The sequence below is a fragment of the Pleurodeles waltl genome, chromosome 8 (genome assembly GCF_031143425.1).
Source record: "Pleurodeles waltl isolate 20211129_DDA chromosome 8, aPleWal1.hap1.20221129, whole genome shotgun sequence".
NCBI classification, from domain to species: domain Eukaryota; kingdom Metazoa; phylum Chordata; class Amphibia; order Caudata; family Salamandridae; genus Pleurodeles; species Pleurodeles waltl.
In genome coordinates, this window is record NC_090447.1 from 515,164,735 (window position 1) to 515,741,450 (window position 576,716).

General features: G+C 44.7%; 1 protein-coding gene across 1 annotated transcript; it reads right to left on the reverse strand.

The window, feature by feature from the left end:
* Positions 1 to 36,603: 36,603 nt before the first annotated feature.
* On the reverse strand, positions 36,604 to 474,246 carry SEPTIN10 (septin 10). The gene is made up of 11 exons (XM_069204503.1): positions 473,972 to 474,246; positions 444,885 to 444,953; positions 412,748 to 412,865; positions 377,222 to 377,417; positions 334,116 to 334,302; positions 290,022 to 290,183; positions 235,991 to 236,087; positions 216,472 to 216,640; positions 165,434 to 165,566; positions 114,810 to 114,994; positions 36,604 to 37,471 (listed from the first exon to the last, which is right to left on the reverse strand). Exons 1-11 carry the CDS (start codon positions 474,173 to 474,175, stop codon positions 37,456 to 37,458), a joined length of 1,536 nt encoding a protein of 511 aa, XP_069060604.1. The 5' UTR covers positions 474,176 to 474,246; the 3' UTR covers positions 36,604 to 37,455.
* Positions 474,247 to 576,716: the final 102,470 nt, after the last annotated feature.

The following is a 576,716-nucleotide window of genomic DNA, read 5'->3' on the forward strand; positions in this document are numbered from 1 at the left end:
TCTCAGAGAAATGGGGTATAAATCACCTGTAATATCCCACCATTCCAAGAAAAGCCCTGATGTCTTTTTGCTGACTCCGAAGAGGAAGGTGTGTTATGGCTTGTACTTTCTCAACCTGGGGTCGTACTTTCCCTTCTCCTATAATGTAACAGAGATACTTAATGGAACTATGGCCCAACTTACATTTCTCAGGGTTGGCTGTGAGTTTGGCTGTGCAAAGAGCCTGCAATACTCATTTTAAATGGTCAATATGTTCCTCCCAGGTAGAACTATAGATGACTATATCATCCAAATAAGCAGCCGCAAATGCCTGAAAAGGACTTAAGACCATATCTATGAGGCGTTGAAAAGTAGGACAGTGAACTGATAAAGATCTGAGGCGGTGGAAAAGGCTGTTTTTTCTCTATCTTCTTCCTTCAGGGGTATTTGCCAGTAACCCTTCGTTAAATCCAGGGTGGTCATATACTTAGCTTGCCCTAAACATTCCAATAATTCATCAATCCGGGTCATTGGATAAGAATCAAAGTGGGACAGAGCATTTGCTTGTCTAAAATCAATGCAAAATCTGGTGGTCCCATCTGGCATTGGCACTAAAACTATGGGGGAACACCAAGGGCTGGAAGAGGGTTCAATAATACCAGCGCCTAGCATATCCCTGACTTCCTGTTCCACCAACTGTTGTTTCGCTTCTGGTATTCTATATGGTCTTTGTCTGGCTACTCTATCCCCAATTGTACGTATATGGTGCTGAATCATGTGTGTTCTGCCTGGTGTTTTAGAAAAGACGTCCAAGCTAGTGTGGACTACTTCTTTTAGTTCGGTCCTTTCTTCTACCTAGAATCTCTCCCTCAATTGAGGCATCTGTATCTCCATGGGTGTGGTTACTTCCGTGGGATATACAGGTATGTCGCCCTCACTTCCAGTAGTTATATACATATCCGTATTGGACTCATTATTTCCATACCATGCTATAAGCACATTAATGTGATAAATTTGTTCCCTACCCGACCCGTTGGGTATTTCAGTCTTATATGTTGTAGCGGTGACCTGGTCTAGGACCGTGTATGGTCCCTGCCACCGGGCCAGTAGTTTATTTTCGGTAGAAGGTAAGAGTACTAAGACTTTGTGTCCTACGGTCAAGCCACGTGGGCCACTGTGTGCCTCATAATGAGCTTTTTGCTTCTCTTGAGCCTCTCGCAAATCTTTATGTGCTACTTCCCATATGGTAGTAAGTTTTCTTTGAGTTCTTTTGTATAGGTGAGTGATCAGTGAAGGGTTAATTAGCTTGAGCAGTGTAGATGAGCTGAAACCCGAACAACGTGGAAAAGTTCACAATGTTATTTTCAAGCTTGTTTGTGTAGGAGACCTTGTGTTTTCAACCTTGAGAACGAGAGTACAGGGAGAAGATGGAATGAAAACAATGGCTGGGGAAGGGCAGAGCAGCCAAGAGACAAGTGCTGATAACATAGCTAGAAAATGCCAGAAAGGGATAGAATCCAAGCTTCAAGTTATTTAAGCACTGAAGTGCGGGTGAGGGATGTGAAGCTCGCAGATGGGGTTGTGAAAGCTGCCATCTCCAGGCCCAGTGATGCCTCCCTGTTTGCTGTTCCGAGACTGTGACGCTTTAGGGGGAGAGAGGTCCAAGCGGGCGGTAGAGGGCTTCCCAGCATTTTGTGGACTAAGTTAAGTTCCACACAGGGATGAAAGGCCTTTGTTTCTCTGCTCTATTATTATGATTGATTATTATGATTGCACTGTGTTTATAATCTGAAGTATTCAGCTTGTTTATATTTTGCTTTCTGAACGTCGTAGTGTGAGCTTGCTGCAGTAATTGAAGCATGCATTTTGGTATGCAGTTAGTCAAAGCTTATATGAAGTATTCAGCTCGTTTATATTTTGCTTCCTGAACATTGTAGTGTGACGCATTTTGGTATACAGTTAATCAAAGCTTATATCTGTCAATTAACTCTTTACTCATATATACTGTATACATAGATGCTCTTTGTAGTGTACTCATAAATAAATAGATGCTCTTCATTGCTATTTTTATTCTACCATTGTTGATGTGCTAAATGCATACATTTACCTGAAATTCTAGTAAAGCTAAATTGTATTCATAATTGGCGTGTGGTCCTTCATTGAGCGTCCTTAATGACTTATACCGAACAGGTGTCAACCAGTCACCTGGATAAGACATTTTGGGCCATATTTATACTCTGTTTGCGCCGGATTTGCGTCGTTTTTTTTTACGCAAAACGAACTCCATATTTATACTCTGGCGTTAGACGCGTCTAGCGTCAAAGTTCATGGAGTTTGCGTCATTTTTTAGCGTGGACACCTTCCTTGCGTTAATGATATGCAAGGTAGGCGTTCCCTACTAAAAAATGACTCCGAGGCATGTGCGTCGTATTTATACTCCCGGGCAAAAATGACGCCCGGGAGTGGGCGGGTCAAAAAAAAATGACGTCCAGCCGCGTTTGCGTCATTTTTTAACGCCTGCTCAGAGCAGGCGTTAAGGGACCTGTGGGCTCGGAAGGAGCCCAGAGGAGCCCTCCCATGCCCCAGGGACACCCCCTGCCACCCTTGCCCACCCCAGGAGGATGCCCAAGGATGGAGGGACCCATCCCAGGGAACTTAAGGTAAGTTCAGGTAAGTATTTTTTTTATTTTTTTTATGTGGCATAGGGGGGCCTGATTTGTGCCCCCCTACATGCCACTATGCCCAATGACCATGCCCAGGGGACATAAGTCCCCTGGGCATGGCCATTGGGCAAGGGGGAATGACTCCTGTCTTTGCTAAGACAGGAGTCATTTCAATGGGGGTTGGGAGTAAAAAGAAACGGCGCAAATCGGGTTGAGTCGAAAATTTTGCCTCAGCCTGACTTGCCCCATTTTTTGACGCCCAACCTCCATATTCCCCTACGCCGGCACTGCCTGGTGTAAGTCATTTTTTTTGACGCACACCACTCCGCAGCGCCTGCTAACGCCGGCTAACGTCATTGAATAAATACGGCGCCCGCATGGCGCTTCAGAATGGCGTTAGCCGGCGTTAAATTTTTTGACGCACAACTGCGTTGGCGCAGTTGTGCGTCGAAAAGTATAAATATGCCCTTTTGATACCAGAAGTGGGGCATAAGTCAATAATGCCTCTTTGGGGACGTAAGAAAAATAGGGCAGAGAGCGGAAGGCAGCATGGGGCAGAAGCCAGATCCATTCCCGGGTGGTTAGCAACTGACCCGTTCTCTGGTGTGGCAGGTCTCCTGAACCGGTGGGCAGTGCCGGCTTTATGGGAAGCACTAGATGAGAAAGTGACTCCTCTCTTAGTGGAAGATGCGGTCAGGAGTGTGAAGCTAGGAGGGGCAAAGCTGGAGCTGAAAGCGGCAGGGCAAGTGGGATAGCTTTTCCTGTCTGCGCTCCGTATGGTATACAGGAAGACAAAACTGAGGGATGAGGTTGCAGCCTTGCAGGAAAGGCAGTTACTTATGAAAGAAACGATAGAAAGTGCAGTGACTCGGGTGATCAAATGGAGGCAAGGTGCACCGCATTAGCAGTACGAGTAGCAAAACAGAAGAGTATGCAGAAGCCTAAAATGCCCTCAGCTGTGCAAGTGAGGGCACTGGTACGCAAACAGAAGAGTAGGAAGAAGCCTAAAATACCCTCAACTGTGCAAGTGAGGGCATTGGTACGCAAAGAAAATTGGGATCCATATACTTGGGATGGAACAGTCTCAAATAATGATGACGGATGGAATTGGGAGGATGAGGTGGATATACGTGTAGCAGAACTAGGTGGAGTTGAAAGTGGAGAAGGAATTGTAGGTGAAGTTGAAGGTGGAAGAGGAAGTGTAATGGAGGTTCGCCCACTCGTGCAAAACAAATCAAAGGGAGTGAATGGTGGGAAAATACAGAATTCTTGTTTGGTGAGAGATTATACGCAGAGTGAGTTGTTGGAGATAACCCGTATGTTTAGGCAGATGCCTGCAGAGCCTTTGTTTAAATGGTTGGTGAGATTGTGAGACACTGGAGCAAAAGATGCATTACAGAATTATTTTGCGTTAGGTCCCATCACAGAAGGAGATCCGTTTGAGCTGGAAATTATAGTACAGGATGATGTAGTGATGTGTAGCTTATGGGAGAGGCAGGGAAAAAAGAGGGTGCCACAAGGATTCTGGTCAAAGAGATTAACACCATCCATGAGTAATTACGCCCCGTTAGAAAAAGAACTAGCAGGGGCATATTGGGTATTAGTGGAAACAGAACGCATAAATGGTGACCGGCCGGTTACCTTAAGAACACGGGTGCCCTTACTAGGCTGGATAAGAGAAGGAGGGGTTGGCACTAAAGTAGGCAGGGCGCAGGAGTTTACCATCGTGAAGTGGAAATGGTATCTGCAGCAGAGGGCAAAACCGGGACCAGCAGTGCTGAAGTTACAAGAAGATACGCTAGGGGCAGTGGACTTGCAGGCAATGGCCCCAGAGCCCTCTGAAATGGAATCCTCACAATTTAAGACAGCCCCACCTTTGAACGACTCACTGAAGAAGAACAGCAAAATGCATGGTTCACAGATGGTACCGCCCAGTACTATCAAGGAAAAAGACAATGGCAAACAGTCGCATTCCAGCCAGCTACAGCAACGATGTTGCTTCGAGGAGGGAATACTGGCTCAAGCCAGCTTGCAGAACTGCAGGGAGTAGCAGCAGTGATTGAACAAGCCCCCATTGGAGAGAAAACATTTGTGTACACTGACAGCTGGGCCACTTACCAAGGACTAGTAAGCTGGGCCCCGACTTGGCGCAAGGATGGATGGAAAATGAAAGGCACCCCCATTTCGGGAGGGGAGCAGCTATGGGAAGAGATATGGGAGAAAGGGCAAAAATGTCAAATCTATGTGGGACATGTGGATGCCCATTGCCCATTGGACACCTCACTTGCATCTCTATTCAACAACACCGCAGATCAGATGGCCAAAACACGAACAGTGGTCATCAATGAGGAAGCTGAAGCTGCTTTAGCAAACTGGGCCCATGCAACATCCTGACATCTATGAGAGAATGGCACTTATGCATGGGCACAGCAACGACAAATTACAGTTACTAAAGAACAAGTGCAATAAGCAGTAAAGGAGTGCCCCACATGCAACCAGATTAGACAAATGCCCCTGCAAAAGGAGCCTAGCGGCCATATCAGAAGAGGAACTGCAGCTGCTACGGTGTGGCAATTGGACTATATCGGGCCTCTACCAAAAGAAGGAGTAAAAAGCTACGTATTGACCATGGTGGACACCTACTCTGGCCTTATGTTGGGTATGCCCTGTAAGTCTGCAGACCAAAAGTCCACTTTGTGAGGGCTAAACTACCTGATAAAACATTATGGGGCACCTGATGAGATCCAAACAGATAGGGGCACACACTTTTCAGGGAAAACAGTGCAGGGCTGGGCGCAGGAGCAGGGAATTTGGTGGATTTTGCACCTTAGTTATTATCCACAAGCTGCAGGCATGATTGAGAGATATAACGGATTGTTGAAAGAACAGCTAAAAAAGTTATCAGCACATGACAGACTTGCACAATTCCTTTGTGAGCAAGCGTACACCCCTCACATTGAAGAAAGATCTGCCCCCCCGATAACACCCAGAGAGGTGAGGGAGGATTTGGAAGCACAGGAAGAAAAGTGTGGGTGAACCATTCAGGGAAAAAGTCAGGGGCAGGAGAGATATTAAGTCAAGGGGTGGGGAGTACGTATATTGTACTTTTAAAGAACTCTAATGTACCTGTGTTTGTACCTGCAGTGAGACTTACCCGACGGTCGTAAACGATGACATCTGCGTCGATGACGTGGTTCCTGTTTGCGGTCATAATTTCAACTGGAAGAGGTGTTTGGGTTCGACCGAATGTAACAGAGAATGTCGTTACGGACCTTCATGTCACTTGTGCATCTCAAGCCGCTAATGTAACTGATGACCAGGGAAATGTTTCACTTTGCAACGTGAAGGTACCTGAAGGCAAGTGGATGGCTGCCAAAGCTGTGACCAGGAAGGTAACTGGACAGAAAATCTGACATGCCAATGGACTGAACGAGTTGCAGGGGGCGCCAGCAACAGTACAGGTTTTGAATTATACCCTAAACATATGTAAATATTGTGATGCCATTGTACCTTTTACACCAGCACAGGCATACCCATGTAAACCTTATGATTGCTCTGACAAACAGATTATTTTAATAGGACATATGGTAGTTGTTACAATGAACAATGGAACCAAAGGAGTTCGATACTCCAAACCACCAGCCTTCATGTTTTATGTAACCGAAAGACGCATGGTCAGTAACTTAGGCAACGTTTCCATAGTTCGATATAGAACAGGATGTAAGCAAGCTCTGCATGCAATCATAATTAACCGTATTGTGTTACAGATAAATATTGCCAAGGGGAATGTCTCAAAGTATGATCCATTATGTGCACCTTAGGCCCTTGCCAAAGTTACGCATTAGAAGAGATCTAGGGACCTTGATAGCTGTGGCCACCGGAATCGAGGTAGGGGCCCTGAATTCTTTTAATATTGAAGCCATTAGGAATAAGCTATCTTCTACAGGATATAGTACAGGAGAGACTATAAAAGTAATTTCTCAATGGGGGCCCACACACTCACAAGAAGTGTGGAAAGTCCTGCGTGGGTTGTATCGCGATTGGCAATGGCATAATTTCACTTATGAACAATTCGGAAAAAGCTTTCAAAACACACAAACAGTGACTAAAGGCATCCAGTGCATACTATGGCAAAGCTTTGTTAATCAAAAGTATGCAGACTTTAAAGCAGAATGGGGACAGCTTCAGGGTGAATATTGGAGACAACAATTGCATTTGCCTGAAGAAATATGGGTAAAGCCCATAGAGTTTCACTGTGAGGAAGAAATGTGTTATGCTCTTTTTGATATAGCAAGAAGTGATCTTCCTCCTGACATATGGTGCCCCTTTATATTGCTCCCCATAGTGATAGGTAAAGAATGGTGGATACCTCACACTGACAAAAAGTGGATTGATCAAACAAATCACACTGTAGATCCCACTAGATGTGCAGATTGGTCTAAGGGGTGGGTATGTACCCACACTGGACGGGTGCTAGATCCATGTCTTCACGCAATACCAGGAGAATGTGAATGGTTACCTTATCCTATTAATGGCACAGACATATCAGATAGGGAGAGAGAGCATATGTTATGTCACTAATCATCCCTTACTTATTAACGGATTTATACAAACCACAGGAGAGCAAGTAATGTGTATGTGCAATATTACCAGCATTATTGACATAAGCACTCACATCTTGTACCGACCGACTAAGTTCACCATAACCACATTGCAGACACAAATGCGGGCGCAGTTAGAGTGGAACATCTCGCTTGTTGTTAAGCTACCCAGATTAGAGGCAATCAGGCACTACGCACAAGTTACCTTTGCTACATTTGATATGGCAGCTAAATACACCAAGGATACAGCCATACAGATAACAATAGACGCTAAATATAGTGTTACATCCGCTAATTTGGCTATTGATTGTTTGTGTTACGCTAATGACTATATTATATAGACTATATGTACGCACAAAACAGCTTTATACTAAGATGCAGGCGCTTAGAATAACGCTGACAAGTATTCGTTGCAACCTAGCTAGCGGAATGCCAAATTAAATGATATCTGTTTTGCATGCATCACGCTCATCTAAGGGGTGGAGTGATCAGTATAGGGGAAGGTGCAGAAGACATTGTGACGCGAAGGGTTAATTAGCTTGAGCAGTGTAGATGAGCGTGATGCCTACTGAAACCCGAACAACGTGGAAAAGTTCACAATGTTATTTTCAAGCTTGTTTGTTTAGGAAACTCCGTCTCAATCTTGAGAACGAGAGTACAGGGAGAAGATGGAATGAAAACAATGGCTGGGGAAGGGCAGAGGAGCCAAGAGACAAGTACTGATAACATAGCTAGAAAATGCCAGAAAGGGATAGAATCCAAGCTTTGAGTTATTTAAGCACTGAAGTGCGGGTGAGGGATTTGAAGCTCGCAGATGGGGTTGTGAAATCTGCCATCTCCAGGCCCAGCGCTGCCTCCCTGTTTGCTGTTCAGAGACCATGACGCTTGAGGGGGAGAGAGGTCCAAGCGGGCGGTAGAGGGCTTCCCAGCATTTCGTGGACTAATCAGCTCGTTTATATTTTGCTTTCTGAACATCGTAGTGTGAGCTTGCTGCAGTAATTGAAACATGCATTTTGGTATGCAGTTAGTCAAAGCTTATCCGAAGTATTCAGCTAGTTCATATTTTACTTCCTGGACATTGTAGTGTGACGCATTTTGGTATACAGTTAATCAAAGCTTATATCTGTCAATTAACTCTTTGCTCATATATATACATAGATGCTCTTTGTTGTGTACTCATATATAAATAGATGCTCTTCATTGCTATTTTTATTCTACCATTGTTGATGTGCTAAATGCATACATTTACCCGAAATTCTAGTAATGCTAAATTGTATTCATAATTGGCGTGTGGTCCTTCATTGAGCGTCCTTATTGACTTATACCGAACAGGTGTCAACCAGTCACCTGGATAAGACAGTGAGAATGTCCTTTAGATCATCCTCTGACTCCTTCCATTGCTCAGCCAGCATTTCTAATAAAATATGTGGCTGCTTGCCAAACAAAAGCTCAAAGGGACTGTGTCTGGTAGAGGACTGTATATGGGTTCTTAACACGTATAGGACTAGGGGTAATTTCTTTTCCCAATCTCTTCCAGAGTCACTTATGAGTTTCCTCAACAGGGTCTTAGTCTTATTATAGTGTTCTACCAGACCGTCTGTTCGTGGGTAGTAGACCGAAGTCCGAATTTGTTTTACCCCTAGTGTTTGACATACTTCAGACATTAGTTTTGACATGTAGGGAGTACCTTCATCTGTAAGGATCTCTTTGGGAAACCCTACATGTGCAAAAAACTCAATCATGTCCTAACCTATGGTTGTAGTGTTCATGCTGGCTAGTGGAATGGCCTCAGGATACCTTGTAGCATAGTCTACTATCACTAACAAATATTGGTGTCCTTTTACAGACGGTGTTAGGGGTCCCACTAAATCCATTCCTATTCTGGTAAAGGGAATATCTATTATAGGTAGGGGCTCTAGGGGTACAGTTCAATCGTGGGACGGGTTTATTAGTTGGCATTTTGGGCAATATCTGACAATGTTTTCTAATGTCCCCATAGACCCCCGGCCAATAGAACCGTTTTAATATAGCTTCCTCTGTTTTCTCCCTTCCTAAGCAACCTTCCCCATTATCCCATTGCAATAGGTGGAGGACTTGGTCTCAATAGGTTTGGGGTACCACCAGCTGGGGTTTTTTACCAGGGACGTTTGGACATCTCCTATACAATAACTCATTGGTGAGAGTAAAAGTAGGACCTACTGATGAAGTATCAGGGGCTAATGCCATTTGCCAAGCATTCTTCAGGGTAGGATCTTCTCTTTGTGCCTGACGGAATCTTCCTGCCTTTGGGAAGGTAGAGACGGAGGTTGTGGTAGAAACATTCTCCTTCTGATACAAATGCTTTTGTTGGCGTTTTTGTTTTTTTCTGAGTTTCCTTCTGGGACTATTTCCCTCTATCTTAGAGGATACGAAAGGGGCTTCCTTCTGCCATGAGTCGGTTATATGGTTTTGATTGGCTGTGTTCAGTAGCCAGGAAAAAGCATCATAGTCAGTTCCTGTAATCATATCTTCTCCTAATTCTGGGATTACGCCTACGGACAGGTACTCCTCTTGCCCTCTCCAATTAATCGTAATAGTGGCCACAGGGTAAGTTTTTCTGTCTCCATGTAAGCATGTGATTAGTACTTGGGTATTTGGGACCCACTGATTAGGTTGTACATAGATCTGTTTTATCACACTTTGGCTGCATCCAGAGTCAATAAGGACATTCCTCTTTTCATTATTGATCCACATTGAGGTGGTATATTTTGCCATGTTGTGTCCTAGCCACAAGACACGACCCTTCGTCATGCCTATTTCCATTGGCTCTTCCGGTTCTTTTTTTAAAGGGCAGTGCCTGGCTATATGGCCCCACTCTGCACAATGAAAGCATTGAGGACCTGTCATGACTTCTCTAGAAGGGGTTGGATGAGAAACACCGGTTCTGTCACTACTAGGACTTGCTATCGCTTTGCTATACAGGGGCTTGGGTGCAGGGACTCGCGGGTGTGTGGGAGGGCATTTAGGATGGGCACCTCTAAATTCAGGAGCTCGATGAAAGGCACAGGCAAGATCTATTGCCGTACGATAACTAAGGTCAGGATGCTGTCTGATCCAATTTCTAGTGGTGGGTGGGAGAGCATCAATGTATTGCTCCAAAATAATTGCATCAAACATCGCATCTTTAGAAGTCTCAGCAGGAGTTAGCCATTTCCCTCCCGCATGGTATACCCTATAGTACAGAGTATGAGGATTCTCCTGTGGTATCCATTTGGTTTGGCGGAACCGCACACAATAGCTTTCCTGATCTAACCCAATCCTTTTAAGAATCGCCTTCTTGATTTCGCTATGGGGGTTACTCCTCCCAGACTGATGGCCTGATAGGCTGCCTGTAGATGGCCTGTTAATAATGGGGCAATATATTGGCCCCATTTATCAGTCGGCCAATTTGCCGAACTTGCTACCCTCTCAAAGTTAGTAAAAAACAAATCTGGGTCTTCATTGTCCTGATATTTTTGAAGGACACTGCTCAGAACATTGGGGTGTGCCCTAGTATTGGCAATGGTCTCTGTCAGTTTTCCCAGAGCAGTTTCATGCACCAGTTGTTATTTGCAATATTTATGGCCTGGCTCTTTAATGCGGTCTGTAGCGCTTCTCTTTCTTCCTTCGCTTCCTTCAGTTGCTCCTCCCAGACTAATTGGAGGTGCCTCTGACCTTCTGCCAACTGTGCTATCATATTGGCGAGGGATGGTTTGTCTTCCATTACGGTCCATTGTCTGTTGGGTCTACGTAAGAAGAAATCCCACTTCTGACACCACTGTGACAGAGGATACCGTAATGATGACTTGCAGCCAGCGGTATATTGTGCAAATAATTGTCTTTATTGAGTGGGATTAAGTTTATGGTGTCTTTGATTGTCGTGGGCAGTTTGGAAAAAAAATTTTTTAGGCTTACAAGTAGGGCAGAACTTTTATCTGTATGGATGCGACAATGCTGGGTGGTAGGAACTTTGTGGATTCCTGCAGATTCCAGAAGGTTCCATCACAAAAATGTGGGAAAAATGTGTGATTTCCAGCAAAGTTGGAGGTTTGCAGGGCATTCTGGGTAAGAAAATGGTGTGGGTGCATGTGAAGCACACCACCCTGGACTCACCCAGATGTTTAGTTTTCAGATGTGTCCAGGTCTTGTGGATTTTTCTACATGGCAGCATCCCAAAGTAAAAAAAGTGCAGCCCTCACCATTCCAGGTGGGACGATTATGAGAGTTAGGCTGCCCCCCAAACAAAACACACACATACACACACACCAATCCCTGGTGCCTAACTGGTTTCTGCCCCCCCCCGGGCAGATCGGCCTAATAAAAATAGGTCAATCTGACCCCAAGGGGGGCAGAAATGCCCGAAAATAAATTGCATGAAATTGACACAAAAAATAAAAATCCCTGCTGTCTAGCGGTCTCTGCCTAATACAAATAGGCCGATCTGCCCCCAAGGAGGGCAGAAATGTTCTATAAAGATTACCCCCCTTCCTCCCCAGGGGAGAGACCCTTGCCTACAGGGTCGCTCCCCACGTCTAAAAAAACATTTTAAAAAAAAGATCCCTGGTGCTAAATTACAATAGGCCGTTCTGCCACGAAGGGGGGCAGAAATGGCCTAAAACAAATTTGCCCCTCCAGGGGAGCGTCCCTTGCCTAAGGGGTCGCTCCACTTGCGTGAAATTGACAAAAAAAAATCCCTGGTGTCTAGTGGTTTCTGCCCCCCCCCCCACTTGGGGGCAGATTGACCTAATAAAAATAGGCTGATGTGCCTAAAGACATTTTCCCCCTCAGGGGAGCAACCCTTGCCTAAGGGGTCGCTCCCCATATGTAAAAAAACAGTAAATAAAAAAAAATGATCCCTGGCGTCTAGAGGTTTCTGCCCCGGGGGCAGATAAGCCTAATAACAATAGGCCAATCTGCCCCCGGGGGGACAGAAAAGGCCTTCAGAAAAAACACTCCCCAGGGGAGCGACCTTTGCCCAAATGGTCGCTCCCTTTTATTGTAAATATATACAAAAAAAACCATCCCTGGTGTCTAGTGAAGCGATCGGGCACCAGAATGCTGAGACATCAAAGGAAAGGAAAGGCCTTTTCTTTCCTTTGATGCCTCTCTCGCCTCTGAACTGAAGGCCGATCTGAACTGGAAGCTAAGCTCCCAGTGCGGTGGGGGTAACCTCTGCTGAAGTCAGCATGCGATTGTGCGCTGACGTCATTAGATGTCACTGGGGGGGGGGGGGTCGGAGGAGGTGGGGTGGAAGGGCAAGCGATTCCCCTTCCATCCCTGCCCAGAGGAGGGGTGTGCTTGGCCACTGGGGGGAGCGCTCCCACAGGGCCCATAGCAGGACGTAATGGTTAGGTCCTGGGCACCCAAGCGGTGCTGCCCAGGACGGAACCGTTTCCTCCTGGCCACCCGAGGGGTCAAAGGATCTGACTTTAGACAAACATGTGTTGTCTGACTTGGGCTAGATGTACGATTAGTATTGTATTACATTTTTAGTAATTATATTAGTAGCTATTGCTTTATTATTAGTAATATACTTCACATTAGAGATAGAGAAATCTACATTTGTATATTACTACGAGACCTGTACATGTATTAGATAGTGATGCATTTTTCTTTGTAGATTACATGAAACAAGATTATTCAACAAATGTTTAATCTAGATTAGCGTAAAGGTACACATAAGCTTGGATTGTTATGTGTATGTGCACTTACCTTCATCAGCCGCAGAGGAGGTGACATACCATCACATTCCTTTTACATATGCAATTACATGTAGTATTTTGACTTGGCTAAGTATATAGGCAGGACCATTTTGAATATTAATATCCAAATTGCGACATGATTCTTTCAAAAGCCCCTTTACAGAAGAACATGAATTTACACCCAGTTTAAAATTCAGGAGACATGGACGCAGCCTGGTATCATTTTAGGCCGAACATGCCATCAGAAACTGTTAAGGCATAGAAAAACTGTTTGATGAGACCTTTAGAGAAAGTGTTTATTATGATGTTAGAACATCTCAAGATAAATATCTCACACAGCAAGAATATAGGTGAAGACATTTTGAAAAACATTTGGAAAAAGGAAGAATCTGAATTTAGAAATAAAGGCCCTCATTATGACATTGGCGGTAAATCCCGCTTACCACCACGCTGACGGCTGCCAACATACCACTGCAGTGGCGGATATCCATTAACCATATTAAGACACACACACACCAATCCAACAGAATACTGCCACATACACAAATCAACCAGACCAAAGGTCAGTGATAAAGTGCCGGTACCAACACCCATACCGTTACACCAACAGAACAACACCCATCACAATATGACCCACGAATCACCACAGCGGACATTCAACGGCGGTAAACCATTGGCGGTACCTACCGCCGCCCTCATAATGGACACCCACATACAAAACAACACCACATTGGCCAATACGAAAAACACACACCTGACACTCATACACACACCACACTCACAGCACTATAAAACACACACTCACATTACCCACAACCCCTTGCGTACACCAATTGCTACCAGGAGACCGAGAAGAAGAGCACAGAGGCAACTAGACACACACACCACTCACACCCCTCACGCAGTCCACAACACACACCCCACCACATTACCCAACACACCCTCACACAACACCCATGGCACCACAAAGGCACCCCCCTTTCATAGAGGAAGAGTTAAAGGTCATGATGGAGGAAATTGTCAGGGTAGAGCCACAACTCTATGGAGCACAGATACAGCAGATTTCCACTGCAAGGAAGATGGACCCATGGAGGAGAATCGTGGACAGGGTCAACGCCGTGGGACAGCACCCAAGAACAAGGGACGACATCAGGATGAGGTGGAACGACCTACGGGGGAAGGCACGTTCCACAGCAGCAAGCCACCAGCTCGTCATACAGAGAACTGACGGTGGACTCCCACCTTCTTCCCCACAGCTCACAGCATGGGAGGAGCAAGAACTGGCATTACTGCATCCTAAGGGACTCACTGGAGTAGCCGGAGGACTGGACACTGGTGAGTCAATATTTATTACCCAGCTGGGGATGGCCTCCTAACGAGGAAGGAGTGCCCGTTGGACCCTGACCCCCCTGATGGTCCGCATACTGGTGGTGGCCTAGCCTGAGCTGGATGGGTGCTTGAGGGCATCACAGCAGCCAAAAGGGGTTGAGTACAGAGGGTATCATTACATATTTGGGCTGGTGGGTTGGTATCCGGGTGGTGGTTGTGTGTTAGTGGGTGCCCCTAAGGCCAGGCCAGACATAGCAGCGTGGGTCATCTCTAGGAAAATAGTTGCTTGTCAAATACAGGTAACCTTGCTTGTTAGTAGTAACTTTCAGGCAGAGCATTGTGGGTCCCAGGTGTGCTGCAGTTGGCAGTGTGTGCTCCTCCTTCATACCTTGGTGACTAGCCATATCACTGGTAGTGTAATGCATATTGCTTAGGCCTGTTCCCTGTGGGAGAGGGTGCTGTGTACGCCAACGATGGTGTTGGTGCAGTAATTTACCCACTGTTTTCTTTGTCTCTCTCCCCTCTTTTTTGTTCTGTCATCCTGTCCTTGTGTGCATTAGCATCATCTGGCAGAGGAGCAGGGGCACTGGTGACAGAGGGAGCTGCATCCCACAGGACCCTGGAGGCAGAGTCCACAGAAGCAGAGGGAACCAGTGGGACGGAGGGTGAGGAGACCACTACAGCGGAGACAGGAGGAGACGACACAGACACATACTCCGATGGGAGCTCCCTGGTGATGGCGGACACCTCTGTGACAACCCCAGCGGCAGGTACAGCCATCACCCCCGAACCAGCACCGCCCTCCCAGTGGCCCCTCAGCAAGATGCCTGTGCCCACTCACCCAGGAGGGTGGGCATCATCTTCGCCCCAGGCACCTCAGGCCCTGCCTCAGTGAGCCCTGCTGCCCTGAGTGAGGAGGCTATTGACCTCCTGAAATCCAGCTCTGTAGGGCAGTCAACCATTGTGAATGCCATCCAGGGGCTGGCCTCCCAGAAGCAGCAATGCAGTGCATTCCTGGAGGGCATTCACGGTGGATTGGCGGCCCAACAGAGATCGTTTCAGGCTCTGGCCTCCTCTCTGATGGCAGCCATTGTCCCTGTTTCTACCGTCCCCCCTCCAACTACCACTTCCCATTCCCACTCCCCTCAACCCCAACCCATCCCAGGCACACATACAGACGAGCATGCACACAAGGCAACACACAAGAGTGGCACAGGCAAACACAAACACCACACTTCATCCCACAGGCACTCACACAAACAGCATACAGTTGCAGACATAAAATCCACTGCCTCCACTGTCTCCCCTGCCTCCCCCTCCACCACCTCCCTCCCAGTCACATCCACACTCACACCTGCATACACTACATCAGCATCCACTACCAGCATCACCATACCAAGCAGAACACACACCACACTAGCAGACACCTCCGCAACATCCATGCACGTGTCCCCTGTGTCCTCTCCCACTGTGTCTGTCTCCCCCTCCTAAAGGACACAAACACAAGCATTCACACACCCAACAGCCACCCACCTCACATCAGCATACTGCCCATGCACCTGCACCCAAGTCCAGCAGACATTCACCTCCAACACCCACTCCCTCATCCTCCACTCCCATTACTTTCTCCCTCCTCCCGCCCCACCGTCCCAAAAAAGCTTTTCCTTTCCCAAATTGACCTCTTCTCTACCCCTCCCCCAGTCCTGTATGTATGGGCAGGGTACCAAGGACACAGCCCAGCACCTCAGCCAAACAGTCCACGGAGACAGTGGTAGCACCACCTACTCGTGGTGGTAGGGATACCAGACCTCCATCACAGAAGGGGAAGCAGCCAGCACCACCAGGTAGAGAGGGGAAGAGCCCATCCACCCCTGCCAGGAAGGGAAAGGGATCCACACCCCATGTACAGGAGGAGAAGAGGCACTCTACACCAGCAGAAGCTGTCAGTCTGACACCGCCACCACCACCAGCTGTCACGGGGCCCCCACCACCAGCTGTCGAAGAGCAGCCCTCAGTGAGTGCAGAGGCTGCCCAGGAAGCACCTCCCACCACCACCACAGTGCAGCCATCGGACAGTGCAGAGGCTGTCCAGGATGCTCCTCCAACCACCACCACAGTGCAGCCATCGGACAGTGCAGAGGCTGCCCAGGAGGCTCCTCCAACCACCACCACAGTGCAGCCGTCACCGCCAGCGGACGCCATTTAGGCCACCCCCCAGGGGCTGCTGTGCAGGCTGACCCCTCCAGAACCAGTCACCCACTTCAGAGACAGTGGCCTTGCACTCCCTAGGACAAAGCAATGGGCATGTTGCCCCCTCCAGAACCAGTGGGCAAGTTACCCACTTCAGAGACCGTGGCCTTGCACCCCCCAGGACAAAGCAATGGGCATGTTGCCCCCTCCAGAACCAGTGGGCAAGTCACCCACTCCAGAGACTGTGGCCTTGCACTCCCCAGGACAAAGCAATGGGCATGGAGCCCCCTCCAGAACCAGTGGGCAAGTCACCCACTTCAGAGACTGTGGCCTTGCACTCCCCAGCAGATAGAAATGGGCATGGAGGCCCTCCCCCCCTACGGAACCAGTGGGCAAGTTCCTGTATTTGGCTGAGGTGCCTCCCCCAACCCCCCTGAGGTGCCTTCCCACTTGCACAATGATGCCCTTGCAGTGTTCTCTCCGGATGTGTCAGGATATAGGTTGGGCCTTTGACTGTGCCCTGCGGCCTTGTGTGCCCTCATGACTTTGGACTGGGCATTGGCCCTTTATGGACATTTGTATATATTTGGTTTGTGTGGTGGGTTTGGTATGCTAATACATTGTTGTGACTCCTGCATTGTGGTCTGTGTTTTATTATGCTGTGTGCCATTGGTTTACTTGTGCAGCTGGTTGTGTGTGTGTGTGTGTGTGTCGCCTATGTGTTGTGCGTGTGTGTGTCACTCTTGTTTTCCTCTGTCCCTCCCTTGTGTGATAGGTGGCTGTACTCACCGTCGTCATCTTCATCAGCATTGGTGTTCCAAGTGGAGCATGACGTAGAAGATAATCGAGAAGACTTGCAGTTCGCTTTCCATGGCGGCGTGCTTCTTCCCCCACTGGTGAGTCCTTTCACTTCTGAGCTCTCTTTCCGCCAGGCTTTTGTTCGCGTTGGTACCATCCCGGAAAAGGTGGCAGTTTCGTGTGTCATAATATGGTGGGCGGTACTTTGTTTCCCGCCTTGCTGTTGTTGACTACCACTGTGGTGACTGTTGTTTCCACCGAGGCGGTTGGTGTGGTACATTGGCTGTATCTGGGAGTTATCTCTGCCATGGTCACAATTTGGCAGTACTTTCCGCCAGGCTGTTGGCGGTAATACCGCCAATTTATCACTCACCGCCAGGGTCATAATGAGGGCCAAAATGTTTTACCCCATATTAGAATTAGACAGGAGACAAAAGGGGAAAGTATGTGTCTTCAGAAGAAGAAACCAAATGAGAAACAGGCAAGTAGGAATTAGCAGTTGTGAACACACATTTGAATGATGAGGAGGTAGAATGCAAATTTTACAAGTTATTCCAGGAGTTTAATTTTTCTGTGGACAAGATGCTTATTTTCAATTACCATTACCAGCGTATTGGAAGGGTATTTGCTATTGAGGAGTGATATTTTCCTAAATGTTTCATGTATATAGTTTAGATGATTTAACAATGACACAAGCACACAGACACAAACTAGTTGGAGACATATTATGAGCAACTATCCCTCTTGTGAGAATTGTTTTGAGTAATGAAAATATCAGAAGGTTGTCAACAGTAGTAGACAAATTGGCAATAAACAATCTGGAGCTGTATTAGTTGCTACCAGAGTTTATTGCAATCAGAAACCATGGTTTTGCAAAACCGCTTAGCGTTAGGCATTTTATTTGTAAAAAAAAGGTGGAGTCTGCATGATGCTGAATGCTCAACATTGCTGCACTTGTATCCCAGATGAGAATATGAAAAGTTTAAAATACACAAACAATATTTCTGCTTTGAAATTTGAATTAGAATCCTTTGAAATAACTAACGGTTTAGGAAGCTTAGGTAGAGATCTTTCTGCTATAGGCAATTGGTTTAGAACAGCAGGAAGAGAAATCCTCAAAGCACTATTAATATTTGGCGTTGGCTCCCTGATCTTCATACAGTTCTTCAAATGCTATCTTGAAAAGAGAAAGCACAGAGAGATGAATAAACAAATTGAGATAAACTAATTAGAATTACATGGTCACATCAATCGAGAATAAAAAATAATGAAAGAATACGCGAGTTTAACCCCTTGGGTGCCTTGGACTTAACGGTTACGTCCTTTGCCACGGCGCTCGTGTGACATAGGACGTATCTGTTACATCCTGCACCTGGCCCATGGGGGGAGCTCTCCTCGCCTGGGCCTCTCACCCCCCTCCCCTGGGCAGGGATGGAAGGGTAAGCGCTTACCCTACCACCCCGAACTCCCCACCTCAGTGACGCCTGATGATGTCAGCGCAAGGTAGCCCCCAAGCTTCCAGCGCGATCCGAGGAGAAACTGATTTGTTTCTGCTCAGGACGGAGGCAGATGAGGTTGGAGAGGCATGAAAAGGAAAGGCTTTTCCTTTCCTTTTCATGTCTCTCTGAGTATTCCTGCAGCACAATGGCAATGCAGGAATGACCTCCAGACACCAGGGATTTCATTTACATTATGTTAAGGGGGGACATTTATTTTAAGGCCATTTCTGCCCCCTTTGAGGGCAGATAGGCCTATTTCAATTAGGCTGATCTGTCCCCCTTGGGGGCAGAAAAACTAGACTCCAGGGATATTTTTTTTGTTTTTGAGGAGGAGAGTGGCCCCTTACCCAATGGATGCTCCCCTGGGGGCCAAATTTACTTTAGGCCATGTCTGCCCCCCCTGGGGGCAGATCAGCCTATTTTTATTAGGCCAATCTGCCATGGGGGCAGAAACCAGTAGACACCAGGGATTTATTTTATTTATCCATTCATAAGGGGAACGACCCCTTAGGCAAGGGTCACTCCCAAGAGGGGGCATATTATATTAGGCCAAGGGGGGCATATTATATTAGGCCATTTCTGCCCCCATGGGGGCAGACTGGCCTATTTCTATTAGGCCATCTGCCCCCAAGGGAGGCAGAAACCACTTATGCACCAGAGATTGTTCTGTGTGTGTGTGTTTTGTTTGGGGGGTGGCCCCTTGGGCAAGGGTCGTTCCCATGGGGGCATATTACTATTGGCCATTTCTGTCCCCAGATCGGCCTATTTTTATCATGTTCTTCTGCCCCAGAGGGGGCAGAAAGCCCACTAGTCACCAGAGAAGATTTTTTTTTAAACAAAGAGGGTGGGGGTATGGCCATATCCCCACCCCAGATATTTGGAGACAGAGTTGTTCTGCCCACTAGTGGGCAGATGGGGCAATTACACCTGATCCACTCCTCAGGGGGGGCAGAAAGCATACTAGATGCCAGGGAATTAAAAACAAAAATATAGAGGGGTGGGAGCTGCCAACCAGTATGGGCATGGTTATGTCCCCACCCCAAATGAAGGGGATAAGTCTTTCAGCCCCCCCGTACAAACTGAAGGATCTTATCCCAACAGCAAGCAAGAAGACATTTGATTATTTGGGGTTTTGATTTTACATTTGGGCCAAGAGAGCTTGGCTAACTCTCAATATTGTCCCACTTGGAATGGTGAGCAGCTTTACTTTTTGGACTTTGGGGTGCTTCTACCTAGAAAAATCTACCAGACCTAGACACATTTGAAAACTAAACTTCTGGATGAGTCCAGGGTGGTGTGCTTCACATGCACCCCACATCATTTTCTTACCCACAATGCCCTGCAAACCTCGAACGTAGCTTAAACTTAAAATCATGCATTTTCCCTACATTTCTGTGACAGAACCTTTCGGAATCTGCAGGAATCCACAAAATTCCAAACACATCTATACCGATAAGATTTCTGCCCACTTGTCGGCCTAAAAACGTTTTTTTTCAAACTGCCCTTTTGAACATGCTTTGGTTCCCTCTCAATTTTGACATGTTTTTGGCCCTTCCCTGTCACAGGCACTTGGCCCACCTACAGAAGTGAGTTATCATTTTTATCGGGAGAATGAGGGGAATGTTGGGTAATAGGAAATTTGTGCCAGTACGGTGATCCGACACAGAAATGTGAGGAAAATGTGATTTATTTAGCTACATTCAAGGTTTGCTGGGGATTCTGGGTAAGACAACACTGGGGGATCCATGCAAGCCACACCTCCCTGGACTCCCTCAGATGTTTGTTTTTCAGAAATGTCTGGGTTTGATAGGTTTCCCTAGGACCAGGACCAGGACCAAAAACGCAGGTGCCCCCTGCAAAAACAGGTAGTTTTGTATTTGATCATTTTGATGTGTCCATGTTGTGTTTTGGGGCATTTCCTATCGCAGGCACTAGGCCTACCCATAGAAGTGAGGTACCATTCTTATCGAGAGACTTTGGGGAACGCTGGGTGGAAGGAACTTTGTGGCTCCTCTCAGATTCCAGAACTTTCTGTCACCAAACCGTGAGGAAAAAGTGTTTTGTTTGCCAAATTTTGAGGTTTGCAAAGATTTCTGGGTAACAGATCCTGGTGAGAGCCCTACAAGTCACCCCATCTTGGATTCCCCTGGGTGTCTAGTTTAAAAAAATGTGCAGGTTTGGTAGGTTTCCCTAGGTGCCGCCTGAGCTAGAGGCCAAAATCCACAGCTAGGCACTTTGCAAAAAACAGCTCTGTTTTCTTTGGGAAAATGTGATGTGTCCATGTTGTGTTTTTGGGCATTTCCTGTCACGGGCACCAGGCCTACCCACACAAGTGAGGTACCATTTTTATCACGAGACTCAGGGGAATGTTGGGTGGAAGGAAGTTTGTGGCTTCTCTCAGATTCCAGAACTTTCTATCACTGAAATTTGAGGAAAGTGTTTTGTTTGCCAAATTTGAGGTATGCAAAGGATTCTGGGTAACAGAACCTGGTGAGAGCACCACAAGTTACCCCATCCTGGGTTCCCCTAGGTGTCTAGTTTTAAAAAATGCACAGGTTTGGTAGGCTTTCCTAGGTGCCAGCTGAGCTAAATCCACAGCCAGGCACTTTCCAAAAAACACGTCAGTTTTTTAGTTAAGAAATTTGATGTGTCCATGTTGCGTTTCCTGTCGCTGGCACTAGGCCTACCCACAAGTGAAGCACCATTTTTATCAGGAGACTTGGGGGAACACAGAATAGAAGAACAAGTGTTATTGCCCCCTTTCTTTTCTAAATTTTTTCCTTCCAAATGTAAGACAGTGTGCAAAAGAGAAGTCTATTTGAGAATACTCTTTAATTCACATGCTAGTATTGCCCCCCGGCATTCGGGGTCATGCAAATAACCACTGCTTCTCAACACCTTGTCTTGTGTTCATTCTCGAAATACAAAGGTTTCCTTGATACCTATTTTTCACTCTTTATATTTCACCAAATTAATTGCTGTATACCCGGCATAAAATGAAAGCCAATTGCAAGATGCAGCTCATTTTTTGGCTCTGGGTGCCTAGGATTCTAGATGAACCTACAAGCTCTTTATATCCCTTCAACCAGAAGAGTCCAGAAGACGTAAAGGTATATTGCATTCAAAAATCTGCCATAGCTGGAAAAAGTTATAGAAGAAAACCTGGGCACAAATGGCTCTTTTTTCACCTCAATTTCAATATTTGTTTATTTTAGCTGTTACTTTCTGTAGGAAAACCTTGAAGGATCTATAGAAATGACCCCTTGCTGAATTCGGAATTTTGTCTACCTTTCAGAAATGTTTAGCTGTCTGGGATCCAGCATTGGTTTCACACCCATTTTGTCGCTAACTGTAAGGAGGCTGAAAGCACAAAAAATAGTAAAAATGGGGTATGTCCCGGTAAAATGCCAAAATTGTGTTGAAAAAGTGGTTTTCTGATTCAAGTCTGCCTGTTCCTGAACGTTGGTGAATGATTGTTATTTTAGCACTGCAAACCCTTTGTTGATAACATCTGCAGGGAAAAAACACATGCTTTCTTCTGCAGCACCTTTTTCCAATTTTTCTGAAAAAAATGAAATTTTAGCTGTATTTTGGCTAATTTCTTGGTCTCCTCCAGGGGAACCCACAAACTCTGGGTACGTCTAGAATCCCTAGGATGTTGGAAAAAAGGCCGCAAATTTGGCGTGGGTAGCTTATGTGGACAAAAAGTTATGAGGGTCTAAGGGCGAACTTCCCCAAATAGCCAAAAAAAGGCTCGGCACCCAAGGGGGAAAAGGTCGGACAGCGAAGGGGTTTAAGAGAAAGAGAAAAGACTCAACTGAAGATAAAAGTGCCATATGACAAATTAATTGTGAAGGAAAACTGTGATTCATTATGATTTAATGATTAATTATTTTTTAAACTAATGATTGATATTGAATATCTGTATTTATTCTAATGAAGACAAAATACTGAAAAGATTTAATTTATAAAACCTTTTAAACTTCACTAAATTCCCATTATTGATTGAAAGTAGATTAGAAATATTTTGATGATGATTTATTGTTGCTATGCTGCTCCTGGTTAATCTCAGTTACGTCAAATATCCATTGCCCAGTAAGAAGAGATTTCCTCCTGATGGGTTGGTAAGCTTTAACGAGTAAATCAATATTTAACTGGAGTCCCGCTTCATCAAGGGTATACCCTGTCAGCTTTGACAGTATTTGTGTGCATTGCCAGGGAATACCATGCCTTATAAAGCAATCAGTAAGTGTCTGTCAGATTCTTTCAAGCGCAGTGTTTGCCAATCTTCCACTTCAAATCTGGGGTGTAGTGTTTTTGATCTAGATTGTAATGGAATCATGCTACCCTGTGTTCTTTTTCCCCCTCTCTACTTGCAGCTGGACAGGTCTGGCCATACCTTTTTCTTCTATTGTTCTTGAGTGAAGCTTACCTGTATTCTTGTCAGTCCTCAAAAAATCCACTCGCCCCTTGCTACAGTGAGGCAGATTTTATCAGGGCAAACTATTTTTAGGGCCTACTGCCCATTCTGTTGAGAGAGCTTGAGTGGACAAAGAACAGTTATTCTGTTTTCCAGAACCAAATGTTGGGGTAGGACACAAAAGCACAAAGACTGCCCCCAGGTAGAAATATCGCACCTCCAGAGCCACTCATCAGAACTCTACTGGGCCTATGGAAGTTAGAGAAGGACTGCCTGGCTGCCAGAAGACTGGCATGCTGTTTGAAGGACTGCCTTGCCTTCTGAGAAGGAAGGTTGGGCCTGCCTACCTTCATCCCAGACTATCCAGAGTGACTTCAAGGGAAAGTTGGCAGACCAGTGTGAGCTGCAGGGACATAACAAGCTTCCAAGGCCTCCTTGCAACTGCACAGTTGACCTGCTACAACTGGACCTACCAGGGACCTGATGCTGGCCTCTGCTGGTATGCGTCCTGATCCCCAAGAGGTGCCCCCCACCAGTTCCTGGACCCTTGACTGCCATCAGAGAGAACCCATCCTTGCCTTAATGTAAGTCCCATCAAATTCAGTGCAAACTGATGTGACGTCCCACAAAACCTCGACAACACAGCTCAGATTAATCTGAATTCATGCCAAACAATTCAAGGCCTCGTTGCACAGCTGAAAACTTCATTGTAACTTATGCTAGGTGATGTGAAACCCCACAAAGCCTTGCCACAGATGAGCTTCTTTTGAACTGATGCCAAGTGATGCAGAGCCCCACCACCCAGATAAAAGCTTAGTTAGAACTGACACCGAGCTACAAAAAGCCTCGCCACACAGCTGATAGCTTCATCAAACTGTTGCCAGAATAACCCCTCTGCCAAACTCTAAAGCAGGCCCTAATTCGAAGGTAAGCTTGACTGACTGCTTTGTGCCAAGCCAACAGAGGGTTAACCACATGCTAGTTTAGTGACTTTTGGACTGTAGATGTTGCTCGACTGGGGCTTCCATCCCTCTCAACCAATAACCCAATTTCTGACAGAGATCAAATGTCAGCTTATGTCTTCTTACAAATTGCTGCTTATTTTATCCTATAGATTTGTGTTTACTTTTTTTCTCTAACTGCAAAGTTAGAAGAATTTGTAAATTGAACTGTGACAATTGTGCAGGGGTAGAGGGAGTGTGAAATGAAAGGCCTTAGGATGTCATTTTTCTTTTACACAACAACATTTAAATAGTGTGAAAATAAGCTGAATACAAATATTTCAAAATATATCAGCACTTTGGAAACACACATTTTTTGTAATCCTGAAGTTGATGAAGACAACATTTTTAATAGGATCAAAACAAATGAAAACACTTTAAATGGTGATGTGCAAATGATAAATATATGGTGGAACCCAATTTCGACACATTATTGTTTGTTTGTTATATAGTTTTATCTGTAAAATGAAATGGTTCCTTATCTGTAGGAGTAGGTTTGCAACTTGACACATTTTCTGATTCAAACGCTGTGCTTGATAAATGTTCTCCTTGTCACTATGCTCTTTCTTTGCATGGTCATATTGCAACTCTTTTCTTGGGTAGATGGGTGGTTTGTGTGTGAATCCCAAAAATTCTTGAAGCTTCAAAACTACTTCTACACGTAAGTCACCATTTTGTTTTGCAGCATGAATCTTTTCTGGGTTCACATGCTTGCACTGGCAGACACGATTTTTAGTAATGTGTCCCACCTGCGACACTTCATTTATTTGAACATTGACACGGTAATGTTTGGTGAACAAATGCACTGATAAACATGTGGCTGTCAAACATATGTAACTTAGCTGTACATTTGCTAGGGAGGTGACAGGTGCTCCCTTCTTTCTTGTGGAATGTGCTTGAGGTCTTGTCTCTAGATGTGTGGCCACTATTTATTCCAACAACAGGCATATACAGTTTTAGTCTAGGGACGCCTGGCTGCCAAGATAATATTGCAGACTTCGGGTGGAAGGGCAAATGCCGTCAACTGTTGCTGCTCAATCTTCACGCATGAAGGCGGAGGTTGGACAGGTTCGGGTGGAGGACCATCCCGTGCTGCTGCAACAGAAGATCCGCCCAAAGAGGCAGTCTGAGAGGAGGATCGATGGACATGCTCAGTAGCTCGGGATACCACACTCTTCGAGCCCAGTCCGGAGCCACCAAGAGAACTTGGGCCCGGTTGCTCTTGATCTTCTTGAGAACTCTGGGCAGAAGAGGGATAGGCGGGAAGGCGTAAAGGAGGCCAGAGTTCCACTCGAGACGAAAAGCGTAGTGCCTCCTGACATAGGGTCCAGAACCCTACCCAACCTTGTTTGTTGGAGTACCACATGGCGGTAGTGTTGTCCGTGAACACCTGCACCACTTTCCCTTTTAGAGAGGGAAGGAATGCTTTCAACGCAAGTCTGATCGCTCAGAGCTCCAGCATGTTTATGTGGAGTCCCGACTCTGCCGGAGACCAGAGGCCTCTGATCTCCGCCTCTCCCATGTGGCCGCCCCAACCCAGAAGCAATGCATCTGTCACTATTGAGAGATCTGGTTAGGGAAGGGAGAGGGATCTGTCATTGGCCCAATTGGGATTCGAAAGCCACCACTGCAGGTCGATCGCAGTCCCTTCTGAGATCTGGACCATGTCAGAGAGATTCCCCTGATGCTGCGCCCACTGGAACTTCAAGTCCCACTGCAGAGTCCGCATATGCCACCTGGCATGTGTTACTAGCAGGATGCAGTAGGCCAAGAGGCCCAGCAGCCTCAGAGTCTGTCTCACCAAAACCCAAGACCAAGGCTGAAAGATCGAAATCATAGCCTGAATGTCTTGGACTCGCCTTTGGGGAGGATAAGCCCGAAACCGCACTGTGTCCAGAACTGCCCCGATGAAAGGGAGCGTCTGAGAGGGAGTCAGGTGTGACTTCGGCACGTTGATAGTGAACCCCAGCTGGTGCAGGAGGTTCGCTGTAGTCTGGAGGTGTGAGATCACTGTCTGGGGCGAAGGCGCCTTCAACAGCCAGTCGTCTAGGTAGGGGAAGACGGAGACCCCTAACCTGCACGGATGAGCTGCAACCACTGCCATCACTTTTGTGAAGACCCGAGGGGCACTGGTAAGGCTGAAAGGGAGCACAGTAAACTGAAAGTGCTCGTGACTTACCACGAATCGTAGGTAACGTCTGTGGGCAGGCAGCATGGGGATGTGGAAGTAAGCGTCCTGCAAGTCCAACGCTACCATCCAGTCTTCTGGGTCTAAGGCAGACAGAACCTGAGTCAGGGTGAGGATTCTGAACTTCTCCTTCTTGAGGAAGTAGTTCAGGTCCCGAAGATCTAGGATAGGGTGCATGCCTTTGTCCTTCTTTGGTATCAGAAAGTAGTGGGAATAACAACCACGACCTACTGCTGGCACAGGGACCCTTTCTATAGCTCCCTTGGCCAAGAGAGCCGCGATTCCTGGCGGAGAAGCACCAAATGATCCTCCGAAAGGGGATGAAAGGATGGTGGCATGTGTTATGGTGCGGATTCGAAAGGGAGGGAGTAGCCCTTCTGAATTATTTGCAAAACCCACCCGTCCGTGGTGATATGTTCCCAGTGGGGCAGGTGATGGCGGATTCTGCCTCCTACTGGGCGGGAGTGAGGGGACGGACTAGGAAGGTTTGGAGGCTGCTGCGGGGGCAGGGGTGGACTGGACAGACCTCTGGTTCCCTGTCCCACGACCACGTGGGATTCCGCGCCCCCGGCCACGCATAGGCTGTCCAGCGTGCATGGCCCGGAGGCTGGGTTGAGGACGCGACAGGGCGCCCCTTCCGTGGCCACAAAAGGGACAAAAAGCGGACTGTGGGGGGAGTGTGGCAGCAGAAAGGCCAAGGGACCGAGCCATAGCCCTGGACTCCTTGAACCTCTCCAAGGCCGAGTCCGCTTTGTTTCCAAAGAGACGGGTGCCATCAAAGGGCATGTCCGTGAGTGACTGTTGGACATCCCCTGAAAAACCAGAAGTACGTAACCAGGCATGGCGCCTCAAGGCCACTGTCGTAGCAACCAATCTGCCCAGAGAGTCGGTCGTATCCAGCCCACAACGGATGGTGAACTTTGCTGCAGCTCTCCCTTCTTTGACTGCTCGGGAGACGATAGCACAGGCCTCCTCCGCTATCTGCGGCAGGACTTGCACAACCGTATCCCACAGGGAGTGGGAATAACGGCCCAAAAGGCATGCGGTGTTCACGGACTGCAGCGCGAGGCTGGAGGAAGAAAACAACTTCTTCCAAACTGTTCCAGCCTTTTGGATTCCCTATCCGGGGGTACGGAAGGGAACGCGCCAGAAGAAGAGGACGCATGGATAACAAGACTCTCAGGCGTAGGATGTTGGGACAGGAACTTCGGGTCGTTCGGCGCAGGCCGATGGCGGCGAGCGATCGTCCTGCTCACAGGAGCCCCCTGTGTTGGGTTTGGACCACGTACCCAAATGGACGTCAGTGAGGGCTTCATTAAATGCAAGAAGGGGTTCAGAAGTAGAAGCCCCAGGCTGAAGCTCCTCTGTCAGGAGGTTAGACCCGACTTCGACAGTAGGTAGCTCAAGGCCAAGGACCTCAGCCACCCTACTAACCACCATACTATAGGTAGCTCCCTCCACTGAAGCCACGGTAGGAGGAGACAGCATGCCAGAGTCAGGAGAAGTATCAAGACCACTGGCTTCGCCCAAGTCCTGTGCCCAGTCCATAGTAGGGTCTTCCTGGTATTCATAAGGGTCCAGGGACCCCTCCAATTCCTCCCCATATTCGTACCCATAAGAAAATGGGTCAGAGTCCGATCTCAGGCGAATAGGGCCCACCGAAGCCGATGGCAGCGTCGGCTGACGCCGCTCTGACTCTGAGTCGTCGGGGATGAGAATGGGGTTGACGTCGATAGTGGGCACTACTGACATCGAGAGCGTCGCTAAACGACCCGGCGCCGGGGAAGGTCTGGACTGTGCGACCGGCGTTGGGGCGGATCCGCGCACGGATCCGGAGGTGACCTTGGTGGCTGGGGCTGAAGCCGCCGGTGCGGAACCTGAAGGCCCCTCGGCCAAGCCCCTTGGGCCCGAAGGCGTCGTATCGGGGTTGGATATTACTTTTGGAAGAAAGTGTGGGTTTAATCTCATAACTATTCTTCTCTTGAGTATTTGTAGGTAGGGTTCCTGGATTGTTAATGCCTTCAACTGGCTTACCCTGCACAGTGAGGTAATTGCGATTAGGAATTCTATTTTTAGGGTTAAGAACTTGAGTTCAGCCTTGTATAGCAGTTTTAAAGTTTCCTTCATTAACTGCGTTAGGACCAGATTGAGGATCCATATCGGCCTGTGTGCCACTCTTGGAGGGCCTAATGTTTTTGCTCCTTTCAGAAACCTTTTAATTACTGGTGCTATGAATAAACATCTCCCTATATAATCCTTTTTATAGGTCACTATCACTGTCTGTCCAGTCGATGTATTAGGAATCCAACTACTGTGGTATGTGACTGTTCATTTTTGCACTACCAGACATATCTTGTCCATGTAACATTTTTTTGTGCTTGTTCATCAAGCCTCTTTCAGAACATCCGTTGATCTCTTTGGTAGATTTATGTGTCCAGACTATGGCAGGAGCCATGCCACTAAACGTAGGCTACTTGGTTCTGGATGGAGTACCATCCCCATTTGCATTCAGGGGAGATTGTGGCGTCTTGGTAGTGCCCATTGGCTTTGGATCCATTCCTGGAGTGGTCTTGTGTGATTTACCTTGTGGGATTAGTGGGATGCAGAAGGCAATCATGCCCATCATCCTTCCCACTGTCCTCAGTGTCAGAGGTTGCCCCTTGTGGTGAAGGTGAGCTTGCTAAGTTATTATCTGTATCCTCTTAAGGGTGGGAAAGTATCTTGCCCCTACCATGTTGATCCTAGGAACACATTTTCTCTCTCTGGGATCAGCAACTTTTTTTTCAAAATTTAATGTGAATACGAGCTTCTACAGCATGTCAATGACCCTCCTTTTGCTCCTCTTCCACTTGGAGAATGAGCTTGCCTTTATTAGCAATTAATCTAGGGGGGACTACAAGTCTATTTCTTTTCTTCTGAGATATATTGTTGCTGGCACTAAACATTTGGTAAAGACAGTTGATGCCAAAAGAAAATACTTTGAATTGGTAGTGTACTCTGTAGGAATCACTTGTGCCCTTAATACATGGGGATGCATAAGTAGGCATTCTACAAGTTTACTGTTGCCTTAAAGTCCTTTGCCCGTAATATTGGGATTATTTCCTGGACTGAGGTCATCTTGAAGTTTTTTTGTGTCTTTATGAATTTATTTAGGAATCTGAGGTCAAGAATTGGTCTGAGTGATTTGTCTGGTTTTGGAACCTGGAATTACGGGTGGAATAATTTTCCTGGATGATCTCTGTGTGGGGAACCTTTTCTATTGTTTTATTTATGTAGAAATTCTTCTACTTCGCATTGAAGACTTGCTTTTTCCTCCTCCATGTGTGTTCTGTTTTTTGGTTGTGTAGCTGGTAGTGCTCGTAGTAGCTCAATGCAGTAGCCATTTTGTATGATGTTTAAAACCCACTTGCCTGTTGTGACTTTTTTTCCATTCCTGGAGAAAAACTGCTAGTCTTCCCCTCATTTGCTGAGGTGAGCTGCTGAGCGAAGTCACTTTCTGGAGGAGCTCTCTCCCTTGGAAGGTTGGCCCCTTCTTCTATCCCTAGAGGGCTGGAACCGCCACTGTTACTGTGAGCTTTGGTGGGAAGATGGCTGTTGGTAAGGTGACTGACTAACTTTTTTGACCTGCTGCAGTGTGATGTTTACATTAGCTTGGGAACAGTCTCTCTCCTGTAACTGGTGTATTGATGATGTTTGTCTGAAACCATCTTTTTAAATGCAGATACACATAACCAGGCGTGCCTCCTCATGGATGTTTCCATTACTAGCTGCCTGCTAGCCATGTCTGCTGTGTCCAATGCTGATTTTAAGCACGTGTTGGCAATGATTATCCACTCACCAACCAGTGCATTTCCTCTCTTCTGGTATTGCTCTGGGATATGTTTCAAACTTTCCTACCTCTTCCCAGTGGTTGTGGGCATAACGGTTGAGTAGGTACTAATTTGCGATCCTCCATTGTGTCGTAGCTTCCCTCTCTACATTATGGCCTATCATTTCCACTCTTTTGCTGTCTTTCTCTGGAGGATGTCCCATGCATGTTGGGACGTTGACTCTATTTCTCGCTGTGGCCACTATGAATGAATCAGCCACCGCGTTGCCCTTGATGTATACAGGGTACACAGGAGTATGCTTGTACTTTTTTCAATTCTCTGTGTTGCTGCTTTGCAGCATGCTATTTCCCTGAACGCTTCCCCTCGCTGATCCAAGATGCTTGGGAGTATGGGGAGGTACTGGTTTCTGCTCTGGGATTGCAAACAAGGGTCATGGGTACCCTATATGTATGCTAGGTTCTTATTATACATAAAGCAAAAGTATAGACTACTACATCAAAATAAGATTTTTTTGTACTGCATATATACCGAACTCACATATTTGAATGTGCTCTTGTGTGATAATGAAGCAAAAAGCATTTTGGTGGAATAAAATATTTTCCTAGGATCACACAATTTAAGACCAGTTTATGGGTCGAGAGCATTAGTTAGACTGAGTAGGTTATTCAAGTCACTGGACATACAGGCCTGATAACATTTTAATGGTTTTTCGAGGCCTGCTTGTGTCTGTACTTTCTGGCTCAGAGATACTCACTTGTGAGCGTATGTGCCAGTGTTTACTGTCCACCTGTCAATTGGTTTCCTTGTATCCCGCTTTTTAAAATATAGCCATTTCTATGCTCTTCTGTCCCCACCAGTCATCTGCGAGATTCTCTATCCCCAAGACTCTTTCAATAGTTGGATGTATGTAAACAGACAGGCAACAAAGGCTGGTTTATTAGGTAGATAACTAGATAATCAGACCAATAATCATCTCTCTAGGGAAGCCCAAGATGACTGTGGAGTTAATGAGGTTGCCTGAGACAAGTGAGAGACAGTTTTGCTCTTGGCATTGAGTAAAAAGCAGTCAGATAAGTAACAGATTGATCTGCCAAATGTGCAGGATAGCTCTGTTGTCACTGCAAGTGAAGGATAGCTCAGTTGTATTTGGCAGATAAAAGATAGCTCTGCTGCCTGCAACGAGCAACATATCATCCATATAATGATTTATCCAGAGAGCCAAAGATGGCTACACGTAAGATCGAAAGAACAAATATACCAATTTAAATGTCTTCCCTTTGGTTTATCTTCAGACCCTTTGTGTTTTCCGAAGGTAGTTGGTTATTTAAGACAGAGGGGTATAAGACTGATAACTTAACTATAGGATATTCTGATATTGAATCAGTCTGTGAAAAACTTGAAGAGGGAATCTAGTTTCAGTAAGGGAACTTCTGGAATTGTTAGGATTCATAGTGCATATGGAAAATTCAGTCTATACTCCAAAACAAACAATGGAGTTTTTGGGTTTTGTGGTCGATACAGTCAGGTGCCAGTTACACCTTCCAGTGAGGAAAAAAAAAAGAAGATAAGAGAGGAAAAGAGGAAAATTTAAAGAGTAGTATATATTTTTAGAGATTGGGCTCATGTGATTGGTTTACTTTCATCTTCAATTCAAGTGGTTTTTCCAGGCCCATTACATTACAGAGCACTGCTAAGATTGAAGAGGACTGCTCTAACAAGAGGCTTATGGTATGGAAACTACATACAGCACAGTGTGGAGGCAAGGGCGGAGTTGCATTGGTGGCTGGATAATTTGGAAGCATGGAATGGCCATGCAAATTTTGGAACACAACCAGATGTTGTCGCTGGACACAGAAGCAAGTTTGTTAGGTGGGGGAGCAGAATTTTCAAATCGAGAAACAGTTGGAGTATGGAGTGTGCTAGAGAGAATTGAACACATCAATTGCTTGGAAATAAAGGTTGGGATATTTGATCTTCACAGTTTCAAGCAATTACAGTGAATATTTGTGTTATTGAAATTGGCAACATAATAGCAGTAACTTACCAATAGAAATGTGGAATTTTTGCTTGGAGCACAGGATTGCTTTGAAAGCTGAGTACTTTCCAGGAAGTTGCAATCTTGGACAGATTGGAATTTGAGAAATCAGATGGATTACAGTGATGGAAGCTAGAGAGGAATTGTTTCAGAAAAATAGTGCAATTTTTAGGTCTGTTGGAAGTGGATCTTTTTGCATCCAGGTTGACATTTCATTTGAAAGACTATTACATTTGGAGGTTGGATGAGGTTATGAAAGCAGCACATTGGTCTACTGCTGGTGAAATGTTGTCATGTCTGCTCTTTCCAGTGGTAGAGATGTGTTCTTACCAAGCTCACCTTCTGATCCAAATTCCTGGTGAGCATGAATGATTTAAGATTGCGGGCCGTGAAGTATTATATTTGTGAATTAGATCAGTTTTTTGCACTTCAAGTAATGCACAATATGCAACCTTTGTAAAAGAGAATTCAAATATAATTTACTTGAAGGAGAAAGGTCTCATTGCACACCCCGCATATGCCAGCGGGCATGTGACACAAGCAGGATGCTCAAGGCCTTGAAGCCCACCAGCTTCAGAGTCAGTTTCACCAAAATCCAGGATTGAGACTGGAACATGCCTAGCGTTGCCTTAATATTCTTTGACTTACCATGAGGGAGGATAGGCCCGAAACTGCACCATGTCCAGAACAGCTCAGATGAAAGGAAGCATCTGAGAGGGACTCAGATGTGGCTTTGGTCTGTTGATAGTGAAGCCCAGTGAGTATGCGACAGTCTGGAGATAGGAGCCAGTCATTAAGCTAGGAGAAGACCGCACCTATGATCTCCACACAAACTGCCACCACCGCCGTCAGTTTGATGAACACCCAAGGGGCAATAGTGAGGTCAAAAGGGAGCACAGCAAGCTGAAAGTGCTTGTGGCCCACCGTGAACCACAGGTAATCTCTGTGAGCAGGCCGGACGGGAATGTGGAAGCATGTATCCTGCAAGCCCAATGCCACCATCCAGTCTCCCGGGTCCAGGGCAGACAGGATTTGAGCATTTCGAATGTCTCCTTGAGGAAGAACTTGAGAGGGCACAGGCCTAGGATAGAACGAAGGCCTTCGTCCTTCTTGGGCACCAGAACGTAGCAGGAAGAGCAATGAAGACCTACTTCTGGTGTCAGTACACTCTCTATGGCTCCCTTGGCCAAGAGAACCGTCACTCCCTGGCGGATTAAAGTGATATGGTCCTCTATCAGTCTTTCACAAGTGGATAGCATGGGTTGAGTGGTAGACAAGGGATGGAGTAGCCCCTTTGGATAATCTGAAGGACCCATTGGTCCGATGTTATAGACCTTTAGTGGGACAGGTGATGGCGTACCCTATCTCCCACTTGGTGCGCACGATGGTTAGAGGACAAATGAAAGGGGCTTGGAGGCTGCAGCTGCTGAGTGTGGGGGTGGGGGTTGGGGGCGTGGGGAGTGGGCTGGCCCAACCTCTGGTTACTGACCCACACAGTATGTGGGTATAGCGTCCTCAGCCCTTCAGAGGCTGGGAAGCTTGTGCGCTGTGGTGGCTGGGAAGGTAAAAACGCAGCTGGAAGCCCCTTCCATGGCTACGAAAGAAGCAAAAGGCAGACTGGGGTTGGTGAGAGGCCATGGAAGGGCTCAAGGACCTGGTCGTAGCCTTGCTGCTCTGAGTCTGCCTTGTCTCTGAAGAGAGAGGCACAATCAGAGGGCATGTTTATAAGCAAGACCTGGACATCTCCTAAAAAGAAAGTTTTCTCAGCCAGGCATGGCACCATAAGGCCATTGTTGATGAAACCGCTCTGCCCATTGAGTCGTGTTATTTAGTCCTCATCTGATTATGAACCTTTCTGCATCTCACCCATCAGCAACAGCTTGGGAAAGTATGGCCCGGGCCTCCTCCAGGACCATTGGCAGCACCTGCACAACCAATTCACACAGGGAATGGAAGTAACAGCCCAAAAGGCACACAGTGTTCATGGAACATAGCGCCAGGCTGGTAAAGAAAACATTTTCTGACCTAAGGTGTACAGTCTCTTAGATTCCCTATCAGGTGGAGTGGTAGGATATGTGTCAGTATTTACACATGAGGTGGAATTTTGGATGACCAAGCTCTCTGGGGTAGGGTATTAAGTGTGGAACTTGAGGCCCTGTGGAATCGGGCGATGGCAGCGAGCAACAGTCCTGTTTACAGGAGCCCCTGTGTTGGGCTTGGACCAGGCCCCAAGCAGGACGCCTGTGAGGGCTTCACTAAAAGGGAGAAGAGGTTTGGAAGGGGTTACTCCCAGTTGAAGCACATCTGTCTATAAGATGGTCTTGACTACCACCAAGGGCAAATGACGGTCCAGGACCTCAGACGCCCTTCTCACAACCGTAGCAAATGAAGCTCCCTCCTCCATAGTCACAGTAGGGAAAGAAAGCATGCGAGTATCTGGTGTGGCATCTAGTTCACTGGCCTCCTCCAAGTTCTCACCCCAGTCCATGTTGGGGGTTCTAGGGTTTCTTATTCTCCTGGATCCAGCAATCCCTCCCGATCCTCCCAGTCGTAGGCCTTAGGAATAGAGCTCAGGTTCTGATCTTGGAAGCACGTCTCCAGGCGCATCAGGCACAACCCCTCTGGTTCATTGTCAGAGTCAGGGTTAAGAATGGGGATGGCACTGCCAGGAGCATCAGTATTGGGACCAGCATAGGGGAAGGATAAGGTGGTAAGCCCGATGCCGGTCTGGATCCATTTATGAATCCAAGGGGCCCAAATGGTGCCAAGGGCAGAACCACCAGCAGAGAACCAGTAGAAGCCTATTTCAAAACTGCAGGGCCTGAAGGCACACCAGCTGGCCACCCAAATATGAGGTCCATGGCCTCATAGAACTCACTGAGTTGGGAGGGGAAACTCCGGCTCCCGGAAACTTGGGGAGGTGCAGAGCCAGCACAGACCCAACCACAGAGCCAGGCCTGGAGTGACAATGCTCCCTCATCTGGAAGACCATGATGGACGGGGTGAAGCAGAAGATATCTTTGAATTCTTATTCTACTTTTTCTTGTGGGACTTTCCCGAACACCTGGATAACTGAGTGTGACAAAGATCTTGGGCTCTGCGACTCATCCTGGAATCTTCCCCTCAACCGAGATCAAGTCTGTTGCAGTGTTGCAGGTCAAGAGGCAAGCAGCTTGAGAGCTCCCTCAATGCCTTGGGGTGCTTGGTGTGACAGTCAGAGCAGGTCTTCGTGTTGTGGTGGTGCTACAGGCTTCAGAGGCGAACAAGATGCTGGTCTGTCACTTACATCAGTCTATGACAGGTACACAGGACTTGACATCGGCCTTGACATTGGCCTTCCTAGTCGACATTCTACCACACCAGGAGAAGAACCTCAAAAAAGGCTTTGACAAAAAGTTGAAAAAGGTCAGTCAAAAATTGGCTGGGGTAGTTCTCTCTGGATCTGTGCTGACTGACATGGAAAGAAAAGAACTGCCATCAGCGCACTGGGGTGGAGCTTTTAAAGGCACCACACATGTCATTTTGGCTGCAGATGATGTCCTGTGGAACCGAACAATGCCACCTACCAGTGCACAGTAGTACTGCTCTTGAAAAGTTCCTGGATCCATTCTGACACCGGGGTATAATTTTAAGGTAAGGAATCTGTGAAAGAAGTCTCTATCAGATATTGCCTGTAACAAATCTGTATCATGAAATATATTCGTGACAAAAATTGCCGTAACAGAAGACTCATAATCAGAAACCACTAAAATGATTATTTTAATTAACGTGTAGTATTTTGACAACAATCACCCTAAAAGACTGACCTCACAACAAAATATTTTTCTCTTCAAAACTTAGACTTTACCTTAACCCTCACAGAGCCCATTAACCTAAACCTAACTCTTTAAAACTGTCCACATTACCATAATCCGTTCTTTGAATCTAAATCTAACCCTTACCACAATCTAAATCATACATTTTTAGTCACTTTTTCCTCAATTAAATTAAGCATTAATTGTGCGAGATTCTTCATGAAGGTACTCCCTGTCATAACATTTTCTGTCATGATATTTTCCCAACTACAATAGTTAAGAAGGAGGCTTTAAAAGTTGCTATGTTCTAAGACGGATAGGTATGGCTGACTTTTACCCTTGAGCATGCTTTACCCTCCAACTCTTGATGAACACTTACCAGCTTTCTGAAAGTATCAACAACTGCAAAAGACTCACGTGGGTAGAAAGTAATATAGAACCATCTTGTCAGGTACTAAACTCAAGGTCATGATATAGAATTAATTGCATATTGCAGACTAATCTAAAAATAGTACATCCAAAGATTGAAAAGTAAACATTTCAAGACACATTTGAATAACTATAATTGATCTTTAATAGTTGTCAAAAGTTATAGATTAATTATAAAATATAAATGTAGGACTGTACACAATTTTCGTTAAGGCTCAGTGTTTACAAGCTGTTCTTTGCAGAATCGATTTGGCAAAAGGTTATCCAAAGCTTCCAAAACGGGTTGCAATCTGAAAGTGATACAGCAAGCACTGGAGGCGCAGCTGCCCGCCACTTGTTTTTAGTATTTTATGAAGAAAAACATACATATGAAGAAAAACATACATATGATAACAAACATTCTTTTTATTTCACAAGTAGTTGTATTTGCCAAAAGAATGTTTAACATGCAACTTAAAATCTAGCGCACGGACAGCTTTTTTCCGGTGTGTTAATTCACAGCTGTTTTATGCTTTGGGTGACATCAGAAACTACCACAGAACTCTGCAAAGTTATCATAGTGGTGTAGAGACCGGTCTCTTCAAAATACAGATTTGTTAAATTGTCACTAAATGGTTAACAATTGCAAGAAAAAAATACACATTGTTATGCTTTAGTCTATACACTGGTTACAGAAACAGTTTTAGATATTATAGAAACTGGTTGCATAAAAATGGTACTATATGGAAAAATATTAATTGAACTTTCTCTACACTTTTCATACCTTTTCCCGGCTAAACTAATACTCTGTGGACAAAGTAGTCAGCGGCCTTTGGTACAAAAAAGGATTGGTACTAGGCAAATAATAACACCAAAGTGCTATGTGAAATAGGAGCGAAACTAAAATGTTTCTTAAGACATAAAATACTGATAGCATTGATGTCTGTTTGTCAGTTCCTTTTTTAAGATTTTTTGCAGTATCCTTAGTCTTTATTCCGTATTACATGAAACCGGAGCTGGAAGAAACAAAAGAATAATTTAATTAACCTAAGCGTTTAAGTACTGAAAAATTAAAAACGCTTTGAAAATGAATCATAAGCTAACAATGTAAAAAACCCTGATATAGAAAGACGCAAAAAAAATATTAGTGTACTGTAAACACATTTTCTACATTATGATGCTAAGATAAACTCTTCAAATAACCTCCACGTACATGTTGATTTTGCTGGGATGGCAAATGTATCGCCATGCATGTATCTCCATAACGTATTGAGCTTTCTAAATTATGCCAAAATAAATACACAAATGTAGTCAAAGTACATAGTGCAATCCCAAAGCACAAGATCCAAAACTCTGTCGTAGATGCTAGGGCTCCCCACCCAGGCGTTAAGTATAATATTATTGGCTTACTATCCTTGCTTCTTTGCCTACATAGTTTGTTCAATAGTCTATTCCATTTTCTGTGAACTAGGCACCAACAGGCATTATCTTCCACTCCCTCCCTGCAGTACATTTTAGAGAATCAAAATGAGTTAAAGGACCGGAATTATGTCTATATTTTATATTTAATTTGAGGCATTAGTAATATTTCCTGACGTCATAATTTAAAAAGCACAAATGTTATCACATATTATCACAAAAGCAGCCAAACATTTTACCAACCTTTTAAAATAGTTCATGGTAAGAGAACCCTCGATTTCGATGGCAAAATATGCTTTTACCTATCATTACAACGCGGCTAAGGCTTAATATCAAAGTAAACAATGGGTTTAATGTACAGAGTACACAGAAATATTTTAGCTTCTACATAAACTGTTACCCTTCTGGTTATAGATCCTGGTGAGCTGCTCATGTTGAGTTATATGTTAAAGATTTTTGTGCATTTTTGGTTTTTGTGCAATATTAATAACGTGCACTATGCAGTTTTACACTTGAATACACCTATATACACAATGACACAGTATTATTCTCTTGTAAACGAGTTCCCTATGATGTAAAGAAGTGTGTTTTCCTGACCTTTGTTAACTAGACCTCAATTTAGGCCTAGCAGCCCTATTTTGCAAAATGACTCCTCTGTCCTTCCCCCCTGCATATTACTGCTCGGTATATCTTAAGCACACTGTCAAGCAGATTTTTTCTAGTTTATTTCCATTTTTATTGCTCGTACTATTGTCAATGAATCTTCCCCAGCTCTGTCACAAAACTGTATCGGATTTCAAGGTCTCTCTGCTAGTTCACTGCACCCTAGTTATTTGTAATAGCTTTCTGGTGTTCGTGTGTCTAGTTTGTTCCACAATTTCCAGACGCCCTTAGAATTGAGTGGTCAGAAAAATTATTCATGTAGAGGGATAGTGCTTAAGTGCTAAAGCAATGAGGTTGATCAGAACTGTGCTCTGATTTGATTAAGAATTGGTACCTTTGTTTACACCACAGTGATTCTGCAATTCTGTTAAACTATTATGCAAAAATCATGTATAAAAACACTCGATTGTGAGGGTGAGTCAGAAGACTTTCCTGGAGGCTTAGGTGCTGCTAGGGATGTTGTCTATTTCTCTCTAGAGTTTCCCAATTGGGACATAATATTTTTTAAAATTTTTGCACTTCTCTGTATTGCCTTTATTTACTGAAAGACTTCATGGTTTTCACTCTGTACTGACGTACTTTTACAATCAATCAAGTACTTTATTTTGGTTATAAACCATTAAAGTATACAAAAAATACATTTCAATAGATATTTAAAATACAGTAGATGCTAAACAATTCTATTACTAAAATCAATACAGGAATATGGACAATAATTATTATTTAATTAAACCAACTTTAAAAAAATTAACAATAAAATCGTATCAGTTACAGTTTGAAACCCATCTTCCTGCGTGTGAAACCCACTGCAAGTAAATATTTGCTCATGCCATATATACTATATAAGGGATTGCTTCATACTTCATAATCCTTAGAGCCTTTAAGGGCCTGATTACGACCTTGGCGGAGGGATTACTCCGTCCCAAATGTGACAGATATCCGTCTGCCGTGTTACAAGTTTCGGAGGATATAATGCAACTTGTAAAATGGTGGGCGGGATATCCATCACATTTGGGACGAAGTAATCCCCTCCAACAAGGTCGTAATCAGGGCCTAAGTGTTTCCTGATCCCTAAAGTCCTACAGATGGATCTAATCTATTTCCTTCTATGCTTGCCATAAACTTTGCAAAAGAATAACACGTGTAATGCTTTCCTGTGCAACCTAAAGTGCATAGTCTGCAAAGTGCAGCTCCTTTGACGTTATCATGGGGTTTCTATTTTACAGTCAGTGCTCTTACTTGGAGGATGTCATATCAGAATTTAAAATATAAAGTCTTAGCTAGCTGAGGTGGAATCATATCAAGGAACTCTTCAAAACCCGGGTTAGGCTTTACCCTAAGAAATTGTGTTGACAGGCTACCTAGGCTAGAGGTCTAGCAGGATCTTTGATCTCATTGTCAGTTTGTGAGGTTTGTTCCAGAAAGAAAGTAAACCAAACTTATGAAACCAAGCCTGTATATGATGAAGCCAATGAAAAGTTAAAAAGCTATCAACTTCCATTAATTCCTCAAGGCCTTCCCTATAATGGGTCAGTTCTCAAGTTGTCCAGTATGAGCAACGGTCTAAAAAGGGGCTAAGTGCTCTATTTGTCTAATGTTCAAATCCTCATGCATGGGTACCAATGGTGTTGACATTGGCAACCCCAATAAACCTCTCAGACTTGTTAACGTTAGCCGTTTTAGATCACCTATACCCCATAAGTCAGCCCCATATAGTGCAGCGGCTTGAGTCCTGTGCTTATATAACTCTAGGGCTGGGGTAACCGTTTTAATTTTAGAACCTTGATGTTTCCTAGTAATAGCCTTGCATTATGAACTAGCACTGTTTTTGCTTTGGCTAAATGGAGGTGCCATAAGGGCTTTGAATCTAGGGTTATACCCAGATAGCTAAAGTCGGGCACAGCCTCTGGCTTTTGCGTGTGGACTTTTAGATTTATCTTCGAAATCCTATGAGGATTACTAGCCATGCACTTTGATTTACTAGGATTAATTTCTAGTCCCCTTCCATCACAGTATACATTGAATTCATCAAGTAAACACTGGAGGCCTCTGGGTGGCTGTGAGACCAAAATTGTATCATCCGCAAAGAGTAAAGCTGGGACGTGTACCCCCATTGAGCCTTGGGGAGTCAATTTTTTTAGGAGGACAACTATGTTGTTAATGAAGAGTGAGAACAGGGTTGGTGCAAACACACAACCCTGCCTCATGCCTCTATTCATGGAGATTGGCTCTGTGAGTTCACTGTGCACACCCCACCGCACTTGGGCATAGTTGTCTTGGTGCAATCATATTATTCGAATTAAAAGAGTCATCAGGCACTCCCTGTCTCTTAAGCATGGTTCATAGAGGGCTTCTCGGAACTAGATCAAAAGCTGCCCTAAGATCTATAAATGCAATATTAATTTGCCCTCTCTTGACTTTTGAATTTTGTAATAAACCCCTTTAACAATTCAGCTGAACTGGAACTCAGTTATTGAGTAGGACTTTTGACAACTTAATCTTGGGTGGTGCCTTACCTTGGGGACACAATGCCTCATAAAACTGAGGCTTAACACTGTCTCTGATTCATCGAATTGATAGTGGTCGGATTGAGGTCAATTTTGGGGTGTCAATGGGGTTCCCTGCGCCCACAACTGTACTGAGACAGTATTCCTCTGTCACAACCTCACAACTCTTTTTTATTGATTTTACATGAAACAGCCATGTATTTGTCTTTTGGAACATATCTGAGAAAGCCTTCTTGCTAGAGTTAATTTCTGTATCATGAAACGTAAGCAACAAACATGACAATTTAGTAGAATTTTGCGCTAACACTGGGTAAGGTAAGTTCTTGCTCAGAAGTATGGATCAGGATTGCCTCAGGAAAAAAGGATTGGGGTAAAGAAGAATTTTCAATGGGTCTAAAAACTCTGAACTGTATAGAGTCCCAAAGTGTGTCTGCTGAGTAGCTCGGGCTTACAACCTAGAATTGCACATAACAAGAGCAGGGATGAGCAGGTTTCTGTCATATGCCATACACATGGTGATGGTTCGCAATTTCACCTTCCTCCTTTAACACCTGAATCTGGGTGTTGAAAATACAAGTTAATATGTACTTGGTTCAGTTATAAATAATTAAAAAGTTGTGACTGTGACAACCTTGATTCTCCTACCATAGACCTAGTTCTCCTTAGGCGATGGAGTCAGTGTGCACTTTCAGGCAGAGAAGAGGAACTCCTTTTTAAGGAGAATTGTCAAGAAACTCGCAGCTATGGCTGACAAAGAATTGGGTCCTGAGTCCGAGCTCAACAAAACTTCAGGAAAGTTTTGGTCCTAGTGTTTTTGCCAAGGCTGGTTGAAGCAGAAATGTTATCAGAGCTCTTACCACCCAACCTCCTGTGCTACATGTGGTGGGTATATGGCTGGCTTCAACAACAGAGGAGAGTATGCTCCTTTCTTCACACAGAGGAAATTGCTCCAATGTTGGCAAGTCAATCTTCCTTAAAACTTTTTTACTCTAAGAAAGATGGGTGGTAGACTAGACTAACCCCCTTTCTTCACACCTGGAGTTTGAATACTCCCTGTCCCATGTATTTCCTCCCAGGATTGACATACTCAGCAGTAGATAGGGTTTCAGATTCCTTTCAGACAGCAGAGATTGGTCATTAGGTCTGAGCATATTTCACACAATGGGACTGGGATTCAGAATCCTTCAAGATGACAGTGATTGGTCATTAGATCTGAGCATTTCACAAGATCTTCAAACATTAGGCTCCACTTCACATAGACCTCTTTTGCTTCAGATTTATTTACAAGCTTTACTGATTCTTCAGTTGGAGACTAGATGTAGAAAATGCATTTCTCCAACAGTGGGGATCCCACCACGGTTTAACCTTTCCTTTTGCCATGATCCTCAGGTTGTTAGCTCATGTCTGTAGGGATTGGGCAACCTTAGTGCTGTTCACACCGTTTTGTCCAGCTCAACTCTGGTCCTCACAAATATAAGAACTCTTGAGTGATTTTCCCAGAATACTTTCTTTATTTTCTCTCCTACTCCGGGACCCTCAGGGCTATGCTCACAAACTTATACTACAGTGTCACTTTTAGCTTATGGCATGGAAGATTTCATGTCACCTGGTTTTGTCCAGGGATTTTCAAATGATGCACTGTTCATTATTATAGATTTGTGCTATCCTTCTAATCGAACTACATACTAACGTGTGAGCAAGATGTGTTTGCTGGTGTGTGGAACAGGAGAATAATTCTGTATCTGCTTCTCCAGAAGAGGTTGTACATTTTTTGTTTTCTCTGTTTACATCAGGTAAAACTTGACTGCTTTGCCGTGCTTGCCCTCTGACCTCAACATGACACAGACTTTTGGGCTTTCGGTTCAGGCTCCTAGTCATGTTGTCGCAGGTCCGCCTGTCTGTTCTTGGCTCCCATTTGGATTTGCATCTAAACTCGTACTAGGAGTCTGTTGGAAATGGCCCTCTCTACAATGTCACCCCAAACATTTTGCTTTATTCCCTCCACTTTTTTACTGAAGTTGTGTTTGTTGGCCTCAGGACTCTGTGCACTTTACCACTGCTAACCAGTGCTTACGTTTTTGTGCTCTCTCTCTTGAACATTGTTAAAATGGTTTATACCCAATTGGCATATTTAATTTACTTGTACGTCCCTTTTAGAGTGGTATACCACATAACCAGGGCCTGTAGCACTTATTGTGTCACCTACTTAGGTAGCAATTTAAAACATGTACCAGGACTGCCATTGAAGCCTGAAAGCAATATGTTACACTGCCATGTCGACTTATCAGTTAAAACCCCTTGCCAAACCTTAAACTCCCCTTTCATTACATACTAAGTCACCCCTAAGGTAGGTCCTATGTAGCCCATAGGGCAGGGTGTTGTGTAAGTAAAAGATAGGACATATACTACTACTGGTAGTGAAAAACTCCCAAATGTGTTTTTCACTACTGTGAGGCTTACTCCTCTCATAGGTTAACATTGGGGATTCCTTATTACATTTAATAAGCTGTAATTCCTAAATGAGAAGTAATGGATCAGTTATATTTTGTACCTATGGAAATGTAATGATAAACCCTCTTTATTGGCAAAGTTGAATTTATCACTACAATTTAAAAAATGCCACTTTTAGAAAGTTGACATTTTTCTGCTGCTAACCTGTCTGCCTGATGCGTGTCTCTGACTGCATGTCTGGGTTGGGTGACAGCTGGTCTTTGGATATTCCCTCTAGACAGCCACACACAATGGGAGCTTAGGTGTGACTTAATGGGCCTCAATGGGCCATTAACTGCCTTGATTTGTGGAGTAGAGCTGAGCACTTCCTCACTTACACTTGAATGGGCTGTGTCCTGTTCCCACACAAAGGACAGCCTAACCCTCTATAGTGAGTCTGTATCCAGGGCAGGAAGGGCATATAAAGTCCTTCTTTAAAGTCTCCCTCATTTCAGGGGCCCCCTGGGTATAAGAACTGGACTTCTGACACTACAGAGTCAGTACACTTCTGGACCTGTGGATACTCTGCTAGGAAGAAGAACTGCTGTGCTTCTAAAGGACTGCCACTCTGCTGGACTGCTGCTCTTGAAAAACAGGTTTCTTGCTGTGCTGACCTGCTGTCCTCTTTGCCATGTGAGAAGGAGTGAACCCACATCACTTGAAACCAGTATACTGGGTGATTTCGAGGGCCAGTTGACTGGTCTCCTGTTTTCTGAAGTCTCAGGGACACAAAAGACTTCCACCACCCTGCTGCTACACTTGGACGATTGAAAGTGGGCCTAAGATGCTTGCTCCAGCAGAACCAATGCATCCTCTGATCCAAGAGTGGAATCAACGCATCACAGCTGTTGCGGGAGCAGATCAGCGCACCGGCTTTGAAACCACTGCATCGCCATCTGAAGCACTGTTTAAGAACCAACCCATAGGCACCATTACATGGAGAAGTTTGACGCATCACGTCTACTGCACCGAGAAATCTGATGCATTGCCTTTGGAACAGCCTCATCTCAGAACTGGAACCGCATGGCTGCTGTTGCGTGGAGAAAATCAACTCATCACCTCGACTGCAGGATCGACACCGACGCACCTCTCGGCTGCACCCAGCATCTTCGTTATCTTAAGCAGGATTAAAGTACTTTTGTTCAGTGGGCCTCAACGGGTCCCTGTATCCGGCCTGTGCTACATCGTGGTTGCCCTGAACTTTTAACTCTGTCCAGGTCGAGCACCACCATACATTCCAAATAAGTGCTTATGGCTTCTAAGGGCTGTGTTAGTTTATTCTTTATAAATTCATATTTTAAGTTTGTTGTTTTGTTCTTGTTTTATTTATTAAAAAAAGAGCTATTTTTCTAACTTGTAGTGGCATCTTTTTGTGTGGTGCTTTCACTGTTTTACTGTTTGAAGTGTTGCACAAATACTTTACACATTTCCTCTTAAGATAAGCCAGACTGCTCTGTGGCAAGTTACTAGAGAGTGACCACAGGTTATTTTAGGGTGTTTGTGACTTACCCTCCTTAGTCAGAGTTTATACCTCTGTTAAACAGAAACATAATTTCTAAAAGAGCTGCACTGTAGGTTTCAGAAGAGCAGGGGACTGAGTGAAGGCCTTTCTCCTCCTTGTCTACTTTTTGTACCCACCCATGCAAAAAACCTCTGAGCTCTGCTCGCCTCAAAGAGGGCCCCGGTTTGTGGGTTCTCGAATGACTTTGACCTCAGAGACCTAAGACAGTGCAGCCTTGTACAATCTGGGGGAGGGGGTGGTGGGGATCAGAAGCATTGTGGCAGCACAGCACACTGGGTCCCCTGGAAGAAGGTGGGACAAGGTGGTGACGGCATGTGTCCTTGGCGCTAAATCTGTAAGGAGCAGCACCTCAGCCTGCAACACAACATGACAATAAAGATACCCTAGCAGGAGCAGCTGGCCTCCAGCCAGAAGGTGGTGGCGGCGGCACAAGGGAGGAATGGGGAAGCTATTTAATCTAATCCAATTTAAATGTAACCCTAAATTGAAGAGGCTTAAGTAATTGGCTTTTTTAAGTTTAGTTAAGTTATTCAAGCTGTCCAACCTTCATCCCTGCACAGCGTTGCAAGCAATACTGCAGCACTTGTCATCACGTAGTCTCTCCTGGCCAGTATTTGCCGTACGACTTTGCAAGACTCTGCAAGTCTTGGCAAGACTCCTGCGAGATTGTAGTAGTATCTCCGTCTGGGTGAGATCAGCTGTACGATTAGTTGTTCGTCAGTGTCTGAATCTATCACCACCATATATATTCTTCAATTCCCTTCAGTCCTTATATAATTGCATAGCATTGATTAGTGGCGAGGTCTGTAGCTCAAGAGTGACAAATAGTGCTTATTGAGAGAACTCCTTGGTAGATGTCAGGTAGAAGGTGGAGCACAGCATTGTGAACATTAATTCTGCTGAGCAGGGGCTGCAACTCGAATTGCAGTGCAAAGTTCCCCCTCCCTTTCTACACTATGGATTTTTACAGACTCCTAAAGGCTTTAGCAGACAACCGCCCAGCCAGCCAGCCCATCCCTGTTGTTGCTCCCTCGACCCCGGTCAATTCCATCCCAGTCCATCCCATCTCATTTGACCATCATTGTGAGCTACAAACAGAAGCCAGGAGTGGTAATGAGGACATGTAACTTGCTCCTATTAGAGGCTGCAACAAGGAAACAAAAGATCTTGAAGAAAAACTAAGAAAAGTGTGCGCTGACCCTCGAGCTATGTTACTGAACAAAGCAGGTTGCTTTTCCGTTGGCATTTTGCCCACCGCCCCTCAGGTGCTCACCATCAGTGATGTAGGACCAGTGCAGTTGGACTGCTTTTCCCTAGGTAATTATATTAGGTCCTACTTTAAGAGTTCTCCCAGGGGCCCCAGCTTGAGATAAATATTCTTGAGAACAAAGAGGAGTATGAAACAAATCCCGCCCAACAGACAACCAAGGAGGACCCTATCACCTTGGCTGGATATGAGGCATTTGGATCTGCCTTGTTAAAGTCATCAGCAACATCTAGTGAGAAAGACCAGGATGCAATGAACAGTGAAGCCCAGTATATCCATGTTCGCCCACAATAGGAGACAATACGAAGATCAATGGTGTACGTACAACATAAATAGAAGACTGGAGAGACAGGACGGGTAGGGAAGCAAGGGATTGTGTAACTGACACCAGCAAAGGAGTCAAGCGCTACAAATCCAGTGCAAGTGGCAAAATAAACATCTCTGCAAAACACGGTAAAAGCGTTGTGCGATGATGCTTTAAACAAATGCAGAACAGACCAAGAGCTTTCCTTTGTCTTGGACTTATTTGATCTTCAACATAGCCCTCTGTTTGAAAAATCATGTCAAAATTCTAAGGAATTGCCATAATCTCCTTCAAACTTACCTTCTTCTGCAAATCAAGATGGCCTCCACCAGTATACTGAACACCACAAAGAGCAGTGGGCCCAAGTGGAGAGAACACTGGTGAATAGAGGCAAGTATCAATAATGCATGCTGATCAACTTGACGTCCAAATTTCGGTACTGCAAGTGTTGACTATTTACATAAGGTCGAGAGTGAAAGATTAAACATTCTAATCATCAAAGCCCAATCAACAACTCAGGCATCTGAACTGTTGTGCTACTGTAGGCACTTAATAGACACACTAGCCAGCCTCCCAGAAATTATATCAAGTTTAATCCAAAATATGAAGAGCAATTCGGCACGGCAAAAAGTGGTAAATCCTGTAAGTATGAGCCTGGAATCAGAGACTTTGGTGGTAAGAAATGATTTGCATCTGAATCAGAACATTAGGAAAGAAGTTGTAATACAGGCAGTTTTAATTTTATCAAAAATCAATCTTCAGCAGAAGACAAGCCAACAGAGGACTCTAAATACCTTCCTTTCAATGCTTTCTAGAGAAAATAAAAAAGATTGAAAAAATGTAATAAAAAAGGGGAACCCCACTTCCCCCACAAATTAGTAAGCAGTTTCTTTCCGGTTTAAACAGCCAGACCCTCAGAGGGCTCCATCTGATGTATTGGATCAGGAAGAGGGTGTCAACACAGTCAATATAGGGACAACAACGGATGAAACTACACCCAAGTGTCCTACAGACAAACTACACAAGCCCGACGTAGTGAAAATTCTGACAGTGCCTGTGTGTCCCATCGAAATAATTATGTCTCATACGGAGAAAAATCTGATACAGACAGAGTGCTCAAAGAAAAGCATGAAGAAATGATAAGACATGCAACACAGTAATTAATTCAGTAATAACTCAGACTGAAAATTTGACATCAATTAAAGGAAATACATGTAATAATATTGAACAGAATGCTGCTCACCTGTGCGTAAATAACTTCCGTCCATTGAAGACTACAACATGTGTAACACTTATAGTGACTGGAGCGTAACTGCTCAGTGGAAGTCCGATTAATAAGGAGGCAACGGATTGGAACAAGGGAGAAGATCTTAAGAAAGATGGGAAGCGCTGCCAAACGAAACTGGGACCTAATAGAACCACCATAAAGCACAGTGATAATCCAAGGAAGGCCAGGCTTGTCACACTCACTTGAACACTATCAAACGGCCTGTCAACCTCTGAAAACAGACCCCTATTAGTCTTTACCCCAAGTATCCAAAATAAGGAAAACATGACATACTAAATAGAGGGAATTTGCTACAACTATTCTCTGCATTACCAGGCCTGGAGAAAATCTCCTCCTCTGGTATCCTCTCGGTGGCATTTAGGAGGGGATAAACTGGAGATATCAACAAATGTATGAGTCTGGCACTGTTTAATAGTGAGATTAAAGCTAAAATATTATCCCACAAAGCAGTCCTTGAAGCATGAGGTATCCAGATAGAGACACCTCAGGTTATCCGATATCCAGGAGTGTTCTCTCGACTGGCCCAGAAAGGGCTGTCATCCAGGCAAATGGGTCACAGGAATGTGCTAGATCATAAGACTCCGATGAGATTCTTCCTTCGGAATGCTAAAAGGCCTGAATTAATTGCCAATCCCTTTCAAGGGATATTGATCTTGAGATGTGTAGAGTACCCAGAATATATCAGAAATACTAGTCTTATGTAATGTAATAATGATCAATGTCCCTAACAAAGAAAGTCTCACTTCCACTGGTGACTAAAATCAAAACCTAGACTCTATTTTAACTATTGTATCCTGGAATGTCAGAGGCTTGAACAACTTGCTTAAAAGGCCTGACCTATTACAGGAACTGCAACAAAAACAAAATAGTGTGTCTTCAAGAGACCTGGAAGCGATAATCATACCAGTGGCAAAATCATAACCAATACTACACCCCAGCTGAACCATCAGAAAAGTCACCCTTCGGGTGGAGTGGCACATAAAACATGAGAGTAGAAGTCACAGTATTACACAGAGGTGAGGGTGATCTTGTTATCATCAAATTTCACTCCTTTGTCACTGGTCCTCTGCTGCCTGCCACAACAATCATCAGAAACGTTTATATAAATCTGCACCCTGCAAAGAAAAAAGCATGTAAAAAATCTCTAGCTGAGGTTTTACAAAACATTTTATTGTCCTATCCTGATGTGCTAGTGCTCCTTACAGGGGATTTCAAATCTAACTTCTTGGTGCCAACATTTACATCTAAGTGGCAACAAGTCCATGACTCTGAGATAGGGTCCCGAGATAGGGATCCCCCCCCTCTATAGTCAAGAACAATACTAGGGAAGTTCGGAATGACTTCCTGTTGGCCAGCAAGTCTAAACAACTTGGGTTTCGGAGCTACGAACGGCAGATTTACAAATGATCATCCCGCTTCATAGTCTTGCATCTTGAGAACCAAAGAATCAACATTGGACTACATTTGAATTACAGCAGCTTACTTCCAGAGAATAAAAATGTTCATGTTAACTCTACCGGCAACAGTGATCATTCGATGCATTGGTGCCAATTATTAGTTAACCCATGTCTGAGGAACCCCATTCCACTGCTGGGCAATCAAAGTGATCTCACGACCATTAAGAAAATCAGATGGCAACTAAAACCTCGGGAAAGATGAATTACCAAACTGACAAATTCCTTAACCAGCCTGAGCAAGGAAAATGGAGTCTCAACAGCAACGTGGCCTATTATCATCAATAGTATACGAGAAAGGTTTGAAAGCTCAGGTACACCAAGTGATACAGCCATGCCATAAACTGAACTCTTCCGCAATAACATCAGGGAAATCATTCAATTAAAAAGAAGAGTGAATTGTTGTGCCAGGTTTTTGGGAGAGAAATAGATAAAAAGAGTTGGCAAGGATTGCACTAAGGTCTGCACGGAGGGAATATAGAAAGAAGAGGTGAGAATCTGACCAATTACAAGAAAAACATTGGCTAAAGCTACGTCAAGCAGAAACATCTACCAATCCTCGTGCTTTCGAGATGCAGGTACATGGGATAATGAATCCCAATAAGCAACAAAAGTATGGTAACATCACAGCATCATCCTGGTCAACCTACATTGCAAATCTGTATGGAACCAATCAACAAGTGGAATCACCAAGCCTTTGTGATACAGTGGAGCATACCTGTGCTCCTGACTTCCAACGGCCAGCTCTTGAAGAAGTACACATGAGCATAAGGTCCATGTGGCTGGCAGGTGCACCAGGACCAAATAGCCTTCCAGCTAGAATTTTCAAAGTAGCAAGTATGGAATGGGTAGGGATGATGGACTCGTTATGTGTTCAATGTCGGATGCATAACACCGACTCCACCAAGAATCTCCAGCCGCCGTGATGGAGGCATTGGGAATAGGGGATGATGGCGGGACTCCAGCCACCTTTTCCGTCGAGCAGATTTGGAAGTGCCTTACAACCAAGCCAACTGTGGCAGTCCATCCTCCACAGGTGAGTTCGCTAATTGGAGGGGGAAGGAGCAAAAGGCACAAAACCTACCTTTTTCCACGTTTCCACTTTTGTTTCAGACTGGACATCATTTGCCGTCGCTGCTGCCACTGGACGAAGGAGAGAACATGACCTCCCCCATCACTGGACTTAGAGGTAGGGAACCAGCATTGGCGGTGTACATTGTGTGGTCACCACATTTCAGCTCAGGACTACTGCAGTCATATACATTTCAGAATTATTATTTCAATTACGGTGACATGCATATGTTGGGAACACATTTGGGTGTTACATGGATAGGACACACTGATACATGACATATTGCACACATACACAACTGTCATTTTAATTTTAGTATTAATTGTCAAATGAATGCTGTCACACCAGTGTCGTCACATTCACACCCATCGACTACGGCCAGCTGACCTCAATGTGCTCCGAAATTGAAAACATTTTTAAAATGGCACCCGACTCTTTATTGGACAGAGGGTCCTTTGAAAAAAATCATATGTTTACTTTTAAGGAAAGCAGTGCACACTTAGTGGTCTGCCATCCCTATCAGATGACCGTCCCTGCATTTGCAACCATTTTCAGCAGGTTGTAAAGTGCGACCTGCTTAATTAATATTAGTTCAGTTGGTCGCTTTGTGACACTCTGCAAATTAGCAGTTTGTGATACTACCTATCAGTCATTAGCTGAATCTAAAATGGCATCCTTGTTCCAACACCCTAGTCTGCAAACAAAGATAATACATCAGGCCTAAAATGGGTTAAGAGAATGTAACTGAAAGTAGTGGGAGAGGTGTTTGAGGGTCTCTTTTCCCATCACAATACAAAAAACAAGTGAGATACACAGTAATCTACAGCCTACAGAAAGCAGAAGAGAGAAAATATGTGGAGCAGAAGAGCAAAACAGACAGGTTTTTCCTCTACAGAAATAAGGTTAAAAGAGGGCTTTGGGATTCTCTTCAGTTTACCCCTGCTAACCAGTAGTAAAGTGCCTATGGTTCCCCTTTTAACGACTGAATTTACATATTCCTAATTGGTATATTTAACTTGACTATATGTCCTTAGTACATGGTACAAAATATACCCAGGGCCTGGAAATTAAATATTACTAGTGGACTAGTGACATATATTTGTGCCATCCACTACCGTGGCAGAGTAAACATGGTTTCAGGCCTACAAGGGAAGTCTACCTGTAACAGTGCAAAGCATGTCCAAATAAACCCACTGACAGGTTAAAACCTCCCTTTTAAATATTAATAAGTCACCCTTATGTGGGCCTTGTAGCCCACTTGGCAAGGTGTATTGTATCTAAAAGTGGAACATGTAGCAATTTAATGTTAACTTGTCCTTACAGTAACTAGCACCCAAAAGTTATTTTCACTGTGGCAGGTTTATCTTTCCTACGTAGAAAACAAGAGTACACTTTAAAATACTAACACTGTAACTCAGGAATGGGACCAAAGGGAAAAATAATTTACCAACTAGTTTAATAGTTAGTGAAAAAAAAGGTCAATGGGAACACTGGGTTTTAATACATAATTTTAAAAAAGTAACTTTATGAAACTTTCTCTTTTTTCCTGGCTGAAGTTCCTGGAGGCTAATTTGCACTGGCTCTGTTGTTTCTCCCAGCCTTGATAGGTGTGAAATGCCTCCTAGAAACAATAAATAGGCTGACCTGAATAGGCATTTATGACTATTCTGAACTCCATGGAATATGCAGGGAGAGAGCTGTGGGAATCCTTTTTGATACCCCATAACACATGTAACACTTGAGACACACTTGAAAGGGGAGAAAACAGGATGCCAAGAAGATTCTTGTAGATTCACTTTCTGCTTATTGTAAGACTTTGATTTTGTCCTACCAGACGTCCGCATCTGGGTCTACGTATAGCCCTTGAGGTACACTTGAAACAGAAGGGAACAGGATGCCAAGAAAATTCTTGTGGCTCCACTGACTGGTTGCTGAAGGACTCTGCTTTTTTCCTACCAGCCGTTTGTCTCTGGGTCTGTTATGGGTTTAGTGGCTGCCTCAGTCTAGATTGTAGTGTTAGATGTGGAAAGACACAAGGATTACAATAGTACACACCCCCTCACTACAAAAAAAAAACACCCAGACGTCAGAGCTCCTGTTTAGTGTAGCAGAAGACTTCTACCATCTTGAAAATGGCCAAAGTGGGTAAGGTTGGCTATGTGAATGTTTCGGGTGTGCCCGGGATTCATTACCACCCACTAGCTAGTGCCAGGAATAAATGTGGAACCTCCAGGGACCCAGTTCAGAACTATTTCTGGTCCTGTAGAAGATCAGCAGAGGACAGCACCTACTGTCTGTGACCTGAGAGGAGCACGGATGGACTGGACATGCTCCTTCCGGTATCCAGGCCACAGTAGAAGAGACATAAGGCTGACCCCTTGTATGTGGCTACAGGGAGACAACAAGCTGCAAAAGGCCTTTTCCTGGAGGTATCCAGCTGACATATGGCAACTTTACCTGGACTGGAACCTGTGTTGGCCTCTGTCTGACTCTTTGTGATTTTCTATGTGCCTCAGCTAGGGTCCTGAGGGGCTTTAGAAGAAGAAGAATGCTCCTGTGGTTGACTGGGATTTAAATGAGCGAACTTGGTTGGTGTATTCAACCAGCGCTTCATTGTGGTGAGCCTCAAATTACACGTAGGTCTTGGTCTATGGCGACCACTGACTATTATTAGCATGTTGTGGGTTTTTTGCACCGTTCTACTTGAACTTTAGAAAGTTACCCTTGTTGGATTTTTTGTCATTTTGGTGTTCTGTTTCTAAAGGCTTGCTTTATTTTGCTAATTCGTTTTGGGATTTAAAAAAAATATATTTTGCATATTCACTTTAATACTGTTTTGGCACTGCATAAATACATTAGTCATTGCCTGAAGTTAAACATATCTGTTCTGTGCCATAGCTACCAGGGGGTTGAGCTAAGGCTAATTTAGTGACTTTGAAGGTTCATCTTGACAAGGACTGTGATTATTCCTTGAGGTGGGTAGTCACCCACTACAAATAATAATACAATTTCTTAGTGATCCTGAAGAACGAGTTACTTACCTTCAGTAACGACTTTTCTGGTGGATACATTAGCTACCTGTGGATTCCTCACCTGATGAATACTCCCATGGCGCCAGCATTCGACGGAAATCTTCTTACTAGTCTCTGCACGTCGACGAGGACGTCACTCCAGCCCACGCGACGCCGTCTGACGTCATACAGGCAATAATAGGTCCTCGCCGACGTGCCGATGACAGTACCAACATTTTTTTACGTGCATGAGAATAATAATAACCCAATGTAATGAAAGAGCAAAGCAACATCTCTTAATATTGTAAATCACACAACATTGCAATAAAATAGCTGTAGATTTAATATAACCTTCTTTTTTTTTTTTTAAACAAATAAATATATTTATACATACGAATCATGTATATACACAATATATATAGATTTATATATAAATATATACATATATACAAATATCATATATGCAAAATGTATTGCCACTTTGAAGACCAAAAGGAGCACACTCAAGGATTGCTTGGAGAGACCAAAAAGGCAACGGGGAGGCGGGTGGGACCGTGAGGAATCCACAGGTAGCTAATGTATCCACCAGAAAAGTCGTTACCGAAGGTAAGTAACTCGTTCTTCTGATGGATACAACTACCTGTGGATTCCTCACCTGATGAATAGAGTCCCAAAGCAGTACCACGCCCGGCGGTGGGTGCCTAAATGGTCAAACCAAGAAATCCTGCAGCACTGACCGTGCAAAATGACCGTCCCTTCTGACCTCAGAGTCCAAACAGTAATGTTTCACAAAAGTGTGAAGGGACGACCAAGTTGCGGCCTTGCAGATGTCGACCACAGGAACACCCCTGGCCAAGGCCGAAGAGGCCGACTTAGCTCTGGTGGAGTGAGCTCTAATGCCCTCAGGTGGATCCTTCTTTGCCAAAGAATAACAGATTTTAATGCAAAGAACAATCCACCTGGAGAGTGTTCTCTTGTGGACTGCCTTTCCTCTCCTCTTGCCCACGTATCCGACAAACAGCTGATCCTCCAGCCTGATATCCTTCACTCTGTCGATATAGAAGCTCAACGCCCTTTTTGGGTCCAGGCGATGTAGTCTTTCTTCCTCCTTTGAAGGATGAGGCGGAGGATAAAACGTGGACAAAGTGATTGTCTGAGCCAAATGGAAGGGTGAAACAACCTTCGGAAGGAAAGCAGCCTTGGTCCTCAACACCACCTTATCCCCATAAAACGTTATATAAGGGGGTTTAACCGATAAGGCCTGCAACTCACTCACTCTCCTTGCAGATGTTATAGCTACCAGGAATACTGTTTTAATAACCAAATACCTTAAGGGGCAAGAATGCATAGGCTCAAAAGGGGACCCCATAAGGAAAGTCAGGACCAAGGACAAATCCCATTGAGGCATAACGAATGGTTTTGGAGGATATTGATTCAGAAGACCTTTCAAGAATCTGAGAACAATAGGGGATTTAAATAACGATGGTTGGTCTGGAAGACAAATGAAGGCTGACAAGGCCGACAAATAACCCTTAATGGTAGCCACTGCACAACCTTTCTGCGCTAGAGACAGTGCAAAAGACAAAACATGTGACAGATGAGCATGTAAGGGATCAATCTGTCTCTCTCCACACCACATAACAAATTTAGACCACCTATTAGCGTAGATAGATTTAGTGGAGTGTTGCCTGGCCGCTAAGATAACATCCACTACATCAGGCGGGAGAGAGAAGGAACTCAGGTTGCCCCGTTCAATCTCCAAGCATGTAGGTGCAGACTCTGGAGGTTGGGGTGTAAAACCTGCCCCTGCAACTGCGAGAGGAGGTCTGCCCTGAGAGGGAGACGGAGCGGAGGGCACAGTGAGAGTTGGAGAAGGTCGGAATACCATACCCTCCTTGGCCAATCCGGAGCTATTAAGATGACTTGGGCCCGGTCTTGGCGAATTTTCCTCAACACTCGAGGAATCAAGGGTATGGGGGGAAACGCGTAAAGCAACTGGTCGCACCAGGTTATCTGAAACGCGTCCCCCAACGCTCCCTGCATCGGATACTGGAGGCTGCAGAATAACGGGCAATGCGCGTTCTCCCGAGTGGCAAACAGATCTATCCGAGGAAACCCCCACATCTGGAAGATTAAACAGACTTGATCTGGATGGAGACGCCACTCGTGGTCTGCCGAGAATTGGCGACTGAGACTGTCCGCACGTACATTCAAGACCCCGGCCAGATGATTTGCCACCAAGCAAATCTGATGGTCCTTTGCCCAGGACCATAGCCGAAGAGCTTCTCTGCAGAGAAGGTACGACCCTACTCCTCCCTGTTTGTTTATGTACCACATCGTGGTAGTATTGTCCGTCAGGACCTGTACCGACTGACCACGAAGGGATGGGAGGAAGGCCTTGAGAGCCAGACGTACAGCCCGTAACTCCAACAGATTGATATGAAACACCTGTTCCTCTGGAGACCAAAGCCCTTTGATCTCCAGATCCCCCAGATGAGCTCCCCATCCTAGGGTGGAAGCATCCGTTATGACCGTGGCCACTGGTGGCGACTGCGCGAACGGCTTTCCCTGTGAAAGATTGTTGCCCGCAATCCACCACTTCAATTCCACAGCAGCATCTCTGGAGATCTTGACAGTACCTTCTAAATCTCCTTTGTGTTGAGACCACTGCCTTCGGAGGCACCACTGAAGAGCCCTCATGTGCCAGCGAGCATGCGTGACCAACAGAATGCAGGAGGCGAACAGACCGAGCAGAAAAGGACCTTGAGGACTGGAACTACCGCTCCATTTCGAAACATTGGAACCAATTCCTGAATATCTTGAATCCGCTGAGGCGGAGGAAAGGCTCGACTCAATGTTGTATCCAGTACTGCCCCTATGAACAGGAGGCGCTGAGAGGGCTCCAGGTGAGATTTGGGCACGTTCACCGAAAAGCCCAGGTCGAACAACAACTGGGTTGTTGACTGCAGATGATGCGACACAAGCTCCGGGGACTTGGCTTTGATCAACCAGTCGTCCAAGTAAGGGAATACTGCTATCCCCTTTCTTCTGAGCTCCGCCGCAACCACTGACATCACCTTTGTGAAGACTCGAGGTGCTGAAGTAAGACCAAACGGGAGGACCGCAAACTGATAGTGCTGCGACCCTACCACAAACCGGAGATACTTCCTGTGCGACTTGAGTATCGGGATATGAAAGTAAGCATCCTGCAAGTCGACCGACACCATCCAATCTTCCTTGTTCAACGCCAAAAGCACCTGTGCTAGGGTCAGCATCTTGAACTTTTCCTGTTTGAGGAACCAATTCAAGATCCTCAGATCCAGGATTGGTCTCAACTGACCATCCTTTTTGGGAATCAGGAAGTATCTTGAGTAACAACCTCGACCCTTTTCCTGCTCTGGGACCAACTCTACCGCGCCCTTTGAAAGGAGGACTTGAACCGCCTGTTCTAGCAACAGGAGGTGTTTTTCTGAACAATAAGATGGGCGGGGCGGGATGAGGGGCGGGAACTCCTGAAAGGGAAGGGCGTAGCCTTTCCCCACAATGCCGAGAACCCAAGTGTCCGTGGTGATAGACTTCCACTTGTGGAGAAAATGCTGTAATCTTCCCCCTACAGGAGAGGAGTGAGTGGGAAACGGTGGAAGCCTAAGGCTGCTTCCCCTGCTGCACCCCTCCAGAGGACGAGGAAGAGGCAGAGTGCTGTTGAGAGGCTCCTCTGGTACGGGCCCCACCCCTCCCCCTCCCTCTAAATGACCTATAGGGGAGGGAAGAGGCGGGTTGCTGGAACCTCCCCCGAAAGGAAGAGGAAGAAGAACCACGCCCAAATCCCCGAAACCTCCTGAAAAATCTAGAAGAGGCAGAGGAAGAAGGAGCTTGCAGTCCTAACGATTTGGCTGTGGCTCTGCTCTCCTTAAATCGTTCCAAGGCCGAATCTGCCTTGGCTCCAAACAGTCTGTCCCCATCAAACGGGAGGTCCAGCAGGGTCGACTGCACGTCCGCCGAAAACCCTGAGTTTCGGAGCCAGGCCTGTCTTCTTGCCACCACAGCCGTGCCCATCGCCCTGGCCACCGAGTCGGTCGTGTCCAGCCCAGACTGGATAATCTGGGTCGCGGCAGCCTGGGCGTCCGAGACCACATCCAAGAGACCCTGGGGGAGCTCCGTAAATGAAGACGAAATATCATCCATCAGAGCATGGATGTACCTCCCCAGAATGCACGTTGCGTTGGTGGCCTTCAACGCCAAACTGCATGACGAAAATATTTTCTTGGACTGCGCATCCAGTTTCTTGGAGTCTCTGTCTCCAGGCACCGTCGGGAAGGAACCAGGCGCTGACTTTGAGGAACAGGAGGCTTGCACCACCAAGCTCTCCGGCGTAGGGTGTCTAGAGAGAAAGCCAGGGTCAGATGGTGCAGCTCGATACCTCCTGGCCACAGCCCTATGAACGGCCGAGGAAGACACCGGCTTCTTCCACACCTCCAACACCGGATCCAGCAAAGCCTCATTAAATGGCAAGAGAGGCTCAGCTGCAGCAGAGGCCGGATGCAATACCTCTGTCAGCAAATTCTGCTTCGCCTCTGCCACCGGCAAAGGCAGGTCCAAAAAGCTCGCTGCCTTCCTCACCACAGCATGAAAGGAAGCAGCCTCCTCCGTATATTCCCCTGGAGATGAAAGGTCCCACTCAGGGGAAGTGTCCAGCCCACTGGCTGTATCCAGACCATGCAGTCCTTCTCCAGAGTCCTCAATCTCTCCCTCCTCTAGGACTCACTGGTACTCCTGCTCTTCTAAAAGACGGAGAGCACGCCTCCTCGAATGAAGTCTCTCCTCGATACGCGGAGTCGACATGGCCTCCGCCGACGTCGAAGAACGGCGCCGATCGCCAGAAGCATCTGACGCCGCGTCCGGCGCCACAGGCAGCTTCGGCGCCGAGGCAGGAGCCGGAGGACGAGGACTTGGAGCTGATGGACCAACCGGAGTCACAGGGCAAAATCCTGACTTCGACGGAAGGGCAACCTCCGGGGCCGAAACATCCGAAGCCACCGGAGCGGCCACCGACACCGGCACCGGTGCCGAGCCCACATTCCCAAAAGGGAGAAAGGGCATAAAGGGTGCCGGCCGAAGAGGCGCAGGATCACCCAACGAAAAGGCCAAGGGCCCCGAAGGACCAGCCGGAGCAGCTCCTGGAGCCATCTGCTGAAAGATGGTATACATCGCATTAAGAAACGCGGTACTATCGGCTCCAGGAGTGGGAAAAGCCGGATACTGGGGTGCCTGGATCGAGGGCGACCCCGACGCCGGCCTCGACGTCTGCGACGCCGGAGAAAACACAAGAGGCTGCACCACCTCAATCACTGACGCCTGACCAGGCGAAGTCGGTGACGCCGGAGAGGGCAACGGCGTCGATGGATGCGGCATGACCGTGGGGCTGACCTCCCAAGTCCTCCGACGCCGAGCCAAAGGTGACCTCGAACGAGACTCCTTGCTGGAATGACGTCGTGAGTCTCTACGGCGCCGGGAGTCTCGATGACGCCGGTGAGACCTTGGCGAAGAAGACTTCTTATGATGTTTCTCCTTCTTCTTTGACTTTGCCATAAATAACTTGGCTTCACGCTCTTTGAGGGCCTTCGGATTCATGTGTTGACATGAATCGCAAGTCGAGACGTCGTGGTCGGAGCTCAAACACCATAGACAGTCGGAGTGAGGATCTGTAACTGACATCTTGCCCCCACACTCTCGACAGGGCTTGAAACCCGACTTCCTCTGAGACATTATTACCGCAGAGAAGACTACGCAGCAGACAATACACTGTAACCACGAAGGTAACAGTAGCTCCCTCGAAGATAACCGTTTCGAATGCACGGAAAAAAGGGAACTGTCATCGGCACGTCGGCGAGGACCTATTATTGCCTGTATGACGTCAGACGGCGTCGCGTGGGCTGGAGTGACGTCCTCGTCGACGTGCAGAGACTAGTAAGAAGATTTCCGTCGAATGCTGGCGCCATGGGAGTATTCATCAGGTGAGGAATCCACAGGTAGTTGTATCCATCAGAAGAAACACCTTCAATATATTTGTCAGGCTGAATTTATTAATCTGCAGGACAGCATTAATTTTGAAAATTCTGGCAACTTCATTAGGAAATATTTTTTGTTACTAGTTGCATTAGGTCTGCTTTTCGTCTCAATACCATAGAACAGCCTAGCGCTTTAGGCTTTCAACAGGCCATGTATTTAATCGTACATAATAATTAGAAGCTCCAACTGAACTAGATGAATAATCTTTTCATTTACTTTTCTGAAGTCTCTGATGCCAGGATGATGCTTCATTGGGACTGACCACATCCATACAACAGAAAGCCAGTGCCCAGAGAGACGAAAACAACTTCCAGAATGCTCATTGTTAAAACATCCACTATTTCTTTACGGAGAAAGCAACTAATAAAAACCCAGCAGCAGCCCAGGAAGTGTAGTACTCAAAATGTTTTCTTGGGAAGGGCACAAGCATCTTAATTCTCCTTTCTGTAGTGCTGTTCCAAAAAAGCCTGTATATACAATTGTAACTCTAAGCATCTTCAGCATCTGACCTTTCTTAAAAGGCATCCCACATTCATATTGCCTTCAGCAGCTTCCTTCTGCTGGGCACAAGTAGATTCTTTACCATAAGCATCTCTTCCAACAGTAGAAACTATCAACAGAAAGAAAACATATTGCAAGGAAAATGTGAAACTGTTAGTATTTAACAACAATGGCGATGCATGGACTGTTCCGTAACTTTAATAGATCTTGTGCTTAGTTTAATAGGTAACTTCCTTGCCTCCTGCGCCCAATCATATTTTTAGGACAACCATCTCTCTGGTAAATGTGCCATAGCTCTCTAGCATGGCATTTTTACTACTGGCATATTCAGTTCTGAAGGGCATGGAAGAAAGTAGTACTTACTTGTAACTACAGGTATCTTTCTTTGATTAACAAGCCTTAATTAATCCTAGCAGAGGCTGAATGCACTCTTACCACTTGCAGGATGTTGGGAGGGACGTGGCTAGCCTCTGATGAAAATGCCGCTCGCTAATGCGATCCCGTCACCTAATCCCTAAATCCCCTGCCATCTGTATGAATATCCATCACAAAAAACTGAATGATAGTCGTCCCCTGGCTATCGGAAGGTGTGCGGTGCAACAGGAGTGACATGGACCTGGAGATTGACAGATCCTGACAGTGCGGCCTGTGAGGCGTGCAGCCGCGAGTAAACTGGTGCTCAACGACTAAGGAGGGCGTTCACCTGAGGCAAGAGGCAATGCAGAGACACAAGCAGGCCTCCCCGGACCGGCCTGTCACAATGTGAACTCTTTCACTGGGGTGTGAGGCAACAAGCAGACATCGGCACCTGCTTGCTGCAAGCTGTGGGGCTGCTCAGCGATGGGTGGGGAGGTGACCTGTGCGACTGGAGCTCCTGAGGCCCGGTGCGACCCAGGCGAGTTGCAGCAACCTAAGGGCCATTGGTGGAGATGGGGGTGCTCCTGATGAGGGGTGGGGTCCCTCCACCGGACCATCCGATTTTTTAAATGATCCCTGAATGTCATGCGGGATTGAAGTCCACCCCCCCAAGCCATCCCTACCCCAAAGTATGGCCTGATGACCTAAAGGGCCTGGGGCCTAAATACTGGAGTGTGCCTGAGAAGGCTCCCCCCTCCAAACTTAAGGACAGACATCCACTCTGCTGATTTTTGCTGCCTGGAGATGCGATGGGAGGCGACCCCTCCCCAGAACTGTAGAAAAGATCCAGAGCCCTGTTGACATCTCCTGGAGAGGCAGGCTCCTGGAGGCATGAATTGATTTAGTGGAGCCTGCAACCAGTGGGGGTCCTGGGCCCGCGTGGATGCCACTTCGTGCTTGTGCCCGGCCAGTGGGAGAGGAGTGATGGTGAAGTGGCCCCTAGGGTCTTCTCCTCCCAAGGTCTATAATTTGTTTAAGAGACCCATGGAGCCTTTCAGTGCGGCAGCACTGACCTAGCAGACACAAATGGCTCCCTGAACGAAAGACTCTGCCGGTCTGTACCTGAAGGAGTGGTACCGACCTAGTCACAAGTGAGTGTCGCTTACGTATTGCTACTTCTCGGGTGCAGGAGGATACTGGCCCTCTGCCATAGTCCATTCCTCAATTATCAAGTGTAGCTCTCAGCACCCCAGTTCTAGTCGCATTCACAGGGCTCTGCAAAACAAAGTAATGAGGGGGCCACACCCCAGTGTTTAGTAGAGGCCATAGGTGGAGTGCAGGTGAAGGAGAGAGGCAGGAAAGCCGACAGGCCGCAGGTGTGTCCTTCCTCGTCACCAGGCAGGCAGTGGAAGTACCTCACCTCCCCCATGTGTAAGCAGCCCCCACTCACCCCGTCAAGATCAATTGGGGTGTGCAGAAGTGCCTGGCGCTGCACTGAAGATGCCCGGTGGAAGGAGTCCCCACACAGCCCATGAAATGAAGCTGGATTAATTCACACCCCCTTAAGACACAATAGCCACATCGCAGGTGGAAGAACACTGTGCACCCCAAAACCAAGCCACCACAGCTGGGGATGCCCCCACTCTTGCTCACGTAATGGCAGCGATACAGGCCATACGCATTGCACTTGAAACCAAAATAGACTAGGTCTCAATAGATGTGGGACTGGTATGGGCTGACCTCTGCGACATGGAAGACCAAGTAAAGAAGGGGATTACTCTATCACTTCCCTAGAATGGGAGCGGTAGTAAAGACCTTTTTCCTTAGCAATTTGGTGACTGGTGCCACCTTTTGGGAGAAGTGATGGATGAAGTGTCGATAAAAATTCACAAAACTCAAAAAACATTGAATATCACGTACTGATTTTGGTGTGGGCCATTCGGATACAGCTTGAATTTTTCTTTCAGTTATTTGCATGCCGTCAGGTGTTAAAATAACTCCTAGAAATTCAACTTCTTTGGTATGGAATTTGCATTTACTTTTTTGTAGAGTTTTTAATACCTTTTTAACATGTTCTTCATGTATATCTTCAGAATTTGAATGAATTAATATATCATCAATATAAACGATGACAAAGATGTCTAGATATTCTCTCAGAACATCGTTTAGGAAATATTGAAAGGCTGCTGGGGCATTACATAGACCGAACGGCATCACTAGATACTCAAAGAGGCCATAACGAGTCTTAAAAGCTGTTTTCCAATCATCTCCCTCTCGAATTCAAACCAGGTGATAAGCACCTCGTAAGTCAAGTTTGGTATAGATAATGGCAGATTTTACCTGGTCTAACAAGACTGGTATGAGAGGTAGTGGATATTTATTTTTAACTGTGATCTTATTTATCGCTCTAAAGTCAATACAAGGCCTCAAATCGCCATTAGCTTTAGGTACGAAAAACTGTGGAGAAGCCGCTGGAGATCGTGATGGCCGAATTAGCTTGTTGGCTAAACATTGATCAAGGTATTCTCGTAGGACTTGATTTTCTTTCTCATAGATTCTACAATTTGGTATATTGGTGTCAGGTACAAGGTCGATCTGATAATCATATGGCCTGTGAGGTGGTAATAAGCTTGCTTTCTTTTCACTGAAAACATCAGTATATTCTGAATACTGTGATGGCAGATCAATTTCCTTCTTAGCTTTAGTAGCAATAGAGTGTTGAAGATTTCCTTCTTTGTTTCGTCTTGATTAAAAACATTTCTTTGTACAAGAAGAAAAATGCAAAATCTGGTTGCGCCAGTCTATGCACGGATTATGTAACATTAACCATGGCATTCCTAGGATAAAACCATATTGAGGTGCTTGGATTATATCAAAGCGAATTATCTCATAGTGGTTCTGATTCTCATCATCATTGCAAATCATTTGAATTCGTGACGTTTGTGGTGTCTGGATCTTTCCATTCGCCAATTGGGGTTTTCCCATTTTTTCCTTACTCCTTTTCTGTCATAAAGTCTGTGATCCATCCGTAGGGTTAGATTGATTAAATCAGTGCAAGTTTCTGGTTGTAGTTCAACTTGGGCCAATGCATCTTTTAGTTCGTCTTTTAGCCCTTGATAAAATACTGCTGCCCTTTTTCACTCAGTCCAAGCGGTTTCCACTACTAACCGGTTGAAATTTGACAAATACGTTATCAAGTCTTTGTTTCCTTGATGTAATTCTAGTAGCTCTTTGTCTGCAGACATAGTTATTGCGCATCTGTCAAAAAACTTTACAAATTCCACTACAAAATGACACCGGTTATATAAAAGAGGACTGTCTAATCGGACTAATGGCACTGCCCAAGTAGCTGCATCACCATTCAAATATGATATAAGGAATGCAATTCTAGATTGTGTGTCCGGAAAGGCAGTAGGCCGGCACGTAAAATGTAGTTCCACCTCTGTGAGAAAAATTTGAACCTTATTGGGGTCCCCAGAAAATCTCTCTGGTGCAGCTAAAGGAATCTGTGTCGGCACATTCACAGCTATGTTAGTAGGTGCTGAAGTCGTAGGACGAGACTCAGATTCAGAACCATCCACCTTACTCTGTAACTGAGTTACTTTATTAACTAAATCAGCTACAACATTTTTTGAGTCTGTCAAATCCCTTTGCATCTGAGTGACTACTTGCATAAGGGCACCTAGGGTAGCCATTTTGTGCAGCTCATGTACAGACCAAGAGGAAAGTATAAAACCCGTGGGCTCACTATTCTGTCACCGTGTCCTTTCCTCGGGATCTGCATGTTGCTGAACAAAAGGCCCCCCTTCCGGCGTCACCAACTCAGAAATCTATTACAGCACAGAGTTATGATGAAGCCAGTCGGGGGGGAAAGGAATTAGGTAGGGAACAGCAGGGAGATCTGAAAAGAAAAGGTTAGAACAAATATGCATTTACTCATTCTTAGAAATATAACTCATCAATAGACTCTTGACTCAAATGCGTCTCCGATATCTGATGGAGACCCCTTTTGAAATGAGGGCAAAGCCCCTTCTTTGAATCATGGAACAAGAATAAACTACGACCTCAAAACCAAGAGATGGCAAGAGCTTTAGACTATGATCATCATGGAACAAGAATAAACTACGACCTCAGAATCAAGAGATGGCAAGAGCTTTGGACTATGATTATACTCAGAATATCAATCCTGTAAAATCTATGCATTTATAACATAAACCTTTGATCATGACCTAAAAAATCTCAAAGAATTAAATATGCTTATCACATATTATGCTTTCTGAAAAACAATGAAAAAACTATGATTTGTTAATCTCCAGAAATACTTTCACATTCACAACTATAAAGACCAAACAGTTTTTACTCATTGAACTTGAAGCGCTTTACTTAGAATACCAAGAAGCGCTTTTACTTATCTTGCCTGAGACGCTACGCTTGTTATGCTAAGGGGACACTTTACTCATGCGGCCTGAATCACTTTGATTGTTGTGCCAAGAACCTTTTACTCCTGTGGACTGAAACGCTTTGATTGCAGTGCCAAGAGCGCTTTACATCTGTGAACTGAAGGGCTTGAAATGCTGTGCCAAGAGCGCTTTACATCTGTGAACTGAAGCACTTTGAATTGCCGTGCCAAGATCGCTTTACATCTGTGAACTGAAGCGCTTTGAATTGCTGTGCCAAGATCGCTTTACATCTGTGAACTGCGGCGCTTTGAATTGCCGTGCCAAGATCGCTTTACATCTGTGAACTGAAGCGCTTTGAATTGCCGTGCCAAGATCGCTTTACATCTGTGAACTGAAGCGCTTTGAATTGCCGTGCCAAAAGCTCTTTCCATCAGTGGACTGAAACGCTTTGAATTGTCGTGCCTAGAGTGATTTACACCTGTGAACTAAAATGCTTGAAGTGCTGTGCAAAGAGCACTTTACACCTGTGCTCTGAAAAGCCTTTGATCGTCGCGCCAAGGCCACTGTACTCTGGAAACTGAAAACACTTTGCTTCTGGAAGTAACAACTTCCTCCAAAATTTGATTAATCAAGGCCTTACTGCTACGAGTACGACCTACTAGAGGGGATGACAAGTGGTGCGCAGAAAGCGCTGCAGAGCCGCGCAGCGGAGTTTTGGGCGGGACCTGGACCGTGCATGGTCTTATTCCTGACACTCTGCAGCTTCAAGTCAAGGAGTCAAATGCAACCTCACAGATCCTGGAAGCCAAGTTGAAGATTTTGAGGGGCGATCCCGGTGGAACAATGTAAGAATCATAGGGGTGCTGGAATGCTCAGAGGGACCGGCAGTGGACCTCTTTGTGGAGGACTAGGTCTTTAAACATCTACAACCTGAGGCCTCTACAAATATTTCATGTGGAATAGGCGGACAGAGTACTGGGTGCCCCCTGAAGCCCTATCCTCACTCACATTTTCACACATTTGTGATCAGGACATTATCCTTCAGGCTGCCTGAGCTGCACCCCCGGTCAAGTGTGACAATACTACAATCACCTTCTTCCCAAACCTTACAGTTCGAGTGCAACAGATGCACCGGTCCTTTCTGGAAGTTAAAAAGGAACTGAAACAGTAAGACATCAAGTATCCATGATCTTTCCGGCAAAATTAAAGGTGGAGGTGGAGGTGGATGGTAAGACCTGGTTCCTTACCAACCCACAGGAGGTTTGGGAGTGAATTGAAGGTTGGAGAATGGTGGGGCGGAAGCAACAGGGTCAGCGACCACAGCCGCAGCAAGACGTTAGATAAACTGCGCACGGGCTGGGAACCGAAGCTGACTAGTGACACTTCGCTAATTAATGGGGGCACCGTCTCTTCATGGGAGTTCCCACCCCACCAAAACTCTGATTGTGGGTGGTGTGGATTGGGGGTCTGGGTTCACTCTGCCGATGACACTAAGCAACAACGAACAGCCATAGAACACCAGACATCGTCTCCAGAGTAATATTGATTGGAAAACCCTGTGGTTGGGAGAATAAGTACTACTTTCATGTTCAAGACAGTTGTGGTAACATAACCATTTCTTGCAGCAATATCCACAACCTCCTTTGGTTTGTATCATGTTTTGGGGCGACAGGCGCTCTGCACAGTTGGGGAGGTAGGCAGTTTTAGGTCTGTCATGCAGGGAGGCAGGGTAGGGAAGATGATGTTTGGGGTTATGTTAATTGTGCACTATGTTTTTCTCTTATATTTGTTTTTAGTTTAATGGTGATAGCTCTTCACAACCAGCAGACCGCACAATGGGGCCGGTCTCCTTTCCCTTTCTGCTCCACCCAAGGTGGGAACCTCAGTATCGATCACAACTCCCAATTTCCAGTGTCTCAAGGCCAACTGTTGTGGTCCCGGCTGCGGTGTCCTTGCCCGTCTGGCGCCCCTCGGGGGTCCCCATTGCAGGTGCTCCCAACCTTTCCCTCTAATGGTTCTCCATGGTAGCCGACACAGATGCTTCCAGTTTCAAGGTGTTATCATGGAATGCCAGAGGTCTAGGCGACAAAATTAAATATGGAATGGTTTTACAATATCTTTAACGCCTTTCATCTGAAGTGGTTCTGTTGCAAGAAACACACCTACAGGGCAATTCCTGTTGCACCATAGACAGATGGGGATACAAAAACGTAGCCTATTCAGACTTTATAAGGGACACCTGAGGAGTTGGCATTCTTCTGAGTAAATCAATTCCCCTTATTGTGCAGCAGACCTGGACAGATTCACAAGTGAAATACGTTGCATTGCCAGGACAATGGGAGGACAGGACTCATTATCATTTCCCTCTATATCCCTCCCACAATTCATGATGCTTTCCAGGATTTGGGCACCCTTCTCTCGCTTTCTGATGGTAGCCTATTACTACGGGGGGACTTTAACAACACTGTTTGTGAGATGGTAGATCAATGGCCCGGTCAACCCCAGAGAGCAACACGCCGCCCGCTGGCTGACCTTCTGTCAGTATTTGGACTGGGAGATACAACGCATGCTTTCCAACCCGCAGCACAGCAATACACACATCTCTCAGGAGTGCACTGGAGCTTATCATGAATTGACTACAGCAAGCCCGGTTGGAACAACCAGAGAAAGATGTCAGTGAGTTAGAATCCCAGCAGGTCATAGATAACCAGGGCCACTCGCAGCATGTGCTGTCCCTCAGACAGAAAGAATATAAGGATGTTGCGGCAGATGCTACCAGAAACTACTATCAAGCTTCCCATCATCACCTGTATGAGGTTGAGGACAGGGCTGGTGAATTACTAGCATGGCTGGACAAGAGAGAGGCAGCGTCCCGATGGGTCCTGGAGATCCGTGATATTTGTGATAACCCGATTAGGGATTGAAAAGGGAATAGCAGACATATTTACAGAATATTGCACTTGACTCTCCTCCCCAACACAAGCGACCATGATTGAGGAGTCCCATGACCTTCTCATGGATGACAGACTGGCCCTGGAAGAGGACTTGACAGAGGGAGAGGTAGCACAAGCGATCCATAATTTAGCATCAGACAAGGCATTGGGCCCTAATGGTTTTCCAATAGAACTTTACAAGTTGACAGCTGACGGTGTTGCCCCACCCCTCCTGCGCATGTTTCCCAAAAGCGAGAAGTCATCCAACTCCCTCAGGACCAGAGGCTAGTGAACATAGTGGTTATCCCCAAAGGAACAAACCACCCAATGACTGTGCCTCTTTTAGGCCTATATCACTGCTGAATGCGGAAGTTAAAATTCTCGCAAAGCTTCTGGCCATATGATTGGTAGGGATGATCAGATGTCTGATTCACCCCGATCAGACCAAATTTATGCCAGGTAGAAGCACGGTGCTCAATCTGAGGCGGCTGCATGGGGTACTGGAACGAGCATCCGAGATCTGAGAAGACACACGAATGGCGTTCAATACAGTGGAATGGCCCTTTATGTACGCAGTCCTAGAAAAGATGGACTACGGCCCCCACTTTGTCTCTTGGATCCAATTGTTATACTCAGGTCCTCTAGCACATGTGACAATGTTTCCCCTCCGGAGAGGAACCAGACAGAGTTGTCCGCGCTCTCCCCTGATCTGTGCCTTGATATTGGAACAACTGGCGGCCTGGGTTCAATGCGACGCCTTGGTCAGGGGACGGAGATGGACCGCAGGTTAGGAGGACCGAATCTCCCTCTATGCAGATGGCATCCTGCTCTATCTGGCCGCTCCCCCTCCACACTTGACAGAGTCATGCACATATTCACAATCTACAGTCTACACTATCAATTGGAACAAATCTCTGATCTATGTTCTTCATGGGGAGCCTCCGGTACTCCCTGATGAATGTGAGGCTCGGGTGGCTGCGGAGTGATTTCGCTACTTGGGCATCTTTATCACAAGAGATTCGGATCCGTTCTATACATATAACCTCAAACCCCTGTTGCGCTTGGGGAGAGATGTGAACACTGGAAAACCCTGCCTCTCTCCTTGTTAGGAAAGAAGGCTCTCTTCAAAAAGATGGACCGCCCATAATTCCTGTACACAATTCAAAACACGCCCTACCCAATACCACAGTCTTACTTGCATGACGTAGATAGTGAGGCCTGCACACTTCTTTGGGATGGGGTCCCTCTTGGCCTTCCCCGATATATGGAAATACTACTGGGCATCCCATCTAATTGTTGTCAACCACTGTATAAACCTTTCAGGAGATGAGCCGACCTACAGGATGGACATGAGCAACATGCAACCAGGGGGCTCCCTGCGAGCCATCTATGGGGGGCGAACCACGCATCCCTTTTTGACCCAACAGCAGCCACTATCTCCCTGTAGCATGTGGCGTTGGCTGCCACGGGCTGGGGGGAAGATCACGTAAGCTACACCCATGTGGAACACAGTACGTCTAGGCACTCCTGAATGGGAGATTTGTGGAAGAATAGCAAGTTGCTCCCATTCTCGGGTCTGCAAAATGACCGTAAGCTGGAGCCCGCAGTGGCTTACAGATACTTGCAGGTCTACCACACCTTATACAAAGCCACCCCCAAGGGAGAGGACCTTCCTGAGTCCTCCCCTCTTGAGGACAGATTACTTGACAACTACTTACCCAAAAGGGCAATTTCCCTCACATATCAAAAATTGTTAAGTAACTCCTGACACTTTGACCTGATTGAGGGAGGTCTGAGAGAGGGTCCCTGATGGTATAAAGGAGGACAAGTGGCCCGAAGCCTTGGCTTCCCCATGTGAGGCAGCCGTGCGAAAGTGCTTCCATCTCATACAAATCAAGATCCTTCATTGAAGTTATTATGCAGCTACAACACTACTGAAAATGGGTAAAGTGGACGAAGCACTCTGCCCTAAAAGTTGTGGACAACTAGGTATATTCTACCATATGATATGGGACAGTCCAGTGCTACAGAGAAGTTGGGCAGCAGAGGTCGGCCTTGCAAATGTGTGTGGTGGTTGAATGGAACCGGAGGCAAAATGGTGCCTCTTGAAGATCTGGGGTGACACGGACCCCACTCGTATTGACACCCTTTGGGTCACTCTGGGACTCATTGTGGCCAAATTAAACATAGCCAAACTTTCGGGAACTGAAACTGCACCACAGTTAGGAGAGTGGAAGAGAGATATGGACTGGTATGCAGGCAGAGAAGGCAGTCTTTGAAAGTAGAGGGTGTCCACACAAATGGATTAAGGTGTGGAGGACATGGAATGAATATCGGGGGCAATTATGTACTCCTGTACTGGACACCACTCAAAATGCTTGGGACCAAGGGGGCTAGACACACTTGAAAAAGTAAGAGTCGCTGGGGATGGGTGAGTAATGGGGGATTATTTACTGAACATATATAACAAAATGCCATCATACTGTTTATCATCATGCCGATACCTTATGTCACCTGATTTCTTTTTGATTGATATGCCAAAAAAAAATTTTTTTTTTAAACATTGTGGAATGTACAGCCTATTAATTTCATTGTATGACCCAACAGAGGGACAGTGATGTAGAGGCTTTGATCTCCACTTTCCACAGAAGCCTCAATGGTTCAAAGTTCCAAAGCATTTATAATGGCATGCAATAGGAAGAACCTAATAAAAAGGGAAATGGGGGTCACATTGCTATTTATGAAAGCTTCCATTGCGTCAGAACTTGTTTTAGAGATAAGTATCTTGTTATTCTCCAGCACTGAATCTTTAACAGATTCACAGGTTTTATTAGTCATTACCAACCAGTACCAGACACAAAGAAAAAAGCCAGTGCTAAGACTGACCCTGGCTAAAAACATGTGTTGCACCACCTTCTCCACTGTTATCTCAGATGTGGCTTCAATATCCAAGGAAGAGTGCTGTATGAAGGTTTGACAGGATTTCCATGTTGCAACCTTACCAATATCTGGAAATGTAATTCCCACAAAAGCAGTTGCTGATATTGCCATTCCCCTAACACAGTGCACTGCAACTGCATCATGAAGACATCTGCCATTATACATAGAGGAATACCCCAGCTGATGTCCTGGGTAAGTTTTTCCGGGTTGTGGACGCGATGAGTAGACTATTGATGCGGTCCACCTAGGATTACCCTCTCTGCCTTGACACAGAAGCCTGTTGATGCAGGCGGGGAGTGGCCTTCCCAAACCTGAGTTTATAATATCGGGCAGCCCAGTTGTTGTTAATAGATGACTGGGTATTTGTGACGCAACAGGAACCTCCAGCGTATGTAGATAGGTGGGTCATGGATCCGGGTGAATACTGTACGGACGGGCAGGGTAACCCAACTGCCGGGCCCAAGTGCTGAGGTGATCAAGATTTGGTGTAGGGCGACTAAGGCATTTGGGTGGAAAGATCAGGTGATGCTTGAACCACTACTTTGGAAATCTGCTCTGTTGTCATGCCTACGATAGGGTGAAGACCATAAAAAGTGGGACCTGTTAGGCATTTCGAAACTGGGTGATGTTTGGTAGGATGGCAAGATGATACTGTTTCCCGAACCCCAGGCACAATTTGAACTGACAGGGAGTCCGTTTCTTCTTTACTTACATATAAAACACATCCTACAAGGTTATGAGGACCTCCAAAGCAACATGATGAGGGAGACACCTTTGAAGTTCCATGTACTGAGGGCTGCTCCACAAACATGTGGCCTCACAGATCTATTCAATACTGCTTATGAATGGTGTACCAACCCTTGCAGATATCCTTGTAGTTCCCACTGGTCCAGGTGAAGATCCATCACAGGGATACTAAACGAGAACCAGATTGTAAAAGATGGGGAGGACATACGATGCCTTCGGGTGGTGAGGACAACAGGGATCTCTAGTTCATACTCTGTGGGAGTGCCTAGGCATTAGATGATACTTGGCATCTGTGCGGGCAAGATTTCCCTAGCCCTGGACTGCTCCCTAGTGATCACACCCTACTAGTGACAATAGCCATTTGGGGGCAAAAGGCAATGGATAGGCATGCACTCTTCTTTTGCCATGTGGCATTGATGGCGACAAGGAGAGACAGCGTGTGATACTGGGGGAGAGGGTAACAATCCTGATGTTGTTTGAACGGGTCTCTAACCTACGCTGGTACATGACAGCGGAAAATGTGGTCTTTTGGGCCAGAAGCTGTCCCCACAAATTTGATTAGATCTGGGGGCCTATGGAAGAATGAGGTGGATAATATGGTTTGAAGGGGCCTGGTCATTGTCAACAGTAAGGAGATGGAAATTGTTTTCGCTAAGTGTTTTTGTGTGGGGACGGGCAGATATGGAATTTGAAATGTAAATATAACTGTGATGAAGATAAGCATGCGGGATCCAGGATGCTAATGAAAATGCTTGCCTTACTACAATAGTGTTATCCTTGTATGTTGTTTAAAGCTGAGTACACAAACTTAAAGGAAAGGTGTCTGCCAGTTTTGATGTTAGAGAGGGTGAGGCAGGTTGCATTCCAGTATGCAATACCTTGTTTTGACAAGTGTTGATTTTTGTTGGAACAATAAAACTCTAAAGTTGGTGTGCCTTGTCAATTTCTGTTGTGTTCATACAGAACTTGAGACATCTTTTACTGCCCACAGTACACAGGGATATCTCTCCAGGGGTTAAGAAAGTTGTAAATAAAGTGGAAAGCACAAGTAGAAACCTGTTGACATCTTAAGTACAATCCATGGATTGTTTACAGAACAACTTTGCCATTATTGCACTTTATATAGATGAAGTTACTGTCAACAATGTGGCACTTCTTAGCTTCACTTTGAGAATTGTTTAAATTAGGGATACCATGAGTTTTACCACAACCAAGATGCACTTTCATGTGGGGACATTTTAAGACACTGGGGAAAACATTCTGGACTATCTTCTCATTAAATCTATGAACACTGTATGTAAAGATGAACTGCATATTGAGCCACCTTCTGTCATGAGAGATCGTTGATGGGTGGTTGAAGGTATGCAAATGTTTTGTGTGTGCTCCAACATTAGAAATTCTAAAGTTATACTTAAATATAACATTTCTATTTTATGCACCACCTTTCATTTATTATAACTTGCAAACCTCCATTCACAGTATAGAGGCCTCTGTAGCTACACTACATTAACTATAACTCACCAATCTACCATGCACTGTGCTATGATTTTAGATGGTAAGAATGATGTAATATGAAGGGTATAAGTAGTGCATGGAGAAGGTGTGAGTTATAGGTAATGTAGTGTGGCTACCGATATCACTACACTTGCTTAGGGAGGTGTACGAGTTTTAATAATCTGAAGGTGGTGTGTAAAATAGAAATCTAAGGGTTAACTATACCTGTAGAATTTCTAATGATTGAGTTTTTTAAAATTGGTTTATATAGTAAGAATAAATAAAGTTAAAACATTTTAAAGATGGTATGTAAATTATAAATACAAATGGAGTAGCATACAGTGGAGGGGGGTAGAGTGGAATGGAATGGCATACAGTGGAATAGCACAGAGTGGAGTAGCGTACAATTGAATATTGTAGAATGGGGTGGCATAGAGTGGATTATCGTAGAGTGGATTGGCATAGAGTGGAGTGGCATAGAGTGGAATAGCGTACACTGAAGTGTCGTGGAGTGGCGTAGAATGGAGTTGTGTAGAGAGTAACAGCGTAGAGTGGAGTGGCTTAGAGTGGAGCAACCTACAGTGGTATAGCAGACAGTGGAGTTGCATAGAGTGGTGTGGCGTAGAGTGTGTGGCGCAGAGTGGGGTGACGCAGAGTGGGGTGACACAGAGTGGGGTGACGCAGAGTGGAATAGCATATACAGATATTACGTTGAGTTGAGTGCCATAGAGTGGAACAGCCTAGAGTGGAGTGCCCTAAAGTGGAGTGGCACAGAGTTGAGTGGCGTACAGTGGAGTGTGGTTATAGTGGAACAGCATACAATGGAGTGGTGTACACTGGAGTGGTGTAGAGGGGATTTGCATGCAGTGGAATAGCATCCCTTGTAGTGTCATACAGTGGAGTGGCAGAGAGTGGAGTGGCACAGAGTGGAATAGCGTACAGTGGAGTGCCGTAGAGTGCAGTTGCTTAGAGGTAAATAGTGTAGAGTGGAGTGGCTTAGAGTTAAGAGGCATACAGTGGAGTGCAGCTACAGCGGAACAGTGTGCAATAGAGTGGCATAGAGTGGAATAGCATAGTCTGGAGTGGTGTAGAGTGGAGCCATGTGCAGTGGAATAGCTTATAGTGTACTGTCATACACTGTAGTGGCAGATGAGTGGTAGAGTGAAACAGTGTAGAGTGGAGTGGCGCAGAACGGAGTAGCGCAGAGTGGAGTTTTGTACAGTGGAAAAGACTACTGATGAGTGGCAAAGAGTTGAGTGGCGTACAGTGGAGTGTCGTTACAGTGGAATAGCGTATAATGGTGGTGCGTACAATGGAATGACGTAAAGTGGAGTGGCATTGAGTGGAATAGCGTAGTCTAGTGGGTGTAGAGAGGAGTTGCGTGTGGAATAGTGTCCAGTGGAGTGGCATACAGTGGTGTGGCAGAGAGTGGAGTGGCTTCAAATGAAGTTGTGTACAGTGGAGTATCGTACAATGGAATGCTGTAGAGTGGAATGGTGTAGAGGGGAATAGGGTACAGTGGAGTGGCATAGATAGGAGTGGCAAAGAGTGGTATACAGTAGAAAAGTGTAGAGTGGAGTGGTATAGACTACAGTTGCATACAGTGGAATATCCAAGAGTGGAGTGGTGTGGTGTAGAGTGGAGTTGCATAAAGTGGAATAGCGTAGAGTCGAGTGGCTTAGAGTGAAGTGGCGTACAGTGGAATAGCATACAGTTGAGTGGTGTACAGTGGAGTGGCGGAGACAGGAATGGCATACAGTGGAGCAGCATATATTAGAGTGGTGTATAGTGGAGTTACATACAGTGGAATAGCGGACAGTCGAGTAGTATACAGTGGAGTGGGGTAGAGTCGAGTGGCATTCAGTGGAATAGCATAGAGTGAAGTGGCATACAATGGAATATCATAGAGTGGAGTGGCATGGAGTGGATTAGCTTTAGAGTGGAGTGGTGTAGAACAAGTTACTTACCTTCGGTAATGCCTTATCTGGTAGACAATATAATAAGCTGCAGATTCTTTATCTTTGAATTTCCCAGGCGTCAGACTGGATCTGGAAGATTCTCGTGAGCAGTACCCCTGTGCACTGGTAGGTGGCGTCAATTGGCTCCACGTGCATCATCCGTGCCATAAGTGGCATTGTGATTCTCATATAGGCGCCACCCAGGCATGCCGACATCAGTTACATTTCACGACTTTCCACACCAGAAGCACTGAGCCATGAAGATCTCTGGTGTACAAACCTAGGGCCCTGAAAGAGAATAAGCCCTAGCCATAGAAATCCATTTGCAGAGCGAGGAGGATGGGTGAGACGGTAAGGAATCTGCGGCTATAGTCTCTACAAGATAAGGCGTTACTGAAGGTAGGTAACTTGTTCATCTGCAAGAGACTTTTAGCCACACATTTCTTACATTTGAATAGATCCCTAAGCAATAGCTCCCTGGAGGTGGGTCTGCAAAACAAATTTCAGACCAAAAAGTCCCGTAGGACGAACGGGCAAAGTGCCCATCACTACGGGCCTGACTGTCCAGGAACTAGTGCTTGGGAAAACATGTGAAGAGATGCCCACGTTGCTGCCTGGCAGATATCCAGGACCAGAATTCTGCATGCTAACGCAGTGGTTGCAGCTTTTGCTATGGCGGAATGAGCTTGCAAGCCCTCAGGAGGTTGCTTTTTGGAAATTGTATAGCAGATTTTATTGCAGAGCACCACCCAGCTAGAGCTGGACCACTTCTGGACCGCTCAACCTTTCTTCACACCAACATACCCCACGAAGAGTTGTCCACCCTCCCGAATGACAATGGTCTTTTTTGGGGTCCAGGTGGTGAAGCCCCTCTTCTTTAGAGGGATGTGGAGGAGTTAAAAATATAGGCTGTGCGACTGACTGGCCTACGTGAAATGGGGTGACAACATTTGGCTGAAAGTAGGCCCTTGAACAAAGCACCAATTTTTTAGGGTAGACAGAGAGGTAAAGAGGGTTAGATAAGGCCTGCAGCTCACTTACTCTGTGGGCAGATGCAATTTACACAGGGAAGGCTGTTCTCAAATTCAGATGCCTGAGATTAGGAGGGTTTTGGAGAGGAGGTGGGGTACCGGAGTGACCAGCCAGCTGGCGACCTGACCCATGAGGGTTGTGAGTACCGTGCACTTGGTCACGCAGATGCTGGGAAGCATGCAGAGCTCAGTGGCTGGGAGGGAATTGGCACAGCTGGAAGCCCCTTCTATAGCCACAAAAGGAGCGAAAGGCAGATTGGGGGTGACAGGGCTGTGGAGAGGCCTAAGGACTTGGTCGTAGCCCTAGAGCCCTCAAGCACTCTAGCGCCGAGTCTGCCTTGCCTCTGAAGAGATGGGTGCCTTCAAACGGAATGTCCATAAGGGAAGTTTGGACATCAATGAAGAGCCAGATGCCCTCAACCAGGCATGGTGCCTAAGGGTCACCGTCCATGAAACATCTCTGCCCAGTGAGTCAGTTGTGTTGAATCCACATCGTATTGTGAACTTTGCTGCATCTCGCCCATCAGCAACAACCTGAGAGAATACAGCCCAGGCCTCCTCCGGGACCTGTGGCAGCACTTGTGCAGAATGTGGGAGTAAAAGCCCAAGAGGCATGTGGTGTTCAAAGACCACAATGCAAGGCTAGCAGAAGATGGGCCTTCTCCATGGGGCTGGTATTGTGCAGGGTCCAGCGACTCCTCCCATTTCTCCCCGAGGCCTAGCTGAAGGGAATAGGGCTCAGGTTCCGATCTAGGAAGCAAGGTTTTTGCCGGCGTTGGATGCAGTGTTGTGCAACGCCCCTCCGGCTCCATGTCAGAGATCAAAATGGGGATGGCACTGCCACTGGGTGTCAGGAGCATCAACATCGTGGCAGGCACCGGGAAAAGTTGAATTGGTACGACTGGTGCCAGGCCAGATCCAGGAATGGATCCCTGGGGCCCACTGGAGCTGAAGCCGCTGACGCAGAACCAGATAGGGCCCCCTCTGACCCCGCGGGGCTCAAAGGTGTGTAGGATGGGTTGGGCTGCCCAAAAAATATTTCCATGGCCTCACAGAACTCCTTCAGTTGGGCAGGGGTCGCTCCAGCTCCTGGAAAGTAGGGGAGGCATGGAGTCGACCCTGGCTCAGAGGAACTCAGAGGAACCATGCCTTGAATGCAGAAGGACGTGGCAAAGTCAGAGACCTCTTGGACTACTTGCTGTTCTTCTTGTGCCTCGATTTACCTGCAGTCCAGATTACTTGGAATGGGACAATGATGACTTCAGGCTCTGCGACTGGTCCCGGGACCTTCCTTTCAATCAGGACCTCCATTGGCATGAGGTTCAGGGACCGCTACCTCAAAGCCTTTGGGTGCATGGCACAGCAATCATAGCACAACTTTGAATCATGGTCAGGGACCGCTACCTCAAAGCCTCTGGGTGCATGGCACAGCAATCAGAGCACAACTTTGAATCATGGTCACGCTCCAGGCACCACAGGCAGACAAGGTGTGGGTCTGTCACAGACATCAGCGATGACAGGCTCTGCAGGGCTTGAATCCTGTCTTTCTGGATGACATGATCTAGACACAAGGACGAAATACTCAAAAGATATTCAACAAAATGTTGAATAAAGCCAGTCAAAAAATTACTGAGGGAAGGTCTTCTCCGAATCAGTGCTGGCTGGTGGCTATATGGGAACCTCAACATCACTTCTGGTGCGGATGACGCACGCGGAGCCGATCGATGTTACCTACTGGGGTACTGTTCACAAGACTCTCCTGGATCCAGTCTGACACCTGGGAAATTCAAAGCTAAGGAATCTGAGGCTAGGAGTCTCTATCAGATGGGAAGAATACTCTACAGTCGAGTGCGTAGAGTGGAGTGACATACAGAGGAGTGGCATATTGTAGAGTGGATTGGATTACAGTGGGGTGGCATGGACTGGAGTGTGTTGTTCAGTAGAGTGAAGTGCAGCAAACTGAAAAATAGTATAGTAGAGTGGTGAGAGTGAAATACCGTACAGTGGAGTGTGTAGAGTAGAGTGGCATACAGAGGAGTGGCATGTCAAAGTGGAGTGGCAGACGGTGGTGTAGCATAGACTGTAGGGCCGTAGAGTTGAGTAGCATGTAGTACAGTATAGTTGAGTGCTGTAAACTGGAATACTGTAGAGTGGAGTTGTGTAGGGTGGAGAAACCTATAATGCAATACTGCACAGTGAAGTACAAAGAGTGGAGTGGAATGTCGTAGAGTAGAGTTGGGTACAGTGGAATGGTGTTGACTAGAATGCCCTAGAGTTAAGTAGTGTGTTGTATAGTAGAGTGGAGTACAGTAGAGTGGAATACTGTAGAATGCAGTTGAGTAGTATGGAGTGGCGTACAGTGGAATACCTTACAATGGAATGGCGTTGAGTGGAGAGGTGTTGACTGGAGTGGGGAACAGCGGAATAATGGAGTGGCGGAGAGTGGAATGGCATAGAGTGTAGCCAAGTACAATGGAAGAGCATAGATTGGAGTAGTGTACATTTCAGTGGGGTAGCGTGGAGTGGCATAAAGTGTAGTGGCATACTATGGCTTAGCAAGCATTGGAGTGGAATACAGTGGAATAGCGTAGAGTGGAGTAGATTAGAGCGGAGTTGTGTACAGTGGAATAGCATAGAGTGGAGTGGCGTGGATTGGAGTGGTGTAGAGTGAATACTGTACAGTGGAGTGGCATAGAGTAGTACTGTGAGGGGGCGCTGAGTGGAGTGGTGAACAGAGGAATACCACTGAATGGCATACAATGGATCTGCGTACAGTTGAAGAGCGTACAGTGTAGTGACGCAGAATGGAGTGGAATACAGTGGAATAGCATATAGTGGAATAGCATACAGTGGAGTGGTGGAGAGTGGAGTGGTATACAGTGGAATAACGCATAGTGGAGTGGCGAGCAGAGTATAGTAGAATGGCATGCAGTGAAATGGTGGAAAGTGAAGTGCCTAGAGTGAAGTGTCGTAGAGTGGCCTACAGTGGAATACCGTAGAGAGAAGTGGAGTAGAGTGGAGTGTCAGATAATGGAGTGGCATACAGTGAAATAGCATGCTGTACAAAGGAGTGGAGAGGTGTAGAGTGGTGTGGTGTGTTTGCCTTAACAAAACTAAATGGCAGCCATGTTGTTTTTAACCAAACTTTGTCTGTGTTAGAGCCTTAGATATAGGTAACTAGTAGATTTTATTGTTGATCACTACCCAGTACCACTTTAATAAAGTGCTAACAGTTAGGGAAATGTATTTATATTTGTAAATACTTTTAAAAAAGTTTACAGATTACCGCACTTGTACGGATTGAATTTGTTACAGAAAAAAAAAGAGAAAAATATCTAAACTTTTAAAAAAGAAGACAAAAATATCTACATTTTTTTAAAATACACCATAGTACACTATATTAGTCAAATATAGTGCAGTACAGTGTATTTTAAATGTTGTAGCTTTTTTTTTTTGTAGTGCAGCAATTTGTAGGTATAAATATGGTAATCTGAGGACTTTGGACAGAATCAAATATGTTGAAAATGTATAATACACTGTAGTACACTATGTTTGTGAAATATAGTGTAGTACAGTGTATTTCGATTTTTTTCCATATTTTTATATTTTTTTTAAGTACCTCAGTACTTCCTAGGAAATACAGTGGTACTCCGTAACAGTTTAAAAAATATATATAAAATTGTAATTACTTTTCCCTACCAATTACCACTTTAATAAACTGGTAATAGGTAGGAAGAAAATATAAAACCTACTACTTACCTAGATCTCGGTCCCTAACCCAGGACACAGCCAATGTGCTTAAAACAACAGAGATGCATTTAACGTTTGGAAAGTCAGTCATTAGTCAATCACACAATGCCCTGTCATCGCCATGTACTGTTGTAGTTTTGTTAAATTTTACGAAACTATCGCAGGCTGAAATATCACTAAGATTTAGTGTCTAGTGTCTAAAACGGCTAGACTTATTTTCATGAAATACCAAAAAGGATCCTTCCCACAACATAATCTATATTCCTGCAAAATTTCATTAACATTTGATAGTTTTTTTTTAGGTGCTATTTTCCCTTTAGGGTCTGGATTTGCGGATTCGGTGCAGATTTACATGAGGGGGTCAGGCTGAGCCCTGTGCTGATCCGTGAAACGGCCAAAAAAATAAAAATAAAAAATGAGCAGTTTTTTGCCTACAGGGAGTGCAGAATTATTAGGCAAATGAGTATTTTGACCACATCATCCTCTTTATGCATGTTGTCTTACTCCAAGCTGTATAGGCTCGAAAGCCTACTACCAATTAAGCATATTAGGTGATGTGCATCTCTGTAATGAGAAGGGGTGTGGTCTAATGACATCAACACCCTATATCAGGTGTGCATAATTATTAGGCAACTTCCTTTCCTTTGGCAAAATGGGTCAAAAGAAGGACTTGACAGGCTCAGAAAAGTCAAAAATAGTGAGATATCTTGCAGAGGGATGCAGCACTCTTAAAATTGCAAAGCTTCTGAAGCGTGATCATCGAACAATCAAGCGTTTCATTCAAAATAGTCAACAGGGTCGCAAGAAGCGTGTGGAAAAACCAAGGCGCAAAATAACTGCCCATGAACTGAGAAAAGTCAAGCGTGCAGCTGCCACGATGCCACTTGCCACCAGTTTGGCCATATTTCAGAGCTGCAACATCACTGGAGTGCCCAAAAGCACAAGGTGAGCAATACTCAGAGACATGGCCAAGGTAAGAAAGGCTGAAAGACGACCACCACTGAACAAGACACACAAGCTGAAACGTCAAGACTGGGCCAAGAAATATCTCAAGACTGATTTTTCTAAGGTTTTATGGACTGATGAAATGAGAGTGAGTCTTGATGGGCCAGATGGATGGGCCCGTGGCTGGATTGGTAAAGGGCAGAGAGCTCCAGTCCGACTCAGACGCCAGCAAGGTGGAGGTGGAGTACTGGTTTGGGCTGGTATCATCAAAGATGAGCTTGTGGGGCCTTTTCGGGTTGAGGATGGAGTCAAGCTCAACTCCCAGTCCTACTGCCAGTTCCTGGAAGACACCTTCTTCAAGCAGTGGTACAGGAAGAAGTCTGCATCCTTCAAGAAAAACATGATTTTCATGCAGGACAATGCTCCATCACACGCGTCCAAGTACTCCACAGCGTGGCTGGCAAAAAAGGGTATAAAAGAAGGAAATCTAATGACATGGCCTCCTTGTTCACCTGATCTGAACCCCATTGAGAACCTGTGGTCCATCATCAAATGTGAGATTTACAAGGAGGGAAAACAGTACACCTCTCTGAACAGTGTCTGGGAGGCTGTGGTTGCTGCTGCACGTAATGTTGATGGTGAACAGATCAAAACACTGACAGAATCCATGGATGGCAGGCTTTTGAGTGTCCTTGCAAAGAAAGGTGGCTATATTGGTCACTGATTTGTTTTTGTTTTGTTTTTGAATGTCAGAAATGTATATTTGTGAATGTTGAGATGTTATATTGGTTTCACTGGTAATAATAAATAATTGAAATGGGTATATATATTTTTTTGTTAAGTTGCCTAATAATTATGCACAGTAATAGTCACCTGCACACACAGATATCCCCCTAACATAGCTAAAACTAAAAACAAACTAAAAACTACTTCCAAAAATATTCAGCTTTGATATTAATGAGTTTTTTGGGTTCATTGAGAACATGGTTGTTGTTCAATAATAAAATTAATCCTCAAAAATACAACTTGCCTAATAATTCTGCACTCCCTGTACTCAGAGGTTACTTAGGGACCCCTCAATCTGTCCCATGGGGTCAGGATACCTCTACCCTGACCCCTTATCTCATTTTTCACTGTTATTTTTCCACCACCGCACTGAGATGATGAACAAAATGGCGGCTGCAAATTTTCTCTCAGATTACGGCCAGCCAATCAGAGCCTTTCTTTGGCATGCAGCGGTGGCTCTGCAGAGGATCCACGCCTCTAGATATAAAAATTTGTTTTACCTTTAATATTTCCAAAACTACTGAACAGATTTACAGCAAATACTAAAAGAGCTCTTTCTGGACCAAGAGCTACTTTTCTACCAAATGTGGTGTAATTCCATCCAGTGGGTCGGGCTGTAGTAGTGTTCAAATCTCTCTGGGAAACTGCATTGGGAAAAAAGTTTTGGGACCTACGCTTTTATGAATCACCCCAAAACTTTCAACACAGAAATTGAACTGACTTTGGTACTTGTTTTGAAAAGTTTGTGAAGATTTACCAAAGGGTGGCACACTTATTGGCAAAACAAAAAACGCTTTTCCTATGGACACTAGGTCCTAACTATAACTACCTACTGGCGACTGCCAGTAGGTTATGTATATGGAAAATGTCACTTACCCAGTGTACATCTGTTTGTGGCATGTAGTGCTGCAGATTCACATGCTGTGTATAGATCGCCATCTCGTGTTGGGCTCGGAGTGTTACAAGTTGTTTTTCTTCGAAGAAGCTTTTTTCGAGTCACAGGATCGAGTGACTCCTCCTCTCGGTGATAGTGTACATGGGAATCGACTGCTTTGTTAGATTGTTTTCCCGCAGGAGGGTGAAGTAAGAAGTGAAGAATTGTGTATGTACAAATATATAGAGAAAGTGAAGAAGATGTTCATGCAATACATATACATGATAAAGTACTACAACGGCTACACGCATGTGAATCTGCAGCACTACATGCCACGAACAGATGTACACTGGGTAAAAGACATTTTCCATTCAATAGCATGTGTAGCTGCAGATACACATGCTGTGCATTGACTGAAAAGCAGTTCTTCTCCCAAGTAATCAGTAGTTAGCCTGTAGGAGCTGAAGTAGTTTGAAATTGTGTTCTAAACACTGCTTGACCAACATTTGCTTGTTGTCGAGATGACACATCTACACAATAGTGTTTAGTAAATGTTTGTGCTGCGGACCATGTGGCTGCTTTACATATGTCTGTCATTGGTATATTTCCTATGGATGCCATTGAAGCACCTTTCTTTCTAGTGGAATGTGCTTTAGGAGTTACTAATAGTTGCCCTTTAGCTTTAAGACAGCAAGTTTGAATACACTTTACTATCCATCTAGCTAATCCTTGCTTGGAAAATGGATTACCTTTATGAGGTTGCTGAAAAGCTACAAAAAGTTGTTTAGATTTTCTAAAGTCTTTTGTTCTGTCTACATAATACATTACAGCTCTTTTGAGATCAAGAGTGTGGAGAACTCTTTCAGCAACTGAATCTGGCTGTGGAAAGAAGACTAGCAATTCCGCTGATTCCAGCAAATTCTGGATTTTTCCTAAGTACAATTTGTGTTTGTGTACTTAGAAGAAGGGTTCTTCTAAAGTGAATGCTTTTCATTTACTCTGCAATACATATACATGATAAAGTACTTACTCTTCTTAAGGAAGTAATTGCTACCAGGAAAGCAACCTTCCATGAGAGAAATTAAAGAGTGCAAGAATGCATGGGTTCAAATGGTGGTCCCGAACGTCTTGTGAGGACAACGGTAAGGTTCCAAGCAGGAGCTGATGGAACTGTAGGTGGAATAACTCTTCTAAGCCCTTTCATAAAAGCTTTTATGACAAGAATTCTAAACAGAGAGGTATGTTGTCTGTTTTGGCGGTAGGCTGACATTGCTAAATGAATTTTAATAGATGAATATGCAAGATTTGTTTTCTGTAAATGAAGCAAATAACATACAATATCCTGTATTGATGCCTTAAGTGGATCAATGTTTTTAGGTTGGCAGAAATATACAAAATGTTTCCATTTATTTGCGTAGCACTGCCTGGTTATAGGTTTACGTGCTTATTTTAGAATGTCCATACATTCTGATGGAAGCTGTAGGTATCCAAATTCTATGACCTCAGGAGCCAAATTGCCAGGTTCAGCATACTGGGATTGGGATGCCTGATCTGACCTTTGTTTTGAGTCAATAGGTCTGGTCTGTTTAGCAGCTTGTGATGTGGTACCACTGACAGATCCAATAGTGTTGTGTACCAGTGTTGACGTGCCCACATGGGAGCTAGGAGTATCATAGTGAGGAAATTGTGATGCATCTTGTTGACCACAAACAGAATTAACGGGAAACGGGGAAAAGCGTAAACAAATATCACTGACCAATTGATCCATACAGCATTGCTCTTGGATTGAGGGTGTGGGCATCTCGATGCGAAGTTTTGGCATTTTGGGGGTTATTACAACTTTGGAGGAGGTGTTAATCCGTCCCAAAAGTGACGGTAAAGTGATGGATATACCACCAGCCGTATTACGAGTCCATTATATCCTATGGAACTCATAATACGGCTGGTGGTATATCCGTCACTTTACCGTCACTTTTGGGACAGAGTAAGACCTCCTCCAAAGTTGTAATAACCCCCTTTGTGTTTTCGCTTGTAGCAAAAAGGTCTATGTCTGGTGTTCCCCACATCTGAAAGTAATATTGAATTACTTGTGGGTGAATCTCCCATTTGTGTATTTGTTCATGCGTCCTGTTTAAGAGGTCAGCTAGCTGGTTGTGTATTCCTGGGATGTATTCTGCTGGCAGGTGAATGTGATTATGAATTGCCCATTTCTAAATTGTTTGTGCTAGAAGGGACAATTGGGATGAGTGTGCCACCCCTCCCGTTTTTGTAGATAATACATTGTTGTCATGTTGTCTGTCCTTATTAAGACTGTTTTGTGTATGATGGCTAAAAATACTGCTAGCAATTCAAAGTGGTTTACGTGTTAAGTTTGCTGGATTTAGTCCCATTCCCCCTGTATTGTAAGATTGTTGAGATGGGCTCCCCAACCTGTCATGGATGCATCTGTTGTGATTATGGTCTGTGGCACAGGGTTCTGAAATGGCTGCCCTTTTGATAAGTTGGTGCGATTCCACCATTGCAGAGATTTGTAAGTTTGGCGGTCCAACAACACTAGATCCTGTAGTTGACCCTGTGCCTGAGACCATTGTTGCGAAAGACACTGTTGCAGTGGTCTCATGTTTAGACGTGCATTTGGCACTATTGCTATTCGTGATGCCATCATTCCCAACACCTCATGACAAACCTTACTGTGTAAGTTTGATTGACCTGCAATTGGGAAATGAGAGTGTGAAACGCTTGTATTCGTTGTGAATTTAGGTGGGCTAATGCTGACTGAGTGTTCAGAATTGCTCCTAGATGAGTTTGAATTTGTGCTGACTGAAGGTGAGATTTTTGATTGTGAACCCTAAATTGTGTAGGGTTTGTATTGTGTATTGTGTGTGCTGTTGACAGTTTAGAATGGTGCTGGCTTTTATTTTATGTATGTGCTGTCTTCTGAGGTATGCTGCGACTACAGCTAGACATTTTGTGAATACTCTTGGTGCTGTTGTTACCCCAAAGGGTAGTACTTGGAAATGATAATGCTTACCTGCTATTACAAACCTTAAGTACTTGCGGTGAGCTGGGTGTATAGGAATGTGGAAGTAAGCTTCCTTTAGGTCTAATGCTATCACTTAATCTTGTTTTTGTAACAAGAGAATTACATTGTATAGAGTAACCGTGTGAAAACGCTCTGATACGATATATTGATTTAGAGGCCTGAGATTGAGAATAGGTCTGAGAGTATCATCCTTTTTTAGTATGAGGAAGTATAGAGACTATGCTCCTGTCCCTTGTTGACTGATTATTTCTATTGCCTCTTTTAGAAGTATAGATTGTACCTCTTGTTTCAGCAGAGCAGTGTGTTTGAGAGAGAGCCTGTGAAAACAGGGTGGAATGTTTGGTGGAGTAGAGATAAGTTCTAGGCAATAGCCATTGCGGATAATTGACAATACCCATTGATCTGGGGATCTGAGAATGGAAATGTTGCAGCCCCTCCTCCCACAGGAGATGTATGTTGTTGTGGGTTAGATGGGGAGTCATTGCTTTGAGGAGGTAGAAGCACCCTTTGAGGCAGGGAATTTACCTCTGGACCTGAAATGTTGTCCTTTGTAAGAACCCCTGAAAGACCCCCTAGTGTAATAATGCTGTCCCTGTTTTGAGTGGGCCTTGGAAGCCTCTGTAGCTTGTGATTTAAATCCTCCTCTAAATTGAGGTTTATGAAAGGAGCCCCGAAATGGTGTAGTATAAAGGGCTCCCATGGCCTTTGCTGTTTCCGAGTCCTTTTTGACTTTATCAATGGTTGTGTCCACCTCTGGTCCAAAAAGCTGCTGTTTACTGAAAAGCATATTAAGGACCACCTGCTGTATCCCAAGTTTAAAACCTGAGGACCTTAACCAAGCATGTCGTCTGATGGTAATGCTAGTGTTTATTCCTCTAGCTGCAGTATCAGCTGCATCTAAAGCAGACATAATCTGATTGTTTGAGATAGCTTGCCCTTCCTCCACTACTTGATGTGCTCTTTTTTATGTTCTTTGGGGAGATATTGCAAGAACTCTTGCATCTCATCCCAATGTGCCCTGTTGTACTTAGCTAAAAGGGCTTGGGAATTAGCAATACACTATTGATTGGTTGCTTGTGTTGCTACCCTTTTATCTGCCGCCATCAAATTTGCGGCTCTCTTTTTCGGGGAGTGGGAGTATCCCCAGAGGACTGGCTGTTTGCACGTTTCCTGGATGTACTGACTACAATGGAGTCTGGTGGTAACTGCTGGGAAATATAAATTGGGTCTGTTGGTGCAGGCTTATATTTTTTTTTACCAATTCTGGGTGTTAAAACTCTAGCTTTAACAGGCTCTTTAAAAATATCATCTGCGTGTTTAAGCATACCATGGTGCATTAGTAAACACTGGTACTGCTTGTGAGTTGAGGATAGTGGTGAAAAGGAAATCCTCCTCTAATGGTTCAGCTGCATTTGCACTGCATGATATGCGGCCGCCCTTGAGAAAAACTGATTGTAGGCTGTAGTATCCTTGGGTGGAGATGATCTCGCGGGACACACATCAGGATCGTTAGGTGGGATTGGATCGGAGCCATACATGCCCCACGGATCTATGGAAAAACTTGTACACCTCTATCTTCGTCTTGTAAGAGTGGGATGGTGAAGGTGGTGGTGGAGTACGAGGTTGTGGAGAAAAAGAAAGCTGAGGTGAATGTGGTGGAGAAAGCTCAAAAGTTTTTTACTTTTACTTTTGTTGGTAAATTTTTAATGGTGACGGGGCAGTATCCAGAGTTTCCTGGAATGCTAACTTCCTTTTGGTAAGAGAAGCAAAGAAGCAATAATTTTTGCAGTCTCTTTCTGGATCTGAATTCTCCTTTGTTTATTGTCCATAACCTCCAGAATGGTTTGAATGTCTGATTCATCCCCTTGATGTTCTAGATCATGTTTTGTACCTTTAAAAGAATGCTCTGTAACTTTCCTGGAAGCATTCCTCACTTGAGTCGAAAGTCCAGTTTCCTCTGTATAGGAAGATGTTTTCAGCTCCGAAGGTGGGCTCCAATTTTTCGTCTCTGAAGTGAAGCGAGGTTGTTTCAGCTCCGTAGTAGGGCGCTGACTCGGCTCGGGGTTGGAACCCTGTATTTTTTGGCTCGATGTGGACACTGAAACAGGTGTGGTAGGACTGCCTTGGCCTTTTTCGGTACGGAACCCGAGGGTCGGTCGGCAATTGTTTGTTTTCGGGTGGAACCATGGCTAAGAAGCAGTGGTGCACCAAAGGCCTTGCGAGGTTTTTCACTGGCTGGGGTTGGGGCTGGTGTACTCATGTACTGAGCCGCAGATATTGCCTGGCTGTCCTCGTCCAAATCTGGAATGGAGACTAACGTTTGTGCCTGTTCTTCGCCAAGGATGTCAGTGGTGGGCTCTGTGAATTTCAACACCATCTCCAATCTTCTTGCTCTTCGATCACATAAAAAAATTTCAATCGAAAAGACCGTCACGCCACACAGCTTTCTTCCCGATGGTCTGGAGAAAGGCAGAGATTACACACCAAGTGCTGGAAACTTGCCGTGGCACCGAGGACAGAATTGGAATGGAGCCCAATTCATTAGCCTATGATGCAGTAGGCCCGAAGAGGTCCGAGAAGGGAGCTGGTGCCCAAATGGATTTTAACCGATTCAGATGGTACGATCGGATCGAGTGCAGTGGGAAACCGCTTTCGAAATTAAACTGACGGTATGAGAAAGGATGTAAAATTCAGAAAAGTACCGAACCGAAAATCCCGGCGTGAGAGGGAACACGTCCAAACCTGACGGCGGCAAGAAAATCTAACAAAGGAGTCGATAGCCATGCGCAGCACTATGACCGAGAGGAGTCACTCGATCCCGTGACTCAAAAAAAGCTTCTGCGAAGAAAAACAACTTGTAACACTCCGAGCCCAACACTAGATGGCGATATATGCACAGCATGTGTATCTGCAGCTACACATGCCATCAAACATATAAATGTGTGTATATATGTTACCTAGTGGCAGTCGCTACTAGGTAGTTATAGTAAGCTCTGCTTTTCCATAGAATGGGTGTTTTTTTTCAATATATATATATATATATATATATATAAGCAGAATCCTGCAGCCGCTGGCTACAACCACCTACGGGGCCGGTGCCGTCTCCGGATGCAGGCTCCGTCATAAATCAAAAACGACTCCGGCACTCTGTACTGCTGTACCCTCGTGATTTATTTGCAAACAACAAACACGATACTGAGGTTATCAAAAACGGGCAACGCGTTTCAACCTATACGGTCTTCTTCATAGCCCACCTTCATATATGTATATATATAGACTTCTTTAAGACCGGCTACAGCAAAAACTGCTCAATACAATAACACCAAATTCATCAGGAAGCCAGATCGTGGGCTGCAGATTGTGCTTTTTGGTGTAAATCTGTTCAGTAGATTTAGAGGAATTATGGGTAAAAACTAAATGTATATTTTGGCAGTTGGACTATTGGAGACTCTTGCCAAAAAAGAAAAAAAAAATGCTGCTATCTTGCAACACTCTTGAGAGATCAAAAAAAAAAAAAACAATAGTGGCCGGGATGCATTTATTTATTATAAACTCGAAGGAGCACACCTCCCGAGCCAAAAACTATTTTTAATGGGAGTGGGTACGAGCGCACCTCTCTAGCTAAGCCATTAGAGGCCCCAGGGATCCCACCACCGGGGCCAATCTTATTATTTAAGGGTAAAAGGGCTGCTTGCCCATCCTCCACATGCCTCAAGAGGCCCCAGGGAGCCCACCCCTGGGCTGACATTAACTTTTAAGGGGGCACACAGCAGCCCCTCCCTGAGTCTCTAAAGGCCCCGCTGAGCACACCTATGTGCCCAAAACTTCAGAAAATTAGGAGGGGGGCCACGCAGCCTCCCTCCCAAGCCTGAAAAGGCCCCGGGAGTCCAGTCCCAGGGCTGATTCCTTTAAGGGAGGGAGTGATGTCATTTAAAATCACATCTGTGAAATCATAAATTATGTCATAGATCATGTTATGAGTGATATTATATGTGACCTCATAAGCGTGCATGGCGAGGGCAAGTTATAGTTAGAGCTGCTAACTATAACGGGTGGATTTCTCTGTTTTTTCTTAATTCAAAACATTAATAGTTACACTGAGAAGTTCAACTAACTTTAATGTTGTTTTAACATTTGTTTTTTTCAGTGAATTTCTCAGGTTGTTTTTTTAAAAAGATCCTTTTATCACACTTAACTATAACGCTACTCTAGCCTTTGTTTCCTTAGTATATATATATATATATATATATATATATATATATATATATAAACAATAAAGAAGCTTCCAAGGAAGAACACACACTCGGGAAATCCCAGAACTCAAATAGAGTAATTTATTTCACACACTACGCGTTTCGGCTGTCTAGCAGCCTTGATCACGTGTAACATACCACCAGTGTACATTTAGTTAAATACCCCTTGAATATAAACATAGAAATAGGACTACACATTACAAAAGTTATACAAACAGTGGAAATAAAAAGGGGAGTAAATAATTCATACATTAAGACCATTGCAGGAATAAATATATTAATAAAGCAGTACTTTTTCATATATTAAAATAATTGCAATATTTCATAAGTAATAAGTAAAGGAATGATAATAATAAGAAAACATTCGGTTTTCAACCAAGTGCATTAACATTGCCTAACTGGCTCCCAATTAGTACTCAATAAATAACATAAATAAATACATATATATAAATCTAAGTTATTATATGTATCCGTTTTAACAAATTAACCGCATAGATATTATTTAATACATCTTACAATATTTTATTTTAATGAATTTAATATTCTTAATAGTTGTAGATGTCTAGAATTATACACGATCAATTGTATCGGCATACTCAATTGCATATAAATGTCTTCACAGTTACATATAAATATATAAATATAAGTATAAATATAAGTAAGAATATAAGTATAGATAAGAGCCAGTCAATTTTTATGTTGTAAATTTCAAGTTACATCTATTCCGCACTTCCAAATGTACTTCTTCAATGCACTAGCATCTAAAGTTATTCATTTAACATTCCTTAAATTACTCCCTAAGATGATTCTAACCATATTTTCTCCCAATCTACATAACCACATGTTCTACACAAGTTTTCAAATATCCGATATCCCTGACACCTCGTGACTGAATACATGCACTTAGTATTCCAAAATCGGGAATCCGTCCGGACTCCTCCATTCTGAAAGAATAAAATAGAGTTGAAAAATAAAAAATTGGTTAAATATTAAAAGTATTAAAAATACATACTTTCAATGAAAAGCTACCACTCAAATACGAGCATTAATCCAAATAACTAAAAGCTCCCATCCCATGTAATAATCCTAAAAATAATCATCAAAAAAGATGAGTGGTAAGCTCTTCACTCATATTCAATCCATGAGGTGTCTTAGTTTCTAAATCAAGAATATATTTGGATTCTTTTATACGTAAGGTCAACTCTCTATTACCTCCTCTATGATACGCGGGTATATGTTCAATACCAAAGTAGGTCAACACAGTAGCATCAGAATTATGATACTCCTCAAAATGTCTTGCTACCGGATAATGGGGATTTTTTGATGTAATAGCCCGCATATGTTCAAGAATACGCTTCTTCACTACATGTTTTGTACTTCCCACATACCACAAATGACACGGGCATTCCAATACATAAATCGTAAAAGGAGTACTGCAAGTGAGAAACTGCTTAATGGGTCTATTTGTCCCTGGTCTTTTTATGGGGTACTCTTTTCTTGCCACACTATTACGACAGGCTTTACAATGACCACAGGGAAAAAATCCCTGTAAATTATGCTCCTTAACATGAGATAACGGAGAAATATCATTAGATCTCAACATATCATGAAGATTACGGCCTCTTCTGTATGTAATCGAAGGCCATCTCTGAATCTCCTTACCAATAACAGGATCACTTTTCAAAATGTTCCATTGTTTGGAGATAATCTTTTTAATCTTTGTGGTGTCCTCATTAAAAGTTAAAATTAATCGAGTATCGTCCTTCTCCTGTTTTTCAGTTACTGCCGTATTATCAAAGAGAGTCTGAATTCTCTCAACTTTCTTGATTTTTTCTGTGGCCTTTTTAATTATCCACCCCGGGTAACCTCTTTGTTTGAATCTTCTAATCATCTCTACCTGTTCTCGTTCAAATGCCTCATCTGTGTTACTTATTCTTTTAGCCCTCAGTAGTTCTCCATACGGAATACTCCATTTAAGTTTATCTGGATGTCCACTAGCAGCATGCAATAAACTGTTTCCTGCTGTAGCCTTACGAAAGAGTTCATTATATATCATCCCATTCTTAATCTCAATCTTTGTATCTAGAAATTCAATATACACCTTACTAATATTGTAAGTTAAACTAATATTGAGATTATTATCATTAAGTTTAGTGATAAACTTAATAGCCTCTTTCTCAGAACCTTTCCAGATAATAAATAAATCATCAATATATCTGAGCCACTGTATAGCCTGATGTATTTCAGGATACTTCTCTTCATCCTTGAAAACATGTTCTTCCCAAAGGCCCAAAAATAAACAGGCAAAACTGGGGGCAAAACAAGTTCCCATAGCAGTCCCCAAAATTTGTTTGTATAGTTGACCATTGAATAAAAAAATATTATTAGTCAGACAGTACGTAATCATTTCAATGATCATATCCGTATGTGCCAGGTATCTTAACGATCTAGTATGTAAAAAATGTCTGCATGCCTGTATGCCTTTCTCATGATCAATAATGGTATAAAGGGAATTTACATCAAGAGATATAAGTAAAAAATCTTCTTCCCAAATAATACCCTCCAATTTGCCTAAAAAGTCCTTTGTATCCTGGACATAAGAGGGTAAATTCATGACAAAATCTCTTAGAAAAAAATCCACATATTTGGATATATTTTCCAGAGCATTACCACAAGATGATACTATAGGTCTTCCCGGAGGGTTGAGTCTATCCTTATGAATTTTCGGGAGAATATACAATACAGGTAACTTGGGAAAATCCTTTTTCAGGAAACAGTACTCCTCCCACACTAATAGACCCTTATCCTTCCACTCTGTTAGGAGACGCCATATATTAGTGATACTATTAGAATATACTTCTTTAGTTACAACTTTATAAAAGTGTGTATTACTCAATTGACGCATAACTTCGTCAATATATTTCTGCCTTTTCCAGAGTACTATATTGCCTCCTTTATCTGCTGGGCAAATAATAGTATCACTGTCTTCCACTAATAATCTAATGGTCTCACTCTGATTAAATGTCATATTGTTATTATTTCTTGGTCTGAACCATGTTCGATGCCGGAAATGTGTCAGACCACGCACTGTCATGTCATAAAAAGTATCTATATTATCATGCATCATATTTGGCAAAAATGTCGATTTGGGTTTGAAACCGGAAGGAACTACTCGATCATAAACAACACCCAGCTCTTCCAAATTTTGATATAGATTCTTTTCATTAATTGGTGTTATACAGTCCTGTTCTAACTCATGCAGAATTAACAATGTATCCACATCGCTAATAGATAGAACATGTTTGTCACTATCCTTATTCACATCAGGTTCCAAACTATTGCAAATGTTCCCTTTCAGTTTAAACCATTTTTTTAGTTTTAATTTTCTAACAAATTTAAACAGGTCAATTCGGGTTTCAGCATAATTAAAACGTGTAGTTGGACAAAAAGAGAGACCCAAACTCAATGTTCTTTTATCATCTTCAGTTAAAAAGTGATCTGATAGATTAACAATAGTTTTATTCACCGTTTCCATATCCATTAGATCACCATGTTGAAGCCACTTGTTATTTTTGTCAATTACTCTTAATTTGGGTCTCTTCTTAGTCCGGTCTCTAATTCTCTGTCTCCTCTTTTGACTCCTGCTCGTCTTCCTCCTCGTCCTGTTGATCTGCCCCTGTAATTTTGTCCCTCTCCCTTCTGTTTGTATGGTACTTGCCTGCCACGACGCAGCAGGCGATACTCGTCTAAAAAAGTAGCCGGTTTGTTGGTAACTTCGACACTAGACGGTTCACTTTCCGTTGAACTTAAAGAGTCAATCTCTTGTACACTTTCCAGTTCACTTTCAGAGGTTGAGGGCTGGGCCATAGATATTGGGGAATTGCTACCTGATTTGTACAGATGATCGTATTTTCTACTAAAAGTTAGAATTCTACCGCTTTCATAATCTCCAATGTCTCTATGGAGTTTTTGTTGTTTCTTAATTTTTATATCGTCTTCATATTTCTTCAATTTAACCTTCATAAGTTCAAAAAAGCGAGAGATACTTTCTTTGTCTGTTTCAGATCTGCTGGTCAAATCATCTTTTATTTTTTTAATGTCCAATAACAGGATCTCACGATCACGCCAAGCATATTTGACCAAAATTTCCAACATATGTTTAGAACTAATTGCAGAATTATCCGCCCATTCTTTTAACATTTCAGGATTTGGAGACTCATAGACTGGTGTAATAAAGATTCTTAGTCCTCTTGGGACCATATCCTGATCAATATAATTTTGTAAAGAAGTGGCTTCCCACCATTTCGAAATTTCCTGTTTACACAATTTTTCCAGCTTATGTAGGGATGTATTCAGATCATTATTACCACCCTGATCAATCACAGACAATTTATTTCTTATGGCAGTTTTAGAGAATAATACCTACTTTGGTATTGAACATATACCCGCGTATCATAGAGGAGGTAATAGAGAGTTGACCTTACGTATAAAAGAATCCAAATATATTCTTGATTTAGAAACTAAGACACCTCATGGATTGAATATGAGTGAAGAGCTTACCACTCATCTTTTTTGATGATTATTTTTAGGATTATTACATGGGATGGGAGCTTTTAGTTATTTGGATTAATGCTCGTATTTGAGTGGTAGCTTTTCATTGAAAGTATGTATTTTTAATACTTTTAATATTTAACCAATTTTTTATTTTTCAACTCTATTTTATTCTTTCAGAATGGAGGAGTCCGGACGGATTCCCGATTTTGGAATACTAAGTGCATGTATTCAGTCACGAGGTGTCAGGGATATCGGATATTTGAAAACTTGTGTAGAACATGTGGTTATGTAGATTGGGAGAAAATATGGTTAGAATCATCTTAGGGAGTAATTTAAGGAATGTTAAATGAATAACTTTAGATGCTAGTGCATTGAAGAAGTACATTTGGAAGTGCGGAATAGATGTAACTTGAAATTTACAACGTAAAAATTGACTGGCTCTTATCTATACTTATATTCTTACTTATATTTATACTTATATTTATATATTTATATGTAACTGTGAAGACATTTATATGCAATTGAGTATGCCGATACAATTGATCGTGTATAATTCTAGACATCTACAACTATTAAGAATATTAAATTCATTAAAATAAAATATTGTAAGATGTATTAAATAATATCTATGCGGTTAATTTGTTAAAACGGATACATATAATAACTTAGATTTATATATATGTACTTATTTATGTTATTTATTGAGTACTAATTGGGAGCCAGTTAGGCAATGTTAATGCACTTGGTTGAAAACCGAATGTTTTCTTATTATTATCATTCCTTTACTTATTACTTATGAAATATTGCAATTATTTTAATATATGAAAAAGTACTGCTTTATTAATATATTTATTCCTGCAATGGTCTTAATGTATGAATTATTTACTCCCCTTTTTATTTCCACTGTTTGTATAACTTTTGTAATGTGTAGTCCTATTTCTATGTTTATATTCAAGGGGTATTTAACTAAATGTACACTGGTGGTATGTTACACGTGATCAAGGCTGCTAGACAGCCGAAACGCGTAGTGTGTGAAATAAATTACTCTATTTGAGTTCTGGGATTTCCCGAGTGTGCGTTCTTCCTTGGAAGCTTCTTCATTGTTTCTATTTTTAACCGGAGTGCTCTGCCGGTTCTCTACGCACCACCTCTCTTGGTCCTCCAGGAGCCCAGCTGTGAGCACTGCTATAGTGAATATATATATATATATATATATATATATATATATATATATATATATATATATATATATATATATATATATATATATATTTAAAGTGGCAGTGGATATTTTGAAAAAAAAAAAGACCAGCAATAAACATGTCAGCTCCATATTAAAAAATCAAGGTAGCATTTACTGAAAACTTTCTCAGTCTGAGACATGCCAGGAGCTACTCCCTGTAAAACTAAAGTTCTCTGTTAAAATAGAAAAAATTTAAGTAAAGGGTGGCTGCCACATTAATATTGCGAAAGGTAAATCAGGCATACTGTTTTTTTAAGATGTCAGTACTCAGCGTTCACGGTAATGGGAGTTTGCCTCACAGCCTCAGTTCTTTTGAACAAATCCGATCTAAGCAGAAAACAATTTTATAATATAGAACATTACTGCAATTTAGGGAGAAGGGGGGTTGTTTATGACTTCAGTGAGGATTCCTACAATAATAATAATAATAATAATAGGTACTATGTTAGGCAAATGGATTTTTTTAAACTTCCTGCCCAAATATACTGTCAATTTTAGTATCAGCATCCAAACAATAATGTTTGATAAACATACAGATTTAGTTCCACGTGGCTGCTTTACAAATATCTTGCAATGGAACATTTCTTCAACCAAGCAGCAGTGGCTACATTCCTTCTTGTGGAATGAGGTCTTGGTTTACCTGGAGGTGGTTCATAGTCTTGTTGATAACAATAAATAATACAGTAAACTATCTACCTAGCAACTGTTTATTTTTTTGTTCCCAGTAGGGAGGGGTCCATTATTAAACAGAAGATTCGTTTTTCTTATGTCCTTTCTACTATCTAAATAGAATTTCAGAACTCGTCTAACATTCAATGAGTGGAGTGACCTCTGCATGAGCGGAAGAATTGGGGAAGAAAACCGATAACGAAATGGCCTGGTTAACATAAAAATCCAAAATTCCTTAGAAAGAAATGTTGACTTTTTTCATAAAACAACTCTATTACTGATGCAGGATTGTAATAATGCTCAATTGAGGACGATTGTAATAATGCTCAATTGAAGATAAAGCTTAAACATCACAGCTATCGGTTGTAACCTCTATAAAAAAATCTACTTTACAAGTAAGATGCTACAAGATGGCCATATGGATAGGCACACAAGCAAGATCCATTGGTTTAGAAAGTGCTAGATTCAGTTCCCATGGAGGAGAAGGCTAGTGTTGTGGAGGAAAAGTTTTCTTTAAACCTACCAAACTGTACTTAATCACTGCGATTGATAAAAGGGGTTTAGATTAACGTCCTTTCTGTAAGCAGTAATTGAATCCAGGTGAACTTTAATGAAGGAATACTGTAGTTTTGAAGTTGCCAAATTCAGTTAGTTACTTCTTCTTGACAAAAAATTGGATAGTTTTTATTTCTCAACCACCATATGATAATTCCTTTCCATTCAAAATTATATGACATGCTTGTGGAAGGATGTGTGGCTTCTTTACGTATATTCACACTATGCTGAGGAAAGTTTAGGTGACCATACTGTACGGCCTCAGCCAAATTCAATGATTGGATGATGGGGTGATGTGTTCTTCCTTTCACCTGCAAAGACAATGCAGTCTACATTTCAGTTTCTTGTGTGGTACTAACGACAGGTAGAGAGTGTTAGGAACAACTGTTGCCTTATCCATTCTAGAACTATGAGATTCTTAGATTCATATAGAAATGTATTCAAATAATTCAGCAAAAGGGCATCTCCCCATAGTCTTGACGCAAAATTAGTGGATAACCCAATTCCTGGAAAATATCTTGAATGATGTAGTCGAATAGCTTCAACTTGTGACTTTGTTTATAATATCTGTTTAGCAGATCCACTCTGAAATTCTGGAGACCGGGTAGGTGTACTGCATGAATGGACAACTGTCTTTCGAAATTCCAGTGCCATTTTTGCCTGAGCTTTAATACATAGAGATCTGGATCTAGTCCCACCCTCTTTGTTTAAATAATACATTGTAATTGTGTTATCTGTTTGAATCAACAATCTGTTTGCAGTGATGGAAAGTTGAAAAGCTTTCAATACCACGTGTACAGCTTTGTGTTCTAGCACATTTATATGAAATGCTATACTTTAGCATCTCTCTAACCACAATTCCTGTGTCAGTAAGTCTTGTAAAAGTCTTGTAAATGGGCTCCCCAAGCTGTCAAACATGAAAGAATAAATGAATAAACCACTTATAAAGTGCACATCTGTTGGAGAAACGTCCCGGTGCTACTGAATTATACATGGGTGGGAGTGTTGGAGCACAGCTGTCAAAAATGACAAAAACAAACAGGTTTACAGTTGTTTTTTTTTAAATACCAATTCATTAGGAGAGGCACGAATATTGACTGGAAGAGCCTTCCATAGTTTAGAGACCAGAAAAAAAAGACAAGCCCCTCAAGCGAAAGTGGCATACAGTAGGTACCACCAGTAACAACTGACTAGATGATCTAAGAGACCTTGAAGGGTGATAGGCCTGAATTATGTTTCTCAGATAGATGGGACCTTTGGTATGGAATGTCCTGAAGGTAGTAGGAAGACATTTGAAAATAATCAGCTGATTTACAAAGAGCCAATGTAAATACTTCAGATGTCCCCAAATAGAATTCTGTCTGGGGATGTTCAACAGCAGCTACATTCTAAATCATCTGTAAGTGTTGGAGAAGACAATCTGGGAGGCCAAGATAGAAACTATTAGCCTAACTGTAGGAAAGTATCCTCTTTCTTGGCATGGTTACCCCCATTTTTCCACCTGTTGTCAGTGTGTTTTACTGTGTTCAGTGGGATCCGGCTAACCAGGACCCAAGTGATTATGCTCTCTCTCTCTTCTAACTTGGTAACTTGTACCATTTTCACCCCACATTTTGCATACTGGTGCCCCCATGCAAGTCCCTATTATATGATACCCATGGCATTGGGGTACCAGGAGATCCCCATGGGCTGCAGCATGTATTATGTCACCCATGGGGAGCCCATGCAAAGTGTTCTGCAGGCCTGCCATTGCAGTCTGTGTGAAAGGGCGCAAGCACCCTTTTCACTACAGGTCACTGCACCAAGTCACTGTAAGTCACCCCTAAAGCAGGCCCACCTAGCCTAGAGGGCAGGGTGGAAGTACCTGTGTGTGAGGGCACCCCTGCACTAGCAGAGGTGCCCCCATGAACTCCAGTTCCATTTTCCTGGACTTCGTGAGTGTGGGGACTCCATTTTATGCGCGTACTGGACATAGGTCACTGCCTATGTCCAGCTACATAATGATAACTCTGAACCTAGGTATGTTTGGTATCAAATATGTCGGAATCATGACCCAATACTGTTGCTAGTATTGGAAGTATGATTCCATGCACTCTGGGGGCACCTTATAGGACCCCCAGCATTGCTCCTAGCAGCCTTCTGGGGTTTTCCGGGCAGCCCAAGCTGCTGCCACCCCTCAGACAGGTGTCTGCCCTCCTGCTGCTTGAACAGCTCAAGCCCAGGAAGGCAGAACAAAGGATTTCCTTTGGGAGTGGGAGTAAAACCCTCTCCCTTTTGTAATAGGTGTTACATGGCTTGGGAGGGGTAGCCTCCCTAAGCCACTGGTATGCTTTGAAGGGCACATTTGGTACTCTCCATGCATAAACCAGTCTACACTGGTCCACGGACCTCCAATCCCTGCTCTGGCAAGAAACTGGACAATGGAAAGGGAAGTGACCACTCCCCTGTCTATCACCACCCCAGTGGTGGTGCCTAGAGCTCTTCCAGAAGGTCCCTGGGTTCTGCCATCTTGAATCCAAGGTTGGCAGGGACCTATGGGAGCATCTGAGTGGCCAGGTCAGACAGGTGACATCAGAGCCCCTTCCTGATTGGTGATCACCTGGCTAAGTAAGCAATCCCCCTTTCAGGGCTAATTAGGGTCTCTCTCTTGGGTAGGTCCTCAGATTCGACTTGCAAGATTCCAGCAGGACTCCTCTGCAACCATACTTCAACTTCTAGCCACTGGAACCGTGACTGGACCCCCCAGTAACCGACACTCTGCATACACGACGAAGACTCTGCTTGCAACTTTGTTTCCACAGCTCCTTCCAGCTTCTGCAACATTTCCCTGGCTGTGGATCCTCTGAGGGTGGCAAGACTTCAGTCTGCACGAGAAGGAAGAAGGAATCTCCCTTGGAGTGAAGGAGTCGCTCCCCTGCATCTGCAGGCACCTACTGCAACATCGACCTGCTGCGTGTATCTCCTCTCATCCTGAGCTGCGTGGATCTTGCATCACAGGTAGTCGTCCGGAGTAGTCCTCCTGGTCCTCTCTGCCTGCTGTCCAATTTTGGTAGAAGTAAGCCCTTGCCTTCCCATGCAGGACAGTACCCCCGTGCAACAAGTCTCTTGCAGCTACCAAGGCTTGTTTGCATCTCCTCCAAGGACTCTTCAGGCTCCATGCAGCCCCAGCCCCCAGCACTCCTTTTTGCGACTCACAGCACTCTGTGTGCTTCTCCTGCGGCGTGGGACCCTTCTCCAGTTGTGCTGCGTGAGCTCCACTATGACGCCGGGTTCCTCGTCCAGTGGGTCTCCTGTGGGGCCTACTTCTTCTTCTTTGGACTCTCTGTCTTCTTGCTGAGGATCCCCTAGGACTCCCCCGTGGGTTGAGTCCTCCTGAACCTCGCTGGTCCCCAGCAGCTCCACTTTTGCTTCACTGCAACTTCTGGCTTTGCCAAGGCTTGTTGGTGGCTTTTATATGCCACTGACTAACTGCAATCATCCATCTGGCGTGGGACATCAACTGCATCGTCCAGGAACCCTTCACCTGCTCCAGGGCTGCATTCCTGACCGTCTTCGTCCTACCGTCGACCAACTCCTGCATCCATAGCTGGGTGGGTAGTAGCTCCTACTGGACTCTTCTGTGACTTCTGGACTTGGTCCCCTTCTTCCACAGGTCTTCCTCTCCAGGAATCCACCGCTGGTTTCTTGCAATCTTGTCTAGGTGTTGCATTTTCTTCTTTTCCTTCCTTTTGAGTGGTTTGGGGGAAAATCCAGTAATTTACCCCTTTCCTACTGGTCGCTAGGGGGCACTGTGGTACTTATCTTTGGAGTTCCCTACTAACCCCAGCTTCCCTCTACACATTCCACTTACCTAAGTGGGGGTCCTGTGTTCGCATTCCATTTTTTTAGTATATGGTTTGGGCTAGGCCCTAGGGTCACTATTGTCTAATTGCCTTTGCACTGTTTTCTGTCACTTTCTATGCCTTTTGCTGATAACTAGTGTATATATTTGGTGTGTTACTTACCTCCTAATGGAGGGTTGCCTCTCTAGTTCGTTTTGGTTTTGTGTCGCTAAAATAAAGTACCTTTAATTTTGTAACACTGAGTGTTTTCTTTCATGTGTGCAAGTGCTGTGTGACTACAGTGGTACTGCATGAACTTTTCATGTCCCCTAGATAAGGCTTGGCTGCTCATTAACAGCTAACTCTAGAGATCCTGGCTTCTAGACACTGCCTACACTACACTAATAGGTGCTACCTGGTATAAGGTGTAAGTACCTTAGGTACCCATAACACACCAGCCAGCTTCCTACACTAACCAAACGAGAGGTGGTCAGAGAATGTACAATAGTTTTCCTGGTGGACTCCGGAACTAGTTTCAGAAATGCTTTAAGTCTTTTTAGAAGGGCAAAGCAAGTGCCAATGACTGCTTTCATCTGTAGGGTAAAAGATAGTTCTTTATTGAATCTAACTCCAAGGTTTCTAGCCAGGTGAAGGGGTGGGAGTGATCTCTGATGGCCACCAGGAACTGGATCAAATACAAGGGCAGCAACAGCAGAACAGAATTTCAGCGGCATTTCATACACTGGCCACTCTTACAAGGCACTACCGGAAAGAGTGTTGTAATTCGCTGTTATCCTCCGAGAAAGACAATAATAACTATGTGTAATCAGCATACAACACCACCTTAAATCCCAGAGGCTGAATAATGTTTATATGACCCCGCCTACAGAGATTAAACAGAGTAGGGCTCAGGGCCGAAACTTGTGCAACTCCGTGTTTCAGTGGCTTCAGAGAGGACGAAAAAGGAGGGGCAGAAGGACCTTGCCTAAAGTAGGGCAAGCCCGCCACCATTTGCTAAACGCTGTATCAGTATGCGATGAGAAACAGTGTTAAAGGCAGCAGAGAGATCTAATAAGGCCACTACTGCTGTGCGACCCTGGTGAAGACTCAATTTTATAAACTTCGTGACTTTAAGCAGGGCAGATTCCGAGCTGACAGGGCCCCAACCCGGACTGTGAATCGCTCAAAAGATTATTTGATTCAAGGAAGCATTTAAGTTGGCCATTAAATATTTTCTCAAGCACCTTGAACAGTGCTGGAAGAAGGGAAATATGCCTGGAATCAGATAAAAGCGCCGGGTCTGCTGACGGCTTTTAGAGGAACTAATAAAGCATATTTCCAAAAATTTGGAACCACAGATTGGTGAAGGGAGTGATTCAGAGGATAATTAATTACTGGATTAATGGTTTGCAAGGCTTTGGCTTTGGATTGCAGGAGGGTACGCTTCTAAGGGTGATCCCAAATAACAGTTTGAAATGACGAAAGCGCAGTGACAGGTAATTTACTAATTAAAAGGCGATCATCTAAGATCAATGCATCTAAATCATCTTCCTCAAAGACGGCATAGATCTTTTCACTGTTCTCCAGAAAAAATGAGGGAGAGGTTTTCACAAAATCTCCAGAAGGAGGAAAGGCCGTGACCAGGCTTTTGGAAGAAAAAACGACAGCACAATTTTAAATATCTCTTTTGGAGCATGAGAGGCCACTGCAATCTGGTCAGCAAAGTAATCGCCTTCAGCCTTATGAATGGCTACAAGATAGTCCCCCAGAGCCTGGTTATACACAGCTGAGTCTGTTGAATTTTTTTTTTTTCTCCAGTGACGCTCAACTTTTTACATGTGTTTCCTTGCTAAAGCTGGCATGAACCAAGGATCAGAAGGGTGAGACCTGTCGATCTGCCTCTGACAGGTGCAACATTAAATAAAAATGGTATCCTGCTCAAGATCCTAGCTAAATTTCAGGGGATACATAGATAGGTTTAAGACTAGGTTAGTCTCATTCATTTTATGCCATGTTTGAAAATAGTACAAATATAGGGCAGAAGAAAGTGGCGTAAAAGGAGCAAAGAAGGATAGAGAGATAAGATGATGGCCAGTCCAACTAGAGGCAATCTGATTCCACAGTGTAAGTCATGAATATTGGTAACAAAAATAAAAAAATAAAAAATACAGAATATGACCGGCCATATGTGTGCACCCACAGACTTTCTGGTGCAAATTCAAAGAAGCAAGAACTTCAATAACCTGAGAACAAACAACACTAGTCTCAAAATCAACATGAATATTGAAATCTCCTAAAATTAGCGGAGTGAAGACTGCTCACACCTACTTCTAGGAGGACATTTACAAAGTTAGCAGCATAGCTAGGAGGACAACAGATTAATACCCCAGATAAGGCAAAATTTGCTCAGCATTTTAAGAGAAAAGATACAAAGATCAAACAGGGTAGCAATTAACACCATAAACGTAGTACACACACACACTCTGAGTGACAGATCATAGCTAACCCAGCCCCCATATTACTCTGCTGGTCAATGTGTTGAATTAAAACGTTTGTGGGAACGCAGTTGCAATATCAGGCAGAGAAGTGTCTCAATCCAAGTTTATATGAGGAAGACTTCATACCAATTGCCTGATGAGGCAATATCATGGATATTCAACGCACGTTTAGAAAGGGAATGCACGCCAAACAAACATGCCTTAAAATAATGTGCAGACAAGACGCCTGATGAGACTATAGTTTTTAAGCCTAGGCCGGATGGCTTACTAGTTACAAAACTAGAAGCGAGTGTAGGTATGTCGTTAATTCTAATCCAGGACTGATGTCAGGAAACGGAAGTGATATATCTGATTATAAGTGAAATACATCCGTGCTTACAATCACAGATAGGACAATAAAGGGTGGAATCACAAATGGTTGCTGCCTTCACATGTGTTTCGCAGCATTCAATTCCTCAAATTACTGCTGTACACATCCAGGAAACAAGAAAGGTTTCAGTATATTTTAACTTCTACACATGCGTGGCAGACATGTTGTATGTACCTTTGGATCTTTGGTCTAGTGGTTCATTCTGCACTCATGTTAATTATGGTGACTATTTTAACAAAGCTGGAACACAGATTTGTGCTTCCCAACTGTTGCTGCTGTACCAGATGCTGAAGGAGGATGGAGTAATCCGGACTCTTGACTGCTCATCTAGAAGAAAACTAATTGTTTTTCTGCTACTTATGTAAGGATTGCTCTATATCCTTAGAGTTTATTTTGTGTTAGTTAAAGATACTGGAACTCAGGAAGTGCTGCTAATTACTTAAAGGATTCATGCAGTTTGCAAGGCTTTGTTTTCGACACAAGTTGATTATTTTTGTGTTCAGGAAAGGTCAACATTGCCATCTAGTGACCAAAGGTAGGACTGTCCTAAGAATGAATTTAATGAACGCTCATCAGCATTTGGTCCTATTTTGTTTGGAGGAAGAAATCTATAGCAGTGTGTGAAGCAACAGTGAAATTATTGTGGAGATACAAGAAATGTCATGGACAAAGAAAATTATATTCTAATCACCAGGTAACCATATTCAAAAATTCTTGCACCCATGGTTTGGATGGATATATTAATGTCAGTCTCCCATTCTAGGTTTACGATTCCTAATACATTTTGTTCTCTAGATATAAGCCTCCATATACCCATCTCTAGTGAGAGGCCAATTAATAGTGTGTTAACAAATAGGTGGGTTTCATACATAATACAGAAGTAGTATTGAGTGTTTATCTGCTTGTTTAGGTATTGACCAATGGATCCATTACTGGCTGCTGTCTCTCCTATCCCGTGCTTTTCACCCGGAGGTCTCAGAACTCTACATAGTTATTGGAGGCTGAGATTTAGTGGGACAAGGTGTGAATATTCTTCAGCAGTCCATGATATCCCAGGATTGGAACTTAGGTACAATAGCCTCTGCAGATGTGACAAATGAGAGCAGGAGATTGGACCTACTAAATGGATAACATTGAATTTATGAGGAGAAGATGAAACTATATTTCAAGCTTTTCATTAACAGGAGCTGTCTAATAACTTACCCTGTGAAGATATAGGAAAACTGAGAGCATGGATAGAAGAGGGCCATGCCAGTGTGCAAATTAAATAGGCGAGGGGGAGAAAACGCCCAGCCCAGAAATGACTAGAGTACACCAAAAAGACAGCTCCAAAAGTGCTAACCCAGAACTTTAAAATACAGCGATGTTAAAAATTACAATATCATCCTTTCAAACTTGGTAAAAACTCAACAAAGTTTAAAAACACGTACAGCAAGAGCAGCAAAACACAACCCTCTTTAAGCTGCGTGTTTGCACCAGTGTGAAATTTAAATAGGCAAATGGGGAGAAAATGCCCCGCCCAGAAAAAAAGACTAGAGCACACCAAAACTAAAATGGCACCTCCAACGGTGCTAACTCAGAACTTTAAAATACAGTAATGTTATAAATGACAATGGCATCTGTTCAAACTTGGTAAAAACCCCAACAAAGTTTAAGAATCCGGTACAGCAGGAGCAGCAAATCACAACCCTCCTTAGGCTGTACGTCTGCGTCAGTCTGCAATTTAAAAAGGCAAAAGGGAGATAAAACGCTCTCCCAGAAAAAAAAGACTAGAACGTTCCAAAACTAAAACTGCGGCTCCAATGGTGTCAGTCCAGAACTTTAAAGTGGAGTGATGTTAAAAATGACAATTCTATCTCAGGACCGGAGGCCTCGGATTATGCTTCTCTTTCTGTGCTTTATTATTCACAGCAGCCAATCAAAAGAGTATCACAAAAACAAAACATATCCCAACATTCAATGTATCACGTCATTATCATAGAGACTGTACACCTATATAACCATATGAGGATAATGGACTTCCTCTTTCTTTGCTGCTGCCTCAGCCAGTTAAGTGTTTTCCCTCTTTACTCTATTTACTGGCTTTGTGGTTAAGCGCGCGCTCGACGTTTCAATTTGGCACCTCATAGTGGAGCGGGAGCATTCTACGAGGCTTCGCCCGTAGATATTTTCGGTCTTTCGGGACCCGGAGTACCGGCTATTTTTTCACACACACGCGCGCTCGACCGTTCCTGCTTGTTTCCGCCCATTACCTTTCATTTCAAAGGTTTTGCTGGTCTTTATGAGCAGAAGGATCGCGCGCTAGAGGCAACCTGCCTCTTCCTAGTTTTTCTCTGCAGCGTTTTGATCCCTGAGCGGAGTACTCCTCCAAATCAGATACCTTCAAGGTATTAGAGCTCCCTGACGCCCTGGGACCTTCTGATCGGCCCAGGGATGGAAAATTTTGCATAGGCTCTGCCTAGAGTGCTGCAGGCTGCTCCCTCCACGTTTTACAGTCATATTGGTGCCCTCTAGCCTGCTGGGGTTTCTGCACTCCCCCTAACTGTAGTCTTGGACTACCCTTGATTTCAGTTACTCAGACTGACTACTGTAATATGGCTTACTCATTTTCATATGAGCAGGAGGAATATTTTGGGGAAGACGCCCCATCTTTTGAAGAAAATCTGGTGGGTGCCCTAGACAATAGCGTTCAGCTATCTGTGAATAAGGCTCTGGCAAAAGCCTTGGGACCCCTTACACAACACTTTGAGATCTTCGCTCGCCATAAGGGATGGTTTCCTCCCATTACATCTGCCGAAGATGCCCAAAAAGACCAACCCTCTACCTCCAAGGGCAAATCTAAAGCCAAAAAAGGGTCTCATTCAGAACTTTTCGATAAGTTAACTGCCTCCATCGTGAACAAACATGGCTATCGCTCTTCCAAGTTACAGGAGGCTCAGGATTCAGACCAGTCATCTGATCAATCCTCCTCGAAGATCTCTTCAGACTCTGAGTCTGACTCTGCTCGGAGCGAGCACCCTGGCCCTAGTAAACGCAACAGGTCAGACAAGGCTAAGAACCCTGCTCCTAAGGCTCCCCGAGTACTTACCTTTAATCCAGAAGACATTGTCCACCCTCGATCCTCCAGCTGGACCTCTCCCCCTGAAGTAGCTCTTTACATGCAGGAACACATTAGAGCTAGCTTCGAGCGGAAAGCCCTAGACCGGATCTGGATGGTAAGGTGCACCTTTCATTAAATATTTATCAAAATTTGCAGCTACCTTCAGTTCCATGGAAAAGGCACAATTATCTCTAAAAAAGGTTTTCAGAGAGACTGTTTTTCGGAGGGCCAGACGTATGCGGGGTCGCTCGTCAGGCCGTTCCTACTATCAAGGCCCCAGGACGTGAATCCTTTGCCCGTGGTCGGGGGTACTACAGAGACCAACAAGCGGATTCCACCTTCTACCCCTCACGCCCTCGTGGAGGGAGAGCCCGCTTCCGCAAGAACTTCTACAAAGGACAACAAGGGTCCTCCCAAGATGCCTCCACTTCAGAGGAGACTCATTCCTTTCTCAGAAGTAATTCTTGGGGGCAGGTTCCAGACATGTCTTTTAGAATGGAAGAGATTAACCAGGGACTCTTGGGTATTGGAGACCATCCAGGGTTTCAAGCTGGAGTTTTATCAATCCCCTGTCCAACGTTTTCGCCCTCCTCGTCCCCATTTTTCCCGTCTTGACCAAGAGGTAATAAGTTCAGAGATTCGTTCTCTCCTCCAAAAAGAAGCTATTTGCCTTTCCGATTCCCACCCAAGTGAGTTCATCAGCCCCATCTTCCTTGTAGACAAGAAAGGCGGCGGTTCAAGATTGGTTCTCAACCTCAAAGACTTCAATGCCTGGATAGTCTAGAGGCATTTCAAAATGGAGGGAATTCATCTCCTAAGAGAAATTCTGCAAGAAGGAGATTGGATGGTTCGCCTAGATTTAAAGGACGCATACCTAAGCATTCCTATTTTTCCTCCCCATCAGCGGTTTCTCTCCTGGATTCTTGTTCTTCGTTAGCCTCTTGGTCCTTTGGATTTGCCATTTTGGATCCATTCCTTTATAGACTTTTTCTTGTTGACCAAATTGGTTCAGCATTCGCAAAGAAAGATGAAGTTCATTATACTCGTATGGTTATATAGGTGTACAGTCTCTATGATAATGACGTGATACATTGAATGTTGGGATATGTTTTGTTTTTGTGATACTCTCTTTTGATTGGCTGCTGTGAATAATAACGCATAGAAAGAGAAGCATAATCCTCGCCTCCGTGCCCTTAATAGAATTGAAAATTCTTGACACGTCAGCCAAAATTTTTTTTATTGTATCCTTTTAAACTAGGTAAAAACCCCAGCAAAGTTTAAAAAACATGTACAGCAATACACAATCATTGTTCAGCTGCGCGTCTGCACCAGTGTGTAATTTAAATAGGTGAGATGTAGCAAAGAGGTCCCGCCCTGAAAAATGACAAGCCTGCGCCAAACCAAAAGAGCGGCTCCAAAAGTGCTAGCCCACAACTTTAAAATACAGCAATGTTAAAAATTACAATAGTATTAGTTCAAACTTGGTAAACACATACAGCAAGAGCAGCAAAACGCAATCCTTGTTTAGCTGATGTTTAAAGATGTATTCATCCTTACTGAGAAAGGAGATTCTAGTGCAAAGGAGTCCCTTTCAACAGATTCTTTTTCTGGGACCACCACCTGAGAGTCTCTTTGGCTTGAATCATGAGAATCAGCTTGTTTTTGGCTCGTCTTAGGTCTAGAATCAGAGAAAATTCTCTTCGGAGGCCTTTTTTGGGGGGCCAAACATATCTTCAAAAGATATTGTTTCCTCTTTAGAAACATGTTATACTGCTTGTTTTTGTATTAGGGATAACATTTTTCTTAATGCGTGCACAGCTTACGTTTCAGTGTACGTTTTTGGTGGAATTGCAGGAGGAGGGGAATTGAATTGCATAGCATTTGCATGATCTATGATTTGTAGAACCCTTTCCTCTGATGTCTCTGTTAGGCATTCTTATATTGTCACTCCTACCAGAGTGGTAAACAGAGGAGAGGAAGTGAGGGTTTCATTTATAGATCAAAATCATAACTTGCCGGATGATGAGGAATATTGCTGCTGTTGGTTTTCTGGCCTCTTCCTTTAGAGGGTCTTCATTTATAGGGTGTCTGAAACTGTTGTTGCCCCAATTGCTTTGCTTATAACCCCACTGTGGGGGTTGAACCCATGGATGTTCCTGGTATCTGTAGTCCCTCGGGCTTTCGTGTTATCTGTGTTTATGATGGCGGTACGGAGATCTGTAATGTTACTCTATTTCCAAGCCAACTGCCTTCAGAGTTTCAGCTTCTTTTTAAATTTGGTCTCTTTCTTCATCAGTACGAGGCCGAAAAGAATAGACCCAGAAAATGGGTAATTTATGCTCTTTAGTTGGTTTAGGAGACGTAGACCTCTACCATGATGATTATTGTACTGAGATACCATGGAAATATTGAGTGGCAGCTAAATCCACAGAATGAATAGCCATGCCGGTGACCTGGTTTGACACTAGCTGTCTTTTGTGAATGATTTTTAAAAAGTTTTGTTTATGCTTTTGCAGTAAGTCTTCATACGAAAGAGGATAATGTTTCCCAAAGCTATCTATCATACCTTCCAAGCAAGGTATTGCTAGCTGTTTTAAGGAAGAATGAAAGTAGAACCATACACCTTGAGACCAGCAGCGCTGATTCTTTTATTTTTGAGGGGTGGGGATACAGAGGCTTCTGGTGCAGAAGCAGATCTCTTTCTTGCATTTGACACGATGATGGAGTAAGGCTTAAACTCTTGTCATACGAACCTAGCTTCATCCAGTGGCTTTTTTTTTTTTTTTAAAGTCTCAGGGTTGCCATCTTGAAGGTCATTGGTGAAAAAAAAATCTTCTACCATTTCTGTGAGCCCTGGCACCAAAGGTAGTGCTTGTCTGGGAGTATCTCTTGGTTGTAAAGTTTTCGTAATAACAGAAATGATGGTATGTGGAGCTCTATCTGAATGTTAAGTTTATTAGCACCTCAGAACAATACATCCTGAAATGTGGTGACATCATCAACCAGCAAACTCTGTATTGGAGAGGTTTGTGAAGACGTTGGAGTACAGTTTTAATCTTTGCTGGTAAAGGAGAGGTTGTGGGTGCAAAAACAGTTGTCCTCAAGGAGATTCTGCCACAGGAGTGATAGAGTCAAATCTGCTGAAGGATTATATATAGACATCAATTTGGACTGTCTTGATAGCTTCTGTGATCTAGAGCACTTCAATAACAGTGCCCTTACTAACGGTGACTAAAAGGCTACCGGAGACGAAGGTCTCAGCATCCATGGACTTGATGTCAAACTTATTATCAATGCAGTTTCACCACCAATGTCTCTGTTATGGGCAAGTGTCTTTGCTGTTGAAGATCTTGGCGAGCACAATGGTGCCAAGGCTTGTCTCTGGTCGACTGGTGGCCCCATGATTGTCAACAGTGTTTGAAGTGGTGGCAGAGATGTTTGTGGTTCCTCTTCTCCCTGGATCTCCCTTCTCTATAGATCTTTTTGACAGAATGGAAAAGAACAGTACAAAGAGCCTGCTCTCTGCTTTGCTATTGTCTCTGCTTTCCCTGTTGAGCTTTAAGGTCTTCCAACTTCCCTCCCAAGTGAATTTCCTCTCTGTCCTTTAGTGCTCTTCTGAACATTTTCTGACAAATTGTGCAGTTAGACTGTAAGGAAATGGCTCTTTTTGTATGGCCAGACCCAAAGTTTTGGAATTATGCTGCTGATCTTTTAACTATGAGAGTACACTGAGGCCTGCTAACCGGCCTGCTGCCTGTGCCTTTACCCTTAAACATGTATGTTTGATTGTCCTACACCCAACTGCCGTAGGCTAACATACTTCTAAGTCTCTAGTATATGGTACCAGAAGTACCCAGGGCCTGGAAGTTAGAGTGCCCATCAGGGACTGCAGCGCTAGCTGAGCCACACTGAGTGGGACAAGGTAAAATACGACTCCCAGTCTGCCACTGCAGACTGGAAGGGCAGTTTTAAATTGCTAACTTGACTTTGCCTTTTTAAGCAGTGACTCAGCCATAACTCCCTTTCAAATGTGTGAAAAGCACCACTACAACAGGCCTATCTGCGCCTAAGTCACAGTGCAGCATATTAGTAAAGCAGAACATATGTTTAACACGTTCTAGTAGTAAAAATGCACAATAATCATGTTTAATGTGAGAGAGGTCCGAAGCCCTTTAGGCAAGTACAGGGTCACAAGCTGACAACTCAAGTGTACTAACTTCTGAATGGGTCTACCAAAGTTGATACTTCAAAGTATTAAACAACTCATTATATTAAGCCCGTCTTGATGCTGAAGTCGAAGTTGATGTTGCTACAGACAAGTTTTAGAAATCTGCTTCTCTGTTACCCTAGTTTTCCAGTGGCCATTTGCTGAGGCTGGCCACAAGACAGTCTTTTGCCCATCTCAAGAGATGTGTAAACGTTTCTCAGGACAGGTAACAATAGAAGCCTGCTGTTGTTACCTTGTCCTGGAAAGAAGCCACACAGAGTGTTAGTCCAAATGGTGAGCTTGAAAGGGGGAGTCTCCTTTGAAGGGCAAATGGTAACCACATGGGAGAGAGACAGCTCTTTTGTTTGGGCAGACAGGTTGGCATCAGGGACAGAGAGGGGAACACACTAGCCAAACCGGTTCTCCTGTGGGCATGTAGCCCACAAGCAGCCACACCTCTTGGGTGGGCTATCAAGCTCTTAAGGACAAGAGTGGATTTCTGCCACCGTAAAAGTGGGCAGAATGGAGCCTTCTAAGGTAGCTAGATGCCACACTTCGCAGGAAGCTGTCATCCAGTGGGAGGGAACACCTAGTAGCCCATTGGCTAGTTACCGCAAACCCCACTGAGGGTACTTTCTGGGTATAAACGAGGCATCCCTAGCACTCCGCTCTCACTTGATTGGAAGAAGAGAAGTGAAGAAGGACTGCCCTGATGATCTTGGAACTGCTGAAAAAGAAGCTGCACCGAAGTTAGATTGCACCTGCTGCTCCTTGGGCTAGCGAAGGAAAGGACGGTGTCTTCTGTGTCCTGCTCATTGAGAAGTCATCCCCCTAGTTCAACGTGAAGCATAGACTCTAAGAGTGATTTGGCTGACTTCCTGTTCGGTGCAAAGGGCCACAAAACTTAAAGAAGCCTGCTGGGGCAACTTGGTTGCCTAGATCCCCGAACTGCTGCTCCTCAATGCTGTGTATCCCAAGAGACCAGGACCTGACACTCAAAGGTTGCTTCAGAGTCTGCTGGACCCAGGAGAGTAGTTGAAGGCTTAGGGTGCCAAGATGGACAGAGCTATTGCCAAAAGAAGTAAACTGCTGCAACCTCTGTCCTGGGGCAACTGGTAGACCAGTGGGACTTTGTAGGAAGCCGACCCCTGTGACCACAATTACCTCATTAGGACTGTGGACTGAGGAAAAGCCCTAGGAAGACCCCCATCAATTGCACAGCATCTTCAGCATCCTTGAGCACATCCATCATCCTGAATTCCTTGCATCAGGACCACTCCATAGGAGTCAATGGCAAGGAGCCAATGACACTGGAACTGGACTGAGGACTGCTTTCCTTGAGCACATCCACCACCCTGAATTCCTTGCATGAGGACCACTCCATAGACGTCAATGGCAAGGAGCCAATGATACTGAAACTGGACTGAAGACTGCTCTCCTTGAGGGGATAACTGTTTTTCTGTCCCTCTCTGGTCCCCTTGACTGGCTACCGGCCTAAGTTGGTTACCCTAACTAACTCTAAGTAACCCCATACCAAACCGTAAAAGTTTTCTTTGAAAACATTTCTGAGTATCAAGTTCGTTGAATTTGCCAATGCTTGTTGGCAGATGAGTAAAAAGTTCTGATTTACCGTTTCTTGTAAATGCTAGATCTCTGGAACTCTCCGGTGGATATTTTCATTTTAGTGCCCATACATTCATAAAAATATACCCAATTATTATAAATTGGTGTCAGATTACTTGAGTGTTGGGTTTCTTTCTTCAATTGTGTTGAAGCTGTTTGCATGTCTTATCTGTGTTCCTTTATATAAGCCTTACTGTCTAGAGCCACAGCTACTCAGAGTTGAGCTTAAGATTTGACAAACCAAATCTGATTGTTCCTAAAGGGGTTGGTAGTGTATTACATGGTGAGATCACACAACCACACCATATAATACACCCCACTTCGTCACATGGACAGGTGGTAAACAGACCACACATGCAAAGAATGGTAGTTCACAAACAGTGAAGGCATTGGTAAAAAATATACTCTTCCAAAAAAACTAGATGTAAAAAAATTGTAAACGGACGTTAAAAATGTCGAATGAAGTGAAAAATTAGAAATTGTGAGGAATTATACCTCAAGAAATAAGACGAAAAACTCCTCAAAGTGTTCCAGGATCCAGCCAGTTTCTTAAAGGGGCAGTATGCCACTTTTAGGCACCCTTTACCTTCATTTTTCCACTGTAACGGGGATGTTTAAGGCTCTATTCTTTTCAAGGGCTACACTTTCAGCTAGATGCTTCAATGTAGGTCTCTGCAGCCTTCCTGGAATTATTCTAGGTTTGTGACCGTCCTATAATGCAGACACAGTTGCTTCTCTGTCTCTTGCACATTGAGGAAACACTGAGCAGTGAGAAATCAGTCAACAAAAAGCCCACCCACATGCAGCCCTACAGCAGATGACTTACAGTTACTTCCCTTAGAGACACCCCACAAGACATCTGCTCTTTCCTGTGAAGGAGCGGTTTTGGTAAGGATCTGTAGGGGAGGTGACAGTCAGGGTGAGGTGTCTGGGCATAAAAGTAGGAGAACAGGGATTACCATTTATTTATGGTAGTGCACGCAATGCAAGATGTGAAGAAACCCTGGGCAGTGTTGATTTTGTGAAGTCCTTTAGGACACTTTAACACCATTGACCAATCTCTCTCATTAAGTGTGTACAGGAGATTGCTAGACTTGGTGTGCTGAAGGTATGGTTGGGCTCATTTGAAGAAAATAGGAACCAGACATTTTGGACTGGTCCTTTTTTCAACTCTTTAAACTGTCCACTTTGGTGACCGCAAGACTCTGCCCTCTACTATTCCCTATTTATTATGCAGCAACGGGCTTCATTTTCGAGGAAGAGTTATCTGAATTTTCAGGTGTACATAGGAGGTAAGGAACTGATGGTGGAAATGGGAAATAAGCAGGCATATATATTTACTGACTGAATGATGAGCAGCAAAATGTAGATGGGCTAAAGTATGCTTGCATTTAATGGGGGCCATACTAAAGTCATGATGGTGGGCATAGATGGGGCTTCATGTTTCCTCTGGCACTCCTCTAACCCTCTGCCTTGCGAACATATTTAGTGATGCAAACAAGCTGATTCTGTAGGTAGCGAAGGCCTGCACTTCTAAAAGGTAATTAACTAGGCAGGGTGGGCCATGAGATCAGAATCTCTCTAACCATTATTCCCGCCAGATAGCAGACGGTCTGCAGAGATGGCCAATCACTGAAAAACCAAGTAGCCAAACTGAGGAATGGATCTCTGAAAAATCAAAATGCAAAATCTGAGAGCACCTTCAACTGACAAGATGACCTTCATGCCCCTTCCACAGTCTTCCCTGTCAGCACCCAATGCAGTCTTAGACATGTTCAGCACTGTTGACAGGCAAGGATTCTGGTGGGTTCCACGTTGTTCCCTGAGTGACATTTAGATATAAAGGTTAGTGGTCTCTTGTGTCTGACATATATTGCTTGCCACACTTTACCCATCTTGTACAATCTCCTCTGCCCTCTTATGATGTTAGTGAGGAAGGTATTGGACAATTCAACTTATCACCCAATTGTGCTCTGTCATAATGTATCAGCATTAGTGCTGCCTTAGTCTTGGTCGTGTATATGCTGATGCTGTAGCTATCATAAGGTTTTACTGTCTCTAGTGTCTTCCTATATTTGTCTGATAGTGTCCCTGTCTTTGCCCCTATGTTAAAGATGTTCTTCATAACTGTAGTGACAATCACCAGCTTACCTTCCAATATTCTTCATGTCCACATGTGCCATGACAATGTCTTTCAGGGTATGCACACTTCTATTGTTGATTGGCTTACCAGTGTCATTAATGTTGGAGTAACATCTAACAATTTTCAGTACCAGGCCAGTGCAAAAGATACTCAACATTTGCTTTGTTTTACAAACACAATGTTATGTTTACAAATGACAATACTACTGCTGCATGGCAAGAGCTTGAATGGAATACATTTTTCCAACTCAATTTACATTTTACTTTATTGTTTCTAAGGTATCTTAGCCATGCTTGTGGTGCAACAAAGAAGCTAATGAATGAGTGAAAGGTAAGGACTAGGTACAAGTAAAGGGAAGAGGGGAAGCAGAGAGAGCAGAAAGATACAAAGGCCAGATTCTGAATAGAGTCAAATATTTGACCAAGATTAGATGGCTTGTGGGCATTAAAAGCTAACTATGAATACCGCTCTATTATAGACTCACTATACTTACTTTTTACGATCCTTTTTCAAGCTTGTATTGAAGGACCCCCCAGAACCTTGGGGCTGGAGTAATTCATTTGCAATCTTCTTTTTATTGAATAGAATCATTTCATCTTCCAACTGCTTCCTTTTTTCTTCCAGCTTGAGTCTTTCATCTTGATGAAGCCTCTTGAGGTGTTCAAATTTGCACTGTAACTGTTAAAACAATGGAAAGGTGCAGTTTGGATGAGATCACTGCAGTAGCTTTCACTTTGCAAAATAGAGAAAATTAAAGAAATGCATTTGCCAGAATTAAACTATATACTATTCTTTAAGGAAAGTGCTGTCACATTAATGATCCCTTTTCTTGCTTTTCTGAAGGAAATTCAAGACCCTCAAGGATTTATGCTTTTTCAACATCTTTACTACTAACAGCAGTCTTATAAAGAGACTATAGGACAGATATACTAAGCATTTTAATGGCTGTGAACACTCCGATTTGGTGATTGTGAAAGATAAAAATATTTTTTTAAATGTACCAATCCTATACCAATTTGGGATCTGGAAAGGACATGATGTAGGGTTCACATCCAAATGCCAAATCAGTAAAACATGTATCAATGCTTTGTGACTATAATCTGGCTGCTCTGACTCCAAAGTTTGGACAGTAATGCATTTAAATTATTTTTTTTACAACAACAGGCACCCACGTGGTACCTCTTTCCCTTTGTGATCCTTTAAAAGAAGTCGGTTTGGGATTTGTCAGCGGTCTAGTGGAGGGTGGCTGACCCTAGCAGGCCAAAATCTCTGTACTGCCTCCAACTGTAGTGTACCACAATTTGTGACCAACTAGATTGCTATGTATAAGGGAGGCCAGAGTGTGACACACTCTGAATCTGAATTTTAAGAAATTACCTATTAGTACATTGTTTGGTTTGTAAAATTCCTTACTGCTTGCAAAAAACATTGGTTGGAGATCACAATCCAAGTTTTGATATTAGTTCTTAGTACATCTAGCCCTACATTCCCACAACCCCAGGGATGTCTTGTAATGTAATGTAAGGTGGATATGTAGAGCACCACTTAGTAGCTGAGAGTGGGTGTATGGTGAGGCTGGGCATGAGTACAGGTAGTCATGATGGTCCCACAAGAAGACTAATTGAAAAGTCAGGCCTTCAGCTTCTTGTGAAATTCAAGAGGTGAGGAGGAGGCCCTGATGTGTTGGTGGAGGTTGTTCAGGAATTGGCAGCTTGGTGGGAGAATGACCAACCTCCTTTTCTGCTTTTGTGAATGCGGTGGGTGTGTGTGTGTGTGTGTGTGAGTGAAAGTGATGCTGAGCAAAGTTGCCTGGTAGTTAAGTGGTGGAAGAGAAGCCGGTAACTGAGGTATGTATGCAGGTCCCATGTTGTGTAGTGACTTGAATGCGTGGAGCTTTCTGAGGACTGGTAGAGTGTGAAATCAGGTCGAGGACAAGTCTGGCTCAGTGTTTTTGATGGTTTGAAGTCTGTAAAGATAGATTAGGATGCTAGCTCAGTGTGCATTGCTGTAATCCAATCTGTTTGCGATTATGGCCTGTATGATGGTACATCTGGTGTACAGTGGAAGCCACTTGAAGATTTTACATAACATGCAGAGGATGTGGAATTATGCAGAGGTGATGCGGTTGACCTGGGACTTCATGGTGAGGTTGGTGTCCGGAAAAAGACCTAGGTTTTCTAACGTAGTTGGTTGGGATGTGTGTGGGTCGGAGTCTGGCAAGCCACCAGGTGTAGTATCAAGGTGAGCTCTTACTCCTGAAGATCAGTGCTTCCGTTTTGCTGGTGTTGAACTTGAGGCAGCTCCCTTTCATTCAGTTAGCCATGTTGGCCATGCATTGTTTGAAGTTTGTCTTGGTGGGACGGTGTTGTCTGAGAGGGAAGAAAAGAGCTGGGTGTTGATGATGATGTCGTGGATCTGATGATGGTAGCCAGAGGAGTCATGTATATGTTGAAAATTGTGGGGCTGAGTGATGACCTCTGTGGGACTCCGTAGATGAGGTCCTTGGGATCTGATGTGAAGGGCATGAGCCTGACTCGATTTGGCCGCAACTGCTACAGCCTGTCGCCCTCTCTGATCACGGTCACAGCCGCTGCCTTCCTACAGCTCGTGGAGTCGCTATCAGCTGGCAAGTGAGAGCTCCCCACACTCTACACTGTGACAGCCCCAAGCTGGAACATTGCGGAGTCAGGCAGCTGCGGCATCCCTATGCAGCTGACACCACCACGCTCCCCTGAGCCATGTGGTGGCTGGCACGGTGTGACCTGTGCTTGAAGCGCTGCCGAGTTCTGATTCTCCCCCGGCAATATAACACTGGCACACTGAACAAGCAGCACAGGGCCCGCATCTTTAAAAACTGCCACAGTGTCCTTTAACAGCTGCAGCTGTGTACATAATCATCTATGACACTGGCCCTCAGTGAAGCCCTCAACTGCCCAAACTCCCAGTCCCCCTTCCACCTTCCCCATCAATACCTGGCGACTCTGTATGCATGACAAACTGGCAATACCAACTTGAGATGCTTACTTTGCATGCTGTAGGCCCCACATTCAAGCCCACGCATAGGGACTGGGAGCAACTGCCATCCATTGATACCCATTCTTCTCCCCGTTGACAAAGAATATAAGAAGGTGGAACTGCCTGCTGGGATTGGCATAACTGCACTATCTGCCCGCGCTCTTTGTGGTGGCACTGCCACTCTCCTTGCCTGCTCCCCTAGCTTTCTAGTCACCCCCCAACAACTGACCTTCATGATGGGCTGTGGCGTCGCAAAACAACGCAAGCTAATTTTTGAACAATCTAAGACACTGTGGCACCAAGGTTCCCACTCTGACACAGATAAGCCGCTGGAGAGGAGGGTAGGATCCATGACCCAAAGTGGCACAACAGCCTTACCTGCAGAACTCAGAGCCGGGTTCCGCTCCAGAGACGCTCGCTTCAGCGCTCTCGCTGGCCACATTGATGGCATGGGTGAGCACCTGGGACGCCAAAATACCAGAATAGATAGCATGGAGGAGCATATCTCTGGGTTGGAGGATGGGGTGGCGTCCAAGGTGAAGCAACTGGACATAATAGAAAGCATCCTGAAGACGGTGGCAACCAAAAACGGGGACTTAGAGGCAAGGTCTCTAAGGAACAATATTTGCATTTTAGGAATCACAGAAACCACCAAAATGGGGAATCCAGGTGCATTTGATGAGCAATTGCTCTCGGACCTCTTCGACCACAGCAGTTTTTTATCTCTTTGCTGCGGACCGTGCCACAGCCGATCATAGCACACCTTCTCAATTATAGAGAAAGACACTGCACGCTGACTGGCCCATGAAAATGGTCCTTTACAATACCAAGGCTCATCTGTCTCACTCTTCTGCGACTTCACTATCACCATACAGGAGGCATGCCAAAAATATTCTGATGGTAAAAACACTTTACAAAAAGTTAGGCCATAAATATGCCATGCTCTAACCCGGATGGCTGCATGTCGAAGTCAATGGGAAACCTTGCCTTTTCGATACACCTCTGAAGATAACAGACTTGTGAAAGCAGTATGCGACGGCTGTGACCTCCTCCAAGCGGAACATACCAGAATACACCCAATCTCCCACCTCTGCAGCGCTGGCTCCATCTGTCTGACATTGGTCCCCTCCGTATCTACCCTCCTTAGTACTCAGTCCGATGTGGACACAGAGCCCAAAGGGCAATATAATGGGGACTCTCTGGTGGCACTGTGACATGGTGCATATTGCCTCCCACTGGTTACATTCTGCCTGTTAGCCTATCCTTCATTTTCCAATACTGTTCGTCATTCAGACTACACCAAACGAGGCATTGCCTCCCCCACTGGCCTATACCAACCAGTTCTATAACTGGTTCTTTAGCTTTCTATTTATTGTTCTAGGGATTTACTGGGCAACTTATTATCTGGTGTGAGTGGGAGGTGGAATTTCTGAACCAAGTTGTCTTAGTTTTGTTTGTTTTTCAACATGTACTGGGTACTTGATGCACTGTTTACTGTTATGGCACACTATCCTTCACACTTCTGTCTAAATGGCACCATGTGATACCTGTGACAGGGTGTCGGAGGCCACCCTCCTTATTTGGAACATTCGTGGCATTAATAACCTGCAAAAGAGCAAACAGGTCCTTTCCTACCAGTTCTGTCAGAGTTAAAATAGTTTTTCTCAAGGAAACCCATCTTTCTCATAGAGACTCACAGACATACACATACACTTGCGGGACACACCGTTATTTCTCCTGTTTTAGGTCCTATTCCAAGGTAGTCAGGACTCCAGCGCCAGTGCTCTCTCCCCTAAATTTGGTTGCTAGTAACTTTTTCACCCCCACAATTGGCATACTGGTGCACCCATGTAAGCCCTAGTAAATGGTACCCAGGGCATTGGTACACCAGGGGTGGACACTGGTCAACATGAGTGATCAAACTACATAATGGCTTCTCCAAACCTCGGCATGTTTGGTATGAAACATGTTGGAATCATGCAACAACACCAGTTCAGGTGTCAATTGTATGATACCATGTACTATGGGAGGTCCCTAGAGGATCGCCCAGTTCTGCCTGTGCAGCCTTACGGGGTCTAGCTGCCAGCCCACGCTGCTGCTGACCCCAGACACTGCTCTACCCTCCTGCTGGTGAGCCTGGCTCAGACCGGTGAGGCAGAACAAAGGATTTCCTGCAACAGAGAGGTGTGACCATCTCTCCCTGTGTATTAGGTGTCTAAGGGCTGGGGTGGGGTGGCCTCTGAACACTACCAGACTGCTTTGAAGGGCACATTTAGTGTCCTCTTTGCATAATCCAGTTTGCACCAGTTCAGGATTCCACAGTTTCCGCTCTGCTGTAAAACTACACAAAGGACAGGGGAGTAACCACCCCCCTGTCCAGCTCCTCCCGTAGGGAGGTGCAAGGAGCTCTGCCAGGTGGCCACTTGATTATGCCATCATGAAAACAAGATGGGTAGAGGCCCCTGGGGGCATCTGACTGGTTAGGCCCTCTGATAGGTGGGTCACTTCAGAGAGTGACCAACCCCTTTTTAGGATTACTTAAGGGCTCCCCCGTGTGTGGGACCTAAGATTCCTCGAGCAAAACTCTCCAAGGAACTCTCTGCAAGACATCTTCCGCTCCTGGCCTCTGGAACCGCTGCTGGTATGCTTTGGAACTGAAAGACATCTGCTTCTGGTGGGAAGGTTCCCACTGCAACATTGTTTCTCAGATCCTGCAAGAATTCTGTAACATCCAAGGCTATGCATACTCCAGGGTCACAAGGACTCTGTTTGCAACTGGAAGCACAAAGGAATCTGCCTTGGAGTGAAGGAGTCACTCCCCTGCATCCGCAGGCACCTCAAGACAACATCAACCGGCTGGTGGGATCTGCTGTCCCATGGACATCTGAAGACCCTGCTTCACAGGTGGTGAGGCTGTGGCCTCCTCTGGGCCCTGCTAGTCTTCTAACAAACTTGGGAGACTATGGCCCCAGTGCACCGTGACTATTGCACTTGCAAAGGCTTGATGACTCTTCCTCCAGGAGATCTTCCGGCACAAGAAGCCCTGGCCCCCAGCTCTCTGCAATCCGACGATCAGCACCTGTCCTGCAGCTCCTGTGATGTGGGACTTCTCTTTTATCATGCTGGTGAGGCCTCCTTGTGACTCCCTGTGTCCAACGTCTGTGGGTCACTCGTGGGGGCTCTATCAACTTCTGCTGGCCTTCCTGCGTACTGAGGGCCAGCCCTAACTCCCCTTCAAGGGTAGAGTCTCCTGGACCTTGCTGGTCCCCAAAACTTTGGAAACACTTCTTTCACTCTTGCTTGCATTTACCAGTGCTTGTTTGTGACCTAGGCGACTCCTGGGATCTTCTGCAGCTCCCGGACCCCGCAGCTGGACTTCTTCCACCGGCTTGCAGGAACTTCACCTTCAGGAGAGTGGGCATTGCCACCTGCACCACGTGGGCTCCTCCAAGAGTGCTGGGCTCTGTCCCCTTCCTTTGCAGGACCTCCACGTCTGTAATCCGTCCCGGAGTGTAAGGGCCTGGTCCACAGGTCGTTACAGCAGCTGGACAATCTGTGGCTTCCACTGACTTGAGAGGGATTCCCTTCTCTCCTCTGCATCCGGTTCCCTGGTGTAGGTAATGCTGTCTTATGGGTATCCAGGGGTAGGGACACTCACAACCCATTATTTTTTCTGCTGTTTTTTTTCGGGGTCCACTGGGAAGGGTCCTTAATCCCACGAACTCCAACTACTACTCTCTATGTTAGCCTATGAAACAACTGGGCGGGTAACTACCTTGCACCTGGTTGCTGGGGACACTTACTGTACTTTCCTTTGGTGTTTCAATCTGCCCCAAAACACTTATCTTGGTTGGGGTCACTAGTTCACATTCCACTTTTTTTAGTATATGGTTTGGCCCTCCCATAGGGCCCTGTGTATTTTTATTCTATTTCTGATAGTTATTTTGTGTCTAGTTATCGCCAAAGGGAGATAGATCAATGCTAGTCTAGTAGTAGTGCCGTAATAAGGTATACTTTATTTTTGCAACACTTGTATGGTTCTTTCTTGTGAGTGAGTTACTGTCTGGCTACTGTGGTATTGCAAGTGCTTTACATGCCTCCTGGATAAGCTTCAGCTGCTCGCCTCAGCTACCCCTAGAAAGCTTTTGCTATTTGGACACCTATTCACTGTCACTAAGAGTTGCCTGGACCACACCATAGGTGTACACAATAAACTAAGCCAGCTTCCTACATCTATGCCTCAAATAGAGACATGCCAGAAATTTTTCACAACATATATACACATATGGGCTGGACAGGGGTGGATGATGTCATAATGGGTGGGGACTGAATCCCCCGGTGGACTCCACCACCATGCGTCTGATTGGTAATAAAAATGTTGTGCACAGTCCGCCATCTGGTGTTGGGTCGGAGTGTTACAAGTTGTTTTTCTTCGAAGAAGTCTTTCGAGTCACGAGACCGAGGGACTCCTCCTCTTTGCTTCCATTGCGCATGGGCGTCGGCTCCATCTTAGATTGTTTTCCCCGCAGAGGGTGAGGTAGGAGTTGTGTGTGTTAGTAATAGTGCCCATGCAATGGAATGAATAAGTATGTACAAATTAAGGTTAAGTAATATATATATATACAAATGTACAAATGTTGAAGATAACTTCCAACGGCTACAGGCTCCCGGGGAGGCGGGTGGGCACATGTGAATCTGCAGCGACCAATGCCACGAACAGATGTACACTGGGTAAGTGACATTTTCAGTTCGATGGCATCTGTTGCTGCAGATACACATGTTGTGCATAGACTAGTAAGCAGTTATCTCCCCAAAAGCGGTGGCTCAGCCTGTAGGAGTGGAAGTAGTCTGAAACAAAGTTCTCAGTACGGCTTGACCTACTGTAGCTTGTTGTGCGGATAGCACGTCTACACAGTAGTGTTTAGTAAATGTGTGAGGCGTGGACCATGTGGCTGCCTTACATATTTCGTGCATTGGAATATTTCCTAGGAATGCCATGGTAGCGCCTTTTTTTCTGGTTGAGTGTGCCCTTGGTGTAATGGGCAGTTGTCTCTTTGCTTTAAGATAGCAGGTTTGGATGCACTTAACTATCCATCTGGCTATACCTTGTTTTCATATTGGGTTTCCTGTATGAGGTTTTTGAAATGCAATAAACAGTTGTTTTGTTTTCCTAACCTCCTTTGTTCTGTCGATGTAGTACATTAGTGCTCTTTTGACATCTAATGTATGTAGTGCCCTTTCAGCTACTGAGTCTGGCTGTGGGAAGAACACTGGTAACTCTACCGTTTGATTTAAGTGGAACGGTGAAATAACCTTTGGTAGGAATTTAGGATTGGTTCTTAGTACAACCTTATTTTTGTGTATTTGGATAAAAGGTTCTTGTATTGTAAACGCCTGAATTTCACTTACTCTTCTTAGAGATGTGATGGCAATGAGAAATGCAACTTTCCAGGTTAAGAATTGTATTTCGCAAGAATGCATGGGTTCAAAAGGTGGTCCCATGAGTCTTGTCAAGACGATGTTAAGGTTCCATGAAGGAACAGGTGGTGTTCTTGGTGGTATTATTCTTCTTAGGCCCTCCATAAATGCTTTAATGACGGGTATCCTAAACAGTGAAGTTGAATGGGTAATCTGCAGGTATGCAGATATTGCTGCAAGGTGTATTTTAATGGAAGAGAAGGCTAGATTTGACTTTTGTAAGTGTAGTAAGTATCCCACTACATCTTTTGGGGATGCGTGTAATGGATGAACTTGATTATTATGGCAGTAGCAAACAAACCTTTTCCATTTGCTTGCATAGCAGTGTCTAGTGGATGGTCTTCTAGCTTGTTTTATGACTTCCATACATTCTTGAGTGAGGTTTAAATGTCCGAATTCTAGGATTTCAGGAGCCAGATTGCTAGATTGAGCGATGCTGGGTTTGGATGCCTGATCTGCTGTTTGTGTTGTGTTAACAGATCTGGCCTGTTGGGTAACTTGACGTGTGGTACTACTGACAGGTCTAGTAGTGTTGTGTACCAAGGTTGTCTTGCCCATGTTGGTGCTATTAATATGAGTTTGAGTTTGTTTTGACTCAATTTGTTTACTAGATATGGAAGGAGTGGGAGAGGGGGAAAAGCGTATGCAAATTTCCCTGACCAGTTCATCCATAGGGCATTGCCTTGAGACTGTCTGTGTGGGTACCTGGATGCGAAGTTTTGGCATTTTGCGTTCTCTTTTGTTGCAAATAGGTCTATTTGCGGTGTACCCCAAAGTTTGAAGTAAGTGTTTAGGATTTGGGGGTGAATCTCCCATTCGTGGACCTGTTGGTGATCTCGAGAGAGATTGTCTGCTAGTTGATTTTGGATCCCTGGAATAAACTGTGCTATTAGGCGAATGTGGTTGTGAATTGCCCATTGCCATATCTTTTGTGCTAGGAGACATAGCTGTGTCGAGTGTGTTCCCCCTTTCTTGTTTAGGTAATACATTGTTGTCATGTTGTCTGTTTTGACAAGAACGTATTTGTGGGTTATGATGGGTTGAAATGCTTTTAGCGCCAGGAATACTGCTAGTAATTCGAGGTGATTTATATGCAGTTTTGTTTGATGTACGTCCCATTGTCCTTGGATGCTGTGGTGATCGAGGTGTGCTCCCCACCCTGTCATGGAAGCATCTGTTATTACGTATTGTGGCACTGGGTCTTGGAACGGCCGCCCTTTGTTTAAATTTGTACTGTTCCACCATAGAAGCGAGATGTATGTTTGGCGGTCTATCAACACCAGATGTAGAAGGTGGCCCTGTGCATGTGACCATTGTGATGCTAGGCACTGTTGTAAGGGCCTCATGTGCAGTCTTGCGTTTGGGACAATGTCTATGCATGAGGACATCATGCCTAGGAGTTTTAAAACCACTTTTGCCTGCATTTTTAGTGTTGGATACATGGCCTGTATGACCTTGTGAAAATGTTGAACCCTTTGTGGACTCGGAGTGGCTAATCCTTTTGTTGTGTTGATTACCGCTCCTAAGTAGTGCTGTATTTTGCACGGCACAATGTGTGATTTTTTGTAGTTGAGGGAGAACCCGAGTTTGTAGAGGGTTTGTATGACATACTCTGTGTGTTGTGAACACTTTGTTAGCGAGTTGGTCTTGATTAGCCAATCGTCTAGATACGGGAATATGTGTATTTGCTGCCTTCTGATGTGTGCGGCTACTACTGCTAGGCATTTGGTAAATACTCTTGGTGCGGTCGTTATACCGAACGGTAAGACTTTGAATTGATAGTGTATTCCCTTGAATACAAACCTTAGGTATTTCCTGTGCGAAGGGTGTATCGGTATGTGGAAATATGCGTTTTTTAGATCTAAGGTTGTCATGTAATCTTGTTGCTTTAGCAGTGGTAGCACCTCCTGTAGCGTGACCATGTGAAAGTGGTCTGATTTGATGTAGGTGTTTAGTATTCTGAGATCTAAGATTGGCCTCAGTATTTTGTCCTTTTTGGGTATTAGAAAGTACAGTGAATAGACTCCTGTGTTTATTTCTGTACATGGTACCAGTTCTATTGCTTCTTTTTGCAGTAGTGCTTGAACTTCTATTTCTAGAAGGTCTAAATGCTGTTTTGAATTTTTTTGTGTTTTTGGTGGGATATTTGGAGGGATCTGTAGAAATTCTATGCAATAACCATGTTGGATAATTGCTAAGACCCAAGTGTCTGTTGTTATATCCACCCACGATTGATAAAACTGACTTAGGGCCTGATTCTAACTTTGGAGGACGGTGTTAAACCGTCCCAAAAGTGGCGGATATACCACCTACCGTATTACGAGTCCATTATATCCTATGGAACTCGTAATACGGTAGGTGGTATATCCGCCACTTTTGGGACGGTTTAACACCGTCCTCCAAAGTTAGAATCAGGCCCTTAGTCTTCCCCCCACTGGTGTTATGTGGAGGGGTTGAGTGACTTGTAAGTCACTGTTTGGTTGTTGGGGTTTTGGGGCTTTGAAATTTTCCCCGGTTTCTCGGGAATTGTCCCCCTCTGTACTGGCCCCGAAAACCTCCCCTTTGGTACTGTCCCTGGTAGGTAGACGGTGTTGATTGTGAGGTGCTGGCTTGTGTGGCCTGACCCCGAAACCCCCCTCTGAAGGTTGTTTTACGGAAGGTGCCGAAAGTGCCTCTGCTTTGCGGGGAGTAGAGCGCGCCCATGGCCTTGGCTGTGTCAGTGTCCTTTTTCAGCTTCTCAATCGCCGTGTCAACCTCTGGTCCGAACAATTGTTGTTCGTTGAACGGCATATTGAGTACTGCTTGCTTTATTTCTGGTTTAAAGCCAGACGTGCGTAACCATGCGTGCCTTCTGATGGTTACTGCAGTGTTTATTGTCCTTGCAGCTGTGTCCGCTGCATCCATAGAGGAGCGTATTTGGTTATTGGAGAGGTTTTGTCCCTCCTCAACCACCTGTTTTGCCCGCTTTTGAAATTCTTTGGGTAGATGCTCGATGAGATGCTGCATCTCGTCCCAATGGGCTCTGTCATAACGCGCTAGGAGCGCCTGAGAGTTTGCGATGCGCCACTGGCTTGCAGCTTGTACAGCGACTCTTTTCCCAGCTGCGTCGAATTTTCGGCTTTCCTTATCCGGGGGTGGTGCATCGCCCGATGTGTGTGAATTGGCTCTTTTGCGAGCTGCTCCTACCACGACTGAGTCTGGTGGCAGTTGAGAGGTGATAAAAGCAGGGTCTGTGGGAGGTGCTTTATATTTTTTCTCTACCCTCGGAGTGATCGCTCTACTCTTGACAGGGTCTTTGAAGATTTGCTTCACGTGCCTTAGCATTCCTGGAAGCATAGGCAGGCTTTGGTAGTTGCTATGGGTGGAGGAGAGGGTGTTAAAAAGGAAGTCATCCTTGACAGGTTCTGTGTGTAACGACACGTTGTGGAATTCTGCTGCCCTAGCTACCACCTGCGCATACGCTGTGCTGTCCTCAGGTGGTGAGGGCTTTGTAGGGTATGACTCTGGACTATTGTCTGACACTGGGGCGTCGTATAGGTCCCAAGCATCTTGGTCATCTTGGCTCCTGGTGGTGTGAGCCGGTGAATGTGACGGAGTTTGTGCCGGTCATATCTGAGTTACAGGTGGAGGAGAGGGTGGCGGAGTTGCTTTCTTTGCCACCTTTGCTTGTGGTGTTAGTTGTTCAGTTTGGAACTCTAGTCTCCTTTTTCTCCTGATTGGTGGAAGAGTGCTAATCTTCCCTGTTCCACTCTGGATGAAGATCCTCTTTTGTGTATGGTCTACATCAGTAGTCTGTAACTCCTCTTCAAACCTGTGTTTACGCATTTGAGAGGACAATGATTGTTCCTCTGAATATGAGCCGGTAGTGGGTTCGGTTGCTGGTTGTTTTGGCACCGAAACTGTGTCTTTTTTTGTTTTCGGCTCCGAGGTGAATCTCTTCTTTTTCGGAGTCGAGCCTTCTCGGCGTCGATCATGCTCGGTGCCGCTGTCTCTGCGTCGAGCAGCGTCGGCTCCACTTTCTCGGCGTCGATCTTTTTCGGCAACACTTTCTCGGTCCCGAGAATGTTGCGTGCCTGTGTCTCGACCCGAGTCGGACGTTCTGGGCACCAGTTCGGCCTTTTTCGGTGCCGATGGACGGTCACCTTTATGGGTTGAGCCATGGCCAGTTGGCAGTGGCGTCCCCTGGAGCTTGTCTGTTTTCTTGTGCTGTGTGCTTTTCGACGTCTTACTCACAGTTTCATCGACGTCGAATTCATCCGAGTCCGATTCATGGATGGAGAAGGCTTCCTCCACTTCTCCTTGTTCCTCGAACTCTCGGTGTTCTGTCGGCGTGGACGCCATCTGTAATCTTCTGGCTCAACGGTCACGGAGCGTTTTTCGGGACCGGAACGCACGACAGGCCTCACAAGTTTCTTCTTTGTGCTCGGGTGACAGGCACAAGTTACAGACCAAATGTTGGTCCGTATATGGATATTTATTGTGGCATTTAGGACAGAATCGGAACGGGGTCCGTTCCATCGGTGTCGATGTTACACGCGGTCGGGCCGACCAGGCCGCGACGGGGGATCGAAATTAGCCCAAAGGGCTACCGGAGCTCTTCACGATTCGGTGTCGATTCTAACTATCCCGATCCCGAGCGAAACAATACCGACGTAGTTTTTCGAAGTTTTGATTATCTTTCCGTCCCGAAACCCGGAGCGAAAAGGAACACGTCCGATCCCGAGGGTGGAAAAAAAAAACAATCTAAGATGGAGCCGACGCCCATGCGCAATGGAAGCAAAGAGGAGGAGTCCCTCGGTCTCGTGACTCGAAAGACTTCTTCGAAGAAAAACAACTTGTAACACTCCGACCCAACACCAGATGGCGGACTGTGCACAACATGTGTATCTGCAGCAACAGATGCCATCGAACATCACATATCCTTGATGCCCTCCGTCATATCACTGAAGCATATGCCCTCACTCACATCTGGCGTACTCATCACCCCTCATCCCCTGACTATATATTTTATTCTGCCCCACGGTGTGTGGACACAGCTCGACTATTGGCTCCTATTCGCCAATGCCTCACTCTGGACAACTGATGTGAAACATTTGCTGCGCACCTTCCCTGGGGAAGCGCTACATAACCAGGTCTTCTGCACTGAACTACACAACTTTCGTTAAATACTTTACAATAAATATATGCATGGTATCAAAGTAGGCCACTCTATTGGATGCCTTAAAACCTACATTTGAGGTATCAGCTTCTCAAAACATGTAGGTATCTTACGCGACATATGCTCCCAACTAACTCAAGTCAATTCCGAACTGCGAGACATCGATCATGCAGACTCACAGCTAAATATCACCCTCCAGTTACACAAATGCTCGGCCTTATTTACTGGATTTCATGACCTGGCTGATTGGGAGATAACATAAATGGGAAAACATGTCACTGCCAGACACTATGGGGAAGGAGAATGCCCCAACTACCTCAGCAGCTATGTCACCGAACTACACTCCTTTACCTGGAATACTTTTTCTAACAGTGAGAATATAAAACTGAATTTCTGCACTCTTATTCGTCTCCCACTCATCAAATGATGACTCGGAGATCACGGCCTATCTTGTTGGGATTGCAATGGTATGGATAACTGATGGCCAAGGATGTTTCCTGAGCGAACTTATAACGTGTGAGGACATCATGCTGGCAACAGACAGCCTAGATGGCTCCAAAGCCCCAGGTCTCGATGGCCTCACTGGAGCATTTTACAAAGATTATAAAAATCGGATAGCCCCACATCTTCTAGCCATGTGTACAGAAGTCTTCAGACGCATTACCGCCTGCGTTACGTGAGGCAATGCTTACACTCCTTTTGAAACCTGGCAAGGACCCCACTTATGCACCTCCTATCATCCCTCTTCTCCATCTAGACACGATTTTAGCTAAGGTTCTTGCCACTAAGCTGTTCCTACTCATGGAACAGATCATTTCTCCTTTCCAGTCCGGTTCTATTCCCAACAGATCCACCCTTCTTAACTTGAGAACAACATTTGCGGTACTGAACAGGATTTCCCCGATAACTCCTGGTGTGGTGGCCCTGCTTGATGGCGAGAAGGCCTTTGACTCCTTGGAGTGGTCCTTTTGAGGGCAATGCTCTCAAAATGAGGTCTTCCCCGCAGCTTAATTTCCCTGATTATGCTCCCAAACTCCAACCCAGTGGCACTGGTTCACTTACAGACAATGTCCCTGTCACTAGGGGTACCAGGCAGGATTGCTCCCTCTCCCCTCTATTTTTCATCATTGCAATGGACCACCGGTCCATCATTTCAAGGAACAGCAAATGCATCAAGGCCTTCAACTTACATGCTGCCCCTTTTTACTTTTCATGTATGCAGATGACAAATGTTGTTCATTTGCTACCCCTCTGACAATCTATCCCCTATAATTTGTGAAATTTTAAGTTTTGGAGAAACTTCAGAGGGTGCAGTATTGCCACTGAAGCTGCACACATCCTCAAGAACATTAGGAAGTTTTAATCAGTCTTGAATGCATTAGAGGAACTGCACTGGCTTCCAAAGAACTGTGCATTGTGCATAAAGCTCTCAACCATACAGGCCCAGAATACCTAAAGAGAAAATTTTCATGGTATTCTCCAAGAAAAGGTATTCGATGAGCAGCTTCTAAAACACTGAGAGTACCCAAAATCTGCAATGTATCCTTGGGTGACAGAAGCTTTGTTTATTCCACCTCTCAGCTCTGAAATCTGTTGGTTTTTAGAAAAACCTCAAAACTTGGCTTATTTTGCTCCCTCTATCGTTTCTTGTTCTTGGCTTTTTGCAGTACAGTTTTATTGCAGACACTAGCGCCAAGGTACCCTCTGGCATATGTCATGCTTTACAAATATAAAAAATTAGAGAGGTCAAGGAGGATGATGGCAGTGGTCTGTCCATGATTGGGGATGGTGCCTATGTTGTCTGTGGTGCATTGAGGGCTGTTTTAGTGCTGTGGTTCTTTCAGAATCCTGATTGTGAATCATCCAAGACACCGTGGCATTCTAGGTGGCCAGAGAGTTGTCGGTTGATGTCCTTCTTGATGACTTTTGCTGGAAAGTGGAGCAGCGAGATGGGTAGGTTGTTGCGGAGTTCTTTGGGGTTGGCTGAGGGTTTGAGGAGGGCTGTGACTCTGGCATATTTCCAGCTATCTATTTCACGTTCCTTTAACCATGTGTCCTCCTGCCACAATCATTATTTCAAAGCTCATTACAAGTCTCAATGTTGCTTCACAGCAGCTTTCATTCTTTGAGCCCACATTCAATAGCTTCTTTCATAGCAACTTAAATCACACATTTTTTTTTCAAGTCTCATTATTATTTTTCTGTTCAGCTTCTCTGTTTTGCAGTAATACCTGCTATGATCTTTGTGGACAAGTTACTACATTGGATGAGGGCTTCTTCCATACCATAGATGGTTTCTGTGTTTCAAACAGTCCAGTCGATCCCTCTGCCAGTGTTATTTTTCTTCCTCCACACTTTATAAAGAAGGAAGAGAGATTGCATCACTCAGACCCTCATCAGGCTATTGGCTTTTTACCCTTCAAAGAACTTGGACTCACAATGTTAATGATCAGACGTTTCTTGATTTTGCAGTTGCCAGAAAGAGTAAGGTGGTTCAGAGGAAGACTGGATTGTCCTATGCATGATGTTGTGCTATGGCATTGCTAAACAAATGTCACCTGCAGGTATCGGGGCACATTCCACCATGGCACAGTGTGCTTCCCGTTCTGAACATCTGTCAGGCTATGATGTGGGCTTTAGTGCACACCTTTACTTGGCAGTATCACCTCTACTCTGAAGACTGTATCATTATCATTTTGTCAGGTTCAAACTGCAAGACATTTTGGTATGATCAACCCCTCAGACCTTCCATAAAGCTACTGCTTTGACACCTATTATGAAGTGACAAAAGTGCAGGTAGAAGTATTCATCAGGAGAGGGTACTTACCAACCGTATATTGCAATTTCTGATGGATACTGTCAAATCCTCCATTTTGAATAACTGTCTTGATGATTTTACTAATAAGGTACTATGGAAGTTCTGTTGTGGTTTACTGCGTCTATTGTGTCAGTCTCATCTCTGCCTTGTATGTGATAAAAAGGAACTGACATTAGTGAGCTGGGTAGTGTCTTATATTGCCCCGTGAGACCTTTACCAGAAGAGTGCCTGGAGCCACACAACGCCACCGATCTGCACAGAGGGCCCGGTGCAAAAGTCCCATATCCAGTCTGATATCCAGGAGGATTTTCAAGAAGTGGAAACTGCATGCAAAAGTTTGCATTATAAAGTAAAGCCAAATCTGTGACTTTGGTATTGTACACCAGCCCAAGTCTGCTCCTCACCAAAAGTGTGTATATTTCAGATTGGCGCATTACCTATATGATACGTCTAGTCAAAGTGGACGATGGCACCAGAAAAAAAGATTTTCTTAGTGAAAATCAACAACTGTGAATCCACACAAGAGTAAAGATCCTTGTACGCTTTCTTCTGTGACTTTACACTCTGCAGTACACTGGCTTCTTTCAACTAAAAAAATGCATCAATCACTGGCAGACCAGAATCTGTTCTCCAACTGGGAGCCATTCATCAAATGTGACCTTTGAGATCGCCAATCTCATTGTAATGGTAGTTCTGTTGGATTTTTCTTCATCTGACAGTAGCAAAGAAAATTTAGGACATAAGCCAGATCCACTGCAAATGGCCTGCAAATGAATAATAAAACACTGTTTCACACACCAACTATCCCACTGAGGTCTCTAACTTCTAAACAGTAACTGGTGCCAAGGAATCCTGAAAGACGATGACCGTTAGGCTTGACTGTCCTAGACAATGGACCATCACCCCCTGAAATCCTCCCTACAAACAGATGACACAGAGCCTAACATGCATATATTTCTTGACACAGAGGATTTATCAGCATGTATACTTCTTGGAGAAGAACAACTGGAAAATTCCAGGAAAGTTTTAAAAATAATTTGAACCCACCAATAGCTTATCATCACCAGATGATCTTTGCCTTCTTGCTGGCATGATTCCGAACTACTGATATAGCTGAGAACTGAGGGGAGGTATCATTGACCCATTCTCTCCAACCTAGAAGGAATGGCTATAATGCCTCTGCCTCAAAGATCAGTCTTCAAATGCAAAATGTTGGAAACTGAGGACTGACCCCTCCTAAGGGCACCACATAAGTTTTGCAATCTACGTACTATTCTCTAGTTAATCTTCCAGTAACTGGCATCTATCTCATGACCATACAAAAGTATACATAATGCGGGGGGGATCTGCAGTTTGAGGGGGGGAAGGGGTGGTATGAGGGGTTTACTCTGAAGGATATCTGTGGCCCGGCAATAATTTCAACATTCATTTGCAAGATCCTCCAGCATCAAAAGGTCTGGTGCTAGAAGCCAGAATACTGTATTAAGAATATCGTCTGACATCAACATTGTGCATTGTTTACAAAAATAATGCCACAGTAGAGTTATTAATAGAAATCCACTGGGATGATATTTTTGCAAACAATATTTAGCACACAATATTTATTCCAGACAATATTTCTGACTATGATATTCTGACATCCAACTCTTCAATCAAGCGCCTCGAGATGGTGTGGGCACTGGACCACTGAAATGCAGTCCATTCTCAATAGAGTGAAGCACTGGAACTTGGTCTACACAGAAAAGGAGACTGCTATATGCTCTAGGCTACTTAAAGGCTATTTTACTGTAGCTACTATGAAGACCACTTCCCTTTCTAGATGTTATCACACTTCTTAACTAGCCCAAGTCTCTCATTTCAAGCCTTGTGCATGTAGTAGTTTCCACTGGAGCTGTCCTTGAAGTTCCTCTCAGTTCTGTTTTCCAGAGACAAACATTTCTATATCAGAAACAAGTTTGAGGTTGCTTGTGTCCTTGTTCAGAGGATATGTGGCTTAGCAGTTCGAATTAGTCGTCCATATTGGGGGAGAGTGAGGGTAATTAATAGTGGCTGAGATTAATGTACTTTTTCCTTCAATTATGTTTTGTGCTTCTCAATTATAAAACTGGGGTATACTGTTGGAACTGAGGATTGTGACAAGCTTACCATCCTGCCAAATTCCTTAGCAAGAATTGATCAGCCTCCTCTTTTTATTCAATGCCTTCTGCAGTGGAAGAACACATATCACCGAATAATTCAGTCTGTCTTCTGGGATTAAGACCTTACTTCCTTCTGTTCAAGATGAATCCCAAATCTTCCAAGAGTGTAATCATTATCCATACCTGCTCATCGACCTATCCTGAGACATGAATATCAAAATGGAAAGGTTACACACCTGTGGTCATAGTTCTGCATCCTGGGAGTAACAACTGGTTGTAGAGTCTGTCCCTCAAGTTACCTGGCCCAGAATCTGCAGAGTAAGTGCTGAACTTGATCCTAGCTGAGAACTGCTGCCCTATCAGACCAGGGAGTATCTCTGGAGCTGGTCCTCGAGGCCCTGTAATTTTGGGTCCTGTTCTGCTCCCCTGGGTCACACCTAGGTCATTTACAAAGGCATCATGTCCAGCACCTCTGCTTATCTTGCAGACAAGCTTGTCATTTCTGGTGTCTCTCGACATACCTCAGCCAGGACACCACCAGATTGCAGACTAAGAAGTGTAAGAAGAGTAGACACGGCAGCAGTCAGTTTCCATCCATGCACCCAGCATCTGGCACACGATTCCCATAGCCATCAGGACTGTCCCAGCACAACTCCAATTTAGTTGAAGACTCACCTCTTTAGAGAGCACAATGGGCCTTATTATGACCTTGACGGAGGAGTTTCTTCCATCACAAATGTGATGGATTTTGCGTCCGCCGTATTACAATCTCCATTGAAAATAATGGGATCATAATACGGCGGACAGGATATCCACCACATCTGAGATGGAGGAACCCCTCTGTCAAGGTTGTAATAAGGCCTTCTATTACGAAGTAGTGCACAAGCCAGCTACCTATCCGATCACTCATTGACATTATGCTTGTCTCTGACCCAGAAAAACTCTGTGTGGCTAGGTCTGCACTACAAAAATACCCTATACATACATACACCCATATAGACATATGGCTGCAGCTGCTCACCCAACCTGTCAGTGTCCCATCAGACACCTAAGCCTTTCCCCTATACTACACAGCCATTTACCATCCCCAGGGTCTGTCGCAGGAGCAGCCTCTCACCAAGATGCCACAACATGGGTGCAGCCTCTCACCAGGGCACCACACCATGCCCATGCCCTCTGACAGACAGGCCAGGCTACTGAAGAGTATTTGTAAGAAGCTGAGCAGTGGGTGAAGCCTGTATGAAAGAACTGCCTTTGTGAGTACAGGCTGAGTTGTGTTTGTGTGTGTTCGGAATGTCTATGTGTGCACCTGGGGTTCCTGTGTGTGTGTGTGTGTGTGTGTTCAAATGGGTGGGTTTGGGCGACACGTGAGTGCAGTTGATGATTGTGTGTCTACAGTGGATGGCTGTGTGAGTGTAGAGGGTGCAGTAGAGTAGGGGGTGACAGGAGAGTGGGGTTCCACTATTGCCTGTAGTGTATGCATGCACTGGATGCCTGTAGGATGGAGTAGAGGGTAGGTCAGGGTCTATGTGCTGGGTATTCCTGTGTTTATAGGGTGGGTGTGCAGGGGTGTCTGTGTGAATTCTCAGGATGAGTGCGAAAGAGGTTATATGGCGGGGTCAGAACAGTTCGTATGTGTGTATTCGTGTGCGCGCAGGGAGAGCAATGTGCCTATGTGTATGTGCAGAGTCTGCCTGTTTGTGCGATCTGTGTGAGTGCAGATAGTGAATAAAAGCATGCATTAAGGGGTGCATGCATGAGTTGTGTGAAACAGGTGTGTGTGTGTGTGTGTGTGTGTGTGGTTAAGGGTTGCCTGTAGGGTGTCAGTGCAGGGAGTGCCTGTGCGCCAGGGTTGCTTGTGTGTGAAGGCAGAGTTGTGCATGTGTGCGTAATGGGTGTCTGTAGTTTGTGCGTGCTTCCAGGTGCCTGTTGGGGTGACTGCATGGAGGTGCCATAGGTGGTCAGTGTGGAGATGTCTATAGGGATGAGTGCAAGGTGCTTGTATGGAGTGAGTGCAGGGCATAACAGTGTGTGTGTATATATGTATGCATGAGCACGTGTGCGAGGAGGATATGCATGTTTTCATAGCGGGTGTTTGAAAGGGTATTTGTACGAGTCCCGGGAATTAGTGCAGGAGAAGTTTACATGCAGGAGAAGAGATGTACATGTGCCTGTTCAGGGGGAACGATGTGCCTGTGAGAACACAGAATTGCCGGTTTGTGAGCATAAGGTGGTGCCTGTGAGGGTGCAAGACAGTACTTGTGTGAGTGAAAAGTGGTGGAGGCAAGGGTGTCTGTAGGGGGTGTATGAACGAAGTGTCTGACGGGGTTGTGTGCAAGGGATGCTTACAGTGTATCAGCCCACGGGTAGGTGGCTCCATGTTTGTGCTTGCAGGGTGTGTCTTTGTGTGTGTCACTGCAGGAGATACGTTTGTGACGTCCGAGTATGAGTGCAACGGTAGCAACAGCGGGGTGAGAGCAGGGTTGCCTGTTTGTCTGAGTGCAGTGGAGACCCTGTTTGTGTGGAAGAATGCAGCAAGGGGTGCGCACATGAGGTGCCTCGTGTGTGTGTGAATAGGGGCCTGTATGTTCATGTGGGATGCTTGTGTGTGTTTGTGTGTAATGGGTACCTGTGTTTGAGCAGGGGATGAGTTTAGGGGGTGCCTGTAGTTGGGGTGCATGCTAGGAGATGCTTGTCCAGGTGCGTGCATGGAGGTGCCTGCAGGGTGCTTGTACAGGGTGAGTGCAGGGCATGACATTGTGTGTGAAGAATATGTCTTTGTTTACAGGGGCTGTTTGCAGGGTTATCTGTGTGAGTACAGGAAAGGTTTACCAGTAAGATGAGAGATGTGCATGTGTGTGTTCAGGAGGAAATAAGGGCCCGTGATTGTGCATCGGTTCCCTGTTTGTAAAGGATGTGAGTGCAAAGGGGTGCCTGCGAGAGTGCAAGGCAGTGCTGGTGTGAATTCAAGGATGTATCTAGGTGTGCTTGCAAAGGGTCAGAGTGCAGGAGGTTCCTATTTGTATAGGTGCCGATGTATGTATGACTGCAGTCATTGGCTACTGGACCCCAAACGTGGTGGATGAATTAATATGCCACTGATGTTCTGGAGTCCCCTCTGCTATGGCTCTGAAAATTGAGCTAAGTATACACTTTTCGCATTTGACCCACATGGTAGTGAGCAGTCACAGGCTTCTCACGGAGGTAATGTACAGGCAAAAGCACAGAACTCAACAATCAATCACCAGACTAAATAAACCACCGTTCAGTCCAGTGCTTGTTTTTTTTTTTTAAGAAAAGAAGTAATTTTGATATCACACCTGTTGGAAATACTAGAGAAATAAATAATATTAGTTTTAAAAGATTTCATGCTTTGGATATCCAACACAGTCACCATCTTCCCAGCTCTACTGTGCTAGCCTCCTGTGTTTAAACTCCAACAGCATACATGACATCTTTATAAACGCACACACGTGCCAGATACAAAAGCGTAAAATAAAACCAACCAGTGTCCAGAGTCAGGAACACAGGAGCAGCTGCCTCCTGATAGTGCGGAAAATATTTCTGTTGTTAGATTTCTCCGGTAAAAAAAAATACAAAAAAACACACATATTCCACCGAGGAGATTGCACCCAATTCCCACCTCCTTTTTGGTACCATGCTAATGCGCTCTGGTGGAGTGTGCAGGATGAGGCATAGGTATTCTTTGTCACCGGTGTAATAAAGTTATGTCAACTGTTCTATATAGTGCAAAATTACTGTAAATGGGGTGTCCTGATGCTAAGGGAGTATGCGAGTGGACATATGAGGACATTATTTAAGGATAGATGCAAAACACATTTTCTAGCACCTTACAAAACTTCAGCTAGTCAAACGGAAGATGTAGATGAGGGGAAAGGAAATTCCAGTGTCTGGCAGCTTAAAGTGCATGAGCGACATCTCCAACGAGTAGCTCATGAGTAGCTCTCCTGTGTGCAGCCCAGCCTACAAAAACTGAAAAGTTTATATTTAAAACAAACATGTAAACTTGTCCGATGTGGTCAGTATTAACATTCTATAATATTTGTAACTTTTAAGAGAAGGACCAACAGATTTTGTTTTAGTAAAGGGACAACAATGGCATGTTTACATCTGGTCTGCATTAAGAATTATGGAAGGATGTGACAACAGAAGCAGTAGTACTGAGTGCCAAGTGTGTAGTCGAAGAAGGGAGATCATGGGGAGAACTCTCATAATAGAGGAGATTGTATAGTTTAGTTTTTGTACCAAATAGGAAAGAAAGTATGATGCAAAAGTTGCCTTCTGTTTTCTGTGAAAAAGGTATTCAGATGTTTTCAGGTAACGCCAAAATAATCTCTTAGAGAGTTGCATGGAAATAATTAGAGAATCACAGAAGCTCAAAGAAGTAGCAAAAGTATGGCTATTACTAGAAGGTTCCTTCATTGATTTTACAATTCTTAGATTAATTACCAGATGTGGAATATTTGCCCTAACAAATACTCGGCCCTGCCATGCCTAACTAGTTTTTTTATAATCCCTCACAACATGTTGATATTTAGAAATATTGGTAGGGGAGTGATTTAAGCGCCGGGACCACCCTACTGTTTTTCAGTTCCCTTTAGCTGATCTTAAAAAATTCTGAGTACCAGCGTGAGGTGTGAATGGCATGGCAGTTCTAACACATTTTAAGAGGGGCAATACAATAAAAAGGACTCAAGGCTATAAGATGAAGTAAATCACTTAAAAAAACAACATGATAGAAACTAAAAAAGGATTTACTTCAATGCCACACAAGGTGCTGCATGCTTTCTCCCAGCTCTGGCCTCCACTGACAGCAGCAGAGGAACGCTTACTCACATAATATCCATAAGCGTCACAGCTCACTCCCAGACAAGAAGTAGGCAAACTATCCAAAATATCGTAGTCACTATTTCTGAACTTACTAATTTTGGAAGATCAGTCATAAATCCTGTAAGGCAAGTTAAGAAGAAGAAAAGGAAAACAAATGGCCACAGCCACTGGGGTTGCATTCTTTTTCTATAATTGAGAGCAAGTGCCAAAAATGATCCATTTGCTGAATGGGACAATGTCCAAAAAAAGGTAATGTTTACCTGTAATTGTAGCTCCATATTATAGGCATGTCTGTAATATTAATCACCACTAGGACATTCTTGAAGTTCAGCAGGATCACTGATAACACTGATAACTCAAATACATTAACAATTTAAGTATGTGTTTAAAAATCAACAACATAATAAATAAATATTTTCCTCTTTTCTTCTTGAAGAAATCACTCATGCAAAATTGCACAGAGAATTAAGCAATGCCAGTTTAAGGCCAACAGCTATCCAGAACCCAGAATACTCTACAAAACCCAGTCCTTCTGATTTAGCAGAAGCACCATAAAAAGACACCATAGATTTCGCCAATGTAGAGGATAGGCAGGTCTGTTCTGATAATGATAAAATACTCATAACGGCAAAGAACAAATTATGTGTAATCCAAGTGTTGTATCATATCTTGGCATATGGGCAGGATCCCATATGGCATTTTCATAGATAAATATTTAATCTCTGAAACCCCTTTCTTAAAACAGTATGCCAATTTCGGAAACCCATTAGATTTAACACTTGCACTGTAGCCACAGGTTTACTTCCCATTCCAATAAAAACAAAATCTGGAAAACATGGATGAAGAATTTCAAAACTATTTCTTGAAGAAGCTTCTGTCACAGCTTTGTAAGCTAAACTATACACTTGGACGGTTAGATTCTACTAAGGATCTAATCAGTCCATTTCCAAGTAATTAACCAGAATTAATGGTAAGGTGGGTAAATTATTTATAAATGCTAAGAAAATACCAGTGACAGAGAGCTAGTATTACAAGTAAATTGGCTTCTTCAGCAATGAATCTCGTATTATAGTCCTAAAAACTCCACCCTTAAGTCTGGAGGAGGGTAAAGAAAAACAGTGAGAATCCAATAGAGCAAAAAGTTCATGTTTTAGGCTCAGAGTCAATTCTGGAATGTTTGGCAAGACCACGGACAGATCTACAAGAAACAACTCGGAAAATCTTAGTAACAGGGTCACTTCCCATGAGGGCAGCACAGTAGCTGCTTTAATACTTGTGGAATTAATGTATCGATTCACCTGTGGTTCCGCTTTTGAGAATCTAAACTGCAGTGGTTAGGTCGATCATTTAAAATTACTGCCTTGATTTACATACACCATTGGAACCATCAAAATAATACCGGAGGAATCCTTTTTGCATCTGTTTTGAAGCAAGCTTTCTGCTAGGAAAGTTTGATTCAGGTGCAACATGGCCTAATTGCTGGGTTTTCAGAGGGGTGAGGTGGACACTTTATTACTGAGGGAACACTTTGTAGAGCTATTGGCTTTCATTTATCCTTCTAATTCATGTTATAACCACCAGAAAAGCCTGTTTTTCAGCCATATGTTGAGAACTCATCAGTTTGAGTAGCACTACATTCGAAACCCTCGAGAGTCAGGTTAAGCTTTCTGGTAGGAGGCAGTACTTGTAAACCCTCTACAAAATCATTTTTCACTGCTATGAGGAAAAAAGATGCCAAGCTATGACTGAACATGTTTGCATGGTTTGCCAGGAAGCAGCAGGCTTGCATGGGCAGAGCCAGGGTAGCAATGCAGTAGTGTAAATCGGTGTGTCTGAGTAAGTAGCCAGCGTGCTGATAGCCGCTCTAGTTCTCAGAGGGTTGCAGGTCGTACAGGCAATGTAGAACCAGGAATCAGTGGACCATGAAGCCAAGAAATTAGCAGAAGGCTGGGAATGATCGGAAGTCATAAGTATGGATTGGTGGTGGTCTAGAAGCTGGAACCATATTAAGGTATGAAACATGCACTCCGCAGTCTGCCTTGCAACAAAGGCATTGGGTAGGTTCATAGCAAACTGTTCAGTCTAACTGTGGTGTTAGTATCTGTTTTGGCCCTATTGCCTGGGCCCACTTCTGTACTTCTCTTTAGGCCTACCAGGTCGAGTTACCACTGTCATCAATGTGGATAATATATTACGCTGGCTGGTCTTGCATCGCATGAGAAGCCTGTCCAAGCCTACTACCAACACCTTGGCCCCTGCCTCTCACTCTTCCTTTGGAACTCCATGGCAGACTAAGGGGGTCATTCTGACCCTGGCGGTAGACTACCGCCAGGGCCAACGACCGCAGATGCACCGCCAACAGGCTGGCGGTGCATCCATGGGCATTCTGACCGCGGCGGTACAGCCGCGGTCAGAAACGGAAAACCGGCGGTGTCCCGCCGGTTTCCCGCTGCCCTGGGGAATCCTCCATGGCGGCGCTGCAGGCAGCGCCGCCATGGGGATTCCGACCCCCTTACCGCCAGCCTGGTTCTGGCGGTTTTGACCGCCAGAACCTGGCTGGCGGTTACGGGTGTTGTGGGGCCCCTTGAAGGCGCTTTCCCGCTGGGCTGGCGGGCGGCCTTCTGGCGGTAGCCCGCCAGCCCAGCGGGAAAGCCAGAATGGCCGCCGCGGTCATTTGACCGCGGTGTGGTCATTCGGCGGCTCCCGCCGGCCCTGCGGTTACCGCGGCCGGCGGGAGTCAGAATGACCCCCTAAATCTCACCATTTCACTCGTTTTCTTCCCACATCTGCTCCCTCACCAACACATTTACCCCTGGTTCTGAAGCATGTTTACCTTTCCTTAGTTCTAAACCCTTTACTCCAGCCTCTCCCTTTGAGTTCTCATCCCTCTAGCCGTTCACCCATTGCCAGGTTCAACAGACAGCCCCCCTTCAAATTACTCTCCCCTTATCGTTGCTCTTTCACATCTTCACCTCCAGCATATGCCTTTTTCCCTTGATTGTTGAACACATTTCACACTTTTCAACTGACTCCACTGCCTTTCCCCATTACATAGACTCAGAACGAATTTCAACCCACCCCATACCACACCAACCCTTTAAACGATTGCTAAGCTTGTCCCAATTTCCTTGGATCTCCAGATACATGCTCTCTTTGACTACAAGGCAATTCCCCCTTTTTCCCTTCATGTCTCTCTGTTTTCATCCCTCCCCTCTTAGTTCTTCCTTTGTTCATCTTTCACAATTGACTCTCTGCCTTTTACTGTGTGCTTCTTACCATCACCTTTCTTTTATTCACGTCTCTCTGCACTGTGCCAGCTTTGATCTTCCCCTTTCTCTCCTCTCTGTGTGGCCATTTCATTCCATTGTGTATATCCCTCTTTGTATTTAACTATCCAGATTCTATTTCGTATTTGCCCTTTTCTTCTTATTTTCTATCTCTCCACATTTGCTCTGAAACCAGGTCCATTCTATTGCCATTTTGTATCAGGCAGGGCAGGTTCACATACCACACAGTTTCATGCTGTAGAAAGCAGTCATGAAGATGTCTGTCAAGCTTCTTAAGTGTATATGGGTGAAAGGGTTTCAATGCAGGCTGAATGGCTCCTTGCTTTAGAAAATAGATTTACAGAGGCTTCTTTTCAGCATCCTTGTGCTCTTTTCATGCGTAACTGATTTATTGAGCAGGCCAACAGGTGTGTGGGGGCCTAGCTCCATAGCCCCCTTCCCAGTCCCCCCCCCAAAACCCCGGATACAAGTATAATGCATAGCTGGGTTCCGGCCTCCTCCTCCCGCACCGCCCACTGTCACTGTGCACACACTGGGTGCCCTAATAAACGCCATCGCCATGACAGACACAAATTACGTTCTATGGAAGGTTTGTTACTGTTGCTCCATTACAGCTTATTTTAGAAGCTGCTGAATGGCTCTCATGGGCAACATACCTCTCTTCAACCCCCTTCTTTGGGATATGACTCATGGCACCACAGACTATTTAACCACTTGTTAAACGGGTATGATACAATAAGATGTGAATTCTGCTAATCCTTTGTCATTGTTTGTTCACTACTGTTATTCTGATAATGTACTGTTTTTAAAACTGATTGGGTGTCGGTTTATGAAAATGCGGGTGGACGCAGTGTGCTATTTATGCAACCATGCTCCGGAAATTGGTGCTGTAGTAGGGTTTGACAGTTACTACTGTACTTAACTGTATCTGAAATTTAAAAAAAAATCATTAAAGAGCTACTTGGAAAAAAATGATTTATGTGCACTTTATCTTTCTTGGCATTCATCTGTTACTATGGTTATTTCTGCTCCATCCTACCTGAATGGCATTAGTACTACCAGGTTAGCAGGGGAAAAGCTAGGTCAATGATGTTAAAGAAGTGTGATTCTGAGAAATCCCTACAAGCAAAGCGGTATACCCAACTAAAAAGATAAGGGTCGGCTGTAGAACCGGATGGTGGCAATGGACAAGGTTAACAACATTAGTTTTCAGTTTTTTGGAGAAGTACTGTCAGTCAGAATAGGATCTCAGTCAGATAGTCTGGACTAGGGTAGCCACTCTAGTCCTATTCCTACTCACAGCAATTTAGGGCAGAGAGCCCTGAGATAGCAGGCTAGCATAAGCCCATACCTAACAACAGTAGACCAGGCTGAGGCTTGGCAGCGAAGGCAGGCCTTTCAGTAGTGCAAGGCAAACAGCAGACCATACTTGGAAGACGAGAGGAATAAGGGGAAGCAGGCTAGGTGAATGCTACAAAATAGTAGTAAATGTTGCTGATTAACTGGCAGTGTGTACTGACAGAAGACATCTACAACTCTAGGAAAGGAAAGGTGGAAACTACCTGGATCATAAAACCCTTGTATACAGTGGTAATCTGCACAGCAAGGTACAGGTGATCACGTTTTTTTTCATCCTTTTTCAAGAAAATAAAGAAATGTGATTATAAATGTAAAGGTAAGAAGACTATGTACGTGGATGTTTGTGCTCAGGAACACTGTAATATGTTGTTCTAGGGTGTACGTTCTCCATTGCATGGCTGTAAGGAAAAGCCTTGGCACGGTTACCCCTGACTTTTTGCCTTTTGTTGATGTCAGTTATGATTGAATATGTGCTGGGACCCTGCTAAGTAGGCCCCAGCACCAATATTCTTTCCCTAAACTGTACCTTTGTTCCCACGATTGGCACAGCCCTGGCACACAGATAAGTCCCTTGTAAATGGTAAACCTGGTACCAAGGGCCCTGTTGCCAGGGAAGGTCTCCAAGGGCTACAGCATGTCTTATACCACCCTGGGGACCCCTCACTCAGCACATGCACACTGCCTCACACCTTGTGTGTGCTGGTGGGAAGAAAATGACTAAGTCAACATGGCACTCCCTTCAGAGTGCCATGCCCACCTCACGCTGCCTGTGGCATAGGTAAGTCACCCCTCTAGCAGGCCTTACAGCCCTAAGGCAGGGTGCACTATACCACAAGTGAGGACATAAGTGCATGAGCACTATGCCCCTACAGTGTCTAAGCCAAACCTTAGACATTGTAAGTGCAGGGTAGGCATAAAGAGTACACGGACTGGGAGTTTGTCAAACACAAACTCCACAGTTCCATAATGGCTACACTGAAATCTGGGAAGTTTGGTATCAAACGTCTCAGCACAATAAATGCACACTGATGCCAGTGTGGGATTTACTGTAAAATACACCCAGAGGGCATCTTAGAGATGCCTCCCTGAATACTAGTCCGACTCCTAGTGCTAGGCTGACCAGTTTCTGCCAGCCTGCCACAACCAGACGAGTTTCTGGTCACATAGGGTGAGTGCCTTTGTCACTCTGTGGCCAGGAACAAAGCCTGTACTGGGTGTAGGTGCTTTTCACCTTCTTCCTGCAGGAACTGTAACACCTGGCGGTGAGCCTCAAAGGCTCATGCCTTTTGTTACAGCACCCCAGGGCATCCCAGCTAATGGAGATGCCCACCCCTCCGGCCACTACCCCCACTTTTGGCGGCAAGACAGGAGAGGATGATGAGAAAAACAAGGAGGAGTCACCCACCAGTCAGGACAGCCCCTAAGGTGTCCTGAGCTGAGGTGACCCCTGACTTTATAAATCCTCCATCTTGAGTTTGGAGGATTTCCCCAATAGGATTAGGGATGTGCTCCCCTCCCCTCAGGGAGGAGGCACAAGGAGGGTGTAGCCACCCTCAAGGACAGTAGCTATTGGCTACTGCCCTCCTGACCTAAAGACACCCCTAAATTCAGTATTTAGGGGCGATCCAGAACCCAGGAAATCAGATTCCTGCAACTTACACAAAGAAGGACTGCTGACCTGAAAGCCCTGCAGAGACGACGGAGATGATAACTGACTTGGCACTAACCCTACTGGCCTGTCTCCAGACTCAAAGAACCTGCACAGCGACGCATCCAACAGGGACCAGTGACTCCTGAGGACTCAGAGGACTGCCCTGAACCCAAAGGACCAAGAAACTCCCAAGAACAGCAGCACTGTTCACCAACAGCAACACCCTTGCAACAAAGGAGCAACTTTTAAAGAACTCACTCTTCCCGCCGGAAGCGAGAGACTTCACACTCTGCACCCGACGCCCCCGGCTTGAGCTCCAGAGAATTAACACCGCAGGGAGGACTCCCAGGCAACTGCGACTTCTGAGTAACCTGGGACGACCTGCCTGCAGAGAGGATCCAGAGGCTCCCCCTGACCGCGACTGCCTGATAACAGAGAACCCAATGCCTGGACCAAGCACTGCACCCGCAGCCCTCAGGACCGAAAGGAACCAACCTCCAGTGCAGGAGTGACCAGCAGGCGGCCCTCTTCCTAGCCCAGTCGGTGGCTGGCCCGAGAAGCCCCCCTGTGCCCTGCCTGCATCGCCTAGGTGACCCCCGGGTCCCTCCATTGCTTTCTATAGCAAACCCGACACCAACTTTGCACACTGCACCCGGCCGCCCCTGTGCCACTGAGGGTGTGTTTTGTTTGCCTGTTTGTGTCCCCCCGTGCTCTACAAAACCCCCCTGGTCTGCTCCCCAAGGACGCAGGTACTTACCTGCCAGCAGACCGGAACCGGAGCACCCCTGTTCTCCATAGACGCCTATGTGTTTTGGTCCCTCCTTTGACCTCTGCACCTGACCGGCCCTGTGTTGCTGGCGCAGTGACTTTGGGGTTGCCTTGAATCCCCAACGGCGGGCTGCCTATGCCCATGAGACTAACTGTGTAAGTGCTTTACTTACCTGCAAAAACTAAACAAACGTACCTCCCCCAGGAACTGTTGATTGTTGCACTGTGTCCAATTTTAAAATAGTTTACTGCCATTTTAACCTATACTGTGTGTACTACTGCTTTAATTCAAAGTTCCTTACTTACCTGTGTGGAGTATCTTGCATTTTATGTATTTACTTCAAATCTTGAATCTTTTGGTTCTAAAATAAATTAAGAAAATATATTTTTCTATATAAAAACTGTTGGCCTGGAGTTAAGTCTTTGAGTTTGTGGTCATCATTTATTGCCTGTGTGTGTACAACAAATGCTTAACTCTACCCCCTGATAAGCCTCTGCTCGACCACACTGCCACAAAATAGAGCATTAATATTATCTAATTTTGCCACTATCAAGCTCTAAGGGGAACCCTTGGACTCTGTGCACACTATCTCTTACTTTGAGATAGTATATACAGAGCCAACTTCCTACATTGGTGGCAGCGGTGGGATCTAAGACTTTGCATTAGCTGGACTACTCAGCCAATACCTGATCACACAGCTAAATTCCAAAAATTGTCAATAGAAACTGATTTTTGCAATTTTAACTATTTTTCTAAATTTTTAAAAGTCCTGTTAGGGCCTTGTGTAAGTCCCTGTTAGCATTTCCTTCAGAGTTTAAAAGTTTGGATTTAAGTTCTAGAAGTAGTTTTTAGATACTTAAAAAGTAATCCCAACTTTTAGAGTGATAATGTCTAATACAGATAAGATATTGGTGGAACTCAACCTCACCCCTTACCTGCATCTAGGGATGTCAGAGTTAAGGTCTCTCTGTAAAAATAAAAAGATAAAAACTGGGTCCAACCCTACCAAACTAAGGCTCCAGGAGCTTTTGGCAGAGTTTACAAGGGACCACCCCTCTGAGGATAATCCTAGAGAGGAAGAAATTAGTGAACAGGAGGATGATTTCCCCTCTCCTGTCCTAACCAGGGAGAACAGGGTTTCTCAAACCCTCACTCCACAAATCATAGTCAGAGAGACTGGTTCTTCCACATGGGAGACCAGTAACTCTGGAAGGATTGAGGGCAGCCTCAATGAAGATGACCTCCTGTTAGCCAGGATGGCCAAAATATTGGCTTTGGAGAGGCAGCTCCTAGCCATATAAAGGGAAAGACATGAGATGGGTTTAGCTCCCATCAATGATGGCAGCAACATAAATAGGGTAAGAGAGAATAATGACATCCTAAAAATTCCCAAAGGGATTATAACAAAATATGAAGATGGTGATGACATAACCAAATGGTTCACAGCTTTTGAGAGGGCTTGTGCAACCAGAAAAGTAAACAGATCTCACTGAGGTGCTCTCCTTTGGGAAATGTTAACTGGAAAGTGTAGGGATAGACTCCTCACACTCTCTGGTAAAGATGCAGAATCCTATGACCTCATGAAGGCTACCCTGATTTCGGGCTTTGGATTCTCAACTGAGGAGTACAGGATTAGGTTCCAGAGGGCTAAAAAATCCTCGAGCCCGACCTGGGTTGATTTTGTTGGCTTTTTAGTCAAACTCTAGATGGTTGGATAACTGGCAGTGGTATAAATGATTATGATGGGCTGTATAACTTGTTTATGAAAGAACATCTGTTAAGTAATTGTTTAAATGACAAACTGCATCAACATCTGATAGATCTAGGTCCAATTTCTCCCCAAGAATTGGGAAAGAAGGCAGACCATTGGGTCAAGCCTAGGGTGACCAAGACTTCCACAGGGGGGTAACCAAAAGAAAGGGGTCACAAAGTCTCACCAGAGGAAGAGTGTTGAGACATCCAAGGGAAAAAGTAAAGAGTCTTCTACAGGGCCCCAAAAACGTGCTCAGGAGGGTGGGCCCGAGACTCTTCACAGTCCTCAAATGGGTATAAGGGTAAAAACTTTGATCCCAAGAAGGCCTGGTGTTGCATCTGTACTCAGCATGGACACCAAACTGGAAACAAGGCCTGTCCCAAGAAAAGTCCCACAACAAGTACTACTCCAGTTAGCGCTGGAATAGCCAGTCTCCAGGTGGGATCAACAGTGTGCCCAGAGGAAATCAGGGTTCACACTGAAGCTACGTTAGTCTCTGAGGGTGGGGTGGACCTAGCCACACTTGCTGTCTGGCCCCCTAACATGCAAAAATACAGGCAGCCGCTCTTAATCAATGGGACTAGAGTAGAAGCCCTGAGGGATACAGGTGCCAGTGTCACAATGGTGGCAGACAAACTGGTTTCCCCAGGATAGTACCTGGCTGGACAGACATATCCAGTCACTAATGCTGACAATCAAACTTAAGTCCATCCCATGGCAATGGTAACTTTAGAATGGGGAGGGGTCACTGGCCTGAAACAGGTGGTAGTCTCCTCTGCAGTTCCAGTAGAATGTCTGCTAGGGAATAATCTGGAGTCCTCAGCATGGGCTGAGGTAGAGCCCAAGACCCATGCAGCCATGCTGGGTATCCCTGAACTGGTGTGTGTCAAGACAAGGGCACAGAGCAGGGCTCAGGATGGAAAAGAAGTGTTGGAGTCTGGAATAATGGCCCAACCTTCCAAGAGAAAAGGAAAGAAGACCGGGGAACCAGCTTCAACACAGCAAAATAAACAGAACCTCTCTTCACAGGAAGATGTTCTATGCCCTGAGGGAACGGAGTCCATGGAGCTGGAGCCTTACCAGGTTGAGCTCTTGGGCCCAGGGGACCCTCAAGGGAACAGCTGTGTAAGGGGCAAGAAACGTGTCCCTCCTTTGAAGGCCTAAGACAGCAAGCAGCTGAGCAAGAAAAAGGAACTGTCAGTGGAACCCACAGGGTCTATTGGGAAGATGGGCTCCTTTACACTGAGGTAAGATATCCCAAACCTGGTGCCACCAGGAGAGTGGTAGTGCCTCAGGAGTTTAGGGAGTTCATTCTGACCTTAGCCCATGACATTCCCCTTGCTAGGCATTTGGGACAAACCAAGACATGGGAAAGATTAGTCAACCATTTCTACTGGCCCAACATGTCCCAGAAGGTAAAGGAGTTTTGCACTTCCTGTGTCACCTGTCAAGCCAATGGTAAGACAGGTGGCCACCCAAAGGCCTCCTCATTCCATTTCCAGTGGAAGGGGTCCCCTTTGAAAGAGCAGGAGTGGACATAGTGGGTCCACTGGAACCTCCCACTGCATCAGGGAAGCAGTATATCCTAGTAATAGAGGATCATGCTACTAGGTACCCTGAAGCAATTTCCATTAGGTACACTATTGCCCCTGCAGTAGCAAAAGCACTAATTGGCATTTTTACCAGAGTGGTATTTCCTAAGGAGGTGGTTTTTGACAGAGGTACCAACTTCATGTCAGCTTACCTAAAGCACATGTGGAATGAGTGTGGGGTGACTTATAAATTAACCACCCTATACCATCGACAAACCAATGGTCTTGTTGAAAGGTTTAACAAGACATTGAAGGGCATGATCATGGGGCTCCCTGAAAAACTCAAAAGGAGATGGGATGTCCTCTTACCACGTCAGCTTTTCGCCTACAGAGAGGTGCCACAGTTGGGAGTAGGGGTTTCCCCCTTTGAGCTTCTGTTTGGCCATCCTTTTAGGGGACCACTGGCACTTGTAAAAGAAGGCTGGGGGAGACTTCTCCATGAGCCTAAACAAGATGTGGTGGACTATGTCCTAGGCCTACGTTCAAGGATGGCAGAGTACATGGAAAAGGCAAGCAAAAACCTTGAGGCCAGCCAGCAACTCCAGAAGTTGTGGTATGACCAAAAGGCTGCTATGGTTGAGTTTCAGCCAAGGCAGAAAGTCTGGGTTCTGGAGCCTGTGGCTCCCAGGGCACTTCAGAACAGATTGAGTAGCCCTTACCCAGTTCTTGAGAAAAAGAGTCAAGTCACCTCCTTGGTGGATCAAGGCACTAGCAGGACCCCCAAGAGGATAATCCATGTGAACCGCCTCAAACTCTTTCATTATAGGGCAGATGTAAACATGTTAATGGTTACAGTTGAGGAGCAGGAAGCAGAGAGTGAACCTCTCCCTGATCTCTTCCCCTTGACCCTAAAGATGGCTCAGTAGAAGGAGTGATCTATTCAGATACCCTCTCTGGCTAACAGCAGGCTGACTGCAGGGAAGTCCTCCCGCAGTTTTCTGAGCTCTTTTCTTTGACCCCTGGTCGGACACACCTCTGTACCCATGACGTGGACACAGGAGACAGTATGTCTGTCAAGAATAAAATATTCAGACAGTCTGACCAAGTCAAGGAAAGCATCAAAGTGGAAGTCCACAAGATGTTGGAGTTGGAAGTGATTGAGCACTCTGACAGTCCCTGGGCTAGCCCAGTGGTCTTGGTCCCCAAACCTCACACAAAAGATAGCAAGAGAGAGATGAGGTTTTGTGTGGACTACAGAGGGCTCAACTCTGTCACCAAGACAGATGCTCACCCCATCCCAAGGGCAGATGAGCTAATAGACAAATTAGGTGCAGCCAAGTACTTAAGTACCTTTGACTTGACAGCAGGGTACTGGCAAATAAAAATGGAACCTGGAGCAAAAGAGAAAACAGCACTCTCTACACCTGATGGGCACTACCAGTTTACTGTGATGCCCTCTGGCTTAAAGAATGCCCCTGCCACCTTCCAAGGTTGGTGAATCAAGTCCTTTCTGGCTTGGAGTCCTTTAGTGCAGCGCAGCTTATGTTAATGATATTGCTGTCTTGAGCTCCAACTAGCAGGATCACCTTGTCCACCTGAAGAAGGTTTTGCAGTCGCTGCAAGCAGCAGGCCTCCCTATCAAGGCATCTAAATGTCAGATGGGACAGGGTACTGTGGTTTACTTGGGACACCTTGGAGGTGGAGGTCAAGTTCAGGCACTCCAACCCAAGATCCAGACTATTCTGGACTGGGTAGCTCCAAAAACTCAGACTCACGACAGGGCATTCCTTGGCTTGACTGGGTACTATAGGAGGTTTGTGAAGGGATATGGATCAATAGTGACACCCCTCACAGAACTATCCTTCAAAAAAATGCCCAAGAAAGTGAACTGGATCGTGGACTGTAAAAAGGCCTTTGACACCCTGAAGCAAGCTATGTGTACTGCACCAGTTTCGAAAGCTCCAGATTACTCTAAGCAGTTCATTGTGCAGACAGATGCCTCTGAGCATGGGATAGGAGCAGTCCTGTCCCAAACAAATGATGATTGCCTTGACCAGCCTGTTGCTTTTATTAGCAGGAGGTTACTCCCCAGGGACCAGCGTTGGAGTGCCATTGAGAGGGAGGCCTTTACTGTGGTTTGGTCCCTGAAGAAGTTGAGACCATAACTTTTTGGTACTCACTTCATAATTTCAACTGACCACAGACCTCTCAGATGGCTTATGCAAATGAAAGAAGAAAACCATAAACTGTTGAGGTGGTCCATATTCCTACAGGGAACGGACTTTTTAGTGGAACACAGACCTGGGACTGCCCATGCCAATGCAGATGGCCTTTCCAGGTTCTTCCACTTAGAAAATGAAGACTCTCCTGGGAAAGGTTAGTCTCATCCTCTTTTGTTTGGGGGGGGGGGGGGGTGTTGTGTAAGGAAATGCCTCCTTGGCATGGTTACCCCCGGACTTCTTGCCTTTTGTTAATGCCAGTTATGATTGAAAGTGTGCTGGGACCCTGCTAACTAGGCCCCAGCACCAATGTTCTTTCCCTAAACTGTACCTTTGTTCCCACGATTGGCACAGCCCTGGCACACAGATAAGTCCCTTGTAAATGGTACCCCTGGTACCAAGGGCCCTGTTGCCAGGGAAGGTCTCTAAGGGCTGCAGCATGTCTCATGCTACCCTGGGGAACCCTCACTCAGCACATGCACACTGCCTCACAGCTTGTGTGTGCTGGTGGTAAGAAAATGACTAAGTCGACATGGCACTCCCCTGAGTGCCATTCCCACCGCACACTGCCTGTGGCATAGGTAAGTCACCCCTCTAGCAGGCCTTCCAGCCCTAAGGCAGGGTGCACCATACCACAGGTGAGGGCATAAGTGCATGAGGACTATTCCCCTACAGTGTCTAAGCCAAACCTTAGAAATTGTAAGTGCAGGGTAGCCATAAAGAGTATATGGTCTGTGAGTTTGTCAAACACAAACTCCACAGTTCCATAATGACCACACTGAAATCTTGGTATCAAACTTCTCAGCACAATAAATGCACACTGATGCCACTGTGGGATGTATTGTAAAATACACCATCTTAGAGATGCCCCCTGAATATCAGTCTGACTCCTAGTGCTTGGCTGACCAGTTTCTGCCAGCCTGCCACAACCAGACGAGTATCTGTCCACGTGGGGTGAGTGCCTTTGCCACTCTGTGGCCAGGAACAAAGCCTGTACTGGATGGAGGTGCTTCTCACCTCCCCCTGCAGGAACTGTAACACCTGGTGGTAAGCCTCAAAGGCTCATGCCTTTTGTTACAGCACCCTAGGGCATCCCAGCTAGTGGTGATCCCCGCCCCTCCAGCCACTGCCCCCACTTTTGGCATCAAGGCAGGAGAGGATGATTAGAAAAACAAGGAGTCACCCACCAGTCAGGACAGCCCCTAAGGTGTCCTGAGCTGAGGTGACTCCTGCCTTTAGAAATCCTCCATCTTGAGTTTGGAGGATACCCCCAATAGGATTAGGGATGTGCACCCCTCCCCTCAGGGAGGAGGCACAAAGAGGGTGTAGCCACCCTCCAGGACAGTAGCTATTTGCTACTGCCCTCCTGACCTAAACACCCCCCTAAATTTAGTATTTAGGGGTGACCCAAAATCCAGGAAATCAGATTCCTGCAACCTACACAAAGAAGGAGGACTGCTGACCTGAAAGCCCTGCAGAGACGATGGAGACGACAACTGACTTGGCCCCAGCCCTACTGGCCTGTCTCCAGACTCAAAGAACCTGCACAGCGACGCATCCGACAGGGACCAGAGACCTCTGCCCTGAACCCAAAGGACCAAAAAACTCCTGAGAACAGCAGCACTGTTCACCAACAGCAACATACAGGGAGTGCAGAATTATTAGGCAAGTTGTATTTTTGAGGATTAATTTTATTATTGAACACAACCATGTTCTCAATGAACCCAAAAAACTCATTAATATCAAAGCTGAATATTTTTGGAAGTAGTTTTTAGTTTGTTTTTAGTTTTAGCTATGTTAGGGGGATATCTGTGTGTGCAGGTGACTATTACTGTGCATAATTATTAGGCAACTCAACAAAAAAAAATATATACCCATTTCAATTATTTATTATTACCAGTGAAACCAATATAACATCTCAACATTCACAAATATACATTTCTGACATTCAAAAACAAAACAAAAAAAAATCAGTGACCAATATAGCCACCTTTCTTTGCAAGGACACTCAAAAGCCTGCCATCCATGGATTCTGTCAGTGTTTTGATCTGTTCACCATCAACATTGCGTGCAGCAGCAACCACAGCCTCCCAGACACTGTTCAGAGAGGTGTACTGTTTTCCCTCCTTGTAAATCTCACATTTGATGATGGACCACAGGTTCTCAATGGGGTTCAGATCAGGTGAACAAGGCCATGTCATTAGATTTCCTTCTTTTATACCCTTTCTTGCCAGCCACGCTGTGGAGTACTTGGACGCGTGTGATGGAGCATTGTCCTGCATGAAAATCATGTTTTTCTTGAAGGATGCAGACTTCTTCCTGTACCACTGCTTGAAGAAGGTGTCTTCCAGGAACTGGCAGTAGGACTGGGAGTTGAGCTTGACTCCATCCTCAACCCGAAAAGGCCCCACAAGCTCATCTTTGATGATACCAGCCCAAACCAGTACTCCACCTCCACCTTGCTGGCGTCTGAGTCGGACTGGAGCTCTCTGCCCTTTACCAATCCAGCCACGGGCCCATCCATCTGGCCCATCAAGACTCACTCTCATTTCATCAGTCCATAAAACCTTAGAAAAATCAGTCTTGAGATATTTCTTGGCCCAGTCTTGACGTTTCAGCTTGTGTGTCTTGTTCAGTGGTGGTCGTCTTTCAGCCTTTCTTACCTTGGCCATGTCTCTGAGTATTGCACACCTTGTGCTTTTGGGCACTCCAGTGATGTTGCAGCTCTGAAATATGGCCAAACTGGTGGCAAGTGGCATCGTGGCAGCTGCACGCTTGACTTTTCTCAGTTCATGGGCAGTTATTTTGCGCCTTGGTTTTTCCACACGCTTCTTGCGACCCTGTTGACTATTTTGAATGAAACGCTTGATTGTTCGATGATCACGCTTCAGAAGCTTTGCAATTTTAAGAGTGCTGCATCCCTCTGCAAGATATCTCACTATTTTGGACTTTTCTGAGCCTGTCAAGTCCTTCTTTTGACCCATTTTGCCAAAGGAAAGGAAGTTGCCTAATAATTATGCACACCTGATATAGGGTGTTGATGTCATTAGACCACACCCCTTCTCATTACAGAGATGCACATCACCTAATATGCTTAATTGGTAGTAGGCTTTCGAGCCTATACAGCTTGGAGTAAGACAACATGCATAAAGAGGATGATGTGGTCAAAATACTCATTTGCCTAATAATTCTGCACTCCCTGTACTTGCAACAAAGAAGCAACTTTTAAAGAACTCACTCTTCTCTTCAAGCTTGATACTTCACTCTGCACCCGATGTCCCCGGCTTGAGCTCCAGAGAATTAACACCGCAGAGAGGACTCCCAGGCGACTGCGACTTCGTGAGTAACCTGAGACGACCCCCCTGCACCCCCACAGCTACACCTGCAGAGAGGATCCAGAGGCTCCCCCTGACTGCGACTGCCTGGTAACAAAGAACCCGATGCCTGCACCAAGCACTGCATCTGCAGCCCTCAGGATCAAAAGGAACCAACCTCCAGTGCAGGAGTGACCAGCAGGCGGCCCTCTTCCTAGCCCAGTTGGTGGCTGGTCCCTCCATTGCTTACTATAGCAAACCCGACATCAACTTTGCACACTGCACCCGGCCACTCCTGTGCCGCTGAGGGTGTGTTTTGTGTGCCTGTTTGTGTCTCCCCCAGTGCTCTACAAAACCCCACTGGTCTGCTCCCAGAGGACGCAGGTACTTACCTGGCAGCAGACTGGAACCGGAGCACCCCTGTTCTCCATAGGCGCCTATGTGTTTTGGGCCCTTCTTTGACCTCTGCACCTGACCTGGGTGCCTTGAACCCCTAACGGTGGGCTGCCTATGCCCATGAGACTGACTGTAAGTGCTTTACATACCTGCAAAAACTAACCAAACTTACGTCCCCCAGGAACTGTTGATTTTTCCAGTGTCCACTTTTAAAATAGCTTATTGACATTTTAACCTATACTGTATGGACTACTGCTTTAATTCAAAGTTCCTTACTTACCTGTGGGGAGTACCTTGCATTTTACATATTTACTTCAAATCTTGAATCTTGTGGTTCTAAAATAAATTAAGAAAATATATTTTTCTATATAAAACTATATTGGCCTTGAGTTAAGTCTTTTAGTGTGTGTTCCTCATTTATTGCCTGTGTGTGACAACAAATGCTTAACACTACCCTCTGATAAGCCTACTGCTCGACCACACTACCACAAAATAGAGCGTTAGTATTATCTAATGCTGCCACCATCAACCTCTAAGGAGAACCGTTGTACTCTGTGCATACTATCTCTCACTTTGAGATAGTATATACAGAGCCAACGTCCTACAATGCCTTTAAGAAGTTGTTCAGTTTTTAAGCTAATTTTCCTAAATATGAGCCTTTGGTGCCATTCTAAGTGTCTTTGGATGTGGAAGTTTTAATACATTTTTTCATAATGGATATGATGATTAATGCTAGGATATAATTTGTAATTATAACTTGAAAAGATGTATGACTAAGGAAACAAATACTTAAGTTAACTGTATGACTTTGAGCAGCACTGTGCAAATGATGGTGACATGAATTGTGCCTGATGTGTAAATGTATTGTTGGGTGATGTGTTAGTGTGGCTTGATATAGATGTACTACTGATCTAGCAAATAATGAACGATCTGGATGGCTTGGCTTTGGCTCATCTCAACGTCTTCTTGCACCCTCAAGTACAATATTAGCAGACGTTTCATGTGGCTACTGTCACCCTCCACATTCTAACCTCATGTGCCAAGAACTAATCGCAAAGGAATTATCATTGATGTTTAATGGGCAAGAGAAAGAAATACCTATCCGGTAGCTGAATTGCAAAATGTGAAACCATAAAGTCTGGGATCAGTCCAGGCTTCTCCGCTTGAACACACTGTGTGATCCTAGGCAATATTTTATTTTATGAGTCTCCTTTTTCTTCACTAACATATATATAGTAGTTCCTTGAACTGTGTGAGTTCAGGAACTGCGCTCTAAAAAATTCTCGTGCTTGATTTAAGAGACTATAATTTGCTACATCTATAATAAGAATCTAGGCCATATATAGAGTATAAATCACTGAAGTGCCTCTGATTTTGTTAGTGTCATTATCATCAGGACAGGGGAGGAATAAATATTTCTAAGTTGATGTTTTACAAATATCACTTTTAACTCAAAGCAGTAATTGGAAGTACAAGGTGAAACACTTCTGCATGTTAAAAAAATACACTTCTTTTCAAATTCTGAAGCAACTGTTTCATATTTTTACATGATGATTGTTGTTGCATGGAATACAAGCTGAATATTTTCATAGTTTGGCGTGTTCACAGGCTCGGTTCTCCTTGTTAATATGTTTGCTCGTTCATCCTACCTAGTCCACAGCAACTGTGACTTTATGTCACATTTGCTGCAGAGCGACTGTCACTGGCTGGCCAAGACCCTTCGGAGAAATTACTATGGAGCGTGCCACTCCATATAACCTGTAAGCTACGTCCCTGTAGGTGAGAATTCCAGATTCACCACGGGAAAGCCTCCTTTAGTGAACTATTACTTTTATCTCATCATCGATTTGGTGGTATCCCTTGCTCAACCTGCAATATGCTATTAAGAGTATGAAGGAAATAAGTCTATCGTTTAATCTCCTAATTGAACTTCGATGAGTGTCCAGCTAGACGTTACCTTTTTAATGAAATTAAAACTTTCACCGTCTACTAGGTGCAGTAAGCCAAGCCTTGGGCTGTGCCATATTAGAGTCCTCATGTAAAATAGCATTAGCACAGGGTGCACTCTGATTTGTTGGGATGACCAAACTGTCAGTTCTCCGACAAGTGTTTAGGATCCCAGGTAAGTGTACATTGTTACCCGTATTGAGGAAATTAGTTCCTACCAGAGCCAAGAAACTTGTAACAAGCATTGTCAAAGCAAATAGGTCTTGCCTTTGGGAGAGCTACAAGCTTTGCCAGTCGGGGTTCAAGGAGTGGAGAACTAGAAGGTAGCTGGTAGGAGGGAACGGGGTGATTAAAAAAAAGACGATATGAAGCAGCAATGATGGCCGCTTCATAGTGTTTTTTTCTTCTTCTTATGGCGGTTGGGGTTGGGGATGAGCAAGAGGGACAACGAGGGAGTGCAAGGGGAATAACCAACATAGATGGAGGTGTGTGACAGAATTAACATCACGGCTAATTAAGCAACATGGTCGGGGGAGGGGAAGGCGAAGGAGTAGGGGAGGAATGGATTAAGCAACACAGCTAGGCAGGAGTGGAAGCGTAATATGCAACATGGATGGGGGTAGGATGGGAATAAACAACATGCAGTAAGGGTCCTGACGGCCCGCTGCTCTAGTTCAAAACCAGGATTATCTACCTCAGACAGGACTGCTCCAATGTCCAAAACGGAAGTCCTCATCTTCGGCTCCACCCCCTCCGCATGGGATGAACCCTGGTGGCCTGCCACTCTCAGAGCCGCTCCATCTCCCACCGAACACGCATGCAACCTAGGTTTCATCTTGGACACCTCATTATCCATGACCCAGCACGTCAACACAATCTCCTCCTCCTGCTTCAACACCCTCCGTATGCTCCAAAAGATCTACAAATTTTTACCCACCGAAACCAGAAGAACAGTCACCCAAGCCCTCGTAAGCAGCAAACTGGACTACAGCTATGCCCTCTATGCCAGAACCATGGCCAAACTCCAGAAGAGGCTGCAACGCATCCAGAACGCCTCCGCATGCCTCATCCTGGACTTCAAACTCCTCAGCGATGCTCAAAAAGCACTGCACAATACCGGACCAGAATACCTCAACAGACGTCTCTCCTTCTACACCCCGACCAGACATCTCTGCTCCACCGACCTCGCCCTCGCAACCGTCCCATGCGTCCGCAGAACTACAATTTGCGGCAGATCATTATCGCACCTCGCCGTCAAAACGTGGAACACTCTTCCCACCCACGCTAGACCAAAGACCTCCTTACCTTCAGGAAACTTCTCAAGACCTGGCTATTCGAGCAGTAGCAGCATCTCCCCCTCCCTTCTCCCCACCTCCCCCCTCAGCGCCTTGAGACCTTCACAGGTGAGTAGTGAGCTTTACAACTTCCTGATTGATTGATTGATCTTGTGCACTACAGCCTTCTGTCTACTTTTCAATTTCAAATTCAGCTACACTTTTGTAACTGAGGATGTGTCCCTCTTGTCATCTGATTAAGCATCCACGTTGGAACTTGGTCTCTAAAATCAGCTCTCTTAGTGCTGTGATCATTAAAGATGTTAATTGTAACATGAATAACAAAGGTGCCTCAGGACACTACTGATTACAGCAAGTGCTTCCCATCACTTGCATCTGATACACTCTGAAGATGGGGACACTGCCCTGGTACACAGAAGTCTTCTGGAAGCTCATATTAAGTCCTCTGCTTAAAATAGGATGTTGCTGGAATCAGGATGTGCGCTGTTGGCGACTGTGTTCACACAGTCCCTTCTTCATTCCAACAAACTGTATGATTCCTCGTTCACAGGCGGAGTGTGTCTTACATTCGCTGACACCCAATATGTTCAAAGAAGTGCAGACACAGAGAAATTTACCACTCAACTCCAGATTTAAAATAAATATGTGCTAGTTGTGCTACGGATGATTTTAGCTTCCGTTGAGGAAAGGACTGGAGAGGGTGGGAGGGATGGAAAGAAGCAACACAGGTGAGGGTGGGGCGGGGAGAAGCAACATGGATGGGGTTGGTAGGGGAAGAACTAACACAGGTTGAGTAAAGGAATAAGAGACATGGACAGGAGTGTGGGAGGGGAAACAATAACACGGACAGGGGAAGAAGCAACAACGCAGCAGGAGAAGGAGAAAGAAAATAACAAAAAAATAGTACCTCAATCACAGTGCAGCAGCAGAAGGACCCTAATCCAGATGAAGCAATTAGTACTTGCTCTGTGCTTCCGTTGAAAGTAGAGGAAGTGAAGTTGACTCTTGCTTCCCAGTTAGAAGGCAGCAAATTAGAGCGACAATGAAGCCCATAAAATGGTGAACAATGGGCGGTCTCCAAGCCCCTTATTCAACACAGTATGTCTTGCAAGTGGGAGTACATGAATTAATGCACAGTCACGCAGGCAAGACCTAAAAAACTGAGGGCTGAACTCAATCTGAAAGGAAGGATCACACACTGCAGTTAGACATGGGGTCTCTAGTTGGAAATGGTTTGCACACTGTCCAGGTAGGAATTTTCACTCTAGTCAGGGTAAGGGAGTCACACAGCTAGTATCACCAATGCTCACCCCCTTGGTAGCGTGGCACGAGCAGTCAGGCTTATCTCAGAGGCAGCATGTAAAGTATCTGCACACACACACACACACACACACACACAGTGAAAACACCACAAAAAGTACTCTACACCAGTTTAGAAAAATGAACAATATTACTCTGCGTAAAACAAGACCAAAATGACAAACATCCAACATGCACAAGCAAAGATACAAATTTTCAAAGAGTAAATCCTAGTGTAGCGCTTAGAAACACAATAGCTCCAACTGGGGCTATCATGGCGTCTTCATGCAGTCATTCCAACACCAACGGATCCGACTCGCCAATCGCGCCCACTTCACAGAACGCCTCAACAACAACGCCCACGACTGCAAAGAACTCTTCTGCATCGTGAAGGAACTCTCCAACCCTAATGCCAACGTCAACGACGTCCCTCCCTCCCAGAAACTCTGCGATGATCTCTCCACCTTCTTCCACCAGAAAATCGCAGCCATCCACGACAGCTTCAACACCGCACCTCCGCCAGACCCCACCCCCGACGACTCCTCCCACGCCTGCCGCCTCACCACCTGGACCCAAGTAGACGACGCCGAAACCCTAACAACCATGAATTCCATCCCCTCAGGATCTCCCACGGACCCATGCCCACATCACATCTTCAACAAAGCCGACGCCACCATCGCCCCCAAACTCCGCAAGATCATCAACCTCTCCTTCAACACTGCCACCTTCCCGGACAGCTGGAAGCACGCAGAAATCTAACCCCTCCTCAAGAAACCCAAGGCTGACCCCAACGATCTCAAAAACTTCCGACCAATCTCTCTCCTCCCTTTTCCAGCGAAGGTCATCGAGAAGATCGTCAAAGCGCAGCTCGCCCACTTCCTAGAAGACAACTCCATCCTAGACCCCTCACAATCTGGATTCAGACGAAACCACAGCACTGAGACCGCACTCCTCGCCGCCACAGATGACATCAGACAACAAATGGACAACGGCGAAACCTCAGCCCTCATCCTCCTCGACCTATTAGCCGCTTTCGACACAGTCTGCCACCGCACCCTGCTAACCCGTCTCCACGAAGCCGGCATCCAAGACAAAGCCCTCAACTGGATCTCATCCTTCCTCTCCGACAGAACCCAGAGAGTCCGACTCTCACCCTTCCGCTCCAAAGCCACCAACCTCATCTGCGGCTTCCCCCAAGGCTCCTCTCTTAGCCCAACGTTGTTCAACGTCTACATGGCCCCCCTCGCACAACTGGCCCGTCATCACAACCTCAGCATCATCTCCTACGCCGACGACACCCAGCTCGTCCTCTCCCTGACCAAAGATCCGCTCACCGCCAAAACCAACCTCCACGAGGGACTAAAATCCATCGCCGAGTGGATGAACAACAGCCGCCTGAAGCTCAACTCCGACAAAACGGAAGTCCTCATCCTCGGACGCACCCCCTCGGCCTGGAATGACTCCTGGTGGCCCACCGCCCTCGGACCCCCACCCACCCCAGCCAGCCACGCACGAAACGTCGGCTTCGTCCTCGACTCTGCCCTCACCATGTCCAAACAGATCAACGCCATCTCCTCTTCTTGTTTCAACACCCTCCGCATGCTCCGCAGGATCTTCAAGTGGATTCCAACAGGAACCAGGAAGACGGTAACTCAAGCCCTCGTCAGTAGCAGACTTGACTACGGCAACGCACTCTACACAGGCATCCCAACAAAAGACATCAAACGACTCCAACGCATACAGAACGCATCCGCCCGCCTGATCCTCGACATACCCCGCCGATGTCACATCTCCCCCCACCTGAAGGACCTCCACTGGCTCCCTGTGGATAAAAGGATCACCTTCAAACTACTTACCTACGCACACAAGGCACTACACAACACCGGACCCACCTACCTAAACACCAGACTCAACTTCTACGTCCCCACACGTCAACTCCGCTCCGCCTACCTCGCCCTCGCCATCGTCCCCCGAATCCAGCGCAAGACCTCTGGCGGCAGATCCTTCTCCTTCCTCGCCGCCAAGTCCTGGAACTCTCTCCCCACCTCACTACGCCAGACCCAGGACCTCCTCACCTTCAGGAGACTCCTCAAGACATGGCTCTTCGAACGCTAGCAGCACCCCCCCCCCAGCACCTCGAAACCCTGTCGGGTACATAGCGCGCTTTATAAATTCACTGATTGATTGATTGATTGATTGATTCCCAACAGTCAGACACCACTGGCAAAGGAAGTGTGGGCCAATCACTGAGTCGCACGGCCCTAGGTACTGTACCTTGGAAAACGAGGAAACAAAGATGTTGCATGGAGTCAGGGAGGTGAGGCGTCGCAGGTGCGTCACCCGTTCCTTACTGCTACCAGGGAGGTGAGGCGTCTGTTCCTTACTGCTAGGCAGGAGAGGTGAGGAGTCGGTTCCTTACTGTTGTAGTGGCGGTGATGCAACATCAGTGGCAAGGCATCAGTTCCTTATGACAATGCGGGGTTGATGAATCCAGCAGGTCATGACACAAAGCACCGACATTGCAGTGTTGCGATCACACCACAGGGCCACAGGTGCTGTGGTGGAGTCTGTTGTCATGTACGTCAGTGGCATGGCACCCAGGACTCACGTTGTGGCGGGACTTCAGAGGTGCTGCAGCGGCATTGGGCCTGCGGCATCAGGTGCGGTCGTTGAAGTCAGTAGGGGCCACATCTCCTGTGCAGGCAGCGGTGCTGAGTCGGGCTGTGGCACTGGTTCTAAAGTCGCTCTGGAGTTGATGTACTTGGCCTCTTCTTGGTTGCACAAGAACTTACTCCCAAGGGCCCAGGACCTGGATTTGGCACCACTTGGCAAGTCAAGACTCTCAGCAAGAGAGCCCAGGTGCTGGCAGATGAAGTCTTTGGTGTCACTGAGACTTCTTAACAGGAGTCAAGCTCAGTCCAAGCCCTTGGAGAACCTTTGGAAGCATGATGTAGAAAGCAAAGCCCAGGCCTTTCATTCCCACGACAGACACAGCAAGCAGCAGGCCAGCACAACAATGCAACAGATAGAGTGGCAGTCCCTCCTAGAGCATCCAGCTACTCTTTCTGGCAGATGTCCTCAGTCGAGAAGGATTGTAACTTTGCGGCATCAGAGGTCCAGTACATATACCCATTTCGGTCTTTGAAGTAGGCAAACTTCAAAGAAAAGTCTTTGTAGTGCACAAGACCCTTCCTTTCTTGCCCTGGCCCCAGACACACTCCAGGGGATTGGAGACTGCTTTGTGTAAGGAAAGGCACAGCCCTATTCAGATGCAAGAGTCAGCTCCTCCCACCACTCTAGCTCAGGAAGACCCATCAAGATATGCTGGGCACACCTCAGCTCCCTTTGTGTAATTGTCTAGAGTGAATTCACAAACAGCCCAACTGTCTCACTGACCCAGACGTGTATTCCACAAACGGCACAGACATAGAATATAAATGCCCACTTTCTAAAAGTGGCATTTTCAAAAACTTACAATTGAAAAAATAACCTGGTTTAGAGACCCCAAACTCCATATCTCTAAAATTTAGCAGTATTTCACTGGACACAGGACAAGTAAAACACACCAGTTTATGTCCTACCTTTTGAATACACTGCACCCTGCCAATGTGGGCTGCCCTGGGCCTACCTTAGGGGTGACGTACGTGTAAAAGGGAAGGTTTGGGCCTGGGAAGTGTGTGCACTTCCCAGGTCGAAATGGCAGTTTACAACTGCACACACAGGGACTTCAGTGGCGGGTCTCAGACATGTTTACAGGGCTACCCATGTGGGTGGCACAACCAGTGCTGCATGCCCACTAGTAGCAATTGATTTATAGGCCCTGGGCACACATGGTGCACTATACTAGGGACTCAAATATGCCAATCATGGAAAAACGAATGACCAATACCATTTAGACTGAGAGTACTTGTACTTTAGCCGTGGTAAGCAGTGGTAAAGTGCCCAGAGCCCTAAACCCAGCAAAAACAAAATCCTGCACAGGATAAAAAAACAGAATGTCAGAAGCAAAATGTATGGGGAAAACCATGCAAAAGGGCCCCGTCCAATAACTGCTAACTCTTGTTGTCTTCTGCAACTCTGAGCAACCAATGATGTGACTGTATAGAGACTTGGAAATGGGAAGGCCTCATGTCTAAAGTGCACAGATTATCCCCTTTCTGAAATGCTATAAGCACTATAGGAAACCTAGCCTTCTTCATCAAATGATTCCTTATGTATTTCTTAAGTGTATGAGCACGTGTGTTTCCTGTGCAGTATAAATTATCTCTGATTGACACCTAGACCTCCCTTTTCTCACATGCTACCTCATTTTTTGCACTTCTCTTCAGCTTTTGTGTTATATGTTACCATTTGGACCTTCATAGTTTTGAATTACCTTTATTTGGCTTTTTTTTTTATTTTGAATTACCTGATAAGTCCCAATACATGTATTTCTCTTACGTTTTTCTCAACCTTTTACATTATTGTATTTATATAGTGTTATTTAAGTGTTAACCTTACACTTGTTTATATTTTCTATCCTTTCATTTAAATTAAATATCTTACAATGACACCTTCACCTCCAATTCACCAAAATGATGCCTTCGTTATCATTCTTATTTTTTCAAATCTTTTGGCTCAATGCTTTGTTTTATTGCTTGTGAGATGAATGAATCGGGAGGTGTTTCATTATAACTTATACAGTGTGAGCTGAGTTCACCAGCCAAAATATCAATTTGTCAGATGTCATCACTATTAAGGTATTTTTGTTGGCTGAGCCTGCCCCTTTCCTCACCCCATCGAAAGGACGTTAACAATTTGAAGTGGCTCTAAGAAGACTTGCTTATTTTGCTTGGCTCATGAGGGAACTCCTCTACTGGTTACTTTTATAGCTACAATGGGAGTATTGGTATTAGAAGCCTAAATACATGTTATTTCGTTATCTTGCTCTATCCTCAAAAGGATAAACCCTTACCTGTGATAGAAGCCATATCAACCTTGATGTATCAGCACAAGGTTTTTTTGTTTTTTCTTTTTAAATATCTACACTGAGACACTCCTATCTTGTTAATTTTCCCTGCCTCTGCGTGTATTCTCTCTAAATGTCTTGAGCGAGTAGTCCACAATCAACTCTCATGTTGTCCTGAAACTCTATACTCTCTCCACTGTAGTGTAGCATTCATTCTGTCTACCATTGTGTAGCGCCTCCCCATCACATCTCTTAATCTCCTGTAATTTTATGCAAATCTCCCTTTCATATTTCAGCCCACAGCTTCATAAATCTACTTCCTCTTGTCTTTCTGCCGATTATTCTTGAATGACCTCACACTGTAGCATGCCTCTCTCTGTCTCCAGAACTTAAAATACTAATGCAGGCGACTTAAGAATAACTTACTTGTAATTTGGATTCTATATCATGCATATCTCAATACAGTTAATGAGTGTTAAATATCTGCTTTGAGGAGGATGCAAGAAGTATTTAACACAATAGAACAAAGTATACAGCCGGTCTGTCTTTGTTAAAAAACTAACCAATCATTCCCAATAACTGCATTACCTTACTTAACCACAACCACTGAAACGAGAAACAAATTCCCAGCACCTTCTCCTAAGACTCTGCAAGAGGAACAATAAGAGTTCTCGTAGCGATCAGCTGGCAAACTCAAACCAATTTACACTGGTCATCACCTACATCTCATTGTTGCTTGTCTACTACAATTGTGTATGTATGGTTTCAGTGTCTGAGGTTAGAATTCCGGATTCACCACCAGAAAAAAAGCCCCTTCTATGTGAAATGTTATTTTTATCTCACCTTTCCTTTGGTGGTATCTACTGCTCAACCTGCAATATGATATCAGGAAAATGAAGTAAGAGGAGTCTTCATGGTATCTTGTACTCTCTTCAATGAACTCTGATGTGTAACCAGATGAGCATTGGCTATATAATTAAATTAAAATGTTCATTCTCTGGTTGGTACAGCCGTAAGGTAAGGCTTGTGCTGCACTAAATCAGCTTCTTTGTGTAAAAAAGATTTAGCCCAAAGTGCAATTTGTTGACAGGACCGAAGCTGTCAGTTCACTGACAGGGGTTTGGGCGCTCAGGTAAAGGGTTCACTTGTTATCCGAAATGAGGTCAAGTCCCCAACCTCCTGAACGGCTACTCTACAACCAGACAATCTAGTTCATTATGCACTAGAAACTTCTGCATCTACGGATATCATTCCTCCTAAAGATGTCATCCTAGTAATTTCTATAGTTTCAGATTAAGAAGATGCCAAAGAAAATAACATACTTCGAGTAGGAGGACATTTGCATGGTCACCTTCTTCTATTCCTTATTTTGGTAAAACAGCAGAAATCATCAGACAGCTGTTACTAGAAATGATGAAGGAAGAAAACATTGTGGTGCAGTTGATGAAGAATAGTGGCCCTTACTTGTTTTGCAGGGACCTCAGGAAAGCAGCCATGTAAGCATCTACGGCCCTACCATATTACCTGTACTCTTAATGCACTGCGCACACTGCAGGAGGAAAACAGATTCGAATTCACAGTGAGATTGGTAGCACATACATGAAAAGTGCCTGATTGATTCAGAATTGATTCCTGTGTTATTTGCTACTTTCAGAAAGTGTTTAGTAAGAAAAGCTGCAGTTTGGAACATATATGGTGTTAAGGAAAACTTAATTGGGATCAGCGCTTGTCCTGAATAGCATATAGATAACTATTTCCAGTCTGACTCAACTTTCATGTAAATTCTAAGTAGAAAGGGAGATCTAAAAAGAGTCATTACAGTACTTGTTACATACAGTGAAACAACAAGAAAAAGTGTTACCACAGAGAAAGGAAACTTCAGGTGTTTACCTCTCGCTCAGCTTCTTTCATTACTGCTTCTTTCTCTCTGACTCTCTGCACAAACATCTGCCTCATTTCTCCCTCTTTCCTTTGAAGATCACTGAAAAACTCGTTTCTCTTTGCTTCATAGGTCTCCTGTAAACTAAAGTCCAAGAAATCAATGTCCATTGCTTGAAATGTTTCATGTGCCCTCTCTGCATGTAGAGCATTTCAGAAGAGGCTTACGGTATAAATATTAGATACACAGCACCAAAAAGAAGACAATTGCTTTGACAACTATGTTTCGTCTCCTAAGAGCATCCAGAAGCAAATACATTAGGCAACAAATGCCCGTGCAAACGAAATAAATATAGACAAATACACATTTGAGTCAATGACGATTTTGTCTTAATTATATACATTTTCCATGCTCCAAACACAGCTAATCTTCCAACATAAATTCCTCCTACATAGAACCCACACATTTCTGCATCGTGCACATGGTGACAAAAAGTCCTATTATGCAACACTGAAGGGAAGCCCATGGTAAATGCAGCAATTGAGTTTCAGCTTTGGGGAACGAATGCTGATGGAGACACCATGCAAATGGTGACTGTGTAAACTTTGTTATATACAAAACTAACATATGCAGAAATATCACTGTGATCGGATATAGAATACTCAAAATAAATCTCAAATTTGACATAGGATTTCCAATGAAGGCAGAGACAAACTCATTTATATGGGACCCAATTAACAAAGTGTAGTATTGTAGCTCGCCCGAACTTGAGCAGTAAGCCATGACGACTCGTGGCTTACTCCTGTAATTCAGGAGTACTACAAGAGCAAGTCACTGCAAAATCTTTTAGCTGCCTTAGATGAACAAATGCAAAGATCAGTCAAAATTGACACAGACAGTACATCAAAAGAAATATCACAAACTATTTCTATTGAGCTAATTGTTATCCCAAAAGTAATGTACCCAGTCATCAAGGAAGAGACAGTAAAATTGTACACAGAAATAATGCTCTGAATTACCTTACATAATTTTTTGACAAGGTAATTTTCTATGAATTCATCAACATGAGGGCGTTGATAACCTACCCAACCTTACTTTTATGTGTAGATTTATACATTCAATGCCAGGTAAATGCACTAAACAAGTTTGCCTTCCCGCATTGGTATCAATTCTTAAGTAGTGCTTTATAGATTTTAAGCCATTGAGGTATGACACGTTGTTCCTAGCATAATCCTTCAGGGCAGCAGCAAAAATGACTTGCTGTATAAACACCATTAGGTATATCTTAAACTATATACTAGCTCATAATAAACTCGCTTTACTCTCTCTTTGTGTTGTTCCACAAGAACAGACCCTGTCAGAATCAACAGCCCTTTCCCTGTAGTGTGATATGCCAAACAAAACAATGCTCTTAACAGCAGAGACGGAAAAGGAAAGAAGTTTAACTCCCTCTTCATAACTTTTATTGGGTCCTTGACGGGAAGGAAAGCGTTCCACGTTGGAATAGTTGCTTCACAACTATAGAGCATTTATGGTCAAAATAACTGCTTATGACAGCGTTAAAACGATTCACATAGCTGTCAGATTCACACAGATGATGTATCAAATGGTTACAAGTCTGCCAAGAGCCATTCTTTAATCAAGCCCTACCACCTACCTAATTTCTAGCAATACTAAGACTGAAGACTGAGCATCAGATTCTGCAGACCTTTGGGGGGTTGTCGTATCGATCAAGGCTGTGTTGTCTGTGTATATTACTCTAGCTAAAGAATAGAGAATAACTGAAAGTGTTACCCTTGATATCGGAGGGAGACATGATACTTACCGTAGATGTGAGACTTTTGTCAAGTACATAGGGTATCATTCTTTGAATCAGTCACCAGCAATGTGGGATTCCTTAAAGAAAATAACCTATTTTATTGTTTCCCTCATCATAACCAGTATGGTGCCAAGTAAGTATCGCATTGCCTTGTTCGTATTAAACCCCACTGTGACCTGCCTGAAAGTATTGTTCCAATGGATTGTACCTAAATCACATTACAATAGCCACGAGCAACCAACCCAGTACTTTATCACAATTGACTGCAACGGTAAGGAAGGTAGACCTGAAATCTACAAACAGAGAGCTTCACAGCTAGTTTAGCAGAATGTAGAATAAGTACTGATTCACTTTTGGGACAAAGATCAAACAATAGCTCTTCTACAATTGATATCCACTTCACAGGGGGATTTCTGTCACCTGTCAAACAGAAAACAGTTTATCACATTTCTAGGTGCCTCCATTCTCAGTAAATAGAACTGTACCGCTCTTCTGACATCCAGTTTGTAAATCATCTACTCGCCTTGAACCTGGAGAGATTAAACTGGAAACCTGACTCAGTCACTCAGAAGAAAAATGCTATAACCGTAATGGAATGCAAGGATTGCTTATGAATCTCATCATTCTGGAAGTGGTAATCAGCACCAACGACATCTACTGACTACTTCTACTTTGAGATGTGTATGGGGCATCAATCATTTACCTCCAGGCACAAACTTCAAATTTCGAGAGAGATGGTGGTCACTATAGGAAGAAAGTGCTTTTAGACGATTAATAACTAACCTGTGACCCCAGTTCTCGATCAAAGGTATGTTGATTAAATTCTTGAACAATAAATATTTCCTCGGACTCGCACGATTTTGGAACATCTTTAAAACGGTGAGAAACAACTCCTTAAATAAAGCAAAGAATCTACCATGCCTTCACAAAAGGTATATTTTGCGTTTCATTTTTTTTCTTTTTAAAAACGAAAAACAAAGATAAACTAGAACATTAAATTAGAAATGGTCCTACAAACGACAGTTATGCTGCTCAAAAATCTGTTTTATCTTCCCCCTAATAAAGGAAACATAGTAAAATAAATGTTTCCATATGCATGCACACACTCCAAGACAAACAGAATGCAGCCAGGTCAAATTCAGGCTACCAAAATCCTAGTAGGTCCGACACTGACAGTTAGACCCACGACCGATTAGCCTTTAGGATCTTTATTACAGATTAATAAATGATGCAGAAATAGGTCTCCTACTTTTTATATTTCCATTAAGGTAGTAGTGCGTAAAAATAATCTTAATAAACATTTTTAACGTACTCCTCATCGCCAAATGTCTTCGAGTTTACACTACAAAGTACTCCAGCTTCAAAGGAATGTTGTATGTGTGTATGTATGTGGTATTTTTATAACAGGAATCCAGTAAAAGGCCAGAGCACCGTCTGCCCCGTGGGGAATGAAATGTGTGATGAACAGAACTGATCCATGACTAAAGTCTGGGACTCTCTTATGAAGGGTCACATACTGGAACTACCGATACAGGCATAAATGCATACATGGGTAGTTTTCTTTTCTTCTTATCAATTATCTTCTTTTCTTGATCTCTCACAAGGAAAGTTATAGGCAGGTCCGTGTTTTTTTAATTAAGAAAATTCAATAGGGAACTCCTCTAATTCGAGTGCGCCCTTATGCTACTACCTTAGCAATTGTGAAGCCTAATTATTTCGGTGGAGCAATGCCACCAGCTGAGAACTAAGGTAAGTGTGTGCCCCGGTAAGCAGCATATGCCATTTCCCTGCTACAGCACTTATGAGCCTGTGTGCAGGTTTAGAATGAATAGGACTGTCAGAGGACTAAAACATTAGTAGGAGAGTCTGCAGAGAAGATTATGTTGTTCTTAAGGTGGGCATCACCCATGGTACAAAGTTGTTTTGTCTCTCTTTGTGAGTAGGTGATAGTATTGTGTCTGGAACAGTTAAAAGTCAATTGCCTCCTCAACTCCTTCCTGTCTGATTGGTTACGATACTGCCGTTTATCCTCATTCCCTTTAACTCATCACCACTCCCCCAAGCTGTTTTCACTTACTATGATACACAACAGTCATGTTTCGTAGTTGATGGCGCACCGGTGATCTCTAAAAGCTATCAATGAACTGCATGGACACTCAGTAACATACAGAGTAGTGGTGCACGTACTGATAGATGAATTGTGTGGTATTGGGAATATCCTCCTTGGTTTTTATTTTTCATGTTTGATGTATTTATGCTTACCAAAATATGTATTTTTGTTTTTAAATTATGTAATAGGATTAAATCCATATATATTGTTTGAACTTTTTGGGGGTATTCGGCTTGTTAAATGTGTGTGTGTGTGTACACACACACATCATGCTGAACATAGATAGGTAGATAGATAGATAGATCGATAGATTAATTACCTAGATCTACTTTCTATTGAATAAGCATTTTTTGACTTACTTATGTCTTTGGCCCCGATTGACAAACATGGAAAGTTTCGGGGTGATCAGTCAAGCGGGGACAGAGAAAAAGGAGGGGGTAAAAAAAAAGAGTGTGTTTTCCATGTTAATTACCTTATACTCTTTACACACGCCTGCAGCCCGAACCGCTAGATGGAATTACAGCAAATTTTGCAGAAAGGTAGCTCTTGGTCTGCAGATGATACTTTTTCTTATGTGGGGTAAATCCGTTCAGCAGTTTAGGAGAAATGAAAGGAAATTCAAAATTGGATATCTAGGGACGCCACAAATTTGCAAATACTGATGATCTTGTGCAGAGGTCTGATTGGCTGCCAACACTTCAAACAGTAAGTGCTGGCAGCCATTTTGAGACACTGCTTCAGCCGAGTCCCAAAAATAAACATAAAAAAAGAAAAGGGGACAGGGTACCTTTACCCTACCCCACTCACCTTGGTGCAGGGGTCCTGCAGGAAACACTCTGTGCTAAAAAGCATTTTTTTTTTTAAACGCAGCGAAAATCACAACTCATCACAAATTGTGCCACCATTTAAAAAAAAAGAAAAAAAGCAATCGCTGTCCCCGCGCTTGCTTTTTATTTTGCTCCCGATGGCCAGCAGCCAAGGCTGCCGCAGATATCAAGGGGAGTGGACGACAGGGACAGGGGGAGAATAAATGATATAATAACATTTAAACAAAACAAATTCGCTGGGACACCAGAAGAGGCTCCTCAACAATCCTGGCTCTGCTTGAATGCTAAACATAGCATGTAAGCAGCATCAGGATTGACCTGACAACCATGGGGGCAGTGCAGTTTCTCCAGTCCTGGCTGTGTACACAGCTGGGTTGGAGAAACCTATGTGTGTTTATACGGCCATATTAGGCCGTTCAAACACACATGCGCACTTAGTGTACACAATTTCTCATCCCCCCCTCCCACCTCCCGTGGCCCAGCACCACCTCTGCCTGCACCTGCTGGCTGATCCAGCAGCAGAAAAATAAAACGATATTCAAATATCGTTTTATTTTTCTGCTGCTGGCTCTTGTCCAGTGGGGTGATGCTGCTCTGCCATTGCGGAGGAGCCGCCCCTGGTGGCCAGGTCCCGGGGGCATAGCAAAACAATAGGAGGGGGTGGAAGCCCTGAGGACCGCCACCTCCCCGGAGCGCTGCTATTTATGTATGGGGGAGGTGTACAGCACCGGGGACCACCACCTCCAAAGGGCACATGTTTATAAATTAATACGGGGGGCCCATGTGCCCCCCCCGCAGTCCCAGGGACCGCCACCTCCCTGGGGCTGAAAGAAATGAATATAGGGGGTCCACCGTGGACTCCCGTCCCCAGGGACCACCATCTCCCCAGGGCTAAATTAAACAATGGCGGTGGCAACTCCCTTGTGGAGCCATAAATGGCCCTGGGGACCTCCATCCCAGAGATGGCTCCTGCTAGCTAACCGAAGTGCCCACCCTCTGAAGGTAGCTGTTTGCTTTTGCCTGGTGGGAGCTACATATGCGTGCAGGGCAACAGATGAAAACATTGCTCCCACAAGCAGGGAGCTGCTACTGAAAACAGCTCTCTGTTTGTAGGAGCAAAGCCTGCTCCCACAGAAGTCAGGAGCTGGCTGGGACCGCGGGGGCCTTGAGGTTCCCCCCATGGTCCCCCCAAAATTACAAAAATTATAATTTTCAAGGTGGAACTGTATATTTGCAGTTCCACCTTGAAAATTCTATGATGGGGATACTCAAGGAACAATCACATTGGCAAAGTTAGACACACAAGGTCACTGGAGACATTTCCTTAACATACTTTACGCAGCTGTAGTGTACGAGATGCACTATACATTTACCAAACGAGGTAGAACTTACTAATTAGCCAGTAGAAAATACTCCAGTTCTATAGACATTTTGCACAAAACGGTGTTCTCATATTTGAAAAATACACATGGCAGTATTCACTCTAGCACTATGCTCATTTTACAGAAATTAAACCTCAGTGACAAGTATTTAAAGATACAAACAAAACAGTTGCCCATGTTGAAGCTCCACTTCTGTAAAGTACTAATCATCCTAACTTCATGGCAAAGGCAAAGCAAGTGTGTTTTCTCTGCATTTGCACCTTGAAAATATATCTGTAATCCTTGATCGAGATGTTTGCATCCTTGCCTTTTTCAAGTGCAATATCTTATGTAGTGACTGTGACAAGTGGGTTCTTTCTTATCAACTGCTGCTGAGACCTAACCCCGCAGCACATGGCCAAAGGCCGTGCGCGACCCAGGAAAGGGTGGTTATAGGGGAATGGCCGCTATAGGGGATTCAACACAGTGCCTAGCTGCAGGCCAGTTGGGTCTTGCACCCTCACCATGCACTATTAATTACCTCACAAATTACAGCACTCAAGACATATTTGAAAACATCATTGATAATATCACTGTAACATCTTTAGTAAAATTAGTGATGAGATAACTGCGCATGGCAGGGGTGCAAGTTATAGTTACTTTGTTAACTTAGGGCACGAGTTATAGTTACTTTAGATAATTCTAACTATAACAGCTGAATTTCTATGGTTTTGTACATTTAAAATGTGAGCCTATGACGTCATTGTAACCTTTGTTTAAAATATATATATATATATATATATATATATATATATAGTGTAAAGGGATCCTCTGGTTTGATTTTACTAAGGGGAATTCTTGAGATATTTGGTTGACACAACCATGTCCCCTTGGTTGGAGGGGTTACTCTCTAATTGGTCTGATTATCTATCATGAGTGACACTCTCTTGATGTTCTGCTGAGTGTGTCTGTCCATTGGATGCTCATACTGGGCAAATCTTCCGTCATTATTGTGTAATGATGTACAGTTCACTTTCACATAATTTTATGCCTCATCTGAAAGCAGACACAGTGTTGTTACTCTTTGTTTGTTCATGGAGTACATGGTCTTCGCACTGTTCATACGTACCACTACTGAGGACCCTATGATCCTTGCAAGGAAGGACTGCAAACCTAAGACTACTGCCCTTAGCTCCAGCAGATTGATATGGATTTGGGTCTCTTTCAGTGACCATTTTCTACTGACCTTTAGGTCCTGTCCTATCAGGGAAGCATCAGTCATCATCACAAACTGAGGTGTCCGATTCAGAAACAGCTGTCACAGTAGGCAGATTTTTTCATTACCTTGTATCCAAGTGCCCAGTTGTAGTCAAAGTTGATGAGATGAGTAGGTCCTTAGAGTCATTTAAGAAACACTCCGATTGTTATACAGGAATGGGTAAGACAAATCATTTGGATGCTTTCTCAAGTACGCAGTGAAGGGACCCATTATCATCATAAGGTGAATGTGCTGGCTGTGAGGTAACAAGAGCTGACATAACCTACATAATCATCCCATTCAGGCCCTCTGTATTGAGATATATATCCTCATATACTTCACCTTCCTCATGGTTGACAAAGCTGTTATTGGTGGTGTGGCCGTTGCTCGTGTAGTCATAGCTATCTTCGACGGAGCCCGGATGGACTGAGGAGACCCACTGTTTCCTTCGTCGATGGCTGTTTCAGCAGTGGATTTGATGTCATTGTTCTGTCAACAGTATTTTTGCCAGCTGCATTGACTGTTCTAATTGTAAGGATACTCTTTTCAACGATTTGAGGCTCAGATCTTGGTCTATTAGCTAATAAGTAATATGATTCCTTTTCTGAGCATTCCAACACCTGAGAAGCTGGACTTTGGCCTAAGGCCTCTGGAAGGCTTAATTCAAATGTCTTCGGTACCTTCTGTGGTGGTTCCAGGGATGTTGATGGTATCCCTTCAGTACATTTTGATGAATGGTCTGAATGTACCCTTTTCAAGATTTTCTTTACCAATTTTAAGGGGCCTTCCTTTTCATCCCCTAGGTGGGGATATCTTTGGCTTTTGTTTTTTGAAGCCTTAATAGTAATTGATCTCCTTTGCTGTAAGAGTTTTTTGTTGAGGAAGTGTGTCAGGTTTTACAGTGCTTTACCTTGTGAGGAAAATAAATTCTTTGTGGAGGTCTTTTGAATGCATCTTTAGCTTCCCATAAGTGCCACAAGGCTTGCTAAGGCCCTTCTGAAGTATATGACTTGGCTTTCTGCCAAAGCAAGCTTAATGCAATTATTATCCTCCAAGGTAACAATACAGTATTACAAGGGCATATTCCTATCCAATATAGCCAAGAATCAATGTCCACCCATTTATCGTAGGGACCAGCAGATATGACGCTTCTGCACAGCACATATTACTACTGTTACTATTCAGAGAAAGACATTTTGAATTGGCAAGCTGAGAATTACATCATGATATTGATAATGAGCTCATACCAGTAATACCGTGGAAGTATATTGGAAAAGGTTAAGTGTTTGGGTAGTGATGACACTGAGAAAGTCGGTCAGGACCATTCATATTGTAAATGCAACCAGAAGGGAGGAGAGAAAAGGAGAGAGAAGTAAAAATAAAAAATACAAAAGTAAAAAATGTAAAAGACATGTCAAAAAGGAAACAAGGGAGGGAAAAGTAAAAAGAAAATAGTGAGAGATAGTACATAATCAATAGGATCCAATAGCTACACAATACATGCTCAGTAATCATACACTGTATGCAGTCATGAGCAAGCTACTTATCTCCTCTAATGCTCTTTCTGGTAGAGACTGTATCCAGCTGCAGATTCCTTACCTTATGAATATTCCCCAGGCATCAGACTGGATTTGGAAATGTTCCCATAGTACCACAAGTCAATCTCGTTATCATCTATAGGCGACACAGAATTATGACCTGCTACCAATGTCATACCTACTATTTCCTTATCGCCCATCCATGATGATATTGTGTGACATCATCTGTTATGTGATAATCTTTTGGCACATATAATCTTTAGTTATACGACTGCTAGTCTTTGATCCTCCAGCACTGCTTTCAATCTCCTTATTGTTCTGTACACCTAGTTTGTTAACAGTGTAAATGTGTCTCTAACAAAGACTTCTAGCTGCTGATTCCTCACCTTTTGAATATTTCCCAGGTTTCAGACTGGATCCTGAAACTATTTCATAGTACCTCTATGCGTCAAAAGTGGTGCTTTGCAGTGCTGCACTAATGCCACCTACTAGCATTGTTTCAAATAGGTGCAGGTGTATGCAGTCAAGCATCATCCTTGAAGAGTTTATGAGAGTGTAGCCAGGTTTTTACCATGGTTTGAACCATGGGATTTGTGGATCGCGAGGATGGGGGGCTGTGATTATATAAATGTGAAGATTTGGCTTGCTTTGGGTGATCTCTTGTTCAATGTTAACCCGAAAAGGAATTCTGCCTATTTCAGCCACATTTATACCAGCTGGGACAAGTGTGTAATAAAGTTCAACTAATGCCACCAAATTTCCTGTAGCCTTGGTTTCATACTTCCCCATATGAAATTCTTCAACCCCTTGTCAAAAGCTCACGGTAAGGAAGCCTCTTGAGTAGCAGCCTATTCAACATGTACTTGAATCGAGGAACCACTGTAATTTTCACAGGCTGTATCCTGCCAGGTAGCAACGAATGCAGTAGTACTCATTTTGCGTAGTTTGTGCTTGATTTGGCAATAAGTGGTTCTAAATAGGCAGAGATCATTTTTGTTAGACTCCTATTGATATACACCCCAAGGTATTTAAGACGTTCAAGTTTCCATTGGAATTTATAGTTTGCTATAACTTTCCTTGCTGTGATAATGGAAGGGCCTTGTAATTGTCCCAATTGACCCTATAATGTGACATCGTTGAGAAATCTGCAATGACTGATAAAAGTGTCAGGAGGGAAGTGTCTAAGTCAATAAGAGTAAGCAAGATATTTTCTGCTTACAGGAAGATCTTTGAGGGATCTGTTGGCATGGGTATCCCGGTTGTTTTTCCTGACTGACTGATAGCCATAACAAGTGAATTAAGCTACGCTTATGTTTGCGGGATGTCCTACTTGGTTTGAATTCTATCTGTAAGTGGTGGATTATGGTGGAATTACTTTCTTAAGTCATGTAGCAAAGATCCCTGCTAAGGTCTTAACGTCCACATTAAGCAGTGAACTTGGGTGTTAACTGCTACATTGTAGTGGACTACGATTAGTGCCCTACTGGAGAGGGACGAACGAGTTACTTACCTTCGGTAACGACTTTTCTGGTGGATACATTAGCTACCTGTGGATTCCTCACCTGATGAATACTCCCAGGGCGCCAGCATTTGACGGAAATCTTCTTACTAGTCTCTGCACGTCGACGAGGACGTCACTCTAGCCCACGCGACGCCGTCTGACGTCATACAGGCAATAAGAAGTCCTCGCCGACGTGCCGATGACAGTACCAACATTTTTTACGTGCATGAGAATAATAATAACCCAATGCAATGAAAGAGCAAAGCAACATCTCTTAATATTGTAAATCACACAACATTGCAATAAAATAGCTGTAGATTTAATATAACCTTTTTTTTTTTTTTAAACAAATAAATATATTTATACATACGAATCATGTATATACCCAATATATATATAGATTTATATATAAATATACACATATATACAAATATCATACATGCAAAATGTATTGCAACTTTGAAGACCAAAAGGAGCACACTCAAGGATTGCTTGGAGAGACCAAAAAGGCAACGGGGAGGCGGGTGGGACCGTGAGGAATCCACAGGTAGCTAATGTATCCACCAGAAAAGTCGTTACCGAAGGTAAGTAACTCGTTCTTCTGATGGATACAACTACCTGTGGATTCCTCACCTGATGAATAGAGTCCCAAAGCAGTACCACGCCCGGCGGTGGGTGCCTAAATGGTCAAACCAAGAAATCCTGCAGCACTGACCGTGCAAAATGACCGTCCCTTCTGACCTCAGAGTCCAAACAGTAATGTTTCACAAAAGTGTGAAGGGACGACCAAGTTGCGGCCTTGCAGATGTCGACCACAGGAACACCCCTGGCCAAGGCCGAAGAGGCCGACTTAGCTCTGGTGGAGTGAGCTCTAATGCCCTCAGGCGGATCCTTCTTTGCCAAAGAGTAACAGATTTTAATGCAAAGAACAACCCACCTGGAGAGTGTTCTCTTGTGGACTGCCTTTCCTCTCCTCTTGCCCACGTATCCGACAAACAGCTGATCCTCCAGCCTGATATCCTTCATTCTGTCGATATAGAAGCTCAACGCCCTTTTTGGGTCCAGGCGATGTAGTCTTTCTTCCTCCTTTGAAGGATGAGGCGGAGGATAAAACGTGGACAAAGTGATTGTCTGAGCCAAATGGAAGGGTGAAACAACCTTCGGAAGGAAAGCAGCCTTGGTCCTCAACACCACCTTATCCCCATAAAACGTTATATAAGGGGGTTTAACCGATAAGGCCTGCAACTCACTCACTCTCCTTGCAGATGTTATAGCTACCAGGAATACTGTTTTAATAACCAAATACCTTAAGGGGCAAGAATGCATAGGCTCAAAAGGGGACCCCATAAGGAAAGTCAGGACCAAGGACAAATCCCATTGAGGCATAACGAATGGTTTTGGAGGATATTGATTCAGAAGACCTTTCAAGAATCTGAGAACAATAGGGGATTTAAATAACGATGGTTGGTCTGGAAGACAAATGAAGGCTGACAAGGCCGACAAATAACCCTTAATGGTAGCTACTGCACAACCTTTCTGCGCTAGAGACAGTGCAAAAGACAAAACATGTGACAGATGAGCATGTAAGGGATCAATCTGTCTCTCTCCACACCACATAACAAATTTAGACCACCTATTAGCGTAGATAGATTTAGTGGAGTGTCGCCTGGCCGCTAAGATAACATCCACTACATCAGGCGGGAGAGAGAAGGAACTCAGGTTGCCCCGTTCAATCTCCAAGCATGTAGGTGCAGACTCTGGAGGTTGGGGTGTAAAACCTGCCCCTGCGACTGCGAGAGGAGGTCTGCCCTGAGAGGGAGACGGAGCGGAGGGCACAGTGAGAGTTGGAGAAGGTCGGAGTACCATACCCTCCTTGGCCAATCCGGAGCTATTAAGATGACTTGGGCCCGGTCTTGGCGAATTTTCCTCAACACTCGAGGAATCAAGGGTATGGGGGGAAACGCGTAAAGCAACTGGTCGCACCAGGTTATCTGAAACGCGTCCCCCAACGCTCCCTGCATCGGATACTGGAGGCTGCAGAATAACGGGCAATGCGCGTTCTCCCGAGTGGCAAACAGATCTATCCGAGGAAACCCCCACATCTGGAAGATTAAACAGACTTGATCTGGATGGAGACGCCACTCGTGGTCTGCCGAGAATTGGCGACTGAGACTGTCCGCACGTACATTCAAGACCCCGGCCAGATGATTTGCCACCAAGCAAATCTGATGGTCCTTTGCCCAGGACCATAGCCGAAGAGCTTCTCTGCAGAGAAGGTACGACCCTACTCCTCCCTGTTTGTTTATGTACCACATCGTGGTAGTATTGTCCGTCAGGACCTGTACCGACTGACCACGAAGGGATGGGAGGAAGGCCTTGAGAGCCAAACGTACAGCCCGTAACTCCAACAGATTGATATGAAACACCTGTTCCTCTGGAGACCAAAGCCCTTTGATCTCCAGATCCCCCAGATGAGCTCCCCATCCTAGGGTGGAGGCATCCGTTATTACCGTGGCCACTGGTGGCGACTGCGCGAACGGCTTCCCCTGTGAAAGATTGTTGCCCGCAATCCACCACTTCAATTCCACAGCAGCATCTCTGGAGATCTTGACAGTACCTTCTAAATCTCCCTTGTGTTGAGACCACTGCCTTCGGAGGCACCACTGAAGAGCCCTCATGTGCCAGCGAGCATGCGTGACCAACAGAATGCAGGAGGCGAACAGACCGAGCAGACGAAGGACCTTGAGGACTGGAACTACCGCTCCATTTCGAAACATTGGAACCAATTCCTGAATATCTTGAATCCGCTGAGGCGGAGGAAAGGCTCGACTCAATGTTGTATCCAGTACTGCCCCTATGAACAGGAGGCGCTGAGAGGGCTCCAGGTGAGATTTGGGCACGTTCACCGAAAAGCCCAGGTCGAACAACAACTGGGTTGTTGACTGCAGATGATGCGACACAAGCTCCGGGGACTTGGCTTTGATCAACCAGTCGTCCAAGTAAGGGAATACTGCTATCCCCTTCCTTCTGAGCTCCGCCGCAACCACTGACATCACCTTTGTGAAGACTCGAGGTGCTGAAGTAAGACCAAACGGGAGGACCGCAAACTGATAGTGCTGCGACCCTACCACAAACCGGAGATACTTCCTGTGCGACTTGAGTATCGGGATATGAAAGTAAGCATCCTGCAAGTCGACAGACACCATCCAATCTTCCTTGTTCAACGCCAAAAGCACCTGTGCTAGGGTCAGCATCTTGAACTTTTCCTGTTTGAGGAACCAATTCAAGATCCTCAGATCCAGGATTGGTCTCAACTGACCATCCTTTTTGGGAATCAGGAAGTATCTTGAGTAACAACCTCGACCTTTTTCCTGCTCTGGGACCAACTCTACCGCGCCCTTTGAAAGGAGGACTTGAACCTCCTGTTCTAGCAACAGGAGGTGTTCTTCTGAACAATAAGATGGGCGGGGCGGGATGAGGGGCGGGAACTCCCGAAAGGGAAGGGCGTAGCCTTTTCCCACAATGCCGAGAACCCAAGTGTCCGTTGTGATAGACTTCCACTTGTGGAGAAAACGCTGTAATCTTCCCCCTACAGGAGAGGAGTGAGTGGGAAACGGTGGAAGCCTAAGGCTGCTTCCCCTGCTGCACCCCTCCAGAGGACGAGGAAGAGGCAGAGTGCTGTTGAGAGGCTCCTCTGGTACGGACCCCACCCCTCCCCCTCCCTCTAAATGACCTATAGGGGAGGGAAGAGGCGGGTTGCTGGAACCTCCCCCGAAAGGAAGAGGAATAAGAGCCACGCCCAAATCCCCGAAACCTCCTGAAAATTCTAGAAGAGGCAGAGGAAGAAGGAGCTTGCAGTCCTAACGATTTGGCTGTGGCTCTGCTCTCCTTAAATCGTTCCAAGGCTGAATCTGCCTTGGCTCCAAACAGTCTGTCCCCATCAAACGGGAGGTCCAGCAGGGTCGACTGCACATCCGCAGAGAACCCTGAGTTTCGGAGCCAGGCCTGTCTTCTTGCCACCACAGCCGTGCCCATCGCCCTGGCCACCGAGTCGGTCGTGTCCAGCCCAGACTGGATAATCTGGGTCGCGGCAGCCTGGGCGTCCGAGACCACATCCAAAAGACCCTGGGGAAGCTCCGTGAATGAAGACGAAATATCATCCATCAGCGCATGGATGTACCTCCCCAGAATGCACGTGGCGTTGGTGGCCTTCAACGCCAAACTGCATGACGAAAATATTTTCTTGGACTGCGCATCCAGTTTCTTGGAGTCTCTGTCTCCAGGCACCGTCGGGAAGGAACCAGGCGCTGACTTTGAGGAACAGGAGGCTTGCACCACCAAGCTCTCCGGCGTAGGGTGTCTAGAGAGAAAGCCAGGGTCAGATGGTGCAGCTCGATACCTCCTGGCCACAGCCCTATGAACGGCCGAGGAAGACACCGGCTTCTTCCACACCTCCAACACCGGATCCAGCAAAGCCTCATTAAATGGCAAGAGAGGCTCAGCTGCAGCAGAGGCCGGATGCAATACCTCTGTCAGCAAATTCTGCTTTGCCTCTGCCACCGGCAAAGGCAGGTCCAAAAAGCTCGCTGCCTTCCTCACCACAGCATGAAAGGAAGCAGCCTCCTCCGTATATTCCCCTGGAGATGAAAGGTCCCACTCAGGGGAAGTGTCCAGCCCACTGGCTGTATCCAGACCATGCAGTCCGTCTCCAGAGTCCTCAATCTCTCCCTCCTCTAGGACTCGCTGGTACTCTTGCTCTTCTAAAAGACGGAGAGCACGCCTCCTCGAATGAAGTCTCTCCTCGATACGCGGAGTCGACATGGCCTCCGCCGACGTCGAAGAACGGCGCCGATCTCCAGAAGCATCTGACGCCGCGTCCGGCGCCACAGGCAGCTTCGGCGCCGAGGCAGGAGCCGGAGGACGAGGTCTTGGAGCCGATGGACCAACCGGAGTCACAGGGCAAAATCCTGACTTCGACGGAGGGGCAACCTCCGGGGCCGAAACATCCGAAGCCACCGGAGCGGCCACCGACGCCGGCACCGGCGCCGAGCCCACATTCCCAAAAGGGAGAAAGGGCATAAAGGGTGCCGGCCGAAGAGGCGCAGGATCACCCAACGAAAAGGCCAAGGGCCCCGAAGGACCAGCCGGAGCAGCTCCTGGAGCCATCTGCTGAAAGATGGTATACATCGCATTAAGAAACGCGGTACTATCGGCTCCAGGAGTGGGAAAAGCCGGATACTGGGGTGCCTGGATCGAGGGCGACCCCGACGCCGGCCTCGACGTCTGCGACGCCGGAGAAAACACAAGAGGCTGCACCACCTCAATCACTGACGCCTGACCAGGTGAAGTCGGTGACGCCGGAGAGGGCAACGGCGTCGATGGATGCGGCGTGACCGTGGGGCTGACCTCCCAAGTCCTCCGACGCCGAGCCGAAGGTGACCTCGAACGAGACTCCTTGCTGGAGTGACGTCGTGAGTCTCTACGGCGCCGGGAGTCTCGATGACGCCGGTGAGACCTTGGCGAAGAAGACTTCTTATGATGTTTCTCCTTCTTCTTTGACTTTGCCATGAATAACTTGGCCTCGCGCTCTTTGAGGGCCTTCGGATTCATGTGTTGACATGAATCGCAAGTCGAGACGTCGTGGTCGGAGCTCAAACACCATAGACAGTCGGAGTGAGGATCTGTAACTGACATCTTGCCCCCACACTCTCGACAGGGCTTGAAACCCGACTTCCTCTGAGACATTGTTACCGCAGAGAAGACTACGCAGCAGACAATACACTGTAACCACGAAGGTAACAGTAACTCCCTCGAAGATAACCGTTTCGAATGCACGGAAAAAAGGGAACTGTCATCGGCACGTCGGCGAGGACTTCTTATTGCCTGTATGACGTCAGACGGCGTCGCGTGGGCTAGAGTGACGTCCTCGTCGACGTGCAGAGACTAGTAAGAAGATTTCCGTCAAATGCTGGCGCCATGGGAGTATTCATCAGGTGAGGAATCCACAGGTAGTTGTATCCATCAGAAATAAGGCTTCTGTCTCTCCATATGCCTCGTATAATGACTCTGCTGCTTCATTTCTGAACCATTTATCAAATTCTCCAGAGAAGAGGTTTCATCTTTTGTTATTTCTCCTCCAAAAGTGTCCCAATGTCCTCACTGACGTTTAGAAGTGCCAGACTCTCAAATAACATATTTTCATGAATCCTGTCATCCTCTAACTCAGATCTATAAAGCCCCTTAAATAATCTGCAAATGCTCTGGCTATCCTCGCTGGTTGCTATCTTAGACTTTATCTGTTTGAGTTGTGCAGTCAACGGCTGGCCAGTTTTTTCTCCCTGTTCATAGTGACACCCTTTGAGCCTGTAGAGCATATATTCAGCTTTGCAAGTAAACAGAGTATTTAGCTCGATCTTTGCCTGTTCAAGATACTATTGGGGTCTTTCTGTCAGGATCATAACATGTCTGGGTTAAAGATTTGATGTCTTTTTCCAGGGCATTCTCCTGTTCTGTCCTATGTCTGTTCTGTTGGCCAGTGTAAATTCTCCAGAATTGTTCCTCTAATGGTGGCTTTGGCAGTGGCCTATAAGATGTGTGCTGAGTAATCAGATCCTTTATTGTCTTTCAGATAAGTGACAATGTAGTTAGTTCGGCTCTTTCGCTGAGCATTTTGTAATGCAGGATAATAAAATACCATGACGCAATGGTTTTCTTTTTTTGTTTTGAAGTTCTTTATTGAAATGAGAAAAAATGACAGATGAGAAAAAAAAAAAAAGAGACGGGGAGGGAACAGAGGATATCAGGACGATAGCCTCAAGGCCATTACACGATCACAGTGAGAACAGTCCTGGAGAAAACAAAAGGTACAAGGGCACAACTCGCCTGCTGGGCGTTAAGGTTAGATCCTCTGGAGGGAGCCCCAGGAGCGTAGGGATCTAAAAAAAGAAGCAGCTCATGCTGTGGTATGTGGGTTCATGGGTGCAGGGGGAATGTTACGAGGTGGACAGGCTGAGATAATTGCTTGCGGGCTCGTGATCGTACTCATGGTTGCTGCATGCCCGACAGGGTCCCAAGGAAGAGGGGGAGTAAAAGAAGGAGGGCAGGCTGGGAGGGGAGTGTATTAGTTAAGTTGGGGGGTACCTATTAGGTCAGTTCAGTCGGGGCTATGGGACTTGTGGGAGCGCATCCACCAGGGGGACTGATAAGGAGGGGAAGTGGGAGGTGCTGTGGGACCAATGGTTAACACAGGATGTCACTGAGGAAGGGCGCCCATGGTTGGAGGAAGGTCTCAGTTCTGTCCTGAGGATTGTAAATGACTCACTCATGCAATGGCGCTTTGTACATTGCCCTCAGCCACTTTTAATGGGAGTGGGGTATGTTGGAACATCAGTGATGGAGAATACATATCTTGCCCGAGGCGAGTGCCGTGTGCAAGAGTCGGCTCTGCAGGGGGCAGAGGTCTGGCAAGTCTGCACTATCATCATCATAAGTGCTTTATTCCGGTAAAATACCATAAAAGCAGAAATATAACCACAATAATACAACAGTATAGATAACATTTACAATAAAATACACAACAAATCATAAAACATGATTAAAAAGCATCAGATAAACAAAGTTCAACATCACAATATACCATTGATAAATATAGTGCAAATTGAACTAGAGATTACAAATAAAATGACCAAGAGCCCCTTGTTCATAACATTCAAAATGGATCACGGCCAGTAAGCTGTGGCACTTCAAAATGCAGCAAGGATAACACATTTGTAAACAAGGTAGAAAAAAGCATGGTAATATATATTTGGAAACAAGGTAGAAAAAAGAATGGAGCAAGACATTACAGTCTTTTTGGGTTAAATGGGCCCTTCCTTGGAACATATAGTTACCAATCTCAGGATACTGCCAGGGCGCACTTCCATAAATGATCTCACTGAGCTAGGAAATATACTCCATATCATGCTGCTAGGTTACTTTATGAATAAAGAGGGAAACAGCAAGAAAATGTGCTCCTCCCTCTGCTTGCAAGTATATCATTTGCAATGGCCTCTAATCACTGGGCAAAAGAACTATTTAAGAGGACTTAGTTCTGGTTTGAATTACCCAGTTGTGTTATAGGAACTTAGCTACTGTACAAACAATTACTTCACTTGTATCAGCTTGCAGCATCGTAAGGGCAGTGAAGCATTGTCTCACGCCGTGTTTGCAAATTGGTATAATCCACTTCTTCCTCACTTAGACGAACATAGCCCAGACAGAAAAAGAAGTAGTGCAGGAGGGTCTTGTCTGCGCCCTAACAAACTGGGCATGCAGAATTCATGCACTCCCCGCCCTTACCCTTCTATCACTGGGTAAACACCATCACAGGCAGTGTACCAAGACACAACTGGATATATAATTTTTTGGCTAATGGTTCTAAGATGAGGTCCACATAGTCTTTGAAACTCCAATTCACCTTTATATCCATGAACTCGACTGTGAGATGACCCTGGCTTGTGCAACTAACCTCCTCGTCCCATATATTTAAGCCAATAATATTCTTTAAACTGGGCCTTTGGCAATTGGGCCCAGGTGCTCTCCAACCACCACAGACCTTCTTGGCCCAGCCTTATTAGCATTTGTCTTAAAAAGGAGATCCACTTAATACTCCCATATTTGTCCGAAGCCACAATCTCCCTGAAAGCTTGATAAAATCTATCTAGGGCTGGGGCCGACCTTAGCCTATGCTGGTAGACAACTGGCCTGAATCTAACCTTACTGGCAATGGATTTTAGGATGGGTGTGCTCTTTGGCGGACTAAACAAGGTTCTCAAGAAATTATTTTTACTGACAGCGGGGTAAGTTCCACATGACCCCATAGTTCTGCCCCATATAGGGCACTTCCTACAGCTTTTGTTTGATATATGTTGAGTACTGGTGAGGTCTGTCTTGTTTTGGAAAGATTAAATAATATTAGAGCACCTGAGGCGTAATGGGTCAGATTAAAAGTGCTCTTCCTTACTTGAGAATGCCAGGACATATTTGCTGAGAGCCTGAATCCCAGTTAATGGAATTCAGACACTCTTTCAAGCTTGCGCCGTCCAGAGTTATCTGTCATTTAAAGTATCTGTGGGGGTTTAATCGCCATAAACTTGGTTTTGCTCAAACTAAATATTAACCCTCTTTCCGTACAGAAATCCACAAACTAGTTCATCAAGACCTGAATACCCACTGGAGTCTGTAATACTAATAGAGCATAGTCCGCGAATAGCAACATTGGTATTTTACAGCCCACTAGGACTGGAGCATCAGCCCAACACTGTCCAATAATGGCCACTACCTCATTCCCAATAGTGAGGAAAGGGTTAGGGCCAGCACACACCCCTGTTGTACCCCTGGCCTAACTTTGATCTCATCTGTAAGCTCCCTTTGCTGCCCCCACCGTACCTGCGTGTAGGTATCTGTAATCAGATGCATAAGTATGTCTAGGAGTGGGCCAGGGATCCCCCTATTCCTTAATGTTTTCCACAACCTGTCTCTTGGAACTAAGTCAAAGGCTGTTTTTAGGTCCACAAAGATAACATACAAATGGATGGTCACAGTTCTCCAACATATGCACTTGAATGTAAAAACCTAATCTATTGTGCTCACTTCCTTTCTAAAACCTAGCAGTAGGTTAAAGAGCACCTGCCTCCTCAATCCAAGCTTCGAGGGGGATTAGAATCTGCCTTGCGAATATTTTCTGTGAGGCATCTATCAAGCTTTTGGGCCTGCAGTTTAGAAGTGCATCTCCTGGACCCTTCTTGTGAATAGGGACTATTTCTGCAGCCTTCCAGGAGGATGGTATCTTTGCACCCCCCAAGATTGCTTGAGAGAGTTTGCTCATGTACTCAGCCCACTACTCAGCATATGCAATGTAGAGATAAGCAGGAATCCCAACTGCCCTGCACCTTTCCCAGGTATAATATTCCTGATCACAATCTTAGTTACCTCAAGATTTATAGTAAAGGCAGGGTCAGCAATGGGCCTATTCAGTCTGTGCACCTGAATGGCTGAGTGACTCCTCTCTTACTGTGTCGGATAGTGTTGTGAAGTGTTGCTACCAAATCTGTGGCTGGATGTGATTAGTCATAAAAGATCGCTGGTGAATGCCTTCCATTAGCTACTAATTTCCAAAACAAGTCAGAATCCATTGATTTATCTGCCTCAAAAATGTGGTCCTATAAGACTTAATCCCACTGCTTCTGTGCCTCCTGCTGCCTCTTTATATCTTCATGTCTTAATTATTTCGCTGTTTTCACCTTTAAAGGCTACCAGTAAGTCCCTTTTTGCTGCTCTGCAGTCTTTGTTAAACCATGTATTATTAGGGGTAAACTTGGGGTTAGCCCTCCTGCCCACCTACTGGAAATAACTGCTAATCAGAGAGCACAAGTCCCTATCAATAGCGAGGACATCCTGGTTTCTTGTAAGTGAACTGGGAAAGTTATCTATGTCCTTCAGGGCAGTCAAGAGAGTATTATTTATGGTATGCATTATCTCCAAGTGGACAACTATTTGATGCCTTTTCATGGTTCGTCTGTTATTAGCAGGACCAATATCTCTGCAAAGGGACAAAAAGGCAGTATTATAGTGTAGTATGGTATTAGCCACCATGCAATGCATAGCGTTGTGGTTGCTATTTTCCTTGGAATGATCTTCATATCGATCAATTACCTCCACAGAGGAAGGGGCACAAGGATGCAATTAATCTGGCTGGAGCACACCGGTCAATTATATATATTGTGCACTTGGAGATCTGATTTGGTACGGCCATTGCAGGCCCGCAGACCATCGGTTAAGGTGAATGAAAGTATCTGGCAGGCTACTTCAGTACGACTCTGGACTGGAGATATATCCAGAGATGGTATCCCCTATTCCTCATCCTCCGCCTCACCTGGGTCATCTTCCTGATTAATCAGAGATTCAGAAGTGGTATTTAGGTACCCAGCAATAATCAACAGGTCATAGTATTTGAGATTTCCCATATGTGCAACCGGCATCTTTATAGTTGGCGATTCTCTCGCCCCCTTTAACTCCTCTACTGTAATTTTTATATCTACAGAAGGGATCTCACTCCCTCCTAACTACATGTATACCTTGAATATCAGGCATGCCAACCACAATTATTTTTATATCTAGATTCAGTGCCAACCGGACTCATATGAGTAATCCTCCAGCTGGGCGGCCAGGGCCATTATGTTGCACCGGGGAACTAAAGCTCGAATAGGCAGCTCTAAAAAGGTGGTTCGAAACACCATGTCTCCTGAGATAGGCACACATCAAATTGATCTATGAATTTGCCCTAACCCAGATCACCCAATTTGTTTTTCAGGCCTTCAACATTCTGGTTAAATCTTGGGTTGATAACACCTCTTGGGGACAGAGGTTCAGGTGAGCACATGCCCATGTATGCCCCATCTACCGCCTCCTCTCTTCCTCAGCAATGTCTGTGGACGTCTCATTTTCGCATACACCCCCACCTAAGATGCTGTAAGCTGAATCGGAGTCACCCCTATCGCAAAATGGAAATGACAGGCTTTGGGTAGTCAGTTGATTCCTGAGGTATCTAAGGTATTCTCGGTTAAAATCAGGAAATTGGCAGTGGGAGCCTGCTCACAAAGAGGGGGGCTCTGTTTTTGTACTGGATTGAAGAGCCCAGGGAAGGCATTCTGCGCATGCCGATACTCACCAAGCCCTCAACCAGTGATTTATGTTTGGCTCTTAACTCTATATAGTCCCAACTTAATTTGGAAGGATCGTGGCATCTTATAGGTTAAGCTACATCAGAGTGGTGAACAGAACAACATTTATAAACAGTCATAATTAAGTAAATGGATACACTTATTTATAAACAAACCTTCATCTTCTTTTGCCCGGTCAGCTAATTTTGGGACATTAATTAAATAAACAGCTGTATATTTTGATAAAGTTGCTCTAGTTTTTCCTCCTCTGGATTGGCCCTCCCTTACAGGCCATAATCTTACTGTGCGAACTGATGGATCTGGGATCATTGGTCTGGGCTTCTTCGAAGACCCCATAGGCATGGCGTGGGGAGCTTCACAATAACTAGTGGTAGTCATCTGAGGAGTGTATGTATTTGAATTTAGGTAACGCTGGGTCTGGCTTGTTCTCCTTTTCTGGTAAACTTTTAACAACAACAATCAGGTCCTCCATATTCACAATACCCTGCAGGCAATCCCAGTATCAACCTTCCCCAGATTTCTCCTGGTTTTAGAACCAGCTCAAACATCATCCTCTGTCATATCAGCTACAGGCACAAATCTATTTGACATAATAAGAGGGTCCAATGGGGGTGGAGGGGGACTGGTTGGGCAAAACATGTCCAGGTCCCCCCCCCACCACACTTTTTGTAGTTTAATCCATACCTGCAGTCCCTGGGGGTTTGTTCACAAGACCTTTTGTCTTGCCAACAAACAAAGAAGCGATCTTAACAGATCATTTCTCTTGGGGCTTTGGCCTCGGTTTGTCCTTCCCGAACAACAATTTTACTTCTTCAATTAGACTGTCAATATCCCTTAATGTAGGGGGACTTTGGTGGATGGTGGCAGCTTGCCCTCACAGACTGCATTGACCCTGTCCAGTGGCTGGGGCAGATTTAAGGAGCACCCTAGTAGCAGGTTCACAGCAGGACATTAAGGACCCAGTGCAGAAGTCCTCGTGGCCCTCCCAGTCTGCGGGATCATGTAAGATCAGAGGTCAGGGAAGGGGTCTCACCATCGGTAGTCTCACTCAAAGTATTCCCAATCTCACACCAAAAGTGCTATAATGAGGGGCAGTGACAGAGGACATGTAGTATGTCACAATGCCCTGCCCCTCCACCTTCGCACATCACCCTCACTAACCCACTTCAGAAAGGAGCTCAAAACCTGGCTCTTCAACCAACACAGCAGCACAGCGCTTGGATATCCATCTGGGTGATAAGCAGTGCTCTACAAATACAATTTGATTGATATGGGGGCTTTGCCAACAGTTCGCGTGGGGCATGGGTGTCCCGTGCCACTCATGCAACATTTAGGAAAGTCAGAATTTCAATTGTGCCTCCCGTGCCCCGTGGTCGAGTGTCTCCAGGGGTTCGGCCCAATCTTCTGCTTCCTATTACATCTGCATTCTGGCCTGCCATTTGAGGCTGAGGTTATTGAGGAAATGGAGAGAAAAAAGCTGGTGGGTCAAAAGGCTGTAGAAGCCAGGCATCACCCCATGGAAGCGGCCCCATGTCCTTAGATAGGAGACCACATGGGAGGACTAAAGGGTCCAGGGTAATGCACACAGACGACAGGTAGGACAATGCCATAGTTCTAGGTATCTTCAAGACCAAGGTGGGAGGAGGCCAAACTCCTCGCGGAGCACTGCAAAGGCCTTGAGGTTACATCCGTCAGTGTTCTGGCTCAGGCAGCTACCAGGAAGTACTCATCCCACCCAATCCAGGTGTGATAGGTGGGTCTTCTGTAAGAGGGCAATATCTATACATTTGGAATGCAGATAGGACAGCACCTTTATATAGTGTGTCAGGCCATTGACAATCCAGGAGATTGTTGGTAGGGAGGAGGGGAGCTACATGGATTGGAACTGCCATCGAACAGTCAGGGGTAAACAGTGGTGACCATAGGTGTGGGCACCAAGGGATATCATGGGAAGGAACAAAGCTGGATACAAGTAGAAGGAAGGGGGGAGGAAGAAGAGGAAGAAAAAGAGAAAGGGGATGGAAGGAGGATGGGGAGAGAAGGAGGAAGGAAGAGGGGTTAGAGGAGAAATGAAGAAAGGGGAGCGCAGGGAGACCCTCAGACGTGGTGGAGGATGAGGTGTCAACTTCAAGAGGTGGGAAAGGGGAAGGAGGGATACAAATAATAATCTTGCACTGAGTCGAGGGCGGGCGGGGTCTGTAAATTGCAGGTCTAGGCTTGCAGGTCCAATGTCCCTGGTGTCCCACAGCATACAAGAGAATGCTCATTGGAGAGCCGGGTGGCAGTTGAGCAGGGGGGGCGGTGATGGGGGGGAATTGACTTTCATAGCGCTGTGCTCCCTTATACCCACGGTCCGTGCCATGGAAAAGAGTGTGGATTCTAGAGTACTGTAACAAGCAATAGTCAGACTACAAGCAGCTGCATCACTTACTTAGGAGGGTAGAGGGCTGTGGGTGGAGGGAGGAGAGACGTGGGTTAGAGGTCTCAGCAATTGGCTAGGATGAACGGGTCTGTAGCATTAACATTCCTGCCTTGAATAACATTGGGAGCAATAATAATAAAAGTGATTTGTTAAGATAGAGCTGCTCAGCACATCAAGCCAATTGTCAATACATGACAGTATATGGAGGCGCTCAAGAGTTTAACAAGGTATAACAGTGCAATTGAGAACAAAGCAAGTGACAGCCACCCAAAAGCAATTGAAACATGACTTTGTGAGCAGTTCAAGTACTTGATATACAGGTAGAAGCATTATACTCATGTTACTCATGAGGATGTCAATGGCTTCGTCATGAGGCATCAGGTGTAGGGGGAGGTGCAGGGGGAGCACCCCCATGGCAGCGAGAGGCAAGTCTCAGTCTTCAGGGTAGGAGAATTTCAGCAGGGACTGGGATTTGTTGCGGCCCTGTGGGCTGCCACTGCCTTGAGGGCCGTATCCCTGTCATCTTGGATGGCCTTCACAGGTCTCTGCCTTGATTGCGCCCCCCACCAGAGCTTACGCGACCTTCAGAGGTGGCCGGAGGAGGGATCATGTTCTTGGGTCGAGGACCAGCCAGGGTGTCCAGGGAGGCATGTTCCATAGGTTTGTTGGGGAGTCTGGCCAGGAAGAGGTATAGGGCACCCGGGTCCAAGAAATCCTTAGACCTGCTGTCTTTAGTAATCCACATATGGGCAGGTTCGAACGCGCCGAAGTTGATGTCCATTTTTGGCAATTGAGGCCAGAGGGCCAGGACTGCCTTCCTTTTGAAGTTAGTTTCCTGCAAACTGTTGGCAGCCTTGAAAATCTTGCAACATTACAAGCCTTGCAAACCTCAAAGTCATACGGGCCATGGGAGCGGGCTGTAGTCAGGAGTTGCCGCACCTGTTTGTGACCAAGAAAGCAGGCTATGACATGGTGCACCCTTCCCAATGAGTCCTGGAATGGGAGGCCCATGTGATGAGCTTGCGGTATCTCCAGCGGAAGAGAGAAGGTGAGGCCCGTAAGTGTGGGGAGGAGGCCTTTGAGGAAATCCCTGATATCCGTGCCCTCGAGCCGTTCCAAGAATAAAAAAAAGTGGACGATGTCTCTGTGGCTTCTGTCTTCCAGGTCTGTGTGCTTGTTCTGCTGATATAAGAGTTCCGGGTCCCTATCTGGTATGACGTTGAGCCAGCGATGTTGGCGCAGATGGATTCGGTCTCCACAGTGAGGTCTGAGATTTTGGAGTCCACACCCTCCAAGTCAGCCCACCACGATCTCCTGCAGGATGCGTTCCATTGTGGTACCCTGTTGCGGGCTGGGGGAAGGGGGGAGAGGGGGTTGTGATGAGACCAGCTGTAGGAGGCACCTGAGGGACGGCCATGGAGCACTGATGGGAGATGGCCTCTGAGAAAAGCAATTGGTGAGAAGATTTGCCAGGGCTCTTGCCAGTAGGCATTTTCAAACCGGGGACTCGGCAGAGGGGAAAGATCAAGCTCCTGCAGGTAAGGAGGACGCCTCAGGCTGTAGTTGAGACGTGGTGGTCCGGCAATAGTAAACTTAGTGAGTGCCTGGAGAGATGGAGCTCCCAGTTGACACCGTTCAGGCAAAAGGACTAGTCCCAGGATCACCCTCTCGTCAGCCAGGGTGGAAGAGGGATGGCCCACCTGTTGGGATCACTCTGATTTCCGAGGTGTGCGTAGAGGGTGAGCAAAGCCATGCTTCAGGAAAGGCGACCATTGGCTCAGATGTGGTGTCAGGCAGTATGTTCTGTGTGAGGGCTCATTCAGAGGACCCCCCACTGAGGATCAGCATGGGCTGTGCATGTGCTGTGGCATTGAGGGGAGCATCACAGGTAACACAAAGGAGTCCTTCGCCCTTCTAGGTAGAGTCCAGATCGGGAGGAGGGGGTGCAACCCCATTAGGGTCACAGACAGGGTAGGTTAGCCGAGCTTGTGGCACCAGGGGTTGGGCCTGTTTGCAGGATCTCAGGTAGGGCCACGATGAGAGGCCTGTAAGTCCTTAAGGGCCAGCCAGTCCCCAAGGAAGTCGCCATTAGCAGCAGAGCCCCTGGTCGTAGGGTGAAGGTCTGGTGAACAAGATGGTGCCCCGCTCAGGAGGTGAAGGAGGTCTGCGCGAGGCACTTAGGGGGTCATTACTACCCCGTCAGTCGGTGGTATAGTGGAGGTATTACCACCAACAGGCTTGTGGTACCTACTTCCACTATTATGACATTGGCCAAGTCAACACACCAACTGCCACGGTGGTACCGACCGCCGAGGCCCCCTCCCCCTGCCCCTCCCACCCCCTCCACACATATACACACATGCACACACATACATACTGACCCATACACACACACACACATTCACAACCGCATGCATACATACATGCACACTCACTGCAAAACTCACAAACATACATCCAGGCACACACGCACTCACATGACCCAACATGCATGTACACACTCACACACTCATTACACACACATGCACGCATTCAAACATAGTCACACATACCCCCACACATGCACGCAACAACACACACACCCTCTCCTGTAGGAGAATCCGACTTACCTGCTTGCAAGGGGTCCTCCGGCAGGAGACTGGATGTGGCGCTGTTGTCAGCAGCAGCGTCCGCCAGCAGAACACTGCCAGGCCGTATCATGGAACACCTTACCGCCGTCAGCCGACATGACCGTCGCCAGAATTCCACCAGCCTTCTGGCGGAATTCTGGCTACCGTCATAATGGCATGGACGGTCGGTAGCCATGGCAATGGTATTGTTGGCGGCCATCACCGTGGCGGTAGGCGGCATTTGCTGCCAATGTCATAATGAGGGCCTAAGTCCCTAGAAGAGGGGTAGCATGTTGGCCGGGGCTGCTCGTTCACTATAGTACAGAGAAAGCAAGTTGGGCCCAAGCAGTCAGGCAGTAGGTCAATATGCAGAGTTCCAAGACCTGCACGGGTGGGGGAGAAGACGAAGACAGCGACTTACGTGGCCAGCAGTAATAAATCCAGGCAGGCCGCAAGGAGGGACCTTTCGGCCTGCTCCGAGATGGTCCAAGGTAGCAGTGCGCAGTGCATAGGAGGTAAAGGGGTCGGGCTGACCCTTGTGGTCCAGGAGTGGGCAGCTGTTCACAGGCAGGGATGGTGATATCATGGTGGGGCCAGGGCCCCGGGGTCCTCCAGAGGTCTGGGTGGGGTGCCAGGTTAGGATAAAGGCACCCCGTGAGTGCCAGGCACCAACCGGGCGGCTATTGTGCAGCAGGCCCAGAATCGTGGCCCAGGGCAGAGCAGCCACACCCTTACTTGTGGCGCCGCAAGGGGTGGGGGCTATATTGGGCACCAGATCCCATCACTAGTTTTAGGGCACATCATGCAGCAAGTGTCAGCCCTCCTGCAGCACCTGGTGTACTGCTGCCGTCCCTGGGAAAACTCTGGCGCATGGAGCGCGGTCACTAAGTGTAAGGAAATGCCTCTTTGAGATGGTTACCCTCTAACATTTTGCCTTTGTTGATGCTAAGTTTTGACTGAAAGTGTGCTGGGACCCTGCTAATCAGGCCCCAGCACCAGTGCTCTTTCCCTAAACAGTACCTTTTTCCCCACAATTAGCTCAACCCTGGCACTCCGATAAGTCCCTTGTAACTGGTACTCCTGGTACCAAGGGCCCTGATACCAGGGAAGGTCTCTAAGTGCCGCAACATGTCTTATGCCACCCTGGGGACCCCTCACACAGCACATGCACACTGCCTCACAGCTTGTGCATGCTGGTGGGGAGAAAATGACTAAGTCGACATGGCACTCCCCTCAGAGTGCCATGCCAAACTCACACTGCCTGTGGCATAGGTAAGTCACCCCTCTAGCAGGCCTTACAGCCCTAAGGCAGGGTGCACTATACCACAGGTGAGGGCATATGTGTATGAGAATTATGCCCCTACAGTGTCTAAGCAAAACCTTAGACATTGTAAGTGCAGGGTAGCCATAAGAGTATATGGTCTGAGAGTCTGTCAAACACGAACTCCACAGTTCCATAATGGCTACACTGAAATCTGAGAAGTTTGGTATCAAACTTCTTAGCACAATAAATGAACACTGATGCCAGTGTGCAATTTATTGTAACATGCACCCAGAGGGCATCTTAGAGATGCGCCTGAATACCAATCCTACTTCTAATGTAGGCTGACCAGTTTCTGCCAGCCTGCCACACACCAGACATGTTGCTGGCCACAGGGGAGAGTGCCTTTGTCACTCTGTGGCCAGGAACAAAGCCTGTACTGGGTGGAGGGGCTTCACACCTCCCACTGCAGGAACTGTAACACCTGGCAGTGAGCGTCAAAGGCTCACCCCTTTTGTTACAACGCCCCAGGGCATCCCAGCTAGTGGAGATGCCCGCCCCTCCGGCCACTGCCCCCACTTTTGGCGGCAAGGCTGGAGGAGATAATGGGAAAAACAAGGAGGAGTCACCCACCAGTCAGGACAGCCCCTAAGGTGTCCTGAGCTGAGGTGACCCATGCCTTTAGCAATCCTCCATCTTGAGTTTGGAGGATACCCCCAATAGGATTAGGGATGTGCCCCCCTCCCCAGAGGGAGGAGGCACAAAGAGGGTGTAGCCACCCTCAAGGACAGTAGCCATTGGCTACTGCCCTCCCAGACCTAAAAACACCCCTAAATTCAGTATTTAGGGGCACCCCAGATCCCATGAAATCACATTCTTGCAACCTGAAGAAACAAGAAGGACTGCTGACCTACAAGCCTGCAGAGAAGGAGGAAGACGACAACTGCTTTGGCCCCAGCCCTTCCGGTCTGTCTCCAACTTCGAAAACCTGCAACCAGCGACGCATCCGACAGGGACCAGCAACCTCTAAAGCCTCAGAGGACTGCCCTGGACTAAAGGACCAATGAACTCCAATGAGCAGCGGCCCTGCTCAAAACCAGCTACTTCTTTGCAACAAAGAAGCAACTTCCAAAGACTGCACGTTTGCCGCTGGAAGCGTGAGACTTCTCACTCTGCACCCGACTCCCCCGGCTCGTGATTCAGAGAACCAACACCTCAGGGAGGACTCCCCGGTGACTGCGAGCCCATAAGTAACCAGAGACGACCCCACTGAGCCTCCACAGCAACACCTGCAGAGAGAATCCAGAGGCTCCCCCTGACCACGACTGCCTGTAACAAGGGACCCAACGCCTGGAACCAGCACTGCACCCGCAGCCCCCAGGACCTGAAGGAACCGAACCTCAGCGCAGGAGTGACCCCCAGGCGACCCCCTGCCTTGCCCAGGTGGTAGCTTTCCCGAGAAGACCCCCCCGTGCCTGCCTGCACCGCTAGAGGGACCCCCGGGTCCCTCCATTGTTCTCTATACAAAAACCTGACTCCTGCTTTGCACACTGCACCCGGCCACCCCGGTGCCGCTGAGGGTGTGTTTTGTGTGCCTACTTGTCCCCCCCCAGTGCTCTACAAAACGCCCCTGGTCTGCCCCCGAGGACACAGGTACTTACCTGCTGGCAGACTGGAACTGGAGCACCCCTGTTCTCTATAGGCACCTATGTGTTTTGGGCACCTCTTTGACCTCTGCACCTGAACGGCCCTGAGCTGCTGGTGTGGTAACTTTGGGGTTGCCTTGAACCCCCAACGGTGGGCTGCCTATGCACCACAACTGAGACTTGTAAGTGTTTTACTTACCTCCTAATCTAACTTTTACTTACCTCTCCCAGGAACTGGTGATTTTTGCAGTGTCCACTTTGCAAATAGCTTATTGCCATTTTTACAAAGACTGTATATGATATTGCTTTTATTCAAAGGTCCTAAAGAATCTAAGTGAAGTACCTTACATTTAAAGTGTTTACTGTAAATCTTGAACCTGTGGTTCTTAAAATAAACTAAGAAAATATATTTTTCTATATAAAAACCTATTGGCCTGGAGTAAGTCTTTGGGTGTGTGTTCCTAATTTATTGCCTGTGTGTGTACGGCAAATGCTTAACACTACCCTCTGATAAGCCTACTGCTCGACCACACTACCACAAAATAGAGCATTAGAATTATCTAATTTTGCCACTATCTTAACTCTAAGGGGAACCGTTGGACTCACATTTCTTACTTTGAAATAGTGTATACAGAGCCAACTTCCTACATTGGTGGATCAGGGGTGGGGTCTAAGACTTTGCATTTGCTGGACTACTGAGCCAATACCTGATCACACAACTAAATTCCCAAAATTGTCATTAGAAACTGATTTTTGCAATTTGAGCTATTTTTCTAAATTTTGAAAAGTCCTGCTAGGGCCTTGTGTAAGTCCCTGTTAGCATTTCTTTTAGAGTTTTAAAAGTTTGTAAAAGTTTGGATTAAGTTCTAGAAATAGTTTTAGATTCTTAAAAAGTATCCCAACTTTAAGAAAAGTAATGTCTAGCACAGAAGAGATGGTGGTGGAACTCAACCTCACCTCTTTACATGCATCTAGGGAGGTCAGAGTTAAGGACTCTCTGTAAACTAAAAAATATAAAGACTGGGTCAAACCCTACCAAAGTGAAGCTCCAGGAGCTTTTGGCAGAGTTTGCAAAAGACCACCCCTCTGAGGATAACCCTACAGAGGAGGAAACTAGTGACTAGGAGGATAATTCCCTCCCTCCTGACCTAGTTAGGGAGACCAGGGTCCCTCAAACCCGGACTCTACAAGTGATAGTCAGAGATACTGGTTCTTCCACAGGGGAGACAAGTAACTCTGGAAGCATTGAGAGCAGCCTCAATGAAGATGACCTGCTGTTAGCCAGGATGGGCAAAAGATTGGATTTGGAGAGAGAGCTCCTAGCCATAGAGAGGGAAAGACAAGAGATGGGTTTAGCTCCCATCAATGGTGGCAGCAACATAAATAGGGACAGAGAAAGTCCTGACATGCTAAATATCCCCAAAGGGATTGAAACAAAATATGAAGATGGTGATGATATCACCAAATGGTTCACAGTTTTTGAGAGGGCTTGTGCAACCAGAAAAGTAAACAAATCTCAGTGGGGTGCTCTCCTTTGGGAAATGTTCACTGGAAAGTGTAGGAATAGACTCCTCACACTCTCTTGTAAAGATGCAGAATCCTATGACCTAATGAAGGCTACCCTGATTGAGGGCTTTGGATTCTCAACTGTGGAGTACAGGATTAGGTTCAGTGGGTCTCAAAAATCTTCGAGCCAGACCTGGGTCGATTTTGTTGACTTGTCAGTCAAAACACTAGATGGTTGGATTAATGGCAGTGGTGTAAAAGATTATGATGGGCTGTATAACTTGTTTATGAAGGAACACCTTTTAAGTAATTATTTCAATGATAAACTGCATCAGCATCTGGTAGACCTAGGTCCAATTTCTCCCTAAGAATTGGAAAAGAAGGCAGACACCTGGGTCAAGACAAGGGTGACCAAGACTTCCACAGGTGGTGACCAAAAGAAAGGGGTTACAAAGCCTCCCCAGGGGAAGAGTGTTGAGACATCCAAGGGAAAAAGTAAAGAGTCTCCTACAGGGCCCCAAAAACCTGCACAGGAGGGTGGGTCCAAAGCCTCTTCACAATCCTCATTTGGGTACAAGGGTAAAAACTTTGATCTCAAAAAGGCCAGGTGTCGCAGCTGTAGCCAGCATGGACACCAAACTGGAGACAAGGCCTGTCCCAAGAAAGGTTCCACTTCAACTACTACTCCAGTTAGCACTAGAATAGCCAGTCTCCAGGTGGGATCAACAGTGTGCCCAGAGCAAATCAGGGTTCACACTGAAGCTACATTAGTCTCGGAGGGTGGGGTGGACCTAGCCACACTAGCTGCCTGACCGTCTAACATGCAAAAATACAGGCAGCAGCTCTTAATTAATGGGATTAGAGTAGAAGCCCTGAGGGATACAGGTGCCAGTGTCACTATGGTGACAGACAAACTGGTTTCCCCAGGAAAATGCCTGACTGGACAAACGTATCCAGTCACCAATACTGACAATCAGACTAAAGTACATCCCGTGGCTATGGTAACTTTAGAATGGGGAGGGGTCACTGGCCTGAAACAGGTGGTAGTCTCTTCTGCTATACCAGTAGAATGTCTGCTTGGAAATGATCTGGAGTCCTCAGCATGGGCTGAGGTAGAACTCAAAACCCATGCAGCCATGCTGGGTATCCCTGAACTGGTGTTTGTCAAGACAAGGGCACAGTGCAGGGCTCAGGGTGAAAAACAAGTGTTGGAGTCTGGAATAATGGCCCAACCTTCCAAGAGAAAAGGAAAGAAGACTGGGGAACCAGCTTCAGCACAGAAAAAAAAACAGAACCTCTCTTCTCAGGAAGAAGTTCTATCCCCTGAGGGAACTGAGTCCATGGAGCTGGAATCTTGCCAGGTTGAGCTCTTGGGCCCAGGGGGACCCTCAAGGGAACAGCTGTGCAAGGGGCAAGAAATGTGTCCCTCTCTTGAAGCCCTAAGACTGCAAGCAGCTGAACAAGAAAAAGGAATTGTCAGTGGAACCCACAGGGTATATTGGGAACTCAGAGCCCAGGTGAGCCTTCCATGTTTTCCTTAGTGAAGAAATGTGCAACATGTCTATGAGATGTAATTCCTAAGATTGTAAATACATCCATTTCTTAATGGAATTTTCCAGTTTTTTTTTTAAATATGCTTGGCTCAAGCTGCTTTTAAAGAAACCATTGAGGAGGGGTTTGGCCAATATGGCAGGCTCATAGGACGTGTTCTCCCGGGGCCTCTGCCACTAACACTGGCAGATCCAGGCAGGCACCCACCTTTCTGAAGCTGAAACAGGGCCCATCTCGTCTCTTTGATGCCTGGGTACACACTGCCGGAGGAGAGATTCAGAATTGCGGGCCTTGAAGGCAGGATGTGTCACAACGGAACAACGATGGCACCGCCTTCCATGCTCTAAAGATGCAGGACATTGCATGATCGCAGAGGGGCCCGGGCTTAGCAACCCCCTCTGCCCAGGTCATCCGAGTGGGGACTAATGCATCGGACTGGTCCAAGGTAGTAACCCTGATTCCCGGTGCCCGGGGGAGTAGCGCATATCACAGAGGGGTTCTACAGGCTTCATCTGGCTGCTGGCCCCACCCGGCCCTGTTCACCTCGGACCATGGGCGTGGACCGCTTCATTGCCCTTGAGCACGGTGGCCGAGTGACGGGCCGGTGGGCCTTGAGGAACTGACAAACTGGTCTCCAATGGAGAGCTGCACACAGGCCACAGCAGCGGCTCCCTCCTGCCCCTGATAACTTATGTCTGCAGAGCGGCCACCTCTGAAGACTGTGGGACGATAGGCCGCATGCCTTATAAGCATCATCCCAGTGGCCTTCAGTGAAGCTGCTGACTTGTCCGCCCCAGGGCCATCTGCCCCCACTTGCATGAAGCTGGTTGTCTGCGAGCCTTGCTGCTTGCAGTGCTGGGTTCCGTGGCGCTGGTCCGTCGGACCGAGTGCCGTCCCCAACCCTATGCCAATCCTCAGAGTGAGGCCAGGGGCCACCCCTTTAAGACTGGAAGAGAATGACAGCCACAAAGAGGCCAATGACTGTCTGATATAGCCTGGCCCCTCTCCTGGACTGCAGTAGCTTTCCCTCCTGACCGCTATGAGCCCCACCAACCCTGGCTCATATTCAACTTGCTTCTCAAACCAACAGCTGCGTATTTTGAGGGACCAGTTCAAGGCAGCATGTCCCAGGGCTGCAAGAAGCATTGTTTGACATGGGGGTGGGGGCTCCTTTGGGCAATGGAAGAAATCAAACAAGCATCCAGAAGCGGGAAGAAGAAAGGGATGACAACTGCTGGCCGAAGGACTGGAGCCACAGAGAGGTGTTGAAGGCCAGCAGACAGGAAAACCTAGTGAGGCAACCAGCGACACTGCGTAGGCCCAGGACACAAAGTAATACAGGATGCAGCCTACCGGGCCTGGATTGAGGGTAAGGGCCAGTTGCAGTACGGCACCCCAATCAGACACATTCCCAATCAGCAGGCAGCGGGGTCTGTGGGATCCAGCTTGGCCCCTGACCTGACCTTTCATCTAATACTGGGACCCCCCCAGTTGTGACCAAACAAGGCAGCAGCCTGTGCTAAAAAGGACCAAACCGTCGAAGAAATGCTGTCAAAATCAACAGGGGGTTTGGTTGGTGACCAACCCCTGCCCCACCCCAAAAAGCCAGGACACATAGCTGGAGGGCCAGGAGACCGAGGGCCCTGTGACCTGCACCTTTCACGGATGATCTCTAGATGGTCAAGAGGGATCTCTCCCAAGACCTGAAGGCAGTACATAAAGATATAGCTGAGCACGGGGACAAAATGTCTGCTCTAGAGGCTCAGAAGACAAGCCTGGAAGAGGAGCTCAAACAACTCCAACAAAAAGTCATCCACTGAAAGAATCAACAGATTTCCCTACAAGCCCATGCAGAAGACCTAGAAAACAGATCAAGACGCTGTGTTCATGCTGGCGGTCTTATCACAGACTGCCAGCCCCCTTGAGACCCCACCGGCCGAATTGTGAACATTTTGCTGGCCCGGTGGGCGGAAACAGTGTTTCGTCCCGCTGGCCCAGCAGAATGCTGGGCCGGGACATTGCCGACGGCTCCACATGGAGCCGTCCTCAATGCTGCTGTGCGGCAGGTGCAGCAGCACCCGTCACGCAGATCACCACCTGTAAATAGGACAGCGACCTGCGCAACGGGGCACTGCACGGGGGCCCCAGAGCACCCCTTCCATCAGCCGTTCCATGGTGGGTGAACCAGTCAGGGAATGGCTGGTGGAACAAGGGTTCTTTATCCGTAGGGCAGCACTGCTTGCAGCTCTGCCCTGTCAGATGAAGAATTCCGCCATCGTCAGGCTGTCTGTCGGAGGTAGACTGGCGGTCCCCACTGCCTTCATTATGTGGCTGTCGAGACCGCTATGCCGGTGGCAGTAAATTCTGCCACCACCAGCATAGCGGTCTCGACCGCCAAGTTCATAATGAGGGCCTATGTTTCTTATTGTTAGACATACACATCAGCACTGGCGTTTGCGCAAAACCCTCCTACACAGGCCTGAAGTGATTCAGCAGATCACAACAGCACTCCATAACTACGAGGACATCAATGACACCACAGATACCTCCATCTCACTCAGGTGGGAGACCCTAAAACCAGTGATCAGGGGGAAATTCCTCACCATATCGGAGGTGGACAATAAACTGCGTAGGGACACATGGGAAAGATTACCGCAACAGGTAAGGAAACTGGAGCGTATAAACCACTGCACTGGTGCCCCTAGGGTATGGCGGCAGCTGGAACCATCCAGAAAACAACTGGTTGGCCTAGATGTCAACAAAGCTGAATACTCCTTACTGCGCCTTAAACACTTGTGGGAAGACATAGGTGCGGGCGGGTTCTGGACAATGGAATGTGAGCTCTGAGACAGGCCAAAAGAGTGGAGTTGCTGGAGATGGGTGGCGGGGAGTAGACTGTGAACAACAGCCTTATAGCTGCCTGATTTTGGGACTTTTACGAGGACCTGTACACGGCCTAAACCCTGCCCTCTGATGGCCCAGAATTATATCTCCAGAGTGCAAACACGAAGCAGCTCCTCGCAGATAAAGCAAATGAGCTAGATCACCCTATCTGAACAGAGGAAGTTATATCGGCTATAGCCCGACAGAAGCCACTAAAGGCTCCTGGACAGGATGGGTTTCCAGCACTGTTCTACAAGACCTTTAGCACCACACTGGCCCGAGCTTGACTAGGTTATTCAACTCAATTATCTGGTCCCTCCTCAGTTCCACCCTTGATGATGGATGCCTCTATAATAGTTATCCTAAGCCCGGGAAGGAGAAGTAGCAGTGTGCGGCCTATCAACCCATTTCCCTCCATGACGTGGAGACTAAGGCCCTTATTACGACCCTGACGGGCAATGATAAAGCAGCGGTAATACCGCCCACAGGCCGGCGGTAGTAAATATGAAATTATGACCACAGTGGAAACCGCTCAGACAGACAGCCACTTTAACACACTGACCGACAGGGTGAAATCAACAGGCACCACGCGGTTACCGCCTACAGCCAGGCGGAAGACAATGTTCCGCCCATTGTATTATGAGACACCCATCCGCCACCTCTTCCTGATATCATCCCTTGTTCTGGGGTGCTGTCCCACGGCGTTGACCCTGTCCACGATTCTCCACCATAGCTCCATCTTCCTAGCAATGGGGATCTGCTGCACCTGTGATCCAAATAGCTGAGGCTCTACCCGGAGGATTTCCTCCACCATGACCCTCAGCTCCTCCTCAGAGAATCTAGGGTTGTGGTGCCATGGGTGTAGTGTGAGTGGTGTGGGTGAGGGTGTGTGGGGTGATGTGTTGGGGTGTGTGATGTAAGGTGCGTGGGTGGTGTATAGGTGATGGTGGTATGTGGCTCTGCTTGTGTGAGTGCTCTTGCTTTCTCTCTCTGCTGGCAATGAATTGTAATCGTAAAGGGTTGTGGGTAATGTGGGTGTGTGTTTTCTAGTGGTGTGGGTGTGGTGTGTGTCAGATGTGTGTGGTTTGAATTGTCCAATGTGGTGTGGTTTTGTTTGAGTATGTGTATTTTGAGCGCGGCGGTATGAACCGCCAATGGTTTACCGCCATTGAATGTCCGCCGCGGTGATTCATGGATCATAATGTTGTGGGTGTTGTTCTGTTGGTGTAACGGTGTGGGTTTTGCTACCACCAGTTTATCACTGACCTTTGGGCTGGCAGACTTGTGTGTGTGGCTGTATAGTAATGGATTGGTATGTGTGTCTTATAATATGGTTGGCGGTTATCCGCCACTGCGGCGTTATGTTGGTGGCAGGCGGCATGGCGGTAAGTGGGATTTACTGCCAATGTCATAATGAGGACCTAAGCTCTTTACGAGCATCTTGGCGGCCTGTCTGAATTCTCTTATGTGGGGCCTGATAGCTCCAGACCATGCTGGCTTCGTCCCACGTCGGCAGTGTAGTGATAACACCAAGAGGATTCTCCATCTTATAGACAAGGCTCAGCACTCCAAAAGGCATATTATGCTTCTAGCCAGAGACACAGAGAACGCATTTGATCGCATCCACTGGCCCTACTTTGCGGTGATGCTTACTTGGTTTGGCTTCGGAGCATGCTTCCGCAGCTGTATTCTGAGTAATTACAGCCACACAAGGGCAACTGTTTATGTTAATAGCCAGACGACAACCTCCTTCCTCATTTGTAGGGGACGAGACAAGGGTGTCCATTGTCGCCTTTATTGTTCACGTTATACACGGACCCCTTTGCTTAGAAAGTGCGTGATGTAAAAGTTACTTACCTTTGGTAACAAAATATCTGGTAGAAACATATTCTAGTTGCAGATTCCTTACCTTTGAATTTACCCAGGTGTCAGACTGGATCTGGAGATTTTTCTTCGAGCAGTACCTCTGCGTGCCGTCAGGTGGCTTCGGTCTGCTCTGGGGGTGTCGTTGTCGTTGTGCTCGCCGTGATGACATCGCAGTCGTATATAGGCACCACCCCGGCTTGCTGATGTCAGTTTCTTTTCACGACTTTCCACGCCTGTAGAGCGGAGCCATGAAGAACACAGAGTGGTGCGCCAAAACTAGGGCCCTTAAGGGAAAGTTCCTGTCCCTAGAAATCAGTTCGCAGTGCGGGGATGATGGGCGGGTCGGTAAGGAATCTGCAACTAGGATATGTCTCTACCAGATATTTTGTTACCGAAGGTAAGTACATCTGATAGAGACTTCTAGTTGCAGATTCCTTACCTTTGAATAGATACCTGAGCACTACCATCCCCGGTGGTGGGCTGCAAACCAAGTTCACACCAAAAAGTCCTGCAGGACCGAACGGCCAAAGTAGCTGTCCCTTCAGACCTGATTGTCTAGGCCGTAGTGTTTGGTAAAAGTGTGCAGAGATGCCCATGCTGCTGCCTGACAAATATCCCGGACTTGAACGCTCTGTGCTAGCCCTGCGGTAGCAGCAGTAGCTCTGGTGGAGTGAGCTCACAAACCTTCGGGTTTTATAGTTAAGAGCTGTAGAGGACAGTTGTGAAGCAGTTCAAACGGGGTGGACATAAGGTATGTTAAGACCAGGTTGAGATCCCATTGGGGCATGATGAATGGGATAGGAGGAAAGAGATGTGTGAGGCCTTTAAGAAACCTCCCAACTATGAGAGATTTAAATTAGGAAGGCTGATCAGGTAACCTCAAAAAAGCAGAGAGAGCAGAGAGATATCCCTTAAGAGTGCCCAAAGTGGAACCCTGCTGGGCAAGGGAAAGAATAAAGAGAAGAACTTGAGAAAGAGGAGCAGATAGAGGATCGACAGAATTGTTGATGCACTATGCCACAAATTTCTTCCAACGACAGGCATATACAGTTTTGGTTGAAGGACGCCTGGCTGCCAAGATAATGTCACAGACTTCAGGTGGCAGGTCAAAACACGTCAAGTGTCGCCGCTCAATCTCCACGCATAAAGCCGCAGAGTTGACAGCTTAGGGTGGAGGACCCTCCGCTGCTGCGACAGAAGATCCTCCTGAGGGGGCAGTCTGATCGGAAGAACTATGGCCATGTTCAAGAGCTCGGGATACCAGACTCTTCGTATCCAGTCTGGAGCCACCAGTATTACTTGGGCCCGGTATTGCCTGATCTTCTTCAGAACTCTGGGCAGAAGTGGTATAGGCAGGAAGGCGTACAGGAGGCCTGAACTCCACTCACGACGAAAAGCTTTGCAGAGCGAGTGTCGCCTTGGAAACTCCAACGCGCAAAACTGCTGACATTGCGGGTTCTCTACAGAGGCGAACAAGTCTAACGGAGGTTCTCCCCAATGCAGGAAGAGACCTTGCGCCACCTCCGGATGGAGACGCCATTCATGATCGACCACGCATCGTCGGCTGAGTTCGTCTGCTCTGGCATTCAAGAAGCCTGCCAGATGTTGAACCACCAGGGAAATGCCCTGATGTTCCAGCCAAGTCCAGAGGCGAAGGGCCTCTTGACAAAGGGTCCACGACCTCACTCCTCCTTGTTTGTTGCAATACCACATGGTGGTGGTGTTGTCTGTGAACAATTGCACTGCTTTCCCCTTGAGGGAGGGAAGAAATGCTTTCAATGCTAGTTGAATCGCTCGGAGCTCCAGATGATTGATATGGAGCCCGGTTTCTGCCAGGGACCAGATGCCTCTGATCTCTGCCTCTCCCATGTGGCCACCCCATCCCAGGAGTGACACATCTGTCATGACCGTAAGATCTGGTTGGGAAAAGGAGAGGTATCTGCCCTTGACCAAATCCCGATTGGTTAACCACCACTGCAGGTCTCTTGCAGTTCCTTCCAAGATCTGGACCTTGTCGGAGAGATTCCCCTGATGCTGCGCCCACTGGAACTTCAGGTCCCACTGCAGAGCCCGCATATGCTCTCTGGCATTTTGAACCAGCAGGATGCAGGACGCCATGAGGCCCAGCAGCCTCAGAGTTATTCTCACCAAAATCCAGGACAGAGGCTGAAACATCAGTATCATAGCGCAAATATCCTGGACTTGCTTTTCGGGAGGATATGCCAGAAACTGCAGTGTATCCAGAACAGCTCTGATAAAAGGGAGCGTCTGAGAAGGAGTCAGGTGTTACTTTGGCATGTTGGTAGTGAACCCCAGCGAATGCAAAAGGTTCGCTGTAGTCTGGAGGTGGGAGACGACTGTCTGGGGCAAGTTCGCCTTCAACAGCCAATCGTTGAGGTAGGGGAAGACTGGAACCCCTAACCTGCGCAGATGAGCTGCCACCACTATCATCACTTTCGTGAACACCCAAGGGGCACTGGTAAGGCCAAAGGGGAGCACTGTAAACTGAAAGTGCTCATGACCTCCACCACGATTCGTAGGTAACGTCTGTGGGCCGGCAAGACAGGAATGTGGAAGTATGCGTCTTGCAAGTCCAGTCTCCGGGATCCAGGGCAAATTGGACCTGAGCCAATGTCAACATTTTGAACTTCTCCTTTTTGAGGAAGAGATTGAGGGAACGAAGATCTAATATAGGCAGAAGACCTTCGTCCTTTTTCGGAACAAGAAAGTAGCGGGAATAGCAACCACGACCTACTTCTGGCAACAGAACCTCTCTATAGCTCCTTTGGCCAAAAGGACTTGGATTTCCTAGCGAAGAAGTGCCATATGATCCTCCGATATCAGATTGTATGAAGGTGGCATGGCTGGAGGAGATGTCTCGAAGGGGAGGGAGTAGACCCTTTGGAAAATTTGAAGGACCCACCTGTCTGAGGTAATGGCTTACCATTGGGGCAGGTGATGGCGTATCCTGTCACCTACTGGCTCCTGATGTACCTGCAGACTAGGAAAGCTTGGAGGCTGAAGAGGGGCAGGGGGTGCACTGGGTGACCCGCCAGCTCCCTGATCACTGGGGGTGTGGGATCCCGCCTCTACAGCCGCACAGGGGCTGTACAGCATGCGCAGGTCGGTGGCCAGGGGGGAAAGGACACGGTTGGGTGCCCCTTCTGTAGCCACGAAAGGGGCAAAAGGCGGACTGCTGGGGTCTAGGTGCAGGCGCGAGTTCAAGGGACCGGGCTGTGGCTTGGGAATCCTTAAAGCGCTTGAGCGCCGAGTCCGCCTTGTCTCCGAAGAGATGTGTGCCATCAAAGGGCATGTCCATCAAGGATTGCTGGACATGCCCTGAAAAGCCAGATGGTCTCAGCCAGGCGTGGCATCTAAATGCCACCATCTGATCTGCCCAGAGAGTCGGTTGTATCCAATCCACAACAAATCATGAACTTCGCTGCATCCCTCCCATCTGAAAAGCGACCGTTTCCCAGAGAGTATGGGAACAGCGGCCCAAAAGGCATGTGGTGTTCACGGTCTGCAGCGCTAGACTGTTGGAAGACAACAACTTCTTCCCCAAATTATCCAGTCTTTTTGATTCCCTATCCGGGGGGTGGCAGAGAATGCAGCAGATGAAGAAGAAGCCTCAATGGCCAGGCTCTCAGGCATGCGGTGTTGGGCGAGGAATTTTGGGTCTGACGGAGCAGGTCGATGGCGGCGGGCAATCGTCGTATGCATAGGAGCCCCTGTGCTGGATCTGGACCAAGTACCCAAAAGGATGTCTGTCAGTGCTTCATTAAAGGGTAGAAGGGGCTCGGAAGAGAAAGACCCCAGCTGAAGCACGTCGGTTAGAATGTTAGGCCTAACCTCCACAGATGTTAGCTCGAGGTCCAGGACCTCAGCCGCCCTTCCCACCACCATGGATCCGTCACCGACATAGTTTGGTTATAGGAATCACAGGGCTTGAATCCGGTCTTGCGGGACATCCCTCGACGCATCCACAAACTCGTAAAAAACTTCAACAAAAGTCTCGACGTAGTTAAAAAATGACTGAGGAAGCTCTCTCCAGATCTGCGCGTAGGCTGGCGCGGAAAGAAAAGAACGGACGTCAGCGTGCCAGGGTGGTGCCTATATATGATCACAACGTCATCACAGCGAGAACGAAGCCAATGACGCCCGCGGAGTCGACCGACGCCACCTGACACCACGCAGAGGAACTGCCCAAAGAAAAATCTCCGGATCCAGACTGACAGCTGGGGAAATTCAAAGGTAAGGAATCTGCAACAAGAAGTCTCTATCAGATAACCCTAACATCATGGGGTCTGCTTTCGAAGGGAAGCTCACACCATCAGTCTATATGTGGATGACGCCATTGTGTCCCTAGACAATCCTCTCAGTGCCCTCCCAGCATTTTTAGCAGAGGTTGAGTCATCTAAAGATACAGCAGGCTTCCAGATAAACATCCATAAGTCTCTGTCCCTTACCCGCACAGTTGCTCCCGAAATGGCAATGCATCTATCTTGAAGATTTCCCATACAATGGGTGACATCCATCCCGTACCTAGCCATACATCTAGCTACGACAGTAGCAGACACTGAGACCCTCAGTTAAGGGGACTCCTTCAACAGGTCACTAAGCACCTTGCACAAAGGTTTCTATACCGTTTCTCTGGCTCGACCGAGAGGTGGCAATAAAAAGGACCATACTACTGCAAATCCTCTTTCTCTTTCAGACCCTTCTGATAGAACCTCACGCTGGGCTGATCCGCTCATTGCAATGGGCTATACACTGTTTCGTTTGTGTGAACGGACGCCCACTGATGAGTTGAGACTTGAGCTATCAACCACCGGCTGAGGGGGGACTAGGAATCCTGAACCTTCTAAACTATTATCATGCGGCACAACTCCAATACATGGCGAAATGGTCACAAAGGGAATCAGAGAAACTCTAGCTCTTCATGGATCCTGCAATCACGTGCACATACTTGTGGAAGTTTCCATTCCTAAGACGGTCACAACGCACTTGTGGCCTCACTCTTCCAGAGTTAAAAGTCTGGGATTCTGTAGTGGCACAAAAGGGTCTATCTATGTTCCCATCTCTCATGACGGCTATAATGGGCAATAGACTTCACACTTGGCTTACCATGCTGCGTTCCACCTTTGGCAGAAGGTCGGCTGCCAATCCATTGGCCACTTTTTTAAACAAGGATGGCCCTATTCTCTTTGACCAGCTAAGGAAAGAATAGGCACTTCTAGAGATGGAACAACTGTGTTACATGCAGGTCAGACAGTGGCTCATGCACTCAACCATCCGAGCCGGAGCATGCCGACCCCTGACAACATTTGAGAAGTGACTGGTCACTAAAACTACAGACAAACACATGGTCACAGAACTATATAGTATTCTGTTAAATGCCTCCCCACTATCCAGAACCCCAGGTCAAACGCTGGGAACTCTAAATTGGCAGACAGCTGACCTCGAAGGAATGGAACAATGTGTATTACAGGGTTCGCCATACAGCACACAATACCGCCATCAAGATCGCTACATATTGGTTTCTTAAGCCCTTCCCTCTGCATAAAGGTAATCTCACACATAGTCTGGACTGCTGGCGGCACTGTGGGTCACCTGAGACTCTGCTCCACATACTCTGGGACTGCCCTTAACTAGCGCAATCCTCAGAAGCAGTTCTGACTGGCATAGACAAATGTCTAGACATGCAACTGCCCCGATTCCTGGCCTATACGATTCTGGATCTTCCAAATGCACTTACTTCTCTCCCAAGTACCTCAGACGTTGCCAAATCTGCCTAGCCTTGGGTGCAGCTTACCGGGCTTTCCTTGCACACAGGGGTACAGCCAAAATCCTAAAATCCTAACACATTTAGGTTGGCTCCACCACTTGTGACACATCCTGGAAATGGAAAAGTTGACTTTGGTTTTGACATCTCAGGGGGCCTCCTACAGAGAACTCTGGAGGCCATACATCACTCTCCTATTCAAAGAATTCAGGGAACTGACGTCCTAAATTTTACGATTACTCCCCTTAGTGGACACAGCTTCTCCTGCTTTGACTACAACAGTTAATGAAGCAGACACTATACAAGCTACCTAGGTGTTATTTCACAAATTCATAGACAGTGAGTACCCGGGGTGGGGAGGAGCTGGGGAAGTTGGAATGTTCTTGTATTGTGTTTGCATGACGCTATTCATAAGCATTGTGATGCTTACTGTTTTTGCTCTTCTATAGCCCAGTGACAATAGATCGAACCATAAAGAAACCATTGCTGCACTCTTCTTGGGAACCACACGTGGTTGGAAAATTAGTGACTTCTTGAGGGCAAAACAATTTCCAAATATTATTCTATAACGTACAATTCAAATTGTGCTAATAGTACCTTTCCAAGTGTCACTATCTGAAGTGTTAATTCAGAGAGAATTGGTCATTAAACCTGGTATGACTATATCTGCCTATACGCACAACATGCATGGTACACCTGGTATGGCTAAATAATCTTCAATCGCCTGGTTGGCGTTACTCTTTGCTATTACTGGCTATTCACCCATCAACAGGTGTCTAAAGCAGAACATTAATATTGTCCTATATAGAATTGTTGGTGGGTCCCAGCTTTCACATAGGCACATTACATGGTAAAATGCTGAAAGCATGGTTTATGGAACCACTTGCCAGATAACACCAAGAAAGCATCTTAGTGGAAATGTTCAAGATGATGTCACTGATTTTAATATGATCTTAAGGGTTGTAGAGTGGTGAATGCAAAAGAGCTGGATGGCACAACACACAGGCAAGACCAAGTGGATACTGGTGGAGTAATGATTAAAAAAATGAACCAATCAGAATAACGTAGGCCATAGTAAGGTTGTCTAAGACAGTTACATCCCGAGGCTTTGTGCTGTGAAAAAGGTTGACACTGAAAGGGTGAGTGAATCGTTTGAATACTACATGTGGCCACTTTATTCACATTTTGACTAGACGAACGAGTTACTTACCTTCGGTAACGACTTTTCTGGTGGATACATTAGCTACCTGTGGATTCCTCACCTGATGAATACTCCCATGGCGCCAGCATTCGACGGAAATCTTCTTACTAGTCTCTGCACGTCGACGAGGACGTCACTCCAGCCCACGCGACGCCGTCTGACGTCATACAGGCAATAATAGGTCCTCGCCGACGTGCCGATGACAGTACCAACATTTTTTTACGTGCATGAGAATAATAATAACCCAATGTAATGAAAGAGCAAAGCAACATCTCTTAATATTGTAAATCACACAACATTGCAATAAAATAGCTGTAGATTTAATATAACCTTCTTTTTATTTTTTATTTTTTTTTAAACAAATAAATATATTTATACATACGAATCATATATATACACAATATATATAGATTTATATATAAATATATACATATATACAAATATCATATATGCAAAATGTATTGCCACTTTGAAGACCAAAAGGAGCACACTCAAGGATTGCTTGGAGAGACCAAAAAGGCAACGGGGAGGCGGGTGGTACCGTGAGGAATCCACAGGTAGCTAATGTATCCACCAGAAAAGTCGTTACCGAAGGTAAGTAACTCGTTCTTCTGATGGATACAACTACCTGTGGATTCCTCACCTGATGAATAGAGTCCCAAAGCAGTACCACGCCCGGCGGTGGGTGCCCAAATGGTCAAACCAAGAAATCCTGCAGCACTGACCGTGCAAAATGACCGTCCCTTCTGACCTCAGAGTCCAAACAGTAATGTTTCACAAAAGTGTGAAGGGACGACCAAGTTGCGGCCTTGCAGATGTCGACCACAGGAACACCCCTGGCCAAGGCCGAAGAGGCCGACTTAGCTCTGGTGGAATGAGCTCTAATGCCCTCAGGCGGATCCTTCTTTGCCAAAGAGTAACAGATTTTAATGCAAAGAACAACCCACCTGGAGAGTGTTCTCTTGTGGACTGCCTTTCCTCTCCTCTTGCCCACGTATCCGACAAACAGCTGATCCTCCAGCCTGATATCCTTCATTCTGTCAATATAGAAGCTCAACGCCCTTTTTGGGTCCAGGCGATGTAGTCTTTCTTCCTCCTTTGAAGGATGAGGCGGAGGATAAAACGTGGACAAAGTGATTGTCTGAGCCAAATGGAAGGGTGAAACAACCTTCGGAAGGAAAGCAGCCTTGGTCCTCAACACCACCTTATCCCCATAAAACGTTATATAAGGGGGTTTAACCGATAAGGCCTGCAACTCACTCACTCTCCTTGCAGATGTTATAGCTACCAGGAAGACTGTTTTAATAACCAAATACCTTAAGGGGCAAGAATGCATAGGCTCAAAAGGGGACCCCATAAGGAAAGTCAGGACCAAGGACAAATCCCATTGAGGCATAACGAATGGTTTTGGAGGATATTGATTCAGAAGACCTTTCAAGAATCTGAGAACAATAGGGGATTTAAATAACGATGGTTGATCTGGAAGACAAATGAAGGCTGACAAGGCCGACAAATAACCCTTAATGGTAGCCACTGCACAACCTTTCTGCGCTAGAGACAGTGCAAAAGACAAAACATGTGACAGATGAGCATGTAAGGGATCAATCTGTCTCTCTCCACACCACATAACAAATTTAGACCACCTATTAGCGTAGATAGATTTAGTGGAGTGTCGCCTGGCCGCTAAGATAACATCCACTACATCAGGCGGGAGAGAGAAGGAACTCAGGTTGCCCCGTTCAATCTCCAAGCATGTAGGTGCAGACTCTGGAGGTTGGGGTGTAAAACCTGCCCCTGCCCCTGCGACTGCGAGAGGAGGTCTGCCCTGAGAGGGAGACGGAGCGGAGTGCACAGTGAGAGTTGGAGAAGGTCGGAGTACCATACCCTCCTTGGCCAATCCGGAGCTATTAAGATGACTTGGGCCCGGTCTTGGCGAATTTTCCTCAACACTCGAGGAATCAAGGGTATGGGGGGAAACGCGTAAAGCAACTGGTCGCACCAGGTTATCTGAAACGCGTCCCCCAACGCTCCCTGCATCGGATACTGGAGGCTGCAGAATAACGGGCAATGCGCGTTCTCCCGAGTGGCAAACAGATCTATCCGAGGAAACCCCCACATCTGGAAGATTAAACAGACTTGATCTGGATGGAGACGCCACTCGTGGTCTGCCGAGAATTGGCGACTGAGACTGTCCGCACGTACATTCAAGACCCCGGCCAGATGATTTGCCACCAAGCAAATCTGATGGTCCTTTGCCCAGGACCATAGCCGAAGAGCTTCTCTGCAGAGAAGGTACGACCCTACTCCTCCCTGTTTGTTTATGTACCACATCGTGGTAGTATTGTCCGTCAGGACCTGTACCGACTTACCACGAAGGGATGGGAGGAAGGCCTTGAGAGCCAGACGTACAGCCCGTAACTCCAACAGATTGATATGAAACACCTGTTCCTCTGGAGACCAAAGCCCTTTGATCTCCAGATCCCCCAGATGAGCTCCCCATCCTAGGGTGGAAGCATCCGTTATGACCGTGGCCACTGGTGGCGACTGCGCGAACGGCTTTCCCTGTGAAAGATTGTTGCCCGCAATCCACCACTTCAATTCCACAGCAGCATCTCTGGAGATCTTGACAGTACCTTCTAAATCTCCTTTGTGTTGAGACCACTGCCTTCGGAGGCACCACTGAAGAGCCCTCATGTGCCAGCGAGCATGCGTGACCAACAGAATGCAGGAGGCGAACAGACCGAGCAGACGAAGGACCTTGAGGACTGGAACTACCGCTCCATTTCGAAACATTGGAACCAATTCCTGAATATCTTGAATCCGCTGAGGCGGAGGAAAGGCTCGACTCAATGTTGTATCCAGTACTGCCCCAATGAACAGGAGGCGCTGAGAGGGCTCCAGGTGAGATTTGGGCACGTTCACCGAAAAGCCCAGGTCGAACAACAACTGGGTTGTTGACTGCAGATGATGCGACACAAGCTCCGGGGACTTGGCTTTGATCAACCAGTCGTCCAAGTAAGGGAATACTGCTATCCCCTTTCTTCTGAGCTCCGCCGCAACCACTGACATCACCTTTGTGAAGACTCGAGGTGCTGAAGTAAGACCAAACGGGAGGACCGCAAACTGATAGTGCTGCGACCCTACCACAAACCGGAGATACTTCCTGTGCGACTTGAGTATCGGGATATGAAAGTAAGCATCCTGCAAGTCGACCGACACCATCCAATCTTCCTTGTTCAACGCCAAAAGCACCTGTGCTAGGGTCAGCATCTTGAACTTTTCCTGTTTGAGGAACCAATTCAAGATCCTCAGATCCAGAATTGGTCTCAACTGACCATCCTTTTTGGGAATCAGGAAGTATCTTGAGTAACAACCTCGACCCTTTTCCTGCTCTGGGACCAACTCTACCGCGCCCTTTGAAAGGAGGACTTGAACCTCCTGTTCTAGCAACAGGAGGTGTTCTTCTGAACAATAAGATGGGCGGGGCGGGATGAGGGGCGGGAACTCCCGAAAGGGAAGGGCGTAGCCTTTCCCCACAATGCCGAGAACCCAAGTGTCCGTGGTGATAGACTTCCACTTGTGGAGAAAATGCTGTAATCTTCCCCCTACAGGAGAGGAGTGAGTGGGAAACGGTGGAAGCCTAAGGCTGCTTCCCCTGCTGCACCCCTCCAGAGGACGAGGAAGAGGCAGAGTGCTGTTGAGAGGCTCCTCTGGTACGGGCCCCACCCCTCCCCCTCAATGACCTATAGGGGAGGGAAGAGGTGGGTTGCTGGAACCTCCCCCGAAAGGAAGAGGAAGAAGAACCACGCCCAAATCCCCGAAACCTCCTGAAAAATCTAGAAGAGGCAGAGGAAGAAGGAGCTTGCAGTCCTAACGATTTGGCTGTGGCTCTGCTCTCCTTAAATCGTTCCAAGGCCGAATCTGCCTTGGCTCCAAACAGTCTGTCCCCATCAAACGGGAGGTCCAGCAGGGTCGACTGCACATCCGCCGAAAACCCTGAGTTTCGGAGCCAGGCCTGTCTTCTTGCCACCACAGCCGTGCCCATCGCCCTGGCCACCGAGTCGGTCGTGTCCAGCCCAGACTGGATAATCTGGGTTGCGGCAGCCTGGGCGTCCGAGACCACATCCAAGAGACCCTGAGGGAGCTCCGTAAATGAAGACGAAATATCATCCATCAGAGCATGGATGTACCTCCCCAGAATGCACGTTGCGTTGGTGGCCTTCAACGCCAAACTGCATGACGAAAATATTTTCTTGGACTTTCTGGTACTCCTGCTCTTCTAAAAGACGGAGAGCACGCCTCCTCGAATGAAGTCTCTCCTCGATACGCGGAGTCGACATGGCCTCCGCCGACGTCGAAGAACGGCGCCGATCGCCAGAAGCATCTGACGCCGCGTCCGGCGCCACAGGCAGCTTAGGCGCCGAGGCAGGAGCCGGAGGACGAGGACTTGGAGCCGATGGACCAACCGGAGTCACAGGGCAAAATCCTGACTTCGACGGAAGGGCAACCTCCGGGGCCGAAACATCCGAAGCCACCGGAGCGGCCACCGACACCGGCACCGGCACCGGCGCCGAGCCCACATTCCCAAAAGGGAGAAAGGGCATAAAGGGTGCCGGCCGAAGAGGCGCAGGATCACCCAACGAAAAGGCCAAGGGCCCCGAAGGACCAGCCGGAGCAGCTCCTGGAGCCATCTGCTGAAAGATGGTATACATCGCATTAAGAAACGCGGTACTATAGGCTCCAGGAGTGGGAAAAGCCGGATACTGGGGTGCCTGGATCGAGGGCGACCCCGACGCCGGCCTCGACGTCTGCGACGCCGGAGAAAACACAAGAGGCTGCACCACCTCAATCACTGACGCCTGACCAGGCGAAGTCGGTGACGCCGGAGAGGGCAACGGCGTCGATGGATGCGGCGTGACCGTGGGGCTGACCTCCCAAGTCCTCCGACGCCGAGCCAAAGGTGACCTCGAACGAGACTCCTTGCTGGAATGACGTCGTGAGTCTCTACGGCGCCGGGAGTCTTGATGACGCCGGTGAGACCTTGGCGAAGAAGACTTCTTATGATGTTTCTCCTTCTTCTTTGACTTTGCCATAAATAACTTGGCTTCACGCTCTTTGAGGGCCTTCGGATTCATGTGTTGACATGAATCGCAAGTCGAGACGTCGTGGTCGGAGCTCAAACACCATAGACAGTCGGAGTGAGGATCTGTAACTGACATCTTGCCCCCACACTCTCGACAGGGCTTGAAACCCGACTTCCTCTGAGACATTATTACCGCAGAGAAGACTACGCAGCAGACAATACACTGTAACCACGAAGGTAACAGTAGCTCCCTCGAAGATAACCGTTTCGAATGCACGGAAAAAAGGGAACTGTCATCGGCACGTCGGCGAGGACCTATTATTGCCTGTATGACGTCAGACGGTGTCGCGTGGGCTGGAGTGACGTCCTCGTCGACGTGCAGAGACTAGTAAGAAGATTTCCGTCGAATGCTGGCGCCATGGGAGTATTCATCAGGTGAGGAATCCACAGGTAGTTGTATCCATCAGAATGTTCCCCTTCCTAGAAGATAAAGAGAGAGCCCTCAAAGGAAGATAATTAATTGGTTTGAACTTGAATTACTGCATTGCCATATTTACAAGTGCCTCAAAGAAAATCTTCAGCAATTTGCCATGCATACAGAATCAAGTGCCTAGTGTAGTAATAAATGCGGGTTATGGTAAACAAGTCAGTCTCAAACTAAAAAGGCTGCAATGATTGTGGAAAGGGGAATGTATGGGTAGTTAGCAATGTTTTTAGAATTCTGCAGGAGGGCCTAGAAAATTAGAGAGGCAGGTTTGCAGCATGTGAGCCCTAAGGTTGTCATATTAAGCAGAATGGGCTGGTTCATGGAACACTTCGTTAGATGTCAGGAAGGCATTGCCTATTTAAAAACAGGATACAATATGGCTGTTTCATTATTTGAGCTTTTTGTAATATATGTGAAGCACCCAAATACCTATTTTGGCTCAACAGAAATGTTATGGACTGTACTAGATAGAACAAAAACATGAGTGTTTTAGTTGACAGTTTATTTTGGAAGGTTAATTTCAGCACATTTGTATAGTTCTGCTTTCATTCCTTGATGGCTTTAGTGGCTAAAATGCAAAAATGTTCATGACAAAATGTGATATTATAGCCTTACCTGACTGGTTTGTCACCAGGACCAAGGTCACTAAATCCCATCTCCTCTAATTTGCAGCGCCTGTATAGCTCATAATGTCTCATGTGGGTCTGTTCTCTCAGGTCTTCCATATTCGTACTAATTAGCATCTCTCGAAGCTTTACAAAATCACAGTGATTCTCATTTTCCACTATTCAGAAAAATAATAATGATAATATTCAAATTCAAGGATTACATGATGAGAGCATTGTAACATACCCTACATGTATATCAACGAACTGCATTAGATTTATTAGATTTTATTTAGTCTAGTGTGAAAAAATGGATATAATTTCTACAAATATAAGGTATTTTGTACAACAATATCTGTACCATATTAAATATCGAATCTATTTAACACAGGAGCAAAATGAAAATCTACAGTATTTAGTAGAACTGGAATGTTGGAAGCTCCACTGGAGAAAATAAAGATGTTGAATCAACACACAGTATTTATTGGCCCAGCATTTAAGGCAGATAATAGCAATTAAGCTATTAGTACCTCCATGAGAGCTGGGCCATTGCATGCTGACCTGCGTCCTTTGGAAGCATATTGATTAGGAGTGATCTATGAGAATGGTGGATTTTCCCTGAGGCAGATAAGCGTGGCCCTTTGTTATAAGGCCCTACAGGGCTTGGAACTAGTGGCCTGCTTGCACCTCTGTCTGCTTGTGGTCTCCTTGATCGTTGCCCGGCCCCCAGCAGTTATTACGCCCATTGTGTGGATTGCACCTGGTATACAGTGGAAAGGATACCACGATAACAAGTGTATTGGAGCTTGAAAGCTCTACCATTCCACTGTGAGTTCTTGCCATGGCTAGGGAAGCAAAGAAAGAAAATAAAGAGGATGTCTTGGTACTACACTCAAGGCTGCGATAAAGGAGCTACATGTTAGACCTTTGGAATATTTAGAGTTAACACCTTGTGAAAGGACGCTTCACTCAATAAAGTCCCTGCACTCTGACCTAAGAAAGAAAAAGGGGATAACTAAGACAATAGTTAAAGACACTGAAGAGAAATTGGCAGCTTTGACAGGCACAGAGTGTCAATGGAATAGAAAAAATGGTTAATCAATTGTAGTCCTGGTTCTGCATCAGTAATCTTTATTGAAATCATAAATGCACAACATGCAGGGCTCTGCGAAGATGACATAGACACTCCTCAAAACAAAATGCACCTGTGCACGAGTGATTGGTACAGCAATACTGGTGGTAAAATCTGTGGACCCAATGGACCAAATTCTAAGATAGGCAATTCAGAGAGCAACTGTTGTGATGCTCCACGGCGGGTGGGAGATCTTTCTCCTTCCTGGCGGCCAAGACCTGGAACTCCCTCCCCACCAGCCTCAGGACCACCCAGGACCACTCCGCTTTCCGGAGACTCCTAAAGACCTGGCTGTTCGAGCAGCGATAACCACCCCCTTTGTCCCTAGCGCCTTGAGACCCGCACGGGTGAGTAGCGCGCTTTATAAATGCTAATGATTTGATTTGATTTGATTTAATTTAATGCGTAAGAAGAGACTGACATTTGTTACCAGACACGTACCCGGCTACAATAACTAGGAGAGAGTGTTGTTTTCCCAGGTGAAAACTACATATGCCTGTCTTGAAAGTTTAGATCCATGCTTGAAATGAAGCTTTCATTGTTGTTTGATGCTAAAGTGTTCTGGGTGAACATCGAGGCTGGGTTGGATGATGGTCCAGTTGTGTTGTGGGGCGAGGAGGCAATCTCATGGAGGCGTGGCGGAAGAAGATTTAGGCGGGTATGGTTCATACTTTATGTATTTCTGTTTCCCCTTTCTGTTGAAACGCTCTGTAGAGCCATAGGGTTTATGGAGGAGTATGCTGTGCAAGGAAAATTTTAAACTGAAATCTATTTATTTGCTTACTTTTTTGTCAAATACATAGGTTGGAGCACTTTTGTCAAAGCAATCCTCGCCAGTCATTTTGGGATCATCCAGTATGACAGGAGGTCCTTGATCTCCTTCATCTGGTAAAAAGATGCAAGGGCCTCAGATGACCAGAAGGCATAGTAGGCAGCAAATGGGATCAAAATTGCTCTCTTAGATTTGTGGCAAGACAAACTAGAATGTTTGATTCCTGCGTGTAAAAGGAGCACATTAAAATTTAAATCTGTACCGTGAGAGAGAGAGAGCATTTAGCAGAGAGTAGTTTCCTAAGGATAAAAGAAACATGCTGAAGATTGTCTGATAGTGAGAAAAGTGGAGGCGTGAGGGACCATCATTCATGTACAGATGTTGCCTTAACAAATTCACTAATGTTTGAGCTGGTGGTCAACAGGTATGAAGGTTAAGACTCAGCATCCCAAGACAGGGTAGTGAAGACAAGGAAAGTAAGAATAAGTTCTATGATGCTTGCTTGCAATGACGTTAGCCTCTGGGCATCTGATAGGGTATTTTCTGTTTAACTGACTATACAGCAGAACAGAGCGTTCAACATAAGACTTCAGAAAAGTAAAAAAGGTGCTATCCATCCACTGTGAGAACCGGTAAAAAGAGAACATAACACTCTCACTGTAAAGAAGCAGGGCTATTTTACCTCATAAACAAAGCAAATTAATGTCAATTTCTAAGAGACAAATTTAGAAGCTAGTGATCTCAGGACATCTGCATTTTGACAGATGTCCCATCCAGTTTCCATATCATTCTGCTTCTCTATTTTGGGGGTAGTAAAAGGCAGCCTCTACCATTAAGAGTACCATTTGTCTGCCACAATACTAAATGAAATGGCATACCTAATCTAGGGCAACTAGTTAAGGGGCTTTCCACTGACATGCCTTCTATGCAGGAAAACACAGCTTCACCAGAAATCATTGAAAATATGCCCAAAGAGCTGAGAACATTGTGTTTCAGTGCTTCAAGGACATTATGTATGTGGGTCCTAAACATGAATGTGTACATTAAAGGTATATTTCCAGGACCTGGACAGGTCAAAGGTGAGAGATGGCATCAGGGGTTTGTTGGGGATGGGAAGGCAGAAGCAAGTGGGATGTATCAATGGGAGTTGTGGTGGCAAGGTCCAGAGTAGGGAGGACATTCCAGGGTGGTGAAAGTGTACTACTACAGTATTTGTCAGGATTGTAGCTGTGACAATCATGTGGTATTTACTACAAGAAATACACACCAAAGCAGAAGGGAACTCAAACTTTACATTAACCTCTGGTAGTTATTATAAAAAGTATATCCGTCAACAGAAAATCAAAGTAAGGCACTTATGGTTCTATTATTCCAGATAAGTATGAAAAGAAATCCACACATACCTTTGTGTCATATGTTCCCATTCCATTAATTATTTTCTCAAGATGAGAGCATCCCCTAAAAAAATCAGTCTATTATCAGCCAAATGCAATTAATGGACTCTTTAAGACTGATGTATTTAAAATAGCTGTATGTCTGTAATTGCCACACCCCCACTTAGTTCACTAACACCACACACGCTCTAATCAAATAGATTGTCCTGGTCTCCCAACACCTACCTCTCCTGCATTTTAGCAAAGATTGTGTCATTTCATTCGGTGATTTTTGCATAAGGGCAATGTCAGTCTTCTTACAACCATGCTGTTGATTCTACAGATTACTTCCAGTAAATATTTGGTAGAGTATGATCAAGGAGCAAGTAACTGCACATTAGGAAAACTCCATCGATCACTTGAGCAGGTCATATCACTGAGATCATGCTCACATACCATTGTAAATTGACAGATTGATGTAATGTTTGATGGAAGCATCAAGGGGAGGGGAGCAAAGGAGGCCTTTATTGTCCTCCATATTTAGTACAATTTGAATAATGTATTCCAGGAATACAGCAGTTATTGATCCTGTTGCTACTTGCAGCCCCTTTGAGAGTAATCAAGGTAATGCTTAGCTTGATGTAAGAAATGTTGAATGAGATAAAAGTAAGGGAAGACTAAAGCGTAGCTGTGTTTGAACAGATTACAATGTTTACCCATGTAAACGTAGTCTCTCAAATGCAGCAACTTAAGCATTATTTCACAATCTTAAACTCACTGGTAGCCTTAGCAAAGAATTTGAAAGTGTCCCTACCATTAGCAGTCACCAACAAGGAAAAGCGGATTTCTCCACCCCATACAAAATTAATTGTTGCAAATCAAAATGCATAGTTGAGTTTCCCTGAATTGGTGTGTTAGTTATGACGCAGACGCTTATCATGGCCTTCAGCTTAGTTTTCTGCAAGTAGTTTGGGTTGATATACCTATAGGTAAAGGCATGTGTACCTAGATCAAGGTAAGGATTGACACTTGAAAAAACAAATATATATCCTACGAGTAACAAGTGACTTCACCCCACTGAAAGTCTAAAACCAGCACAGCCCAACTTGCTCCATTAAAGAGAATTCCAGACATCAAAGGACTTGGCAGGTCTTTTGAACTACTTTCCAAAGTGACATGAACTCAACTTCATTTCTGAAAAATTGTGTCCTAGCATAAATGGTAATGAAAAGAAATGAAAAGAAATATAAGCATTTGCGTAGTACCTACATTTTCATATGATTGAACTGCTAAATACTTTTGAAAAAAGATGGCCGAGAATGCGGCCGTGCAATTGCCAATGGTTGAGATTAAAGTATTGCTTCCCTCATACTGTTGTTCATTGCTGCAGACCCTCTAAGTGCACCAGATATGACTAGACATGGCTCCTGTGCTTAATGTGCTACAGGAATTAAACTATATCTCACTGATTAGGCGGACATAGGCCAAAACTGGTTTGGGGTTCCTTGTGTTGCCATCTGGAAGGGACCAGACCTGGCAGTTCTGGTCTGAATGTGCTTACTGAAGCAGAACTAAGAATGATTTGCATATGGTTCGTCTCTGTGTAGAGTGACACAGTGGGTGAAAAATAATGCACCTGAATGGGTTCCAGAGTGATTGCTCTTTATATATGTATTTATATTTACCGAAATAAAGCTAATGATGATGATGATTGCCAGTGGCCGAGATAAACTCAAACACTCCTTCCATTGTATTGTTGGCTGCTATACTAGTCGCCCTCAGTGTGATAGGCATATCTATCCAGTAATGGGTCCCATGCTTGCTGTGCCATAGGACCTTAGCTATACTTCACTGATGAGGTTTAAGCAGACCGAAACCAGTCTATGGCTGCTTGGTTTTTCATCTGGAGGGGACCTATCCTAGCAGTTCAAGCTAAACTATGCATGATGGAGCAGGACTAAGGCTGATTTGCATATGGCTAGTATCTATTCAGAGTGACAAAGTCGGTGAAAAATGATGGACTGAAATGTGCACCTGAACAATTCCCAGTAGCTGAGACTACTGCATCACATGAACCGGTCTTAATGTCAAAAGTACAGTGGGTAATTTTTATTATTTCCCAAGATCATGGAATCAATGGCTGCAAACATTGAATATTTGGGAAGGGAGCAAGCATCCTTGGCTTATGCCTCAGCCAAATAACAACTGGCATGACACTAGGAAATTGGTTCAATTTTGTCTATTTGTGCATAACAACACCCCTAAAACCACCTGATGAATCTAGCCCCAAACTGAAACCTGCCCAAATTGATTGTGTCATGAATTGCTGTCCATGACAACCAAAATATTTCTCCTTGTTCAGCATGATTATTGCAACAAGTCAATTTTCTAGGTAGGCTATAAATTAAAGTAAGTTTCATGTTAATAAAATCGGTATTGTCTTTGCTGGATATAAACCCATGTTGCCCGAGGAATTATCAGATTGACAGCCCCAAAGAGATGCTTGACCAAATGATTAGCATAGGTTTTAGTGTCTGATCTAAGGGCAGATGTATTAGTAATCAATTTCTTTAAAGTGTTTGCAAGTTATGCACCGACATTTACTGAATTGATCCTGATTTTGTGAGCCACCCTATGTATTAGGCCGATTTGCACTCACCATTTGCAAGAGGGCTGCAATTCGCCCTACCTTATTAATATGCAGGAGGTAGGTTGCAAATTGTGACAGACTACGATTGGCTACAATCACAGGGATGGTGGCCAGCTGAGGTCAGCAGACCACCATGCCTGTGATTGCTTTTGAATAAAGCAATATTTTTACCCAATGCAGCTCGTTTTCCTAAAAGGAAAAAGGGATGCATTAAAAAAATGTAAATTTACAAATATTTTATATGAATAGGCAGTGAACTCAAGGACCACTGCCTACCTCTAAAAATGTTTCTTTGGCACTCACAATGGGGAACTGGACCCCTTCAAATGATGGGCTTCCACTACCGTCCAGTAGCTGGTAAAATAATAATGTTTTGAGACCTAATCCGAGTCACAAAACATTAATGCATCCCATTGTAAATAGCAGTTGGAAGGAGCGCCCTAAATATGTGATTCTGTATGTAGGCAAACCCAAATTGTGATTGGGTGACATGTTATTCTCCCTTTTAAGGTCGGCATTGGGTCCCTAAATGGAAAATTATTACGATCAAGAGTGTAGCATGAAGGGGGGGGGGGGGGGTTGTTTTGGGTGTTACACCTTAAAAACAAAGGCATTCTTGGCAGCTGGATCTGGGGGTCTTGAGTCGGGTCTTTTATGTCTCTGTTGTGTTTTTACCGTTGTGTACCAAGAATAAAAGACAAAACCTTTCACCTTTGATGTAAAACATGAAAGAAAGAGACAGAGATATGAATCTGATAGCTGGATTTTAAAATGTGATAACAGATAGAGCGGAATCAAAAAGTGTGATTGTAGACAAACATTATATTTCTCCTTTTTTTTTTTATTATCACATATCAGAGCACTTTCAAATATTGGAGTTCAGAATGTGCGGTGACTAGTACCTCTTAAGTTTGATTTATATATTTGACTATAATTTTGCTCAATCTAACATAGTAATCTAGGCCACCTTTACGGTTTAAATAACTACTAATTTGCCTCTTAGTTCACTGTAGGCATTGTCGGTGAGGAGCGGGGTCATTAATGTTTCTAAGTTAATGTTCCCTTAATGTTTCTAAGTTCATTACACTTTTAATAAATTTCTGTCTATGCAGTGATGTAAACAGATGTACTAATGTGAAATGCTTTGCATGTTAAAAAATACACTTTTTTAAAATTTTGAAGAGACTGTATCATATTTTTACATTATTTTTACATTATGGGCCTGATTTAGAGTTTGGTGGACAAGTTACTCAGCCACAAAAGTGACAGATATCCTGTCCGCTGTATTACGATGTCCATAGGATATAATGGGCTCTTAATACGGTGGGCAGGATATCCGTTACTTCTTTGACCGAATTACCCCATCCACCAAACTCTAAATCAGGCCCTATGTTTGTTGCACAATATACACGCCAAATGTTTTTATGGCTTGGCTCCTGCACAGCCTCTTACAACCAAACCAAATCAGACTTGGCTCGGCTCCGACTCTGCTTGTCCTATCAATTTGCTGGCGCTCCCTCCTCTATCTGCCACTCTGGCTCAGTTTAAAGGACCATCAGTAATTGCTAAAATGATTTGTGAAAGACAATGACTAGAAACATGGAACCCAGCCTACGAGTATTGATTTAACAACTCTACCATCAAAGCTTCTTGTAGCAGAGATGAAGAAGAGTGTGTGTAGTGAAAATATATTTCAAATGAGTAATCCCAGGGTAGGGATTACAGGCAGTTTTGGTGTACGTGACCGTAGTCATGAATTCCCAGAGAGAACTACTAGGCCCAGGTAGGATGGGCAGTGATATAGCTTGAGTAGTTGTGGAAGTGGCCCATATATCTGGGGTGTAACACCTCCCAAATTGATTCTTGGCTTGGTAGTTGAGTCTGAGTGCCCTCTGTTGGATCTGCTTTCTCATTTCACATACTACTGGTAATCCAACATCCACAAGGTTATGGTATGAATGTTTGCAAATTAGCCTAACTAGTAGCAATCACTAGGGGTATCATTCCAATACTTACTTTCTTGCCCACTGTGGCCACTCTAGACAGACGGCCACCAATGCAAATCAATACTGACCCTGATCCTATATAAACAGTTCATCCCGAACTTTGGTCATCTCATCCCTACACCGTGAAGCACACTACTTTTTTTAAGTTTGGAAATTTGAGATTAACACCCCCCATGCCCCCCCACACACACACACATACACACACACACACACACACAGACCCCCCTTGAATATAATTGACAATGCTACACCCCTGGGCACAAAAAAAAATCCCATATCTTTGCAGGTGCAGCCTAACTGTTCCCCAAGAGGCACCCACACTCTAAGCATGATGAACGAGTTACTTACCTTCGGTAACGACTTTTCTGGTGGATACATTAGCTACCTGTGGATTCCTCACCTAATGAATACTCCCATTGCGCCAGCACTCGACGGAAATCTTCTTCCTAGCTTCTGCACGTCGACCAGGACGTCACATTTGCCCACGTGACGCCATCTGGCGTCATACAGGCAATAAGAGGTCCTCGCCGACGTGCCGACGTCAGTACCAACATTTTTTACGTGCCTGAGAATAATAATCCTTTGAGATGAAAGAACAATAGCAATATTTAATGACATCTCAAACAAAAACATCAATCTAAGAAGTCGGTCCATTAATTCTTTTTTTATTTTTTAAAACAAGTAAATAAATATATAAACTATATATATATATATATATATATATATATATATATATATATATATATATATATACATACACACATGATATATACCAATCCTCAAAACCAAGAGGAGCACACTCAAGAATTACTTGGTTAGACCAGACAGGCAACGGGGAGGCGGGTGGGACCGTGAGGAATCCACAGGTAGCTAATGTATCCACCAGAAAAGTCGTTACCGAAGGTAAGTAACTCGTTCTTCTGATGGATACAACTACCTGTGGATTCCTCACCTAATGAATAGAGTCCCAAAGCAGTACCGCACTCGGTGGAGGGTGCCTGAATGGTCAAACCAAGAAATCCTGCAGCACTGACCGTGCAAAATGGCCGTCCCTTCTGACCTCAGAGTCCAAACAGTAATGCTTCGCAAAAGTGTGAAGGGACGACCAAGTTGCGGCCTTGCAGATGTCGACCACAGGAACACGTCTAGCCAAGGCCGAGGAGGCCGACTTAGCTCTGGTGGAATGAGCTCTTATACCATCAGGGGGTTCTTTCTTTGCTAAAGAGTAACACATTTTAATACAAAGAACAACCCACCTGGAGAGTGTTCTCTTGTGGACTGCCTTTCCTCTCCTCTTTCCCACATAACCGATGAAAAGCTGATCCTCCAGCCTGAAATCCTTTGTCCTGTCTATGTAAAAGCTTAACGCCCTCTTTGGGTCCAAGCGGTGTAGTCTCTCTTCTTCCTTTGAAGGATGAGGCGGAGGATAAAACGTGGAAAGAGTAATTGTCTGGGCCAAATGAAAGGGTGAAACAACCTTCGGAAGGAAAGCAGCCTTGGTCCTCAACACCACCTTATCCCCATAAAAAGTTGTATAAGGGGGTTTTACCGATAGAGCCTGCAACTCACTCACTCTCCTTGCAGATGTTATACCAACCAGGAAAACTGTTTTAAGAAGGCAGACAAGTAACCCTTAACAGTAGCCACTGCACAACCCCTCTGTGCTAAAGACAAAGCAAAAGATAAAACATCCGACAAATGAGCACGTAAGGGATCAATCTGCCTCTCTCCACACCATACCACAAATTTAGACCACCTATTAGCGTAGATAGATTTAGTGGAGTGTCGCCTGGCCGATAAAAAAACCTCCACTACCTCAGGTGGGAGAGAAAAGGAACTCCGGTTGCCCCGTTCAATCTCCAGGCATGAAGGTGCAGGCTCTGGAGGTGGGGGTGTAAAACCTGCCCCTGCGATTGTGAGAGGAGGTCTGCCCTGAGAGGGAGACGGAGCAGGGGGTACAGAGAGAGTTGGAGAAGATCTGAATACCATACCCTCCTTGGCCAATCCGGAGCTATTAAGATGACCTGGGCCTAATTCTTGACGAATTTTCCTCAGAACCCGAGGAATCAAAGTTTTTGTCAGGGAAACGCGTAAAGCAACTGGTCGCACCAGGACATCTGAAACGCGCCCCCCAACGTTCCTTGCACCAGATACTGGAGGCTGCAGAACAACGGGCAATGCGAGTTCTCCCGAGTGGCAAAAAGATCTACCCGAGGGATTCCCCACATCTGGAAGATCTGTAGGACTAGATCTGGGTGAAGACGCCACTCGTGATCGGTGGAGAAGTGCCGACTGAGACTGTCCGCACGCACGTTCAAGACTCCGGCCAGATGGTTTGCTACCAAGCAAATCCGATGGTCCCTTGCCCAGGACCATAGCCGCAGAGCTTCTCTGCAGAGAAGGTACGACCCTACTCCTCCCTGTTTGTTTATATACCACATCGCTGTAGTATTGTCCGTCAAGACCTGAACCGACTGACCACGAAGGGAAGGGAGAAAGGCCTTGAGAGCCAAACGTATTGCCCGCAACTCCAACAGATTCATATGAAACATCTGTTCCACTGGAGACCAATGACCTTTGACCTCCAGGTCCCCCAGATGAGCTCCCCACCCTAGAGTGGAAGCATCCGTTATTACTGTGGTCACCGGCGGAGGTTGTGAAAACTGCCTTCCTTGAGAAAGATTGCCGTCCTCAATCCACCATCTTAGATCCACTGCAGCGTCCCTTGAGATCTTTACCGATCCCTCGAGAGCTCGTTTGTGTTGAGACCACTGCTTCCGGAGGCACCACTGAAGAGCCCTTATGTGCCAGCGAGCGTGAGTGACCAACAGAATGCAAGAAGCAAACAGACCGAGCAGACGCAGGACCTTGAGGACTGGAATGACCGCTCCACTTTGAAACGTTGGAACCAACGCCTGAATGTCCTGAATCCGCTGAGGCGGAGGAAAGGCGCAATTCAATGTTGTATCCAGTACTGCCCCTATGAACAGGAGGCGCTGAGAGGGCTCCAGGTGAGATTTGGGCACGTTCACAGAAAAACCCAGGTCGAACAACAACTGGGTTGTCGACTGCAGGTGACGCAGCACGAGCTCCGGAGATTTGGCTTTGATCAACCAGTCGTCCAGGTAAGGAAATACTGCTATCCCCTTCCTTCTGAGCTCTGCTGCAACCACCACCATCACCTTTGTGAAGACTCGAGGTGCTGAAGTAAGACCAAACGGGAGGACCGCAAACTGATAGTGCTGCGATCCCACCACAAACCGGAGATACTTCCTGTGCGACTTGAGTATCGGGATATGAAAGTAAGCATCCTGCAAGTCGACAGACACCATCCAATCTCCTTCGTTCAACGCCAAAAGCACCTGAGCTAGGGTCAGCATCTTGAACTTTTCCTGTTTGAGGAACCAATTCAAGATCCTCAGGTCCAGGATTGGCCTCAAACGACCATCCTTCTTGGGGATCAGGAAGTATCTTGAGTAACAACCCTGACCCCTCTCCTGCTCTGGAACCAACTCCACCGCACCCTTTGAAAGGAGGACTTGAACCTCCTGTTCTAGTAACAGGAGATGCTCTTCTGAACAGTAGGAAGGGCGGGGCGGGGCGGGATGGGGGGAGGAAACTCCCGAAAGAGAAGGGCATAGCCTTTCCCCACAATGCTGGTGACCCAGGAGTCTGATGTTATATCCTCCCACTTGCGGAGAAAGTTCAATAACCTCCCCCCTACAGGAGTGGAATGAGAAGGAATTGGTGGAAGACTAAGGCTGCTTCCCATGCTGCAACCCTCCAGAGGAAGAGGCAGAGTGCTGCTGGGCGGTTCCCCTGGTTCGGACCCTACCCCTCCCCCTGTACGATCTGTAGGAGAGAGCAGTGGCAGGTTGTTGTTGAAATCTGCCTCGAAAGGAGGAGGATGAACCACGACCAAACCCCCTAAATCTTCTAAAGAGTCTGGACGAAACAGAAGAGGAGGCTGCAAGCCTAAAGACTTCGCCATGGCCCTACTCTCCTTAAATCTCTCTAGGGCAGAGTCTGCCTTGAAGCCAAAAAGTTTATCCCCATCGAAGGGAAGATCCAGCAGGGCTGACTGAACATCTGACGAGAAACCAGAGGAACGAAGCCAGACCTGCCTCCTCGTAGCAACAGCAGTGCCCATAGCCCTGGCCACAGAGTCCGTCGTATCCAGCCCAGACTGGATCACTTGGGTGGCCGCAGCTTGAGCATCGGAGACCAGACCCAGCACCTCCTGAGGCACCTCAGCATGGGACGACTATCTCATCCATCAGGGCATAGATGTATCTCCCCAAAATACATGTAGCATTAGTAGATTTTAAAGCCATGCTGCATGAAGAAAAAGCCTTCTTGGAAGAATGATCCATCTTCTTTGAGTCTCTGTCTGAAGGCACACCCGGAAAAGAACCTGGGGCAGACCGGGATGAACATGAAGCCTGAACCACCAGGCTCTCAGGGGTCGGGTGTCTGGACAAAAAGCCTGGGTCTGCAGGAGCCACTAGATATCTGCGAGCCACCAATCTATTAACTGCCGAAGATGACACCGGCTTCTTCCAGATTTCTAGAATTGGATCTAGCAGAGCCTCATTAAAAGGCAGAAGTGGCTCTGCAACCGTCGAAGCAGGATGTAAAACCTCTGTTAAAATATTGGGCTTAGGCTCAGACACCAGCAAGGGAAGGTCCAAATAATCAGCTGCTTTCTTTATTACAGAGTGGAATGAAGCAGCCTCCTCTGTATACTCTCCAAGAGATGTTAAGTCCCATTCTGGAGAAGTGTCCAAACCGCTAGCTGTATCTAAACCCTGGAGGTCCCCCAGAGGTTCCTCAATCTCTCCTTCCTCCAATGCCTGCTTCTGATACTCCTGCTCCTCAAGAAGGCGAAGAGCAAGCCTTCTTGAATGCAACCTGGCTTCAATTTTAGGTGTCGACATGGCTTCAGCCGACGTTGAAGCTTGACGCCGATCCTCGGATCCATCTGACGCCGGATCCATCGGCGCCATGGACTTCTTCGGTGCCGTATGAGGCAAAGGATGGACAGGAGAACGCTCCGGCGCCGGACCTGCGGATCTACTCGGCGTCACTGGCTGTGAAGTTGACGCCATAGGAACCGGCGCTGAACCAACACCTCCCATAGGAAGGAAGGGCATGAAAGGTGCCGGTCGTAACGGAGCCGGAGCACCCATGTTGAAGGCCAAAGGACCCGAAGGGCCAGCCGGTCCACCACCTGGAGCCATCTGTTGAAAGACAGCAAACATCGCATTTAAAAATGCGGAACTGTCGGCTCCTGGGGCCGGGAAAGCCGGATACTGTGGAGCCTGGGCTCGAGGAGACATCGGCGCTGGCCCCGGCGTCTGAGAAGCTGGTGAGAACTCCTGATGCTGAGGAACCTCAAACACAGATGGTGGATTCAAAGGCGACGTCGGCGAAGCTGGTGAAGCCGGTGATGGAAGAGGCGCCTACGGCTGCGGAGAGATGGCAGGGCTAACTTCCCATGTTTTACGGCGTCGAGCTGAAGGCGACCTCAAACGCGATCTCTCCCTACTCGACCGGTGCCGAGATTCACGACGATGCCGGGAGTCACGATGACGCGATGGGACTTCGGAGAAGATGACTTGCGCCGATGCCACTTTTCTTTTTTCTTGGACTTTGCCAAAAAGAGCTTTGCCTCTCGCTCTTTTAACGCCTTCAGATTCATCCGTTGACAAGAGTCACATTTGTCAACGTCGTGGTCGGAGCTGAGACACCACAAACAGTCTGTATGCGGGTCCGTCACCGAAATTTTGCCTCCGCACTCATTGCAGGGCTTAAAACCCGACTTTCTTTGAGACATGCTTTCTCTCTCGAAGAAAGAAACAGTAACAGTAACTGTAACTACGCAGAGTAGCAACACTAGCTCCCTTGAAGAATAACCGTCGTTAGAATGGCACGGAAAAAAGGGAACTGACGTCGGCACGTCGGTGAGGACCTCTTATTGCCTGTATGATGTCAGACGGCGTCGCGTGGGCAATTGTGACGTCCTCGTCGACGTGCGGAAGCTAGGAAGAAGATTTCCGTCAAAAGCTGGCGCAAGGGGGAGAATTCAATAAGTGAGGAATCCACAGGTAGTTTTATCCATCAGAAGTGGAGTATTATGTGACGGGTTAGTCCTCATCATGTAGTACTCTCACAATACCATAAAGATGGTCCTTGAATTCACACAAGTAAATCCTTAGCTCAGCCCTGGTAGTGTGGCAAAGAGAAGTCAGACTTTACTTAGGAACACGTGTTAAGCATTTCAGAGCATCAACATGGACGATAAATATCTCACACGAATCGAAAGAAATAAGACACCAATTTATAAAAATAAAGCTTATTTTTATCTTAATGTATACACTAAAACAAACACAACTGCATAAGTATAACTGGAGTTTTGAATTTTGGAAGCAAAATTAAATCACAGCAAAAATGACATTTAAACATTGCATTGAAGTCAATAGAGAAAATACTACTGGTTGCAAAACAGTACTTAAAGGACAAGTTACGAGGAACCCTTGCAGGTTTAAGGTGGTGCAGTCCCTAGGACCAGATCACGACAGTCAGTTCAGTTTTACCTGGCCCATGGTGTCCAGGTGCAGAGTTGTCCTGGCTGTCCGTGGTGTTGACTGGGACTTGCAGTGGTGCTGGTGTTACCGCTTACTTAACGGTGCTGACAAAAGAATGCAAAATCTGAGGTGGGGCTGTGTTGCAGATGTTGGATGCAGGCTGCTTGATGTGCCCTGCAGTTGCAGCGCCGAGTGTGGGGGTTAGTTACTGGACTGGCAACCAACAAGTCTTGGCAGTAGTAAAGGTGCAGAAAAGCTTTAGGAACTTTGGGTGTGGTCAGTCTGCTTGGGGTGTGCACTACCCTGCATAACTAATTTCCCACCTGACCACGAGCAATGTGTCTAGTGGTAGAAGGAGGGCTGTTTCCCTCGGCTGAGGGACAACACAGATAGCTATCAGGGGCAAAGAAGCCTGAGAAACACCCCACCCGGATGGACCTCCTTCCTGTCTCAGCCTTTGTCCCTGACTCCTGGGAGTGTCCACACTACCTGGCAGGAGGTCAGAAACCTGTCTTGACAGCAGCAAGCACAGGAAAAAGTGTGGGCTGAACAGCCAGAGCACAATGAAGGTGGGCGAACAGGTGGACAACCTGCAGCCGTGGCTTGCTGGTGTTACAGGGAGTGGAGTGGGGAGCGGGGGGTAATATTGATTAAAACTTTTTCTTAAAATTAACTTACCTGCACAGCGTTCTCCCCCGCATTGCTCCTACGTCTCCTCAGCAGACTGCGGGCACAGGCTCTCAGCCTGCCCCGCAGACAATCCTGACGCTGCTCTGAGCCAGGACGCTCACAGGCAGACTGGGAGCCTGTGCCAGCAGCAGTGTGCCGGGCTGGAGAGAGCCTACTGCGCATGTGTGTTTGGCCGGCCTGAGAAGGCCGGTCAAACTCACATGTGCACTGAGGGGAGTGCACTCTCCTCGTCCCCGTCATCCCCAATGCTCAGCCCCTTTAACAATGAAAGGATAAAAAAAACTTAAACCCGTATTTATACTTTTTTTAGCGCCGCATTTGCGCCGCGTTTTGACGCAAACGGCGCAAACCTACAAAATACAATGGTATTTTGCAAGTTTGCGCCGTTTTTGCGTCAAAAAACGACGCAAATGCGGCGCAAAAAAAGTATAAATACGGGCCTTAGTTAATTATTCTTTAATTGTTAAAGAATTTGCAACGGTTGCTGCTGGCAGGGTGCGATGCTCCGCCACCATAGCAGAGGAGCCGCCACTGCTAGTGTGGCACCTGGGTGCATGCCAGCCATCCCAAGACAGCAAACTCGTACTGGGGGAGAGAAAGCACATTGTTTGACACCAAACTCGACATATCTAGGCAGAACAACAATGGAGCTAGCAACCCGGAGCTGCCCAGGTTAAAGTCCCATGTTATTTTATGGACCAGCCTGCACTTATAGTGTGCTTTAATGGAAAGGACACTGTAGAGGCATATAAGCTTGTGCTTGCATGCCTGTGCCTTATACATAATGCACCCTGTCTCCTGGGCTGCAGAAGGCTTCCTTAGGGGTGTCTGACATATATGTGAGGTAGTGCATGGGGCTGTGTCTCTCATGGTGAGGACACAGTTGAACTCAAGTAGTTTGCACTGCTCTGCCACTCTGCAATGGCAGGCTTGTTATCAGTAGTTTGTTTGGTTCACCCAGGGTGGCACAAACTCGCGCTGCAGCCCCAGGGACCCCTTTACCACCTTTGTCCAGGGAACCCATGGTACCATATAATAGGGACTTATAAGGGAGTAATGTACATGCTAGTTGGTGACACCAATTCACATTTACCAATTTAAGTAAAGAACTAAGACACTGGGACCTAGTTAGCAGATTCCAGGGGACTGTCAGAGTCACAAAGTCAACATCTAGTGGTCAAAATGGGGGGCAAAAAGTGAGGGGGAGGCAACTGCAAGGAGCCTAGTTTTCTTACACTAGGGAACTCTATTGAACCCTGGTGTTCAGTTTTCCCATCTGTGCTCCTCATCTAGTTTGGTGTGCATCTGCACTAGTGGTCACATAGGGAGTTGGTTGTTTGAAAGCCTGTGTAGTCTAATGTTCTCTATCTTTCTTCACTGTGTTTCCCTTTGAATCGTCTCAGTGACAACCACTATATCCTACCAGCTCCTGACTGCTTGTGACTCCTGCCTCTTGAGCTGTTCTTGAACTGAATGCTTGTGGAATCTGGTGTGAGGGATAATAGGTATGGACAAGGCTATCATGCCCATCAGTTTCTGTCTTCGCTGTCAGAGACTGCCCCTTCAATCAATCAATCAATCAATCATAATATTTATAGAGCGCACTACGTACCCGTTAGGGTTTCAAGGCGCTGAGAAGAGGGGGGGGGGGGGGGGGGGGGGAGGAGGTGCTGCTACTGGTCGAAGTGCCAGGTCTTGAGGAGTCTCCTGAAAGTGAGAAGGTCCTGGGTCTGCCGCAGTGAGGTCGGGAGGGTGTTCCAGGTCTTGGCAGCAAGCTAGGAGAAGGATCTGCCACCAGAGGTCTTGCGTTGGATGCGGGGAACGAAGGCGAGGGCGAGGTTGGTGGAGCGGAGTTGGCGGGAGGGGACGTAAAAGTTGAGTCTGTTGTTCAGGTAGGCTGGTCCGGCGTTGTGGAGTGCCTTGTGAGCGTGGGTGAGGAGCTTGAAGGTGATCCTCTTGTCCACTGGGAGCCAGTGGAGGTCTTTTAGGTGGTGGGAGATGTGGCATCGGCGGGGTACGTCGAGGACCAGTCGAGCGGAGGCGTTTTGGATGCGTTGGAGGCGTCGGATGTCTTTTGCTGGGATGCCTGTGTGTAGTGTGTTGCCGTAGTCTAGTCTACTGCTGACGAGGGCCTGCGTCACCGTTCTTCTGGTTTCCGTCGGGATCCATTTGTAGATTCTGCAGAGCATGCAGAGGGTGTTGTAGCAGGAGGAGGAAACTGCGTTGACCTGCTTGGACATGGTGAGGGCGGAGTCGAGGACGAAACCCAGGTTGCGTGCGTGGTTGGCTGGCGTTGTTGGGGGTCCCAGCGCGGTGGGCCACCAGGAGTCGTCCCAGGCCCCTTCTGATTGCAAGAGGTAAGTTTGCTGTTCTAATGCAAAAATTCACTTTTGTATAAGGAATGCGTTGGTCGTCCTCATGTTTACTGCTTCTCTGGGAGTCTGGATTATTTCTCTACGTTTAAGGAGCAACCCAACCAGTGTAGTGTTTGCTACACGGTCTGTATGCTTCTTTGGCATTGTGTAAGCAAATTTGCCTATACCAGTCAACTGTTCAAATACAGACACACATGTAACTCCTGTCTTCTCAAGTGTTCTGACATCACAACAAAAATGTGCACAAATACCCTCTGTGCTTACTTTATCCCAAAGAGCAGCACCCAAAATTGGTAATTTACATTATCTCCCATAAATCTGAAGTATTTTTTATGTCTGCAGTTCTTTACTTACAGGTAGGCGTCCTTAAGGCCTAGTGTTGTCTTGTAATCCCTTTTCTTTATGAGTGGGATGGCTTCTTGAAATGTGATTAAGAATCAGAGAGCAAAAATAGGTGTCAGTGTCATGCCTGGCTTTGGAATCAGGAAGTACACAGAGTATACTCCTTGGTTGTGTTCTACCCTTGGAACCTTCTTGTATTGCTTGCTTTTTTAGGAGGTCTTTCGCCTCTTGTTGCAAATGAACTAGCTTTTCTTTTCTGCAAATTCTCTTTTCTGGTTTTATTATTGTGGTTTGTATTGATGGTCCATGCAATAACCATGTCGTTCGATTAAGAGTTCCGATTTGTGGGAGGTGATTGCTCTACACTCCTGGAGGAACCCTTCTATCTTAAACCCAAATTGTGTTATGTGTCAGAAGCCTTGTAATTTAGAGTAATTTTGAAGTGGACCTGAACCACTTAGAGTCTGTTCCTTTCCTCTGGCCCTGCCTCAAAATAGTTGCCTCAGGGCTGTGAAGTACTGGCACTGTGTGGTTGTGCTCAGCATACCAATCTGTGGGTCTAAGTGGGCATGTAGGTCACTAGGCTAAAACACCGTCATACCTGTGGTTCTCCTGGAGCCATTGTTATTTCATTGCTTTTTTCATTTGTTTGAGCGATTTGTCCACTGCTGTTCCAGAAAGATCTTCTCCCTTAAAGGGCATTTTGATCACTGATGCTTTTGCTTAAACTCTTATACCCTCAACCAGGCATGCCTTGTCAGGGTGGTAGATGTGCACATCCATCTTCTGGCTGTTTCTGGTGTGTCTAGTGCAGATTTTTAAACAGTATTAGAGATGGTTTTCCCCTCGTTCACCACTACCTTAGCTAACTTCCTATACTGATGTGGAAGATGTTGGACTAAAGCTTCCATCTCCTCCAACTGGTGATGCGCATTTCTGTTTGGGAGGGCTATCCACCATAGCCACGTACTGAGTCTTTTATGAAGGGGGCAGGGTTTCAGGAGAAAACATGATTCAGTTTGTTCCTCCCCTAGGTGTATTCTGTTTATATTTGCTGCCCTTTTAACTACAGCATTGCTAATGATCCTGAGGGGTATGTGTCTACTGGTAAGTCTGTGTTCAGGTCCTGCCAGGACCCTTCAGTTGAGCTTGAGTCCTGAAAAATGCCCTGTTTATGCTGAACCTCCTCCTTGTGGAAGAGTTCTTGCTCCACCTTTTGAGGTTCAGGTGTTGCAGAAGGTTTCAGCTTTGTGTTTTCCTCTAGTCTCTTACCCCTTTGTCCCTCTTGGGATTCTGAAGCCCTTGAGAGAACTGCTGAACTCCTTCTTTCAAGTGATATTTTTGTTATGTCAAGGTTACGACATAAACTAAAGAACTTAATTCACACACTTCATGTACTGTTGTGGAATTTGCTCTAGTATGAGTAGGGCCATAAACGAGGACATTTCCAAGGAAGCTTGCCTCTAATGACATCTATTGAGGTGCTAATCAAAGGCAGCCAAGAATAATAATTGAAGAGTGCAGCATTTTTCAAATGTATCAATTTAAAATCATGACTTGAAAGATCACCTAAGTGTACATTACAAAAAAATATAGGATTACCTTGTACGATTCCCCAGGGGTACTGGCGAACTTTCATCATTCTGTTACCAACCTTGACTTCATCCATACTTCCCACAACAGCGAACGGTAGTTGTGCCTAAAAATATTTTACCTAATCAGTAAAGCCTTAGCACATAAGAAATGAGCAAAGCAGACACCAGCAAAGAGACATTTCTGGTTTTAGATACATATTGTTAAAGCTTTGATTAATTCCTGCTCTTAGGTCAAAGAACATTTGAAGGAAAACAAAGGTTTTGGATGATAAATCTTTCAACTGTTTTCAAGGTATAACTGTAAAATATGTTTAACTAAAAGAGACAAAAATACCAGGTCATAAAACTATAGATCAATACAAGTTCTCGAACCAACAAAAACAAATGACTGGATGCATCCATCTAACAATTATCCAACCTACATCATTAACATATATACTGCTTACCCTTCAACTCTGTTTAAGGCTAAAGATCATTTAAAACAGTCTCTTAACTTCAAGTTATAAGTAGTAAACAAAATTCAGGTATTGCTGCAACTCCTAAACCATTAGTCATAAAATGAGTGACTAAAGCATGGAACGGACAAATCTCCAGTCAATAACCTAGTCTACCCTTTTGGAATATATATCCCAATGGGAGGTAACTAACACTTCCCTATCATTCATTCTGGAAGGGTCAAAAGAATGAGTATTGTACCCTACTAATGTGAATTAAATGCTGGGAAACACATGCCACTCATCATCACACTGGGAGCTACAAGATATTAGAGTCCCCTTCAACTGTGTGAGGAGAAATCTGCTGAGAATTAGACTGGTCTTTTGCAGATCCAATTTCTGGTGGTTTTCGGAGGGGAAGTGGGTCTTCTCCAATACCCATGCAGACTGGATGGTTCTATAGTGCCTTTACACCCCAAGAGAGTCAGTTCAATTAGATTTCCCACTAGTCTTGCCACCAGAAATCCGTTTGTTGCCTAATGGTTTAATTTCCACACAGTAAACTCACTTTTTCTTAACTATACAGTTGATTGCCAGGTGGAAATTACATGGATTGGCTGCAAATTGACTGCTGGGCCACTTTAACCCCACCCATGCAAGAAGGGATTGTTCAGTATTGTATTATCTAAATACAGCATAATATCTCTGACAAGGCCAAAAGTGTCCTGACTGGAACTCATGGATACCCTTTTCGTTCTAACGTTGCTGTGAATAAGCATGATGTTTATGCACAGAGCATTTAAAATTCATGTATTTGTTTTACATTATGCACTTTTAGGCCACACATAAAAGGCACAAGAAAGATCACTTTAATTGATTCAAAATATTTACATTCCCTTTATTAAAAACACCACTCCTATATGAAGCCACCCTCTTTCACCATTCCTACTACAACTGTCTTACTTTGTAGCAAAGATCGGTATTATCGCATTTCATAACATATGGCAACAGTTCATGGCTTCCTAAAGGTATGGAGTAAAGATACCCTTTGTTGGTCTTTCACTGCCTTGCAGAATAGAATCACATGAGGCAGAGAGAGGTCACTATCATGGAATAATGGGCAAGTAATTTTTCACACATTCCGCTAGCTTGTAGGGATAGTTAACCAACTTAGTTTAAGCATCTATCTACTAGCTTCTCTGAATTAAATGTTTGTTTAGGAGGGTTTCTAATCTATTCTAAATAATACTCATATCTGGGGTGACTAGTACATAGCCATTCGTCCAATGTGTAGGATGCACTTATAATGATTAACAACTTACTTACCTTCAATAACATCTTATCTGGTACCTACTCTACATAGCCACAGATTCCTTGCCTTTGAATTATCTCCAGGCGTCAGATTGGATCCATAAATTTGTCATGACCAGTACCGCTGTGTGCCAGCAAGTGACATTGCTAGGCTCTGCGTGGCAACGTCTGCTCCAGAAAGGACGCGTACGGTGCCTGTCTGATGCCAACCCAGTGTGCTGATGTCAGTTTCTTTTCAAGACTTTCCACGCCAGAAGCACGGAGCCATGAAGTACACTGACCACTGGTGTTGGCACTAGTGTCTTGAAATCGGAAAAGCTCTGTACCTAAAAATCTGTTTGTAGAGTGGGAAGGATGGGTTGGTCATTAAAGAATCTGCAGCTAGACAGAGTTACCAAAGGTCAGTATCTTGTTCATCAGATAGAGACTTCTAGCTACAGATTCCTTACCTAAGAATAGATACCCAAGCAATACCTCCCTGGAGGTGAGTCTCTGAACATGATTTAAAGAAGAAGGACCAGCAGCACTGAATGGGCAAAGCACCCAATGGACCTTACTAGTAGTGTCTGGTGAACATATGCAGCAATGCCCATGTTGCTGCCTAGTGGATGTCCAGGACTGGACTCCCTCATGCTAATGCAGTGTTTGCAGTCTTTGATCTGGTGGAATGAGCATGCAAGCCCTCCGAGGACTGTTTTTTGGCCAGTACATAGCAGATCCTAATGCAGAGCACGATCAATAGGGAAATGATTCTTTCTGCACAGCCTTCACTTCCTTGGCCCTGACATACCCCAGGAAGAGTTCATCGTTCACCCAGAATGGTTGTGTGCAGTTAAGGTTGAACAAAAATGCTCTTTTTAGGCCTAGGTGGAGTTGCCCCTCTTTCTTAGAGGGATGCGCAGAAAATAAACGGTAGGCAGCGTGATGGACTGGCCTATACGAAACAGGTCACCACCTTAGGCAAGAAAGATGCTTGAGTCTGAAGGACCAGGTTGTCTGGGAAGAATGACACAGATGGAGGCTGCAATGCCAACGACTGAAGTTCACTGACCCTACAGGCAGATGTTATTGCCACTAAAAAGGTCATCTTGATGGTGAGAAGCACAAGAGGGCAGGTATGAAGCAGCTCAAAGGGAGCACACATCAGAAAGGTAAGAACCAAGATCAAGTCCCACTGAGGCATAACAAAGGGAGCAGGAGGAAATGTATTGCAGACCTTTAAGAAACCTATTTACAGTAAGGTATTTGAAGAGGGAAAGCTGATCGGGCAGCAGCAGAAAATGGGAGATAGCAGACAAATACCCCTTTAACATGCCAAATGCAGAGCCCTGCTGGGTTAGAGTAAAGCTAAAAAATAGAACTTGTGATCAGGGGTGCAGATTAATCAACCTGTTTGGCTGTACGCTAAGCCGCAATTGCTGATCAATCCCCACGCAAGTAGGCGGAGCGTTGACAGGTTTGACAGGTTTGGGTGTGCTGATATGTCTGACAATGTGCTACAATATTCGCTATCATCTGTAAATCAAATACATATCTGCAAATAAACATTTTAGGTCCATGGAAGTTTTATATCTTATGACTAACTGAATATTGTCAGTATAATTGGCATAGTTTAAGGAAACTGGCCATAAGTTGTGTGGCTTTCACATGTAATAGGTCCATATTCACCTCCTCATCCCCATTGAAGAGCTTGACTCTCTAAGGGTGGCAAAGCAGAGAGGTCCAAGGCCTACTCAACGGAGGTGGTGTGGGCTATTAATCACCATTCGAAGGAATGAGCTGGGATCCTAGGCCCTATCCCAGCTTCTCAGGGGTGCAACAGCTCTTCCACAGTTTTTTCTTGTTGGCAGGGGCCCAGAGATTGGTTTCTGCTTTCCAGTACATAAACTGGCCTGGTGGTTGGGATCCCGGGCCTGCAGAACTCTGGGGAGGGATTTCCATGCATGCCCCCTCTCAGGGTTCTTTAAAAAATGAAAAAAAAAGCTCCTTTTTCAACCCCCATGTCCTGCCCCACCCAGAAGGTTTCTTCAGCGCGAGAGAGAGAGAGAGAGAGAGAGAGACAGAGACAGAGAGAGAGAGAGAGAGACAGAGAGACTCTCTCAAAAGGCTAGGGGGGAGGTCAACAGTCAAATTCTTCTACCTTGGATATCTCAGGTCCCCTCTGGCATTTTAATTGATCTTTGGCTCACTGTGTTCCTGGTGGAAAGCCCTAATCACTTGGAGCTTTTCCTAAAGCCTGGCCTCACAGGTGGCACACTTTGCTGGGAGCTGGTTCCACTGTCTCCCTGCACAAGACTTTCACCTTTTTCTACTCTGATGCTTCTTTTCCTCCCGGGTGTAGTTGTCCAGTTCTTCCCCTATATAATCCTTAGGGGATGAAGGGGACCAGCACCCCTGGTCCTGGGGAGAGACCCACTGGCTCTGGGGTCAACTGTAGTCAGAGTCCTTAGTTCAGGTGGGCATTAGAGGATTCCTCTGCCCAGTTGTCCTTAGCTGCCACCTCCAGTCTCAATGTTCAGTTCAAACATAAAGCACCCTCTCCCCCTTATGCAAGACTTTTTAAGTGGGGACAGAAGTTTCTAGAAGCCAGGCAGCGGTCAATCCTAGGGTGCCACACCATCTCTTTGCCCCTGTCCCAACTGTACTGTACAGCATGCCGGGGCAATTCAAGATGGTCTCATCTAGGAGTCAATACTCACATCTTCTCTGGGGCCTCGGCTCAGCCTCTGAGTAACATCACTGCCAGCGCCTTTCCCACCGAAACTTCAAAGAGAAGCCCCCTCCTGTGTTGATTCCAGAGGTCGGGCTACATACTTTGTTTAGTGAGCTTGGGCGGTACTATTCCTGATACAATATGACAGCTAATTAATTGATGCAGATTTTCTTCCCACCCTTCCTACTCAGGAACTGAGTGAAGCACCTTTAACTGCACAATGTGTGGGGGTGGCCTTTGTTCCTGGTACTGTAATAGAACAGAGGGCTAATTATTAGTGTGAGATTTTGGAGGTTTTCTACAAAGAAACTACAATATTCTATCACTTTGTCTGAGGTCACATATTTTATTTATTCAATTAAGGATATGTAATTAACTTGGCTCTGCAGGGTGACAAAAGGCCTGGGCTCTGATCGTGAGCTGAGCCAGAGAAATCTGACAATTCTGGATAACCCGTAACATGTACAGATACCTTGCTGGAACTTGCAGATTTGATGTTAAGGCGCATGTTCTGCCCCATGTTGATATGTCACTGGACTTTGTAGGCCACAAGAACTAAGGCTGTATTCTAAGGCAGACTCCCCGCATGTGTATAATAAAATGTCACTGCAGACAAACTAGTAAAGCACACTGACTTTCCCTATGAGTGTAAACTAACATATTATTGTGCCAACCCCAGGTCAATATCTAATCCTGCAGCTTTCCCACTTCACTAGGCTACCTGTGCACAGTTACCGGACTGCTGACAACAGTAGTCTCAACGTGCAGTCCTCACAAGTGTGCACACATGGGCACGTGTTCATGTGTAACCAGCCAAGTGCCACTTACCTTTGATTTTGCTGCTCCATTATCTTAAAAGACAGGCCCAGGCGGTAACCATGCCATTCCTTTTACAACATGTTTACCATGGGTGAGTCAACAGTTGGAGGATTCATCCACAGTGAAAAAGGCAAAAAGCAAGAGATCACAAAGCAATAAATGCAGGTGGATTACATGGGCAGAACCCATTTCTTAACACATACCATATGTGTTAAACAAACCTTTGAGGTGTGGTATACTCAGACTAAACCTTGGTAATAATTATGTTTACACAATAAGGTGCACAGATTGATTTTTGTGCTACACCAATCACTGATTACAGCACAGTGTATGTACTCAGTCAAGTATTTCATGATGATTGTAATTAATCTTATGTATATACTGAATATTATATTTTTTTTACCAGGGTATATAATAATCAAGGACATTTGGATGGGTCTTTAACTGAAATATTTATTGTCGTTCCTTCTTAAAAAATCTGCCATTTATGTTTGGAAAATTTTGTAATTATTTCAAAATAACCCTTGTCAAATCATTGGTGTTATGGTCTTTTTCCACAAAATGGGCTGATAGTTTAATTGTAATACATTGGCAATAAATATTGCTTCTGTGTGCGTTTATCCTTGTTTTAACTTTTCATGTGGTCATCCAGATATATTTTGTTTGACATGGACAAGTAATCATAAATTGCATTCATGATTTTGCAGTTAGTATGTTTTTTAATTATCATTCGTATTGCTAACCTAATTCTCACATCTTAATGTGGGTAGCTTGTGAACAAACGTAATTGCCACATGGATGGTGGATGGTGGCTGATGACAGACGGCAAGCCACAATCTGTGTTATTATAAATACTCTGTGGACCCAGTTGTTTTAGAGCAGGTATGAACCAGGATGTCTTTTAAGTTGTGGCAATTTTGAAAGAAAACAATGGAGGTTTTAAGGTAAGCCACCATTTTTCAATACATGCAAACTATTTTTATAACTTTTTGCACATCTTTTGCAAGGGTGTTACATAGGTGATTCTGGGTGCATTGCAGCAGCAAGCCATGTCTAATTGGATTCCCATCTGCCATCCTCTCTACATTCATATCCATCTGCGTGGATAAATCTTCATGCATTTGAGTTTATCTATGGATCCAATAGATCATATTTACAGCTGATCAGTGTGTCTTCCTCTCTCAGCTCAAGAAGACTTTCACAATTACTCCCTTGTACAGTTGAAATTAGAGCCATTATTTCCTCACAGATGGGCATCTGTATTTCCTTTTAGCTGCCTTGATCTCCTGAAAAGCGGTCACTGTAATTTGTTGCTTTAATATTTCTGCTTTCAATCCTTTCCAGTGCCAACAACTCCTGCAATATTGAATACGATTATGGTCAGAGCTCTTTAGCTGGGCTGCTAGGGCTTCTGGGCTGATAATTCTGGGTGTATTGCAGCAGCAAGCCAATTCTAATTTGATTCCCATCTGGCATCCCCTCTACATTCATATTCATCTGCGTGGACAAATCTTCCAGCATTTGTGTTTATCTATGGATCCAAAAGATCATATTTACAGCTGGTCAGTGTGTCTTCCTCACTTAGAGGAATCCCACATTCCTTTAATGGGAGATAGAGAGTCTACTTATTACCTGTATTTGCAATCTTTGAGTGTGTTTCCCTTTATTATTATCAACTGAGATTACACTGATCCTCTATCTTCTTATATTTTCAGCTGAACTTTATGTATCTTCTGCTACACTACAAGATAGAAATTCACAATAGCTTTATTCCGTCTTATTCAGCCATCTTGGTCCCTTGGGAAGGAAGGTTACTAGGAGCATTATCTTTGATATGAATCTCCTTTAATTATAACCCCAGTGCAACACCTTTAGCCTTTTTAAAAGGTACATATAGTTTAAATAAATTTCTTCTGCAAAAGTCCTCAAATTGCAGACATCTTGTGCCTCAGTCACTAGTTTGGTCCTTCTGCTCTACTGCTTTCAAGCCTTTAGGCAGGTTTTCCATATTTACACTTCCTGATTCTGTACTTTCCTTATTTCTGATTCATATCATTAGTCTGGTTGTCTTGATTAATTGAGTTTCTCCATTTGCTCATGCTCCAACTCTTTGGCAATTCCGCAAATCTTTCCGTTCTTGTTTAGTATGGGGTTAATAATATCTTGCCTTGTATTGTTAGCATTCAGAAACTTTCTTTTAGGTGACGATGCTATTGGGTAGAGGGTTTAGGGATTTACAGGGTGTAAGGATAGACCCTTTTGTGTTTACCTGTTTTTCCACTTGTTTTATGATTATTGCGTAATTGGTCATCTGGACCACATGAGTGTGTTGAAGGGACGAGCTGGGTTTGTGTGCACTTTAAGATTCCATGTGATTGTCAGTTCTTATTCTTTCAGGAACTGAGTTATAGAAGGGATGAATGGTCAAAAGAGGTGGTAGCCTGAAATTGGATAGTTTTGTGTTATATTAGGTGCAGAGTTTTTTATAAAACAAAAGTGGTCCAATTTCATTGATTGCTCAATGAGTAATGCACATTCTTTTGAAGGTTATGTGCTGAGTCTCACAAAAGGCAGCCACTATACCAAAATGATCCTTAGTGGCATGTGGAACCACATGGTAGGTTGAGTAGCTGCCTGTGAGCTATGTTTTAAATCCTCTAAATTTTTGTGAAGAATGCGGAGGTACAGACCATTGACACGGTAAATGTGGGAAAGCTCTAAGGTGATGGTCGCTTCATCTTTTTGTGGGAAGTTAAGGTATGGGAAAGTTTGCTACAGGCATCTTATTACGAAGAATTTTTAGTTTGATATGCCATTAATTTGAGGTGTGAATAAAAAATTGGGAGTCCATACTCATCCTAAAATCCCCACTTCCATTGATTGGCATAGTGGTGTTTCTAGTTCTTGTGGGAAGATATTTGAGGGTGACACTCGGTCCATTTGCTATATGATATAATCGCAGTTACTGAGAAATTTATCTTGAAGTGGTTGAATAATATTTAGTGCCCTGTTTCTTCTCAGTTACTGAACAATTTAACTTGAAGTTGTTCAGTAATATTTAGTGTTCATTTGCCTGTATGCATTATCCAATGGTAGAAGAGTCAAGATTAAACTGATTTTCAAGCTTTAGCTTTAATATAAAATGAGTGTCATATGCATAAATGTAGCAGTTGAAGCTGAATGAGGAGACAAGCTCAGGTAGAAGCTGAGGTAAATAATCAACAGGATGGAAGCAATGGTTGAGCCTTGAAGTATGACTGCTTTGTGAATCAAAAAGATGCCAATGAGAAGGAAAATACAAAAGAGAAAAAAGATAAGTAACGCACCAAGACGCTAAGTAAGAGGCAAAACAACCCCCAAAATTTGGTGTAAATTAGCAAAAGCATTACATTTTGTGTTCAAGATCATCCTCACAAAGTGGAAATTAATTCCTGATAGGCATGATGGGAGAGTTCAGTCATATAAGGTCCTTAAAGCAGAGTCTAATTACGTTCATTGTAAGTGTTTATTTTAATCTAAGAACAAGAGTTCTTTCTCCGCCATCGCCAAATTAGGGGAAACAATTTGAGCGCTGTTTTATATGGTAATGAGAGGGGAAGGGAACTACATGGGCTTCTTTTACTTGCTTTACAATTAGAACTGAAAAAGATTGCAAAATGTGTCACGGGCTACCCGTCGTTTATGTCTTTGGCCCACTGGAACTGCAGAAAGGTCTTGATTCTTGCAGGTTCTGCCTTGACCCTGGTAAGGGTGGCCCTTTCGGGTAGCCATGGTGCTGCTGACGGAGGAACGCCAAAAAGCAGTCTGTGCCCTCCAGAAGGAGTCCTAGAGGAAAAAACTCCAAAGGGAAAAACCTCTAAAGCAGGAACTCCCTGGAACAAAAAAGAAGCAAAAAGGTAAGTCTTCCCACAGGAACAATAATACTGGAAGAAGCTGGGACAGGTGAGGAACAATAACTGGAGAAAAAAGTAGCAGGAGCGAAGATCACCACCAAAGGAAGTGTTGCAGCGCAAGGAGAACAAGAATCACTCACCTTATATAACCAAGAACAGGAAATGACCAACAGGAAGTAGAAAGTCACCATAATGGATTGGGAAAGAAACATAGGAACTAATAGAGAAAATACACCATGTTGAAAAAGGTTCCGAAGGCATGCAGGGAAAAAGAAGGCATGCCGGGAAAAAGAAGGAACTTGGCTGCTGAATATGCAAACATAAAAACACCAGGAAAGGAAGAAAAAGAAAAGAACGAGAAAAAAAAGGACAGGTTCACCAGGTAAGTCAGTGGTGTGGAGGAAGGTGCTCAAGTAAATATTGAGGGCGCGCCGCGTCCAAGACTTGCCTAGGCCCCATGCCCAATTTGGGGCCTCGAGCGAGAAAATAAAGCACAGTAGGGGCGCGGCACACCTGGCCGTAATGAACCGTGGCCATGCCCCAGGCCGAATGCTCGGCTCGCGCCACGGTCCGCTGCGGCACAACAAAATGACATTGTCTCCTTATGGGAGGGTTCTATCAAACTCTGAAGGCCAATCTTCTTCTGCCAGGAGAATGTCGTTGCTGAGTGTTAATCTTTCCCAGAAAATTACTTTAATTGTGCACATTATGTCCCCATCAATTTGAATGTTTAATTTATAGACGCAGTCTGTCTGGGGTTTCGACTTCTATACAGTCGTTAGTTGCTCTTACATCCAGAAACTCTTAAAGATTCTGGCAAACTATAATGACTTCTGCTGCACAGTCTAGCAGAGTCACTGCCCCCATCCTGTTCTTCAGTAATGTTCTCAATATGTGTGGCATATTTCACTGAAATTCCTGCAACCTTATTCTTTTTGAAATTGGATTTTTGTTGTAGAACTTACTCTTCCTTTCTTTGGTATTACGTCAGACGAGCATTGTAAGTCCTTCTTTTGTTCCATGTATTCTTCTGTTCTGACCAACCACCTGTCGCGGTCAATTTGTCAGAAGAAAGCTGAACAGAAGGAGAAGGTTGAGTATCAGTATACTGATACCTGCCAGGTTGTTTCAAATTATTATGGTTATGTAAATTGTAACATTTCACAGAGGTCTCCGAATGTGGAGATTCTCCCCGTGACTTAACTTTGCCTTCATTCTATTTTGGTTCATGCCAGCATTTTTAAGACTACTCCTGTGCTTGCTTGGTGTTATCCTTTTTGGAATTACATTTAAGTTGTGGCTTATTTGTCCTGGCCCCCAAATTATCCCGACCTATCCTAGTATAAGTCACAGAAATTATTTTTGTAGCTCGTGTTCCTGATCTATTAGAGGAACTTGTGCAAGCCATTGGCGTACCGCCAATGCTGCTGATTCCCCTTTAATATTTCATAAAATAATTGGAGGATACTGTGGCAAAGTTTCCCATTAATTTAATCGCCAAATCCAGGGCAGGGGCAGACCTATGTTCACTTTGAATTTGTTTTATCATCTCCAGGAGAACCGAAAGAGATGGTGTACCACGCGTTATAGTATGTAATGCAGCAAAAATTGTGTCTCAAGTCGTCTACTGAGGGTACCAAGAGAATGGGAAGCAAAGTGTAAAAATTCTATGTTTTTCTTGGGGTCTCGTATGGGGAAACACTGCTTTCAGCGGGTTTGTTTTTGAGCAATCCAAAAGCAAAATGTCTTCTGGTTTGGTGGGAACTTTTTCCATAATTGCATTAATAGTTATTGGGTTTATCCCCAGTGAAGCCAATTGTTGTTGGACAGCTGAAGCAGCCCTTGCTGGGGCAGTATTCTACATTCGCATTACGAATTGTATTAAGTGTCCATATAATCTAACTAAATTATTATATAATAGGCACAGATCTACTGCCTGTAAGTTTGCACATTAGAATAAGGAGTGTAGGCAGCTAGGAAGGGCAATGAGGCCCTGTCATTACTGAGGGGACCCAGTCTAATGTTTTCAAGGAGTGTGGAAGGGCATCTTGGAACCACTTTTGATGATCTGGCATGTTAATGGTATTTTTAAGTAATTACAGGCTCCGTATAGTTGTGGAATATTTGCTACTGTGTATTTATGAAATGTATTTGTATTGGCATCAACTGCAGGATAATGGACCCATGAATAAAATGTTTCTGTTCTGTATGCTTCGTGTGCCCCAATCACAAACGTAACATCTCCACCCTCTATTAGGTAGCTCATTTGCAAGTAAATGTTGTGTGACAGCATATCTACAATTTACTGGACTAACTACCGGATTAGCCATGGAAAGATTCCAATTCGGAGATAGAAACAATAGGTGGGGATTCCTTTTAAGAGTTCAAGACCGAACAACCTACAGACTTATTTAGGTGCAACCTATGTAGCTGATGAGGATATTTCCCTAACCGCACAGTCGTCTCTGTATAAAAGGTGAATAGGGCACCTTAGACATATAAGAGAGAACTACTAAGGAGATCCATTAAGTAAGTACCTAACCTTGATACATTGATGGCGCCATGTTATGCAGTTCTTGCTTTGGTAATAGGACTGTGTGTTTAGGATGGCAGCACTGACGAGTGTGGGAGACAGAGTGAACCTAACACAGTTAGTAGCTGTCGGCCTAACTCCTGGCTAGCTCACAGTGCCTCACCCAAACATCCAAACCTGTTGCGGTAAAGGTGATTACAGCAACCTGAATATGAAACTCCAACTCCCCAGGGAAGTTGTGGAAACAGATCATACCCCTTTCACTCAATTACTCATGCATGCAAGGCAAGACACAAGATGCAAAATAAGTTTTCAATAGATTTATTGAAGAAAAAGCAATCTGGTATAAAAAAAAAGCATATGCTGCAATAATTAGGTAGATGAAACAAAACAAAGTAACCAACATTACGATCAGAGTGAGGAAGATGAACAACCCTACCACATTGTGTGTGGTTCTAGATGTTATAGAGATTCTTGAGACTCCTACCTAATCCTATGCCTATGTCTGATAGCATAGTGGTGTAACCCTCTGCCTCACCTGAACAAAGGGATCAGCCCCACTCCAATACCTGGATAGAATATCAGGAATTGGCCTGTTGTGTAGATGGCAATCCTCTCAGGAAACTGAAAGTCCATCACAAGGAAACTGCCTGTCGTGCAGCACGCATCCCAGGATGGTCATGACCGGAATGCCGCTCTACCCTTCTTGGGTCAGTGTGTAGTTTATATAATAACCCAGGCCACATTGGAACCACAGTTCTGATGTAATACTGTGTCTCGGAGATTGAAGCTGGCTCATGAACTGACAACACAACACAAGTTAGCATATCATCTACTGTGTGTAACAGCCTTGGACAAAGAGTACAGATTATATGTAGTGCAAAGGCTAATTAAATGAACAGCATGGTCCTTGCCTTCCTAGCATGAAGCAGCTGATAAAATGTGTAAAATCTATCGCTAAAAAGCAGTCCCGTCAATCATGAATAAAACATGTATAAAATGTGAATAAAATACAAACCATAAAACTAAGTTAAAACAGGGCTGCCCAACTCTGGTACTAAAGGGACCCAACAATGTTGTCTTTGGGGTGGTGTTTTCAGTTGAATGCACTGTTTATCTTATATTGTTGCTAATTTGTATTACAAAAAACATTTTACTATACTGGTAATATTTTGGATTTATTTTGATTTGATTGGAAAACATAACAAGCATTTGCAATGCAATAGGTCTCACATTTTCTTGGGTTAGAGCTATTGACATTTCAAATTCATAACTGGACGTTTCTTGCCACATAAATTGGTCAACCCTGCCTCATAATTTCGTCTTTTCCTGCCATATAATTTGAGTGGCCCTGCACATAACTAAAGCAATTCAATTTACCTTCTTCCTCTATCAGCAGCAAAAAATAAAAACGTTGCTATTTAGCATCTTATTTAAATCTGCCATGCTAATTCCAAAATAATACCACTTTTACCACCCCACCAACAGAGTTGCTGGCTGGCTAACACAACCCCCCCAAAAAAAACAAGACAATCACAGAGGAGAAATAAACTAGAAGGGTCACCCAAACATATCAAGAGTGTTCAAACAGTCATAGTATGATAAGGATGTTAAGTTGGCCTGAATAATAATTGTAAGATTATTAAAACATATACAATTATCATTTAAACCTTTTATCAGAAATAAACTTTTTACATTAGACTGTAATGCCTAAAACACCATAACAAAAATATAATTTGTAAGAAACATGGTCATTTACCATATTGTTAGGCCGAAGGGCATAACCCCATGTAAAGAACTGGTGAAGGTAATGCAGTGTCACCATATATTTAGCCCCCAAAGGCATAGTGCATTCCACATTTTCAAGGCTAGCAGGACTATTACAATGATATTACAAACATGACCCATAAAACATAATTTCTATCAGCTGTAAAACAAAAGTTCAAACCATGAGAGAACTTAAAAAGATAGTAAATGGTGGTAGGGTCATTATTTTGGAGTCCTGACTAACATAATGTGGGGACTCAAAGATGATGTTGACGGAAAAAGCACATTGAGGTGAACAATTTGGTGGTAGTCCCATTGTCCTAGGACCACCACAGGCTGAGTTATGAACAGAAATGTTTGAAAAAGTATTTGCCTGCAAAGCATTATGGGGTAAGTTTCCTAAGTGCTGTGAGTATTGTAGTATCAGCTCTCCTGCTGTGCTGGGAAAGCTGCTTTTGCTTTGAGGATTTCTGTTTTACCAATTTTTTAAGTGTTTTATGGGAGAGCCACAAGAAATGACCATGATTAGGTAACTATGAACTATGTGACCGGTGCTTCAATACCGCCGATTGAGTTTACTGTTGTGTCTGTTCGTGCTGTGAGAGCCATGGCCACCATGCAGCAGGAAGGGTAGAGACAAAGGAAAGAAATATATTTTCGCCCACGCTGAGGTATATGGGCAATCGTGCAATAATCCATGTAACAGAGGCAGTCTGCAAGGAGTGACAAAAGCAGCCTCAAGTCCTGACAAACGTAAAGTATTTACTAATGATGTCAAGTGATTTTTGAAAGGCAAGCCCAGGAACGATTGACTGTGATGGGCGTGAGATGGGTGTGGTTAAAAGCCCACAACACTTACAACAGGTCAAAGTGCTTGCTCGCTCAACCTAAAAAGAGTTGTGCCTTCTCCATTAACCTTTCTCAGCCATACTGCCCTCTCTGCACAAATGAAAAAAGACTTGTGCCTACTCCTGTAACCTGTCTCAGCCATACTGCCCTCACTGCACAAATGAAAACTGAATTGTTTCTACTGTTGCAACTGGCCTCAGCCATAATGTCCTAGTTGCATGGATTGTGAGTAAATGTAATTTTAGAAATTCACTAAATGGAACTTGCTTCTTCCACCCTCAACAAACACTTCCCTGATAGATTAAATCCATTGTTACACGTGATGAAGCAGAAAAAGAAAGACTAACAAACTTTCATATATCATGTAAACAAAATCGTATAAGACAATGTGATTTTAGCAAAGAAAAATAATGTATGTAGAAAATGTGCTCACGAAGTAGATCGCCATTTGTATAAACAAGCTTAATTAATCATGAAAACCGACAAATGTATGATTATGTCATAATTGCAGCTATATTTTATGATTTTCTCATTTAAACTGTTATATGCTTAGCTTAAATTTAGCAGAGGCTTTGGCCTAGTTGCCTGGTCTCAATTTTAATTGCGTAGTTTTCACTTGTATTGACAAAGACGTGTTTTAAACCTTTAAAAGCTGTATTTTCCCAGTAGAATGACTAATATACTTATCTCAAGGTTGCGTGCTAGGCAACTTTCATCCCCTTTGAAGCAAGGTCAGCTTCTGCAGGTGCAGACAATAAAGACACTGATGCAGAATTAATTGGCAACTTTGTTGCTACTTGTTTTCCAAAACTCCAAGGACACCTTATTCGTAGATGAGTATTAAGAGAAAAGACACTATTCATTGGTCAAAGAGAAATCACCCCATGAACCCTCCAATGGAAGAACCTGAAGAATTTGGAACTTTTCTTACTTAATCCCACCGGACGAAGAGAAACCAGCCATTTTCTTTGATGCCATTTTGAAGCCAGATTCGAGAAGCCATTTTGATGACACTTTGATGCTTTTTCTCTATCCCAGAGAGGGAGAGACTTTAAAGAATTCTCACCCTAGAGATTTTAACTTTAACTTTACTTTGCCTTGCCCATTCCATAACTTTTGTTCCCCCATTTTCCTTGCTGCTGCAAGGAAAACTTGCCTTAAAACTTTGCCCCCTTGAAGTCTGCCCCATGCTGATCGAACCGGTACCTGAAGGACGAAGACTTTCCTTGAATGCCGATTGTATTTGGTAATTATAAAAGGATAAATGTATTAATCGTTGTATTTTCCTTCTTAGGTACCAACTGCTTATTTTTGACAGAGCCTAAGCTAGAAGGTTTCTAAATTTATGTTGATTAAATTCATTTTTGCATGAAGCCCCACATGCCAATGCTACTCAGAGGTTAGTTGAGGTATTCATTTGATGCACCATGCGAAATTGAAATCTTGTTATGCTGACCAATGTATGCAATTAGTCAACTTCAGTTACTTTTATTAATGATTTGCATTGCTATAGCTGAGTGCATTATAATCCAAGTTTTGCGTAGATTGCGTTTCTTCCGTCGTTATGGACAGCTAGTACTGTTCGTATATGTGTATCATTTGATTTTGAGACTTACTTATATTGTGTTAGCTTTGTTAATATAGGGAAATAAACTCATTAACTTTTAATAAACAGGTGTGGTTGTTCATGACTGAAAGGTCATGGTGTGTCTAATTACTGACTTTCTGTTTAACTAATTTGTTGATTGATTACTAATCGAGTATTGGTTATTGATTATAAATGATTATTGATTTGAGGGATCCGACAATTCTTTGGATGAGGAGAACTCAACCCGGTCAAAAGGTTCACCGACCTCCGGCGTGTCCAAGTATAAGTAATTTATAAGGACTGGACGCGCTATCACACGCATCTTATGATTTACTGACAGATTAGTGCACCTCACATGAAAGTTCATTTACGTCTACCCTTAAATGTAAACAGCACACTGCAAGCTTTTGAAGTGTCCCTGTTGTCTACTACCTGATGGGAGAACACACAATGGAGTGCATTCACAAAGTAATTTGTGAGTATGTGGAGCAGAAGTGCAAAAGTACAGCCTCATCTGCTCGTGATAACTGGCCTCAAATCACACTGCATTTCTGGAACACTCCTCTGATTCACTCTTTCTCTGCTGCTAAATCCCCGGGAACCACAACCTCTTTAGAATGACAATACCTGAGTGCATGTGTTATCCATTCAGGGTGGAACACCTACACAGCTAACTGAAATAAAATCAGATTTTAATTATATGTGCCTTGGATGTCTCTTGGTTTGTGAATCAGCGGTAAGATATATTTACATAACTTATGACTTCCTGCAAAATTAAACCCGTCAGATGTCAATTCAGCAATGCCTGTGGTAGCTAGACGCAGGGAGGTGATGCACCCTTTAAGCCGGACGTGAACTGTAAACAGCTTTGTAAATCAGGTTTTTTTGTGCAGAAATACTAAATCCATCCAAGTTTAACGCTATTCTAAAACAAAATTACTGTCTGATGTAGGATACATTTTGCGCTCAGCTGGGAAATATCTGAATCCTCATATCAGTTTATAATGTTTTGCCAGATTTGTTTACAAAAAAGCCTTTATATCATATAAAAAAAAGTTTGTCACCTGGGAAATCCCTTCCAAGCAAAGCTTGGGGACATGACCACAACTCAGACATCAAACTTCAGAAGAATAGCACCAACGAAGAATAAGCATTTGCAATGTAATAGTTCTTAGTTTGCTTGCATTAGAGCTATTAGCGTTGTAAATTCCTAAATTGCCTTTTCTTGCCACACATACTGAAAATGAAAAATAAAACAGTTGACATAAGCAAGCCGATTCAAAGTGCTGGTTGAGCGCGAAGAGAGAGACTATAGGAAAAAGAAGTTTGCTTGCAGTCTAAGTTATCGACAAAAGTGCAATTATCCATGTAACAGGGTCGATGACCAAGGCGGTAACAAAACCGCCCTAAGGAGGGACACACATAAAGCAGCTACCAATGGAAAGAAAGGATTTTTGAAAGGCAAACCCTCGAACGAGTGATAGTGATGGGCGTGCAGTTGGCGTGGTTAAAAGCCAAGCTATATACCAACACGTCAGAAAAGCAGCGCTTGCGTGCTGCTATGCTCAACCTAAAAATTTGGTGGCGTTCCAGCAGAATGTGCTGGCTGGCTTGAATTTAGGCTAACTGGAAAATAAATTCAGTAAACGTGCTTTATTGGGCATATTTTGTCTTCATTTTGATTTAGTAGGAAAAGTTTTTTTTTTTTTAAATAATGGTGTTCTGGGATCTGTATATGTTCTACCTTGTAAGCCTATATGTGAGAATCCCATGGGGAAGAATGAGAAATTTGCAAAGGAAGTGCAAAAGTGCAAATTTGTTATGATTTTTTTTTTATCAATAATGTACTAATCGTTGATGAATTAACGTGTGAAAACGGGTGACTTTTGTAAATGGTCACCATAATTCATTTTGTTCTCTGTCTAAGCAAATCTTCAGTTAAAATTGTAGTTATTATCTGTTGCTCAATGCTTACATAAAAGAGTGTAATTATTAGCTTATAGTTGTGTAAACAGCTACCCCTAGTGGGTTGCTGCATTATGTTTTACAAGTTCAGATTTATTAAGTCATTACACAAGTTTGACTGATCTATTGTTTGAAATTGTCACTAATACATGGTTTCTTCCTCTAGGATGAAGTAGGCGATACAAAGATTAAGACGTAAGTTTAGATGAGATGGAGCAATGGAGTCACAGACGAGACGGAAGAGGAAACGTTACTGTTATAATTGTGTCCTAGTCAATACTGTCGTCAGTGTACTTTTGATTATCTAATAAGTAGTTCATTGGCTGAATTGTAACCCGCACCATATACTAACAAATCATGGACTTTTCAAGATTTAATATAACATTCTGTCATTTGTTCTGGAGGGGAGAACGAGATTTTGCTATTGCCTTTTTCAATTAAGATTATCCGTTAGTGGTTCGAGTCATATTAGCACTGTGGGTTTAGCTGTCGATGTAGGCCCGATTCTCTGAAGATTTACCTGATGGTGTCCCCTTGCTGAAGTAGACTGCAAGTTGTTGTTCTATGGGTAATGTATGAAATTGCATTGCTATATGTGTCTCTTTTGCTTTGCAGGTTCCAGCTGCAACTTATAGTTTAACTGCTGCATAATAACAATGTATTTTATTTTTTTATATAATAACCCAAGCTAATGTGATTTTTCTAAATTTGTGTTTCTAAATTCTTTTTACATAAAGTCCAACATGTTAATGCTAATTTGTGGTTAGTGAGGGAATTTATCTTCACATGCTCATGATTTATAAGGACATACTTTGATCTTTTGCCCTGATGTATACTTTATCTTTGTTGCCAATCTTAGTGTTATTAATCAGTGTTATGATACTTGAGATAATTTGTTTGATTGCTTTGATTAAACTAAGATATACAAGACGTTCTAATCAGCCATTATTGATTCTATATGCTTATCATTCATGTTTGAGAGTTATTTTCGTGACAATAACATTGTTAATATAGGGAAATAAATTCACAATTCTTCTTAATAAACTGGTGTGGTTACTGTTTGATGTTCAGATCTTTAAATATATTGACTATTGTTGAGGACTATAGCGTCCATTATTGACATCCTCTCAAGCCTATGTTGCGTCGATCCATTGGCCTATGGTGCAAAATCCACTATTCAGTTTGAAGTAACAGTTATGATTTCTTGGCGCTGTAGCTGAAGTGAGACACACTCCATTTAAGAACAATTAAATGAACTCCTCTATTGTAAAGTTTCACATCAGCATGGTGTGAAAAACCATAGCAGAAAAGTCAAGCAGAAGAGTAGAAGGAAAATTATTACTTAAAGTGAGACAATGGTAGCTACAAAATCATTCCACATAGGGGTGAATGCTACTTCAGATCAACAGCCAGAACAGAATCCCATTTGATAGTCAGATAGAAAACATTTTTTAACTTGTGCTCTGGGATCTAACACATCAATGGAAATATTCTATCTCTTAGGATTATCAAACAGAATCCCATGAGGAAGAATGAGAAATCTGCCAAGGAGGTAAGAAGCAATCTAGTTCAGAATAATTTCTTAAAGAACAAGTTACTTACCTCTGGTAACACATTATCTGGCAGAGACTATCAAGCTGCCGATTCCTTACCTTTGATTTTCCCAGGCGTCAGGAAACCTTTTTCTCAGCAATACACCTTGTGCGTGCCATAGAGTGGCTCCATTATGCTCCACGTGGGGGTCATTGGTACTGGAAGTGACGTCGCAGTCACCTACAGAGCCATCACCCAGACGTGCGGATGTTAGTTACTTTAATCACAACTTTTCACAGAAGAAGCGCAGAGCAATGATAAGAACTGGCACATGTGTGTCCAAACTAGGGCCCTTAAAGGAGTTCACCTTAACCCTAGGAAACAAATCCACAGAGCGGGGAGACATGGGGGGGGGGGAGGGTTGTAAGGAATCTGCAGCCAGATAGAGTCTCTACTAGATAATGCGTTACCGAAGGTAAGTAACTTATTCATCTGATAGAGACTTCTAGCTGCAGAGTCCTTGCCTTTGTTTAGATGCCCAAGCAATATAATTCTGGCTGTGTGCTGCGGACAATGTTTTTAGACTAGAAAGTCCTGCTGGACCATATGAGTGAAATGCCTGTCCAGGCAGTACTGTTTGGCAAACTTGTGCAAGGAGGCCCACATTGCTGCCTGACAGATGCCCAGGACTGGGACTCCATGTCCTAACGGCGTGGTGGCAGGTTTCCCCCTGGTGGAATGGGCCCACAAGCCCTCAGGAGGCAGCTTCTTAGCCAGGGCATAGCAGACCTTAATAAAGAGAATGACCCAGCGCAAAATGGTCCGCTTCTGCACTGCCCAACCTTTCTTTGCTCCACCTTTACCCTACAAAGAGTTGGTCATCCACCCGGAACTCTTATGTACGGTGAAGGTATAATGACAACGCTCTTTTTAGGTTCAGCCGGTGGAGCAGCTCCTTTTCCTTAGAGGGATGTGGGGGAGCAAGGAAGGTGGGCAAGGTGATAGTTTGACTCAGATGGAATAGGGTCACCACCTTAGGGAGGAAAGAGTCACAGGTGCGTAGTGCTACCTTGTCTGGAAATATTGTGAGAAATGCAGCTTAGATGATAAGGCCTGTATCTCACTCACCCTCCAGGCAGATGTTATTGCAACTAAAAAGGCTGTCTTGATGGTAAGCACCCGATGGGGACAATTGTCTTGTGGCTCAAAGGAAGCACACATTAGGAAAGTGAGAACTAGGTTAAGGTCCCACTAAGGCGTGATAAAGGGTATGGGGGAAACAAATGTACAAGCCCTTTAAGAATCCTATTTACAATACAGGACTTGAATAAAGAGGGTTCATCAGGCAGCCACAGAAAGGCAGATAGAGTAGAGAGATAGCCCTTCAGAGTGCAACCCTGTTGGGCAAGAGAAAGAATAAAAAGAATAATATCATATAGAGAAGCAGAGAGAGGACCTGTAGATTTCCATGTACAATATATCTTTCAAATATTTGCCAACTGCAGGTGTACACTGTTTTTGTGGAGGAACGCCTGACTGTCAAGACAATGTTACAGACTTTAGAAGGAAGGTAAAATGCTGTCAACTGTTGCCGCTCAATCTCCACGTATGAAGGTGAAGAGCTGACAAATTCGGGTGGAAAACCCTCCCCTGCTGCTGTGACAGCAGATCCTCCCAAAAGGGCAGCCTGATCTGAGAATCTATGCTGATTTTCAGAAGCTCGGGATACCAGACTTTCCATGCCCAGTCCGGAGCCACAAGGATTACTTGGGCCTGGTCGTTCTGAATCTTCTTGAGAACTCTTGGCAGGAGTGGTATGGGCGATAGGCTTACAGGAGGCATGAGAACTGTTCGCAATGAAAAGCACTATTGAGCGATTGCCGCCTTTGAAACATCAACACACAATGCTGCTGACATTGTGTGTTCTCTTTGGAAATTAATAGATCTAAACAAGGCTCTTCCCAATGCTGAAAGAGACCTTGCACCACCTCTGAATGAAAACACCACTCGTGATCCACTAAGCATTGTTGGCTGAGTTTGTCCGCCCTGAAATTCAGAGGACCTGCCAGGTGTTGAATGACCAGGGTTATGACCTGCTTTTCCAGCCATGTCCAGAGATGCAGGGTCTCTTGTAAAAGGGGCCACAACCCCACTCCGCCCTGCATTTTGTAGTACCGCATGGCGGTAGTGTTGTCCGTGAACACCTGCACTAACTTCCTCTTGACGGTGGGAAAAATGCCTTCAATGCTATTTGGATTGCCCTAAGCTCCAACATGTTTATGTGGAGTCTGGATTCCACCAAAGACCAGAGACCTCTGACCTCCACCGCCACATCCCAGGTGTGATGTATCTGTCACTACTGTGAGGTCTGGTAGGCGAAGAGAGCGGAGTCTGCCTCTGACCCAATCGCGATTCATAATCCACCACTGCAGGTCTTTCGCAGTTACCTCTGAGATCTGGACCATGTTGGAGAGATGTCTCTGATGCTGTGCTCACTGGAACTTCAGGTCCCACTGCAGAGCCTGCATATGCCATCTGGCATGTTTTACCAGCAGGATGCAGGAAGCCATGAGGCCCAGTGGCCTCAGAGTAATTCTGACCGAAATCCAGGACAGAGGCTGAAACATCGGTATCATAGCCTGAATATCCTAGCATTGATGCTTGGGAGGATAAGCCAGAAACTGCAAAATGTCCAGAACTGCTCATATGAAAGGGTGAGTCTGAGAGGGAGTCAGGTGTGAATTTTGCACGTTTATGGTGAACCCAAGTGATTGCTGGAGGTTCGCTGTAGTCTGGACGTGGGAGACGACAACCTGGGGCAAGCACTTTTTCAACAGCCAGTCATCGAGGTAGGGGAAAGCTGAAACCCCTGATCTGTGCAGATGAGCTGCAACCACCGACATCACCTTGGTGAACACCCGAGGGGTGCTGGTAAGGCCAAATGGCAGCATGGTGGACTGAAAGTGTTCGTGGCCTACCTTGACCCGCAAGTAATGCCTGTGGGCAGGCAGGATGGGAACATGAAAGTATGCATCCTGCAAGTTCAGTGCTACCAACCAGTCGTGTAGATCTAGGGCAAACAAAACCTGAGCCAACGTAAGCATCTTGAACTTCTCCTCCTTGAGGAAGAGATTTACAATCCATACATCTAGAATAGGGCGAAGACCGTTGTTCTTTTTGGGTGTCAGAAAGTAGCAGGAATAACAAACACTGCCTACTTCTGATATTGGGACCCTTTCTATGGCTCGTTTGCCCAAGGGAGCCACAATTCCTCTCAGAGTAGTGACAAATGTTCCTCTGCCAGACGTTCGAATGTTGGCGGAATGGGGGGAAGAAAGGATTGGAAAAGCAGGGCATGGCCCCTCCTGATGGTCTACGGTACCCATGCGTCCAATGTTATAGGCTTCCAGTGGGGATGATGATGGTGTATTCTCCCTTCAACTGGGCCAGCATGGTCCTGCAGATCCAAACTAGGAGGACTTTGAGGCTGCAGCTGCTGGGGGATGTGTGGAAGACGACTTCTGACCTATAGACCCCCTAGGTCTGAAGGAAATACCCCCACATCCCTGCATACACTGGGTTGGTTGCATAGGACGCTGGCTGGCATAGGGATGGCGCAGTTCCATGCCCCTTCTGTAGACACAAAAGAGACGAAAGGCAGGCAGTGGGGTGACAAGGGGTCACCAAGAGGCCCAATGACTTGGCCGTAGCCTTATATTCCTTTAAGGGTTCCAGCGCTGAGTCTGCATTCTTACGAAACAAGCGAGTGCCAACACAGGGCATGTCTATCAGGTTTGCTAGGACATCTCCCAAAAAAACAGATGTCCTCAGCCAGGCATGATGCCTTATGGCCACTGTCGACCCAACCACTTTGCATAGCGAGTCAGTCGTATCTAAGCCACACTGAATGGCGAACTTAGCTGCGCCCCTCCCATCTTTTACCGCTTAGGTAAGTGTGGCCTGGGCCTCCTCCTGGACCCAAGGCAGCACTTGTGCAACCGTATCCCAAGTGGTATGTAAGAAACAGCCCAATGAGCATGAGGTGTTCACCAACCTCAGTGCAGGCTGGTGGAAGAAAACAACTTCCTCCCAAGGTGGTCCAGCCTATTGGGGTCCCTGCCCGGGGGAGTGGAAGGTAATGCACCATTGGATGTGGAGGTTTGGACTACCAAGCTCTTAGGGGTGGGGGTGTTGGGTGAGGAAGCTGAAGTCACCCAGTGCACAGCAATGGCAGATGGGCGATCATATTATTTACAGGAGCCCCTTTGCTGGACTTGGACCAAGTTCGCAGCAAGAAGTCTGTAAGTGCTTCTTTAAAGGTCAGAAGGAGTTCAGATCAAGAAGCCACAGGCTTCCATCAAGATGTCTGTCTTGACAGCCACTGAGGGAAGTCTGTGGTCAAGGACCTCTGCTGCCCTATGCACCACCAATGCATAGGAAACTCCATCCTCTGTAGCCACAGTAGGGGGGAGAGAGCAAGCCAATATCTGAAGAGGTGTCCAGCCCACTGGCCTCTCCTAGCTCCACATACCAGTCCAAGGATCTCTCCAACTGGTGTTCTAAAGGGTCCAGTGACCCCTCCCACTCTTCTCCCATGTCTGGCTGTGAAAAATAAAGCTCAGGAAATGATCTGGCTCCTGTCGGCACAGTTGGTGCTGGAATCGGCATCGTGTGATACCGTTCCAGCTCATCGGGACTCAGAATAGGGCTCGTGCCACCAGTGGGAAATGGCGGTGGCGGGAGCATCTGCATCGTGACCGCCACTGGAGAAGGTCACCTGGGTGCGACCAGCGCCAGTCTGGAACCAGAATCCGATCCGTGAGAGTCTCCTAGAGCAGAGGCCGAAGCCATCAGTGGGAACCTGTTGGGGCCTCCTCTGAACTAAGGGGGCCTGAAGGTGCACCAGAGGGGTCAGTCCGCTTGAATACACGGCACATGGTCTTGTAAAACTCCTTGATCTTAGCAGGTGTTTATCTGGCTCCCGGAAAATGAAGGGAGGTGTGGAGTCGAACTGGGCAACAGCTCCACAGAACCGTGCCAGGAACACCGATGTTCCCCACTCGTCTCGTCAGCCCATGGATGAGGTGAAGCTGATGTGCTCTTGGACATTGTCGTCTTCTTCTTATGCCTCTTTCCCGAGTGTCCCGAGTGTCCCGAGGACCTCAAATGGGAAAAGAGGACTTGGGGCCCCCAAGAATGGTCCCGCGGCCTCCTTCTCGACTGAGATCTCTTCGTAAACTTGACAAAACATTGAAAAAAGGCCTGTCAAAAAGCAACAGAGGGGTAGCTCTCACTGGATCTGCGCACACTGGCATGGAAGGAAAATAATTTACACCCCTGTGCCTTGGTGGCGTCTATATAGGTGACTGCAATATCACTTCCAGCACCAATTACGCCATGTGGAGCCAAATGGAGCCACCCGACGGCGTGTGCAAGGGGTATTGCTCAGCAAAATAATCCGGATCCAGCCTGAAGCCTGGGAAAATCAAAGGTAAGGAATCTGCAGCTAGAAGTCTCTATCAGCTTTCTTCTGTAGCAAAGTTTCATAAAGTCATGGGATGATGAACCCTAACTGAAAAGTCAAGTAGAAGGAATACCCGTACACCAAGGGAGACAATGGTAGATTTGGTATTATTTCACAAGGTAGTAAAATGCTGTTTACAGAGCAGCAGCCAGAGCTATCTCCAGTAAGATAGCCTGAGAGATGCTAACTTTCTTGAATGAAAGCTGGTATTTGGTTAAAAGCAGACTAGTTCATGTATTTATCTATGAAAGTGCCATCAAGTATTGGATTTTATTTAAAGGAATTGGAAGGGTAAAGGCCATGTTTTGTTAGGTTTGGTTTTATATAAGCGGTTTTGCATTCACTTTAAGTGCTCGTTACTACTGAGTGCGTGATGATGGCTATGGATAGAATGTAGCAGAGCTTAAAAAGAAAGGTGTCTTGGAATGTATGAGGTATACATCTGCCCACTGATGATCCTGCTGAACTAAAGGAGTGTATGGTATTCAAGAAATCACTGCTCTTGACCTGTTTTGTACGTCTGCGGTGAAAGTGGATGAGCTGTTTCATCCTCCTCCTTATTCTCAATGTATGTATTTTTCTTTCTCTTTTGCTTTTCCAATCAACCAGTCCGCTAACGGGTTATACAGTTACAGGGAGGGACAGACTTTGAAAAAGGCATTAGGTGTTCTAGAATTCGGTAGTAATTCTGTGTAATTACCATGATGGGTAAGTGGCATTGATTTTACTTCAGGTGTCAGACAATGGGGGTTAGTTGATGAAAGGGACTTAAATGATGTAATATCATCTACAACAATTGTCGCCCGAGGTAGAACTGTTAAGCTTCTAGATTCATTTTTTTGCATGTTATTCTGCCATTTAAAGGCTGGGTGCGGTAACTTTTTTCATATCCCTAAGACCTTTTCTTTCGAACCTGCTCCATAAGAGGAGTTGTGATAACTCACTAAGACATCAAGCGCAAGTCAACAATGCCCACATAATTAGTCACCATCTTCTGATTCTTTTTTTCATGCCTGCTTTGTTTTACTTCTTTAGTTGTTTTCTTTCTTCATCTACTCCCCTACTATAGGGAAGAGTCACCAATGAATTTAGAGGAGCTTCAAGTTGCAAACCTATTGATACAGATAAGTCTCCTCTACATTAACATCTGGCGTATCGGTGACACAGTAGTATAAAGGATTGTTGGATGGGGTGAAATGTGGGTAGTTGCTAAAAATATGTCTGGTAAATGTGTACAGATGACCATGTAGCTGCCATATTTATACTTACATCCAGTATCTAATGTATGCTGATGTAGGCTCATTTTTTGATTGTTGAGTATGCTTTTAGCCTTACTTATAAGGCTTTCCCTACTACGAAGCAACACAGCTTTCTACTTAAAACTATCTATCTTGCTTTTCTTCCTTTAGATACAGGTAATCATTTTCCTTTTGTGACAGGAGAAACAAATAATTTGTCTGTTTTCTTTGTTTTTACATTTCTTGTAAGTAATATTTACTTGTTCTTCTAACATCTAACGTGAGGAGTGTTTGTTTTTCTTGAGTCTTTGGGTGCTGCAAAAAAGTAGATGAACTTATTTTACACAAAAACATAACATCAATGTAGGAAAAGGAGGGAATGGTTCTCATTATCACCCTACCCCTGTGTATTAGGAGTATTTTTTGAATGGTAACTGCCAGCCGTTCACTCTCTCTGCAAAGATATGTGATTGTTATGAGAATGCTATCTTTAGTGAGGAGATCCATGCGCAGGCTCAATAGGCTGTCTCATTAGCCTTGCATTGAACTAAGGTTGCATATTGAAGTCAGATGGTTTGGAAGGTTGGATGGGTAAAAGTTGGTTTGCATTTTTTTCTCCATTACAAGAATCTTCTGATTAGAAGGGTTATAATTTTTTCCCATATTTCTTATGAAGTATGCAGCTATGTATTATAAATGTTCTCTTAGTGAAGCATTTGACAATTTTTAATTTAACAACTACATTATGCATTTAACAAAAATAGTTGTGTTAGTTACTTTCCACCTGTATTTGCTTGTGTACTTCATATTATAAAGTGCTTCCAATTTGTGGCATAGTACTTCAGAGAGCTGGTTGTTCTTGCTTCACAGAAGGCCTCCATACACTCTTTAGTTGGGTACAGATTGCCAAATCCTATGTCTTCAGGAGCTGTGCTGCCGGACTGAGACTGGCTGGATCTTCTTGACAATCATTGTTAGATGTGTTTGTATTTGTGGATCACTTTTGGCATTAGTGGTATTTGCAGAAAGCCATATGTAAATATTCCACACCAACTTCTCAACAGTGCATTTTACTTGCAACGGGGTGAATGTACCTGGATACAAAAATAAGGAATTTTGCATTTTCTTTTGTTGTAAAAGGATTTTGTTCTGGTGTTCCCCACATTTCGACTGTAGGGAGGGAAAAGTACTCTGCATGGATAAAGCTGTGTACCCCTGCCCTGAGTGCCAAATGCACTGTTGTCTGGATCCCTAATGCTGTTTATGTGGCATAGGTAAGAACAGATCATGGGTGTGCCAATTACAATGCCTGTCTCATAGATTGCAGGCTTGTTGGAACAGAATGAATGCCCAAGCGTATCCCTCCTAGTGGTGGAAAGCTACCGCCTTCACCAAGAGTTAGGCAGAACGGGCTCCATGGTGGCAACATGCCATGTAGTGATCAGTAGAAGTCAACAGGTCCTTTTTATCTTGTATCACTGGAGCGAGGCCTACAGACTCACTTACCTTTTTTAAAGTTGCACTGCTGGGTGCTTAACTTACTCTTACCCTACATCAGGTATATGTGGAGTGCTGCACAGTGCAGGAGTAGTGACTGTGCTTGATGTATGTGTGCCCATGAACGGTACAATAGAGGGATAGAGCAGTACTGTGCAGTATATGTGTGGTTCGTGCATGTACTGATTATATGTATTCCTGAGGGGAATACATTACATGAGGGATATAGTGCTGTGCAGTGCATGCGAAGCTACAGTACGGAACAGAGAGCGTAGACTAAGTGTGTGCTGAATGACAATAAGTTACTTACCTGTAACTGCAGTTCTCCAGTATTGGTATCTTTCATAGATTCACATGCTTGAATCAGTCACCGTCATCAAAGTGGGAGTCCCACTGTACCATAATAAAGAAGTATATATAGCACTATCATAGGCTATAAAGGCAACAAAAAGTCAGTTTAATAGCCTATCCATGTCCTTTTAAAAAAAGGACAACACTTGAACTATAACCAATCAGGCCACAGCACCCTCCAGAATATTCCCAACAGAGGCCGAGTCCCTCAGGTTTCCAAGCACAAGTGAGAATAAATAATCCTGAGCTATAAGGGGAGCCTCTTTGGGGAGAAGGGTGGGTCGCATGTGAATCTATGAAAGACACCAATACTGGATAACTGCAGTTATAGGTAAGGAACTTATTTTCTTCTCCAGTATTGGATCTTTCATAAATTCACAAGCTTGAATCAGAACAGCAAGCAGTTACTGTATTTGTATATATCTTATAGTATTAGCTCAAAGGATGGATGGTGTAAAGAAAATATATACATAATGCTCATATTCAATTTAATAGATTAATATATATATATACATATATATATACACACACACACACACACACACACACACACACCATACATTAAAATGTGCATTTTATATATATACATATGGAAACAAAAGTGGTTCCCCTTATTGAAATATTTGGTGTAGTTAAACCTGTCCAACAGCTGCATCACTGCGCTGTGCCGATTCCAGGTAATAAGGCTGCATGAATTATATGTACACCTTTCCAAATCGCATCACGACATATCTTCTCTAAAGGCACTTCCACAAACAACATAGTTAAGGTGGAAACTGCTCTAGTTGAGTGCACCCTAGTTTTCTTTGTGAGGGGCTTGTTGGTCTTTGAGTAGCAGAATTGGAATGCAGCTGAAATTCATGGAGCGTTGGTTGCCATTGTAACCGAAGCACCCTTATAAATGTGTCCATCTGAATCTAAGTCAGTTCTCATGAGTTGTTTAGTGTGATGTAAGTAGAATTTTAGATATCACTTGATACCTAGTGTATGAATAGACCTCTCAGCTGATATTGTTGAATTCGGGAAGAAAATCCGAAATATTATAGGTTAATTCGGGCAAAATCCAAAGGAACCTTGGGAATAAATCTTTGGAGTGGTTCAGAGAAGTACTAAATTGCCTGTGAGGCGAAAGAAGTTTCTTGAGTTGAGAAAGCATGCATCTCCTCTACCCACTTGTCGGAGTGAGCGTTATTAACAAGGTGACCTTCCATGTGAGAAATATGAGGTGTGCTCTGTGAATGGGTTTGAATGTACCCTTCATGAGTTGAAATAGAACTATGTTCAGGTGCCAGTCCGGGGAAAGAGCCCTTACTAGAGGAAAACACTCTGAATAACTCTTTTATGAACTGTTTGATGATTCTGCAACAGTAGAAAGAGAGAGAATCTGATGAGCATCTATATCTTGATATTGCTGCAAGCCGTACCTTAATGGATGCATGTACCAACCATGAGTGAGCTAGTGACTGGAAATAGGATAGTTATTTGCCAGATTATGCTAGCAGAGGATGTTGCTTTGATTTCTGGCCCCATAGGCAGAAACGTTTTCACTAACATTTACATGTCTTTATCATGCCTGGACTTGGAGAGAGTACACCTGCAGTCTTGAGGAATTTTGAGATCTTTGAATTCATTGAATTCAGAAGAGCATAAGAGGAGACAGGATGGGTCAGGAGGAAGGACCTGGCATTAGTTCATGGTCAAAAGTTTACAGAATGTTGGTAGGTGAATATGTTTGTTTTCCGACTATAGGAGAAGCTCTGTGAACCAATGCTGGGTAGGCAACCTGGGGGCTATGAGGATGAGACGACCCCGCACAGATTTCCTCTTGGTGAGAAACTTTGGCATTAAAGGTATCGGGGAAAAGGGTAGGCATAGATCCCGGACCATCTGTCAAAAAGGCATTCCCCCATGATCCTGGATGTGGATGCCAGCTTGCATAGAACTGGCATTCGAGGTTTTTGTTTGTTGCAAAGGGATGCAGAGCCGGTTTTCCCACGGAACGAGAAGATCATACTTAGTGCCGACTGAGCAAACTCGCTTTTGTGGAGGCTGTTTTCAATTTTGCTCAGCATGTCTGCTAGGAGATTTCTAGTCCAGGGAACATGTTCAGCCCAAACAGTAATTCTATGTAGTGTTAGCTGGCTCCAGATTTCCTGATCTTCCTTGGACAGCGCCAGTGATCTTGTGCCACTTTATTTATTCAGGTATTGCATGATGGTGGTATTGTCAGTGCAATTTAACACCATAGACTCTGCTATCATTGGCAGGAAAGTTTGGAGAGAATGAGTAGATCGCTTTGAGCTCTAGGCGACTGATATGTATGCTCTTCCGGAGCGGAGACTACTTTCCTCACATTTTCAGGTTCTGTAGATGACTGCCCCAGCTTTCCAGGGAAGCATCTGTAGTCTGGGGCCACCAGGCTAGTGTTTCCATCATACTTGTGTGAAATTCACAAGGTCCTCAAATGATTAGTCTGATTGAATCTAATGTTTTTGCAGCTGCCCTTGTAAGGCTTTCATTTTCAGGTGTGCAAGAGGGCTCATATTGATCATTGAGGACATGATGCCAAAAGGCAAATTGACCAGATGCACTGATTTTTTTTTTTAACCAGTTCCCAGAGCCTTCATTGCTTGTGTTAGAATAGAAAGTCTTTGTTTTGGACAGCATCTAGTGTTGAGGTCCGGGAATAGTATCTTCTTGGATGGAGGAGCTGATGAACTTTGATAATTGACAAATAGACTTAGTTTGTGAAACAACTTAAGGCAAGCCTTTGTCGCCTTGGACGCTTGAAATGCCGTTGGTGCTTTTATCAACCAGTTGTCGCAGTAGAGAAATACCTGATGACTGTCCTTCCTGAAAAACGCTGATTAGCAGCCAAATGGAAGAACTCTGATGAGTGGGTGGGAATGCAGAAGTAGAAATCCTGTAAATTTAGAGCTGTCATGTACTGTGGGCGAGGGTGACCACATGAAAGGATTGTTTCCAGAGGTCTATGATGGACCGCCACTCCTCTGTTTTTGTGTTTATGAGGAAAAACTAAGACTAGAAGCACATTGCATGATCAGAATGTGGGCCTTTCTCTATGGCACCTTTGGTTAGCGTAGCTAGCACCCCCTTCCGAAGGAGATGGAGATGAGGTGGAAGCCCTCGTTTTGGTGGAGTAGTTGAAGGAATCTGGGTGAACTGACATCTGTCTATATGTGAGGAGATCCAGGACTATTTGTCTGAGTTTTTGGAATTGTTTCTCCCACAGGATGGTGTAAACAGCACCAGAACATTGTCTCAGCGGTTTACTGAGAGGGTTATTAAGTCAGATACCTCTGGTATCCTCCTTGAAAGTGTCTTTCATGGATCGCTCTAAAGAGTGTTTAAAATATCTTGTGGTGTCAGAGTCAGCCTTGACTGTTTGCAATGCGTCATTGATGTGCTTGCCAAACAAAGCGTCAGCATGGTAAGGTAAAAGTATTACATATACTTGCACCTCAGATTATAAGTGTTGTGGCCTTGAATCAACCTTGGTGTCCAAGGACTACTGACACTGCCAGTTGTGGGAATCCTATTGAAGCTATATCTATATTGCAATCTATGTTGCCTGATGAGGAGATTTCGCCCCCCTGCAGCATCTTTTCTTTTTCATACCTGCATCATATTGCCAGTGAATTATGAAGAAAAACAAACTGATTGCTTGTTTGCAATTGGAAGCTGGAAGTATTGGTCGCTCGGTCCCAAAGGGTAGGGAAACCTCCAAAATTCAACTGGTGGGGGGATCCACCAGCTGTGAGTGTAACATGCTCTGTAGGTATAGTACTAGAGCTCCATGGACCTGACCCTTGCTCTGAAGTTGGAGACGGAGTGGTGTAATTGTTTGACATATTGCCTCTCTATATATTGCTGACTGTTGTAGGAATCCTCATATTAATCCCCTCAATTCTTGACATTCATTTATCCTGGATTATGTGTGCTTAGTTCTTGGTGACAATTACGTGCTTTCGTCTTTGTTTCTATTGTCATCAAGCTTGACGTGGATGAGGCAGACGTAAACGACTAGGCTGATGTCGACAATGTTTGTCATAGACGAGGCCGTCGTATAGAATGCAGACACAGACAAAGCCATAATCACAGATGAGGGCGCCCTAAAAAATGCAGACATGGACGAGGCCGTCGTAGACGTGGTTACGCAGACCACATCATTATAGACAAGGCCGTCATCGTAGATAACTGCCATAGAGGAGGCTGTAGCAGACGAACATCATAGATGAGGCTGTCGTAGGTGACTGTCATAGCTGAGGTTGCCATAGGCGACCATCGTAGATGAAGCCGTTGTTGACAATCATAGTTGATGAACATGGTAGATGAGGCTATCATAGACAACCATCATAGATGAGGTCGAACTAGATGACCATCGTAGATAACCATCATAGATGAGGCTGTCGTAGGCAACCATCATAGATGAGACTGTTGTAGACTGTCGTAGACGAACATCGTAGATGAGGCAGTCATAGATGACCATCATAGATGAGACCATTGTATTCGACCATCATAGATGAGGCATTGTAGACAACCATCCTAGATGAAGCTGTCATAGATGACCATCATAGATAAGGCCACCGTAAACAACCATCATAGATGAGGCAGTCACAGATGACCGTCGTAGACTAACACCGTAGATGAGGCCATCATGGGCGACCATCAAAGATGAGGCCGTCGTAGATGACCATCTTAAATGAGGCCATCATCAATGAACATCATTGATGAGGCTATCGTCAACGAACGTCGTCGACGACCACCGTAGACGACCATCATGTGTGTTGCAGATGACCATCGTAGACAAGGACATCGTAGACTAGGCCATCACAGATGATGCCATCCGTAGATGAGGGCATCTTTAGATGAGGCCCTTCATAGATGAGGGCTTTGAGGTCATTGTAGACGAGGCCATTACCGTGTTTAAGAGGGAGTTGAGGGTCACTGTTTGATTCTAGTGAGAAATGCCTTATGAATACTCATAGTAAGTCTTTTTATGGCTTGGGACCCTTTGTGCAAACTCTTCCTTTGACCTCTCCTGTGAGTTGAAGGAATTTGCACTCTCCTCATCATAAGTGAAAGAATTAGGATTCTGTAGTCACAATAATAGCCTCGTCTCTCACAACCTGAGAGTTTTTGAGGAAAAGGTTAGACTTATTTTGTAGTCCTTTATCTTGTTATCTGCTACCCTGACATATTAGTGCCAGGGTTAGAGAAATGAAACATGAAATATAATCTTGGATGATCCAAAAAGAAGTAATAGCTGAAGAACTAAGCAGAGCTCAGGAAGACTTCCATCCCATGAAGTGCAGTAGAAAATCTGAGGGACCCAGCCTCTCTTGGAAGTATTCTGGTGGGTGCTGTCACCTGATTGGTTATAGTTCAAGTTTTGGTCCTTTTTTTTTTTTTAAAAGGACATGGATAGGCTCTTAAACTGATTTTTCTTTGCCATTATAGCCTACGATAGTGATATATAATGCTTTATTATGGTACCATGGGACTCAGACTTCGACGACGGGTAATGATTCAAGCATGTAAATGTATGAAAGATCCAATACTGGAAAAGCATGTGTGTTTGTGGCGGCACAGTGTATGGAGGTAACAGTACTGGAGAGTAAGTGTGCTGTGAATGTACACTGGGCGCGAGTGTGCCTGCAATGGTACATTACATAGAGGACCCTGGGTTCCATTTTGGGAAGCCCGGGCCTGCCTGAAGACATGAGGAGTACAGGAATCCTCCCAGACTGATTTGTATTTTGCTGCGTTCCTCTGAGCTGAGTGGGACACAGCGGGAAGGAAAGGAGGTATAGACGCCTCTTTTACACTTCAAAAAGGTGCTCTGTGATTCAGTGACAGATCACACAGTGGGTGCTTGGACACATTGCAGGAAGGATATGGGGCTGATAACGGAATCATAGAGAGTACGGTTGGGATCCCAGGATAAACTTTTTGATGCACATATCACTGTGGCTGACATCCAGATGTGAACTCTGATCACTCCCATTAACTGAGTTGAAGGTCTTTCCTGCTGTGATAGACAGTCATACAAGAGGAAAGAAGAGAAGGAAAAATGTACATTAGAAAAGAAGCAGAACTGCAACCTAAAATTTCAAAGACTTAGACCATACATCACATTTTGTGTCTGGAAAAGGACAATAAGAAGGTGAGGTTGAGACCCCAAAATGTGTCACCTGGCAAGCAGTCAGATGGACTGTGTGAGAAAAGGAAGCTCTGCAAGATTTCTGCCTCAGGCCATGACAGGGGTACAAGGCCTGCTAGTCTCTATACGGGGTGAAAAGACATCACCCAGGGAAACCAATATCAACTGCCCTAGGCCTGGAGCACCAGCGCCTACCTGCTTGTCAAGACAAGTGTGCCCTATGAGAAAAAGGAAGTTGTTAGAGGGAGTGATGTCCAGTGGGGAGCCCTACTAAGAGGACTCCCTGAGCAAGTTGTCGGGGAAAGACTGTGCACAGATTCGGTCATTGCCCATCTGCAGAACTGATTCTGGACCCCCATTTGCCATAAGAGGGTGGCTGTGACCTGAGCCGTGTTGTGAGCGCCATGTAGGAAGTGCCAGGCCCGCACCACCTTGTTGCTGTGACCCCAATGCCAGAAGGGGCTACCGCTGAACTATTTGTGGCCAGAACATCAATACTTGCTACCGCCTTAATAGGCAACCCCATAAGCCAGGGGGGCCATCATGGTGAAGGAGAATGTACTGGAGGAGACTGTGCCTCAACTGGGAGTACCGTGGCAACCCAATATGCAACATTACCAGAGGCTCAGGTCATTAACTGGGTGGAAGATTATGGCTGTGACTGATGGGCCAAGCCAGCAGACCAAGGCCTGCACCTGACTGATTTCACCCAAAGACCATGAAGGACGCCACCTGAGATGTCTAACCCTCGCTGGGCTGCAATCGCGACCTGAAAGAACAAATACTCCGCCCCAAGTAAGAGTCACTTACCTATCCTTCATAGAGTGAGCGCAGCTCTGATCGTTGGAACAAGCTGGCAGCATGGCTCAAGGAAGACACCCTGCACCAACCAGGTGCTGCTGCATGTACCATGAAGAGGACATTTGCTGCACCGCTAAAAGCTTCCATACTGGAGGAGCATATAGGTCTAGAACGTGGCCTGTGGGGCCCAAGAGATCGGCTGTTAACAGTGCTGTGGCACCATAAACATGTCAAGTGGGAATTCTTGCGTGCACCCTATTATTAAGCATTCCCTGTATGCAGCCACCAGAAGGTGGGACAGGGATTTGGCTGACAACTAAGAGCCCTGACCTCAAGTGGATTGTGTTGTTGCTTATTAAAGTTCTTATTCCTGTGAATATGCAGAGTTAGAAATAAAATACTTATTTTCCTTATAAAAGCAAGTATTTTACTGGATACTGATTTATTGTTCGTACTGTGTGCACTTTGGGTTATAGTTGTGTTCACTTACCTCTATCTACATTTCTCCCCTGAGGAAGCCTTTGATTGCTCTTCCACAGCTACCACTGAGAGTCAAGTACAGAAGGCGAACTTGGCCAAATTGCTCTGGATCCATAGTAGGTCAGGCCCAATGACACCAGAAGTAAAAGCCCTCGACCACCACAATGGGGACCAGTACCACCACAGTGAGGACCGTTGCACCTTTGTATCCAGTGACCCTCTGAAAGATGTTCTGGAATTGATATTCACATCTACGAACTCCTGATAAAACTGTCATTCATGAGATACTCCTTGTTTGCTTAGTCTGTTTGTCTCTCTGTTTTGTTTTCCTGGTAGGTTTACTTCCATCATTCAACTTTGACTGATACTGTACATATTTCATAAGTTTTCTTTGAAAGAGCGTAGTTGTCACAGTTTCACTAACTTGTACTCCAGGTTCAAAAGGACCGATGCTGGTACCAATACTTCCCTGAACCCACTGGTAAACATATAAAGAATATGTATACCCAGTTGGAAGTAGATTAGAGGGGAAGAGGAATGAGACAAGATAAAGCAAAATAGAGGTCCTGGAAGTCTTCTCTTCATCTGTTTTTACTGCCAGACTCAACCTCCACTGCACTGATAACTACAAGAAACAATATTTTTAGTATGTGACCAATGATATAACAGTTCCCTATATCTACTATGACTTTGATATACCTTATGTCAATTTCCATATAACCCACTCTCCGTGATTGCCGACAGCACTATGATTTCCAGGAGATGACAGATATAAATAGTCTTTGTAAATAATATTTGGAATAGCCTCAGCTGTAATACACATTCTTATATCCATCACTACTTCATCTAGTTAGCAATCAAGTCTGTAAATCGAATAATTCTCAATATACATAGTTCAACAGCTGCAACAAAATGAATACTCATTAGTACTGAGGTTTCAGTCCTGGCAACATACATTCCTCTTCCCACCTCTGGAAATACTGTGACACTGCATGTAATCAAAGTGGTATAATTAAAGTCATTACAATACAGAGGATTCATTAGCTTCTCTGCTGAATACAGTTTGTGATCCTAGAAAGAATGCCTATGTGTAGACAATTTGTAATCCCTGAAAGGACGACTTGAATCCTAAAGTAAAGATCCATATTTAAATCATTGATCTCTAATGTTTATCTAGAATAATTATCTGATAACTAGATCCCTGACAACTCTTGATAAAAGTATGATCAACTCCAATTTCCTGGCAACAAGATTCCAGTAACTAAGTACCACAAATGCTTAGCAAGGAAGCTCTGAACAACAAGCAATTTCTTTGCAATGGATCTTAGATGGCTGTAATGACTTCACATGCATGTTTTGTGCAGGCAAACAACACAGCCCTGAAGCGTCACAGTAAGTAGCACCTACTGTCTGGGTGTACAGCTGACCACCTCTGTGGAAGACTAGCACAACACTGAAGTTCCAAGGATAACATCTCTGTGCCTGCCCAAAACACAAAGGTGTGCACGGCCATTTATCAAGACAATGGTATTTTGTATTCCTAGTCCGCTGAGATACTACGTTGCTGTCAAGTTTCTGTTTGAATCTGGACAGTTTTTCCTGATATTTGTGAGCAAAACTATTTCATGGCTGATGAGTAAGTAAGCAGATAGTTGGGAGCTAAAGGAAGATAGATCAATACTTTTCCACAGCTTGAGATTGATTAGGTGGGTCATTGGTGAGAAACACAGGCGTTGCGCCCTTTTTCCCCTGTGAAATGCACTTTTAAGTTTTCCCCTGAGCGCTACTTCTGCTGTCCCATTGCATGCTTGGATTTTCTGGACTATCCATCCTGCAATGGTCCCTTTGGTGACTAGCAAGCTCATGCAAACGATGATATATCATGTCATGTTATGTGTATCAGTATAGTGCACAACTCATATGGGAGGGTATCCTGGTGCTGAAGCAAAAACAGCATGGGTTGAACCATGGTTGGGGCTAGGTGAAACATCAGGTAATCAGTTTCTTGTGGAACTCAAGAACTGAGGAGGCAGCTCTGATTTAGAGGGGCCAGTCATTCATGCTTTAGGAGGATGGTAGGAAAAGACACACTTCCGAATATGGTTTTGTGTAAGTGGGAAGTGTGTGCTAGTAGGAGTCCAGTTGACTGTAGTTGTCTTGTAGGTGTGTGAAAGTTTATGCTGTTGTTGAGGTACATGCAGCCACTGTTATGTAAGGCTTTGTAAGTGTGTGTGGGAAGCTTAAAAAGTGCTTGTGTTTTGGTATGGGGCCAGTGGAGCACTTTCAGGGGCGGGTTGGGAGGTTGAATGTGAGCCTGGCCACTGAGTTTTGTATAATCTGGAATCTTTCTGTCAGTTGAGAATTGATTCTAGAATAGAGTGTGTTGCCATAGTCCAGCTTGATGGTGATGAGGGCTTGGGTGAGATTCTGCAAGTATTGATGGGGAGCCAATTGACTATCTTCTTGAGTATCTTGAGAATGTGAAACACGAGATAAAGACTGTATTCACCTGGCTGATAATAGTGAATTGGTTGTTGATTACAATTCCATGGTTCTTCCAGTGAATTGCTGGGAGAGGTGTGGGTCCCAATTTGTTAATTCGCCAAGTGGAGTTCCAGAGTGAAGGTTCTTTGCCGAAGATTACTATTTCTGTCTTGTCTGTGTGGAGCTTGAGGCAGTCATGCAGATCGAGAAATTGGTCAGAGAGGGAGAGTATGAGCTGGGTGCCATTAGGGTAGGAGCTGACTTTCATTCCATGGACACAGATGATGCTGACAAGTGGGGGCATGAATTGAGGTGAACAGGATGGGCCTGACTGGCAATCCTTGCAAAACTCCGCAGATGAGGTTGGCAGCATTTCAGGTGAAGGTCAACCGATTCTGTGTGGCTAGTCCGGAAAGAGCAAATGCAGAAAAGTGGAGGTCCTTGGCTGCCAGCTTGGTGCAGTCGATAGATAAGGATGGGGTGGAAGACAGTGTTAAAAGTTGCTGGAAGCACCAGAAGGATGAGGGCTGTGGTGTCACCTGTCTGTGATCATGCGGATGTCATCCGTGTTGGCCATGAGGGCATTCTGTATTGTAGTTGGGACTGAGTGATATCGAGGACGTAGTTGGTGTTGATGTAGGTGGTTAAGTGTTTGTTTATCAAACTTTCCATGATGTTTACCAGGTAAGGTAGCAAGAAGACAGGCCCTGACAGTTGGCTAGCGTATTAGGGTTTGCTTAGGGTTTTTTTGAGGGGGGAGTACTGTAGCATGTTTCCAGGTGTCCAAGTAGGTGACTGTGATAAATGAGTCGTTAAGTATCGGGGTGAGTGCTATGCTGACGGGGTTCAGTCCTCTGAAGACGTGGTGAGGGTGGAGATCCAAAGGTACTCTGAATCGTATGGACCACACAGTCGTGGTTCTTGAAAGGTGACAGTGGGCAAGGTGCTCATAGTAATCCTCTGGGTGTTGGTTGAGATGAGCATGAAGGCTGCAAGGTTTGAAGTGTCCGGTTGGGGCTCAAAGCTGTCATAGATACTGATGATCTTGTGCAGAAGAACAGAGACGGATGGGTGCAGAGGCCCAGAGAGGGGGGGTTAGGCTGGTGGAGCTTGCTGCCAGAGATGTCTTTGACTATGGCGAAGATTTCCTTGGCACTGTTTGTACAATCAATGTAAAAGCTTAAACTCCTTTAGGGTCCAACCTATTTTGCTTCTCCTCGTCTTTCAAGAGGTGAGCAGAAAGCAAAGAACACTGGCAGCATAATGGATTTCGCAACATTGAAGGCAATCACAGCATTTCGCAAGAGTGCCGTCCAAGTGCTTAGCACCAACTTTACTGTGAAAAAGGTGGTCTAAAGGAGGTTGCACTGAAAGTGCCTGAAGTTTGCTCATGGGACAAGCGAGCCTAATAACAATTAGGGGAGTGGTCTTTAAGGCAGGAGACACAGCGAGTAGATATGCTTCTGCCTGAAGGCTGTACACATGAGAAATGTCAAGACTAAGGTAAGGACACACTGTGGCATCACAAACTATTTGGGAGGGAACTCATCACAACAGATGATAAAAAGAAGGATGATTGGATTTGGCAAATGTAGAAATTGCGAAAGGACCCCATTACACTGTTTTAGTGTAAACATATCTGGAGGCGAGGCGGACAAGAAACACTTCAGGTGGCAGATCAATTGCAGTCAGTTGCCCCCCCTCAATCTCCACACTTGTAGGTGTACGTTGTGGAGATTTGGGTGAAGGATCCTTCCATTGTTGCTGAGACAGGAGGTGCATGCGAAGTGGTAGCCTGATCACAGTACAGATGCTTATGCCCAGAAAGTCAGAGTACCACTCTCTAGTGGCCCAATTCAAAGCCACCAGGATGACTTGGGCCTAGTCATTCAAATGTTTTTTTCAAAACTTAGGACAGGCTAGAAGAGAAAGGCATTTAAGACTCTTGTTTTCCATACCAGGCGGAACACATCTCCTGAGGAGTGTTCTTGAGGATACTCCAAAGCGCAAAACTATTGACACTACGTGTTCTCAACACTGACAAAACTATCTGGACAGGGTTCTCCCCACTGCTTAAGACATCCTGACATACCTTGGGATGGAGACAGCACTTGTGATCCACATGACACTGGCTGTTCAACCTTTCCATTATGGCATTCAGTGACCCTGCCAGATGGTTCGATATCAGAAAAATGCCCTGGCACTCCAACCACCTCCAGAGGCATAGAGCCTCCTGAGCTAGGACAAAGGGCCCACATCCACCCTTCTTGTTGCAGTACCACAGGGCAGTGGTGTTGTCCATGAGAATCTGCACCAGCCACCCCTTCAAGGATGGCAGGGAGGCCTTCAGAGCCAGATGAATGGCCCACAACACTATCCGAGTGATGTGGGGTCAGGCTTCCATTGGAGACAAGAATTGTCCAATCTCCACCTCCCCCAGGTAACCTCCCAGCCCAGCAGGAATCCATCTGTCATCCCCATCAGCTGTGAATGTGGAAGCCCTGCCGAAGGAACAATTGCTTTTGAGCATCTACTAATGCATATCTCATCCTGAATCCTCTTAACCCTGGATAGCATTGGCTAGCCTGTCTCGGTGCTGTACCGACTGGAATGTCAAATTCATTGCAGAGCCCACATATGCTAGCTAGAATAACTGATGAGGCGGTATCAAGAGGCTAGGAAGACAAGAAGTCTCAGAGTTGCTCTCACCGTGATCCAGGATCAAGCCTAAAACATCAGGATCATAGCCCAAATGCCCTGTATTCATTGCCGCAAAGAAAAGGCCCAGAACTTCACTGTATACAGGATTGCTCAAATGAATGAACGTTTCTGTGAATGAGTCAAGTAGAACTTCAACTCTTTGACAGTGAAACCCCAATGATGTCAAGAATTTGCCCATTGTTCAGAAGTGGTCCACGACTGATTGGAGTGATCCCATTTTCAAAAGTCAGTTGTCAAGATACTGGAATACAGGTAGGGTATATGAAAATCTACCCTCCAGTCGCCTGGGTGCAGAGCAGACAGAAATGAAGCCAGTGCAAGCATTTTGAATTTGTCCTTCCACAGGAAAGCGTCCAGAGGTTGAAGGTTCAAAATAGGCATTAAGCACCAGTCCTCTTCCAAAACAAGAAAATAACAAGAGCAACAAGGTCTTCTCTTTTCAAGTGTGGGACCATCTCAACAGCACCAGTAGAAAGCAGCAACCGTACCTACTGTATCTTGAATTCACCCTTGTGTGAGAGGAATCGCGAGTGGGCAGAAATAAGGTAAGGCATAGCCATTTTGAACAATTTGTAAAACCCATCTGTTTCACATGATGAATCGCCAAACTGGGAGGAAATATTGAGTCATGCATCACCGCTACCACCAGCTTGACATGCACCACCACTGGCAAACCTAAGTCGTTTGGTGCCCATCATAGCAGAAGAAGAGTAGTTGGAGAGGGAATGAACCTGCTAGCCCATGTGTTGTTTACCAGATCCATATCTATGACCTCAAAAGGACTAGGGTACCTAGTGTATAGTTTGGGAAGGTAGACTGTCTATATGCAAGCCCTCTATAGAATAGCTCTGAAACTTTCAAAATTGATGTGGAAACTGTTGGGTAGGAGTCAACAGTCTCAAGCTATGCAGAGTAGCTGACTACCTTTAAAGTGGTGTATTACAGAATATCACTTCTCAACAAAGAGGTGAGACCCTTCAAAACAATGTCCATTGAGGGAGGCCTGTCCTTCGTTCGAGAATCCTAAGGAACATCTCCATCTGTGTCTGCAAAGCTCATTACAAGTGCTGTCTGCCCTCCTCAGTCCCTCTGCAGGATTCAGACCTGTGTGAATGACATACTTTGCTGCGCCCTGCCTACCAGTCTGAGCCAAAGGGGCTCTAAGGTCTTTCAGGACTGCCTCAAGTCATGTGTCCTACAGGGCATGTATCTAGTGGCCTGTAAACAAAAGCATTTACAGACTGTCATGCTAGACTGGCAGGAAAAAACGTGCTTACCAAAAGTCTCAATCCTTTTGGATGCTCTATCCAGAGGAGTAATTGGAAACACGTTTTGGATTCACCTTACTGGTTGTGACCTACATAATAAGGCTCTCTGGAACGGGGTATTTGTTAGAAAGAAAAAGTTACTTACCTGCAGTAACAATCTTTCTGAAGGATACTATATCTACCTACAGAAACCTCACCTGTAGAACAATCCTAAGCGTCAGGCTGGATCTGAAAAACGTTGAAGTTCTCAAACCGCCGGAGGGGACCGAACTCAGCCATCGCCGGAAGTGAGGTAAGACATCGATCTTGAGGCCATCGGTGCAATGTCAGTTTCCATCATGCCTTCGAGGCAAGAGGATTTACTAACTTAGACTGAATAAGGAGGTGCAAACAAAGTAAGTTTGGATTCTCATTAACTTTCCCTGTTAGTGATCCATCAAACAGGGAGGTGGGCAGGTTGGTGAGGAAACTGCAGGTAGATAATAGTATCCATCATAAAGATTGTTACTGCAGGTAAGCAACTTCCTTCTGATGGATATTTTTGCCTGTAGACTCTTCACCTGTAGAATAGATTTCACATCAATACCCTACCCAGCAGGAGGGTTCACGGATAGTTAGACCAAAAAGTCTTGCTAAATTGATTTGGCAAAGTGGCTGCCTCTTCACACCTCAGAGTCCAGGCAGTAGTGCTTGGCAAAGGTATGCAAAGACACCCCTGTTGCTGCCTTGCAGATGTCTACTGTAGAGACACCTCTTGCGATAGCAGGCGTGGTGGTCTTAGCTCTGATGGAATAGGCCCTGATCCCCCCCTGGCTGGTCCGTCTTGGCTATGGTGAAGCATGTCTTAAGACAGAAGATAATCCATCTAGATAACATTCTCTTCTGAACTGCTTTGCCCTTTTTGGCATCACAATACCCAATGAAGAGTTGACCAACAAGACAATAAGTGTATGGTGCAGATAATAATTAATACCCACCTAGGATCTAACCTGTGCAACAGCTCCTCCTCTTTAGTGGGATCGGGGGGAGGTTGGAAGGAGAATGGATTGACTAAGGCAAACAGTGTTACGTCCGTAGGAAGGAAAGCATCCCTGGTTTACAACCCCAATTTGTCTGGGTAAAAAGAGGAGAAGGGAGGACAACAACTAAGGGCTTGCAACTTGTCCATCCTTCTAGCAGAATTAATGGTGACTATAGAAATTTTTGAATGCCAACATACCTAACGAGCAACTGTGAAGAGTCTCAAATGGGGTCCCCATTAGAAAAATCAAGACTAAATGTAAATCCAATAGGGGAACAACATAGGTAGTTGGAGGATAGAGATTGGTTAATCCTTTCAGGAAATACATGATAATGGGATATTCAAAAAGAGAAGGCTGATCAGCAGACAGGGGAAAGCAGATAATGCTGACAAATGCCCATTAACAGTGCCAACTGCACAGCCTCTCTGCGCCAAAGAAAGCACAAATTGCAAAATGTGCTAACCTGGCCTGTAACAGGTCCACATTATTGTATGCACGCCATCATACACATTTGTTCCATCTACCAAAGTAGGCCAACTTAGTGGAGGGGTGACGTGCAGATAGGATAAAATGGAAGATCCATTACATTAGCTTGTATAACAGAAGAGAACCCAGAAGACATAAGCCAGGCATGTAGTCCAATGGTCACAGAAATGTCCATGGATCAGGCTACCAAGTCTGCAATATCCAAACACAGTTTAATGATATCTGTTAAAAGTTTCTGGAAGTGGTCTTACAGGTCTTCAGGCATATATGAAACCACTGTCTGTGCCATACCTAATGAGGTATGTACACACCGAACCAACAATCAATTTGCATTTAGGGATTTTAATGCCATACTGAAAATGAAATTAAATGAAAAATATATTTATAAAGCGCGTGCATACCCAAGGGCGTCATAGCACTGACCACAGACAGAAAACAAGAAGAATAAGGGAAGACCCAACTGTCCGAGATTAAAAAGACAAATTTTAAGCTTTTTTCCGAAAGCAGTAAAGGGATGAACAGCTCTTCAGATTCGCAGGAAAAGAATTCCACATTTTAGAAGTGCCGTGCATGAAACTACATCCACCACAACGGGCTTTCTTAAACTGGGGGATTAACAAGTTGCAAGGTGATAATGACCTCAAGGGTCTTGCTGGCACATACCAAATAAGTTTGTCTTTTAGATAGTGTGGTCCCAGGCCATGTAGTGCTTAAAATGCTAGACATAGCACTTTAAAATTGATGCGCTTATGAACATACTGCTGGATGTAAATACTTTATTTCCACATGCTTCTAAACATTTAGAGTACCTGTCTGCTGGGGTAGAAGGAAAAGGACCTTTGTAGCTGACTGGAAGAGTAAGAAGCTTGAATCTCCAGACTCTGGCAAAGCGTGGGCTGATAAAAAGGGTGGTAAAATCTGCCCACTAGCCAGTTTAAGGGCAGAAGAAGGCTTTTCCCAGGTCAATAGCACAGAGGGTAACAAGGGCTGATTAAATTGCAAGAATGACTCAGAGGCCAACTGAGTAGGAAGCAGGACCTCTGTTGATACATTAGCTTTTATATCCAGAACAGGGAGTGGTAAATCAAGAAAGCCACCTGAACGTAGTGACAAAACTCCTGCAATAAGAGGGTCAGTGGGAAAATCCATTTCTATTTCTGGAGATGTGTCTAGGCCACTAGCCGATGACAACCCAGGTATAGCAAAGAGATTCTCTGGTTCATCTTCCCAATAAGGTGCATAGGGTAAGAACTTAACAACTGATGCAACCTTTACCTGTACTGCTCTTCCTCAATTAATCATTGGGCCTCTCTACATGACCTCTGGTGAGGAGAATTTGTCAGTGGGGGAGGAGGTGGCGGTAATAAAACCTCCAGCTGACGCACTGGTAGGGGTGGGGGTTCCTGAGGCAACACTTAGCACTGCAGTGTGTAATCAAGTAATGGTGATAAAAAGAAGATGGATTTGGTGTTGGTGCAGCCAGGCAAACAGTGAATAGCACCAAGGGTATAAACATGGGTCTTGGCTGATTTATTTGGAAATTCTGAACACAGCATTCAGAAATGCTGCTGGGTCAGTGCCCGGACCAGGGAACTCTGGCAGATAATGTCCAGATGCAGGCAGTACCACTGTTGAAAGCTCTGGTACGAAAGAGGATGGTGCCAGTGTTGTCACCATTGATGTGGGCACAGCAGCGCTAGGGATCGGGTCCAGCTGAATAACAGGTGGGGAGCCATCAAGGGAGGTGGGCTCCAAGGGAATCAACTCTGGCTCCAAGGCAGAACATCCTGTGGGAGTCCGGGGTCATTTTGGGGACTTACCTTTTCCCAAGAGCCTTCAATGCACCAGATGTGCAAAAAGTAGGGATTACAATTTCCAAACTGCAATTCTTACTGAATTGCAATTAGGAAATTGCAATTCCTTATGTAAGAAAATTTACAATGTCTAATTAGCAATTCCTAGGGGGTCGCAAATTGACCCACCTCATGAATATTAATGATGTAGGACCCATTAGAAATCATGGCCATCACAAGGATGGTGGCCTGCTGATGTCTGTGATTGCTTTTTAATAAAGCAATTTCTCTTTTTGTTTTTTTTAATGCACCCCATTTATTTTTTTTAACAGGAAAATAGGATGCGTTTGAAAAAAAATAAATGAAACTTTGAAGATTTATTTTTCAAGAGTAAGCAGTGGTCTGTGAGACCACTGGCTGCTCTTAAAAAATATTTTTTCAACATTGTCAAAGGAAAGACCCCTTCCCACTTGCAAATGGGTTACTACCACTTTTTATTACTGTTTTGTGGCCAGAATTAGGTTGCAAAACAGTAATGCATACCATACCGATTTGGTATTTGGAAAGGATACCCAAAACACGCACTTTCCAAATACCGAATCACAAGTTACAAAATCGAAGTTTGCATTTTGTACATCTGAAAAGGCATTTTTCCTGTCGCAAACACCCAATTCTGTGAACAGGGTGGGGATCTGTGATAGACATTTGTCCCTTACAATCCTGATGGGGCTTAAAGCCTGAATGTTTTGGAAAGAGGCACTGGTACTGCACAGAAGATAGATTTGTAAGGAAAATGCAAACAACTCTCAGGAGAGAGGCTCTGGACCTGTGTCAAAGATGTGAAAATAAAGAAACTAATGTTATTGAGCAAGAGTGGGCGCTGTATGGCCCCAGGAACAATGTCAGATGTCACTTCTGGCACGAGCCAAGTACGGAGCCCCCTACCGACGGTTTTAGAACTTTGAAGTTTTCTGGATCTAGTCTGACACCTGGGATTGTTCTATGGGTGAGGAATCTGGAAGTAGAAGTACCCATCAGACATTTGGGTTTCCAGGAGTGAGTATATATCATCTGGCCACCTGCCCAATCATGAGCTGGCAACAACATGCATACAAGCAGGTGGTCATCAAAAAATCAAAGAGGACATTGTTAAAAGGAGCAAAGGCTCAGAAGTAGCAGGTTCAGCCCATAAAATCTGTTAGAACGTTTTTTGGGTCTCAGCTGGAGGTAGCTGTCTCCGCTGCCCTCCAGGCCACCACTGCAATTATGACTCTTTGGTCGGTGGCCTGAGTGGGGGAGTCAAGCTCTATCTAAGGCAAAGTGTCTAGACCACTGGCATTCTCTAAATCCTTGGTTAAAGCATCAGGGAGAAGCAGACGATCACTATCATCATCATCAATATCCTGGGTTACCACCTGCTCCGGCATATGTTCAGAGCCAAAACCAAAAAGACAGTGCTGCTCGTGGTTGAGACTCATGGCCTGATTACGACTTCAGCGGAGGGGATTACTCCTTCCCAAATGTGATGGATATCCCGCCCGCCAGATTACGAGTCTATTATATCCTATGGAACTCATAATACGGCGGGCGGAATATCGGTCACATTTGGGACGGAGTAAACCCCTCCGCCAAAGTTGTAATCAGGCCCATAATATCAAACAACAACGGCAACCCAATACACCAATACGAACCTGGATAATTATGAGTATATGTAACAATTACTCACTAAGTCTCACTTAGTATAAACCTATACGAGCAAACATGATGTCACAAAACACAATTAATGTAGTTTAAAAAGTGTGTATAAGGTCCCTATTAATAATGCACAATAGCCAACCTACAAATCCACTGTTCTATCTGCACAATACTAGGTTGAGGAGACAAGAAGGCTGTTTGGTGTCCCAAGTGATAACACATTAAACAAACAATAGAAAAAAATGTCAGTGAGTATACACAAGAAGAACAGTATTTTTTGAAGAGCAGGCATCACATGTAAATTTTGTAGCTCAAACATGGCAGAAGCACTGAGTTAGAGTGAGGGTAGAGAATCACCGGTTGCGCTTATGTGGTGTTTTTTTAGCAATATTGGTCAGCCCCAAGCTTAATTTAGGTCGGTGTTTGACACTGGTATTGGTAATATATCCTCTCCCATCCCCTGTGGCACCAGTAGCAAAATCAATTCGGAGGTGAGTGGCATGGATCTTAAGGCTGGAGTAGAAGTCTGTGCCAGTATTGGTATCATCTTGGTAACAGTTACTTAGGGTTCAGATGGTACCCGGATCAACCTGCGGACAGAAACCAGACTGGAGGTTTAAATGGGTCCTGGAGTCCAAAAGCATGCCACAGGTAAAATTTGGAGCATGACCCCCTGAAAAGCTTCTGTCTTCTGCCAGGTCAATGACACCTCAGTAACTGGGCTGAGAAATCGGTTTCATGGACGAAGATATTAATTGTGTGGGAATGACACTGTGACGCCATCACACCTCTTCTCTGGAATCAGAGTAGTAGGATGGAGTTGAGGACTGCTTCCCTTTTTTAAAGTTTGGGCTTAAACTTTGACTTAGCAGAGAACTTCAAGCAGCAAGTTGAACATTGGCAGAACGGGCCCTGAACCATGCCTGGAATTTGGACTTAAGCAAAAGCCGCACTTTCTTCTTGTGTTTGTAAATATACAGCTTCACCTCCCAGTCCAGGACCACCTTCAGGTGCATGAGGGTGCACTTTTCATATGACTTGGATTTGTAGCCAAGCCCAGAACACAAAAGACACATCTCTGGCAGGTCTGTGACAGATCTGATTTTTACAGTTGCAGCATTACTCAAAACCCACCTGTTGTTGTGAGTGATGATATGGTCACTAGCACAATGGTGAAATTGTTTTAGAAGTCTAAGGAAAACCAAAAAAGTTGGAAGCAGAGCTCCTGATCCACGTTGGAAGGCACAGAAAGAAAGATACTGATGTCAATGAGCAAGTGTGGCGCTTATAGGCAGCTCCACTCTGTCACTTCTGCGGTGGTATGGAATCAACGTGGAGATATACAGTGCCACCTAACAGCCCGGAGGAACACTACTAAAGAAAAGGTTTTGGGGAGTATTCTACAGTTAGGGATCTGCTCTTTGAAGTATCAAATTTAATTACTTTTAATTATTAAAAAGCACCCATTAACCAATTAGCCACTTCTTTAGCGAAAAGTGGCTATAAACATCATTCACAAACCTTTTTTTTTTTTTTAAAGGAAAGTAAAGTAGACTAGCAGGCGAGTGAGTTGCTTATGATTTTAATGAGAATTCACCTGGAAGAGATCCAAGATTCCAGATAAGTAACTTTTCTTTCTCTTCCAGGCAATCTTCATCAATATTCATAAGCACTAAATAGAGTAGCAAGCCCTTTCATATAGAAGAGTCAGACAAGAATGAAATTCAGCATTCAACCCCACCCAAATATATTAGACAGAGTCCAGACCAACCTGGAGTACAAATTCAGACAATAGTATCTGGTAAATGTGTGTACATGTCTTCAGGTAGAAGCTTTAAATATGAAACAGGTACACTGCTAAAAAGAGCTGCAGTATCACACTCTCCCCTGGTCAAATGAGCATAAGGTCTACCAGGAAGGGGATTATTTGCCTTTTGGTAGCAAAGTTTACTGCAACAAACAGTCCATCTCAAAACGTACTGCTTCGTTGTAAGCAAGTGAGTTCTTAGAGGATCACAATTTATAAATAAATGGTCAGATTGCCTTAATCCTTTTCTCTTGTCAAGATAGAATTTCAGTACTCCATTCATGTTCATTGAGTGAAGAGATCTTTCTGTTGAACTTGAAGGATTCACAATTTTTATTTGTAAAGAAACAAATACGGACATGGCGTTAGGTGTTAAAATCAGACGGGTTCTCATAAGCACTCCGTTTTTAAGGAAAACAGTGTAAGAGTCATTTTGAACACACAGCCTGAATTTCAGTGATTCTGCAGGCAAAGGTAACAGTTAATACGAGATTCTGTCCTCACAGGGATCGGGCGTAAAAATCATTCTAGACAACAGGGATATATATATTTATTCTACTGAACAATGAAGGCATCCGGACAGGGAAAATCTAAAATTCCTTTAAAGAAAATAGTGAAAAACACTTCTTGCCCTTATGGGCACTGAGGGAAGACACTAAGTGATTTTAAAAGGGTTGTAGTAGTAAACAAAAACAAAAACACCAAGTTAAGTGCTCCAGTATGTTGTTGGCAGGAGCTGGAAATAACAGACCTAACCTGTGACCTGTGAGGCGTGACTGGATACAGATGAAGGCGTGAGGCCCTTAAGGACACAGTATCAGCTTTCACTTTCATGCCTAAGGAGACTATTTGCCAGGCTTCCTCAACAGAAGTACTGCGATCTGCTAGTAGGGCTCGGGCTACTTCTTAATAGCTCATACATAATAATTACCAGTCAACTGATTTGACAATATGCAGCTGCCCAAATGCTAAGGCAAAAGAGTGCACCACTTTCTGTGTGGCCTGGGAAGCTGAAAATGCAGGGACACTATTCCATACCCTTCTGAAAAATGTTTGCTTTGTTACTTTGCTTTCTCTTTTCTTTCATTGTCTTTCTTTAGCCACCTCTTGGTTTTCTTCTTTGCTATTTTGTTTCATTTTCTCTTTCCCTCTGGCCATCTTCTTCTTTTGGTAGTTCTCTCATTTTTTTACTCCTGTTTGCTATCCCTTTTTTTTCTGGTTTCTCCCAACGTTCTCTTATTCCCCCTACTTTATTTTTTATCCTCAACTTCTTTCAATTTCTCTTACATACTTATCTTTCCTTTTTTTTCCTTTTTGTTTTTAATTTCTTGTTGCCTTTCTTTCACATTTTTGATTTTCTCCTTTCTTCTATTTCTCTCACTTTTCTCACCTTTCTTTGTTGCTTTCTTTTTTCGTCCACTCTTTCATTCCTTCTTTCTCTCTTTCCACTCCTTTCCCGTTTTGTCTTTCACTTAGCTTTTTCTTTTTTGCTCTATTTTTTGCTACCTCTTTCCTTCTCAACTTGGACTATACATGCTCTCCTTTTCTCGTCCTCCACTCCGTTTTCTTTCTGACTTGCTCTTTCCTTGTTCAGTGTTATCTTTTCGCACCTTTCTTTCTTCTTCTCCTTTCACATCTTCCTCTGTTTATTTCTTGTATGCCTTTTTTTCCTTTGCCCTTTATTTCTTAGATCTCCTTTGCTTTGTTTTTATTAATAATTTCTCCCTTTCTTTTCCTCTTCTTTTTTCTTGCTCTTTCTATTATCCAGCCTTATCTCCTGCCTCTTTTCCTTCATTCTCTCCTTTTTGTTTCTCGTCTTCTTTTCTATCCTTTTTTCTTTCATTCTCTCTTCTTTCTTCCATCATGCTCTCATCTCACCTTTCTTTCCCCCTACCTGCTTTTCTCTCATTCACCCCCTTTATGACTGTGTTTCTCTTTTTCCAGCTGTTTCTCTCTTTCACTGACATTCTTGACCTCCCTTTCTTTCCTTCTTCCTCTAATTTGTTCTTCCTCACCTTACTTTCTTTCACTCATTGTCCATTGCTTCCTCTGTTTCCTTCTTTTTTCTCACATTTCTTTACTTTCTCTCTACTTCCTCTTCTTCCTTTCTCTTTCATTCACTGCTGTATCTCTGCCTCTTCTTTTCTTCCATTCTTTACTTCAACAGTGCCTAGCTTCTTAAAGCAATCCCGTCATCAGTTAATTTGTGTGTCATTATTTTGTAACTGCTCCACAGTGTGTCGATCACTGCAGAAATATAGATACTTTTAGATATCTATAAATTCTGCAAAGGTCACACAAAATGTAGTATTGCTAATCGTCCTTTGTGCCCCAACTTTCAAAACGAGAACAGTGTCAACTTACGTATTAAATGACGATGACAGCACAAGTCTAAATTAAACTCTCAGCTCTGTGTGATTCATAAACAATGGACAAAACGGAGACCCCACAAGTTAACATTGCTCTAGGCAGGGCCACTGGAATTATGCGACAGGGGAGGTCCAAACTGTTCAACAGGGTTGACTGAATTATGTAGCAAGAAATGGCAAACTATGGAGCATAATGTTGCACAGTTTATGATGGTATTACATCATTATTGATTATTTTTTACACATTTTGATAGTTTCTCGGCAACGACTCCCCCTCATTAGTACTAGCTCAACATGCAGATATAAGCAACTGAAAGATGGCCAGTTAACATTTGCGAAGTACCTTTCAACTGCAAGAGAACAAACGTAGCAACATTTTATTCACTTTTGATCTGTTTGCCATAAAAAACATTGTTTATGTTAAAATCTGCATATTCCCTAGAAGATCTACACCAAAAAAGGGGGGCCCAGTAACCCCACTGTATCTGGGCCAGAACACAAAACACCTTAATGAATATACAGAGAGGATAAATCTTAATGAATATACAGAGGGGATAAATAGTATAAAGAAATATATCTCTGAAATGTATTGTAATACATTTAGTTATTGTTCATTATACACTTGAGACTGCCGTCGCTGTTTACTTCATCGCCTACAGCGGCGACTACTTCAGTTTCAAAAACGCTGTGCTTACACACACACGCGCATTTTAAAAAAGATTGGAGCACTGGTTTGTCGGTTTTTGGGTCTTTTGGGTTCATTGACTTTATAATAATAAGAAGAATCTACTCTTTCTTCTTTTCTATCTAAAGCACTATATATAATAATTGTGAGTTGTGGGCTTGCCATACTAGATGGGATAATACAGGTTGTGTGGATTGGTCAGTAAGGTATAAATAATATATATATATATATATATATATATATATATATATATACGCTGATTTTGCTTGCCTTATGGTCACACACGTGGTGCAGAGAAGGGTGAACAGTGCTTTCTTTTGGAGCACTGGTGGTGGTGTACATATGACGATGATTGAGAGTAATTGAACTTTATGTAAATTTATATACAGGCACTGTGTTTGATGTCCTGAGGAGGCCAGAGGCAAAAGGGCCGAAACGCGTCGACTATTTTCTGGAGGAATGTTTCTGAAAACTTGAACAACAGGTAAGTGGAATGAGATGGCATCATGCATAAGAATTGGGAGGAAATGCCCCCAAAGGAAATGATACCAAACACCATTAACTCTTGAATATAAGACTGTTTGCCTGAGGAAGGTTTAGCAGCTTATTTTGAAAAAGACTCCAGTGCTAAGAGCCACAAAAATTACACAAATTATTTTTACTCTTTTTTGTATGATTTTATAACGTTGTTAATTTGTTATGTGTTTGTCTGTATATTGTGTAGTAATACAGTCATGCATTGAGTATTGTTTTATGTTGTAACCCACCCTTTGATTAGAGTCAAACAGGGAGATGCAAAACACTAAAATAAATAGGAGTAACGTATAAGACATTAATTGTCCTCAATGATTAATTGACGTTTTCATTTGAGAGATATATTTCTTTATACTATTTACCCCCTCTGTATATTCATTAAGGTGTTTTGTATTCCCAAGAAGATGATTGATTATTTGACAAGGACAGCAAAACCTCATTATGTAAAATAGCTGTGGATGAAAATCACATAATTTTAGTGGGCATGGCGGTAGACCTCTTATGGCATTAATGCTATATGCTCACTGGAGGAGGATTGGGATACTCTAGTGGCAGTGTTTAAGTTACTTGGGCTTTATGTACCCTTACCAAATACCCATTAATTAGGCAGTAGCTCCGAAAGCCTTTCCGTAACGGGAAGCAGCTCTCACCAGAAGAAAAGGTTGGATACCTCTGCTATATGCTAACATTGCCCTTAATTTCCTTCCTTTACCTTTTTTTTTTTTAAAAAAGGTTTGTGAACGATATTTCTAGTGCTTTTTGCTATTGTTTTGAATAATAGGTTCAACTATGTGTTTGTTAAAAATGAAAACAAATGAAATGTGACCATTTTAGCTCTTTTTTTAAATGTTTTTTTCACCATTTAAGTACACCTCTACTGAAAAGTCTTGCCCTCATGTATGTATGTATATATATATATATATATATATATATATATATATATATATATGTATATCAATATCTTATTTCTAAATTGTTTAATGTGAAAAACGTTGAAGAGAAGCAAGAGAAGGGAAGCAAAAGTTTCAGATAAATAGAAAAAATGATCACTACAACACAAATGATAAACAAAATGAAAAAAAGGATATTGAAAGCAGATGAAAACTACTTTACAAACAGTTTACATTTATAATAGGTTCTGAAAAAAATATTCCATAGCACTTTTGGTTGATGTCGTGAATGTACTTCTAGGACCATTGCTCAATTATTGTCAGGCTAAATCCCAGGTTTATTAGTGGTAAATGATGTGGTTAACAGCTTAAGCAAGTATGGGAAATTTGCATAGGCGCAAGCCACAAAGACGTACATTGAAATCTCCAGCAAAAAAAAAAAAAAAAAAACTGTTTCTATTGAAAGTATGGTGAAAAGGCATGTCATGGTGGTCTCCATTTTCACAGTCTGAAAACAGAGAACTAGGAATCTGAAAAAAAATGTCTCCCAACTCCCTTCTGAAATATCCCAACTGACACTCCTTTTGCCATAGTCTGGTGCTGATTAAACCATTTTAGGGAAGGTGGGCACTGGACTGGTTAATGTCCACTTAGTGATTAGACTGAATATGGTTGTTTTACACTGGAGTGCTTTTGACTATGACAGTAACTGGTATGAAAATGCAGTCAATCATGCAGTAAATATGGAGACGCAATTCATAAGCTATGGCTGAAATGTAGAAGTAGGACACATCCTTTACTTACGTTCATGCTTGAGTTCAGCTTAGAAATTGTCTCGTCGTCTGTTGGAAACTGATATATTTGAACTCCGTTGCTCACTAGCTCGCTCATGAGTTTCACCTTAAATTTGTTCAGCTCAGCTTTAGAAATTGTGTCTGCTTTAGATATGACTGGGATAATGTTGACCTGCACATGAAACAAATTGTGTTATTTATTTTATTACTATCTTCTTTTGCTGTTAAACATAAAACAATAATACAGTCAGGTGTAGTTGCGTGTATATCAAAGAGTATGCAACAAGTTCACTATATGTTCCACTAATAAATGTTAGAGTTTTAAGGAAACACTTGCCTACAGTTCTTATTTAGCTGTCAGAAAATGTTCTTGCTGATGAAGTAATAAAATGTCAATTGAAGCTAATATATTATACCTAAGTTCAAAGTATTCCAATAAACTATTTTACATTTTATTTTATCATTATTTTGCACTGTTTTTCTCTTTTAAGTGTGCCTTTAATGTCGTTGTGTTCTCCACCATTTTAATGTTTACCTATTTCAATGTTTATATTTCGAACAAACTTGCCTCAGTCATTCTGCACGCTCAACAGCTAGCGCCGGCATTGGGGTTGGACGGCTTGCCCTTCAACATTAATTTTAACCAAAGAGAAGCCACGCTTGGTGAACAGGCTTTCAAACATTTATTGCAGCTTTACAAAAGCACCACCAACTAGTTTCGATCACTCAGGGTCTTTGTCATGGTAGGTGAGTCTTTCTTCTGAGGCCATTTATACCACGCCCATCACTGCCCATTAGGAGGAATCTGGGAGATGTGGTCCAGTTTTAAAAACAGTTTACAAACTAATTCACCCTTTTTGACTAACAATTATGACTGTAATTTGAAACCAACTTAATAGTTCTTGTACCAATTCTATGGTATAGTACCTCATTCATATATAGCACAGCTTCATTATAAATTTACAGTACAACATAGCTTGTCACAGTGTACTCACATCGTCATATATGCATCCCATTTTGCCACTGATATCAAGGGAGTAAATTATGTTTACTGGCTGGATATTGTGTACTAGGTAACCTGTTTGGAGGCCAAGTGCCTCTCATGTTCTCCATTATGCATATGGATTGTAAAGCGGTATTCTGATTTAGTGCTACTAATGTCCTGGGTTACCAACGCAGGGACTAGTGTCTGTTAACAGGATATTTATGTATTGAACAAGCTGAGCCAGGAGGCAGTTATAAGCAATATTTTGATTTTTTTTTTAAAGTTTATTGTATTGATGTTTGTCTGTGTCTATACATAGTTCCTTCATATTTTCCATCTTTGTCATGTCTTCTTCCTCAACATTGTACATGAGATCAAACATATTCTTTATGTCTGAAATGTATTTAATGATGAGATCACATCTGGATTTTTGAGTTTGTGCCTCAGATATGGGTTTGGGAGGCTTTGATGCATGTATTTTGTCTAGTTTGAGTTTACGCATGTATTTGTAGATATCAATCCTGGTTTCTGTATAGTCATAGTGTCTTTCTGGGCAAAAAGAGAGGCCTTTATTAAGTACTGATTGTTCATCTTCCGTCAATTTATGGTTAGACAGGATGACAACTATGTTGGTATCCATATGTATGCCTTCTTTTAGTTTAAGTTGCAGAGAGGGTACTGCCATTTTTCTTGTGGCCCTTCTTGGTTTTCTAATGTTTTTGCCCCTTTTGGATCTCCACCCCCCCCCCCCCCCCTTGCCTCAATCGCTTGCTCATCCCCTTCTCCTTAATAATGTTTGATCTATGAACATCAGTCTCATTTCCTCAGAAAAAGTAGTTTTTGGAAGATGATTGGTGATGATTGGTCCTTCTCTCTTGTTCCATTCAACCTCTGACTTACTAGTGTTTTTATTGGCTATGCATAAGGTTGTATTTTATGGTTAATTACGTTTTAATGCATCAAATCTCTTGGCAAATGTAAGTATTTTGCATGTTTTATAATCCATTTCATCACGTAGGAACTTCCTCTTTTGTCTCTCCTGTATTTCCTCTTCGTATTTTTCCAAATGCGCTTCCATTTCTTTCCTTAGTTTTGTGACCTCTTCCTTACTGGAATTTGTAGACATTTTTCCTTACATTTCCTCAATGATCTCATCCCGATCTATTTTTGCATGCTTTATGAGTATTTTCATCATTTTCATAGAACACTGCTTGTTGTTTTGGCGTAATTTCTCTAATATATCGGTTTTGGTGCCTGGGTGAGTGGGCACTGTGAAGATTCTTAGTCCCCTTGGGGCTCTATAGACCTCCATGTACTTTCCAATGCTATTATCTCTCAACTTTTATTTGTTTCTTTTTTATACATTCCTTCCAATTGAAAGAACAGTTGTTTTATAGACATATCCATTTCTGCTTTTGTGGGCTCAAAGCTGTCAATCATGATATTTTCCACATTCTGTGCTTGAAACAAAGTTGCCGCTTTAATAGTGCGTTTTGCTTTGCATGCTTTGATTATTTTAAGGACAGTTTTTAGTTGTTAACCTTTGCTTCTTATACAATGTTGGTATTCTATTGATGAAAAAGGCTTCATGCACTTGTAAAAGCTTGTAAAAGCAGTTTTTTTGGCCACAGTGTCTCGGCCCCAGCCAGGGCACCCAGTGTGCACTTTTATAGACACTGGAGTGATCAAGGATTCATTCATCTCCATTAGGTATTTCAGAGCGTTTTTCAAAGTGGAACTGCAGAGAAAACCCCCTTGGATACGTCCAATAAGTTGAGAGGATTTGTCCTTTACAGATGCAGAGCTTCAAATGGGCACCTGCTAAGTTTATATTTGTAAGTGCTTCCTGTTGAAGTTTAATTTCTTTCTTATTTATCCAAGAAGAATCCACAATTTTGTACAAAATGTCTACCCAACTGGAGTAAATTTTACTGGCTAATAAGTGCTACCTTGTTGGGTAAATGTAAAGTGCACATTCTACACTACCACTGCATAAAGGACCTTGAGGTCATGCCTCCAGTGACCATATCTGGTGTAATTTTGGCAATGTGACTGTTACTCAAACATTTTCCTACTGAAATATGTGCTGCCATGTACTTTTATAGACCGCAGGGTGAGCCTCAACAGAAGAAAAGTCCGCTCTCAGCAAGCAAGAGCGGTTTTCCTGCTCCTGCCCACTGGGAGCATACTTACTGTTTGCTCTCGCTTGGCAGGAACTGTCATAGCTCCTGCCAAGCAGCAGCAAGCTACTATGTCCCAAGAGAGAGCCAGCCCTGGGGTGTGGCGGACCCCAGTGCCATTGGTGGTGCCAAGAGAGAGGCTATGTGGCCCTCCTCCTTTGTTTACATAGGGCCAGCCCCGGGGAGGTGGTGGTCCTCAGGGCTGAGACTGGCCCGGGAGGGGGGGGCGTGTGGCCCCATCTTCCTTTTAAAATTAGTGTAGCTTCAGGGAGATGGTTTCTGGAGCAAGGTATTATTGAGGAGGAGTCCACGCGGCCCCCCTATAATTTGAAGGCCAAGAAGAAGGTGACGTCTTCAGGGCCTTCAGAGGTCTACGGAGGTGGGCTGCGTGGCCCCCTACCCTTAATTGGACATTTGCCTGGCCCCAGGGAGGTGGAGGTTCATGGGGTCCATATCGACAATGGGGAGAGGGGGCAACATGCACTCCCCTCCCCATAATACATAATATGTTCCCAATCTGCCCGCTGTACCTGTCTTACCCACTGGTTGAAATACAAACAAACGTGGGCGACCGCACTTGTTTTTTTTCCCTAATTTTTGAGGGGATTCCCAGATCCTCTGAGTTTTGCCGCAATGCTTCTTGGCCCAAGCATGGTGCCTGGGAGACCCCAGCACCAAGCCCTGGGATCAGGATATTGCTACCCTGACCCTTTTCTTTATTTCTAACTCTTTTTTTGGGACTCGGCTGAGGCGGTTTCCCAAAACAGCTGACAACACTTCCTGGTTGAAGTGTTGACAGTCAATCAGATCTCAGCTTGAGATTTTTCAGATTTGCAACAGATCCACATACTTAGAGATCTATATTTTTTTTACTTTAAAAAGCAAGCTTTCTGGACCAAGAGCTAGCTTTCTACCACATTTGGTGTAATTCCACCCAACGGTTCAGGCAGTAGTCCTATCTATGGGAAATTGCTTAGGGAAAATGCATTTTGGGCCCCCCCTTTTCTTGCCCCCCATGCTTGACGAATCACCACAAAACTTTCAAGTCACCAGCTGAACTGAGTGGCATACTAGTTTTGAAAATTTTGTAAAGATTAGTCAAACGGTGCCAAAGCTTTTGGCAAAACAAAAAACCTATTTCCTGTGGAAACTAGGTCCTAACTATAACTACCTACTCGCGGTCAGTAGGTTATATGTATAAGCATGTGTATCTGCAGCTACACATGCCATCGAACATATAAATATATGTGTGTGAGAGAGAAACATTTAGATGGCTGACAACTGAAAAAATGCACAAGGTATAGCTATAGTGGACATAAACGTAAAATAAATGAGTCTTGTCTACAGTACTAAACACCTCATTCCAGGCACCTCAAGAAGAAAGTTCTCAATCTTAAACACTACAGTCTACAGTTGAGACAGTTGCACCAAACCAGTAACAAATGTAAACCTTTTTTCTGGGATAGTTGGCATTCGACTGGGACCCTAAATATCTCTTACCAACCAAATGCATGAGAAGCTGATTATGCTTGTGCATACTGTCCTTCATTTCTTTCTGGATCACTAACTCTGTAGCACTACCCATATGGTGCTAGTGAACCATACAGGAGGCCCACTTACGCTCTGGCACTGTGTAGTAAATCACAGGGCATAGCGTCCAACTCTCGAAGAAATGTATTAGTATCCAAGTCGACTTGAATCCTTCAAAACACCATAATATCATTTGGATGCAATTAAAATGTTACCCAGGATGATAAATTAAACTTTCACTAAGTGAGTGCTTTCAGTTTACCTACCAAAACCTATTTTTTAAAGATGTAGTATAGTTCATTATCAACTAAACGGGCAAATACATCACTACTCAAACTAAAGTGTTCAAAGCACTTCACTGTCGCTAACAAACCGATAGCCACACCAATTATTTTGGGTGTTAATCATTCTTATAATTTTGATAAACTTTGACATGAAAAGTGAAATACTCTGGTCCAAGACTCTGTTGGGCCCAACTTTATAATCTCTAATGTATATTTCCTTTCTTACAAACATCTCCATGTTGGGACTTTATGCAAGTTTAGTGATTGAATGAAATAACTTCTAATAAATACAGTTTGTAATTTGGTTTGAATTTGGTCTATAAATACAGTTCATCTTAAAATTTACATGAGTAGTTAATTGTGAGAATACCTTACTCGAAGACAGATGTAAGAACATTTTTCACAGTCAAACCCTGAAATTGGCAAAATTTGAGGATTTGCAATGGCTAAAAATGGTTTACCCTATGTACTAAACCCATTTTAGTAGTTTGTAAAGTTTCATTGACTCCTAAAATGTGTTTAGAAATAGCTTACAAATCGCTATTTGGAACGGCCATGTTGTGGGCGTTCCTCCCAATTCGCGATTCGGTATCCTATGTATTAATGGATTGCAAAGGGAAATCCAGTCACAAGCCATTGCTAACTCAAAGATTCCAAGCTGGGGTGATAACTTATTTGCTAAAGGTTAGGGGCCCCCTTTGAGAATTGGGTACATTTCAGGGGGAGTGGACATGGTCTAAGAGACAACTGCCAACCATCACCGATATTTTCCAAAAATGTTTTTTTTTTTTTTTTTTTAAAGCAGCCCCATTTCCTTTAACAGAATTGGCTGCTTGAAAAATATATTTTTAGGTTTGGCGTTAGTCAAGTCCTTTGATTTTACTAAAAGTATATGTACAATATACTTAAAAGCCAGCCCTCTTCATCCATTTGACGTCTATTGTGTCATCCTTGTTTTTTCTCCAGATCTCACTACAGCATAGAGCAAAGGAATTTCGTAACCTTCTTTTGCCATTGACTAACTTCAGTGTGAGTGAAGGCATTTTGCCATTACACAGGGAGTACACCCACACAAACCTTTCCTCAACTGGTTTAAAGAGGAAGGGCACAATAATGTAATCCGTGCTACCTTTGTAGTGCAAAGGATGTCAATGTGTTTTCCTCCGCACCCAAAAAAATGCTTCTGGTGAAAACACCAGAAACATTTTCTTTTAAAGAAAAAAAGTCAGACGCGAAAGAAGTGTTTCTCTAGCATCAAGAGTTTGATCATTTTTGGTTTGCTGTAACACTATGGCGCACAGTGTGCTCACGCCACAGCACAACAAATTGAAAACAGTTTGCACCAATGGCAAGACTTGCTTTCACTTTTGATCAGAACTGGAAGGCATGAAACTGCCCTCTCTCAAGCACCGATCAACACAGGAGAGGCAGTGCTGGACCTGTGCTCCTCTCTCCCCTGGGGAAATCAATTATCCTGTTTCCCCCGGGAGGGTTGGTAGGGGGTGTTTACCCCATAGATAGCCCCAAAGAGGGCAGAAAGCTCACGAGACCAACAGGGAATATTTTCAAAATATTCTTTGGGGAGGGGGAGGGGGAGTGACCCCTGTGCTTGGGCACTGGTATAACCTCCCTAGGGGCAGATAAGGGGAGTTTACCCTCACTCTGCTCCTCCTGGGGCAGAAGGTCCACGTGACCACCAGGGAATCTCTTTTACTCTTTGGGGGAAATGCCTCCCCCACCCCGAATCTTTCTGCCTTCTGGGGGGGCAGATAGGAGGTGTTCCCCTCAATCTACCTACCCGTGGGGGTTGTGGGGCGCAGAAAATGCACAATAAACCTGGGAAACAAGGCCAAACAAATTAGTCCACCTTGGACTCCCTTGAATGTCTAGTTTGCAAAAATGTCTAGGTTGTGTCAGTTTCCCTTGATGACAGCCAAGCCTGAGCCCACATATTGCAGCTACCCTCATCACCACAACAGCTCATTATTTCATTTTTTTTGCAGGAAATGGGGATGTCTCCAAGCTGCATTCTTTGGGGCTTTTTAGATTGTGGTTCTATGCCGAGTCACCTAAGTGGAGTAACGTTTTTATCAGAAGAAGTTTAGAAACGCTGGCTGGTAGGAGTTCTGTGGATTATTTAGATTCCATAAGGTTCTGTCATAGAAATGTAAGAAAATGTGTAATTTCTAGGCAGAGTTTCAGGTCTGCAGGGCACTTTGGTGAATAGAAAATTGTGGGATACACACAAGGCACGCACACAGGACATCCATAAATGTTTAGTTTTCAAAAATGTCTGGGTGGTAGGTTTCCCAGGGTGACAGTCGAACCCTAGCCCACATAGCACAGCTACCCCCATCACCAAAACGGGTAATTTATTGACAGGAAATGGTGAAATCTCCATGTTGCGTTTTCGGGCCTTCTGTATAGAGGGTGATATGCCCATTCTCTCTCTCTCTCTCTCTCTCTCACACACACACACAATTTTATCATAAGATGTTTCGTAAAAAAAAAAAAAAAAAGAGTACTTTAACGTGTTATTATGAATTGAATTCCTCTTCCACATTGGTTTTTAAATATAAGTCAGTGTGCACGAAAGACCATATTTTGCAAATTGCCCTTTGAATCTCGATACGTGTATAAATAACCACCATTCCTAAACTCAGTATATTGTGCTCACTTAAAAACATGTTTCCTTTGAACCCTTAACAAATGAATGGGTGCTTGGTTGGTACAGAAAGAAAAATCATTACACTGCTGCTCAGTTGTTGGCTCTGGGTACTGCATGTTTTTTTAGACGAAAAATAAATGCTATATATCCCTGTGAACACAAGGCTATAACGGGTGTAAATATTACAGATAAGACAGGTTGTCTCCAATTGCTATTATTTCCTACTTATTTTCATTATGTTTTGAACAATTAGTTTCTTTGGGAAGATCATGAGCAATCTACACAAATGACACCTTGCTGAATTCAGAATTTTGTCTAGTTTTCGGAAATGTATAGCATTCTGGGTTCACCCACTGGTTTAAAACAGTTTTTTCAAGATAACCCCATGTAGGCAGGGCAGCGGGCACACAGTTGACCAAAGGCAGAAGTAAAAGCTGTTTTATTGGTCTTCATTGCTATGGTCTTTTTAATTTTATTTATTTTAACTAGTGGGGACATTTTAAGGTCGGAAACTGCTGAAATGTTTGCACTTTGAAGACGAGGGTGGGGGGAACAGATTTATTTTAATTTCTGGAGGGATTTAATGCCAGAAACTACTTGAATGTGCACTTCGATTATGGGGAAACCAGAATAAATTGACCATATTACCACAGAGTACTCGAGGACACACTACCACAGAGTTGCCAAATAGGTTTGCGCTCTAGCAGCTGGACTTGGTTTTCATAAATGGCAGGGTACCGGATGCGCCTAAGGCAAGCCCGTCTGCACCCGTCCGTGTCAGACAGGGCCCAGGAACTTTGCCCCCACCCCTTCCCAGGGCAACAACTAATTGAGTCAAGAGGGATGGGCGATGACAAGTGCCTCCATTCCGTCAATGTGATTAAGGGTAACTTCAACTGTAATTATTGCTCTTATACCCTCCACTCTTGTTTCTTTATCTGTTTCACCATCTGATAACTTCCACCCCTCACAAGGTCGGGCGGGAAATGTTCTTATTAAATTGTCGTTCCCTTCCAGGACATAGGATGGACATTTTTGCATTGCTGAAAGATTTAAAACCTGATGTGCTCTGCCTTACAGATGCCTGTCTCCGTGAAGAGTCCAGATCAGACATTGTCAGTGCCTTACCACCTCAATATTACATTGTTCTGGGGGACAGGAAAGTTAGAAAAGGGGGAGGGGCTTGCCATCATTCTAAAGTCTACTCTTTCTTGTACTACTGATTTGCTACCTATCACTAACTGCGAAAGTCTCATATTTTCCATCTCTTTCTCTCTCACTTCTACATTCTCCGGGGTCCTCATTTACCATCTCCTTGGCCCGGCAGGCTAATTCATCCAGACATTATCTGAGGTCCTCGCCAGTCTGGCCGCAAAGAAAACCTATTTCATAGTCCTAGGATATCTAAATCTACATTTGGATGAGCCCTCAGATACCCAAGCAAGCAGCTTCACATCCGACACTGCTGCCATCCAACTGAGTCAAAGACTAGTCCCCATTTTTTCCAACAACCCTCAGCTACAGGTGCTGGACCCCCCTATCTTATGGACAGACCATTTTTTGATCCCTAAGGACCTTTTGATCCTGGGCCAGATTTAACCTTCTAAGAGTCTCACCAGGGAAGACTGTTGGTCCCAGTTAAACCCTGAAAGCTGGGAACATATGCACAGGAATCCATCAATAAAACATTTATAGAGCACGGCAAGTCACCCATGAGGGTCTCGAGGCACTGGAGTTGTCTGGTGCTTAGTGGAGAAATTATAATTCGAACATTCAGAACTTTAATTCTCTTCTAAATCGCTGACGGTGTGGTCCTGAGGTGCAGGGGGAGGCTCTCCAAGCCTTGACTGCCAGGTGTGAGAAGGAGTCTTCTGCTGTTGGCTCAATGGATCCATGGGGTGTCTGTGAGGGAGAGGGAGGCTGACCGGAGGTGTCTGGTCGGTTGGTGGAAGGTCAGGGGTTTGTTGATGTATGCTTGTCCTTTGTTGGGCAGGACCTTGTAGGCGTAGGTCAGCATCTTGAACTGGCATCTCTTCTGAATCAGGAGCCAGTGTAGTTTCTTGAGATGGGATGTGATGTGAATCCTTCTGGGAGGCAGAGTATGAGTCTTGCCGCTGAGTTCTGTATTGTCTGGAGTCTCTTCAGGAGGCGTGCAGTGATTCCTATGTAGAGCATGTTTCGGTAGTTCAGTCCGCTGGTGATGAGGGCCTGCATGAAAAAGAGTATCACAAGGCACTATCAAATTATTTCCACTAACCATCGGACTACCCATAGTCTGGTAAGGGGCAGAAGCCTTCCTACACTATGGGTGGAGATAAACTATAAATGCACATCAGTAGAGCAGATGTCCTTTGCTATGGAACAATTCAAAACACATGGAAAATCTTCAGGCGGGCTTGCGGATGACCACACAGGGAAAACAAAGGGTGAGTCAGAAAAAGTCAATCCGGGCACCATGATACAACATTCTTCAAAATATGAGGCCATTGTTACCCAAAGAGCTTATGCAAAGACTGCATGATTTTGTAGCCTTCAATTCAATTATTATTATTCTATACTCAGACACAACAATGCATGAAGCTGGCTAAGCATCTTCATTTCATTGCACAGGCCTAAAATATATGTTGGACACTAAATTTACTTTCATTGGGTTAATGCAGTGCTTGAATTTCAAACAACAATTTAAGGCATACTTGATTACCAAGGAAACGTAGTTTTGGAATAATCCTGCATGTAGAGTTAAGTACATAAACCGCTCATTTAAGATTAAAACAATCACAAGAGCCCAAGAAAGGAATTTAGTGACCTACAAAGCCAGTAACTCACACAAATGCTTATGTGCATGTCCTGGGGTTTCACAAAGATGTTTTATAAAAAATCTGGAAAACAGTATTAAAATTAAAGAAAAGGAATTCGTACACATGCAAACCTTTTTAATTTAGGCAACTGCTTCTAGCAGGTTGCCTTAACAACCACTCCAACTGAGACCTTCGACAGCAATTGTAAATACTACTAAATAACTCTTTGGTTAACATTACTGGACATTTTTCGCTCCATAGACTGGGCATTTATGAAACAGCTCCAGCATAGTGGCTTAAAGCAATAGGGAGGTGAAATACCACGAGGGAAAATCGAGGAAATATACACTTTTTCCTCACAAAAGGTGTTAAACGAAAGATTACATCCTAGGAGTTGAATGAAAGCAACTCCTCATCCTAAAATTGGTGTTGTTATCCAAAATGAGCTTGAAATAAAGAGCACTGTGTTCAGTATCTTCCTCACAGAGCAAAATAAATACATGCCTAACTCCTCGCTGGAAATTAACCGATTGTCTAGTCTTATATTGGGGTGTCTCTTTCTGCTTTTACTTTACACTGTATAAAATGTTTTAATGCGTTTCAGCCAAACATACTGTTTGTCTTGTAAGTTGGCTTCATGATTAAAGCACATAAGAAAAAAATCAGTAAATGTTGCCTTCTCTGGCATGTTTCCTAATTGTGTGATTCGAATGGGAACTGTGTAATTAGTTAAAAATGAGTTCTGGGATCTTGCACCTGTACAAAGATATCCCACCTTGTGTGAATATCATAGAAGAATCTGCCCATCATGTCTCTGTATTTCTCTGATGATTTCAGCACCAACGAAGGAGGAGTAGGGTGCAAGAAACCTATGGTAGCTTGGAATACCACAACAAGATGTAAATCGGGAAAGGTTTATCAGAAGGCTACAATCTATAATCCTGCCACTGCTTGGTATTTAACTCCAGTCTGCTCAAAAACCTACAGCTTGATATATGGATTGCAATCCATCAGAAATCCCAAGCCAGGAACATGTTCTAGTTTTCATCATAAGCATATTTCGCTCCTTTGGTAAAGACAGCATTTCACAGCATGAGAAATTTTGGCTTTAGCACTTCAAACATGGACGAATCGAGAATTCCAAAAGAGCTTGAAAGTATGACAAGCAACATCTATTCTTAATATTCTCTGTGGCAGACCTCACGGATCTCAACAACTATTAAGCAATACTGGCCTCTGTTAAATTTATCAGAATCTAAGTAGTCAATCAACTCACTTTGAGAAAATAAATATCTAAGCAACGATTTAGGTAAGGTTGCAATGCCAAAGCTGCCACCTTGCGTTCAGGAACAACGTTCTAATTTTCCTCAACAAGCAGCTACTAACATGCAAAAAACCTTGCTTAGGTAACCACGTCTAGTACGCATTGCTTTCTTCACAAGTGGCCTCAAATGGTCATAAGTGAAGAGTTATAATATTCCCCATGTCACGTACCACATGTGCGTCCCTGAAAAAAACTTCGTCCCTTGTGTAGGAGGCTGGACTGGCTTGTAGTGAGTACCTAGGGGTACTTGCACCTTGCACCAGGCCCAGTTATCCCTTATTAGTGTATAGGGTGTCTAGCAGCATAGGCTGATAGATAATGGTAGCTTAGCAGAGCAGCTTAGGCTGAACTAGGAGACGAGTGAAGCTCCTACAATACCACTTAGTGTCATATGCACAATATCATAAGAAAACACAATACACAGATATACTAAAAATAAAGGTACTTTATTTTTATGACAATATGCCAAAAGTATCTCAGTGAGTACCCTCAGTATGAAGATAGCAAATATACACAAGATATATGTACACAATACCAAAATATGCAGTAATAGTATTAGAAAACAGTGCAAACAATGTATAGTTACAATAGGATGCAATGGAGACACATAGGGATAGGGGCAACACAAACCATATACTCCAAAAGTGGAATGCGAACCACGAATGGACCCCAAACCTATGTGACCTTCTAGAGGGTCGCTGGGACTATTAGAAAATAGTAAGGGTTAGAAAAATAGCCCACGCCAAGACCCTGAAAAGTGAGTGCAAAGTGCACTAAAGTTCCCCAAAGGACATAGAAGTCGTGATAGGGGAATTCTGCAGGAAAGACACAAACCAACAATGCAACAACGATGGATTTCCAGTCGAGGGTACCTGTGGAACAAGGGGACCAAGTCCAAAAGTCACAAGCAAGTCGGAGATGGGCAGATGCCCAGGAAATGCCAGTTGTGGGTGCAAAGATGCTGCTACTGGACAGTAGAAGCGTAGGTTTCTGCAAGAACGACAAGGGCTAGAGACTTCCCCTTTGGAGGACGGATCCCTCACGCCGTGGAGAGTCGTGCAGAAGTGTTTTCCCGCCGAAAGACCGCCAACAAGCCTTGCTAGCTGCAAATCGTGCGGTTAGTGTTTTTGGGTGCTGCTGTGGCCCAGGAGGGACCAGGATGTCGCAAATTGCGTCAGGGGACAGAGGGGGCGTCGAGCAAGACAAGGAGCCCTCTCAGCAGCAGGCAGCACCCGCAGAAGTGCCAGAAACAGGCACTACGAGGATGCGTGAAACGGTGCTCACCCGAAGTCGCACAAAGGAGTCCCACGTCGCTGGAGAACAACTCAGGCTGGACTGTGCACAAAGGATTTCTGCCGGAAGTGCACGGAGGCCGGAGTAGCTGCAAAAGTCGCGGTTCCCAGCAATGCAGTCTGGCGTGGGGAGGCAAGGACTTACCTCCACCAAACTTGGACTGAAGAGTCACTGGACTGTGGGAGTCACTTGGACAGAGTTGCTGGATTCAAGGGACCTCGCTCGTCGTGCTGAGAGGTGACCCAAGGTACCGGTGATGCAGTTCTTTGGTGCCTGCGGTTGCAGGGGGACGATTCCGTCGACCCACAGGAGATTTCTTCGGAGCTTCTAGTGCAGAGAGGAGGCAGACTACCCCCACAGCATGCACCACCAGGAAAACAGTCGAGAAGGCGGCAGGATCAGCGTTACAGAGTTGCAGTAGTCGTCTTTGCTACTATGTTGCAGTTTTGCAGGCTTCCAGCGCGGTCAGCAGTCGATTCCTTGGCAGTCGGTGAAGAGAGAGATGCAGAGGAACTCGGATGAGCTCTTGCATTCGTTATCTAAGGAATCCCCAGAGACAGAGACCCTAAATAGCCAGAAAAGAGGGTTTGGCTACCTAGGAGAGAGGATAGGCTAGCAACACCTGAAGGAGCCTATCAGGAGGAGTCTCTGACATCACCTGATGGCACTGGCCACTCAGAGCAGTCCAGTGTGCCAGCAGCACCTCTGTTTCCAAGATGGCAGAGGTCTGGAGCACACTGGAGGAGCTCTGGGCCCCTCCCAGGGGAGGTACAGGTCAGGGGAGTGGTCACTCCCCTTTCCTTTGTCCAGTTTCGCGCCAGAGCAGGGCTAAGGGGTCCCTGAACCGGTGTAGACTGGCTTATGCAGAAATGGGCACCAAATGTGCCCATGAAAGCATTTCCAGAGGCTGGGGGAGGCTACTCCTCCCCTGCCTTCACACCATTTTCCAAAGGGAGAGGGTGTAACACCCTCTCTCAGAGGAAGTCCTTTGTTCTGCCATCCTGGGCCAGGCCTGGCTGGACCCCAGGAGGGCAGATGCCTGTCTGAGGGGTTGGCAGCAGCAGCAGCTGCAGTGAAACCCCGGGAAAGGCAGTTTGGCAGTACTAGGGTCTGTGCTACAGACCACTGGGATCATGGGATTGTGCCAACTATGCCAGGATGGCATAGAGGGGGCAATTCCATGATCATAGACATATTACATGGCCATATTCGGAGTTACCATTGTGAAGCTACATATAGGTAGTGACCTATATGTAGTGCACGCGTGTAATGGTGTCCCCGCACTCACAAAGTCCGGGGAATTGGCCCTGAACAATGTGGGGGCACATTGGCTAGTGCCAGGGTGCCCACACGCTAAGTAACTTAGCACCCAACCTTTACCAGGTAAAGGTTAGACATATAGGTGACTTATAAGTTACTTAAGTGCAGTGTAAAATGGCTGTGAAATAACGTGGACGTTATTTCACTCAGGCTGCAGTGGCAGGCCTGTGTAAGAATTGTCAGAGCTCCCTATGGGTGGCAAAAGAAATGCTGCAGCCCATAGGGATCTCCTGGAACCCCAATACCCTGGGTACCTCAGTACCATATACTAGGGAATTATAAGGGTGTTCCAGTAAGCCAATGTAAATTGGTCACTAGCCTGTTAGTGACAATTTGAAAGAAATGAGAGAGCATAACCACTGAGGTTCTGATTAGCAGAGCCTCAGTGAGACAGTTAGTCATAACACAGGTAACACATTCAGGCACACTTATGAGCACTGGGGCCCTGACTAGCAGGGTCCCAGTGACACATACAACTAAAACAACATATATACAGTGCAAAATGGGGGTAACATGCCAGGCAAGATGGTACTTTCCTACACAAGCCCCCCCCCCCCCAAACGAAGGACAATAAGACTAGCCATGACCTGATGAGTCTTCATTGTCTAAGTGGAAATATCTGGAGAGTCCATCTGCATTGGAGTGGCTACTCCCAGGTCTATGTTCCACTGTATAGTCCATTCCCTGTAGGGATATGGACCACCTCAACAATTTAGGATTTTCACCTTTCATTTGTTTTAGCCAAAGTAGAGGTTTGTGGTCTGTCTGAACAATGAAGTGAGTGCCAAACAGGTATGGCCTCAACTTCTTCAGTGCCCAGACCACAGCAAAGGCCTCCCTCTCAATGGCAGACCAACGTTTTTCTCTAGGGGTCAACCTCCTACTAATAAAAGCAACAGGTTGATCATGGCCCTCATAATTAAGTTGTGATAGGACTGCCCCTACTCCTAATTCAGATGCATCAGTTTGGACATAGAATTTGTTAGAGTAACAAGGGCTTTTCAGGACAGGTGCAGAGCACATGGCCTGCTTCAGCTCCTCAAAAGCTTTCTGACAGCTAGCTGTCCACAATACCTTTTTAGGCATCTTTTTGGATGTGAGGTCATTAAGAGGGGCTGCAATGGAGCCATAGTTCTTAATGAACCTCCTGTAATACCCAGTGAGGCCTAGGAAGGCTCTCACCTGAGTCTGAGTAGTAGGGGGAACCCAATCAACAATAGTTTGGATTTTCCCCTGAAGTGGTGCAATCTGTTCCCCACCAACAAGGTGTCCCAGATAAACCACCTTCCCCTGCCCTATCTGGCACTTTGAAGCCTTGATAGTGAGGCCTGCCTTTTGCAGGGCCTCTAAAACGTTCCATAGGTGGACCAGGTGATCATCCCAACTGGAGCTAAAGACAGCTATATCGTCCAAATATGCTGCACTAAAAGCTTCCAGCCCTTGCAGGACTGTGTTCACCAACCTTTGAAAAGTGGCAGGTGCATTTTTCAATCCAAAAGGCATTACTGTGAATTGGTAATGGCCTCCAATGGTTGAAAATGCAGTTTCAGGTTTAGCATCTTCTGATAATTTGATCTGCCAATACCCTGCAGTCAAATCAAAAGTGCTTAGATACTTGGCAGATGCCAGTGTATCTATGAGCTCATCTGCCCTGGGTATAGGGTGAGCATCAGTTTTGGTTACCTGGTTGAGACCTCTATAATCTACACAAAACCGCATTTCTTTCTTTCCATCCTTGGAATGAGGTTTTGGTACAAGTACCACAGGAGAAGCCCATGGACTTTCAGAGTGCTCAACCACTCCCAGTTCTAACATTTTCTGCACCTCTTGTTTTATGCAGTCTTGTTCTGTGGAAGAGAAGAGATCAGGTAGAGGATCACTGTCTTCTTCCTGTCCCTCATCAGTTGCCATGAGCAGGGTGAGATCAGCCCTGTCATAGTAGGGTTTCAGGCGATTGACATGGAGCACCCTAAGGGGACTCCTGCCAGTGCCTAAGTCAACTAAGTAGGTGACTTCACCCTTCTTTTCAACGATTATGTGGGGTCCACTCCATTTATCTTGGAGTGCTCTTGGGGCCACAGGCTCCAAGACCCACACTTTCTGCCCTGGTTGGTACTGAACCAAAACAGCCTTCTGATCATGCCATTGCTTCTGGAGCTCTTGGCTGGCCTGAAGGTTTTTACTGGCCTTTTTCATATACTCAGCCATCCTTGATCTGAGGCCAAGTACATAATCCACAATATCTTGTTTTGGAGCTTTTAAAGGTCGTTCCCAACCCTCCTTGACAAGTGTTAGTGGACCCCTAACAGGGTGTCCAAAGAGGAGTTCAAAGGGGCTGAAGCCCACTCCTTTCTGGGGTACCTCCCTGTAGGCAAAAAGGAGGCATGGTAAAAGGATATCCCATCTCCTGCGGAGTTTTTCAGGGAGTCCCATAATCATGCCTTTGAGAGTTTTGTTAAATCTCTCCACCAGTCCATTTGTTTGTGGATGAGAGGGTATAGTGAACTTGTAAGTCACACCACACTCCTTCCACATGGCCTTTAAGTAAGCAGACATGAAATTGCTTCCCCTGTCTGATACTACTTCCTTTGGGAAGCCCACCCTGGAAAATATTCCCAGGAGGGCCTTTGCCACTGCAGGTGCTGTAGTGGTCCTTAAAGGAATTGCTTCAGGATATCTTGTGGCATGGTCCACTACCACCAAGATAAACCTATTGCCTGAAGCAGTAGGAGGGTCAAGGGGGCCAACTATGTCAACCCCTACCCTTTCAAAGGGAACCCCAACCACAGGCAGTGGAATAAGGGGTGCCTTTGGGGTGCCACCTGTCTTGCCACTGGCTTGACAGGTTTCACAGGACTTACAAAACTCTTTTGTGTCCTTAGACATTCTAGGCCAATGAAACAAGGGAACAAGCCTGTCCCGAGTTTTCATTTGTCCCAGATGTCCAGCTAGGGGAATGTCATGGGCTAGAGTTAGGAGGAACTTTCTGTACTCCTGAGGAATCACTAACCTCCTGGCAGTTCCAGGTTTAGGATCCCTTGCTTCAGTGTACAAGAGGTTGTCCTCCCAGTAAACTCTGTGAGAGTCACTGACATCCCCATTAGCCTGTTTGACAGCTTGCTGTCTTAGACCCTCTAGTGTGGGACAGGTATGCTGTGCCACACTCAGCTCCTCCCTGGCAGGCCCCCCTTCACCCAAAAGCTCAGCAGTGTCTGCTTCCAGCTCCTCTGGTGTAGGTTCTGCACAGGGTGGAAAATCTTCTTCCTCAGAAGTAGAATCCACTGTAGAGGGAGGGATAGTAGGCAGTGTTTTACTTCTACTAGCCCTAGCTTTAGAGAGCACTTGGTCCATTGTTCCAGGATCCAAGCTTCCCTGTCCTTTTTGCTTTTTGGCCTGAGCCCTTGTTAAAGCAAAAATATGCCCTGGGATGCCCAGCATTGCTGCATGGGCCTCCAACTCCACATCTGACCAAGCTGATGTCTCCAAATCATTCCCTAATAGACAGTCTACAGGTAAATCTGAAGCTACCACAACTTTCTTTGGACCAGTAACCCCCCCACCAGTTGAGATTTACAACAGCCATGGGGTGGCTAAGTGTGTTGTTGTGAGCATCGGTTACTTGGTACTGGTGACCAAGTAGGTGTTGTTCAGGGTGGACCAGTTTCTCTATGACCATAGTCACACTGGCTCCAATGTGCCTGTTGGCCTGAACCTCAACACCATTTATTAGGGGTAGTTGCTTGTACTTATCCATGTTAAGGGGACAAGCAACCAAGGTGGCTAAATCAATAGCCCCCTCAGAGACTAACACAGCCTCTGTGGTCTCCCTAATCAGACCAACCCCAACTAAGTTACCAAAAGTGAGCCAAGCTACTCCCTTGGATTGGCTATTAGTAGGTTTGCTCCCACCACCACTGCTATTAGTAGGGACACTAGGTGTAGCAGTAGGGGTTGTAGTGGTAGGAGGCTTGGTGCTTTTCTTTGGACAACTGGGAACTGTTGTCCAATGGCCTTTTATTTTACATAAATAGCACCATGGTTTCTTTTCTTTGTTTTGATTAGAAGAGGATTTGGGCCCACCACCCCCACCAGAGTGTTTTTGTGGGCCTGATGAAGACTCATTTTTAGATTTGTCCCCACCCTTGTCAGAAGACTTACCATCCTTCTTCTTGTTGCCATCTTTGTCACCCCCTGTATGAACTTTTCTATTCACCCTTGTTCTGACCCATTTGTCTGCCTTCTTTCCCAATTCTTGGGGAGAGGTCAGATCGGAGTCCACCAAGTACTGGTGCAACAAATCAGACACACAATTATTAAGAATATGCTCTCTCAGGATCAAGTTATACAGGCTGTCATAATCAGTAACTTTACTGCCATGTAACCACCCCTCCAAGGCCTTCACTGAATGGTCAATGAAATCAACCCAGTCTTGTGAAGACTCCTTTTTGGTCTCTCTGAACTTTATCCTGTATTGTTCAGTGGTTAAGCCATAACCATCCAGGAGTGCATTCTTAAGAACTGTAAAATTATTGGCATCACTTTCTTTCACAGTAAGGAGCCTATCCCTACCCTTTCCACTAAATGATAGCCATAGGATAGCAGCCCACTGCCTTTGAGGGACATCCTGTACAACACAGGCCCTCTCAAGTGCAGCAAACCACTTGTTAATGTCATCCCCCTCCTTATAAGGGGGAACTATCTTGTGCAGATTCCTAGAATCATGCTCTTTTGCAGGATGACTATTGGGAATACTGCTGCTGCCACCATGGGTTTCTAAACCCAGTTTCTGTCTCTCCTTCTCTACTTCTAAGGACTGTCTATCCAAATCCAGCTGTTGCTTATTGAGCTTCAGTCTGGTTTGTTCCACTCTCAATCTATTGAGCTCCCTTTCTAACAATCTGTCATCAGGGTGGGTGGGAGGGACATGTCTTGAAACAGAAGTATGGTGAGAATGGACAGAAGGAGACCTGTCCCTTACAGAAGGCATCCTAACAGCTTGGTTAACAGAAACATCAGTTCTACTGTGGTGAGAATGAATGCTCTTGCTATGATGTGAGACAACACTATCTGTATGGTGTGACTCAACATCAGTACCAACTATGCTAGACTGTCTAGTAATGGGCAGGCTAGGAAGTTTCTTTCCTGAATCTTTTTCTAGGGGAGTCCCTGGATCAGATTGGGAACCATTAGCTACTTTTTCAACAGATGGGGCCCTTGTGGCCTTATCTTGTTCCCTAAGCATGTTAAGCAATAATTCCAAGGAAGGATTCTTCCCTACACTCAAACCTCTTTCTACACAGAGACTCCTTGCTCCTTTCCAGCTAAGGTGGTCATATGCAAGTTTGGACAGATCAACATTTTGGCCTGTGCCAGACATTTTAGAAAGAGTCTAAGTGACAGAAAAAGTGATAAAAAAGTTTTTAGAGCTTTTAGAAAGACAGAAAAAAAACTTTTTAAACTTTTAAGAACTTTTAGAAAGTTTAGAAGTACTTTTCAGCACTTTAGAAAAGAGTGAAAAGAGGAAATGCTAAACTTTTTAGTTATGTGTACATACACTGAACTTGTTTTGTATATTTTTCTCTTATGAAAAGTACAATGACAAGAGTGGTAAGTAGTCTCAAAGCACTTATCCCACCGCTGCACAACCAATGTAGGAGGCTGGACTGGCTTATAGTGAGTACCTAGGGGTACTTGCACCTTGCACCAGGCCCAGTTATCCCTTATTAGTGTATAGGGTGTCTAGCAGCATAGGCTGATAGATAATGGTAGCTTAGCAGAGCAGCTTAGGCTGAACTAGGAGACGAGTGAAGCTCCTACAGTACCACTTAGTGTCATATGCACAATATCATAAGAAAACACAATACACAGATATACTAAAAATAAAGGTACTTCATTTTTATGACAATATGCCAAAAGTATCTCAGTGAGTACCCTCAGTATGAAGATAGCAAATATACACAAGATATATGTACACAATACCAAAATATGCAGTAATAGTATTAGAAAACAGTGCAACCAATGTATAGTTACAATAGGATGCAATGGAGACACATAGGGATGGGGCAACACAAACCATATACTCCAAAAGTGGAATGCGAACCACGAATGGACCCCAAACCTATGTGACCTTGTAGAGGGTCGCTGGGACTATTAGAAAATAGTAAGGGTTAGAAAAATAGCCCACCCCAAGACCCTGAAAAGTGAGTGCAAAGTGCACTAAAGTTCCCCAAAGGACATAGAAGTCGTGATAGGGGAATTCTGCAGGAAAGACACAAACCAACAATGCAACAACGATGGATTTCAAGTCGAGGGTACCTGTGGAACAAGGGGACCAAGTCCAAAAGTCACAAGCAAGTCGGAGATGGGCAGATGCCCAGGAAATGCCAGCTGTGGGTGCAAAGATGCTGCTACTGGACAGTAGAAGCGTAGGTTTCTGCAAGAACGACAAGGGCTAGAGACTTCCCCTTTGGAAGACGGATCCCTCACGCCGTGGAGAGTCGTGCAGAAGTGTTTTCCCGCCGAAAGACCGCCAACAAGTCTTGCTAGCTGCAAATCGTGCGGTTAGTGTTTTTGGGTGCTGCTGTGGCCCAGGAGGGACCAGGATGTCGCAAATTGCGTCAGGGGACAGAGGGGGCGTTGAGCAAGACAAGGAGCCCTCTCAGCAGCAGGCAGCACCCGCAGAAGTGCCAGAAACAGGCACTACGAGGATGCGTGAAACGGTGCTCACCCGAAGTCGCACAAAGGAGTCCCACGTCGCCGGAGAACAACTTAGGAGGTTGTGCAATGCAGGTTAGAGTGCCGTGGACCCAGGCTGGACTGTGCACAAAGGATTTCCGCCAGAAGTGCACGGAGGCCGGAGTAGCTGCAAAAGTCGCGGTTCCCAGCAATGCAGTCTGGCGTGGGGAGGCAAGGACTTACCTCCACCAAACTTGGACTGAAGAGTCACTGGACTGTGGGAGTCACTTGGACAGAGTTGCTGGATTCAAGGGACCTCGCTCGTCGTGCTGAGAGGAGACCCAAGGTACCGGTGATGCAGTTCTTTGGTGCCTGCGGTTGCAGGGGGACGATTCCGTCGACCCACAGGAGATTTCTTCAGAGCTTCTAGTGCAGAGAGGAGGCAGACTACGCCCACAGCATGCACCACCAGGAAAACAGTCGAGAAGGCGGCAGGATCAGCGTTACAGAGTTGCAGTAGTCGTCTTTGCTACTATGTTGCAGTTTTGCAGGCTTCCAGCGCGGTCAGCAGTCGATTCCTTGGCAGAAGGTGAAGAGAGAGATGCAGAGGAACTCGGATGAGCTCTTGCATTCGTTATCTAAGGAATCCCCAGAGACAGAGACCCTAAATAGACAGAAAAGAGGGTTTGGCTACCTAGGAGAGAGGATAGGCTAGCAACACCTGAAGGAGCCTATCAGGAGGAGTCTCTGACATCACCTGATGGCACTGGCCACTCAGAGCAGTCCAGTGTGCCAGCAGCACCTCTGTTTCCAAGATGGCAGAGGTCTGGAGCACACTGGAGGAGCTCTGGGCACCTCCCAGGGGAGGTACAGGTCAGGGGAGTGGTCACTCCCCTTTCCTTTGTCCAGTTTCGCGCCAGAGCAGGGCTAAGGGGTCCCTGAACCGGTGTAGAGTGGCTTATGCAGAAATGGGCACCAAATGTGCCCATGAAAGCATTTCCAGAGGCTGGGGGAAGCTACTCCTCCCCTGCCTTCACACCATTTTCCTAAGGGAGAGGGTGTAACACCCTCTCTCAGAGGAAGTCCTTTGTTCTGCCATCCTGGGCCAGGCCTGGCTGGACCCCAGGAGGGCAGATGCCTGTCTGAGGGGTTGGCAGCAGCAGCAGCTGCAGTGAAACCCCGGTAAAGGCAGTTTGGCAGTACTAGGGTCTGTGCTACAGACCACTGGGATCATGGGATTGTGCCAACTATGCCAGGATGGCATAGAGGGGGCAATTCCATTATCATAGACATATTACATGGCCATATTCGGAGTTACCATTGTGAAGCTACATATAGGTAGTGACCTATATGTAGTGCACACGTGTAATGGTGTTCCCGCACTCACAAAGTCTGGGGAATTGGCCCTGAACAATGTGGGGGCACCATGGCTAGTGCCAGGGTGCCCACACACTAAGTAACTTAGCACCCAACCTTTACCAGGTAAAGGTTAGACATATAGGTGACTTATAAGTTACTTAAGTGCAGTGTAAAATGGCTGTGAAATAACGTGGACGTTATTTCACTCAGGCTGCAGTGGCAGGCCTGTGTAAGAATTGTCAGAGCTCCCTATGGGTGGCAAAAGAAATGCTGTAGCCCATAGGGATCTCCTGGAACCCCAATACCCTGGGTACCTCAGTACCATATACTAGGGAATTATAAGGGTGTTCCAGTAAGCCAATGTAAATTGGTAAATTGGTCACTAGCCTGTTAGTGACAATTTGAAAGAAATGAGAGAGCATAACCACTGAGGTTCTGATTAGCAGAGCCTCAGTGAGACAGTTAGTCATGACACAGGTAACACATTCAGGCACACTTATGAGCACTGGGGCCCTGGCTAGCAGGGTCCCAGTGACACATACAACTAAAACAACATATATACAGTGAAAAATGGGGGTAACATGCCAGGCAAGATGGTACTTTCCTACACCTTGCTACTGAATGTTTACATTAAAGCCTATCACCTTGGTGATCTGAAAAAAGTATTTCAGCTTTTTCTTTATCCCCAGTCTCTGGCATCTTGATTCAAAACTGGATGACAACACCCAGCAGTAGTTATTTTTGCAAACCTTTATCATCTGCAGAATCTTTTATCAGACATTAAATTGCACCTTAATCTACATGCCAAGAAATGTGTGAAAGACAAAAAGTGACTTACCTGTAACTGATTTCCCAGCATTTCTATCTTTCATACAATGCTAAACGTAGTCCGAAATCTTTTACATGCTCACAACAGCACAGCATTCGCCCTTTCCCACACCGAGCACCATGGCTCAAACCTTGTAGCACAAGTGTTGAAGAAGAGTATTATATGGGTGAGCCTGAGATGGGGAGGAGGGTGGGTTGCATGTGAATCTATGAAAGATAACAATACTGGAGAACCGCTATTACCAGCAAGTTACTTTTTCTTATTCAATCTTGGATCTGTCATAGATTCACATGCCTGAATCAGACTAGCAAGAGGCAGATTCACTGTATACATTTGTTAGCCGGTGATGTGAAACAAAGAGAAAGCAGCTCACCTTATTGAAACCATTGCTGAACAATTGCTTGTCCAACCACCATATCTCTGTGTACTGTTGAACCTAGACAGTGGTGTTGGGTAAAAATGTGTCTATTCTTCCAAATTGCTGCCTTGGAAATGTCCGCTATGTACTACTGCAAATAAGGCTGTGGACGTAGGCATTTTTCTTGTTGAATGCAGAGTCACATTTCTCTGGGGTGGACATCCCACTTTATTATGACAAAAAACAATGGCTCAAGACACCCAGCGAGCTATGCCATCTCTTGAAAGAGATTGCCTTTTTTGTGGATGATCATGAAGCCATCAAAGATTGACCGGTTTGTCAAAAATATGTTATTATCTCAATATAAATCTTTGAACATCTAAAGTATGAAGTATGCTTTCTACTGCATACTTTGGGTTTGGAAGTATTATTGGAGGAAAAGTCCTCAAAAGATCTTTCAGAAATTCCTCACTGAGTCTATTAAACCAAAGTGAAGGCTGGTTCAGTGTTCTTCTAAGGCATAAAATAGCAGCCAAATGGACTTAGACTGAAGTTTGACTTAGGCCAGATATTGCTAAGTGAAACAGGTAAGGTAAGTCTTGCTGTCGAAAGAAGATAGAAGGCAGATATTTGGTGCAAATTATATTCAGCACACTGGGACATCATCATTCTTGCCTCATAAGTCTGGCTTGTAGACAATGCTCTGGCTTACAGTATGTTTCTACAGTCATCCGATATATCTAGAAGGTGAAATTCACGGACTTCAGAAGCCAGGCCAGTAAACTTAGAGAGTGTGGGATGTCAAGTGTAGGATCTGTTCAATTAAATAACAGATTAAGTAAAGGCTGTACTGGGAGGAAAAACTCTCTAAACTAATTCTGTCTGGGCTACCATCAGAAATCCCAAGCCAGGAATATGTTGTATGTGTTCTAATTTTCATCCTAAACATATTTCATCTCCTTTAGTAAAGGCAGTAATACAAAGCGATCACAAAGAGGTCTCATGGCTTGCTTTTTATTTTTGTTAATTCTCTCAGGATCCGGGGAAGTAGAGGAAAGGCATCTGATTAAGTTGCTGAACAATTGATTAAAAAAGGTTCCTTCATGACCTAGGAAGCACAAACCTGCTGGTCTATTAGTGACAGTTCTGGATCTGATTGGTTGCGAAGATTTGGTGTACCTGAGGAATTAAAGATGTGGTCCAATTTGGTTTGGTTTAGATCCCGTTCATAATACTGGTGATGTGCTGTGACTGTCAAACCTGGAACTGGTTATCTCTTGTACATCATTTACTGTTATTTGGTTATGGTTTTGTAAAGTCTAGAACCATTTGTTCTGTGATTCTTTCAACAGTGGACTGGAATGTGCTTCCAGGATTGCTGATGTTAACAAATACTTGTTGTGTTGTCTGTGAGCACCAGCACAAAGTATTTCTTTATTCTTGGAAGGAAGGAGGAGGAGGCCTTATGCTATAGCTCTCAAATCGGAGGACATTGATAAATAGCTGTGCCTCTTTCAATGGCCACTAGTTTCTGACGGCTGGATCCGGCAAATGTGCACTTCACTTTTGTAAGAGGCATCTCTGTTCATTACAACATATGCTTTTTTCCAAAAGAAAAAATAAGCCAAATGTGGCCGTTTCTGTGTTGTGCCCACCAACGTAAGGCTTGTTTTGCTTGCCTTATCACCACTATCAAGTATCAGGAATAATCTTTCGGTTTGTAGCCACTCTTTGTCGAGCTCTTCTTGAAATAGTCTTAGCACAACATTATCCTTAAAAAGAACTTGAAGAATCGCACAGTAACTGACTTTTCTTTCGCTAAATGCTGGGACAGTATTGTCAGATTTTCAACTCTCTCTTTGTATAGAAAGTTATTGTTTATATCTGTGTCTAGAAGAGCTCTCACAAACTGGATCTTTCTGCATGGAATAAAAGACAAGTTGTTTTTTAGAGTAAATCCTAACCTGTCAAAGCGTTGTAGACGTTGGGGTTTTGGAAGCATTTCCTTTGACTAGTCAGTCATCTATGTATGGAAACATTTGATGGCCTTTCTTTCTCAGGTGTGCCACTACTGGTGCCATGCACTTCTTATACATTCTCAAGTCAGATTTGAGGCCAGACAGGAGCGCTTCTAACTGATAGTGGCAACCAGCCACTTTGAATCTTGGATATTCTGATTAGCTGGGATGGATCCTGGGTTTGAAAATATACATGCTGTAGGTCTAGAAAGGTCATGTAATCTCCTTTTTGGAGAAGTTAGAGAACTGTCTGTAAAGTCACTATGAGAATGTTTTTTACAAAACACATTTAATTTGAGTAAGTCTAAAACCGTTCTGCACTTGCTTGTTTTTTTGTCCTGATAAAGAAAAAGCAAAAATAAAAACCGACATTTCACTGGGACTTGGAGACTTGTTCCATCACCCCTTTTTGTAAAATGGGGAGAATCTTGGCTTGTAACAGACCAACATGTTGATGTGGCCTCCTGGGTGGTAGTGGCTTCTTTATGAATTTCAGTGTGTGGCCAAATAGTACCAGACCCATCATGAACAATCCAATTTTATATCAGCTCACTGTTTGTAGCAAGATGAGATCTTCCCTTCTACAGAACTGTCTGGATTCTTTGTGAAGTTCACGTGTGCAATGTCACTGTCGTCTTGAGTCTTCATTGCCTCGTGACTGATTTCCAGCCTTTCTGTGAGTGACCTGTTTATGACAGGATGTTGATGGTAATGCACTATACTGCTTATGGTATCTGGTATTTTTGGATATATAGATGGTTGACAACATCCTCTGTAAGAGTACGTTCCCTACCTTGGACTCCCTGAAAAGGCTGAGGTCGTCTTTGCTGAAGGACTCTGCTGTGTCTGTAACAGACTTTATATTCTGGAAGGCCTTATTTCCAAGCAGTCCTAACATGGACACTCCACTGTAAAGTATGTCAAGGATACTTCTACTCTTTACCTCTAGTATGAAGAGGTTGAACATTATCAATCCTGAATGAATAAGCCTCCTGAAACCAGTTTTTCAATGTCCACTGCTTTATCAATATTTGCATAAAACATATTTTCGCTTTCATTAAGAATTTCCTTCACTACAGCCTTTTTATAATCTTGTAGGTGGTTTTATCCTACACAATAGACAGGCATATTTGGTAAGAAATGACAGCCCTTTTGAGTGTAGCACTAATTATATTGATATTGTTGAGTCACCTGCCCCCTTTGTCAGGTGGCGAAGAGTATAACCAAGTAAAGTTTCTGAATAACCTTTTAGACACCTGCATAATCAATAAATCTGCATAGGGGAATTAATCAGGCAGTATTTCTAAGGGCCTTATACTTCTGATCAGGTCCAGAGATCATAGCTGCTACGTGGCTGCATTTTTCATCACCTGCAGGCCTTCTGACCAAATATGGTCAATTACTGATATAGCCTTAACTGACCTTGGTCTGCTCCTTAAAGGAATGAAGGAAACAGTTGTTTTCCTTTGTTGGCACTGTTAATTCTGACCTTTACGATGCACTGTTAGTGACATCGTGAAAGCCTCCAATGTCATTAGGTGGAGAAGCTGATGTACAGGATCGACATGGGTGCAACATAATCTTCTCATTCTAGGGCAATATGCTGAGGACTATTCAGAAGTATTTGCCATGTTACATTTTTTTGCACCTTTGCTATATATAGCCCAGTTTTAGAACCCCTACACCCTCTGGCAAAAGTACAGGATGAACATACTTACAAACTTGGGACGGGAAATCTGATGGACTGTAGCTGTGGACCACCTACACATTACATGAAGATAGTGTTTTATGGGCAATAATTAGTTCTGCTGGAATATAGGATTATTTTTTGTATTAGAGAATTCTAACTTCCTTTCATTGTGGATGGACAAAACAAGGAATCCACCCTAAATATTTTAAACACTTGATTAAAGGTAATATCTTTCTGGTGCAGACTTATACAGATCTAACTATAAAAATAAACACAATCGTAGCAATGAAAGCAGTTAATAAGCAAACAAATAAAAAGACTTGCATAACCATGACAGTTTTTCAATAATTCATTGCATCAAATGAAGCAATCAGTCTTTGCTAATCATCCCCTCCTTGCTTAGCCCCCAGGCAAAGCTAACTTAGCACCAAAAGTGCTCCTCTGCGTGTCTTTAGGTGGCCTCTATCTTATATACTCTAGATCATTGACATGCCAATTGTTTTATTAGCTTTTATACTTTGAGAAGGTCTCTCTCTGTCTCAATTATAGCGTTCATGAGCTGACAAAGTCCTCCTGGTTCCGAGGCTTTCACAAGGGATTTTACTACTCAGCTTACAATCTCCCTTTAACTAAAGAAGATTTTCTGCCAAGTATATGTCTGTACAGGCTTAAATACACTTTCTGGATTCATTTAAAAAGGGCAGATCTTGTGATGAATGATGTAAAATGCAAGAATTAGCATATCAATTCTGTTGCATCTTCACTAAATTCAATACATTCGATCACACATTATAAATTATATTGATGCATTTATAGGAATAATTAATAAAGCATCGAATTATAATAAAGTTTATGTTATATGTTGTACATGTGCAATCAATACTAAATGCAAAAAATGTTTATAAATTAAAAATGTTTACTCTGATACCTGAATATGCAAATATATTAAATGAAACAGGGGTACACAAGCAAAAAATGCAAAGAATTCATCATCCCTTCTTCCTGATCATCATCAGAATAGGGGTTATTCTCATTTGGGGTGCGGTATGGTGGGTTGCCAAATGTGATTGCTGCGATAATGGAGGTGAAGGAGGTTCTTTAGAGCAGCCTGACAAATTACAGAGTAGGCTTTTGTATCTGTGCCAAGACAATAATGCCTTGTAAAGGTATACACTGACTTCAAAGTAGCTGCTTTACAAATGTCTGATAAAGGAATATATCCAAGTCAGGCAGTGGTGGTTGTTTCTCTCCTGGTAGAGTGGGCCTTTGGCTAGCCAGACAGAGGCCTATTCACTAATTGGTAACAGGGGGGTATGTACACCGTTATTCAGCAGGTGACGGACTAATTTTTAAGTAGCCAGACCTTGACTGATGTCACCTTAGTTGATGAAAAGTTAGTTAGATTTGTGTAGTATTTTGTTTCTAAATAAAAACGAAGCACCCATGGGCATCAATTCACCAAAATGCCAGGAGTAGCAGAAGTGACATCACGTGCCGTTTGACCTCCACTTTCACTCACAAGCATACTTACCCCTACATGCAATTTCACACTTAAACACACACACTCTCTCTCGCGAGCGCGCACACAACATACATTTAAAAGCATTTTTTACTTACTTCATGCTGCCATAGAAGGGCATATTCCAGCTAACTGTACACAATTTTTATTACACTAATAGTGGATAATGTTTTATTTTTTATGTTCAGAAAAGATATTATTCTTTATATATTAACAGAAAATTTCTTTTTTTTTTTTTTTAAACAACAGCAGAGAAGAGAATTGGTAGGTAATTTTACAGAATTACATACATGATTTGTTTGTCTTAACCCAAGATAGAATAATAAATAGATAGAACAAGGCATTGTAAGCATACATCGACAATACTAATGGGTTAGATAATTAAGTGCAAGGAGAAGTAGATTAGAGAAGAGTAAAAGAATAAAAGAAGTAAGGGAGAAGGTGAGAGATAGAGTAAGATGTAGGTTCTTGTCTCTGTGGGGAGTAGATAATTTGATGTGCTGGAAGGTTCGAGGTTTGAGCTCTTGGTACTAGGGATGAAACATTAAGAAGAAGTTGTTCACTGGGGTTTACAGGAAGCAAAAACGTTATCTAGGAAGCCCCATACGTTATGTGAGTGAGATGTCCATGGGGAATGCTAGAGTGCAGTGTTGTTAGCTCCGAGTATTTGAATAAACCAGTTCAGCAAAGATTTAAAATTGGTTTTGTGTGTGGCTTTCCAGTTTACGGTAACAGACTTGATTGCTGCAGTGAGCATAAGGTCAAGGAGAAGGCGATCTGATTCTGACCTGATATTGGCATCTAGGAAGCCAGTAATTAAGTATGAAAAATTGTTTTTTGGATTAATATGGAACAGTTTGGAGATAAAAAGGAAGACTCCAGACCAAAATGTTTGAACCTGTGTACCAAAAAAAGATCAGATGAGGAAGGTCTCCAATCTCTTTCTGACAGTTCCAACATGTAGGAGTGTCCGCTATGTGTACTGTGTGTAGGCTAGAGGGTGTCCCGAAAATATTATGTAGTGTCCAGAATTTGGTCTGCGACACAATAGGGGTAACCTTGTGTAGAGTCACTGATCTCCAAATTTTTGTCTACTCTGAGTCTGTATTCATCAAACCAGATTGGTTATTCCAAAAGACTAGGGTCTTCTTCAGAGAGTTGGTAGTTGATGGTTGAAGGAAATGGTATAATTTAGAAACTTGGTGGCCATATTTGAATAACTTCAGGAGTAAGGAGAGGATTGAAGGGTCCTCGTGCAGGGGGTGAGTTTTTGACAATGCTAATTTAAGTTTAAGGAAGTTATAGAATTCCTTGTCTTCAATATGGTATATATTTTGTAGATTCGCAAATCTGTGAGGGTTGGAGGGTGTACCTAGTTGTTTGGGGTAGTAAATGCCCTTGTTTATCCACGATTACCAATGGAGAGTTTGTCCTTTGTACTTGATATTAGGGTTGTGCCAAAGGGAAGCGGTATTAGAGGATTTTAATTTAACTTGTAGTTTATTGTTAATGAACACAGTAGTGCACATTTAGTATTTCTGAATATATATTTGGAGTATGGTATAAGTTTATCAGTTGAAGTGAGTAGAGTTGCCAGGTCTAGGTTTCCCAGTATTGCTTTTTCTTCTTCAAACCATAGAGGAATATAGTTTGAGAGTGGTGAAAGCCAGTAAGATCCTTGTTTGGTAAGAAATGCTGACTGGTAGGTTCTGAAGTTAGGTAGGTTAAGACCTACTAAAATTTTGGGGGGTTTTAGTTTGTATAAGGCTATTTTAGGTTTCTTACCTTTCCATAAAATGTTATTGATTATATTATCTATTTTGTGGTGGAAGTCATCAGTGAGATACAAGGGGAGCATACTTACTAAGTAGTTTACTATTGGGGATATCATCATTTGTATTGTTTCGAGGCGACCCCACCAGGTGATGAATTTTGGAGACCATCCCTCTAGCAGCTGTTTGACTTTTTGTAGAGTTAAGTGCTCATTATGTAGAACAGTGACAATTAGATCCGATCCAAATTCTAAACCTAAGTACTTGATATAATTTGGTTGCCATGTAGTCCCAATAGAGTTTGTGGGCCTAGTGGGGTTAGTGATTTCACTTCTGATTTATCTCTGTTTAATTTATAGCCAGATACATGGGAGTATTGTTCAATTGTGTCCATTAAAGCCTGAATGGAGGGTTGAGGGTCATCGGATATAATTAAAATATCATCAGCGTAGGCTATCAGTTTGATTTTTTTTATTATGGAAGTCTATACCTGATATCTGTGGGTTATTATTAATATGCAAGATTAGCGGTTCAAGGGCTAACAGGAAGAGGGAGGGTAAGAGTGGGCATCCTTGTCTCGTGCGTTTTTCGAGGTTAAAGTGCATAGAACCATGCTGTTTACAGAGATAGCAGCCTTAGGGTTACTATATAGTGCCATAATCATTTTTATAAAGACATCTCCAAGGTTAAAGTATTTGAGAGATTGTTCTAGGAATGTCCAGGAGACCTTTTCAAAAGCCTTTTCTGCGTCCAATGCTATAGCCACTGATGGCGTGGATAAGTACTTGGCTCGCTCTATGGCATGGCAGAGAAGGCGTGAATTGTCGTCGGCCATCCTGTTTTTCAAGAACCCTACTTGTGAATTGCTAATTAGTTGAGGAAGGAAGAGATTAAGTATTTTGGCTAGGATTTTTGCGTAAATTTTAAGGTCATGGTTTATTAGCGAGATTGGTCTATTATTCTTTGGTAGTAAGGAGTCTTTACCTTCCTTGGGAATGATAATATTTGCAGATGTGCCGGGAATTTTCCCCAGAGGAGGCGTATGGAGAGGGGTGGAGGGAATTTGTGAATGTTTTATAGAATTTGGCGTTGAAGCCATCTGGGCCGGAGCCTTATTGTCCTTTAGTGTGCCAATTGCATCAGTGATTTCCTTTGTAGAGAATGGTTTGGCAAGAATCTTGTTATCATCATCAGATAGTTTAGGTAAGTTTAGTTTATGTAAGTATTCCATACATTGTTTGGGTGTAGTCTGGTTATCGTTGGAGTATAACTCTGTGTAGAATTGGCTAAAAGTGTCTATGATTTTTTGCGGGTTGGTGTGGACTGAGTTTTGCTTATCCACGATAGCAGATATCTTCTTTTGGTTTTGTTTATGTTTTAAATAAATATGAAGCTAACATTTTCCCTGCTTTGTTGGATTCACATAGTTTAAGGTCCTTAAATGTATTAATCAACACGCCTGCACGTTCGCTGAGTATTCTGTTGTATTCCGTATTTCTTAGTGGAAAGCTTATTTAGGATCTGCTTTTCTAGTGTTTTGACATGGGAGGCTCCTAAGAGGCCAATTTCATGTTCCAGCTCCAAAATGGTTTTGTTCTTTGCTTTATTGATTCTAGTTTTCAAATCTATCAAAGTGCCTCTTATGGTATCTTTAAGAGCATCCCAGAAGGTTTGAATATGGACATCCGAGGCAGAATTATTTGTAAATAAGTCAGCAATGGACCACTCAATTCGTTTTATATTCTCTTGGTCTTTTAAAATCTTGTCGTTAAATCGCCATCTTTTAATCCGGTTTCTGGGATTGGACCCAGCTATTAGTGTGTTAATGATGCATGGTCAGAAATCAATATTGATGCAATATTTGTTTGATCTATGAGGTAAGTATGGGAACCCGGGATGAGGATATAGACTATTCTTGTGCACAATTCGTGTGGGTGAGAATATAAAGAGTAGTCTCGCACAGCAGGGTGTTGGAGTCACCATGTGTCTTTAATATCGTGTTTCAAACAAATGTCCTTTAGGATTTTATGTGCTTTGGGTCGGCGGCAATTACAACTGGATTGTCTGTCTAGGGTGATACCTAGGGGAAGGTTAAAGTCACCTGCAACTATTGAAAGATCATTATTTGGTAGTTGATCTAATTTTCCTGAGATCATGTTCCAGAAGTCGCAGTCGTCATTATTTGGGCCATATATATTAACTATGTGAATTCTAGTTTCATCACTCTTTAGAGTTGAAATGACCCATTTACCTTCTGTATCTGTGATGTAGGACTCAGTACTCAGATTGGCTTTCCTGGAGATCAGTGTGATCACACCCTTTTTCTTGTGAGTTGCCTCTGAACAGTGAATATCAACAATTCAATTGGTTTTGAGTTCGAGTGCCTCTAATTCAGTGATTCTTGTTTCTTGAAGGAGGATAATATCACCTTTGGATTTGTATAGATGATTCATTATTTTCTTGCGTTTCATTGGATGATTTATGCCCTTCACATCCCAGGATATGATGCTGATACTTTCTTTATTAGGGGAATTTGCCATTGTAAAACAGGAGGAGATAGGGGTGTGTAGTAGTGTGTTGTGGAGAACCTCCTCCAGAGGGAGAACGGCTTCGTGGGAATGGAGCTGCCTTGATATGCAGGTGGAGTCTACAAGCGTGACAGTGGTTCCCAACCTTTTGGTTTCTGTGGACCCCCACTTTAAAATTAATGGAACCCAGGGACCCCCGCTGAGTCATCATTAGAATCCGGGGACCCCCGCCTGAGTCATTACTGGGAGCTGGGGACCCAATTTGTCAATATTTGTTAATATTTTTTATTTTCTAGGCTCTCACGGACCCCCTGATAAGGCTTCGCGGACCCCCATGGGTCCCCGGAACACAGGTTGGGAACAACTGGTGAACACTGTTCATAAAACTGAGTTTAGCGTTTCAGTATTTGTTGCGTGGACAGTGAATTGAGTTCTTGCTAATTGTTATTGTATGAGATGGATTCTTGGATGTTTTTATATCAACCCTATACTGTTCGGTAGTTAAATTCAAAAGAGAAGTAGAAGAGGAAGGAGAGAAAAAAGGGAGAAGACAGAAAAGATACAAAAAGGACAAATAAAAAAAAAAAACACCCGCCCATGTAGCCCCCGCCATGAAATAGTGCTATGGAGATGGCGACAGAAGAAGGGCAGACATCTATCTGTTCTCTTACTTGCTACCTGACCTTCAACAGGAGAGGACCTACACTGCAAGTGCTGCTGTGACCTGTGTCTGGAACCGACCATGGCTCGAGTCACTGGGGACCGGGCCCCTGCCTTCACCGCAGCGGAGTTGGAGAGACCAGTGGATGGGGTCCTACCCCAGTACCGAAGTATCGAATGCTGTATGGGCCTCCAGATCAACAGGTGAGTACACTGTGAGCACGATGCATGGGGCATGAAGGCATGTTGTGCTGTATGTGAGGGCCTCGTGTAGGGGTGGTGGTGGAAGGGTCCTGGGCAGGGTGCTGCATGTATGCTGGGCAATGTCTGTGCGTAAAGGGATGTGAGAGATATGGTGGGCCATGCGTGTAACAGGCTGGACAGTATGGCTGATACCTTTTTCTCTGTTTATTTCCCTGCAGGTCAGCGCCCATCAGAAAACGGGTATATGGCGTGCCATCGCCAAGGAGGTGCGGACCCTCGGGGTCTACGGCAGGCGGAACACCCACTGTCGCAAATGGTGGGAGGACCCGAGACGCTGGGCACGGAAGACGGCGGAGGCCCCGTGGGGGATGGCTTCCCAACGAGGAAGGGATGCTTGTCGAATCCTGACCCCCTCCGATGGCCCGCATACTGGCTGTGGCCTATCCAAAGCTAAATGGGTGCTTGAGGGCATCACAGCAGCCACAAGGGGGTAAGTACAGTTTCCCAATATACTACTTGCACGTGGTGGGGTGGTTTCTGGGTGGGGGATGTGGGCCTCTGGGTGCCCCCTAGGCCAGGCCGGACATTGCAGGGTAGGTCCCATGTTGGGAAGGGGCTGATGGGTGTGAGGTATGCTGCTATAGGAGTTAGGTATTCCTGTCTTTGGGCTGGTGACTAGCATTGTGACTGGTAGTGCATTGCATAGGTCTATTCCCTGTGTGAAGGTGCTGTGTATGCCAACTGTGGTGTTGGTGCAGCCGTTGACCAAGTGTATCCTTTGTCCCCCCCCCCCTTTTTGTCACCCTGTCCTTCTGTGCATTAGCATCATCTAGCAGAGGAGCAGAGGCACCGGCGACAGAGGGAGCTGCATCCCACATGGCCCAAGAGGCCGAATCCACCGACGGTGAGGGCACCAGTGGGACGGAGGGCGAGGGGAGCAAGACTACAGAGACTGGAGGGGACAGTTCTGACATTGATACCTCCTCCGATGGAAGCACCCTGGTGGTGGCGGTCACCTCTGTGGCCACCCCAACTGCAGGTACAGCCGCCAACCCTGTACCAGCACCATCTCTGTTGCGCAGTCAACCGTAGAGAATGCCCATCCAGGGCCTGGCAGGTCATTTGCAACAAACAAATTAATTCCTGGAGGGCATTTGCTCTGGCATGGCGGCCCAACAGAAATCAATCCAGGCTCTGGCCTCCTCCCTAATGGCAGCCACTGTCCATGTCTCTAGCCTCCCCCCTCCAACTTCCTCTGCCCAGTCCCATTCCTGTGAACCCCAACCTATCCCAAGCACACGTTCAGACCAGCATGCACCAAAGACAACACACTGGAGTGGCTCAGGCAAACACCAGCACCACACATCTTCACACAGGCGCTCACACAAACACCATCCAGATGCAGACACACCAACATCCACTGCCTCCACTGTGTCCCCCTCCTCCTCCTCCTCCTCCTCCTCCTCGTCCACCCCCTCCCAGTTGCATCTCCACTCACACCTGCATGCACTACATCCTCATCCACTACCCCCATCACCATCACACCTATCCCAACAAACCCCTCATTGGCAGTCACCACCCCCACATCCATGCACACGTCCCCTCTGTCCTCTACCACTGTGTCTGTGCCCCCTCCTCCCAAAGTACACAAACGCAAGCACTCAGACACCCAACAGCCATCCACTTCACAACAGCATCCTGCCCATGCACCTGCACCCAAACACAGCAGACAGATACCTCCAACAACCACTCTCTCTTCCTCCACTCCCAAGCCTTCACCCTCTTCCCGCCCCAGTGTCCCTAACAAGCTTTTCCTCTCCGCCGTTGACCTCTTCCCTAACCCTCCCCCACCCCCAACCTTCAAGTCAGGCCAGGATGGTCAGAACCCAGGCGAGCACCTCAGCCACCCAGTCCATGGCCACAGTGGTGTCAGCAGCTACTGCAGGTGGGAGAGGCTCCAGGGAACCAGCCATCGGCACTGCCAGTGTGCCTGCACCAGCTGCCAAGGGCAAGGGCAAGGAGGCACCACTAGTTGCCAAGGGCAAGGGGCCTGCAGGCAGGAAGGACAGAAGGCCTGGTGCTGGGACTGATTCTGAGCACCCACCACCAACCATGGCGATTCAGCCGTCCGAGGCTGCAGGGGAAGGGCTTGAGTATCCCCCACCACTGGCATTGCCAACAACAGCACCACCACCGGCACCGCCACCGGCAGCAGCAGCCCCAGTGGGCAGCCATCCGAGGCTGCAGGGGACTGGCAGGAGCCTCCCCCCACCACTGCCCGCACCGCCAGCAGCCCCAGTGGGCAGCTGTACGAGGCTGCAGAGGATGGGCAACAGTCCCCCCCCCCACCACTGCCAGCACCGCCAGCAGCCTCAGAGGGCAGCCATCCGAGGCTGCAGAGGACGGGCAGGAGCCTCCCCCCACCACTGCCAGGCCCGACACCAGCCCCGCTACTGCTACCACTGAGCAGCCATCACCGCTGGCGTGCAGTGTGTAGTCCTGCCTCCATGGACTGTAGTGCATTCTGGACCATGCAAATCCTGTGGGAGTGACACCCAGGTGAGAGAGTGACCTTGCACTTCCCAAGATCAACATCACTTGGCACAAAGCCCCCTCCAGAACCAGTGGAAGAAGCCATCCACTCACCGCACCCTTGCCAGGATGAAACTCACTGGGTACAATGCCCCCTCTAGAACCAGTGGAAGAAGCCATCCACTCACCGCATCCTTGCCAGGATGAAGCACACTGGGCACAAAGCCCCTTCCACAACCAGTGGAAGAAGCCATCCACTCACCGCATCCTATCCAGGATGAAGCACACTGGGCACAAAGCCCCCTCCAGGACCAGTGGAAGAAGCCATCCCGAGAGACTGTGGCCTTGCACTCCCCAGGACCAAGCAGTGGGCAAACCACCCACTTGAGAGACTGTGGTCTTGCACTCCCCAGGACCAAGCAATGGGAAAACCACTCTCTTGAGAGACTGTGGCCTTGCACTCCCCAGGACCAAGCAGTGGGCATGTAGCCCCCTCCAGGACCAGTGGCGTTGTACCATCTTCCGGCTGAGATGCCCCTCCGTTCCCAGTCCCCCTGAGGTGCCTGTGTATTTTCGACCTGATGCCCCTGTGGTGTTCCGTCAGTCTTGTTGCAGGAGTCAAGAGGGGCCTTGGCATTTGTGATGTGGCCCTGTGGCCCAAGGACATTGTGGACTGGGTTGTGTCCCTCTATTTGTATATTCTGTTTTGATTTTGAAGCACACATTTCTAGATTTTTATCTTATTACACACACTTTAATCAATTCCTTTTGTTCTTGCATTATTCCTGAGGGGTACGGAGTAAATATGTTTTCTTACTGCATCTGCTTGTGTGTCTGGTTTTGGGGGTGGGGGTGGGGAAGTTGCGTGTGTGTGTGTCACTCTCTTTTTCCTCCCTCCCTCCCTTGTGTGCTAGACGGCTGTACTCACTGTGGTCGTCTTCACCGGTGTTGATGTTCATACTGAAGAAGGGGATAGACGGGCATGGGGAACACCTGCAACTCGGGCTCCATGGCGGCGTGGTTCTTCCCTGAGTCATCACAGGTAAGTCCTTTGACTTCTGAGATCTGTTTCCGCCGTGCTTTTGATGTTGTTGGTACCGCCCCAGAAAAGGTGGCAGATAGGCCTGTTGTAATAGTGTGGGAGGTACATTGTCTTCTGCCTGCCTGTTGGCAGATACCGCTGCGATGCTTGTTGCTACCGCCGTGGCGGTCGGTGTGCTAAAGTGGCTGTCGGTGTGGGCGGTTTCCGCCATGGTCATAATTCCCTTTTTGTTACCACAGGCCTGTTGGCGGTATTACCGCCGCTTTTTCACCGACCGCCAGGGTTGTAATGAAGGCCTTGGGGTTTCCAGTCTACAGTGTGTCTATTGTGTAACGCCAAGAATCCTTTCCTTTTGTCAACAGTTGTTTTGGAGTAATCTTGCGAAATATAGATTTTCGTTCTGTTCCAGTTGATGTGATTATTTTTGTGCATGTAGAGGAAAATTGATTCAGTATGTTGGAATCGCAGAGGTTTGCAAACTATTGGTCTGGGTTTGAAAGATGGGACCCGGTGTGCTCTTTCCAATTCTAATTTATGATCAAATTGAAGACCAGAAACCTTAGTCAGCCATGTCTCAAGAAAGGAGATGCACTGATGGAGTGAGTCTTCTTTTGTTTCAGAATCTTCAGAGAGACCAAAAATTTTCAGATTAGCTCGCCTGTTACGGTCTTCCAAGTCAGCACTATTTTTTTCTCCTGGACGTCGTAGAGGTGTGAAAGAAGAGAAGTTCCTTGTTTGTTTTAATTCTAGCATCTTCCGGGTCACTGAATCTTTGTTCTGCCTCAGATACTTCATTGTTGATGGTATTAATATCCGCTCTGATGGCAGTTAGTTCAAGTTGCATTGAGTCAGTGTTTATTTTGGTAGATTTGGCTAGGTCATGCACATCCGATCATATCCATCGCACTGTTAATGTCAGTCTTATTTTTGATCAGAGAATCCGGAAAGTTGGTTCCACCTTGGAACGTTTACCATGTGGCTTGTTGTCCTTCTCAGCCATTTTGAATAATGCGATTTGTAGGGAAAGGTTCAGTTGTTTACTATATTTGACATGAGTGACTTTTTAGGGACACTTGTAGGCCACTAGATTGTTATCAGCGCACAGCAATGATATTAGCTATGTCTAATCCGACGTGCAAGGCACATGTGCACTTCGTAGTATGGTGATTTTCTTAGATCTGCCAGCGTTAGCCTGGTGTCATGGAGAACATGGAGAACATGAAGAATGATTGAGCTGTGCATAAGGACAACCTTTAATTGTCTCCTTTCATCCAAGTTGGGGTAGCCGTGTGTAAAAAACGATAACCAGCACATGTTCGTAGCCTGGGTGCCATTTTAAGGTCAGGCAGAGTGAGAGCGCGTCATTCAATTGAATAGTTTGTACGTTTGTTGGTATCAGATAAAGTGTAACTTAGCCAAAATGTGTTCTGGTACAGTTAGTGCAAAGTTTGTGGGCCCATATTGGTATTCTGTACATTTTCGCACGCTCCTCACATTGTTTAGGATCGGGGTGCCGCCATTTTGTGGTGAGCGTGATCGTATCTGTGCAAAGAAACAAAGTTGGAATCACAACATTTGGATGCTTCTGACCCGAACATGTAGCGTGAGGTTGGAAGCTTCCCAGGGCAGACTAATCTGGTATTTAGTAGAATAATGAACTTGAAGCGGCTGAGATGTTCAGTTTTCTCACCGCATCGCCAGGACAGATGGAGTTACATACCCATGCATCTCCTCGCCCAAGCCACGTCCCCGTGGATAATGCTTTATCATTCACTATTAGTGTAATAAAAATTGACAGAAAACAGAGAGTGCAGCCCAACTGACGTCCATAAGGACGAACTGCCACTGTGTTCCTGGCACTGAATTTGCTACCTGTGAGGCCAGGGGTCGCAAAGGCAGTGCCAGGGGTAGCAATGGGCAACCCAGGGGTCGCAGTTGCGACACCTAAATTACGTCCATGGAAGCACCCTTGAAACATCCAGAGAATTCAACGCAATCACTGATGGGATCACCTGGGTCGCCGCCGCCTGAGCGTCCGTCAGCAATTGTAACACTTCCTGTGACAAGTTCGGATGGCCTTTTGCTTCCTCCATAAGGGCATGAATATAACGTCCCAAAATGCAGGTTGCGTTGGTTGACTTCAAGGCCATACTACATGAAGAAAAGGCCTTTTTGGCAGAATGGTCCATTTTCTTCGATTCCCTGTCCGCAGGGGTTCCGGGGAACGAGCCAGGAGAGGACCGGGAAGAACAGGAGGCCTGAACTACTAAGCTCTCCGGTGTCGGGTGCTTGGAGAGGAAGACAGGGTCACCAGGTGCCGCTCGATAGCGTCGTGCTACCGCCCTGTTGACAGCTGCAGAAAACACAGGTTTCTTCCAAATGTCTTTGATGGGGTCCAGAAGAGCCTCATTAAAAGGCAAGAGAGGCTCTGCCGTCACAGAAGTTGGATGAAGCACCTCTGTCAAAAGGTTCCTCTTCACCTCCGCAGCCGGAAGAGGAAGATCTAAGAAGTCTGCAGCCTTCCGTATTACTGCATGAAAAGATGCAGCTTCCTCAGTATACTCTCCAGGGGAAGCCAGATCCCACTCAGGGGAAGTATCGATGCCACTCGCAGTATCCAGTCCTTGAAAGTCACCGGAAGGCTCCAAGATTTCACCCTCTTCCAGGTGTTGTCTGCTGTATTCTTCCTCCTCCAGAAGGCGCAAAGCCAGACATCTGGATCGAAGTCTAGATTCGAGACCCGGCGTCGATAAGGCGTCGGCCGACACCGAAGATCTTCGTCGGCGCCGAACCTCGGATCCATCCGGCGCTGGGCCCTCTGGCTCCACAGGAACCTTGACTGTGGACTGGATCCGAGGCGAATCCATCGGCGCCGTAGCAGGTGTTGCAGGTCTCCTGGGCTTCGTCAAGGGCATCGGTGCCGCTTCGGCTGCAGCAGACAAAAATGGCATGAAAGGCGCCAACTTATAAGACGCCGGAACACCCAAATTAAAGGCCAAAGGGCCCGACGGACCTGCTTGTCCTCCACCCGGCGCCATGGTGGAAAAAATGTTAAACATGGCATTCAAAAAAGCCGCAGGATCCGTACCCGGCGCCGGGAAAGCCGGATATTGCTGTTGCACCAGCGCCGGCATAGAAGCCGAAGATGGGCCAGGCAACTCCTAGTTAGGAGAACCCTATGGTCTCTGAAGAGGCTCTACCTCGAAAACGGACCCAGGTGAAGTCGGAGTCGTAGGAGGCGGAGGAGTGATGGTCGAGCTAATCTCCCACGTCAGACGGCGCCGAGCTGACGGAGATGCCGATCTGGACCTGGACCGTCCTTTACTCGATCGGCGCCGGGAGTCGTGACGGCGCCGAGAGTCTCCATGGCGATGATGAGCCCTCGAAGATCTCAAAGAGGACTCTCTCCGATGATGCCTCTCCTTCTTTTTCTTAGAACGGGCCAAGAATAATTTAGCCTCTCTTTCCTTAAGCGCCTTAGGGTTCATGCGCTGGCAGGAGCCGCATGACTCGACCTCATGGTCGGAACTAAGGCACCAGAGGCAATTCTCGTGGGGATCAGTAACCGACATTCGACCCCCGCACTGGTTACAAGGCTTAAAACCGGATTTTCTTGGTTGCAACATTGTAACCGTCGATACGCAACTGTAGCTCCCTGTGAGCCTCGAAGAAAAAACGTTACTCGGAGGCACAGAAAAAAGGGAACGGACTTCTGCACGTCGACGAGGGCTTCTTATTGCCTAGATGACGTCATACGGCGCCGCGTGGAGTCGGGCGATTGTGACGTCATCGTCGACGTGCAGAGCTAGAAGAAATTTCCATCGAGGCTGGCGCGAAGGGGAGAATTCTTTAGGTGAGGAATCCACAGGTAGGTGTATCCATCAGAAAATGCATGGTTACTGTATCGTCTGCTTACATAAATATTGTGTTCTTTGTAAAAGAATGTGGTGCAAGATAGACTGCGTTCCTCTAAGTTAACTAGTGCTTTACAAGGCCTCATTGCCCTACCATTGACCTGGTACTGCCAGTGCTCTCTCATGCGCTCCACATACCGATGGTGGTGGCTCTGTGACATTCATCTGAGCTGGAGATCATGGTAGAAAGGGATTCCTTGAAGCAAGTTTGCTGCTCTGCTCCACAAGAAAGTTTGTCTTGTTAATGTTGCGAGCTCTAGCTTGTTGTCCCAGTTGTTTAGTCTCCGAGACCACTATCATCTAGCACTGCTGGAGTGATCTCATATGAAGTCTTGTATTTGACACAATGGAAATGCAGGAGGCCATGGAACATAGTAGAGAGGAAAACTGGTGGGATGATGTATTGGGATTCATCAGGAGAAGATAGCCTTCCTCTCACATTGGTGACACTCTTCTCTGAAGGAAACACTTTTCCTTGAATTGTATCTAGTGTTGCCAGCAGATACAAAAGATTTGGCTTTTATAGACTGATCTGTAAGCCTAGAGAAGAAGCAAAGATATTTTGGTTTTGAAATCCTGTTCAAATTGCTGGGGCTTTTATGAGACAGTTGTCTAGGTACAAATATACAAATATTCCTTGACAAAAAAGGTGGGCTGCAATTACTGCAATGCATTTTGAAAAGGTACAAGGGGGTGTCTTCAGACCAAAAGGCAATACGGCAAACAGGTAATCTGTGTTTCTCACGGAACATATCAGGTTTTTTCTTGTGTCTGCAGATTACAATGTGCAAATATTTATCTTTGAAGATCTATTGCCTACACCCAGTAGCCTTGCTTTAGGTGAGGGAAAAGAAGATGAAGAGTTAACATTTGAAAACGTTCACAAATGTTGGTGTTTCATGGATCTAATATTGGTATGAATTCCCTCTTTGGGCCTTTCTTTTGTAACATTATAGGTGGGAATTTGCATGACCTATCTCGAGGCATGGTTTGCGGATGAAAACATTCTCTTGCCAAAAGTTTCCATACGTTTGGACTCTCTGCCAGGAGGAATAGTAGGAAAGGCATTAGGGATCCCTTTTCTGGTGGACGCCTACATCACCAAACACTCAGGAGTTGGATGTTGGGTTGAAAACTCAGGGTCGCTTGAAACTGTCCTATGGCAGCGTGGATATGAGGAAGGAAAGGAGGGCCAGAAAATGGATTTGCCCACATGCCAAAGAGCATATTAGTGAGGGCCTAATTGAAGGGTTAAAGAGGTTCAGTCGGTGCCTGACCAGGCTGAAGGACCAGAGTAAGAACATTAGTTTTTACCTCTACATGGTGAAGGTCAAGGACTTTGGCAGCTGTCCTAATTACTGTCATAAAGAATGTCCTTTCTTCATTTGCTAGTCCAGGGGTATCGGGTGAGATATGCAACCCACTGGCACAGTGTAGATCTATGTACCAGTTATCTTCATTATAGAGTGGGGCAAATTCCTTCTCATCACCTCCATTGTTGTTTCCATATGGCTGACTCTGGTCAGAGTCTGAGCCAAAAAGTTGATGTAGTGCCAGTGCGCGACAATGTTATAGTGTCGGCGTCAGAGAGATTAAGGATTCAAAAAGATTAAGTATTGGCAGGGTCATCTCAGGATCTTGGCATTCCCTCGGTAGAGGTAGTTACTAATTTTGCTCAGAGTCATATACCACAATAGGTTGTGGATATGCTGCTGCACCATTGGTGCTGGCACTAATATCCAAGGAATTGGTGGAGATTTTGGCACCGGACCTGAAGCGGGTTCAAATGGCACAAATGATGCCAAGGACAGATCCACTGGTGCAACCCAACTGGAGGGCCCTGCGGATCAGTGGGACCCAAAGGCATGCTAATGGGAGGCAGATGTGTGCTGAAGATGCACAGCATAGCCTCTGTAAAAGCTTCAGCCTATGGACCCTGGCTGTCTGTACATAGTATTATTTGAACATATATGAATGTAAAGTGTTGCAGTGTCTATCAATGAAGATCCTACGATGCAGAAGGAAATGTTACTTACCTCTAATCCTAGTTCCCCATCTTGATTATTCCCTCTAAACCATAAACCACAGAGAACCTCCATGGAGGATCATCAGAACACTTTTTAGAATCTATTTTGAAAAGCATTAAAATAGAGGAAATATGCATACAGGAGGCAAAATGTTCTCTCTTTATTACTTTTTTCTCAATACAGCCAATAAACCTAATTAGTCCTACAGTATGTTTGAATGAAATCACCACAAGTGTTACAGTTTTTTTTAAACACAAAAATATAGGCTCTAACACACAGCTTCTTAAAAAAGTATTGCAGTAACTACATCTGAATAAAGTCATGTAAGCAGTCTTGCAACTTAATAAGCATTAACAGGAGCCGCACATGGGCTGACTAAGGGTACTAGCAATCCAACCGCCTTTCTCGTGCACTAACATAACACACACTCGAATGTGATTCAGCAAGACAGCACATCATGCGTGTAAAACATCCTGGTTGCAGAGGGTGGCAACACCATTCTTAATTAAGACTGATGCAGTGTGAATAAACTGAGAAAATATATACATTTAGGTTTGTATAAACATGTGAAACTTTAAGAGGTTTCAAGGCCTACCTTACTGTCTAGCTTCTTCATCGTCAATAAATCAAGGGTTTTCAGTGAATGGCCAGTAGGTGCAAGGAAGTAAAGGCAGACATGTACGCGTGAGTCGTGGTATCTATGTAAGGAACGATTTATTTTCAATTCTTCTTGGAGGTAGGACTCAAATTGTTTATCTATGTAGTCTACAATGGGCATGTAGCTGAAATTAAATGAAAAACAGAAAAGTTAAAGAGAACTTTTTGAAACATAATTATTTTGCAAACAGTGAACTTGGATGTCGGAAAACCTAAAACATGGCCAGTTTATGTATGCAAAAATGGTATATACAGTTCTAACAATACATACATATGAGATTGCTTAGGACAAATGAATGGTTCTATTTCCCTTTAATATGTGACTATGAATGTAGTAGAAAAAGAAACACACATTCCAGTGAACCTGCAAACCCAAGTTTAAACATAATTTTAAGGTTGCCACATAAAAGGTAAATGTTTTAAACAAAACCTACTTAAGTAGTAAGCAGTTATATGGGGATATCTGAATATCCCTATTTGACCCTGGGCATATGCAATGTGTTTGGGAAAAGGATTCCCTGTATGGATAGATTCACTCCATATTATAATAAAGTGCAACAGCGAAATCAGTCACTATTACAGATCAGTCTCTCATCTATTCAGACTTAATATATATTTTCATAGGTATTGTCTTTGTATTCTTGTACGCACACATGTCCAACTGAAACATCCCAGAGCAATTGATCTACTCAATTTATTTGCAAAAGTTCACCACAGTGAACTTAAAACCATACTGCATTTGTACAGTTAGGCAGTACTTGTATTCCTGATTCAAAAATGGGTGTCTGATGTTATTCAATGTCCATGGTACATTCTGAGATCTTTCCAAAAGTATTCTAAAAGACCAATATAGTATTTTGTTTTTATACAGTGGATTCTCTAATCATTTGTTTCTCTGAGTGGAACCACTCTTCATTACAACTGTTGATGTATTTCATCGTACATCACTCAGGCCTCCACAGGACATAATACAAAGTCAAAGACCATACAAAACCATAGTTTATGCACGTGGAGGCTACTTAACCTGCTTTACTTGCGTTAAATTGTGTTATAGAGTCTACTCAGCACTACTTTTGGGGTGATTTAGGGAAGATTTTTTTTAACTGCGGGATAACATTTTAAGGGTGTTATATTTGAACCTTATCTGTAGCTTTCAAAAGGACCTTCAAAGTGTGCATTGGACGAGTCTATACCCAAAGAGATTCTGTGAAGAGCACTAGCTCTCTGCCCCCTCTGAACATTAGTTGCAGGAACATAGTCATAGTGATGCTCTTCTTCAGTCTGATGTGCCACAAAAGACTGATAAGTGAATTTAGAATAACTCCGCCCTTCTGGACCATCCACCAGAAGGTTTGTGCTCCTTTAAACATGGTCATATTTAGGGTGCTAGCCCTTAACTTTGAGATGTGTTATACTGTAGACAGGACCAAAAAGTCCCCTGCTGTCTGAATCTTCTGCGTCCTAGAGGCATTGAGGAGTTTGTGGTGACACTGCTTGTTGAAGTGTGCTCTGTTATTAAAGTAATTGCTATCCCTTTTTCAGACATGAATGTCATTTTTTATGCCTTTGCCATTTGTTTTGCCATTAATGTCTTCATCAATGGGCTCCTCAGCAGGACCTTCAACAAAAGGATTTTCGTTAAGGGAATTGTGGCTCATGAGGTTGATATTGACAATGAGGTGGACAGTTTCACCCTTGCCGGTGGAGTTGCCAGTGATGAAGTCATTGCTTTCATCCATGGATTTGGAAATGTCGCCAAATCCAGTTTCATTGTTGACCCCAGTGTTTTTTGATTCAGTGCCATCAGCGTTGGTTCTGCCAACAGTGCTGTCATGAATGATTTTGGTACCAATTCCAAGAGTTTTCCTCAGATTTCACTCAGTCTGAAAATTACTTTAGTGAAGATGTTTAAGGAGAGCCCAGCACATCATATGATGTTGCCTTTGACTAGACAGATTTATGTTCAATGTTCACCAGAATCTTCTTGAGTGGTTCTTCGGAAGTGGAAGGAATCCTCTAAGAAGGAGGTTTGGAACAGCATCCTTGTTCTGAGTGAACCCTTTTTTGGGCTTTTTTTCGCAGTTAGGGGGATCCTTGAGTTTCATTCCCCGAAGAGGGGTACCTCTGGATTTGGATTTTTTGAAGCCATAACAAAAGTCTACCCTCCCTGTCTTTGTGAGTTTTTATAGAAAAGTCAAGCATACTTTGTAGTCTTTTATCCTGTGGGACTTTTGTAGGTAATATGTGTATTCTTTGTGAGGATCGACTGAATGGAGTCTTAACTTCCCCTAAATCCCACAAAGGCCTGTATTTGAAGAATAAGACCTGGTACGTCTGATCCGAAACAACACCCAGCTAAGATCAGAAGGCTACTTTAAGATGAGAAAAACATTTTTGAAGACATTCATCTGAACTAGATTGAAATATCTGAAGAACACAGAGCACAGCTCAGGGAAATCTCTTCACACACAATCTGCAGTAAAAATCTGCTGCATTGTGGCCTCTAGGGAAATGGGATCACTCTGCCTTCACCTAAATGATTAAAATCTGGGTCTTCTAGAAAGTTGTGTATAAGCTACTAATGTGACTACTGGCTGACTGCTGAATTAAAATCTCTAAATACGTGAACCCAGGTAAAAAAGGAAGAAAATTGATAACCAGTATGACAAACATGCTCTCAAATGTCACTCCTAACTTCATAAGGTCACTGTCAAAAATGCAAAACAAATGTTTTTACTCAGGGCACATCTCAGAGGTTATCTGCCCATTAAAAGAATGTAGAGGTTTTCACTCTGAATAATTATACAGTGTTTCTAATTTCCTTACCAGCTGACTTTTTGACTCAAATTACTTTTGGACACCTCACTTTTGATCCCCCTGGACGCTACTCGAACTACACAAGCAATTTTTTATGACTGTGGAAGTTGATACAATCCTCGTACAGCTAATTTTGAGATACTTTAGATTTGCTTTAATCCCATTCACTATGCACCTCCCTTATTTTTTCCTGCTGTTTTGGCTGATGTCTTGTGTATTTTGAATCCACAGCTGTAGCTGAATAGAGCCCACTGGCACCTTCAGCATTGTCTGATTAGTGTCAAATGAGTATCCACTCATTGCATACACTGGAATTCCATAATATGGCCTTTTCCAGTCTCAAACTATAATTTCTGTGCTCAATTTCAGTCCTCTATTTTTCTCGGGCTCATGTATTCTTAGAGTCTTGATGATGATACTTCGATCTTTCTAAAGGATTGAAACGTTGTAGACTAGTTCAACAGACCCAATTTGAATGTACCTAAGAATAAAATGGGCCATGTGTTTCTTTCTCATATTGTCACACACATGTATCATTTGTATGAGAGCACAAAGCATGTCTCTCACAACACACCTACTGCACAGTCACATTGTTTTTCATTGTTTTTATTATACAATTAAATAGATTGATCATTTGATGTATTTCTACATTCATTGTTATATCTATGGTTTTGGTACCACTGTTATTTACGTATAAGCTTACCTGAGGCCTCAGACAATACTAGGGTTCCCTTGTTACCTCTAACCTTGAAAGTATTTTTGGCAGTGACATGTAAGGTACTGAGAATCTGTGGTTTAGTGCAGTAAGCGAGGGCCTTAGAAATGCAGAGAAAGGCGCTTTCATACAATACACAAGTTTCTGTTTCATAATACCATAAGCATTACACCACTCTATTGTTATTGTTACCCCAACAATACTCATAGTTGGAGATCAAATATCTATGTGATCTGAGACAGAAAAATAATTAACAGAGTTAATTACAGCCAGACAGAAAATGGTTGTGCTGTGATGACAACTATTTTCCAGGCAGAGGAGAGGTTGGGGGGGTGGGGGGGGAGGGTGGACCTTGTGTGGTATGTGAGAGTTGTTCTAAGAATTTGGTGCCACAGCTGAATTACTTTGCAGAGAGTCTGAGTCAAAGGATACTGGAAATGTATCAGTGTTCAGGTGTGAATTTTGGAGATTGTGGTATCATCCTAGTGGATGTCTGTATCATACAATCTGTAATGGTGTTTGTGTGGTGAATATTCTTTGCCAGGTAGATGGTGTTGGGTGGGATGGAGAACTCTGTGCTGCGCTCCTATTCCCAAGTAGACTGCAAGGTGTCAAATAAAAAGGTCTTTAATTGAAACATGACTTTGAGACTGGCTCAGTACTACAACATATATTGCACAGTTTGCTTTTAATGCCCTTGAAAGGTTTCTACTAATTTCGGACCAAATATGTGTGGGCCAATCATCAATTCATATTGCTCACACCTAGTATACTTTGGGAACATTCTTATGATTTGTGAATTGTGCTTGAGTTCACCAGGAATACAAACAGTCATTGTCTAGTTTAAGATCTGGAGGCCATGGAGCTTAGCAGGACCACAGTGGCTGTCACTGGGCAAGACTGAGGTGGGCCTATTCAATGGTGAAACACTGAGAACTTAACTGATGGAATAAGCAACTTCAGTCAGTTCTCAAGGAATAGTTCTGGAAGGGTCTCGTAGACCCCTCGAGGAAGCCCACAAAAAACAAATTATTTTGTTTTGCTCATTCTTCTGCATGTTCCTCTCTGTTGGTCAGTGTTGTAGCCACTCCGAGAAGCGGGCCATGGGGGCCTGTAGCGTTTGAACAGGGTCCTCTAATTCGGAGACCTGGCCATCAACCTCAGTGACCCTATCCACTGTTTGACACAAATCCTGAAGCAATAGTGACACATCCAGCTAAACTTGTCAATTTTGTTTTTTGATGCAGTTTGAGACACTTGAACTGCTTGTGGGATCCTATCAGTGGCACCTACTGATGTCACCTGAGGCTCTGTTGTGCATATTAAGGTCCCTAAGGGTGGGCCTGATGAGGGCGTGGGATCTAGGTTGCTTTTGCATAAAAGTATCAATTTTACCATTTGGGAATCTGATTGGCTTTGTCTTTTGCCATCTTGTTGTTAGGCGCATTGCCAAATGGAAACAATACCTATGGTATGCATAGTTTCGGATTCTTCAGATAGCATTTATAATGCGAGAGTCTAGATGTAGCCCCATCTGACTCCTGCTGTTCCCCTCACAAAACCATCCAGTCACTGGTGCTAGGATTATAGATCTTCACAACAGTGAGTAACTTATAGAGGCTCACCCTTTATCTGCTGCTAAATCCGAGACCAGTATGGTGAAATCCAGAAGGTTAATTCCTTGTAGTGGCCCACCCTGGCTGGGGACCTTGGTACCCATGTTAAGGGCTTACAGGCTTCCCTGACTGCTACAGGTTATTCAACACCTGGCTCAAGTGTAGGTTTGTTTGCTGTGCAGCACAACACTGCTGCACAGGCGCAAGCCACTAATCCCAGTCCCAAGTTATCGAGGACCTGTGGGTGCTACCACTCTCCACTGGCACCCTTCATCTTTAGAACATCAGCACCAGATAGCACAAGCCAGTAGATACCCTGTGATGATCCTCTGTGAGTAAGCGTTCCTCCAGTTGCCAGCCAGGGATCCACCAAATTCCTTCCTCACCTATTAATGCCTGGATGTTCTGCTTCCGCCTACATGTTGACAGTGGCTGTGGTGCCGCCACCCGCAAGGTCGAGCCAGCCAACGCAGAACATTAAAGTGCATCCACCACACCCCTTCTATATTTGCTTACCTTGATGTTATGTTTGTATTTGACATTGTGGGGTCGATTTATGTGGAAGTCGATAATATCTGTCTCAGTATTGTGACATACAACCAAGTGGGGATTATGAGACTGGTGTGAGAATCCCCAAACCACACTTTGTTAATATTTAACAATTATCTATCCCATTCTAGAAGAGACCATGCAAACTTGTACAAAACGTACATTGAACATGCCAATAAAATATTGGTCAAATGTAGGGTCACCTCAACTCGCATCTAGAAGTAAGAATAAAGGCCAAGAATCTCCACAGAAAAGCACATACTTTTTAATATTTCAGTAACAGCTATGTCACATTATTAAAAATACCTATCTCCTAAAATTACACAAGTGACAAGTTTGAATTAATTAAGAACTTAGAAGCATAGCAAACAATTGCAAAATGTAACACAGGAGATTTATAATTGAAGTCAAATTGGAGAAAATATTTGCATTTTGTGGACATATCCACAATGAGCAAAACAGACAGAGCATGAGAACCTTCACCAATGCACAGTGATTTAAGGTGAAAAAATGAAAAAACACACATACCTTTAACTGTAGTTCTCAAAAACTGACATCTTTCATAGATTCACCTACTTGAATCATCACCATAATAGAGCTGGGAGTCCCAAGGGACTCACAGAGAGCAGTATAATATTACACATAGATAGAAAAGCGTTAACATAGTCACAGAAGTAACCAACTGACATCTTTATAAAAAGATGCAAACTACAGACAATTAGAATACAGCACTGACTTCATGCTGTGCACCCAGGCCACCATAGATCAGATTCTGCAGCACAAGTATTCAAGAAGATTATCAAATACATTATCCTGAGATGGGGGGAGGGATGGACTGCATGTAAATCTGTAAAAGATGTCTATGTTGTAGAACTACAGGTGTAGGAAAATACAATTTTCCGACTCCAATATTGGATAGCCTGCTTTATTGTGACAAAATACTATGGCTGCAAACTCCTATCAAGCTTTATTCTGTTTCCAGAAGAGGTTCGAGCCAATAAAAGCATAATCTTCCAAGAAACAAATATCAATTCGGACTTCTGAATTGGTTTAAAATGAATTCTAATAAAGCGGGATAGAACCGTGTTAATTTTCTATGGATTGGGAGGAGTTCTTACTGGGGGAAAGAGACTGAAAAGACTGTTGAGGAATTCCTTAATACATTTACAAGACCGAAGGGAACGCTGGGGCAGCTTCATTCTTCAGTGTTAAATGGCAGTCAAATGCATGTTGACTAATGAGTGACTTTCGATAGAATTAGAGGCCACCCTAAGAGGAGAAGAAGAAACTCTGTGAACAGGAAATGTCAGGGACACCACAGCATGACCAGAATGAGGCAACAAAGTTCTCTCCTTATCTTGGTCAAGATCATCAGAATCAAGAGAAGCAGAGGAAAAGTGTAATAATACATTCTTGACCAACTGAATAAAACTGCATTCTCCCATCAAACCGGGATGGGCACATCTGCTGATGTAATATTGGCAATTGGCTGCAAATAAATCCAGATTTGGTTTGTCCCAGTGGTGTAAGATGCAGTCCAGTTGTGTGTGGTTTAGCTCCCTTTTGTGACACCATTTTGGTGATCTGCTGAGGTTTGCCTGCCCAGGAGTTGATTATGCTGTGTATATACTCCATTTTTATTTTGATATTGTTCCATAAGGCCCAGTCTCCTACAAAAGAGGATTGGAACATGTCCCTCTCTGCTTGTTGACATAGTACATACTCATCATGTTGGCTGTAAGCATCAAACACTGAAGAAGTATTTATCCTTGGAAGGAAGGAACATAGGCCCAGTGACATGGCTCTTAACCTACAGGATCTAGACATGAAGTTATGCCTCGCTGAGGGACCTCATCCTTTTAAGGAGGCATCCATTTTCATGACAAGATAGAAGTTCTTTTGGAGAAAAGACAATCCGATGTTGATAGTTTTCTTTAGTGTCCAACAAGGTAAGGCTTGTATCATTTGTTTTGACACCTCTATAAGGTCATCGTATGATCCTTCAGTTTGGATCCACTGCTTGTCGAGCTCTTCCAGAAACAGCCTGATGTGAAGGCAGCAATTTAAGATCAAAGAGATGCAAGATGGCATATCTCCTAAAAGTGACTTGAAGAGCCAGACCGTGTCAGATCTTTATTTTTGCAGATGTTAAGCCAACATAAAAAGAAGCATTATCATTTCCTTGGATGGAAAGGCCTTGTTTACATCTGTGTCGACTATAACTGTCAGAAGAACGAGTTACTTACCTTCAGTAACGACTTTTCTGGTGGATACATTAGCTACCTGTGGATTCCTCACCTAATGAATACTCCCATTGCGCCAGCACTCGACGGAAATCTTCTTCCTAGCTTTTGCACGTCGACGAGGACGTCACAGTTGCCCACGCAACGCCGTCTGACGTCATACAGGCAATAAGAGGTCCTCGCCAACATCAGTACCAACATTTTTTACGTGCCTGAGAATAATAGGCCATTGAGATGAAAGAACAATAGTAATATTTAATGACATTTCAAACAAACACATCATTCTAAGAATTCAACCTACCATTTTTTTTAATTTTTTTTTAACAAGTAAATAAATATATGAACTATATATATATATATACATATAAACATATATACATAATATATACCAATCCTCAAAACCAAGAGGAGCACACTCAAGAATTACTTGGTTAGACCAAACAGGCAACGGGGAGGCGGGTGGGACCATGAGGAATCCACAGGTAGCTAATGTATCCACCAGAAAAGTCGTTACCGAAGGTAAGTAACTCGTTCTTCTGATGGATACAACTACCTGTGGATTCCTCACCTAATGAATGGAGTCCCAAAGCAGTACCGCACTCGGTGGTGGGTGCCTGAATGGTCAAACCAAGAAATCCTGCAGCACTGACCGTGCAAAATGGCCGTCCCTTCTGACCTCAGAGTCCAAGCAGTAATGCTTCGCAAAAGTGTGAAGGGACGACCAAGTTGCGGCCTTGCAGATGTCGACCACAGGAACACCCCTAGCCAAGGCCGAGGAGGCCGACTTAGCTCTGGTGGAATGAGCTCTTATACCATCAAGGGGATCCTTCTTTGCTAAAGAGTAACACATTTTAATGCAAAGAACAACCCACCTGGAGAGTGTTCTCTTGTGGACTGCCTTTCCTCTCCTCTTTCCCACGTATCCGATGAAAAGCTGATCCTCCAGCCTGAAATCCTTTGTCCTGTCTATATAAAAGCTTAATGCCCTCTTTGGGTCCAAGCGGTGTAGTCTCTCTTCTTCCTTTGACGGATGAGGCGGAGGATAAAACGTGGACAGAGTAATTGTCTGGGCCAAATGAAAGGGTGAAACAACCTTCGGAAGGAAAGCAGCCTTGGTCCTCAACACCACCTTATCCCCATAAAAAGATGTATAAGGGGGTTTTACCGATAGAGCCAGCAACTCACTCACTCTCCTTGCAGATGTAATAGCAACCAGGAAAACTGTTTTAAGAACTAACAATCTTATGGGGCAAGAATACATAGGCTCAAAAGGGGACCCCATAAGGAAAGTTAGAACCAAGGACAAATCCAATTGAGGTATAACAAAAGGATTTGGAGGAAATGTATTCATAAGGCCCTTCAAGAATCTAACTACTATTGGAGATTTAAATAAAGAAGGCTGGTCTGGAAGACAAAGAAAGGCTGACAAGGCAGATAAGTAACCCTTAACAGTAGCCACTGCACAACCCCTCTGTGCTAAAGACAAAGCAAAAGATAAAATATCCGACAGATGAGCACGTAAGGGATCAATCTGCCTCTCTCCACACCATACCACAAATTTAGACCACCTATTAGCGTAGATAGATTTAGTGGAGTGTCGCCTGGCAGATAAGATAACATCCACTACCTCAGGCGGGAGAGAAAAGGAACTCAGGTTGCCCCGTTCAATCTCCAGGCATGAAGGTGCAGGCTCTGGAGGCTGGGGTGTAAAACCTGCCCCTGCGACTGTGAGAGGAGGTCTATCCTGAGAGGGAGACGGAGCGGAGGGCACAGTGAGAGTTGGAGAAGGTCGGAATACCACACCCTCATTGGCCAATCCGGAGCAATCAAGATTACTTGGGCCCGGTCTTGGCGAATTTTCCTCAATACTCGAGGAATCAAGGGTATGGGGGGAAAACGCGTAAAGCAAGTGGTCGCACCAGGTCATCTGAAATGCGTCCCCCAACGCTCCTTGTACCGGATACTGGAGGCTGCAGAATAACGGGCAGTGCGAGTTCTCCCAGGTGGCAAACAGATCTATCCGAGGAAACCCCCACATCTGGAAGATTAGAAGGACTTGATCTGGATGGAGACGCCACTCGTGGTCAGCCGAGAAATGGCGACTGAGACTGTCCGCACGTACGTTCAAGACTCCGGCCAGATGATTTGCTACCAAGCAAATCTGATGGTCCTTTGCCCAGGACCATAACCGAAGAGCTTCCCTGCAGAGAAGGTACGACCCTACCCCTCCCTGTTTGTTTATATACCACATCGCGGTAGTATTGTCCGTCAGGACCTGAACCGACTGACCGCGAAGGGATGGGAGGAAGGCCTTGAGAGCCAGACGTACAGCCCGTAACTCCAACAGATTGATATGAAACATCTGTTCCACTGGAGACCAAAGCCCTTTGATCTCCAGGTCCCCCAGATGAGCTCCCCACCCTAGGGTGGAAGCATCCGTTATTACCGTGGTCACTGGTGGAGGTTGTGTGAACGGCCTTCCTCGAGAAAGATTGTCGCCCGCAATCCACCACTTCAAATCCGTGGCAGCATCTCTGGAGATCTTTACAGAACCTTCGAGATCCCCTTTGTGTTGAGACCACTGCCTTCGGAGGCACCACTGAAGAGCCCTCATGTGCCAGCGAGCATGCGTGACCAACAGTATGGAAGAAGCAAACAGACCGAGCAGACGCAGGACCTTGAGGACTGGAATGACCGCTCCACTTTGAAACATTGGAACCAACGCCTGAATGTCCTGAATCCGCTGAGGCGGAGGAAAGGCTCGATTCAATGTTGTATCCAGTACTGCCCCTATGAACAGGAGGCGCTGAGAGGGCTCTAGGTGAGATTTGGGCACGTTCACCCGAAAAGCCCAGGTCGAACAACAACTGGGTTGTCGACTGCAGATAATGCAACACGAGCTCCGGGGACTTGGCTTTGATCAACCAGTCGTCCAGGTAAGGGAATACTGCTATCCCCGTCCTTCTGAGCTCTGCCGCAACCACCGACATCACCTTTGTGAAGACTCGAGGTACTGAAGTAAGACCAAACGGGAGGACCGCAAACTGATAGTGCTGCGACCCCATCACAAACCGGAGATACTTCCTGTGCGACTTGAGTATCGGGATATGAAAATAAGCATCCTGCAAGTCGACAGACACCATCCAATCTCCATTGTTCAACGCCAAAAGCACCTGGACTAGGGTCAGCATCTTGAACTTTTCCTATTTGAGGAACCAATTCAAGATCCTCAGGTCCAGGATTGGTCTCAACCGACCATCCTTCTTGGGAATCAGGAAGTACCTCGAGTAACAACCTTGACCCCTTTCCTGCTCTGGAACCAACTCCACCGCGCCCTTTGAAAGGAGGACTTGAACCTCCTGTTCTAACAACAGGAGGTGTTCTTCTGAACAATAAGATGGGCGGGCGGGATGTGGGGGCGGAAACTCCCGAAAGGGAAGGGTGTAGCCTTTTCTCACAATGCTGGTAATCCAGGAGTCCGATGTGATGACCTCCCACTTGTGGAGAAAATACAGTAACCTCCCCCCTACAGGAGAGGAGTGAGTGGGAATTGGTGGAAGCCTAAGGCTGCTTCCCCTGCTGCACCCCTCCAGAGGAAGAGGAAGAGGCAGAGTGCTGCTGAGAGGCTCCCCTGATACGGACCCTACCCCTCCTTCTAAAAGATCTATAGGAGAGAGCAGAGGTAGGCTGCTGGAATTTCCCTCGAAAGGAGGAGGAGGAGGAGCCACGACCAAATCCTCAAAACCTCCTAAAAAATCTGGAGGAGGCAGAAGAAGTGGCTTGCAAGCCCAGCGACTTGGCTGTGGCCCTGCTCTCCTTGAACCTCTCTAAGGCCGAATCCGCCTTGGCACCAAAGAGCTTGTCCCCATCAAAAGGAAGGTCCAGTAGGGTTGACTGTACATCCGAGGAAAATCCTGAGTTACGAAGCCAAGCCTGCCTCCTCGTAACTACAGCAGTGCCCATTGCTCTAGCCACAGAGTCAGTTGTATCCAACCCAGATTGGATAACCTGAGTTGCAGCTGCTTGAGCGTCCGATACCAGATTCAATAGCGCCTGAGGGACCTCCGTATGCGTAGATGTAATTTCGTCCATCAGAGCATAAATGTACCTTCCTAAAATACATGTAGCATTGGTGGACTTTAATGCCATGCTACATGACGAGAACACCTTTTTGGATGCCATGTCCATCTTCTTGGAGTCTCTATCCGAGAGCACAGTTGGAAAAGAACCAGGAGCAGACCTTGCCGAGCAGGAAGCCTGGACCACCAAGCTTTCAGGTGTTGGATGTCTGGTAAGAAAACCAGGGTCAGCCGGTGCAGCCCGATACCTTCCAGCCACAGATCTATTGACAGTTGAAGAAGACACCAGCTTCTTCCAGACTTCCAAAACAGGTTCCAGCAGCGCCTCATTGAACGGCAAAAGTGGTTCTGCCGATGTAGAGGCCGGGTGCAACACCTCTGTCAACAAAATCTGCTTGGCTTCAGTCACCGGCAAAGGAAGATCCAAGAAGTTAGCTGCCTTCCTGATAACAGCATGAAAAGTGGCCGCCTCTTCTGTATACTCCCCAGGAGATGACAAGTCCCACTCGGGGGAAGTATCTAGGCCACTAGCAGTGTCCAGCCCATGGAGACCCTCATGAGAGTCCTCAATCTCTCCTTCCTCTAGGTTCTGTCTCTGGTACTCCTGTTCTTCAAGGAGGCGGAGAGCAAGCCTCCTCGAGTGCAGCCTCTCCTCAATCCTCGGCGTCGACATGACGTCAGCAGATGTCGAAGAATGGCGCCGATCTCCGGATCCGTCCGACGCCGGGTCTACAGGCGCCACAGGTACCTTCGGCGCCGAACCAGGAGTCGGATGGAGAGAAGACTGCTTCGGAGTCGTAGGAGGTCTAGACGGCGCCACTGGTTGAAACATCGAAGCAGCCGGAGCCGAAGATGTCGAAGCCTCAGGAGCCACCGGAGCCGATTCCGATGCCGAGCCCACGTTCCCCAGGGGGAGAAAGGGCATAAAGGGTGCCGGTCGAAGGGGAGCCGGAGCACCCATGTTGAAAGCCAAAGGGCTCGAAGGCCCAGCCTGTCCACCACCTGGAGCCATCTGCTGGAAGATGGAGAACATCGCATTTAAAAATGCGGTATTATCAGCTCCAGGGGCCGGGAAAGCCGGGTACTGGGGTGCCTGGTTCGAAGGCGACACCGACGCCGGCCTCGACGTCTGCAACGTCAGAGAAAAAATTTGAGGCTGCAGAACCTCAAACACTGAAGGTGGTTGGCCCGATGACCCGGGCGAAGTCGGTGAGGCTGGAGAAGGCAACGGCGTCGACGGATGAGGAGTGACAGTGGGACTGACCTCCCAAGTCTTCCGACGCCGAGTCGATGGTGACCTCGACCGAGACCTCTCTTTACTCGACTGGCGCCGTGATTCTCAACGACGCAGGGAGTCCCGATGACGCCGATGAGACTTCGGTGACAAGGATTTTCGATGGTGTCTCTTTTCCCTCTTTTTCGACTTCGCCAGAAAAAGCTTGGCCTCGCGCTCTTTTAGGGCCTTCGGATTCATATGCTGACAAGAATCACACTTGTCAACATCATGATCGGAACTAAGACACCACAAACAGTCAGAATGTGGGTCCGTCACCGACATTTTGCCCCCACACTCACGACATGGCTTGAATCCTTACTTTCTCTGCGACATTGTAATCTCAGAGAAAAAATAGATCCAAAAGCACACTGTAACTCTCGAACAGCAACAGTAGCTCCCTCAAAGATAACCGTTTCGAATGGCACGGAAAAAAGGGAACTGACGTTGGCATGTCGGCGAGGACCTCTTATTGCCTGTATGACGTCAGACGGCGTCGCGTGGGCAACTGTGACGTCCTCGTCGACGTGCAGAAGCTAGGAAGAAGATTTCCGTCGAGTGCTGGCGCAATGGGAGTATTCATTAGGTGAGGAATCCACAGGTAGTTGTATCCATCAGAAATTGAATTTTTCTGAGAGGAACTAGAGATCATTCGTTTTTAGAATCAGGCTCAACCTGCCAAACAGCTGTAAAGAGTTTCCGGTAGATGATGATGTGGCCTGGGGAGGTTTTCCTTTGACAAGCTAATATATCTAAGTATGAGGAAATTTGATGGCCGTGCACTTGTTGTGTAGCCATTTCAGCTATAATTTTATACATGTTATTTTACCAAACTAGGCCTGCCACTGTGCACTTTAACCTAGATATGTTTTGTTTTAGCTTAGTTATATTATTTTAACAGTAGCCGCATTTGCGGTCTTGTTTTATTTTTTCTATCTAGCTGTTCTTCGCCTAGATCAGCACTGCATTCTTAAACAAGACATTTCTTTCACTTTGTGCTTTTCTCAAGGCTGCAGTAATATAGGTTGCAGGCAAAAGTAGTACTCTTTGCCTTCAATGTTCACAGAAACATACATACTCTTACGTGGGGATCCTTTCTTGGAACCCCAGCTGTTTTATTTAAAACACTACTTTGACCGATGTACGTTAGAAGGCGATTCCATTCAGATGACCACGACTGTACGCTGATTGCTTCGCTGCAGCTGCTTATGTATACTACAGGCCTCTTGCTCAGGTATGAGGGATGATGTCTTCCCAGGGGAAATCTGAAGGGCGGAATTAGAGCTTAACATGCTGTGCTCTAACATAGCCTAGGTAGGAACTATCTCTACAAACTCTAGTGACAACATGGTAGCGTTATTTTTGTGTTTTACTCTCCTTGTCACAATTTTAATCTTGTTGTGCTTCATTGTCCTAGTTATTGCAATACATGCCTTATTATCTAAGACACAGTTACTTCAATAAAACCTTATTGAACTATACTCTGCCTCTGATTGTCCTTGAATATGTGAGATTAATGCAACTGAGAGAAACAGATGAGATCTGAGTGACCACAATTTTCCTGAGGAGTCATTTATGTCATGAGCCGGTTGCCCCAATCATCCCTGCTCTTGGGTGGAGATGAGGCACTCCTGATTAGACAGAATAAAACTCGGATTAGGCCAACAGGTGTCACCTGGTGCGGGATCAGACTCAGTACCCCTCAGGAAAGGTGATTCTGCTGTCTGAATCCAGTAGTCTCATTAGGATAATGAGAACCTACACAACACACTGAAGCCATGTACTTTGTGAAAATTATCATGGCTGCTTTGAGGCAAAACAAGAGTAATTTGAATTAATAGTAATGACTGGCCACTTCAAATCTCAGATATTTCTGATAACTGGAATAGATTGGTACATAAAAATATGCATACTGTAGGTCCGGAGATTTCAAGTATCCCCTTGCTGGAGGACGTCTGCCACAGTAACTATGTGAAATGTTTGTTTTTTGAAAAATGTGTTTACATTTTTTAGAACCAGTATTGGTCTCCACTCGTCTGATGTTTTCCTTTTAAAGAAGAAGCAAAAATATAAACTTAAGAACGCTGGGACTGAGGAACTTGTCCTTTCTTAAACATGGTAAGAATCTCTGTACATAACAGACAAAGAAGTTGAAGGTGCTTCTTCACTGGTTGTGTAGGTGGTGGATTGTAAATGAACTCCAATGTGTGACCAAACTGTGCTAGATCCAATACACAGTGATTTGCTGATATAGAAGCCCATTGTCTGAATGAGACAATAATTTCTCTCTAACAGGAATACCTTGATTCTTAGTAACCTTCAATTTGTAGTATCTCTGTCATTTTGAGCACTCATGGCCCTATGGCTGGTTTCCAGCTCTTCTACAACTAGCCAGTTTGTGATAGGACACTGGGGGGGCCACCCTCTATGGCAGCACATAACCTTGGCGGTATGTCTGCTAAAATGGCTTGTATGGTTAGAACCAATATGATAGGTAATATAGGGGGTCATTCTGACCCTGGCGGCCACCGACCACGGGAGCACCGCCAACAGGCTGGCGGTGCTCCAACGAGCATTCTGACCGCGGCGGTTCAGCCGCGGTCAGAAGCGGAAAGTCAGCGGTCTCCCACTGATTTTCCGCTGCTCGTTTGAATCCTCCATGGCTGCGGAGCGCGCTCCGCAGCCATGAGGATTCTGACCCCCCCTACCGCCATCCTGTTCATGGCGGGAAAGCCGCCATGAACAGGATGGCGGTAGGGGGGGTCGCGGGGCCCCTGGGGGCCCCTGCCGTGCCCATGCCAATGGCATGGGCACGGCAGGGGCCCCCGTAAGAGGGCCCCGCAAAGTATTTCAGTGTCTGCCTTGCAGACACTGAAATACGCGACGGGTGCCACTGCACCCGTCGCACCTTCCCACTCCGCCGGCTCGATTACGAGCCGGCATCCTCGTGGGAAGGGAGTTTTTCCCTGGGCTGGCGGGCGGTCTTTTGGAGACCGCCCGCCAGCCCAGGGAAAAACTCATAATACCCTCCGCGGTCTTCTGACCGCGGAGCGGTATAATGGGGGCGGAATTCTGGCGGGCGGCCTCCGCCGCCCGCCAGAATCAGAATCACCCCCATAGTCTTTTACGATTACTGGTCTAATCTTTGAGCTCCACACCTTTGTTGAAGGACTCTTAGAGATCTTGATGTGTCTCATTTGATATATTAGAGAGCTTCATAACTTGTTCAAATGAGGACTGTCCATCATGTAGCATGTCCAGGATTCTGCTCTGCACCACCGTACTAAATGAGGTGGAATATAACCAGCCCTGTCTGCGGAATACTGCTAAATCTGCCATCTCTCTAAATCCAGTTTTTGTAACATTCAGTGCACTGTCAGTGATTGCAGCCAATGCTCCTTCTCCCTCACTGTGTATTGCTTTTGCCTCTGCCCTTTTATCGTGCAGTAAAAGGTCAGCTATGGATCAATATCCCTCTTCCGATGGTCATATCGACCCAGAACACCCAATGCTGTTATAGATGTTGTTGTTGTAGCCAACAACATTTTATCAATGTTGTTTAGTTTTCTGCCCTCTCTACCAGGAGGCACGACACACGGAGATGTCAGCTTTCTCGGATCTTTGTTGAGCTGTATGCATTACCACTGCATCTGCACTGGGTTGGCCAACAAGGAACGCTGGGCTATTTTCAGCCAATTTATACTTTCTATCAAGCTTGTGACTCACAGTAGCCACTGTGGATGTATTCTTCATCACTTTTAGGCCTTCTGGCCAACTAGGGTTGATTATTGGTATGGCCTTTGCTGATGTTTTGCTGGATCATTAAAATCATAAAGAAAACAAATATATTAGATGCTGAGTGAATAGGATTGTGAAAGCCTATGATGTCACTTGGAGGAGAATCTGCAGCAGGAGAGGTGACATCCCCTCAAATGGGTGGTACATTATTGTCCCGTTCGGGACCAGTAGATGATGAAGTGACTTTCGGTAGCTGGCCTTCTTCCCGATCGTCAGAGTATGGGTCATTTTCCTTTGTTGGTGGTCTAGAATGAGTTGTTAAAGGATTCTGTTGAGACACATGGGTCAAAGGACCTTGCATTTAAGGCAAATGCACAGGATTGCATGAGGATGTTGATCCTCTAAGAGACCGTGATAGAGATTAAGTCGCTAATCCTAAAGGTTGTCTTGGTGGTTCAAACATTACTGTTTCAGGGACAAGCTTCTAATAATCTGCAAGTAAAAGTCCTAGGATTCTTACCAGAGCTATAGGAACCTCGATCATGGACCCTTGTGTTGCTTGGGCAGTATGATCGTTAGGAGAGTATGCCTACTGCCAAGCCCTTTCATCATTATCCTGATGCTCTTCGAATGGCTGATAGGTGTTTCTGGTATTAGGGCCCTTTCCCTGATGATAATCAGAGTGAAACTCACAATATGTTTCCCCTTACTTGTCCTTGTCTTAATACTTTACTTTCAATTGTGTTGCAACTAGATTCAGGTATAATTGGACCATCGTCATCATCACCATCATCCTCATAAGATTCCTCGGTATCGAGGAGTTGTGGCGGATATGGTAATACTTTGCTTATAGATGCATGTTCGGGCATAAGTGACAGTAAATACCCTTTCTGATATCAGATCATTTTTTAATGATTTTATTGTTTTCTTTAGGATTGGGTTCGTCAAAGTTGCTGTAGTCGTTGATAGAGCTGCCTTGGTTGACATTGCATCAGGATTAGTCATTTAAGTCTTGTTGGCGATGAAGCTACAGTCAATATCACGGACAGTGACTTTGTTGTTGGTGTATTCATTGACAAGGTGTTACTTTGAGTCACATTTGACGATTGGACCTCAGCCTTATTTGCTGATGATACAGTCTTTGTTGACCGAGACGCCAACTTTGGGCGCACTGACAGCAATGATGTTTTTTCTTTTGAGTCAGATTTCTTGGAGAATTTCTTCTTTGGAGTAGGTCAGTGGTTCTTAAACTTTTGACTTCTGTGGACCTCCTCCTAATCATTCCTGAAACCCAGGTACCCCCAATGAGTCATTATTGGCATCCAGGACCCCTACTGGCTCTTTACTGGAAGCAATGTGTATGTGTATATATATATATATATATATATATATATATATATATATATATATATATATATATATAAATATATACACACACACACACACACATACATATTGGAATAACACACACACACACACACAAAACGAAACGCATCATGGCGGAATTCAATGAATGGTGGTGAAAAAAAAGTTGCCCGCACCTGGTTCTTTGTCTGTGAGCAACGGGATGTGATTTTATATATCTATATATCATCATCCATATTATATTCAGTTTGATGCGCTTCCACTGCTTCCACAAATCAGTCAGAGGATAACTTAATTTTTAGCCTCCAAGTTCAAATTAATTCAAATTTACGGAATGCTTTGAATTTACAATGTTAGTCATCCCCGGAACACATGTTAATAACCACTGGTCTAACTACCTCAGACATCTTGCGGCATGTTTGTGAAGGAATCTGTTCAGTCAGTATTACTACCTTATGAGTGACTTCAGTGTCTCTCATAGGTTTTTTGTGAGCTTTCCTTGGAGCAGAGGTCTTCAAACTGGGGGGTGGACCCCCCTGGAGGGGCCTTAATTGATCCAAAGGGGGGGGGGGGGACAGGGGCTCTGGCCAAGAGAACCATCATGCCCATAACAGTGCTTTGCTTTAAGTGAAAACAAATGAGCAACAGTTAGCCACTCCATAATGGGCCAGCAATAACACTTTTTGTCATTCATATCCTGGCTTGGAGAAGGTGTCAAATGGGATGACTCCAAATAATCCTTAAATACCCCCCCAATTTCCGACAAAAAAAATCATACTGTGGATACATTTAAACTTTAGTAAGACTTGGCTGACCAAAATAGGATGTTAGGCAATCATGTTTTTGATTGCATTTTAAATGGTATAACAGAAGTTAACTGCAATGTTTAAATATGTTTAGACAGTTAAATGTTGTCAATTTTATAGCATTATTGCAAACAAATATTTTAGTTATGGGGGACCCAATGATTTTGTTCCCACCGGTGGGAGGAAGGGGCTGGGCTTCGGGGGTGCACAACATTAAAAGGTTTTAAGACCACTGCCTTTATCTGAGGCCTTTGAATTGCCTTCATGTTTCTCCTCAGAAGGAGAGTTTTTCCTGGCTTTGATGTTTGGTGCCATAATAAAAGTCTAACTTCTTGGTCTACTAGGGTTTTGTAGGTAGAAAAGGTGTTACATATTTTGCATTCCTTTGCCAGGACTTCAGGATATAAAAAATATATGCAGTCCTTGTGAGAGTCTTCAGAGTAAAGCTTTTTCCTGCCACAGGTACCACATGATCTAAAAAATCATTTTTTTAGAGAAGTCAGCCATAATCAAGTCTTGCCAGGCTACAGTAGTCTTACAAATGGAGGGTATTCTCTCAGAAGTGAAGAAATAAGCAAAAATAGCCAATTGACTGAGCTGAGCTTAAGAGACTCGCTTCCTGCTCCATGTGCTGTAGAAATCTGAGCTATGGCAAACTTAGAGAGACGGCAGGAGGCTTTGCCGTGAGCTGATTGGCTGAAGTTTATATCTTTTTATGATTAACAAGGAATGTCTAGCACGACAACAGAGATGGTTTATACATGTGAATCTCTGAAAGATTCAATACTGGAGAATTAAGCATTGCATCAAATATTAATTACACTCCACTAAGATGAAGAGGGTCTCCATCATTACTAAGAGCATACATCTTAGTGTACGTTTCATATCCATCTGTGCTAAATGAGCAACGTCCGCAAAACATGTCATGGGAACAAGATAATTTGCTGCATATTATTTAGAGAATTAATTAACTTAGTGATTTCTTGAGTATGACAGCTACTCAATGTAGTGTCCCAGCGCTCTACCAAGACCTGCGTACGTATTCCCTAACAAACTATTAAGATGCAAATAAACATGTTTTGAGAGCTTTTCTAAACATATTCTCAGTGTACATGTCTCTCCAATATGCAAGAAAGATATGCCTTTGTCAGTGCCTGTGACTAAAGGTAGGGCTGGGCATGACAAAACCTACAGCAATTGTAATTGCTTGTCTTTCGTTTTGGTGATTCACTGGGCGCTCTTGTGAGGCTGCCATAGGATGTTAATGTAAAAGCGCTGGGAAACTGGTGTGTTTTGTTTTCTTGATCCACTGGTGAAAGAATGCACTCGTCAGCAATATTCAGACATGATGAGGAGGACCATATCTGTATGCCTACATTAACACCACAACAGGGCACACAGGCACAAAGAATATCAAATAAGGACAAGGACACTGAACAGGAGAACACCAACATTGATAACAAATTGGGGGACCACAGACAGACCTTTTATTTTGTTACTCTAAAGTGTTTTCAGCCACATGTACTGTATTGTTTGCAGTCCAGTTGCTAGCATTATGGAAAACAGTAAACAATGTCTATTTGGGCAGGTGTTTCACTTGTATATAATTATATTCAAAAATGTTTTTGTGAAAAAATGTTTTCAGGGATGAGACATGTGAGTTGACATTGTAGGAATATCAGAGTGATCCGATGGAATTGTTTCTTACATGTAATCCAGGTTCTCTCTCCTAGAGATCTCCATTGAAGTCATAAGCACTAAATGGTCCCACCCAAGTGCGGAGAACCCGAAGCACTTCTTTACTATATATTTTCTTAAGTGTAAATGTTCGACTTTCTTCAGGAAGGCCTGTAGAAACACTTAAGGCAAGAACATTGTGCAGTCTGTAAGGAAGGCTATAACGGCACTTTCTTCAGATTGCTTTGTTTAATTTTTTTTTTTCAAAAAAGGTAATAATACCAATGTATATGTAGATTTAAAGCCAAATACTTTAGTAGAATGCTTAAATCTCTTTCACAAACCCTTTTTCAAAAAGAGAAAGATGAAGGAAAAGAGGACTGTGTAGTCCTGTAGGCTGCCGTTAAGTGAGTGTAAAACCAGCGTTGGTGTCTTTAAGGGCCCAGTAACCACCAGTATCCTATCATGCTCAGCAGATGGCAGTTGCTACAGTTCTTTTAGTTGAGATGTGATATTATCACATAGGTCCACTAATCGCCTCTGTCATCTACACCAAGGAGGAGGCAGCAGCTGTGCTGACTTGAGAGACTACTTGTCCCAGAGACCATCAGGGCGGATGAGGAGTCCAGCAACGAGCAGCACCTGAGCTTCAAAGCGGTACTTTAGCGCATTATGTGTCCTGCAGCATGGGGGCTGCTGTGCTGACCCGAGGGACCCCCGTCCGAGAGACCATCAGGGCGAAGGAAGAGCCTTGCAACAAGCACACCTGGGCTGCAAAGCACTACTTAAGCGCATTCTGTGTCCTTCAGCATGGGAGCTGCTGTGCTGACCTGAGGAACTACCTGTCCCTGAGACCATCAGGGTGGACGAGGAGTACTGTAATGAGCACCACCTGGGCTGCAAAGCACTACTTAAGCGCATTTTGTGTCCTGTGGTGCAGAACACACCAAGGCAAAGCCCAGGCTAAGGGCAGGCCCATACTGAGCCCGTTAGCACCAGGAAAATACAGGGCAGGGCCAACCGCCTTGGTCCTGGGTTGGTTTGACCGCCACGTTAAGAATTCTTCCAAGTACAGCACTCTCCGGTACTGCTAACTTCCATTTTCTTTACATCTGTGAAATATCCTGGGGGCTTGCTTTGGTTAAACTTCCGTTGTCTAACTGTGCTGCCTAATTAACAAAGTGTCTGGAGTTCCCTTCTCTCCTTTTGAGCAGTTAGCTTTTAAGTAATATTGGGAAGTGTAAAATAACTTCCATAAACAAATCCGTCCCTCTGTCCTCATCCTTAGGTGATTTCATTAAGCATGCAATGGGGGTACTGAATAAGGAGATGGAGCACGAGGAGAGATGCCTTTCTGTTACTTTGGCAGTAGGCGAAAGGGCTGGTTCCATATCATCTAGTGAATTAGGGAGTGAGGCACTGTCAAGCTCAGTATAGGACTATGACCTAGACTCCACATTCATCCGAGTTTCTGCTAATGACAGTACCATAGGAGATATTGGTTCGCCTACATGAATGGACATAACCTCCACTAGCCATAATGGGCCACCGGCAAAGCAGAAAAAGTGCTCGTAAGGCCAAATGCAGTGCACACTAAAAGGGCGGGAATTGACCCTGAGTGTATTCTCTGGCAGCTTTTGACCCAAACATCTAATAAGTTTGAAGTATGCCTAGCCCAAGTTGTGGGGAATGACATTTTGGTTCCAGCTTTTGAGGAGGTCACTGTGGCTCCTAACTGGATCACCCAGTAAATTCAGGGCAACTCCCTAGAAAGGTAAGGTTCAATCATGAATGTACTTAGGATTTAAAAAAGCTGAGGACTGCCCTGCATCAGGCTCTGGGAAATTATACTCCCGCCAAGCAGCTAAATAAACAGTAGAATGATACCTTGTCTGCTAGGAAGGAGGAGTTGAGGGAAAGGGCATGGTCGAACTTAGACAGGCCACAGAAACTAGCAATACCACATTGTTTTAGAGCACAGTAATACTCCTTTCTTGAAGACCAGTACTGCCCCCGCCTTAATATCTTTTGTCCCCCTGCAGGCTTGGGTCGATCACTTTGAGTTTTTTTTTTTTACACAGTACATATTAATGAAATTACTCCATCGTTGCTGGTTTCCCCTAAAATTATTGAGAAGCCTCTAATAATTTGTTTTTGATATTTACCCTGGGTGAAGTTTTGAACGCACTGGGTAAGCTTGCAGAAGGGAAAATCCCCGGGCCCGATGGTGTTCCTTCCACTGGATGCATTCCTAGGTCTGGGCAGACTATGGGCCGCAATACTCACACACATTTTTAATGCTGCATCTAGGGGTAATTTTCCTTCCTCCTGTGCTAAGTCGGTTATAGTGGCTACATTTAAGAAACGCAATAAAGCAAATCCAAAATGCTACCACCCCATTTCCCTCTTGAATTCCTTGGCAAAACTCCTGGAGAGGGTTGTTTTAAAGAGATCAGATGACTGGGCAACTGCTTATTCTATCTTGTCTAAGGCTCAGTACGGATTCAGAAAGGGACTTGGGCTGGTAGAGCAATGCCTAAACCCATGAGCCAAGGCTGGATCAATCCACTTATGCTTTACAGATCTCTCTAGTGCATTCGACTTAATAGGCCACTCAACTTTATGTCACATCCTGCTGACCTTTGGGCCCCCCCATTGAGAGCATTAGCCTCCTTGCACACTTATATGAGAACCTTTCAGCAAAAGTATGGTTTTGACCCTAATGGGTAGTTAACACCCTCTTTTAGAATTGGGCGAGACGTCCGACATGGATGTCTATTGATCCCCTTTTTATTTCCTTTATTTATAAATGAAACGGATGACACTTTATGGTCTTTGCAGGCTAATGCTCCCATGGTTGCTAGCCGCCCGGTACTTGTACTTCTCTAAGCAGACAACGCTGTACTTATCTCGAGGAACCTGGTCGGACTCCAGAGATTAATGGATTCCTTCACAGACTTTATGGCCTTCAGGAAATTAATAATTAATAAGTACAAAACCTTTATAATGAGTTATAGGAAAACATCCAAGAATGTAAGATCTTTCTATCTTGAGGCAGCTAGATAGCAAAGGTTAAATCCTTTCGCTATTTGGGTGTGTTGTTTACTTCTAAGGCCTCCTGGACCGATCATATATTCAACGATAGGCTTGAAATGGAAAGAGCCTGTGAGGGAGTTTTTAGATTCTCCAGTAATCTGGGCAGTCGTCCCATTAAAGAGGTTTTCACAATTTACAAGGCAAAGGCTGTATCCACAGCAACCTGTGGTGGAAGGGTGTAGTGTTACCCGGATAGTAAATCTCTGCAGATCGAGGAAAATACATTTCTAAGGCATTTGCTGGGTACCCCACCCATAAACAGCGGCTACCATACAGAGAGTTATGTTTGGAACACTTGGATGATATTCTGACAATTAAATTTATATGCTTGTGGCGTTCAATATAGGCCAAACTGGAAACCGATCTAACAAAGACAATCACACAGGATTGTCTTACTTTGGACCATGCCATAAAAATCCCATGGCTGTCTTTTATTAAAAAAAAAACACTCAAAAAAGTAATAGGTCTTACAGGACTTTTAAATCCACCCAAGATTATAACACTAGAGAAGGCTGCAATAAAGGTTATTTTGCCTGATGCAAGGGAAAGAACAGCGGGTGATGAGAAGAAACAGACAGTGGTAACATACAGACCATACTTTACCTCTAGGCTTTCAACCCTATGTTACCTGGGTGACACATTATCAGCATTGTTACGTCTTAACTAGACTATGGTTGAATAGCGTGCATTAGCTAGTAGCGTACCCTAAAGTAAATCAATGGGATTTAAGTACAACCCTTTGCCTATGCAATGGAGCCTCCAAAAAAGCACTGTGTACTTTATGCTTTTCTGTCAGTTTTACGCAAGCCTAAGGAAGCCATTTTTAAAACCAATTTTTACTGCGCATAACATTAGAGATTTTAATGTTGCTATGAGTCTTTTGTTTAGCTTGGAATCCCCAGTTCTCTGTTTTAACGTGGCATTGTTTATTTGCAAAGCAATTCACTTAAGGAAGAGAATGTTTTAAGAAGGAGGGGATTTCATGTGTTTGACGACTGTCCTGTAAGATTATCGTATTAGACTTTTTATATGCAATGAATTATGAATATTTATTTTAGATGAGTTTATTTTTAAAATATGGTTTGCACTGTTTTATCATGTGCTTTTATGGCCTATGTTGAGAGTGCCCAAATAAAGCTTTGAAACTTTGAACTTTTCTTATGGAGATTTCCATGTGAGAGAACTGGGATTACAGGTAGGAAGCCATTCATTATCTCTCTGGGGATCTCCATTTTATAGTTATCAGCACTGAATAGAGTAGCAAAGTCAACCTCACCAAATGCAGTGGAAAACAAAGAGGAACAACCAAACGACCAAATGAACAAGTTATTTACCTTCGGTAATGCCTTTTCTTGTGGATACACTAGCTACCTGTGGATTCCTCACCCAATGAATTCTCCCAGTGCGCCAGCATTCAACGGAAATTTTCTTACCACCTCTGCACGCCGACGAGGACGTCACAATTGCATGACTTCACGCGACGCCATCTGACGTCATCGAGGCAATAAGAGGTCCTCGCTGGCGTGCTGATGTCAGTTTTCACCATTTTTTACATGCCTTCAAGGCGAACAGGTGACTACTGACTATACATACCTGACACAAATACAACAATGAAATATAAAACAAAATCTTTAATAAAATAGAAACATCTAAATATCAACTCTACTTAAAAAGCTCATATATGTACACAAAAAGCAAATATATGTACACGCACCTACAAATAACATCAAATTTATAAATATATATATATATATATATATATATATATATATATATATATATATATATACACACACACACACATATATATACACACCTCCTCATATATACACACCCTAGGATATCTTGTTAAGACCAACCAGGCAATGTGGAGGCGGGTGGAACCGTGAGGAATCCAAAGCTAGCTAGTGTATCCACCAGAAAAGGCGTTACCGAAGGTAAGTAACTTGTTCTTCTGATGGATACAACTACCTGTGGATTCCTCACCTAATGAATTGAGTCCCAAAGCAGTACCGCACTCGGAGGCGGGTGCCTGAATGGTCACACCAAGAAATCCCACAGCACGGACCGTGCAAAATGGCCATCCCTCCTAACCTCTGAATCCAAGCAATAATGCTTCGTAAAAGTATGGAGGGAAGACCAAGTTGTGGCCTTACAAATCTCAGGCAGATGAACACCTCTAGCCAAAGCCAAAGAGGCCGACTTAGCCCTGGTGGAATGGGCTCTAATTCCAGCAGGAGGAACCTCCTTTGCCAAAGAATAACACATTTTAATGCAAAGAATGACCCACCTGGATAGTGTTCTCTTGTGGACCGCCTTGCCCTTCCTCTTCCCCACGTAGCCGATGAAAAGCTGATCTTCCACTCTGAACTCTTTTGTTCTGTCAACGTAGAAGCTCAAAGCTCTTTTAGGGTCAAGCCGATGAAGTCTCTCCTCCTCTTTCGATGGATGGGGAGGAGGATAAAAGGATGAGAGCGTAATGGACTGCCCTAAATGGAAGGGTGTAAGAACCTTCGGAAGGAAAGCCACCCTGGTCCTCAGCACCACTTTGTCCGCATGGAAGGAAGTGAAAGGGGTTTTACGCTAAGCGCTTGCAGTTCACTCACTCGCCTAGCTGATGTGATGGCAACAAGAAAAACAGTTTTTAAACACCAAAAACCTTAAGGGGCATGAATGTAGAGGTTCAAACGGTGAACGCATCAAGAATGTGAGTACCAAATTCAGATCCCATTGAGGCATAATAAAGGGAGAGGGAGGGAACTTATTAGTAAGACCTTTCAAGAACCTTACAACTGTAGGGGATTTAAACAAGGAGGGTTGATCAGGAAGGCACAGAAAGGCCGACAGCGCCGACAAATAACTCTTAACAGTTGCAACTGCACAACCCCTCTGCGACAGGGACAACACAAATAACAAAATGTCCGACAAATGGGCATGTGAGGGATCAATTTGGTTCTCTCCACACCAAGCCACAAATTTTGCCCATCTGCTAGCATAGATTGATTTGGTGGAGTGTCACCTGGCCGATAAAATAACATCCACCACCTCTGGTGGGAGAGAAAAGGAACTCAGATTGCCCTGTTCAATCTCCAGGCATGCAGGTGCAAGCTCTGGAGGTGGGGGTGTAGAACCTTCCCCTGCGACTGCGAGAGGAGGTCTGCCCTGTGAGGGAGCCAGAGCGGAGGGCACAGTGAGAGTTGGAGAAGGTCTGTGTACCACACCCTTCACGGCCAATCCGGAGCTATCAGAATAACTTGCACCCGGTCTTAGTGAATCTTCCTCAAGACCCGAGGAATCAAGGGTATGGGGGGAAACGCATAAAGCAACTGGCAGTGCCAGGACATCTGAAACACGTCCCCCAATGCCCCTAGTACCGGATACTGGAGGCTGCAGAACGACGGACAGTGCGCGTTCTCCCAAGTGGAAAACAGATCTATCTGAGGAAATCCCCACATCCTGAACATGTAATGGATCAGATCCGGATGGATACGCCACTCGTGATCGGCTGAGAAGTGCCGACTGAGACTGTTCGCACGTACATTTTGAACTCCGGCCACATGATTTGCTACTACGCAAATCTGATGGTCCTGAGCCCAGGACCAAAGCCGTAGAGTTTCTGGGCAGAGAAGGTACAACCCTACTCCAACCTGCTTGTTGATGTACCACATCGCAGTAGTGTTGTCCGTCAGGACCTGTATCGACTGACCGCGAAGGGAGGAGAGGACGGCCTTGAGAGCCAAACGTATTACCCGCAATTCCAACAGATTGATGTGAAACATCTGTTCCGTTGAAGACAAACAACCTTTTATCTCCAGGTCCCCCAGATGAGCTCCCCACCCTAAATCACCGTGGTCACAGGAGGCGGCAGTGAGAACGGCCTTCCATGGGAAAGGTTGCTGTCCACAGCCCACCATCGCAAATCCGCCACAGTGTCTCCAGAGATCGTTATCGACTCCTCGAGATCCCCTTTGTGTTGAAACCACTGCCTACGGAGGCACCACTGAAGAGCCCTCATGTGCCAGCGTGCATGAGTGACCAACAGAATGCATGAGGCGAACACACTGAGCAGACGAAGGACCTTGAGGACTGGAACAACCGCTCCACTTTGAAACATTTGAATCAATGCCTGAATGTCCTGAATCCGCTGAGGTGGAGAAAAGGCCCGATTCGACGTTGTGTCCAGTACAGCCCCTATGAACAGGAGGCGTAGAGGGCTCCAGGTGAGATTTGGGCACATTTACCAAAAAGCCAAGATCGAACAACAACTGGGTTGTCATCTGCAGGTGACGCAACAAGAGCTCTGGAGACCTGGCCTTGATCAACCAATCGTCCAGGTAGGGGAATAGCACTGCTCCCTTTCTCCTGAGATGCACTGCAACCACTGCCATCACCTTCGTGAAGACTCGAGGCGCGGAAGTAAGGCCAAAAGGAAGGACCGCAAACTGATAGTGTTGCGTCCCCACCACAAACCGGAGATACTTCCTGTGCGACCTGAGAATAGGGATATGGAATTAAGCATCCTGCAAGTCGACAGACACCATCCAGATTTCTTCGTTCAGCGCCAACACCACCTGCGCCAGGGTCAGCATTTTGAATTTCTCCTGTTTGAGGAACCAATTCAAAACCCTCAGGTCCAGGATAGGCCTCAACCCACCATCCTTCTTGGGGATCAGGAAATATCTTGAATAACAACCCTGACCCCTTTCCCGCTCTGGAACCAACTCCACTGCACCTTTTGACAAAAGGACTAGAACCTCCTGCTGCAACAACAGGAGATGGTCTTCCATGCAGAAGGATGGGCGGGGAGGGATGGGAGGGGGAAATTCCCAAAAAGGAAGGACATAACCTTTCTCGACAATATTGATGACCCAGGAGTCCGATGTGATTGACTCCCACATACTGAGAAAATGCAATAGCCTTCCCCCTACAGGAGAAGTATGGGATGGAATGGATGGAGGGCTAAGGCTGTTTTCCCTGTTGCACCCCTCCCGAGGAAGAGGAACAGGCAAGGTGCTGCTGGGCGGCCACTCTGGTCCTAACCCTACCCCGCCCCCTATACGACCTAAAGGGAAGAGTAGTGGTAGGTTGCTGGCCTGCTGGCTGCAATCTCCCCCGAAAGGAAGAACCACGCTCAAACCCCCTGAACCTCCTGAATGATCTAAAAGGAGTGGTGGTAGAAGCCTGCAAGCCCAGAGACAGTAGTAACCCTGCTCTCCTTGAAACGTTCCAAGGCAGAATCAGCCTTAGTACCAAACAGTTTGTCCCCATCAAAAGGCAAGTCTAGGAGGGTCGATTGCACATCAGATGAAAACCCCGACGACCTCAACCAAGCATGCCTGCTGGTTGCTATAGACGTGCCCATCGCCCTGGCCACCGAATCAGATGTATCTAGTCCTGACTGAATGACCTGAGTCGCTGCTGCCTGTGCATCAGTCAGAAGGCCGAGAACATCCTGGGACAAATCAGGCTGCGCAGCCTTGGCTGCGTTCATCAAGGCATAGATATACCTGCCCAAAACACAGGTTGCGTTGGTAGACTTCAGGGCCATACTGCAGGATGAGAAAGTTTTCTTTGCAGATTGTTCCATCTTTTTCGATTCTCTGTCCAACGGGGCCCCAGGAAAGGACCCAGGAGCTGTGCGTGAGGAACACAAGGCCTGTACTACCAGACTCTTCGGAGTTGGGTACCTTGAAAGGAGTTTAATTTAAGAACCACAGGTTCACGATTTACAAGTAATACTTCAAATTAAAGGTATTTCATTTAGATACTTTAGGAACTTTGAATGAACACAATATCATGTACAGTCTTTGTAAAAATGGCAATAAGCTATTTTAAAAGTGGACACTGTGCAAATATCAACAGTTCCTGGGGGAGGTAAGTAAAGGTTAGTTTTGCAGGTAAGTAAAACACTTACAAGTCTCAAAGTTGGGGCATAGGTAGCCCACCGTTGGGGGTTAAAGGCAACCCCAAAGTTACCACACCAGCAGCTCAGGGCAGGTCAGGTGCAGAGGTCAAAGAGGTGCCCAAAACACATAAGCTTCAATAGAGAACAGGGGTGCCCTGGTTCCAGTCTGCCAGCAGGTAACCCGTGTCCTCCAGGGGCAGACCAGGGGGGTTTTGTAGGGCACGGGGGGGGCACTTGAAGGCACAGAAAGTACACCCTCAGCGGCACAGGGGCGGCCGGGTGCAGTGTGCAAACAGGCGTCAGGTTTTAGGTAGGAAGTAATGGAGGGAGCCGGGGGTCACTTCAACGATGCAGGCAGACACAGGGGGGGCTCCTCAGGGTAGCCACCACCTGGGCTAGGCAGAGGGTCGCCTGGGGGTCGCTCCTGCACTGGGGTTCAGTTCCTTCAGGTCCTGGGGGCTGCAGGTGAAGTGTTGGTTCCAGGCGTCGGGTCCCTTGTTACAGGCAGTCGCGGTCAGGGGGAGCCTCTGGATTTCCTCTGCAGGCGTCGCTGTGGGGGCTCAGGGGAGTCGTCTCTGGCTACTCACAGGCTCGCAGTCACCAGGGAGTCCTCCCTGAAGTGTTGGTTTTCCGCAGGTCGAGCCGGGGGCGTCGGGTGCAGAGTGGAAAGTCTCACGCTTCCGGCGGGAAATGTGAAGTCTTTAAAGTTGTTTCTTTGTTGCAAGAAAGTTGCAGGTTGTTGAACAGGGCCTCTGTTCATGGGAGTTTCTTGGTCCTTGGTTGCAGGGCAGTTCTCTGAGGCTTCAGAGGTCGCAGGTCCCTGTTGGATGCGTCGCTGTTGCAGTTTTCTTCGAAGTTGGGAGACAGGCCGGTAGGGCTGGAGCCAAAGCAGTTGTCATCTCAGTCTCCACTGCAGGGCATCAGGTCAGCAGTCCTTCTTCTTGTTAAGGTTGCAGGAATCTAGTTTCCTAGGTTCTGGGGAGCCCCTAAATACTGAATTTAGGGGTGTGTTTAGGTCTGGGACGGCAGTAGCCAATGGCTACTGTCCTTAAGGGTGGCTACACCCTCTTTGGGCCTCCTCCCTGTGGGGAGGGGGGCACATCCCTAATTCTATTGGGGGAATCCTCCACTCACAAGATGGAGGATTTCTAAAAGTAAGGGTTACCTCAGCTCAGGACACCTTAGGGGCTGTCCTGACTGGTGGGTGGCTCCTCCTTGTTTTTGTAATTGTCTCCTCCAGCATTGCCACCAAAAGTGAGGGCAGTGACCGGAGGGGCGGGCATCTCCACTAGCTGGGATGCCCTGTGGCGCTGTAACAAAAAGGGGTGAGCCTTTGAGGCTCACCGCCAGGTGTTACAGTTTCTGCAGGGGGAGGGGAGAGGCACCTCCACCCAGTACAGGCTTTGTTCCTGGCCAGAGTGACAAAGGCACTCTCCCAATGTGGCCAGCAACATGTCTGGTGTGTGGCAGGCTGGCAGAAACTAGTGAGCCTACACTGGAAGTCGGGTATGTTTTCAGGGGGCATCTCTAAGATGCCATCTGGGTGTATTTTACAATAAATTGCACACTGGCATCAGTGTGCATTTATTGTGCTGAGAAGTTTGATACCAAACTTCCCAGTTTTCAGTGTAGCCATTATGGAACTGTGGAGTTCATGTTTGACAAACTCCCAGACCATATACTCTTATGGCTACCCTGCACTTACAATCTCTAAGGTTTTGCTTAGACACTGTAGGGGCATAGTGCTCATGCACATATGCCCTCACCTGTGGTATAGTACACCCTGCCTTAGGGCTGTAAGGCCTACGAGAGGGGTGACTTACCTATGCCACGGCAGTGTGAGGTTGGCATGGCACTCTGAGGAGAGTGCCATGTCGATGTAGTCATTTTCTCCCCACCAGCATACACAAGCTGTGAGGCAGTGTGCATGTGCTGAGTGAGGGGTCCCCAGGGTGGCATAAGACATGCTACAGCCCTTAGAGGCCTTCACTGGCATCAGGGCCCTTGGTACCAGGGGTACCAGTTACAAGGGACTTACCTGAGTGCCAGGGTTGTGCCAATTGTGGAGACAAAGGTACAGTTTAGGGAAAGAACTCTGGTGTTGGGGCCTGGTTAGCAGGGTCCACGCACACTTTCAAGTCATAACTTAGCATCAGCAAAGGCAAAAAGTCAGGGGGTAACCATGCCAAGGAGGCATTTCCTTACAATGAGAGTCTGTTTAACACCTCGGGTGTGTGGTGCTCTCCCTGTAACTGAGTCTGGTTGAGGAAATAAGACAAGAAGTTCAATAGTCTGGGTAAGGTGGAAAGGGGAGACCACCTTAGGCAGGAACATAAAGTTGGTTCTCAGTAGTACCCTGTTCTTATGAACCTGAATGAAAGATCCCTGTAATGTGAGTGCTTGGGGTTCTCTAATGCATCCAGAAAATGTACTTTCCACAATAGCTACTACACAGGGCATGAGTGGAGAGGTTCAAAAGGAAACCCCATGAGTCTGGTAAGGACTATGTTCATATTCCACCCCAGGGCAGGGAGAATCTTGGCAGGGATGACCCTCTTGAGACCTGCCATGAAGGCCTTAACAACTGGTATGCGGAAGAGGGAAGACTGCTCCTTTTTTGCATATATGCTGCTACGGTAGCTAAGTGAAGGCATATGGAAGTGTAGGCTAAGCTTGACTTCTAGAGATGGAGTACATAGCATATGATAATCTGTACAATGGTCTTTAAAAGGTTTTGGTGTTTACAAATGTAGTGCTCGAAAAACCTCTTCCATTTAGTTGCATAGCATGCTTGTGTAGTAGGTCTACATGACTCTTACAAGATACCCATCTTGTCTTGTGGAAGACATAGATAACCGAACTCTGTGACCTCAGGTGCCAGAACGTTAGACTGAGTTTCTTGGTGTCTAGACGCCTTACCTGACCTTGGGTACTAATGAGAATCCGGTCTGATGGGGAGATGTCTGGGGTGACTGATCAACATTTCAAGGAGTGCTGAATATCAGGGATGTCTGGTCAATGTGGGTGCTACCAGGATGAGGGTCCGAAAAGGCAGCTACATCTTCTGCACCACTAATGGAAGAAATGGAAGAGGCAGAAATACGTAAGCAGATATCCCTGACCAGTTCATCCATTGTGCATTGCCCTGGGAATGTATGTGCGGGCATCTAGATAAGGAGCTTGGGCATTTTGCAAAGTATTTGCAAGGTGCTCCAGCTCTGGAAGTAGCTGGGGAGAACTTGCGGAAAGAGTTCCACTCGTGAAATTATTGGTGCATCCTGCTGAGTAAATCCACAAGTCCGGTGTCCACCCATAGAAGGTACTCAGCCATGAGATGAATGAGGTGGTGGAGGGCCCAAGGGCAGATGGTCTGAGCTAGCAGAGAGGAGACAAGAATGGGTGCTGTCATACTTTTGCACATAGTACATGGCGGTCATGTTGTCTGTCCTGCCTAAAACCACTTTGCCCCGAATGAGTGGAAGGAAGGCTTTGATGGCAAAATGGAATTCTAGCAGCTTGAGATAGTTGCTGTTGTTCCCCTATTGATGTGGGTTCCACATTCCCTGTAAGGTACTGAGATTGAGATGTGATGCCCAGCCAGCATCGCTAACAATGACGGTTACCTCACACTGTCAGCCTATATATCGGGGCACGGTCTTCCTGCGGCAGGCTTCAAAATCAAGAGCCTGTCCTACCTACTACAGCCACCTAACTCTGTGCTTACTGTTGGCGACAGTTGCTATACACTCAGGGGCCATGTCCAGCATACATAATTACCTATCTAGTCACTAGGGAGCATTTGTTGCCTTTACAGAACACTTCCATTACAGAGGTTTCCATGACCAATTAATTAGGGCTTATCAGATGTCTACTCATCCGTTTCGTCCTGATGAGACCCTTGTATCCTAGTTAAGGGTCGAAATGTCATTGACACAGATGAGCAACAAACAAACAAACAAACAAAGGAATTGTTAAACTTTGTCAAAATGGACAAACTCAAAAATTCTAGGGTGTTGTTTGTTACAAACACACCAGTCTTTACATATATTCTTACTGTTGTATTTTGTTTTTTTGCTGTGGTTGTTACACTAGAGACACAATGCACTGCGTTGTTTGTGCTTTTATGAATGTATTGTATGCATGTAATATCTGAAGCGATAACATTGTCTGCTTTTTGCTTTTCCCATGATCATGGTGGTCTCAGTCGATTTAGTAATATTATGGCATTCACTGTATGAGGTTATTTAGCCTCGTAAGTCTCTGCTCTCTATTAAATGACATCCATGAGAACCACTGTTGCACGAACAGCTGGAATGAGAAGAATCCATGGTAATGGTGACTAGTAGGATGGGGGTCTAGGAAAGGTTTGCCTTGCAACAGGTTGTTGCGGTTTCACCACTGCAGAGAGCAATGTCTGCTGGCCCTTAACAATACTAGATCCTCCAAAAGACCCCCGCTTATCAAAATTGTGCACAGAGGCGCTGTTGTAACAGGTACATGTGTAGCAAGGTTTCAGACACTATGGCAATGCATGATGTCATGATGCCGAGATGTTCTGACTGTGAGGTAACGATTTGGCTGAAAAATAGATACTTGCTGCGGAAAAGCTGAGACCCTTTGCCTGCTGGGATAGACGTTGCTTTTGATTGAGTTTACCGTTGAGGCTATGCAGGAAATATCTACAAGGGTAATACATGGGACTTGGTGGTATTGATGGTCACCAAGCTGAGAAGGAGGGAATTGGTAGCCTGGGTATGTGCTTAGCACTGAGGCTTCTTTGCGCCCTTGATCAGCCAATCATGCAGGTAGGGGAAGACGTGGATGCCACACCTCCTTAAATGTGCGGCAAATACTGGCAGGCATTTAGTGAATATCCTTGAGCCTGTGGTCATGCCGAATGGCAACAATTTGAACTGGTAATGACGGCCAATTACCACGAAAAGCAGGTAGGTTGGTGGGTGGATGGATGGATGGGAATTTTGTAGTAGTTTTCCTTGAGTCCTACAGCTGTCATGAAGTTGACTTGCTGCCGCGGAGGGATGCCGTACTTTAAGGTTACCATGTGGAAGTTCTGCATCAGGATGTACCCGCTAAAGGGCCTGAGGTCCTTGATGGGCCTGAAGGAACCGTCTTCCTTGGAAATTTGGAAGTAGAGAGACAGTAAACTCCTTTGCCCCGGTATTGGTGGGGGACAGGTTCTATGGCCACTTGTTGAAGTAGTGTTTGGACCTCTTCGTCTAGGAGGCTGAGATGCTCTCTGCTGAGGTTATGTTTTCTGAGTGAGATGTTATGAGGGGGTTCTAGGCAGTAACTATGGTGAACCACTGCTAAGATCCATTTGTCAGATGTTATTTCCTGCCAGCGTGGGAGAAAAAAATGGAATCTCCCTCGACATTTTTTTGTGAGGTGGGTGTGTGATTTGGAGGGAGTCAGTGTTTGGAATAGGGGCCCCATTCATGTTGTTACTGCCCCTTGAGGCTCCCCTGCTTTAGCCCCGTGGTGCGTACTGCTGGTATGTCTACTGCTGCAGTCTCTGGTTGGAATTGGTGGGCTTGATAGAGGTGGTCTTTGAACAGCCCTGTACTAATGCCTCTGAATGTACCCTCTAGGAGTGGACATATAGAGGGCACTCATAGCTTTGGCGGTGTCCGTGTCTTATTTTATTTTCTTCAGCATCTGGTTAACCTAAGGCCAGAAAAGATGTTCCCCATCAAAGGGAAGGATGAGCAGATGCTGCTGGATTTCGGGTTCAATACCTGAAATGAATGTAGGGGCACATGTGGTGCCTGATTAAAACACTAATATTAACACCCCAAAGTGAGGTATCAGCAGTGTCATGGGTGCAGCGGATGGTGGCATTAGAGATGGTATTACCCTCTGCCACAAGCTCCTACTCCTTTTGCTTAAACTCGTGGGGCAGGTGATCTCATCGTGTACGCATCTCATACCAGTGAGCTCTGTCATACTTGGAGAGCAGGGCATCTGAGTTAGCGATTCTCAAGTGAGTAGTGGCTCCCACCACCACCCTCTTTCCTGCAGCATCATGTCTCTTACTCTTTTTATGGGGAAGGGACGCAACTCATGTACCCTAATAGTTCGCGCTGTGTGAATCACTAGGGAATCCGGAACAACCTGATCCCTGACGTATGGAGGGTCCCTGGGGAGGGTTTATATATTTTATCCATCCTAGGTGTTTCCACCCTGGCCTGGACATGCTCTTTGAATAAGTCAGTGGCAGACCTCAGCATCCCCTTGTGCACAGGCAGAAACAGAACTATCTGCTCTGATTTAGATAAGCTATCCACAAGGAATTCATCATCCTCATAGAGGATGTGAATATCCACCTTGTGGAAAGCTGATCATTCACTGTGTAAAAAGAGGCATCCCTTTGAAAGACTTCATTGTATGTGGTTGTGTCATCTGGGGATGACGACCTAGCAGGATGGAGGATTTCTTGATCGCCTGGTTGATCAACATCTTAGTTGTCCCACAAGTCATCATTGGAAACCGGGTCAAACGGTGCACCCTTGGGATCACCTGCCCTACCGTTGCAAGAAGTGAAGGGAATCCTCCAGCAAGTTGAAGGGAATCCTCCAGTGAATGCAAGAGTGATGAAGTGTGTGGCTGTGGAGAAGGGGGTGGAGGAGGACCAAATGGGAGAGCGCTAGTCTCCCTGTTCTTGCGCTTCTTGCGTTTGTGCACCAGGGCAGGCTCCTGGGCAAGTTCCTCCTCAAAAGAGGTCTTTCACTTGTGAGGCAAAGCCTCTACAGGAGGGGTCTTCAAACTGGTGGTGGGTGGGCCCCCCTAGATGGGCTTCAAGTGATCCCAGATGGGGGGGGGGACAGGCTATGGCCAAAAGGAGCATTAGGCCAATAATAGGTCTTTGATTACAGGTGACAAAAATTGAGCAGCAGTAAACTGCTCTGTAATGGGATATTACTAACATGTATTGTCATTTATATCCAAGCTGGGAGTATGTTCAAAAGGGAGGGGACTCCATATACTCTTTAAAACCCTCACCCCCACTCCCACTGCGGATACTTTTCAATGTTAGTAATGCTTGCCTGACAAGAATAGTATGTTTGGCATCATGTATTTGATTGCATTTTGAAAACAGTAACATAACTTAACTACAGTGTTTAATTAAGTGTAGCCATATTTTAACTTTGCCAATGTAACAGAATAATTCTGAAAAATTTGGAGGAGTGCCCCAATGATTTTTTTTCCACTGGTTGGTGGGGGCAGCAGCATTAAATGGCTTGAATGCCACTGCTCTATAGGCTTTGGAGGCAGTCCTTTGGAGATCTTGCCAATGTGGGGATGGATGAAGAGATATTTTTGTCTCATGTCCCAATTCCTTTTGAAGGCGTTGCAGAATAGGTTGCTCTGAGTTGTTGGAGCTCTGCAATGACAGTGTCTTCTGTGTCAATGACTTCAATGCCGATGCAGGCATCTGATTCCATGTTGCCTTTGACGTTGATGGCTTGGGCCTAGAGGGTGTTTCCAGATCTTTAGGTGCTTCTGACACCTACGGTGTCTTCTGCACCAATGGCCAATTTGAAACAGAGGCTGAATTTGGTGTGGGCATTGACAGGATCTTCGGCCTCTGTCGCAACTTTGGGCTCAAAGGTTAATGCCTGTGGATGGGGGAGGCATTAGCTATGAGGATTTCGGTCTTTGCCGACCGATGCCAGAAGGCTGCGGGACCCTGAGGGGTGAGTCTTTGTTGGAGGACTTGATGCCTGAACCCCTCGAGGGCAATGCTCTGCCTCAACTCGACACCTTTTAGGAGGCTTGATGTACGGTTCCTATTTGACTATGCCCATGCTGTGGTTTTCACTTGAGGTCTGGAAGGTGCTGAGTCACTGGGAGCCTGGAGGTCTTCATGCTCAGAGTTGGAGTTGAAAGAGAAAATGGTCTCTGGGCTACGTGATGGTTGGTGAAATGGAATGCCCGAGGGGCCAGACTCTTGACCTTCCTCGATGTCAGGAGATGGCTGCTGCCTGAAGATGTTGGGCGGTGGCACTGGAAGCCTGCCTCTTTGTCTCTCCTACTGTCCCTTCCCTCAATACCGAAGAGATTTCTCCGAACTGAAGGTCAGGCAAGCTTTGCACATGGTTTCATTTTAGTCAGGAGCAAGCAAAGATTACACATCTGGTGGTGGTGAGTCCAGGGGACCCTTGTGTTACACTGTAGACAGTTTTGAAAGAGTGCCCATTTCATAAAATTATCTGCTGATAAGGATGCTAAAGGCCATTGAGGAAAGGGGCACGAGGCCCCAGCAAGACTTGAGGCCCTGCGGTGCAGAGTCGATGTGGAACTGTCTACAGAAGGTAAGGGTTTGGAGGAAAGGCAATGAAGGCCTTTGGCCGTGCGTGGCAGTGCTTGGATTCACGTATAGTAATGAAAATTACCATACGTTAAAAAAACACATAGAAATTCACTAAAAAATCTAAGGCTACATGGACGTTAGAGTTATGAAATGGCCAAAAACCATAGCCAGGCCCTGGGACCAACTCTATATAAGCACCCAACCTTGCACTGTGCATGGCCTTCACCCGTGCATGGCAGGGGTTGCCCGCAAGGCCTGGTTTGCAGCCAGATCCTGCAGCAAACCCCCTAACCACCCAACCCTATACTGCGCACTGCCCTTTGACCATGCACGGTGGGAGTTGGCCGCAGCATGTCTCTCTGGGTGTGAGAATAGGAGTGAGAGGGCATTATCTGGGGATAAGAGTGGCTATGAGAGTCTGTCTGGATGTGAGAGTGCGTGCATCACTGCTTAGTGGGTGCGTCAGTGTCTGCCCATGTGTGTGAGTGGGTGCATGAGGGAGTCAGTGGGTCTATGAGTGGGTGTGAGAGTCTGAGTGGGTCTGAGAGTGGGTGCATGAGTGTATGAGTGGGTCTGTGAGTAAGTGCTTTGAGGGTCTGAGTGGGGCTGTTAGTGGGCGCACGAGGGTCTGAGTGGTTCTGTGAGTGGGTGTGTGAGTGTATGAGTGGGTGCGTAAGGGTCGTGAGTGGGAGAAAGAGAGAAAGAGTGAGAGGAAGAGAGATAGAGACTTTCTAGGTTTTGATGGATGATATCCTTTGAATGAGATTTTTAGACAAATTGAAAGGAAAAATATATTTGTCAATTAAAAAGAGTGAGATCACCTTTCGGTATGAACCTTAAACTTCTGAAGCCTAAAAGAAATTAAAGGAGAGAAATGATCATGGACACACCTGGAGTAGAACCCTCAATCTGCAGTGTAAGGGTCTGACACCTTAACCATTAGGTCATAGGTGACTCCTTATTGTGCTTTGTCCAGGCATAATTATGACATAACTATGACATTCAGCCAACACACTTTGAAAGGAAAGAAAGAGACATGAAGGTCTAACAGTATACACAGTAGTAAATAAACTTGAACTACTTGGTTTTGAACCATCAACCTACTAAGTGACATTCCAAAAGTTTTACCAGTATGTTAGAAGAGACTCTGTTCTGCTTAGCATCAAAAAGTGACTATAACATTCTCTCTCTCTCTCTCTCTCCCACAGTCTCTCCCACTGTCTCTCTCTCTCTCATCCCACCACATCCCTTCCCATTATGGGATGGAAAAGAGAGAGTATCAGGACCACAGGGGGAGCCTCAAGGCCCACGCAGTATTAGCTGGCTCCCTGCGTCCTGCAGGAGTCGGCATTGCTCGCACAAGCAGGGGGCTGCTTTTAATAGCAGCTCCCTGATTGTGGAAGCACTGTTTTTATCGGTCTTGAAAAACAGATGAAAACTCCGCTATCTGACAGCAGGAGCTTTTTTGACAGCTCCTGCTGTCAGAAAGCAGGCTTTATTTGCTTTTGCTTGGTGGGGGCTGTCAGCTTCAAACAAGCAAAAGCAAACAACTATATCTTGGGGATGGCCACCACAGGACATAGCAGGCGCCGTCCCTGGGGGGTGGGAGTCCCCAGGGCCATCAGTTCCTGGTTCGAAGTGTTGGCAGCCAATCAGAGCTGTGTATTTCCCTGCACAAGCTTGTCTTTTTTCACGAAGTCGTCACGGCCAGAGAGATACAAATGTATTTTCCCTTTAATATCTCAAAAACTACTGAATGGATTTACATCAAATAAGCAAACGCACAATCAGCATACCAAATTTGGTGTAATTGCGTGCAGTGGTTCAGTCTCTAGTCCTGTCTAAAGGTCCTATGGGAATTAACATGGGAAACACAATGTTTTTGACCCCCCCCCCCCATTTCTCTACCCTCGCTTGATCAGTGTGCAACAAGAATCACCAGGGCACTTTCTTTGGAAAATTTTGTGAAGATTCTTCGAAAGGTGCCGAACATATAGCCAAGTCAAAAAGTTATTTTTCTAGGGAAACATGGTCCTAACTATAACTACCTAGTGGTGCCTGCCACTAGATCATATATAATGCTCACTAGGCATACAAAACAGTACTCCACTCAGAGTAAGGTACATACCATGAAGGTATCATCTCTTGACCACCCGCTCTTCTTCAGATTTACATAAACAACATTACCTGAACATCAGGTATCGAAAAGGATCAAAAATAGATAAACAGCTAAGAAGCTGTCATTGACAAGCTTGAAGTGGAGAACCTACTGCATAGGGTTCTAGGATACTATCCTAATACTTTACAATGTAAGAAAAAAGAACACCTACCGAAAGCAGGAACACCCACTGGGTTCTGCCATTAGGTGGAACAGATGTAGAACAGAAACTCATGACCGTGCCAAAGGATGACTCGTCTGTCATACAGGAGGTACTAACTAGATCAAAGGGTAGAGAGGAATAAGCTAATTTGCTGTTCCGCGTCTATTGTCACAAAAAAGCCTTAAAGCAGAGTCAGCCTATGCACCAAATAAATGGGCCCCATCACAGGCATGTCAGTTAATGTGGCTTGAACTGCCTCCGAAAATGCAGAAGTGGGGAAATACGCATGGTGACGTACTGCCACTGAAGAGGCCATGGCCCAAACCACAGTCAGTAGTATCCATACCGCAGCGAATAATTAGTTTCAATGCCTACTGCCCATCTTGAATCATAGGGGCAAGAGAGTTCCTGATATCATCTGGAAGCATTGGGAATATGCTTACCAATGAGTCCCATAATGAATGTGAAAAACGGCCAAGAACACAAGACGTATTTACAGAACGTACGGCAGAACTTGTGGAGAAAACAATTATGCCTTCCACAAACATCCAGTCTCCTGGAATCTCTATCAGATGGGACATGTGGTAGAGCCTCAATATCATGGGAGGCTAAAGCAGCCTGTAACACAACACTATGATGAGTAGGATGTCTAATTAAACATGCCGGATCACCCGGGCTAGTTGGTGCTTATGAGATATAGCCCGATCAATAGGGGGCCCTGTATCAGGCTGAGCTCAAGCCCCCAACAAAACATCATGTAGGGCTTCACTGTAAGGAAGCACAGGCTCAACTCCTGTTTGTCCTTGATGGAGTACATCAGTGAGAGGTTCAGAGGATAATTCCACTGAAGGAAGAGTTCAATACAAAATCACAGCAACCCTTCTAAGCATGTCAGCTAGAGAGGAACTCGCCTCAACAGCAAGTCCTGGAGGTGAAAGTAGGCCTGAGGTTGTGGAAGAATCCAAACCACTACCCGGAGCTAGGTCAGCTATCCAGCTGTCCCGTATAAGAGGCTGCTCCACATGTGAAATGTGTGGTTTATCTTCCACAAGCCTCTTCACCCTGTCCCTCAGAAGTATAAGCATAGGGGACTTCCCAGAATGTGGGAGGGTGGTCAGGGATAACTGACATGACTGATGCCGTACCGGACGTCAAATGGTGCCAAGAAGGCGAATCCTCAACGTCGACTTCAGACGAGGAAAGGGATGCAAGGTTGAGCGGTGCCGACAGCAGAGTCACCATAGGTGTGATACCCGGGGCTGTGCACTGGCCCTGTAACAGCTTTGTCAACTGCAATCGAAGGTCTAACTCAAGCCGACGGAGAGCCAGCCAGCATGGATACAGGCAAGACCTTTTGCACCTCCTTGAGGTCCACAGGCGCTCCAGGGGGAAGGCGATTTCGCAAAGATAGCATAAAGGGAATTGTAGAAGTCACACATCTGGGTCATAGTCAATCCGCCCCCAGAAAAGTGAGGGAAACGCGGGGCAGACTCAGGTCTCAATTCCTCAGCCGAGGAATGGTGAGAGGCCAAATGCGGCAAAGCCTGTAACTTTCTCAACTTTAACTCCTTACGTCAGGACTTACCATGTGACATTGATGGTGAAGGACATTTACAAGAACAACTTTTTGACTGGGCCCGCGACTGGACTTTGGTATGAGAAGAAGACGATGACAGACGTGAGGACTGGTACAGCTCTAATATCAGCGTCGCTATAAGCTTCATACAGCGCTCCCGCAGAGCCTTCGGTTGGTAACACCGACAGGAGTCACACTCTTCGCATCATGGTGCTCTCCCAGGCACCAAAAACAGAGTGGGGGTCCGAAATCGGCATTTGCCATCCACAGGACCCCTAGGGCTTAGAGCCAGAAGACATGGGCAGTAAAAGCGCACTGCTCCGTCGACAAAAACATAAAAATAGGCCACAAATGGCCTAAACAATCGTTACCGCAGGCGCAGAAAAGAAGGAACTGAACTTGGTGCGTCGGCGAGGGGTTTATATGGAATCTGCCGACGACACATCTGGTGGACGATGTTGATATGGAGTCACGTGACGCCTGCTACCAACACGCAGACATACTATGATGGGAAAAAAGCTTTCGGATCCAGGCCCCTGTTTGGAGAATAATCTAAAGTAAGGAATTTGTGGTTAGATGTCTATCAGATATTTCATCCTACCATCCGTGCTCTCCAAAAGAGCCTAGGGCAGCAATATGAAACCGAGCGTTAGCAGCCTCATTAAGTCCATGAAGCTCTATATAATTTCTTCAGGATAATGCAACCTAGATGCACAAACAAAATTTTTATACAATTCCTCATGGGTTCCATACAATGCGATATAAAAATAAAATATAGAAAATGCCCTACAGTGAATAGGAGGTGCAACAGCAAAATTAATCAGGAAACAATTACAGGAGTTGAGCAATGAACACACAAATGCAAAGTGTACTATCTTAAGTAATTATGTTGAATATACTTCTTGTGTCACATCGTTTAAAAAGAGAAGTACTAACCTGTCTTCCTTGTTTATCTGGTCGCCAAATCCTACTGTACTTATAATCGTCAATTTCAATCGCACACTACTTTCCTGTAGCTCATAAGTCTGTCCTTTAAGCTTTACAGAAGGTTCGCCATGAGATGACTGGTCATCCTCAAAGTTTGTATTAAATAATGTATCTATGAGTGTTGACTTTCCAATGCCGGTCTCTCCTACAATTACAAACAAATAAACGCATTTTAACGTTTTTAGTACATGAAACAAAAAAACTGTACTTCTTCAAAAAGTTTTATTTGATTATTTAAAAACAAACATACAAGCAACTCAGACATTAAATACATTTTTATTCAAACAGGAAAAGGAATACAAGTAAATTACTAAATCAAGATTCAGAAAATAGAAAGGGATCTTTGTTTAGAGACTGCAAGTTTTAAAAAAAACTACACACATTAAAGAAGACCTGAATATTGGGCAGCATTAGTAAAAAATAAAGGGCAGGCTTCCATTGCAGAAATCCATACATAATAAAAATTGGTGTTAAAAATTGTGAGTAAAAGACGCATAGTATTTACAAAAGAAAATAAAGTGGCTCGAGAGATTGCACAACAGATTCGTAACGTGGGCAAACTAGCACAACACCAGTATCAAATTGTCCCGGAGGAAAGCAAAGTAATGATCTAATGGTTCCTAGGCGTAACTTAGAATAAAGTGCATGTTACTAAGGGCTCACAAACCAGCACAAGTATTGCTCTAGATCAAGTGAGGTTTGTACAATTACATAGTTCCACAGAAGAGGTTTTGGCAGCTGCTCCTGTTCCCTGGAGGACCATTAATGGGACACAAAAGGGTGTTTAACCTTAGACACATCAACACTTAGTAAGCGAAATCAGAGATAAAAACATATCCTCCCAACCAATCGCTTTGGCTATAGATCTCACATAACTCAACTAGGGAATTGCAGGACCCTTCTCACATCTCAAGCAATCTGTAATCATCTCCCTGTTAAGGGAAGAAGCCTAATTTGCCTAAATAGAAACCCAAAGACCCAGAGGAGTCACGTATGGGATACCCAACTCCTCCAGGTGAAAATAATGCAGGTTCAAAATAGGTAACCCCAGGAGACGGCAGCAAAATCAATTCTCTTCCACCTGCATTGATACAACATCCCCATATCACCAGGCCCCTGCACCATACATTAGGACCGGTAGGCACTTTCATTGAAAAGCCATGTGGGAGCCAGCCAAAGGTAAGTATAGGTAAGTAAGGGGCTGGTTCGATGCTCCTCTCTTCTACCTTTGGGGATCAAGTCCGTCAAAGATGAGATGTCATGCCACATTTAGATTTCATAACAGCTGAAGATAACCACTATGTTCACTACCTTTATGAACGTTACAGCTATGGAGAGGTACTATGCCCAAAGTTCTCAATACACCGGCCATTATCTGTCAAAGGAAGTAGAGCTATTTGGGTTCTTGAACCCTTTTCCCTGCTACTAGCAAGGGGTCCAGTTTAGGATAGCCAGTTAAACATGCTAGAACGAAGTAAGGTACCTTAGTAGGAGAACTCCTACTTGATCTGTGACGGGTGTAGTCTCAGTCATGAGTTTAAACCCCTCCCTTCCAGACATGATCCAGGTTCGAGATTGACCTTGTTGTCTTCCTGGGTTGCTCCTTCAATTTGTAGAAAAGTACTGCTGTTCCACATTGGAAGGTCAAACTTGTCTTAGCTACCCTCTCTAGCAATGCATGGAATCTAGCAAGTCATCTGGTGAAGAGTCTGGCTGATGAGGTGTCATTGCTTTCAGTAGAATAAACCCCCCCAACTCTTCTTTATCCTGTCATCCATGCGATCATTCTCATTTGTTTGCTATTCATTCGCAATCTAATCTTTCTCCTCATCGCAGTTCTAATTCTGATCACTATCTGGTGAGAATCTTACCTATACCATATCCCTTGGTGCCAGGAGTACTGGTTGATATACTAGCAATGGTGCCAGTGGGTCTTTGAAGGGTGTACCTTGTCAGATTCCCACAAACCTGAAGATCCAGATCTGCAGGAGTAAAGATGGCCCAGCAGTCCCACCCCAGGCCAGTTCCAACACACAACTAAAAACGGGTTTTGGCAACCATTCTTAGGGAAAAAGGAAGTAGATGAGGAACAAAGGGTATCACAGGATAGAAAGGAATCTTGATCTTCGTCTCAATCGATCAATGAGATTCTCACTCAGAAAGTCCCCTTATTACTGGATTTAAGTCTATAGAGCAATACTTATGTACCCATTAGATGTCAGTGATTATCCTAAGAATAATACCAATGCATAAGTATCTCTGCACTTGATACCTCAAATAATAGCAGTCACCATGTTGAGAGCACTGTGGCTATCATAGGGAGGTGAGTTTGCACAACTCAATTGCAAACATAACCGGGATGTATTCAATAAAGTTCCAGAATACTGGGTTTCCACCAAAGGAATCAGAATGTCCACATGAACATAAGCATAACTCCAACAGAGCAAAGGAAAAGCAGGAACAATATCTCAGTCCCATATGTTCTCCTGGAAATATTAGTAGTCCACTCATGCAGGCTCAGTGCACTTACCTGGGTTGGTAGCAATCCACGTTCCCAACTAAGGTGTTTGTGCTCACAGGAATGACGACAACAAAAACAAAGTAGACGTACTGCACTCAGGAGCCTGTAAATGTGCTGTTGAACAAAACTCAAAGCTCTAGCACATGACTGCTAGAAACCCGATTGTCCAGAAAGCCGCCAACAGGGGAATGCGACTATAAGCAGGACAAATTAACAGAACTGATGCAGAGAAAAATAAGCGATGCAAAACCGTGTTTACGGCACTGAAGGCAGATGCAGGGTTCCGGGATGGCTGGCGAAAGCAGGTCCATATCACCAAAGCGTGAATACGCTGACATGAGCTCAAAACGCTTGAGGGCAAGTAGGCAAGGCCACAAGTCAAACAGGAAACTTGAAGCCAAGCACTGATAAGAGCACAGGCACAGCTTAAATACAGAGCTACTGCCTGGCTCCAGGATGCCCCTCCTACAACTCCCTCGTACTCCTTTAAGCCTTGTGGGAGGTCGGCACAGTGCAAGGGATCAAGAAAAGAGATAAACAGGTACGGGGATTAGCAGAAACATAACAAGTGTACATTCTAACCCACTGATTTAACATTGTCAGAAACTGGGAAGCGGGATCAAGCCTAGGGGGGCAGTTAAGGGTGTTAAACCAATTAGGTCAGAAAGCAATAACCTGCAGGAGACCTACTGAGCAAAAAGCGTGAGTTGTAACATACCTGAGGCACTGGTAATGTGGATGAGGTGGTGCCAGAACAGACTGTTGATGTAGGCTACTTGGCAGTCCCCATTGAACTAGCCTTGAAAGCTTTCCGTCATGAGTTGCAGAGCAGTCATAAACTTAACAGTGATCTGCATCAGTGGAGATTCTCTGTAAAGATGCCTGGGCTCTTCATGATAGCCATACTCTCTAATGGAACCATCAAATGCACATCTGGAGGAGCGTACCGTTATTTTAATTCTTGCGCTTAAGAGTATATGTTTTACTTCAGTAGACTCTGGAGATTACTTTCATCATACTTTGGTTTATATTCCACATTTCGCTGTGCTGGTCAAGAAGCCGATTCCGAGGCTTGCTTCTGGTCACTGGCTTCCACTTCAAAATGCAAGTAGAAACATTGTACTGGCCACTGACCAAAAACCTTCAGTGATGAATGGGAGTAAGATGCTAGAGCCTCAATAGAAAGGAGAAAAGATAGATCTGCCATTATATTTAGAACATCGGTGGGATTGTAAGCAGCTTCATTGCTGGGATGCGCACACTGAAGCTGCGGTTGACAACCTGGCTGTCATTAATAAAGCGGATGGCGCAGATAGCTCATCACTAACATGATTGCCATTGATGGAGTCACCATAAATAAGGTCCATGAGACTGGTGTAGTTGTTGTTTATGGAGTCCACTTGGTTGCCAACAGAATGGTCTTTGGCAGTGTGCCTGATGTCATTGCTCGCAAGGCATCTTTCAAAAGAGAGTCGGTCAGGAGAATAATAACCCTATAAATAACTCAATGGTTGGCTGGAACTGAACATAGGTCTAGCGTAAGTCCGTGGAAAACCAATGGGAATGAAACATCTGGTCAAAGTAAGGTCTGAAATCATAAAGAGCAGAACTCTATTAAGTCAAGAGAACTTTATTTCGGCCACAGGGGCCATAAAAGCACATAGCAGCAATAAATAAATACACAAGGTTATATAAAATATGTACAGTACAAATAACTAAATAAAAATAATAAAAATAAGTGCACTCCCAGAATGAATTGATACATTCTTACTAAAACCAACATACAGATAAAAGATTTCCTCTAACAATCCAACTAGCCCCAAGGAACTTGGCAACAGCAATCACTATCGTTGAGAGAGTGTCTGATCTGAGAATTCCAAGCGCTATGTCGGACCTGCGGACCTCTACAAGCAGTCTACAAGCCAGGGCCAACCATTTCCTACGAGAGGCACTCTATTCAGGGAATCCCTCACACACAACACGCAAGACAATGCTAAGCTAAGGTGGCATGTAGTGGGAGTAGAGCACTTTGGGCTACTTCAAATGAGGTGGATGTGCTACTAAACAAAAGCTGCTGTTGGGCCTGTAGCCATTGTAACACAATTTACATCTATTTTAAGATTTTCAGTGATTTCCAGCCTTGTGACAGAGAGCAATTTAAGCATGTTAAGCAATGAAAGATTAAATGCTGGAGAACCTTAGCTAATAGTAATTGGTTGATGTGTCATTTTCACACACACAACTATAACAAATAGTTTTTAGTGCTTTAAAATGGGAGAGGTTTCATAAGAGGGAAACTACACTAAGCAGATATAATTTATCAGTAATCAGCACCACTTTGTTATCACTGCCTTCTTTACCTTTTAAAGTTAACCAGTTATATCCTAATTACAAGTTGCACAATGAGAGGGCAAGGGAATACCTGGGCCAGAATTACCATTTCCTGCTGGTGTTCCCGCTCATTCAAAGAGAAATTACAAGTTTTTGGCCCAAGAATGGGGAATAAAAGGTGGCCCTAAATAACTGGACCCTTTACTGCAAGTGCAGTACCAGATCCAGGCTAATATCCACACAGAAACTCCTCTTGCATATTTAGGAATGCCATGGTTATTCAGTATTACTACAGTGGAACATCAATAGCTATGAAAAGGTATATGTATATTTCATGTTATTATTTTAACTCTCTACGAGAAACTTTAAGATTGATGACATCACACACATTTATTTGGTATCCTATGTTAACAGAGATGAACGTATCTGGGGCGAGTCAAGCCTCCGACTGCCCTACTGACATAACTACCCTTTTGAGAAAGTTGCTATGTATTGTGTGTGAAACAAAACCTTATCACAACAAAGAAGGGATCACTCTTTGTAAGTGTATGTTAAAACATGTTTCAAAATATATTATTTAGCTACTATATTACAGAAAGGCAGCTTCACTTCCCATAGTGTATTAAAAAAAAAAAAAAAAAAAATCAGCGGTAAGCATAGGATTCAGACTGCACCCACAAAACACTTTTAGCGTTACACACCAGAAACAATAGAAAATATAGAGAAAGACTAAAAAGAATGACATTACAGACTATTTAAAAAATATATACTTCATTACAACCCCCCAAAACCATGCACTCACATCATCATAACTAATAAACACAAACAAATGGAACACTTCCATCATCATAACTAATAAACACAAACAAATGGAACACTCCCATCATCATAACTGCTAAACAGAAAAAATTGCAGTCTGCAGTAGCAAATCCATATGTACAGTATGATTCAACTGTGCTTTCCTTTAAAAATTCCTTATAACTTGGACACAGTTAGATTAATCTGCACGAAATGTGGCACTCACTTTAGCATAACTGGCTAAGTTTCGGCATGGCAGGTTTCATACAGATGCATTTTCTTCTTTAGGCTTGAGCGTGCACAAGCGCTCTGGACCATGTTGTGACCTCTATTGTGGACTTCTAACTATGCCCATGTCCCCCGTCACTTTCATTAGTTTGTGGACTTGCCTTTTAAAAATCGATTGATTCCATTTGTGAAAGGTATGCATACGTCAAGCCTTTCCTGGTGTTTAGCCCTCCTCGAGTGCACCGGTAAATTACTGAAAACATACGAGGCTCTGTATTTTCAGCTGGTTTCTGGACTACTTTATCTTTTCATTTCCTGCGCAGCGCGATCTCTCCGAGTAGAAGTCAAGAGATTTGCATGACCTCGACCCTGTTACATGGATAGTTGTACTTTTGCTGGTAACATGGATAATCGCACTTTTGCCGAAAAGTTTCACTGCGAGTGAACTTCCGTTTCCTTTTTTGTGTCTTCTTCAAACTCCTGGCGACCATCGGCTCGCATATGTGAAACTGTTTTACTTTTCATTATTAGCTTATGTGGCAAGAAAAGTCCAGTAAGGAGTTTACAAAGCTAAGAACTCTAACGCAAGCAAACACGAGACCCGTTGCATTGCAAATGCTTGTTTTGTTCTGTCTGTTACAGCAAAAGCTGCTAAATGGTTTACACCAAACTTGGCATAAAAGCAGACCTTCAAACTGCTCATTTTGTGATTTGGTTAAATTCACAGAGTAGTTCTTGAGATATTTGCATTTGAAAAAACATTCAGTGGACTTCTAAGGGATAAACTATAGGGATATATTGTGCATTATTCATGCAAGCATGAAACTCCCATGTTCTGTTAATCACATTTTATTTTTTCAATAAATATGATTAGGTGACTAAGAGTTTGAACTCTTTTTCCCCACTGTCTTAAAATTTGGAGATTAATCTAAACTTGTGAGATTTGCACAGTGAGAAAAAGATAACAAAAGGGAGACAGTATGTTAAATTATAGGCAACAAAGGGAGCTAGACAGCTACAGAGAAACGATGAAAAATTGCTCAACAAATGAGAATACAATTTTAGTGAACTGTCAACTTGTGATGTCTGTGAAACAAAACATAGCAAATTAAGGGCCAGATGTACCAAAGGATTTTACTCATTCTGTGTCTATGGGAAAAAGCTTTCGTACATATGGCCCTAAGTCACGCTGGGTGCAATGCACTGTAGGATGCAAGGAGAGCTTGTGCAGGGCCCGGATGGTGTCCTAGTTGTGTGTGCAACTGTTGGGATGTGGGGCGACTGGACAAAGGCACTGGACACATGCCAAGTCCTGCATGCAGTCTGTTGAGCACGGCTGAAAGGTGTGCACTATAAGGTCTGAACCCCTTGGTGGTTCAGTGCAGAACCTAGCAGCAGGCTATACGTGGTGAGGGTGAACTCATGGTCAAAGGTCCTGCATCCAACTGCAAATGTTCATTTAAAGAAAAAACTGAAACTCACTGAAAATAAAACATTTGAAATGAAGTTATGGTTCACACAATGCAAACGCTAATATTCACATGGAAAAAAATGAAATTCACTGTGAAAACCACAGTTAAATTGATGTTCTGATTCCAAATCAGAACCTGCAGACCCCTAATTCACTAGCTACATTCCGCTACTAAAAACTCGTCGTGCAACAGCAGTTTAACTGAAAGTGAGGTCTTCAGATGGACATTGGAAACGTTCCTCCATCTCCACCCCATGTCAGGGCTCCTCTTCAAATTCAACCTCCATACAGGTGCAAGATTTCACAGAGATGTGGATAAACAAAGTTTGTGTAAATATGGGCCGATTGACAGTGGCCCAGGGCACTGTGTACTGGAACATAGGAAGGCAAACAACGCTTGCTCCCAGCAGCCAGAGATGCGACGCTCCACATAAGGAAGACTGTCACAAGCTAAAGAGCAAGTAAATCTGCACAAGTGCCTAGGTTCTCGCTTATCCCACAGCAACCTCTTCCAATTAGATTCTCGTGAGTGAGTTCTGGATCGGTCGTACAAGTCAAGTACTAAGTGCAGTAAGGTATACAGCACTTAAAGACATTTAGTTTAGTCAGTGTTTGCTCAGAGCTTTGTCCTTTGGGAATCATTTTCTGCTACAGGAACTTGCCTTGCTAAGGCAAACGATCTTGCGAACTGTGGCAGTCTGACTTCTAAAAAATTTTGTTGGGACTTAACATGTGCTTCCAGATTCAAATTGTTGATATCTTCTTCAGCCTTTCAAGGGCATCCTCAGTTATTCAGCAGCTCGCTAAAAAGTAAATGTATCACCCTTATCTTATGTAAGAGTTCACAGTTAAATCATAATATGCTTGCCAGTAAGAGAAACAAAATGGTAACTTTCTGGTAGTAGTAGTTTGCAGATTGAAGATTTTTCTGGATTCACATGCTGTGGGTTATTCAGCCATCTAGTAGTTGGGTCCGGAAAAGTCTCCATCAAGTCTCTTTTTTTTGTGGGCGTCATAGACCGTTTAGGTTCAAAACCTCTCCTCGAGTGACATCAGACGTATAGCCTGAAAATTCCTCGACGTAGCTGCCATCTTCAGTTTCGTTGTTCTTTCTGTGAATGGCAATATTCTACTGAGTTGAGTTTGTAAATACACCTTCACTGGTGAAGGTCGCTGGTTCACCTGTGAATCCAGAAAAAATTTCAAGCTGCAAAACTACTCCTATCGGTAAGTAACCATTTAGTTTTGCAGTGTGAATTTTTTTCTGGATTCACATGCTATGCACTGACTACAGAGTGGTTTTCCTTCATGAGGGTTGGTTGGGTTCTGTAGAGTGTGTATTTGAAACAATTGTTTCAGTACCCTTTGTCCCACTTCTGCTTCTCTGTTGATCTGATGTCTATGCAGAAGTGTTTTGTGAAGAGATGTATCCATGCCCATGTAGCAGTTGCACAAATGTCCTTTAATGCTATGCTGCCTAAGCAGGCAATAGTTGTTCCTTTTTAAGGCATAGAATGCACCTTTGGCTTTTTTGTCAGGGTGACTCCTCCGTCTTGTTGCAATATTATATTTGTAATATCCACCTTGCAATTGTTCCCTCGATGACTAGAATTCCTTTCCTTGCATGTGCCAAGTATACAAAGAACTTTTCTTCTTTCCAGATGTCCTTTGTGCTCTCCAAATAGTACATAATTGCCCTTCGTATATCTAAACTGTGTAATGCTCTCTCTGCTTGCATTTCAGGTAGTTGAAAAAAAGCTGGTAGGTGGACTGATTGGTTAACATGGAACTTTGATACCACGTTTGGAACAAAGCTTGGGTTTGTTCTCAAGACCACCTTGTCTCTATGTATCCGTAGGTATGGTTCTTGGGCGGTGAGCACTTACTCTCATTAGCGAAGTGATAGCAATGAAAAAGGCAATTTTGAGAGCTAGAAACCCGAGTTGTGCATGTGGCATTAGTTCAAAGGGTAACATCATCAGCCCTCAGGTTCCTATTTTTATACTGGAAAACAGTGCTCATTGGCAAAGGAAGCTTATATGTAGCTTTTGTGGACCTAAAATCTGCATTTGACCTAATACACCGCAACAAACTATGGGACACTCTTTCCCGAATGGGAATTCCCGAGCAAATCCTAGCACTATTAATACAGCTCCACGATGGCAACTATGCACGCGTCAGGTGGGACAACAAGGGGCAACTAACTGATAGAATCCAGATATCAAGGGGTGTGCGGCAAGGGTGTGTCCTTGCCCCCACACTCTTCTCCTTGTATATCAATGACATCTTCCCCTCTCTGCTTAGAGTAGAGGCTGACCCACCATCACTTGGCACACAAAAAATCCCTGGCTTGCTCTTTGCAGACGACACTCTCCTGATAGCCAAGACCCCTAGTGGATTAAGGAAACTCCTCACGTGCTTTGAGGAATTCTTCTCCATGCGGGCACTTGAAATCAACGCCTCAAAAACAAAATTAATGACCCTTAATCCCCATAGATCCTTTAGAGGGAAGTTCACACTAGAGGGCACCACGCTTGAGAAGGGGGGGCACCTTCAGTTACCTGGGTATAGCATTGACTGATAACATGTCTTGGAAACAACACATAGGAAAGCAAGCTTTAAAACTAAAGCAAACAACGTGGTACTAATAAAGGATTTTCACCTCTCACATACAAAACCAATTTGCCCAGCAATCCAGATATACGAAGCCCAGGCTGTGACCTCAGCGCTTTACGGGGCTGAACTATGGAGCTATGCTAAAATCCAAGATATACCCATCCCTGAAAACAACTTCCTAAGAAACGTGGTGTCCCTCCCGCCAAGCACCCCACTGTTCCCCCTTTTTAAGGACCTTGGTATGAAAAACATTGGTCACAAAGCCCGCCTACGCCCTCTTCTGTACTGGCGGCGTCTCTGGACTACCTCAGAGCTCGAATCCTTCACTGCAGCCCTGCAGGTCATTTTAGAAGCTGACCATCTTCATAGCATCCCCTGGCTTAGATACATCAAGGGGTTACTCTACTCACTTGGGCTTAGAGAACTCTAGAATTCACCAACCACTTCCTCCTTTCCCTCAAAAAGCGAACTTAAAAAACTGTATTGGCACATGGTAGACTCCGAAGATCTGGGGGCGCACTTCATACTACATTATCTTGCGACTTTGTCAACCTAAAAGAGACATGCAAGTACGAGGCTTTCTGGGACATAATCACGGTACAAAGGGAAAGGAAACTGTACTTTCACTTCCGCATTGGCACGCTGCCACTAAGACCGTTTACCAGCCGCTGGTCACACGAAGAATCAACCACTTGCCCAGCCTGCAAAGCCCCCATTGAGAACCTCCCTCATGTCCTATTTGTACACTGCCTCACATAGGAAATGGCTGGCCCTGGCATGCAGACGAACGAGTTACTTACCTTCGGTAACGACTTTTCTGGTGGATACATTAGCTACCTGTGGATTCCTCACCTGATGAATACTCCCATGGCGCCAGCATTTGACGGAAATCTTCTTACTAGTCTCTGCACGTCGACGAGGACGTCACTCTAGCCCACGCGACGCCGTCTGACGTCATACAGGCAATAAGAAGTCCTCGCCGACGTGCCGATGACAGTACCAACATTTTTTACGTGCATGAGAATAATAATAATAACCCAATGCAATGAAAGAGCAAAGCAACATCTCTTAATATTGTAAATCACACAACATTGCAATAAAATAGCTGTAGATTTAATATAACCTTTTTTTTTTTTTTTTTTTTAAACAAATAAATATATTTATACATACGAATCATGTATATACCCAATATATATATAGATTTATATATAAATATACACATATATACAAATATCATACATGCAAAATGTATTGCAACTTTGAAGACCAAAAGGAGCACACTCAAGGATTGCTTGGAGAGACCAAAAAGGCAACGGGGAGGCGGGTGGGACCGTGAGGAATCCACAGGTAGCTAATGTATCCACCAGAAAAGTCGTTACCGAAGGTAAGTAACTCGTTCTTCTGATGGATACAACTACCTGTGGATTCCTCACCTGATGAATAGAGTCCCAAAGCAGTACCACGCCCGGCGGTGGGTGCCTAAATGGTCAAACCAAGAAATCCTGCAGCACTGACCGTGCAAAATGACCGTCCCTTCTGACCTCAGAGTCCAAACAGTAATGTTTCACAAAAGTGTGAAGGGACGACCAAGTTGCGGCCTTGCAGATGTCAACCACAGGAACACCCCTGGCCAAGGCCGAAGAGGCCGACTTAGCTCTGGTGGAGTGAGCTCTAATGCCCTCAGGCGGATCCTTCTTTGCCAAAGAGTAACAGATTTTAATGCAAAGAACAACCCACCTGGAGAGTGTTCTCTTGTGGACTGCCTTTCCTCTCCTCTTGCCCACGTATCCGACAAACAGCTGATCCTCCAGCCTGATATCCTTCATTCTGTCGATATAGAAGCTCAACGCCCTTTTTGGGTCCAGGCGATGTAGTCTTTCTTCCTCCTTTGAAGGATGAGGCGGAGGATAAAACGTGGACAAAGTGATTGTCTGAGCCAAATGGAAGGGTGAAACAACCTTCGGAAGGAAAGCAGCCTTGGTCCTCAACACCACCTTATCCCCATAAAACGTTATATAAGGGGGTTTAACCGATAAGGCCTGCAACTCACTCACTCTCCTTGCAGATGTTATAGCTACCAGGAATACTGTTTTAATAACCAAATACCTTAAGGGGCAAGAATGCATAGGCTCAAAAGGGGACCCCATAAGGAAAGTCAGGACCAAGGACAAATCCCATTGAGGCATAACGAATGGTTTTGGAGGATATTGATTCAGAAGACCTTTCAAGAATCTGAGAACAATAGGGGATTTAAATAACGATGGTTGGTCTGGAAGACAAATGAAGGCTGACAAGGCCGACAAATAACCCTTAATGGTAGCTACTGCACAACCTTTCTGCGCTAGAGACAGTGCAAAAGACAAAACATGTGACAGATGAGCATGTAAGGGATCAATCTGTCTCTCTCCACACCACATAACAAATTTAGACCACCTATTAGCGTAGATAGATTTAGTGGAGTGTCGCCTGGCCGCTAAGATAACATCCACTACATCAGGCGGGAGAGAGAAGGAACTCAGGTTGCCCCGTTCAATCTCCAAGCATGTAGGTGCAGACTCTGGAGGTTGGGGTGTAAAACCTGCCCCTGCGACTGCGAGAGGAGGTCTGCCCTGAGAGGGAGACGGAGCGGAGGGCACAGTGAGAGTTGGAGAAGGTCGGAGTACCATACCCTCCTTGGCCAATCCGGAGCTATTAAGATGACTTGGGCCCGGTCTTGGCGAATTTTCCTCAACACTCGAGGAATCAAGGGTATGGGGGGAAACGCGTAAAGCAACTGGTCGCACCAGGTTATCTGAAACGCGCCCCCCAACGCTCCCTGCATCGGATACTGGAGGCTGCAGAATAACGGGCAATGCGCGTTCTCCCGAGTGGCAAACAGATCTATCCGAGGAAACCCCCACATCTGGAAGATTAAACAGACTTGATCTGGATGGAGACGCCACTCGTGGTCTGCCGAGAATTGGCGACTGAGACTGTCCGCACGTACATTCAAGACCCCGGCCAGATGATTTGCCACCAAGCAAATCTGATGGTCCTTTGCCCAGGACCATAGCCGAAGAGCTTCTCTGCAGAGAAGGTACGACCCTACTCCTCCCTGTTTGTTTATGTACCACATCGTGGTAGTATTGTCCGTCAGGACCTGTACCGACTGACCACGAAGGGATGGGAGGAAGGCCTTGAGAGCCAAACGTACAGCCCGTAACTCCAACAGATTGGTATGAAACACCTGTTCCTCTGGAGACCAAAGCCCTTTGATCTCCAGATCCCCCAGATGAGCTCCCCATCCTAGGGTGGAGGCATCCGTTATTACCGTGGCCACTGGTGGCGACTGCGCGAACGGCTTCCCCTGTGAAAGTTTGTTGCCCGCAATCCACCACTTCAATTCCACAGCAGCATCTCTGGAGATCTTGACAGTACCTTCTAAATCTCCCTTGTGTTGAGACCACTGCCTTCGGAGGCACCACTGAAGAGCCCTCATGTGCCAGCGAGCATGCGTGACCAACAGAATGCAGGAGGCGAACAGACCGAGCAGACGAAGGACCTTGAGGACTGGAACTACCGCTCCATTTCGAAACATTGGAACCAATTCCTGAATATCTTGAATCCGCTGAGGCGGAGGAAAGGCTCGACTCAATGTTGTATCCAGTACTGCCCCTATGAACAGGAGGCGCTGAGAGGGCTCCAGGTGAGATTTGGGCACGTTCACCGAAAAGCCCAGGTCGAACAACAACTGGGTTGTTGACTGCAGATGATGCGACACAAGCTCCGGGGACTTGGCTTTGATCAACCAGTCGTCCAAGTAAGGGAATACTGCTATCCCCTTCCTTCTGAGCTCCGCCGCAACCACTGACATCACCTTTGTGAAGACTCGAGGTGCTGAAGTAAGACCAAACGGGAGGACCGCAAACTGATAGTGCTGCGACCCTACCACAAACCGGAGATACTTCCTGTGCGACTTGAGTATCGGGATATGAAAGTAAGCATCCTGCAAGTCGACAGACACCATCCAATCTTCCTTGTTCAACGCCAAAAGCACCTGTGCTAGGGTCAGCATCTTGAACTTTTCCTGTTTGAGGAACCAATTCAAGATCCTCAGATCCAGGATTGGTCTCAACTGACCATCCTTTTTGGGAATCAGGAAGTATCTTGAGTAACAACCTCGACCCTTTTCCTGCTCTGGGACCAACTCTACCGCGCCCTTTGAAAGGAGGACTTGAACCTCCTGTTCTAGCAACAGGAGGTGTTCTTCTGAACAATAAGATGGGCGGGGCGGGATGAGGGGCGGGAACTCCCGAAAGGGAAGGGCGTAGCCTTTTCCCACAATGCCGAGAACCCAAGTGTCCGTTGTGATAGACTTCCACTTGTGGAGAAAACGCTGTAATCTTCCCCCTACAGGAGAGGAGTGAGTGGGAAACGGTGGAAGCCTAAGGCTGCTTCCCCTGCTGCACCCCTCCAGAGGACGAGGAAGAGGCAGAGGGCTGTTGAGAGGCTCCTCTGGTACGGACCCCACCCCTCCCCCTCCCTCTAAATGACCTATAGGGGAGGGAAGAGGCGGGTTGCTGGAACCTCCCCCGAAAGGAAGAGGAATAAGAGCCACGCCCAAATCCCCGAAACCTCCTGAAAATTCTAGAAGAGGCAGAGGAAGAAGGAGCTTGCAGTCCTAACGATTTGGCTGTGGCTCTGCTCTCCTTAAATCGTTCCAAGGCTGAATCTGCCTTGGCTCCAAACAGTCTGTCCCCATCAAACGGGAGGTCCAGCAGGGTCGACTGCACATCCGCAGAGAACCCTGAGTTTCGGAGCCAGGCCTGTCTTCTTGCCACCACAGCCGTGCCCATCGCCCTGGCCACCGAGTCGGTCGTGTCCAGCCCAGACTGGATAATCTGGGTCGCGGCAGCCTGGGCGTCCGAGACCACATCCAAAAGACCCTGGGGAAGCTCCGTGAATGAAGACGAAATATCATCCATCAGCGCATGGATGTACCTCCCCAGAATGCACGTGGCGTTGGTGGCCTTCAACGCCAAACTGCATGACGAAAATATTTTCTTGGACTGCGCATCCAGTTTCTTGGAGTCTCTGTCTCCAGGCACCGTCGGGAAGGAACCAGGCGCTGACTTTGAGGAACAGGAGGCTTGCACCACCAAGCTCTCCGGCGTAGGGTGTCTAGAGAGAAAGCCAGGGTCAGATGGTGCAGCTCGATACCTCCTGGCCACAGCCCTATGAACGGCCGAGGAAGACACCGGCTTCTTCCACACCTCCAACACCGGATCCAGCAAAGCCTCATTAAATGGCAAGAGAGGCTCAGCTGCAGCAGAGGCCGGATGCAATACCTCTGTCAGCAAATTCTGCTTTGCCTCTGCCACCGGCAAAGGCAGGTCCAAAAAGCTCGCTGCCTTCCTCACCACAGCATGAAAGGAAGCAGCCTCCTCCGTATATTCCCCTGGAGATGAAAGGTCCCACTCAGGGGAAGTGTCCAGCCCACTGGCTGTATCCAGACCATGCAGTCCGTCTCCAGAGTCCTCAATCTCTCCCTCCTCTAGGACTCGCTGGTACTCTTGTTCTTCTAAAAGACGGAGAGCACGCCTCCTCGAATGAAGTCTCTCCTCGATACGCGGAGTCGACATGGCCTCCGCCGACGTCGAAGAACGGCGCCGATCTCCAGAAGCATCTGACGCCGCGTCCGGCGCCACAGGCAGCTTCGGCGCAGAGGCAGGAGCCGGAGGACGAGGTCTTGGAGCCGATGGACCAACCGGAGTCACAGGGCAAAATCCTGACTTCGACGGAGGGGCAACCTCCGGGGCCGAAACATCCGAAGCCACCGGAGCGGCCACCGACGCCGGCACCGGCGCCGAGCCCACATTCCCAAAAGGGAGAAAGGGCATAAAGGGTGCCGGCCGAAGAGGCGCAGGATCACCCAACGAAAAGGCCAAGGGCCCCGAAGGACCAGCCGGAGCAGCTCCTGGAGCCATCTGCTGAAAGATGGTATACATCGCATTAAGAAACGCGGTACTATCGGCTCCAGGAGTGGGAAAAACCGGATACTGGGGTGCCTGGATCGAGGGCGACCCCGACGCCGGCCTCGACGTCTGCGACGCCGGAGAAAACACAAGAGGCTGCACCACCTCAATCACTGACGCCTGACCAGGTGAAGTCGGTGACGCCGGAGAGGGCAACGGCGTCGATGGATGCGGCGTGACCGTGGGGCTGACCTCCCAAGTCCTCCGACGCCGAGCCGAAGGTGACCTCGAATGAGACTCCTTGCTGGAGTGACGTCGTGAGTCTCTACGGCGCCGGGAGTCTCGATGACGCCGGTGAGACCTTGGCGAAGAGAACTTCTTATGATGTTTCTCCTTCTTCTTTGACTTTGCCATGAATAACTTGGCCTCGCGCTCTTTGAGGGCCTTCGGATTCATGTGTTGACATGAATCGCAAGTCGAGACGTCGTGGTCGGAGCTCAAACACCATAGACAGTCGGAGTGAGGATCTGTAACTGACATCTTGCCCCCACACTCTCGACAGGGCTTGAAACCCGACTTCCTCTGAGACATTGTTACCGCAGAGAAGACTACGCAGCAGACAATACACTGTAACCACGAAGGTAACAGTAACTCCCTCGAAGATAACCGTTTCGAATGCACGGAAAAAAGGGAACTGTCATCGGCACGTCGGCGAGGACTTCTTATTGCCTGTATGACGTCAGACGGCGTCGCGTGGGCTAGAGGGACGTCCTCGTCGACGTGCAGAGACTAGTAAGAAGATTTCCGTCAAATGCTGGCGCCATGGGAGTATTCATCAGGTGAGGAATCCACAGGTAGTTGTATCCATCAGAAAGCTGGGAGTCTGGAGTTCTGAAATAGCCCTCCGAATCCTCAGATCAGACACTCGGCCAACGTTAGTGGTCGCCGTCGCCAAGTTCCTCGGAGCTAGTTGGATAGTTATTGGAAATTTTTTATCTGTTTAATGGTTCCAACAAGATTGTTCCATTATACAGTGTGAGTGTATTTTATCTTTATTTTATTCTTATTTTATCAGCCTTACGTATCATTATATTTATTTAAATTGTGCTTTTATGACTCTTGTAGCGAAATAAAGTTCTTTTGACTGACTAAATCAAGAAGGTATACAATGATACTTGGGTCACTACTCCTAGCAACCAAATAAAAACTAGATGACGAGGACTGTCTCAGCATTTTTTGACTGGGGAATAAGCATATCAAAGACCTCATTAAGATCTATTAGGCTAAATGTGTTTTAGCCTCTTGTGACAGAAGTGATATCCGAGGGTAGCAGACACCTCTAAATTGCAAGTGTCAGAAGATAAGTTCTTGAGGGGATTATTATCCTTACACCAGTAGTTATATTGTGGCCTAATATAACTATAACTCACACCCCCGCCATGCACATTTTTTTTATTCAATAAGTTGACCTCTCTTTCATTGATACTTTTATTGACTTTATAAAAGTTGCATGAAAGCTGTAATAGCGGTAATTAACAGCGCATGGTGAGGGTGCGAGTTATAGATACCGTAGGGCATGAGTTATAGTTAATTGAAATACATGTATTTATAAAAGCTGAATTTCTATGGTTTGTGTGTCTATTATCATCTAGTAGCAGCCTGTATGGAAAAAGTGGCTAAATGGATGGCAAGCTGCTGCCTAAAATTAAACGGTGATAAGACGGTGTTAATGATTCAATCCTCTATCCAGGCCTGTGACTGATTGGTCTAGCTGTATGGGAAATACTCCTGTCCCCTGTTCCCCTATAAAGAACTTAGGAACGTAGTTGAACAAAACCTTAGTGATGGAACCCCAAGTAAAAAAAACTTGCTGCCACTTGCTTTGGGCTACTTAGAATGATCTGGGTGATGGTGGCGCTCATCCCAGAAAATTCAAGAAAAACGGTGATACAATCTTTGGTGGTCTCTCAACTTGATTATGGGAATTCACTTTATTTAGACTCGCTGAAATTTGTCACAAAAAATGCAGATACTTCAAAATGTGGCAACTAGACTTCTCTTCAAAATTCCTAGCCACGACCGAGTGAAGGAGGCGCTTAAAAAACGTTACTAGTTGCCTATTGATGCAAGGATTAAGTTTAAATTACTATGCCATTGCACATAAAGCTATCAATGTGGAGAAGTGTGGCTCAATGGTTAGAGCGGCAGACTCTGATGCAGAAATTTGGCCCGGGACCAGGGTTCAATTCCTGCCTCAGCGGGTCTTGGGCTCAATTTCCTTGGACCTGATAATTCTCGCATAGGTGCCTAATCTAATTCATAGGTCCCACTCTGTAACTCTGGGCAATAGCTTGCTTAATCTCCACAACGGCCCCAACAGCGCTGGGATGCCTGGCTTCACCTTGGAGTTTGCCCAGGAGTGGGCACCTCACAGGGAAAAGCCAGGAGGGGTTCCACAGCGGTATGAGTACAGCGCCTTGAGACCCTAACGGGTGAGTAGTGCGCTATACAAGTACGAAGTTTACAGTTTTATCAATAGCAAGGGCCCCATTAAGATTAGAGTCCTCCTTTCCCCTTAGCTACCGACTAGACCCCTAAGATCCATCCATGATCGATTATTGAGAATCCTGCATGTGGAAGAGGAACAAAGTTTAAGGAAAAGGCTCAAAGCTTGCTTTTTTCCTCATTAGCCTCCCTACTATTCTGTTATCATCCTCTCAGTCAGCTTTACTTGCCTAGGACTGGGAAACCCTTGGGCAGCCATGCACTTTACAAATATCATAACCTAACCTATTCATTCCATATTTGTTAGCACACCCAGCTCTTAGCTCGTTGTTTTTGTATTTTAATCAGTTGCTTCTTTCTGAGAATACATAGTTGCCAGTGCTGCACATTCTCTCAGCCCTTTGCACACATTTCACTGTGTACTCTTTTTAAGGCTGTCATGTTCAGTACATTACATTCTAACTCATTTTGCAGCTAATCTCAGGAGTCAGTCCCCAATTCCTGGACTTATTACTGAGTCAGGCCTGTTCTTAGAATATTGCAAGATGTATTATATATTCACCACATAGGCCTAACGGGGGCAAAGGGCATTCCAGTCATGACCGACTTCCGACGCACATCATTCCAATAACAGGTGTGCTGAGAATGGCGCTGACTCTTTAGCTACCTGAGAGGACTGCCATCCAGATAACAGGCAGACCCTTGCCACCATTTTCAGGTATGGGGTCGGGGTCCCTCCCTTAGATCGGGAAAGGCAGAAGGGTTTTTACTGCTATGCTCTCAGATTTTAAACACAGGGTGTAGGTAGGAATCTTTAGGTTTTTGGGAACATACAAAGATGGTGGGGGTGTTTATCTTATTCACACTGATTGTAACAATGATCACTGTACTCTGTTTCAACTTTTTAATTGTTGCAGCCCATGCTTTTTATAATAGGATGCATTTGCTTAAAAAAATTTATTGAAATTAATTTTGCATCTCTTATTCCACCTTGGCATGTGTGAGTCTTTGAGTAACTGAGCAAAAAAGGTATGAGCTGTTCACCACAACTTCTATGAAGAGTCAGAGTGTCAGGTTTAGGTTGCCACAAATGACCTTTCCCTTCTAGGGTTGGGTGAGGCACTGCAGAATAGCCACGAGTTAGATCGACTGCTTCCAAGGTGGTGTGGGACTGACTCAGTCACCCACACTCTGCTGCGCTGCTGCCTTAAAATACATAGGCCCTCATTCTGACCCTGGCGGTCGGCGGAGAGACGGCGGTCGGACCGCGAACAGACCGGCGGTATTAAAAATGGCATTCTGACCGCGGCGGTCCCCGCCGCGACCGACCGCCACTTCTCCACTCCGACCGCCACGGCGGTCATGACCGCGGGGCTGGAGTTTGCGCACTCCGGCCCGGCGGTCGTCCCAAGACCGCCAAGGGTATTATGACCCTGCCTACCGCCGCGGTTTCTTGCGGGCGGGAACCGCCGTGCGAACCATGGCGGTAAGCACTATCGGGGCCAGGGAATTCCTTCCCTGGCACTGATAGGGGTCTCCCCCACCCCCCACTACCCACCCGAGTCCTCCCCCCACACCCTCCACCCCCCTGCCACCCCCCAGAGGTGGTACGAACCCCCTCCCCACCCCCACCCCGACATGCACATACATGCACCCCGACATGCACACACCCCCAACATGCACATATACACACCCCCTACACACACATACACAACGGGGACACATACCCGCACACATACATGCAGACATGCGCACCTGCCGAACAGCACACATTACCCATAGACACAGCAGCACCCCCCGCCCGCATACACGCACTCACACACCCCCTCTACACACTCACACGCACACCCCCATGCACGCCCACATCACACAACACCCCCCCACCCCCTCCCCTCACGGACGGTCAACTTACCTTGTGCGTTGGTCCTCCGGGAGGCGACGGGAGCCATGGGGAGGTGACCGCCAACAGAAGACCGCCAACAGAAGACCGCCACACAGAAATGTGGGTCGTAATTCTGTGGGCGGTGTTCTGCTGGCGTGGAGGTGGAGGTTGACCAGTCTCCACTTTCCCGCCGACCGCCAGTGTGGCTGCTGGCGGTTTTCCGGCGGAACGCTCCCAGCGGTCAGAATGCGCACAGCGGCATACCGCCGCGGTCGGCGGTCTTCACCGCGGCGGTAACTCGGCGGTCTTGCGAAAAGACCGCCAAGGTCAGAATGAGGGCCATAGTCTTATTACTGTAATACAAGCCACACAACACAATTGTTGACATATGTTGGGCCAGTGTTATGTAGTACATTGAAAGTGTGGGTGAGGAGTTTGAATTATGCTTGTTTGTGTACCAGGAGCCAGTGGAGTTCCTTCAGGAGTGGAGTGATGCGAGTGCTGAGTGGGAGGTTGAACGTGATTCTGGCTGCAAGTTCTAAATGGTCTGCAGTCTTCTTGTAGCATGTCCGGATTATCTGTAGCACCCATTTTGAAATGGTTCCTTAGACACAGGTGAAACCTTGTTCACTGGTGCAAAGGAAATAAAGAACTAGTTCCATTTTGTGTCCTTTTTTGTCTCCTGTAGGTAGTACGGCTGCCCTTCACATAACTAATGCATGTGGAGCCCTTTCTGCAAGTGACTGGTTGGTGGAGGAACTTGCAAAGCTGGTTGGACAGGTGAACACAAAAGTATGTGATGACCTTTGGGAAGACCCGTGAATTTGTTCTCATAACCCATCATTTTGTATTTGTATGAAGGGTTCCTGTTTTGTCGGAGCTTCCAAACGTTATGGCTACTAAGTAGACTGTCTTCACTGTTAAATATTTCAGTTTGCTTGTAACAAAATGGATTATTATATGAGGTGGGTAACTACCCACCTCAAAGAATGATGACAACCTTTGTCAGGGAAAACCCTCAACATCACTAAATTAACCTGAGCTCAATTGCCTGGTAGCTATGACACAGAGCACACAAGCTTTACTTCGGGCAATGTGCTAGTATTTATGCAGTACTGAAAAAGTAATAAAGAAAAAAACAAGCAGAGCAATAAAAATCCTAAACTGAGTTAGAAAAACAGAGTAACATTAAAACAACTAAGTGATACCAAAATTCATAAAAAGGGAAATAGAGATATGAATTTCTGAAGTGTGAAGTAGAAATAGCACCAAGTAGTGCTAAGCGCCAATGGAAGTCTGTGGTCAGAGTAGAACTGGACTGAGGCACAATTATAGACTGGCCGTGATGGAGTACAGGTCTGATACACCAACTGGGTTTGTACTTGTCAAATATTTTACCCTCTGACTTCGTTGTTTAAGTCCTAATTCTCCACAGGAGTACACTTTTAAAGCTCCCCACAGCCTTAGAAGAGACATTTAGAGACTCACAGGGTATCAGGCAAAGGCCAAAAGCAGGGTCTAGTCCCGCTCCACCTGTCACTGGTCAGCTGGGTGCTTTCAGGAAAAGGCCTCTTGCAGATTGTCTCGCTGTAGTCACAGTGTGGGGTCAGCCAAGTGTCTCTTGGAGTTCAGTTCTTTGTCCTGGGTACAAGGAAGCAGGAACATCCTCTAGGGCTCCTCGACAAGTCACAGACAGAAGGGCCAATTCTCTTCTGATCTTCTGCAGGTCCACAAAGTGTTTTGAAGTGTAAAGTGGGTGTCTGAAGGTGCCACGTTAATACATGGATCCAACTAGGGGGTTGTGGTGATTCCTGTGTATGACAGAAACAATGGGGTAAAAGTTTCCAGAAAAAAACTTCCTCACTTTTCAATAGTTTCTGTTTGACTGACTTCAAATGGGCCCAAAATGCTATGTATCAGGGCATTTTCAGGAAGATGAACGCTTTCTGCCACACTAAACTTGGGCTTGGAGGGCTCGGGTTATGGGAAGTTAACTATAGTTATCCTAGTGTCCTCCCACATCTGACACTAAAATACAGGTTGAGGCAGACCCTGTACCCACAACAAATCCAGAGTTAGACGTCTGGTAGGATAAAAGCAAGGCCCTCCAGCAACCAGAGAGATACCCAAGAATTGTCCTAGCATCTTGTTCTTTTCCTGTCAAGCGTGCCCCAAGAATTACACTTGGCTCAGCAGACGTGTCAAGCAGGATTTAACATAGTGCTGTAAAAAAGTGACCCACAGTCCCCAGGCTGCATATTCTGTGGAGATTAGAGTCATTTTTGCCCATTCAGGTCAGCCTACTGCTTGCTCCTGGGAGTAATTTCACATCTTTTTCACAAGTATTCAAGGCTGAGCACAGACTAAGAGCTGGCATAGGATTATGCAAAGTAGCCATCTTACAGTTCAGACAGGTAAAGGGAAACTTTCTCAAAGTTATTTTTGCTTAACATTTATTAAAATACAATAATGAATAATATTTTTAATAACTATTCAATATTATGGCTTAGTTATTTTTCTAGCTGTCCCTTTCATGAGATAGATATAGTATGTGTATGTAATATTGCTTCCCAGTACCTCTCTATGGGCCAGCTAGCCTTCCTACAGTGAAAATAGTTTTGGGGCTAGTACCTGTAAGAACATGCTAACTTTAAATGTCTACATGTCCTACTTTTTAAATACAATGCACCCTGTCTTGTAGGCCACAAGGACTGCATTGAGGTGACATTAATATTTAAAAGGAAGGTTTTTACCTGCCAACATGGGTTTACTTTGACAGGTTACAGTTCTGCTACAGTAAGGCTACAATGGTATGACTGAAGCCATGTTTATAATGTCACTATAGTAGATGGCACAGTAGGTACTGCAGTCCGCTACTGGCAATTGACTTCCAGACCCGAGTTACAATTTCTACCGCTTGCTAGGGACTTATAGACATCTCTAATATGCCCATCTGGAGTATCACAATTCAATCATGATTAAAGGGGGAACAAAGGCCTCTTACTACTGGTTAGCAGGGGTAAAGTGCACAGAGTTCCAATGCCAGAAAAACTATGAACTTTAGCAAAAGGTGATGACCATGCAGAAAAGACAGGTTGCCTACATGCCTTATGCATTGGTTCAAAAGGTTCCTTCATTAGCTCTGTGAGCATAATGTTTAAATTTCACATGGCTGTGGGTGCTGTCTGTTTTGGCGCTATCTTCTTTGCCTCACCTGGGAATCTCTTGATGTCTGGTGTAGTGAAGAAACTTCTCCTTTTATGTCCTCTAGTGTATGCCAAAGTGGCTGGCAAGTCAACCTTGAGTGATGTTTAGATGAGGTTTACAACACTAGAACAGAAGTAAAATATGGTATCAAATTCCTTGTCTACTACGTATGTCTGCCTCTACAGTTTGTACTCCTGGCAGCTGTACTGCCACCTGGTTAATGAGTCTTTGAGTGGTCTAATTGCTGATGTTCTGGCCTACTTAAGAAAGCACATATGATCTCATTGCACCCTTTTTGCTGAGGTAGAACATGGCACTTGTGGTGTCGGTCTAAATTTGTTTTCCCCTTTGCATGTGTATAAAAGGCCTTATATCAACAGGAAGACAGTGTTTAGTTCCAACACATGTATGTGCTTTACGGCTTCTCTAGAGCTCCACATGCCTTTTAATGTTCAGGTTTCCCAGGTGTGCTCCCCAACCTGTGTGGGACGCATCTGTGTTTATGGTCACTGTGGAAGTTGCAAATTTAAATGGTCTTCCTATAGTGATGTTTTTCATGTTCTGCCACTGTATCTTCTTGTGTACTCCATGTGTGACAACCACTAAACTCCCCCAGCTACTGGTGACCATTTGCTCTAGAACCATTCTTGGATAGGGCTCACGTGTATCCTGGTGTGTTGAATGAGCAGTATATGGGTCACCTTCATGCCCATCATTTTCGTTACAGTCCTCAACGTCAGAAACTGTCCCCTGCGGTAAAGGCAAGTTTTCTCTCTCAATGCCAGGGCTGTATTGTGCACTGGGAATGCTTTCACTTCCTTTGAGTTTAGTATTGTGCCTAAAACACCATGTCTCGTTCAGGGACTGGAGATAATCTCTTTAGCTTTATTGAAAAACCTAGCCTGTGGAATGTTTGCATCACAGTTTGAATTTTCTTCCAGTATTGTTCTTGTGAGCTCTCCTTTACCTGCCAGGCATCCAATCAGCAGTATATGTGGATTTTCTTTTTCCTTAAGTGTGAAGCTTCTACTGCCAGACTCTTCGTAAATACCATTGGTATGGATTTTATCCCAAACTGTAATACTTTGAATTGATAAAGTATCCGGTTCATAACAAATCTGAGGAACTGCCTGGGGTTCATCTATGTGTGCAAATAGATATGCTGGGGTCCATGTAGTCTCCCGTATTTAGAAGTGTATGACCTCCTGCAGTTCTGAATCACTGTCTGTTTAGCAGTCTGAGGTCTAGTAATTGGTCTTAAAGACTGATCTGCTTTTGTACCAGAAAGTATTCGGAGTATACCTTCTTGCTGATCTTTCCTTTGGGGACTTTTTCTATAGCTTGCTTTAGAAAGAGTTATTGTACTTTTTGCTGCAGGTAAAATGATCCTTTTCTAATGGGACCCTGTTGGTGGTCTTTTGATTAATTCAATTCTGTGTTGTATAATACTGGGTAACCATTTGTCTGAGGTGATTGCCTCACACTCTGCAAGGAAACTCTCTTATTCACACAGCCCACTGGTGTTGTGTGTGTAGGGTGTGTGGGGGAGGTTGAGCGAGTAACTTCACTGATGACCCCAAGCCCCTCAGTGTCTGTCCTTTTCCCTTCCTCTGCCATGAAAAAGCTGTTGCGGTGTTGATGGGTACTGCAATTGGGACATTGCATTGCTCCCTGTGAACTGCCTGGTTAGTTGAACGGTGCTTAAGGAGTGCTTAGCAGAAACGCGCCCCTGTCCAGTGGTATTCTGGTTGGTGCTATACCTCTTGTGAACGTGCCTAAAAATTGCAAGGCACCCATTGCTTTCACAGTTTCACCATCCTTCTTAATCTACTGCAGTGCCTCATCAATTGCCAGTCCAAACAGACATTCTCCTGTAAAAGGTATGTTTATGACCAAGGTCTGCACTTCTGACTTGAACCCCAAGACTCCGAGCCAGGCAGGTATCCTTAATGTAGTCCGGGTACATAACTACCTCCCTGCAGTGTCTGCTACTTTTAGAGATGATTTGAGAAAGGTGTTAGATTTCATATTTTCCTCATTGTTGACTGTCTTGGTCCTCTTTTTATATTGTTCTGGAAAGTGCTTTAGATTTTCAGTTTATTTCCACTGTTGGTGGCCATAGCAGTTGAGGAGATCACTGGCGTTTGCAATTCTCCAGTTAGCGGCAACCTTCCTCTCTATTGTTCTGTCCACCATTTCTACCCTCTTACCTTCCATATTTGGGGGTGGTCTCATGGATGCAGGGTTTTTGCCTCTCATTCTGACTGTAGTTAACATTATTGAGTCAGCCACTATGTTGCCCCTGATGAACAATGGGCCCCGAGACAAAATGTTTATATTTTGTTCTTGACTCAAGGAGTCACTGCTTTCAAAGACTCAGGCTCTCAACGTGCATTCTTTCTTTGATCTAGGAATCTCAGAGCATTGGGAGGTACATGCCCCTCTTTAAAGGTTAACATGAGGGCCTGTTCCTTTTGCAGTTGCACCTCAGACTTTTCTTTTGCTCGACCTTGAGCGCCGGTTGGTTGTCACTGAGTGTTGGTGTTTATTTCCTCTTTAGTGTTACAGTCTTCTTCGCCCCCTCTCTTTCTCTCGGTCTGCACCGATTGCCTTTAGGCATCAAAGTGACCTCAGGGGGGTTTGCCTCCTGTAGTGACCTTGGTTTTACCATATTCAGTCACTCGAGGTGGATGACCATTTCTTCAGGGCACTCTTCCTTTGCCATTCAGTCCCTCTTTGTTCTATATAAGCCAATGTCCTTGAGTGAAGTCTGCTTTTGTTGCAACTGTAGTGTGCTTACCTTTTTTCCCCAAAAAAACTTTCAGCGTTTTTGCCTGAAATTCAGTGCAGGCTTGCCAACCCTCTGCGCTGTGGTCCTTTGGTAGGCACAAGCTACAAACTTTGTGATTATCCTATTGGGCAAACTTGAAATCGTGCTTTGGGCAAAATCTCAACTGTGTGTTTTTCATCTCTCCCAATTCTCGCCCGTACCTGGATGCACATTCTCAGACTTTGTGGATGAGTTTTCATTGGTATTTTGTCTTCATTGGCATTTTTTCAGCCAAACAACTGTCACACTGGTATGTTCTCTGATTTATTTGGTATTTCTTGGTGTTCTGGTGCAGTTTCCTTGTTTTCCCTCAATGATCCATCAATGCACGTTTCCATTTTTAGAGATCCTCCATCTTACTTCCAGACCCAACTTGGAACAAAGAATCTTAAGATGGTGACCATGCACTGGGCCTTCCAGGGCTTAAGTCCGATGTCAGAAGAGAAAGGACATGTCACCAAATGGTTCTCAATGACACCCACCAAACAAAAGGGGAAAAGAAGTGCTAAGGAGAATTCCGTACCAACTTACTAGATGGAGAGATAATGCAAGCATGTGACTCCGGAAAAAATTAAAGCTGCAAAACTAACTTTGTCCCATTAGGACAGGCCGTTGGCTAGTCCTTAAGAGCTCCAGACATCGCTCATTTAGAGTCAAAGATCAAGATTTTGGGAGTCATCTTCAATGAAAGGTTAACAAAGGATGGTCAGGTAAATCAGGTACCTCAAAACTTGAAGTATGTCCTCATGGTGCTATGAACGTCTATAATTTTTTTGTCGCATGACACTAGAGCATACATATCCAGGGCCATGTTAGGAACTGAACTAGATTATAGAAACGCCTTACTGGAAGGTACTTCCAAATTCAACTTATATATATGTTGAAGTAGTTGCAGAACTCTATTTCAATACCAGTTTTCAACCCACTCAAAGAGGCCCAGATTTCTCAAAAGCTGTGTGAAATGCACTGTTTGTTAGTAGTGGCAATAATTCAATTTAAACCCCTTCCACTAATCCTTAAAGGTCGATTTTGCAAGGCACCAGATAATTTAAAGTGTTCCTTCACTTTATACCATTCTTATAGGACTCTGAGATCAGCTGATACACTTCTTCTGATTCCAATTCAGAGTGTAAGGGAAAAGAACAGGCTCCAGTATTTCTGGGCATTGTTAGTGTATTATGGAACTCTTGTCCTATGGAATTACAACACATTCATAAGCTATTTCCTCTTCAGAAGGCATTAAAATGCTGTTATTTTGATAATTCTGCTCCATATCTTTTTAGCGCTTAATTGCCTATTTAGTCCACAGCACTTTACAAGAATAATAATGATGAATGCTATGCCCAGCACACAAAGACAAAGTTCTGCTTTTTAGCCACATGAACAAAAAAGGCCTTTCAAGGAGACATAGCAGAAGAACGGCTCAAACATGGTAAATCCCCAGACAAGTAACCACCCTGCATCTCACCAAATTGGTGTGAAAAAACAAATGTACGAGACAGATGATAATGCAAAACTATAATTAGGGATCACGATCTTAGAGGGATATTTAACCAAGAGAAGAACTGTACCAAAATTTAATGCAACCACATTTTTTAAGTGGTGCAGCTCAAGCAGCCGGGCAAAAGTCCTCTGCATTGTTTTGTGAGAAGGGGACAGCCCAGCCCTGTCTGTGCATGGACAATCCAGTATTTTTCCCCAATGACCTTGGCAATCCTGCACGCTTGAAAGGAGGGCCTTCAGTTTAAACAGACTTCAAAACATCAGAGCTGGGCTCTCATTTAGGGGAGGCACTCAAAATGCTCCACCTTCAATGAGGAGGCTAATGCCCCCTCTACTTCATCTATGAGAGATGCAGAGTTGTGGCAGCATATTGTGTTGCCTCTGGAAAATGCATGCAAGTTTGAGCAGAAAAGGACAAGGGAAGATATAGACTGTGCATGTTTGTTTGTTTTGCATATGGCCTGATGGATGTTCAAGTCTACTGGATTCCACATAAGAAAATTAGTTACTTACCTGTAACTTTAGTTCTCCAGTATTAGAATATTTCATAGATTCACATGCTTGAATAATTTCCCATCATCGAGATGGGAGCCCTCAGTATATTTAATTAAGTAGTATTAACATAGGTTTAGACCTAAAGGCCCCTAGGCCTCTCAGTTTAGCACTCTATCAGGGTCATTTTAAGAAAAAGGACCAAACTTCAGGGTCCACCAATCAGGCGACACCGCCCTCTAGAACCTTCCTAAGAGAAGCTCCAGCACCTCAGATTTTCTAAGCACAAGTGCGTATAGGATATAAAAGAGAAAAGAGGTGAAGGTGAGCTTCTCCGGGGAGGCGGGTGGGTCGCATGTGAATCTATGAGATTCTAATACTGGGGAACTAAAGTTACAGGTAAGTACCTAATTTTCTTACTCCAGTATTGTAACTTTCATAGATTCACATGTTTGAATCAGAGTAGTAAGCAGTATTGATGTACATTGTATCACACATCTATCTTGTGCAATACATACATTAATCGCATGTTTAAATACACATGTACATAATAAAAATTTCTAAACATTAGAGGCAAAACTTTAATGAGAATTTAGCATGTATTTCAAATGTCTTTTTTATAGGCAATGTGCATACCTGAAATTAGGATGGTGGGATGAAAGATATAGCTCAACTTCACTGAAAAAGATTCCTGAGGACTGCTTGGCCCACCGCTACCTCTCCTTGAGATAATGCTTCCAAGCAGTAATGTTTATTAAAAGTATGGCAGCTCTTCCAAGTTGCTGCCCTACAAATGTCTTGAAGCGGTACACCTGCAAACAGCGTTGCTGAAGAGGAAACTGCCCGCGTTGAATGTGCACGGACATAGGTTTGTAGTGGCTTGCCTGCTGGTAAAATCAAATTGCTGAAGAGAACCATCTAGGGATGCTCTATTTAGAGAGCGGCTGACCCTGACTGGGTGCGCTGAAAGCCACAAATAGTTGGTTAGTTTTGCGAAATGCTTTAGTCCTGTCCAGACAGAATTTAATACATCTTTTAATATCTAAAGAGTGTAATGCCTTCTCCGTAGGAGTTGCATGATTTTGAAAGAATTTCCTGAAAACTAAGGGCTCAAAAGGGGACTTTTGGAATGAAACGTGGATTCGTAGACAAGAGTATTCTATCTTGTTTAATCTGTAATAATGGATCCTGTATGGAAAGTGCTTATATCTCACAGACACGCCTGGTTGATGTCAGAGCAAAAAGGAGGGAAACTTTCCAGGAAAGGAATTTCGTAGAAGCTCTATGGATTGGCTTAAATGGCTGCTTCATAAGTTGTGACAGAACAATATTTAAATTCCAGGAGGAAGGAGGAGGTCTGAATGGTGGAAAAACTCTGAAAAGACCTTTCAGAAATTGCTTAAACAAGCTAGAGGGCCATAATGAAGGTGAAGAGTCTGACCGTCTATAAGACGCAATCGCCACCGCGCTAAATGTAGCAAATAAGGCAATATCTGTTCCAGTGATGAAGAAAGAGGATCAATTTGTTGTTGATGATACCACAAACAAAATCGTTTCCACTTACATGAGTAAGTCTTGTGGTGCTAATTGCTCTGGCTTTGGACAGTATATCTCTGCACTCCTGCAGAATGTTTAGGTGTGCAAACTCAAGGTGCTCAGGAGCCATGCTGATAACTGCATCGATTAAGGATTCGGATGTAAGATTTGTTTGTTGTTCATTGTTAGCAGATGCGGAGATATTCTCACTGAGATGCGAGGCTTCACTGACAGGAGAAGCTCCGTTAACCAATGTTGACGAGGCCAGTGCGGGGGTATTAATATTAGCGAGCATGGTTCTTTCTTCATCTTTGTTCGGACTCACTGGATCAAGGGAATTGGTGGAAAAGTGTATGCAAAGATTCCTGACCATGCTATGGAAAACACATTCCCCCAGGATCCCCTCTGGTGATGCCAGCTTGCGTAGTATTGGCATTTGGTGTTCGACCGGCTGGCAGAGAGGTCGAGGTTGGGTGATCCCCACGGAGGAAAAAATGTGGTTGACCGTGGACTGGTCTAGTTCCCATTCGTGACATATTGATTTTTGTCTGCTGAGCGAGTCTACTAACCTGTTCTGGATGCCTGGAAGGAGAACTGCTGTGAGGAGTATGCCATGCTGTACAGCCCAGTTCCAAATCTCCTGAGCTCCCCTGGAGAGAGGAACAGATCTTGTGCCTCCCTGTTTTTTGAGGTAATGCATTGTAGTTGTGTTGTCTGTTCTTATTACCACTTCTGAATCCGCAATCTTTGGGAGGAAAGCCTGTAAAGCTAGGCGGACTGCTTTCAGCTCTAGCAGATTGATGTGCATTGTTTGCAACTCCGGTGGCCATTTGCCACTTATTTGTAGGTCTTGTAAAACCCATCCCCAACCCTCCATAGAGGCATCTGTGATGACTGTCCACGGGGCTGGGCGATGAAGAAAAGATAGACCGATAGAAAGATGATGTTCCCGAGACCACAACACCAGAGCCTTTGGTGAATGCTGAAGTAATTTGTATCTGAACTTCGAAGCTTCCCCAAATCTAGAGCCATTGCAGATTGATCTGCTCTAGCAGGGGGCACATTTTGAGTCTGCAGAGAGGAACTAGGAGGTATGCATGAAGACATCATTCCCAATAAGGACTTGTAAAAGCGTACTGAAATGTATTCTTTTCTTTGTATTGACTTTGCTAGAGATAGCAGTTTCTGTTGTCTTTCTACAGTGGGGCAGGCCATGGTGGATTGAATGTCAAGGTTTACCCCTACAGAAGTGATCATGCGTAATGGCCGAGGTTTGGATTTCTCCCAGTTGATAGTCAGGCCTAAGCTGTTAAGTAAGGAGATGCACTTTCTTGTTGACCTGCGTGCTGCCAAATAGGTGTCCGCTTTTATCAGCCAGTCATCTAGGAATGGGAATACTTGAGGTTTTCTTCTTCTGAGAAAGGCTGCAATAGGAGCTAGGCACTTTGTGAATATTCTGGGAGCTGATTTTAGACCGAATGGAAGGACTCGAAATTGAAAATGGCTTCCGGCTACCATGAATCTCAGGTAATGTCTGTGGGCTGGGTGAATTGGGATGTGTAAATACGCATCCTTTGGTTCTTAGGTAGACAAAGACTCCCTGGTTCAACCGAAGAAGAACGTCCTGCAGGGTGATCATGCGGAACAAATGTTTTCTTAAGAAGGTGTTTAATTCTCTGAGATCGAGGATCAGTGTCCAGTCTTTCCACTTTTCGCGAATGAGGAACAATCTGGAGTAAAAACCTTTTTCTTGCTGTGATGGAGGTACCCTTTCTATTGCACCCTTGAGGAGCATTTTGTTGATCTCTCTCTTGAGTTGTTCTAGATACTTCGGGGAAGTTCTGCGAGGAGGATTGGGAGGAGGCATTTGGACAAACTCTAGTGTGTGTCCACACTTTATCAGCTGCAAGACCCACTTGTCCAATGTTATGGTTTGCCATTGATGGAGAAATGATGATATTTTTCTGCCTAGAATTGGGGGGATATGGTTGGGGGTAGCCGGAGTTCTGGACACATCAAGCTCTGCGAGCTAAGTCTTTAGTTGGACGAGCTGACCGTCCCCTGTTGGCAGACCTACTATACGCCGCTTGTGGCGGCTGACTTTCGGTGTAATGTTGGCGAAATTGCTGAGAATAGGAAGCAAACGATGGATATCTGAATTGCTGGTAGCCTTCCCTATATGAAGGCATTTCACGCCCTCTTGTGGCTCGAAAGGAAGGCTTCAGAAACTGGAGTGTACCCAAAGATTTTGCTGTGTCCGTGTCGGATTTAATCGACTGCAATGCCTCGGCAATATGCTTGCCAAACAGCGCTTGACCATCAAAAGGAAGATCTAGTATCTTATTCGGCACTTCCGGGCGGAATGATGTGGCCCTCAGCCAACCTTGTCTTCAGAGGACAGCTGGACCTACAAGCTGACGAAACCCAGTAGTGGCTATGCCCATCACACAATCTATTATCTCCGCCAATGTGAGTTCTCCCTCATGCAATGTCTTTCTAGCCTCTCATTTAATATCCTCCGGCAAGTGATCAAGATATGGGACGATGTCAGCCCATAATTGCCTATCATATCTGGCTAACACTGCCAGGGAGTTAGCCGCTCTTATAGTGAGACTAGACATTGTTGAAAATCTTTTACCGATGTTGTCTAATTGTCTGCCCTCTTTGTCAGGAGGTGCGGAAATTGGAGCAGAGGGATTTTTGGATCTTCTCTGGGCTGCTTGTGTTACCACCGAATCTGGATGGGGGTGACCAGCCAAGCATGGTCGGGTATCTTCCGGTGCTTTGTACCTCTTATTCAAGCAAGGAAGTACTGCTGTGAATGTAGCAGGGTTCTGCATAACCTTCAAACCCTCCTCCCATACGTAACTGACCAGTGGCATGGAGCGTACTGACTTCTGAAATGGTTCTTTAAAATCATATAGAAAACAATCAGTTTGCTTGGATGGCATTGGAAGTGCAAAACGCTTAGCTGCTCTTTCCATAGGATTATGGAATCCTCTGATGTCATCTGGAGGTGAATCTACTTTTGGATGTGAAGGAGAAGGAGGAGCTGGAATAATATACTCATCCCACTCCGACTGGTTGCCGAGGAGCTCACCTTCCTCTTGTTCTCCCTCCGATATGTCAGTTTCATGTGGTAGGGTCATATCCGGTGTGGCCACATTCGACAGCGGTAGAGTGGTTAGCCTCTGATGTGGGGTGACTACTTTTGAAACAGGCGATGAAGGAGGCTGAGGTTGCCCACGTTCTGAAGGAGGAAAGCGCCTACTGTAGTTGGATAGCATCGCTCCGATGTCAGATAATAATGAGCTTGGCATATACAAATCCTCCTGATATGTTTGATCACTTGCATGGTACTGTGGATCATAAGCTTCGCCGTACTCCTCATCGTCATCCTGATACTTTACGTTCAACTGTGAGGGGCTGTGTGCTGTCCCAAATGGACCCTCATCATTCGAGTCATCATTACCCTCCAAAAGATGTACTGGAATTAGAGGGGTTATCTTACTAGGAGAAGTATCCGGAGTAATTCTTGCAGTTTCCTGACTTATGTGGATTTTTTCCCTTGTCGACGGTGTCGTTGACGAGCTCCTCGACTGAATCGTAGAAGCCTTCATCAACAGTGTAGTCTGAGCAATTGTCGATGTTGTCTGCATGGAAATCTTAACCGTCGACGGCTTTGAGGTCGAAGCTACCGTTGACGGGGTCATAGACGATGAAGACGGCAATGAGGAGACCGTGGTCACTGTCATAGAGGATGGCGACGCGTAGGTCTTCGTCGATGATGGCGTTGTCGACGGTTTTGTCGTCGGAGCGGTCGTCGACAGTATTAATCTAGAGACTGTCATCGACGGTAGAATGGCACTCACCACTGGCGTCGATGAGGATGTCGTTGACGGTATAGTTTTGGCCAATGGCTCGTCAACTGTAGGAGCAGAGGAAAGCCTTTTAAATGGTACAGCAGACTTGGATGGAGGCACAAATGATGATTTTCTAGGCCTTTCAGAACTGCTGACATGTCCTCTTTCCCTTTTTGTGGAGAATTTGTGAGGTGATGAAGAAGGACTGTGGCCTTTGTAAGACCCTGAGGTGGTCTTTTTGTGGGCCTTTCTTGGCTGCTCTGGGGAAGACCTTGAATGAGATCTAGGTCTCTTAGATGACTTTCTGGAAGAACCATCGCTGTCTGAATCAGAGTCTGGGTTGTCTCTAGATTTTAGTTTTTGCCGCCATATTAATAATCTATCCTCTCTATCCTTCAGGGTCTTAGAAGAGAAGGTGTGACATACCTTGCAGTCCTTGGCAGAGTGGTCTGGTTAAAGGCAGTATATGCAGTCCTGATGAGGGTCTTCAGAGTTTAATCTCTTTTTCCCACAGGTCTTGCAGGATCTGAACAAACCCTTCTTTTCTTCGTCAGATCAACAATCAGTCAGAATAGGTTTTGAAAAGTATAGCCTTGAAGTTATGCCAAAGGATGTGAAGAATAGAGCAGAGCTCTGAGGAGACACCATAGCACGACGTGCAGTAGAAAATCTTAGGTGCTGGAGCTTCTCTAAGGAATGTTCTAGTGGGTGGTGTTGCCTGATTGGTAGACCCTGAAGTTTGGTCCTTTTTATTAAAATGACTGTGATGGAGTGCTAAAATGAGAGGCCTAAGGGCCTTTAGGTTTAATGCTATGTTAATATTACTTAATGAAATATACCTGGGGCTCCCATCTCGATGACAGGGAAGGATTCAAGCATGTGAATCTATGAAAGTTCCAATACTGGAGTAAGTGTAATGCACCAAATGATGGTTTGTATTGTCTTTTTGGACATGCAAGTCCCACTTTGCCGAAACCGGTTAAAAATCTGCTAAACCTATTGGGTATGTGTGCAGGGGGAGGGTGGGGGAGGCATGATGTAGAGCGGGGGAAAGGAGGTAGCTTGCAACCTGAAAGTGTCTTCATCACCTCTCACTACAGGAAAACAGACCCAGCCTCTGTATTTAAAGGTAGATTTGAGGCAGAGAATAACAGATCTATCAGCCTCAGCCCAACTTGGTCTTGTGACAAATGAACTGCCTTGCCTCTAAGTTATACATGAACGACGGGTATTCAAGAGGCTACATTGATTGCTAGATGCCAGATGCTGATTTCACTTATAAATGTTGCTTTCAAATCCATAAAATGTTTGCACTCATCTGTTTACTTAGGAACATACAACAGAAGGGCCCATTTAAAATTGCCACCTTTTGAAAGTAAGTACATTTGTAAAAAATGGACTTGTTATTCTACAGGGAAGAAAAAAAAAAAAAAAAAGAATTCATAAAATACCGAGGAGACTTAGGTCTCACAAAGAAAGGAACAAAAACATGTAATTAACAAATAACTAGTTTCATGTCAACTGATTCTACCTTCCCTTTGTCCCAAACAAATGGAGATAAACTGGAAACAAACTAAATAGCTTGCTTGGTTGGATTTGTTCTAGGGTTACCAGAGGCTGTGTGATGCACATTTAATTCCATGTTACAAATATACTGGTTTGTGTGCTGTTACTAAAGTTTTAAAATGGAAATTAACACATTCAATCAGTGATTTGTGCCACACTCCTAAGTACTTACCAACACATAGAATATTAAAGCAGAAACCCTGGTCGATGGACTTGTTCACTAGCTGATCTGGTAAACTGTCAAAGCCAACATGACCAGCAAGAGGCAAGGTACGAATATCATCCCCATGCTGCATGGAAAAAAAACAGGATACATCAGCAACATTTTATTTGTAAAATAATACTTATCTACAATGTTTATTTCAAGAAGATAGCAAATTAAGATACTACAACGCCCAACATAGTATAACAGCCAATACAATTACTCTTATATTTGATGTATTTTTTGAGCCAGCTACCAACATTTCCATGGTTTCTTGGTGTGAATTAAAGCAGATGGAAAAAAGGAAAAAAATCGGACAACTAAATAGTAAAACTGTATTTTTAAGCTGCTTGCTGACTAAAAAAGGTAAACACTAGTGGACTGAAGACAGATCCATAGTGCTTCTAATACTGAAAAAGAGAAAATTCTGCACATGATTAGTTTTTAAAATATGTCTTTATTTAGTATTTATTTAATATTTTTTAGCAAAATCAACAAATAGTAACAGGGGAGGTGATTGGCAACTAAAGAGACAATAAATTGGCACCACATTACCGATAACTGAACACTTCACATATTAATATTCCATAAATGTAAAGAGTTTAAGGAAGCAGCTCTTCATCTTCTGACTTCTGTGGGCTCCCACTGAATCATTACTGTAATCCGCGGACCCCCACTGAGTCCTTATTGGAAAGTGGGGACCACTTGCATAAGCAGTTTCTATGATCTGAACTTCAAAACAATACACAAAAATACAAAAACAGGTATAAACCAAACAAATGGTCAAATATTGAAATATTTTGTTTAAAATCAAATTTTGAAAATGTTTTCACATTTTCTATTTTGCTTCATTTGTATATACATTATTTATTTTAATGTTTTCATTTTATTATTATTTAATTTTGTAACACAGTCGAGGACCCCACAAGTCGGCCTCGCGGACCTCCAGGGGTCCTTTAATGGTGTAAGGCAAAGGGAGACAAATGAGCTTACCTAGGATCACACAACAGAGAATCAAATCCTGAAGCCAGGATTATAAAAACCATGGTCAACTCAGACACTAGACCCTATCTCCTCTGCTGTGACCAATGGCACAGTCAGCAGAAATGAATAGGATGATCTATTATTCCTAGAAGGCCAGTATTGGGTGAGGTATCTCAAATGTAAGCTGATAAAAACTGAGTGTCTCCAACACACAGCTAAACCCCATCATGCCTTTAAACTTCTCTTGCTTGAAAACAGAAAATCATAAAATAGCATCACAAAATTGGTCACCTTTCATAAATCTGACTAAGTGCACCTGCTCAAAATTAAGAACGTCATACACATTCTCTCCTTCTAGAATCTGTGTAGCTGGCAGTGGAGGCCCTGTGTATGTCTAATCTAGACAATGGTGCCTCGCTCCTCACTGACCTACCAAAAAGATTACAAGACCCTTTTAGAGCAGTGTTACATGCTTCCACTAGATACCTCACTGATATACACAAATGTAAACACATCACCCCTCCCTTTGTCTACATTAACCAGCTCTCAATTTGGCCAATCTGCATCATGAGAATTGCCAAAATTCAAAATACCTCACCCAGAAAATGTACTTTTCTGAAGACACTCATTTTCTCCACAGCGAAAAAAGATATCTCTCCTCTTTTTACTGCAGAAAAAATCAACACAACACACATTCTTTTCTGGCAAACCTCAAGATGACAGAATATCCTCCCTGTCCACATTCAAATTCTTTCCTCATTTCAAGCCCTTAAATCGCTCCTAAAATCCTGCTACTTCAATACTTATTTCTGCCCAAGTCATACACTGTAGTCGAACATTTTATGCTCTTCACCTCTACTTTTGCTTAATTCAACCACTGAGTCGTATGTTATACACAAATCCTCACTTGTTTGATCAATGGTGCATTATACAAAGTCCTGCTTTACTCTTATTCATGTGATTTTGTACTTGTACTGTAATCATTGGCAATACAGTCCTCCACTCATCACCAGCCACTACTTGTCAGACTAAGGAGGCTTATTGCAAGTTGCTACGATATTTATCTGCATACTTAGGATTTTTCTCATGTCTTTTAATCTGTGGCACTGAGGTGCAATCCCTCACCACATCGACATATCTTGCCTCACTTTGATTCTACTCTGCTTATATTTTTGATCGCTTTTATTGTTCTCTCCTGCTAACTTTACAGCTGCTAAATAATATTTGCTATTTATGACCTCTAGTTAATGCACCTTTACCTACATTATATATACCTTTATATGGTAATCCTCTGTACATAAATGTAACCAATGTCATGTGTGAAGGAGTCCCTGAAAAAGTTCTGATCTAACCTGTGTTTGACCTTAAACAGTTACTTCTCGACCTTTGCTACATTCCCCATGTACTTCAGACAGCCTGTCTCCAGCTTTCATTAATGTTTAAGTTATTTTTATGGAATTTCTGGAACTTTCACCTCTTCATTGGCCCGGGGGTAGTCAACGGTCACCAACTGTCACTATGACTGAAAAGGGGGACAGGTCTCTTTCCATGTCCTGCTTCGGCTGTGACCAAAAGACAGACCCACTCCCCAGCTTTTCGTAATTGTGTTTATTACAATTTTTAGTATCAGCAGAGAAGAACAATGCCCACAATCTTTAAGGAAACAGCAACAAAAGAAAAGAAACAGTCTCCCACATGGTGTTTGTTTAATTTACTTGCTTCTTTATATCACAACAACACTGCCCGCCACACAAGAAGGCAAGAATAGAAAACACTTTAACACCAAGAAAGAATGAGAGACATTTTTCGGCCTACACACGTACTCACATTCAAATCAATTCACAACACAATAATGCAATGGCCCGAAATTCAGTGAGCCCTCCGTTTAAAGCCTACCTTAACATCCTACATGAATATTTTTAGATATTAGAGGAGACACCTCACCCGCCATATTAAGGTACACTCATCACAGGTGCTTCCTCTCATCATAGGGGCCTCCTTTTGCTCAAGTAGGTAAATACCACATGAGTGGGCTCAACCAAAAGAAAAATTGGGAAAACTTGTTAAAATAGGTGGGGAAAGAAAGCATTGTGCCCTTGATGAAAGTGTGACTACAGGGAAATGCCCACTGCCTCTTAACCGAAGAGGTTGGATCAGGAACCTAATAGGGTTCAGTAGAGCAAACGTGACAGGTAAGAGAGCCATATGCCTCCTTGTTAGATACACTCCTTTAGTGTGAAAGGCAGGTACGAATTGAATATTTAGCACTGAAGAAAGCAGCGTGACCTGTATGGGCACATTGTCTTCAGCTGAAACATGTAGGCAGCATAATTTTTGGATGCAGAAACCACTGTGTTACAGACACACCTAGACTTAATTTTGTAAATAAATGACATGGCTACCCTCTAAATTAAGAAAAATCCAGGGTCTAACTACAGTTATTTTTTTGCTGAAACCCTGCATTCATCCAGAGAAGACTAAATTGCTTCCCTGTAATCCTAGTTCTCTTCCAGGGGAATCCTCATCAAAGTCATAAGCACTGAATAGTCCCTCCCATGTGCGGGGACCTGAGAGTACCTTTTAAATATATATATGTATACATATATATGTGTATATATATATATATTTCAAACACAATCTCTCTGCATGTAGCCTAATCACCAACAGGGCTGCCTCGGCGCTGCGGGGACAGAGCACCCTCGCTGAACATCCAAACCAACTTCCCTGACAAAAGAAGTACGCCGTGTGCCTAAATTTGCAGCAATGTGAGGCACTTTATTCACCAAATTTAAACAGCAGTAACAAGCGTTCTTTCCTCCCCTGAAGCGTTTCGGCTATCAACGTAAGCCTTAATCATAGGTGCTTAGTTTGTCCGATTTGAAAATGACCACGTGGTAAAACAGACCACCCTTATATCCTGCGGCCTTAAAGTCACAAGGTCTTTTTTAAGTCTCTTTAAAACGCTATTCATCCTTAATTGCAATCATTTAACTTTGCCTGTGCAGTGTCATATTCTTTTATTTCAAAGTGCACTGCAAATATATATCACTTCATGCCATTTCCAAATGTTCAAAATGCAGTATCTTTTTATATACATTTCAGAAGTGCACTGCCGTTTTTCATTTAGATTTAATTATAAGACTACCTAGTGGCGACCGCCACTAGGTTTTTTGTGTGTGTGTGTATATATATATATATATATATATATATACACACAGACACACAAATATATAGTTAGGTGCTCCATGTTCAGCTGGTGAGGATCCTCCCCAAGACCACGGATGTCTCCGTATAATGGTACTCAGGGTACCTGCTGTGTGTGAGACAGAGATACTCAGGATATTAGTAAATTAGTGCCAAAACACAATTGTTGGTGGCGCCATGTCATAGTTGGACTCTCGCTCCTAGCTGAGACTGCTGGTTTAGGCATGACAGCACTTTTGTTTGTAGGCGACTAGGACAATCTCACAAGTTGCAACTGTCAGCCCAACCCTCACGGCTCACAAGCAGTACCTCACCAAAAACCTAAACAGTAAAATGTGATTTCTGGCAGCCTTACGCATGACTCTAGACTGCAACATCTCAGGGGAGTCGTGGTGGATTGGAAGTTACACTTTTCTCACGTGAGCAATAAGTCTCAGTCACTTACCAGCAATAAAGGAGATACAGGAGAGTTTTCAATTTATTTATTGAAAAGGTTGCAATCTATAATAAATGCATGAGATGCAATGATTAGGATAATGCATAATAAAAGAAGCATGATTGTAAAGGTGAGAGTCGTGAATATGAAGACCCCCACCATCTTGCAACAAACAAGAAATGTAATATCCCTAACATAGAGAACCTAATCCCTAACCTAACAAGAGCTAGGTGTGATAAACCTAACCTGCCAGTACCATGTCCATGACAATCGCCCCCAACCCTCGTTACCTTGGAATGAGGTCTTGGTCAGACCTCATGGTGGCATGAAGGTTGGGTCTGCATCAAGGTGACGGGGAGCATAGATGACATCAATAGCATCTGGTAGGAATCGCTCTGATAACCGTGTCTGTGTAAGATGTATTTATACAGATCTTGTAGGACCCCTGATGCAGGTATGTTCCCAAACAATAGTTAAAGGGCAGGCTTGTGGCAGCAATTATATAAACAATTCCCACCACATTTTGTTCCTGTCACATGTAACTGGGAAAGGGACATGATGTGAATACCTACGTACATCACGTAATTTGGAAGCTGATAGTGACGCCTTCACAGAGTGGCACTGATAATGCAAACAAAAACAGTGTTCTAACTCTAAACAAAGGCAGCCATCTAAAAAAGAATAATACAATATATAGGCTAAGACAGAGCCAGCTAAGTAGGTTGAAAGTCATTAGATGGCAGGGGCACAGGCCTGAAAGCCAAAAGGCTAAGCTAAACTCCTGAGACCTATTAAAACTAATCAGGATCGACTACAGTGCTTCTGCCTGTCCTCAATTGCTTCTTCCTGCCCCCTCACTGTTCTCACCTGTGCTTGTCGATGTTACATCCGTACTCTGCCCTCTTTCCCCCTTGGTTGTCTGTGCCCACCCAGCCTTCTTCATGTTCCTTCCATGTCCCCCCTGCTGCTAGGCCTCGTTTCTTCCATCCCTCACAACCGCCTACTTTAAAAAACTAATAAAGAAATGCTTTTTGCTTGTTTCGTTTTCGGTTACCAATCGGACTTGATCAAACTACAAACAAAAAAGTTATTTTCATTTGTAGGCATCCACGTGCATGGTGTGCACGCCTATAAAATTAAGTGAGAGGGCATATAAATGTTTTTTTTGGTTTTGTTTTTTTAACTTTAGCCATAGTGCACAGCATCAGAGATTCTGTGCAGCTGGGCTAAAAACTAGTGGCAAAGCTAATAGGTCACAAAGACAAAACCTATTTTGCTTCTCGCAAAGGCAGACAAATCCAAGCGATGAAATGTCTGGATTTAAGACAACAGGGCCTCCTCCAAATAAGACACCATGTGACTTCCACATGAGAGTTCCATCCAGGTTTGTGAGGGTTACCAAACATGCAGAAATGTGGGGGTTAACAAACATGCAGAAATGGTCGAAGCAAAATGCGTACTTTGGAGATCTTGGATAGGCCTTTTCAAGCATCATACATGTACGACTAAGGCTTCCATGCAAAAGGTCTTAAGGTGTGCCTGAAGAGAAACACAGTGTCTTTGAATAGCAGCTACGGTGTAATTTGCGTAGACTGTTCCGTTATATAAAAAATATGCATATGGGGTCTTTCTTAGAGTTGCTCTGGCTCTTAGTGGATCAAAGATGCCCGTTACACACATAGGAACTTTCATTGTTGATCAAGGAGAGGAAGTACAAAATACATGGTGTTCTGTGGGCTGGCAATTCCACAAACAGCCATCTTGGCACACACATGTGCAATGTGCGTCAGAGGGTGAGACCTGACAGTGTGCCCCGCGAGGAACTAGCATGCAACGCATCAACATGCACCACCACGCATAGCCCAACTCATGAGAGCCTTATGAGGCTACACAACAGTGTAGTTGTTTGTATGTAGCATTTTAGCCACACTATATACTAATAATGCAACTTAAGAGAAACCTTCACAATATAAAATGCTAAAATAAACTAAAATAACCATATGCAATAGGTGATACAGAGTGCACCTAAAAGGTATACGCACAGCTCAATGTATAAGTGAACTATTTTTTTTATCTATTAACAGTCCTCAGGCAGCAGGCCATCACATGATATAGAAAGGAGCAGATATATTTTAAAATAAACACAGACAAATGCAATAGGTTTGCACATTAATTGTTTTACGCTAATGTGAGTGTACGTATCCGGCTTTGGAGTTGGAGTGTTGAAGATGACATGGATTGCAGTTCTGTTATGGTGGTACTTCTAATATAGTTTGTACATGTAAAAGGTGGAGTTGTATGCGATACTGCTGCAGCATAGTTTTCTTTATAGTGCTGTCACTGAAAGCGGACATTGTAGCTGTGACAGAGTTGCAGAGCTGTAGTTGACGAGTTATCCAGTTGTAGTGTTACCATATTTGTGCATTTGAAGTACTGTTATGTTTTAGATGTGCAGCCCTAGCACTGTACAGCTTTAATACAGTTGTAAATGTGCTGTTTTAAAGTTGAAGGGTTGATTCAAATGTGCAGTTGTGGACTACTAAAGATGTAGTGTAATTTTAGAGTTGCACGGTTGAGAAGTTACACATTTATGGGTTACACAGTTGTAGCATATCAATTTTGCAGGTTTAGTGCCATTCTAGGTGTTCAGTTATTGCATTGCCATTGCATAGTTGCAGAGCTGAAGTGTTGTAGTTGAGCAGTCGAAGCAATATACTGTTGCACGAGGTTTACAGTTGTGATGTTGCCTTGTTGTGTTACTAGAGGGTCAAGAGATCTAGCACTACAGTAATTGTAGCTTAGAAATGTTTAAAATGTTGTAGCTATACAATTGCAGCACTGTGGTGATGCTTTGTCACTCACATTTGCTTGCTTCTTATTCACTCCCTTTTCTTGTTCATCTTGTGTTTATCCCTCCTTTGGAGCATAACCTCTTTTTACTTGTGTCTTTCCACAGCTCACGTTTAAGGAACTACTTTTTTCTTTTAGCTTAAGCACTCTACAAGAGTGTGTGTGCTTTCCTAGTATCTCCCTTGCGTGCTTCTCTCTCTGCTTCAGCGCCTGTGGATTTATTCCCCCTGGGTTGTTCTCAGTTATTCAGTGCTTCTCCCCTCCCCCACGCTACATGAGCACCTGTGTGGTTCTTTCATTCTAGTGCTTCTTAAGTCTTTCATCTGCTGCTTTTACCCTTCCTCCCCATCCGCTGTCACCCCCACCCCTAACACCCATAAAAGCCATCTGCTTTTTTTATTTGAATCTCCCTCAGCATATCTTAGTAACAGGCCAGACAAGATGGACAAATTAAATACACAAAAATCTGTATTTTGTTTATTATATAGCAAATGTACTTCTGTGAACCACGCACGTGTGTGGTTTTAGGATTGCTGAAAATGTAGTGTGTTATGATTGGTTAAAATAGTAAAATTTATATTAAACCTTTACTGAAATATGGCACTACTACAATACATTACAGAAAAATATGGAGGCTGTCATGTGCAAAAGCATTCTTATAACTACTCCGTGCATACTTATGTAAAGCTATCGTAAAAATTACCCCTCCCTATGTATTCCTCATTTGTGGGCTACGAAGCATAAATCGGATAACACTGTATGTTTTGCAGTACGTGTAACCCAACTACAATAATATAATTACTATCTTGGCGTATTACCTCGGATTTGGTGCTGCCCTTTAATGAGGGCCTAAGAGTAAGCATGTGCCTGAAATGGAAGCCTCATGCATGTAGGGAAAAGCGTGTGTGTGAGGGTTGCACAAGAGTGCAACATACAATACATAAGGCTTACTATGCACGTGTACAGGCATGCCCTGCACTTGGCTCTCTGCTCTTCATTCATTCATAGAGGCTCATCTCTTGTCCTGCATTCATCCAGGCACACTGCTCACTTTGCACTTACACTAGAAACCCAGTCATCCTGTACTTACATAAAGCAGGTTCACCCAGGAACACGCCTCATCCAGCATCTTCCCTCTGGTCAACCCCGGCAATGGTCCCTTGTAACACGATCCCAACAGCAAAGCCTTGGTGCCGCTTACATATGTACATGTATTTCCCAGTTGTAGGTGAGGAGCAAGGAGGGTGGTAGGACAATACCCTAAACAGCCAACTCATCTTCTTGTGCGATAACACTTGTTCCCTCTGGTGAGCCCCAGCCTGGAAAGAGGAAGGCAGCTACACACTCGCAGGGTCTTATCAACAAGAGTGGCACACACTACGCTCTTATTCTCCTACTAGGGTGCAGTATACACCAGTTTACTGAGACAGCACTAGTGTGCTGAGGACTGGCAATGATATCAGGCAACACACAATCTTAAATGCAGTGGGACTCAGGAGACAGATGGTGCTTTGGCATGATAAACAAGCATTGGCAAAGCCAACACGTCCTGCCTATGGGAGAACTATTGGCATTGTCAATGTTTTTAGCCATTTTGTACAGCCCACCTGCTAAGCAGCATTGCTGAAAAGTGCTATAAAACAGCCAGCTTTGAACGTGTCATAGTATTTTTATTGGTTTCAGCCATGCTGCACAACAGTTGCACCGCTGTACAACATTGCTTAAAAAATTGACAAAGCCAATAGATTCAGTTACTGCTGCAGCTACGAAACCACAACATATCTAGTCACTCCTGCCTTAGCACTACCAGACAGAGATGGTGGAAGGACAGACAAGCTGGGGTGCAGGGTTAGTTGTAACGTTAGTTGTAATGTGGCTGCCTCCATTGCCAACGCTTTGGCCATTTTTGGTCGTTATGACCTCAAATTTGTCCATCACTAACACGGCTATGGGTGTGTCTATCGCAAGCTTTTGCGAGCTGGCAGTAATCACAGTGCTGTAGCAACAGAGATCGCTCAGCTCTACGGCTTTTTGCCCTGAGGTTGAAGTAAAGATCTTAGATATGCCATTTGATGGACAAGTCCTATTTGGTAATCATGTGGATGATTCCTTTAAGGACATCATGACCAATATAGATACAGCATGTTCTCTAGGACTCTTACAATATAGATGTCCCACTTCAACTCCTTTTCGTGGCTACAGCATCTCTCAGTTGTTTAGAGGAGGTTTTACTTAATAAAGAGGTCAAGGAAGACCTTACAATCCTTATGAACAAAGGAGATCAAAACATGGACATACATCCTCCAGAGGTCGAGAAAAGAGCTACAGCAAATCATCAAAACAAAAAATCCCAAAAACGTTTTGAATTTCTCTTTGTGCCACTACTTGCTGGTAAAAGGAAGAATTTCTTTTTTTTCCTTGCTTGAGAGTACGAACACTTGAATTGTGAAGAAACCACCTTGTCATCCACCCAGAAAAGATCATTTGAACCTGAAGGAGTTACCATAGGATTTCTTTCTACTCTTATTGGTAGTAGAAGTACAATCTGTGCCAAAGAAATCAGGGTTTTTCACTTTAGGTTCTTTTGGATCAAGAAGTCGGGATAATGGAGACCACTACTGGACATCAAGAGGCTTGAACAAGTATCTCAAAAAGCATTACTTTCAGATGTGACCCTCGGGCCATTGTTCTGATGCTCAAGGAAGAGAAATACTTTACTGCCCTGGACCTTTAGGATGCATACTTCCATATCTTAATACATTGTCATCACAGGCAACACCACCACATTTCAGTGTTGGGTAGCACTATCAATTCAATGCTCCTTCCCGAGACATCAGGGGCACCCACTATACCTATACTTGGACAACCGGCTCATCAAAACTCCATCAAGAGAAGAGGCAAAGGCCCCTAGAGCCACCTTCATCAGTTTGTTTCACAGATTAAGCCCAACACTCAACAATGAGACATCTTGCATCAACCCAGTAACAAGGCTACAGGTATTTAAGGCAATCTTGGATACACAGCAAGAAAAAACCTTCCCCTCAATGTAGAGAACATAAGTACTCCAGGCCATGATGTAAACCTTTTGCACTAACAGTTTCTGCCAGACTGTACAAGTCTTTTCTGGGCCTCATGTCATCCTGCATAGGGCTAATACCCTTCTGGGTGCTCCACACAAGGCCTATAAGCTAACACTAGATTAACAGTGGCAAAAACGACTAGATCAGGGGATGACATAGTCCAGGTAACATGAAGGCTCAAATATGAGCTGGTGTGGTGGAGGTTTCCATGGACACTCAAAGCCAGACTTCCTTTTCTGCCCTTGAGAGAGAGAGAGAGAGAAAGGATAATGATGACACCAGAGGGGCTGGGGAGTTCACATGCATGCAATAAAGACCAGAGGTCGGATACAGAGCAGAGGCTCTACATCATTACCTTGGAGCTACGAATAAGCCTACAATTGTTCCTCCTGAGCTTGGGAGGACAGGCTGTTCCCTCAAGACAGACAGCATAATCTTGAAGTATTACACTGCAATGCAAGAGGGCATGAGATCCCACTGTCTCTGTATAGAAGCACAAATGCTGTGGGACTGGGTCCTCTAACAAACTGGATGTCACAGTGCAACATTTTCCATGATGTCAGAATAGCAAAGCAAATGTGCTCACTTGCACCGTGTTTGACACCACGAATGGTAGATCCACCAAAAGTAGACTACTTTTTCAGCAAGAGGACCTGCCTTAAGCTCGGACTGTTCTCCACATTCTAGAACCAGAAATGCCAATACTGTGCCAGCAAGTACTGGCTACCAGGAACAAAGGCCAAGCCTTTTTGATGGGGTGGTTGTACATCTTTGCTTATGCTTTTCCACCATTTCCCCCAAACCCAAGCTGCTGTACGACATTGCACTACCTGGCCCATTTATTCAGAGCCCATAGTTGGCTGGGCCTTGGAATATTAGGAATAAACAGGTTCAACCACCACAGTTCAGCCCAGTAACTCCTGCTTGCCCCCGAAAGGGGTTCTGACATTCCTGTTTTAAACGTATGCAAAGGAGGCACAAATAAAGCAATTTAGCACATTGATACACATTTTTAGTTGGTCCAACTGTGAATAGGAAAAGGATCGTCCTCTCTTGAAACACTAGGGAACACCAGTAGCAATAACTGGGAGGACAGTACAAGGACTTCACAACCAGCTTCATTTTGGACACCTGTGACATAAGGTCCTCTAAAGAGGCATCACCATGCTGGATGGGAAAACACAAGGAAGAAGCATGCCACTTGTGGGCAATGGGCATATTTTGAAGGCTTAAGAAACACTCAGTAAACCAGGTGAAGAAAACCACCTGTAGGATGCCACAGACGTAAGCACAGTGTCTATAGGGATGTAGAACAATTTGTATGAAATACTTCTCTTCCCCTTTTTGGTAGAGTTCAAGAAGGCATTGACACCTGACAAAAAAGGAAAAAATAGTGCAATGTTGTTCACGAATGCATTAGTTATCACACATACATGCTTATGTCATGACAACTGTTGATCTTTTATTCATACAACAAAGAAAAAATAAGTTACGTACCTGTACACTATAGATCTCCAGTATTTACATTTTTCTTAGATTCAAATGCTTGATTATTCCCTGATATCGAGAAAGGAGTCTCACAGTAATTATAATTAGTAGTTTAAAGCAGTACTACCCAAGCTGCTGAGGAAGGCAAACTCAGATCACTGTTATTCTTTGCTCTGACATGGCCTTGCCAGCACTGGTACAGCAAATGATTGAGGCTGTCCACATGCCCTCCATTACGATTCAAAACGCATACCAGGAGGGAGAGGGAGAGAGAGAGAGAGAGAGAAGCTTCTCAGGGGAGGTGGGTGGGTTCACTTGTGAATCTATGAAAGATTCCAGTACTGGAAAAATACAGTTACAAGTAAGAAACTTATTTTTTACACCGGTATTGGAACTTTTAATAGATTCGCATGCTTGAATCAGAGTAGCAAGCAGTAGTGAGGCACATTGTAGTCAGTTGTGAATACTTTAAAAGAAAAGCAGGAAGATGGGCAATTAAATATACATACAGAAGATAAAGCAAAACACAACTGCTTAGATCTGTGAACAGAAACCGTACAATGTATAAATATTTCGTGACTGATACATTTTAAGATAAACAATGTGCAGAACTAGCTGAAGGACGGTGTGGAGATAGATACAGCTCACCTTTACTGGAAAAGAGGTCTTAGGACCTCCGCTACCTTCCCTTGAGGGGTCGAATCAAGACAGTAATGTTGCATGAAGGTGTGACAGTTCTTCCAGGAAGCTGCTCTGCAGATGTCCTTGTGTGGTACCCCAGCAAACAGTGTAGTGGGTGTCGAAACAGCTATCGTTGAGTGATCCGGACAGAAGTCTATAATGGTTTGCCTGCTGCCTGGAGACAAACTCTAATCACAGCGGATATCCATCTTGCAATGCTTTGCTTGGAAAGTGGTTGGCCCCTTCTTTGTGTAGTGTAAGCGACAAACAACTGGTTAGCCTTACGGAAGGATATGGTCCTGTCAAGGTGGAATTGGATGCACCTTTTCACACTCAAAGAATAAAGAGCCCTTTCCCCTGGTGTTGAAGGGTTTAGGAAGAAAGTCTTCAGGATCAACGGCTCATTGAAATGGTAGTCCAAAGGGACCTTAGGTATGAATTGTGTGTTTGTATGCAGAATTATTCTGTCTTCTCTAATCTGTAAGAAAGCTTCCTGAATCATCAGGGCTTGCATCTCACTGACTCGTCTAGCTGATTTGAGAGCTACTAAGAGGGCTAGCTTCCATGATAGAAACTTCAGAGTGGCTCTGTGAATTGGCTCAAATGGCTGCTTCACGAGATGCGCTAGGACTATGTTCAGAAGCCACGAAGAAGACGGAGGTCTGAATGCTGAAAAGACCATGAATAGCCCCTTCAGAAACTATTTGATGAGTCTGGAGGACCACATGGAGGGTGTTCCATGTGAGCATCTAAAAGACGAGATGTCAGCTAGATGAACCCCGATAGAGGAATGAGCTAGGCCTGAACGTGCCAAATGTATTAAGTAGGGTAATATCTGCTTCAGTGAGGAAGATAGCGAGTGTTTCTGTTGTTGTTAACACCATATGCAAAACCTCTTCCACTTACAGGAGTAAGTCTTGTTATGCTGGTAGCTCTGGCGAGGATGTCCCTGCACTCTGAAGGGATGTTTAGATGGGCAAATTCATTGTGCTCAGGATCCGTGCTGATAAGTGAAGGAAGGGAGTGTGGATGTGGTGCGAGACTTGACCTTCGTTCATGGACAGGAGATAAGGGGAGACTTTTAGCAGGATGTGATGTTTCACTGACAATAGGAGAAGCTCTATAAACCAGTGCTGGAGAGGCATGGTTGGAGCTATTAAGATCAGTGCGCAGGGTTCGATCTTCATCTTGGTGGGAACCATCGGAATTAGGGGAATGAGCGGAAAGGCGTAAGCAAAGATTCCGTACCATGCCATCGAAAATGCATTCCCGCACGTTGGTGATGCAGCTTGCAAAGTATCGGCATTTGGTGTTTGATAGGTTGGGGAAGAGATCGAGATTGGGTGTTCCCTATTGAGAGAATATGAGGTCGACTGTACGCTGGTCTAGGTCCCACTCATGACAGGCGGACTTTAATCTGCTTAGAGAGTCTGCCATCTGGTTTTGCTTCACTGGGACACGTTCTGCTTGTAGATGTACCCCATGCATGATGACCCAATTCCAAATTTCCTGTGATTCTCAGGAGAGGAGAAGGGATTTTTTATCTCCCTGTTTGTTCTGGTAATGCATTGCTGTGGTATTGTCAGTCCTTAGTAGCACCTCAGAGTTGGCAATCCTGGGGTGGAAAGCTTGCTAAACTAGATTAACTGCTTTTAGCTTCAGGAGATTAGGTGTGTGCTCCGAAGAGGTGTCTGCCACTTGCCGCTGATCTGTAGGTCTTGCAGAAATGCTCCCCATTGATAGGTGTTTGTCCTAAGTCCACCAATTTAGAATTTTGACCATGAGTGGAGTGCTCCTGATCCAATCGTCTAAACCTCCTGTGGCTTGAATCCACTGGAGGTTGAGCTCCTCTTGGAGGGTGGCATCTTCAGTCTGCAGAGTGGTACTAGTGGGATGCATGAAGACATCATCCCCAATAACGATTTGTAAAGGCGTACTGAAATGAATTTTCTTTTTTGCATGAATTTTGCCAAAACAATTAGCTTTTGTTGTCTATCTGCTGTGGGGCAGGTGATGTTGGATCTGATGTTCAGGTTTGGCCCCAAAAAGGTTATAGTCCATGGGGGCTGAGGATTTGACTTTTTCCAAATGATGGTTAGGTCCAAGTTGCTGAGTAGCGCAATACATCTTCTTGTCGATTTTTGTGCTGCTCAAAAGGACTTTGCCTTGACAAGCCAATCATACAAGTATGGAAGGACTTGGTGTTTCTGTTTTCTCAAAAAATGTTGCTACAGGTGCTAGGTACCTTGTAAATATCATTGGGGCTGATTTCAGGCTGAAGGGTAGAACTCAAAACTGGTAGTGGCTGCCGGCTACCGTGAATCTTCGGAATTGCCTGTAAAATGGGTGGATTGGGATATGAAAGTATGCGTCCTGCAAATCTAGGGTGGACAGATAATCTCCATGGTTTAAGCAGAGGAGGATGTCCTGCAGCATTATCATGCGGAAGGATTATTTTTTCAAATAGATGTTTGAGTCTCTGAAGCTGAGGATAGGCCTCCATTCCTTCCACTTTTTGCAAATGAGGACGAATCAGGAGTAGAATCCTTCTTCCTGTTGGGAAAGGGGAACCTTCTCTATTGATCCTTTCTGAAGCACGAGGTTGACTTCTAATCTGAGTTGATGGAGATGTTTGGGAATGGATTTGGAAGGAGATTTTTGAGGTGGCACCCGGACAAACTCTAGGGTGTGTCCGAACTGAACCAGGTCCGATGTTATGTTTTGCCACTGTTGGATGAATGAAGAAATTGTGCTCCCTAGTTTGAAGTCTGAAAGGGTAGGGGTAGCCAGAGCCTTGGAGAGATCATTGTCGGCGAGCCAAGTCTTTTCCCTGTCAAGCAGGACGCCCTATGGGGCCAGGTCTGTTGTACACCGCTTGTGAAGGTTGCCTTTGAGCATATTGTGGATGAAATTGTTGGGATGTGGATGTTTAAGAGGGGTATCTGTAATGTTGATAGCCTCCCCTATACGAAGTCATTCCATGTCCTCTAGCTCCACGAAAGGAAGACTTCCTGACTTGCAGTGTACCCAGTGATTTAGCTGTCTCCGTATCAGTTTTATTGTCTGGAGAGCTTTATCAACATGTTTGCCAAACAAGGCTTGTCTGTCAAAGGGAAGATCTAGGATCTTATTCTGTACTTCTGGGTGAAAGGACATAGCCTTCAACCAGCCCTGTCTCCTGAGCACAGCAGCACCTGCAAGCTGATGAAATACAGTGGTGGCAATATTGATTGCACAATCGATAATTCATGCTGACGTCTGCTCTCCTTCCTGCAAGATCTTTTTTGCTTCCAGCTTGGCCTCCTCTGCTTGCTGATCAATGTTTAGAGGGATATACACCCATAACTGCTATCATATCTGCCTAGCATCGCCAAAGAGTTAGCTGCCTTCACTGTTAAACTTGACATTGATGAAAAACGTTTGCCAATATTATCTAAACGGCTTCCTTCTTTATCAGGAGGTGCTGAAATTGGGGTGGAGGGGGTTCTTGGATCACCTTTGAGCCGTTTGAGAGATGACTGAATCTGGGTGTGGGTGACCAGTCAGGCAGGATGGAGCATCTTCAGGGGCTTTATAATTTTTAACTAGGTGCGGAAGCACTGCAGTGACTGTTGCGGGATTCTGCATAACTTTGAAACCTTCCTCCCATATGTGACTGACATTGGGCATGGAGCGGAAGCTCTTTTGGAACAGCTCTTTGAAGTCGTACAAAAACAGTCCATCTGTTTAGATGTCATTGGGAGTGCAAATCTTTTGGTGGCTCTTTAAAGTGAATTATGAAAACCTCAGATGTCCTCAGGAGGAGAGTCAACTTTCATGGGCAAGGGAGATGATGGAGTGGGGAGGATGTAGTTGTCCTACTCTGTATGATCATCGTGGAGTTCACCTTCCTCATGTTCTTCCTCTGAGGTATCTGTGTCCTGAAGCATAACTGTGGTTGGTGTCTGGACCGTAGTAAGAGGCAAGGATGTAGGCCTCTGGAGTGGGGTTGCTGTTGGAGGCAATGGCTATCTAGCAGGCGTAGATGGTCGAGATGCAATTTCTCCAGTGATGGAAATCTTTTTCTGTAATTTACAGCATAAGTTGTAAGTCAGACATCAGGGAACTTGGTGCAAACAAAATACCCTCTTGATATGGCTGCTCTTGAGAAGTAACATATTGAGGGTTGTATTCCTCATAATATTCTTCATCTTCTTCCTGATATTTGACATGTAACTGGGAGGGACGATGTGCTGTGCCATAGGGTCCTTCCTCATCTGAGTCATCTTCCCCCTCTAGTAAATGTGTTGGTATAAAGGGAGTAATTTTACAAGGGGTAGTGTGTTCAGGGGTTAATCTCGTCAATTTCTTTTTTTTCCAGTCTTTTTTCATTCGTCAACAGGACCGACGACAAGGCTGTCGCCGAGGTGGCAGATGGGATCAGTGGAAGGATGGTGTGTATCCATTGTCGGTGGAGTTGTTGATGGCAGAAACAAGGTTCGTTACATCGAAGAAGGGTAGATCTTGAGCTTCAATAGCTTAGTAGCCAAGGCCTTCGACGAAGACGTTGTTGGAAATGAAGCAGACTATATTGTGAAGAAATGGTCACTGTCTACTCTGTTGTTGATGCCATTATGTATGTCAAAGTTGTTGGCAATGGCACTCTCCTTGACGGTGGGGGGTATCGGTTGGCACTTCCATCAACAGTGCGGTGGTAGTCAGCGCTCCCAGCGACGGTGGGGGAAGTTATCAGTGCTCTCATGGACGGTGAAGTTCTCGTTGACTGAGTTTATCATCGACGGCCAGTCAATGGGTGAAGCTGAGTAAGGCTTTTTGAAGGTATGTGATAACTTAAATAGGTGGCGTAGGTGGCTCTGAGAAGGATTTTTTAGCCCTTTCAGAAGAGGTGTGATGTTCTTTTCTCTCCTTTACAGATGAATGAGACCTGGATCTGTAAGGAGATTTAGAAGGGCTGAGGCCTTTATAAGACCATGAGATGGTCTTTTTGGAGGCTTTCATGGGCCGTTCTGAGGAGGATCTAGTATGGGGTGATATCTCTCTTTTGAGATCACCTTGAAGATGAAGAGGAGTCCTAACTATCAGAGTTTGAAACTGGCTCTTTCCTGCTTTTAGGTTTTTGCAGCCAAATAAGCAGCCTTCCTTCTCTGTCTTTCAAAGTTTTGGTAGAAAAGGTACGACATACCTTGCAGTCCTTCGCAAAGTGATCTAGGTAGAGGCAATAAATGAAATTGTGGTCCTCAGCATGTAACCTCTTTTTTTCCACAGGTTTTGCAGGGTCTGAAGAGACTTTTCTTCTCTTTATCAGACGTGATGCCTGTCTTTTGGTAAAGTGAAGCTGTAAATATGGTTAAGACCTTCAGAGCAGTGAAGAAATGAGACAAAGTCTTCTAAAAATATTGAAACAGTGAAAAGCTAAGCAGAGCTCTTTGGAGACTTGCTAGCACACGTCCAGTAGAAAATCAGAAGGACTGGAGCTTATCTCAGGAGTGTTCTAAAGGGTAGTGTCGCCTGATTGGTGGTCTCTCAACTTTAGACCTTTTTAAAAAAAATATGACTCAGACATTACACTAGACTAATGGGCTTAAGGCTTTTGTGTTTAGGTCTATTTTCACAATACGTTGTAAAGATACCTGGGACTCCCATCTCGACAACAGGAAATAATTCAGGCATGTGAATCTATGAAAGTTCCAATACTGGAGAAACTGTAACTTGTGTACAAAGGTACTATGACTTGCGCCCCCACCATGCACAGTTTTCTTTTCAATGATTATGTTGGAAATGTTGCACTGATATTATCAATGATGTCATAGAAGATGTCATGACTGATGTGGGGTAATTAGTAGTGCACGGCAGGGGCGCAAGTTACAGTTATCTTGCGGCACAAGATATAGGGGGTCATTCTGACCCTGGCGGCCGGTGGCCGCCAGGGCCACCGACCACGGGAGCACCGCCAACAGGCTGGCGGTGCTCCAACGAGCATTCTGACCGCGGCGGTTCAGCCGCGGTCAGAAGCGGAAAGTCAGCGGTCTCCCGCCGACTTTCCGCTGCTCGTTTGAATCCTCCATGGCTGCGGAGCGCGCTCCACAGCCATGAGGATTCTGACCCCCCCTACCGCCATCCTGTTCATGGCGGGAAAGCCGCCATGAACAGGATGGCGGTAGGGGGGGTCGCGGGGCCCCTGGGGGCCCCTGCCGTGCCCATGCCAATGGCATGGGCACGGCAGGGGCCCCCGTAAGAGGGCCCCGCAAGGTATTTCAGTGTCTGCCTTGCAGACACTGAAATACGCGACGGGTGCTACTGCACCCGTCGCACCTTCCCACTCCGCCGGCTCGATTACGAGCCGGCATCCTCGTGGGAAGGGAGTTTTTCCCTGGGCTGGCGGGCGGTCTTTTGGAGACCGCCCGCCAGCCCAGGGAAAAACTCATAATACCCTCCGCGGTCTTCTGACCGCGGAGCGGTATTATGGGGGCGGAATTCTGGCGGGCGGCCTCCGCCGCCCGCCAGAATTAGAATCACCCCCATAGTTTCTTGAGATTAGTAGAACTATAACTTCTAAATTTCTATGGTTTTGTGAGTGTAAAATCTGAACCTAACTATAACATCCTATTAACCTTTGTTTTTTTCAGTGAATTTCCACGTTTTTTAATGCTATTTCCTAACTATAACATCCTTGTAACCTTTGTTTTTTTTAAATACAAATTAATATTTAATTACCATATATTCATTTAACTGCAGTCACACATGGCCAAAGGCCTTGCAGAGCAGAAGATTAGCCACAGAGCCTGGCAGCCAACCTCCCGCATGCAGCCAACCCCACACTGTGCATGGTCAAACCCCTCAAAGGCAATCAACCCGGGAGGCATGCAGCCCCCTCATTGGGCTAATTGGGCCCCAGGTAACCCATCCCCCGTTGCCCTCCTCATTTTTAAATGGGGAGGGAGTATGCAGCCCCCCTCCCTGGGCCCATTGCGGTACTGGGGAACCCATCTCCCCGGACCCAGCCAATAAAGGGTGGGTGCCCCGGGACCCACCCAGGGTATCCACCATATTGGTGAGGGCTGCAAGGGAAGCCTCAAAGCCCCTGCAGCTCCAGCTGGCTCCCAGCCACCAGCGCGTGCCACCATTGCTCCCGTCCACAGGGAGCAGCTAAAAATGCTGCTCCCTGCGCGCTGGAGCAATGTTTTCATCCGTTTCCCTGCCTGCACTTAAGAAATCAGAGAAACAGATGAAAAATCTGCTTGCAGTGGGTGGGAGCATTTTTCATGCTCCCACCCGCTGAGAGCAGACCAAGGGGGTCATTATGACCCCAGCGGTCAGAGCTAATGTGGCGGTAGGCCCGCCAACAGGCTGGCGGTACTTACCACCAAATTATGACATTGGCGGGTTGGCTGAAGCCAATCCGCCAATGTACCACTCTGACCGCCATCGCGGTAGCAGCCACCGGGATGGACATAAGAATCTCTAGCCCGGTGGCCGTCATTGTACCGCCGGCGGTATCATGACCCTGCCTACCGCCATGGTTTTCGTGGCGTTCATAACGTACCTTCCGTGTCACTGATAGGACACCTCCCCCAACACCCCCACCCACCCCCTACATCCAAGCCCCCCCATTCACACACACACACACACTCATCCACACATACATACATGCATTCATTCACGCATTCACATTTCCATTCATACACGCACTCACACACATCCACACACAAACTCACACACATTAATACAAGCACACAACACTAAACACACACTCGCACATACATGCACACACACCCACAACACCCCCCATCACCCTCCCCTGTTGGAAATTTTACTTACCTGGATCTAGGGGGTCTTCCGGCAGGTAATGGGACAGGGCACTGCTACCGCCAGCAGGACACCTCCAGGCCGTAATATTTGTCATAATACGGATAGTGGCAGTCAACTGGCGTGGCGCTGCTGGTGGTAGCAGTGTCACCTTACCGCCAGCCGCCAGTATGGCCACAGCCGGATTTCTGCCCTTCTTGTGGAAGAAACCCGGCTGTGGTCATAATATGGCGGAAGGATGGTAGCCGCGGCGACGATGTTTTGGTGGGCGTTGCCACGGCAGTAGGCGGTTTTTACCGCCATTGTCATAATGGGGGCCTTAGTGTTTCCCCTCCCCTGGCGGCAGCTTTGAATTTGCTCCCGCCAAATGAGAGAAAACACACGTTATCCTGCCCACACCTGTGCGGGCAGGTAAACTGATATGTCCCCGGTGTGGACACCACAGGACACAGCAGGAGCCAGCAGTGGAGGGATTTGGTCCCCACGACCATTAATGGCTCCACGAGGAGGACCACGCAGCCCCCTTATCAATGAATGCATGGCCGGGCCCCGGGGGAATGGGGTCTCTAGGGCTGAATGCGGGTCAGAGAAGGGAGCTGCATGCCTCCCCTATTTTCTTTTTTTATAATGGTAGGTCTCAGGGGATCTAAAATTGGCCCATTTGGGGGGGGGGGGGGGGGGGGATGGGTGCAGTCCTCTCCCAGATTACAAAAGCAGACAGGCCCCAAGGATAGGGTGCCTGGGGCCAAAATTGGCATCAGAGGAATGCCGCACAGCACCTTTTTCAAATTGGCTGGGCTCTGGGGATGGGGTCCCAAAGCCGTAGTCTACCTGGGAGAGGGACCACATGCGCCCCATTCCCTGGAATATAATAAAATCAACCCCCCCACCCCAGAATCTGCCCCCCCCCGGGGACCAAAAAAAACACAGTTAACCACTTGTTTTTTAAAAACATTTTGCTGAGGATCAGATCCACAGCAAAAGTTTTAAAAAAAACTTTAAAAAAAAAACATTTTGGGCCCCCAGTGGGGTCTCTGTGGGACCCCCACCACCATACTTAGGGGGCAGGGTATGTTATTATTTCTTGGCACTCAGCCAAGTCCAACTCCCAAGATTACTGCCACCACAAGCAGATCTCATTTTGAGATCAGTCGGATTCGCGAACCCTCTGCATCTCTAGATATACATAAATCCTTTTTCTTTAATAACTCTGAAAATACGAAACAGATTCACACCAAATCACAAATAGAGATCTTTCTGGACCAAGATCTAGCTTTTTGCCAAATTTGGTGTAATTCTGTACAGTGGTTCGAGGTGTAGTCATGTCTAAAATCCCTATGGGAAATTGCACTGGAAAATGTGTTTTGGGAGTCCTCCCTTTTTTCCTCAGTCCCCGATTGACGAATCGCCCTGAAACTTTCCAGACAGCAGTTGAAGTGAGTGGTAAACTAGTTTTGAATTTTTTTTAAACATTCGTCAAATGGGGCCAAAGTTAGAAAGAAAAAAATAAACGCTTTCCCTATGGAAACTAGGTCCGAATTATAAGAACCTACTTGTAACAGGTAAGTAACATGTTTTTTTTCTCCTGTATTGAATCTTTTTTACATTCACATGCTTGAATCAGAATAGTAAGCAGTAACAAGTTTGATCGATGTAGATTCATGTGCAGATGGGAAAAAAATTCCCATGCATTGCATTCCTATAGCTAAACTGTATCAATATCAAAATAATAATAACAATAATAATGCTAATAACAATATTCAACACAATAATGCTTGTAATAAACATAATAATGATAATAGTTTTAAAGTAGCTCACCTCATTGAAAGAGATTGCAAAGAACTGCTTGGCCCACTGCAGCATTATGGTTGGAAGTGGCATCTAGACAGTAGTGCCTAGTGAAGGACTGCCTGTTTGTCCAAGTTGCACCCCTACATATGTCAGGTAGGGATACTCGTGTAAAAAGTGCTGTGGAAGTTGCCACACTTCTTTTGGAATGAGGACGCACTTTAGCGGAAACCAGTCTTCCTGCTTTTTCATGGCAAAAGTTATTGCTGCTGATACCCTTCTTGCTAAGCTACTTTGTTCATTCAATACAAAATTTCAAGCACCTTTAACAAAGTATGAAGAGTTCTCTCTACTGCATTGGATGGATTGTGGATGTATCCGATTAGAAGGTTTTAAAACCATAGGTTTGTTAATATAAAAAGCTGATCGCACTTCAAGTATGAAGTGAGGATTAGTCCGAAAGACAGCTCGGTCTTTTTTTGAATTGCAGGTATGGCCTTTGTGTTGTAAATACCTGTATCTCACTAATTCTTCTAGCCGAAATAATACGTAGAGCTATTTTCCATGAAAGATATTTGATTTCTACTTTGTGTATGGGCTCGTAAGGTGAAAGCATTAACTAACCCAGGACTGTGTTTAGCTACCATGCTATCAGTGGTTTATTTATCAGAGGGTATGCTCTAAACAATCCATGTAGAATTTTTATTCGGTTAGTATATCTGACCGCAGAGACTTTTGATTCCAGGCTCTTGTGAATCTTGATACTCCAGCGAGATGAGCTTTGATTGATTTATGCGTTAAGCCCAATTGAGCTAAGCTGAGCAGATATTGTAATACCTGCAGAGAAGTTGAAGAGAAAGGATGACAATTATTCGAAGAACACCAATTGCAGAACCTTGTCCATTTTACCCTACATGATTTATTTGGTGATTTGGCTCTTGCTTTGGCTAGTATGTCTCTGCATTGTTATGAGGTATTTAACTGGTGGAACTCATTGTGTTCAGGAGCCATGCACTGTTGCACATCCTACTGTCACATTGAGTGTAATTTCCATCTCTAACCTCCCTTCTTCCCCAGGTATTTGCTGCACTTGCAGTTGTCCCTGGCAGTGTCACATTAGTATTGGCTAGGGCAGAGTCTCCACATATATTTCACCTGTAGTTCAGGCAGCTAAATTGAGTTATTATGGATTTGGGTCAATCACCTGGCCACCCCTCATTGGCTGCAGCCCTGGGACTGGTTTGAGTGGAATGTGTTGCTGTTACAACATGAGAATAAGTTCAGAATACCAAGATTGTCTTGGCACCGCCAGAGGTATTAGAATAATTCAGCTCATTTCCCTCTTCAACTTGTTGAGGATCTGTGGAATCAGAGGACTTTCCAATCTATGCAATCTGAAAGGTATTTCCCCAAGATCCCTTGTGGAAAAACCTGCTTAAGTAGGATTGGCATTTTCGATTGAGTGGAGTAGCAATAATTCCTAAGTAGGTCTTCACCACTTGCTGAAGGTGTATTTGAGGTAGTATCCATTTGTGGCATTCTTTTGCAGATCTGCTTAAATCGTCCAGTCAATGGTTGTTTATACCCAGCTTATGCTTTACCTCTAGTTAAAGATTGTGATACAAGCACCAGTTCAATATTTCTTGTGCTTCCCTAGATAGTGGCTGTGAACTTGTTCCTCCTTGCTTGTTAAAGTAGAACATTGTGGTTGTGTTGTCCGTTTGAACCATCACCGTAGATCCTTTTATTCTTGGATGAAAAGCTCGGAGCCCCAAAGCCACCGCCCTTAATTCCAAGAAGTTTATGTGCACCTTTTTTCCCCCCAGTTTCTTCATTTGCCACTCACTTCCAGATCCTGGAAAAGCACTCCATAACCTACCATAGACGCATCCGTTGTGATCATGTAGTTTGGTGGATTGGTGAGAAATGTCAAGCCCTTGGTGATGTTGCCTTTTTCATCTACCATTTTAAAGGCGTTATCGTTGCCGGTGTTACTTTGATAACAATGTCAAAATAACCAATGTCCTGTCTCCATTTTCTATCTATTTGTTCTTGCAGTGGTCTCATAAATAGACAACAGTTGGGGATCAATGAAATGTCTGACTGCAGTGGACTTTTTTCTTGAGAGTGTAAAGTCTAGAGCTATTATCTTTGCAACCCTCTCCTTGTGTCCAGAATCACCCCTAGAAGTGTAATTTGTTTGCTTGAGGTAAGGCAGGATTGTTCCTTGTTTGGCTTGAGACTCAAGTTTTTGAACATCTGAAGGCAATTGTCTGTGAACATACTGCAGCCTGGAACAAAGTTGCTTTTATGAGCCAGTCGTCCAAGTATAGGAATATTTGATGACCTTTTCTCCCGAGATACGCAGCTACTGGAGCCATGCATCTGGCGAAAATGTTCAGGGCAGACTTTAATTCAAAAGGGCCAACTTTGAATTGGTTGTGACATCTGGCCACCCCGCATCTCAGATACCTCCTGTGTTTGAAATGAAATGGATAGGGACATGAAAATAAGCATCTTGCAGATTTAGAGATGTCATATGATGCCCTGGATTCATTAGTTGCAGAATATCCTGCACCGTAACCATCCTCAAGGATTGCTTTTTAAGGTATTTGTTTAGCTGTCTCAGATCTAATACTTGTCTCGCTTCCCATTCTTTTTGTTTAGGAGGAAAAAATTGGAGTAAAAACCTGTGCCTCTGTGTGCATGTGGATATTCGACTATTGCTTGAGAATAAGAAACTTGATTTCTTCTTTTAATAGACAAAATTGCTGATGTACTCTTCTATAAGGTGGATTCCGAAATTTTTGCATAAATTCTAGGGTATGAGCCTGTCTTATAACATAAAATACCCATGGATCTGAGGAGATTACAACTAGTACGACGCTTGGTGAGCAAAGAGAGCTTTTTACAATCAAGGATGCAGTTTGTAATGAGGCGATCAAAGTGACAGTGTTATCACTGCCTTCTAGATGACTCATGACTCCGCCCTGCACTTGCCGACTTTCTTGTGCTACGCTGCCTGGAATAAGCTGCAGCTGGTGGTATTCTAAATTGCTATGTAAAATGCTGCTGGCATCACTGCTGGGCTTGGCGTGATACCTGTTGAACTGAAAACTTCCTCTAAAAGTGTATTGACCCATGCCTCTTGTACCATAAAATGTTTGAAACATGCACTTTTGCAGCACTCACAATGATCTTGCAGTCCCTGTATCAGCTTTAATTGATTGAAGCAAATCATCTACTTGTTTTCCTAAGAGAGCTTCTCCGTTATAAGGCATATCCAGAAATGTTTGCACTTCTGGGCGCAAAGAGGTTGCCTTTAGCCATCCTTGCCGTCTTAAGACTGCCGCTCCAGATATCTGCCTGAAGCCAGTCATAGCTACATCCATTGCTGTATCAATCATTTTGGAGGATGTTCTCTCTCTCCCTCCTGAAAAATAGACGTCCGCTCCTGCTTTTTTGTCTTACGGCAGGTGGCCTATAATCGACATTAATCCTGAGCCTGCATCATTGGTTCTTGGAATAACTGCTCCTCGAATGCTTCTTCATAAGGATAATTTTCATGGAAGTCCTCATAAGACCTTTATCTTGCTTGTTGTTTGTCTCTAAAGGATGAATCTACAGTTAAGCTACATGCATCATCTTGTTCATTCTCCTGATCTGTCTCTTGGCATTTCACATGCAGCGAGGATGGGCTACTTGCATCCTCATCTTCGTCCATAGTTCACATTTCCAAAAGACGGACCGGTGGTAAAGGGGACACCTTACTAGATGAGATCCGATCTTGTCAGATTTTCTCATCAGAAAAAGCCACTGATGGACCCATCGAAATGCAGTTCTTGATGAGGCAAGCAAAACCTTAGTTGTCAGTGTCAGAGTAGCCAACGAAGAAGCCATTGATGGAACAGTGGTTGACAGTGGTGCTGACGAAACATTCATCGACGCGTCATCGACGGAGAAACAGTCATCGATTTGGTTGACTGTGCTGCTATCATTGACAAGGATGTCATCAGTGTTGATCCCACTAACAAAGAGGCTGTAGTCATCCTGGTGGTAGTTGTCGTTATTGACTCCATTGTAGCTGTCGACTGGGTTGTTGACTTTCTCGTCAACGGTTTTGACGTCGGCATATGAGATCTAGGGGAGGCATCTGAGGTAGGTTTCTTAATGTCAGAGGATGCTAGGGCAGATTCAAAAGGAGTAGAGGATTGTGACATTGTTGTCTTTATTGTGGATGAGTCCTGAGGAGATGAATGTCTTTGCTTGGAGTGGTCTGGACTCTTGGTAGCCCTCATTTTTTCTTTTGATATTTTTCTTGGTGGCTCCTCACTCAACTCCTTTGCAGATCTTTCTCCCTTCCTGTTTTTGTTTTGGTTAGAGTTAGAGATCCTGTTTCTTCAGAGCTTGGAGTTTCTGTGGATTTTCACTTTTAATGCCACAAACGGAGGTTTGCTTCCGTGACCTTGAGCGTCTTTGCAGAAAAGGTTCAGCAATATTTATAGTCCTTAGCTTTATGCTCAGGATATAGACAATAAAGGCACTCCTTATAAGGGTCCTCTGAAAATAGCCTCAGGTTACCACAAGACGTACAAGGCATAAAAAGGCCAGTCTTTGATCCCTCTAGCATGATTCATTTCCCGGCAAAATAATTCTCAGGTAGAGCTGCATCAAAGTAACAGTTTCTCTCAAAATACTGAGCAGGGCACAGGCAGACTCCCTTACATAGGACGTGCGGTTAGAAATCTAACGTGTTGTGGCTCTGAAGGAGAGGAATGATACAGGAGCTACCATCTGGTTGGCTGAAGTGTAGTTCTACTTATAATTATGTGGATTGGTATACAATTTTGCTGGTTTTGGTTTTACTGTATGAGGACTTGCTTTAAACTACTAATTATCATTATCGTGGAACTCCCGCCTAGATGACAGGGAATATTCAAGAATGTGAATCTGTAGAAAGACTCAGGACTGGAGAACGTGCAAGCGAACTGAGTTAAAAAGGTACACAGTCAGTGGCACTGGAAGTAGGGCTGTGGCATGTGCTGCAGTACCCGTAAAGATCCTAGAGATTCTAGCCAGACAATTATAAATATTGAGGCCTGTTGCACTGTTTTTTTTTTTGTAGGATTTGGTGTGTGCTTGAAGACAAATGTCTGAAGGTCAATGGGAAAACAATCTAAAATGCTTCTGCTCTTTTATTTGTGAAGCAGTTTCCAAGTATTTGCCTGACCAGCAAGGGCCTTTTACACATTGCTTGATTAAATGTAGGGCACAGAATAATGAGAAGTCAACTGCTTAAATATACATCAAGATGTAAAATAACATGTGATAGCTGCCTTCCTAAAGTATACATACATTTCTAAAGAATATGCTGACCTCTGGGTTTAGAATTATGTATATTGTGCCTCTTAAGTGTAAAATGTGATGTGAACAAACAATTCTAGTGCCGTCAAAAAAAATACATTCAAAAATAAATTAACTTCCTCTGCGTGATGTACACAATGCAAAACGAGTGTTGAATTGCTATTGTTTTTGTGAATATCTAATTTTCCCAAGTTCTAACTGACACAGTTCAAATTTAGGACTTCAAAGGCAGCATGTTTTCCATATTATCTTAGACATTGTGATTCTTTAAACTTGCCTATATTTGATCATGCACGTTTTCACTTTCTATAACATTATGGTGCGTTTGTTAGGCCAAATTATTATGTACAGTACAATGTTATTGCTATGCTTATATCTATTGCAATCATACTTCTTTCTGCTTGAGGTATTTGGAATCTACGCCGCATGCCTTTACTAGTGGACCGTGCTGTTAGGAGGGCCCGCCTCGTCCTTCCATCTTGACTCCTTAACAATGTGTGTATAGTGCATGCTGACGAAAAGGTTTTGACATGTTATTTATGTGGCCTAAGTTGATATGAATTAAGTGTTTGTTACTGGCTGAAGCTACTCTGAACATAGACATTTTTGATAAATCATTCGGTTAATTTCAAATACATTTTTCAATTTCCTCTTTGATATTAAAATTTAGAACTGAAAAAACGGAATGGACATTCTTTTAAATAAATTGTTTGAAAACTGAAATTTTCACAATGGTATTGTAACAGAATACCTCCATCTATAGCGGTGGCCAGCAACAAGTATAGGTGGCAGGCAATAAAATCTTACCAAACTCCCAGTTTTAGTAGGTAAAAATAATAAAATAAAGTAGTACATTTAACAGTAGTTTAAAAAGCAGTGACACTGAACTTTTCCTACTATTGAACTATTAAAACAGTAAACAGCATTCTGCTGGTAAAAGTAAATTCCTTATCATTTGATCCCTACTGACTGACTACCAGCATTCACAGGTGGCTCTTAAAATCGTAAACAGATGCAGTGCCCTTGCAAAGATTACAGACTGAGACATCAAAATCTTTAGTGCGGGGGAGGGGTCTTTAACAAAATATTTTTCTTAAATATGACCAAAGTGCTGCGTTTTACAGCACTTAGGTCCAGATTCTGAGTCAGGTGTCTCTTTGTTTTCCTGAGGATTGTAGCATACAACACTCCCTCTACTAGAAATTGCATTCCTAAGCGCTCCTCTACACCCCTATATTCCCACCTCATCCAGAAGTCCTTTTGATACATAAACTACATGCACAGGATTCCATACATAAACTACATGCACAGACAAGATGGTAAATGTATAACCCACATATTTTGGAATTCTGTGTTGTTTTATGACCGCAAAAAGGTCACACATGACAATTTCCTATTCTATGGAGGTTAGCCCTTAACTGGATGATACTAGAAAGATTTACTACAGGTAATGGTAAATTTGTATGCAGGTTTACTGTTCCCGTGGTGCTGTCCAACTTGGAATGAGGGCCTTAATGCTAAATTGTATGACTTTGATGCAGTCACTTGCGATTCATTGGCTCTGAGTTGCTTCAGATCACAAGTCCCTCGTACCAGTGTCCTTTGGTTTGTCCTTTGCAGAAAATATTATTTGGCTTATAAAACAAACAATAAAACAATATTTTCTTTAAACAAATACCTTCCATATGCTAGTACTTAATAAAACGATAACACTATGGGGGTTATTCTAACTTTGGAGGATTGTTAATCCGTCCCAAAAGTGACGGTAAAGTGACGGATATACCACCAGCCGTATTACGAGTTCCATAGGATATAATGGACTCGTAATACGTCTGGTGGTAAATCCGTCACTTTTCCGTCACTTTTGGGACGGATTAACACCTCCTCCAAAGTTAGAATAACCCCCAATATATTTTAAAAACCCTCCCTTAAAAGGAACACTTCCTAAAGATGGAATAGTAAGTACATTTCCTGAACACTATTAGTATATTCACTTCATTTTTTCACTTTACCTTTCCTCTCACATGTACATCATCCCCATTTCCATCCATTTACCATACACAAATGTTTTTAATTTGTAGAATTGACACTTGCAATATTAATCAAATATGTGCGTCAGAAATATATATGCTACAGGTTTGTAATTCTCAATGCTAATATGGATAAAATTAACAGGTCGAACCACGAAAAGGAAAGCGTACCAGGACACCATTACACAATATAACAGTATTCAGTACTAATCTAAATGTTTTTAGGTAATAAGGATGGCATTTCAGTTTACCGTGGTACATAGAATCCTATTAGTCAAGAAAGGCCAAAGAGGAGGACTTTGTTCTACCACAATGTATTTGAAGGCTAATTCTGTTCCCCGCTTAACCTTGAGGATGATCTGAGACCCAAATTTTTAGGAACCTTGTTACATGGCATAATATTTTGAAGAAAATGATTGAAGTGCACAGTAGTGTTATGGAGAATGCTTCTGCTGGGCACACTAAAGATCCAATGGCAGCAATTCTGCATGGCATTTACAACCATATGGCATGAACAGGGACGGCCATATTTATGCAAGGACTGTAGCTGTGGTGAGCTTACTGCTTGAGCTCAGTTTTTCAGCTGTTCCACAAGCATTTGCCTGCAGCATATCCAGCGTTACCACATGCAACAACCAGTGGCAGCTGGTGAATACGGTGCAGTAAAACTGATCTACTGACAGAAGAGGGTGAAGCTGTTCTCTTCTGCTTCAAAAGGGAGAGATGTAAGGACACACAACTGGCAGATTTGTTTACATTTCGATAGACTGTGCAAAGTGAACACAGGGGGCAGGCATCAATCAAAAGGGCACCATGGACTGCTCATGTTTGAGGTCGACATTCATTTTTGCTACTGCCTCAATCCATAGCTGACATGCTGTGCATTCACCCGGTATTGCAAGATCCCAGATATATGCCTTTCTTCGGGCGTTTATCCTGTTGTCCAAGCTAGGTCTCTGCTATATCAAACGTGGAGCAGAGCAGGGCATTCCCTGCCAAAGAAGAAATGTCACCTCACAGTCCAAATGAGAACCCTTATAGGATAGTCAGCAGGCTCCTTACATGAAGAAGAACAGGCCTGTGAAGTAGGAATAGAAGAGCGTTGGAAAAGTCCAAAGGAAGCATACTGAAGGTCTAATGAGAAAGGGTGGGACTGGCAAAGGGGTTAAATGTGGGAGAGAGAGAAAGAGCGCCAAGAGGGACAGGCAGGCAGGCATCTGTAGTTGCCCTCCTTCATATAATGTGGGCTTCCTTGGCAACAATCTGGCTTTCCGCAGCCACCTCATGACATAATATGGACATGTTTGGAGACTATGACACTTTCTTAGTCATAATCTTGGCCACTCCATGACATAATGAGGGAAATGTTGACTAGCTTCAACATTAATGAAGGCTACGTCATAACACATTGTGAACATTTTTGGCAAACATCTGGCTTTCCTTGGTTTAATAATGCCACGTCATGACATAATGTGGACTTTTAGGAAGCATCCCGACTATCCATGGCATAATGGTACCCGTCCTTGTCGTCATGCAGATGTCATTTACAAACGTATAGCTCTCCACTACGTAGTGGTTACTTTACCATAATGAGGCACATCCCTGATCTGTTGTGACCATTCTAAACAGAATGGTTGCTATCATTCCCTTAACGAAGGTACAATATCTGCCATATGAAGGACACTCATGGTATTTAAAGATGCTGATGTTAAGTGGGCATTAAAGGCAGACTCTGTCCATGTGAGTCATTATGACATATGAGTGCTTGGTGAAAGTGACAAGCTGATATTCAGAGACCAAACACGTATTCACAAAAACAATTACAATCTGATACTTTCTCGGGGAAGAACCCCATTTCCCACTTGGCTGGCGCTATGTTAATGCTCCAAATTATGTTTAGGGTTTATGCCACACCCCTTTCAAAGTTCAGCAGCACAAGGGTTTCAAAGCTGCACAGACTAATTCTGGAGATAATCGCTACATCTAATATTATTTCGTAAATTAGGAAAGTGATTAAAATCATTCCCGTCCCAAGTAAATCTAAGAAGGAGATATATACCAATAGTTTCTTATAATGTAGGTGCCAATATGCCATTTTGATTAAACACGTACTCACTTTGAGTGGCAATGTCACTTATGCGCAGACATTTAGAATTATGTTTTTATAAATAAGCAAAGGGTCATACATTTATTGGGAAACGGTTTTAGAGGAGAAGCCCTTCCTCCACACCCACATGGTGAAGGGATTAGGTTCAACTGCTGGTCTCCTGTCACTCAGCAATGTAAGTGATTTTATAAACCCTTAAACTTAACACCCTTGAACTGATGCCACAGACCAACATTACTACTCTGATTTTTTCTAGCACCACTGTACAGAACTCCACTTCAAGACTTACCTCCCCTTCATGTCCGTTCTCAGCAGGAAAGCTTTGCGGAGCTCTTATACCGGGACTACATTGATAGTTCTGGAAACAAAGAGAAAAAGTCAATTAATTATCGGGTGTTTAGTAGCTAAACACCTACAATGTAGTCAGATAAGTCTGAGTGACAGTGGACATTCAGAACCAACTAATTAGGTGACATTTCTTGATGCGAGTTCCTGCCGTTACGAAAAAACGCCACGTCTTTAAATAAACTGTTCACAAGAAATAAACAATCTTTTTTTAACCAATGAGAGACTTCAGGAAACAAAATACACAAACAGCAAGTATATGATGCTTGGTGTAATGGAGTTTGAAAAACACAATTTAGTGATGCATAATTTTAATACCTAATTAGGCGTTCTACAACTGTGCTATAACAAAAGGTAGGTTGCTGGTGTGAACAAATTATTGTGCAGCTAGATAGTCAACGGAGTATAACTAAGGACTGATGAAAATGTGGACAGGCCTTTTGATCTTCATGTGGTGAATGTATTCTGCGGCCATGGACGCCTAGCATATCCTTGTTCCATGGTTGTCTTGGGAAGTGAAGAGAGCAGACTGCAGCGTTTGTGAGAAACTAATATGTGACAATATGTATGAGTGAGGAAAGGAATACTCTTCGAGCCAGTGAATGATTATGTTGTCAAAACCCTCCCTCTAAGAATAAGGTGATACAGCGATTTTAAAGTCACAAATAGGAGGGCAATTTTATTTCTAAATGCTTTTCCACACATTTATTGACAATAATCCGCAGCATGCATACATATACACTGTGTGATGTTCAATTTATGTTGACCACAGTTAATGTAGACCTCAATTTAAAATGTCTCAGATTTAAGTTGTGTTTTCTGACTCCTGTGCATTTTTTCTCTTTCCGTTTTTGGCCAAACTGTACCAGCCAATGCTAATCAAAATGTATTTTCTTGTTTAGTTTTCGTGTCAATGTGTATCTGTATATATTCCTCTGAGAGTGAAATATTGAGAATGCACCTACAAATGGGAACGTACGGACCGAAGTGTATCTTCCAGCTACAGATATCCAGCTGAAGGTGTTGAAGCAGAGACTCCACTATGTGGTAGACGGGAAAATGGCTGAACCCTTGATAATATCATCGCAACAGGTTTGATCCTGAATGGTTCTCTTCATATGTCGGTTGCAGAAGAAGAAATGATTTAAAGTATGCATTGTTAAGGTAAAGCTGGAATGCCCTTTCCACTCTCCTTCGAGGAGACTATTCCCTTGATCGCGCAAAAAAAAAAAAAATAGTCTTCTGGCCAAATCCCTTTCTCACTTGCTTGACTGAATCTGTATTTGATTCATCTGATTCCACATTTAGAGGCTTTACCTGCTGACACTTTTTGCCTGAATTCCCTCCAACTCACTTGACTTCCATAGCTTAGCAATTTAAAGAACTTCCCTTCATGGGAAACTGAGCATACTTTGATTTATTTTATGATAACGCTGAACAGTTTGTCTTTGCATGTGAGATTTTGTATTACTTTGAATCATAATGACTAATGTGTTCATGTGTTGATCATTGATAGACGACTAATTTGAATGATCCAAGTTGTAACTTTGTTAATCTGTTCATAAACCTTCATGGTTTTGAAATTTACCTCTCCCCTCATTTTTGTAAGGCCAAATGTGCTTCGTGTTAGTTAAATGTATTTGATTTGTTGTGTTAAGCCTCAGTCCGTAACTAAAGGTCCATCCGATTCAGTGCAGCATGTACTTGAAGCTAAATCTAATTTTATCAAAGAAGAAATGGGTTAGGCAAAAAACCCTCAAAATCATTATTTGAAATTGTGAAACCATCAATTCCCCTCAAATCCCCACCCCATCCTCAGAGTAGCAATCTCCATTTTTTTCTGAAAAAAATAAACACTGGTCAAGAGTTTCCTATCCTCTTTATTCAAAAGGTACAAACAAATGAGCTCTACCTCATATTCACTTTAGCTTGATTTGGTTCCAAGGTTTCTTGGCCATCATTAAATGAAGCAGCACCGGAAGAATTACTCATCTTTATTGCCAAGCTCCAACATTCCTCGCATTTCTTTGACCCATTTAAAGAGATCAGCCACACTTCACATCCTACTAGTCTTCTCATTGACGTTTCTCTCTCATTAAGTGGCACTCAGACTCTGTGACTGACGCCTGCCAAAAGGTTGCGGCTTCAAAATGTGAGTGCTGAGCTATAGGTTTTTGCGAATGCTTGTTTGTAAAAATGTAAAAGCAAAAATATTTCAAAATACTGAAGGAAAAGCACATTATAAGGTATATCAAACTGTACAGTGAATTGAATATTCTAAATCTTTATAAATGGCCGTGGTTTAGTTTTCAAATATTTTGCACTCCAGACACAGTGAACAGCAGTTAAACAGAACTAGAAAGTGATAAAATGTAAAGCAAAATGTTTGTCAAGGCCTAATTTACTTTCATCAGGACTCAGACCTGAAATAAAAGCTTATCCATTTGGTCCTCTGCAGTAGCCCAGTATGCAGATTAAAGGACCTCCAGGAGAAGAAACATCTCCCTTTTAGTCAAGCTAAGCATACCTTCTGCCTCAAAGACCAGCTGAGTAAGTTCAGCAGTGTGACTCTCTCCCAACACCATAAAAGCTTTTGTGTGCTTAAGGCCTGTGGTTTCATGCATTATGTAGAATACAGCAACAACCATTAAAGTGAGCTAATGTGTCAACGTACGGCAAACATATAGGTACAGCTGTCTTTTACAGACAAGCTGGGAGAGGTGACATGCCACACTGAAAGCTTGAGTGGCAGCTTGGGGGAGCAGCACATGAGGAAGAGAGCTATAACACACATGTACTCCCATGGATTGCTGAATAAAAAGGAAAAAAGTATTTTACTGAATGTGATCAGTAACGTGATACAAGTCATCCAATCAAATGGATGGTAAAGAAGCTATGATCTGGGGAAAGGAAAAACACAAGTAGAAGAAGGGAAACCATTAAATAAGAAACAAGAAAATCAGAGTGACAAGAAAACCAACTAAAAGAATCAAAAGGGTGGCACAGAGCCCACAGCTAATTTTTAGTACAGTCCACAAGAGGTCTTTCAACAAGAGGAAGTCAGTCATCGGTGGGCAAGACCTAAAGAACGAGTTACTTACCTTCGGTAACGACTTTTCTGGTGGATACATTAGCTACCTGTGGATTCCTCACCTGATGAATACTCCCATGGCGCCAGCATTTGACGGAAATCTTCTTACTAGTCTCTGCACGTCGACGAGGACGTCACTCTAGCCCACGCGACGCCGTCTGACGTCATACAGGCAATAAGAAGTCCTCGCCGACGTGCCGATGACAGTACCAACATTTTTTACGTGCATGAGAATAATAACCCAATGCAATGAAAGAGCAAAGCAACATCTCTTAATATTGTAAATCACACAACATTGCAATAAAATAGCTGTAGATTTAATATAACCTTTTTTTTTTTTTTTTTAAACAAATAAATATATTTATACATACGAATCATGTATATACCCAATATATATATAGATTTATATATAAATATACACATATATACAAATATCATACATGCAAAATGTATTGCAACTTTGAAGACCAAAAGGAGCACACTCAAGGATTGCTTGGAGAGACCAAAAAGGCAACGGGGAGGCGGGTGGGACCGTGAGGAATCCACAGGTAGCTAATGTATCCACCAGAAAAGTCGTTACCAAAGGTAAGTAACTCGTTCTTCTGATGGATACAACTACCTGTGGATTCCTCACCTGATGAATAGAGTCCCAAAGCAGTACCACGCCCGGCGGTGGGTGCCTAAATGGTCAAACCAAGAAATCCTGCAGCACTGACCGTGCAAAATGACCGTCCCTTCTGACCTCAGAGTCCAAACAGTAATGTTTCACAAAAGTGTGAAGGGACGACCAAGTTGCGGCCTTGCAGATGTCAACCACAGGAACACCCCTGGCCAAGGCCGAAGAGGCCGACTTAGCTCTGGTGGAGTGAGCTCTAATGCCCTCAGGCGGATCCTTCTTTGCCAAAGAGTAACAGATTTTAATGCAAAGAACAACCCACCTGGAGAGTGTTCTCTTGTGGACTGCCTTTCCTCTCCTCTTGCCCACGTATCCGACAAACAGCTGATCCTCCAGCCGGATATCCTTCATTCTGTCGATATAGAAGCTCAACGCCCTTTTTGGGTCCAGGCGATGTAGTCTTTCTTCCTCCTTTGAAGGATGAGGCGGAGGATAAAACGTGGACAAAGTGATTGTCTGAGCCAAATGGAAGGGTGAAACAACCTTCGGAAGGAAAGCAGCCTTGGTCCTCAACACCACCTTATCCCCATAAAACGTTATATAAGGGGGTTTAACCGATAAGGCCTGCAACTCACTCACTCTCCTTGCAGATGTTATAGCTACCAGGAATACTGTTTTAATAACCAAATACCTTAAGGGGCAAGAATGCATAGGCTCAAAAGGGGACCCCATAAGGAAAGTCAGGACCAAGGACAAATCCCATTGAGGCATAACGAATGGTTTTGGAGGATATTGATTCAGAAGACCTTTCAAGAATCTGAGAACAATAGGGGATTTAAATAACGATGGTTGGTCTGGAAGACAAATGAAGGCTGACAAGGCCGACAAATAACCCTTAATGGTAGCTACTGCACAACCTTTCTGCGCTAGAGACAGTGCAAAAGACAAAACATGTGACAGATGAGCATGTAAGGGATCAATCTGTCTCTCTCCACACCACATAACAAATTTAGACCACCTATTAGCGTAGATAGATTTAGTGGAGTGTCGCCTGGCCGCTAAGATAACATCCACTACATCAGGCGGGAGAGAGAAGGAACTCAGGTTGCCCCGTTCAATCTCCAAGCATGTAGGTGCAGACTCTGGAGGTTGGGGTGTAAAACCTGCCCCTGCGACTGCGAGAGGAGGTCTGCCCTGAGAGGGAGACGGAGCGGAGGGCACAGTGAGAGTTGGAGAAGGTCGGAGTACCATACCCTCCTTGGCCAATCCGGAGCTATTAAGATGACTTGGGCCCGGTCTTGGCGAATTTTCCTCAACACTCGAGGAATCAAGGGTATGGGGGGAAACGCGTAAAGCAACTGGTCGCACCAGGTTATCTGAAACGCGTCCCCCAACGCTCCCTGCATCGGATACTGGAGGCTGCAGAATAACGGGCAATGCGCGTTCTCCCGAGTGGCAAACAGATCTATCCGAGGAAACCCCCACATCTGGAAGATTAAACAGACTTGATCTGGATGGAGACGCCACTCGTGGTCTGCCGAGAATTGGCGACTGAGACTGTCCGCACGTACATTCAAGACCCCGGCCAGATGATTTGCCACCAAGCAAATCTGATGGTCCTTTGCCCAGGACCATAGCCGAAGAGCTTCTCTGCAGAGAAGGTACGACCCTACTCCTCTCTGTTTGTTTATGTACCACATCGTGGTAGTATTGTCCGTCAGGACCTGTACCGACTGACCACGAAGGGATGGGAGGAAGGCCTTGAGAGCCAAACGTACAGCCCGTAACTCCAACAGATTGATATGAAACACCTGTTCCTCTGGAGACCAAAGCCCTTTGATCTCCAGATCCCCCAGATGAGCTCCCCATCCTAGGGTGGAGGCATCCGTTATTACCGTGGCCACTGGTGGCGACTGCGCGAACGGCTTCCCCTGTGAAAGATTGTTGCCCGCAATCCACCACTTCAATTCCACAGCAGCATCTCTGGAGATCTTGACAGTACCTTCTAAATCTCCCTTGTGTTGAGACCACTGCCTTCGGAGGCACCACTGAAGAGCCCTCATGTGCCAGCGAGCATGCGTGACCAACAGAATGCAGGAGGCGAACAGACCGAGCAGACGAAGGACCTTGAGGACTGGAACTACCGCTCCATTTCGAAACATTGGAACCAATTCCTGAATATCTTGAATCCGCTGAGGCGGAGGAAAGGCTCGACTCAATGTTGTATCCAGTACTGCCCCTATGAACAGGAGGCGCTGAGAGGGCTCCAGGTGAGATTTGGGCACGTTCACCGAAAAGCCCAGGTCGAACAACAACTGGGTTGTTGACTGCAGATGATGCGACACAAGCTCCGGGGACTTGGCTTTGATCAACCAGTCGTCCAAGTAAGGGAATACTGCTATCCCCTTCCTTCTGAGCTCCGCCGCAACCACTGACATCACCTTTGTGAAGACTCGAGGTGCTGAAGTAAGACCAAACGGGAGGACCGCAAACTGATAGTGCTGCGACCCTACCACAAACCGGAGATACTTCCTGTGCGACTTGAGTATCGGGATATGAAAGTAAGCATCCTGCAAGTCGACAGACACCATCCAATCTTCCTTGTTCAACGCCAAAAGCACCTGTGCTAGGGTCAGCATCTTGAACTTTTCCTGTTTGAGGAACCAATTCAAGATCCTCAGATCCAGGATTGGTCTCAACTGACCATCCTTTTTGGGAATCAGGAAGTATCTTGAGTAACAACCTCGACCCTTTTCCTGCTCTGGGACCAACTCTACCGCGCCCTTTGAAAGGAGGACTTGAACCTCCTGTTCTAGCAACAGGAGGTGTTCTTCTGAACAATAAGATGGGCGGGGCGGGATGAGGGGCGGGAACTCCCGAAAGGGAAGGGCGTAGCCTTTTCCCACAATGCCGAGAACCCAAGTGTCCGTTGTGATAGACTTCCACTTGTGGAGAAAACGCTGTAATCTTCCCCCTACAGGAGAGGAGTGAGTGGGAAACGGTGGAAGCCTAAGGCTGCTTCCCCTGCTGCACCCCTCCAGAGGACGAGGAAGAGGCAGAGTGCTGTTGAGAGGCTCCTCTGGTACGGACCCCACCCCTCCCCCTCCCTCTAAATGACCTATAGGGGAGGGAAGAGGCGGGTTGCTGGAACCTCCCCCGAAAGGAAGAGGAATAAGAGCCACGCCCAAATCCCCGAAACCTCCTGAAAATTCTAGAAGAGGCAGAGGAAGAAGGAGCTTGCAGTCCTAACGATTTGGCTGTGGCTCTGCTCTCCTTAAATCGTTCCAAGGCTGAATCTGCCTTGGCTCCAAACAGTCTGTCCCCATCAAACGGGAGGTCCAGCAGGGTCGACTGCACATCCGCAGAGAACCCCGAGTTTCGGAGCCAGGCCTGTCTTCTTGCCACCACAGCCGTGCCCATCGCCCTGGCCACCGAGTCGGTCGTGTCCAGCCCAGACTGGATAATCTGGGTCGCGGCAGCCTGGGCGTCCGAGACCACATCCAAAAGACCTTGGGGAAGCTCCGTGAATGAAGACGAAATATCATCCATCAGCGCATGGATGTACCTCCCCAGAATGCACGTGGCGTTGGTGGCCTTCAACGCCAAACTGCATGACGAAAATATTTTCTTGGACTGCGCATCCAGTTTCTTGGAGTCTCTGTCTCCAGGCACCGTCGGGAAGGAACCAGGCGCTGACTTTGAGGAACAGGAGGCTTGCACCACCAAGCTCTCCGGCGTAGGGTGTCTAGAGAGAAAGCCAGGGTCAGATGGTGCAGCTCGATACCTCCTGGCCACAGCCCTATGAACGGCCGAGGAAGACACCGGCTTCTTCCACACCTCCAACACCGGATCCAGCAAAGCCTCATTAAATGGCAAGAGAGGCTCAGCTGCAGCAGAGGCCGGATGCAATACCTCTGTCAGCAAATTCTGCTTTGCCTCTGCCACCGGCAAAGGCAGGTCCAAAAAGCTCGCTGCCTTCCTCACCACAGCATGAAAGGAAGCAGCCTCCTCCGTATATTCCCCTGGAGATGAAAGGTCCCACTCAGGGGAAGTGTCCAGCCCACTGGCTGTATCCAGACCATGCAGTCCGTCTCCAGAGTCCTCAATCTCTCCCTCCTCTAGGACTCGCTGGTACTCTTGCTCTTCTAAAAGACGGAGAGCACGCCTCCTCGAATGAAGTCTCTCCTCGATACGCGGAGTCGACATGGCCTCCGCCGACGTCGAAGAACGGCGCCGATCTCCAGAAGCATCTGACGCCGCGTCCGGCGCCACAGGCAGCTTCGGCGCCGAGGCAGGAGCCGGAGGACGAGGTCTTGGAGCCGATGGACCAACCGGAGTCACAGGGCAAAATCCTGACTTCGACGGAGGGGCAACCTCCGGGGCCGAAACATCCGAAGCCACCGGAGCGGCCACCGACGCCGAGCCCACATTCCCAAAAGGGAGAAAGGGCATAAAGGGTGCCGGCCGAAGAGGCGCAGGATCACCCAACGAAAAGGCCAAGGGCCCCGAAGGACCAGCCGGAGCAGCTCCTGGAGCCATCTGCTGAAAGATGGTATACATCGCATTAAGAAACGCGGTACTATCGGCTCCAGGAGTGGGAAAAGCCGGATACTGGGGTGCCTGGATCGAGGGCGACCCCGACGCCGGCCTCGACGTCTGCGACGCCGGAGAAAACACAAGAGGCTGCACCACCTCAATCACTGACGTCTGACCAGGTGAAGTCGGTGACGCCGGAGAGGGCAACGGCGTCGATGGATGCGGCGTGACCGTGGGGCTGACCTCCCAAGTCCTCCGACGCCGAGCCGAAGGTGACCTCGAATGAGACTCCTTGCTGGAGTGACGTCGTGAGTCTCTAAGGCGCCGGGAGTCTCGATGACGCCGGTGAGACCTTGGCGAAGAAGACTTCTTATGATGTTTCTCCTTCTTCTTTGACTTTGCCATGAATAACTTGGCCTCGCGCTCTTTGAGGGCCTTCGGATTCATGTGTTGACATGAATCGCAAGTCGAGACGTCGTGGTCGGAGCTCAAACACCATAGACAGTCGGAGTGAGGATCTGTAACTGACATCTTGCCCCCACACTCTCGACAGGGCTTGAAACCCGACTTCCTCTGAGACATTGTTACCGCAGAGAAGACTACGCAGCAGACAATACACTGTAACCACGAAGGTAACAGTAACTCCCTCGAAGATAACCGTTTCGAATGCACGGAAAAAAGGGAACTGTCATCGGCACGTCGGCGAGGACTTCTTATTGCCTGTATGACGTCAGACGGCGTCGCGTGGGCTAGAGTGACGTCCTCGTCGACGTGCAGAGACTAGTAAGAAGATTTCCGTCAAATGCTGGCGCCATGGGAGTATTCATCAGGTGAGGAATCCACAGGTAGTTGTATCCATCAGAAAACGATTGCTTTTTGTACAGAATGTATATGTGGGTTAAATAATGTAATGTGTGATGATTCGGTGTATTCTGGAGTGTAAAATAGTTCTTCAAGGACTCCAAAGCTAGCACTTAATAGGAGAAAGAATAATACGCCAAACAGACAATGGTGTGAGGTGAGAAAATAACACTCCTCTGGGAGCAGCCAAAGAACTGTATGTAATATAATAAAGAATTGTTAAGAATAGGTCCTCAAATATCCACACTGTCACGCCTGGCATACAACACATACAGCCTTGCAATGCCAATCTTGCTGTATGATGCTATCTGTGTTTTGGCAATGCCTGGAACCCAGCAGTGCATAATGCCTGCCAAACAGTGCAGCCACAACTGAGGGTGAAGGAAGGAAGACATGGGGCATTTGCCATCTCACCAAATCCTCTTCCTTGCCTCCCCCAAACAGGAACTGGTGACAGCTTGACCTTTAGCTTGCAACTTGAGACGTAGTTACTGTTTTCGGACCTGCTGCCTTTCCCAGTCCTTGGATAGGTAAGAGACTCAGTTGAACCAGTGGTTCACAAACGATTTCGACCTGCGGCTCCATTGACCCATTGGCTGCAGGTCCCATTATATTACTTTTTTTGGGCACATGGAGGGATGTAAGACGGCCTCCCAAGTACTTCCATTTTTCTCAAATAAAATAATTGGGATGAAGCCAATGAAGGTATTTTAATCATAGATGTAACTAAATAAAATATTACCATTGTTTAATAAAAAATCTTTAGTTGGTTAAGTCAGAAAATTCTCTTCAAGCACCGAGGTCTGCATATGGAATTATTTTAAAACTATTTTTGTTTAAAGCTTGCCTTTAGCTCTAGTAGAACACAACTACCCCAAAGCATAAGACCAGGTTACTTCATCATACCAAAACGCTGACATATGGATCAGGCATAGCAGCAGGTGTCCACTATCACAAAGGAAATACTAAAAAAGTATACATTTCCACAACTCAGACGGAACAATTAGTCAAAAAGCACATTGTTCGGGGGGCGAGGCCAAGGAACACAGCCGGTGGGACGCACTCCTAGTGAGCTCTTGTCACCTGCAACATCCTATAGGTATCCCAGGGTACCCGAGACCATGGGGACCCCCCTCCAGCCGTGGGAGATCACCCAGAGGGTTCGGGCGTGGTTGGATCCCGTTTTGGGAGCCCGCAGAGCCGGTTCCGCAGCAGTGTTCGCGCGCCTCTGCTGGGTCGCGCTGGAAACAGCAGCGGGCCTGCAGAGCTTGCACAACTGGTTTGGGGGGCCGCATTGGGAGGCACCCCCCGACTTTCAGGAAGGTCATTTTGGGGCCACGAGCGGCTGGATTTGCTAGGGCCCCAGATGGATCGGCAGGGCCCCGGAGGACAACGCGAGACCTGGCAGGAGTGGAGGCGGTGAGTGAGGCCTCCTCCTGGATTGCACAGATCGACTGCTGGATCTGCTGCTAGGGGTGGCCTGGGAGGGCGGGCTTCTCCTCCCGCGCTCTTGCCCCCGGAGGACCTGTGGATTTTGTGGCCTCTGGCATGAGGAGTCGGTCACCCAGGACTGGAGGTGGACAGCGGCATCCCGTGGCGGAGCCGGGGGAGCCAGGGCGGCTGGGCGGCACCTGGAGGACTACACTGGGTCCTGCGGGACAACGTGACTGGTTGGCGCGCACCGGAGCGGGGGGGTGCGGCGGTGGCCTCTGGACCCCCAAATAACTTTTTCTCCTCTATTTTTTGTTTCTATTTTTCTATTTTTTTTTTCTCTCACTGCATCGCTTCATTTTTTATCTTGTTTGGCCATTATCTGCGACTGCCTCATGGGTGGTCCTCTGCTGCTGGAGATGTCCGGGCCCCGGATCTGGCTGCCTGGTGAGATAGTGGTGCCTAAAGGTGCGGACAACAGCGGACACTGTCTCTGTGGCGCTTCGTGTTCGAGACCTTATTGGTGGCTATCTGCTACATTTGGTTCTGAATCCAAGCCCGGGTCAGGGCAAGGGGCGGAATGGCGCAGGCGGACAGATGCATCACAGGGAAACACCATGGAACAGTATACTACCCCAGTGCATCTCCTGCAGCGCGCGGCCAGATCATAGGTAGTGGAGACGATATGAGGGCGCCGCTGAATCCAGAGGAGCCTTCACGTGCTGAGCTCCTTGCGGCCATCCAGGGCTCTAGGGTGGCACTGGAGGGTAAGATAGAGACTGTTGCGGTGGAAGTCAATCTGGTACGGGTGGACCTCCAGAAGGTGTCCAACAAGGTTAAGGTGGAGGAGGGCTCTATTGTGGAGCTACAAACAGAGGTGCGGGCACTGCGGAAACAAATGGTGCAGGCCACCTCCAAAATTGGACGGCTGGAGGCGAGGTTGGAGGATGCTGAGGGGAGGTCCCGGCGGAACAATGTCAGGTTTCTGGGCTTCCCGGAGCACGCAGAGGGGTCTGCCACCGAATCCTTTGTTGAGAACTGAATCAGAGATGTGCTACAGCCAACTGAGCTATCTAGGGTTTTTGTGGTGGAGCGCGCGCATAGGGCCCTTGTTGCACCTCCTCGGCCTTTCGCGCTGCCTAGTGCTATTACTGCCCGCCTGCTGAACTATAAGGATCGGGACTGTGTGTTGCGTGCCACACGTGAGTCGGATAAGGCAATTTACGAGAACTGTAAGATATCTATCTATCCTGATTACACAAATAAGTTGCAGAGTTCTCGTAAATGTTCATGGAGCTCAAGGCGAAACTCTGAGCCATGAGCATTAGATACATGCTCTTGTATCCAGCACGCTTAAAGGTTCTTTCAGGCAGGAGACCACACTTTTTCGATCATCCAGAGGATGTATGGCGATGGTTGGAGATGTGGGACAAAGTAGCACCACGGAGGACGGAGAGACCTGGTGGCGTCACTCATCGGGCTTCTGGAGCGGAGAGCCCGGACTGGAGGTTGCGTGATGCTGGTCGGCTGGTGGACGCCAGGACCGACGGGTCTGCGTTGGACTCTCACCCCAGAGTGGAGATACAGCAGGATGGAACAATGGCGATGGTGGCTGCGGTTCTGGTTAGGGGTACAGCGCTGGAGCGGGGGCTGGGTGCAGATCCTGTGGTAGCCTGATTGTGATATTCATGACTCAGGGTGCCTGCCAACGTGCCTCCTCTTTTTCTCCTCTATGCAGGATTGGTGATAATGGAGAGGTTATCTCTCTGGTGGAGATCTGCGATGCTGACTGGTTTGGGTCCAGATGGGGTCTTCTATACGGACTGAACTATACTAGCCTTCGGGGGCTGCCACTAACACTTAGGGAACTCAGGTTGGGGTGGTACTAGGTACATTTGTAGATTGTTTCCGGAGGGGTAGTCACTCCACAACTGTGGTAGGCCTTTTGACACGGTCAGTTGGGGTGTAGGCTGTCGTCCTGGCAGCATTCACAAAATGGACTTACAGTATGGTCTGTTATGGTTGTTTTACTGTATTTCCGGGGTGGCGGTTGGGCATGTGGGGGGTTTGATGGGTCAAGTTTGTCAATGTTTGAAATGCGTTCAACAGTGTGGGTATCAGGGCGAGATGTGCAATATGTATTTTTCTTGGCTTATTGCGGGGGTGTGGCACATCAGGGTGGAGGGACAACAATGAATCACCATGGGTCATCCTATAAACATGCTGACATGGAAGGTCAGGGGTTTGAAGAGCTATACAAAATGCTATAGGGTGCACTCATTTCTAAGAAGGCATAATGTTCATATTGCCTGTCTCCAGGAAACACACATGACTGATGAGGAAGTGCACAAACTGGCTAAGAAATGGCAGGGACAAATGTTTTCATCCTCCTTCTCTTCCTATGCACGGGGTGTCTGTGTGGGTGGCTCCCAGGGTTCCCTTCACTCATGTATACAGTGAGGTAGATGTTGAGGGCCGATTTGTTCTGGTGGAGGGCATGTTAGATGGTTTACCCATTGTTATCCTCAATACCTTTGCCCCAAACATGGATTATCACTCCTTCTATGCCAGAATACCTCAGATTTTGGGGGACAGTGTGGATAGGCCTTTGGTCTGGGCAGGGAATTACACTTGCGTGTTGCATAAGGATCTGGACCGCCTTCCGCGGAAGCTGGGAAGTAAACCCCTGATGGTGAAATCTCTCAGGGAAGTGATGGCACAACTGGGAGTATGGGATAGTTGGAGGGAACTGCACCCTGAGGGCAGGGAACTTGTCACTCTAGAACACATAATACTCATACCTGACTGGATAGGTTTCTGCTGGGTGGTCTCAGTGGCTCACACATGCTGGATGTCATGCATATGGGTAGGTTCTTGTCTAATCATGCACCAGTGCGGTTACAGCTACAATTGTGATGTCGTGCTTAACCCTGTTCACTACTGTGGTCGGACAGCGCCTCCGATTATCGGAGCGCCGTCCTCATTGTTGTTGTCCTGCTTTTGCGATGCATGCAAGGAAGCATTTATTATGCCCCCGGTCGCGTCGTTCTTACCTGTCCTTGTAATATTTTTCTTTCCTGTTGGTGGTGGACTCCTTCCTTTGTTCTTTTTCTTCTCTTTTCTGTGCTCGTCTTTTTCTTCTTTTTGGTCTCCATGCTGCCTTCTTGCAGGGATCCATGTTGTCTTGTTCTCTTCCCTTTTCCCCAGCATGCCTTTCTCTCTAATACTGATACTTTTTTCCCTTTTCTTTTCTATGGGCCTTTTCCCAATCAAAGATGGTGTTGTTTCCTTTTCCTGTGTTGTCACTTCCGGTCTTCCTGTATATAAGCCACTCAGTCCTGATCTGCTTTGCGTTGCAAACACTTGCTCTTGGAGGAAAACGAGTTGCAATACAAAAGAAAAAATGAAACCTTTTGGTTTCGTTTTTTCGGAGTAGGCAGTGGTCCATTGGACCACTGCCTGCTCTGAAAAAATATTTATGGCGACATTCACAAAGGGGAAGAGGTCCCATGGGGACCCCTTCCCTTTTGCGAATGAGTTAGCACCCATTTGACATGGGTGCTAACTGCGAATTGCTTTGCCACCGCGTTCGCGGTCACAAAGCAATTCTGCATTGCGGTGCGAAACGCAAATAGGAAGGGGACACCCCTTCCTATTTGCGAGTCGCATTCCCATTTTGCGAGTTGGAACCGACTCGCAAAATGGGACTGTGCATCGCGATGCGCGTTTTGCATGGCGCAAACTGCAAATTTCGCAGTTTGCGCCATTGGAAAACGCTTTGTACATCAGGCCCACAATGCTGAACATTAGATTGACTCAGTTCCTGGAAGTATTTAAATCGCTCACCAAGGCCGATATATGCCAATAAGTGGTGGAACATGATTGGCAATTGAGTGCCTTGATAAGACATATTACAAGTGTTTGCATCTGACAGGTTGCTAGGATCCTGGTCGCTCCACAGGCTCCTAATCCATCAGGATGAGCCTAAGTTAGTACCTCACCATCACTCCTTAGCCGGAAGTCGATAGATTGAAATATTATCTGACTATTATTGGACCAAGGCAGCGCATGGTAATTTAATATGGGCTGGTAGGGCCAATGATGTTTGTGTGGTCCCCTATTCCTTCAGGCTGAGGTATATAGCACCTTATTATTCACCGGGCACCGTCTCTTAGACTGAGGTTGCTTAATTTGCACTATCTGCGTCATTTGCACACGTTGAACGTTTATGATTTTACTGGCTTGTATTACCAACACGTTAAAAAGTTTTATTTCATGTACTTTAGGCGCTATTTGCATAATGTGAAATATCAGTACTGTTTGGCCTATCTTTAACTGCAACATTTTTACACAAATTCCACATTTATCAGACAAATTTAGGTGGTTTTTATCGTATGTCTGTATTAATAGATGTATATGACTTAATTGACTAGTAATTGGATTTACTTACAGACACAATTGGTGTTACGTTCCACCATGCTCGCACTTCATCATCAACAAGCTCAACCCTCACAGATTCAGTTGGTGCTGTTCTACACGCTATTAAAGTTCTGGCTTAATCATCATCATCCGGTCCCTCAAACTCAGGCCCTTTTCGACCGATGGCCCCAACGTCTTCTTTCCTTGAAAGACTAATGCCACCACCATTAAACTCTGAGACTAATTAATGAGCCTGCACTCAAAAATAAAAAAAGTCTGATCTCTTACATATTCCTACATATGGAGGGACAGTTTGCTCCTTTTTAGGTTTCGTCTGAGACAGCGCGTGTGCAAAAAACAAAAAAAAGCTTAAAATAGTCTTAGGGCCCGCCCATTACTTAGCATTACCTGACTTTGACGTCACTCTTGTGTCCCTGCTTAATAGTGGTCACTGCCTCTCCTGAGCCTCCTGCTTTTTCCTCGGGCGTCCATGTTTGTCCCTGCTGTGGAACATGGACCAGGTACAGCTTCCTATGGGTTGCAGCATGCTCTTTCAGGGATTTTTTTTTTTTTTTTTTTACTTTTTCCATCCACTTTATAAGAGTGCACGTCTGCAGTCTGTCTCTCTTCCCCGCACCTCCCTCGTATTGCTTGCCACTGCCTTCCCACTGCTGTCCATTGCTGCTGCTCTCTCCCTCCTCCAAAACCCCTTCATGTTGCTTTTCACCCTCCTCCTGCTGTTCATTGTTGCTGCTCCTCCTCTCCCGCACCACCCTTGTGTTGCTTTACCATGTCCTCTTTCCTTTGTCTATTTTTGCTGCTCTCTCCTCCTTCGACACATCCCTCATGTTGCTTCTGCCCTGCCCTCCTCTCACTGTCTGTTGTGTTGCTGCTTCATTCCTCCTCCCCTGTGCCTCCCTAAAGTTTTTATTTGGTGAGTTTGTGTGAGAGTGGTTTGTATGGTTTGTATGATGGTTGTATCCATTCGGGAGCATGATACTTAGGTCCTACAGGTCAATAAAAATATCATGGATAATGTTATTAAGAACAATCATGAATACAAGCAAATAAAATAATAACTTTGATTACAGCACTGTTGGTTGATATTGTATGACTAACTCTTGACCTTTTCCATTTGTTATTTTTATTATGTGGGACATCACTTTGTGGAACCATTTCTGGAGGTGGGTTCTTTTGCTTGTTCTTGTGTCAAGTTAATGTGTCTTGTAAGTTCTGGGAGAAGGAAGATATGAACCCCTAATTACTTAAAGAAAAAGGCTTTGCACCAGATGGTCAGATTGCTAGGAGTAGTTCCTCATGTCGCCCTGGACAGAGACCAGTATAGATATTGATCTGTTCACACAGAGACCAGAGGCTTCTTCATACATGCCAAGGAGATTAAGACACTAAGGTCCCAAGGCCTGTGGGGTGGTCAGGAAAAGTAGGGCACTATTTGCATAAAGAGCGATCCTCTCCTCTCGGCCTCCATTCCAGGACCAATTGGGCATCACAGTAAAGGAGCCATGCAAGAGGCTCAAATGTGATGGCAAACAGTAAAGGGTATAGAGGGGAGCCCTGGTGTGTACCTCCATAGATAGGAAACTGAGCCGAGAGCGATCCATTGACTCAGATCTGTGCAGAGTGTTGGTGGTAAAAGGCTCCAATGAAGTGACATATGTACGTTCCCAGTCTAGCACAGTCCAGGACAGGCCGAAGAAAGGGCCAATCTATAGTATCAAAGGCTTTTTTGAAAGTCTATTAGAAGCAGTGCTGCTCGAAGATGCGAGCTGTTTTTCTGAGATAGGGCAACCTCAACCCTTCTAATGCATTGTTGCATGCTTCGCCCTGGCATACAGCCACACAGGTCTTGGTGGATCAAATAGGGAAGAGCAGTCAGCAGCAGTTTGGCCAAGATCTTGGCAAAGACTTTGATTTAGGTGTTGATCAAAGAGATGGGCCTGTACTGTACGATGTGCATTGGTCAGAAGAGTGGCCCGGCTTATGGATGACCACTATGGAGGCCAGATTAAGCCCATGCTGAAAGGTTCCCCACTCAGCCACCTTGGTTTAGAACTTGAGTAGGAACAGGGTCAGTTCACTTCAGAATTTGTGGTAACAGTCAAAGGGGAAGCCACTGGCCGGGCATTTTGCCTGATGACAGGTCAGACAAGGCAGACTCGATTTTGTTTGCCCTGATGGGTTGGTCTGATTCCCGTGCCAGAGAGAGGGGGCTTGTGGATAGCGGAATATCAGTCAATAGACGGAGTTCCACCTCTTGAGGAGCATGGAGCCTGCAAGCATACAGACCTTCATAGAGAGTGGCAAGAATGTCGAGTGTGCGTCTCACATGTTGGTCCTCTGCGTCCACCAACTGGGGTACTATCTTTGAAGTGCTATCATGTATAGTGAGCTAATAAAGAAGTTTCCCCAATTTGTCCCAGTGCTCATTTATATTCCGTGTTCTTGCCCACTAGCACTGTCTGGCCTCTTCAGGTGAGAGCAAGCGCAACTGGCCTCTGGCAAGTGACAGTCATCGAGCATGGTCAGGGGCGGGCCAGGGCCTAGTGCTCCAGGGTATGGATCTGAGTCTCAAGGGCCGTAATCTGCGCTAACTTCTTTCTTCATCTGTGGATGACCCCATTTGTTATGCCTCTGATCAACAGCCTACAGACCTCTTAAAGGGTACCCGCTAACTCCATCTACCCCTGATTAATTTCAAAGTCGGAATGTATCTCGGGCACCAGATATGTCCCAAAGTTAGGGTTGGCAAGGTACCAGGCAGTGAGATGCCTACGAGCCTCGGGTCGGGTCTGCAGATCCGACTGCCATAGTAATTGGAGCATGGCATGAGATCCCCTGTGGTAGAATGGCCACACATGTTATGTGACAGACATCGGTGGCCAGTACCAGTAAGAGATTGACCCAGGATTACGTTTTATGTGCTTCTGAGATGTGGGTATGTGCATGGTTGCTGGGATGCCAGACCCTCCACACATCACAAAACCCAAATGCTTCTGCTCAGGCCGCAAGCCAAAGGTATGAGGGTTGGATTGATACAAAAAAAATCAATATGTTGGAATATTTTCTGCTGTTCACATTACTTATAAACAAAACTACTATTCTCTTTACTACAGTTACAATTCAAATTGAGTGCACTAGGAAAGGATTTACATTTTAAAATAAATCTTTAAAATGTTGCCATTGATTCCTAATGTTTTTGAGTGTCCCTTTCTTCTCTTTCCATCACAAAAGAGGGTTGGGTTCCACTGATCATCCCTGGGATATTCAACAAGATTGATCATTAATTGAATGTATCTCACGAGTGTATCGCTCAGTGGGTCGAAGGGTGGGTGAACTAGAACTGGCTTTCTGTCTCCGGTTGGCACATTAACAAAGTTTTTTTGTGCCAGGGAGTCACGAAGGCCTACATTCGGGCCTGTGTTCTAGAGACTATGGAAAACATATCAATTTTGTAGGCATACTAGAAGATGCGATGAAGGAGTATCTGCCTACTGCATTCAGAGAACAATATAATTGTGACAGATACAACTATAGCAAGCCCCAGGTACCAGATGTACATAATACAACATCTGAACTACATATAGAAGCCACTATTTCTCCTTTGTGAATCTCTACACTAGGTTTTATGTTTCTTTGGTCATGTGGGTTATTACTGCTAGAAATTAATACTTCTCCACAGTAAAAAGCCATTTAGAAAAGTTACTGTGTTCCCTTAGAACACATAGTGAATGAATAACTTAAAGTTACCGGTCTTAGTAATGCAGAGAACTAATGCATCTAGTCTCTGGATCAATGTTTGACCACATGGCTTCAGTTTCGGAACCCGATCCCCCTTTTACACTCCAGAGGACTTTAAAATGAGTACTATTGAGATGGGTAAAAATAAATATCAATTCCCTGTCAAAAATGCTCTCCTAGCTGTTTATGTAACCATCATTATACTGACCAAGAAGAAACTGTAAGGACCAACTACACTGTTTAGCTCTACTACTTACAGAGGCAAAAAAGAGAATCACTATGATCTGGAACGGCGGCACATCTTGTCTACTGGATGTGCTATGACGTAAGGAGCTGGAGCAATTACAGCTTAGATTGTAGACCCCTCTGTTAAGAGGCTTTAAAAGGAACAGATGCATGGAAAGAGTACATGGAAAATGAGTCAGAGAAGACCAATTTAATACATATTTAGTGTATTAAGGGACAACAATGAATTATTTTATGAGATTAGGAAAAAACAGTGCTCATGTTACAACAGTTCTCCTCATTGGACCACACAATTGAAAGTTATGTCCAGCCAGAATGGTACCCCACAACTTTCTTGACAAGATCAAAACAATTAAAATAATAGACAAACAAGACATACATAGCATACAAATATATGATGCTGTTAATGACAGATACATGTTCAATTATCAAGCTTTGTGGGAATCGCCCTCATTCTTCAGTAGTACACCGTGAATGAACTGCAATTTTTGTAATCGGGTGCATAGTTACCCAAAGATAAGTCACACCTGTAACAAACCAGCACAAATTAGCTCACTGCTATCCACCGTCTTTAGCAGACTAAATAAATAATGGCACAACATGAGCTGCACACAATATATAATGTATAAAAGTTCACCTTCCTTCAAGTAGAAAAGTACTAATGAGGCACAGCATGTGGAGAGGACAATGAACATGAAAATGTTCTGCTCTACACTCTTAGTCAACAATCAGAATTTCAAAAGTCTGAGTAACTTCCTTCACAAAGGTTTTTGTGTATGGTTTTCTTAGTATTATTAGTGAAAGTGTCTATTTTCTTTCAAATTCAAAGATCAAATTGTTAAAGAGATTCGAGCTGTGTTGAAACCGGATCTTCTTTCTCTTTCATTGACAAGACTTGACTGCATTGTGAACTTTCTGTTGGTGCCTTTCCAACAGTGCTTAATTTGTGCTTGTTGTTTCCGGTGCTGATCACCGGCACTTATTTTTGAGGGCCGGGGCTTGCTCTTCTACCTCAAGCATTTACTGCGAGTAAAAGACACATATGGGAAAGATGGAGGAAGGGAAAAACGAAAAAGCGTCACAAATGGAGAAAACAGCTGCAAAAGGGAGCTGAAGGGGCAAGGAGTGGCTGTAAATGCATTAAAGAGGCCCGAGATGGCTTCAGGATTATGCTGCCTTAGTATTCCGTGGTCACACATTTAATTGCAGCAGCCGCGTGTTTAAGAGGAGGGCTTTGGGCACCGGCACCTCTTTATTTACAAATTAAGCACTGCTTTCTAAGCAATTTTTTTCTGCAACTTTACCCTGCAGGGCAACAAGAAAGGACATCTTTATTTAGTTTTAGTTTCCCTTTTCACCAAATGTAAAGATGAGGTTTAGATGCAAGCCATCCCACATGGGTGCCTGAAACGGAAGACAGTTGTTTTTGGCAGTCATCCAGTATCATGCTAGAGACAGACACCAGCTATCTTAATTGGACAAGCTGTGGAGAAGTTGTTACAGGAGGAAATGTGGCATTCATGTTACTTAAAGACACTTTCTGGGGCATCTGCAATTTCTTGTAGGAGTAAGACAGTCATATCCTGCTTGTGAACAAAATCTCTGCAGGCAGGCAGATAAACAGATTGGGGAATTTCTGATTAAGGAACCCAGAGGGTCAAGCCAACTACTTATAGCATTTCTGTATGCACAACAGAATTATGATTAAAGTAGAATACTATTTCGGGTCTGGGCAGTGCAATCATGCACGTCTAAGTTCTTTCAGGGCAGGAGCGACTGGGCTTTGATGCTGAAGTGTTCCCACATATCTCTAGACTCTAGGGTCCTTGTTAGATATATTTGCTTCACAGCTCAATTGGAAACTTCCAAGGATTTCCAGTTTGAGGCCATATCCAGAGTCTCACAAGCTATTCTCCAGCCTTTACCCATAACGAGAGATCAAACATAACATCCATTCTCTAGGACCCTGAGAGTGTCAGTATATGTCAGAAGGCACAATGTACTGTTACTGTTAGTGACCTGCCTTTCACATGGCTCCACCAGTCATGGGTCTGTATTTTTTTTCAAGTTAAAGCCTTTATCTGACCAACTGCTCTTGAATCTAGGAGGAATCCTCTTAATTTGGTCCCTCTGTGCCATTTATGTGATGGTTTTGCAGTTCCTGACTAGTCCTGAACTTTCTCATGAATCTCTGTCAGTCATTAGATAGCCTTCGACTCGGTCATCTCATGCAATTTATAAGCAAACCTTGTTAATCTTGGTTTTCTGGTGTTGACACCAAAGATGAATCCTATATGTGCCCCTTTACTGGAGGAGATCTACTTTGTTGTCCCTCTTTTGCCAATGCAATGTCATCACATGTGGTGTTGGTGTCTGGAAGTCTGGAGGACATTCTGAAAGTGGGGACTGGTTTGCTTTAAGATTTCACTTTCAGGACATTCTATTACAAACCTGTTGTGTGCCTCTCAAAATGTGATTTATTGAGTCTGTCATACTGAGTAACTGAGTCTCAGGTCTTGATAGAAAATGTAACATCCCCATCACTAATGTAATAAGACATTTGGATTCTATTAAAGCCCCAGAGGGAAAATATAATCCTTTCTAAAATCCTGCCTTAATTTTTTTTTTTTATTTCAGGTTGAGAGGTCTGAAGTGCCTGGGACCTGGAAGTGTTCTGTTTTCTTTTGGACTCACGTTTTTCAATTCTTATGCTCAAATGTTTAATTTGGATGGTATTTTGAGTCCGCCTACAAATGAAAAGAAGAGTTACGTCATTCCAGGTTCTTTTAAAATGGTCTGCCAAAAATGGTTCCAATGATAATAAACTCTGACCCTGTCGGGGACAGAAATGCAAATGGAATACTTTTTATGTTTATTTTAGTCACTCAGGTTGAATAGATTTTTATGTTGTACTGGTCTTTAGAGTCCCAAAGTGCTTTCTCAGTTGTTCAGTAAGTAGCTACTCCATATATATAATCGTGTACTCATTTTCCTACTAGAGAAGAGAGTAGAGAGGACGCAGTGATATTATTTACATGTGTGTCTAACAAAATCAAAACCTCTTCTCACTTCAGTGAGGAAGATATTATGTAAGGGATATGGTGGCCATTACTACACCACTAACCCCATGTACGTGTGAACTGACATTGTGGCATACTGAAAATAGCCAAATTGTTGATAACACAGGTCCTGTTCACTAAACCTAGCAAAACCTGGTTATGCAGCCTGGCTGGAGGCTGTTCTAATCTAGATTGAGAAGAATGTTTCGGGAATCTCGCACATCCTATACAATTACCAAAAGTTTAAAGAATGATTACGGAAATTATTACAAGACTGGTAGCTCTTTACTGTCACTTCTAGCAGTACATACTTGTTGTTCAACAAGGTTCAACTGCATCTGAGTGAGGAGACCCATGTAGACTGAAACTGGGATGTGTTCCCCTCCGGAGTGGATCTGGCCTTGAGGTTTGGACTGTGTTGTTCCTACTGGAGCAGGACCAAGAACAGTTTGTGCTTTCCAGTGGGTGAGAGTAACTGAAACATGTTTAATATTTACTCTACTGCTAAAGATACAAACAACAAATTGATTGAAGGAATGCTTTAATTAATCGTAGCCTATATCGGAGATGGCAGCGGCAATATTAACCCAAATAAGAGTCATGGGTACCAAATACAAACAACAATTGCTTAAAGAGGTATCATTTTAGGAAAAGTAAAGCAATTTCAGGGACATACAACCAGCCCAAATACTAGAGTCAATCTGAGTACAGTGTTATCCATTAGTATACTCTGATCAAATAAGACACAATACATATTTGCATAGATAACCACAGTGCTCAAGTGATCACAGAATTAAGATCATGGAATAAAAAGCTGTATTCCAAAGAAGGGATTGGAGAACCAATCGTGAATCTAGTGAAGTAACAGAATCACACAAATGTCTTATTCAGCAACTGTCATCCTGGTAAGTCGCAAATGTTGACAATGGGTTAACCCTACCCAAATCAGTTTCAGGGTTGTTATCTGAACAACAAAAACTGAGTCCAAGCAACAAGAAGTTCATGAAGGCTAATTTCAAAAGGAGTGGCAGTGAGTCACACAGGTTTCAATGAACAAGTCCTTCAGTTGTAGGAGCATGAGGAAAGGTCGATAAAATGAAGGATAGGATAGTGTATACAGGCCATGTGAGTTGGACCAAAGTATGACACAAAGCAGAGGTTAATATCAGCTTGTAAGCTGTCCCTAGAAGAGGGATCTTCATCTTCTGAAGTTGTCAGTGGAATTTTGAAAAAGTAAATTCCATTGTTTCACATTGCTGCTGAGCCCATTAGTGAATCCCCCCCCTATCCAGTACATCAGGGTCATTGTCAATTGACACCCTGGAAGAATTACTAGAGGGGCCATAAGCTTTCATGAAAATCTTTGTCAATAATTAGAGGGCCTTGGTTGTTGGAGCATCAATTTTAGTAATGCTTTTAGTGCACCAGAAGTCAGTAGCAGGTAACATTTATAGTCATGTTTAAAAAGCCTAACCTAGAAAGAACTGCAGTGACATGTATTGTAAAAGTGTACACGTTTATATTTTGTGGCAGACATTGTGCCTACTATGGCAGACGTTATGCCTACCAGAACTGACAAAGTGCTAACATGATTTATCAATGTTGAAATATATTTTAATCATTAGAATGCATTATTATTAGTAGAGATTATTATTTATAATTAGTACAAAATTACGTGCACAGAAAATAAATGCACATCTTTGTCGTACTAAATGGGATGCCTCAAAGTTTGCAATCATTATTGAAATAGTTTAATATATTTTGCTATATATTATTAATGTTGAAGTCATAAGTTTGCATATTATGTGTGTTTTTATTAATGATGATATTAATACATTATATTTCTTGTATCAGCTTAACTAGCCCTGAAGTCGTCATATTTGCAGCAGGAGTGAAACACTGAATCATTTATTTATTTCCAACATAAATCTTTCCATTAGGTGGTTAATGTGACTTGTAAAGAGTCCTATTGTATTAAGTGTAGGTCTTACACTGCAGTGCTCTTGGATGTTTCAACATTGGAACATGATGATTGAAAGTAGAGTAGTACTATTGTTTAAAGGGGTTGTTTCCATGATAAAGGAGAAAATCATATTGTGCCATGGGAAGGAACATGGTTTAAAAAAAATGATGTACATAGGGTTAGATTTATTGGAGTCACACGGAAACAGGAGATGACACCAAGTGTGAAACTGCTGTGATGTTGCAAACTTGATTTTTGCCAAGGGACTGATTGGACAGTGCCCCTTGTGTGTAATGTGGACTCATCAAATGGACCAATCAAACTATTTTGAGTATTTGCAATTAGAGAAGGACTTCCTAAGTTTGAGGCAGTCCCCCCCTTCAGTATTGTTCTGTTAACTTGTCCCCTCGTATGTTTTCTGATTTCCATGTGCAGCCGTGTTCTGTACTTTCCCCTTGTTGGTGCTTCCAATGGACATTGCCGATGATCTACATGCTTTGCTGACAAAAGTGAATTGAATGTTGAGTTTAGGAAAGGTATATTTTAATGCAAATGTTATCTTCCCCTGACCTGCTTTTCTGAGTAGAGTTAGCATGCGGACACCTGTCTTATTTTTTCTTAGCTAGTTTAACTAAGCCCAAGATAGATGTTTTTTTTACTTTTGCCCGCATGTGTATCCTGTTCCCACACATGCTTGTCCTGATTTGGTTAGTAGCAGGGAGATTCTATGTCCCAATCCCTGATTTCTGAATCTTTGCAAATTGTTTTGACTAATGAATTCATTGTCTGAGCTGAAACATGTCTCTGTCTCACAAGTAATTGCTTTATGAATAAGCATTATTATTCTTGAATGTCTAATGGTGTTGATGCTGAGTAGATTAAACTTATTCAATAGATTTGGTCAGCCTGTGGTGTTCATTTATCTTTATAATAATTTGATTCTGTGCATAATTTATGTGACTTTAGCTTTGTGGATTTAAAATAAAGCTTTGAAACGTTTATTGATTGGAGTTTTCTTCCGTCGCCACATAGGTCATGGTGTTTAAATTGTTGTTTGGGTTTGAGTAATTGTAAATGGTTACCACACTCTTCACTGAGCGAAAAGATCCATCAACTTGAAGGAAAGGAAGCATTTTTCAAACCCTGTGAAGGGTGAGGGAAAACGCACTAGCATGGGTGCTCCATAAACTTAGACACATTGAAATAGGGCCTGTCATTTGTGGTCGGCATAGAAACAGATCCCGTTTTTGCCCTGTCAGTGGAGGTAATGATTTTTTTGGGTGTCTTTATTCTTTAGTGTTAAAGATGACCATACTTTAAATGCATAAAAGCTGGCTACAGCTGCCGATCAGATCTTGATAAACGGAGCTCAGGCTGGTAAGTATTTGCTAGTCCAAAGAGCTCTTTACAGTGCCCGCTTGAGTTCAAGATTCAAAGATTCGGTCTTGCAAGATGTTAGAATGGTTCAGTATTTCAATTTGCAGTAGCCAAATAATGAAGAACTACTTGTTATGCTTTGATGTAAGCTTCTCTTTCTGAAAAGTATCAGATGTAAGGGGTACTGATGTGGGCAACAGAGTTTTCTCTTTTAAGGGGCTGTCTGATATTACAAGGTTCACAACATAGTTGTCTCTGCACTATTTGTATCCAGTTTTTCTAATAATGCAAAGGTGAGTATGTGCAAATGTCTCAAAAGTTATGAAGCACAGACTACCATTTTTCACACCACCGTCTGCCTCTCAGCTATTAATTTCTGCTTCTAACCACTCTGACAAGATGGATCAGGTGAATTATAGCTGAAGCAAGTGGGGATCCCCCATCCTGTAAGGCTTATCAAAGGGCGATGGCATTCGGTATAGGTAAAGCAGCACTCTGGTCTTGTGAGAACATATTTAGGACTTTGTATTACAAACCTAAAGCTCATGTATGCAATAATGAGACTGACAAGCTTTAAAATTGTCAATAAAAAAAGATTCTGGTCTGGCAAAACAAGGAAAATATTATTAATAATTGATTATCTCCGCTGGCACCGGTATTATGAACTTTCCTTTGTACCATGTGTAACTAAGAGGTTGAGTTTGAAGACCCTCGTGTTATTCGTGAAGATTTTTTAAATCTGGCTAAAATAAGGCATAGCCACTAATTGAGCGAAGATAAAAAGTGAGATGCTTTGAAAAAAGAAAATAAGATTCCAAAATAAAAGTTGCTGGCGCTGTTGAGAATGCTATGTCTCTTTTTGGGATGGCAATCCCCTCGATTGGGCTAAGAAGACGCTCTTGTGATCCTTTAGATGATGGCCATTGTCTTTCGGTGCTTAACTGTCCAGGTCACTTATCACGAGCCAACAAGAGCCTCGTTTGAACGAACTGCCAGCAGCGCTGAATTCTGCAACTTGCCAAAGAGCCAGTCATAGCTGACCCCGGATTACACATCCCTGGCGGATGTCAGACAAGAGGCCCAGATGGGAGACATGAACATCCTGCTGCTTCCCGACCTCAAATGTAAAAAAACACAGGAATCCCAGCACTCACTCATTTTGTGCGGACACAGAAAAAAACTGTCCCGCGCTTGTCTGAACCAAATCTCGGGAAGACTCCACACAATTATTTTGTAGATAAAAGAACTTATCACGAGTTTAATTTTATTAGAAATCGGTAAGCCCCCGTACTATCGCGAGGGCAAGAACACAACGACCTACACTTCTTTTACAACAGAAAATGAGAATCCCTGCATTGTTATTTTGGAAGCAGATCAGATCAAGTTTTGCCAAATGACCACATTTGCTGAGCTTGCATTCCAAAGGGGGATGGGGTGCATGACGCTGGCTGAAGGTCTGGTGATTGAATGTTGGCAGGCATTTGTATGTTTGTTTTCCTCCAGCTCGCTCAAGAGGACTTCCCACCAGCTGCAGAACAGTGAGTGGCAATGCAATTCGACAAGATAGAGATTGAAAGAAAATGTATAACTTTGTCACATTCCAACTCAATATTTAGTTGAGCACTGCCAATTTACAAGTGTCTCCATAAGCCCAGATAACGTTTTTGCAAATTGTCAAATGTACATTCTCTTGCTTCATTCAAACAATCAATTGCTGTCACCACATTGTAAAGTATTACACATATTTTTTAATAATGTAACAAACCTTGTGTGGGTGCTGCATCAGTCTGCTTACACGTACACAACTCAATCTCATCTGAACAGATTAAGACAGGCATCCCTGTACACTCATAAAACAACACCAAACCATATGCTTGTCACAGTACTACCACACAAATCCAGTACAATACATTCCACAAACGTACTGGCATCCACAATAATAAAACATGTTAGATAACCTGCCAGCACTCCCTTGTGCAGAGCAGAGTAACAATGCTAAGTAGGTGGCGAATAGGTGCTACTCCAACTGCCCACCCTCATTAAATAAACTCCTGAGAAAGGACCAACAAAAAAGATATACCTGGCAACATGATAGTATCCAACAATGACAAACTCTTAACACACATTTACTCTTACCTCCACTTCCCAAGTACTGCATACCCAAGCACTACAGTCAGGCCGATGAACTTTAACTACAAGTTTCAATTCCTCAAGAATCACCACTAAACAGGTCTCTGAACAGAATTAGCATTGTGCACACCATAAACAAAATAACATCTTCACTGTGACTATCGTTAATGAGAGGTCCTAGGACCATGCAGAAAGGCACACATCACTGTGGACAACTGCAGAAGAATATACACATTGCATAATGCTGATAATTTAACAATAGGCCTTCATCTAGTGTAAGTACATAGCAATACAAGTCCATTGGCTGTGTGTTCCATATATATAAATGGCCAATGGCATTCATTATTACTGAAAACGTTTAGTACTTCCCTTCCACGAGTAGCAGGATTTCAATTACGTTTGCATCTAAATAGGTAACTCTTAAATATGTCTACCCACACCAAAAATACTATATATCTTTTCATGCTTAATGTTTGCTCTTCTAAAATATCACTCAGTGAGTTGGCAAAACAAATTATGTAATTCCTGGCCTGAAAATTGTTGATTTTGGTCTGTCCAAAGGTTGGCTTGGAGGTCCTGCAAGCACGTTCCATCAAGATGCAAGATTCTCTATGAAGCAATCCCTTTAGAGTGGTAGCCCTTTTCCTCTTTGCTTTTACCAGTGTATATGCCTTTAGTTATTTTCTTTCAGAAGCCCACTGTAACCAATGCAGTCGTAAGATGCCAACCACTCCTATGCTGTTCGACAGTGCCACTGTCTGTAAGGTGTAGTGTGACCAATTATTTTAAATATACAGAATAAGCTTTGGGCCAGCTCGGAATACGATGACTCTTTCACCTCCTTCTACTGGCTGTTTGGTGTAACATTCCGCTTCTTCTGGAACACTTATGCTTCAAGGATTGTGGAGTATTTTGCATTCAAAAAGTACTCCAAATAATCACACATCAAATTATTTATCGACATATGCGTTGTATACAAAAAGTAATTGTTTTGTTGTGTTTTAGCAAAGCAAAGGGTTCTTCTGGGTGTTAAAATGTTTACTCGGGACTCTAATTACATGCTAGACCTTATGACTTTGCCAGTATTTGTTGTAAGGCCTTCCTTTTTGTGAAACTACACTCTTTTAAAAAGAAAAAAAACACTTTTCGTCAATGTCACTGTTCTTATTGCAATGACTCATGATGCTCTTCAACATTTGAATTGCTTTCGCAGATTTCCAAGCTAGTATCGCCTATCAGAAGAACCACGCCTTCTGAAGCAGTTTTTCTCCTGAATGAAAGTAGTCAGCAGCTCTGAGAACGGGTCACGCACGCGCATGCAGTCCGGTCTAGGCTTACTGAGGGGGCGGCACCACTCCCCAGTCACGGACTCTCCCGGGGTACCGAAAATACTCAGTTTCGAGGAACAGGAGGGCCCAAGTGTCTAGAGTACCGAAAACTCAAAAGTGTCCCCAAGTAAGCGAGCAAACGATGCGCTGAGCGGCCAGTCTCTGTAGGCGGAACCACCCTCTCCTCTGACCCCCGCCCGGTTCACTTAACTCACCAACTGCCGGGCGACGTCTGGGGAAGCCATGGAGCTGCGCCGGGCCTCTGGGTGGGACAGCGGTCGCTGCTGCGGAGACGGTGGAAGGGCCCGAGGACTATAGGGTTGGGGATAGTCGACTTCGCCTTCGGCTCGCGGTCGGCCCAGCCCTGACATGCCGCCCCTAACGCCCCTTTCCTTTCCCTCCTCCTCCTGCTGTAGCATGCCCCTTCCTCCCTCCGAGCTAGGGCGCAGCTCGGGGGGATTTTCAAATGTCTCGGAACGTAGATCAGCCGCGGGTGCCGAACATCAAACGGCCGCAACCACGCACCTCTCCAACACATTTAAAGAAAAAGTAATGTCTCCTAATCAAAATTCCTAATTGCTTTGCCTTAACAGTAGTATTAATGATGCTCAATCTATGGAAGTTATAACTATATTGAGGTTTTGTCGTGATTAAAACTCCAAATGTACCAATTATCGTGTTTTTCTGCGGCAAGCGTGCAAGTTAGAGTAATCTTAACAGCAGAAATACAAAATCCCGAAATTTGTCAAAATGTTGCCTAATCAGCAATGTGATCTAGAAAGCGTGTGTCTCATGCCCCATAATTAACCTTTTAGGATTCTTCACCGCGTTTGGTCCGGTTTAAAGGTCCATTCTATGTGTTGGCTGGGATTATTTTCCTTTGCTGATTTACTTGTTCGGTTTAACGTAAAATGTACAAAATGAGGAAAAACGTCAACAACATCGGAAGTAGCAGAATAGTAATATCTGCTTGGAAATTCAAGGCAAATACCTATTGCTTTGAGAGTATCCACATGATAATTTAGAAGTTTGTGCGTTATTGGCATTTTCAATGGCACTGGGCCTCCAGTTTTAAAGTATATCTTGATTACTTCCATCAATTTTGGACCTTTTTCAGAAGTCCCAACATGATTATGCTTTATTGGCCTCAAACTGTAACGATACAAGCCTTTTAACCTCTGCTGTTCAGAGACTTCATCTCCTGAAAAACTGAACACCTAGTATACACGTTGTGCACTTGACCCTCAGGGTGTAGAGGTGGAGTTGCCCAAAGCTTACCCAAGGAGGTGGTGTGGGGTTAGAGACACTGAGCTCAGTCACTTATATTTAAGCATACTGACATTAACATCTGTTTATTACTCACCCCGGCAATATGGGCCCAAGCGAAGGGCCCTTATCGAGAGAAGGGTAAGTACCAACTGTTATTGCCTCACAAGTGTAGGCAGTAAGAGTATTAGCACCTTTCCTGTATCCCGGAACAACAAGGTGAAAGTAAAAAAAAAAAAACAGCTTTTCTCTTATGCTGAACTCCTGCTAAAAGAAGAGACGCTTTCCCTACCTCACTAATAGTTACTCCCTCCACTTGTTGCCTTGCAAGTTTATAACAACGGTAGCTATGACCCAAAAACACAGCATACTGATTGGGTGGTCAGCTCTCAATGTTCTATTCCAGTTGTTAATGACAATACGTTATTGTCCAGCCAGTGCATTTACTTAACAAAGTACTTTAATCATGAGCAACAAGTAAATACTACACATGGATACAAAGAAGGAAAAAGTCATATATTTATCTCTGGCAAAATGTAGGAGTTGGGAGCTGGTCCACTACCAACTTAAGAACGTGGTATTACAAGATTAATGTAAAATCTCACTAAGCTGTGACAAGGTTTGTGGGATACAATCTCCATTGGCTTGCCAAAGGCAGCAGTTGCTACAATACTGTTGGCAATAGTAAGGTTGTCTTTAGGCAATCTTTTTTAGCCGCCTAGTATCTCTTACGGTTATTGCAGTCCCCTTAAGTTTGTTTGAACACTTTACCTTTAAATCTTGTTGAGGAAGCTTCTTTGGAATGCGATGCCAGAGTGCCACATCTCCCAGTGTTCACACTCACAATCTTCAGGGAAAGACAGCCATAACCCTACCCCAGTCCCTGCCTCCAATTCCACACCTAGTGGTGCAGTTGTGCAAAGCCATGCTCCTTAGTTTCAGATGAGGGTTGGCGTGGGCACAGGTGGCATTGGTTACACTTGCAGATACCGGTCTCGGAGAGGGAAATCTTCATTAAATCTTACTTGGCACAGAGCTCAAGACCACCATGCAAGCAAAGGAAGAACCTATCCCAGGAGGTAGCACACATCTTGGTCACAGATTTGGTGTAGAACTGCTAAATGTGGTCGCAATGTGTTTCAGCACCAAGCTGTCAAGGTGCTTCCAGTTCCTGGGATAAAACCACCAAATGTGGTTTTGATTTTCTTTAGCACCAGGGCCTCACATACACTGCTGTGTCTTGTCTGTACTTCATGGTCACTTCGCTATCTACGTCACCTTCCAATCAGGGGGAGATGACTGTGCTGACATGCAGTCACTGTCTCCCGGAGCAAGTTACCTCTTACTGGATTGCACTGCAGGGGGACCAGACAGGCAAGGCCTTGTCACACGGCTTAGCAATGTAGGTCTTTTTCTTGTCTGCAAATGATCAACTTAATTTCTTTATACACTGCTCCTCAAAAATCTTCCACTTTCAGGCAGCCTTTACGTGAAGCCAGGATACTTCTAAAAACTTTTCCTCTGCAGTCAGTGTGCTCTTTCCAACAGCCTGCCGAACTTTCAGGTTCCCGAACCTAATACCTGAATCTTTCTCCTCTGTTGTGGGACCCCTCGCACATCTTTGTTCATTAATTGTCTGCAATAAAAAGTGGTGAGGCTGGGAGCTTCATGTCAGGGAGACTCAGAAAAAGACGCAAAAGAGGGTAATGCTGACTCGGCTGCCTCACAAACTGTTGGGGATAACACCCTTGAGGAGGAAGGGAGCAGGAGGGAGGCAAGGATTGCCCAGTACTTCATAGCGGTCCTCTGTTATATAGGCCCCCACCCTAGTGTCTAGTCCTTTAAAAGGAGCTCAGGAGTGCTTTGGAGGAGTTTTACAATTCATATTTCTGCATAACAAGCTCCAATCAACCATCTAGTGTACCATCGACATAGGAGATCGAAACTGTATTCCGGTTCTGTAACAGTTAAACACAGCCTACATGCTTCACTCCCATACCACTACACATACATAGGCCCTCATTATGATTATGGTGCTAAATAGCACACCATACTCGGCATTGTTATTTAACAATTCCATGGATGAATAACGTTTAATTACAGTTTTCTATCAGATCCCACAGAATCGTTATATAATGAAGGTTGATAAATAACATGAATTAAATAGCGCTTGTGGTATTTAACCCATGCATTGTTCAAAGAATGAGGTAATTACCGCATGCATTATTTAAAGAATGTGCTAAATAACACGAAAATCATGAGAAATCCTAAAAAAGTGCTCTAATATAATTCGGTTGGAAATATTTCACTTTTTTTCACTACACATTATATTAAAATAGTACATTTGGCATCTTCGTTGCCAGCTTTGAAGTGGTCTTCAAAACTGAAAGTGATGTAAACATAGACTTTCCTATGGAGGCAGTCATTTTGGATTTTGCACATAACATCCTGTTGAGAATCAGATTGAATATAATGCCATCCTTATTCTTCCTGACACTGTGCAAAAGACATCCACAGTATAACGTCTGCCAGTAGACACAGGAAATACAAGTTTACTGACCCAAAATTCGAGGAGTTTGCAGAGGAGGTCTTAAAATATCTAATGGTGAAAACACCTCCTGAGACCGTGGAAGCAGAAAACAATGACAGTGAATGCTGTAATGGCATACCGAGAGATATAGAGAATGTCAGGAAAAGGTAACCATGATTTGCATGATTTGAAGTGGATAGTGCGCAAATTAGCAGTGAAGCATTACAAAGAATATAGAAATAATGTGTGCAGAGTTCCAAAAAGTGGAGGGTATACAAACCTCTCAACAAAGGCACACACTCCTTTGGAAGCAATAGCCCTCATGCATCATCATCATCAAGCTCTGTTCCACGCCAGGCTAGTACTGCAATGTCTGGCGGGATCCTACATCGGACCATTTAGCCATAAACAATTCTTTGTCTTAGTACCTACAAATCTTAGGTTACTAAGAAACAGCTGGAGAGATGAAAAAATAAAAAAAATTGGCATGGCTCGGGTACCTCCTCGATATTAGAATATTTAATAAATGAGCAAGGACCCGTTCAAGATTAAAAATATTGTAAAAGTGAAGGGGAATTGATGATCCCACACTCACATTCTCTAAAAGTCAAGCATAATAACTTTGACCACTACAAAAAGTCAACATGTTTTGCACCTAACTCATTGTCCAAAAAGGATCCACTGGTGCTTTATCAGGACTACAACAATCTTTCTCCAGAACAATACAAATACAATATGTTTGTTAAAAAAAAGGAGAGTTGAAAGAATTTGTTTACTCACTCCAGATCTGTGTCAACTAGCACAAAACTACTGGTAACCGGCCATTGTAAGAAAAAGAACTACTTCCACATGGAGGCATGACCCAAAAACATTCAGGATATTTGCGCGCCGTAAGAGTCAACAACGCGATGTATGTTGTGGCCGCGTTTTCTTATATTATGCATTAAAAGAATCCCTAGCAACTGGGAGTGGTCCTGCATCACAGTGGTATTTTAAATTATGGGAGAAGAAAATCTATGCAATCCTGGACCTATCAGTGATTGAGGGGATATCTGGAAGATTGGAATGTGGCGAGACCCAGGGGTGATCTGGTAAGTGTCCCTGATCCTAAATATTTAATGCACAGCTATGTAGCAAGAAATGTATGGTATGTACATGTTGCAACATAAACCATTTAGCCCCTGAAAAAGAGTATATATGTTAATTATAGCACCGGATAAACCATAATACCAAGTGTAATGTGAATTTTGGGATGGAATACATAGCACCTTAACTCATAATCATGGTCAATCTCATAATTCTGCCCTGTCCTTAAACTAGGGCTTTAAGATGGGTCAAAATAAACACCAAGCTAATCCAAAGTAGGCCCATTGTCACATACATATCCTGTACAATGTCTGCCATTAGGTAATGGTAATAGCTAGCCTTCTATACAATGTATATATGTATGACATCATGCCTTACCCTGCTTATTTAACACACATTCCATGCATATGTCCTAAACAATAACACGTATAATGATATGTAATCACTACCTACAGGACAAAGCATAAGCCGTTATGTCAAGCTATGGCACCCGTTCTGTAATGTCAATGTCCAAGTTGACACAATGGAGTTCATCCAGAACTCATCCACGCACAATGTACCACAGTACAGTGGCATGGATCGCAGTGTTTATGATCCCATATGTTACACAAAATTGGCTTTACTGGAACACTGATATGCATACAACAGTGTATGAGTTATACTTTACATGATTTGTCAAATGTTAATGTCACTGCTAAGTACTTTGTCAATTGAATTAAAAATGTCCACGGGAACACATTAAAAGGTATGTGGAGAAAAGTTTATTCACCCTTCATAAGTGACGGATGTGTACAACTCACTAATAAGCATTGGGAACTCAACACAATGTGTCACAAATAAGGGCTTAAATGTAAATAATACTTATGGTGATTTTCCTTTTATTTCAACTGCAACGCCACCAGAGCACTCAGATAAAGAGGATGTTTCTAGCGTAACTGCAAAGGTGATACAAGTGCCTCAAAGGCTTATGCTGCACACATGACATGTACAGAAGAGAGAGATGCTACTGTTAGTTCACAAATGGCTGAATGGGTGCTAATGTGGAGGGCAAACCAAGACAAGGGAGGGAAATGTTAGTGGCAGCAATGTCTGTAGCCAAAAAAACACAAAGTGAATGCATGCTAGCTAAGCCATCATGAAGCATATGTGGTGAATTATCTGGAACTCTCCATAGTAAGCGTTCATCAACATTATCTGATAAAGACCATATACCTACACAGAGTAAGGACACTTCAACTATTATAAGTACAAATGTTACTGCAGCACAAACTAAGAAGACAATACCACAGGGAAGTTATAGGGACCGATAGACACCAACAATGTCAAAAGAACCATTGCCCACTTCAAGTATGTAAATGCAGTGTGTGGATGACATACAATCTGCTCATGCTTCTGATACATCTCTAGCTACCCCTATAGCTGTGGGGGAGAGTAATACAATTTAAAAAATACATCACTCTGTTGCTGCTGCTGATGTATTTACCCTTTCTTAATGCACAGCTCAATGAAGATGCCAATGTAGGAGGTCTGTCATTATCCATGGTAGTAGTGGATGGGTTTGAACAATTACTATCTCACATAAAGCCACATTAGTTGGTTACCCTTGACTTACTGCTTCATGAAGATGGCAACATTGAGAGACATGACACTGAACCTGATGAAGGAGAATAGAGCCCCACACATTTAACTGGTGACGATGAATGACATGTTGCCTCTGATCCCAATGCAAATGCACTGGGTGACAATTCTGATGTACTGAAAACATTGGAACACAGAATATCTGCCATGAAGGCAGGCCAGCAGCCTCTTCAAAATAAATACGCAAAAACAACAGAGGCAATATCAGTTCTCCCTGTCACCAAGAAAATTATGCAACAACAACTGAAATATAGAGGGAGGAAAATGCTGCTCATGCACAACAAGAAGATGAAAACCAACACTGACGTTCCTATATGCGTGCGCTCAATAGGCTCACTGCCTCAATTCTGACTGTCAACTGACAACTTGCAGAAGATCAAAGGGCAATTGGCAGTCCGTTGGATACCCTGGGGAAATTGTTGGAGGGTCAAGAAATGACCATATCCTAGATGATGTAGTATGCATGGTGAGACAGCACAGAACCCTCTTCAGTCCCCTTAATTTCATCGCCATCTATAGATGCACAGTCATCTCCAAAAATACCAACTAGAAGATCAGCAAGACCTGCTAATTTGCAATCAGAATCTGATTAAAAGAAAGTATATATAATAATTTTGCTTGAATCATATATTAAAGCAGCAGAAGTTAATGTTCACAAATAGTGCTTTGTCTTTTACTTTGGTTTCAATAAAGTTTTAAGTAATAGAAGTCTTTGTTTATTCATGCTGTCCTACAGTGGTATACATTTCAGCAAACATAGATGTTTCAAAAATAATTAGTCATGTTAAAGTTTCCTATGGCACTACCATTCATATCTTGTTCTACTCTCTGGTTTGGTGCTGGTGGATTATCCTCATCTTTAATTCCTTCCCCATTGTCCACTTCCTCAGGCATTGGTACACATCTTCTAACTGCAGTGCTGTGCAGCATGGTACAAACAATAATAATACAACACACTTTGTCAGGCTGGAATAAAAAGGTACCACCGCTATGATGTAGACATCTGAATCTGGGCTTCAGTAGTCCAGATGCCCTTTTGAGGTGTTACATGTGCAAATGTGTGGCTTATTATATGCATTCTTCTGTGCAGTTCTAGGGTTACGCTTAGAAGTCATGAGCCAAAGCTTCAAGGGGTAACCAGCGTCACAAACATGAGAAAAATAAATTTTTACTACAATGCATTTATTCAGACAAGTGCAACACCTACATTTAGCATATCTTTTATAATTAGCGGTGGTTGTTCATACTTACCAAATAGCCATGTTCTCTGTGGAGGATGTTTTTCCATTGTGTGTGGTGGGTTGCTTCTCCAGAATATCATTGAGGCATATGACAAAAACACAGATTTGTATTGCACACCATCTGAACATTTACTGTGTGCTGCATCTTCCAATTTCTGTACACTTGTTTTTGAATCAGAAGAACAACTAAAGCTAAATGACTGCAGTCTGTAGCGCCTATCACATTTGGGAAACAGGCTAATGCACAAACATTGGCTTTAATAGAATTTGTTGTTTGATTGTTTGGAAATGAATGAGTTGCAGCCTGAGAGAAATTGGGTTGTGGTTGACTGGGGTATGAGCCCTGTTAAAGCAACTGCCGCAATCCCTTGCAGGGTAAACCACAAAAAGTCAATAATTGAAAGTGTGCTTGACACAAAAAGCAGTCAAGCTAAACTTAGAGGCAATGTGTTAAGTATTTATGCAGTACACAAACAGCAACACAGTAAAAACAAACACAATAAACACCTCAAACAAATTTAGAAATATGGAGAACATTTTAGGACATTATTTGACACCAAAACCACAAAAATCCAATTAGTAGAACCAGAGTTCTGAATTTTTAAAGTTTAAGGTTCAAAATAGGAAGTCCTCAGTTTCTTTTCGTAAAGGGCTACCTGAGCACCTTTAGTGCCACAACCAAGGGTCCAGGAATGGATGGAGACCTCTTGTGGGTTCGAGACTCACACAGGCTGGTTCCAGGTACAAGTTTAAGATGGTGGGAACCTGTTATGTCCCTGTGGCTTAGACCAGGAGACCAGCTAAACTAGCCTTTGGAGTCATTTCTGAAGTCCTGGATGCAGGTGGCGATGGAAGGTTCTACAGCTGGGCTGGTCTCTGAATGTTTGAAGCATTCTCCAGGCAACAAAACATTCCTTCCATATACAGCAGCAGCGTGCACAGCAGCAGGCAGTCCTCAGAGTCCTTCCGCAGGTTCAGTAGTGAACTGAGGAGGAGGTCTGATAGCCCTATTTTTATACCCTGGTGCCCTGTTCCTAGATGTCGGGTGAAGATTCCAGAAAGGTTCTCTGAAGCTCCAAGAATTTCCTGCCTCCCCTGCCCTGGCTGCTAGCTGGTTGCACTGACAATACAGTGTTGTTACACTTATCGTGTGGTGGTGGAGCCCAGCCTATTTATTTGCAAGTGGGGCTGTGCTTAGCTCCGCTCCGCCATCAAGTCAGTTAATGGCCTATTCAGGCTCTGCTAATTCCTCTATTGTCTTGGTGTCTGGGGTGAATTCACAAAGTCTAACCTGTCAGTTACACCCAGTCATGTGACCTAAGGCAGGCTGCAGGCACAGAGGGCTAAGGGCAGGAAAATGCAAATTTTTCAAAAGTGGCATTTTCACACTTGTATGATAAATCAAACTTTACCATTAAAGAGGGTTTATCACTACAAGTCCATAGGTACCAAACATGACATATCTACTACAGCTGGTTTAGGAATTACAACATATTCATTTTAATAAGGAAACCCCATTGTTACCTTATTGGAGGGGGTAGACCTCTTGATGGTGAGAAAACGAATTTGGAAGTTTTTCTCTACTAAGACATGTAAAACTAACAAGTACATGTCCTACCTTTTTATTACACATCACCTTGCCCTACAGGCTACTTAAGGACTGTCTCAGGGGTGACTTGGATGTAATATAAGGGGGGGTATAAGGCTTGGCAAAGGGTTTTTAAAGCCAAGTCGACATGGCAGTGGGGCACTGCCTTCAGGCCGTAATGGCAGGCCTGGGACACGTTTTAAGGTTCTACTTAAGTGGGTGGCACAATGAGTGCTGCAGAACCACTGGTAGCATTTAATTACAGGCCCTGGGCATATAGTATACCACTCTACAAGGAACTTAATAATACATTAAATATGCCAATCAGGTAAATTCCAGTCAAACTATGTTTTAGGAGAAAGAGCACAATCACTTTAGCACTGGTTGGCAGTGGTAAAGTGCACAGAGCCATAAGGTCAACAAGCAAAAATCCAGTTGAAATTAGGAGGAGTGAAGCTAAAAGTTTGGGAGTGTCCCTCTAGAGAGGGCCATTTCCAATACTGCCAAATATTGATCAAATCATATAATGTTGTTTGTACCATACAATGAACCATGCTCACCATGTGCTGAGTTGAACTAGTTGCTAAAAATTGTAGTACAGCTAGGATTTTGTGAAGAGGTGGTATAGCAGTACGTTTGGCTACCTTGGACTTGCATACCACCTAATGTTGTTAGAATACCTTTAATACCTTGGATAGTATGCATGTCCAATCTGCATGTTTTTAAACTTCTGCTTTCACTCCGGTTTAGTGGCTCTAACCTGATTCCTCGAATTATTGCTATTCTTGGCACTTTGTACCTATCCTTTGCCTATGACGCTGTTGAGCCTGATTATAGGACATGTTCTCCATAGCTTTCAAATATGCAGGTGTTTTCTTTTTTTCCATAAACACATTTAATTATTTTTGCCATTAAGATTCACAACACAGCCAACACGGCTTTTGATACCACATGGCTGTATAACCGGAAACATAAAATATAAAAGTAGAAACATCTTGAAAATACCATATAAAACAGACATCCCTGCCAGCTTGGCATCACCCTACCCACATAGATAACACAATGAAGAGTAACCCCAATCTGGTTGCTGCATGAGAGAATGTTGGTGCGCCTGCCCCTATGTGCCTCTTCTATGTCCCTGGAATGACCTAGATCTTCCCCCATGAGATAGTGTGTCTGTTGGACTGGTGACAAGTCTATTCCCCTATAGTCTGTCCATTTCTGTCTTATTTTAGGGTGTTTCTGGGGACAGTCCCATGCTTCATATAATGCTTTTTCCAGCCCTGTGCTATAGTCCATACCTCTTTTCCACACCATCACTGATGGTGGAGCCACATCCTTGCACTCTCTTGCTATATCACATTTGGCAAGTTTCAGTCCCAGTCAGAGGAGGGACAATGTAGATCTATTCCCTCCTGTACCCTCCATAAGATGAAAATGAGCCAGTCTTCGGCCTTGTGGAATCTGCCAGGACAGGACCTCCCCCAGACACCTGTACACCCTACTTCCAGACGCCATTGAGTGCTGGGCATTGCCATATTGTATAGATGAAAGTACCCTCCCTTGCACCGCAGCGGAGACATGTAAGGGAGGCAATCACGCCCATACGCCAGAGTCAATAGCACATGAAGTAAACCCTATGTAAGTATTTGAACTGAATTAGTCGGACTCTGGCCACTATGGCAGCCTCCAGTGGGGAACCCAGAACCCCCCGTCCAATCCTCAATTTCTAGTGCCCCAACATTGGCTTCCCACGTCGCATGAAGGGAGCCAAATTTGTCAGGTTGGTTCAAGATGAGTGTCCGAAATATTTTGCTATTTTATGATCCTCTAGATCTCCCATAATGAGCTCAGTCTCCAAAGGATTAAATTCTGGAGGGTCAGCAAGTATGCTAATACACGGTGTCAGTGCATGGCGGAGTTGCTCATACCTCTAAAATTGGCTGTGATGTAACTGGAATTGTTTCTATAAGTCTTGCAAAGATTTAAGAACGGTGTCTAGCATGACAACTCCCAGAGTGGAGAGCTCAATGAAATCCCTTTCTGGAATCTGGACAACCTGACTGTCTGAAGAAGCCAGGTCCTGCCCCACAGTGGTGTTTGTTGTGTCATTCTGCCCCACCACCCCATCCGCTGAAGTGACGATGCGCACAACTGGAGAATCACTCATCACAGGGGGTAAAATCTGTCTGCACTATACAGATATGACGGTAATGATGTAGTTTCGATGCCCACTTACCTAGTCTATATGCCGGGTCACCCACTGTATCATACCACCAGTCCTTTATTATCAGCAGGTGTGCCATCAGATATTATGATTCCACATCCGCCACTGCAATGCCTCCACAGTTGGTGGATTGGAAACATTTACTAAGGGCCACACAAGGGGTGCCCACCCCCCCCCCCCCCCCCCCATAGGAAGGCATTCAGAATGGAATTCAACCTATGGAACCGCTGACGCAGAATCAGGTATGTGTAATTGTGCAGTTGGGAAAGGAACCTGGGGAAAGAGAGAATTTTTAAAGATCGCAGATTATCCTAATAGGGACATAGGGAGTACTGACCGAATCTTTATGTCTTCCTTGAGACTAACCAGTACTGGTTCAATATTGACATTCTATGCCACTGCAACATCAGTGGACAGTTAACCCCCAAATATTTGAACCCAGTGGTGTCCAACCGCACTCCTGAGGTTCATCTCCAGTCATGGGGCCCTGGGCCCAGTGCATAAACCGTTGATTTGGATGTATTAATATATAAGCCTGAGGTCTTGCCAAATATGTGCACGATCTGTAATAGTCCGGGGCTTGTCATGTCCGACGATGTAAGGAAGAAGACATCATCCGTATATAATGGAAATCTGTCAGGCAATCTCTCCCCCGTTCGAAGCCCCTAACTTGGGAGTCCATCTGCACCTAAAACGCCAGGGGTTCTATGACAAGAGTGAACATCAGGGGTGCATGGTGCAAACCTGTCGAGTTCCCTGCTGGATAGGGAAGGGACCTGAGTGGGTCCCCGATACTCTCACTCATGCCGTCAAGTCAGTATAGAATAAGCAAAGGTATGACATAAACCAAGGGCCTATATTAAGACGCTGGAGCAGGCAAAATAATTCCTCCCAGCTCAAAAGCTTTGTCTATATCGGCCAGAAAGAGTATTGCTGGCTCCTCCAGTCTGTTGGTCATGGCTATTGCATTATAAACATTACAGATATTATGGAGCATCATTCAGTGAGGCACAAAGCCAGGCTGGTCCGTATAAACCAGATCCAGTATATACTTAGCTGATTCGCTAATGCTTTAGCCAGTATCTTTACCTCTAGGTTCTATAGAGATAAAGGGTGAGATGATAGAAGGTCATCCACTGGCGTCCCGGTTTGGGGGAAAACTGCAATCTCCCCATGTCACCAATCCGGTCGCATGACTGCTGCTTCTGTGGACAACAAGACTGCACCTATGAGGTGGTCTTGGAGTTTAGGCATGTATATTTTAAAGAATTCACAGGGGAACCCATTCTTCCAGGGAGCCTTGCCCGAGTTCATACAGATGACAGCTGTAACCAGTTCCATCTTCATGAGCATCTCATCTAACAACACAGGGGTCATGGCAGAAAGGGTGTTGAGTGGGGGATCTCCCATAAATTCATCTGTTAGCGCACTAGGCACTGTTTCGTGTTGAACATAAACTCTCTTAAAGTGAGAGACAAATCTATACACTATCTACTCAGGGTCTGTAAGTAAGTAAGTAAGGCAGCACCTGACTCCTCGCGTATCAGAGGAAAGGGAGGTGGCCTGGAGACACCCTGGCACAATCTATGTAGAAGCTGACTTGACTTGTCACCCCACAGGTAAGTACATGTCTGAGATGCTCTCAATGTAATTTTTGTCTTGTCCAATACAATCCAATTGTACTGCTGTTGCACTAGCCCAAGTTGTGGACGTGGCTGTCCATTCGGCCGCCCTGTAGGTCCAGCTCTGAACTTCCATCGTGAAAGGCCACTAAATGTTGTAATGTGTGCCATCGCACCCCCACACAATAGCTAATGTCTATCCCAGAAGTGTGGGTTTCAGAGTTTCCCACAATAGCTGGGGATATGCAACCAAGTCTGTATTTTCCTGCAAAATATCCATTGATTGCAACTTCAAGGTGTTTGTGATATTCAGGGGGAACTAAAAGTGCAAGAGTGACATATGCCAATGAAATGTCTGACAGCATGGACCTACCCGCAGGCCCAGGGCCACTGGGGTGTGATCCGATAAGTCCTTGGGTAGTACTGTAATAATATCTAAGGGGTACTCAAAAGTAATCCAGGGGGGGGAGTAGGAACCATGGGTGGTTGAGAGAAATGTATAGCCTCCAGGGGCAGAATAGTGTGCTCCCCATACATCCATGAAACCCAAATTTGAGATAAAGGAGAAGAGGGGGGTTGGGCCCGCCAGGGACGTGATCCCTATGGGTGCCATTTATCCATATGCGGGGCAACAACCCCATTCCAGTCTCCCCCTCCCGCACCACAAGTCTATCTGGCAACTCGCTCCCTAACTTTGTCAATATCTCAAGAAAGGATTGCCCAAGGGGAGGTGGGATGTATAGGCTTAGTATAGTAAAAGGCTCCTTATAACAACCCTGTGATTGCAGTATATCTGCAATACATGTCTGTCCACGTCTTAATGTGTTGGTAAGGGACCAACTGTTTGATCAGGACTACTGTACCACTGGATCCCCGTGCAAACCTTGAACGATAAACCTGAGTGTATTCCCAGCGGGCTAAGCATGGGACTTTGTTTCCATTAAGATGTCTCTTGCAACAATAGTATGTCAGCCACTATTCTTTTGGCCTGTTTCAGAACCTCCCCTCTTTTCACCTTGTCTAGAAGGCCATTCACATTCCATGACACTAAACGGAGGTGGTCAGCATGGGTCTTCTGTAGTGAGGCACTGTGTAGGGGGTGTGGCTGGCCGCCAAGATGGCAGACGCGTGATTTCATAGCTCCTAAACTTAGGCCCACCATTAGGTAATTTATCCCCCCCCCCCAGACAAAAATTGCTGACCGGTGGTGAGGTGGAACGATGCACAGGAGATCCAGAGATGGCGGTACTTCTTTGGCCGAGACGCAACCTTGGGCCTGACTGCAGAGCTGCAGCCACTGGGCGCTACAATGGGCTCTCCTGAGACCAACATAGAGAGGGAGAGCCTTGCAGTCCGTAGGACTGAGAGGAGCCTGCAGCCATCATGGGGGTAGGGCCGTGAGCTAAGAGGAGGGTGTTGAGCGGCTGGAGGTGCAGATGCCAATGGAGAGAGACTGAAAGGCCTGACAGCCTAGAACAGAACCCGCTCTTCCCGGTGTTTGCCGCTGCCTGTTCCAGAGCTGCTGGGAGCTGCATCGGCTTATCTGATTCAATCTCCTGGCTGCCTCTATCATGAACACTACGTGAGTGCAGTGCACTCCCTGGTGAATGCCCCTATCTGCATCCCACAGCTATTGAAACAAAGAATAATGTGGCAACTAACCTCCTGGCTCCCAAAGCGTGGTTCAGTTTAGCTGAGGTACCCATTTCCCAGACTTTCACTGAGGCCTGTCTCCAGGAGCAGCAGTGGCCCAATGAAGTGTTGAAGGCTCAAATGTGCTGATGTTTTCTCTGGCTGTGGAGCGCTCCGGAGTGGCACCACTGACTGCTTGGCTTAGGAGGGTTTCTTGGGCCCCGCAATGAGAGTGGATGAATGCATCACCAGCCGTGACCCCCCATCCCAATATGACAGACGCAACCTACTGGTTGGGGTACAGAACTATTGTCAAAATTGGGGAGCATCCTTATGCAGCGTGGCATCCGAGGTACTGAGGGGAGGTCTAACACCAACCTTTATTACAGTGTGCTTGGACATACTGTCAGGCGGACCTTCTTAATGCAGGGTAGGCACTAAACCCCCACCCCCCACCTGGAGAGCAGCGCATGTTCCCCATGCAGTACATTCCAAGTGGGATGCACAGCATTGCCCTTGACAGGAAACTTGACTTGTGGGAGGGCCCAGTGCCCAGAGATACCCCCGCTGATTACAGCTACTACCACAACATTAAACAACAACTATTGGATGCCATTGATGAGGTCGCCCACTGGAGGGCTAAGCTAGTTGAAGACAATGTCAGGAGTCCTTAACACTTAATCGTATGAGTGTAAGACTGAGCCCCCTTCCACGCACTTTGCTTTCAGGTGTGTGCCACCGGGCAGTCGCTGACGCCTATTGGCAGTGGTAGTGGTGGCTGCAGGTGAGTGAATACCTCAAAGAGGGTGCTACAATATAATTCTTCTCCCTCTCTGAGGCTCAGGCTCGTGGAGGATACCCTTTACGATGGGGTGCACCAAGTCTACATCTGAGAAGCAGATGCTCCCAGTGAGGATGCGGACCGTCTCCCCAGACAGTTCACCGATGGAAACTACAGAGAACGACCCCCAACCGCTGGACGCCTGCAGATGTAATTCTTCAAGAAATCCAGGAGTCCCGAATATCGCTTGAACAATTGGGGGCCATTACAACAGATATCAACCTGCTTAAAGATGACCAGTGTACAGTGGCTGACAGGGTTAAAACCAACAGTCTATTACTACATTGACATCTGGTCAGGCAGAACATTCGGCCCAACTTTTGAAATTGCATAGACAGGTTGAACAACTCCAGGACCGGGTTGATGACGTGGAAGGGAAGTCCCGCAGGAACAATTTACTGATAGTGGTATCCCAGAGGGTGAGGAAGGGCCTCACCCTACTCTCAATTAATTGAGGAATGGTTCCGCACAGTGGTGGCCCCCATAGGTCTGTCTGACTTCTTTGTGGTGGAAAGAGCCTCCTTTCCCCATGGGGGCCAAGATCCTTAACTTCAAAGCCGGGATGTGCTGCTTCGTGCCACACACGAAAGGGCACCTGTCCTTATGCAAAATACCACTATATCTCTGTTTCTCGATTACACGATTACAGTAGAACCTAGGTGTTTAATCTTCCAAGAGGTTAAGAAAAACCTATGCCGAGTATACATACATTTTGTTTTGTGTGATGAGGGGCTGGGCAGAAGGTGAAAAACTGCTCCTTTGTATTTCTCCACTGAATAAACATAAGGGGTTCTGGGTCCGGTTGGCTGGGACTAACAGCACATCCATACCAGGTACCTCCTACTGACATTGAATACCAAAAGCCCCCTACATTGAAGACAACTATTGAATAATGTTTAAAATGTTTGGCCCTACGAGCCAGGTAAAATTCAACTGACTGTCGTGGCTTGGTCCTGGGACCTTCATCACCTTAACCCCTAGTGGTTTCCACAGGACTCAACCTGCAAGTGACTGATTTTCCCTAGCTGTTTTCTCCATTGACTGCAACATTAAAGTTTGGCAGTAGTGAATTGCACTGATTTATTTTTACTTCTAAAATCCATAATTCCAATCATAATGATCCGATTGTGTTGTTTTGGTGTCTAAACTTATATAACATTCTGCTCTATGTTTATATATTGGTGTCTGATTTCTTTCAAGTCATTTCTTTTACTATCATCCATGATGGTGCTCTGAAATGATCAACATACATTCCTCTAGTAAAGCCTGACTCCTCTGTGCCACACTACCAGGACTGAGCTAGGGATTCATTAGTGTGAATTCATAGGACCCATTTGGGATATTCTGAGAGTATTGCATAGTAAAGCATAACAGCCTCATTGAATAATACTTTCTTACACTGGTAATCCTTTGTTTCAAACCCATTCACTCCACTAATGCACTATACGCTGGTTCCAGTTCTCAAAGAGAACCACATCCACCTTTTTATTCTTGTGGAATCTTTAAATGTACTGAGTTGGCTTCAGTCCAGATCTCCTAATCAGAGCTTCCTTCATGTATTGGCAAGCCAAGCTGTCATTTTCAGGCATTCTTCCAATGACAGTCCCTTCAACAGGGCGGTGACTCAATAGAGTTGTCACCTTGGACTTGCCATTTAAGTCCTGAAACTTTGCTTCACGCAATCTCTTAACTAAACTAAACCAAGATATTGGAGCTTGGCACAAGCATACATATCTTCTGTTTGTGCATCTTGGTGGTGATTTTCTTGGGTTTGGACGGGGAGTCAAGTTTACCCTTATTGGCTTCCCTAGCTGGGTCATAACTGAGCTTCTAATTCTCTAATTCAGGAGCTGTCTTCCTTCCTTTGCGAGCTAGGCTTTCCTTCTTCAGTTCCCTATCTCTTGCTTTCTTTTTCTCTGCTCCTTTTTCTTTCCTTCTGAGTTTACTGTTTCTGCATATCCCTATGCCTCACCTCTTCTCCCTGGTGAGGTAACCTCAGCTTCACCCTTCAACAATCTCTGCCTTCTCTTGTTCCTCAGCCTTCTCTTTTTTAAAGCTCAGCTGGAGCATTAAGGTCTTTACTGTGTCTAACCCTCCTGCTATGATGAACCCTGGGATAAAGAACACAGGAACCCCTAGAAATATGAGTGGGAAATGTCTTGGGGATAATACAGGGGAAACCCTAGGGGAACAGTCTAAGGAAAGTCTACACTAAAGGGCTTTGAGAGTCTCTGAAAATATTTATTTCTTCTGAGGTCTGTCCCATAGCTCCCGCTCCAGAGTTCTCTACAGACTTCTGTTCATTTCCTTTGAGGATTTGCTTTTCCTGGTGATCAATAATACATTTTATTATGATGTCTGTGTCCTTGGGTGTTAGGATCTTATCTCCTATCTCCCAAAATATCTCTTCTCATTTTATCTGGGGACAGTTTCTACAGCTATACTTCTTCCCATCTGTCATTTGCCATTTTTATGTGCAGGTTTAATGTGGAAAAACTGGACTTATTAATTGATTATTGTTGTGTTGGGCAAACAGTATCCTCTAGGTAGGGTTCCAACAAACAATGATTTACATGTCAGTCATTGTGCAAAGTCTAACGTTAAACTTACCTATAGTCATCAGATTTGGGGGATAAATTGACCTTTAGGAGTGCATCAAACCTTATGGATTTAAGTAGCCCATGTGAGCTAGGGGAAGTAGGTGCTCAGGTTTACTACTCTGTTCAGGAGAACATAGGTGCTTTTGTTACCTGATGAGTTGTCACAGAGTAAGTTGAAAACGACACGTACAAAAGATTCCTTTATTCAAAGAGCAGAGGTAATAACTGGGTTTCAAACCAAATACCATTTTAAATTGTTTAGCAATACATTCAACTTTATTTTTCTTTTTTTTACTGGGTCCTTATCCCCTTTAGCATGGATGACTTGACCATAAGTCATGTCATTGCACCCACACACCTAAGCGATTTCCCTTTCAAGCCTTACATCAGGATAAAAAAGAGTTTCCCTTACAATGCAAGATTTGTTTTTCTTTTTTGTGACAATTAGTATAACTTACACTTTGACATAATTAAATGTGAAACTGAAATGATCTTCTTTCAGTTTGATCTATTTTCAATGGCACATCTCAATTCCCCCCTGCAGCAACCTCAATGGGTACCTTCGGGAAAAGGGAGATTATCCCTTTCTAATGGTACCTTTTCTGGGAAGATTCCTGCTTTATGATTTCCACAGAAGGGCAATCCTTGAGCAAGAATACACTCCTCTAGATCACCAGGGACATTTTCACATGGGAGTGTTCCTCCCCCGCCATGTGTTAGTGCACACTCCTGGGGTCCACACTCTCTCTCCTCTTCCCAGGGGGTCATATTAGGATTCACCTTCAACCTGCCCTCTCCTACCCATGATTTACCTGCAATCTTCCCTCCCCAGGGGCACTGAAAGCTCAGCAGACTGCCAGGATATATTGTAAACAAAAACATGAAATTTGGTAGGAGCTGGCATGTACTGTTATCAGGCTCCCTCACCCCCAAGCTGTGAGTTTTTACCTTCAATCTGCTTGCCTTAGGGGTTAGAAGGCCCACAGGCCACTTGGAATTCATTTAAAAACCTGAATGGGATGGAAGACCTACCGATCCAGGTTTCAGGCTGAACACCTCCACTTCCATGCACCAGGTAGTGTCTCTGTCCCCGTGCAGAGCAGGATTTTGGGGATAGGGCAGAATATCTACTGCGCCCCAGATTGATGTCATAAAAGGAATGGAGTCTGGTGGGGGTGCTGGACTACCCAGTGCTTAATTTGTAAAAGAATGAGTGCAGGTGCCCAAATCTCTGCTCGGAGGCTAGCAGCCAGTGCTATTACAAGTTGGTGCGCTAAATACCAAGGTTGTGTAGTCTGAACTCCACCTCATGTCTCTTTAATCAACTACCAGACACTCTCTGCCACTTTATCCCACTCCTGCTGGCTTCTGCTTTCTCACGTTGGGATTTTTTTCTCCATTTTCACTTCCTTCTTTTTTCCTCTTTTGTGTGCTTTTCCTTCTCTTGCTTTCCGGAAATGTCAAATGGGGAACCATAATTGCCATTCCCCAGCACTTCCGGCACACACTGGCCACACCCTAAGTCAGGACCACTTGATAGTCTGCCCCCCTGGGAGGTTTTTCCTTGGTCTGCCCATCCTCATGGGGGCTGAAAGTCCACTACACATCAGGGAATATTACTTTGACAGGAGAGCAGCCCCCCAGCATGAGCAATTGCTTCTCCATCACAGGCACTCCAAACCCTGACAGCTTTTCATGCTCCTGTGGGACTAGATCGGGTGATTACCCCAATTTGCCTTCCACACAAGGGCACCAAATAATTTTTTTATGAAAAAGGCGAAGCATTCTGGCTTCAGCTTGTACCCCCACTAACCCCAGAGCAAACTGAGTCTTTCTGCCTCCTTGGCGCAGAATGTCCTCCTAGCACCAGGGAATTGTTGCTGTGATGCAGGGAGCACCCTCCAGCATCGGGAAATGCTTCCCCATCACACAGGCCTCAGGCAGTCTTTCTCAGTGCTTAATTTGAGCCAGTCGTTGCTGGCGGAGCCCACTGGCACTCATTTCTGGGGAAAGGCATTTGACATTTGCCAACAGCAAGAGACTGAAAAACACACACAGTTTAAAGATGGAGGAAATGAAAGGGAGATAATGAAATACGGAAAACCTTCACAAAGAGAGAAAGCAAGGACCTGCAAGAATGAGATAGAGGGGCAGGGAGTGTCTGTTAATGGACCAAAGAGGCATTAGATAAATGCAAGGCTATGCAGCCTTGGTATTTGGAATGCTGACATTTAATAGAGTCGGCAAAGCTTTGGAGAGCAGCACAAATTCTTTTACAAATGTAAGCATTGGTCTTTCTGCCCCTTCCCTGTACCTCAATTTCCCTGGTGCAGACAGGAAGAAAGCTCAGTAGAGCCCCACGAAAACACATTTTTTTTTGCATTTGGTAGGGAGTCCGCTACACCTTCTCACCCTCTGGTCTCAATATGTCTTTATACTCCCACCCCACCCCCAGAATGCATTTTGGAACAATGACCTGCAAACTGTCCTAAAAAGAGCCTAACTGCATTTTAGTTTCTGTTGGGAATGGGGCAGAATGGTGGAATGCCTTACAGATGTCAAAACTATGCCTAACAACACCCAATTGTCTCTCATTATCCATGGGGGAGATGGCATTATTATGTGAGTCCAGGGTCAGCCAACACCAGTGGAACTGTTCCAGCCCTGGACATTTCTGCCTCTTAGAAACCAGGTAAACTTGTGATGTTGTGGTTTGTGTGGATCCGAGCAGGTCTACGTACTATGAATGTCCTGTGAAAATCAAAAATATGTTTTAAAGCATTTTCAGCTCACTTTCCATGAGGAATGGCTTAAGTATTACCATCCCTGGCTTTTTGTTTTAAACTAGAGTCCCAGGGGAATCCAGATTGGTGTGATTTGGCTGGATCTCAACTCAGAATACCTTTCCTCTCACTGTCCTTGAGGATTGCAGCAGTATTTGAGCCCTGAGTTTGTGGGTCCCTAAGGTTTTTCTTTAAGCTATGACCCAGGGTAATCCAAGGTAGTGTGCCTGGTGTGGATTCCAATGTATTTTCTTTATCCTCAGACACCCTCAGAAGCATTATAGGTAAACCAGATTTCAGATTAATATGCTTAAACTCTATTGCTAATTCAGGTTCTTGGATACATTTAAAAATGGATAACTTTTCCTTGATATCCATTTTTAGGTTTTGCCTGCACAGTGCTTGCGAAATCTCTTGTATTCATATGAAAAAAAAATCTTAAAAGAGGCTTAGAGCTTGCTGATTACTTACCTCTACTTACCATTGACTGGCTGCAGATCACCTTTGCTTACTATTGGTTGGCTCCCACGTAGCTCCACGCTACTATACCTAGCATTGGCTGGCTCCCATGTCAGCACCTCCTCTCCTCAGTGTAGTCTTCGTTGTGCAGTGGAGCCTGGACCAAGTACTGCTTCCAGTGCACAGTAGCCTTCCACTACAGGTCCTCATTTTGGTCTCTTTGCGAGTTTGCACGATCGCTCAGGCCACGCATCAGAATTCCATTAAAGCAGCTTTTCTGCCCAGAGTCCTCTGGTAGGCTTGCATATCTTCTCTCCTCCCCCCCCCCCCCCCAGAGTATTGCTCCTCTCTGGACAGCTGTGTGCAGCATCCATGGTGTGCCTTGTGCTCTTTGGAGGAGTTTCTCTGCCTGCTGTGTGCTCAGTACTGTCCCCTGTACCACTCCTTCTATGCTTCCCCCCGTTCTGACCCATAATGCTTCCAACGCCTCTTTCTGTCCCTCGACATGCTGCTTCTGTGTTTGACTGCTCTGCCCATATGTCAAAGGGCCCGAAAATGGTGGAGTTGCAGGCGTTACTTAAATACAGCGTGTAATGTTTCAAGATGGCTGTCATGTTTACAAGTTCTTTTGGGACATTGCTATTGATGTTATCAGGTGCCGGTATAAAAGCGTTTCCGAAACACAGGCGAGCGTCTACTAAATTCTGAGTATTTCTAGAATGGTGTGTGGCTGGCAGTATTTTTGTTCGTGTGCTGAGGACTGCTTTTCCATGTGGCTGGGGGCCGTTCGTTGTGTTTGTTTGCTTAGCGGGGGTCCCATTTTGAAGGAGTAACAGTTTGGAGTTTGGGCGTGTACGAATGTGCTTGTTGGGGGCACGTGTTCCTTCGGACAGTTTTATTATTTGCTTGGAGTGCGAGTAGGGAGCAGCACACGTGCTACAAAGGTAACCAGTAGTGGTAAAGAACTGTGCATATATCGAACTCTCCAATTATAGACTTTCTTGTTTTTTGCATTGGACAATTACAAGACAGCACTTACTTGGAGGCATGGTGAAACAAACTACTATTGTGAGCTCATTATCTTTGAACGCAGCTTAGGTGGGTGGGGCTGAAATTCAAGCCCACTATGTAGATTGTCTGGGATTTGAACATATGTGTTGAAATTCATTTGCATATGGACGAAGCTGCAGAAACCATTGTGTACTAAATGAAGAATGACAGTGTAACTGCTATAAGGTTTAGGCGGATGATTTTTCCTTTACACTGTGTCTACATATAAGGCTACAGAGAGTACAAAACTATTTCTTGTTGATGGGCAAACATGGGAGTACAAAACAATTTCTTGTTAATGAGCAAACATGTTGATTTCCATGCACACTAATAATGTTATAATGTGGCAATGTGTAGGAATGCAGTGAGTACCTGACTATTCTATGCTGTTCATAGAATGGGCATAGCCACGTGCTGCTTTACAGGCGTTTACAGTTCATATATGGTTTAATGGTGCTGTTTTGCATATTCTGACGTTACTCCCATACAAGCTCTGTGTGCCTACTTTTTCTTTTTGTCTTACAGGTGTCCATCCCTGATGTACCTTCCCTAATTCCCTTGCCCCCGTCTACCCACCCCGATCCTCTGTTCTCGTTTGTCAGAGTTGCTGGAATGTGGGCCACTGGGACGGTACTGTTCCCGAAGTTCTCAGTGAGCGTGATAGGCGCACTAAAGGGAGATGGACTGAAAACATAGATCTTGTTTGAAAACTATGGGGATGCCGTGGGAGAGTTTGAGTGCTGCCCTCAAATGTATTTTTCACTGCTCCCAGTGGGTTTAACTTACCATAACCCCAGAGTTCAGTGTCATAGACCGCTGCTGCTGCTCTGGCTCTCCAAACTTGTAAGAGGGAAGAAACAGGATGAAAAGAAGACTTGTTAGAAAATCTTAAGATGGTTGCTGTACTTTTTATGACTTGACTAGCCCATGTTTTGGAGCTGAAAAGACAAATATTTAAATAATCAAATTCAAGTACTCTCTCCAGCGCAGCTTTCTAGGGTTAACACCCCTCTAAAGCCTCTGTGTGGATGGATTGGTATAACATGTTTTGTTTGTGTTGATCACCAGGTCATGCTTGGAACAAAGTAATCTAAACCGGAGAAGGAGGGTCTCTACCTTTTGGGGTTTTAGATACTAACAGTGTATCGTATGCGGACAATAAAGCTGATTTTTTTCACCACTGGGGAGTCATTGTTGCAGTCCATAAGATAATCAACATAACCATTAATAAAAAGAAGAAACAACATTAGAGTGAAGACGCAGCCTTGCTTGACTCCCTTATCAACTCTAAAGTAGTCTGTGGTTTCCCCGTTTGCTTCCCTGCAAATATGAGTGAAATTGTTACAGTGACTAATTACAATATCAAGAAGAGGGCCAGGGAGCCCTAGATCACTAAGGGTACACACCAGAGTTTTTCCTCTGAGGACCATGTAAAATGCTGCTTTTAGGTGGACAAAATCAATGAAGAGACTACCCTTATTTATATTAACCTATTTCCACCTCATGAGTTGGAACTTGAAAACCCGGTTGACTGTCCTGGTTTTGGGACAGAACCCAGCCTGAAACTGAGTCAATCTCATTGTCATCGATCCAGGTTAATAAACAAAACACGATTAGCTTGCAAAATATTTTGGCTTGAGTCAATAAGACTTATTGGCGAGTAGTTCGCTAGATCGGATTTGAGACCTTTGTTGAAAATAGGAATGATCTCCGCACCTTTCCAGGAAGCAGGAATTTCGGCACTCGCCATAATGGCATTGGCAACACAATAGAAATATGGGGCCCAGATGGCAGGTTCTGAAGTAAATAGGTCCACCGAAATTGTATCTAGCCCAGGGACTTTGCCAGCTTTCTGAAAGCAGATGGGTGATTTGCCATAGTGAAAAAACACTTCGGGTAGGTCGTGATTTTGGGAGACCAAACCAAATGTGGGTGATGTGATTCCTGGCTGAGCTGAGTCCTGAGACTGTGGGGGTGGTGGGGGCATGGATTCACTATAAGGGGATTGGAAATAATTACTCCAATTTTGCGGAAGGATGTTAGATTCTGCCCTTATTCTGGTCATCTTGGAGCCGTGGGTTATACTATGCCAGAAGACTGCCTTGTTCCCAGAGCACATGATGGTCAAAATGTTGTTCCAAATAGCTGTGTCCCAAGCTACTTTCTCATTCTTTTGGGTAGATTTATAAAGTGCTCTAGCAGACTTGGGACCTGATTACGACTTTGGCGGATGGGATACTCCATCACAAACTTGATAGATATCCCGCCCGCCGTTTTATAAGTTCCATAGGATATAATGGACCTTTTAATACAGCGGATGGGATATCTGTCACGTTTGTGACAGAGTATCGCATCTGTCAAGGTCGTAATCAGGCCCTTAATGACTTGAGGAGAACCACCTTTGAGGGTGTTAATTAGGTGGCTCTTCGATGCCCTGCAGTCCCTATTGAACCATGTGGGATCTGCAACGGGGGGCTATCTCCTAGTTGGAGACGGTTTGGTAAAAAATTGGGGTTTCATCTCCTCAAACCTCTCCCCATAGACATCCATGATTGTTTGGGGTGCAGACTCAGTCTCTGCTAGAATAAGCAAGGTGGGAACCAAGTGCAAATATAGTTGAGCATAAACCCCTTCATTGTTCACCACACTCTCCCACCTAACCTTCCTCCTATTATTACTAATCGTTATGTCTGCATGGGGCATGCGGTTCCTGCTTGGACCAACTAGGTTGCCCAGAAGAGTAAGAAACAGTGGAAAATTAAACCTCTCATACTGGGGCAGAACTTCCATATCAATGAGATAATCCCAAGAATGGAGATCTACAAAGATATAATCAATATGGCTCCGGTAGGACTTCCTTCTAAATGTGAGGTGCCTATTTAAATCTGACTTTGTTCTACCATTGGTGGCTCTCAAGTGGCAGCACATGCAGAGGTCAAGCAACTGCAGAGCTACCTTTGAAAGGTTTGTCAGGCTGGAACCTTGGGGTCATGGTATACCCCAGTATTGATCTTTTTCTTTTCCAATTTCACTCAGTAAAGCGGAGGGTTCAAAACTCACATTAAGGTCCCCATCCACATTCAAGACAGTCACCTCACCAACCTTAGAAATGGTATCTCTCAAAACATGTAAGACAGGGGACTCAGCAGACTTCGAAACTAAATTAATTTGGTTTATTTTAAACCAACATTATTTTTTAATTTCCTTTGTTTCGCATTTCATGAAGCAGTTTAACTTTCTATTTTTCATGCTTTTTTATGGTTTTCAGTTATTGTGGATTACTTTGGTGATTTTAATTTGGACATTTCTTTTTTGTATATTTTTGGAGTTTCTTACTTTTTGTTTTTGACTTGTTTGTGCATTATATTTTTGAAAGGTGGATCAAGAACTTCAGCTATGTAACTGTAAGTAACATATTTACATTTATTTATGGGCAGATAATGATACACACACACACACACACACACACACCTACCTACCTACCTTTTTGGAGTGATATAGATATCAAACTTTGCCCAAAGGACAGAGATGAACTCCTTGTTCAGGCATTTTAATCATATCAACAGGAACAAATCCTCATCGCAATTTCCTTTCCTGATGTGTTTCGGACTAACGTCCTTGTTCACAGGTAAATAAACTGAGCCCTCACAGCTGTTCATCATCACTATTAATTGCGCTTTTAAGTGATTTACTAATACCAGTGCATGCTCAGGCTTGTAGTACCATTCTTACCCAAGTGGGTTTAAATTTTTGCAGTCATGGCCCTCCATGACTCATGCAAAACCATAGAAATCCAGCAGCTATAGTTACTTCAAGTAACTATTACTCACACCCGCAATGCACAGTTTTTTCTTCAATAATTTTACTACTATGCTTCATTGATATTTTTATTGACATTATAAAAGTTGTCATGAGTGCTGTAATATCTGGGGTTATTAGCAGCGTATGACGAGGGCGCGAGTTATAGCTACCTTAGGCCGCGAGTTATAGTTACTTGAAACAACTCTAACTATAACTGCTGAATTTCTATGGTTTGTATGAGTAAATTCAGAACCTAACTGTAACGTCCCTGTGACCTTTGGTTTTTTAAGTGAATTTCAAAGGTTTTTTAAATTCTATTTTCTAATTATAACCTAACCACCCAAACCCACGCTGCGCTTGGCCTTTGCCCATGAGCAGCAGGAGTTGGTCACAGGGCCTGTCTCTCTGGGTGTGAGAATAGGTGTGAGAGGGTGTCTCTGGGTGTGAGAATGGATGTGAGGGTGTCTGTCTGGATGTGAGAGTGAGAAGGACCTTCTTCCTGCTGTACTTTTCCGGATCTTGGGGATGGCTGCAAGGGCAAGCTGGGAGGAATGGACACATTTGTTGGGTATGTAGAAGGTGAGGAGGTGGTTGAAGTATGCCGGTCCTATGTTGTGCAGTGCCTTGAAGGTGTGCATCAGGAGTTTGTATGTGATGCGCGTGTTGACTGGGAGCCAGTGTAGGTCTCTGAGGTGGGAGGCGATTCGGCAGTAAGCACACTTGCTTTGCCTTTGCCAAGCCCAGGAGTTAGGATCATTTGTCCTTTCCAAAAGTGGAGCTTCAACTGGGGCACCTGCTATGTTTATATTTGTAAGTGCTTCCTGTTGAGGTTTAATTTATGTAAAATAACATCATGGCCAGAACGGATGCTCGTCTGCTTGTTTAGCCAACAATAGTCCACAGTTTTGAACAAAGTGTCTACCCAACTGGAGCATTTTCTACTGGTTAGGCAGTAAGGGCGATATTTATATTTTTTGCCGCTAAACTGTGCTAAAGCAGTTAAGTGTCAAAAAGGATAGCCCCATCCCAAGACGCTGGCCGGGTGTCATATTTATGGTATGACGGTAGCCGGCAGTAAAGCCCGGCTAGCGTCATAAAAAAGGACGCTAGCTGGGTGGAGGAGGCGTAGGGGGAACAGGGGGTTCAGCATGAAAGGATGACGCTAGTATGGGCAGAGGCATAAATAATGCCTCTAACCAGACTAACATCATTTTCTGATGTTAAAACCTCATGGACATGACTCCTGTCTGGCATGGCCATTGGGCACAGTGTCATGTAGGGGGGGGGGGGGGGGGGGGCAAGTTAGGCCCCTCTATGGCATTTAATAAAAAAAAATATATACTCACCTCTACTTACCTGGGATGGGGTCCCCCCCATCCTTAGGTGTCTTCATGGTGTGGGTGGGGGTGCCACTGGGGCCAGGGAAGGGCACCTGTGGGCTTTTCCACGGTCACTGACCATGGAAATAGGCCTACAGGTCCCCTAATGCCTGCCCATACCCAGACGTTAAATAATGGCGCTAAGCAAGCTTAGGCCCCCATCCCCCGTGTATGATTTTAGCACGGGGGATAAATATGGCGCAAGGGCCGTACTGTTGTTTTCTGCACGGGAACGCCTACCTTGCATTTCATTGATGCAAGGTAGGGTTCCACGTCCAGAAAATGACGATAACTCCATAACTTCGGCGCTAGACGTGTCTAGCGCCGAAGTATAAATATGGAGTTAGGTTTGCGCTGAATTAGTGTAAAGAAAAATAGCTCTATTTTGTCGCAAGCCACGTATAAATATGCTCCTAAGTGTTATCTCATTGGTTTAATGTGCACTGTGGGGTGGGGGGGCACGCTGTCCCCCACTTCTGCCTGATTTCAGCCTCAGAGACCCCAACACATAGGGCCCAATCATCAATCCTGGGTACCCCGAAGGGCATGGTCCCAGCCGGCTCCCTGCCTCCTGCGGGAGCCAGCATTGCTGTCACAAAGAGGGAGCTGCTAAAGTTTCAACTCCCTCTCTGTGAGAGCAACTATTTCCTCTGTTTCCTTACCCATGGGCAGGGAAACAGTAGAAACCTCCACTCCGAGCAAGTGAGAGCTGTTTCACAACTTTCGCTTGCTGGAACTAAAGTATTTGCTGTGAGTTAGGGGGGAACGGTCAAAGTTCCCACCAAGTCGCATGCAAACAGCTATGTCCTGGGGTGTGCACCATGGGACAAAGCAGAAACTGGCCCTGGGGGTGGCAGTGCCCAGGGCCATTATTGGCTCCTTGAGGTGGGCTTCACGGCCTCCCTCCAACATTTCATGTAGCCCCAGGGAGGTGATGGTCCCCAGGGCTGCAGAGGGGCTGAGCGGCCCCCTTGCATTCTTAATGTAAATAGCCCCGGGGAGGTGGCAGTCCCTGGGGCTGCGGGGGGGGGGGCAGACGGCCCTCTTGCCTTTAATTAGACATTTCTCCCTGGGGAGGTGGTGAACCCGGGCCTGCGGGGGATGGGTGGTCCTCCACATTCAAAATTTGACATGCTCCATTTTTTAAAAACATTTAGGTGAATCTGCCACGTGTCCCACAGTGCTTCTTTGCTCTGGGAGGGAAGCTCTGAGGCCCCAGTACAAGATCTAAGGGGTCAGGGTGTCCCTACCATGGCCCCTTTTTTTAAAAATCTTTTTTTAAGGGACTTGCTGCAGCTGAGTCCCATGGCTTCCAACACTTCCTTGTGGAGGTATTGGCAACCAGTCAGATCTCAACACAAGATTAGGAGGGTTCGCGGAGCCTTCGCGTCCCTATATATACAATTTTGTTTTTTCTTTAATTTCAGATTTTACATGCACAAAACCAAAGAAATTCAGCTGTTCTAGTTAGAGTTATTTATTTCAAGTAACTTTAACTCGTGCCCTAAGGTAACTATAACTTGCGACCTCGCCATGCACAGTTTTCTCAACAATAATTTTACTGAAATTGTTACAGTGATATTATGAATGATGTCATAGAAGATGTCATGACTGATGTAATATTGGGGGTAATTAGCAGTGTATGGAAAGGGCACGAGTAATAGTTAACCTATTTGAAATAACTCTAACTATACCAGCTGAATTTCTATGGTTTTGTGTGTGTAAAATCTGAATGTAATTATAGTATCCCTGCAACCTTTGGTTTTTAGTGAATTTCTAAGCTTTTTTAAAATCTATTTCCTAACTATAACACCCCTGTAAACCTTTGTTTTTTTCAGTGCATTTTTCGTTTTTTTTTTTATTGGTAAGTATGATGCCCATCGCACTGCACGGTGGAGGGTAGGGGATGGACGCAGGGCCTGGCTAGGCATTCTGCTGCTCCCACCCAAGCTTGCTAAACCTGCGCCTCTCATCCTTGCCATCCATTGTCCAATTAATGCTCCTGCTCCCTCATTACAGCCCTGTGTGGCCATTGTTCTGTCACCACCCATCTCACCTCCCACCTGCTCCAAAAAGTTAGCTTGCTGCCCCATCTACCTCCTTCCTTTCCTGTGTTGTCCAGGTCCATGCACGAGCCCCCTCCCTCCTGCCCTGCATGATCCAATGTGCTGCCACTGCCATCCATTTAGCTTGATGTCCATGCCCAATACTACTGCCGTTCGTTGTCTAATTCTGTGCTCCATCATTGCCCTTCTGCTTAGCCTCTGTGCTTAGCTTGCTGCCCTTAAGCCTCGTTCCCTCTGCCCTTGGATGTCTGTGTGCATGCTCCTGCTCCCTCCATTTTGGCCACCATGCTCCATGGACCTGCCACTGTCCCTCCTATCCAGTTTGAGTAATCTGTTGAGGTGGCACTGCCCCTCCCACCTGCCTAGCATGGTCAGACGGCTGCCACCTGTCCCTGCTACCTCCACCCCGCCTGTCCGAGTCCCATTCCCCATCCCCTCCCTCCAGTCCTCCATGATCCATTTTGCTATCAATCCCTTCTGCCCTCCATGCTCTGTTGTGCTGCAACTGCTCCTCCTGCCTGCCCTGCGTGGTCTGTTGTGAAGCCCCTTCTCCTGCCCTCTCTTATCTTTGTCCAACCCCTACCCCTCCCTCCTGCCCTCCATGGTCCTTTGTGCTTACCCCTGCCCCCTCCCTCTTGCCCACCCTGACCGTTGTGCTACCACTAACCCCTTGCTTACCATAAATGGTCTTCTGTGCTGCAACAGCCACTCCCACCTGCCCTGTGTGGTCAGCTTCCCTCCATTATCTGTATGTATGCCATTACAGTCTTGCTGTTGCCCTCCAGGGTGTGTTTTGCTTCTTTTGCCCATCTTGCCTGCCTTCCATGGTTAGCTTGCTGCTCCTGTCCTGCCCCCTGCCCTCTGTTTTCCATGTGCAGGTGCCTGTCCCCTCCCTCCTGCCTTGTCTGGTCTATTGTCGTGCCCCTGCCCCCTCCCTCCTGCCCTTCATGGTCCGTTATGCTGCAACTGCCCTTCCTGTGTGTACGGTATGGTAGGCTTACTGCCTTTCCCCTCTGCTCTCTATTGTCCCTGTGCATGGCCCTGTCCCCTCCCTATAGCTTTCCATGGTCCATTGTGCTGCACTGCTGTCCTGCTTGCCCTGTGTGGTGTATTGTGCTGCTGCAACCCCTGACGCCTTAAGGTCAGTTTTGTGCCCCTGCTCATCTTCCTCCTGCCCTCTGTTATCTGAGTCCATGTCTCTTCTCCATTCTTTCTTCCCTTCGTGATTCAATGTACCATACTTGCCAACATTTCGAACTGGGTAAGAGGGAGAGTTTAAAAGAAAAACCTAGGGAATTGATTTTCCCCATTAACTTACATTGAAAAAGATGAGATTTTAGGTAGGAGGCAGATAAAATAAAGCCTTTTTGGGCTTAAAGACATCAGGAGTCTCCTGCCTGTATCAGGTTTGTTGGCATGTATGGTTGTACTGTCACTGCCTCCTCCTTCTGCCCTCAGTGGGCTGTTCTATTGCCACAGCCTTTCTTGCCTGTCCTGCATAGTTGGTTTGTTGCAGCTGTACCCCTTTTCCCTGCCTCCATGGTCCATTGTACTGCCACTGCTCCTCCGGCCTGCTCAGTGTGGTCAGCTTGTGGCCTCTGCACCATCCTCCCTGCCCTCAATTATCCGAGTCTGTGCCCCTGACCTCTGCCACTGTTCACGCTGATTTTTTACTAATAAATATTCATGTTGAATCTGCATAGAGAATTAATTAATATAGAGAATAATGCATGACTTGGAGAATGTGCCTACTTGCGTGGCCGCAAGTAATCACAGAGTGTCCTTATTAATTGCTTACTAATGTGATATGATGTGCTCATGTTTAGATTAATAAAGTAGTATGTTATATTTCTGATTACCTATTTATTTGCATTATTAATTGCAGCCTTAAGTTAGCGAGGTCTTGGGCCTAGTTGCACAGCCTCATGTTAAGTTGCACTTTTTAAATGATTCACATAAAATGGCTGTTTAGCAAATTGAATACTTGTATTGTTTCACTGCGTTGACCAAACACTAGTAAATGCTTTTCTTTCCAGTGAGAACTGCTTGCTAGAATACGCTGTATTAGCCATCCACACATTGTAGAGTTTAGAGTGTGTGGAAACGATGTTCCCAGGAGCTAACAATGGATGCACTGACTGAAGGACAAAGAGATACAAAATTGTTACCTGACGAGTCCGACGATGGGAACAGGAGAAGAGGAGCCAATCATCAACATGTGGAAGACAGTTTAGTTATATCTTAGATTTGAAGTTCTACTTTAATTGGACTAAATGTAAACGTACGATTTTTTGACCAATGGCAAAGTGGGAAGAGTTCTAGAGAATTTTAACTTAGCCCAACTGCACAGAGAGAAGCACTCCCATTCCGATTATCCTCATCTTCGAGGTTTATTCCCGTCTCGCTTTGATTTCTTTTACTTAGAGAAATTTATCTTGAACTTTATTGCTTGAACTTTATTGCTTAAACTTTATGCTGACTACTAATCCTTAGACTTTGCTCTTGTAAATGGTTTGGATAGTTACAGTCCCCTGTCTTGAACCATTCTCTTTCATGGTCCGATGCTGATGCTGACTGAACTGATGTCCAATTGACGAAGACAGTTGCAGCTTGCTGATCCATATCAAGGAGAGGCATTAACCAAATGTTATTGTTTGATAATTTGTCTTTTGTTCCTATTTACCAACCGCTAATATTGATAGAGCCATAGCTAGATGTTTTCCAAATTTGTGTTGACTAAATTATTTTGCATGAATCCCAAACGTGCTATTCTAATCAGAAGGGTGGTTAGGAGACTCACAGAAGGTGTTTGCTAATTATTAACAGTTGATGAAGTTTCTTTGCTGAATCTAAATGTATGCTATTTCTTTTGCGCAGTTGTTCTTGCTATTAATTTGTACTGTAATTCTAGCATGCAAAACAATACATGCTTTAGTTAAATTGATAGAAGATTTGGTCAACCAGTGTTGTTTCTGTGTGTGTATCATTTGATTTTGAGACTAAGTTACGTGATATTAGCATTGTTAATATAGGGAAATAAACATTCTAACTTTACATAAAGGTGTGGTTATTCATGGCCAAAGGGGTCATGGTGTGTAGAATTACTGACTCCAAAGATTATTGATACTATTGATTACTATTGTTATTGATTGGTATTGGAAAAGAGTCTTATGGTAGGATTTCCTCTAAGCCCTGTCAAAAGGTCCATCAAACCTCTAACGCGTCTCCCTATAAATTAAAGAGAAAAAGCCAAATAAGGGTCAGACGCGCTAACAGAGGTGGTAGCAGAGTATGATGGTTAGCCTCCTTAAGAGCCTATCATAAGGCCCGGTACATGGTTATCTTCCTTAAGAGGCCACCACAAAAGTTTTCCCTTGGGAAATAGTTGGTACCCAAAGATGGTAGTAGGGTAATGGTCAGTCTCCTAGAGAGAAAATAATTCACAGATTGGGTAAGAGAAATTGGCGAAAGTTACGATTTTTGGATTCAATGATACAAAGTGGACAGAAATTGTGTCCCTAAGAACTTAGGAATGACTTTCCCAAAACCTTGGACTTGCCAGTGATTGTTTGAAGATGTTCTCGGCATTCTAGTGACCGTGTGAATGGAATAGGTTTTGCGCTTGCACAGCTTACGCAAATTGCAGGTGATTTGTGATGTTTGTGAGGGTTTAGGGAGTGTGCATACTTCAAATAAAGGTGTTGAAGGAGTTTGCGTACTCCGAATGAAGTATTTGAAGGAGTCTGCGTACTCCGAAGTGTGAGAGTAAGCAAGTCGTCGAGCTTCACATGTGTGGCGCTTTGTGCTCAAAAACTGTCCACGTAGTTGTTGGTATACGGCCCTGCGAGGTTTAAGACTCCGGATTATATTCAAAATTGTATGAGACACTTGGTTTTTGTTATAATTTGTCTGGTTTGTTAGATCAATCGGGCGTGGTTGACAAACTTGAGAGTGAGTGTTAAAGTAAGTGAAAGGCTTTTTGACTGAGATCTGGGGAGTCCTATGTGCACCATGACAGATCCACTGATCAGTTGAGAGTGAAATTTGAGGGTCGAATTTTGCTTGCGAATCAGGGAAACTGAGAAAGAAAGAGTAGCTGCTAGAGCGAAAGGTCGTCAGTGAAAAATCTGTAAGGTTTTTGAAGTGATTGTTTTACCCTACCTGTAGTAAACGGACAAATTGGGTTTTGATTTTGTTTAGTGCTCGCAAAAATTTTGCATTAGTTTTGCATGAGTCTGAGTTTAGGAGAACAAGCCGCAAGACTTTGTCAGATGCTGTATGTGTGAGTGTGACGTCATTAGAGCAGCGCTGGGATAGGTTGGTCTGTGTGAAGGGTTGCGCACGGATTGGCAGACAACCATGAAGCGCAATTGGTTGAGAAGGTCAGAGAAAAGGATATCGGGATTGAAAGTCACTTCTTGATTTGATTGCAAGTAGCGTACGTTACCGAAGATAAAAAATTTCAAAGCTCTGAAGAGTGTCCTAAGGGGACATACGTATATTTCAATGAGTATAGGAGAAAATACACCGCTAGAAGATACACCCGCCTATACTGTATTTGAAGAGAAGGGTGTTGCGCCATGTCTTTGGCTGAAACAATGGTACAAAGTGACAGAGAAAGATGGGAGCTTAGCGTATCCTGCCCTTGGAACATTTAATTTGCGGAGCTTATAGAATTTGAGGAGGGTACTGTATACCTCCTCTGAAACCAGCACAGTTCGAGACAATAGTTATTTGGGAACTAGTAGCCAGATAGCAACGGCAACTGAAATTTGAGAGAAGAATGAAAAAAGCTGAGAAGACACTAGCAGAGGCTAGATGGGATAGTGATCAGAGATGATGGAGAACCAAGACTTTACAGGGAATTAAGTTGTTTCCTGCAATTACACAAGAGAATGAGAACAAAGCTAGAAAAAGCACCAGAAAGAGGGATTTGTATCCTTCCAATGACACATAACAGAAATCCACAGCATCTAGGAAGTCTTTGACACACAATGAAGAGTCAGATGATGATGAGTTCATTTTACAGTTATTGAGAAATTGTCCCCCACCATATGCAGCACATGAGAAAAGCTCAAAAACTAGTGTAGATCCTACAGCCCGATAACAGTTAAATCAACCCAGAGCCAGATACAGGTTAGTCAGAATTCTCCAGTTACTTCAGCAGTTAAGAGGCCTATGCCGCAAATGGATATTACCAGAATTTACCCAGATGTACCTATCGTAGATACCGCAACAAACTTGATAGTGCCGACAGGACAAGTTTACCAGAAGCCAACATTGGTCCAGATAGAGTCCACCCCGAACCTGATGTCCCTGATACAGACACAGACGATTCCGAGATATGCCCCTATACCAGGAACACAGACAAAAATGTTCACATAGACAAATCAGAATACAGGAATAATGCACCCATGAGAGCCAAATGTCAGACCTAGCCCAGATGTAGTGTCAACCCCAGTTACCATAGGTCCGGTCATACCGTTGTTTGCCCAGGAAAATAACAAGATTAGTGAGCAGAAGGCTCTGAACCTGAGTGTAGAGAGCAAGAAATACAACACAAATGCAAGAATGACAACTTCCATGAGACTAATATTTGGAGCAACAGGTCCATTAATTGATTTAAGTCCTTTTAGGACTCCTCCAAACAATGAGGTGAGATCATCCAAATCCAAGCATGGTGACACAAGAAAACCCAAATCTAACAGTACAGCAAGTGCTAGGTGTGAGTCACAATAATGTTATGTTATAAGGGTTGGTTGCTCAGCAGTTAACTGAATGGTAAGAGAGACTGAGTAGCACTCAAGGAGATCCTAACGAAGGAAGTGCCCTAAGTTTGACCAAACTTAGACTAGAGGCAGAAGACCTAATTTAGGGAATCATGGGGTTAGACAGGATTGATACATTCAAGGAAGACGAGTTGCAAGCTGATTTACTAACAAAGCAGGAGTTGCGCATCAGAAATTAGCAGACCTGGCAGAAAAATACGACATAGAGGTTGAGAAAATGAAGCACTTGAAGAGGAGTTACAGGTTAGATTTTGCCTCAAAAGATTTTGAGAATATGAAATTGATACTGAGCATTCAAACATGGGGAGCATTAGACAAGTGGGAAGGCAGATGGGTGAAAAAAGAGACCAGAAGAAAACTGATTCTGCAAATCTTACTACAAATTTGGTGCAGGTTGAGGACCCAGTGAAAATTCTACTAATGAGGGAGATTCCAGGAGGGAATTTTACCCATGTCCCTCGGAGCAGAAGTGATATTCTGTCATTTACAAATGATTATCCCAGGTTGAGAAAGAAGCAAATAGAATGATACTAACAGACAGACAGACAGACAGGCTTGCGAAACTCGCAAAATGTCTGTGGGAGGATTTGAACACCCTATTAGAGATAATAGTTCCAGCAGACTTATGGATTGAATGGAAGAGGAGTGTAGATTGGCCGACAAGAGAACCTCAGAGAGATCCAGCAACAGGCGCACCGTCCCCTGACGTAATGAAATATTACTATAAGGTGATTGAATCTTTGAAAACGAGAATTTCACCCAAGAACATTGACTGGCAGAGAATAGACAGGACAGCCCAGGAAGCAAGAGAGTCAATACATGCCTATTATGAGAGATTGTTGCAGGCGTTCAAACATTACAGTGGTACCGAAACACTTGAGCCAAAAGACATGATTCATTTTGTGTTTTCACATTTGTTGACTGATTGAGACCTGAAATTGGCCAGATGATTGAGTCATTTGATTTGCTGGCAAGCATAGCTGATTGATGAGGTATTGAGGTATTCAAAGTACTGTAGTAACGAGATCGAATTGAAGCAGAGAAAGTTGAAAGAGAAGGCAATCGTGATGCAGATTAAAGCAACACAAACAGGGATGCAGGGAAATTTTACGTAGCAACAGCAGCAGGGAAATGTGGTGTTTCAGAATCAAGCAAGAGGTAGAGGTCGTGGAGTAACTGGAAATGGAAATCGCAGTCCTGATTTGAGTACTGTAGTGGTTCAGAATGATGTGCAGGGAATGAAGAGATTGTTGCCATGTCACGCTTGCTGAGGGCTCGGACATTGGAAGCTGGAGTGCCCGATGTTAGTACAGGAAGGTGTTGTTCAGCAAACAAATGACATCAACTCTTTCCAAAACATGAGAGGACCGAGAATGAGAGGTCATAATCCAAATTTTCATAGCAATGAGATTCAGATGCAAGGTTTTCAGCCCATGAAACAGGTGCAAATGCCATGTTTGCAGATGCCCCAGTCACAGTAAGGCAATCACAAGTTCAAATGGTACCTAGACAGCAAATTCAAATACCTCAAGTCCCAGTGGAGCAGCTGCATGTGATGCTTTCTCAACAGGTCGCAGGTCAAAGGTTTAATCAGAGTAGTAACACAGTACACCAATTCCTGTTACACAGTGAGAGTGGAATAAACAATGATTGGGTGAGTGAGAGTTCGGATGAAGAAGAATGCGTGCTTGCAACTTCCCTAGAGGTAGAGCAGAAAGGTCCATATGTAAAGGGAAAAGTAATGGGTCACAAAGTGTCATTCTTGGTTGACACAGGAACTATACGTTCTACAGTGAGAACTGCAGAAGTTCCAAACTTGACCCTTTCAGGGAAAACCATCCAGATTGGAGGAGTCGCAAATCAATATTTGACCAACCCAATTACAGAACCAGTTCAGGTTAAAATTGGCAACTTTAAAGGATTACACAAATTCGTAGTTTGTGACTCGAGTCCAGTTTCCTTACTGGGAAGGGACTTGTTGTGTAAGACGAGATGCTCAATTACTTTCTCAAATGATGGAATTGAAATTCAGCCAAACAGTGATGATGAGGATGACCCAACTCCAGTGACAGATTGTGAGACAGTGAATGAGGAGTACCCTTTGATTAGCTTCTTTCCGGTTTTCACAGTGAGAGATCTTCTTTCTGATTTACAGCGAACAGATAAAATTAAATTGTGGGATTTTACAGGAAATGACATTGGTCTAATAAAAGGAGTTGAGCCAGTTAAAGTTCCATTCAAGCCAAACGGGATTTTTCCCCAGATTCCTCAGTACCACATGACGCAGGACACCATTGGAGGGATTGCACCCATAATTGGAGAATTTGTAAACTAAGGAGTTCTAAAGAAGTGTTGAGCAGCCCATGTAATTCACCGATAATGGGATTGCGAAAGCCCCGTGGGAAATTCTGGATAGTCCAGGATTTGAGAAAAGTGAATGATATTGTAATCAAATGTTGTCCTGTGGTGCCATATCCAGCAGTGATTTTGTTTCAGATCCCATGCGATGTTGAATGGTTCATCGTAATAGACTTGTCACAAGCATTCTTTTCTGTACCTCTTCATAAGGGAAGCCAATTTCTCTTCTGTTTCTAGTTTTTGGATTGAGTCTACTGTTGGTGTAGAATTGCTCAAGGGTTTTCAGAATCACCTTCTATTTTCAACCAGATCTTGAAAAAGAACTTAGAGTCATTGGAAATGTGTTTCCAATCGACATTGGTACAGTACATTGATGATTTGTTGATGGCATCCAAAACAAAAGAAGAATGCAAGTATGATACAATTGCCTTGCTGAATCATTTAGGGAAGAATGGTCATAAAGTGTCTCCAGCGAAATTAAAGTACTGCCAGAAAGAAGTGAAATATTTGGGTCACCTAATTGAAAAAGGAACTAGGAAAATATCCAAATAAAGGGTCACAGCCATATTACAGATGAATCCCCCAGCGACCCAGAGAGATGTCAGGATGTTTGGGGGAATTGTAAGCTATTGCTGCCAGTGGATTCCCAACTTTTCAGTTATTTGAAAGGTAGTGCAGAAACTGACTCGCAAAGATGTTACTGATCCCTTAGTTTTGGATCAAGCCCATATGAAAGCATTTTCTGAGTTGAGAGAAAGTCTGTGCAAAGCACCGGCTTTGGGAATGCCTGACTACACAAAACCATTTACGTTGTTTTGTATTGAGTATGATGCCTGTTCATTGTCTGTCTCGACTTAAGACCATGGTGGTGCAAACCGCCCAGTAGCATATTTTTCAGCTACTTTGGACCCAGCTGCAGCTGCTTTACCAGGCTGTCTGCGTTCAGTCGCTGTGGTTGGACTGAGCCTCATTCAGAGTGAGAGCATTGTGATGGGGCACCCCCTGACAATTATGGTCCCTCACTCCATTGAAGTTTTACTTACACAAACCAAATGGCAATGCCTTACAGGTGCCAGGCTGACTCGCTTTGAGACGAGCATACTGAGGTCCCCAAATGTGTCATTGAAAAGGTGTACAGTGCTTAACCCAGCAACCTTAATCCCGAAAGAAAATGGTGACATTGACAAATTGGAAGATGTTGAACCTGATTGTCTTGAAGTAACTGATCCGTTCACAAAGCCGAGACCCGATATTAGAGATACCCGATTGGAGGAAGATGACCAAATTATTTTTGTCAACGGTTCCTGTTTAAGACACAACACGGGAACACTGAGAGCAGGATATGCCATGTGCACAGTTTCTAGTGTACTTGAAGGCTTTGAAGAGTATATTCTGCACAAGTGGCAGAACTGATTGCCCTTCGTAGAGCATGCCAAGTTTCTGCACAGCTTAAAGTTACCATCTATATGGACAGCCAGTGTGGATTTGGAATAGTACATGATTTTGGCCAGTTGTGGTCACAGAGAGGTTTCCTGACCTCTTCTGGTTCACCAGTCAGAAATGGTGAGAGAATTCCTAAATGGTTACAAGCTATTCAAATGCCTAGGAAGATTGCCGTGGTGAAATGCAGTGCACACCTGAATTCACAAGATGTTGTGTCAAATGGAAATGGATATGCGGATCAAGTTGCAAGATTTTGCGCATTGAACTGTATATCGTTCAAGGGTAAATGGGAACTGTTAGCGGATGAAGACGCGATGTGCCCAAGTTATGCATTACATGTTATGGATACCTTGGAAGAACTGAAAACATTGCAGGATAACTTTGAAAGGAAAGAGAAAAAGTCATGGGCCAAATAGTTTGCTGACTCAAATGGCTAGATATTACCATGGTCAAGCACATGTTGGTAGGGATGCTATGAATCGACTATTTAAACAAAATTGGTTCAATCCAAAGTTTAGACAGGTTGCCAAAGAAGTTTGCCATTGTTGTGTCATTTGTCAACAAATAAACGTGCGCAAAGGAACAGTGGTCAATTTGAGCCACATTGGAAGAGCAGGCGGTCCATTCAGCAGAATGCAGATGGACTTTATTGAGATGTCTATGTGGAGGATTGAGATATGTGTTGGTGATTGTCTGCATCTTTAGACATTGGATTGAAGCTTACCCTACACGAAGAAATGACAGCCTCACAGTAGGGAAATTACTGTTTAGTGAACTGATACCAAGGTTTGGGTTTCCGGTCTCTTTAGAATCAGATAGAGTAAGTCGCTTCAACAATTAAATTATTAAATTACTGTGTTCTGCTTTAAACATCGAGCAGAAGTTGCATTATAGCTACCGCCCTGAAGCATCAGGACTTGTGGAACAAATGAATGGTACTTTGAAATCAAGAATAGCAAAAATGTGTGCATCCATGAATCTGAAATGGCCCGATGCACTACTGTTAGTTCTGATGACAATGGGGAACACAGGAAGACAGGACTGTCACCGCATGAGATCCACATGGGCAGAACAATGAGGTTGCCAGTGGTTCCTGCAAATGCTCTTGTGAACATAACGGATGATATGGTGTTGGACTACTACAAAGGTCTGGCTGATGTGGTTCACTCTTTCTCTCATCGGGTGGAAGCTACCACACTGCAACCATCTCAAGATCAAGGGCACAACCTGAGAGCAGGTGACTGGGTTGTGATCAGAAAGCACGTGAAGAAGACGTGTTTGGAGCCTTGGTGGAAGGGTCCTTACCTGGTAGTGCTGATCTCTACCACAGCTGTGAAGTGCGCTGGAGTTCCGAATTGGATCCACACAAGCCATACGAGGAAAGTGGCATGTCCGTCGAACAATGAAGAGGAGTTGTTGAGAGTGCTAATAACATCCAGACAAACTACAGAACTGGAGAGGGAAGAAGGAGAGACTGAGGCTGAGTCTGAACAAACTGAAAGCAGTTCAGCCACTCCTGTGAGAGATGAAGGAGAAAACCCACAGGAAAGTAAAAGTGAACCAACCTCTACTGAGACAGCAGAAGAGTCTAGTCAGAGGAGGGCTCTCCCAGAACCAGATGGTCTTGAAAGACATACAGAGCAAACAACAGACCTGAGGGGGAAGGAGTTGAGGCAGATCCAAGCCAATGTGGTCTCACTCCCCCTCAACCAGTTGCAGGTCCGTCAAGAGAAAATCCTGCAGAGCAAGGAGAAGTTACAAGTCCGACACAGAAAAGAGCATTAATGAAAGGTTCACTGGAAGGAGATGAGTGGCCAAAGTCACAAGCAATTACCGTGACGACAATTGAAGAGGAAGTAGACACAACAAGGAAAGAAGATTTGAGTGATGGAGAATTAAATGGAGATCGAAGATTGAAAAGAAAGAGAATTGCAAGTCGAAGGTACTCTGGTCCTGAATGGGCGTCTGCAACACCAAGTGAATGGCTAAGAGAATTTTTGTCTTTTTGTTTTGATCGAGACATTCCAGCTCAAAATGTTGTCACTTGAACAAAATCAGTGAACTAAACTTAGAAAGTGCAAGAAAGAGACTAAAAGCAACCGGAAAGTACTTTTTGATAACCTGATTTTGACAAGCTGCTGAACCGATTTTGACAACTGACTGATTTTTGACAAAAAAAGCATCCTGGAAGTAAGACTGAAAGCTCTAAATAATTGCTAAAGAATATTGAAGATTTGTTTCTGATTTTTGCTGCATAGTTATAATTTTTCTCTTCTACTTTCTGATCCTTTACAGATCATGAGTAACCTTAGCCAGCAGGATAGGAAGAATAGGTGCTGTATATATATGAGTATTGGTTTGGCGATTGTATACCTGATATTGTGCCTAGTATTGATTGTGGGAATGAATGTTCTTGACAAGAGTAAAGCCATACTTCAGCTTTAGAGACAACTACTCCACTCACAGAAATAGAGAAGTTTAGGTTATATGAGAAATATCTGCATGTAGATAATACACAAGGAGATTTTCTTCTAATGTTTTCTATTGCTTATTGGGGGAGTATGTTGAGAAAATGGATGCGAGAGATTGTTTAAAAAAAAAAAAAAATTCATGTGTTTTTATTGTTATATCACACAGCAGAATTACACAAATAAAACATAACAGGGGGAATAACATTTTGCAAGAGGGTGTATTCATCAAGTCGCGCAAGGCGGTTAACTTTACCATACCCGAGCTATTGTGCTCTACGCCTACGCCAGTACTGCTGCTGTGAAATCCGAGCCGCTGCAAGCCGAGGCAGGGGGGCACGGTTCGGGCAGATCATCTTACTACCGCACCCAATTGCACTAACAGTCAACTAATGGGGGAAGGGGATAGTAAAAAGATACAGAGGGGGAGTGTGAAGGCGGGGGAGGCCCAAGGGGACGGGGAGGCAGGGGCAGAGAAGGGGGAGCGCAAGAGCGGAGTGGCGGGGGTCACCGGAGGGTCTGGTGTTACTATTGGGGGGGGGGGGGTCCCCCTGTAAGGTTGTACTATCTTATTGCAATTGCTATGAGTCCCTGTCTCCGTTTAGGGGGAATGCTGTTATTTGGGGGTATATGGTACAGTTGTCGCGTGACTTTTAGTACTTCGAGAGAGCATTCAGGGCGGGCGCTCGTCGTCTTTGCTTTCTATTATTGCAATGAAAGAGTTCCAGGTGTCAAGGCCTTTTACCGGAATGCCTTTTACTGTTAAGAGCTGCAGCGTCCCGGCCTCGGCTCTGGCCCACCGCAGCAGTTCAGTTCGCCATTGTTCGATGCCCGGTGCAGCTGGGGCCTTCCAGTGCATGGCTATGAGGCGCCTGTACAGCACCAACGCTAGCGCTATGCATCTGAGTGTTTGTTTCCGATTTTTAAGGCCTATACCCAGCAAGCATAACTCTGGGGTAGGGGACAGTGTGACAGCTGTCCAGTCGGCCAGCAATTCTATTATGTTGCACCATATTTTCCGGATTGAAAGACATTCCCATGTCATATGATAAAAGGTGGCTTTGGGAGTGGCGCATCTAGGGCATGCTTGCATCGATTGGGGGAACATGCGGGTTATTTGATAAGGTGATAGGTATGTTTGATGTAAATAATTGAACTGGGTGTATCGAAAGCGCGGGTTATGTGATACCTCTTTTATCATTTTCAAAGCCTGGTTCCAAGCTGGTTGCGACAAGGGTTCAGCTAGTACTGCATCCCAACTGTTCTTTGCTTGTTCTTGTTTATTATCCAGGCAGGAAGTTAAGATTTGATATGCTCTTGATACATTTATTGGGTCCTCTATGCTTACTAGCAGCTCGTGCAATCTGGGGGAAATATTTGGTTCAGAGTTTTCACTATTCCAGTGGGACAATAGTATCTGTCGCACTGCTCCAAATGCTATATAGCCTCCACGACCCAGGTTCTACTTATCGATTAGGGCATTAAAGGTAAGGAGTCGGCCTTCGTTGTAGGTGTCACCGATGGTACTTATTCCGCGTTCCAGCCACCCCCTCAGGCCAACCCCAGCTGTTATATTGACAAGTTTCGCAATGGCTAGGAGTGGCAATCTAGGGGAATACTGCGGTGTTTTATTGCCAGTAAGCACGTGGTGGCCCCATATCCAATGCGCAATATTCAGTAAGATATTGCGTGGGTGTTTGGGAGATTCACGATTCATCAAGTATTGTATTAAACCCATATTTCCTAATGATGCAAGAATCACTTGTGATTCAGCGCTATCTGGGCAGCCTAGCCAAGTGGATATCCATTGTAGTTGGGAAGCTGCGTAGTACTGTTCCAATCTTGGTGCTCCCATTCCGCCCGATGTTAATGGTTGGTATATTTTTGATAGTGCCACACGTCGCCTTCCGTTGCCCCATATGAGATCTATTAATAAGCTATTAAGTGGCTTAAAGAAGGAGGCAGGGAGAACCAGTGGGAGGGCCAGGAAGAAATACAACAGTCGGGGTAGAATTATCATCTTTGCTATGGCTACTCTGCCCATCGGTGATAGTGGGAGAGAGCACCAAAAGGGCAGGGAGCCTCTAGCGGATCCGATCGCCTGTCCTAAATTGCCGTCTCTGAGGTCTCGTGCGTCGTGGTAAATGTTTACACCTAGGTATTTGAAGGTGATGTAGCACCATTTCAGATCTCCTGGATTAGAGGGCAATCTATGTGTTTCGGGGACAGGGCACAAGGGGAAAATGCACGATTTTGACCAGTTTACCTTCAGTCCAGCCAGCGTGCCGGCAGGGATTCTGTATAATCCCGGAGAAAAATGAGTGCGTCATCCGCATATAGAGACACTATGCGATATATGTGGTCATCACGGACGCCCCATAAGGGGGCTGCCGCCCGTAGTCAAGCTGCTAAGGGTTCAACCGCAAGGGCAAATAGTAGTGGGGATAAAGGACAGCCCTGTCTGGTGCCTCTCTCGATTCTAAACGATTGAGAAATCATGTCACCTGTTTTGACTCTCGCTGTTGGGTTAGTGTAGAGTACTTTTACCCACCTAATGAATATCCGTCCGAATCCCATACTGTGTAGTGTTTCCATCAGGAAGGGCCAGCCTAGCGTGTCGAATGCTTTTTCTATATCCAGAGAGACTGCTACCTGAGCATAGTCATCCATTTGTGAATTTGCCATTAGGCGCAGTAAATTTCGAATGTTGCTGAATGTGCTCCGGCCAGGTATGAAGCCAGACTGGTCGTGGTGTATCAGGTTTTTCATGCATGGGAGTAAGCGGTTGGCTAAGAGTTTACAGAGTAGTTTGCAGTCTGTGTTCATTAGCGATAGTGGTCTGTATGACGGTACATCTAAAGGGTCTCTCCCCGGTTTAGGAAGCACTGCTATCAGTGCTTCACGACATGTGTCGGGTAGATGGCCCCGTTCTAGCGCCTCATTTAACATCTCTAGATATGGGGTTAGTGTTTGAGTCGGGAATGTGTTGTAGTATTCAATGGGTAGTCCATCGCTACCGGGTGCTTTTCCATGTGGTAGTTGTTTTAGGGCCTGTTGTATCTCGGTGATGTCAATTGGTCTTTCCAGGTCTGCTAACTGTGCAGCAGTTAGGCAATTCAGCTCAATGCCGCTGAAAAACTCATTCAGTGGTGTTACTGGTGGGGTGGGGGGAGCTTTATATAGTGTGCTATAATACTCCTTAAAAGCTGTGTTCATATCGGCCTGGGTGTTTACAATTAGACCTGTATCTAGTCGGATGGCTCCTATAGGGGAGTTCCGGCGGTCATTGTGTATGAGCCATGACAATAATTTACCCGATCTGTCACCTTCAGCATGTGTACGAGTCAGGTAGTGGCGATAATCGAACAGACCTAATCGTTTGTCAGTGTCGTACCATTGTGAGCGCTTCTCAGCTAGTTCTGTTTGTGTAATCTCGCCCCTGGCGAAGTCACTCTCAAGAGAGTGTACTTCCTTTTCCAGTTTGCCGAGCTCCCGTACCAGTGTTTGTCGTTCACCGACTGTTGCTGAAATGCATGCTCCTCTTATGACTGCTTTGTGTGCATCCCATTCTGTTGCTCTGGAGTTCGTTGTCCCCCTATTTTGAGTGAAGTAAGAGGAGATGTGTGTAGCTAGTTCTGTCCGAAATGGGGGATCTTGTAGTATTTGGGTCTGGAGGCGCCAGGTTGGTATACATGCGCGCGGTCTGCCCCATCTAATATGGGCGACAAGAGGGAAATGGTCGGAGATTACTCTAGCAGTATACTCGACACCTGTGATCCTGTGGGTAATGTCTTGTGAGGTGAGGATAAGATCTATGCGGGTGTGGAGGAGATGCAACGGGGAGTAGTAGGAGTATTCGCGGTCAAAAGGGTGTATATGTCTCCAAATGTCTGTGAGACGGCGATCTGACATCCATTGGCGTAGCATCTGCAAATTTTTGGTTACTAGAGAGCCAGCAATGGGGGGGGGGGGGGGTGAGATCTATCCTTGTCTGTTTGTGAAACGTAATTCATGTCACCGCCCCAAATACATGTAGAGGGAAGGTCATTCAATAGGTGTGAGATCGTTTTTTGTAGGAATTCACTCTGTCCGGAGTTCGGGACATACAGTCCGTTTAGTGTCACTAGTTCCCCGTCCAAGCGGCCTATTAAATGTATGTACCTTCCCTCCACATCAGTGATGCTGTGTTGTATAATATATGGGACCCCCGGGGCTATCCATATCAGGACCCCTCTAGCGAATGACATTTTAGGTGTGCGTGTATCCTATTGCGTTTTCTTAAGCCCGCCATTCCCTTAATGTTCCAAGTCATTATATTATATATTGGTTCCTTGTTCATCATGTTGGATTAGGTTGTAGAGCACCTGCTTTTGTGGACGGGGAACCCAGTTCGAAGCGCGTCTGCTAATTGCCGCTAGTCTAGTATGCGCATCCTCCCCACGAATCCCCCCGCCATTCGCCCCATCCCCAAAGCCCCCCCGGTCTAATAGAAAACATTATAAAGAGAGAATAAAGAATGTGAAGAGGGAAAAAATAACCAGCAAAAGGATATTTCGGGTAAAGCCCGGAGGTGAACGTAGTGGCACAACCGGTGCCTAAACTGCAGTCTGTAAGAATAAGTTCCATTCGGGGGTGGTTGAGGTGTCGGGTGGCGTGGGTTTATGATGGCCGGGCATCGAAAGGCCCGACTACAGGATAGTTCTGTCCCTGCATGGTTCAGGTTGTGGTCTCGTCTGCTTTAATTATTGCTTAAGTCTCAGCCGAAGTGGCAGGCGGTCAGGCTCCGTCCGGAAGAAATTGCCGAGCTTCCCGCTTGGCCTCAGGGGAGGCGGGGGGGCCGCACGAACCCCGACCAGGGTCACGTTGACGGTACTGTTCGGATTCGCAATTGGGGTCTAGAGTTCGTCCGCAGAGCGTGGGGTGAAGTCAGGACCAGCCAAAAGGGGGGAGAAGGATGCACTGGATTCCCCTCCTGGGGATCCGCTGTCGGTGACGTCTGTCTAGCTTCGGGTGTCGGTTTGTGATCGGGTAAAGGTGCTGGTCTCCTTTAGTATTTGTGCTTGGTCGGCTTCCATTTGCGACTTTGTTGGACGCGATGTTGCCTTGTTTTGTTTTTTCCTCCTGGTGCTGGGGGTTATCCACTCCTCAGTTGTTGTTTTTTCCGTTGGAGGGCTGATCAGGCCTTTGGCGTGAATCCATGTCCATGCATCCTCTGGGGTAGGGAACATGAGCGTTTTCTCGTCTATGATGATACGCAGGCGGGCTGGAAACATAAGAGAGTAGGTAATGTTATTTAGTCGCAGGAGTTGTTTCATTTTTATGAAGTTTGCTCTTCTGCGTTGTACTTCCATCGTGTAATCCGGGTAGGCAGACACGTTACTGTTTTCCAGGCTGATTTGATTAGAGGTTCTAAAGTGTTGAAGGACAGTCTCTCTGTCTCTATGGTTAAGGAACCGAGCTATCATGGGTCGAGGTGGAGCTCCGGGCCGCGGGGGCCTGCCTGGGATTCTGTGTGCTCTCTCTATCATTGGCAATTTCGTGGTATCTTGACTTTTCATTATTTCTTTCAGCCAGGTTTCCAAGAAGTCTTCGGTATTTGGTAGTTCCAATCGTTCAGGGATGCCGAGGAATCTAATGTTGTTGCGTCTTGAGCGTCCCTCAGCCTCTTCAGCCCTGCGCTGCAGTTGCGCCAGCTCAGTTTCCATTTGTTTGAATTTGTTTTTCATGTCTGCCATCTCCGGTTGAACAGTTTTTAGCGACAGTTCAGTGTTGTGCACTCTGTCTGTCAGCTTGCGGTGGTCTGCACGGAGTAGGGAGACCTCCAGCACCGCAGCATCGATTTTCCCTTCCAGCGAGGTTTTGGTTTCCATAATTGCCTGCATGATTTTGTTGAACTGCAGAGAGTGCGTGCGTAGTGTTTCGTTCAGTTGGAGTAAAGTTTCAGATTGCATGTCCGGGTGACTTGCGGAAGGGGGGAGTTCTCCCTCTGAGGAGGTCCCAGTTTTGGAGTGCTTAGGTTTGACCATGGTGCTATGTGTGGGCAGGGAGGACGAGGCAGCGAGGAGCCAGCTGCGTACCCTGGTAGGGCGAGGCGGGGGGCCTTACGCCCTTAGAGTGGGTGATTTTAGTGCGACCGGTAGTGCAAACGTGATTGCGTTCTTTTGGAGCTGTTCCGGTGTAGTTGTTTGCTGCTTGAAGCCTTTTTGTAATTATGTTGTCGACCCAATCCTCTGTGTCGAGTTAAGAGTTGGCCGCCTTTGGCCCGGGGCAGGTGCGGTAGATTCTCCTTTTACCTGCTTGTGGCTTCGCATGGAGCCTTCAATTTATTATTGTCTTGCATTCTGCACAACGCACCGACCTCTTACATTAATTTGTTTCGATTTGCTCCCCCTTTGTTCGGGTCCATAGCACGTGGCTGGTTAATACCTTGAGGGCTTAGCGCGTTATTGTTCCGTTTCTCAGTGCGGGGGAGGGGCGGTCACTCGATGTGTTTTGGCACCCATGGAAGGCTGCGGGGGGGCCAAGGAGAAGTGTCAGGGTCCCAGTCCCCCTCAGGTACCTGCACTCTGTCTGTGTCCCCAGGCCAGGGGCAAAACGATGTGTTGAGATCAGCGCCCGATCCTTGTGTCGGCGCGCTCGTAGGTCGAGCCCAAGAGGGATGGGGCCGGGCACACACACCGCGGCGGCTTCGGGTGGAGTGAGTGCCCCTGCGAGGCTTCCGGGGTGGCAAATACCAGCAGGAGGGCCGCGCTCCTCCTCCGCGCGTCCCGCTGGTTGAGGGCAACTCCGCCAGGTCACGGCCAAGCCAGGTATTGCGGAGCTCCTGCGGCCGCTCTCCGGCCAGAAAGCCCAGTGCGTGGTGGCGCCGCCACCCGGGCTCACCCGCCCTGAGGCTCCGGCGGCCCCACGGGGAGCCAAACGGAGTCGCTCCGCTGCCGCATGCATGCCGTGTCAGCCTCGGGCGGGCTGACTCGGCTCCCGGTCCGGGGCGCCAGATGCACCTCACTCCGTCGGACCCATTGGTCCGTTGCTGGGCAGACTGCGGCCAGTTCTGGTTGCTTGAGGGTCACCCCCGGTACGAGGGGGGGAGCCTCATCGATATTGTGCCCGGCAGGGACCAAGATAATCAGCAAGAAGGTGGGCCGTGAGCGGAGCTCTTTGCTCAAGCGTCCGCTCCGGCCGCCATCTTGGCCACGCCCCCGATGCGAGAGATTGTTAATGTTTGCACGCAGATTCCTTCGTCAGTCGAGGAAAGAGTTACTTATCATAGTTTGCCCCTTACTTAAGGAATAAGTTGTAGTCTGTTACTAACAAGATTCTATAACCAGGAGTACATTCAGTATTTCTACACCAATTATGACTATGTGTTTTCATTTGCTCCTATAATAAAGTACCTGAATAGAGAAGCTAAGGAGAACATATAGAATTAGTGAGAGGATTCTTTGAGCCTACGTTGACCTTTGGCACCGCATACGCGCCCTGCAACAATTTAACGTGCTTGCTTACACCCATAGAAAAGAGCTTCTTAGATCAGACAGATGACAGGAGAAAAGCATAAAAGGAGATATTAGAAAAGGGTTTAGAGAAAAGGACATTTAGAAATAATTATGCATTTAGTAACATAAAGACACAAGGAAGGTTAGCTGTAGATGTGTAACACATAGGAAAGCTTTGTGTGTATATAGACCTAAATCTAGAACTGATACTTTGTTTGTGGGAACGAATGAATGTAGACACGTGTTTTTGTTTCATGGACATTCATGTTGAATGAGCAGGATCTGGCAATTCATTGAGTTTATTACTTCTGTGGATCAAATGCGTATTACTGTTTTCCAAGAGGATGGTATGGCACACGTTACTTGGGGATAGCCTTCCCAAAGATATTTCAGATAGAAAACTTGAGTAAATTACCTAAAATGACTGAATGACATCATACTAGGCAAAAGCGAGAATCATATTCTGGCATAGTTGGAGACATATTTGGAGCAATCATTCCTTCAGTAGGAGTTGTTCTGAATTTATTGAAAATTCGAAAGTTGTCTACTATTGTGGATAACATGCTGACAGAATTTTCAGGAGCCATGATCCTCAAGGATACAGAAATGGCTGTGGTAAGATCTATGATACTTCAGAACCACCTTGCGTTAGACATTCTTTTAGCAAAGGATGGCAGAGTTTGCAAAATGCTGAACTCGAATCATTGTTGCTCATATATTCCTGATAATAGTAAAGAAATTAGAAGCTTGATTAGCAATCTGACTGATGATAGTGCTGATTTGACAGAGCTGAAAGAACCAAGAATTTGGGAAAAGGTTGGCAAAGGATTTGCTTTGTGGGAAATTGGCTTAGCAATCTAGGGAAAGGGATAATATTGAAAATAATACAAGGGATATTGATTATTGTGATTTGCATAATTGGAGCATGGAGAATATGTAAATTGTATCGTGATTAAATTGAAGAAAATGAAAAATGATCAGAGGAGGGAAGAAATTAAAATGGAAAAATTATTTAGGGAAAATTCGAAAAGAGAAAGAAGACGTAGGGAGGCCAAATTTTAGCAGAGGAAAAATAAATGTGTGTGGAAAGATGTAAAAGTGATGACATATTTAGTCGTCAGAGGAGGGATTGTGAACGCTGAATTTTTACTAATAAATATTACCGTATTTATCGGCGTATAACACGCACTTTTTCTCCCTGAAAATAGGGGGCAAATGATGTGTGCGTGTTATACGCCGATATAATGTTAAGGTTTTTTTTTCTGAAATGTCCTCTTAAAATGAGGTGCGTGTTATACGCCGGTGCGTGTTATACGCCAATAAATACGGTAATGTATTTTGAATGTTGAATCTGCATAGAAGATGAATTATTATAGAGAAAAATGCATGACGTGGAGAATGTGCCTACTTGAGTGGCCGTCAGTAATCACGAAGTGTCCTTATTAATTGCTTACTAATGTGATATGATGTGCTCATGTTTAGATTAATGTAGTAGTATGTTATATTTATGATTACTTATTATTTATTTGCTTTATTAATTGGAGGCCTTAAGCTATTGAGGTCTTGGGCCTAGTTGTACAGCCTCATCTTAAGTTGCACTGTTTAAATAATTCACATAAAATGGCTGTTTAGCAAATTGAATGCTTGCATTGTTTCACTGCGTTAACCAAACACTAGTAAATGCTTTTCTTTCCCATGAGAACTACTTGCTAGAATATGCTTTATTAGCCATCAATACATTGTAGAGTTTAGAGCGTGTGAAAGCGATGTTCCCAGGAGCTAACAATGGATGCACTGACTAAAGGACAGAGAGATACAAAACTGTTACCTGATGAGTCCGACAATGGTAACAGGAGGAGAGGAGCCAATCATCGACATGTGAAGACAGTTTAGTTATATCTTAGATTTAAAATTCTACTTTTATTGGACCAAATGTAAACATATGATTATTTGACCAGTGGCAACGTGGGAAGAGTTCTAGAGAATTTAAACTTAGCCCAACTGCACAGAGAGAAGCGCTCCCATTCCAATTGGCCTCATCTTTGAGGCGTATTCCCGTCTTTGATTTCTGTTACTTAGAGAATTCTATCTTGAACTTTATTGCCTAAAACTTTATGCTGAATACTGATCCTTAGACCTCGCTCTTGTAAATGGTTCGAATAGTTAGAGTCCTCTGTCTTGAACCATTCTCTTTCATGGCCTGATGCTGACCAAGTGATGTCCAATTGACGAAGACAGTGGCAGCTTGCTGATCCATATCGAGGAGAGGTACTAACCAAATGTTATTGTTTGATGTACTTTGTCTTTTGTTCCTAGGTACCAACCGCTAATTTTGATAGAGCCATAGCTAGATGTTTTCCAAATTTGTGTTGACTAAATTGTTTTGTATGAAGCCCAAACATGCTATTCTAATCAGAAGGCTAGTTAGGAGACTCACAGAAGTTGTTTGCTAATTATTATCAACAGTTGATGAAGTTTCTTTGCTGAATCTAAATGTATGCTGTTTCTATTGCACAGTTGTTCTTGCTGTTAATTTGTACTGCAATTCTAGAGGGCATAACAATAGATGTTTTAGCTAAATTGAGATTCTTTAGAAGATTCGGTCAACCAGTGTTGTTTCTATATGTGTATCCTTTGATTTTGAGACTAAGGTACGTGATATTAGCATTGTTAATATAGGGAAATAAACATTCTAATTGTACATTAAGTTTTGGTTATTCATGGCCAAAGGAGTCATGGTGTGTGGAATTACTGTCTCCAAAGATTATTGATGCTATTGATTGCTTTTTTTATTGATTGGTACTGGAAAAGTCTTTTGGTAGGATTTCCTCTAAGTGCAGTCAAAAGCTCTATTGAACCTCTAACGCATCCCATTATAAATTAAAAAGAAAAAGCCAAATTAGGTCAGATGCAGTAACACCTCCCCTCAGTACTCGACCCTAATGAACAACTAGATTGCTAAAATTCTGTATTTACTACAAAAGTGTGGCACGCCTGACATCATCTTAATGTAATCAAAACTGTAATATCTAAAGCATTTCCTTTAGAAATTATAAAAATGAGTGTCTTATTCCCATGCAAATTATGTTTAGTTCTCTAAAAAACAAAAAGGAGGACATATTTTCAGAGTTCTCAAATAGCGACAAAGCACTTTTAAATTATTTGCCATCTTTATGTTTTTATCCAGTTGATCACTTGATTGTTACATTTAGGGGAGAGAATGTGGCATTACAGCCAGAGTTGCAGACTTTGCAACTGGGGAGACTTATTTGTTATAAAGCTCCCTAATTTCCTCATTTACTGCAGTAATGTAGTTATGATTTGTAGTTCAACTAGTGTGAAAGCTCTCTGTATTTAATACAGAATATTTTATTTAATACAGAAAGCTCTCTGTATTTAAGCACAGCCACATTTGCCATCCTTCTCACTTGAATCAGGGCAGCATTACAGACCTTTGGAAGATTTTGATCGCTTTTCCAAAAATAAAGGCATTTTCCTGTGGTGGATTGGAGGGAGAGCTCCCATTGAGATTCCCTTCTATGCTCACAATTTCGTATAACTAGTTGAACCACAAATCATAACTACATTTGGTGATTACTTGAAAGTTGCAAGTAATCTAATCACCAATAGGTCCTGATGAAAGCCATGGACCCAGAGTGGCAGTGCCAGGCTGAAACATGGCGACCTTAAATTTAGTTGTATGGGATTCATTACTGATCCTCACGTCACCTGTTTTTAATCTTACCCTTATCCTTTTTATGGACACTAATAAATAGGAATTTCGGATATGAGGTAATTTTGACTCACATTCTTTCACTTACCTTCTCACTGAGATATCTTTTAGTTCATTTAGATAACAGGATACTGAAGTGAATGGAGACCTCGTGATGATCCTACCCACAAAATCACCCCAGGGTAGTAACATTCACTGTGGAGGGTAGAGAGTCTTTGAGAAAGATCTCAGAGGGCCTGGAATAATATGGTATCAGGGTTCACTTCTTTTGGTTATGGTGTGTGGACAAAGGAAGATGAGTGAACCTTAGAGGCAGCTTCTTTCTCCCTCCTTCACTGGTTTAAATGCCAATCAGAGCTCACCATAAGATCTGTGCTTAGGCTTCGCCCAGATATAGAAATTTCTTTTTCATTTAATATCTCAAAACTACTGAACAGATTTACACCAAATAACTAAAAGTGTGTTTTCTGGACCAAAAGCTACCTTTCTGCCAAATTTGGTATAATTCTATCCAACTAATCGGGCTGCAGTTGTGTTCAAAATCCCTATGGGAAATTGTATGGGGAAAACATGTTTTGGGATCCCCCCCCCTTTTTCTCAGCCCCTTCTTGATCAATCACTTTGAAACATTCAAGGCAGCACCTGAATTGAGTGGCAAACTGGTTTTGAAAATTGTGTAAAGGTTTGTCAAATGGCACCAAATTTACAGGCAAAACAAAAAATGATTTTCCTACGGAAACTATGTTCCAACTATATCTACCTACTGGCAACCGCCGTATTTTCTTGTCTATGTGTTTTAATTAATTACGTATGTTGTATATTTTGCATATTGCAACTTTTTGGTTCTTATATGAAGATTTTTAACTAGAGATTATAATGAATTATTTGTATGTATCAATCTTATTTTGTCATTTATTAATATATTTTGTAGTAAACTGCTTTATAGAAATAATTATTTTAATAGTTATTTAAAATTGTTATGGCTATAATGGTGTTAAGTTTTGCTCGATTTTAGTTCTGAGTTGTTAGGTAGGTGGCTTATAATAGTGATTTAGATATTTCTAGGTAGTCTACTTCTTTGTTATTTGCAAAGAGTCTGGCTATTTTAGGTTTGATTTAGTTTACTGACTGTTCTATCCTTAGTTGTTAGTAGCTTTGCTCTTTTTGGAGGGCTTCTATGACTTTATAGAGTGTTGGTTGGGTTCTTCCTAGCTTGGCTTGGAAGGAATTGTGCAATCCTTCTACCGCATTGTTGGTTTTGGTGTGTTGTGGCATGGTACTGTCATAGACATTCCACCATGGTATTTGGAATTTGGGTTGGTCTCCGTATCAGAGCGGTGCAGTCTGCCTACGCAAGTGTCTTTGAAGTAGTAGATCAATGGACTTCATTTGTATTAATTTCTTTGGTAAAATGGGGATTTCATTAGCCTTTTGTAGTGGTTGACTTTATATGTTACAGGTGCGTATAAAATAAATTTTAACTTTTTAATTTTGAAGGCTAACTGGCTGTTTGATGCATATTCTATACTTAGTACATGTTTATGTAGCTGTTTTCAAATGCTTTGGTTGAGGTGTAATAGCAGCCTTCTATGGCTGTTTGTGGGCTGTTTGTGGGTATATTTTGAGTAGTGTCTGGATCATTGCCTGTTCAAACTCTATTATAATTTTGTGTGGAGAGTAGTTATTAGTTTTTACTATGATGTTGTTTTAAAAGTTCATAGTAAGTTGCACTTCATTAGGCAGCAGTCCATAAATGAGGGGTATATTAGTGTCATGATGTTCACCATGTGTGGTGTGTAGCTGTCTGTATGTTGGAGGGCACCTTTTCAAAGTTCCATCCATCGTCCATGTTTCACATTGGTATAGTTTTATAATCTTAGTCTGGAACGACCAGTCCCCCAACCTTTGAAGAGCACCCTCTCTTGTGGACTCCAGAATGAAACTCAAGACCAGGCTCTTTGATGGATACCTCACACCACAGCACCCAGATATCCCCTAGGGTTATAGTGTTGTGCTTTAGAAAAAATGATTGATTGACTGATAGGAGGTTATTTTCAGTTGAAAATATGAATATTCTTCTGTTATTATTCTGATTCTCATGTAACAGAAAGGGTTCTCCATTATGTGTAAAGGTTAGGTGTTCTAGAATTTGTACATCTTGGTATCTTCTAGGGACACAGAGGGTTTCACGTGAAACTTTTTGAGAACATCATATTAGTTGTTTTAATGTAGGAATTGCTGGTAGCTGACCTGTAATGTGCCAAGGTACTTTAGGGAGTATGTCATTTATAATTTTAGTAGTGGGCTCTTAGGTGACAGTGCTTGCTTCTTCTACATCCTGAAGTATGTGCCTTACTTCTATCTCTGTGGTTGTGTTCTCTGACGTTAATTACAATTTATTTTGTTTTTGGCCTCCCAAACAAGCTTTTGCATACTATGTAGTACATTTCCAATTTATGTTCTCAGATGACATAATCACCAAAGGCTTGACGAGCAAATCAAAAGAACATACATGTTTGGGAGCCTCAGCCTCAACTGAGGAGGTAGCATCCTGTGCAATGCCCCTAGTAGTTGACCCAGAAGAAACTACCCCTGGGGTCATAGAATCAATGTCCATGTGAGTCGGCTCAAAAAAGGCATCTTGAAGCAACTACAGTTTCATAGGACAGCTCTGAAAATGAGCCCACAATGGAAACATTAGCAGATTCATGTCCGTAGATAGTACCAGTTACGTTGCAAGATACATATCCAGTGCATAAGACAGTGGAACACAGGCAGCACACAGCAGAACCATACTGGTCAGAAAGACAAGGACCAGTTGTCATTTACTTCCTCCAACAAAGACATGCCAAAGTACTGTATCATGCGTCCACCACCCAGATGAATGGGTGGTAGTTCCATCACCACTGGCTTGAAATGGGACATCCTTTGCGGAGCAGAAACAGGAATAACAAAACACCACCAATTAAGAACAACCTGAGTGGTATGCCTCCAAATACACTCAAAAGCAGAGAGAGTATACAAGATTGAGTCACGCTGAAGACAGTCTGGAAAGTGCTGACAAACCCAGAGCCAGTCAACGTGCACAACACCTGTGGTGATTGAAGCATTAAAAATTCGCCTCACAAGATCACTGAAGTGTCTTGGAAAGTTGGTATTTAAAAGCGACTGTGGGGCATATTTATACCTGTATTGCGCCGAATTTGCGTCATTTTACTACGCACATTCGGTGCAAAACTAATTCCATATTTATACTTTGGCGCTAGGCCCGTCTAGCACCAAAGTTATGGAGTTAAAGCCATTCTTTGAACGTGGAAACCTACCTTGCGTCAATGAGATGCAAGGTAGGCGTCCCCGTGCAAAAAATGACTCTATAACCTTAGCACCATATTTATCCCCCTGTGGGGGGGGGGGAGGGGTCGAATAATGATGCAAAGCTTGCTTTGCACCATTATTTAACACCTGGGTCAGGGCAGGCGTTAGGGGACCTGTGGGCCTATTTTGTGGTGGAACACCATGGAATGAGCCCACAGGTGCCCTCCCCAGGTCTCAGGGACACCCCTACCCACACCAGAGGGGCAGCAGAGGATGGGGACCCCATCCCAGGTCAGTACAGGTAAGTATTATTTTTTAAAGTGCCATTGGGGCCCTGAAATCGGGCTCGCTACAATGGCCATTGGGGTGGTGGGCATGACTCCTGTCTTTTTTAAGACAGGAGTCCTATGGTATGGATGGTTTTGTGTCAGAAAATGACACTAGGCTGGTTAGAGTAATTTTGTTTACTCTAACCTGCCTAATGTCATTTTTTGGTGTAAAACCCCCTTCTCCCATACCGCCACCCCCAACCAGCTATCATTTTTTTTAAGCTAGCCTACCCTTTGCGCTGGCTTGCACCATTCTATAAATATTGTGCCTGGCTGGCTCTCAAGAAATTGTGCAAGCCGGTGCAAAACTTGTTGACGCAAAACTGCGTTCATGCAGTTTTGCACCAAAAAGTATAAATATGCCCCTGTATCTCTGCGGATGACCTTGCCACTTGTAATTCAAATGTTTCACAGACATATGTAAGCGCCTTGTGTTTTTGAAACAATAGTGCTTTTCGTCTTCTCAGTTTGTCAAAGTTAACATTAAAGACAGGAATGGACGGCCACTAACTCGCTACCCTAATCTCATGCATGGGGAAAGAGTAGGCTACTGCAGCAGGTCGCTATTTGAGAAACAGAAATCACATAAGTGGCACCTGCTTTCATCCCACAACAGCCCTGATCATTCAGCATCAAGTAACTTTAATTCGAAAGCAACTGAAACACTGGGCGAATCAAGTAGACTGGAACTCTCTTCAAGTAACATGCCAAATTGGCCATTGACATGTTACATACCTCATACAATGTCACTTGTTTACATAACATTGAGTGGCTTACAGAAGTTTCACAACCACTTCCACTGAGAAAGACTTCCTTTTCCCTGCTCATACATTTGTAAACAAAAGGTAATTCTCACACCTCGTGTATAAAAATCTCCTTAAAGCCTCAAATCTGACCACTGGAAAATGTTTGAAGCATAATGTGGATTGAAATGTGAAGACTGGCAAATTACTCCATGTATTAACCAAATTAATAATGGTATTTCAACCACTGTGAAAGACAATGTTTCTATGTTAAGCATTGTGTATGTTGCATTCTTCTTTGTCATAACCTTCTGTTTGTGTGTTAAACTGAAAAGCAAAAACAACTCTTTCGAGTTTCATGTCATTTTGTATGCTGTCAAACTCAGAAGACAGCGTGTTGTATGGTGTGTAAATAAGTGTGGACAACGTTTTCATTACAATACCAACTACAGCAATGCTTTTTCTAAATTAGCCTGATCTGTTTGCCTTAAGCGAGTGGCAGCTTCAATTTACGAAACCTTCCACATTTCATTGTAGATGTCATACAAGAATCTTTTGGAGCATGGTGATCTTGGACCTAACAAGATGGCTGGAAAATCTATGTCAACAGGGAGGAGAGAGAGGTGCTCTTTTGAGCTGACAGAGTGGAATTCTGTAACTTTTGCTGGCATACCTTTCCTACACTATAAGTAGTCACTATCTCTGTGTGTTGTGCTTAGATATAATAAGAGTCCAGTCTGCTTGCTTTAAATTGCTACGAAGAGTTTATAAAACGTGCATGACAACGATTTATAGTCACTGGCCACAATGCTTACCCGTTGGGACCTGGAAGTGACAAATTTAATGTACCATTCTGAACCACACTGTTGAGCATGTCTTCTGTGTAATGTACCAAACTTTGCCATTGTCAAATTTTGCAATTAAAGGGACACTGGCCACATTAATTTCTTACATTTTTACTAGACCAAGGCAAGTAGTCTGCTGAACAGTGTTATTCCGAAAAATTTAATGGAATCATATGCCTTAAATAAGGCATCCATGCCCTGCACTTGCCATTTGTGTTCCCCAAACTGATTCTTTCCAATATTTGTAGCCTTCAGTGGCTAGTTGGGAAATGAATGCATTTGAATACATTAATTTAGTATCAGTCAGCATATTTGTTGTTGCTTTTGTTGATGGTAACTTGAAATAATAGGATGCTCCACCTGAAATATCATGCCCAGACAAAATATGTAAATTTGTCTAAATATGTTTTGGAACTCCCTACGGGGGATTCAGGCAATGTTCCCATTGTGTATAGTTAAAATCTGCATGTGGGGTGCTAGCTCTATGTAGGTAATAGTGCACACAGTGATGATAAAACATTTCACCATAATTTTCAGAGTTCATATGTCCTCACTTTCAAATACAGTATAATATTGAAGCTCAGAAAGCACTGAAGAAACTGTTTTCGCATTACAATCATCCAACACAACCTCAGGTGTAATGGCCTCATCCATTAAAATCTTAAAGACATGGAATTTGAATAGGTTCTGTAGAACCAACCATATCATATGGAACCTTATCCCGAACAATCCCATCAGGAACTGGAACGGCAGAAATGTTCACAAGGGACAAGTCTTTTCACATGTTATGGGGAAGACAAACGAGGCCATGGTACCTCATCTACTAGTTTAATAGCAAAGCGTTCAGGAAGATAATGCCCATTTATAAGCTAGAAGAAGACAGTCAGAAATCCAATCCACAGGAAAAAATCAAACAAGACAATTATAATGCACAAATAAGCTCATGGATGAATCAGATAATTAGGGTTAAGCCAGTGAAAAAGCTTATGTATGCCATGAAGAGAAGTGTCAGTAGAATCTGAAGAGAACTCATCAATGTCGACAAAGTACCCAGAAGCAGTCTGTGTAAAAACAGAAGCCTCAGCAGGTGAATGAGAACTGCCAGATGCCTCTGAAGGTGCTTTGGGAAGTAGTAGAAAACTGTAGACTTATGCCTGGTGCTAACTGGAATCAGCAGATGTTCACTCTTCGCCTGCTGTAGTGGTAACTGGAATCAGCAGATGTTCACTCTTCGCCCTCACCGAACTAGGGGGAACAATTTTGGTTTTGTTCAAAACTTGGAGAGGTATTTCATGTATGGTAGTGAGAGAGGATAGGGTACTACCCAGGAGTCCTCGAGGCCTACTGTGTAGGATTGGCCACACAATGCAATTTTACTTGACCACTGGAGACAAAACGATTGTCTTTACAACCAGGAAGCGCTGGCAAAATCACAGTTCGGGGGCCTTGAATTTCAAGGACTGGCACCGGTGCACGATGCGATGGCCCAAATTCCTTTCTTCACCCCAATCTTTTCTCAAACTAGATCCCCAACCTTTGGAATCCAGCCTGTGGGTACTGATGTATCCCTCAGTCCAGCAGTGGCAGTATAGGTAGTTGAATGCTTATCTTGGAAGTGTTGCAGTTCCTGTAAGACAGTGAGACATTAATTTATGTCAAAAGGTGTTTCTGCTGCCACTGCTTCAGGACTGGCAAGACCTAGAGCATACATCTAGATGCCAAACAAGACTTCATATGGGGTAAGGCCACCCAAAGATCGTCTAGGCAGATTAGTTGAAGCTGTCTGGACTCAATAAAGGTAGTGGATCCAACTGGGACCTGGACCTAATACTCGAGCTATTAAGGATTGCTTTAAGTGTCAGTTTTCCACTATCAAATTTCCCTTGGGATAATAAGAAAATAAATAATGCACGGCTACACCCAGGGTTTCAATGGTATCCCTGTATGCTTTGGAGGCAAAGGCGGGGCTCTGGTCCGAGTGGAATGCAGCTACTGCATATGTCCTGAAGAAGACTTGCAAATCTGTAATAATAATGTGAGCATCCGCCAATCACTGCGGCCACACCTAAAGAAATCTGGAGCAAGAATCTACTGCAAGTAGAATATACCTGAATACACCATCCAAAATCAGGGGGCTGCAATGTTCTAGGTATAAACACTGTAGTATCTCGTTGGAAACTAGGAGGGGTGTCTAATGTGGGTGCTTAATGGTGGAACCTTTAATTTGTTGGCAGATGTCTCAGCTAAGGACATATTGCTTTCTCTGATTTTATAGACCATGCGACCAATAGTGTTTTTGTATCAAAGAAACTGTAGCCACCCCAACAGCATGGGCAGATGCAAACCCATCATTGGTTGCTTTAATTAATTCTAGCCTGCGGTGTTGGTTGGGGATCACTCATGCCTAGAATAGTTACATAAGGGATGTTTTGGGAACTTAACTGGTTGGAATATTTTGGTGGATATGCTTTAGGTAAAGGAGTGCCATTAGCCAAAGTGTTCACGGCAGCCAGTATTTCATCATCTATCCTCGTATGAGAACACGTAATCACAGCTACAGTTACAGTAATAACTACAGTTTTGACTGCTTCATCAGCCAGTAAATTCCCTACAACGTGTATCGCAACATGTTGATGACTGAATGTATGTATTACATAAATCATGGCAGCCTGTCTCTGAGTTCTGCCACCTTTCCCCAAACTAATTAATCCTTGATAGTATTTCCCTTAGAGTCTCTGAATCCATTAAGGCACCAGTAACGCACTTTTTCATTAAAAGACTTGACACAATAATATGAATCACACTCTGTAAGAGTGGGGAATTCAGGATCCGTATGTTCCAGTGCCAGAATTAAAGCTTTTAGTTCATCTAGCTGTGCAGTGCAATCGCCAAGGGGCTATGCAAACGTTTATTGAGGGTAGAATTCTCCATTCCTCATTACTCCATAAACAGCTGCACAAGCCACGGAGTTACTGGTGTTTGGTAAGTAGAGCAGGTTGCGCTGAACTGTCAATGTAAATAATATATTTATAGTCAAGAGGCAAAATGTTAAGGTGAAACACATAATCTACATCAGTGGCAGTCAAGGAAGTGGCCAATTGCATCCATTTAGGATCCAAGACTTTTGCTTTTGGAGCGCTAGCCTTTGTGATAGCCTCTAAGGCTGAGACCAGGTTGACGACAATGATGTGTTTTTCCTGAGCCAGTGGTCTTTCCTTAATGACAGGCACTTGAATTTCAGCTAGTGTTTTTTTCAGTGGATGGAAAACGCATTTCAACATTGGAATATAAATGCAATCTGCACTTTGTCACGTTCAGTGAGCGAATGTGACAAAGGTAAAGGCAATGACACCCAGAATTATTCGGATGAATACATTTGTTCTGCTTACATGTGTGCAGGTGTCGTGCTTCAAGCATGTCAGTCTGTAGGGATCTGAATATTTGTGTGTGTTCTGGTGTCCATTGTTTACTGTTGTATAATGGTTTTATGCGTTGTACATAATCTTCTGTGTAGGTTCTGCCAAAATTGAAGAATCCTAATAAGGATTGTAGCTTTTTAATAGTGTTTGGTGGTTGCAATTGTGCACACTTCTCAAGGAAGTGTGGTGCCAACCTCTTCCCCCTCATTTGACAGCTCATATCGTAAGAGCAGGACACAGAGAAAGGTGATTTTTGTTTTTTTTAAATTGAATTTGTAGCCATGTTCTGCAAATTCCGAAACAATGCAATCTATCCTGTCTAAGTGAATGTTTAAGTCATCATCTGTCAGATATATGTCATTGACACAGGACAATGCTTCTGAATCAATATCATATAAAATTGATGTTACATGGGCAGAGGTCAGCCCTGGACTGTTCTTACACACTTGAGGTAGTCAGCAAAATTGACGCTGGGAGCCAATCGCAGAAAAAGCGGTTAGATCCCTGCTTTGAGGAACTATGTTTTGGCAGAACAACCTGTTGGAAAAATCCAGGGTTGTTTTTTATTTTTTATGGACAGAATTGTTTATCAGTGCTATACTGTGTGAATTTTGTATTGCAAATGAGCGAGTGTGACTAAGTGTCTGTAATTTAAGACTATTCAATGGGAGTGATCTGGCTTAGCCACTGGGAACAAGGGGTTGTTTATTGGAGATACACAGGGTTTAATAACTCCCTGGTGCTCACACTGTGAGAGAATCTCCCTCACAAGAGGTTTTCCTTCATGTTTTATGGGGTTCTGTGGTTGCACTTGCAGCTAGACCTCATAGGTATTACATGATAGGGAAAACCCCTATCCCAACCCTTGTGGTTGCGGTATGTCCGGTCTAGTGCAATAGACCGTTCTGCAGCATATGCTGGCTTTACCTGCTCAGGATCAAGGACTGACAAAGATGGTAAAATCTTCCATTGTGGGAGAATTCTGACAATCTCCAGCGGCCAAGAGAATGTCATAGCTGAGTGTTGGTGTGTCCCAAAAAATGACTTTAATTATGCACACTATGTCCCTCACAATTTGTATGTTCTTTTTAAATTATTTTTATTTGAGTTTTACAGTAACAAGTAATAAAAACCAAAATGCTGTTACCATACTGCATTATCCTTAATCCACAGATTGTTACAACTGTATATAAACATTCACAATAATTGAGTGTCACACCATCTTGTGGTAAAATATGCAAGCCAATGATTCACCAGATATCACCGATCAGGACCACATACATTCGGTAACCTGGGTGGTCCCTGGCGTGGCCTAGGAGAGGGTCAGGTTCTATATGAGAACAGATGGTCAATGTGTAATGGTGGAGCATTCCTATCCATACATGGTCCCTGAGTTGTCGGGATCACTAAGGGGTTGGTTGCTAGTAGTTGGGGTTGGCTCCCACTTATCTCCAGCTACATCTTCAAGAGGGTGATTGTCATTTTGCGAGCGTAAGTAGGATATAAATGGTTCCCATATTTTTTTGGGGCGAGGCTGTGGTGGCAGTAACACCATGTAAATTGCTAGTTGCTCCTGACAGTAGGACACATCGGATAACCAGGATGTGACATTCTGTGCTGGTCTCCTGCCCAGTGTTTCGATATTCTGCGTTTGGCCAGTGGAAGCAGCATGGCCATTAGTCTACGATCCGAGGGAGCTATGTCTTTGACATAACCCATCCGACCCACCAAAGGTGTGTGTTTGGGCATCATACGTGTGGATTCATGTATTATGGAGAAGACTTCCCCCAGAAGCGTGCCACATGGGGGCAAACCATGCTAGATGTATGAAGTTTGCCAGTGGTGCATTATATCTTAGGCACTAGGGGTTTTGGGATAGTCCAATCCGATAGAGCTGTGCCGGCGAAGAAACAAAGTGAATGAGGCATAGCCTGTAATTGGGTGAGAGCAATTACATATGGTTACAGCAGTAAGACCAATTTGCCTCTGTCGAGGGGGATCTAGGTCTCCACTCCTACACCTAAGCAGAAGTATTCGGTGCAGATATCTGCATGTGTGTATATAGTCTTGTGATCAATTTTCGTGGGGAAGAAGATGTGTGTATGTGTTCCACTGTAGGCAAATGCTGTGGAGGCCCAGGAAATGTATTGTGCGCAGCACAGCAAGTGGCCAGAATCTGGTAGTACAACAGAGTGTCTGAGAATGTGATGTATGAGGATGGTGAATCATGGAATGTCAGGATAAATATGCCGTCAGGATACAGATCTGAAAATACATTGATGTCATAATGATTTGTGTGTGCTATGGCTCCCTTATCTTGTACCAGTGAAAATACAGGGTTATTTGCCAGGGGGGCAGAAGGGGCATATAAGATGGGTAAGCCAGCTCTCTTGTGTCGACCCTCCCACGCCCAACACAAATATCTCATGATATCAAATTCCCCCCTTGGTGTCCTGCAGGGTGCAAATATTGACATTGATAATGGCCAGTGGGAGGCACGCTCAGTCTCAATGGCCACATGTGACTAGTGTGGAGCGGGATGTATCCTGTGGTGTAGGAATTGCGCTTGGACACATAGCATGTATAGTCTCATGTCTGGAGCCCCCAACCCCCCTGAATTTGTTGAAGGGTTAGGAGATCATACGATACCGGGGCTGTTTTCTGGCCCAAATTAAAGTCATCAACTTGGATTGTAAACGCTTGACAAATTGTGTGGTTAGGGGAAGCTGGACATTTAGGAATAGGTATAAGAATTTGGGGAGTATTACCATTTTTATGATTGTCATGCAGCCCACTAAAAATAATGGAAGTCAGGACCACACAGGTACCCTGACCTCCAGCCTGTCCATGACACAGACATAGTTGACCCGCCAGAATTCCTGCTAAGCCAGATTCCCAGATAACAGACTGTGGCCCTCATTACAACCCTGGCGGTCGGAGCTAAAGCGGCGGTAAGACTGCAAACAGGCTGGCGGACCAAAAAATGGGATCACGACCACGGCGGAAACTGCAATCATAGACAGCCACTTTAAAATTCCGACCGCCAGGGCGGTAGCAACAATTACCGCGGCGGCCACTGCCAACAGACAGGCGGAAGACAATGTACCGCCCACCGTATTACAAGACACCAATCCGCCAGCTTTTCCGGGGCGGTACCAACGACATCAAAAGCACAGCGGAAACAGTACACTGAAGGGGAACCACTCAACGAAGAACCAGGACACCATGGAGCCCGAACTGCATGTCCTCCCCATGCTGGTGTATCTACTAATACACCAGGAGTACTGCACCTAGCACACAGGGGAGGGGGGGAGAGAGTGACACACACGCGCAACATGCAACACCCCCACCCTCACCCACAACACCATACACACAAAAACATGCAACAACAGTACAGTTATCCCGCGTAACCCCCTGGAAGAACACAAGGACAAAAGGAATTGAGTCAAATCTTTCATATATTAGAAATAGGCAGAGAAAGTAAACAATGTGAAAAAACAGCATATACAAATATTTACAATATGTACAGAAGGCTGTACACTGTCCTTTGCAAATGTCCATGGCCCAGTGGGCAAAGAAATCATGGGCGAAGCCCACACTTGACTACTGCCTCAAAACGGAGAGAACACTGCAGGAGCATCAGGACGAAAACACACAGGCACCTCAGGGGGAAGGGGAAGGGGGGGCACCTCAGCCGGAAAATGGTACTACGCCACTGCTCCTGGAGGGGGCTACATGCCCACAGCGATGTCCTGGGGAGTGCAAAGCCACAGTCTCTCAAGTCTATCAAGTGGGTGGTTTGCCCACTGTTTGGTCCCACAGTCTCTCAAATCTATCAAGTGGGTGGTTTGCCCACTGTTTGGTCCAGGGGAGTGCAAAGCCACAGTCTCTCAAGTCTCTCAAGTGGGTAGTTTGTCCACTGTTTGGTCCTGGGGAGTGCAAAGCCACAGTCTCTCAAGTGGGTTACATGTTCCACTGGTTCTGGAGGGGGCTTTGTGCCCAGTCTGCTTCATCCTGCCAAGGATTGGGTGAGTGGATGCATTTCTCTACTGGTTCTGGAGGGGGCTTTGGGCCCCGTCTGCTTCATCCTGCCAAGGATTGGGTGAGTGGATGCATTTCTCCACTGGTTCTGGAGGGGGCTTTGTACCCAGTGATGCTGCAGCTGGGGTGTGGCAGTTCACATTCTCTCACCTGGGTGTGTGAGGCACAAGATGTGCAGGGAACAGGTAGCATGATCCTCCATGGAGGCAGAGCCACACTCCATCCTGCGGCGACCTAGGCTGCAAACTGCTGGTAGTGCCAGTGCTGGTGGGTGCAGGGTCCAGGACGTCTCCTGTAGCCTTGGACGGCTGCCCACTGGGGATGCTGCTGATGTCCGATGTAGTGGCACTGGCCGGGCATGTGGCGGTGCCTGCGGCGGTCTCTGCGGGGGAGATGCTGCCTGTGGTGCAGGTGCTTGCAGTAGTGGAGGGAGACACCAGGCCGTCTCCAGCAACCTCGGACGGCTGCCCACTGGGGATGATGGTGGTGACTGTCGCTGTGGCATCGGCGGAGCAGATGGCGGGGCAGGTGGCGGTTGTTGCGGCAGTGCCTACCGTGGTACAGGTTGCTGGCCTGTCAGTCTCTCACCTGGAGGCTCCGAGCCCTGAAATGACTTGCCCTTGCCTTTGTGTCCCTTCTCCTCCTTGCTAGACGCTGCTGGGACCTTGGCACTGCCCTCTTTTGTCTTGGATGAGGCCTTGCTGGGTGGGTTTTGTGTCCTGTCCGTGCTGCATGACAGCCCCTTCTTAACCTTGGCAGGTGGCGGAATCGGGTGGTCTTTAGCATCTGTATGTGGCACACTGCCAGCCTTGATTGGTGCCCCTTCGATCCTCTCGGACTTGCAGGGACAGCAGCAGATACCGATTTGGTGGCCGAGGGGCTGGCCTGGGATCTAGACATCCTTGCCCTAGAGGAAGGATGGCGGGGGGAGGCGTAGGGAAGAGTTCAATGTTAGCCAGGAAAAGATTTTTAGACACACTGGGATGGGAAGATGGAGTGGGTGTGGGAGTGGAGGAAGAGGTAGTGGTTGTAGGAAGTGTACGTCTGCTGAGTTTGGATGGAGGTGTATGGGCTGGAGGCTGTTGTGAGGTGGATGGCTGTTGAGTGGGTGTGTGCCTGCGTTTGTGTACTTTGGGAGGAGGGCTCACAGACACACTGGGAGAGGATGCAGGGGACGTGTGCATGGTTGTGGGGGTGGTGATTGCTCGTGAGGGGTGTGTTGTGATTGGCGTGCTGGTGATGGAGGCAGTGGCTGATGATGTAGTGCATGCAGGTGTTTGTGGAGACGCTACTGGGAGGGAGGTGGACGAAGAGGAGGGGGACACAGTTGAGGAAGTGGATTTTGGTATGTGTGCATGGGTATGGTGCTTGTGTGAGTGCCTGTGTGATGATGTGTGGCGCTTATGTTTTTCTGAGCCACTTTTGTGTGTTGTGTGTGCATGGGATAGGGTGAGGTAGAGGGGATTGGGGCTGGGTAGTGGAAGTTGGAGGGGGGAGGCTGGACACAGGGACAATGGCTGCCATCAGTGCTGAGGCCAGAGCCTGAAATGCTCTCCGTTGGGCCGCCACGCCAGAATGAATGCCCTCCAAGTATGCATTTGTTTGTTGCAAATGCCTCTCGACATGGCATTCAGAATGGTTGACTGCCCAACAGTGAGGGATCTCGGGGTCAATAGCCTCCTCACTGAGGGCAGCAGGGCTGACTGGGGCAGAGCCTGAGGTACCTGGCCCACCCTTCTGGGTGAGCGGGCATGGGAAACACGCTGAGGGGCTGCTGGGAGGGCGGTACTGGCAGGGGGGTTGGCGGCTGTACCTGTTGTTGAGGTGGGCACAGAGGTGTCCGCCACTGCCAGGGAGCTTCCATCAGAGGAGGAGTCGCTGTCATTGGTATCCCCTCCTGCCCCTGTCGTGGAGCTCCCCACTCGCCCTCTGTCCCACTGGTGCCTTCACCCTCAGCGGATTCACCCTCATGGGCCATGTGGGATGTAGCTCCCTCTGTCGCTGGTGCCTCTGCTCCCCCAACAGATGATGCTAATGCATATAAGTTCAGGGTGACAAAACAAGAAGGGGGGGAGAGACAGAGGATACACATGGTCAATGCCAGCAACACCACTACCGTTGGCGTACACAACACACACTGAGCTGCCCTATGCACTAGGCCATGCCCAACCACTCACTAAGGTACTCACCAGCCCATGGGGTACAATGCCTAACGCCAGCATCTGCACACATGACACCCACAGGACCCTGCCCAGTAGTAGTTGCCCACTTGTACCATAGGGGTAGGGATGCTTCAAATCCTGCAAACAAGGGACCTACCCTGCCATGATCGCCCTGGCCTAGGTGTACCCACAGCCCACATCCCCCACCCAGCTAGTTCCTAAAGTGCGCAAAGTCAGCTTTCTAAAACTGTACTCACCCCCTTGTGGCTTCTGTTATGCCCTCAAGCACCCATCCAACTCTGGATAGGCCACCTCCAGGATGCGGAACATCTGGGGGGTCATGGTGCGATGGGCACCCCTTCCATGTTGGGAGGCCAGCACCAGCTGGGCCTCCGCCGTCTTCTTGGTCCAGTGGCGCAGGTCCTCCCATCTCTTGTGGCAGTGGGTGCTCTGGCTGTGATAGACCCTCAGGGTCCGCACCTCCTTGGCGATGGCACGCCAAATACCCTTCTTTTGGTGGGCGCTGACCTAGAGGGAAAAGACCACGGAAATTGTAATTACTCACCCCTCCAGATCGTCATACCCATTGCCCACCAGTTCCCACCCATGCCCTGATGCACATACAGTGACCACTTCTCATGCAGCATTCAGGCCAGGACGCCTTAGCACCCCCCAACATGTGGCTTACATCCACACCACTCCAAACAGGCATTGCCCACACATCATGCTCACAGTGTACTCACATGTTTGTCTGGAGGACCGTAGAGTAACGTGTACCCCATCCATCAGTTTCTCCAACTCCTCCGCAGTGAAGGCAGGGGCCCTTTCCCCAGGCACTCTAGCCATTGTCGCTCCCAGACTCGGGTCACAGCAGCACTTGAAGTGTAGGTCCTCTCCTGTTGATGGTCAGGTAGCAAGTGAGTGAATAGGCAGAAAATGGCGGTGACGTCCGCGATGGTCCGTACCGTCACCACCTGAGTACATCACCATTGGCTCCTGGGACCCATAGGGCCCAATGAAAACCAATGCGGAGTTGCGTGGCAGGTTATCGAGCACCTACCGCGTCGCAGCACAACGTCTGCGCAGTTACCTCATTTCCCCTTGTCCCTCCTCACAGCCCAGGCAGCCGCCATTTCGGGGGGGCACATGGCATGGCATCTAACTGCGTCGCAGCACATATTTGTACTTATACTGACTCTCAATTTCAAACACTCCTTCTGTGATATTAGTTCAAACACAGTTGTGCTATCTGAGTTGAAATATGACCTTCTGCTCACCGTTCTCGTCCATAGGCTACAACCGCTGAGGCAGATGATGAGATGGCAGCATCCTCCGGTGTACAAACCCCTGGTGGACCTGTCGACAATGGAGGACAGACACATTATCATCACATACAGACTTGATCGTGCCACAATCCAAGAACTGTGTGCCCAGTTGGAGCCAGACCTGGTGTCGGCTATCCGCCAGCCCACCGGAATACCCCCTCTAGTGCAGGTCCTGTCAGTGCTCCATTTCCTGGCAAGTGGCTCCTTTCAAACAACAGTGGCCATGGCATCAGGGATGTCTCAGCCAATGTTCTCCAACGTGTTGACCAGAGTGTTGTCTGCCCTGGTGAAACACATGCGCAGCTACATCGTCTTCCCCCAGGTGGAGGATTTGGCCACAGTGAAAGCTGACTTCTATGCCCTGGGACATATCCCCAACATCATTGGTGCCATTAATGGTACACATGTGGCATTTGTTCCCCCCGCAGAAATGAACAGGTGTACAGGAATAGAAAAAGCTATCATTCGAGGACGTGCAAATGGTGTGTTTGGCGGACAGGTACATATCCATGTCAATGCCAAATATCCTGGCTCAGTGCATGACACCTATATCCTGAGGAATAGCAGTATCCCTTATGTGATGGGCCAACTACAGAGGCACCGGGTGTGGCTAATAGGTGAGCCCAAGGTCCCCACACAGTATGAGTAGGTGTTTGGGTATGGGGTTGTCCCTAAGGGTTAGTGTGTGTCTAACAGTTGTCCCTCGATATTTGCAGGTGACTCTGGTTACCCCAACCTCTCATGGCTACTGACCCCAGTGAAGAATCCCAGGACAAGGGCAGAGGAACGTTACAATGAGGCACATGGGTGTACAAGGAGGATATTTGAGAGGATCTTCGTGGATCCCTGTACTACTCATCAAAGAAGGTGTGCCAGATCATCGTGGCATGCTGTATGTTGCACAACCTGGCCTTGAGACGCCAGGTGCCTTTTCTGCTGGGGGATGAGCCTGGGGATGGTCTTGTGGCAGCGGTGGAGCCTGTGGACGGTGAGGAAGAGGAGGCAGATGAGGAAGATGTGGACAACAGACCAAACATTATCCAGCAGTACTTCCAGTGACACACAGGTAAGAGACTGTCACTCAACTTCATGTTTCAGTATACTTTTGGACATTGTACATGGCAGCCTCCTACCCTCTGTCTATGGCCACTGACTGTTCCCTTTGGATTCCCTTTTTTCAGATCTGTGTACCCCATTCTGGCTCCTGCTATGTGTACTGCTGCCCACCAACTGTCATACATTGGTATAATTCAATGAACATACACGTTGCAATGCTTTGAGAATGTTGTAAGAATACATCTTTCCAATCATTACAGACTTCAGTATGGTTTATATTTAAATGGTGTTTATTTTTTGTGTTATATAGTATGGGGGTACGGGCAAGGGGCTCGGGTGATGGTGGAGGAAGGTCCATGGTAGAGTCCAGTCTCTTGGTATCACAGGTGCATAGGAAGGGGAGTAATGGCAGTTCAAGGTGGACAGGGTGACATAGTGGGACAGAAGGGTGACAATCAGGAGAGTCTTATTTCCTGGCGGGGGTCTTGGCATATTCTCTGGCTTCTGCCTGGATCGCAGGGACCGTTTGCGGGGTGGTTCTCCTTCTGCAGGGGGTGGGGTGCTGGTGGCCTGTTGGTCCTGTGGTGGGGCCTCCTGTCCACTAGCGCCAGCGGAGGAGGAAGGCTGTTCCTTGGTTTGGCTAGTGCCAGGGACCCTTTGTTGTGCCACTGCCTCCCTCATGGTCTTGCCCATGTCAGCCAGCACCCCTGCTATGGTGACCAGGATGGTGTAGAATTTTGTGAGGTCCTCCCTGAGACCCAGGTATTGTCCCTCCTGCAGCCGCTGGGTCTCCTGTAACTTGGCCAGTACCGTGCCCATGGTGTCCTGGGAATGGTGGTATGCTCCCATGATGTTGGAGAGTGCCTCGTGGAGGGTCGGTTCCCTGGGCCTGTCCTCCCCCTGTCGCACAGCAGTCCTCCCAGCTTGCCTATTGTCCTGTGCCTCTGTCCCCTGAACCGTGTGCCCACTGCCACTGACCCTAGGTCCCTGATCGTCCTGGGTTTGTGGGGTTGCCAGGGGTCCCTGTAGTGGTGGACACACTGCTGATTGACGTGTCCTGGGGACAGTGGCATGGGCCCGCTGGGTGGGTGCTGTGCTAGTGTTTCCTGAGGGGGAGGCTCTGTGATGGGTTGGGACTGTGGCAGGGGAACAGACTGTCCAGAGGTCCCGGATTGGCCAGGTTGGTCATCGTGATCCAGGCGTGCAGAGCTGCTGTCATCACTGTGGGCCTCTTCTGGGGGGGTGGGGGGTGCTGGATGTGGCTGGCACCTCCTCTCCAGTGATGTTGGGTAGGGGTCCTGTTGGGATAGGAATGCATTCTTATTTTATTTGTGTGTGCCATCTTGTGCAATGGGTGTGTTTCCCTGTATAATTGTGCTTTCCCTGTCGCCTTGGCCTTGTGTGATTGCTGATTGTGTGGGCTGGGTGAGTCTCTCTACTGGGCATTCTATGGTGATGGGTGTCCATGCAGGGCTATAATGGGTGTCCACGCATTGGTGTTGCATGCAGGGCTTGGTATTGGGATGGGTGGGTTGTGATAGTGGGGTATATGTGAGGTGGTGGAGTGATGGGGGTGGGGGTGAGGGTAAAGGTAGGAGTTTGTGATGGCATGCAGGTAGGGTGGGGGGGATAAACTAGTTAAGGCTTGACTTACCAGAATCCAGTCCTCCTGCTGCTTCTGCGAAGCCCTCAGGATGCATTATTGCCAAGACTTGCTCCGCCCTTGTTGTTAGTTGTGGGGGAGGAGGTGGGGGTCCTCCGTACAGCAATCTGGTGTCTTGAAACCTCTGAACGCACCTTACCCCATAGGTCATTCCACCTCTTCCTGATGTCACCCCTGGTTCTTGGATGCTGTCCCACGGCGTTGACCCTGTCCGCGATTCTCCGCCATAGCTCCATCTTCCTAGCAATGGAGGTCTGCTGCACCTGTGATCTGAATAGCTGTGGCTCTACCCGGATGATTTCCTACACCATGACCCTTAGCTCCTCTTCCGAAAACCTGGGGTGTCTTTGGGGTGCCATGGATGTGGTGTGAGGTGATGTGTGGGGTGTATACTGTGATGTGTGTGGATGGTGTATGTGTGATGGTGTTCTGTGCCTCTGATTGAGTGTGTGCTCTTTGCTTGTCTCTCTGTGCCTGGTCTTTTTTTTGTTGTTGTAAGGGGTTGTGGGTGTGTGTTTTATAGTGGTATGAGTGTGTGGGTGTGGTGTGTATCAGGTGTGTGTATTTTGAATTGTTCAATGTGGTGTAGTTTTGTAAGTGTGCGTGCAGTTTATCACTGACCTTTGGTCTGGCGGACTTGTGTGGGTGTCTGTATTGTGGCGGTATTCTCTGTGTGGATCATAATACCCGTGGCGGATTACTGCTGCAGTCACGGTATGTTGGCAGCCATCGGCATGGCGGTATGCAGCATTTACCGCCAGGGTTGTAATGAGGGCCTGTGTCTTTTGCCCATTTTAGCGCGTAATTGCTGCTAAACAGATGTGTAGATTCAGTTAGCGGGAAAAGGGTGGATTTAGCCCAAACCACATGAACTCCTGAATAGCCTCCAAACTACACTACCTCTCGAGAAAGTGGCTCTAGATTTTCTTTCGGGTTGCACATATATAGGGTAATGGTGTCCACGTATAACATAACCACCAACCCACGGGATTGGAAACCTATACCTCTATTTGCAAGATGCTGACGAAGTGGTGCGGCCAGTGGCTCCGTTGCTATAGTAAATAGGATAGGTGACAGTGGGCAACCTTGCTTTGTACTTTGGTGATGGGGAAGAGGTCAGAGAGGAGCCTGATGTGTCGGACATGGGCTATGGGTAGAGTGTAGAGAAGCCGTATCTGTCTAATAAATCATAAACTAAGTCCTGTGCACCCGAGGAGCGCAAACAGTTAAGGCCAATATAAGGAGTCGAACACTTTAGGTGCACCCATCAGGGTGGCCATTGCAATGACATGGGGCGCTAAACGGTGCATATTAGCGAATATGGTTTGAAGATTGTGTGAAGTGGAGCACCGGGGATTAAGCCTGATTGATCAGGTCATACAATTTGCAGCTGCAGCAGTGTCAGAAAATTGGCTAGCACCTTAGCATATATTTTATTATACACATTGATTAGTGATAGGGGCCTGTAGGAGTCACATTGATTGGCTGGTTTTTCTGGCTTCAGGTGAATTATAGTTACCGTTTCCCTGAATGTAAGTGGCAATGAACCAGGGGTGAGGGAGTCTTGGTACATCGCTAAAAGATGCGGACCTTCTATGGTAGCAGATTGTTTATAGATCGCTGTGGTCAGACCGTCAAGACGCGGTGCCTTATCACCTGGAAGCCCCCTCATCAGATGTATGATCTCTTCCGTAGTGATGGGAGAGTGAAGGTATTCTAAATGTGTCTGGTCTAGCCGTAACAATTGTATGGTATCAAAGTAGGCCATTAACTCAGTTGGGGCTAGGACCGTAGTCTTCCCCAAACTCAGCTGGAAGAAGACCACCCTCCCTCCGCTGAACGCAAGGCCAGACGGCCATATATCTCAACCCTGATGGGGAAGAGGCTTGGTGTCTCCTTCTCTTCTTACCCTAGAAGGGGTGCATCGACCATGTCCTCCTCTGACAGCGTTTGTCCCTGGACGACTGTACACTCTACCATGCACCTTGGTTTGGAGGTACCACCGTGCTGCCCTTGTCCTTTAGTGGTGTTTTTTCCATTGCTGATCACCAAGCATCCCCTGGATCATCAAATAAGTGGGTCTTTCGTTGATTGATAACTTTCAAACCGGCTGGATACATCAGCCTGTATTTTATTTGCAGTGTTCTCAGTTTCTGTCAGACCTCCATAAAGATTGGTCTTTGCTGCTGCAGCCACAGTATGTAGTCCAGGAAAAGCATCACCCTATTAACGTGTCTCCTTCTTTCCTTACCCTAGAAGGGGTGCATCGACCATGTCCTCCTTTGACAGCGTTTGTCCCTGGATGACTGTACACTCTACCATGCACCTTGGTCTGGAGGTACCACCGTGCTGCCCTTGTCCTTTAGTGGTGTTTTTTCCATTGCTGATCACCAAGCATCCCCTGGATCATCAAAGAAGTGGGTCTTTCGTTGATGGATAACTTTCAAACCGGCTGGATACATCAGCCTTTATTTTATTTGCAGTGTTCTCAGTTTCTGTCCTACCTCCATAAAGATTGGTCTTTGCTGCTGCAGCCACAGTATGTAGTCCAGGAGAAGCATCACCCTATTAGCGTGTAGCAGCACAGTTGACAACGGGCTTCCACCAAGATAGCATCCCTGTTGACATAGCTAAGTAGGTGCAGTATTATTGGCCTTGTAGGGGCTCCCGGATAAGATTGGGGTGCCTTCGTTCTATCAGCCCTTTCAAAGACAAATTGGGAGAGGACCCCCTGAGTCATCCAGGAGCAGAACCAGGGGGTTGGATATCATTCCAGTCTGTTCCCTCCAACCCCTCTGAGATCCCAACCAGTCAGATATTATTCTCCAAGAGCAGCCATCCGTGTTTTGCGCCCATCTCTCCAGATGAAGCAACACAATCCGCAGTTTTATCAGATCATCTTTGAGGGTTCGTAAGTCATCTTTGGCAGAGGAAACCCACGTCCCCATCATGCAGTCTGTGACTTTCTGTAAGTTGTGGAAGAGGAGGGAGACATTTATGCCCATTCCGTCTATGTGACCCTCTAAGGCCAACATAGTCTTTTAAGTCCTGCAAAATAGCCTCAGCCGAAGGAGCTCCAGGTTTTGGCAAGGGTTCAGTTGTACCCCCAACAAACAGTGCCTGCGTGCTGTATTTGTCGCCTGGCCCCTATGCTGGCTTTATAGGCTCTCCTCTAACCATCTTTGTGTAAGGCACCTCTGGTCCAGGATCCAAGGTGCCACCTGCCACCTTGGTAGGGCTGGGAGCCGATGGGATTCCTCTGATGCCTTCTCCAGGCACTCCCTGTGCAAATTACTGTCCAGGCGGAGCCACAGCCTTCAGCCTATAGAGAGTGGTCCAACTGCTGTCTGTTCCCCAGTGGGCCCCCCTTTCCTCAGCTCTTCTCCTAGTGAAACCCACAGTGCCTTAGGGTTCACAATCAGCCTGCTCGCCTCACCTCCACTTCTGAGGGGCACGTATAGCCGATGGTGCCCCGGGGCCTCTTGAGTGCCTCACTGGCACCCATGCAGCTCCCGTACGGTGGAGTCCTGATCTTCCGGGCCTCCTCTTCTCTGCCCTCTGGCCCTGCTGCTCTTTCTGGTTTTCCCCAGAAACCGCCCAATTCACCAGGCCAGGCCCATGACATATGTCGCTCCTATGGTGGGCCAGTCCCAGCAATGCACGCCCCTCGGATCTCCAGGGCAACTTCTCTTTAGGCCTCCCCCACCACTGCACTGTGCTGTCTTAGCTCACAACCTCATGATCGCCACCGATCTCCTACAGTGGATTTGGGGGGCAGAAAGGGAGGGACCTCCCCCGCAGTCAGACAGGCCCCCATTGCCACTGAGCCACATTCTGCTCAGGCGCCATTACCGCCGCTCCAACCGTGTCCTTGGCCGACTTGTCGCTCTTAGCTCCCCCACACAGATCTAGGGTGATGGGACACTTCAGAATGGCCACATCCGTGCACTGATGCTGCTTTCCCCTTCGGATAATTGTGGATGAGCAGAGTCGCCAAGGGAGATTAGAAAAGCTCTTTGGCAGCAAAGCCACGCCCCAAGCCAGCATCTGTTGACAGTTAGGGTCAGCATACCTCAACACTAGACATATGGATAATGAGCAGTTTGTAATGGAGGTACACAAATATATTATTGGGTCAGAGACACACCACTGACAGCTGAAGTGGAAGATTTCATTGTCATTCCAAGAGAAGAAGAGGGCGAAAGTGTCAGTAGCAGGTACAGGTTTGACAAAGGGTGAAATCAAACTGCGATCTTCACACCGCTGTATCCCTTATGTGGCCCACATAATATTCTTAATCCAAGCAATATTCTCAGAATTATTAGGCCTCTTACTTTACTTTTCAGATGTAACATTAGCCAATATATAATCTGTGAGGTTTTGGACAAGAGAGAAGCTAACTGATGAATTGCCTTGATTTATATTGCTATATCTTTATAAAGAAAAGGCTAGTTTTGAGTTGTGTGGACATCTTTTACAATTGGGATATAAAGCTTTCCCTACTATGGAAGGAATTATACCTAGCATGCTGGCCACGATGGAGTACAAATATCCAGTTCTAGGTATGGCTAGATTAGCTTTTAAGACATTGCGGGGGTCCTAGTTTTAACTATGTAGACGGCACGGTTAATCTTTAGGTAAAAATAGATTCTGCAGCCAGAAGAAAGAGGACCTTAACTATCAACAGTGTGAGTAGGGTAGCTCAGTGCATTAATGAACAATAGGACTGGGTAGCCCCAGGAGATAGTGAGAAACATGATGCAAGTAAATGAGAGTAGACTGGAATCCAAGAACAGTCCTATTTCTTTTGTGGTATCTTTCCAGATGCTTAGCTGGTACACTGGCAGTTTGGGCAGTGTTTTGATAAGAATTTTTGGGGACACATTCAAAACATTTTATGAAGCCCCTTTTTCAGAAAATAAAACTTGACTAGATTTTATTACTTGTTTTTAGTTTATTCAAGGCAAATTAATGCCAAAAAATACCACTGATTCATATGTCATACTTCCAGAAAGGGGGGCATGCAACCACGGCTGAAAGTTGAAGCTGCTTGCAGTTCCCAGGTAAAATAGTACCAAAATAAGGCTCTAACAAACATTGATAAAGGAAACACACGATAGTAGGGACTTGGTGGATGTTTAGGGGGCTAGTGCATGATTCTAAAATAAGATGTATTGACATAAATTTAGAAAGTACATTTTTTGTTGCCAGATATCCATAACCTCTAAGATATCAGCCTAGACAACTGGCATTCTCTCAGCAACAGTGAAACTCAAAGCTCAGCTTCAAAGCTTTTCACCATTCAATTTTGTTAACATTTTTAATTTCTCTTGTCCACTCCTCTTATAAATTCTCCTGTCTTGTCCCTAAACTTGACTTTCTATGCCTAATCTTCTGTAGCTAGACAGAGGACTTTGGCTCTGCTAAGTAAGCGAATTGGAAGGGAACAGAAGACAGGATAAGGAATGAGAGGGGAAGAGTATATTATAGCAAGAGAGGTGAAGTAGCGAGAGAAGGATACTGAGACACAGATGAGGTAAAGAAATAAATAGGGAGAGAATTTGGGTAAACAGAAAAGTGAGGTAGCTAGAACTAAATACACAGATCCAGAACAAGGAGGAGGTAGACAGGGAAAGAATAGTATAGAGAGCTAGAAATAGGGAGAAGTAAATGCAGAGAGACAGAACCTAGTGGGCAATATCGATGGGGAGGTTGAGAGAGGATGAAGATGTAGTGAGAGAGGGAGGTGAGTAACGGGTAAGGTACAGAGGGTGAGGTGAAATAGGGAAGGCAGTAAAGAGAGATGTGTGATGCAGCAGATATGCTAATATGAGAATATTCTAATGATTTGCGTATACATATTAATGAGAAAAATGACATTTGAAAACTAATAAATGAAAATAATGTGTAATGTGTAAAATGTGCCCACGGGGAGTGGTCACCATCTATGTTAACAATACTGAAATAATGCAAAATTTGTATGAAATATGTAATAATATGCCATAACTGATGATATAACCTATGTTTATGATGCTTCGTATCCTTAAGTTAGCCGAACTAGAGGCCTGGTCGGGCTGGGCCTTGCCTGCTTAAACGTGGAGACGCGATGAGCCGCACAGGACTGAAACCGGAGAAAAGAACCTTGAACTGTACAGAGTTCAGAGATGAGCTCTGCTAGAAATTTCTTCAAACTCAACAGCGGACAGGAGACAATCAGAACAATTTGATACAATTATGTGTAGAGTTGGCTAAATGTACTTTCCCAGGACTCAAACAATGGAACCACTGACTAAAAGCTGTGGGCAACAATTTTGTTACCCGAAGAGCCGGATGATGTTCTCATCGATGGAGAGACTAATCATGTTAATGGAACTTGATGCTTGTGTAGACGCAGACGATTGGTAAACAAAAACTATAGGTTAGAGTCATAACCCCAGATAAGGTTGACCAATTAGCAAATTTTGCGATGGACTGAGAGACCCTAATAAAAAGTCATTACACGAGGAGAGAAATCAGAGTGGAGAGGCGAAAGTTGATGACGTCAGGAGACGCTGTCCGAAGTGCTGAAATTTGGGCTTGCTCCTTTTGCGCCCGATTCTTGCTGATGACTGATGACCTGGAGACGAAGACTGACTCGTTCCTGATCTATCTTGGATAGGTAGATATAAATGTTGACTGACTAATGCGTGCTTTTCCTTTTTTAGGTACCAACCCCGCTGTTTAAATGTTTTTTCTCTCTTAGTTAGATTTTTCCAAATTATAGATTTTTGACTAAATTGTTTTTTGCATGAAGACCCACATGCTGATGCTAATCAGAGTTAGGTAGGCTGACAAGGGTGACTAAGGGTGACTTTGATTGACCAACTTGCATTGCTGAATTAATCAATGTTATAATTTTGCCAAGTCAGATGAATGTTGTTTTTGATTTTTTTTTTTTTTATAAAAATCTTGATGGATTATTGTTCATGATGCTAATAAAGTTTGATTTACCATGGATTCATTGAATACAGGTTTTGATTAGAGTTGTAACTAATAGGGAATAAAAACGAACTAACCTTTTTGAGAGTGCTGGTATTTTCTTATTAGACTAAGTTTTGGTGTTATATGTTGGTTAGAATTATTGCTGATGTTTTCCCTATTCGCCACTTGGCTAGGATACTCTATGCGATCCAAAAGATTAATTGACCTACACGCATCCCCTTGTAAGTTTACTTACTAAGGACAAGGCGCGCTAGCAGTTTTTGGTAGCAGCTTGATGGTTAGTTTCCTTAGGGAACTAGTTAAGTGGTGACAAGTGGTTATGGTGGTAGTTTAAGTTAGGTTTAGTTGTTTGTATTTTATGAGGTTTGAATTTTGTTTTTCTAAAATTGCAATGGTAGCAAGGATGATGTTCCCTTAAGCCCAGAAATTACTTTCCCAGACCCTAGATCCCGATGGTAAGATTGAGTATGTTCTCGGCGTATTTTGAAGTAGTATGGGAGTAGTAGATTGCGCTTGCATAAGCTGAAGCAGATCGCAGGTGAATTGTGATGTATGTGAGGTAAAAGTAGGAGGCCTGCGTACTCCAGTTTAGGGTTTAGTCAGAGTGTGCGTACTCCAAGGAGTGAGAGTAGGGAAGTCTTCGAACTTCACACATGTGTGGCGCTTTGTGCTCAAAAATTGTCCACGTGGTTGTTGGTGATTTACGGACCCTGCGTGGTCTAAGACTCCGGAGTATATTAACAAGTGTAGGAGACTCTTGGGTATATGTTGTAATCTGTCTGGTTTATTAGGTTCATAGGGCGTGGTCAACAAGTCAGAGTGAATGATTAGATGAATAAAAGAAGCTTCGACTGAGGTTTGGTGAGTCCTACGTGCACCAGGACAGACCCAGAGACCAGTTGAGAGTAAAGTTTGCGGGTCAAATTTTACTTGCAAATGTGGGGAACTGAGAAAGAGGAATAGCTAAGGAGCTAGAAAGTGCCATTAGTGAAAATCCGTAAGGTTCCTGAAGCGATTGTGCCCCCTCCTGTAGTGAACCAGCAGGTTTGTTTTAGTTATTATTTGGTGAAGACGCTTGCAATATAATTGCAATAGTTGAGTGAAATTGAGTTGAGGAAGACGAAGCCGCAAGACTTTGTCAGCCGCTGTGAGTCAGAGTGACGTCAGTGTGTGCAGCGCTGGGATAGGTTGGTTAGGGAGAAGAACCGCGACTGGATTGGCAGCCGTCCGCGAGAGGCAATTGGTTGAGTAAGCGGGTGAAGGGAACCTTGGGAGTAAAAGTAATTTCATGTATTGAATTTATGCTACACAAAACAGGCAAAATTATGTTTTTCAAGGAATTAAAGAGTGTGGTGAGAGGTGATTCTTACATTAAGGCGTCAGTGGGAGAACCGACTCCCCCGGAGGATTCTCCGGCATATCTTGTGATGACGGAAAAGGGAATAGCTTCATGTCTTTGGTTGAAGCAATGGAGTAAATTGACTAAGAATCAAGGGACATTAGCCTTTCCAGAACAGGGAACGTTCAATTTGAGAGTTTTGGATCAATTGCGATTATCATTGTATGAAATGAGACGTTACCGAGACTGGCACAGTTTGAGGCTTTAGCAGTTTGGGAGTTAGTGGCCAGACAGCAGCAAGAGCTGAAGCTGAAGATAGAAATGTCACTAGCTGAAGCTAGGTGGGATTGGGAGCAAAAGAGATGGAGAATGGCAACTAGGAAGGAAATAAAATTGTTTCCCGCAATTACAGAAAGTGATGGGTCAGATAAAGGGGACAATGATAAGGAAGAGGAAAATGAGGGAAAGAAGAAAAAAAAGGAGTCCTATGTGGACGATGACGATTCTGATGTTGAGGACCTCATTATACGGTTACTGAGAGATAGACCTCCATCTATGACGACTTATGCAGGGGGTCCAGGGACTAGTGCTACAGCCCCTCCTGCCACTCCTGGGACATCTCAGGGAGCCGCAGGCGCTGTACAAGCAGATGGAGGACAGTTACCAGGGGCAGTACAGAGTACACAAGTTGCAGGAACGGGTGCAGTAGCTCAGGCCCAGGCACATACCCCTTCGGCGCAAAGAGTTCATCCAGATGTACCAGTTCTTGAGCATGTTTCAAATATTGTAATGCCAAGAGAACAGGTGCACCCGCAGCCAGTGTTGATCCAGACTGACCCGACTCCAATGTTATTGCCACCAGCACAAACAGAGTATGCCGAAGTTTAACCAGTTGACAGGGACTTTGGTAGATCTTGCACCAGTTATGAATCAGGAAATGGGAGTACCACTCACACAGGGTACGGGTACTAGAGCAGCCCCAAATGCAATATCGCTGCCGATCACTATTGGTCCAGCTGTACCTATATATGCCCAGAAGAAAGCAGAAACAGGAGGACAGGCAGATATGACACAGAGTTTGGTAAGAAGGGGAGTGGGAGATTAAGTGAATTCGACGACATCTTCAGGAACTTGTCCGGGTGAGTTCAAATCTCCTGCAGGATATAGTCCTCTTGTGGCATTGCCAGATACATCAAATGTTTCTAATGCAAATCAGAGTTTGAGGCTTTTGACTCCACAAGCCTTGGGAACGGGAGCACAGCACCTGCAGTGACCAATGCGGGTAATATCTCATTGCAAGGGCTAACAGCTCAGCAGTTAACTAGTTGGCTGGATAGTTTAAATTCCTCACAGGGCGCACCCAAGGGGGGAGATCAGTTGAATCGATTGGGACTGAATATTGAAGCAAATGAGTTGGTTGAAGGGACAATGGGATTGAATAGGTTAGAGTCCTACACTGAAGAAGAGCTGAGGTACTTGTGCCCAAGGATTACAAAAAAAGTAGAGAAAATACATCAGAAGTTAGAGGAAGTAGCAGAGAAGCATGACATTGATCTTAAGACGACGAAACATTTGAGACGAAGTTACAGATTAGATTTTGAGGCAAAAGATTTTGAACACATGAGATCAGCGGGAATGAAAGCACATTTGAGGGACTTGCTGCAAAGTGCGCAGATTTGGGGAGCATTAGAGAAATGGGAAGGCAGATGGGCAAGAAAAAAGAGAAACGAAAACAAGATTCAGAGGGAGGAACGGAGGGAGTAGAGAAAGGGGAAGCAGTTAAAATGCTACCAATGAGACAGATTCCAGGGGGACAGTTTGTTCATGTCCCATGGCATCGAAGTGACATTTTGTCTTTCACAAATGATTATCCCAAATTGAGAGAGAAGCCAGTTGAATGGTATCAGCAGACTGAGAGGTTAGTGAAACTCTCTAAATGTTTGTGGGAAGACTTGAATACCTTATTCGAGATTGTTGTGCCATCTGATTTGTGGGTCGAGTGTAAGAGGGCAGTAGACTGGCCAACAAGTGAACCTGAAAGGAACAAAGTTACAGGCGCAAGGTCACCTGAGGTAATGAAAAACTATTATAAGGTGATTGAGTTTCTGAAAAACAGGATTTCTCTGAAAAACATTGATTGGCAGAGAATTGACAGGACAGTCCAAGAAACTAAAGAGTCAATACATACTTATTATGAGAGATTGCTAAAGGCTTTTAAGGAGTACAGTGGCAAGGAAGCAGTCAAACCAAAAAACATGTTGCATTTTGTGTTCAGATTTGTTGAAGGGTTGAGACCTGAAGTAGGACAGATGATTAAGAATCATTTGATTTGATGGCAGGCAAAGGCGATTGATAAGGTGTTGCAGTATGCTAAATATTGCAGCAATGAGATTGAGTTGAAGCAAAAGAAGCTGAAGGAAAAGGCAATGGTGATGCAGATTAAGGCAGCACAATCAGGAGTGCAAGGAGCTTTAATGCCGCCGCAACAGAAAGCTGTCATGTTTCAGCCACAAGTAAAGGGTAGAGGACGTGGTATGGATGTGATGCGTGGTCCAGACTTAAATACTGTGGTTGTTCAGAATGATATGCAGGGCATGAAAAGGATGTTGCCATGTCATTTGTGCGGAAACGTGGGACACTGGAAGCGGGAGTGCCCATTGATGGTGCAGGAACTAATGATTCAGCAAGGCGATGTTGGTACAGTCCAAGCTGTAAGAGTTCCCAGAATGAGGAGCCCAGTCCCGAATGCTCAAAATCAAGGTCAGAATTTCTTGCCTGTACAACAGATGCAGGTGTCTCGAGCACAGATTACTTCTTTAACACCGGTACAGCAGCAGACTCCTATGGTGCCTAGACAGCAAATGCACATACCCCAAGCCCCGATGGAGCAGCAACAAGTTATGCTTACTCAACAGGTTACAAGTCAGAGACCAGATAATAGTAACAATACAGTACATCAGTTCCCATTTCACAGTGAGGATGAAATAAACGATGGATGGATGAGTGACAGTGCGGATGAAGGAACTTGCATTCTTGCTGCATCCCTAAAGGTAGTTCAGCGAGGGCCTTTTGTGAAGGGAAAGGTAATGGGACATAAGGTCTTGTTTTTGGTTGATACTGGAGCTACTCGCTCTACAGTGAGGAGTATGGAAGTACCAGATTTACCTCTTTCCAGGAGGACAGTTCAGGTTGTGGTAGTGGAGAATAGGCAATTAACGAATCCCATTACAGAGCCAATGCAAATAGAAATCGGAAATTATTTGGGACTGCACAGATTTGTGGTATGCCACTCAAGTCCCGTATCTTTGCTAGGCAGAAACTTACTGTGCAAAACCAAATGTTCCATAAATTGTACAGATGCAGGAATAGAAGTCCAAACAAACCGTGATGAGGAGGAGGAGCAGGCGTCAGCCATGGTTCTTAATGATGCATTCGAAGAGTACCCTTTGATTGAGATTTTTCCGATGTTTACACTGAAGGAGTTGCACACATACTTGCAGGGAACAGTAAAGGAGAAAGTCTGGGATTTGACAGGGAAAGAAGTGGGATTGATCAAAGCAGTAGAACCTATTAAAATCATTTTGAAGCCGAATGTTGAGTTCCCGAAACTTCCACAGTATAAAATGGCACAGGATGTGATGATGAAAGAGGCGCAAATAATTGGGGATTTCCTGAAGCAGGGTGTCCTAAAAGAAGTTCTGAGAAGTCCATGTAATTTGCAAATAATGGGATTGAAAAAGCCTTGTGGGAAAGTGTTGGTTGTGCAGGACTTACGAAAAGTGAATGACATGGTGGTTAAGTGTTGTCTGATTGTGCCCAATCCAGCAGTGATACTGTTTCAGATGCCATGCGAGGCAGAGTGGTTCACTGTAGTTGATCTGTCACAAGCTTTCTTTTCAGTGTCACTTCATGAGGATAGTCAGTTTCTTTTCAGTTTCAAATTCCTGGATAAAGTCTACAGCTGGTGCAGGCTTCCACAAGGGTATACTGAGTCACCATCTTTGTTCAATCAGATTTTGAAGAAGAGTTTGGAGTCATTAGAATTGCCTTGCCAATCGACTTTAATGCAGTACATTGATGACTTATTGATTGCATCCAGAACAAGGGACGAGTGTAAGCATGACTCGATTGCCCTGTTGAATCATTTGGGAGAGTTTGGACACAAGTTTTCACCAGCAAAGTTGCAGTACTGTCAGAAGTCTGTTAAATATCTGGGTCATTAAATTGAGAAAGGGCTGAGAAGAATCTCCTGAGAAAGGATTACAATGATTTTACAGAGAAATCCTCTGACTTCCTATAAGGATATGCGCATGTTTTTGGGAATGGTAGGATATTGTAGACAATGGATTGCAAATTTTGCTGGGATAGCAAAACCCCTACAGAAGTTGACACACAAAGGAGTTACCGATCCCATTAGTTTAGACGAGGATCAGATGAAAGCTTTTACCGAATTGAGAGAGAGTTTGTGCAAAGCTCCAGCGTTGGGAATGCCTGATTACACAAAGCCTTTCACATTGTTTTGTCATGAACGTGATGCTTGTTCTTTATCTGTCTTGACACAGGTCCATGGAGGTGCTTATCGCCCAGTAGCTTATTTTCCAGCTACCTTGAACCTGGTTGATGCAGATTTACCAGGTTGTTTGAGAGCAGCAGCCGCAGTTGGTCAAAGTCTTTCCCAATGTGAAGGGGTAGTCATGGGATACCCAGGGACGGTAATGGTACCACATTCTGTTGAAATCTTACTGATGAGAACGAAAACACAACATTTGATGGGGGCCAGACTGACAAGGTATGAGACGAGCATACTGGGAGTTCCAAATGTAACTTTAAAAACATGTACAGTGTTGAATCCAGCAACATTATTGCCAAGTGATAATGCTGAAATCGAGAAAGAGGAGGATATAGAACATGATTGTCTTGAGGTGACCGAATTATTCACAAAACCTAGACCTGATATCAGAGATACTTGATTAGAAGAAAATGACCAAATTGTTTTTGTTGATGGTTCATGCCTCAGAGATGGGACAGGCACATTGAGGACAGGATATGCTGTATGTACAATTACAGGAACCCTAGAAGCATCTTGGCTTCCCTGTGTATATTTAGCACAAGTGGCGGAACTGGTAGCTGTTACTAGAGCATGGTATGTTTCTACCAGGTTGCAAGTGACAATATACACTTATAATCAATATGGATTTGGAATTGTTCATGATTTTGGTCAATTGTGGTCACAAAGAGGGTTTATGACCTCAAGTTGAACTCCAGTGAGAAATGGCGACAGGATAAAAGACTTACTGTATGCAATACAATTGCCAGAAGAGATTGCTGTAGTGAAATGCAGTGCACACCAGAAAACACCAGATTACATTTCCTTGGGAAACAGGTATGCAGATCAGGTAGCAAGGTTTTGCGCCCTGAACTCTATATCGTTTCAGGATAAGTGGGAACTAATGCAAGAAGAAGAGACCAGTTGTGCCAATTTTGCATTAAAAGTAATTGACACCATAGAGGAGTTAAAAACATTGCAAGAAAATGCAGACAAGGAAGAGAAAAAGCTGTGGCAAAGCTGAAGTGTGTACAGAGACCAGATGAGATCTGAGTATCTGAGGAGGGTCAGATGGTATTGCCGAATTGTCTGTTGTCTCAGATGGCTCGGTATTACCATGGTCAGGCACATATTGGAAGGGATGCCATGATTAGGTTATTCAAAGTTGATTGGTTCAATCCGAAGTTTAGACAAGCAGCTGAAGCAGTGTATCACAGATGTGTAATCTGTCAGCAGCTAAATGTGGGAAAAGGGACAGTGGTGAATTTGAGCCACATTGGAAGAGTAGGAGGACCATTCAGCAAGATGCAATTGGATTTCATTGAGATGCCTGCATGTGGTGGACTGAAGTACGTGTTGGTGATTGTGTGTGTGTTTAGTCAGTGGATTGAAGCATACCCCACACTTAGAAATGACAGTCTCACAGTTGCAAAGCTACTCCTTAGAGAACTGATACCAAGGTTCGGTTTTCCGATTTCTTTAGAATCAGACAGGGGAACGCACTTCAATAACAAAGTGATTAAGCTCTTATGTGCAGCACTAAACATTGAACAGAAGGTTCACTGCAGCTACCGTCCAGAAGCATCAGGATTTGTAGAGCAAATGAATGGTACTCTGAAGTCTAGAATTGCCAAAATGTGTGCAGCCTCAAACCTGAAATGGCCAGATGCATTGCCTCTAGTGTTGATGTCGATGAGAAATATACCTGACAGGATTGTCCCCACACAAGATTCTTATGGGGAGAGCAATGAGATTGCCAGCAATACCAGCCAATGCTCTTGTCAATATTACAGATGATATGGTGTTTGACTACTGCAAGGGTCTAGCTGATGTGGTTCGATCTTTTTCTCAGCAGGTACAAGCCGTTACCCTGCCACCTATCCATGATCCAGGTCACAATCTAAGAGCAGGAGATTGGGTCGTGATCTAAAAGCATGTGCACAAGACTTGCCTAGAGCCACGTTGGAGAGGTCCATATCAAGTGGTGCTGACAACTACAACAGCTGTGAAATGTGCAGGTTTGCCTAACTGGATGCATGCGAGCCATACAAAGAAGGTGGTGAGCCCTCAGGATCACGAGAAGTGTTACTGAGAACCCCTACAGCTGCAAAACGCATAGTTATACCTGAACCGGAGCAGGTTGAGCCGGAAGTGGACCCAGAGTTGGTGGAAGAAGGATGGATCACCCCAGTAAGAGACGAGGGTGTGGAAAATCAGGAGGGAGGACAAGAAATCAATGCAGCAGAAGTGACCAGAGACCCATGCACTGGAGAGACTCTAAAAAAAAACAGAGTGCTGAACCACAAGGAGATCAAGTGCCCGAACCTGAGGGGGAAAAAGTCAAAACAGGTCCAAGCAAAAGTGATCTGACTCCTCCTGAACCCTTAGCAGGTCCATCAAGAGAAGGCACTTCAGACAAGGTGAAGGAGAAAAGTCAGATCTTGAAGAGATTGTTGACAGAAGGAATACGAAAAGGAGATCATTGGCCAGAGTCTCAAATAGGCAAGAAAAAGGATTTGGTAATAAATGAGACAATAGAGGAAGAATTAGACACCACAAAGAAAGATGAATTAAGTGAAGGAGAGCTATCGGGAAAAAGGAAGTTGAAAAGAAAGAGAATGGCAAGTCGAAAATACGCGGGACTAGAGTGGGCATATGCAGCAACAAGTGATTGGCAAAACGAGTTTATGTCCTTTTGCTTTGATAGAGAGGTTCTGAATCAGAATTTTGATGCAACCTGAAGGAGAAAAATCAAATAGACTGAGTCGTTGAGCAAAAGAAAGAAATTGAGATTATTGATTTTACCAGACATTAAAAGCCTGAGATGACATTTAAGCCCTGGAGATGACCAGCTGCTAACCGATTTGACAAAGGAAGTGAAGGGGTCCTGTTGTGTGAAGTTGGAGTGTGAAAAAAAGTATATTTTTGATTTTGTGCTGCATATTAATTAAGAGTTGAAACTCTTCTTTCTGATTCTTTACGGATCATGGCTAGATTAGACAATAGCGTTAGGCACATTAAGTATTGTAGATATTTGAGTGTAGGAATGGTGATTGTGTGTGGAATATTGTTTATAATAATGATTGTGGGAATGTCAATTCAAGAAGTGAGAGAAGCAAGGGTTACATCTGTTTTTGAAACCACTACACTAACAGCTATAGAGAAGTTTAAGCTGGATGAGCAGTATTTGCATGATTATACTAATGCAAGTGGAGAGTTGTCTTCTAACGTCTTCTGTCGTTTATTGAGTGAGTATGTGGAAATGATGGATGCAAAGGATTGTCTTGTGTGTACGCAAATACCTTCCTCTGTGGAAGAAGGGGTCACTTATCATAGTTTACCTCTGACTTACGGAATAACTTGTAGTTTGCTACTAACTCGCTTCTATAACCAGGAGTATATTAAGTATTTTTATTCAAATTATGATCTAGTATTTTGCTTTGTTCCCATAATTAGATATTTGGGTAATATAGCCAAGGATCATGATATAGTATTGGTTAGAGGATTCTTTGAGCCTACATTAACTTTTGGCACAGCTTATGCGCACCTTAACAATTTGACTTGCTTATTAACCCCTAATGAAAAATAGAGCTTTATCAGGCATACAGATGATAGAAGAAAAGCACTAAAAGAAAAATTAGAAAAAGGGTTAGAGAAGAGGATTTACAAAAAATAATATGCTTATACTGCTATTAAAACACAAGGGAAATTAGCCTTAGATGCATTACATGTAGGGAAGCTTTGTATATATATAGGCCTAAACCACGCACTGACACTTTATTTGTGGGAACGAGTGAATGTAGGAATGTTTTTCTGTTTCAGCGTAAGTGGACATTCATGTTGAATGGTGCGGATCCTGTGATTCCTGGAATTTACTATATTTGTGGACTTAATGCTTATTACCGACTCCCTAAGGAATGGTATGGGACATGTTACTTGGGAATAGTTTTTCCTAAGATTTATCAGATTGATGATTTGAAAAAGATACTGAAAATGACTGAGTTACACCAAAAGAGACAAAGGAGAGAAACTCCCTCTGCAGTAGTGGGGGATATTTTTGGAGCAGTAATTCCTTCTGTAGGAGTTATATTAAACGCAAACAAAATTCGAAAGCTGTCAACTATAGTAGATAATATGTTAACTAACTTTACAGGAGCTATACTTTTACTAAACACTGAATTAGCTGCAGATAGAGCTATGACGCTTCAAAATAGGCTTGCTTTAGATATAATATTGGCGAAAGACGGAGGAGTCTGCAAAATGATTAATGAGCGGCACTGTTGCTCTTACATACCTGAAAACGAGAAAGAGATAAAAGATTTGCTTACTAATCTAACTAATGCAAGTACTGATTTGAAGGAGCTGAAAGAACCAGGAGTTTGGGAAATAGTTCGAAATGGATTTGTCACAATAGGTAATTGGTTTAGTCAAATGTGGGGTGGAATATTATGGAAAATTATCCAGGGAATACTGAGTGTGATCATTGCTATATTAGGATTATGGGGGACATGTAAATTATGGCACAAAATTCAATTGAAAAGGGTTAAAAATAATCAGAGGAGGGAAGGACAACCCAGAAGAATAATTTATAGGGAAAATGTAAGGAAAAGAGATCAAAATGTGGCTGAGAATAATTTGTAATGATTGACAAAAGGAAGGTGTGATGACATATTTAGTCATCAGAGGAGGGACTGTTGCAGCAGATATGCTAATATGAGAATATTCTAATGATTTGCGTATACATACTAATGAGAAAAATGACATTTGAAAACTAATAAATGAAAATAATGTGTAATGTGTAAAATGTGCCCATGGGGAGTGGTCACCATCTATGTTAACAATAATAAAATTATGCAAAATGTGTATGAAATATGTAATAATATGCCACAACTGATGATATAACCTATGTTTTATGATGCTTCGTATCCTTAACTTAGCCGAACTAGAGGCCTGGTCGGCACTGGGCCTTGCCTGCTTAAACGTGGAGACGCGATGAGCTGCACAGGACTGAAACCGGAGAAAAGGACCTTGAACTGTACAGAGTTCAGAGATGAGCTCTGCTAGAAATTTCTGCAAACTCACCGCGGACAGGAGACGATCAGAACAATTTGATAAAATTATGTGTAGAGTAGGCTAAATGTACTTTCCCAGGACTCAAACAGTCGAACCACTGACTAAAAGCTATCGGCAACAATTTTGTTACCTGAAGAGCCGGATGATGTTCTCATTGAAGGAGAGATCAATCATGTTAATGGAACTTGGTGCTTGTGTAGATGCAGACGAGTGGTAAACAAAAACTATAGGTTAGAGTCATAACCCCAGATAAGGTTGACCAATTAGCAAATTGTGGGACGGACTGAGTGACCCTAATAAAAAGTTATGACACGAGGAGAGAAATCAGAGTGGAGAGGCGAAAATTGATGACGTCAGGAGACGCTGTCCGAAGTGCTGAAATTTGGGCTTGCTCCTTTTGCGCCCGATTCTTGCTGATGACTGATGACGTGGAGACGAAGACTGACTTGTTGCTGATCTATCTTGGATAGGTAGATATAAATGTTGACAGACTAATGTGTGCTTTTCCTTTTTAGGTACCAACTGCGCTGTTTAAATGTTTTTTCTCTCTTAGTTAGATTTTTCCAAATGATTGATTTTTGACTAAATTGTTTTTTTGCATGAAGACCCACATGCTGATGCTAATCAGAGTTAGGTAGGCTGAAAGGGGTGACTTAGGGTGAATTTGAATTTGACTGACCAACTTGTATTGCTGAATTAATCAATGTTATAATTTTGCCAAGTCAGATTAATGTTGATATTGATTATTTTTTTTCTAAATAAAAATCTAGATGGATTATTGCTCATGATGATAATAAAGTTTGATTAACCATGGATTAATTGAATAAAGGTTTTGATTAGAATTGAAACTAATAGGGAATAAAAATGAACTAACCTTTTTGAGAGTGCTGGTATTTTCTTTTTAGACTAAGTTTTGGTGTTATATGTTGGTTAGAATTATTGCTGATGTTTTCCCTACTCGCCACTTGGCTAGGATACTCTGTGATCCAAAAGATTCATCGACCTATACACGTCCCCTTGTAAGTTTACTTACTAAGGACAAGCTGAGCTAGCAAGTGAAATAGAGATAAGTTATTGATATAAAAGAGAAAGAAGTATCAAAAAAGTAGTAAGGTTGTAAGAAAGATTAGGTAGAGGGAACAAAAAAAAGAGAGTTAATGTGCAGCGATGGGGTATTGTAGTATTGAAGCCACAACAGACTTTGATAAAAGCTTCAATATTAGTAGTTTATTCTCCAATACAACAGACCCACAGAACAGATGCAGGCAATTACGATGAAGGTGTCCTCTCCAGGAGCATAGTCATAATGTCATGAACATTCTATCACTCTTCATAAATAACCCCATTAACATTCCGAACACCTTTATAACAATATTACGTTCCATTACTTTACTCACCAATGCAACACCTTCTTTTCTTTACATAAATAAAATTAGAAAAAAAACTACCTACCCTAACCAAAATACAAAAAGATACAATTTCAATCTAGGATAAAATAATTTAGTTTTGCTGGAATTACCATTTTTCTCTACAATTTCAATATAGAATTTAATCATTCAATTTTGCAGGAATAACAATGTTTCTTTTTTTCTGTACATCACTGTTTACAATTTAATTTTGTGAATTATCATTTATGCTCTATGTGTTCGTATGTGTGTGTCAGTCTGAAACGAAGCATGAATAATATTACTTTCAAATACATCTGGAATATTTTCAACAAAATAATTTCCTATTCTACTGTTTCCTTTCTCACCGCTTACAGCCATGAAATCACTTTCTAAATCATACAAATAATTTCTATTATCTCCCATATCTTTATTGTCAGAAACCTTCTTTTCTACTGATTTAAGTAAAAATAGTTTACTTTTATTTCACCATCCCTTTTCCTTCAGTAAGACTGCACTATCTGACACTTACAACACCTGCTTTGGAGAAGAGTATGCAGACTCCCCTTTTTTGCACTTTCACAGATTTTCTAACCAAACCCAGTTTCCTGCAGAGAACTGTTTACATTTGTTTTGTGTATCTTATCATAATACCCTTTGTCCCTAAGTTTTTTTTTTACTAACTTGTCCTTAACTTGTAGTTTGTCTTCCTCTGTCTCTGTTGCCTTATTTTGTTTTTTACAACCAGCCATTTTTAGTGTCAATAAAGTACATCCATCTTTCCATCTCATCCAAATAATTGTGAAAATCCATTACCTGAGTGCGGAGTATTGTTGTAGCTAGCAATTTTTTGTCTTAAACAAATTACAGACAGACAAATTATGACTGTACAAAGATGTTTATCTTGTTTTATACCACATTTGTCAAGAAAATCCAACTCTCTTTTAAATTGAATACCATTATCTGATACTAAACTTTGTGAAATACCTTCCACTGCAAGGATTCTCTGTAAAAAATAAATATCCACGTCAATGGTGAAGTTAGCTTTGCAATCATACTGTACACTTTGAGTAGTAATCAGTCGCCACTAGCAAATAACGCATATCCTCACTCAGAGAATGAAATGAACCTGCAAAATCAATGTTCAGTTTTAACCAAGGTCCATCAGGAATATCAACCAAATACGTGTCCTCCTTTGAGGTTTTCCAATGTTTGTCTGATTTTACACATTCTATACATTTGTCATCACTCACATCAACCTCTGAATCCTTCCCTGGTCACCAGGATTATTTCCTTCAAAGTCTCATAGTAGCAGTTGCTCTTGGATGTCCTCCATGAGCTAATTTCACTAACTTCCCTCTCAGGGCAAAAGGCAGCATAAATACATCATGTCTCATAAGCATTTCTCCAACAAAAGTAATTCATCAGCTACCTGTAGATAGCTCCTTAATGTTTTGTCCAAATTTTTAATTGGTAGCCATCCATTCACAACACGTGATTTAATGTGGTTCAACATAGAATCCTTTTCTATTGCTTCTACCCACTCCACTTCAAATATAGATCCTTCACAACAATCAATAACATCAACCACTGACACATATACTTGATCATACACACTTGGTGATCGTTATAATAAATCTGCTGTTCTGTTTAATCCTCCAGAAATGTGTCTAACTACATAATTGTACTCTTGTAATTTTAACATTAACCTAATCAACCTTGATGACACTGTTGCAGTCACTCTATCACACCCGTCAAACATAAACAGTAATGGTTTGTGATCAGTCACTTTTTTAAAGCGTTTCCTGCACAAGTAAACTCTTCAATTGTTTCACTTCCCATACACTGCCAAAACTTCCCTTTCAATAGTACTGGATCATTTTTCCACTTCCCTTAATCCTCTTGAAATGAAAGCTATGGTGTAGTCCCTGCTTCTACCACCTGACTGAACACTGCTCCTAAGCCTATGCCACTGGCATCTACTGTAATAATGTCCCTACCTTTGGGATCACATGGTTTAAGTGCTGGCACTTTCAGAATGACTTGTTTGATTTCTTGGAAAGCTTTCACTTAGTCTTTACTCCATTCAATTTTTTTTTAAATAATCTCCTTAATAGTCCACCAAAAAAGCATATACATGAATAAAATGGGCATAGTACTCACTCACACCTAGGAATTACTTCAAAGAATCTTTATTAACTGGTATGGGTGCCTCCCTAATGGCTTTCACTGGGTCATCTTGTAGTGTGATACCTGCAGCAGACACTGTATGCCCTAAGTATTTTACTTTGGTTTGCAAAAACTTGCATTTTGATTTGCTGCCATACTTCTATTTTCAAGTATTTCCACAACATTAGTCAATATTTCATTATGTTCTTTCACATTTTTAGCATGAATCATATTGTGATCTTGAAAGGTCTGCTCACCCTGCAATCCATCAAAACGATGATCCATTAATTTTTTTTAATACACAGGCAGCGGATGCCAGACCTAAAGGTAATCTTAAATATCGGAAGGCTCCAAAAGGTGTAACAGAAGTTGTTTAATCTCTTGAATCTTCAGATAATCTCATGTGGTGATACTCAGACTTTAAATCAATTATTGAAAAATATGAGGACCCACTGACATGATTCAGCACTTCCTGTATTGTAGGGAGTGGGTGACAATCTATTACGATGTTTCTATTCAGAGATCTTACATCCACACCAAGCCACTGCTGAAACCCATTTTGAGGAATCCGTAGGCTCAATAATGCCATCTTTACACAATGTAGTTAATAAATCTTTTAGTTCCTGTCTGACAGATAATTGTACACGTTGAAGTTTGTAAGTCACTGGTATGGCATTTTCTCTTAAATTTATATGGTGCTCAAATCCATTTAAACATCCAATTTATGGTGAAATACTTTTTCCAATACTCCCTCTATTTCTGCACCTAGACCTTTTTGTCCTACTTTTACACTTAGTCCTTCTTGTTCTACACTGAGAACAGGTATATCTCCTAACAATATAGATTCTGTAGAACATGGTTTAAGCAAAATACCAAGCCTTCCAAGATCTTGTCGTCCCACAATATCGTTTCCTCTCCCAGCCACGTATATTTTTGTTTTAATGGATCGCCCTTTAAATTCCAAAATGCCATTCCAATACCCTTACATTTCAATGTTTTTTTACCGATAAAACAGCCATTGCATCTTGAAAATGCGACCATTAATAACCCCTCTTTTAAGAGTAAATCGGAATGAGGAAAACAAACAGTGTAGGGCATTTCAATGTTAAACCCAAATACAAATGTTTTTGGATTGACATCCGTTTCTATAAGGTTGACATTTTTCCACATTTTATAAAATGTATTGTCTACCAAAACTGAAATTGGAGATCCAGAATCAGCCATTCTTTGGCATTCTATATTTCCTATATGAACAACGCCCATTGATCCTTTGAATTTACCTAGTTTAGAATCAACTGTAATGCAATGTTAGAACACATTTCTTCGCCAAACTCTTCTGCTGAGTTCACCCTTACCTTACTAGATAACTTAGCATTTCTGCAACTACTCCAAAGTGACCTATTTTTTTGACCTTTCACACATTTCGTTCCCAATGCTTGATGTTCTGAATGGTTCTGTAAGTGAGCTTTTGATCCACACCAATAACCCATCAAAGAGTTTTTTTAGAGTTAATCTTATTCAATTTCCTCTTTTCATTAATAGTAAAAAATGTTTCCCCAGTTTTAAAATCACACTTTCTTTCATGTAGTGCGCAAACTGACTGATTTGGTGTATTTTCAAAATAGAAAGGGCCTCATTACGACTTTGGCGGTCCTTTTCTAGGACCGCCGAAACCCCTGTAGACAAAAGACCGCCAGTCCTGGAGGTCATTTGCCTGCCATATTAGGAGTGTTCTTCTGGGTCAGCTGTTTTCGCCCAGCGGAACACTCATCACAACATTGACGCCCGCTCATAACTGAGCTGGCTGCAATGTTGTGGTGCGTCGGGTGCGCATAATTCAGGCAGTGAAATGCACAATGGGGCACAATGGTGGTGTCGGGCCCCCCGGCACCACCATACTTCCAGCCTTTCCATGGCAGTGTTTACTGCCATGGAAAGGCTGGCGGATGGGGACTCGTAATCCAGAGGGCAGCGCTGCCATTGCGGATTACAATCACCGGGTGTCGGTGGTTTGACCTTGGTGGCTCCGCCACGATCATAATGGGTTGGTTGGACCGCCCTGTCTGCCGCGGTCCGGCCACTATCGTGAGTGTGGCAGTCTTGAGACCGCCACACTTGTAATGAGGGCCAGTATTTTTGTAGATAGTAAGGATCTTTCAATTCGCTTGGCTACGTCTATGACCTAATTTAATGTTGGGTTCCTTCATGCCAAGAGTCGCTCCTGTATTTTTTTTGGAGTAACACTGAAACACAAACTAATCTCTCATATATGTATCCATCATGTCTCCAAATTCACATGAGGCAGCTGTTATGCGCAAACTTGCAATGTATTCTTCAATGCTCTCATGCTCATGTTGTTTTCTCATAAAAACAGGTCATTCTACTATGACACTTGGTGCTTCTGTACATTGTCTTTCCATTCTTTTTACTGCCTTCTCATATTCAGTCAATGGAACACATTGTCCTGGAGCTGTTTCATCCTCAGGTAGGTTATCTAAAATTTCTTGACCTGCATTTCCCAACAGCCTTTTTTCCTTTCTGGTTCAAATCTTTTTACCATCAATGGCTATGAGATATTTTTCAAATGACCTGTGCCAGTGTTGCCATTTCATCACAGGTTTTCCTGGTGTTTGTAAAAACGAATATGGTCAGAATAACTGTGAAAAACCAAAAAAAAGATATTTGAAATACTTTACTGCTGCTCAGTTGTGTTAAAATGTATAAAAATGTGAAATGTATTAAACATTTTATTGCAAGACAGGAGGCTTGTATTATGCTTTTCTTTTCATGCTTTATTTAAACAGCAGCCAATAACTACAAATCCCAGAATCCCTGGGAAAAAAACTACAAAATGCATCACAATGGGGCCAACCAATCACACCACGAGCCCCATAATAACAATCTTGACTGAGAGCACCAAACCCTCTTTTCTTGCTGCTCGCAGTCAAGATAAGTACCCTGCTCGCCAATTATAAATTTCTATTGATAGTGTTATTACCGATATTTATCTGTGTAGTTTGTTGTATTTATATATATTTTATGTGGATATTGTTGTTCCTATTACATTCTGTATTTTTCCTTTATGCGCGCTCGCTCCTCCTCATTTGCCCTTTTTTTGCGTGTTAGGCTAGCTGTCAGAACGTTCTAATTAACGTTCTGAGAGTGGCGTCTGAGGTATTCTCACCTCGCTTCGCCCGCTCCTCTAATTCACACGCTCGGCTTGGTTCAAGTGTGTTTCCTTCAGTTTAGTCACGCTTGGCTGCATTTAAAGTGTGTTTACCCTCCGCTTCGGTTCGGCGAGGGTTTTTCCTTTCGTTTAGAAGTTAGTGCCACGCCCTCCACACACCCCCGGCCAGCCTCTCCAAGGCATTCACGCCCCCTTTTTCACAACCGGCATTTTAACCCCTTCCTCACCATTTTCCTCATGTTTAACAGGTTTGCAGCCTGTTTCTCCACTTTTAAATTAATTTTTACCCATTTTCTCTCTCAAATACACATTTTTTCTACCCATTATGTCAGAGGATGATCAGACCCAATCCATTAAGGATAATTTGAAATCCTTTATTAAGGATTCAGTCCAACATGCCGTTTCAGTGTCTATGTTGGACATTTCATAAAATTTAGAAGCATCCATTTCTAAAATGCTTCACGCACCTAAGGCTAATCCTCCTTTGAGAGGTAAGAAACCTGTGTCTCAGTCACATGAGCTTTCAAAAGGCGTTTCTAACAAATTTGGGCCTCCAACCCGAGAGGCGAATTATTCAGGGCTCCCTTCCTCCCCTCTTAATATTCTTCATTTACGGGACACGGACAGTGATGGGGACGATGTCTTACAAGACACACTAAAGGATGACCTTTATGATGGGCCTCCGGAGAAAAGGCATAAAGTTTCTCCTCATGATAATTCCCCTCACTTAGTGCCCGAAGATCTGGTTGATCCTGATGGTGACCCCATGTTTGACCCTACTTCCATCCATCATCCCAATTCCTCAGAGTGGTTCCCCTCCGACCATGTTTCGGATTATGTTTCCTTCTACCTCCGACATCCTCTTGACAAGTCATCCAGAAACAAATTAAAGTCTGAATGTCCCAGACCCTCCCTTCCTTGTAAAGTTACAGACACCCCCGCCATTGACCCTAATATGTTACTCTTCTTTACTAAATTTGGAAAGGACCGCAAAAAAGGAGTTGACCGGGCCTGGTCAAATTGTCAGGACAAACTTCTGGACCTGGTGGGTCCCCTCACCAGGATTTTTGACCTTGCTGAGGAAGCAAAAATAGAAGGCTCACAAGTAAATCGGGATATCCCTTCCAACTGGGCCCAACGGGCGATTTGTATGCTGGGCAATGCCAACTCCTACATTTTGCAGGAAGGTCGCAAAAGCCTTCTCGTCAGGATTGATCCTAAGCTCAGCTCTCTTGCTTCCAAAGAGGAAGGTCTTAATGCTGATGGTCTTCTTTTTGGAGATCTTTTATAAAGGAGATGAGTAAGTACGTCTCTACCTTCAATTCCTTGGATAAAGCCCATTCCTCTATGAAAATAATTTTTTCCAATCAGGTTTTTGGAAGAGCCGGTAAAGAAAGGAGTCGTTTTGCCGGCCGCTTCTCAGCAAGGGGACAATCCCTCAACAGAGGCTCCTACTCCCAAACCAACCAACTCGATGTCTACCAAGGGTACAAACCCCAATTCTATCCCCGCAGGTTCCGCGGTGGCCGTAACAGGGGTTACAGATCCAACGGAGAACAACTTGCAGGTAAGAACTTTCAGTTCTTGCCTTCCTCCAGTAGGAGGCAGACTAGCTTTGTGTTTAAACGTTTAGTTGTCGATAACTTCCGACCCTTGGGTAATTCAGACCGTTCGAGGTTATTGCATAGATCTTTATCAAACCCCTTGTCAGCCCTTTCTTCCTCGTCCTCTCCTTTTTTCTCGCAATCAGTCTCTCCTCATTCAGGATGAGATACAAGCTCTACTGTCAAAACAGGCTATTGAGGAAGTGGTTCTCAACCATTCCGGTTTTCACAGCAATATCTTTTTGGTTCAGAAGAAGAACAAAAAACATTGCCATGTGATAAACCTAAAAGAGTTCAACAATTTCGTAGTTTATCACCAATTCAAGATGGAAACCATTCTCCATCTCAGGGATCTCCTCCTTCACAATGCAAGATGTGGTCCACACTCGACTGGGGGACCATGGTCTGTTCAGGAGTCGTCAATGCACATAAACTGTCTAGAGATGCTTGCAGGTTCCTTTGCCATCCAGTGCTTTACAAAAGACAGGGTAAAATGCTCCATTCTTCTCAGAATGGACAACTTATCTGCCGTAACATACATAAATCGCCTGGGTGGAACAAGATCCAAACCTTTGGCTCTCTTGGCCAAGAGTCTCTGGGAGTTTTGTCTTCACAAAAACATTTCAGTCAGGGCAGAATACCTCCCAGGCAATCTGAATGTAATGGCCAATTGGTTCACAAGACACTCCCAGGATTCAAGCGATTGGCGGCTTCACCCTTCCATATTCAATCTACTTTCTTCTATCTTTGGTACGATGTCCATAGACCTTTTTGCCTCAAGGCTCAACTCCCAACTTCTGAACCTCTTCAGTTGGAGACCAGATCCTTTGGCTACCAACGCTTTTCTTCAAGCGTGGCCTCCTTCCCTTCTGTACGCCTCCCCCCCCTTCCTTTTTATTGCTCGGGTCCTGGCACACGTTCGCCGACAATGTTCTTCTCTAGTTCTAGTCACCCCATTCTGGCAGTCTCAACCATGGTATCCGATCCTCTTAGAACTCTCGTCAGATCTTCTAGTCCTGATCCCTCCCTTCCCTGATCTTCTTTTGAACCCCCAGGGTCTTCCCCAGAATCTCGTATTACAAGGTTCCCTGTATCTCATAGCTTGGAGGGGCTTCCTGGAGAACCCCAGGAATTTCAGAACAGGCTGTCCAATTCATCCAACAATCCTGGGCTCTAGGTACTTCAAGGGTCTACCATTCTGCCTGGTCAGTATGGTGTAGCTGGTGTGTAGACAGGAATTCCTATCCTGTTTCAGCAGACGTTACCTTAGTTGTAAATTTCCTAGCTTCCCTAGCTTCTCAAGGCAAAGCTTACCGTACCGTCAATACCTATAGGTCCGCAATCTCTTCAGAACATGTCAGGATGGATGGTAGACCAGTAGGAGAACACCCCTTAGTTTGTCGTCTTCTAAAAGGAGTATGTTTTTCCAAACCTCCAGCCCCCAAATACAATTCTATGTGGGATGTGAACTCCGTCCTTCCTCTTCTTATTTCTTTGCCTGATAATCCTGATCTATCTTTGAAACATTTGTCTGCTAAGCTCACTATGCTCCTCTGTCTTGTATCTATAAAACGTGTTTCAGATGTAAAGGCTCTGGATGTTTCCCCCTTTCATTTTTCTGCTCTAGATGTGTATTTCAATGTATCTAGACATATCAAGACCAGTTTGTCCTCTGTCCTTTATCCCTTTTTTCCCTCTCAACCCAAATTGTGTGTTGGTAATTGCTTGAAAACTTAAGTTTCACAAACTGCAGATCTCAGGGTTCCTTCCTCATCTCAGTTGCTGATTTCCTTTCAGAAGCCCCACAAACCTGTCTCATCTCCCACTTTGGCTCATTGGGTAAAGTGGCTGATGTCTTTGGCTGGGGTCCCTACCAATATTTATGGCGCCCATTCCGTTAGGGGAGCTATGGCTTCTCGTGCCTTTTGGTCTGGTGCTAGTTTGCATGATATCCTTAGATCTGCAGATTGGTCTAACGTTACTACGTTTAGAACCTTCTATTGTAAACCTGTTGATCATCCTTTGCAAACGGTTATTTCATTGCTTTGAACAAGCATAATCCGAGCCTCCTGTCTTGTAATAAAATTGAGATTTTCCTAGCCTTGGTGTCAGAAAGGCTAGATTTTATTAAAGACAAGGAGGCGAGTATTCTCCCTCCTCATCTAACCCTCTCTGTTCTTTTTTCCAGTTGCCTTAACCGCAACCAGCAACACAGCTTCTGGCTGACCACCTTCCATTGGCTCCTCGTTCTGGACCTTCACATGAATCATCTGGATCTACAGTGGTTTATCCTTTCCTTAAGGCCTTCTGCAAAGCCTTCCTCTCTGCCTTTTTGACTCTCTATGGTTTATTATGGCTTTTTTCGAGTTACTCCATTGACTGACATTCACAAGAAAAGATGGCTTGGTGCTCTCAGTCAAGATTGTTATTATGGGGCTCGTGGTGTGATTGGTTGGCCCCATTGTGATGCATTTTGTAGTTTGTTTCCCAGGGATTCTGGGATTTGTAGTTCTTGGCTGCTGTTTAAATAAAGCATGAAAAGAAAAGCATAATACTCGCCTCCTTGTCTTTAATAAAATCTAGCCTTTCTGACACCAAGGCTAGGAAAATCTCAATTTGTGGTTACTGAAACAGTTCTGAATATCTTTCTGACGCACTATTTGTGTTACATGAAGCGTGGACTAGTGTTTCATTTCAATATCTTCCTGACGCTCTATTTATGTTGCCTGATGCGCGGTCTAGATTTTTATTCTTTGCTGTGTGGTGAGGTCGTAATCACCCATGTGTGCACGTGTACAGCATCCATTTTAGGACATCCTCATTCCTCGTCCCTACTTCTCATCCATCATCCCTACTTCTCATCCCTGCGTCTCATCCCTGCTTCTTATCCATCATCCCTACTTCTCATCCGTCATCCCTGCTTCTCTTCCATCATCTCTACTTCTCATCCATCATCCCTACTTCTCATCCATCATCCCTACTTCTCATCCATCATATATCATCTCTACTTCTCATCCATCATCCCTATTTCTCTTCCATCATCCCTACTTCTCATCCATCATCCCTACTTCTCATCCATCATATATCATCTCTACTTCTCATCCATCATCCCTACTTCTCATCCATCATACATCATCCCAACTTCTCATCCATCACCCCTACTTCTCATCCATCACCCCCACTTCTCATCCATCATCCCTGATTCTCTTCCATCATCCCTGCTTCTCTTCCATCATCCCTACTTCTCATCCATCATCTCTGCTTCTCATCCATCGTTCCTTTACCTCATCCCTGCTTCTCATCCATCATCCCTACTTCTCATCCATCATCCCTACTTCTCATCCATCATCCCTGCTTCTCATCCATCATACATCATCCCTACTTCTCTTCCATCATCCCTACTTCTCTTCCATCATCCCTACTTCTCATCCATCATCCCTGCTTCTCTTCCATCACCCCTACTCCTCATCCCTGCTTCTCATCCCTACTTCTCTTCCATCATCCCTACTTCTCATGCCTCAGCCATCATCCCTACTCCTCATCCATCATCCTTACTCCTCATCCCTCAGTCATACCAACACATTTTCAGTTTTGTGAAACACACCTTCACACTGATTGGTTGGGAACAGCCAATCAGAGTTATGAGAGAGAGCTGCATTTTATTTCAATGAAAACAGCCTCCTCATTGCACATGGTGGGTTAAGAGGGAGGAGAGGAAATGCAACTGTGTGTATGATTCCAGTGAATTCAAGGCTGCACAATATTTCATTTTATTTAACTCAGTGTTTTTCTGTTTGCACAGGCCTCTGCAGAAAGCTCTGCTGGTTTGGGAAATACAAGGAGTGCACAGCCTGGGCCATAAATCAGCTCAACTGCAGTTGAGTTAAACAGGTCAACTACTGTTCAACCGAAAACCTTTCTGGTTTCAGTTTCATTTGTAGAAACAAAATGTTTCAAATCAACTCTGGTGACAGTGCAATCCACTTCATCCAAACATTTTCTGGTTTCATTTTTATTTGTAACAATAAAATGTTTAAATCTGAGCCTGCTTTTTATTTGTAACAAATAACATGTTTACATCTGAGGCTGCTTTTATCTCTGAGATCTGTTTTTTTTCTTTTCTGAAACCAGAAAGATTTTCGATGAACTGTATAACCCTTTCTCCAAGAGCTGATTTATGGCCCTAGCTGTGGGTTCCTTGTATTTCCCAAACCAGCAGAGCTGTAAGAATGCAGCTCTCTCTCATAACTCTGATTGGCTGTTCCTAATCAATCAGTGTGAAGGTGTGTTTCACAAAACTGAAAATGTGTTGGTATGACTGAGGGCTGAGGAATGAGGAGTAGGGATGATGGATGAGGAGTAGGGATGATGGCTGAGGCATGAGAAGTAGGAATGATGGATGAGAAGTAGGGATGAGAAGCAGGGATGAGAAGTAGGGATGATGGAAGAGAAGTAGGGATGAGAAGCAGGGATGAGGAGTGGGGATGATGAAAGAGAAGCAGGGATGATGGATGAGAATTAGGGATGATGGGTGAGAAGTAGGGATGATGTATGATGGGTGAGAAGTAGGGATGATGGATGAGAAGTAGGGATGATGGATGAGAATTAGGGATGATGTATGATGGATGAGAAGTAGGGATGATGGATGAGAAGTGAGAAGAAGGGATGATGGATGAGAAGCA

What these genes read in the sequence shown, in the direction of transcription:
- SEPTIN10 (XM_069204503.1), bottom strand. Translation starts at nt 474,175, where the DNA reads ATGCTACAGCAGGAGGAGGAGGGAAAGGAAAGGGGCGTTAGGGGCGGC. An exon ending in CAGACGTCGCCCGGCAGTTG is followed by an intron (nt 444,954 to 473,971) that starts GTGAGTTAAGTG and finishes CTTTGTTTCCAG; the next exon opens with AACTATCAATGTAGTCCCGG. An exon ending in TGAAAGAAGCTGAGCGAGAG is followed by an intron (nt 114,995 to 165,433) that starts GTAAACACCTGA and finishes TTGTTTTAACAG; the next exon opens with TTACAGTGCAAATTTGAACA.